We start from the raw sequence: 463,753 nt of genomic DNA, 5'->3' as shown, positions 1-463,753 counted from the left end.
GATTTGTTACTGCTGGGAAAAGAGAGGCTACAACTCTGTGTCCTCTTTCTGTCCAACTTTAATAAAACACTGACACTTCAGCTCATCCAGTTTTGGCCCACCTGTCATGGCTAAAGAGAAACCTACGGGTCAGTCTTACAGCTTTCAGTCATGATCTTCCTAGAAGTTTTTTGAACTTCCTTGATAAGTTTTTTGAACGCCCATCTTGACATGAGGCCTGACGTTCTCTGTCATGAAAATGCCATATACCTATCTGGATTAACCAGGATCAGCATATTAGGGTGGTACACAGTGTGGAATCTTTAGTCGTTGACTGTATTGTCAAGAGGTTAATAAAGTTCCACATTGAACATTTTCATTTATTTTTTAGTAGAAGCGACTAGAGGCTTCAGAGGCAGTGTCTTTAGGTTAAAAAGAGCAATGCCACCTCTATCCCAGCCTTGCCCTTCACCTGCCTGCCTTGAGGGAACCAGGGCGATGTTGAACTGGTGCATGGTTCTTTGAGAACAGCTCCACAGTCATCTGGAGAATGTTGCATCCAGAGCTCAGGGAATTTAAGAGCTAATTCTTCGGTCCTGACAACTGCAATAGTGCTCTAAGGAACCCCACAGGACTGTGATTTCAAGCTTCATTGTTGATCAAAAGTTTAACCCCCTTGAAATGAATGTCCACATTCATTTAATATCTGTTTTTGACTGACAGCAAGATAATGAGTGTTAATTTTTGTGCTGCAGATGAGCATTTGGTTCTGATTTCCATCGATTTTTTTTTTTAAGAAAGAAATGGTTTTGTTTGTTTGTTTTTAATTTTATTGGGGAACAGTGTGTTTCTGCAGGGCCCATCAGCGCCAAGTCGTTGTCCTTCAATCTAGTTGTGGAGGACACAGCTCAGCTCCAAGTCCAGTTGCCTTTTTCAGTCTTTAGTTGCAGGGGGCGCAGCCCACCATCCCATGTGGGAATTGAACCAGCAACCCTGTTGTTCAGGGCTCGCTCTCTAACCAACTGAGCCATCCAGCTGCCCTAATTTCCATCTATTTCTAGATCATGTCCTCTGAATAACAATTCCTCCTAAAATTGCTTAGCAGAGAGACTGAGAAGCCTGCATCCACTTTGAAATTATAACAGACCTTAAAGTTTAGAGACATTTGCAAGACTGTGGGGAGTGCTGACTCAGAAAGTTGAAAATAATCTGGTATGGCGTACTTGAAATTTGGATATTTTAGAGTTTTAGTATCCAAAAATCCATCCTTCTAGAATTAAGGATATTTTTAGTAGGATTTAATAAGTACAGGACACCCATTTCAGGGCCTCATTGTGGTAAATTTCCCTCTTACCCTACGTAATAGATTTGATGGTTTTGGTTTTCCTGGTAACAACCCAGTTTTAAATGCCTCCCCCCACTAGAGGGCAGTGACATCCTTTCAGTGTAAATACATCCTCAATGATCAGATGATTTATTCTTTTTCCCCGTGCCCTTAGTCTCAATTTTTTCCCCTTAAAATGTTCCTACTTGAACTTCCTGGAACTAAATTCTCTAAAAATGTAATATTTGGAAACAAAGGAATTCCCACCCTGCTCTGCAGTATAGTGTGCTATATTTTGTTTTGCCACGAAGCCAGAAACCAAAATAGCACCACATACCACCATCCACCATCTCCACCCTAAACACCCAAGACCGATGTTATTTGCTGATCACCATCTTCTTTCCCACTGAGCCTGGACACAGCCTCGAACCTCTCAACACAGCACTAGGAGTGCCAACTACCCCTTTATTAGAATTGGCGTGCAAGGGGAGACCTGTTTGCCTCCCAGCTCTAAGCTCAGAATTGATTTCCTAAAGGTGGTTTGAGATCTGGAGTTAGCCCTGATGGGAGAATGACAGGATCACACCCGTGTTCTCCTGGATCCCACCCTACCGCTCTCAGAGGGCAGTACCATTGGCAGGAAAAACACCACTTGCCCTTGGGCTACAATTCCGATTGAATAATCACCAGTTACTGATGAACGGAATTCCAAAATTTCATGGTGTTAAATGAATGTGTTCCTCCCTCATCCCCCATAGTCAATATGTTACGTCCCAGTTACTTGCTTCTTCCTTAGACTGTAAGACTAATGTACCAAAACCATGTAACATTCTTTTTAAGATCCTGACTTGTACCGTCAGTATGAATGTAGTGCCTTTCCAGGCAGCAAGCTTTTTCTTCTTTGCTGATCTCATAGAATAAATGGCCTAGTATCCTCACCACCAATGTTACTAACCTCACAGATGAGCACGTAAGAGGCACATTAGTCTGCTTGTTTGCACGTTACAGCCAATACTGCCAGCACCTATTCAAACTGGAATGAACTAGGCTGTGAGGTAGAAACCCCCTGTGGAACCTGGAACACTTCTCAGGGACAGGTGGCAGGATAGAGGAGCTCTAAGAAACAGGGTTACCCCAAAGGAGTTGGGTTAATGCGTTTGGTAACTGTCCTCTTACCAGAGCATGGCAGGATTTCACATAGAGCCAAGCCCCCGAGCATATGGCAAGGCCACAGTAAGGAAACATCTGGCAGAATCACAAGCCTACTCTCCAGAGCCACTTCATAGCACTCGGGAATGCTGGCTCCCAGCCCCAGGCTGCTGCCCAGTGACCAAGCAGGCAGGGTCCTCCAGAGGTTGCAGGCCGGACGGAATCTAGCCAGACTCTGAAGCTATCAGGAAGACATCCCTTACTGACCATGTCACCAGGGTAGCTCTCCATTTCCAGAATGACCAGTTCTCAGACTCCGGAAGTGGGAAGACTCACTTCAATTCTTTATTGCAATAATTGAAGTTCCTTATCAATTTGGAACAAATTAACTCCTTTTTTATAGTAAAGTCTCAAAATGAACTCCCTCATCTGTCTCCCCTGTGGTCTCCTCTGCTCCCTGTGTTGGTTTCTTACGCCAGCTCCCTTTGTTTTGAACAATTGTATAGCCATGGGAACAAGAGCGACTATCAAAGCAAACAAATGCATAGAATTAAACAAAAAGTGCACTTCACTGTTTTCTGATCCTGTCTTTTCCTAAAAGTAATGTGCCGTTACAAATCTCAACATCTGCCAGAACTTTAGGGAAAGGAAGACTTTACGTGACTGAATTTCCAGCAGCCAAGAAAAACAGGTGATGGGGAAAGATGGTTTCTGTGGCTCTGTCCTTAGACGCATCCACAGAAGGAAGAGAGTCATCATTTGCTTTCGTTATAGAGTCTCTTCTTGATTATTCTATCACAGTCTGGACAGGCACTCTGCTTCTTCCCTATGGCTTTCCTGCTGCCCATCTTATAGCTACTTACGTTACAGTGGAGTTATTAGTAACCCCACTGTAAAGTGAGCATAACAAGGGAAAAGGTGAAAATGAAAATCTGGCTTCCAAAAAATAATATTGGTAAGACACCTGAGAGTGGAGAGCTAAAACACCATTTTTGGATTGTCTGATTTTCAGCCAATCCTGATTCCCATTGGCAAGGGGAATTGAAAGTTAGAAACATGTACAAACACATACCACACAGAACATTTATATCCATTTATTTGGGAAACGACCTTGCCTTTAAACTCCCAGCTGATAAGGCACACTGTTGCAAACCACGGGGGAGGAGGGCGAGAAACAATCTAAGGAGCCTGTGAGGGCAAAGCGCCCACACTTGGCACAGTGCGGGCAGCTTCCTTGCCTCCCTCCTTCCCCCTACTCCAGGACACCAAGAGGCACGGATTTCAAAGTTCAGTTAGCCTCCTCCTCAACCCCACTTTTATTCTCAAGCTTCCTTTAAAGCAACACATCTTTAAAAATGAAGTCCCTGTTGTGTTTTTTGGATCATACGATGTCCAAAAAACAATTCTTTGGAATGCATTCTTCCCAAGAATGAGTATTCCCAAGAATTCATGTAGAACACATGGCCTAAATTAAAGCCTTGGCAAGACTGTTGACCAAACCAAATCAAAACCCTGCAGATCACACCCAAGGGCGATAGTTCTGGTAGGAAATGATGAGTTCCTCCTGTAGAGCTGGTCAGTTAAGGTTCCAAGGTCCTTCTGTCCCTGGAAGCATTAAGCCAAGTCTGCGCTAATTCAGTATTGCAGCTGTAGGAAGCGATGGCAGCTAGATAACTGAAATCCAACACAACAAAATAACCCAAGACCAAGTTTTTGGATTAAAATATAAAATACAATCATTCCTGTTATTCTCAGCAAATGACAAATTTAAAAACATTCAGAGGGTACACTGGCTCATATCTGAGCACACTGAATCCATTCTCCTAGCAGGAGGATGGGGAAGGGATTTCACACAGAAAGGAGATTAAAAAATGTACTGATGGTCATTTGGTTCAGGTGATTCAAGGGCCCTGTCCTGTCCAGATGGATAAAAATTTCTCCATAACATACAGAGTTTGCTCCATTCATATTTAATAGGCTGTTTGTAGTCAGCTTGATTGTCAGGACATGCAACCAAGAGGAAATGTGACGTGATAACATCAGTGTGTCTGAACACAAAGAGCGTCACAGAAATCAGTGTGCACTTGAGCTGTCTGTGGAAGTTCTAAGCAGTTTGTCCGTTTTTCCCTTGACTTATGGAAGAGGTAGGTCATCAGCAAAAAGGTACAGAAGAAACACTCCTCGAGAGAGTAACAAGATGAAGCGTGATGTCAGTGACGTGGGTACACGTCGTCACGTAACTAACATCATACACCACGGACTGAACAGGAGACCACCTGTCACCACAGCCCATCGCTTTGCAAGAGGCACGGTGGACAAAGACGGTCAGCATCCTCTCCAGAGGCAGCTCAGGTCTTGGCAAGAGGCAAGTATAACAGATTATCCTGAGTTCCTCGTTATTCAATAAAATATAAACAGGATTCTTCCAAGAGGTCATCCATTTCACAGAGTGTCCTGCTAAACCAAGGCTGATTTGAGAACCTGATGTAATTCACCTTTAGGGCACAGTGTCCTTTATGACAAGACACTGCACACAGATGAAGTGTCCAAATCACCTGTTGCAGGTAACTGAAAAACAATGAGGGGCTGCAGAGGACCACATCCATTATACAAATAAGCAAGAGTCCAGGGACACAGCAACCAAAAAATCCGCATCACGTGTGCTTTCTACTATTTAGATGGTTGGCGTTGCTTGTGCCATTCAAATGCAGGTCTTTCTGACTAAATTTTTTGATGAGGGTTCCAGGAACTAAGGCCACCAGAGCTATGGCCAACAGCTTAAAGACAGTTCCCCAGGAGAAAAGAGCATCCAGAGAGGTCAGAGTTGACAGGATGGAGCCTGTCTGCACACAGATGAAGTTGTAGGGGATTAAACCTGGAAGAACAGGGGAAGAGCCTGTTACAGGGAGGCAGGAAAAGGAAGGACAACAACTTTTCAGAAACATCACCAGGAATTCACAACAGTAACCCCAGGTCTGTTTTTCCCCCCAACTCCTAACCCCTAAACATATTACGCCTGTCCCTTCTTTCCCACTTTTTCCTCTTCTTTCTTCACTTCCCATATATACCTGCCTTGTTCAACAAAAGGACTTGAGGTGGTTTACAAAAATATATACACTACAATAAGATAAAAACAAATTTTTTTAACAGGAAAAACAAAATGAGTGAAGAAGAATAAAATCAGGGAGTACCATTAGGACAAAAATGCGTAAGGTTAACAAAATTGCATTTGCTAGAGGCGGGCCCCAAAGACCCAAGTAAAGAGAAGTACCAGTATTGTAGATTTACAGTTTATCTGCAGAACATAAAAACAAACAAGTTTCTTAGAAGTACTATTTCTCATGTTCTATGCTGTTTCTAAGAGGTCATCCAATTCAGTGGATTCCAGAAGCCTGAGTGGTGGCTAGACAGGCTGGTGGCTTAATACCCTGGTGCAGTTGACAAAAGCACCCCCTCAGGCACCACCCTAGCGATTGTAGCTCCCTGGGTCTGGTAGAGCACCAGGAGCCTGCATTTTTAAAGCCTCTCCCCTCCCCACCCCGAGATTCTGACTGGTTTGGGACCCCCCGAGAACCCACTCCTCTTCTATAGATGATGTCTCAAGATCTTAGACCACTCAAGGTCGCGTAGCTTGTCAGAGGGAGGTCTGGAACCCTGGTCTCCAGAGTGTCCAAGCTTGGTGCCACCTAGGTTAAAACAGGCTGTTAACCGAGGCACTAAGGCACTTTGCCTGAAAGCTGATATGATCAGAACTGGCTGTGGTAGATTTTGCCTCGGTTTAAGAGCTCAATTTCTCTCAAGAACCCCGTATTAATAGCAGCTGCTCAACCACAGATTGTTATTTTTGACCCAGAAACCCTGAGTATTCTTTCCTTCCATGCTCTAAAGAACGTTTAAAAGAGGCAATCCTCGCCTTAGGCTTAAAGAGGATGGTTTGCTTCCAGCGTGGAGAAAATAACAGTCACTGATTTTACAGGATGTTAGTACTTTACCATTTTGGGAAAGGTCATCCAAGGCCCACACTCTGACAAACACTGCTCTAGTCGCAGCCCCCCGTCTGGCCAGGTGGCCCATTGAGGGTAAGTGACTTGCTGAAGGTCACACAATTGTCAAAGGGCAAGAAGGAACTTCACTAGTACCAGCTCTTCCTAAGGCAGGTCTTAATCAGAAAGGGGCCGAAGACAGAAAGGAAGTCCTTCGCTCCATTCCTGCCTTCCTTCTGCCCCCCACACCCTCACTCCAACCCTGCTTTTCCTGCTAGCATTTACTGAGCACCTACTGTGGGCCAAGTCATGTGCTTTACAGATTACTCGTCATCCCAGGGCCTCGCACAGGCTTGGCCCACAACAGGCACTAATCACAGCTATAGAAGGAACAACCTTATTTTATCTGAAAGTATTTTTACAGCGTTTCTGGTTCAAGCCTGAGTAGATTTGAAATCCGAATTTTCGGTAATAAGCCTTGAAAACGCTCTTCAGGAGCCTGTGCTCTCAGAGGCAGGCTCCTGCCGTGTGGCTGCTAAGCCAGGGCGGTCCCCCAGCAGGCCAGCCCTGAAGACTCAATGACTCCACCAGCTTCTTACCGATAAGAACAGAGAAGAAGAACTGCGCCATGGGGATGTTCAGAATCGGGGCCGAGAGGTTCAAGAACCAGTTTGGCGTCATGGGGAAAAGTCTCAAAAACAGTAAGAAAAAAAACAAGCTGTTTCTGTTCTCCTCCACCTAGAGCCAAAAAAGACAAGGTCATTAAGAAACAGTCTCTTGCTATTGAAACTCTGTTGGGGCCAGGCACTGTTCTAGAAACTGTACATGTTCTGTTTCCGAATCTTCCCACGACCCTCCAGGGTAGAGACCATTTTCCTCATTTTTAAAACAGAGGGACCTGAGGCTCAGAGAAGTCAAAAACTTGCCCAAAGTCACAGAGCCGGTCATAATGGAGCCGGGATTTGATGTCAGGTCTGTGCCTCTTGGTGACATCAAAGGAACCCCTAGGACCTCTGGAAGCACAGCAGAGCACACGTGTGGGAAATGCGTGCCCCTCACTCCCCTCAGGGCCACGAGGTGACTCTCTGGGGACCAGCACTCGGATGTGGCCCTTGCCCTTACCTTCCTCTGCAGCGGGGCCACTTTATCCGGAAAGTAGGAGACCACCAGTTGTTTGCCAAACATACTGGAGAGCAGATAGCAGCATGTGGCACCCACCGAGGTCAACACACAGCACAGCAGAAGCCCCAGCCATGGTCCAAACAAAGCACCCGCTAAAACGTTCTGCAAAGAAAACAAACCCTCAGCCTCAGGAACATCTGGCAGCGACCAGTTACCTTGTCCTGGAGCCCAAGAGTCATAGGTTCTCTCCACCCTTCCGGCCAAAACCCAACTCTCATTTTAAAGAAGTGAATGAAAAGTGATGAAAGAGCTGAGACCTACAACCCAGGCTTTGGTCTCTTCACCTTTAAAACAGGGATGAGCATTAAAACCTCAGAGGGTAGAAGAGAATTAAATGGGAAAATAGGGGTACACAGCATCCAGCCTGCCATGTAGGCTGTGGAAGCTCCTGCAAACACTGGTGGTCCGAGAAGGCAGAAATGGAATTTGCAAGTTATTGTTACCATTTCAAATGAACACAAACCATGAATTTTCCCTCAGTAAGACCACACAAGTTATATAAAACATCTTGTTTCTTTGCTTTCTGCTGGAATTTCATCTATGTGGTATGCTAATACTGGGGGTTCCATATTGACTAGAGCTCTAGTTGACACTCAAAAAAAATCTTAGATGAACAAAAACGGAAAAATGAACCAGTACTTCCTAAATGTAGTTTGGCTGGTAGACATCATCCTGCCAAACATGGGATCCAACAGAAAGTAAAAGGGGACCCTGGAAGTGAGAAGGTGAGGATCGGCTGAACACCTACTATGTGCTAAGTGCTGACTACATGTCTTGCTCTCCTTACCCCGTTCTACGGCTGAGAGATTAAGTATCGTGCCCAAGATTGCACAAGGCAGAGATGGGATTCACCCCCAGGTGACAGCTGGCTCTCTGCTGTGAAGAGGGATCAGCTCAAGAGGGAAGGCAGGTACAGGGCAACCCCTGACTGTACAGGGTACAGTCAGCCCCTGACCTCAAGTACCATGCACTTCCCCTGTCTCTCTTGGCCTGGACACATATGCTTTCCTTCCAGTTTCCAACAAAGAAACTGCTTACAGATCCGGCCTGAGCCTGGAATAGAGAAAAGATGCTGGGCCAGGAGAGAGAAGCAGGACAGGAGGAAGCTTTCGGGGTTTCCTACCCCATCACTCAATCATTTAACAAGTGCTAAGGGCCACAGTCTGCCAGGCCATTATCATGCCAGTTGCTCTACACCACTGTTTCATTTAGTCCTCCCATGTGACAACCCTAGGGGGTTAATAGGCGTGCCCCCATTTTAGAGATGAGGAAACAGGGTTGGAGAAGTTAAATGACTTGCCCATGATTACACAGCTGGGATCCAAACCCACCTCATCTTAACAGAGACATACATTTACATGAACCAGCTTAAGATGCCACTGGGAGGAGAGCACAGATGATTCTGTATAACCTGAGATGGCAAATCATGAGAAGCATCCAACAGCCAGAGCACAGGCTCAGGTCCAACACTGTGGCTCCAGAGGGGCCGCCTGGAAAATCGAAATGACTTGTCCTCTCCACACCTGGGAAACCTCTCAATACTCTAAGGCCTAATAGCACAACAAACAACTTGCATTTCTTCATCAGACACTTATGAAAGCACTTCCCTGTGCCAGGCAAAGGAATACGAAGGCTGAGAATAAGGAACAGGCCCTGCCCTCAGGGAACTCACAGGCTAATGAAGAAAGCAGATTAAAAAAAAACAAAACTCAAAAACAGTACCAAAATGCAGAATATTACAGGAGCTCTGAAGAGGAAAACTTGACCTAGCCTGGGGTACGTGTGTCTCTCTCAAGGACAGCGCTCCATAGCTCTCAATGCCTTAGAAGCAAAGGCGGCATACCTGAGAGGAAAGGCAGACTCTGGAGCTGGGTGGACACGGGTTCAGACTCCAGCCTTACCTACTCCTCGCCTTGTACCTTAGACAGTTACCTAACTTCTCGCCACTTGTTTCCTCATCTGTGAAATGTGGTTAACAATGCCCACATTATAAGGCTGTTGGGAAAATTAAATAAGGTCATGAAGGTAAAGCAACTAGGACAGTGCCTGCCACAGGGGAGGCTGTCAACGAATGGTAGCCACAGTAGCCTGTCCTCCAGACTGTGTGATTTACAGCTTAAGGGCCCCTCTACAAAGACAGAAGGTAGCTTCCTGATAGGCACAGAAGGATTGCAGGGCACTGACCAGGAAGCTGGAGCCGGGGATGGCAAAGCACTGTTTGTAGAGGTAGGCACTGCAGAAGAGCAGGAACACATAGGCCTGGTGCTCCTTCCGGTAATCTCGAAGGACCTCAGAGAGCTCCCGCAGCTCGGCCAGGTCAGAGGGGAACCATAGTGACCTGGGGATTGGGAAAAGCAGATGGAAACATGAGTCCAGATCAACCTAGTACCCACGAAAGTCATTTGTGGCATTGTCTTTCCAAAGTAGATTTATAAATGTGCCCATCATCTGTTCCACTGGGAACACGCACATAATGGGAGTCCCGGATGACAGGTGACCTGATACAACACAGCAGGGCAGACAGAAGAGCCCTGGTTTGGAAGTAAGAGACCCGGGTTAGCATCTGAACTCTGCTATTATACAGCTGTGTGACCGTGGGCTAGTCCCTGGGCATCAGTTATGTTATCTGAAAAATGAGGGTTGGTGTTGGGAATCACTAAGTTCCCTTTTAGCTCTCAGGTTTTAGGATCTATTCTTCAGAGGCAAATGGGTTAATTTTCAGGCAAGTACTAAACATCCCAAATTGCCTTCCTTTCAAGGAACATCCCCTCCCCCACAAGCTGTAGGCCAAGGACAATTCAAACTTCACATTGTACCTGAGTTACTAGGTAAAACGACTGTTTTATCAGACACTAACAAGCCAATCAAAGATCCTCTGGGAAAGTATACCTGTCCCACACCATAAACATAATTTTCTTGATAATATGTCAGGCTTGAAACCAACCCTTTCAAAGAGCCTGCTTTCTTTCCATCCTGTTCTTTATCTGGTCCTGCATGCACTCTGACTCCTGTACAAGGGTTACAGTGTAAAGGCTGTTTTGCCTCTGCCATCTGAACAACCCTTGAATCCATCAATGACCAATTATGAGCAAAGCCTCCTAGTTCTCATCAGAATGTTTCTCTTAGCATATCTGACACCCACAGCAAAGCCTCCTCAGCTAAAGCAAAAGAATACAGCAACTGAAAACGACTGTCCTAATATTCACATACTAGTAACAACCTTGATAAACGCAATGCTGTGCCAGGCACGCCCATGAACTCTATATATACAATATGCAGCACTCACGCCAAACCAGCCTGGTAGGTATTAATTATACCGCCTCCTGCCTCACCCCGTCGGTAAGAAGAGGAAAGATAGAAAGCCAGGAAGAGGGGCGGGTCCCATAATTAATTCGTGAATAATTTAAAGTTGTTCATGCAACGTTCCTCCTGAAGACGGATTGCCTTACAGTCCCAAGGGTACACCTAAGTGAGATGGGGTGGGGAGGTGGACGGAGGAAAGTCGTGAAGAAAGGGCTGCGGGTCCACACAGGGTGAGGGTCTGCGGCCAATGTGGGTCAGGGCTGAGCCTGGGAAAGCGAAGGGACCGCGCACGGACAGGCGAAGCCACAGCGCGAGCGGAGGCGCGCTAGCAGCGTCCGCGCGGGGTGAGGCTCCGCGTTGCCCCCGCAAACACCACCCCAAAGGCCCCGACCGCGCACCCAGACTGCACTGCCGCGCAGGCGGCAGCGCGCAGGTCCCCTGCCCGAGGCTGTGTAGACGCGGCCAGGATACCAGACCCCGATGTCCAGCCTAGAACTGAGTCCCAAATCCCGGTCCCGACACTCCCGATCCGGGAACCCGAGTCTCCGATTCCAGACCCCATGCTCGAACTTGGCTCCCTTCCTCTGACCCGAACCCCGGTCCCCACCACGGACCTGCCTCCCGTCTCCTCGGGGGAGCCCAGTGTCGGTCCGCGGGGCAGTTGCGTCGACAGCAAGTACAGGGCGAAGGTGCAGCCAGCGAAGACCAGGAGCAGGCCGAGCAGGGGACGCATCTCGGCGCCCGCAGCAGGACCCGCGGGACCACGGAAAAGCGTGGAGCCAGCGCCGGGGACCACGGGGCGCGGGGACCCAGCCAGCGGAACGCGTTCGCGGACGGACCGAGGCGGGGCCTGGCGCAGGCCCCGCCCCCCGATCCAGGCCCCGCCCCCGGCCCGGACTCTGCTGGCTGTGACCCTGGGCCGAGATGCCAGCGGAAACCAGTCTTCCAGCCCTCTTTGCGTGTGTCCTCTTTCCATCTAGCTTTCTCTACGTTTATCAGGTTCTCTGCCAAGCACGGGGAGATCCAGAGGCGAATCACAAGCCCTGCCCACAACGAGCTTGCAATCTAGTGGTCAGGACAGTCTTGACCCCACCCCGCTGTAACACGAAGAAAATGCAGCCAGTGTAGAATCAGGGGCTCCTTTCCATTACGGTGAGACAGTCACGTGACCATGGAAATTATCTTTTATTGATACCTACTGTAATATGCCCGTTATCGCTCATCCTCACAACAATCCTGCAGGGTTAGTTTTTTTCTTTATTTAGCAGAGGAAAACTGAGTCTCCAAAAGATTGACATCCTCCAAAAGAGCCAGGACAAGAATCCAAGTCAACCTGGGTCCAAAACGAGTCCTACACTGCGTGGATTCATAGAGGAGGTGGGGTTTGAGTTTACCTTAAAGGATGAGCAAGATTTCTACAAGAGAAAGAAGGGAGAGGGTGAGGTGGGGGTCCAAGTAAGGCAGCAGAGTCCAGCAAAGTAAGGTGTATGAGAAATGAGTGAGACGTTGGGGACAAACTGGAAAGCATTTAAAGGCAGGCTAAGGAGTTGGATTTTTCAATATTGTACCTGGTGAGACACCAGCAGAGGTGGTTAAGCAAAAGAATGATTTAGTTACCATTTTAGGATGTTTGCTCTGGCAGATGATTAGAATACACTCTAAGTTGATAGTTGCAACTATCCTGGTGAGAAGGGATGTAGGCCTGAGCCAGGATAATAGCAGTGGGAATGAAGGGAGGAAGATGGACTGACTGGTAGGACATGATTGACCAAATGGAAAAGAGACAGTGAGGACTCCAAAATGTTACAAGCCTGAGCAACAGAGAGAAAGCATCCTTCTCATATCATTCAAGGTACTTCTTGGGCCAAATAGGGGGCACCTGTCAGAATTCAAAGTGTACAAGGTCCTAGCAATTTCACGTATAGGTATGCCCATAGGTAGACAAAGATGTATGTTCAAGTGTATTCTCTCAGCTTTGTTTTGATATTAAGAGATTGGGAACAAACCTAGGCCCATCAGTTGGGGACTACCGAGGTTCATTATGGTATACTCACAAATAGGACACTAAGTAACTTCCTAAAAGGTGGTGACTCTATATATTCTGATACAGTGCAATGGCCAGATAGATAACTAGGATAAAAATCAAACAAGTCACAGTGTTAGAATAGACACAGACTCATTTGTAAGAAAAAAAAAATGATACACTTTATCTTTCCAAAATACTGAAGTATTTATGAATGAAATGATTTAATGTCTGGGATTTGCACCAAAATAATAAAATGGGAGTTTGTGGGGAGGGATATAAATAAAACAAGGTTGTCCATTGAATTGATAAGTGTTAAGCTGGATGATGGGCACGTGGAGGTGGATTTTATACCATTTTCTCTATTTCTGTATGTTTGGAATTTTTCATTCTAAAAAATGGAGGGAAGTGGTCTCAGCCCTCCATTCTCTTTCTCTGCCTTCAAACCCTCCATTCCCGCTGAACATGCACCAGATCAGTGCATGCCTCTAACGACACTCTTCCCTGCATCTGGCAATCTTCTCTGCCTGGAAAATTCCTACTCTTTCATCAACACCCAGAGCAATTGTCACTTCCTCTAAGAAGCCTTCTCAAGCTCCCATAGTTGGAAAGGTTGTTCCTTCTCTGTGCTTGGGGCTCCCTGTGAAGCGTCTCTGTTCCTATTATTGCAAATACTATGCCCAGGTGTCATTGCATCTCCCCAGTAGACATGAACATTTCCATAAATGAGACAATGTCTCATCTGTCTTTTGTCTGTTCCAACCCTTAGCCCTGTGCCTGGCTTACAATTGGCACTTAATAAATATTTGTTCAATGAATAGGTCAGGTCTAGTGAAGAAATGACTAGTTGGTTTGGTACCTGTTGATTTTCAGATGTCAAAGGAATACAGGAGCAAAGGGAATGATGTTATTGAGCCCGTGCCAGGAGTGTGCTGGGGCAAGGAACAGGGTAGTGAACAAGAAGGCAAGGCTCCTAGTCTCAAGGACCTTAGTTTTCCTTTGGTTAGGGGACAGCATGGAATGAGAAATAAGTATAGAAAATGATAAGTGCCATGGAGGAAATAAACATGGCAAAACTTATTCCACTTCAGAGAAGCAAGTACCATGATTCCACTTATAGATGGGTAGATAAGCAGGTGTTCAGATGAAGTCACTTTGCTAAGTCCACAGCTGTAAGTGCTGAACAGGACTCAAGCCCTTGTCTGCCCCTCCTGAGCCCATGCTCTTTCCTCTGCCCTGTACTGCCTCTCAACAAGCAGGGGAACAGTAAGATATGGAGGTCATCTGTCTAAAGGAGAGAGTTGAAATGAAGGGAGAGGGGACGGTCTTCTAAGGAGAACACACGAGGGGAAGTAACAGCAGCTGACATTGAGTACATAGTACATTCCAGACCACTCAGTAAGCGTTTTACACACATGAATGTATCTATTCCACATAACAAGCAATTCTCCTGGCCTTCATGAAGCAGGGACTCTTAACAGCCCCCAATTTACAGTCCAGGAAATGGAACCTTAGGAAGAGTTAAGTCAACAGAAGTCACACAACAGCAAACACCAGAATCTAGTCTCTTACCCTCCACTACCTTTGTGAGAGGAAAGACTAAAATCAAAAATCAGCTTAGGAAACAGTGGAACCACTGAAAGAGAACCAAATGGCTCATTCAAGGATCTTGGATGAGAAATGGGGTCTGAGAGCCCAAGAAAGACTGTTAGAAAAGAACGAGTACTCAGTGTCAGAGCCCGTGGAAAAATCAGCAGGAAGACCTGAAGGCTGTGGGATTCAGCCAACACAAGGTGATAAGGGACCTTTGACAGAGTTTTAGGAGGTGCAAACAAATTTCCCATAGGCTCACTACACAAGCTTCTACTCGCTGTCCCTGACTTTCCCCCTTAGACTACTGTTCTGACTCCTCCTGCTCAACTTGTTTGCTTGGGTAAGAAGCCCTGGACTGTGCTCCGCACTCTCAACCCACCTCCACTTTAATTTCAGTCTCCCCAATTCTCCTGGCCCCCAAGCCAGCACCTGCAGAGCCATCTCTAACCAACCAGTGCTCTGCCTAGGTGCTGCACCAGCCTCCATCAGGGCCATTCATTTACAGCACATGCCCAGGCAGCCTGACAAAGGACAGCTGCAAACCCCACCAGCGACACATGCTGGACCAGGAAGCAGGTGAGTGCCAATGGCTCAGGGAAGTGGGAGGGAAGAAAAGGCAAGAGGTTCCAGTGAGAGTGAATTAGCCAGGCACTCACCATGCTCTTTGTCAATGGCAGTCTACCGCCTTCTCTGGCTTAATCAGTTCTGCACCGAGCAATTGAAAGGAGTAGCTTTGAAGACCTACTTGCTTCCCCAACCCACTCCACTTAACTAATTGGAACAGGATGGCCACCTTCCCCAAGAAGAGGCTCTCAGGGCTTGTTCTCCTCCCTGGACTTTGGAATTGGGCCACCTAATGAGTGAGTAGCTGGGGACCCAGTGGTCCCAAGGACCTCAATGGTCCATAGCTGCCCTGTGGAGAGAGCCAAGCTGAGTCAGAGAGACTCATTGCCGAGCACTAGGATTAATAAAAGCCCAGGAACTCTTGCTGCTGAAGGCTCAGCACTGTCCCCATTCCTGTCCTTACTGAGGGTTTGGCTCTTCCTGGATTTCTACAAGTAATCTCTTTAATAAAATCTGGGTTAGAACGAGTGGATTTCTGTTGCTGGCATCCAGTTTCCTTGGCTAAGACAAGGTTTTACAGGACTGAGAGCATGGGGCAGGGGCCCATACGTAGGAGGTCCGAAGTTTAGGGGTTTGGAAACCACACAGTTAAGTGTCTTGATGTCTACATCAGTGGAGGTGACTCCCTCACGCCCTAAGGATGAATCCACTCCATTCTGTTCCACAGACATTTAGTGAGCACCTGCTTTGTGCCTGGCATTGTGCTAGGTGCTAGGGCAGCAAGAATGAAGAAGCAGCAGCTGCTCTTGAGGCACCCACAGTCTTGGAGGGGGTACAGACACAGAAACATGTTATAATATGGCAAAATAAAAGCAGTCATGGAAGCACATACAGAGTTGGTGGCAAAGGGGGCGGTGGAAGGGAGTCATGGAAAAGCAAGCAAGGTGGTCTTTGAACCGCAGCTTGGAGTCATCTAGGAATGATGGCGGGTCCTGGAGGGTTTTAACCAAGGTGCTAAAATGGAGGAATAGGGGAGAGCAAAGTCTCCCAGGCTTCAGGATAGGGGGGCTTGCTGAAGAATGGTGTCCGGAGCATTTGGAAGGTTCCAAGAGTAGTGAAAAAAAAAAAAAAGAGCAAACCTCTCTTTTCCCAAGATACCTAGGAAGTGGGCATGGGCCTCCAGAGACAATGGAGACAATAATGACAGAGGTGCCTGGGGGAGAAGGAAGGCAGAGGAGGGTGGGCGCTTTGGAGCAAATGAGCTATGGCTGGGGGAGGGGAGGTCTTTACTTATAACTGAACTTGGTTCCACAAGGCTCACAGGATAACGCGAGGTGTTCACTTAATAAATATTTCCTGAATGCAGGCATACTATTCACATAGCCCCTGCCTTGCAGAGCAGTCTAGTGGAGAACACAGGCATCAAATAATCCTGCAAATAAATGTAAAACAATACAACTGAAAAGTACTACAAAGGAGAGGTCCAGTGTGCTAGATGGGAAATGAGACCCAAGAAGACTGCCCTGAAAAGGTGACGATCGAGCTAAGATCCACACGCTGAGGAGATAATGGTGAAGAGGGATCTTGGATTTGGGATTCAGACAGATACACTGACAAAGACAGGGAAGGAGAGGAAAAGATAGCAAGAACAGAGCCCAAAGTTCCAGGGGCCTTGGGAGAAAGATTCTGAAAAGAGAGTGGCCACACCTGTAACTGCCTTCATTTCTCCTGATCGCTGTTACAGGAAACTCATTGAAATTCATCTCCACTCTTTCCTTTCTTCCCTCATTCATTTACCCATTCATTCTTCCATTTGTTCATCCATCCAGTCATCCCACACGGAGCAAGGTATCATGCTAGGAGACACCAAGAGAAAAAGCTGAGGGAGACCCACTGGCCCCAGGAGTTTGTAAATGACAGAAATGCTAATTTCTGGCATTTTCTTGCTGTTATTTTGATTTACTGCCTACCAGGCAAAGGAAAGAGAACAAAGAAGTGACTGTGCTAATCCAAGTGCAGGACCAATAAAACATTTAAAATCAGGGCCTATAGCACATCAGTCTTTGCATCCACAGAGGCTGAGGAAATGTGGGAAGGAGGAGAAAGCGTGATAAGATACCCAAGTGGGCAGGAGCATACCTGAGCATCATTCCTTTCAGAATTCATTCGTTCACTGCAGGCATCCCTCACTTAAGTGAAAGACTCTGGATTTCATATATATATATATATATATATATATATATATATATATATATGTATGTATGTATGTATGTATCTGTAAGAAGATATGCCACACAGGAATATATTTGCAGAGTTCTATAATTTATGAAATAGAGAGTCCATTTCTTTAAAATAATGGCTGTCCTCACAGAAAGCAGTTGAAGGAGAGTCACTTGGATGAGGTTACCAGGCCTGGGATACTCAGGAATCTCAGGAACCTTGGTGCAGAGGCCACAGCTGTGGGATGTGTGGTCCCACCCCTTTGGCTCTATCTTCACATCTGGCTTCTTTGGTTCTGGCCTCTCTGACCTTGGCCCTCTGGGGCCTCTTGACTTGGCTGCTGCTGTCATCCTAGATTTGTGGTTCACACATAGTCACACATTCCTAGGGAAGCCTAAGAATTCCTCAAACTGGAAGCTTCCAAGGCTCTAAGAACAAACCGGTTTATGCTTTGAATTCACATGTTAGCAACACGAGTTATTTAGCGTCGTTCCGAAAGGTTAACATTAATTACCTCTAACAGGTGGGATTGTGGATAGTACATGTCCATTTTTCCTCTATGCATTTTCTAAATTTCCTTCAGTAATCATGGATTATGTTAGTATCAAGGAAAAAATAAACATTTCCCCCACTTTAAAGAAGGTGGGAAGCCAGGGGTGTGGCTTTCTTGCCTTCCCAGAGCAAACAGACCGAGAGAGAAGCTAGTGTTGGTAAGCAGAAGTTTTTTTACTGTATATTAGATAAGGAATATCAAAATAAATAAAAGCATATTCACATTTATCAAACCACTCACGGATGTGGTACCCATGGGATTTCAAAGAACCTTTCACAGACGTGCCTCCCAGACCCACACAACAGCCCGGTGAGGTAGGTCAGTCTCCATGTCCTCGTACACGCAGGGACCTGGAGGAATTTGGCACAGGGAATGTGGGATCCAGTACAAAGTGAGGTCTCCAGCCACTCCTTCCCTTGAAGATGCTGGTCCTCCAGCCACCGTGACAGGCAGCAGAATCACAGGGCGGGACAAACAAGGCCTCAGGACGCAGCCAGACAAGGGCTTGGGCGGCCAGAGCCCAGCTATTTCTGACTTGCCCTACTTAGGGGCCCCCTTTACAGGACTGTTCTAAAATCCAAGGCCGTTTGATATTGTGCAACCTGACATCCATAGGACACTACTAGAAAAAAAACCCTGGTTATTCCATACTTTTTGTGCCTTGAGGAAAAGGTAAGGCGAAGCTTTAAAACAACCTGCCATAGCATTCTTCATGTTGCTGGTGCCCATATGTACTGACAACAGTTACATTTGCAATTTTGGGCAAAGAATTGGTTGGAAGACTGTTTCAGTGTTTTCCATTAGCACAAGATCATACCGACACAACTGGGGCCTGTAAAAATAAGACAAAATACTCTTGTCAATCAAATAATAAAAAGACCCTATTGTAATAAAGTAAATTGTATTATATCCTTAGGATATAAAATTATTTAGCAATTATTTCTAATGTTATAGGAAAATATGTATGATAAATAAGCAAAGCAACATCAACAACCGCAAGAAAGCAGGATGTAAAATTTATTTGCCACATAACTTCCACTAGGTTTCAAAACAGTAATAGAGGGGATGGCCGGGTGGCTCAGGTGGTTAGAGCTCCATGCTCCTAACCCCGAAGGCTGCCGGTTCAATTCCTGCATGGGCCAGTGGGCTCTCAACCACGAGGTTGCTGGTTCAACTCCTCAAGTCCCGCAAGGGATGGTGGGCTGTGCCCCCTGCAACTAGAAAACGGCAACTGGACCTGGAGCTGAGCTGCGCCCTCCACAACTAAGACTGAAAAGACAACAACTTGAAGCTGAACGGCACCCTCCAAAACTAAGATTGAAAGGACAACAACTTGACTTGGAAAAAGGACCTGGAAGTACATAACAGTGGTTAGCTCTGAATAACGACATTATGGGTGATATTTCTCTGCTTTTTAATACTTTCTTTAACTTTTCAGATTGTATGAAATGAACATATGTTCCTTTGATAATCAGAAAAAAATATATGTTAAAAAGTCCCACAGTTTTAAGATGTAATGACTATGCTTTTAGAAGAAACTTGTATTATTAAATGTTTTAGGGTACCTTAAACCTTCATGAAAAAGGAATTCATAAAGTATGAACTGCTCACATCATTTCCTGTGTCTCTCTGTCCACAGATCAAATGTTGGAGTGGCATTAGTAACAAAACATACATACCATCACAGCCTTTTCTTCCTCCTCCTCTTTTTCTCTGTCTACACACACAACACACACTGGTTCTTTTTTTTTTTTTGGAACGAGTTGAGAATAGGTCATTTACCCCTTAATAAATACTTTGGTGTGTATTTTCTAGAAATAAGGATATTCTCAATGCAGTTATCAGATTTAACATCGATATAGTACTTTCATTCTGTATCAATGGAATAAACTATTACAATTTTTCTGTACCTTTTTAAATACTAGGCTCTGTTCTATCAGTTTTCCAAATTACATGACGCTTTCTTTTCTATAACAAATTATTAACTTGCAAAGCAGTATGGGTAGAGTGCTTAGGGAGGAATTGTATAACTCTAAATATATAACGACATTATTTCTTTGGATTATTGGGCCATTTATCTTTAAATGCATACCAGTAAAATTTTCTTGGATTACTACGCTAGTTTTGTTGTTGTTGTTGTTGTTGTTGTTGTTGTTTTTAATAAATTTTATTGGGGAATATTGGGGAACAGTGTGTTTCTCCAGGGCCCACTAGCCCCAAGTTGCCGTCCCTCAATCCAGCCATGGAAGGTGTAACTCAGCTCCAAATCCAGCTGCTGTCCCTAATCTTTAGCTCCAGGGGGCGCAGCCCACCATCCCATGGGGGATCCAAACCTGTAGCCCTGTTGTCAAGAGCTCGCACTCTAACCATGAGCCATCCGGCCACCCCTCCAGAAGCTCAGCGCCAGCTCATTACCCTCAATCCAGTTGTGGAGGGCACAGCCGACTGGCCCATGAGGGAATCAAACCAGCAACTCCGCTGCTCAGAGCCGGTGCTCCAACCAACTGATCCACCTGGCTGCCCTAGGCTACTTGTTTTTATCAATCTATATTTGGAAATCCCCTCACTTCCTTTATTGTGATTGATGAAGTCCAGTTATAACATTAGACCAAGCAGACTGGACAAGAACCAACAACATCTTTGCAAAACAGTGGCTTGTCAAACCCTGCCTATGGCTCACCTCTCTGGATTGGCAAGAGACCTTAATTTCATACGGAGAATCCTGAGCTTGTACTTCGGACCTACTACAGATCCTGTAGAGAACATCAGAGAAATGGCTGCCACTTTATCCAGATCTTGATTAAATCTCGCAAGCAGACTCACTTGGTGGTATTTCTGAAATGTTGCAGGTTCACTAGAAGAAAGAAATAATACTTCTAAATGGATATGGATTGCTAATGAAAGAAAACAGTGTTGAAGCCTACACATTACTCGTAAGCAGTAGGCATATGACCCAAAAGCACTGCATGAGTGAAGCTGCTAACCCCAGGACTGCAGAAATGCCATGACATTACAGAGGTGTGGGCTGCCTGCTGTGCCTGCTATATGCCAGGCAGCCTCCTCCACTCTTGACATGTGTCTCCAACCCCCTAAAAACTTCCGCAAGGAGAGTGTTATTATCTTCATTTCATAGACAAGGAAACAAATGCTCGCAGAGCTTAAGCTCACTCAGGTAACAGGGTTTATCTGTAGTAGTGCAGGGGATCCAAATCCAGTTCTGGGTGAGTTCAAAGTTCTGGTCTTTCCATTAAACTTCATACATATATTTTTAGCCAAACTAGATACTTATCTAGAAGTTGTGCTTAAGCATGTATGTTTTCAGTCCTGCTTCTCAAAAGAAACCTTAAAATAGCTAAATCCCAGGATCCAGTGCTTTTTTCCAGGTGTGTAGAGTTATTTTCTCCAGCTGGAATCCCAAATTGAGCCTAAGGTATATCCACTAGGGAGGCTCAGCTGGGAAGCTGGGACACTAGGCCATGGAGAAATGAGGAGCACTGCTGTGTTCAGGAACAGGAGGCTTGCTCTAGAAACGAGTCGTTAGATTGGAGGTAGGGATGGGGCGGGGGGTATCTGTCACCCCAGTGTCACTGGAATCTTGTGTAAGTCCTGTGGAGAGTAGAAGTGCCACAAATAAAACTCATTTGGAAGGTACCCAGATTTTGGTTTCTAAATACCATCTTCACTAAAAAGAACCAGGGTTCCCTGGAGAAGTGGTAGATTCCGGGGCTAAGGCAGGGAAAGTGCAAAGTGATCTTGGAAGAACTCATGTGCCAAAAAGGAAGGAAGTGCTCAAAGAATGATGGAGATGTTCAAAAGAATATGGAATCACTTCACACCTATTGGCTACTACAAAAAAGAACAACAACAACAAAAAAAAAAACAAACAGAAAATAACAAGTGTTGACAAGGATATGAAAAAAATGGAACCCTTGTGCACTGTTAGTGGGAACGTAAACACAATTGCTATGGCAAACAGTATGGAGGCTCCTCAAAAAATTAAAAATAGAACTACCTTATGATCCAGCAATACACATACAATTAATATTATTCAAACATAAAAAGGAATGAAGTACTGATACATGCTACAACATAGATGAATCTTGAAAATATTACATGAAACAGAAAAGCCAGACCCCAAAGGCCACATATTGTTTAATTCCATTTATAGGACATGTCCAGAATAGGTAAATCCATAGAGGCAGAAAGTAGATTATTGGTTGCCCGAAGCTGGGGAGGAGGAATGGGTATGGGGTTTCTTTTTAAGATGATAAAAATGTTCTGGAATTAGACAGTGATGACGGTTGCACATTTTTTTAATATTCTAAAAACCACTGAATTGTAAACTTTTAAAGGATGAATATTATAGTATGTGAATTATATTTTAATTTCTTTAAAAAAGTTAAAGAAAAGAAAGGCATCTAACACATGGTATAGGGAGAGTCATCAGGCAGGTAATAACCTTGAATATGACTTCATTTGTACACATAATCTTAAGGCTGGATAAACTCAAGGTACATACTCTAATGTCATTTCTTTTATCTTAAATTGTAAAAATAATACTTAAATAAATAAATAAATAAATGAAAAATACTAAAATGTTAAAGTTTACCTTGCAGAAAAAGGTAGCCATAACCTCCCAAGTAATAGAACAATTACTTTTTTTCCCATACTCATATATCATCTGATTGATGGTGACTTTTTCACAAACATAACTAAAATGAGAACGACTAAATACGACTAAAATAAAGATGTTCATTAAAGTTTCTATCCTAATCAAGATTAAAAAAACCCTCCAAATTTAGGAATTCCTACTCGGAAGAAATTTACTATGTAAAATTAAAACTTCTAAGACATGTAAAGCAAACATGTAATCAATTATTGGCACAAATACTCAAATTTTGCTAGGTGAACACTCCTCACGATATATAACTGCACGATCTCCACTGCTATTTCTTACAGTCTCCAGATGAGGTCTCTGCCTAGCTTCCTCACTGAAGGTCACAGCTCATTAACTACCCGAGGCTGGTTCCTCAAGATGTGCTCTCTGGTGGTGCCCTCCCTGAAAATGCTGCCCTACTGTGAGTTTGGGGATAGTGGTTGCTGAAACAGATCAATGAAGAACATTAAAAAACAAACAAACAAAAAAAACCACTACTCAAAAAACTCAAGTGTGGTGGGGTGGAAGGAGCAATAGAGCTTAGTGGGAGGAATATAATGTAGTGATTAAAACTATGGGCTTTGGGTTTGTACAGACCTGCCTATGATTTCACCTAACTTGCCCTGATCAGCTGTGTGAGATTGGCCAATCACTTGACCTCTCTGAGCCTCAGTTTCCCCATACATAAAATAGAGATGGTAATACTACCTCACAGGGTTTTAATGAGAATTGCATTAGCTAATTTGTGTAACGTGCTTACTTCAATAAAGAAAGGCTGTTTTTACTATGATCCAAAGATGCATTTTAAAAAGTCACTTCTAAATGACCCACCTACACTTTCTCTATTTATCTGCACAGTGAACTCATAAGGAGATTGCCAGTTTTAGATGACATTCTACTTGGTCCTCTATAGGTGAGGCCAAAAGACAACCCAAATGCCTCGTAGACAATAGGACCCAAGAAATATTTCCTGAGTAAGTAAATAAAATGAGACTCAAATTCCTTTGCTTAAAGAGTTTTTGGTTGTGTGTTTTTTCCCAATTGTAAAAGTAATACATGAAAAAAATTATTGACTATTTTTAAACAATATATGTAAATATGCACATGCGTGTAATACATACAACGTCATAAAAAATTGAAAAGTAAAGACAAGCTAAAAAAAACACTCATATTTACACCACCTAAGGGGCAATCTAATACTTTGGTATGTTTCTGTTTCATTTTAATTTTTTTTACATTGTTGAGCTAAAACTTTATATATAGATAATACATTGTTGAGTTTTATATTCTATATAATTTGATATCCTGAAGTTTTTCATTTAGCATATTATAAGCATTTCATTTAATATGTTTTATAAATAACCTCAGTGTATAGAGTATTCTATTGTATGAGAATATCTAAATTAACCATTTCCTCACTGTGGGACTTTTAGGGTGTTTCCAATTTTCTATTACAAATTACATCTTCCGAGTTTAAAAATATACTTATGTATATTATGAGCTCATAACAGAATAGAAACATATGTATGGGGTGGGTGCCTGTGAAAGTGGGTTTGTTGAGGTGGGCCAAGGATTTGCACTTTTTTTGTACACACTTCTTTACTGTTTAAATCCTTTATAGCAAACAAGGATGACTTTTGTAAATAAATGCTTAAGCAAAGAAAGGAGAAGGAGAAAAGGAAGAGGGGGAGAGAGAAAGGAGGAAGAGAGAAAAGAGGCAAGAAAGCGGGAGGGGTGGGGGGAAATCCTTGCACAGATTCCATTTGTAAAGAATTTGGGAAATCAAGAGCCACAGGAAGCAATTAAACAAAATATCCCCTTATATCCTTTGTATAACAAAGAAAAGTACAGACATATAAAAAAGAAAATAGGTATTTGGAATTTAATTTCTCTGAGCAAAAAGGGAAATAGAAAAGTGCAAACTATCCCAACACAACTTACTGATCGATTTTGGATTCTGTGGTGCTTCCAGCTTTGTCTCTCAATTTGATTGTAATGGACCCTCTTCTTACGTTCTTGTTCCAAGTTATAATATCCACAAAGTAATGATATACTGTGAAACCAGGAGAGAACATGGTAAGAGAGAGGTACTCTCAACCATTCCCTTAAAAGGTCAGTTCCTGAAATCCCAGCCTCCCTAATAACTGAGTCTCTTTTTCTCTTCCTCTCTAGTTTCTCTGCAAAGATCCAGGGCAGAATTTTCTAACATTCCTTTCTATTCTCTTTGTTAAAGATGGCTTGAGTGACAGCAGAGGGCAATGGTATCCAGTCGCCATGTTTAGGCATGGTTAAACCAGTGTTCCCACCTTAGTGCCTGAGGTCTCATGGCCAATGGCTGAGTGTGACTGGTTCACTTCCAATCCTGCCCATTTTAAAATAAGCCAACCAGGGAGCCATGCAGAGACCCTCCACAGGTGACAAGGTCTTCCATAACCTGGGCCCTGTCCACCAGCCTATCCAGCCTCCCTCATCCCTTCCCCAGTCATGCCACACCACTGGCACTGCCTACACTGCCAATTTCCCTCTTGTTCCTGAGCCTTCCCCTCATTTGGACACTCTTACTTTGCCCCCTTTGCCAACTCATCCGTCAGGTTTCCACTTAATATCACTTCCTCCAGGAGGCCTTCACTGACCCTCAGACTAAGTCAGGTCTACCTCTTGGAGTTCTCATCATGCTCTAGGATTCTCCAATCATTACTCAGCACACTACTGTATTTACAAAAATGCAAGAAAAAAAGTTAATCAAAAAAGTGGTAAATGCATGGATACATCTAAACAAATATTGCCTGAATAATGTCTTATGGAGTTACAGAAAAAAGATAAAACTAAATATCCTACAACAATAGCTGGGAATTGATGATTATTCTTCTTTGTAATCTCAGCAGTAACATCTTATAGGCACCCAATAAATTCCTATGGAATAAATGAGAGTACATGATGCGTTCAAGGAACTCTTCTTCCTCTCTAGTCTTCTGCTCTCCAAGGTCGAGGATGCTTTGGGAAGATGGGAATTCCACCATGATATTCAGATTTGTTATCTCTTGGTCAGACTTGCAGAGAAGGGAAAAGAGGCTCAGGGAGAAAGTGGCCATCTCACAAAGAAGTAAGTTAAGCCCTGGAGTTGCCATGCCATGGCCTGTTATTGCTCAGGGGTTTGCCCCATTTGGACCCGGCAGACACCGAACCCCGGGCTGCCACCCATGGCACCAAAGAAGGACGGAAACCCAGTAACCTGCAACCTCTTTTACAAGAGTTGCTCCCGAGAAAGGTGAAAAAGGAGACATGATTGCAAGACATACATCTACCCAGGAAATATCCTACTTGCTTCCCAGGGCATCTTATTATCTGTTGGCCCACTTAGCTCTCCTCTGGAATACCCAGTCTCTTGATGTCTTTGAAAGGTCATCATGGTTGCTTTGGAGCTGGAACTGACCCACAAATGTAGCTGACACCTTATTTTTCCTAGCCCCAAGTTCATGTCTCTTGGGAATTAAGCAATTTTCTAGAAGAACTTAGTCACTAACATGGCCATCCAGTGAAATTAACAGCTATGATTTGTTGAGATTTTAATCCTTATAACCCAGGCGATAGGTATTATTATCCCAATTTCACCTAGCAGGACATTGAGACTGAGAGAGGTTAATGTCTTGACCGAGGTCACACAGCTATTATGTAGTAGAGTCAGGATTCCACCTAGGTCCTTCCAGCTCCAAAGTCAATGCCTCACCGTGGCCTTTATTTGCCAAGAAGTAGTCAGGAAGCTGAGACTCAGCCATTCCAAAAGTATAAGGGTCGGGGGAAAAGCAAACAACCACATTCACCACTCACTGCAGAACGGTTTCTCTTCAGCTGTGTCAAAAAATGCTTTAGTCACAGGAGGAGATTTCTCCTTTAAATAGTCTTTCCAATGATCGGCATAATAGCCTATAAAACAGATTGGAAAAGTATAAGATTAACATGTATTATACAAACATGAAAGCAGCTGGGGAGGTAGCGAGAACAGCAAGTTTGACTGCCATCACCGCTGAGATCACCTCCCTTTCGCCCACCCTCATGGTGAGGGCCCCCAGGGCCCCCAGGGCAGCGCCTGCCCAGCAGCCACCACACCCTACTCACTATTCTATTAAAAACTGGGGTGTGCAAAAAGACCCTAGAGTGGCTTTTCCCCTTTTCTACCAACATTACGTCATCCATCCCTGGTTCTCAGCAGCAAGGGTGGGGAGTGGGGAGCACTAAAAATAGTGCTGATATTTTTCAGTATCACATTCATTTTATAGGTTAAAACAGATTCAGGTTTATACCTGGAATAGCATCACTCTTGCAAAACAACGTGCTTTCTTGAACTACAAATCAATCCCCTAAATTGCACAGAGCCTGGGTTTGCCACGTGACTGTGTCACCAGGCAGGTGAATGTCGTCCTTCATGTGTGCCTGCAGGAGTGAGGCTGAGTACCATCAGTGGGACCACTCTCTCTCCTCTGTCCCCACTCCCAGAGAAAGGCCTCTGCCTTCTGACTTAATTGATCTGGGGTGGGACCACCAGGCATCAGTATTTTGTAAAAGTTCCTTAGGTAATTCTAACGCATAATCAAGGTTGAGAAGCCCTTGTCTATAGCATGCACTGATGGTAACTTGGGTTTTTCCTTTGAGAACAATTAGAAAATTCTCATGACTATCCAGTTTCAAAGTTCTCACTACCTGGAATATTTCTATCAATGCTTAGCATATATCCAAGCATCCTCCACAGTATCTATCACCCAACCCCACCCCCTTACGTGGACAAGAGCCAGAGTGTGGCGTAAGGGCATTAGAGACACAATTTGTTGGGAGGGATCACTCTGCAAGGCTCATTTGATAGGAGGGGCTCGGGGCTCACTGCGACCCACCCCCCGCAGAAAGGTTGTATGTAAGGTGTTCCTGTCACCATGGGAACAGGCTACATAAGGCAACAGTGCCTTGGGTGGGCTTGGCAACTCTTCTGGAACCTTCTTTTCCATGCTAGAATAGAGTGTCCAGGGAGGATGCATGACTTTCTGGGTGAAATCCTATGCAGATTGCTTTTCTAACACTGTTTATTATTAGGAGATCCCAGAGTACCTCACAGAACAAATTGGCTAGAAAACGTTGACTAAATATATTTTTTTATGAGACTGAGGCGCTACTAAATATATTTTTTTAAAACACACAATGTTCAGGCCCATGTTTAGACAGGAAGGTGGTGCTGGTATGCCTACCAAAAATTAGTACGTTGTTAATCAAAAGTGAAACTGCTTGTTGGACTTACCCAGAATTGGACAGGACTCTTTTTGTGGTATGCCGCAGCTGACACATTTGCCATTCCTATAATCCCGGTAGGAGTCACAAGGATATGCCGTGATAGTACAGTTCTCTCTCAGGGAAGAGAGATACAGGTAAATAGACCTCTGGTGGTCACACTTAAAATACTGTAGTCCTGGGTTGTAAAAGGAATGATTAAAGAATAGACCTGTTATAGCATTTAATAACAGTACGTTTGTCACATATTGTATGCACACAGACACATACAAACACAATTTATCATGTCTCCTATACGTCAAGCACTGTATTAACAGCTTCCGTATATTTGATTCCATTTAATCCTGATAAAACCCCCATAGATCAGGATTCATGCCAGCAAGTGGCAGGAGAAAAGAAGAAGACAGGCATGGGTGTCTCCATTGGACCTAGCAGGACACTGAGACTCAGAGAGGTTAAATGACTTGACCAAGGTCATACAGCTATTATATGGTAGAATCAGGATTTGACCTACGTCCTTTTTTTATCGGTGAAAAGGAGAAGAAAAACTCCATGGTAGTCAAAGATTCCCCTGAGGTTTTCACCAGAAGACAAGTACGATTAAACTAGTAAAACACATCACAGAAAGTAGACATCGGGGAGCAATTGGTAGAAGAAGATCCCCAAGGAGGGCAAGCAGAGGAGACAGCTTTGGAAAAGGATGGTGGGTGCCTCCACCCTAGGTCAGGAGGGAACACGAATGTCAAGACTGACCTTGTGAACTAAGCTGAGAATAGATAAGATGGATTTCTCAGGTAGGACCTTGAACTAGGTACAAAAGTCCCATCTAGCTCACCTCTACGAGATGGAGGGTTATGAGTAAGGGTATGTTTGAAATAGAAGCATGAGGAGTGATTGCAGGGAGTCAGCGAGACATAACCAAGAGGATTCTCTGGCATTATTGTGGACTATGGAGAAGTTAGCAAGTTTGCCTGACTTTGTACTCCACTGAAGAGGCGCCATGACTTTTCCAGAATGTTCCCAAGCAAAGATGGGGGCTGACGTGGCAGAGACTTAAGGACCTGGAGGTGCACAGGGCGCTCATGAGGGCAGCCAAGCGGCAGGGTGAAGTGAGCGGGGCTGAACGCTAGGCGGCAGCGCTGGAAGCCATGGATGGGCAAGGAGAGGTGAGAAGAGGCATCACACGTAGTGTGACGGTGACAGAGGAGTCTGACGGGGCACCGAGACGGGTATCAGAAAAGTTGGAGGTGATGGAGCACGGCAGCAAAGAATATCAGAGAGCTTGTTGGAAAGTTAATGGGTCAGATGGCGAAGTCATTCAGAAAAGGGGACTGGGTGCCAAAGATGAGTAATCAATGGAGGTGAGGACCTGAATAGGAAACAGTGAAAGAACCCCATGAAAAGAGGAGCTATGACTGTGAGCTAGTGGTTTGGAGAGGCACCAGGTGCAAGAGTCAGGTCAATGTTTCCTCTTTCTCCAGAGTCCACTTATGCCCATAGAAAAGACCAGTGAAGGACAAAGAGAAATAAACTGGGGGAATTAAGGGGAAGCACGGTGCTGATGTGGGCTCAAGCTGGACCAGAGTGAACTCTAACAAGCCAATATTTACTTATTATTCCTGGAGCTTCCACTTGCAAAAACAATGACGTTAGTCATGATATGGATGATGTCCTTGATAAGCAGAGCACGTTACCTCTGACTGCTAATGGCTGTAGTTACACCATGTCACACAGGACAGGATTTGAACACTCACCATTTGTGGTACCATATGGTTGACCCTATTTATGCCATTTCATTGGAATCGTTTTTAAACACTGTGTCATTCCCATGGGGCCATATACAGCTATCATTTTGTAACAAGATCATCTTTTTCTAAAGTCATTTCTGTAATTGTTTAACTTCCTCTGGCAATGGTGAAACACAGCTTTAGAGCACACAAGGATGGGTTTTTTTATTCTATCCTGTCCTCCAACTCCCCATTTTGTTTTTGTGAGTTTGTTCTCATTATAAAAGTAATATGTGCTCATTTAGAAAACACAAAATACTAGGAAATAATGATGAAAAATCACCAAGAAGTCCAATATAATCTGTTGGAGCATTTATGGTTAAATGGTTAGTCTTTTTTTTTTTTTATACTCACACATGTACAAATATACATTTAAAAAATAAGTCAGGATCATACTGTATAGTTCTATGCCTTTTTCATTTGACAGCATATTGTATTTTTATTAATCTCTGCAAATAATTTTTAATAATTATATTTCTTTGGGTGGATGTACCATTTTCATTTAGTAATTTTCCTATGTTGGACATTTAGATTATTTCTAAAAAGTTAACTATTATACATAACACTCTGTTGAATATCTTTGCACTCTAATTTTTGTCTATATTTTTCATTATTTCTCTAGGAAAGATTTCCAGATGTGGAATTTCTAGGTCAAAGAAATACCTTTTCAAGAGAGAAATAATTCATAATAGCTCTTAATCGTATGTTTATGGTTTTTAAAAGTAGTGTACTTACATAATAATTTGTAATTTATATTTATACCACCTTTATCTTCTTAGGAAATTTGTTTTCTATTAAACACTACCCCACATAGAATAATATTTTTTAAATATGCCTTTTTTAAACCATTATTTTACAAAATAGAATTTTTTCTGCACTTACCTCCAAATATTGTTTTTGGGCAACCAGGTTGATCTAATCCTCCATTTGGGTAGAAGTCTATGTTTCCTAATGATTCCTTGTAGCCCAATGCTAAAAGAGAATACACCATGCTTTATACTGCTTTGAACTTTTCACATCTCATAGCTCACTTGCCTGCAAGCTATGGGTGGGGGTTGTATTATTATTATTATCATTCCTATTTAAATATTTTGCCCAAAGTTACCCACCTAGTTAGTTAGCTAGTTAGTCTCCAAGTAGGAGACTATGAAGATGGTAATGGAATTTATTTCCAATATTTCTAAAGACATAAGAGAGTTTGGTCACTCATTCACTGTAGGGTTGATAAAATGGTATGTTTCTTCTTTACATTTGGCTGGAACCCTCTAATTTCCTGAGCCTCTATTTGCATTTGTGTAAGTCTTTAATGAATAAGAAACAGGGGAAAATGAACTTCTACTCAGTAGAAAACGATCTTTAAAAATTGGGGATCTAGGGTGGTAAAAACATTGGATAGTCTTCTAGAAAATGGGGACCTAAAGAACTATAGATATTTAGTAATTGCTTATTCTCTTTAACCTTGTAACCCCAAATAATCAGTAAAATGCTTGATTAAAAAGATTATATACGCATACATATATAGTGCATTGTTATATCTCAATAAATATTACATATCGAGAACCTACATGTGTCCATGGGCATGATACTATCTAGGTGTTTTACACACCTTCTAATTTCACAATGTCTACAAAGTAACCGTAGGTAAATTCAGATGAAGTAACTCACAGATGAAAATACTGACTTGGCTCAGGGGGTTTAAGGAACAAACAAGGCACCACTAGAAAAAACATAATCTGGGTTTTGAGTCCACCTCTCCCTGACTACAAAGCTCACACTCTTTCCTTCAAAATACACTTTCTCTCCAAGAATGAAACATAAATTGCTCTATTCCATCAAGCATTAAAATGGCAGTGAGGTACTGCACTTAAGTAAGGTAATACTTTGCAAACTACACAGCAAGAATATAGCTGTTTCATGGAGACATTTATCCTAAGGCAAACAATTGCTGACACTACACCTGAGTGCCCAAGAAAAGTGCTCAAGGGTTTTCTTAGGTGGTTGTATCATGAAAAGGGTGTACAGAGCACTCTTCTCTGTCCCCATGGCCCTCTCCGAGTTTCTGTTCCAGCTCTTCTCCCATATATCTGGATATGAAGCTATATCACCCCAAACCCCATGACATGGACCCAATCCCAGACATGAAATCAGCACCCTGAAAGACAGAAATGGCCAGGAAGACCAACAGAGAGCTGGAGAGCTATCAGTAATTCAGAATCACTCTGTGTAGAGAGATGCAACACTTGAACATAACTTTCAGCTTAAGGAAATAATGAGAAAGAACCAATAAAAACAGGAAATCATGCATGCAGATCCAGTTGTATGTATGGAAACATTTGTCCACGTGGTGTGAAAATCGGCCTGTCCTTGATTGGTCAAGATGATCACTTCAAAAATAAAAAGAGACGATGGGAAAAGCATCTTCACTCTAGCAAGAGATCCTGGGTGCCTCATTATTAAACCAGCTTCCATGAAAGATTTCTGTGGGTCTGTTACCCGGCCCCGTACGAAAAGAGGGAATCTGGAGGAACTTGACCTGCCCCTGCATGACAGTTCCCCCAGGGGAAGGCTCCGTGGGAGTCTGGAGCAGCAGGTCACTGACACGCAAGGACGGGAATGTTACCGTCAGTGTCGGAATGGATGACATCAACAAACTGGGCATCGGTGGGGTCTAATCTGTCCTCCGGGGGTTTTCCATTGAATAAAGGGCCTGCAGGGTCGAGACCTGGAAGGAAAACAGAGTCAGCTTGGCAACCCCACGCCATGAGTCACCTGCAGCCAGGCTTTTGATCTCTCCCTTAAGGATGGCTTGCAGGCTGCAGGGCAGCCTCAATTGGGCAAGCATTCATTCCCGTCCTGCTTCGTCAGGCTGCTTTCCACAGCCCTGTAGCTTTTTCCCACAGTAGACACGGTTACCCTGGAAGTGCCCCCTGAGAATGGCACCCAGACTCTATCAGGAGGTATTTCTTGCACAGAGCTCAACAGCAGAGAGTGCACAGACATATGAGGACCAGAGGTATGGGGATAAACTGGTTCCTCAAGAAAAATCACCTGAGGGTGCATATAAAAAGTGGATGCTATACTTATATACCATTTTAAATGACCCAGAAACCTCCCTCAGCCTTTCCTTCTTGTTATTAATAAAGTCCTTTACAGTTTCCATGTTTATTCATTTATACTAGTTCATCAACTCCACATCACACGCCGGTGAGGGAGGCAGGGCAGCTATCATCATTCCCATTTTACAGAAGAACGATCTGAAGTTCAGGAAGATCAAGTGTCATAACCAGAGCCATAGCCTCATGATTCAATCACCTCTCTCTGCTGAGCTCTTGGTTTCACTGCACTGAGTCTGGCAAGCTGCGTAGGAAAGAGTGAAACTCACAGGTGAGGTCAGGTGTCAGGGAAGGTATCAGAAGTGGGAGTTCAAGTGGGTGTCAATTCCTACAAAATGGATCCACCCCATAAAGGCCTGAACTGATTTTTTTGCCTTTGATCAATGCTAGCTGGGCGTTCCTCGCCATCATGATGAAACAGCTGTAAAAACAAGACAGCAGATCCCATGATGCTGTAACCACAAAAAAAAAACTTGAAACTAAAAACAAAAATAAAGCACGAGAGGTTCAAATATGCCTTGCTTATTAGAATCCTACCTGGAGTGAAGAAGAGTTCAAGGGACATATTAAAGATACTATCTATGAGTGTCATTTTAAATGACATCTCCCGGCTGTTAGAGATAAAATCCAAGAGAGAGCACCTTTGCTTCAGCTTTCCTGGTTATAGCCTCAATCTCTCCATTTCTCTTCTCCAAACACTCTTGCTTCCTTGAGGCATATCTTTATCTGCGCCTTTCCGTACCTCCTTTTCTTTCCCCCACCCACCAACTTTTTTTATTCTTCTGTCTGCTCCCAACTAAAACTAATGTGGAAGGATATGGAGCTACACCCAGGCACCCAAGTCCACAGGATATTCTCAACAGAGCGAGAGAAACTCCTAACTTGAGGAAGAGTTTGCTGGAGAAGGCTTCTCCTCCTCCCAGAAGACAGCACCACTTCCTGTGCAATAAAATGAATAGTGAAACAGCTAGAGCCCGTTTTACAGCAGCCTCCAGATCATAGCAGATAAACCAGCTTGCTGTATAAAGTCCAAACCAGCGCAATTTTGAGAGTGATGAGGGACTATTAATAATTATACCTGCACTCAAAGCACAAATGGGGACTGTCACAGTAAATGTGGACATATGATCTCCTTAGTGATAAGCGATAGCAAATGATCAGTTTATAATGTCAGCCAAAAATGGCAGGGTGGGGGGAGGGGCCGCAGGGAATTTCCACAGTGAAGATGCCCTAAAACGCTGTGTATTTTGTGTGGTCAGAGCCCAATGGAGTTAGATAGATGTGACACGGAGCCCCAAACCTAACCCCAACCAACTCTGTGACCTCAGGAGTGTTACTTTACTTCTTTGAACCTCAGTTCTCTTATCTGCAAGATGGAAGTCGAATTAATAGCTACTTCTGAAGACTTACAAAAGGACTTCTGGATCTGAATCCAGAATATTTTGAGATTATTATAGAATAGAAACAAAATGAGAAAATGGAGCTCTTTCTTGTTGCTCTCAGATCACCAAAAAAGTGTCTAGATAGTGATCCAGAGAATTTGCTAAAAGCTCTGGACCTCTCCCCTGGACAGACATCATTTGCATGCAGTTTCAGGGGCCTCTTATTCTCATCCCCAAGGTCACCAAGAACTCTCCGAGGCAGTGCTATCCAATGTAATGTGAGCCAGACATATAATTTTAAAATTTCTAGCAGCACTTAAAAACAAGGAAAATTAATTTTAATAATGCACTTTATTTAACCCAGTTTATTTAACCCAATATATCCAAAATATTATCATCTCAACAAGTAATCAATGTGAAAACTCTAAGATTTTTTTTATATTCTCTTTTTGTACTTAGTCTTTGAAATCCAGTGTGTATTCCGCACTCACAGCACATCTAAAAACCTGCTTTAGGCGCATTGCAGGTGCCTAGCGGCAACCTTACTGGACATAGGTGTTTCTCGGCAGGTAGTGTTCAAACGACCTGCCTCTTGTGGTTAAAAGTACAGACTCCTGGACTCCAATCCCAGAGACTCTGACTTAGCAAGCCAGCGTTGTAACAAGCACCCCAAGGTGGTTTTTACACAACTTGAGAGTCAACTTTAATGTATTATCAAGTGGTGTAGATACTTGAAATATTTTAAAATCCATTCATCTTCTGCATCTTCTGTTGAAGAAGTTAATGAAATGTGTGTCTGGAGAGGAAAAGCAAAAGGAAGGGCAGGGGAAAGAAAGGGACATAGAAGAGATGTAACAGCCATTCTGGCCTAGGTTATTAACAAGCAGAACCACCCAATACTTGGGAAGTGGGAGTGAATTGTGTCCTTGGGTAACAGGCCCCAAATTCCTACCCCACAACTCAGTGAGCCCCCTCAGGCAAGGCCGTGGGAGGTGAGTGGGTAAGGGAAACACTTTACCCCTGAAAGTGCTCTGGGGGACAGCTGAGATTGACCTAGGAACTCAGAAAGGATGAGAAATCAGGAGACTTTGGGGGAATCAGAAAAGTCAGCTGTGGGCCACCGGCTGAGTCCAGGCCACAGCGCAGGGTCTCGTGGGAAGAGTGGAAGGAAGGCTGGGCAGGGGAATTTCCATGGTCAGGGAGCAGGTTACATTGCATGCACATTCAGACTAATCGTGGAACATGTTTGCTGGGAGGTTGAGGACGAAACTGGGAGGTAAGCAGAGTAAGGCAGCAGTAGGCTGGAGCCCAGCAGGACTAGCACTGGAGAGCAGATTTTGCTCTTCTCTCCCTAAGCTTTGTGGTCCATGACATCAGGTTCTTAGCTTGAAATTAGCCATGGTGGGTGTATTTATACCATGGAAATCAGCAAACGCTACAAATCAGCGATCTTGTTTCTTTCTTTTTCTTTCTTTCTTCTTTCTTTCCTTCCTTCCTTCCTTCCTTCTTTCCTTCCTTCCTTCCTTCCTTTCTTTCTTTTTTTTGCAGAACTGATCAGCTTCTAAACACATCACTGGAAAAAGTCCCACCTGCCAGAAGAGGAGCTCCCTTAAGGGACACAAGCAAATTCCAGCTATCAGTCTTTTGTAACCATAAGGAAATTTTTTAAAAGTAAGGACACATTGTTTCCTAAAACATAGTAGCAGTAGAGATAGATGATAGATAGATAGATAGATAGATAGATAGATAGATAGATAGATAGATAGATAGATAGATAGATAAATGGAGTTTTGCTTTCCTTACTATTTAGTAAGATGAGGGCAGACTTGGCCTTTGGAGTGAAAGTGAGAAAAAACAGCTAGGAAAAAAGAATGTGACCTCAAGGACCAGCCAATGTGGTGTGTGTGTGTGTGTGTGTGTGTGTGTGTGTGTGTGTGTGTGTGTGTGTGTGTGGGCGAGAGAGAGAGAGAGAAAGAGAGAGAGAGAGAGAGAGACAGAGACAGAGAGAGAGAGAGAGAATCACTTACCCAGGGCTACCTGTCAAGTACAGTAGCACATTCCGACTTGTAACCCTAAAAGCTTACCTACCAAATGTAGTAGGTTTGAATCATTTACCTCTCCCCTCCCTCCTTCTTCCTTCCATGTTCCCTAGATTTAAAATGACTACCTCCATGTAAGGATGGATTCTAGGAAACATATAAATTGAAGAGGTCTTAGCCTGAAAGAGAAAGCCTCCCTCAGCCCTTCATTGGTAGCTGTGGAAAGTTACTAGAGCACTAGGCAAGAGAGCCCAGCATGGGTGTGTTTGAGATTTGACCTGCTGTGTGGCTGAATGTTTTCATTCAGTTTTGGCCTGAAAGCTGATATTCAGAGAGTAAGCCCCAGCCATCGAAATTCCCATCTCATTTTCCTATCATGAGACTCCAGCTCTCCTTGGGGACAAAAACATTTTAGGTCTGTAGTTCAAGCTACTCTTGATTAAATGAAAGGAAGAAGGCTATCTGCTTGGGACACGCAGATCAAATCCCCGTGGGACATAGCTGTTTTCCTAGCCATAAGAGAAATAAAGTCACTACCATGTTTTTCATGGTATATACAACTTACAAAGTGCTTTGCACATATTATATTAAATAATAATTTGAGGTCAACTTTAGTATGATCTTCCTTTTGCAAAAGAGGACACATGCTCAGACATGTTAAATGATTAGAAGAGCTGGCTTCGAACCCAAGGACTTGAATAAGCCGCATGCATCACATTTCCCCCAGTAACCAGGCCGACGACCCCCTGTCCATTCAGAGGAAGCCTTACCTGTAATTCTTCCCAGCTGCCCATCGTACATCTTTCCAACAAATCCGGATATGTGGGCTCCTAGACTTACTCCAATCATGTAAATGTCCTCAAGAGAAGCTCCTTCTGCCTGAAATTTCAAGAGGTCCATCATTATAAATTGTTAAGGCTAAGGAGTAGGCAACATCTGCAGAAATTTCCTATCTGTTGACATTGGAGAAACATATATATCCATTATTTCATGTAAGCATCACAACACTGCTGCAAAAAAATATATGCTATTCTTTTGATGATACACTTAAGGAAACTGAGGTCCAGAGTTCAAGTAATCTGCCCAACATGAGGCAGTGGGGGAAGGGGCAGAGCAGGATACAAACCAGTCTGTCCAACTCCAAACTAGTGCCTTAACCTTTTATGCCATGGTGTCTCCATTTATACTTTTGCTGGAAACCAAGCTGAGACACCTTTAAAACTTTATTAGTTAGGGAGAAGGACAACAATACGTTTATCTTGATGCTGATTCAGTTAAACGAATCCACTGCGGAGAGGGAAGGAAAGAAGGAAAGAAAGCAGGGTGGGGATGGACCACACTGACCAGAGTCTGCTGGGACAGTCACTATGAGTCATTTTAATGCTTACTTTTCCAGGGCTGTGGCTTAGGAGCACATGTATAATAAAACTGATGCCACTTCTGGCCACAGTGGCTCTCTCTGAAATAGTCCTGATATCAAGCCACTTTTTTTTTCCATAAAAGGGGCAATTCATAAGATTGATCACTAAATAAAATTTAAGATTTATTTAATCTTTGGTAAGTCTACTAAAAACATAAATCAAATATACAAAAGAATTTCTCATCAGATCATGGATATCAGTTTTGGTTTTGGATAATCCGGTCACTAAACTTTTGGCATTGCTAGGAAAAGGAACAGCTATAAAGTTGAGGAAGCTCTAGGCATTGAAGGCAGGAAACCCCTACACAGAATCTCTGCTACACACAGAACAACTTCATGTGAGTTAGAAAACAATGTCCATTTTTCAGGACACATTTCTGTCATTCACTGGAAAGTTATCATAATACACACATAATTCTACAATGTCTATAAGGACAGTGGTGCTCACTTAGATGGGTGCCTTGTGCAGTGCACAACCTGCACAACCATACCTAGGGACCTTCCCTCCAGCCCTTTCCTCCACCTTCCCTGGGGCTTATTTGGATTTACAAAATAACACCCCATGTTCATTGCAGATATCTGTTGGCTTTAACTCTCCAGATAATGGGCCAGTTTCAATTTTGTCCTGAATTATCGAAGAGAATTTTCCCTTACCAACATTTGGTCGATAAATTCCTTCAAGATATTGGCTACGTCTTTGGTCCTACTGGAGGCATGGTGGTACATTACAGTTGTAGCTCCTCGATTCCAATCAACAACAACGACATTCATGTCCTCTACAGAGAGCAAACCCTCTACTAAGTCCCCAATCCAAACTGGAGGGGACCCTGTCGGCCTGAATCCATGGACAATGAAGGTGGTTTTCTTGGTTACATTCAAGTTCCCTAAAACTGTTGAGTTGATGGTCTGTGCGCAGGTCAGATTTCTCCTTGTGTAGAGCATCAACTTCACATTTAGTTTCGTACCAACCACTGCACTGTGAAAGCTCAGTCTTGTGAATGAAGGACATGTTTCATCTGTATCTAAAAATAAAAAAAATACATGGCATCATGACAGTTCTTTCCTTAGTTGGGCATCAAGTGAGAATGCTGTCCTACACTTGATGGAGTTCTTTCTATGTGCCTTACAGCACCTAGCAGGAGGCTAGATCTCCCATGTTTCCCTGAAAATAAGACCTAACTGGAAAATAAGCCATAGCATGATTTTTCAGGATGCTTGTAATATAAAATAAGCCCTAATGTGTCTTCTGGAGCAAAAATTAACATAAGACCCAGTCTTATTTTCAGGGAAATACGGTAGGGCTTATTTTATATTACGAGCATCCTGAAAAATCATGCTGGGGCTTGTTTTCCAGTTAAGTCTTATTTTCAGGGAAACTCAGTAGTTGAATGAAGTTGCAAAGTCATACTGATAAGGAGTTCATAAGTAGTGACTTTGACTTCTTTTTCACCAGGAAAGCCATCTTTCCAAATTCTACCCTCCTTCAAGGTCTAACCCCAAAAGTCACCTCGACGAAGCCTTCTCCAATTCTCCCAACCATAAATATTGTCCTTCATCCCAGAACTCCCCGAGCCCCTTTATGGACCTTAGTGACAGCACAATGAAAACACTTTCAGGAGTGTATTATGGGTATTTATATACGTGCCTGCCTATCCTGCTAGACCACAATCTCCTTGGAATGGTGTCCCATAATCTTGTGTATCCCTCACTGATCCCAGCACAGAGTAGAGGGCTCAATAACTGAAAGTTCATGGTCCAAGCACCTCTTGCCTAGAGCACCAACCTGAGACGGCGGTGGGGAACGGGGTGTGCCTTGCCCTGAGCCTTTCAGTAGTAGCATCTGAAACTGTTGAGCATGGTGGCGTTTTTGGACCCTCTTCTTTGCTCTTCAAGCACCACCTTCAAGCATTCATCCCACTGAGTAGGTTCTAAGGATGGCCTTAGAAGAAAAGTCAGGGGTGGGGAGGAGAATAGCATAGATGAGCCTGGAGCATCTTGTTATGGCAGAAAGTGAGTGTTTAAAAACTTGTCACAAGGACACGGGAGCCAGGTGGAGGGGCTTCCACTGACCAGATCTGGGATAATTTGAGCACAAAATAATTAAGGACACTAATGAGCTATAGGACTTTGGAAAAAATTAGGAATCCATGATTCCATAACAAATAAATGGATAAACAAACAAACAAATAAATAAGTGGAGGACTCTTACTTATAGTATAATGCTGAGTGCCAACTGGCAAATGTGGAATGAAGGCTAGAGTTGAGGCTCACCATTTTACAATCATCATGATAAAAACTGGTTAGGCAAGACTCATCAATGGATGCTGAACCGAGAGGGAGGTGGATTGAGGAGGAGCATACGTATATGATCTGAAAGTGTCTCACACAGATTGCTTGTTAGTGATTAGGGGAAAGCAGTAACTACACAGTGGAGAAATTGAACAGCACTTTGACTAGGTTACCTGAATGAGCATCACAAGTGAATGGCAGACAGACGTCATGTGCCTCTAGCTGTAATGTACTGAGAATGACACAACATCATCTATGTAGTATTTCAGTGGGGAATATGTAAGCTGAATCTAACCAAGAGGAAAAATCCGACAAACACAAAATGAGGAATATTCTATTCTTTTAAAAAGGGACCTGAATCTTTAAAAAGGTTAATGTCATAAATGAAAAAAGAAAGACTGTGGAAATGTTCTATATTAAAGGAGACTAAAGAGACAAGATACGGGCAATATCTGGTCTTGGACTGGATCCTGTGATGGGAGGAAAAAAGAACATAAAAAATTATTGGGCCCATGGACAAAACTGGGATATGGACATCAAATTAGACAAAAGTTTGGTATCAGTGTTAAATTAATTGAGATTGATAACCATACCATGGTTACATAAGAGAAAAATCCTAATTCTTAAGACGAAATATAAGTAAATGGACAACTTAGTCTCAATTGGTTCAGAAAAAGAAAACTGGGGGTGGAGAGGTAACAAATGATAAGGCATATGTAGCAAAATGTTAACAATAGATGAATCTATGCAAAGTATTATTTGTGTTTTGTGTATTTTTTTTTAATTCTTTTAGATTCCTAGAAGTTCAAAATTATTTCCAAATAAAAAGCTTAAACAAAAGGAAGAAGAAAGAGGACCATACCAGTGTCACATAAAGCAGGAGGGAGGCTGTGTGTTCTCATATCAGAAAACCAAAGGAGATAGAAATGCTTAAGACTGCTTGAAATGGAATAGGGAGTTGGAAATAAACTAAAGGTCGAGTTGCAAGATGAGAAAGGGGGTGGGAAGGAAGGAGGGCTTTGGGGTCCTTGGGTATGGAGACAGAATTACTTTTGCAACATTGTGTAAGGCCTTGGTCAAGAACCACGATCAAATAAAAGTTAAAAGTAATCCTCTGCTCAACATTGGTATCCAGACATAATAATATAATGACTGTGAAGAATGTATCGTATTTTTCATTATAAGAATTATTTAAAACTGTGTTGTGACCCACTCTCCCACATCTTGTTTGGCTGAGAGAGAACAGCCAAGTAGGAGGTGAAGTGTTGCAAAAAATCATCCGTGGCTGCAAGCTGGAGATGGCCCTTTGGGACATTCAGGAGAGTGGGCAAGGCTCTGCAGTGACCATCCTTAGAGGAAGGGAAAAGAAAGGGAAGATTGTTCACTTGCAACTGGCCAACAGAGGACACGAGTGCCTTGGGAAACATCTCTTCTGACTTCCTCCAATAGGATTTAGGAACCATTTATCCAGGGCCCTATTCTCAGTGAATCTACACTTGCACAACCAGGAACTGCTACTCCCTGATTCTGAGCCTCAGAGTAATTTTCTTCCTGAGTCCATACCCTTTCTTAACAATCTGGGTCCATTCATGTAGGCTTTTATTTGAAACTTCCTGCAAAGGCTCTGGTACGCAGGAGTGAGTGAAGTTCCAAAATAGAATGGGCAAAAGAAGCTCAAATAGAAGGTTAAAAATTAAGGAGGCTTTGAAATCCCTCATCCTAGAAAATAGGGAGCCCCAAATTCACACATTTCTCCTTTTACTCTACACTGTCAAGTTGCACGTACAGTGAGGCAGGCTCATAATACACTGTCTTTTATTTTTTTATTTTTCCTCCCAGCTTTGAGACATATTTGACGAATAACATTGTTTAAGATGTGCAACACTATGATTTGATATTTGTATGTATTGTGAAATGATTACCACAATAAGGTTACTTGTTAATACATTCTTCACCTCAAATAGTTACTTTTTTTCTGTGTGTGTGGTAAAAAGATTTAAGATCTAGTCTCTTAGCAAATTTCAAGTATACAATACAGTATTGTTAACTATAGACACTATTCTGTGCCTTAGATGTGAGAACTTATTCATCTATGTAAATATTTTCTCCATCTGTTGGTACCCATCATTTTTCTCTTCTTGTAGATTGCATACTCCTGGAGAACATGGACTGAAACTTGTGTGATGCTTGTAGAGCAAGTCCCAGAGTAAATAACTGACTGTTTAGTCACTTTATTGAACAGGAGGTATCATGGGAAGGGCTGAGCCTCTGGGTCTTAGCCATCAGTTAAACTGGGTTTTGTTTCTGGTTGTGAGACTGACTCACAGGTAGCCTGGAGAAATTATGTCACCTTTCATTTGCCACCTACCTGCCCAAGAGAGGAATGCTGTGGAGATTAATCATGAATGAATTCATACCGGGGAAGATAGAGATCCCATTCCAAAGAAGGGAACTGTTTGTTATGTCTGTTCATTTTGAGCCAAATGAGCAATATTATATTAGGCCACTGTGTCATCAAGGCACACATCAGAGTCCTTGGAAGACTCAGAAAAGATCTGTGAAATATGGCCCCAAGCTATTTCTCAGCAGCAACTGCCAACTTTCATGTCTGTGGGATGGCTGACCAGTCTCCTTGACTTGCTGAGTCTTTACTAGAAGCCCTTAAAATGGAAAGTTACTGAAAGGCAAGAAGAGCAGAGCAAATGGATTTTTATTTTTCATTTAATAGAACCACTCTGACTTCATGTATTTTTAAATGTCTGAGTTATTTTTATAATGGCATTGCACTCTGGAAAAGTCCATTGCAAGTACTGAGTAAAAACAGATTTCCTAGTTCCTCTCAGGACTAAGTATTATAACAGCTTTACATATACAGAGGGTGCCAAAAAAAAAAAAAATGTATGCACATTTTAAGAAAGGAAAAAACTGTATTAAAATTGTAATACTCTATATATACCAATAAGAAAAGATGAATGCAAGCCACGTGTATACATTTTTTTGGCACCCCCAGTATTACCTGCAATCCTCAGAGAAAACGTGCAGTTCACTCAACAAGAGTCTGCTCTACCCTAGGTTCTGTGTCAGGCATTTCTGAGGAAGAGTCAAGCATTAATAAAATAAAACACACAAATCAGTGTAAAACAACAACCTGTGACATATGCCACGTAACAGAGATATGGTGTAAAATGAGAATTTAAACAGGGAATTTGGCCTGGTCTGGGAATCAGGAATCTTAGTCTCTTATCATCTGAAAATCATGTATCTAAAAACCAACAATGGGGCATTTCTTTTGCAAAGCACCACAACATACTGAAGGGCAGATTCAAGTTCCCCAAACTATTCAGTTTTAGTTTCATAGATTTTTACTCTTACTGTATTACCTAGACTTACTGTTTCAGGAATTATATCTTTTCCAATGATGTGCTTTGTTTGCCTTGAATCCACCACATGACATTAGAACCGTTATTCAGCTTTCTTTTTGTTAGCATTTGCCTAGAATGTTTTTATCCTTTTTAAACTGAATCCTTTTGTTTTAGGGGTCTTACACATAGCGTTTAACTAGGTTTTATTTTACAACCCAATCTGAGAGCCTTTTTTAAAAAAATCGGTGCGTTCACATTTGTTGGCATAACAAACACAATTGGTGTGGAGGCCTTAGAAGTGCCTCACTCTGATCTGCCTTCCAGAGAATCTTCTGCAAAGAGCCCAGCTGAGTTGATGTGCATCCAGCTGCCCCACATTCACACAGACGCCATGGCTCCCCAGGCTGCTCCTCACCAATGCCTGACCACTGTGGGGTACTGGTGCCAGGCCACATAGGCCATTCCTGTTTCATGTCAGATACCAAAAATGGGCAACTTTGGTTCAGGACTCCCCGTCAGCCTGGTGAAATAGTCTCAGGATAGTGCTGAAGCTCGTCCTCCCCACTCCTTCCTTTACCATCTCCTTCCTCAGGAGTAAGATCTGCATCATGGTGGGAAGTCTCTTTCTGCGAACACCTACGCCCGTCTCCTTTATCCTTCACATACGTCTCCTCCTATAGATCCCTTGTGTGTCTAATCCCATTTTGGTGTCTGCTTCCTGGAGGACGCAAACTGACACAACTGAATTTAATACGGTAATGCTGTGGTTTCTCATTTTAGTGCTTTCTTGGTCTGCTATCTTTTGCTATATGGATTGCTCTGTCTCTCTTTGTTGTTTTCATTTATGTATTCTTTCTCCTACTGGGACGTTTATAGCCTGCTTTGATTCTTCTGGTGTTTACCTTTATAATGCTATATGAAATACTTAAATCTCATTTTCATGGGATGTAATAAATGTGTGGACTGTAGGCCTCAAGTAGACTACAGGCAGAACTGCTCCAGACTTAGGTATATCTATTCAGACTTAATTACCCACCAATGTGAACCCCTACCAAGGATTTGGGGCATCAGGAAACTATCTCAGACTGTTGTGGAGCATATTGCTGATTTCTGCCAAGTGTCCTGTTACGGACCTTTGTCAGAACAGTTCTCTTTCCTTACTCTGCTCTAGCTCTTGCTTTAGTAACTTAAGGCACCAATTGTCCTATTATACGTGGCAAGGACATTAGTACACTCAATACTTGTCCCCACTGACCTGACTTCTACCTCCTCAATTTTATTAGTTATAAATTTTTTTTCAGTTCATCTGGTAAGTCCTTTTTTTTTCTTCTTAGTTTAAAAATAAATATATTTTTTAAAGCCTCTGTATTGGTATATCAATGACAGAGAGTTTCTGTTCTATTTACTGTCTCGGTTCTATCTCCTCATTCCCTACCGAGATGAGAAAATTAAGACACTTGTCTCCTTCACACATATACACACATTCACACAAACATACACTTTTTGTTCCCATTGTCAAAATACAGTCAATCCTCATGATTTGTGGGTTTCATATTTGTGAATTCATCTACGTGTTAAAATTTATTTGTAACCCCTAAAATCAATACCTGAGGTGATTTTGTGGTCATTTGCGGACATGCACAGTGTGACGGAAAAAAATTTTGAGTTGCCCCACATACCCACTCTCAGCTGAGGTCAAACATTACAACACTCTGCCTTCTTGTTTCAGCTGTCACAACAAACGTATTTTTCACTGTCTATTTACTGCCATGCTTTTTGCTTCTTCTGCATTTACTTGGCAGTTTCACTGTTTAAAACGGCCCCCATGTGTGTAGGTCGTCCTTACTGTCTGGTGTTCCTAAACTCAAGAAGGCTGTGATTAACTTATAGAGAAAAATCCATGTGTTAGATGAGCTTTGCTCAGGCATGAGTTACAGTGCTGTTGGCCATGTCAATGAACACATGTTAAATAAGGTATCTTTAAACATTGAATAAGATTATGTGTCGATCAGTCAACAAAAATGTAACCAGCGGCTCTCAGCACTTCCTAACCCTGTATTTCCCCTGGGATCAATGGTACAGTGTTTGCTATTCCAGTGTTTACAGTGACTGTATAGAACATTACCATAAATAATGAGAATTGGCTGCCTATATAATAAAAGTCATCTTCTGGATCCATATTTCCCCAGTTATGCGGTTTAGTTCTATAATGTATACAATCATTGCTTACAGTGAGTTTTTCTCCTACGCTTCTCCATTCACCCATCGGTGAAAGGCTCTTGCTGTCTTTTCAAGAAGGTCTAACAATGAATAATATATTTTCTAAGTTCACTCATATTAAATGAATTCCTTGACTAAATGATGACCTGGCTTTGAACAATATTCTTTCCCCCAGGATTTATAGATGTTATTCTACTTTCTTCTTGTATTGAATTCCACTTCAGAGAATTTCTTTTCCTTAAATGTTACTTGGTTGTTTTTTTGTTTTGTTTTGTTTTTGGTATCATATACCTGAAGCATTCTTTCCTTATTCTGAAATAACTTCCCCCCGCTAGCATAGAAGCTCCAAGATAACTGATCTATTTGTCTGTTTATCTTCTGTTGTATTCCAAGTACCAAGAAAAGGGCCTGGCTCAGACTTGGCATCAATACATGTTCTCCAGATAAATATCAACCTGTTAACACCTTATTCAGCTATTCAGAATGATCCATATGAATACTACAAAGAGTGTATGATGTAATGTTTATAAAATAAATGGAGTGTGAAATGGCACATGTATTATGGCAAACTATGTAAAAATATGTCTGCAGGTGACACGGTCTGGAAGGTAACATACAAATAAAAATGGGTCATGCATTCCATTTCTAATGTTCTTCGTTTAAAACTGCCTAAGATTATTAACCTTTATTTTCTCAGAATTAATAACATTTTATGAAGGAAACATTAAATTTATCCTATTTGGGGCCACGTTCCAAACTAATTCAAGGTCCTTGAAGGCAGATATTGAGTTGTTTTTTTGTCCAGTCTTGTGTTCCCAGCACCTTGTATAGAAACTTGTGTTCTTGTTGGATCCTAAATTCTCAGGCAATTTGGAGAGCATGCAAGTGCTAGATATTTGTGAATAACAAATTGGTTAAATTGCTTCACCCTCATAAATATAGTTTTTAAGTTCCATTTTATGTTGGTATTTCTAAAATGATTAATTATTTGTATGCCTTCAGAAAGCAAACTTCTTTTTGGTTATTTGTTTTGTTTTGTATTGTTACAAAGTCAAGTTTGCTCAGAGGTAGCATTAACAGAGCCAAACTGAATAACCACAGAACACGTTAAACTGGTTTCTAAAGCTTCACCGTTTCTATTAGAGTTTATATGAAACAAGAGAAACTTAACCTTTCCTTTTCAGACTACTTTGAAATTCAATTACTCTGAAATGCCATTTCCTGTTAACAAGTGGAAAATTACAATGGGATGTGTGATGTCTCCCATCCAATGAGGAATTCCTATGTAAAATAGGCCTGCTTATCATTTAGTGCCTTCCCTCTGTTACATTAAAAGAAACATATACAAGTAGGATGTCAGGGAAATTTGGCTATAACATCTTCAGAGATAACATATTTGTGCCCGAGATGTTTTGTTACAATCTAATGCATGATCACCCATGTACCAAATCTGGCCATGCCTATTTATGTACTGTCTATGGCTGCTTTCTTGCTATAGGGCAGAGTTGAGTGACCAATGGCCCACGAAGCTAAAAATATTTACTATCTGGCTTTTTACAGAAAAATGGCTAATATCTTTGTAGATGAAAAAGGGGCCACATACTAAACCTGACAAGCTCAGGGGAGACCAGCATGGCAGGGCCTACAAACTCAGAGACCTAAATTAACCACATAGGATGGTCTGAACATAAAAATTCCTAACTAAAAGCAGGACAAGGCAGGTAGTCATATCCTTGGCCTGTAGCTTCCTTGACAAAGGTCAATCTTTCCCTTAAGTGATCTTGTCTACTGTCTTTTTGCATCTCAGATAACATACCCTTGGAATGTCAGAAATCCCTTTTTCTGGACCCCTCATGGTACACCCACCACACCAGAGCTGGAGACCACAGAACCCCCTCATTGTTATCTTGTTCCCCAAATACCATCTCTATGTGCTGTTAATGTTAATTATTAACTATCCTGTGCACAACCAATGTAAAAGACGTATGTGTCTCTCTGATTTACTTCTCATCTAATCCCCAAGATTTCCCTGCTTTGCTTTCTCCCACCCCTTAATCTATCACCAGTAGATTTCATGTAACCCCCCCTTACGTCTTCTCCTTTGATTCTAATGTATAAAATAAGCTGCAAAATTTCCATTCTCTGGAATATTTTCTTAATCCACTGATATTTTGCTTCCTGGCAATTGTCATCAGTTTGGCTCAAATAAACCCATTAAAGTTCTCTACAGGTTTGGATATTTCTTATGTCAGCATCTTAAACAAAAATACAACACAATTTTGGAATGCGCATGGATTTTTGAGTCAGACCTAGGTCTGCGGTCCAACTCCGTTGCCTACTAGCTAAGTGACCTCTGGTAATTAATTACCTAACCTCTCTGGGCCTATTTCACATGTGTAAAATGATCACAATATTGCCAATCTGTTAGGCAGAGCTTACAGAGCCATACTGAGCCTGAGGCAAAAGAAAAGCACTATATATATATATTGATATATATAATATATATGTAACATATTTTATATATATAAAATTAAATATATATAAAATATATATATATATTTTCCTATATTTTCAACCAAGTGGCAAAGTTCATAAAAGCTCTATAATCAAAAAACATTAATATGACTATAGATATAATCCTTCCCATCACTCAATCCGTTGACTTTCCATTGTCAACTTCCCTAAACTATCCAGCAAGGAAACCAAGGTGGAACAGGCCCAGGGACAGCTGGCTGATTGGAAATAACTTTTCCTATTGTACAATAACACAGAGTTATAAAACAAACAATAGTCTATCTTTATTTAAATTTTGATATTTTGTTCATCAATGGACTTATTTGCATTGCTTATTCATCTTTTAAAAATATTGCATTAGAATATTATTTATGCATATAGTTTATTATGTTACATTATTAGAAGAATGCATTCTAATATGCCTTATTAATGCTATGCATATTACCATTTGCATTAAAATATTAAATCATAAATATAATTTATCTTGATTACTGAGTTTTGGTGTCCCTTGCCCCCTTAAATTTTGCATCTGGTGAGTGCTTCACTTGCCTCACCCTAATCTTAGCCATCCTATCAGAATTGTTCTGAGAATTAGGGATAATATCTATGAAATATCTAAAGCATTACCTGGTACACAGTAAATGCTGAAAAATTAGTAATTGTTCATGATGTTAATGATAAGTTGGGTTAATAGTATTGCTCTCATAGGGTTGTTATGACGACTGAATGAAATAATATAAGTAAATCACTTATCATGGGATTTGATATAAAGCAAGTGCTCAGTAAGCATTAATTTGTTTCCTTCCTTCATTTTGGAAGCGTTTTGTAAAAGAAAAACTGTATCTGCCCATATACAGGAGGTAGTGCTACACCGTGGCCTGAGAACTAAGTTTGGTTCTGGCTTTATCATTAACAAGGTGAAACAAATAACCAATTTGGTCCATCTTTTTTCTCATATTAAAATGAGAGCTTTGTCCCTCATTCCTTAGAGACTTAGCTAATCTCTAGCATTCCTTTTGGATACAAAATTCTAAGATCTGCAAGCTAGCTGAGTTGAAAGGACAAGAGGCATCTGTTCAGACAAACTTCCAGGGCAGTTTTAGACTGCGGTTGCAGTCTAAAAAAATAAATGTAGCAAGAATTTAAAATTTCTTTCAATTTCAATTAAAAAGACCTGAAAATAACCATACTTTAGCTTGTAATTAGAATGTTGGTCAGATAGGTGTTTTGTCACCTTTATTTCAAGCAGGGTATTTTTTTTGGGGGGAGGGGGGGTTGCTAACTAAATATCCTTTAGTTAACAAACATGGTTCCACATGCTGCCATAAGGGTAAATCTTGAAAACAGTTTGATAAGTGAAAGAAACCAGTCACAAAAAAACACATATTCTGTGATTCCATTCATATGAAATGTATGGAATAGTTAATCTATAGAGACAGAAAGCAAATTAGTGGTTGCATAGGGCTGGGGTGTTGGGGAGAGTGGGAGATTGGGGTGTGATAGCTAAATGGCACTGGGTTCCTTTTTGAGGTCATAAAAATGTTCTGAAATTGACTGGTGATAGTTACACATACCTGTGAATATACTAAAAACCATTGAATTGCATATTTTAAATGGGTGAATTGCATGGTATATGAATTATCTCTCAATAAAACTTAAAAAAAAATAATTCCTATAATTTCACACATTCATGGAAAGACCAGAGTGAAAAGATGAAAGTGTTTTGGAGGTGATTGGGCAGAAGTTTTACTATTTCTGCACATATCAAAATAGTCTCCCAGTTTTTCAATTTGTTTCCTTTCCCCTTGGAGACTGAGGTTGATGGACCTCCATTTTTTACCACTAACGGTTGAATAAAGCTCTCCACCTTGGTTGGTCTGTTGGGAGTGGTGGTGTGTTTATATTTATTCCTGTGCAAAATAAACTAAACCTCTTATTCTCAGGCTTAGGGACTAAATAGAGTGGTTATTTTGTTTTCTCTTTGCCACAGAAAATTGGGTTGGATAGACAAAATGTCTTCTTGATTGCAAGGACATCTCTGCTTCTAAGTACTGGCTGTATTTCTCTAGACTACAACTGAGAAAAGAGACATTGGGTTCCTTAGATTGGCATATTTCATATGACTCCCAGTTGGATAGTCCCCGAGACAAGATGAAGCACTGACAACCTGCTCCCTTCCTGATGAAATTGCCAAGGGATCCTTTTGCTCTGTCTTCACAAGACACACTGCCCTGAACCTAAATAAAACTGCCTACACTGCGTCGGTATCACACTCAGTTTTGGCTTTTTAGTTTCTGCCTCCTTTTGGAGGAGCTGATATCATTTCCCACATTTCTGAATGGAGGAAAACTCTACAAAAAGAGGAAATTCCTCATTCACATCCAAAGAGATGTTCAGTAAAAAAAGACGATGGTGTTGTGTATAGAAATAACCCACTGATGAGCAACTGTGAGTATGCGTAAGAGGAAAGAAAATTCTGAAATTCTATGAGAGTCAAGAAGCCAAGGTAGGTTCACATTAAACTGCTCAATATGACTCAGTCAGTTTATTAAAAATGAAAATATCAGTTTCTCTCAGACCCATGGTTGGAGTGACATTTAGTTCACTAACCTCCAAACCCATGTGACAGCAGTGAAATTCCACCTAATTTAACCTTGATGCATGGTATCCAAGCAGGAAGTAAAACAGGCACGGTCCTGATTCACACTTCTTTTGTTTCAAGTTTTGGGTTCCAAGGCGTGCTCAAGCTATCATTTCCTCCCACCCCAAACATGTCGCAGATGTGTGTTAATACTTTAGAATGGAGGTCCACAGTCAGGTATACCGAATCATGCTGCCTGAAAATAGTTACGGGATTCAGACCAGGATGAAAAGATGCACTGTCAAGTGTTCTGCGTGCTGGGCGATGAATGCTACTCACTGTCTGGGACACAGCTCACTACATGTTAATTGATAAAGCCAGGATGTTTCCAGTACCCACCCTTGAGCACACTGTTACGCTTGCGTGAAAACACTGTTCAGAAGGAATTTCCAAAAGCCCCAGAAAAAATATCTCTTTAGCCCAGAAAGTTTGCCTTGGAGAATTTAGAAAATGAGTTGGACTTCTATTGTTAAGAGAAGTAGAAGGGGGATGTGACATGTTCCTGCCATGAAATTCTACTTATTTTAAGTATAAAACGTAACTCAGTGTATATTTTTATGCAGAGGACCACCTGATTTGGTATTAGAAATTTGTCCTGAGCTAGGCTGTGAAGCATTCACAACTGGCCGGGGCCAAAACTGGTGGAATATCTTATTGCACCCCACACACCTCCAACACCTCCAGGCAGAGACAGGCAATAACAATCTGGGCAAAATGCCCTCTTGGCTGGAAGGATATCTCTGCTTTTAACCACTGGCTTGTATTTCTTTAGGATACAACTTAGAAAACAAATCAGATGCCAGATTTCCTCACTCTCATCTCTTAATCATGTGCAAAATATGTACATTCACCCTCCACCCCCCTCACTCACCTTTGCCTCTGTGTTAGAGAAGGATGAGTCACATAGACACACGGAGTTATAAATCATCTGCAAGGATTTCCAATATCCTAGGAAATAATTCCCTCTGGTTTTGGCACTAAGCTATTTCCTCTAGGAAAATATCTACCTAGTTTTACACAAGTTGCCATAGGCCAAAATATTGATAGCACAGTAACTTTTTAAAAAATTATGACAACAGCATTAATTTAGAACTTGGACCACCTGCCCCTGAAAAACCTTGAGGGTTTGTTAAAATTCAGATTCCAGGATCTCACCCCAGAAACTCTGAGTCTGTCTGGGTCTCTGGGGGGAATCTCTGTATTTTTAACACATTTCCCAGGTGATTCTGGTACACACTAGAGTTTGCTTTGCCCACTGGTAAGATTATTGCAAACACTCCTGTCGTGATTTCACAATGGTTAGAACAACAAAATCAAAATCTCTGGATGTGAATAATCTGTATCTTTGAGATTTCTGAATCACATCCTAATAGTTGTTAATTTTTGGACTGTAAGCCAAAGAAGGCAAAAGCAAAAAGTCAATGTATCTGTGACAAATGCTTTCTATCAGATGTATATTATTCAACACCCTCCCCCATGAAAGTTCTAAGTTCACAGTTTTGCAGATACAGTGAAGTCTAGATTTAGTTTGCAGCTGTAATTATGTTATTTTTTTTCCCCTTCTAGCTACATAAGTTTAGTGTGATGTGTCTCTATCTGCTGATTCTATCAATCAGCATGGAGTCTTCTAGGATCATTTAAAACAAAATTTTATTAATGAGGTAACATTAAGTAAAAAGGCAGGCCACAAAAAAATTAAGTTCCAACTTTGTAAATAGAGACTGAAAGTAAGTAACTACAAATCATCATCAGGTGTTTGTTTTAGGGTTAGCCCTTTGTCCCCTTAAGCTATCACTAAATTTATGTTCATTTTTAAAATTAAAAAATGATAAACACATTTTTAAAGATGTTGACTTCTCAGTTAAAAGTATCATCCCTAGTAAAATTTTAACTCATTATTAAATCAACTTCAAAAGCATAAATTAAGAAAAATGTATTTATAAGCCTGAAATCCTAATACAACTATTTTATTTCCCTTCTAAACTTTATTTACAGGCAGCATACATGATTTTTAAGATAGTTCAAATTTTAGTTTATCTACAAATTTGAATTCTGCTTTTTCTACTTTGCATTATTTTATAAATTTGTTTGCACATTTCTGCACAGCTCCAGAATTATTTTAAATGCTACATTTTTTAGAAAGTTGACATATCATACTTTATCCATTCCTGTATTTAGGAACATTTATTTCTGTTGTATGTATTTTCAAGTTATTATAAATAAGAGAATCATCTTTGTATATGAGATTTTCTTTTTTTTTTAAAGTTATTTCTTTAGAATAAATTCCCAGCAATGGTTTTACTACTTCAAAAGGCATAAACATTTTTACAGGCCCTAATACATAACATAGTTTCCTTCAAAAAACTATATCAATCTTCATTACCATAAGGTATGTGAAAAAGAACTGTATTTATTCCTATAAAGATTGAGAGGTGTTTTTTTTTTTTTTAAAGCCTTTCACTTTATTTTTGTTACTGCTTTAATTTTTGTTTCTTCATTATGATTAATAATTTTTAAGCTATCAATATGCCAGGCACCATTCTAAGAGGTTTTCATATATAACAATCATTTTTTCTGTAAGAATAAAATAAATAAACACTTGATGCATGAAAGCTATAAATATTACCCTCTATATGTTAGACATAATAAAATAAAACTTAAAATTTCCAGAAAATAAATCATCTTATTTCATAGAGGTGGAAAGGCACAGAAAGTTTGACTATGAAGTAAAAGAACTCTAGTCTAGATATTCCAGCACATCCAATTTTTGTACCTCAGAATAACAAGTTAATTCAAAGGATAAGAGTTTTTTATTACTGAGAAAAAAATAATTTTTTTTCAGAATGAGTTCATTTAATCCATATCTTCTTTCTTAAAAATGACTAGATGAAACTTTACTTAAAAGTCCATTAACTGGGATGATGAAATGCAAAAGGACAGTAATTCTAATCATGTTTTTTAAATAATTAAGGAAACCATTCAGTAAATAACCTACCTGATCTCACCAAGCACATCAAACTGATGAAGACGTATATTCGCAGCATGTGGAAACTGGAGCATGTGTCACATTCACAAGAAGAATGATTCCCTTAGCAGAGCCTTAGTTTCCACCGTGTGCTTTGCTCAGAGAGAGCTCAGATGACTAATCCAGAGGTGTGGTGACAGCAGGAAGTTCCTGAGGGACTGTAGGCAGTTCCCAGCCCTTTCAGGATATTTGACTTCTCCTTTTTTTGATAAGAGGTCACGTACCTTTCTGTCTTGCACAATTTTATGCATATCTTAATATTATAATACATATTTGCAGAATGATGTATTCAAAATAGTTTCATTCTTGTGGGCGGTTTATTAGTCCTTTGGCTTGGTGTGTTGAGATCAAGTGTGATTTGAGAACTTTTCCTCTCCAGTTAGTGTTCTGGTTGCCCTTGTACACAAAATTACTTTTTATATTAATTCACACAGCCATTCCTTATAGGGCAGTCTTTACATTTTGAGGACGTTTCATTAAGTCCGACTATATACCCACGTTTGCCAAAATACGTTTCATATTAAAGGAAGCGTTTTTATGGTATTAAATATCTTTATTTTTATTTCTTCTTATCCAGAGTTCCCATCTAGCTATTAGTTCTTCTTTTTTTAAGGACAAGTAAATGCAAAGACTTTAAATAAAGAACTATGCCATAATCCATCCACCTCTGTGTTGGAAGTAACAAAACTGTGCCCCACCGCTACAAGGTAATTTAATTCCTTTTCTAATAGAAGTGCTTGCAACATTTACTCAGACTTCAGGTGGTCTGGAGCTTAAAAATAAATTAATAAATAAAGACACAAGCAATCTAAGAATACATTTTCATCCAAAGCATCAGGCAAAAGCTACTTTCTAGTCAGTTAGCGTTGTCTATCTGAACTGTGAGTTTATGGAGTAAGAGCATCTCTGATATAAATGTATCAGTTCTCAGCACCCCCATTTGCAGGGAATTCCTTGTAGGAAGTAGATTCTAGCAATGCTTCCCCAGGAATCAGTACATCAGAATCACCTGGGGGGCTTTACAAAGTCTTGTGTATGTATTTCTGTGTCACACCTCAGACTTAATAAATGCTAAGAGTTCTTAGCACAGGTCCACTAACCTGGTTTCAAATCCCATGTCTTCCACTCACCAGTTGTGTGGCCTTAAGGAAAATATTTAAATTACTTAAGTCTTAATGTTCTCATCTGTAAAACGGAGATATAACACCACACATGTCACAGGGTTGTTACATGGATTAAATGAGATATTATAGCTAAAGTTTTTAGCACTGTGCCTACTGCCATGATAAGTGCACTCACCACTTGGTAACAATTGTTACCTAACCGGTCACACAATCTGTACCTTTCCGTCCCCACAGAAGGTGGCTGCACAATGCTGAGAAGAGAGATCAAGTGGAGCATATCTGTAGGATTTCAGGAATGGAGGGCCCCTTACAGCAGTGATATTTCAGGTGAATGACTAGTCACACTATTTTTGTGTTTTGTCTCCTGCTTGGAGAAGTAAATTAGAGAAACGTAAATGGGAAAACCAAACAGATGACCTGCTAGCTTTTTTACTTTTCCATTTGCAGAAAGCTTTACTAATTTGAAAACAACCGCCCTCTGGAACAAATGGAGAATTGTTTCACATTCTGTTAGGAAACAGTTATGGAATGCTTTGCTCCCTGTTGGATCCATGTATTTGCCTGATAAATATTTGTTGAGCGTCTATCAGTGTTAGTACCACGCCAAGTATTTATCTAGACAGAGCCAATGTACATTTTCCTGGAAACCAGCCAATTATAGGAATAAAAATCATTTCCGTGAGGAGGCTTTGTGTTACTATTAACGCTTTTCCCGCTGGTGGGCACAAAAGTTCCCCCAACTTCCTAGCTGTATGTTCCCTTCTACTTCCAGCATTCAAAACGGCACAAGAATCAGTGGGAGGACCCATTCCCTCTTTTTCAAGTTAATGAGAAATATAAAATATAAAAAACCCAAAGCATTCCAAAGAATGGGGGAAAAGGAAAAGAAGGGAGGACAGACTAGAGAATGGCTGTGACTATAAGAGATAGCCCAAGAAATCTTTGAGAGGTGGGTTAGTTCTGTCTCTTGATTGTGGTGGTGATTATAGGAATCCACACGTGTGATAAGATTGCGTAGACACACACACACAAACACATACACACACGAGCATGTAAAACTGGTAAAATCTAAATAAGGTCTGTGGATTGTACTAACATCAATTTTCTGGTTTTGATAGTGCATTCTAGTTATGTAAGATGGTATTAGGTTGGTGCAAAAGTAATTGCAGTTTAAAAGTAATTGCAGTTAAAAAAAAAAAATTGCAAAAACCGCAATTACTTTTGCACCAACCTAATACAAAGGGGGGCGGGATTAAGGGTACATGGGACATCCCTGTACTATTTTTGCAACTTCCTGTGAACCCCTATTTATTTACAAGTAAAAGTTTTTTAAAATTCCAAAAGATGGGCCAACTCATAACCATTTGAATGTCAACATTTAGTCAAAGGTATTCTGAGGAAAACCATTTCCTCATTTCTCATCAGATAGTCAAAAGTGAATAATGGTCAATTTTCTCAATACTATGACCCTGATAAATGATCACAGCTCAAGAATATCACAATTTTCCTCATTTCCACTCTTGCATTGTGTACTGGTTTTTTGTTTTTGTTTTTGTTTCTAAACCTAGGAATCACTTGCTACAAAGCGCAGGGTAGAAACAAATGGGCAAGTTTCCAAATGCATGGACAGGAAAAACAGGTATGGAAGTATAATGAAACTGAGGGGAGGTGGCTTTATAACTCTCATTGACTTCAACAGTTAGGAAAGATGACCTAGGAGGTCTGACAATTAAGTTTGTGAACTTGCTACCGTGTGCTTACATTGGTGGCACTGTGCAAAACAGTTCAGTAAGGTTTCATAATTTTGGGACTCGTATATCAGTGTTTCACAACTGTGTTCATGTTGATGTGTGGCGGTGTCTTGCTGAAGTGGCATTCATTATTGTTGTTGCGTGTTTTTTGTGCTGTTGCGAGAATGTCTGAGCTTGAATTAGAGCAATGAAGAAACATTCAATTTCTTGTTAAACCTGGCAAGAGTGGAACTGAAATCAGGGATGTGTTAGTCCAAGTTTATGGAGATAATGCCATGAAGAAAACAGCATTGCACAAACGGATGAAACATTTTTCTGAGGGGAGAAAACGTGTCACCGATGAAGAGAGGTCAGGGCAGCCAGTAACGAGCAGAACTGATGAAAACATTGCAAAAATTCGCTGAATTGTGCGTCAAAATTGTCGGCTGGCTGTGAAGAGCATAGCAGACCAAGTAAACTTTGATAGAGAAACAGTCAGGAAAATCTTAACTGAAAATCTTGGCATGAGAAAGGTGTTTGCAAAAATGATCCTGAAGGAGCTCACCAATGAACAAGAGCAAAGGAGAGTCAAAGTTTGCCAAGATCTTTTGGAGAGGCAAGAGGATGTTTTGGGCTGTGTTATCACTGTTGATGAAACATGGGTGTACCGATACATGAAACAAAACGTCAAAGTGCACAATGGAAGTCAGCCAATTCTCCAAGTTCAAGAAAGTTCCGTCAATCCAAATCAAGAGTCAAAATGATGTGGCTAAGTTTTTTTGATATCAGAGGGATTATTCATTAGGAATTTGTTAACCAAACTATTATTAGGATAACAGTTAACCAAATTTAATATTTGGAAGTGTTGAAAAGGCTGCATGAAAAAGTTAGATGAAAACGACCTGAACTTTTCGCCAACAATTCATGGCTCTTGCATCACGACAATGCACCAGCTCACACGGCACTGTCTGTGAAGGAGTTTTTAGCCAGTAAACAAATAGCTATATTGGAACACCCTCCCTACTCACCTGATCTGGCCCCCAGTGACTTCTTTCTTTACCCGAAGATAAAGAAAATTTGAAAAGAAAACATTTTGATGACATTGAGGACATCAAGGGTACTACGATGACAGCTCTGATGGCCATTCCACAAACAAGAGTTCCAAAACTGCTTTGAAAGGTGGACAAGGTGCTGGTGTCGGTGCATAGCTTCCCAAAAGAAAAGTACTTCAAAGGTGACCATAGTGATATTCAGCAATGAGGTATATAGCACTTTTTCTAGGATGAGTTTGCAAACTTAATTGTCAGACCATGATGTCCCTTCCCTCCCAGGTGTAGGGCTCCAAGCTGGTATATGATTCACTATAACATCCTTTTGTCTTCTTATCCACATCAGTGACCCTGCCACCTCTCACTGTGGTCCAGATTTGGAAAGATAAGTCTGTTTCCTTGACTCATATTTCACACGGAGATCAGGGTAACTTTCCTCAAATCCATATACTTGTTTTATTTCTTCATTCTGTCATTTATTGAACATTCTTCAGCTTCCGTTTTAAAAAATAATAAGGACAAAATAGGAGATGGCTCCTTCCCTCAAGGACACAGACACATTAATGATAACAACAATAACACTGACATTGAGATATGGATACACATTCTGTAGGAGAACTGAGAAGGAAGCAGGAAGATGCTGGCATTCCCAGAGAGAGAAGCCATTGAAAAAGCTTTACATAGGAGGTGACGAAAGACTAAGAAAGAGTTTTCAAGGTGAAGGTAGAGGAAAAGCATTCTAGGCAGAAGGAACAAACTTGGTGGCATAAAAAAAGTGTGAATTGAGAGTTTGGTGTGTATGAATGGGGAAATAATAAAGTAATTTGAAAACAGGCTGTAAAGAACTTTGTACGTCACGCTTAGGATATTGGATTTTATCTTTAAGGCAGTGGGAACTTAGCTTTTCTCTTGTTCACTTATTTATATGTTAATATATTACTATTATATAATAATATAGATAAATATAATAAATGATATATAATATAATATGCAACAAATAATATAAACATATATAAGATAACATACTTATGTAAATTTTTTAACATTATTATATGAATAATTTTTTTAGGTATTTTTTTACAAAACAAGAAGGAAAACATCTGCACACCACTTTTTGGGCCTAGGAAGTATTTTTCATGGAATAGAGCTACTTTGTTTCATGAACCATAACTTCCTTACAAACATTGTATCAAACAAAATCAAGGGAAGTCCAGTGCTTTCAGTAAAGGTTTTCAAGGGTGCTGCACAGAACATTTCAAGGAGAGATTACTCTATCAAGGCCTGTATGCACACTGGCAAGAGAGAAGCAAAGTGCTTTTACTTACTAAAAGTTCTAAAAATAAAATCAATAAAAATTTCAGGGCAATGTCCAATATTTAATGTCCATCGGTAAGGCGTATTTTAGATTTATTTGGATCTTAAGTTAGTGTTTCAAAATGTTGTTATTAGAATGGAATTTGTTTTTACTTTTACTTAGTTGGTTTCCTAAGCCTTGGTCAGGAGAATTCTGCACCTTCGTCAGACAACCCTTTCCTGGAGCATGCACACAGAGTTGTCTGTGCGAGGAGCAAATCTATGGACAAATCCACCCCTATAATTTGGAAGGTCTATTGTTGTGACTTCTGCCTTGGGCTCCCATTTGGAAACATCGTGAACCACTTGAGGGTGAAGGGGACCAAAAGTTTTCCCTTTTGGGATATTGAGTTTTAATCTGCTTATTAAGAAATGACTCAGAAAATAAAAAAAAAAGAAATGACTCAGAAAGAAACTTTGACCCTCCATCTTCTCCTGCCTAAGAGATTCAGAGGGAAAGACCCACTCCAGTAAGGAAGTCATAGGATGTTCCCCTTAGCAGCCTAATTTAAATTGAGTGTGGTGGATGGGAAGGTGTAAAACAGGGGCTGTTTACTAGATTATCCCATCTCATTGTTTCTGGATTGCCTAGCAAACATTTACCTGCCTTGTATGTTCCACTCTTCCTCAACTACCTGTGACTCATGCATTCGCACTTTTGAAATCTCAGACGCTACTCACTCTTTTTATCCTTTGTCCAAAATGACATATATACCTAATCTCACCTCACTGTCTTTGGAATTTGAATGTTTCTGTGAATTCCCCATGTACGTGTATTAAAAATTTAATTTTCTTCTGTTAATCTGTCTCTGGTTATTTGATTATTAGCCCAGCTAGAAAAATTTAGAAAGTGGGAGGGAAGTATTATTTTTTCAACCCCTACAAGGGGTTCCTGCTGTCTAAATCAGCAGGGTCTTTCTCATCTGGTGGCATCCTTCTCTTCTGGTTGCACCTCTGTGTTGGCTGGTCACCAAGATAACTGCCTCTCTCTTTTCATAGTACTCCCTAGGGCTATCCAAAGTAAATTTTAGGGTCGCCCCATATTTAAGTCAGACCACTCCCCAAACCTTCTAGAATTTGGTGGAAATCACCCCAGTCAATTTTAGTGATTCAGTAACAGAAACCAGAAATTTAATTTATAAATTTACTTTTCTTACTGAATAAGAACAACAATATAAATTTGCCTTCCTTAACAACAACAAAAGGCAACAAAACAACAACAACAACAAAAAGGATGAAAAAAGAGAGATCACTCTGAAAATAGCACAGAAGAGGGACTGGGTAGAAAAGGAGGTAACTATTGCAATGGTGTGGGAAATAACCAGGCCCTGAATGATAGCATTCCTTTGGCTTTGGAGAAGGGAAGGAAGGGAGCAGGTCTGTGGGAAATGTAGGATGCAGAACCGGCAAGTTAAATGATTTATTAGATATGAGAAGTAAGGAGGGGGAAGGAAACATGAAGAATTTAGCTATGCTGGGCCTTCACATATGTAAACACATTTCATCAGCCCATAAATCTGAGAGGCAGGTTTGATTAACTCTATTTTACAGATTAGGAAACTAGTTTAGGTAGGGTCTGGTGCTATTATTTCTCCTCACGAGGCAGGCCAAGCCACTTGTAGTCAATGTGAGCATATTTTATAATAAAATCTAGGACAAGAAAAACTGCACTTGCTTTTGGATAATAAGGCCAAGGTTATTATTAGATTGAATAAGATCAAAATTATGTTATTAGGAGGACACATTTTTCTTGAGTAGCAAAGAAGTTGGTCTCCAGAAGAAAACGAATCTTCAGGGTGGTGAATGATGTTAGATTTTAGGTATGTTAAGATGAAACCAAGAACATCTCACTTGTGGCCTCCTTCCCACTTCCATCAAATGGCTCGGAACTCTATTCAGGGGTCAGCCAAAACAAAGTTGAAAGGAAATCTTTTAACACTCTGAGGAAAATGGTAAAGTGAAAACTTGTAAGACTAAAGAATGGATTGGAGAACTGGGTCTTCATTGTTCTGTGGAGGGGAGGTACCAGTTAGAGGAAGAGGGGCTGGGCCTTGGAAAGGCTTGAAAGAGAGGATCTAACCTAGAAACAGACAGACGTCTTTTCAGAAAACTGGGGCAACCATTTAAGATACCTACTGAAAACTTAAGCGATGAGCTTGTGGCCCTGTGGTGGTACAAGGATGCAAGTTATCCAAACCAGGGGCAGAAATATCAATGTCCTTGTTACTTCATTTGGCTTTGGGATTCAACTCTGGCCCCCGGTGGGGTTTCTGGGTCCGGGAATGGCTGTGGCAGTGGTGGGGTTAAGGATAATCCCACTTTTTGACCAATGGATGGGCAGTGCCTGATGCCTCTACTGTGGATGACAGGGCAGCGAAGGCATCAATGGGCAGACAGGTCCCAGGCAGGAGCGACCGTAAGGCTGAGTCCCCTTCTTTTCTCCATTTCAGAGGTCAACTGGAGACAGTAGAACGACACAAAACGAGTGCAAGTATTCAGGGGGTGGGGGTGGCGGCTGACACACTCATGAGTTACTATTTGCTGATGAGGCCCAGGTATTTAGACTGAGGTCTGTAATTCCAAAGCCCTCCCACTTTTAATGGTGGGTGATTGACATGTCAGTATTGGGTATGTGCAGGTGCTATAGCTGAGGTAGGAAAAGAAAAAATGAAACATGTGGTGTCGTACTAGAGTACTTTGAGACTTGATGCTAATATTTCTTAAATCTCGGTGGTCAGAACCTGGGAGTTGATATTCTACAGCAGCTTATAGTTTTATGATTTATTTTTTGAATGGAGACTGCTTTTGTGTTTTGGGGACTCTTTTCCCAATACTTGAGTGATGTTCTTGGTTTGGCAAAAGCAAGGACCAGCTCTCATAATGGAGTGGACAGTTGGGACACAGCAGAATTGCTCTGCATAGTAATATCAATGTTAGTCTTAGATTAACAGAATCACCTGAAATGGGTTGGGTTAGAGGTGGAGGGGGATTCTTTTGTTGAGAAGAGTGTAGCGATGACCTGGGGTGGGGGAGCCAGGGAAGAGTCCTTTTGGGAAGCAATGGGCTATAGATGCTATACTTAAAATAGCCACTTCTAAATCTTATTTGAGGCTTTGCAATTCCCCTATTACAGTATTCCCAAACTTCCAGTAACATCCTGGTGTTGGCTGTGCTTTGGGGAATTAAGAGAGGGGCTATGTCCACATTTAGGATTTGTTTCCACCCTCTAGGAACTGCCTGCCCCCACACCCACGCCCGAAGCCAGAGTGGTGGTAGCCATAGGTGGGTAGCTGGTGGTTTTGGAGCTCTAGGGGATGGCTTGCAGCAGAATTCTGGAACATTGCTGTACTGGAGAGTGCCTATGTTGAAGTTTAAGCAAATCTGGAAGTCTGGCCTTAATTTAATCATAAGTAAGGATCAAGTGCAGTCAAGGACGGATTTGTGGGGCATGAAAATCTTTGAATATTCCCAGAATTGTTTGGGAGTGGGACGGGATTTTCTATCAGTAAGTAGGGTAGGACTTTTTCTGTTGTTGATAATTAACCAGAAATGTGACTTCTAGATACCAGAAATGTGATGAAGGTATCTGTGGCTTACTTGTACCTACTAGTCTCCCCCTGGGCTGGCAACACTCCCTGCCAGCCCACAGGGAGACTAGTAGGTAGTAGTGAGCCACAGGTACCTTTTCATTCTTAAGCTTCTGTAAAGCCATCCTGGAGTTCTGCCCTTCCCTTCCCTCAGCGTGTGGGTTTCTTTTCTCGGGCTCCTACTGCACTTTGTACACACCTTTATCACAGCAGCCAGTTATCTCGTAATTTGTCTCTGTCAGTAGATCTTAAGGGAGGGATTGGCGCTGGTTCTCAGATCCCGGTTCAAATTCCAGCTATGGCACTAGCTAGCTTAGTGACATTAATCAAATAACGTAATCGCTCTATGCCTCGATTTCCTTATTTATTAAAAATGGGACAAGACTCTCTCCATTGCTTGCGGTTGGGAGAAACGAAGGTGACAATGAATGTCAAGTGCAAGGCAGAAGCAAAATAAAGGGCTCCTCGTATAGTAAACATTTGTTAATTAACCTAACTTACTTTTATTTTGTGTACTTAAACATTTACTGTATTTCAGTCCCGGGGCGCTCCCTCCCAGGAGGAGAAGCTTCACGTGTAGCCTGTGGGCCTTGTCCCGCGGGCCGGCTCAGGATTGGGTCCGCCGAAAAGAAAACCCCGCCCACAGCCCTTTCGCTCTCGTCCAGGATTGGACCACTACCGTCCTGCCGGCATTCTGGTTGCTAGGTTCGGAAGTGGGGGGCGTGTTAAGTTGCGCGTGCGCAGGTTGAGGAGGAAGGTGCTTTCCGGTCGGGTAGGAGGAGGTGACGTCAAGAACGGTTGCTCGCGGGAGCCTCCGGTAGCCCTGGGGACGTTGTATCTGTGGGCCTTCGGATCGCGTCACAAGTCGGCGACTGAACCTTAGCTGTGGTGGCTGAGGCGGCGAAGGCGGCAGCGGCGGCGACAGCTCTGGGGTTTGTGTCTCGGGGTGTGTCGGCCGCCGCTGCTGCTTGGGCCTGGTATGTACAAATGGCTGGTTAGGATCCTCGGCACCATTTTCCGCTTCTGTGACCGGCCGGTGCCCCCTGCCCGGGCCCCCCTGAAGAGGCGGCGCTCGAACAGGTGAGAGGAGAGGGGGCTGAGTGCGGGCCTGTGTGCCCCCCTCCCCCACCCCGGGCTCGGCCGCGATGGCGCTGAGCCAGCCGGGCAGGCCCCGCTCGGCCGAAACGCGTCACTGGGCCGAGGCGGCAGGCGTGCGGGTCGCGGGTTGCCTGGTGACGTAGTCGCTTCCTCCACCCTGTGTGGATGCGGCTCTTCCTGATGGAAAGAGCTAGTTGCCTTCGGAGCGGCCGGTGATGGTTAGGATCTTGGATATTCTTGTCCGAGTCCACGCTGTTTCCTGTCATCGAATGGGTATCATTTGTTGCCGCTCTTAGATTGCAACCGAAAAATGTGTTTTGGCTCACTGTTTACAAAGCACCCTCCCAAGTGTCATCTGTGGGCAATGAGTGCAGTTGAGATTGATATCTTGCCCAAAGCCGTTTGACTGCAAGTACTGTTCCCTTAGCACCGAAACAGCAGCTGTCTTGTTCTGAAACAGCTGTCAAACTGTGTGTGTGTGTGTGTGTGTGTGTGTGTGTGTGTGTTGGGAGAGAGGGAGGGAGAGTGGTTCTGTGCTTTAGAATTAGGGTATGAGAAAAAAAATAGGCACCTAATTCTTTTAAAAACATCACTAGTCTGTACTCTAAAATTCGGTTAAAATTTGGGGCAAACTAAAAGCTCTTCTTACTTAGCATGTACCCATTGGCTTGTCCCATTTCATAGTGAATACCCCCTTGCCTAGAATTAATCTAGAGAATAAAATATCATACCAATTCTATACACCTCCCAACTTTTAGTGATCAAGTGTTAATTTCATTATTTTACTAAACCTCCCTATCAGGGAAAGGTGGGTGTTTGCAGTTTGAGAGAATAAGATAATTAATACACGGGTCTGAGAATGCAGGTCATTGATGAAATTGACTGTTGGCTAAATTCCATTATGTGTTCCCAAGAGGGTAAGGTTTCAACTTGTTCTTCCTTTCCACCTTTCTGTAGGGTTGATATAAGGATCATTTGAGAACATGTTGTAAAGTGCCTAGAATGATGCTTAATACTATATATGAGAAGGGTAGTTGTTTATTCTACCCTGAGGGCCTCCTGCAAAGGTTGGTGTATGATAGGCACTTGGTACATATTTACAGGCACTTGGTACATATTCACTGAATAAGGGAATGTTAATTTGTTCTGCCCTGTTCTCTTTTTGCTACAAATCCCTGCTAGTCAGGGAGACAGTAGTTTGGAGGTAAAAAAAATCCTGTTCTTTACCACACATCATTGATCTAAAAACAATGCTTCTCAGTGTGAGCCATTTTTCCAGTCAAAATGAAGCCAGGAGTTCTCGTTGGGATGTTCAAAATAATGAACTCAGTGGTATTCTCCTGGGATTTATTCTGTTCACTTTTTTTGGTAAATATCATCAGTTGTAATCATCTTTAGAAAGGTGATTAGTAGTGTACCATGACCCTTTAACATTGTAGAAGTATAGGTCCAATAACTTTCTGAATTTTTAAATTCTTTATTACCACTGTAACATAGTTTCCATGTGAAAAAAATGCAGTTAAATATAACAGCTTTTCTGGTTAACTGTTAAGGCTTCTTATACGCGTATATATGCATTTATATATATATATATTTTTTTTCTCTTTTTTTTAGCACTGTGTTTTCTACAGTGGACACTGATGAGATACCAGCCAAAAGACCAAGACTAGGTATTGAATATTAATTTTAAAAATTCATTTTTTTTAGTAGGAAAAGTATATGCCTGGAATAAAATTTAAAAGGTAAAAAGTATATGCAATGAAAAGTCTTTCCTGTCCATTTTCTGCTCAGTTATCTTTTCTGGAGGTAACCATTGTTACCAGGGAATTAAGTATCTTTTCAGATAGATAAGCCTATATGTAGAACATACATTTTAAAATTCTTAATCTTCCTATAAAGAAAAGGTGGTTTTTAAATTTGAGGAGAAGACATTGTAAAAACTACTTCAAACAGAGTCACCCAGTCAAACAGCTGAATGAACCAATCTAATATGTTGCCTCAGATTGTTTACTTCCCTATAATCTGAAGGGCTAGACATAGCTTGGTAGAAGAGAATCAAATTAGATTAACGGGAAAAGGAATACAATGGAATACTATAATAATATTCTTTCTCAGAAATGCATGTGAATTTAGATTTACCTCTAGATGTGGTCATTAAGAGTGAACAAATCTGTATTAAGATTTCATTTAAATCCAATGAGTACTTACTGAGTGTCCTTATTGCTAAGTAGTGTCTTAGGTTCTACAGGAAATAGAAAAATGAGTAAGACAAGATCTCTATATTATTAAAGACCTTATAATTATAGGGGTATATGATTATCTGGGGGGGATATAAGACAAGCACATAAATAATACCAATGTCAGTGAGGATATAAAAATGAAATAAGAAAAGTTGTAACAAAATACTGTCCAATTTTCAGCTGGTTAAGAGTTTCAGTGAATATTTGAAGGAGCTAGTATGTAAGACGGGTCTTGAAGGATGAATAGGATATCAACAGAGAACAATAGGAAGGAAAAACTTTCTAGGTAGAGGGAATAGTATTGGAAAATTATGCAATTCAGGAAATAATGAACAGAACTCAGGAAAAAAATTGGCAAAAGAGAGGTCAGATTATGGAGGATTTTGAATGTCAGGAATATCCAAATTCATTAGGACAGTATTTTCCGAAGTATAGGATAGATACCAGACAGGAAATAATTTTAGGAGATACAATGTTCATAGCATTAAGTAACATTTGAATTGTTATATACTAAAAAAGTTGTATCCTTTTCAGTTATTTTAAGCAGAAAATCTTGATTGAATGCTAGTATGTCTTCAATACTTATTTAATACAGTTGACCCTTGAACAACACAGGGTTAGGGGTGATGATCCCCCCCACCCCTAAGTTGAAAATCCGAGTATAACTTTTGACTCCCCCCAAATGTAAGCTTACTAATAAATAATCAATGAACACATATTTTGTATGTTATATATATATTATATACTGTATTTTTACAATATAGTAAGCTAGAGAAAAGAAAATGTTAAGGAAATCATAAGGAAGAGAAAATACATTTACAGTATGTATTGGAAAAAAAAACCCATGTATAAGTGGACTCGCACAATTCAAACCCATGTTATTCAGGGGCCAAACTACATGCTAATCGTTCCATTTTTAATAGCCACAGCTAGAACCTAATATCGTTGTGTTTTCATTTCTTTATAAGGCAAGTAATGTTGCTTTACATTCATAGTAGCAATATAAAATTACCTTTCAAATACATTTGCTTAGCAAAACATGTGAGTCAGTTTTAAAGAAAAATATAAATAAATAGCTATATGTGGTAAAAAATAATAATAATAATAATAACCAAAAAACTTTCACAGTGGAATTACAGAAAGTTCCTGAAATAATTCTGGCAGTTATCCATTTTATGGATTTGTATGTTGAGGATCTCTCCCTCTGTGATTTCCATGAAATATGTAGTATGATTTTCTGAATGGAAACTAAAATGGAACCTAAGCCAAGGGTGAAGCAGTGGATAGCAGAGCTAATCCTTCCTGGCAGAGTTTGGAAAGTTCTATAGCAGTGCTGTCCAATAGAACTCTCTACCATGATGGCTACTGAGCACTTGAAATGGGGTTAGTGCAACTGAGGAACTGAATTTAATTAAATTTAGGTAACTTACATGTGTCTACTGGCAACTATATCGGACAGTACAACTCAATTGGTTGCTTTTGAGAAAAACAAACAAAAAAAACCCAGGAAGGGTAAAAGAAAAGAAGGAGGGACTTAGAATTGCAGACTCATGATCTTATAGATGAAAGATTTTAAGAGATCTTAGTCTAGTCCCAGGAAAATAGGGTGGTCCTATTCCCATTTTACAGATGAGGCAGCCTTTTTTTTTTTTTTTTTTTACGTCAATGAGATCTTTTGACATAATCTTTGGCATTCCCAGATTTTGACAAAATTTGTAGGAAAATAAATATAGTACTTTTTAGTATCTACTACTTAACTATGTTAAGAGTGCCTCTTATCCTCTGGATTTGGATGACAGTCTATGGGTTAAGCACCAATCCCCAAAGCTCCTTTTCTTCCTCTTAAAGCTCAATATTATTAGAGGGATAACACAGAATTCTTTGTAATTCCTAAAATGAGAAACAGGTCATTTGCAAATTTTGATTCTTCTAACTATTCTCTAGTTACAAATTACATCAAATTGGATTCTGCTGTACCCAGCTATCACATCCTCCCTGTTGATTAAGTTATTGCCCTATCCTTCCGGAAAGTATTTTATATCGTATATATTCTGGGGTGCTTGTTGAGTAAAATAACCTGAAATTTTTCAGGTTATTTTTCTCCAAAGCAGAATGTGGCTAGGGTGATGATCTCTTTCTCTCAAACTAGTGCTTTAGAATATCCTTAATTAGGAAATAGAAAAGAAATTTTAAAAAACAAATCAGCAGTGCAGGAAGTGAGAAAAAGAGGGTAGTGATGAAAAGAGGAAGTTGGGAAAACACTGAAATCTACCCCTCCCTTTTGTTTATTTACTTACCTTATTTTGTAATCTTTATTTTTGGTGGCACAGAGGGGTGAGTCTGAGATCTTCCAATACATCTTTTCCGGTATAGAGGGATAGCATTGTTTCATTATGGATGTTAAGAATTACATATCTTATACTTCACTAATTTCCACCCTGGGGGAAAACAAGGTAAAATAGCACTTAGTAAGTAGTTGTTTAGGACAACTGTATTGTTATCTGCCCTGGAAGTAAATGATAAGTATTTCCTGTAGGGTTCTGCCATGCCTAATGAAGTTATGCCCGTCTCTCTGACATAGATTTCTTTTTATGTATGCGGGAGGGCTCATTGCTTGAAAGGTGTTGTTTCAGGACTTTTTTTGTGAGTATCAGTGTGATTTGCTAAAGTGATGGTTACATGTTTTTGTAGCATCCTGATATTTTAATAAAAAAACAAAAACCACAATGCTGGAATTCCAGCTATTCAGGTAGAGAAATTATTTCTACAGATTCCTTTTTATCTCAATGATTGAAAATAGGACTTCTAATAAAAATTGAGAGGCCTTTTCTAAGTTACAATCTTATTTTTTTGCTAGTTTATTACTCCGTATTTATATGTATATGTAATCTATCTTACCGTTTCTAGATTGCTTTATTCACCAAGTGAAAAACAGTCTCTACAATGCTGCCAGCTTATTTGGATTCCCATTCCAGCTGACCACAAAGCCCATGGTAACTTCTGCCTGTAATGGAACACGGAATGTGGCCCCTTCAGGAGAGGTCAGTGGGGATAGGGCTCCTTGGGACTACTGATTTCTGTACTTAATCATTAAAATTAAATTTTAGAAATATTCTCATTTTAGGAATTAATGTGTAGAATGACTTCTTTCCAGAAATGGTTGTCTTTATTAGCCTTGATATATAGGCCAAAAAATTAAAAGTTAAGAAATTACACATCTAAAAAATATTTACGAAGAGCCTAATTACTAAGTATGTGAGAAGACTCTGAAATTTTTATTTTTTACATCATTTTGTGAGTCTTTACAAATTAAACCTTTGGTCTTATTCATGATATCTCTTCTGTGAGCTAGCTAAGTAATCACCAGTAGAGTGATTTTTTTTTTTCATATTAGAAACTTATTCTAATTTTAAAATTTAGATACTACAGAGGTAATTCTATTTGATTTTAAGGTATTTTCGAACTCTTCATCTTGTGAACTGACAGGTTCTGGATCCTGGAACAACATGCTGAAACTGGGTGAGGTGGTCAAAAATATTTCTGCTTCCCCCTACCTCCTTCTGCCTCTTTTTTTCTGAGTTTTGCGAATATGAAAGGAAAACACTGATTTGGGTTGCGATGAAAACACAGACATATTCTCTCTGCCATTCTAAAAAGCAAACAGTTACCTTTAGAATTGTATTTGAATTTACTGTTGTGTTTTTTATTTGTATTATCAGTGTCCTTAATGTGACTTAGATCAAATTTCATTCATTTAAAAAAAAAAAATCCTGAGAGCTTACTCTGTGCTAGGCACTGTGCTAAATGAATCAGGAATAACAAAATAAAATCTTTAATAACAAAATAACAAAACAAATAAAATAAAATATTTAGTAATAAAATAATAAAACCTTTAATAACAAAATAACAAAACAAATAAAATAATAACAAAATAGTAAAACCTTGCCTTTGAGGGTCATCATCTGATTGGTGAGCTACCCTAGGCTCCCAGTTCTCATAGTTTTATGGATTAGGAATATTTATACATCCAAACCCCTAAATTGAATTGTAATTGTATATACTGTACAAAATGATGGGGGAAAATAGGAAGAAGCCAAGAGTCCTGAAAATGATTGTGATCTGTGCCACGCGGGAAGATTTGTGAAATGTGAGAGGAAAGGGAAAAAGAGCTTTTAGGGAAGTTGTGTGTTCAGGAGTCAAAACCGAAGAAGCTGAGGAAATGATAAAAACCTTAGAGAGTGCTTCTCAAACTTTTTTTAGTAGAGTACCTCTGGTAGCAGAGAAAAGGAAAGTAAATATGTACTCCTGAGTCTGAGAATCTAGTTCTAAGTGACCTGGGACAAAGATGATACTTCTTTGAAGTCTTTCATTTCATTTTAAAAGTTAATACAAATTAAATCACATAATCTATTTATGTTGTTGGAATATATAAATGTTTAAAATTATTTACCATTGAAATTGGCACAGGGAAGGGATGGTAGATGTATTTTGTGCCCCAGGTATCAGTAGTATATTTCTCTGTGTTTGTGTAGCCTAGTCAGAGAGGCACAGGAATTCCTGGGTCCGGTTTCCTGTATAAAGAAGTCCACAGCCTCTAATCTAAAACCCTTGGAGATGTGTTTGGGAATTCTGAATTTTTCCTATTTTAGACATATAGTGTTTATTGACTATTATTAAAAAATACCCATTGGGATTGCACATTGGTTCAAGTCAGGTTTGGGAAACAAATGAATTTAGGTCAGTTTAGGTTTTGTTGCTATTGACTTAAGAAAAATTTTCAGTTTTAGACCTCTGCATTTTGGAGTCCTCAGGGACTCCCAACCCTTGTAGTAGCTACAGCAGAAAATGTGGCTGATGAAATTTGGTGAACCTTTTTTGAAGTATAGTAACTGCCTCACAAGTGTTAGAAGCTTCCGGTGAAATGTAGTAACATGTCAGGTTTTCATTTAAAAATACTTTTGTTTTCTTGGGAAGAAGAAATAATTTGAAAAATTGACTCAATTTGAATAGATTACAAAGAGTTTGTAATCTTGAGTTCTTCATGCCTCTCTTTGGTCCCAGTAAGCAAAACTAGAAGCTTGCCTATTTTAGGTTATTGCCTATTGAGATCAAAGACAAACTACCGTATTTTGCCATGTATAATGCGCTTCTGTGTATGATGCACACTCATGTTTTTGGCCCAAACTTTCAGGGAAAAAATTTTGTTTTAATTTTTTAATTCAAATTTTTATTTACATTTAGGTACTTGTTTTCTGTATTATAAAGGAATTTTTGCATTTATTTTTTAACATATTATGGTACAAGAAATTTCATGTAACAAATAATTACAAAACACAAGAACAGATACAAGGTACAAGAATTTTTATGTACCGGTAACAAATTTACTATATTTACGCATCATAGAAGGCCAAGAACTCTTCGTTGTAGCAAGCTCGTCGTAAATTCAACAAAACCGATTATCGTATTTCAGGGTATTATTTTGCATATGGATATCGTTATTGATTTCTAGAGTTATACTTTTAACTCATAGGCATAAATAAAAGAATTAAAAACATTTATATAGATACGGAATTAGTGCTACCCGTTTATAGTGTGCATCCTTATTTTTCCGTCACAAATTTGGGCAAAAAACTGCACATTATCCACAGCAAAATGCAGTAAGTACTATTACTTTTCCTTTAACTTTACAAAGCTTGTGCTGGACCTCTGTGCTGTACATAGCAGAATTTGAAAAAATAAGATTCTAAGTTCTGCAATGTAGATTGCTCAGAGATTTTCTTTTCTAATGCAGACTGGTATTTTGTTTTGTTTTACAATTACAAATACATTTTAAAAATAGGTAATAAATCTCCTAATGGAATAAGTGACTATCCAAAGATCAGAGTGACAGTGACCCGAGATCAGCCTCGCAGAGTCCTGCCTTCCTTCGGGTAAGTGTTACATTCTGCCTTTCTTTAAATGGAAACTTAGCAGTTGTTAGGTGCTCACTCTTGTTAGGCATTCCCACTGTTCTTCTATTATGTAATTTTAAGTAAGTACTCCGAGGTTAGTGGCTTGCCGAATACCATACAGATAGTGAGAGATTTGAACTCAGATGCTGTTACTTTTTCTGCCATTTATGCCCAGAGCATCTGATTTTGCAAAACTTTTACAAAATAATTGTTCACTCCTAAACTTTTTTTTGAAGTACAATGTGCATACAGAAAAGGGCAGAAATCTTGTGTCTAGCCTGATGAATTTTCATACACTGAACTGTTATTATTTTCTTAGTCATTTTCTTCTCCCTTCTGTGGTCACACTTTCTAGAATTTCTACTGCTTGGCTATTAGATTTTCTGGATTGATTTAATTTTCATATATATTCTCTGCTGTTGTCCTTGTCCTGTTTTTTTAAAAAAAATCTTTTACCGATTTTGTTGTCGTTTTTGGCTTCATAGTTTTTAAATTGTAAGCATCCTCCCTCTCCTTATTCCCCGTGGTTTTTTCTTTCTCCAAGCATCTTGGAGGATGCAATATCTTTCCTTATTTCTCTAAAGCTGTTAGTTATTTTAAAATTTCTTCTCCCTACTTTGCTTCCTCTGAATCTCCCTCTCCCCTTTGTTTTGGTCTTATCTTTCATATTAGAGTCTTTATTCAAATACTGGTAATCCTTGGCTATCTACTCATATTTAAAAATGAGACAGTAACTAAAAACTAGGGCTCTCTGAAGTTGGATAAGTGGCCGATTGTAGGGCTAGGAGAGAAAGTACAAAATGAGTTTGGAACGTCTTGTGCCAGAAATTAAAGAAGTGCTTAGGAACTGGGGACATGTAACATGACACAGGAGGAAACTTGAAGGGGCTTTCACTGGCCAAATTCGGGATAGTTTAAGCATCACAATAAATAAAGACAGGAATACAGATGCTAATAAATAAATATATAGTGTGGGAGGGAAAGATCTTTATAGTAGGATGCCACCTAGTAAGTGCAGAAGGAATGACAGAGTTTAAAAAATCATCATTTTGTAACTATCATCGTAATAATTGATATATACAAGAAACATCAATTGAACTGTAACTAGTAAGCAAAAATTTGATGAGGTACAGGATATTTACATAAACTCAAGATATCTCCCCACAAATTACTTATTAATTACAAAGGGAAACATAGTAACCTTAGGGTGGAGAAACCTGCTTGACACCACCTTAACCAAAGGATCAAAATTAAAAGTACCCACAGTGGGACAGACTGACATTATGGCCTCCAGATATATTGCACTGAGTAGGACCTCATCACCTAATTCGCATCCCAGCAAAATTCAATAATCGGAATCTAAGAATGAGAAAACCGGTTAAGATGAATTCAGGGTTCATTCTATAAGACAACAGGCCTGTACTCTCATTTTAAAGACTAAGAAAGGCTGAAAACTGTTTCAGATTGAAGGAGACTAAAGATACATGATAACTAAATGCAGTGTGAGCTCCTACATTGGATCCCTGATAGGAAAAAAAAAATGCTGTGAAGGATATTTTGAATATCTTTGGAGAAATTTGAATATGGGCTACATGTTACATATTGTATCATTGCTAAAGTTCCTGAATTTGATTATTGTATTATGGTTATGTAAAAGATGTCCTTGTTCTAGGGAGATACATGCTTAAATATTTAGAGGACTTATTCTTTATGCATTTAATACTATAACTGTCCTTATAAGCCTTGCTTTAGCTACATCCCACACATCTTGAAATGTTGGTTAATTTTCATTCAATTAAAAATATTTTCTATTTTCTGTTTTACTTCCTCTTTAACCAGTGATTATTCTGAAATGTAGAATTATATTGTTTAATTTCCAAACATTTGGGACTTTCCAGATATCTTTCTGTTATTTACTATACTAGTTTAATTCCATTATGGGTAGAGAATATACTTAGTATGGTTTTGGTTCTTTCAAATTTGTTAACATATGTTTTATGGCCTAGAATATGGTCTACTGAGTGAGGTTCAATGTGCACTTGAAAAAAATGCGTATTCTGCTATTGTTAGGTGGAGTGTTCCATAAATGTCAGCTCAAGTTTGCTGATAATGTTTTACAGGTCTTACTGATTTTCTGCTTACTTTTTTATTGATTGATAAGCAAGGAGTGTTGCTGTTTCATACTGTAATTGTGGTCTTGTCTATTTCTCCATCCTGTTATGTCAGTTTTTGCTTCATGTATTTTGTCTTTTTTTGACCCAGATTCACCAGTTATCATTTTGTCAATTTGCTTTATCATTCTCTGTCAAATATACATAATATTATTTTCTGAATCATTTAAGAGTAAATCTTACATCCATTCCCCTTTAATGATAAGCACTTGAGTGTGTTTATTTCTTAAGAATGAGGACATTTACTAACATAATCACAGATTACCAAAATCAGAAAATTTAACATTGGTATATGTATACTATTATATAACGTTATTTAAATTTCTCCATATGTTGATTCTTTTTCCACAATTCAGTGCAGGATCATATACTGCATTTAATTTTCATGTCTCGTTGATCTCCTTTAATCTGGAACAACTCCTCAGTCTTCTTTTTTTGTCTTCAGTAGCATGGATATTTTTAAAGAGTATAAAGCATAGTTCTTTTTGTAGAGTGTCTCTTAATTTTGACTGATGTTTATTCATGATTTGTTCTAGAGGATGCAATTTTTTTGGGTAAAAATACTATATATGTGGTGTTGTATCCTTTTTAAAACATCACATCAAGAAGGGTATGAGGTCAGTTTGTCCCATTATTGGTAATGGCAGGAGAGGCAGGCTGTGTCACCAGCAGCAGTGACTAGTTTGGGGCTTCATGGCTTCCATTTCTTTAGCATCTATTAATTTACATTCATTAGTTTAGCATCCAGCAGATATTTATTGAGTGCCTTTCAGCTTAGATTATGTAATAGGTATGATACAGTGGTAAAAGGATATAATCCTGTGTTTCCCCGAAAACAAGACCTATCCAGACAATCAGCTCTAATGCGTCTTTTGGAGCAAAAATTAATATAAGACCCGGTCTTATTTTACTATAATATAATGTAATATAATATAATATAATAATATAATATCGGGTCTTATATTAATTTTTGCTCCAAAAGCTGCATTAGAGCTGATTGTCCGGCTAGGTCTTATTTTCAGGTAAACACGGTCTCAGTCTTTATGGAATTTAAAGTTTAGTGTGGGATATAGATATTAAACAATCATACCAGTCATTAATTCCAGTGGTGCCAAGTGACATGAGGAGAAGTGCAGTACAAGAGGAGGGTATGTGTAGTACGGGAGCTAATTCCAGAGTTGGGGTTGAAAAATGGTCGTGAGGGAGAAGGCAGAGGCTTTCATACAGCAGCGCTGGTGACTGGAAATAGACATTCCATAGTGGAATTCTGGGGCACCCTTACTCTAGAGCTAGATCTAACTTTGTGAATGGTAGTTGTCTGATTTGCCAGGAGCAAGCTTAACCTGAGAAGCCTAAGTACAGAATGATCTGGAACTTAGATTCCAGCAATTGAAGCAGTTAGGTGATAACTTTGTAAAATTTTTTCTGTCTCTCAGTTTTACTTTGAACTCAGAAGGCTATAACAGAAGACCAGGTGGTCGTCGCCATAGCAAAGGCAATCCAGAGAGTTCTTTAATGTGGAAACCTCAGGAACAAGTTGTAACAGACATGATTACTGAAGAGGGTGGCAAGGGTCTAAGGCGTCCCCATTGTACTGTGGAGGAGGTAAGTAAGCCCTTTTAGCCTGATCTCTTTTGAAAACTATTTTATGAATTTTGGGGGGAATAAGTAATATATGTACTATGGTACAAAATTCAAAAGGTATCAAAGGGTGTACAGTGATTATAAATTGACCAGTCTCCAGGTACCTCACTTCCATACCTGGCCCCAGCACCCTGTTTGACTCTTAGCAAGTAACCACTGATACTTGTATGTATCCTCCTAGAGATATTCTGTACATATGTAATTTAGTCATTTTCCAGGTTTTTTCCACCATAAGAAAGAAAAAGGAGTTATGTTAGGAAAAATAAGGTTATGGATTCTTTCTTTTTGGGTGAGTGAATTATTCTGACTTGTTTCTTTTATTAGCTGTAATAGCTGACTGTGTAAGGGAAGTAAATGGTGTACATATCTGCTCTTCCCTTTTCAGGGCACTTAGCATGATATCTTCATCAACAATCTTCTCTTCACTTCCCTCTTGAAGTCTTCACTTATTCCAGGAGAATTTAGAATTATTACTGTGTCTGGCATTTCCCAGGACCATCACCTATGACTACATAGTTTTCTGAGCCACTTAGTTTAGTTCATCAAAGAACTATTTATATGGGTGCCAGTTGTCAGCAATTAAAATTGAATAAAATATGGTCCCTGTCCTCTGGGAGCTTATATGTAAATAACTGTATTCTACAAACAGTTAGGCAGAATGAGGAATGGGCTGTAGCCCTGGATGGGGTTTTAAGGAGAGAGATCATAAAGTAGCTTCATACGTTTTAGAAGAGAAATCAGAGATGGGACTGAGCACACATATATATACACAGGATATATTCTAGAAACATTAGAAGGTAATATTAGCACGGACATATTCATTGGTTAAGTGTAGTATAAAGTTAGAGGGAAGAGCCTGAGCCCCTGATTTCAGTCTTTGATGAATACTTGCTGCTGACCAAGACGCCCTTTGTGTTTAGGGGGAAGTTGATGACTTCAGTTTTAGACATTGTTTAAAGTGCCTGTGAAACATTAAGAAAACCTGGCCCGTAGAATTTTGCGAAGGCAGGGTTAGAGACACATGTCTGAATCTTCTGCATATCGGTGTTATATAAATCAAGGGAGCTGAAGACATTGTTCAGGGAGAGAATGTAGTGTGAGAAGAGATAATGGGCAGAACCATTGGCATTTGGGGCAGGCCGAAGAAGAAATAATCTGCAGTGGAGACTGAGAAGATAAGAAGAAGTCAGGAGAGTGTATTGTCCAGGAAGGCAAGGCAAGGTCAGCAGGGTGAGATGCTGAAGAGAGAGGTCAAGTAACATAAAGGCTGAAAAAGTGTCTTGGATCTGGCCATCGAAAGTCATTGATGACTTTGGTGAGACCAGTGCCATTTTGGAAGCTGACTGTTCTGAATATGAAAGTGGATTATTTATGCTGAGGTGTTTTGTGGTTAACCCAGGTCCACTGTCAAAAACTCGGATGCCAGCAAGGTCTAGGAGCTAATGTAAATGAATGAAGTGGGGTGGAGCCAATGGCCCTTCTGAAGGGAATAGCCCTGCCTCGCTCGAGATTGTGGATTCAGTTTTTCAGAAGAGGCAGATTTTTGGATTTTTCTTTCCAATTTATAAAGTTGGCAATTAATTTAAGGAAATTTAAAAAACACTGTGCTGACAAATAAAACCCATCTACAGACTGCATTTGACGTCTTGGTCTTTGTTTATGATTTAATTATAGGTTTAATGTGCTAGAGGTTATCTAATATGCTCTCTTTTATTTAGGGTGTTCAGAAAGAGGAAAGAGAGAAGTACCGAAGGTTATTGGAACGACTTAAAGAAGGTGGTCATGGAAACTCTGTTCCTCCTGTAACTTCAGCTCATCATAGGTAAAGATGATCTAATAAGATAGATGCTTTGCCAGACATCTTTTTCCTTATTTTTGGAGAGGAAATTGGTAGGAAGCGCTTTGTGGAAAAAAGAGGTTAACATTGAGAGAACTAGCCCTGCAGTTTGTATCAATTGTATGTAGTAATGGATTATATAGAACAGTGGTTTTACAAAATAAAATTTTCCGTTAGCTTTGGAATCCTTCTGTTATAGAAAGGTGGAATCACTGATTGAAGTCAGGGAGCAGAGAATTTTTTCAACCTCCCCAATAAACACATTTCCCACAATGGCGCTCTCTGTCTGCCTCTTTCCCCCTCTTCTCTCCTGCCTGTCCCTCCCGCCTTCCCTTTCCCTCTCCTTGCTTCCCCATATACACATAGTCCCTGAGGCATCTTAGTGGATATATCTTAGCACAATTGGAAACTTTCCACTTTAGAGAGAAGATTAAAGTCACCCCAAGTCATAAGAAGTTTTTCTTAAAAGACTCCTTGTTAATTAAATACTCTAATGAGCAAATAGTGTGGCACAAGGAGTTGATGTCTGGCCTTATGTCCCCTTATAAAAAGGGGACAAAAAATATGTGAGCTTCGGACTGACATACACTTGCTAATTCTAACAAGTGAGAATACACAGAGGGGAGTCCCAGAAATTATGTAACAGCAAGTGGAAGGTGAAAAAGTTATAAGACTATCTAGGATGTTGCGTGCAGAAATAACAAAATCTGGGAATTTGAATTTTGATTGTGAATTTTTAAAATTTTAATTCTCTTTGTTTAGTCAGTCAGAATGTTAATATTTTCTCCATTTTGACTAGCCACTATTGAAAGCAGCAGTATGCTTCATGAACTATTGGTTTTGTCATGTCAGCAAAATCCTAAAACTTTTGCTTTTTACATTCCTCTTTAGATATGTTGTTTTAGGATCCATTTCAGTATATTGTTTAAAATTTTTCCATCTTTTAACATGAGTTTTATCACACAAGATTTTTCAGTCAAGATGGCCCTGGGGATTGAGAACTTCCAATTTTACAAATAGAAAAAACTAGAGGCTAGGTAACTTGGCTGAAATATTAGAATCAGGATTAGACTCCTTGTATCCTAGTCCCTGATGGTGCTATGTTGCATCCTCTCTCTGGTAATTTGATGTTTCAGGGTAATCAGTAACCCCTGTTTGGAGAAGCTTGTTAGAGGAATGAGTATTTATGAGAGTCTCCTTTTGTATCTGATTGTCTTCACTTTTTGTGTTTCTAAGTTCTCAGAGAAGTCAGATGGATACAATAAAGACCAAAGGCTGGGGGGAAGAGCAGAGTCATGGAGGCAGAACAACTCAGTTTGTTCCAAAACAATGTGAGTTTTAGCCCTATTTTAATATATAGAACTTAGTTTGTGTGCATATGAAATTGAAAAATAACATACGAGTGAAAGATGGTATATCAGACCCCAAAGCATTGACTGGGGTTTATCCAAGACCAGTAGTTTAGTAAAAAAGTTATTTCAGGAAGAAGCAGATTTACAAATTACCTCCTGATTATTATTCCTAGCTTCTATATATAGTAGTACATATTTTGTTAGACTAAAATTAATTTATTTATATTTCTGATATTAATTTCCTTGTATTTCTCCACTTGTCCACTAAATGACACTAAGTGATAGCTTACCAAATGAGCAGATACCAGTCAATTTACACTAAAGATTATATTTAAGAAAGCGATTTATGCATTTTTAAGCAATTTGATACGTAAGAGCTAGTGTCTTTGAATTTCATTCTAACATTTCAGCATAAGTTAATGTTTTGATACTTTGGAAACTGTATGTTGAAATTCTAGCTATATGATTGATTCATAAAGGAAACAATTTTTTCTTTACCATCCTCACAGATAGAATTCTTGACACAAGGGGACCTCTATGTTCAGTGAGGAGTGAAAAGAGGTACATGGTTCAGTTCATTCTAAGTTTTCTTTTGACATTATTTTCTTACTTTGTGAGCTACATTTATGAGTAACCACGCCTGAGAAATTGTGAACTCTCCTCAGCTCTGGTAGCTGGTCAGTATATATGGGGACATACCGTGTTTCCCCGAAAATAAGACCTAGCCGGACAATCAGCTCTAACGCGTCTTTTGGAGCAAAAATTAATATAAGACACGGTATTATATTATATTACATTACATTATATTATATTATCTTATATTATATTATACTGGGTATTATGTTACATTTACATTATATTATATAAGACCCGGTCTTATATTATAGTAAAATAAGACCGGGTCTTATATTAATGTTTGCTCCAAAAGACGCATTAGAGCTGAGGGTCCAGCTAGGTCTTATTTTCGGGGAAACACGGTAGGTAGCTTTTGTGTCAGATGCTCACCCTGACTTGGGAGGGTGCCTTTCTCTCCTAGGCATTAGGGATTGGGAGATGAAGGTGCCGCTTATGTACGAATGTGGGTGTGATGGGCATCTCTAGTATATAAACAGAAACGTATCTCTATGTGCCTTAGGATTTTGGATGATAGTTCATTTACAGCAGAGTTGGGGAAAGTATGGGCCAAATCTGCTCTGCCTGCCTGTTTCTGTAGGTAAAGTTGTATTGGAACACAGTCATGCTCATTCATTTATATATTGTTTTTGGCTGCTTTTAAATTATAATAGAGTTGAGAAGATACAATAAAACGGTTAAGACCTTCAAGGCCTAAAATACTTACTATCTGATCCTTTTCAGAAAAATTTTGCTGACCCCTGGTTTAGAGGACTATATAAACTCAAGGCAATTTTTGTTTGCAAATTATTAAATCTTATTTCTAAAACTAGTCTAACATGTACCAAGTTAAAAACATCCAGTCTGTAATCTCTATATTTTTTTCCTCAGGTGTTCAAAGGGGAAAATTTCTGATACAGAGAAGACATTTGGAATCAGACTTGAAAATGAAGGTGTAAGTTGAAACACTAGTTGAATTTTGTATCTTTTTACTCTTTCACCTCACTTAGTATTAAAATTTTGGTGTCCATGAAAAATAAGAACGATTATACATGTTACTTTTAATTCTAATTCCATTGTTTTCTTTGAAAAAGTAGCAGGCATTGAAGATATACAACTTGAGCTTCCTTCTGATTTGCTGGATTTTTATCTGTGTGCGGTAGCTACCTTTCTTTATAAGAGAGAACAATTTGCCTCCATCTCAGCCCTTATTTGTGTTGCCTGGCTTCTTTCAGAGAATTTTTAAAAACCATACTTCTCTAGAAAAGATAATATTTAGGATTTTATTTTCGGTGTCAAGATTTCAGATTTACTTGAAAATACTATGAATTTTATGCTTAGTTGGATTTAACTTTTTCTATATAGGCATCTGAATAAAGTGTTCCAGTGATCTCCATAGTAATACCAGCATTTTTAATAATAGTGGCAAACACTCCATATCCAAAAGAAATATATTTGTAAATTAAATGCAAACTTGAAGTTTTAGATTATTTCACATTTTAGATACATACAAATACCAAAGTTTAGGTGCAGCTTTGTGTTAAGTACAGTATCAGTTTGATCAGCTTTCTTTTTTCCCATTAGATCTCTTCAAAAGAATTAGTCTTAAGCCATGGTTTTAAGTCATTAGTCTTAAAATACTCCCTAATGTTCCCCATTCCCATGATTCAGAGTGAAGCCTTTGTGTTTAATTATCATTTATGACCCGTGGAACAAAAACTGAAAGAAGAAGGCAACTAAGCCTGAGAGAGGACGGGGTGGTGGTTGTGGTGGTAATTTGTTACCAGGCTACAGACTATATCCTGCCACTGTCCTTGCTGAACCCTGCAGGCTTTGCTGTCTGCATCCATAGGGAAGGGCCAGCAGCTATGGTTTCCTAGGACTGGTAGTTAGCTACCGTGAAGAGAGTAATAGCTAGGTGTGTTGAGAGTATGGTTCTTGTCCAAAGCTCTATTTCTAAATATATTTCCTAATTTTAAAATAGTTTACCTACTGGATTAAATTCAGCAGTAAGTGTTTCAAACGGTCCTGATAAGGAAGGATCTTATCAAAGTTTCTGGGATACTGGCAGAATTCTACTCGTTGACTGAATGGTGGTTACATAGGTGTTAATTTTGCAAAAATTAAGTGATACATTAATGTTTTGTGCATTTTTCTATATTACATAAGTTTTAAAAAAGAAACAGCAAGTTTACTTAGTATAAGGATAGTGGTTTGTTCTGAGTGATGGGACTGTGGGGCATATATTTTGCTGTTTTAAAACTTTGAAATATCTTTTAACTATTTTTAATTAAAATAAGAGAACCAAAAATACTTTTCTTGCTTCCTTCAGGGACAATGATAAGTGTTCTGTTTCATGGTTTAATGGACTTGTCCTGTGAGCCTTAGGTTTTGAACACTTTTTGGTCCCTTTGCAGGGACAGGCAAATATGTTAGATCTACTCATTTGGGGATTTGTTAATTCTCTTTTCTTTCAAGATAATGGCACTGTTTTATATTTCATGTTATTATGTATGCTTATATGTGCAAGTATCAAACATTTAACTAGAATATAGAACTGTTTTGATCAGAGGAGGGGACACCAGCTGGAGCCTGACCTATCCGAAGAAGTGTCAGCCCGACTCCGCCTGGGCAGTGGAAGTAATGGCTTACTCAGGAGGAAAATTTCCATACTTGAGACAAAAGAAAAAAATTGGTCAGGCAAAGACAAGGATAAAAGGACGGATGATCTCCTTGAATTTACAGAGGTATTATTTCTTGTGTTGATCAGAATAAGAGATATGTTTTTAAATAACCTCAGTTATTCAAGACTGAATGACTGTTTTGAGGAGTTTCTCCAGGCTAGGGGTGAATATATGAAGACAGTCAGGTCTAAGAACTGTTTAGGCACTGGATATATTGATCAGTAGTGAACTGTGAAGGTGGCCTAAGGGATCAGATTGATGTTCAACACATGTGAGTAGACATAATTCTCACATATCTCGGAATATAAAGGGTTCTTAGTAGAATCTTTTTCTAACCTTAAAGTATTTTGGGTTATAGAATGTGGTTTGGCATTAGGATTGAGTTAATTGCAGTTTTCTTTTAAGGGATAATAGTTTACTAAAATGTTTCTTTCATTGATTATTGCATTTGAAAATAGTGAAAACTTATAGAAAACGAGGAAATGAAGGTAGTTAAAAATTCTCATATTAAAGGTGAGCCCACATCTTGGCTCCTTGTCCATTGTTGTCTTAGTAGGTGGTAGTCAGTCCTTTTTAGGGAGTGTCTCTTGAGCACTTACTGTGTGCTGGTCATGCAGGTGGAGAGAGAAAGCCATAAAATTGCCAAATTGTGTGCAGTGGCGGGAAGTGGTACTAACAGGTGTTTGGCTGAAATAATCTCTGTTGGGATTATAGATTCAGTCTTTTAGCTTAAATATGCATTTATTTGCATAATTCTTTAGAATAATGAAGCCATCTATTCAGAAGGATTCAGTTGCTAGACCGCTGCCTAGTTTTCCAGTTTCTGCCTGTTTGCTGACTCTCCTCTTGTCAAAAATGGATAGTATGATCTCTTAGGTGTCCTAATTTTATTACTTTGATGTACTTAAATAAAAGTTTAGGAGGGAAATAAGGAAAATATGAAGATCCTTTTATAGAATTGTGAAAGGAGCAAAGGTAGGAAGTTAGACACTCCTAAGTTCAGAATCTTGGCTCTGCCACTTAATAATTTATGACTTTGAGCGTGTAACCAGAATTCTCTGAGTATTACCTGCTCTGTGAAATGGTGATGATATTTTCCCTACAAGCAGGGATTCATGATATGCTTCAAGTAGCTGCTACAATGCTTGGCTCAGAGTGCTGCCTACATGGTAGTGGGATAATTAAGACTATACTTTAACTGTAAGTATTATTACCAAAGTATTATTTCCAGAAGCTGGTAATTCAACTGACATCTTTTATAACCATTAGTAAGACTGCTTTGTAGTCTAAGTTTAAATCTTTTCATACTTCAATTTAGTAGGTCTTTGATAGTATATTTTTCTCAAGGGTGAGGTATTACAGAGGTGAAATTTGCTTTTTTAGTCTCAGACTTTTAAGTATCTGGTAGTGGTTCTATATTAAAGTAGCAACCTCTGGACTTTCTAATTCAGGACATGGAAAAGGAAATCAGTAATGCCCTAGGTCATGGCCCACAGGATGAGATCCTAAGTAGTGCTTTCAAATTACGAATCACTCGAGGAGATATCCAGACCTTGAAGAACTATCACTGGCTTAATGATGAAGTAAGTTGTCTTTTCTCCCTCCTTTTACTGTCATTATGCTTAACCGTTTACTCTCCATAAGCAAAGTGATAGCTACCCAATTATAAGGAGTTGGTAAAGCAGCTTTTAGTTTTATCTAAAACCAAAACATCTTGAACCACAGAAAGTGGTTAATTCTGATTGTTTGCTGCCTTTAATGAGCAGTGCTTCCCTTTCCTGATCTATGCTTCATTTCATCCAAGACTTCATTTACTAGTCTTCAATGACACTTTTATAAACCCTGGAAGGAATAGCAATGACACTTCATTTTAGATGAATTCTTATAGGAGCCATTTTATTTTGTCAATAATAGAGGGATATATTGATCACTATATGTACATGATGTATTTTTTCTTTATTTCATTTGAGTGATAACTGCAAAAATTTGCCTAATTGTCATCTTGTATCCTTACATATTTAGCTAAAGCTAGCTTTTAGTTCTTGCCAATTTTTCAGTTGGTCCTTTACCCAACTGCTCAGTCCCTGCATTTTCTCTCTTGCCTTCCTTCCTCTTCCCCCCATGACTAGTGGCACATAAACACATTCTTGTAAAACTGGGATGTTTTGTTTCACATTATAAATGTATTATGTTTATTACGTAAAATTTAGAAAATACAGCAAAAGAAAAAGAACAATATTACCATTAAAAAAGTAACAAAATATTAATGTTTTGGTATCTTTTTTTCCAGTTAATATTTTTAAATTGAGGTATAATTTATATATAGTAAAATTCACTTCCAGTTGCTATTTCTGCATATTCTTGGAGTGAAGCAGTTACATACACCTTTTCATTATTTCAGACTTTCTCTTTGAGTCCCTTCTCCTGGTCCTCTTACTACTACACCTCAAAAGTACAATTTTATTCTTTCTTAATCCTTCCCAGTTTGCACTGATCATTTTTTATTTTCCATTTTCTGCTATAGACAGTCCTTTTATCCCCTTCCCTTCCGTAGGCTTCTTATCTTGTAATTCATCCTAATTTAGTTAGGTTAGACATTTAGTTTCGATAATGTATTTACCATGTTCTGATGTTTGCTCTTGGTATTACAGGTCATTAATTTTTACATGAATCTTCTTGTGGAAAGAAATAAAAAACAAGGCTATCCAGCACTTCATGCATTCAGTACATTCTTCTATCCCAAACTAAAGTCTGGGGGTTACCAAGCAGTGAAAAGATGGACCAAAGGGGTCAATCTCTTTGAACAGGAACTTATTCTGGTGCCTATTCATCGGAAGGTACATTGGAGCCTGGTGGTGAGTTGAGAGAGGGTTAATTGTTGGAATTTGCATAACGACCATTTTCTTAATGAAGGCTGCCCTTTTCTTTTCTGGTCAGTGAAAGTCCGGTAGCATAAGTTAAAGGCATACTCCACAGAGTCTCTTCTTAATTCTTGAGTTGAACAACTTGGAAAGATAGAAGACAGTTGCTGTAGCTGAAGGGCTTTCATTTTTAACAGGAAAGAGTTCTAGTGCACATAGGTTATTTATTAGTTTTGTTTACAAGTTGGTACAGGTTAGTTGTAAAAAAGTAAAGGTATAAAGAAAAAAAATCTCATCACACTGAGAGGACCACTAATGTTTTGGGGATTAAGTTTCTAAGCCTTTCTGTAGGAATAGACGTATATAATTATATAGAAATGAAGCTCGTATCATCTGTGATGTTTTCAAAAAAGTGTGTCTTAGAAATCCATTCATGTTGGTATTGATTTCTTTTAAAGGTGCTTTTCTTTTTAGAAATAAAATTCTCACTCCTGTTATGGTTGTTCTGGATGTTGCATTTTTCCATTATAGGTGATAGACCTAAGAAAAAAGTGTCTTAAATATCTGGATTCTATGGGACAAAAGGGCCACAGGATCTGTGAGATTCTCCTGTAAGTAAAGGCTAAAACACTTCATTGTTGTCTCATTAGGCCTTTATTAGGTGATCTGCCTTTTCGCTAATCATAGGAGACTTTGGTGGGTGGAGTCTAATGGATAGTGAAGGCTGCCTTCCCAGTTGTTCAGGACTTGACTTGAATCCATCTTTTGGTCTAAAAATAACCTAATATCTGATCTTAATTGAGAAGTCTGTAGCATCATGGAAAACAAGTTTGTCATGTATTATAATGTAAGATATAGCTTATTAGAATCCTGTGATTTGAATTAGATTTCTTTGGGATTGATACATTATTCTGAATGTTCTAAAGAACTGTTAGCTGTGGAGTATTATTCCTCTATATTCTTAAACCTACTCATGTCTCTGTGCTTTCCATGATAGTTGAGTTTATCTCATAGAAACCCAGAGGTAATTTTTAAAGCATATGGTTTGTAGGCAACTATTTCAAATAGGAATTGCTAAAAACCTGCCTTTAAAGCATAGCACTTATTAGTTATGTCAAGTGGTGACATGCATTTCATAGTGAGGAACCAAATCAGTAAGACATGTCTGTTTTGAACCTTTGCTGCTCACTGGAAACAAATGCAGGTTCCTGTTTTTAATTTTAGTAAGGATACTAAGAGAATTTTAATACGGATACTTTAGTACAGAGCTTGTTAAATGAATGATAGGAAGAAAACTTAACAATAATTAGTTCAGTTCTCTTTTTCAATATTGTTTTTATTTCTGGGTGTTTATCTTAAATAAAAGGTATAGGGAAGAAAGTTTTTAAAATCATAAGATACACCAAATTGTTTATAAAGCAGTTATTTCCCTCCGCTCTATTGTGTTTAAGATATATAGAAAATGTGCACACATACATATGTATGTACAAGATATACATATATTATGACATGCATAGAAATGTTCTCATTGGAATTAGACAGCAAAGTTTTATATGCTGCTTATAACAGGATACAAAAAAATGATATTTTTTCTTTTTTGTTAAGTATGAAGAGTTCAGCTCCTGTGGGATGTATCTGAGGCCCACTCCCTTTCCTTATACTCCTAATCTAGCTTTTCTCATCTTTTTTTCATTACTTCCCCACCACACACCTCCCCAAGAAAAATTTAATTTCTTCATTACAAGAGAAAATAGTACTAAGGAATAAGACTTTTTGTTTGTTGGGTTGAGCTTTAAAGGTCTACAAACCATTGAAGTACCTAAGATTTTTGCCTTCCAATGATCAGTTTTCAACCCCCTGGGGGCGATATTGCCACTCCCATTGTGGGCAGGTGCCCATGTCACGCTGGTTTACCTTCTGTGCAGGTTGGAATGAGAACTGAGATGCGTGGGTTAAATTTGATAACCCTCTGGAGAGTTGGATAAACGTAATCAGTTAATGCTTAACTATGTATCTCCTAAGAATAAGGACATTCTCTTATATAACCACAACGCCATATCACATTTTAGAAAATTAGTGATCAGTAATATATACCACATGGTTCATGTTCTGATTTCTTCAGGTTATCTTTTATAGTCTTTTTCTCCTAATCCAGGAAGCCAGTCCAGGCGTCAAGCATGCACTTAATGTCTTTGGTCTCCTTTACTTTAGAATAGTCTTCCTGCCTTTTTTTGTTTTTCGTGGCAGTGGTTTTTCTTCATTATCTAAGAGTCTTGTTTTATTTCTGTTTTTAAGTGAGAAAAAGTAAGTTAAAAAATGAAGTACTTTTTTAATAGAATAAAATGTATATTTTACAAATTGTGTGTATAGGGGTGGAGTAGAGAACTAAGGGACTACATAGCAAACTATTAATAGTAATTCTGGAGTGGTTATTATGGGGTCTTTTGCGTTTTGTATTTTATATGTTTTAATTTTTTAAAATAAGCATGTACAATTTTTATAAGCAGAAAAAAAACATTAAATTTAAAATCCAAAAGCTAATGGAGATGGATTTGAGAATAGCATATCTGTTAAATATCACAGTCCTTTGTTATAATACTAAATCTCCACAGGGATCCATCAATATATTCCCTCTTTGTCGTTTTTTAGTCAGTATTTACAGGATGAAAGTAAGACCAAAAGAAATATTGATCTGAATCATTTAGAGTGGACGCACTACAGCATGAAGCCACACGTAAGTGATGGTCATCTGTATTTCAAATAGTTTGTTGCATTTACTGTCGGAGGCATGTTATTTAGTCTTGACTTCCTTCCTTCCTGCCTTCACACACTCATCCATAGGCATGTATTCTCCTGATGTATACATATTAACAATGATCTACTTCTAAATCTTTTAATCAGGATGTTTGCTTCTTAGCCTTTATCTTCTTGCTTAAATTGTAAATGTTAAGTATAAGCTAGCATGTCTCTTAGAGAATTGAAAAAGAACTCAATAAATTGAAGCCAACTACTTGTCTTGGTTGGCCCTAATAAAAATGTGAAGTTCTTTTTCAAAACTTATCTGGTAATTGTGTGTATGTGGGTCTTTCGGGCCCCATGCCACCAGGTCCGCAGAGTCAAGCATACTGTTTGTGAATGTGCTTTGGGTCTTACCAGATTTGAATTTCATTCAGGGTTTAAAAATGCATACATCTTCTGAGACCTAATGGCTTCTTTTTAAAGTAAGCCACATGAATTTATTTTTAGCCGTAACCAGTGTATAATGACTCAACTATCTATCCAGAAGCATTTTCATTTTTAAGTTGAATAATTAGAAAGGTAAGCTTTGAAATTTCCTGAGGAGAGCACACATATAAGAAGAGTCTATTAATGTTCTGGGAAATATAATAAAGAAAACAAATGCTCTTCATTTTGTATGTTGGAGCCTATAGTTCTCTCCACTCTGTGAGACACGCTGGGCTCAAGAGAAAAATGAGAGGTACCTACCATATGTGTGGGGGGTGTGCATGTTTAAATAGTCTCTTTTCACAATAATCATCTGTATTTGTTTGAATGAAAATTGAGCTGTTGTCATCTAGTGTATTTTCCAGCAGTGGAATCAGACCCTCTTACCCTCTTAGAGTCTTGTGCTCATAAGTGACAGCCAGAGTGTGTAGGAGGCTGGGCCTGAGGCATGTGTGAGTTTACCTCACATGGGTTTGGAATCCACTGACTTTGGCTAATGATATCCTTTTGCCTCAGGACCAAAGTGAGCAATCAAGGCATGATTTCCTGATTGGTTAAAGCCTATCAAGAGACTTTTTTTCTTCCTCCTGCTTGAAGCTATGGGGGTCCAAAGCAGTAGTCTTATTTTTCTGGCTAGGGAAGAGAAGTTTAACTGCCGTATTGAAGTAGGTTAGTTGTCTTGTAAGCCTGTGTTTTACTGAGCCACATTTAGCCCTTTTCAAAATTTATAAATGTTTCTGAAATAATTCTGACTAGAATTTCTGTTCCTGATAATAAACCTTTTTTTTCAGTTTGGGTTCTTTGTATGAGAACTGAGAGATGGAAATCTCACTTTGCTTTTCTCTTTCCTTCTGAAAAACATTTTCTATGGGGTCACATTAGTGTATGTCATAGTTAGGGTTTTTATACCACATAAAAAGTGTGTGTGTGTGTGTGCGTGGTACCACATTTAATATTTACCTTTCTAACAGTGTGTATCCAGAGAACTATTTAGAAAAAGCCAAAGGAGTTTGTATTGATGACATTTTGCCCCTTCTTCCCCTCTTTTTTTGTAATTTCAGGAGATTCCTCAACAGTTGAATGGAAGTGATTGTGGAATGTTTACTTGTAAATATGCAGATTATATCTCTAGGGACAAACCTATCGCATTTACTCAGGTGAGTGAAGACCCTTCCTCATTCGCTTAAACTTGTTTCTAAATAAGATATGCTTAGAACACATTCCCAGTGCCTGGCACACAGTAAGATCTTAATAATGGTAGCTGAGCTCCTGTTATTATTGCCGTATACCTTGGCGTTCGCCCTACGCTTGGCTAGCGTCAGGGATTGTCACTGCATCTGCTCTTAAGTTTATCCTAGTCTTTGGTGACCACTGGGACAATTTGCGTATCTCTGAAATCCAGTGTTCACTGGTTACTGATACTTTTAGCCAAAGAAGGGGGCATGTCAGAATATGTGACAGCACGGGGAAATCAGGCCTTGTGAGAACTTGAGTCACAGGTTTAAGATCTAACTATGAGTACTGCTTTTCTCTTCTGTTTTCCTTATTTAGTTCTCCACAGCTCTGCATTTGAGTGAAAATTCAAATATATTGGGAACTCTTGAGAATTTATGTTTCTCATTGTGCATTCTCAACCTTTTTACAACTGAGGACAACCCCCTTAAAAAAATAATTTTCTTAAACCTCTTTTTGATAGATGTTGCCTACCAGTGTGTACTTATTGAATAGCAGGACTGATAACCCCATTCCAAGCTTTGGAGCAACATAAAATAACTATGGCTCCCACGATAAATTAATACAATTCCAGTCTAAAATAAAGACACTTATTATTGGTTAGTTTCTGCAGTTTTACTAAGAATAAATGTGCAGCTTTTTACTATATCTTTTGAGCTATTTTAAGTAATTTATGAGTCCATGTATTAAGACTTTTTAGGCTCCTCCAGGTAGGAAATCACTAGTTTATAGTTAAGTGGTATATTCAGCTATTTATCCTGAGACACCAGGAGTAAGTACCTCACAGGTGTAAGCTGATTTCATCAAAAGAGGACTAGGGGAGTTATAGGTGATGTTGGATTTGTCTTTCATGTTGCTGCTTTGAGAATTGGCCCATGCAGTGATTATCAGTTAAAACAGAATAACATTAAGCAAAGCATCTCATTCTTCAATGCTTTTAAATAACAAGCGGCTATTTGTTTTCTGAACCTACTGACATGAGATTTAAAGGTGGGAAGGTGCTATTTTAACAGTATTGACAATGTCTAACATTTGGTAGAGCAGAAAGAAATTTGTGGATTTGGTTGTTTATTTAAATGGAGTTCATGTTTTTCTCATAAAAAAGCAGAATATGTTGATTTCAGAATGTTTTGAAAATACACTAAGTAGAAAAGTTACTGGTTGTGCCACTGCCTGTATATGCCCATTTTTGTTATGAAGTTGTTGGACTCTGTTGTATAATTCTGCGTCCTGCTTTAAATTTCCTTAACAAGGAAGTGATTATGATACATATGATAAGCATTCCAAACCTCTTTTTTTATGGCTTAGTAAGTCTGTGCCATGGTGTAAAAAAAGTCCAGACTTACATAAAGGACGTGGACATCGTACTTTATTTACATGGTTACACCTAAAGGTTGTTGACACTGCACGTTCACGTGTAATGTAAGTGTTGTTTGTGGATTCTTTGCAGCACCAGATGCCTCTCTTCCGGAAGAAGATGGTGTGGGAAATCCTTCATCAGCAGTTGCTGTGAGAATGCCCCGCCTAGCCCTTCAGCTGCTGGTGGTTCTTTCACAGACAGACGTTTCCATATACCTCATGCATTGTGGGTTAAAAAGTCCCTGCACCACTTCTGTTCTCTCACAGGTACCGAGCTGTCAGAAGTGCATGAAGGCCTCTCCCTGCACCCTAGTCATGACTCGCTATGCGGAGGGCTGCTTGCAACCCTGTTTGTAAGGCTGTGCCTGCTCAGAGCCCCGGACTCTTCAACCCACGCAAGAACAAACGCTAATTAATACTTTTTTTACAAGAGTTTTTTTTTTTTCCCTATGAATGTGGGAAATGCAGGATTTATTCTATGATTTGTGTTTTTTTGGTGTGTTTGTTCACGTGTATTCATTCGCTCACTCATTTGCAAACATAATGGGCAGTGGCTGTTTTCTGCTGCTCATTTACAGTTAACTCTGAATTACTTGTTTGAACTATTTATTTCTGAAAAGAATGTTAATCAAGCTGCCACTCCCTGCTGAAGATCAGGAGGGAAATCAGTGTTGGGGGGGGCGGAAGGAAGTGTTAATTAACTTCTCTAACGCTGGAGCAGTAACTGCCAACTTGAAGCTGGAGGTCTTTTTTTTGAGGCTTGAAAATGCTGGGAGAAGCGCTGTGGTGTGGGTTCCGATCGCCTTTCAGAGGAAGTCTGACACGACAGCACTGGCAAGGTGTTGTGGAAAAGTGGAACTGTGGCCAACGAACTTGACTATCCATGCATCCTCAGAAGACGGTCGTGGTCATCCTAAAGAGACTTCCCTTTCTGGAAATGAGTTGACTTTGGCTACTCTTGAAACTGGATTTGACGTAACTGTAAACCCTAAATCTTCCTTTTCATCCCAGATCTGGTTGAGTATGAACCTCAGAATTGTTAAGGGCTGGCCTGAGCGGTTTATTTCAAAATATACTATTCAATTTAAAGATATTTTTTCCTCAAACTTTTTTTTCTATATAGAAAGCCAAAATTAAGTTTTGTATTCATTAGGATTTACATCCCCCCAATCCACCCCTACTGAATTTTGTGGAAGAGAATTTAGTACTTGGCTCTGAGGTTACCAGTTGTACAGTAATCTATTTTGCATATGAAAGTTTGTATTTAACTTTTTTGTTCATTAAAAACCTTACAGTGGTTATGCATTTTTAATTTCAGAAAGTTTAGAGTTAGGCAGAACGTATTTTGCAAGATCTAGTGTTGCTTTTCCGATGTAATAAAAGGTTGCCTGGCAGAACCTGAAAAGTATATGCTGAAATGATTTCTAACCCTTTCCCTACTTAAACCTCCCAAACTTGTCCTGGTACACAAAAGCAAGAGGTAAAACCAGAAAAATGGGACATGTGTTAGCTGTGAGTCAACATGTCTGCCACCTAGGGGCCATACTATTGCAGCCAGTCCTCCTGGAGACAGAACAGTCTGGGGTAGGCCCTGGGGCCTGTGATGCATGTTGAAACTGCTGTGCCTACTTGACGGCCAAAGCAGAGGACGTGTGCTTTGGTGATGATTAAAAGGCCGGTTGTGCTGTGTCTCCCTGAAGCTTAGGTGCACAGAGAACCCTTCCTGCAGCTTCTGTTCCTTTCCTGAGGCTGCTAGAGTGGTGCCAGTGAGTACTGGGATCAGACAGCTGGCACAGCCAAAAAAGAGATTTACTGGGTCAGCATTATGTTCAAAACCTGGTTCCCACAATGCACTAGTAAGTTTCACCTGAGAATGTAGTAACTTAGTTAAGATTTGTTCCATGTGGCATAAATCCTGTTAGGAATGGCCATTTGTATTCTACCCAAATAAGTGAGGCCGGGGATGTTTTTCTGTTACATTGTAAGTACCTGAGGGGCTAAGCAGAGCAGCTTTCCCTGAGCTTTCCGTTAGGATAGGTCCTCATCATCTCCCAGGAGGACATAATGAAACGGTAAGAGCAGAGAGTTAAGTTAGAGAATGACATTCTACTTAACCCCCACTTCCTGAATTCGTATGAGACAGACGTCACGGGCCATGCTTCTCTAGGCACTGATGTGTTTCTCTTGGTGTAGAGAAACTTGTTGGTAATAGAATTTTTATATCTAAACAGTTTATGAGAAAAGCAGCCAGGTGATAAAAACTGTTACTGATTTTATCAGTAGCAAATTATCAACATTAAAACCAGTGAGATTATATATTTTATTATACTTGTAGTTTAGGGGTATGAAAAAAGGTGGAGTAAACCATTGTTCTTTATAGAAGGCAATCTCTCCTAAAGATTGAGAAAGATGTAAAAAAACAAACAAAAAAAACTGTTGGTGAGCAAATGTCTTTCTCGTGTTTGACCTTGTACCAGAGCTGGGATGTGGGTGGGAGGGAAACAGACTCGGGGCATGTGGAAGATGTTCTGGAGAGCCCCGTATTCTACCTCAGTTACCTAAGGCTTATTAGAACTTGTGATCTCTTCACCTCTGCAATCCTAAGCACAACTTGGGGAATGCCATGTCGAATGGTGAGTGTTTATCTGCACTGTGAGGAGTTGCTTGGTGCTGGGACCAAGGTGCAGGTGTGGGGAGAATGTGTCCTCGGAGAGACACTGAACCTCTGATACAAATAAACACAGTTAGAGAAATTTAAGTTTGTAATAAGTTTAATACTATCGTTAAGCTACATTGTTGAAATTGGCTTTTGTGAACTAATTGGGAACCTAATTTCTTTTTGATAGTTTCTTTGAGAAAACCTCTGAGTACCCAGTATTCAAACAAACTTTTGGTACTTGTTTGTATGTTAGGGATCAAGCTGGCTGTATTGCTCTGATACTTTTTTTTTCTTTAAATTTACCTAATATATACAAAGAAAGGGTTTGGATGTTTGAAATAGGTGTTGACTTTATCTACCAATAAATTCATCTCTTTAATTCAATGGCTTTCAAAGTTTTTTGATTGCAACTTATAGTAATAAACATATTTTATATTGTGACCAATAACACAGACATATATATTATGTGAGTATATATGGGCACAAATGTTTTACAAAAACATTACTTTTGCTACCTTCTGAGTTTATTTCGAGTTTTTAAGAAAGTGTGGGTGGTGACCTCCAAATTGATTTCTCAACCCACTAGTGGATAGAAATCCAGTTTGAAAAACACCTCTCTAAATGAAGTGACAGCAAGATGCAAATTATGTTTAAAACTATAATGCTTTAGACTACAAAAATATAATTGTGGAGCTGTTGTGAGATAAATCAGTCTAAATCTACTAAAACAGGCCAGAAGCTTTCAGCTCGTCATTGGAAATATGTGGCATAAACAACCGTTCTTCAGGTTTTTACATTGATATTTCCTAATATATGTTAAGTAAAAGTCCTATTACTCTATGTAGGAAGAAAAACAAAGGGTTCTGTGGCCCAATGTGTGCCGTATGATGCTTAGCAAACGTAACAAATTAATGTCATAACCTAGCATTTCTGAAAACTTGGACATTGAGCACGTCTCTGTGTGACACCTGTGGAACTGTTGTATGGAAACACTTTGGAAAGTGTCGGGAGAAGCATGTACTTCAAATATACTCTAGGGAAGCATCCTTCCCCTTGCTCCCCACAAGCACACAGACTGCCTCCTTAAGGGCGTATGGTGATCATAAAGGCTGTGGTCCCACTGAGAGTTTTCTTTAATTGTATCTGTAGTAGGTGTTCATAGTAGAAAAACTAAATAACTACTAAAGAATAAGAATTCTGCAAATTCACCACCCAGAGTTAAATAACTCTTAATATTAACATTTTGGTATGAATCCTGGACTTTGGTATATCTCCCTTTGTGTATGTATGAATATGTGTGTTGTATACACTTGTGCATGTATATATTTTTTGTAATTAGCAAATATGGACTATGATATATGGCTATATAACTTTCCCACTTAATTTATCTTGAACATATTTTCATGTCAATAAATACTGACATTTTAATTGCTGCATAGTGTTCCATTGTACGGCTATAAAATGCTTTATTTAATCCACTATTGTTGGACATGCAAAATGTTTGGGTTATTCTCTTAGGAGAAATTCTTACAATTAAAATTTCTGAGTTAAAGTTATGTATGTTAAAAAAAATCGGGAAAAAAATCACCCATTGATACTTTGACTTTTATTTCCTCTGGTAGTGGATGATTATTTGTATCTCCATTGATTTCAGTTTTATATTTTTCATATATGGATCTTTTGAATAAGTTCATTCTGAGAGATTTAATGTCTCATTTTAGTGGACAATTTTATCTTTTTTTCCAACTACTTTGCAAAAAACTTTATTATGGAATATTTAAGAGATGCATACTCCCCCTCCTTCAGCAGTTATTAAAATGTGGCTCCTCTTGGTTTACCTTCTTTTTCAGGGGAGTAGAGGGTCTGGAGTATTTGAAAGCAAAACCCTCACTTATTCTACTTAAATACTTAAGAACGTCTCCCTACCTAGTCGTAACAAACAAAAAGCCTATGTCATTTTCACGTCTAACAAAATAAGAATTTGCTAATATTATCTGATATTCAGTTCATCTTTAAATTTTCCCAATTGTTTCAAAAACGTTTTATTACAGTCTTCTAATCAAGACATATAGTGGGCTGAGTGGCAGCGTCCAGAAACAACTCCGTATTCTAATCCCTGTGACCTGTGAATATTTACTTTCTATGGCCAAGGATGAACGCTACTTTCTATGGCGAAGGATGTGATTTAAGATACTGACAGAAGGAATTTATCCTGGATTATCTGGGTGGGTCATAAGTGCAATCACATGCCTTATAAGAGAGAGGCAGAGGGAGATTTGAGACAGAAGAAGCATTCAAATTGGCCTAGACAGTGTTTATATATACATATATTTTAAACTAAAGTGTATTGGGGTGACAATTGTTAGTAAAGTTACATAGTGTTGATATTTTATACCCATTTTTGGAGGAAAAAAGTCTGTTTATACATATCAAAGAAAATCTGGAAAAAGATGCCAATGTGTTAATAATGGTTGTCTGGACAGGGTCTGTTACTTTCTACTTTATAAACTTGTGTTTGGAGGTTGTTTTGTTTTTTTTTCAAAGAGACTATAAGACTATGGAAGCAAGACTGGAGTGATGCCACCACAAGCCAAGGAGCCACCAAAGCTGGAAGAGCCTTCAGAGGGAACATGGCCATGCTGACACCTTGATTTCGGACTTCTGGCTCCAGAACTGTAAGAGAATTTCTGTTGTTCTAACCCATCAAAGTTGTGGTAGTTACAGCAGTCTCAGGAAACTGACATGGGACCCAAATAAAATATACAAATTGCCTTTGGTTATATCTCTTAAGTTTCTTTCAATAGTAGTCTCCTTCCTTATACTGTTATTTATTAGAGAAATGGGGCTTTCCTTTAGCTCTTTGGTGGTGTCTAACTAGTTCTTCTGCCCTTTGTATTTAATGTAAACTGGTACGTTGGATCTAGAGGTTTAATCAGATTCAGGTTGAGTTTATGAGACAGAACTCTTCCTTCAGCAGCAGTCCTATTGTATTGCATCCTGTGGCCTAATGTCTGGTTGTCCCACTTAGTGGCGCTAACATTGATCAGTGATTCACACCATAAGGTTCCTATTCATCTTTCTCCTCTTTTTAAATTTAGTTGATCCATTATTTCATTAAGAGGTACAAAATGGTGATTTTCTAATTCTGTCATCCTTCTGTGCTCATTGTTTTGAATTCTGTAAAAGAAAAACTTCTGATCAACTATTTGGCTACCCTGAAATATAGGGAACAAAATTATATGATGTTTTGTTTCATTGTGTTTATTGTTTTGATGTTCAAATTGCCCCATTTTAGGTTCTAGTGTCCTTTTCACAGAACCCCACAAGTCTGATTTTAATAGCTTCCCTGCTTCACTAGTGTGATGAAGGGTCATCTGACCCATTTCCTGTCCCAGACCTGGAATTGGCCATTTATTCAAGGATTTCTTTTTGTGAGAAATTTTAAAGACCAGAATTTGGGCACTGTCAATGCTAATTACTACTAGGTTATTGGTGCTTTTAGGCCTTTACAACAGATTAGGCAATACTTTTTCTTCAAAGGAAAACATGTTTTACTGATTCAAATGTACCAATACGATTCAAATGTAAGATTCTAAGGTTTTCCTTGGTTTTATACTATAATCCTGAAAATATTGGTTGCTAACATCAACATAATTATTCATTTTACCCTACAGTATATTTATAATAATGTCAAAATATCATTATAAGCATAACAACTAACAAGGCCACTAAATATACTTTGATTTCTTTGCAATTCTTTTTGTTCTTATCCCACCAGAGATTCACAGTGAAAACAGTTTTAAAATCTCTTAATTTTTCTCCATGTGATTATGCTATTAACTTCATACACAGTTGGATTCATTTGTTTTTGGTGTGCAGGAGTTTGCTTTTTGCTATTGTTTTTTAATTATGTAAAACATAAACATTAGTCCAAAAGCAAAACTATGATACAAGGTACAGTTTTGCTTGCTTCACTCGTTCTCTTTCCCTATATAGATAACTTACTAGCTTCTAACTTTCCCCTTTTTGAAATTATAGCTGGATATACAGAGGGTGCCACACATTTAAGAAAGGAAAAAACTATTAAAATTGTAATACAATGAATGACACTAGCATTCATTTGATGAACACCACCTTTTGAGCGAACATACTACACATTGCTACCCTAATTCAATTCAACTTTGAAAAGTAATACATACTCGTAGATAACATCTCTTAAAATGTGTACCTTTTTTTGGCACCTCCAATATATGTATTCCTATTTCTTTCCTTTCTTACACTAAAGATAGCATGTGATGCTTCTTGATTTTTTAAAAAAAGCTTATTCTGGATGTTACTCATTATTTTATAACTTCCATAATCCTTCATAATTCAGGGTGCTGTGTTACCATCCCCTCACAATGGATGTTTAAGCTGTCAGTCTTTTTCTGTTACAAGTAATGGTGCAGTGCATGTGCCTTGTCGTGTCACTTCCTATTCTTGCTGTCTTTGGAATAGATTCCTAGAAGTGGACTTGCTGGGTCAAATATCTAGCATATGTAATTTGCCACATTTCCCTTCACAGGGGCAGTGTCATCTTGTATCGCCTCAAAGTCTCAATTGCAAAGCCTAAAATATGTACCCTATTTACAGAAAACGGCTGTCCACACTTGCCCTGCCACATTGCAGTTCTTAGCATCCAGCCAGCAGAGAGCATGGAGAAGGGAGTGTAGGCAGTTTTTGACGGCCAGGCCTAGGAGTGTCACAGGTCACTTATTTTCACATTCCTTGGACTAGAGGAGTCACATGTCCACGTGGTACTGCAGGTGGACTAGGAGTCAGTTTGGTTGGGTGCCAAGAAGAGACCATGGATTTTTGTTCTGCCACTAGCACTCTGCCACAATTATCAATTTTTTTCCTCCCTATATGACACTTTCAGTTTGTTTTGTTTTTCTTCCCCACTGCCCCCATATACATTTCACACATTTTTGGTCTTTGTTAACATAATATGTGTTTGGGAACTTTATTATTATCATTACTCTATTTTGCTTCTTCCCCAAGGATAATTTTGATTTTTAAATTTAGTTATAATTCAGCTCTAAATTTAGATTTACAATTTAAACATTTCTAGTTTAATTGGTTTCAATACTTTGTCTATTTTTTCCTTTTAAGATGTGGGGGCAGTTTTCCACTGACTCTGAATTTCTCCTTTGGCTTCATGTTCTCCTCTCCTTCCTTCTGCATTACCCCACAGCACCCCAGACCTGCCCCCCTGGAGTAAATGGTCCCATAAGGAGCATAGCTGTATGTTCCTGATCAAGCCCCACTCTCAAAATTGGGTCTCTCCTTCAGCATGGTGAATACCATGGTGAGACTCTTCCACATCCCCTGCTCCGCCCTTGTGGTCTGAAGTGGGGCCTGCCCTGGAGACTGCTGTGGGGGAACAGTGCTCCCCTGGCACCTGGGTGTCCCCGCAGGCCCCCTCAGTCCGTGGAGCTGATCCCTGGTAAGTTGGTCCTTTTGGGCAGCACCTTGATGACCCGGCCTCGGAAAATTCTCTCGTCCAGCTCCATAGCAACCTGGCCTGTGCTCTCAGTGGCAAATTCTATGTAGGCATAGTCTTTGGAGTATCCGGAGAACTTGTCACACAGGATGGTGACACGCTGGACCTCCCCGCAATGGTTGAAATAGGCCTCCAGCTCCTCAGTGGCGCCCCCGGAGTCCATATCGCCCACATAGATGGATCTGTGGTCCACTTCCACCTTCTCCATGGGAATTCCAGGGCAGGGGACGTCTGTCTTTGGAGTCTGCAGCTGCTGGGCCAGTATGGCCCCAGGGCCCTCCTCTTTTCCACCCAGTTGCTGCGCCCTGGGTGGCTCTGGCCCCTGGGCCTGCTCCATGGCCCACAGCTTCCATGTGATGGTACCAGGTGCTCAGCCACGTCCTCACTCTCCGGTTCAGACAGGGTAGCCTGCATCTTTCTTCCTCATTGTCCTCTGCTTCCCCGGTCTCCTCCTCCATCCAGTCTCCACACCCTGGCCCCAGAAGGGTCTTCTCAGTCCAGCTGCAGGTCCCCCAGCCCTGGGCTTCAGGGTCTGGAGCCAGGCCTCAGTGGGGGGTGGGAAGAGTCCCACTGAGGAAAGGCCACATGGCAGAGAGAGGCTAGGAAGGAGGGACCTCCAGCGCCCACCCACCTCCACACCAGCCACTTTTAGTCTTTTTTGTATAACGTGACTTTTATTTGGCTTTATTAGTCACTTAAAAACATTTTCACATTCTTGTTTTCAAGACGGGCGTAGAAATACTCATCTAAATCCTTGCATATGTGAGAATTTTTCTGATGTTTTCACACTTGAAGGTTAAATTGACCAGGTGTGAGAATTCTTGTCACAGCCTTTTTTCTCCTCAAAACTTGCTGTCATTTAGTAGTGGAGCAGAGATATCTGAAACTAGATTTTTGGTTTTGTAAGTAACTTTAGTTTTCATCTGTATTCTATGGGAATTTTTATTCTATCCAAAAAATATACCAGACTCTATCTAAATCTGAATCTCTATTTGGTCTAGTTGTATTAAGATAATGGTTTGTTGCTATAACAAAGGCCATAAGAACAATGGTTTAAACAAGATAGAATTTTCTCTCTCGGGTACCAATCTGAGCCTAAGCAGTCCAGCAGTGATGCAGCAGTGTCACGGGCTATCCTTCACACTGGGCCTTCGTTTTACGATGGCCATACCATGGCTCTCACTGTCACATCTGCGTTCCATCCAGTGGGAAGAAGAAGCCGTGAGCACATCCTGGAAATGGCAAGTATGCATTTTCCTTCAAAAAAAGAGGTTCCGTGAACTAGACCATGTCAGGCACTGAAGGTTTCCCACTGTAGTTCAGTGTAGCTTATAATTATTGTAAATTTCTCTCGCTTTTTGGTATTCAGTTTTGTTTTGTTTTTAAGTCTGTTTTTGGTGCTCTTAACTTTTCATCTTTTTTGATGTACTGTGAGAAATTATGAAGGAGCATTGAAGGCTGCTAACCAGAGCCATCTTTGACTTGGCAGTCCCTTCTCTTATACTTAAATCGGAATCAAAGACTTTGTTGTGTTCAAGCTTTTATTTTACAGATGAGGAGACAGGTCTCTATGTCGCTCACACAAGAAAGAAAACTGGAGAAAACTGGGTCTGGGCTTTCTCTTTTTCTCCTGATGAGAAAACCAGCGTCTGGTAAAGGGAAAGGAGATCTGGGCCAGGGGCACGGTCCCTGCCTTCAGGCCTGCCCTGGGGTAATGAGAGCTCGGTCCTGGAATGCTCCCTGCACAGCCTCTTGCCATGTTTCTTGAGGCCTCCCATGCCTCCCACCAGTGACTGTGGTTTTGGAAGGTGTTTGATGCAGGAGCTGGGGGCTCATATTCCTTCACAATATGATTTTTAAGAGCTGAGAGAAAGCAAGTCCTGGAGATGAGGGATAATGATTGGAGGAACTGAGAGAAGGGAGGATGAGACTGATGTCTTCAAACATTAAGAGAGTTGTCCCACTGTGTGTGGGTGGTCGTATCGTGTTTCCCTGAAAATAAGACCTAGCCAGACAATCAGTTCCAATGCATCTTTGGGAGCAAAAATTAATGTAAGACCAGGTCTTATATAAGACCCAGTTTTATATTATAGTAAAATAAGATCGGGTCTTATATAAATTTTTGCTCCAACAGATGCGTTAGAGCTGATCTGGGGAAACGGGACAGGGAGAACAGATTTCAGGTCAGCGGAAGGAAGAACTGAGACTGTGCTGTGCGAAGACAGACACGTCTACGGTAGGAGCCGCGATTCCCTTCGGCGATGGAGCGCTCGGTTGGAGAGATCTTAGAGGGCATTACTCCGTATTAGGAAGGCAGACCGAAGGACCTCGAAAGTTCTTTACCAGTACTGCTCTTCTGTGAATCCAGAGTTGAGGATGGGTTTTACTGAGTTCATTGAGGGTGACTGGAGTCATTTTGTAACTAGGGGAGAATCAGGGACATTCATAAGTCATAGAAGCCAGTGAATCTTTCATAAGGGAAATTGTTGAAATTACAGCTAAATTGAGAGAAATACCAGATTGAGTTTAGGTTTTCATTCAGAGTTTGCCCTGATCACTAGAGGTTATTGGAGGCAAATGGGAAGGGTCAGCCATAAATGGGAGAGGAGAGGCAGTGCCCTGAAATTGGCTAGTGGGAGCAAACCAAGTACCTGGGATCCATGACCAAATCGCTGCTTTTACAAGAGAATACAAGGAGCATTGAGGTTAAGCTGGAAAATAATTTTGTTCTATGGAGTTTTCTCCTCATACCAACTGTTTCGGAGCTATTAAGAACACTCATTCTGGCTTGTAGAGACAGTGACTTTATGTGGCTGATATGAGCTAGAATAGAAATTAACCTGTATGGGGGGTAAGTTTTAAGGTTCAGTTCATCAGTACCTTAGAGGGAATGTTAAGGAGAAATCAAAGGCAGCAGCACCAATTGACAGTAAACATCAGGGGAATCTGCTAGAAGTGTTACTAGACAGCGGTAGCAGGCCACAGAACTCTCCATTAGGCTCTAAGACAATGAGAGATTTAGATGCATGTACAATTTAGGTAGTCTCTACATACCTACAGGTGTGCGCTTCTTTCAGAACTGTGCCTCTAGTGCCCACTTCCTTCCCCAGGGATGTAGGAGTCAGACAAGGCCAAATGCTTTTCATATTCCTCAAGTCCTTATCCCCTCTCTTGTCAACTGAGTCACTGGATCATTCAGATCCCAACAGAAGCCAGGTTTCCCTGCTTCTCTTAGAAGTTCAGTGTTTCCTCCCACCCTTGCCTCCTGTCCTGTCAGGATATGTTCTTCATATCTAGTGCTGATCGCTCCGTCTGGTTCTTTGTTGAAACCCCTCCAAACTTCTATCAATTCTCCTTTTTCTCACGTTTGTGAATTCTTCCTCTACGAGCTAGAATCCTCTTCTAATCTGCAGCCAGCCTCTGTCATCCTTCCTTTCCAGAGCTCTATGTTGGAGGAAACAAGAATGTCTGGAGGCAGAGTTGGGGGAAATTAACCAGGACAGGAGATGTTCAGGCTTACTTACCATGTCCAATGAGTTTTTAGCACAGTACAAGGGGTTCAGTCCAAGGGAGCAGCAAGGGGCTTGTACTGACTTACGTCTGCATTTAACTGTCCTTTTATTGTGCATAAAATCATGTTCAATTAGGACTTTCTGGGATGTCAGGATGTCTTGTTAAGACAGAAAAAGTTTGGGATTTATTGCAGAAAAAATTATTATAGTTTGTACAAGTCTGAGTCCACGTGTGGTGAACAATGCACAAGCATGGAGCTGTTCTTTACAGAAAGCTGGGATGGAATTAAAGGACGGTCTCATGCTCGTGCTGCCCTTGGGAAACTCAAGAGACTTTGAGCCCAGTGCTAGATAATGCACCCCAGCCCTTGCGGTCTTAGAAAATGGGTTGAACATCTTTGAAAATGATGGAGAACATCTTTGCTTAGGAACAAGGTTATCTGGTCTCGTTCCTGTCTCCTTTCTCTCCATGTGGCTTCCCCTTCATGGCTGCAACCTTAGGACTTCTGGGTGCTTTGTACCACGGCCAGTCAGTGGTCACATAAGCACTTCTTTACCTGTCTTTCTCTCATATATTCAGAGACATATCATGGAAATGGGTAGTTTAGGAGCTAGAGTTAAACCTCATTGTGCCATTTGGAATAAAGGCCAAGGAAGGAAACCTGGGCAGCAGAGCCAAGCGGGTACGTTTTTGGAGGTTCCTGTGTCTCTTCTCTCCCACCCTCATTCCTCCTTGTCTTGACCGATTCATTACTAAGCCCTCAGGCCAGTGTTTAAAACCCTTCTTTAGAGATACGCTGTTTCTGTCTGTTTATCTCACATCCACACCTCAACCCAGGGGACAGTTCTCAGGAATAACCCCGCTTGTCAGGGGCCCCACGGCTCCTCTTGGGCTGTCAACCTGTCGTTTGTTTCTCCCTCTGAAGGCGGTGGGCTTGAGTTCTAAATGGTGGAGAGAAGGTGAAGCCAGAGGTACTGAGCTTTACAATGGCCACACGATGACAGACAGTCTGTCCTGGCCCATATCCATGCCAGCCATAGCAGTGAGAGGAACGGCTGGCATCTACAAACCATAACACTAATTTTCAAAGTAAAATCAGCGTCACAGAAACGGAAAATAATGGGAAAGTCAGAAGCAGGGATGGGGCTTCAGTGAAGAACAAATTTTAAGTGATTTAGGAGCCCTCAGAGTTTGTTAGAAGGGGAATGTGGCTACTTTGGAGTCCCATTCGTTCACGTCCTGCTGTGCTATGAACAGCTACAGTTAAGTATCAGCTCTTCTTTCCTAAGACTGCTTGGACTTGCAGCGGCTCTCTCTGGTAGACCCCAAAGATCTGTGAACATAGGCTGGTAAAGATCAGGACTGTTCTCATCCACCCTTCTCACAGCGCACCGGTGCGAGTGTCTGCTCCAGACCCCGGCTGGCCCTGCCCTTCCTTCTCTGATCTCTCGGCATACTTCCAATTGGGCTTCTGGGGAGAGGTGAAGTACCTCTGTCCTCGACTTGTCACACATGTCCTCCCCCTTTCTCACACTCTCTCTGGCCAGGCTTAAAGTCCATTAAAGAGAGGAGCTGGTCTTACCTAGCTTGAAACACAGTCAATCCATCCATTTCTCTGGTTCTGTGGTTCTCAAACTTTAATATGCATGGGAATCACCTGGAGGGCTTGCCGAACCGGACTGCTGGGCCCCACCCCCAGAATTAGTGATTCAAGGTGGACCCCAAGAATCTGCATTTCTAACAAATTCCCAGGTACTAATAATGCTGCTGCTCTCTGGGGAACCACACTTTGAGCACCGCTGACCTAATTTAGCTTCTCCCAAAGGTCTTCCTGGAGGAGCCCGCCCCTCAGGGCAGCTGCCCAGTCCTGTGTACGCTGCCCGTTTTCCTGCGTCCCCTCAGAGCTGGCACTCAGCTGACACTTTGGGGTGGGCAATGCTTATTCAAATAAGAGACCAAGACACCAGGATCTTGTTAGCTGGATATATTTCATTTTTTTTGTTTGTTTGTTTTTGTTTTTGTCACAGAACACTGTTTGCAGTAGAGGAAACTGGCATTGCAGTCTGGTGGTAAAATGGCTTGTTCACATAAACCAGTACATGTCCATCCTTTAGCGCAAAAGCCCTAATGGCGCGTACCCTATTGAAATTCAGGAATCTCCAACATTTTCTCTCTCTGTTTTAGTTCGTAATCGTTTTTTCGTTTTTTTTTTTTTTTTGGGTTTTTTTTTAATAAACATTTTCAAGGTTTGTCCAAAAGAAGGCCATGTAGGTTCTTGGCTAGCGGAAGACAATTCAGAACAGTTGTTGCACACTTGGACTGTCACCTTCTCCAGGCTGGCAGTTGATATCTTATTTTTTTTTCCAACTCATTTTTATTAAAAAAATAAAAAAATGCTCCAACTATCAGTTTTACAAAATCTCTAAGGGAAACACAAGAGCAAGGTGCTGAGGTAAAAAACACCTGAGGTAGCTTTTTTTGTGTGTTTTTCTCGTTAAAAAAAAAATCTGTAAATTTAACGCCCTGGGCCAACGACCTCGTGTAAATTGTTATTTTCTTCCACTTTTTTTTTAAAAAAGAAAGAAATCATTTTGCTGAAAATCGATGGCTTATACACCAAAATGTAAAAAGACAAAATATATTCTTTCTTTGCGGAATTTTTCTTTGTTTGGTTTGTTTGGTGAGTTCCTGTTTTCCTCTTCCAAAATGCTAGGACAAGTACCATTGACTCTTGTTCTTTTGAGTAACCAAGTGTAAGCTGAGGCTGGTTTGTGTGTTTCGTGTTTGTTCCTTTTGTGTGATGTGATACTCAGAGCACTGCTTTGCCTGGGGGGAGGGGTGCGTAGGTAGGGGGAATTGAGTGACACAGAGGGATGAGGGAATTAAAAAGAATGGGGATGGAGAAGAAAGGGGAGGAGAGGGGAGAGATAAACAGAGAGAGACAAAGAATTATATAGCAGTATGCAAAACCCAGTTTAAAACCTGTGAAGCAAAGAGAAATGGGTGTGTGAGCTAGACAGGGATGAAGAGAGGCAGAGTTTCCTCTTCAGAGAGACGGTATCCCTTCTGTTGACATACACAGGTGATCCAGAACTGCTGTGAGTGTCCTTTTGATGAGATTTCCTTCTGGGTGAATTTTGTGTGGGTGGCCTCCAAGCTCCTTACTAAACCATTAGACCTCCCAAAGAATGACTTTCTTCTTTAAAGACTAGAAAAGCCTGCTTTCTCTTTAAAAAGAAAAAAAAAATTAATAATTGATTAAAGATTGGAGTTAGTTGAGTTATTTGATATATTATTTCTAAAATATATTAACGCTGCAGGCACCCTGTGTAACCCACAGGCCACATATCTTAACATCTTTCCCCTTCTAATATGTACACACATGTACAGAGACAATTTTCCACAAAAAGAGAAGTGTGTGAATTTTGCTTTGTTTTGAACACATTCACCTATGTTAGTTCAACTAAAAGGGATAGCGTGGTGGGAGTAAGGAGAGATCCGAGTGGATGGTGAAGTGGATGGCCGGGAAGCCTGCAGAGGCCCTGGGGGAGGCGGGGGGCTGCATGGTGCCCCGCAGCCCCCCTGCCCCTTCCTGGCCCTCAGGATTCACGCGCAGGGCCTCCGCAGACTTCTCATTCCTCAGGATGGTCTTTGGTTTGCTCCCGATCTGGCTGGCTGTGTTTGGTCTCGTTCTGTCAGGTGTTGGAAGGGCTACATTCATCCGTTGTTTTGCTGGTGCCTGTGGGAGCCTCACTTGCTGCGCTGTGAGGCGACTCCCTGAGGATATTTCTGCTCCTGCTGCTTCACCTGCTGTACAATTTCCCTGATCTTGCGCTGTGCAGTCTGCAGCAAGGGAGAAGAGGGGGACAGGGGGAAAAAAGGAACCGAGTTCTGAGGACAAGCAGTGGGGAGGGCGTGGGGGTGAGGCTTTGGGGGAAGGAGGTGGTAAGCTCAGGAAAGTGCCATCTACCCGCTGAAGCCCTGACTCTGGAAATGAAGTAGCCTACTTTCCCCTCACTCCAACCTCAAGGCTCCTGGGTGGAAGATAAAGGAGTGGGACCCCAAAAGCTCCCAGTTAACTGCTAGACGGACAGGCAAGGAAGCAGAAACAGGAAACCAGGGACCAGGGACCTTGCAGGTGTCAGACAGCACCCCCCTCCCAACTGCACACACTTGAGCTTCCAGTGCTGCCCATGCCCATTTCTCCAGTCACTGGAAGAGGAAAAACATGAGTGTGATCGCTGGGAAAGACGACGGTCAACTGGGGGTAGAAGGGAGAAACTGGCCCGACACTCCACCCTGAACAACTGGAGAAGACACGGGAACCGCACCTGACCCCTCGCCCCACCAGTGCTCCCACTGCAGGGAGACCCTGCGGGACGCTGGGGGCTCAGACACACTCCCAGGCACCGCTGGAGCTGGGGTGCGTGAGCAGCAGGGTTGGGAGTGGTCAGGAGTCTGACTGGGCATCTCAAAGGGCCTGGTGGGGGCTGTGGGGGGGGAGCAGCAGAGCAGGGGCTGCCCCACCCACCCTGCCGGCAGGTCTCTCGGCAAAGGCACAGCTTTGGGAGAGTAAGCTGACTGACTGCTCGGAAGAATCTTCAGCATAAGCTTAGACTGACGACCCTGGTTTGGGACGGGGACCGGGGCTGCGCTATCCCAGAACCCAACCAACAAGCAGCATCAGAAAGAACTAGGCCAAGTCATTGGCCTTCCGAATGGAAGACAGGTAGCCGTGTGGAGGCCCCGTGTCCTGATGGGGAGATGGGGAAGCTGAGGAAAGAGAAATGAGGGTCTCTCGGGCATTTAACCCAGAATAGTGAGAGTCTGGCACGCAGGCAGGCCCCCCACAGGGAGCCCCGAGGCAGGCCATTGTCTGAATGTGGCTCCCAGCCTGGGGAGGCTGACTGAGGCCTGAGGAGGCCAAAAAGTGAAGCTGGGACCTCGTGCTTCCAAGTATCAGGGGGCTTGAAATGTGCTTGGCTTGACTCCCAGTTCTATCCTCTTCTTCAAGCTCCCCCAGCATGCCTGGGGGACCGCAGTGGTGACGGGGTGTGGAACTGCCTGTGCCCTGCCGACAGGGCCTGAAAAGCCAGGGAGAGGTGCCGTGGGGGGGGCTGGGGCGGTGGGGGCGCTGGGTGTACAGGCCATCGAGAGCTTAGACAGAGAACTGAAGAGAGCCCAGAACCTCGTAGCACAGGTACCTGGCTAGCAAAGAAATGCCCGATAATTCTGACGATCACTTCCTCATTTTCATCCGGCGTCTGGTCACGAGGCACGATGACCTCGGCACTGGTTAAGTTCTGGAGTTCATTCACCTGTGAAGGGAGAAAAGTGGGCTCAGGAGGAAGTGGGAGAGGGGAGTAGTGGAGGGCAAGGCGGCTAGAAGCTGCTGGCCTTTCCTTCAATCTATGAGACCCCCGGACACTTGGGGCCATGTTGGTTTGGGCCTCGGGAGGCTCAGGGACAGGGAGAGGGAGTCCAGCTCCTGACTCCATGAACTGCTTCTGGGGCTGAATTCTTATTCCGCGTTCCTAGCAGTGCAGCTCACGCATGTGCGCAGTGACCCGACTTCCCAATAACCCAGGGAAGGAAATCACAACTGGACACGCTCTCCCGGGTGCCAAGCATGAGCCGACATGGCCTCTCCTCTGACTCACCGAAGTAGCCTTTCCTTTCTGCTCAGTCCCTTCTCCATTCCCGCTCTTCACTTGCATTCCTGCCTGCGTCCTGCTGATGCTGTCTGTCCTTATCTTTTTTCCCTGCCACTCCTGGGCCCAGACCCAGGCCCACCTCCGCCATGAAGCCTCCAGCCCATGCTGACCTCCCTTTACCTAAGTCCCATTTCCTGCACGCCTCACTTGCCCCGAGAAGACTGCACTTCCCAAGGGTTTGTGCCCCAGCCCTGGCCCCGCAGTGCTGAGCACACCCGTGGAGTGGACACAGAATTTGAATCTAAAACGACCACACAGGACATCGAAGGGCCAAGCTTCCCCTCCCTCATGGACTATTTGCTTTCTTTTGCCTACTACACTCCAGCTTGCCAGGCCTCAGTGTGTGCGCTCAGATGTGGACCACATTCCTGGATACGGGGAATAACATACACGCCATGAACTTGACTCTTCTACATAAAGGTGACTCATTATATCTAGAACTTGGCTTTGATTCCTCTGTAAGAGTTTCTATGTAAAGAAAACAGCTCTCCCCCCTCAATTCCTGCCCCCAATGCTGCCGCTTTGCCAGCATGCTCAGCTCTACGGACTTGCCCGGGATCGCATCCCCGCCAGGTGGGTGAGTTATGTTCTAGAGTGCTCCTGGGCCTGACAGACTTGTCCGCTCGTCCTGACAGGCTTCAGAGTTACTTCTCTGATGCTTTGCACATCACACTGTGCTACTGCTACCTGCAGGCAGTAGCCTGGATTACTTTTCTAAGAACGATTTCCTTCTCAACTGCCACCTTACTGCTGAATAGAGCACCCCTGTAGCAGATGGCCAGGTCTGGGAAACTGCCAGAAGACCGAACCTGTCAGGAGGGAGAGTTAGGCCTCTCAGGGCATTTGTCAGCAGAGTGAAGAGCAGAAGACAGTGAGGACACCAGGCCCCGACGGTCTCAAGTGTGAAATCAGAGAAGATGGCGCGTGCTCTGCCAAGGGCACTGCTATCCCTGTGGTTGTCCTGCTGCTACGTGTGGCAAGAAAGGGGTGGGGAGGCAGCCTGCCTGTGTGCGGGGAGGGGAGCCCATTTCCCAGCATGCACTGTGAGGTGGTGCCCTGGGCTCAGGACCCTGGTGTTCGGGGCACACGCTGCGCTCCAGGCAGCACCATGGACGTGGGCCTTCAGCTCTGGAGTGATGCTAATTACACTTCTGTCCTTGAAGAGCCAACGGGGGTCTGAGCGTCAGGCCAGGCAGGGGATCAGCCCCAGAAATGAAGCCAGCTCAGGGCACACTTACGGTTTTGCCCCCCTTGCCAATCACCCGGCCCGCTGTGGAGGAGGGCACTCTGATGTGTGCTTCCAGCTTCACCTCTTCTTTGGGGTTAAAGAAGTTTTCTTCTTTCAGTTTCCCAAAGATCCGCCCCTGGGCCTGAGAGAGCAAGACATGACTGGTGACGCTCCCAGCTGCCAGCCACCTGCCTCAGCACTGCTGCTCCTGGAAGTCCTGAGCCCGCCTCTGCACACCCCAGCCTGACTCACGCGGGCCAGACACGGGGCAGCCATGCGCCCCACTTCAGCTCGCGCACAGGCCTGGCGGGCGCTGCTCCTGCCACAGCCAGGGAGTGCACTGTGCAAAGTGTGCACGGGCACGCGTGTCTTCATGGTTGGCACACGGTCACCTCCTCCAGGAAGCTTTCTCCATGTTGGGCTGGGCGTGGTGGTGAGGGGGCAGTCATTTCTGTACTCCTAGCTTCTAGGAACATTTGCTTGAAGAATTTGTTCAGGGAATTCTTAATGTCCTCCCACCATGGTATGTTCAGATCTGGTTAGTATAAGATGTAGGTGAGGACGGGGGTGATGGGATTTAATGAGCCTGATCTGGCTTTTTAATGTCTACCTCCAAAGCCAGTGTAGCTGAGAGGTGATTGTTCTTAAAAAAAAACAACCAAAAAAGATCCTTAAAAAAAGATGTAATTTATATTACCTAAAAGTCATCCTTTTGAAGAGTAGACTCCAGGGGTTTTTAGTGTATTCACCATGTTGTACAACCATCACCACTACCCAGAACATTTCCATCATTTCCCCCCAAATAAAAACCCTTATTAGCAGTGAGCTCCAATTCCTCCTAACCTCAGTCCCCTGGCGACCACTGTGCTAATTTCTGTCTTTGTGGATAGTGCTTTTCTGGACATTTCATATAAATGAAATCATCCAGTATGTGGTGTTCTGTGTCTGCCTTCTTTCACTCAGCGTCACGTGTTCTATGTTCATCCATGTTGTAGTGTGTACAATCTCATTCCTTTTCATGGCTGAATCATATTTGATTGTGTGGACAGAAGTTTTGTTTATCCATTCATGACCTGAAGGGTTAATGCTCTTGAATGATTCCACATGCGTTAGTTTTGTCTTCTCAGACAAATTTTACATATTTTTAATTAGGAGAATTATACTTTTATAAATAAATGTTTCTGACTTTTAGAAAACTCAAGTTATAATGTTCTGGAGGAGGAAAAAAAGGCAAAAAAAAAAAAATTGCACCCAACCACATCATGCTATTTCTCTTCACACCCCACAGCTTGAAGGGTAGACTAGACTAAAGGAATCTGAAACATCCATTCTCCAAACCATGGCCAAGGGATCAGCGATATTCCAGAGGTGGTACCCTTTGAACTGGGCAATGACAGGCAATCTCCTTTCCAAGGGAAAACAGGGAAGGAGGGCTCCCAGCAGAGGGAACAACCTGCAGGTGGGCAGACCGAGGAAGTCTGAGGCTCGCGTGCAGTAGCAGGAAGGGAAACGGAGGCTGGGCCTCTAAAGGTGGGGGCGGCTACTGCAAGGCCCTCTGCTACCCCCACACACTGCCCTGTTCCCAGGGCCCGCAGGGCTCAGGTGGCCCTTGGCACTGACCTTGAACTGGGCTTCAGGTGGTCCGGTAATGATGACCATCCTTTCGCTGACGTCTGGGCCTTCTGCTGGGGCAATCTGCAATTCAGAAGGAACAAGGCGAGTGCTGCGCTTAGCGGCATTCCACAGCCCCTTTCAGGTCTTTGCACCTGGTGCGCTGTTTGAGCCCTGCTGCTGCCTCCACGCTGAGACTTAGGAACCAGGAGCGCAGTGCCCGGTATCTAACTTGGGTCTTTGGTCGCCCAGGGAGAGCTGGCAGCAGGTCCGTACTTACTGCCTGTCCCTGCCCCGAGCACCAGCAGTGACTGGCTGCCTTTCACCAAGGAGTCCAGAGCTCTAGGAAGAGGAAGGTTCAGGCCTCAGCTTGCCGGAAAGGTAACTGGTTCTAATTCTGAGCTCCCAGAGGCAGTCGGCTGAGTGACAGCTGAGCTCGAGCAGGTGTAGTTAAGAGAAGGGCTGAACGGCTAATTCACGATTCCCGTTGACCATGTCAGTTCTGTCGTCACTGTCCACTTCTTGGTGATGCATAGCTGGCTGCCTTTTTCAGATTTTGAAAGACCCCCCACCCCCACCCCCCAGGGTCCTATTTTATGGCTGAAGCAAATGGGACCAGGGAGGTGAGGTGACTGCAAAGACCACAGGGTGGGCAGGGGCTGTAGCAGGATCAGGAGTCACTGCAGGTGTCTCTGGCTGCCTTTTGTGTGGTTTTCTGAAGCCTGCTGAGCAGAGGCTGTGCAGGACAGGGGAGCGAGGGGAGCAGCTCTTGCCTGTCTCCAAAGCATCGCCTGGGCTGCAGCATCCCGAACCTCAGCTCCGCCCACCTTCCAGGACTCTGCTCCCACATATTAGCATACAGTTCTCTCCCTTCCTTGGTGGCATCATGCCCGTACCCCTGCTGGTGGCCCCTGAAAGGTGACAAAGCAAGAGCAGGGGTTCTCTGGAGATTATCTCGCTTCAGAGACACATGCTTTAGAAACCTGTCAGGATCCAAGGAATCGAGCAAAAGCCAGGTTGATTTTGAAAAGTAGGAAATTTCTCTCGCATATACTTGGCTTCCCTGGTGTTGTCTCTTCTTTGCTGCTCTGGGGAGAGAGGCAGGGGCCAGGGGAGCAGCGGGCGGAGGGCCCGCATGACACGCGTGCACACACCACCAGGCTGCAGAGCCCATCCTGCCCCTGGTCCAGTCCTGCTGTTTGTCAGCACAGAGGTTACCGGCGAAGTGACACCACCACTCAACCTTGCTGGAACAGAAAGGGACTCTGGATGTGCTGTGGGGCGAAGCTCACAGATTGCTCTCTACTCGTTTTCCTCAAGACCGGCTGGGAATGATTCTGGTACAGCCCTCGGGTTGTTACACTGGGAGCACACTGGACCAGAAATAGAACTTGGTCAAATCTCAGCTCTCACACTAACCTTGTGGCGTTCGCCAAGCCACTGAAAGGCTCTGGGCCCTGGTTCCTTTTGGGCAATGTAAGTGGAGAGCCATGGCTGCCCTCAGCCCACACAGGGGCTCAATATGCTGCAGGTGAGCAGAATTACACCTGAGAGCCAGTCCTGCCACCTGTGCACCTGGGCCGCACCTCTGTCCCTCTCAGTCTCCCTTAGAGGAAAACGGAGGGTTTGATGAGATGACCCCTCAAGTCCCTTTTAGGTGAAATCGCTGAAATCGCCTCATTCTATCTCCTGCAGGGCATCTCAGACCACAGGACTGAAAGCGGGGAGAGGCCCTGGGGCAGGGCCAGCCCTGCAGCCTTCCACACCTTACTTGTGGTGTCACGGGGGTGAGGCCAGCGTGACCTGGGCCAAGGTCTCACCTGCAACAAGCCTGCTGGGTGCAAAGGCCCCGGGTGCGCCACAACTGCCCCCCCCCCACCTCAGGGCTCTCAGCCAGTGTACCCACTCTGCAGGTGAGATCAATGAGGCCTGGAAGGGGAAATGATTTACCAAATAATATTCTTTTACGGTCTCACTATAATCCTCGTCGTGCACTACTCAGAATGTTTTGTTTTTGTTTTGTTTCTCCAGCACACTTGCTGTGGGAGAAATTCCAGCTCTTCTTGGGGAGAAAGTGTAAGCATTCTTTCTCTCCAAGTCATGAGACTTCTTGTTCAGAATTCCAGGCTGTTCCATGGGTAGCAAATTATTTTACGTAACAACGGAAACTCTGTTTCCGAAAGTGTTTCATGAGGCTCGGGATGTGCTCAGCATTCTGCTTGCGAGTCAGAGCTGATAGCTGGGCTTGGAGCAGGACCAGGGTCGAATAATCCTTCCCTTTCAGTTTCTCTGACGAGTCTTCACATTGTGCTGGAGAAGGCAGGATGTGGGTATGTAACTGCAGCTAGGGCTGTGCTCACAGCCATTCCCATAAATCAAGGGGCCTTCCTTCCTTCCTGAGTCTCTCTGTGCAGTCCCAGGGCTTCGCCTCAGGTTATGCCACCAGCTTTTTGTTGATCTATCATCCATCGCTTTTCAAAGAGTTTTTCATTCAAACTACTTTTTCAAAGCTCAAGGGTTTTTGAAGCAGAGGCTAGTTAAAGCACCAACGTGCTGAGAGCTGCTAAGTGGGAATTATCATTCCACTTAAGTCCATTCCCTTAGCTTAGGGAAGATCCTCAGCCTTTCTTTGTTTTATCTCCTTGAGAAGAGGAGGAAAATGGCAACCCAGAGAGGACTGGGGTGGCTTATCTGGTATTAATACTTTTTCTAATTCAGTTATTAGTAGAACAAAAAAGGAATAAGAGAGGTAAGGATGAGAGCAGGAGGGAATAGTCCTGGAGGCCAATGTTTCAGATCCTGTGGGATTCTGTCCCTGGATGGCGTAGGAGTTGCCCAGGACTGACAGAAATAAGGTACATGGGGTGGGAGGTGGTGGTGAGAGAGGGTGGGGTACAGGTGGCTGTTGAGAGCAGTTTTACCTTGATGGAGGCCCCAGCAAATCTAGCCAGCTGTTTAATGTGCGCCCCCTTCTTCCCGATGATGGCCCCCACAGCCTGGGTTGGGATGAAGAGATTCACAATCTCCTGCTCCGGATACTGGAAGGCCAAGACAAGACAGAAGACGTCATTCCCACTGGGGCTGCTCCTTTAGGAAGTTACCGAGCGTCTACTATGAGCCATGTGGTGGGATGGCCCCACAACCAAGCAAATGGCCAAAATGGTGCCTGGATTCCTCTGTGGCCCGGGGCTCTGCAGGTGGGAAGCTTGAAGAATGAACCTGAACACAGGCAAGCACGACACGACAATCAAAGTGCAAACTCCTCTTGAGAAATCCAAATTTCTTGGATACAGGCAAGTGTCTACTGACAGATTTCCTGTCACATACAAATGTGATGTGTTTCTCCTGTGTGTTCATCCAAGAAATCAGTTATTAAATGTACCCGGCCTGAGCACAGGGCTCAGAGGTACTTTGTTAGAGGGAGTGGAAAGCTGCCTCGCCCACCTTGGAGCCAGAAACGGCCTTTGCCCTACAGTGGCGCCATATTCCAAAGAAGCCGCCACTCCACCTGCCCTGACCAGGCCGCATGGTGACAGCACAGAGAGACATGGGCAAGGCCACCAGGGATCCTTGCTCCAGGGGTCTGTGGAAACATGACCCCATTTACTAGACTTTGTTCAAAGGTCTTTGGAAACTGTTCTTTACACCAACAACACCTCTAATTTGACCTGCTGATGGCTCACTGGCACCAGTTTCCTGCCACCTAGAGAAATGTAAACGTCAGCAGGACTGCTGGGCAGGACAGCACCAGCGCTTGGAAGCACCTCTATGCACTTGAGCGCTGCAAGTCTGGTGTGCTGATGCCCTGGTGTGTCACTCACTCCCAGGCGACCCAGAACCACAGGACCCAGCATTCACTGGTTAGTGACACTGAACATTCACTGGCTAGTCCGCCAAGGATGACGAGGTGCCAGCCACAGGAGAGGGCAAGTGGCAGCTGGGGCTGAACCAAGGGGCACTTACGGAGTGATGATGCGGGAACGGGCCAAACTGGTGAGGGGGGTACAAGCTGGAGAAGTATCCGGAGTGGGTCTGCGGTGTGACAGAGAGAGTCAGTCAGACGGTGCCCTCCGGGCACTCAGCAAACCCAGGTGGCATTTACCACACCCAACACAGCTCTCTGCAGTACCACCTGGCCCCACGGTCATGTCTACCCACCCGTCCCTCTGCAGCTCTGCTCTCTGCTCCACTTGCCCTCGGAGCACTGGGCTGGGCTGAATGTTTAGCATTTCCAGCCGAGCCATGCTTTAGGCTCGGAGGAGCTTCCCGTGGGAGTGAGTGAGTGCACACATGCTCACGCAGACCCACACCCACACACTGTCTTAGCCTGTCCTCAGGCAGGGCCGGTGCCTTCCATGTACCAGGGAATTATGAACAGTGGTTTAAAACAGAGAGTGCTAGGACAATGTCCAAGAGCTATTGGGAGTCAGGGGACGGCTTTCATCTGAGGGCCCTTGAACAAATCTCCTGGTGGCCTCCATCTCCTGCATCTCCAGCTGGGCTCTGAGCTCCAGATCACAACTTCACCTTATGACTCATCAGGGACAAAATGCAACTGTTCCCTTTATGAGCTTGGCGAGTAGACTGGCCTCGGGGGAAGAGATAAGTGAACACTGTGTCCCCCAAAGGAGCTCTAGGTGCCCAATGCACCTGCGGGGACTTGCATGACTTGGAAAGGGGCGGCAGTGACACCTCATGCCCACAAGAGGGGGATATGACACCAGCGTTCTCTTGGCAACCTCCCGTTTTGAAAAAGGAAGCTAAGCGAACAGGTTTGGCTCACTTGGTCCTGCCTCTTGCTTGATGACTATCAACACCAGACTCCTCTCTGTGCAGGTCCCTGTGCTGGCGGCTTTCCTGTGCCATGGGGGGTGGGGGTTGAAATCCTGCAGGTTTTCTGCTCAAAGCTCTACCTTGGGGAAAGGATGCTTCTGCCCTCCTCTCTCCTAGACAGCCTTTCCTAATTTAGCCCTCATAGCAGAAATAATTCTTTTGAATTGTAATTTGCCTTTTCCTCACAAAGACTTAGGTGAAGCCAAGAATACACAGGCCACAGTGTGGCTGCTATTCTGGGTTCAAACACGCCCAACATAAACACTATATTAAATTTAGATCTCCTGCTTGAGTTGGGGGAGAGAATTCACTGCAAAAGGGTACAAAGAACACGTGTGTTCCCTACTCCTCTTTTTATTCATGAGTTACTGCAACTGGACAATTATTATGGGGCATGAACCCTGAACCCTGCAACAGGAGCTCGTTTCTAGCCGAGGCTCTGCCATTTGCCTCTGTGTACGTAAGTTGGTTTTTGCAGTTGGAAGACTCAGAAAACCTGAGTCTGAATCACTAGCTCTATACAAGTTGGAATAATTTATTTAGCCTCTCTGAACCTAATCCACAAATGGATTAAAATAATGTCTAGATCTTATAATATTGTGAGGATTCATTCATTCACGCAAAAGATATTTGAGCATCTACTATGTCTGAAGCATTGTTCTAGGTGCTGGGGACACAGCTATTAGGACAGTAAAGGTGATGGTCACCATGCGTCTCACATTCATTCTACTGAGGAGGCAGACCAATACCATAAAAGAATTGAACAGGACGATGTGAGGAAGAGGAGCTGCAGAGATGGGGGTTGGGATGGCAACCTTAGCCGGAGTGGTCCAAAGACTCTTGGAGGAGGTCACCTCTGGGTTGGGACCCATGGAGGAGATGGAACCCCGTGAAAGGCACCAGGGAGGGGGCATTCTAAGCAGGGTTTTTAGAGATCCAGAGCTTGGAAGGAGTTGGCTTGTTTGGAAAACAGAAAGGAGGCCAGTATCAGGAGAGCAAATAAGACAGTACAGCAGGATATGAAGGAGAGGCAGCAGTGCAAGATCATGCAGGACCCTGTGGTCCTTAGTTTGGACAGGGATTTGACCCTAAGTACAACGGATGCCTCCTAAGGATGTTGTGTGGCATTTAATGAGGTCACAGGGATGGAAGAATCTACCATCGGGCTTTGCATGGCTGAATTAATGAATATTACATGAGTACTTAGTTATAATGAAATGTGTGGCTCACCAGAGCCTACTGTCTACTTCCCATCCCCTCAAGCTTACATGGAGTCTACACCTTCCCATGGAAGATGGCTTTCAGAGCTTAGTCACGATGATCAGAAAAGTAACCTATTGACGACTTGAATAAATGTTCTCTGTAATGGGAAAGCAGGTTGTAGCCATCTGACAAACCCAGGCCCCAGGAGAGGGGAGGGTCAGTGTGGAATCCCGACCCCACTATGGCAGCTGGGCTGTCTCAGTTTGAGGGTCCCCAGCTATTTTTTGAGGGAGAAGCTACTTTATTACATTGGGGAGGGGGAGAGAAAATATGATGATGAAGGTTCCTTTGCCAGGTATGTAGCATCCCCTGCCAACAGAGGGTGGGGGGGGCTGGTCATTATTATCCTGAGTTTGAGAGAAATTGGTGTCTGCTTTTCCTCTATGCTTGACTGAGCTTGGGGGTAGATAGAGGAGTATGTATCAAATGCACTTGTAGAAATTAAAAAGGGAAGTATAAAGAGTTGGGTCTGCTTTTCCTATAGGAAGAACTGTAGGGTCCTTAGTTCCAAGCTGTTATATATGATCATTTGATGCACAATTTAGGTGACATTCTACAGCATGAAGAAATCAGGGGGTGGGAAGAGTGAGGGGTGGGAAAGGGGTAGTGTAGAGGGCAAAAGTCAGGCAGATGAATTATATTCAAATATTTAAATAGCTTTAGTATGACGACAGAGTGATGCCACGTTGCAAAGAGGGCGTGCGTGCTCACGTAGGCACCCGGGATATGGACATGGGCCTGGGGGAGGGCAGCAGACCCGGCCAGCGGGGTCACTGTCACGGGCAGGGCTTTCCGAGACGCAGCAGGTGCACCCTTATACCCCAGCGTGTCAAAGGACCTCCTCGTAGCCCTGCTTATCCGCCTGTGCGTGCTCTCCTAGGACAACCTCCAGAGCTGATGGGGACCAGAAACTGGTAAGCGACCGGTAGCAAAAGGTAGAGGCAAGATTTGAGCACAGATCTGTCTCACTCTGCAGGAAGAGACCTTAACCACTGCACTCAACACTGCCCTCAGCTGGCAGCATGAATTAGGAGAGCAAGGCAAGTAAATAACCCTAGTGAATTGATTCGGGAAAAGAGGGGGAGCTTTTTTAAGAAGGCTACTTGATTTCTTAGTGAGATTCAAGAGGTCAGTGCTTTAACACATGAGGAGACTGCTATGAGCAAAGCCCAGTTAGAGAACTAGCTCTATTTTGGAAATTAAAACCATGGTTAGTGAAGTAAAAACTCAATAGAAACCGTATAAACAGCAGAAGAGACACTTGAAAGCCAATTCGTGCATTAGATTAACCCATGCAAAACAAATAGAGGGAATTAGAGAGAAATGTACAGTAGAGTGAGAAGATCCACTCTCCATCAAGTGGGAACACGAGAAGAAAATGAAACGGAGGGAAGAGAAGGAATAATAAAATTAATTACAGAAGCAAAAGATTATCCTGAGCCAAAGAAAAACTTGATCAAAGGACTCAGATTCAGACTGTGGAATCCCAAAGGTGAAGGCAAAAATACTACACAAGGCAAAAATCTTACAGACAGAAGGAAAAGTTACCTACAAAAGAAAGAATCAGGCTGGCAGCACACCTACCTCAACAATGAAATGCTAGAAGTAATGTTTTCAGAGCTCTAAAGGAACGATGACCCTAAGATTTCTAGATACCTAGTTGAACTTTCATTCATGTGTGAGCGGGAAAGAAAGGCCTTTCCAGATATGGAAAGATTTCGAAATTATACCACTTATATATATTATTCCTGAAAAAAGTTATTTGCATAAGTACTCCAGACAAACAAACAACAAAAGAAAATAACAAAAAATTTGAGAGGACACGGAACACAAAAAACTGTCTGCAGTGAGCAAAGAAACCAGTAAAAGTTTAGTTCATTTTAAATAACTATGGATTATGAGATCGAGTGTTCATTAAGAAAGAAAGCTTTGTAATTTGGACTAAAATTCCAGATTATTTCTAGAGTAATATGACCAAAACTCATTAAACAAAATCTGTTAGAAATAAAGAATTTGACAAAACCGTAATCAGAGTGGGAGAACAGTAAACGGCTCTCGAAATTTAGTAAGTTATACAGATTTTTAAAAAATTGTATAGAGGATATGAGCCACCAATTAGGTTTGATTTTATAGATGTAAATACAACTTTGAGCCCATCAGGAAAGGTGCCTCCTTCCAAATGCCCATGATTTTCAAAAACTGATCACATGTGAGCAAGGCCACAAAACCCAGAATGTTCCAATAACATTCTCTGCGTACAAAGTACAGGAAACAATGACAAGATAATAAAAAAGAAATCCTTAACCACATAAATATTTTTTAAATAGAAAAAGCCCTAGCAAATCTGATTAAGAAAAAAAAGAGAGAAAACACAAATATACAATGTTAGGAATTAAAAGGGAGCTATAACCACAAGGTTATAACATTATGCCAATACGTACAGAGGGTGCCAAAAAAATGTATACACGGTTAAAGAGATGTTATCTACGTATTACTTTTTGAAGTTGAATTGAATTACGGTAGCAATGTGTAATATGACGTTCGCTCAAAAGGTGGCGTTAATCAAATGAATGTTAACGTCATTCATTGCATTACAATTTTAATACAGTTTTTTCCTTTCTTAAAATGTGTATACATATTTTGGCTCCCTCTGTATAAAAAGAGATGAAATAAATACTTTTATAGGAAAATATAAATCAACAAAAACCAAGTCAAAAACTTGTAAGAAAATCAAAAGCTTATAAATATGATGATCCTTCTCCAAACAAGTGCTAGACCCAGATGTTTCAGATAAGTCTTACCAAATCTTCAAGGAACAGAAAATTCCTACATGTGATTTAATTTTCCCAAGCATAGTAAAAATCATCTTTCCAATTCATTCTTTGAGAAAAATAACCCTGCTGTTAAAATCGTCAAAAGAGAATGTAAATTGCAGTGTAGACAAAAAGATGAATGGAATGGAATACAGTCCCGGAATGACTAAGTGGGAACTCAGTGTATGACAAAGCTGACATTTCAAATTGAGTGATTTGAGGAAAACTGGCTATACACTTAGAAAAAGAAAAAACAAGTCAGATACTTATCTCAAGTGTAAGTCAAAATAAATTCCCTATGAATTGCAGATATAAACAATCCTCAAAACCCAACAACTGAAAATTACTATAAGAAAACATCGGAGAATATTTTTTACAGTTCTGGGTGTGAGAAGCCTTCTTCCTTAGCATGATGTCAAAGGCAAGAAATCCATAAAAGGAAATGTCACTGATTTAACTATCTTAATTCTTAAAATTTCTGCATGAATTCTGTTGAAGGGAAATCTGTGAAAACTTAAATTGCATATGATCTTTGATATAGGAATTCTAATTTTACAGTATTTGCTTTCAGATACACGCACACACTTGTGAAAAGATTTATGGGTAGGTATAAGGATATTCATTTCACACTATTTGTGGTAGAGAAAACCTGGAAACAACCCAAATGTCTAATAATAGTGTGCTGGTTAGAAAAATTATAGTAAATTCATACAATGGAATATTATGCAGCTATTACAGAGAATTAGGTCTAGCTATGGAAAGATGCCCATAACAAGTAAAAAAAAAACAACTTGTAATTCACTGTGTATGGCATGATTTCATTTGTATTTCTGAATAATAGGATTGTATATATACGGAGAAAACATTTTAAAAATGTGTAAACATAACAGTGCTATACTTCTGCAGAGTGCTTGTTGGGTAAAATTTGGATAAGAGAACGAAGGCTGAAAGAAAACATTTACATTTTACTTTATAAAATAGTTTGTCCAAAATATATCTTTTAAATTATTATGGCAGAAGACACCACAAATAGAGCAAAGAGAAATGACAAGCTGGCTGAAAACATTTACAACACAACAAATGGCTAACAGTCTTAATATATAATCAGCTGTTACAAATCATTAAGAAAAAGATGAAAAATAATGATGACAATAGTAGCTAAGATTTACATAGCAATTCCTATGTGCAGGCTTTAACTTATTTAATAATCCTTAGAACAACCCCACAATGTGTATACTAGTAATAACCCAATCTTACGGACAGGGACATCAAGATGCAAAGAGGTTAAGTCGCTTGTCCAAGGTTAAAAATAGCAAGTGATAGCGCAGAGATTTAAATGCAGGTAGTCTGGCTTCAGAACCCACATTGCCTTTCAACAGACTGATGGATACAGAAATCCAGTTCATGAGAGAGGAGAAAAATATGGCTAAAAACTCCTAAGTGTTGTGTCTAATAATAAAAAAAGAAATGTGTATGTTAAAGTAGCAGATTGCGTTATTACAATCTGAATAATTACACTGGTAGTGAGAATATGGGAGAAATAATCCCTCTGTCACACACTCTTTGTGGGAAGGAAAAGTATCACGTTCTTCATATATCAAAATTTATATATTATGTATCAACATTTATAGATTTTATAATTATACACTACATATAAAATTTATACATTCTTTGGCTCAGCAACTCTATTTTGATAAATTTATCCTGACGAAATAACTGAATAAAACGGCCAAGATGTATATATAAGGATTTCTATTACAGAGTAAAAATTTGGAATATGGAATATATATTTAATATATGTAATATATTTAATACTATACATATATAAATTGTATATATACACACACCCACATATCTGAAAACACCAGTTATTTCTAGATTAAGAAAAAATTTGCACTTTCTACTTTTCTGTATTATTTGCTTCTAAATACTATGCACGTATTACTTTTATAATCAGAACATAATACAAAATGATAGTTTTCGTATATATACATATACATTACAAATTTCATAGGTTAGAGACCTACCCATACATGTGTGAGCCAGCTATAAGGAGGTACACAGACTTTCTGACCTTTTAATGCCAAGAGAAAAAGCACTATTGTTTTGTGATGTATAAAAGCAAAAAAAAAAAACAAAAAAAAAAAAAAAAACACCCAAAAACGAAAGAAACAAACCCCCCCAAACCCCTAGCTCCTGGATATCTGAATGCCTGTGTGACAGGAAAGTATTTCCTAAGTATTTAAAGTGTGGCCAGCACCCCACGCTACCCTGTCCTTCTCACAGGGCCTGGGCCCACCAGGGAAGCCTACAGGCCTACAGTGCAGACCGCAGGTGTGGCTTTGGGGACCTGTCCTAGGTTATTCGACTGTTTTCGACTATAAAAGAAGCTTTCTAACTGGCAAAACCTATTTTCAATTTTTGAAAATATTCCACAATCAAAAATTTGTCCTCTTGTTTTAGTTCAGAGGTTTGCAAACTTTTTCTGTAAAGGGCCACAGAAAGACTTTCGGCTTTGCAGGTCACAGGGTTTCCAACGCATCTACTCAACTCTGCCAACACAGCGGGAAAACAAATAGACAAAATGGAAACAAACGGTCATGGCTGTATTCCAATAAAATTTTATTCACAAAATAAGTGGCTAGATTTGGCCCACGGCCTGTAGTTTACTGACCCCCGTTTTAGATCATCAATTTTAGAAGTGGTCTGTGTTATTATACCTTTCCCCCACCATTCATATTACTTAGGCTGAAAGGGTGGCCTGGCTTTAGGTAATCTTCTGTAGGTAGTGTGTACAGTCTTTCTCCTAAGAAAGGAGATGTGCCTCGATGCCGTTGAATTGTAGCAAGCTCGGTCATTCTCAAGTCTCACAGCAAAGATTGGGAATGTGTACCTCTCGTAGCTGTTCTCACTCTGTTGAGCAGCCACATGACTGTAACAGCTGCCACATCTGCAGCCACACACACACACACACACACACACACACACACACACACACACACAGCTCAATACTGGGCCCTATCCTCTAGTTGACGGGAAAATGGATATCACTCTAAAGAAATGGTATGAAGATTTAGAAATGACTCAGAAGATCAGTATATAAACAAGACTACACGATGTGTATGTTCTTGTGGCTAAGGACGTGGGTGCCAATTCATGTGTGCATTTTCTTGGCAGAACAGCAGAGTGGGTTCATCCTGTCTCTCGACAGGCAACCCAAAGAATCCTAGGAATTCTCACCCTGCAATGCCTACACCAAACGCCTACATCAAAAGAAAGGAGCCGCTAAGGTAACGTTCACCACCCTGATTCTTCCCATTTAAACAGCATAAACACTGGGATATAAGCACATTTGCTTTAAAAATAAGCTGTATGTGGGGAGAAGAATTAGGAATGAAAGAAAAAAAAAAAAAAGGTGTCACGTATCCTGAACTCCAGGTTGGTAATGTACTGATCCTGAATGATGCTTGCGAATGGTAGCAACAAGTAGAAAACTCGTAAAACTCACATTTCTTTTTCTGCTATTCACTATGATTCAAACCATAAATACTTATTGAGAACCTACTAAATGCCAGGCATTGTGCTAAAAATTTCAAAACAAACACTGTGTATTATTTTCCTTTAAAAACTGCCTATTAACAAAACATTAAGAATAGGTGGGAAATGTATCTATCTCCAAGAGTCATCCAGGCACCCTAATATTTTAATAAATGAACAACACTCATGAAAGTTCTTATTTGAGCTAACAAATCCTTTACAATTAATAGGCTTCTAGTTAGTGATTTTGCTAGTAGTTTTTCTTTCCTAGATATGACACATGCTATTAATATTAAGAGCACACATTTGGAGGACGGTTGAGTAATATTAATCTGTCCATTAGGAAGGAGTCCTAAGAAATGTTGGATTCCTCCTACAGTCACTTACGAGCATGGCCCCTCCAAATGACAGTTCAGATTTAACACAGCAGAGTCATGCCGCTGCCCGGAGGTGCCCAGAGCATGAGCAAACCCCTGAATGCTGAGCTACTTACAGCGAAAGGGTGGTAGGGGGGAGCGGGGGGAGCTCCTCGGGGCCCTGCTGGAGGAGGCAGCATGGACAGTCCCGTTGAAAAGATGCCAAGTGCGCTGAGGTTCAACCCCGGGATCAGATTGGCTTGTTGCTGGGGAGAAATGGAGAAAAAGATGAGGGGAGGAGACCAGAGAGCCCCAGTTTGCCTGGGTCAACCTGCATCTCTTGTCTGGATGGCACCAGTGTCTCCTAATGAGCTCTGCCCTGGCCCTGTGGACCTCTTCTCCACCCTGGTGCCAGGATGGGCTCTCCGAATCTTAACCTGAGCATGGAGTTCCTTCAGAGCTTCTCTGCCGCCCTTGGGAGTATCCATACACCTTAACACAGCAAACAAGGCTCTGCCTGGGGGTGGCCACCTCACCAGCCTCTCTTCTGCTACGTCCTTATCTCCACCCTGCCCAGTCCTGCTCCCCTCTCACCTCTAGGCCCCTGCACACTTTGTTTACCTTGAAAGGAATGTGCTTCTCTCCCTCCTCACCTGGCTAAGTCGTGGCTACTCCTCAGGTGGGTTTCACCCGAGCTTAGGTGTCCTCTCATCCAGGAAGCCTTCTCTTACCCCAAAGGTCACAGCTCAAATGCCCTTTCTTTGCACCCCTAACATTCCTATGTTTCCTTAAAACAGCATTCATCACATGGTATGTGGATCACCTGTGTACTTACTGTGTCCCCTTTCAGACCTTGTGGACAGAGACTGTCTTACTTAGTGTCGTGTGCTCAGTGCCTGGTACATAGTAAGGACTCAATAAGTATTTGTTGAATGGCTAAAGTTTAAAACACATTGGATGAATGATTTTTGTTTTGTTTTGTTTTGTTTTGTTTTAACTCTATCCAGGGCAAGATCAGAGCCTTCGCTAGGACACCACATATATAAACTCCATTATCCAGATTCAGCATGGTTCACAACTTTGGCTTTTTCACCATTTAGTTTCCAGCTTCGTGATCATCTCACTTGTTTATTTCACATTTAAACATCGGGAGACTCATACAGGTTACAGTCAAGTTTTAACTACACAGCCCTTCAATGGCAGAGAGATGTAGTCACTCACCCTGGCCTGTATCCAACTTGCCACTCTCCAAACACTAAACAGTTCTCTAACATTTTCTATTTTCTCATCTGTGGCTAGGGTCACCTAGCAAACTCTCTTTTGTTTAGACTGTCTGGGATCCTTAGCCTTTTACTCCATTTGATACATAAGATCTAGTAGTTTTGTTATTCATCTGTCAATGCATGACTTAGGTACAGATATGAATGAATCTAAATGATATGCTCAGATGAAAATATTTGGAGCACCCAGACCCTATTGTAGCTTTTCTGTGTGTTCATAGAAAGAGATGTTTATCCTAAGGTTTCAAGAGGACACACACACACACACACACACACACACACACACACACACTCAATTAGATCATTGGGTGATACTTCCACAGACAAATATATACACAAACGGGGAGAGGTCACACTGGAATCTTCCCATCATGTCCCCTAATTATCACATGATATAAGCTGCTAAGGTGGGAGAGACAGTACTGACCTAAGAGGGTACTGTGGAACGTGCTGCCATGAGGGATCTGGATTCAACTTACATGAGCTCTTTGTCAGCATTTATTTTTCTATGAAATGTTACCAGGTCTGGGATTTGCTTCAAGGTCATTCAAGGGAGGTGGGGAGGTGGATGAAGGTTCAGAAGAAACAAAACAGGCCATGAGTTGATAACTGTTGAAACTGGATTATGGGAATATGCGGGCTTATCAGTACCCTTCACTCTTTTGTATATGTTATAAAATATATAAAAATATCGTAGAAAATACAAAAATTGACTGCTGAGCTTTGGGCTATGCCAATGGACAAATGTTTTTAAAATTTCTGATGCCAGACTGGTGTCTCCCCATTATGAAATGGGGACTAGGTAGCAATAACAGGAAAGATAAACCCAAATCACTCTGCTAGAAGTATTAGAGCGAGGTGATTGACATTATTTATTGGGCAATCTAAACAGCAGATCAGTAAGCAAGAAATGAAAATCAGAAGTTAATTTTAAAGTATGCATTTTTAAAATTGGAAAGTGAAAAATAGAGTCCCATTTTTCTAACATACCATTATTTTTATTTTTATATGTAGCCTTCTAGTCATTTTGGTCCGTATTATTTTACATAACTGTAACCCTACTTATATATGCTTTCATATATTCTTTTCTTAATTAACATATTTTAGGCAATCGCTCATTTTAAAATATTCAAAGCTATGATTTTAATGATTTCACATTATTTTGTCCAGTGCATTCATCATAATTTACTAGTTGGTCTCTTGATTATTTTAATGTGCTTGCCCCAAGAAGGCGGGAAGAACACTGCATACCTATTCTAAGGTGCTTCTTCACTATCTGAATGGGAATTATTCTGAGAGAGGCTAGGGTCCTGCCTGAAAACACATGTGAAAACCAGCAGAAGAAAGCATTAGGCACTTACATTAACAGCCAGCATATCGTTTTCAAAGGCCTCACGTAGCTTCTTCATAATTTCTATCTCAGCATGGGCACAGGCCTCAACGGTGCCCTTCACAGTGATGGTTCTTTCAGGGTTGTATATGCTCAAATCCTGCAAGCTGGCCACCGGGAAAAAGAGAGAAATTTCCTTTTTTCCAAAAGGAAAAATAAATCCCAGAGGATCACAAATAAGTGTTGGTGGAGGAGGCAGGGAGAAGACTGGATTTCCTTACCACACACTGTGGTACAGCATACCTGCCACCTTAACTCAAATCTGTGTAGTGACTTAGATCATATCTGTAGTAAAAAAATGTTTCACTGGTAACTATTTAGGTATTTGTTTTGATAGTTTTGGAGATAATTATATCACTTATGATTGTATTCCCAATTTAGGGAAAACCAGATGAATGAATTGGACATATCAAAATGCTCAAATTCTCCATTATTGGGCACAATTAATCTGAATGAGTGGCTTACGATGAGATCGTTATCTTGGTCCCTGTCTCATGTTCAATTTTCTTCAAATTTCTGCCTTCTTTTCCAATAAGTCTTCCAACCAAGCCATTGTGGGCCAAGATTTTCAGAGGAATCTCTTCAGCTCTAAAAGAGACAATCAACAATTTAACATTTCAGGTGGACACAGTGGTTGCCTCCCAAGAGCTATTATCCTATTTTTCTCTTACAAATAAAAGCCGTTTTGTTCAGGTATCAAATGGCCATGGGCTTTAGAAGCTAAGTCCCTCACTAACCCCAGTATCTGAATTCTCATTAACATAAGCCAAACCATGATAATTATACTCCCTTGTTGTGACTGGTTGGAAGTAAGTCCATGAGGCAGATCTGGTCAATGAGGTATAAGGAGAAGTCTGTTGGGTGACTTTAGGAAGGTTTTCCTTGCTCTTGAAAAAGCACAAGGGATAATGACATTAGTCAGATGGCAAACTAGAAAGCTTCAGGCCCTCCTACCCCCACAGAGACTCTGAGTTAACAACAAGAGACTGGTCAGAATAACTGTCAGAACTCTAAAGATCAGCTGAGAAGCTACAGCACCCAGGCTATTATAAAACCAAGAAGAGATTCCAGCAAAAGGGGAAGAAAAATTGTAATATTTGGAGTGCCTGTTCATGCTCCCTCACCTACACAACACAGCAAGGGGCAGCTAAGAAGCAATCCTCCATACCAGGGCTCTGCCCTCTAAAACAAACAAAAGACTTGACCATGAGTTCAACATTCTAGCTTGTCTGGGGGATGCCTGAGGAATTGGTTTCTGTCTTGCCTGACTTGGAGTGCTCACAAGACTGGCACCAGAATTTGGAAGCTGCTGAAAACAGAGGTAAACAGTATATTACAGCGGCAGTTTCACAGTCAGAAGCCAGGGAGAGAAAGTGATAAAAAAAGTTTAAGAGGTTTAGAACCTCCATCCAGGCTATTAATGAAGGTCTTCTCTTGAATGAAGCTAGTATGTAAAAACTGTGAAAGGTGGTTGTTTTTTCAAATCCAAGCAAAAAAACAAAAACAACAAAAAAAACAAAACCCAAAACTACAAGCCATACAAAGAAATAGAGAAACATTGACTAATCAAGAGAAAAAACTAAAGCTCCAAGAAATGACCTTAAAGAAATGTATATCTGTAAGCAAAGAATTTAAAATAATTGTCATAAAGATACTCAATGACCTAAAAGAGAACACAGGCAACTAAACCAAATCACAAAAATGATGCATGAACAAAATGAGAATATCAATAAAGAAGCATAAACTATAAAAAACAACCTAACAGAAATAATAAAACTGAAAATACAATAACTGAACTGAAAAAAGTTCATTTAAAAGGTTTAACAACAGACATGAACAGGCAGAAGAAAGAATCAGCAAGCATGAAGACCAGTCATTTGAAATCATCAAGTCAGAGGAGGAAAATGAACGACAAAAAGGAAAGACAGGCTAAGGGATTCATAGGACACTACTGAGTAGATCAATATACATATCATGGGACTCCATAAAGAGAAGAGAGAGAAAGGGCAGAGAGCTTATTTAAAGAAATAATTATGGATAACTTTCCAAATCTGAGGAAAGAAATGGACATACAGATTCAAGAAGCTCAAAAACCTCCAACTAGGATAAACCAAAGAGAACCACACTGGGACACATTATAACCCAAAGTGTCTAAAGGCAAAGGCAAAGGAGAATCTTGAAAGCAGCAGGAGAAAAGTGATTAGTAACATACCCAGGAGTTTCCATAAGATTATCGGTGGATTTCTCAGCAGAAATTTGCAGGCCAGAAGGGAGTGGGATCATATATTCAAACTGCTGAAAGAAAAAACTGTCAACCAGGAATACTGTATCTGGCATAACTGTCCTTTGAAAATGAAGGAGAAACAAGACTTTCCAGATAAACAAAAGCTGAGGGAGTTCATTATTATTAGATCTGCTCTACAAGAAATGCTAAAGCAAATCCTTTAACTTGAAATGAAAGGACAGTAGACAGCAACACAAAGCCATATGAAAATAAGATTCTGTAATAAAAATAAATACACAAATACAATGACCTACACTAGAGTAACTTTGATGCAAAATTTAAATGACAAAAATGATAATGATAAATCTACACTAATGGGCATACAATACATAAAGAATAACTTGTGACATCATAATAAAGTGAAGGGTGGAGTTGTAAAGGAATAGTTTTGAATGCAATTGAAGTTAAGTTGTTATCAGTTTAAAATAGAATGCTATAATTTTAAGATATTTATATAATTGCAATAGTAACCACAAAAAAATCCACAGACTATACAAAAAAAACGAAATGAAAGGGAACCAAAGCATATCACTAAAAAAACCCAAAACTCCACAAAGGAAGGCAGTAAGAGAGGAAAGAAGAGAAAATAAAGCAACAGACATATAGAAAACAAATGAACAAATGGCAATTGTAAGTCCTTCCCTATTAGTATTTACTTTAAATGTTAAGGGATTAAACTCCCCAATCAAAAGGCATAGTTTGCTGAATGGATTAAAAAAACAAAATGGAAAATCTCAAGTCAACAACTTTACACCTGAAGAAATTAGAAAAAGAATAAACTAAACCCAAAGCTAGCAAAAGGAAATAAATAAAGATTAGAGCAGATACAAGTAAAATAGAGAATAGAAAAACAAATGAGGGGGAAAAAATCAATGAAACTAAGAGTTGTTTTTTTAAAGATCAACACAATTGACAACTCTTAGCTAGACTAAGAAAAAAAGAGAGAATATGCAAATATATAAAATCAGAAAGAGGGGATATTACAACTGATACCACATAAATAAAAATGATCATAAGAGATACTATAAACAGTTATACACCAACAAACTGAATAACCTAGAAGAAATGTACAAATTCCTAGAAACACAAAAGCTACCAAGATTGAAACATGAATAGAAAATCCGAACAGACCAACCACAAGTAAAGAGATAGAGTAAGGAATCAAAAACCTCCCAACAAAGAAAAGCCCAGGACCAGATATTTTCCCTGAAGAATCCTACCAAACATTTTAAGAAGAATTAACACCAATCCTTCTCCAACTCTTCCAAAAAACTGAAGGGAACAAACACTTCCAAACTCACTCTGTGAGGCTAGCTTTACTTTAATACCAAACCCAAACAAAGACACCTCAAGAAAAAAAGAAACAAAAAAATACTGACCAGCATCCCTGAAGCGAATACTGATGCAAAAATCCTCAATAAAATACTAGCAAACTGAAATTGAAAGCACATTAAAAAAAAGTATATACAATAACCCAGTGGGATGTATTCCTGGAATTCAAGGATGGTTCAACATATGAAAATCAATCAATGCAAGATACCACATTAACAAAAAGAAGGACAAAACCCACATGATTGTCTCAACAGAGAAAAAGCATTTGACAAAATTTAACACCTTTTCATGATAAAAACACTCAACAACCTAGGAATAGAAGGAAACTACCTTAACATAATAAACGCCATTTGTGAAAAGCCCACAGCGAACATCATATTTAATGGTGAAAGACTGAAAGCTTTTCCTCTAACATCAGGAACAAGACAAGGATGCCTGCTCTCACCACTTCTATTCAACATAGTAGTGGAAGTCCTAGCCAGAGCAATTAACGAAGGAAAAGATATAAGAGGCGTCTAAATTGGAAAGGAAGAAGTAAAATTATCTCTATTCACAGATGACATAATCTTATATGTAAAAACACCTAAAGATTCCACACAAATATTGTCAGCATAAACTAATTCAGCACCAGCATGGGATACACAGTCAACACGCAAAAACCAGTTGTTTCTATACACTAAAAATGAACAATCCGGAAAGAAAATTAAACAAATAATTCCATTTATAACAGCATTATAAAGAGTATTTAGGAATAACCTAATCAAAGAAGTAAAAAACTTGTACACTGAAACCTACAAAACATTGCTGGAAGAAATTAAAGACAACAGAAATCAATGAAAAGGCCAGCCCGGTGGCTCAGGCGGTCAGATAGAGCTCCATGCTCCTAACTCCGAAGGCTGATGGTTCAATTCCCACATGGGCCAGTGGGCTCTCAAGCACACGGTTGCCAGTTCAATTCCTCGAGTCCCGCAAGGGATGGTGGGCTCCGTCCCCTGCAACTAAGATTGAACACGGCACCTTGAGATGAGCTGCCGCTGAGCTCCCGGATGGCTGAGTTGGTTGGAGCGCGTCTTCTCAACCACAAGGTTGCCGGTTCCACTCCCGCAAGGGATGGTGGGCTGCGCCCCCTGCAACTAGCAACGGCAACGGACCTGGAGCTGAACTGTGCCCTCCACAACTAAGATTGAAAGGACAACAACTTGACTTGGAAAAAAGTCCTGGAAGTACACACTGTTCCCCAATAAAGTCCTGTTCCCCTTCCCCAATAAAACCTTAAAAAAAAAAAAAAATCAATGAAAAGACATCCTACATTCATAAGCTGGAAGACTTAATATTGTTTAGATGCCCATACTACCCAAAGTGATCTATGGATGCAATGCAATCCCTATCAAAATCCCAATGGCAATTTTTGCAGAAATAGAAAAATTCATTCTAAAATTTGCATAGAATCACAAGGGACCCTGAATAGTCAAAATAATTTTGAAAAAGAACAAAGTTGGAGGACTCACATTTCCTGATTTCAAAACATATATTTCAAAACAAAGCTACAGTAATCAAAACAGTGTGGTACTGGCATCAAGACAGATGAATAAACCAATGGAACAGAACAGAGATCTCAGAAATAAATTCTCACATACTCTTATATGGTCATATAATCTTTGACAAGAGAGCCAATGCTACACAGCTGGGAAAGGACAATCGCTTCAACAAATAGTGCTGGGAAAACTGGATACCCATATGCTAGACCCTTATCTTACTCCATATACGAAAATTAACTCAAAATGGATTAAAGACTTAAATGTAAAACTTAAAACTATAATGTAATGTAAAACTAAAACTAGAAGAAAACACGGGAAAAGTTTCATGACATTGGACTTTGCAAGGGTTTCTTGCATGAGACACCAGAGCACAGACAACAAAAGCAAAAATCAACAAATTTGTGCATCAAAGAACACAATCAACCGTGATTATACTCATATAAATAACTCTGACAACTCAACAATAAAAAAAAAAAACAATAACCTGTTTAAAAAATGTGCAAAGGACTTGAATAGACATTTCTCCAAAGGTGATGTACAAATGCCAACAAGCATAAAAAAGATGCTCAACATCACTAATCATCAGAGAAATGCAAATACAAACCACAATGAGACGCTGTTAATACCAACGACTACTTCACACCCATTAGTCTGGCTACTATCAAAACAACAGAAAATAACAAGTGTTGGTGAGTATGTGGAGAAATTGGAACCCCTGTGCACTGTTGGTAGGACTGTAAAATGATGCAACTGCTATGGATAACAGTACGGAGGCTCCTCAAAAAATTGAAAATAGAACTGCCATATGATCCAGCAACCTCACTTCTCATTATGTATCAAAATAAGTCAGAAGCAGGGTCTCAAAGAGACATTTGCACACCCATGTTCGTAACAGCACAATTCACAATAGTCAAGAGGGGAAAGCAAACCCAAATTCATCAATGGATGAATGAATAAACAAAATGTGGTATATACAAATATTATTCAGCCTTAAAAAGAAATGAAATCCTATCACATGCTACAACATGGACATTGTGTTAAGTGAAATAAGCCAGTCACAAAAAGAAATACGGTATGTTTCCACCTAGATATGAGTTCTCTAAAGTCAACAACTTCATAGAAACAAAGTAGAATGGGAGTTATCAGAGATTGGAGGGAGAGGGAAAGGGTAAGTTGTTTCAAGCGTATAGTGTCAGTTTTGTAAGATGGAGAAAGTTCTGGAGACCTGTTTCATAACAACGTGAATATACTCACTACTGAACTGTACACCTAAAAACGGTTAAGATGGTAAATTTTATGTTACTTTTTTTAACCATAATTAAAAAAAAAAAAGGAAAGGATGCCTTCTCTTTCAATTTTTGAGTATTCTGTGGAGACACAAAGTCAGAAATCACTACAGCCATCCTGTCATCACCAGGGGAACATGAGACACCCTGAAGAAGGTAAAGCAGAAAGAAAAGTCATGAGTCTTTGAGGCCATGATTCAACTGAACTTGGAGTCACTCTAACTTGGGACTTCTTGCTACATGACATAATAATTGTTTCTTATTGCTTCAGCCAGTTGTTATTCATGTTTTCTGTTATTGAGATCAAAAGCATCTAACAGATGCATTGTTACTGCCTCACAATAAATAGATAGTTGAAAAAGCTCCAAAAAACTGTAACTTTCAGAGGGCAGGGTTGGGGGGACGGGGTGGGGTTTGGTCACCATTGTTCACTGACACATAGAACAGTACCTGGCACATAGTAGGTGCTCAATAAATATTTGGTACATGAATGAAAAAGAAGTTTAGGATTCTTCTTCTCCTACATCCTCCACCTCTTACTCATTCCCCTCAGGGCTCAGCTTAAATGTCACTCATACAGAGAGGCCTTCTCTGAAATGCCCAAATCTCCTCCTGTCCCCCCAAAGCCTTAATTCGGGTCTGTAATAATATGCAGTCATTTTCCACTATAGCATATCTCATAGCTGTGCTTAATCATGTACTGGTGTAATTATTTGTTTAGTGAATGTCTCCCCCACTGGATTGTAAGCTCCAGGAAAGCAGGAACTGGGTCCTCTTCATGACTATAGCCTCAACGCCCCAGCACAGTGCTTCATACAGTGTGGCACTCAAAGAAACATTTATTTTAAAGATATTCAAACTCTATCTTGGCTTTACACAAAAACTTAAAAATCCAATTTATAAATCAGTCCTTTTGACTATGTAGAATATTATAAGTTGTTTGCACCTAGGTTAAAGGACGAAAGAGTGTGTTATTTATAAATAACTTGGATGAGAGAGGAGCTTCTTCAAATTAAGCCGTGGCATCTGGGGGTGGGGTGGTGCAAAAGCCCCAGAGTAAATAATTCATAAGTGAAGGGTTAGAGTCCCTTATGAAATCTTGGAATAGATTTGTAATGTTTTTCTTTTAAAGACTAAGACTTTGATCTTTTTGGTTTTGGAACACTCTTATCTATCATTATTTGCTAAATTAATTTTATATTCGATTCATCCCTCAGTGGTTTTCTATGAAAGTGCTACCAATGCCCCTAAGTGGATTTTGCCAAACTGACATAAAACCTTTTTTATTAATCTAACCCATTAACATTAATTCATTTGTAATACAAAGTCAATTAGTTTAGTAAGAACTGTATTTGCTCTTTAAATTGTTACAATGCTCAGGAATCCCAAGTTGTATTTTGTAAAAGAAAAGGAAGTAGGGGAGAAGGCAGAAAAAAAGTGGAAGAAGAACAAAGTAGCCACTTGGATACCAGTTTCTAGGACTTAAGGAAATGTAACAGTGCAAATGATGTAGGAGCAGGTGGCAAAAACCCTTTCCAGAACAGTAAACGATAGTTTTGATGACAATGTGCATTTTATACCTACACTGTCCAATGTGATAGCCATTAGCCATACATGTGGCTATTCAAATTTGAATACATTAAAATATTCAGTTCTTCCATTGCACTAGTCACGTTTCAAGCACTCAACAGCAACATGTGGCTAGTGGCTATTGTACTCAACAGTGCAGATGTAGAACACATCACTGCACGGCACTGGACAGCACAGCACATATGTCCCTACTGATAATTACTACCAGGGAGTGATGGAAGCATTAGAATCACCAAGAGAAATACACAAGTGGAGAAGCAGCCACATTATAGACGCAAAAGATCTGTTTCCCACTGTGTTGTCCTTGGGAATAAATTTCTCAAAAATAATCCTTTCCCTGCTCCCTTTAATTAATGTGAGAGTTACAACTTTCAAAATTTTTCTTGGGTTACATGAATGAGAAACTAGTCTTATTCTCTGTTGAGCGATCTGGACATTGCATGCAAACTTACAGTTTGGTCTCATCTGCCTCTTTCTGCATTATTTCAAGAATCATGCGGCATGCTTCAGAGGTCCCGTCTGGGGTGGCATGGATAGTGACGGGTTTCTCTGCGGCCCCAGAATTTTCCTTTCTATGGATGTCTACCCTGTAGGAAAAGAATCAGGCGCAATAGCACAGTGTCATCTGGCACAGGATCCCAACCAGTCCCAAGAAAGCATCGCACCAGCCCTCATACAGCAAGGGCACAGACAAGGAAGTGTCATTAGCACGTCTGCAACCAGTGCCATTCTCCAAGAAGGCGGCAAGCAGTACAGGGGCTGTCTTATGCCAAACTTGAATTCTTTAGAGCTCCACTTAGAAGGGAATATTCCTTACAGTCATGCTGTGGGACAAAAGGCACCCAGCCAACTTGGTCATGAAGCCAGTTTGGTAAATGAAGTATTCTGTCATCTCTCAAATGATCATAGAAGTGAAGAGTAAAGTGAGCAGGCTAATATGGCACACTGGCACAGTGCCAGTCTCTGAGCTGATTGCAGCTTTTAAAAGCCGTATGTTAACCCAAATCCAAACACCAAAGTTAAGCAAGCGTCATATATTTGACTGTGGATAGGAAACAGAGGCATGCACTTTCTCTGCCTAAGTTTTGATTTCCTTGCCACTGGCAGCCTGCCTTCTTCCAGGCTCTTAAAACCAATGGCTCAAAAGCTTGATAACTTTATCAGACTTCTTTGGGTTGAAGTGGCCCTACTTGTTTTTGTCAGCTTTCAAAATCACATAATTGATTGTATCCCCCTTTACTTTGATTGTTAGAAAGGCCAAATCCAAGTCTTTGGTCTACTTTTTAAAAAATGGGCACACACTTTGAGAATTAACCTCACTTCTGTTTAAACTTGTTGCATTTTTAAAGCCACTTTACACAATTCTGGGAACAAAAAGACATATAAATAAAGATCACTTTCACAGTGAAGCAAACTTGGAGGGGCAGGAAGGCTGATTTTAAAATAAAAGGATCACCAGACAAGTACTTCCCTTCCCTTAGGAGTATTATCTCTTCTAAGGAGAGTTACTATGGGACCCAAATAAGTGTCCATTATTTGGAAGTAACTCAGATACTTGAAGGAAAACAGTGTTTTCTCTTTCATGGTATGAGGGCACTCAATACATGACATGAATAAAATGCACTAGGCAGGTAAATAACTAGTATTTGTCAGTAATTTGGTGCTTTGCAATTTAAGTGCTTTCACAGTAATTATTACATTCAATCTGTCTGATTGCCCTATTTCTCACAATGATCCTGGCTTACAGAAGAAGCAACTGATGCTCTGAGATGCTAAACATTTTTCCCAAGATCATACAGCCATGAAGTGGTAAAACTTGAACATGGGTCCTTATTTTCAAGTCCTGTGCTTGCTTTATTACATCATGCTGTGTGGTCTTATGAACCATACAAAAATCAACAACCCCACAAGTCATTTTACCCACTACAACTCCTACTACCAGTGCAGTCTCCTTAAACAGACAGAAAACTAAATAGAAGGCTAATGTACTTTATTTCTTGCTCAATATAGCCGTGACTCACCCACTTCCTTTATGTAGCTATTTGTGAGATTACCTCAGTGGTCTCAAAGAATGACCACCACCTAGCGCTTTGACTCAGGAGAAGGGTTAAGAGCTAAGGCAAGTGGGTTCTAGGATCCCACAAAGTTCAGCCCCACACCTCTGCTGTTTTAGAAACGGATGCATTCACAAGCGTTAGTTAGCTTATAAGAACAATTCTTGGCTGTGAGGTCATTACTGCCTTCTTTGACCCTTTAGTGTTTCAGGATATGACCTTTAGGCAACTGGCAGGAAAGCTCATTAAAGCCGCGGCTTTCTGTTAGTCTGTTAATTGTTCTGTTTCAAGAAGCCACCGTCCCATACAGCATACTATCACCCACTGCTGATGCAAGCAAAAGCAAATTGAGGATGGCTGGGACCCACCAGCACTCAGGGGACCCCTCAGAAGGAAGCAAAGGCAAGCCCGGAGGCACGTACCGGGACTGGGTCTGCTTAGTGATGTTCTTTATGGTCAAGCCCTCCTTTCCGATGATGGCACCAACAAACTGGGTGGGGACCAGGATCCGCAGCGGGAAATCAATCTGTCTGGCCTGAGAAGAGCCCCCGGGGGCGTGGCCTTGCTCCCGGGAAGAGTGGTCCCCACGCTGGGCTCGCTGAGGGGGCGAAGGGGAGCTCACCTCTTCATCGGGGATGTAGGAAATCTTGAAGGAGTAGTTCTCAAATTGATGCCCGCTTAGCTTCTCGATGGCTCTGAAATGCAGCAGGAACAGGCGAGCTTTGTCAGAGAGCGCAGTCAGAGAAGACCTTCCAGTCAGTGGGCTGGTTCATTCACTTTCATTTACTAGTAGCCTACGCGAGGGCCATGAATCGTCACTGAGGATACAGCAGTGAGCAGTGAGACGCCAGCTCTGCTCCCTCAGACCTCGCGGCTACCGAACAGGAATCACACTGTATAGGCCGGGGCAGGCTTGATGTACAACTATGCATTCCCGTTTGTTTCACCACCCAAGGCTGTAGTCCCCTTATCAAAGACTCTGTGAATATCAGTATAAAATTATGACTCATTTTTTATTATTTTAATCATAATACATATTTATTATTGAAAATTGAGAAATAGATAAGCACAAATAAGAAAAAGTCCTAATTCAGTCTATATCTTTGTTTTTCTTAAATATATTTATAAAACTAAATATCATACATACTTTTTTCCTAACCTTTAAAAAAATCATTAATATTCCAAACATTCTCCAAATCATTAAATATCCTGCAATTTAATTTTCACTGGCCATTTAACATTCTACTGGTTTGCCATCGTTTTTACAATGATCCTCTATTGTTAGATATATATATATATATATATAATGTCCAATCTTTTACCATTATATACAGTGTTGCTCTGGGCACCTTTGCAACCACAACTTTGCACACAGAATGAATTCCTAGTGGAGTTGCTGGGTCAGAGAGTATGCAGAATTCTAACATTACTAAGTATTACCCAATGTCTTTCTGGAAAGGTTTCAACATTTATTCTCCCAAAGCAGTTAAGATATCATTTATTTCCTTAAGCCCTCAAAAGCACAGAGTATTATTATCTAAAAATATTTATTTGATATGAAATAAATGATATCCCACTATTACATTTTTAAAATTATACATGAAATGGACCAATTTTTTTACATGTTTCTGGCAGCACGTGAAAACAATAACCCTATTATACTAGGTTAATTTTTAGGGTTTGTGAATTTATTAGAAAGCAATGCCATTTGAATTCAATAAAAGCAACAAAGTAATGTGCACAGAGGTCCTACCTAAGTGGCAGCTGGAGAAGAGCTGTAAAGGTGAGGTGTTAGTATATATCTTACTTACATTATGTGTGTAAAAGTCAGTAGCAAATGAACTACTGCCTTTTTCAATGCAAAATTCTCTTTCTGAAAACTCAGTACATGAATGGGTTAAATATTATGTTCATGTGTGTTGAAACCTTAAAGAAGAAATAAAACTATAATCCTGGATGTTTAACAAATGTTATGTCACATCCATGAAGTATGACAACATGTGACCACATCTTCATTACGATGACCTGACAGGAACTTCAAGGACCTCCTATGAAAAGGAACTTGTGTTTTAAAAACCTCAATCCCAAGTCTGTTAGTAGCCAAGCTCACAATTAACCATCACTGAAGCAATGGAGTCATGAATGGGGACTAGGTAGTGAAGGGAGTCCAGAAAAAAGAACCCCAGCCAGGTGTTCCTTGATTAACCATGATCCGACAGTTCTCCTTGCCATTGATATCACTGAGGTGGACCCCCTTCTAATATTGAAGAGAGGACAAGTTTATGTTTTAGTATCCAATCAATTAGTGTAAACAGATATAGGCTTGTGCTTCTTCCTCCCGGTGCATGGAGGGAAGTCCAGGTAAAAGTGGCTCCCAGTGGTTGGCAAAGCAGAGTCCAGGCGACAGTGTCACAGAGCTATGTCAAGACACGGCTCCCACCTTGGTTTTGATGCCATGGCTCACCATTTTTCAAGACAAAGTCTCTGTATAGACAGCAAACAGACATCCTGGTATAAATGCCCAGGAGTTCCACTAACACGTCAAAGAGCTGCATCTTTTCAGAAAAGGTGTGTAAACAGGGGACTCAGTGGAATTCAAAGACAACCCTCCAAAAAAAAAAGTCCAAATCTACTTACGTTTTTGCTTCTTCTCTTGTTGCATACGTGACGTTGACAACGGCAGTTTCTGTGTCTGTGTTGACTAGGAAAGAAGCAAAAACAACACTGTCATAGAAAAAAAAGCTGTCATCCTCCGGCTCAATGTAAACAGATTTACTTTAGAGAAAAATGCACAAAAAATTTCACTGTCCTAACGAGAGTTATTTGAATCTCTAACTTTATTCATAGTAATTTGTAATCTATTATGTCTGTGTGTGTATATACTTTGTAATCAATTGTATATAAAACTCAAAGCTGTATTTTCACTTACTTTATAAACACTTTTGCACATGTGTATGTATATGTACATTTTTTGGTATATTTTATTTTTAATGCCTACATAAAATTGTAATAAATAAATAAATGTGCCATGATTTTTGCCTAACTGTTCCTCAGTTATTGACAAATATGTTGTTCCCAGTATTTCCTATTCTAATATTGCTATTGTAATGTTGCTAAAAACCACCTTTGTTGCAAACATCATTTGATGTGTGTTCCTCTGAATTACTTTTTTAAGGCTAATCACAGAAGAAAATAATTGGGTAAAAAAACACAGTGCTTTTAATGTGTATTTTCAGACTACCTTCCTAGAAGTTAGTATTAATTTATTGTACCACTATCAAGGTATGAGTTTTAATTGTTACAATTTGCATTTAGCTTTAAATAACTGGGTATATGTATAAAATAATAAGAATTTTTAATTTTAGTTCTTCACTCATTGATAAGGTTGAATTATTACTATTTCTGTTTTCCTCTAACTGAACTCCTTGACTGTTTCTGTGAGTTAAACCTAGTATCTGTGTACAATAAAGAAAGCTGACAATCCCAACTCACTTAGCTAAAGGAGAGAACACATAAACTCTAAGAGTGGCTAATAAGAAATCGCTCTTGTGAGTTGGCTTATCTTGGTTCATAATTGTTTGCCTCTTCTTTCAAAGTCAGAAGTTAAAAATAAACTCAAAAGGCAATATAAAACTTTCACAATCCAAGCCAGTAAAAAGCAAAAATAATGGTTTTCCCCCAAACAAGCAGACATGACTAAATCAAATCATCCCTTTAAAACATTTAAACTATTGTGAGAGTTGGAGTTAACAACAACGTTAAGGATAATTCAGGAAAAAAACACAACAAAGCTGCGTCTCAAAGTAATAATAAAATACTGTAGTGTAGGGATTCTTAGTTGTAGATCAATCTAGAGCTTCAGGAATTCTACAAAGTGACTCTTCTCATCCCACCCAAAGATTCAAATTTGTGGATATATGAATTTTTCTGGTTTATAATATCCATAAGATTCTCAAAAGGGTTAAAGACCAGTGTTAAAAATATTGTTTATCCAATAACTTCAAGGTAGCCGCAGCCTTTGTGGGGAGGGCATGTGTAACCCTCAGGAAGGAACTGTCACTAAGACTTACATGTCATAAATGTGAGTGAGCCCAGCCCTGGCCTTTGCCCCGGGGACTATTTCAATTGCTCTCTAATTCACACTTACCCAGAGACGTCTTCACAGTGTAAAACATGGGATGTGTAGCCCATAACCGTCCTCTCTCAGTGCAGACACAGAATGTGACAGAGGTTTCCTATCTGCTGCTTTCTAGTGCTACAAATGAGACTGCAGATGCCCCGAGAGGGAGAAAGGGCTGGATTTGACCCTTCTGAACAAAACTATCCACTAGGACTCTCATATTGCTCTGATTTTGCTCTCACTTCTTAGTCATATTTTCTGTTCTTCAAAGATGTTTGTCTTCAGGAAATCGGACAGTTCTTTGATTCTGGAAAGAACTGAGCTCCATTCAAATAATTTATTTCCCTGGACACGAAAGCTCTATAAAGCTTCTTGAAAGTACTGGAAATGTTTTCCTGATGAGACAGGAATCACCTATGAAATAGAACAAATGCCCAACAATTCTATCCTGTAGCTGTGAGGCAGCTGGAAACCGTGTGCTCTCCAGGGCATAGGTGCCCTAGGAGCTGTGAAGTCCCCCAGGAACCTGAAACGTTTCCTTCTTGCCTGACCTTGTCCTGAATTTATAATATGTTCTTAGCTAGTAACTTTTATAGGTTCATGTCTGTAAGGCCATTTTGCCTCCTATATTCAATCCTTATTAGAATATCTTCTTTTCCATGATGAAGGAAATAAAAAGAACTGAGAAACAGAATCCTTGTAAATCATGTCTTCTTTCTGAGCTCTTTCCCTTCACCTTTGGGCATGGGCAGTCAGCGGCATGAAATTGAATAATGATATTTTTAATATTCATGGAGTGGAGAACATCTGAATAATCACTATGTTAAAACTATTATATTAATTATGCTGGCAGATAGAACAGATTGCCTATGAGAAAATACCGTGTTTCCCTGAAAATAAGACCTAGCTGGACCACTAGCTCTAATGTGTCTTTTGGAGCAAAAATTAATGTGTCTTTTGGAGCAAAAAAAAGACCGGGTCTTATATAAATAATATCATATCATGCCGGGTCTTATATTAATTTTTGCTCCAAAAGACGCATTAGAGCTGATGGTCCAGCTAAGTCTTATTTTTGGGGAAACACGGTAGGTTCTCTGTGATTTTTCCTAAGTGAATCTTAACAATCCCTTGAGATTATGCATGACTCCGTTGTCTACAAATACCTTACACAGAATTTTCTTTGGGTGCCAACTATTCAGTGATATAGGAAGGGTAGAAAGTACTCTCCCCTTTTCACACATGTGGAGACTCAGTCAGTGAGGCTAAGTGACTTTTCCAAGGGCTCACAGTCACTAAGTGATTTACCTCACATTCTGCTTTTTTGGTCAACACAAAAATAATTTGTATTAAATGTTACTTCCTGTCATACAGGAGCTTGGAATCTACTTTTCTGGGACTCTTAAAGAGCTACATAAATATCAGCGTTAAAATCACAGTATTTCATGTTTTAGAAGGTAAATAACAAGAACTGAGAAACAGAAAAAGCAGAATAGGTATTTACAACCTGTTCCCAAGACAGTAGCTCTCAAACTTGAGTATACACAATCCTTGGGAGTTCTTATTTAAAATACAGATTCATGAACTCCTGCCCCAGAGAATCTTACTTTGTAGGTCTATGATGAGCCCTAGGAACCTGCATTTTCATATGCACTCCAGGGGATTCTGGTGTGGGAGTCCAACTCCTGGAGAAACACTCAGTCCAAGACATTAGGGATCTGTTTTTCTTATCCAGGGAGAAGAAAGTTGTAAGAGTGTAAATCCAAGTGAATTACGCTTATCCCAGCCTGACAGTGTTTGTCCAGTGCTTGGGCACATTACAGAGTATTAAAAAATAGCCTGGAAATCATATTCCTTGTAAAAAACAAGTTATATAGATATGGATAGATAGACATAGACAGCTCTCACACTTAGATATACAAACATACACTCTAGGAAGCTTGTGTCAAAAGAATCTTGAACTTACTATTTCTCCTCATTGTTGACCCAGCTTATAAGAACTAAGAGATAATATCCCTCCCAAAATTCAGTAGGCTGATTTCCTCATTTCTTACCTTGTTCCACATTCTCCACTGTCCCATACTGAGCCAACAGTCCATCCAACACCTGGAAAAGAAAGCTTCAATGTTAGAATGGAAATACAAGATCGTATTCCAAAAAAATGGTGCAGGGATAATACCCCCAGCAAATGAATTAAAGCAAAACAAGGATTGTTATCGGAATAATCTAATTAAATTGGTATTTCAGGTCTTCCATAAAAAGAGTTAGAACTGAATAAATATGTGGGGCTTTCCTTTGCTTATTGGCTCCCAAGTAATTTGTGGCACAGCAGAATTTCAGAGTCTTAGTAACTGTTAATCACATTCATCACAATGGTTAGAACCCACTTACTACTCTTGAAATGAGAAGCAGAATAAAGTACAAGGCTCACTTCTCTTTCTTGGAAGATTTAACCATTCTTCCTTCAGTTTTCCTCGAGGAATCTCCTTTCTTTTACAAAGCAATGGGATGTGCATGCTTGACAGTTTCCATAATAAAACATTTTTTAAAGTAATGAACATATTAGAATATTCTCTGTCTTTTATGACTATTTTGATTTCATTTGGGTTGGGGAATAAAACAGCAGGCCGTTTGTTTTTAAACAATGCAATAAGTCCGCTCCTCAAATTTTATCTTATTTTATTTTAAGGTAGCAATTTTATAAGAAGTTTTACAATCCAGAACATTTTATCTTAATTGTTACTCATGGCAATTAATTCAAAATAAACAAAAGAACTGCTTAAGTGAACAAAGACCATTCTATTTTTATTGCTTGTCCACGGATTTCATTGTTTTTCAAAATCGTAATTTGGGAAGGTAAAAATCTTAGAAAATCATGAAATAAAAATCACAAAGCAGGTATACATTTTGTTTTAGTTCGTTAGTGCTTGGTGCTTGAGAAGACAGAACATGAGAGATCAAAATACACATCCTACAAGAAGAAAGGGACAGATATGACCCCAAACACATGACACACATCACAGTACTGAAAAAGGAAGACAGAGAACCCAGAGGATTTGTGGGCAAGTCTGAAGACCTCTAATTCCTAAGTGTGAAAGGGAACTAAGAGAGAAAATATCTTACTAACCCATTAAAAAGTACAATGAGGAAAGACAGCAGGAAGACAGTAAATACAAAAGTGACCCTGGCTTACCTCCCACTGCAGATGAGGAGGGATGTTTCGAATCTGAATTTTCCTGCTCCTGTGAAAATAAAAGTACAGACTATCACACTTTCTCTAGGACATAGACTTAATCAAATAACAAAAACAGGCTAAGATCATAATTTGAGTTCATTTTCTCACTGTGTTCACCGAGGCATTAACAAGTAGCAAGAGATTCCCATGACCATCATGTTTTAAGGTTTTCAATTATTTTGGCAAAAAAATAAAAAACAAATCCAAGAAATCCGTACAAGCTAACGAAACAGTTTAAATGCAGATCTGTCTTTTCAATTTCCTACCAAAATAGTTAGAATTTAAATTGACATACAGGTTCTAATTATAGAATTATCACCTTCCTCCTCAAAATATGGCCCTGTAACTGACCCTACCTAAAAAGTTACCTAGGCTCAAACATGATGGGTGAAATCACATATATAATGGGCTAAACAAGATCAGGTTTAGTTTACCTCTTATCTAACAGTGCAAATCTTTAAAAAATTTTTTATTTCTGAATAAGTAATACAGTCATAATTCAAAAATTAGAATAACTATAAAAAGGTATACTGTGAAGTCTTACCCCCACTCACCCCCTTCCTCATCTTTTACAGAAATAAAACATTTTTACTTGTTGCTTCTGTGTCCTTCAGTTTCTTCATGCAAATATTATAATAGCAAATACAGATGAAAATTCTTATTTTCCCCCTTTTCTTTCAGAAGTATTTGCATATTCTACACACTTGCTGCATCTTTTTCTTTTCCTAACAGTATCATCTTGAAAATCTTCCTATGTTGGTAGAGTATACTTGTTCTATTTTATACTATCTGGATGTACCAAAGTGTATTTAACCCATCACTACTGATGGACATTTGGGCCTTCTCCTGCCTTTTTGTTCAGAGGATTTTTGTTTGTTTGTTTGTTTGTTTTTCCAGGACATCCTGCCAGTCTAATAACTGAGTTATTTAGATGGTTTATTTTTATTTAAGCATTAAAATTAGACGGAAAAGGATAGAAATATGAGGATAAGTTTCCCATCTTTTGAGACTATGTTAGATCCTGGAAAAAAAATCAGCATTTAAATACGACAGAGATCATTTTAATAGAAGGGCTTGACATTGAAATCCCATAAATATCCATTCCGGGGGTTGTAAGAGAAGGGATGTGATGACCACAGGGTACCCCCACTACTTTTTCTTTCCTTCTAGTGTCAGAGGTACAGACCACCTGTTTCTTCATGCTTTAAGCTGGGCAACAGTCTCAGAAAGAGATGTTACGGTTCCTGGAGAGAGAGAAAAGGAGAGAGACAGAGAGAGGTACACAGACGGAGGAAACGGGGAAACAGACAACGAAGTACATGGGGGCTCCAGTTTTCTCAGATCTTTACTGAATGAAAGGGGCGCCCCTTGCACAGATCCTATATACTAACTCTGTCTTGTCTGATTTCTCAAAAACGAGGTGGCATTATTGCTTTACTAGGGCTCCTTAAATGACTATACAAGCCAGTCTGTAGAACTTCTAATCTTCTATCAGTACAGGACAGAGGAAAAAGAACCAAGAACTAATTTCTACCTTTACGCTATGAAGGCTCTATTCTGGCACTGCTTTTGGCAAGAGTCCATAGTAAAACTGCTGACACCACCCCATACAGTGGCTACATGGAATGCTCCACAAAAGATGTCACAAGCCTACCTATTCACAGGAAAAAAACAATCAGAATTTGTAAAAAAAAAAAAATTGAATATTTCCCAAGAAAAATACTTTTGTTATCTCCAAGTATAAACATTGACTCCAACTGCTAACCAAGAATTTACTTGTAGAAATCCTATTGGAAGAAACTCACTCATGAACACAAAGAGATTTGAACAAAGACAGCTACTGTAGCACTGCTTGTAAAAAACAATGATTGCAAAAAATCTATCCACCAACCCAGAGAAAGTAATTCATAGTATAGCCATAATATGGAACATTATACAGCTGTTAAAAAGAACAAAGTAGACGTATTTCCACTGTCACAGGGACCTCTTCAAAGCACGCTATTACAAGGAGAGCTAATTAAAGATTAAGTTGATCTTGTCTTTTAAGTGTACAAAACAAAACTATTAGGTTGGTGCAAAAATAATTGTGGTTTTTGCAATTTTTAACCTTTTAAACAGCAATTACTTTTGCACCAACCTAATACATGTTATTAAATATGTGCATACCTGTAAGTGCATAGAAAAAGGTAGCTAGCTACAAGTAGATCTCGTTGGCAAAATGGGCATGTACTTTTTATTTTAGCTACTTCTGTCTTACTTGCTTTTTTAAAAAATGAGAATGCATTTATGTCTTATTTGCTTTTAAAAATTCACAATTGAAAACTCCTACTAGGGCTGCTTTTAATAAATATATACAAGACTTACTTTTTAAAAGTATACTGGAACCTGCTAAGTAAGAAAAAAGTGAGAACAAAACCCAAACACCTCACCTTTTCCATAATTAGGTTAGCTATTCTTGAAATATTATTTGACAGAAAATTTATTTAGCAAACCCTTTGTTCACAGTGCATAAGTAATCAAGCTCTACCCAGTCCAGATTATCCCAAATCCTAATTAATGGGTCTAAAACACTAATGTCTCCCTGAAATATCTCATGTAGAAACTGCACATTAGACAGTCAGTTCAGTAAATGGAATGTTTATTAAGCAGGAGTCTAGGAGAAATCATCTCTCAAAAGCTCATCTGTAGTATCTCTAATCTTAGAGCAGACAGAAAGGAAGAAAAAGAACCATGAACTAAAAAAAAAGGGAAATTGAGATCACTACAGTACAACCAATTAAACTGGAGCTCAATCAGGTCATTTGGGAGAAGATGCTGACAGATTCTCTTTTAGGCTCAGGAGTGAAGGGATCTCTGGGATCCATCTGCTAAGTCCCACAGCATCACCTGCATGCCATGCCTTCTTGTCAGGGTACCCCACCCAGCACGCCTGTCCCCTTCTCCCTTGCGAGAGACTTCTGTGTGCCTTTCAAATCCCAGCTCACACCTACAGACACTTCCACGATGTCTCCAAGCAGAACTGTTTCTTCTGAACTCTTTAGCTCACTCTGTTATAGTTATTTATCTGCGGACACTGCCCTTCTTCGATTTCCTCAAGGACAGGCTCCTTGTTTACAGTGCCCTGTGCAGCACAAGATCAAGTACATACAGTAGAAAAGGAGAATGTGGAACCCCAAGGGCTGGGAAAAGCACTGCCATTGCTGGCTGTTGTCAATTTATGATGTAGACCCCGATTCCCCCGACACCATCAGGAAGGCAAACTGTCTATTTCTCCTTTGCCAAGGAGTCACGAGGAGAGGAAACGGGGAGTTCTTTTCCCTATTTCCTTTAGGAAAAAAGTGTTTGGCTCAGTCTCAAACACAAATGTGGATCTTTCTCCCTTTGAAATCCATAAAAGTGTGCCCTGCTTTAAAAAAAAAAAAAAAGTCAAACTTACAAAATAACTTAGGACATGATTGGGTATAAGAAAATAATTATTGTTCCTTTTTAAAAAGAATAATCTCACAGTTCCTTTATTTTAAAAATGAACTCAAGCTTCTCTAAATACACATAAACGACATTTCTCACCCTCACTGCCACAGAACTATTACAGCAGTCTCCCAGCTGGTCTGTCTTCCATTTTGCGTTTCCCTCCTCTCCATCCATCCTACACTGGCTGCCAGTGACGTTCTAAAACACAAATATGACTGGTTACTCCTGCCTTTTGTGAATGACTATCACCATGTCCAAATTCCTTTTCACAACCCTGTTACTGCCCCCCTTTCCATCTCTGTATCGTTAAACACTTTTGCCCCACCAAACTGCGCAAACTGTGTGTCTACTCCTTCACCAAAAAACAGTTTGTTACACTTGTAGTTCATATGTGTGCCAGGTCTGAGCTTTCAACACTCTCAGCATTCCTTAAAAACAAGAGCAGAGGGCAGCAAGGAACGTGGTTTTGATGCTTTGGGTTTTTTTTTCCATTTTAACTGAAAGCAGAATAAGACCTACAGTCAAGCAGAGGGTGCCCTGTAATGTAGACACTGGCTCTTTCCCTGTGGCTTTGAGCTTCAGGAACGCAGAATTTCTTATTCTCCTATTCAAGTAAGCAAAGTGGGTTTTTTGGGGGGTAGGGAGGGAAAGGAGGGTGGGAAAGGGCAAGCTCAGGCTCCATTGTACCAGGGAAAGGGCAATACAGTTAACCCTTGAAAAACACGGGTCTGAACGGCACGGGTCTACTTACACGCCATTTTTTTTTTTACTAAACATGCAGTCGGCCCTCCACATCCCCGGGTTTCACATTCGTGGATTCAACTAACTACGGATCAAAAACTAGTATTTTCGATCCATAGTTGGGAATCCGTGATGCAGAGAGCCAACTGTATGCATTGTTCTAGGCCATTTTATTCAGGGACTTGAGCATCCGCGGATTTTGGTATCCGTGGGGGTCTCTGAACCAATCCCCTACACATAACGAGGGACAACTATAGTTCAATTTTGAGGAGACAAAGTCACATGCAGATCTGACTGTGTGGGGTTTGGTGCCCCTCACCCCCACATTGTTCAGGGGTCAACTGTGTAGTCCTACAGTCATCTGGCTTGCCAGGGGAATTGGCTACACTGGCTGATTCTATATTCTGGTTAAGTGGTGACGGGGTACACACATGTAGACCACCAAATTTTAAAGAACTACAAAACAAAACATACTTAACCCTCGCTCACCAACTCTCATTTAGTTGATGGTTTCCCACGCTCTTGGACATAGTGTATGTGCCTCAGGGTAGTTTTTAGGAATGATGTCGTGTACTACAGATGCCCAGAGGAAACAGGAGGTTCCAACTGAGTGAATTTCAGATACACTCGATGTCCATTGTTAGGAATTTCAAGGGCCTAGCTGAAATTGTTTTGTGGTAGAATTTGTTGCTTAAAATAACTGGGCAATCAGCTGGGGAAATAAAATCATACTTAATTGCTGAGAAATCTCTGTGATTCTGAAGAACCATTTCACCTGTACTTAAAAAAAAAAGTTAAATGCCTGCTTGCATGTGGGGAAGATAATACCATAATTTTCAGGCATATGGTCAATTAGTCACAAGTCTGATCAGCCACCTTGGGAACGCTAACCCAAACCCTGACCATGCTGGGGACCTGAATAGAGAACAAAGTTACCGTAAATCGTGGGGACCCAGCTCATAGAATCTCAGGTTCCATTTGAAAATGGAACCAGCTAAGGCTTGGAGGATCCCCAGGTCAACTGCAACAGAAGCAAGAGGAAGAGAGTCCCATGAGAGAATGTTGGGGTTTAATGAGACAGTCTATTCAACTAGGTCCCATTCATTTCTGTAGCAATTCTGAGCTCCATCAGATGACAGACACATGGTCCTCCTCTTGGAGGGAAATTACAGCACCACGGGTTGTGTATTACCTGTAAGACAGGCAGGTGTGCTAACCAACTCCAAGGACTGTGGCAGAGCAGAGACTGAAACCACCAGAGTTCTCAGCCATACCCCCTCCTCTAGTGCTACAGATTCCACTGCACCCCACGCCCTCCTTAGTACGTGTTTGAGGCACTTTATCTGTTACCTATTCCTCATTAGTTCTGAAAGTTCCTCTTAAAATTTCTGAACATTCTGTGCAAGCGACATCCTGTACTAAACTGAACTAGGACTGAAGGCTCCTCTGGCAGCAAATGAGTAACTGGTGAGAGCCAAATCCAACCCTCTATCCAACTGCCTTGCCTGTTAAGAGTTTTCTCTCTCTCTCTCTCTCTCTCTCTCTCTCTCTCTCTCTCTCTCTCTCTCTCTCTCTCTCTCTCACACACACACACACACACACACACACACGACTAAAAGTCAATAAAACAAATTGTTTAGTCACTTTGTTACAAAATTATTAAGAACAACTGCCTCTGCCTCTATGGAATCTAAAACAAATGTAGCATAGCAATTGTTAGAAAACGAAATGTTTTCAACATAAAAACTGTTGAAAAATGAACAAAAAGAGGTTTTGGGTTTTTTGGGAGGGAAAAAACACATGATCCAAGCAAAGTTCTTGTGAATATTAGCAGTGTTATGGGCCAAATCATAAAAGGATTAAAACAGATATTGTGGTGACCCATTGTAAACGGTTTTGAGCCAGGAGAATTGCAGTTATGAACCCAGTAACCACCTTTGCTCTATAAACTCATGTCCACAAAACAATAAACCCTCAAGCCTCTCTAACACACTCATGCTTCATGAGCATTCAGGGACAGGATCTCTTGAAAGTCCACTGCTTGAATGGCACATAAATCAGTGAACGTGGTAAGCAATAGTCTGAGGAGACTTTATACCTCATTTACCTCCTATGCTTTCTCAAAGAGTCTACTGGCTCTTAAAAAGGCCTTGACTTTTTAAGAGGTTGCTAACACAATTCTAGATTTCCCTTCTGAGAAAAACATCAGGGGTTCTTAACACTTGCTGAAAGAAGTAGAAGAACAAAAGAGAAAAGCCAGTGGGATAATTAGATGATGATTAGCTATTCGTGAAAAGCCAGGTCAGGCTGCTATTCCTGGGCAAAATGGTGGAGGAATTTCTCTACTGGGTTGGGGTAGTAAGTAGAATTTGCATTAAATGACCATTAAGTTTAGTTCCAGCTGCAGGATTCTACACATCTTTTGAAAGGGGTATAAGATGAAGGTTAAAATCATCTCCTGTTAAAGGGAATCATTATGCTTGACTAGATCGAAACCACCATACACTGATCTAGTGAAGTAGATAACCAGATTTCTCAGAGTTAATATTTTAGCTTTTGAAAAAGGAAGTCAATATCTAAAAGCTTATCTTTTTAAATTCATATTCAATCTTTAGCAAAGGGGCTCCTTTTACTATAATAATGGTAAACAGAAGTATTTCAAATGAAGGAAGATTAAACATCTACTAATTATTCAGGGGAAAGCCTTAATATTTTTCTTTGTCAAAGACTTCTTTAGGAAATTAAAATAAAACAAAAACAAAAAGCCCTGACTTAAGAAAATTGTGACCACTCTTATCAAAGTTTATGTACAATTCCCTACAGATAATACCATCTTTCCTATCCACCATCCCCCTCCTTAATTCATTTTGTGACAATACAGAGAAAGAAATACAGTTTTAACTTTAGTTTTACCAGAACTTCTCCATGGGCCTCACTGAAAAATATCTCTTCCCCATCCTCCCAGTTATTTTATTTGATGAAGTCTAATAAAGTTTCAGAGATACACCTAAAACCATTCATCACAGTGCTTTAAGCAGGAACTTTCCCCAAACCACCACTATTACTTACAGTTATGGATGCTCAGCATCTCATGTAAGCCTTACCACTCCCCTATGAAGTAGACATGGTTATCCCCACTTTTCAGATAGGTAAACTGAGGAGTTGATAAGTTGTCTGAGTCTCACAGCTAGGGAGTGTTATTTTTGACTTGTGGTCTATAAGTTTAAATCTCTGCTCTTAAAATGTCATTCTGGAACCGTCAATGCACCAATAAGAAAATTTACATCTCATGTATATATTTTAGTTCAATCAACTTTGGACAAGATGTGCCCCCTCAAGCAAATCCTAAGAAAATGGGTTTTAGGGATAAATTTCTAGCTTTTTCGTCTTAGTGTCAACCTCATGGCAGACTCTCTTACCAAAATCATCTCCTCCAGGAAAGGTTATTTTGGAGATTTCACCATAGTGGCTCACTCCTTGCTCCTTAAAACAATTTACTTAAATATGAATGCTTTTTAGAGAGGATAACAAAAGTATTAACCAGTAAACTCCTTCACAGGGTCAGGGGACTCCTCGCTGACAGTCAGGCTCTCCTGGCCCAGAGCCGGGAGCTGCAAGCCTAATAAAGTTTTTGCTATTTTTATCACTGGCCCCAACCAGGGCTGTGCTGAACTTCATGGGGCAAAATAAAGTTTGAGAATCCTCCCCAAAATATGGATTGCTGAAAGAAGAACGGTGGACTGAATCCCAGACAGTTAGACGAAGTCCTCAGAAGGTTAGGACATCCATCTGTGCCTGAGCACAAACATGCATTTGGATCCAGACAAGTGAGAGGTAAAGCTGAGTCTCTGCAAGTCAAAAATCTGCATGCCGACTTCCATCTTTTCAAGATCTAAACCAAGTGAGATCTGAAAGCATTTTCTTTAATACTTGTATTCTGCTGTGAAGATTTCAGTTAACAAAACCAAACTGTGTTTCTAGAGAAGTGATTAATTACCCTTACAAGGACTTCAACTCATTATCTGTGATTAAGACTAACCAGGGTAAAAACAAATATTTACACGTCATAATTCGAGCCCAGATAAACACACAAACATGATGCAACACAAGTTATAATCTGAGTATATAAATGTTTGCCTTGTGTGGCACATGATAAATACAAAATCATCTTTGTAAAGGCAAAGGGAGCCATGTGCATTGTCACCAACGACTGTGCTTTCAGCATCTCTTCATTTTCAAATAATTGTCTTCTTTAGTTCTCCAAGCAGCACTCAAATCTGTCCCTGCTTTCCTCCTTCCCCCTCCCTCCTTTCCTTCCTCCCTACCTCCCTGTGTCTTTTTCATTTTTTTCTGTCCTCAGGCCAAGTAGCGTCTAGAACACAGCAGGTGCCCAGCAATCAGCAAATTCACCAGAATTCTGTGCTGCTGACAGCTGGCTTCTTTTTCCTGGCCCACTCCAGCCCATATTCCATCTTCCAACTATAAGAAGAACACGTGCTTATTGAAGACACTGACTGGTCTCCAACCAAGCCAATTTCTTTCACTCCAGTTATGCTCATCAGCTCAATACAATAGGCTGCTGACTGGAAAATGTAGAAGACATTTCCTGACAGAGTAGCCACTGCATATACTTCCTGTGATCAGATGTTGTGACTCATGTGGACGTGGTGTTTTTTTTGTGTGTGTTTTTTTCTTCCTGAAGACAACAAGTACAACAGCATGTCTTGGCAAACTGAAGAAATAGTTTCACAATTAAAAATTCAAGCCAGAAAAGTTTTGAGTCCTCAATGTCTGGGAATGAGTGATAAACCAACAGCATTTTACTTCTGAAAAGAGGGAACTATTCCCAGCGGTTATAAAAGACTTTGACCTGATTCATTATAGTCATGATGATGATCAAGAAAAATTAATATAGTCCTAATATAGCCCTAAATCCCAAGAAGGCAGAGACAGGCCGGAGAGGGTCAGCCAAATCACGTACTCCTCTCTCATAAGAGCACTCCCTCCCCATACCATGCTGAATCAAACGGCATTCACCATCTCACCCAAGAGAAACATCTCAAATACGTGCAGACTGGGGTGGTGTGAACACCCCAACCACTCACACCCAAATTTCTGACGGGAGGTTAAATACTGGGCATTTTATCTGATTTTAGAGAACAGAATGATTTCTGAGATTAAACGAAAAACTTTCCCAAATTCACTTAACAAATGTTCACTAAACATCTATTATATGTTAAGTACTTGGTTTTAGGTTCTGGGGTATAGTAGCGAACAAAACAAAAATGTCCTCGTGCTGCTTACATTCTAGGGAGGAAATAAACAATATAGACCTCAGCAACCCTTAGCACTCTCTACTTAATTTCAATGAAACAATAGAACGTTCTTTAGAGTTGGTTCCTTGAGCCAATGAAATCTTCAAGGAAAAAGGCTATCTCTGCTGTTTCCTCGCTTGTATTTTTAGGTTTTAGCTAGAAGTGAACCAAATATCTTTTAACACTTATTTCTGCACAATTTCCTTATCATGTAATTGCAGCTAGCAAATAGCAATACTCAAGTCCTTGCTTCAAGCACCATGGGAAGTTAAAGTTGGGGCAGGTATTTATGGGTGTAACAGCAGTGGGATACCTGCAGTGCCACAAAGGGGTGCTGGTAAAGCTTTCCTTGTCACCCAGGCTTTGCCCTTGGCACTTAACACCCTGATTTTCCTCTGCTACACGAAGGAGTGCTCTGGAGAAAGTAAAAAAGATCATAAGGAAAGTTATTTTTCAAAATTGGGAATCAGAAAAATAACTTCTCACATAATACCCATAAAAAAAATAAAAGCACTTCACAGGATACAAAGAAAAACAAATCAATAAACAACTTTGATATCTCATAAAGGTGCTGATGAAAAAAGAAAATCATTAGCTCTTAATGTTACATGACTTGAATACAATGAAATCCACTTTTTAAAATCTTGAAAAGAACCAATTTTGAAGATGGATGGATGAGCTGGGGAAAGATGGCATATAAATTATTCTTATTTTAAAAAGGATTCATCATCTTAATGAGGATTCATCTTAAGATCCCTTTATATCAATTCTGAAAAGAGGCAAATTAGTAGGGAGATAACTCCAAATACACAAATTTGATTTATCACTAATTTTGGGAGACTAGACTTACATAGAGAAATTTTTCCAGTGGTGCTCATAGAAATGTGACATTCCTGCACTATATCCTTCCTGCTCGGTGCACATCCTATCCCTGCACATCCACAGCTTCTCACCTGGTGACGAGTACACAGCAGTCGCCCAGTAAGTTTGATGAATGAAAGCATGTACAGGACAGGGCTAATGTCTCTGGTGCTTAAACAAGGAATTCCTTCCAGCTGCTGATTCACATTCTTTTCCTGGTTCCCTGTCTTACAAAGACAGTAAACAGAGCAGCTGTCTCTGTTGGTTTCTGCCTTTTCATCACTTCCTCTCAAGCCAGCACCATTAGCTGGGCGGGCCCCGCAGGACCCATCCATGGGAAGTTGCATATAGGAGTGGAAACCTGACTTGAATAAAGGTGAACAATCTACTGGCTCAGGAGGCAACCACAGTAAGTCCTGCTACCACAGCTTCAGGTTTCTTTTCCTATCTCTTCTCTCTTCCTTGGATGTAGCCCAGGGCTGCCGACTACTTCCAGGATGCAGCTCCTTTCTTTGTGTGGAGGCAGGTCCTCAACAGCATAACCACGGGAGGGAAGAGAGTTTAGCAGGGGCCCTCCCCTTAGCTGTTAATGGAATCCCAGTCTCCTTGGTACTGTGGTAAGTTTCTGCCATCTCTTCTCATTTGTTCCTCACCAAACCTCAGGGAAGTATGAGAAAGTACTCCGTAAACTGCAGTGCACCCTACAAATGTGGGCCTTAGTGTTATTTTGATAGAAACACAGCACCCTCAAACTTCTCTTGTACCTCTCATTCCCAGCTTTGGTCCTGATGTGCCAGGAAAGCTGGTACCTGGTTTTCCTATGAAATGTGAATGAATTGGACTTCACCCAGTAAGTCACACCAGGGAACCAATTAGAAGGCACTGCATAGAGCCAGCACTGAACTAGGAGAGAAGCTACTGAAGTTCCACAGAACCATCTGTGGATTCAGGCTGAAGACCCATTCCATGCTAATTTCAAAAGCTGAGAAGTACGATCGGCAAAACGATGGACGACACTTCTTTATGTAAAAGCATCTTCATTATTGTGCTTAATTCAGTCAGAGGACTTTTTTTTTTTTTGGTAGGAAATACAAAATTTGTAGTATTCAAGCATAGATATTTATGGAAATGCAAACACTTTTATTTACTAAAGTCTATAAGCAAAGCAAAAGGCCTTAATCTCTTAAGGAACAATGATTTAAGAAAAAATATAAATTTAAATGTATTCCCTGGATTTTCTAACTCGATAATTCTCCCCACCCCTAATCAAAAATTTCATTGTCACCAAAGGCTACCATCATTTCAGCACAACAGAGCAGCAGAGTGGGAGGCATGCTGAGTTTGGACCTGGAGACCAGGGTTTGAATCCCAGCGGTCCCTCAGACAAGCTGTCAGATAGATGAGGCAGCTGAGACAAAATGCCAGGCAGTTAGACAAGATTCTTTCCAAATCTAAGATTCACTTTATTTTGGCAGCAAAACAAAACTGTCACAGAGAGAAGGTAAGGAGCAGCAACCTTAGGCTACAAATAGAAACTGAATTAAATAAAAATCATCTCAACAAATCTTGCATGTTTTTTGGGTCACACTTTTTAACCACCCAATAAATAAGTCAGATGACAAAGTCCATAGTATTTTATAATTGGATGGCTTACAATCCAAAAACAGTGGTTTTGTGACTTAGTACCCGTGTCACAACCCATCCTGACAGCCACAATTTATCCCATTTCCTCCCTTTTCCTTTTCTACCTTATTGCAGAAAGCTTTATGTTTACACTTTCACTACTGCCAGGGTTACTCTTGTACAATCTCTGGTGCCTGGGTTTTAAGGTTTACTGTTATTTCATGAAATGCCCTGGGAATGGAGAGTCTGGCCCTGTTAAGTAGGGCCTTGTCCCCCTTCCTATAGGTATATGTATAATAGGTCTTGGCGTGGGACTGTGAATGAGGACACTAGGAACTGCTTCCAAGGAATTCCACTGAGGTCATAAACCACTGGATCAAAGCTTATGTTTCCACTATACAGAATTAGAGCTCTGGCTCAGAATTCATAGTTAGTTAATTAGTATTGTAGTGACACTCTACTTGTTATTGCAACTCGAAATAACTCTGTAAAGCCCACATTCATATTTTTAAAGTAAAGACGCTTTAGCAGCAGATGAGACAAACTTAAGGCATTGCACATTTATGGAAAAGCAGCAGTGTTCAGCTTTTCGGAAACACCACGAGATAATTGTCCAAGGTCCTTTCCAACTCCACTGGTCTAGGTAACAGGTGAGTAGGAGAGACTTCAGAGGCAGGAGATGAGGGGGCATGGGGAGAAATTAGGATGAAAAGTGTTTATAGTTACATGGAATTCTTCCTAGTGATGTTTACATAGTGATTCTGTGTATCTCAGCAAATCTAGACACTTATCATTCAGCTGCTTTCTTTAAAACAAATTAATTTTTTAGAAATAAGTACTACATATTTTTTGCACAAAGTTCAAAAGCTACCAAAATAGAAAAAATATAGTAGAAAAATTCACCTGTCTACTCCTATCTTTCAGCCCTCCAATTCTTTTTTTTTTTTTTTAAAGATTTTATTGGGGAATGGGAACGGGACTTTATTGGGGAACAGTGTGTGCTTCCAGAACTTTTTTCCAAGTCAAGTTGTTGTCCTTTCCGTCTTAGTTGTGGAGGGTGCAGCTCAGCTCCTGGTCCAGTTGCTGTTGCTAGTTGCAGGGGGCGCAGCCCACCATCCCTTGCGGGAGTCGAACCGGCAACCTTGTGGTTCAGAGCCCACTGGCCCATGTGGGAATCGAACCATCAGCCTTCGGAGTTAGGAGCATGGAGCTCTAACCGCCTGAGCCACGGGGCCGGCCCCAGCCCTCCAATTCTTGATACCACTTTTTATCATTCCAGAGTATTCTATACAAAAGCATGTATGGAAATATTCTCCCCTCCCTCCGAATACAAACATTAATGCTCTGTATATGCTTTTTTCACTTGGAGATTGTTTCATATCCATATACATAGTGACACATTATCCTTTTTGACAGCTGTATAATATTCAATTTTATGAATGTACCATAATTAAACTGGTTCCCTACTAATGGATATATGATATTTCTCATCTTTTGCTATTTAAAAAAAACCAAAAATGCTATAATGAATGCCTATCTATCTGTTTATCTATCTATCTAATATCGCACATGTATGAGTATATCTTGGAAGATAAGCTCTTAGAAGTGGAGTCACTGGGTCAGAGGGCTGTGCATCTGTAATGTAAGCATACAAATGCAAAGCTGTTTCCCCACGTCTGAAAACAGTTATCAAATTTTGGTGTTTGCCTATTCATAGGTAAAAAATACCACCTTATTTGCATTTTAATTATGAATGAGGGTGATCATTTCTCATATGTTAAAGAGCCTACCCCACCTCATCCACCCTGGGAAACTCCACAGACTCCTTCCCTGCTTTTATTCAGTATTCTGGCAGGTGACTCCTGTTTGATCAGCTTCTTTCATTTATTTGACAAACCCTTACGAAGCATTTATCCTGTGGGACACCAGAGAGGTGCAAAGCCTCTCTGTGCCATGAGGAGCGCACAGTCTCACGTAGCCAAGGAAGCAGCCAGTGCACCCTGCAGGGGACAGGCCTGCGCCATGCTGGAGAGGAGCAGGGTGGCCAGAAGACAGGAAGAGAACCTGGCAGGGCCCTCAGGGGTGATGATGCCTCAGCTGTCCTGACAGTAGGAGGCAGAGTGGGCCAGGTGAACACAGGTAAGGGTTCAGAGTGTAGGAGGTCCAGAAAGGCCTTCCAAATCAAGGGAGTAAGGTACACAAAGACATGGTGGCCAGCGCATTTGGTGGGAGAGGAGCAGAGAATGCTTCTAGGGAAGGTCAAGAGAGCAGGCTGAAGAGGCCAGCGGGAGCAAGGTTAGGAAAGGCCTCCTGTTTCTTGAGTTGGACCATGAAGGTGATAAAGCTTTCACGAGACCCAGAGATGAATCATCAAGCCCCACACAGGGTCAGTGAACACCGGGGGAACACTGGGCAACAACACATGAACAGCCCGGAGCATTAGCTTTCTTTCCAGAAGCTGTTTTCTTCTAATCGACTTCCTTCCTTAGAAAAGAGAGGCTTGTGGCTCTGAAAATTCTGCCCTCTCCTGTGGTTGTGTGCTCCCCACCACTGGGGCAGTCTACGGATAATTCCTCACCTTCCCTTTTCCCAGGACTGTCAGGTACACTTAAATAACAAATTAACTGCTTATTTATCTTAAAATAAAAGCATCTTGCCAACTACCATTATAACGGTAGTTCCCAGCAGGTATTTACAATACCACTTGAGTGCAACAGATAGATCTATTTAAAATATTAAGAGTGTTTTAGGTTAGTGGATGGTACGACTGAATGATGTGACTGATGTTTTTAAACAGATACCTGACAACTTTTATTTTTTAAATCCACATGAATAAATAATGCCTTCATCAAAAGTAATGCCCTATTTACTCACTGCAATAATGATCCCACCGCCCAACATATTTTTGGAATCTTGTATTGATATTTTCTGCAGCATCTATCCGATTTAACTAATTTGCCTTTGTTCTGTAGTACAATCTTACGGCTCTGCTGTGTTGAAACAATATGCCTCTTTTCCTTCTTCTTCCTTTTTCTGTATTCAACAGAAACAAAACTTGGAGGCCTCTCCTATGCCTCTGCTTACAGCAAACAGCACAGCTGTCTGGGACGTGGCTGCCTTAAATGCCTCCTTATATGCCAGGACTACTGGGATGGCCACCATGTCACCCACCTCTTCTCATAAATGATTCACCCCCACTCTCCTTTGGGGGAATTTGAGAGGAGCGGTGCCAGGGAGAATAACGCCCTTGGCTGTCTTGAGCTCCCTGGTCTGGTTAAGGGAAGTGTTCACTCAGGGCCCTGAGGGTGCACGGGGAGGCCGACCCCGTCTGTGATGATCAGAATAGGGCCAGGGGGGCACGCTCCATTTCCAGGCCACGTCTGGTTAACGTCAGGTGCCAGGGTCAGAACTCCATGTTAACTGAGGCGAGGCGGACCAGCTTGGCAGGGTCGCGCCCCAAGCGAATGCCTTGTGTGTTGCATTTATCACAACCCTCCGTTTACATCTCTGCTGCCGAGCCAGACTCTGCCCCCCTGTGGTTTGTTCATCCCACCATCCAACACTTTGCATGCTCCAGGGATGATTACACACAAGTAAACATATGTTCCAAGACCCCAAGTAGAAGCCTAAAACTGCAGCTAGTACCGGTCCCTACATGTCCTATGTTTTTTCCTATGTGTATATACCTGTGATAAAGTTTGTAAATTAGGCACAGTAAGAGATTAACAACAACAGCTAATAATTAGAACAATTTTAACAATATACTGTAATAAAAGTTATGTGAACATGGTCTCTCTCTCAATATCTTATTGTACTAATCTCAGCCTTTTCACTTAAAGGAAGCATCTCATGGCTTCTCTTTGGCATATCTGAATTGCCAGCATCCTTTAAGCCCATGTAACTGGGCCTCTCCATTCAACCCATTTTGGTCAGGCCAGGTCATCTGAACGAAAAGGGACCACTCTGTCTCTGACCAGGCTCCTTGTAGCCCTTTGTGGCCAGAGACCAGAGAGAAAGCTCAGTCCTTGAGGGTTTGATATTTTCCTCCCAGTCTACTGGGAGGTCACGGGCAGGAAGTCAGAATAGGCATCAGAACTGCCAGTGTGGGGCCACCACACGGACACGTGAATGTAGCGGGCTACTTCAGTCCTCTGGGGACAGATGGCCTCTTTCTACAACCCGCCTCAGCGTCGAGAATTCTCCAGTCCTGCCGCTGTCTTCCCTCAAGGACAGAACAGAGGCCTTTTCCTCTCACAGAAATGTGTACAAGAACTAAGTTGTCCAGGCAAAAAAAAACCTTCAAAGGAAGCATTTCTGTGCTGTTGAGTGGCTTATTCTGAGAATAGGACTCAGAGTTTTAGAAATCTTCGCTCAATGACATCGACAGATAGACTTTAATCTGTGAGCCAAGAAAAACGGTTTGTAAAGGCGAGAAGAAAAGAACCCTATGGCTAAGAACTTGTAAAAACATCTATAACAAACACAAGTTCTAAGGGAAAGACTGAATCGGCAGGATCACAGGAGGAGGAGAGTGTGCTTTGAAACGGCAGAGAATTAACCAGCGAAAGGGCAAACGGTGCAGAATGCAACTGCGGGAGGTGACACACGTGAACCCAAGCAGCCCCTGGAGTCAGCAGAGGACGAGGAGACCCATTTTCATCCCAGGACTGCACCAATGGGGACAGCCAGCCTACCATACTAGCAGGGACCACCAAGATTCATTAGAGTCTATAAGGCCAAAAACTCTGATCTTGGGAGGCAGAGAGCACGGAAGTGAGAACAAACAGGAATGACGTTTTCCATTCCCTTCACTGACAGTTTCTCACAGCGGCAAATGCAAACGGGTGATGTGGACAGAAGCCCACCACCACCAGTCTCTGCCTTCCGGGAACTCAGTGCAGGGGGAGAGGAATACGGGACACCAAGATACTGCCAATGATAAAACCAGGGCAGGCTTTACCATTACCAAGAGTTTCACACATGTCATCTCATTTCATTCTCACACTGGTCAGTGGGACCACAAGTGAATTTAAGTAACTTGGCCAAAGTCTCTCAGCTGTGATCCAATAGGACCAATGACAGAAATTTCACAGATACAATTGTAAGAGACGTTTTGAATTCGCAGGGGTTCCAAGGACAATAGTGTCCAAGCAAGGGACAGCCATTGTGTTGGATGCTTTACCAACATCAACTCCAATGCATCCAGCCTGGCCCTGACACTCAATATCTGACTCCTGCTTTGCTGCACGAGTGAAGGTGGATTAAGTTTTAACTGTTTCGACTTTGCAGTTGGGGAATCTAAGGTGAAGCCAAGAATTTGAACACAGGTCCGTCTCATGCCTAAATCGCCAGTCCTTTCATTCTGGTAGTGTTTTTAGGTGGCACGTGAGACAAAGAGTTCCATGTAATCAAAACTGGAAGTGAGCAAATGCAGCAAAAAACAGTGTATCACATTTCATTTATTTTCTAGTATTTCTTTTCACATCAAGAAAAAAGTCTCAGTTTGGGGCTGGACAGTTTTCAACACCTCTGCAACACTAATACTCCTCCCTCTTTAAGACAAATAAAGTGTTGGCTTAAAACCTTCCAACTAGCAAGAGTAGCTAGATTTTAATAGCAACACTTTGTTTTCAGTATATTTTGTTTTTCTGGTTACTTTCTATTTATTGCAAATAGTACTAGTCTTCCATTTATATAAATGATATAAAGTTTCTTTTTAAAGTATTAGGTTAAGGTTTTTAAAGGGGGATCATTTTAAAAAAGAGAATAAGAAGTTAACAGTGCAGATAGTAGCGATAGGGCAGAAAACATGAAAGCAGTACACAGATGGCTGAAATCTGGAAATGCTGCTCTGTCATACTGGCCCTCAGAATACAAGTGCTTCTGCCTAGTTTTGAATCAGTTTTCTTTTGTCGGTAGAGCAAACAGGACACATAATGTCCTCTGGACCCTCAAGGTTCTCAGCTGGACATATCCCAAACATGATTTCTTGAATGGGCTACACTAATGAACATCACATATTCAGGCTGGCCATCAGTTACACGAACGGGCACCAGGAGAGGATATTAACAGATATTTGACCTGGGCGAGGCCAGCAAACCATGGCCCACGGGCTACAACCAGCCTAAAGCCTGTTTTTGCAAATAAAGTTTTATTGAAACTCCAATTTTTTTTATATATTGTTTTATAGCTGCTTTCCCACTACAATGGCAGAGTTGAATAGTTGTGACAGAGGCCATATAGACCACAAAGCCTAATATATTTACTAACTGGCCCTTATTTAAAAAAAAAAAAAAATTGCTGACCCTTGCAGTAGGGAGGCCAGACACTGAAATTGAGAAGATCAGGGCCAAGAAGGGTGTGATTGTAGTTCAAGGTCCAGAACAATAACTTTGTGAGAAATTAAGTCAGAAACTCCCTCCTTGAACAGGCAGGAGTCTGAGTGGAAAACTGAAGTAGTAAGAGCAAAGCCATGACCAAAACTTGAGAAGACGAGCATGGGATGGGGTAACAACAGAGATAATAGTCTTGCATCTTTGGAGTCAAGAACCGCCCCTTTGGTGGGCTAGTCTTGGCTTCAAAACCTTTCCAAGAAGCTGCGCCTTGCAGTTTAAAGGAGCCATGTCCCTGGGGAGCCAGGGACCCCCATCATGCCTTCCCAGGTGGTGTTCAGTGTAGACCATGACAGGCTTGTGATGATCAGCAGTGGGCTTGCGTGGGGAGGAGAAATAACAGTGTTTAGACAGGGGCTAATAGGTGCAGCTAACGGAGAGGCAGATGAATATACGTCGGAACAACTGCAGAAGCCTTCCTGAACGTGGCGGGGGCGGTTTGCACTGATAGAGTAGGCTATGAGAGACCACCGCAGGCGTGCGCAGGGCAGGCATCAGTAACTCCGCTTATTTGTGAGGCAGAGATAGTGGGGCGTGACAAAGCTCTACAGAACTGTAAAAGATACTACCTAGCTTTGACTAACAATCGTAGAAAAGACAATGGATCGGGTTTGCTACAACAAAGGTGTTACTAAGATGGTTATCACCAGCAGTGAGAGAATCCGCTGCAGCCACCGGCTCAAAACCACCCATGCCAGTTCTTCTTTCATGTGCTTCAGCTCTTCTGTAAGGACATTTCTATGAGTTACATAGGAAGAAGGCAGTGACCAGGCATGTTGACGGGAGTAAACGTTGGAGTACAAAGAAGTGAGCTTTGATAGAGACAAACTCAAATGAGAGAAGGAAGCTATCCTGGATCCAAGGACCACTAATACTTAAGACTTGAGGCCTATGATACGTGGTTCTTGCCAATTTCCACGGTGGGAATACTCTCACCACAGCTAATTGAAAGCAATTCATGGGATGTCACCAAACAGAAATTGGAAAAGAGATGTACACAACTGGCGCTGGTGAATCAAGGGAGCCTCCTCCAACAAACCACTGGAAATCCAGCATGCTGCTCTGAGCAGCTCTTCCTCGGAGACGTGAGAGGACACAGCCAGGTCAGGTGGGACGCTGCTGAAACCACTCTATCCACCCAGCTGCTGAGAGACCACACTCTGACGGTTGACATTCTCAAAAGGTTTTGAAGAAGCTCCGTTTCGGATCTCTGAATAACTTCATTCTGCAGATGAGGAAAGTGAGGCCTGTGGCTTCAGAAAGGCTCGCTTTGGGCTGCATGGCAGAGCTGGGATCATTACGCTTTGCACAATCAGAAACAAATTCTGAAGCCACACAGGGAGAAACTGTCAAGTGAGAAGATAGTTCACAAATGGCCACGCCACATCGACGTGCAGCTGCCACAGGGCTGGCAAATTACTCCAAGGGGAGTCTGGTCGAAGAAAAGGCCCCAGGGGTGACCAGAAGCTCTCTGTGGGTGTGTATACTTGTGTGTGAATTTCAACCAGTTAATGTCACATGTGAAAGGAGAGGCTCATGCTCTCTTCTGCTTCCAAGTGGTTTTCTTTCCTCTTAATTTTATTTCTCTGGTTAAAACATTAAATTTTGCAACCTCCTCATCTCAGCAAATGAATTACAAATTTTACTGGAAATTGATTCTTTCTCTAAAAACTGTACATCTATGCTGGTTTCCTCCAGATTAATAAAATGCTGTCCATCTCTCTAGATTTCAAGCAGGTTTCTCGTGCACTGTCTCCCTCCTCTCTTTCTGTCCACCGCTCCCCCACAGCCCGCTTTCATCTGAAAAGACATGGACACCCACCTAGTGAGTTCCCTCTGTCGTCAGGACCAACAGACCCCGGGGGCAATTCACCCATGTTAGTTTCCTTCCTGACTCTTCCTGCTTACAGAGAATGCTACTTTGGCAAGTCAGGGCAGCCTTTTGGTCTGTTTGTGAGGTGCTTTTCTTCTGGGTGGCAGATAGATCATGTCTTCTATTTACCAACCATTCACTCACCACTAAGCAGCCTTCTTGGCAGCCCTTAGAAAGTTCCAGGTGCTGTATTTGTTGATCCCCGTTTTGTATTGGGTGAAACTGAGGCACAAGAGGAAGGAATCACTGTCAGGACACGCCACGGGAGCAAGATATGAAACAAGAGTCCTTCAGCTTCATGGGTAATTTTCAAACACTGAAGAAGGAGTTGCACCAAGAACTAAATCGTACCTTATGACAGCACTGCCTTCCTTCACCAGCCAACTGTGACATGAACCTCCAGTGAGGGACACCACTGACAGATTTAATATTCAATGTCGTGTCATTTTGTGCTTTCCAGAGGAGGTACAGGGAGTCTGGAAGTCGGTGATAAGTGGGAGGGTGGATCTGCACAGATGCCAGGAAATCCCCCTCAGCTGTACTCACAGCTTATTGGAAAACGACAGGAATGGCCTCGTTACAGCAGGGCTGGTGGGTACAGAACTTAGGCCTGATGCTGTGTGACTATGTAAATGTATGTATATGTATACACACACACACACACGGATATATACACATATGTATACATACACATTAAAACATATGCAGTAGGTATTCCCCTCCATCCATGGTTTCGCTTTCCTGTGGTTTCAATTACCCACGGTCAACTGGGATCTGAAAATATTAAATGGAAAATTCCAGAAATAAATAATTCATAAGTTTTAAATCGTGCACTATGATGAGATCTCGTGCCATCCTGCTCTGTCTCATGCAGCACGTGAATCACCCCTTTGTCCAGAATATCCACGCTACCCACCCTTAGTCGCTCAGCAGCCTTCTCTGTTATCAGATCAACTGTCTCAGTATCGCAATGCTTGCTTTCAAGTAACCCTTATTTCACTTAATAATGGCCCCAAAGTTCAAGAGTAGTGATGCTGGCAATTCAGATATGCCAAAGAGAAGCCATGAGGTGCTTCCTTTAAGTGAAAAGGCTGAGATTAGTATAATAAGATACCGAGAGAGAGAGACCATGTTCACATAACTTTTATTACAGTATATTGTTGAAATTGTTCTAATTATTAGCTATTGTTGTTAATCTCTTACTGTGCCTAATTTATAAACTTTATCACAGGTATATATACACATAGGAAAAAAAACATAGGACATGTAGAAACCGGTACTAGCTGCAGTTTCAGGCTCCTACTTGGGGTCTTGGAACATATCCGTTGTGTATAAGGAGGACTACTGTACATTTGCATGCAGATTATTACATATAATTATGTAATTATAATTGAGTTATAAGAACCTGCTTTGCTAGGGTGTTTTCAAGACCAGACTTTATTATAAGGGAAAACTGTTAGCCATAAAAACATTATTTTGTCTCATCCCCAGAGGGATATGTCCTTTTCCTTGCTTTTGCTAATTAAGAGTTGAAAGTTGTTGAAATGTTTCTTGTTGACTAAACTGGAGAGAAGACAATAAAATTCAATGAAGAGTTACAAGTCTTGAGAATTAGGATCCATTGAGTTTTATGTGGGAAGAGAAAGGGGTTTGTGGACACATTTATGATTCCATTAAATCGAGTCAGCCACAGCCCCCACCAGGGGCACAACCAAATTGTGCAAATAACTAAATCTTCCTCCTTAGGAAATGGTGATACTGGGTCATATTTTTAATACTTAGAACTTACTGCTTGGCTCCATGGCGGACTACAGCCAAAAGCTTATCAGACAGTTATCGGCACAGAATATTGGGGCAGGGAAGGTGCTTAGGGAAACCCTGCATTTCAGAAATAAAGGACATTGCATCCCAGAGAAGTGACTTGTCCAAAGACACACAATAGTTTTTCGGATGAGAAGCCACAGATTACGAGTTTCAAGATCGCTGCATCTTCTTCCCACTCCAATGTCTCTGTTGGCAGCATACACCCCAGTGAACCCTTCAACAGATGGGAACGAGTACTAGTGGTCCAGGGACCTGCCAGCCGCTTCAGGAGGACTTGGGTGTCTTTGATATGCCCGGCTTTTAACAGGCATTGAGGGCTCCAAGATGAATGAGTTCTCTGCTCAAGCTCCCAGGCTCAACAGAGGGTTATATGGAACTAAATCAACGGGGAACACAGAATGAGGTGAAAACCATTGTAGGAGAATGTTAAAGGAACGCTAAAAGCTCAGAGGAGGGGCTGTAACCAGCATTGAGAGAGTGGGTAGAACCTGACCTTAATCTTGAAGGAAAAGTAGGCATTATCCAGGTAAAGAAAGGGAGCAAAGGGCACTCATCCTGAAGAGAAAACAGCACGAGCGAGGTTGGGAGGCAACATCAGGTAAGCAGGTTCAGGCTGGGCATTCCTAAGGAAGCTAGAGACGCCAAATCAAGAGAGAAGCCAAACTACATGGAGACAAGACTCTGTAGTGCTAAGTGAGGCCACAATGAGAGTGAAGTCAAAGCAATCACATGCTGGCGCCAAGGAGTCCTAAGTGGGCATCAGAACCAGGAGGGAACAAACAGATCAGGAGAGACCGGAAGAGGAAGCAAGCCTCTCAGAGACCACATGAGCGGAAGAGGCCAGCTGAGGCCTGAAGAGGCAGAAAAGGCAGATGCAGAGATAGTCACCAAGATCATTCCCGGGGCACTTCTTGTCCACTGGGGCCACATGTAGTCCGAGGACTAAGCTGGCTCGAGCCATCAGCCAACAAGAGTCTTGTTTCTCTCGAGTTGTGAGCCCTCCAGGACTGTACCTGGACAAGTGAGGAGGTTGGCATCTACACTAAAACTAAGGCCAAGTAAGTTTGTACGAACGCTAGCCTTTTCTCCCTGTACCTGGGCTTTCGCCCTGATGGAAGTTGAGACAGTGTAGCCCGGAGATGAAAATTGGAGCCAAGGGTCTGCGTTCAAATCCCATCCAGCTCTTTACTATTTGACAAAGCTGCTTTAACCTCCCTGACTCAGTTCCCTCACCTCAAGTCTCAGAACTGTTAGGTTAGATGAGAATGTACAGAAAGTCTTTCAGGACAGCACCTGGCATGTAGGAAGCATTCTGTGACTGACAGGTACTCTCGTGCTCTATTTAAAAGGGAAGCTGGGCCATATTTTAAACGAATTTCCATATTAGTCTGGACTTGGTGACAGACTGTATTTTCCAAAGACGATGGCAACAAAATCACCCACAGGCTCTTATCATGTGACTTTGACATGGCTCCCATTGAGAGATGAGGCTCTGCGTCCCCTCCCCCTGAATCTGAACAGGCTTGCGACCACAGTGAAAGTGACAGTGTGTAGCTTCTGAAGCTAGATCACACCCCGCCTCTCATAGAAATGCTTTTTGTTTGGGACCCAGCCATCTTGCTGTGATGAAGCACAAGCAATCACATCGAGAGACCACCGTTATAGCTGACACCGCCAGCTGAGGTCCCAGCTGACAGCCGGCATGAAATCACCAGAGATGTGAGCAAGTGAGCCCTCAGATGTCAAGCCACCTCAGCCTTTGAATCTTCCCAGCAGAGGCCCCGGCCATCACAGAGCAGAGACAAGCCGACCCACTCTGCTCTTTCAAATTCCTGACCCAGAGGATCTGTGAGTCTAAAAAACGCGGTAGCTTTATGCCACTTAGTCTGGGTTTGTTACACAGCAACAGATAATCACTACCATTGTTTTAACGCAATAGAGGGCCATGGAAAAATTCCAGAGTGGCGACAAAGCAAGATTAAGGTTTCCAGGTTAGAAGGCTAACCTGACTGCAGTGGGTTGAGACTGGTGGCAGAGGGACCTGGTAGGAAAGCACTGGTATAATATGCAGGCTCTATGTGACGCAACCTGAATATGGGGGTGCGGTGGGGGGTTGTTTACACAGGACACATTAGATGTGGGGGTTGAGGAAAAGGAAGTTCAAATGACGCCAAGGTTTGAACTAATGATGGAACCCGACAGAATTCGGTTCTTCCAGCATGGTGACTAATTTTTTTTTCAGATGGGTAGTTGGGAGAGAGGAAAGAAAGTAAATTCCATTCTAGATATGTTGAATTTGCGTGATGTGAGGATAATCTAAAAAGAACTGTTAAGCAAGGAGTTAGAAACTGAATACTTAGAAACTGAATACTTTAAAACGGATACGATCACCTCTGAGATTCTGCCGAGGAAAGGCCTTCACCTCAGCTTACATGGAGGCGAACAAGGTGAGAGGAACCAGGTCTGTTAATCAGAGGCAGAATTCTGCGTGTACGACGTCCCAACCAAGTTCTGGAAAGGTATGATCTTTATTAATGCCAAATGCTGCAGAGAGGTCAAAGAAACAAAATACTGAGAAAAGGGACCAGAAGCAAAAAGGAGACCGGGAAGGGGCCCAGGAGCCAAGCAGGACATGTCTGCCTCTGACCAAAAGTAGAATCAGATACACAAACGGAAGAGGGCAACGACACAAAGCCTGCTTAGTACATCAGCGTCTTCAGTCTCCATTCAGAAAGACAACTTCCCGTGTATCTGGAGAGGGCAAGTGGAGAGAAACTATTAAAATGAGATGGTGAAACGCACATTTCTAAGGGTATAAAGTGGGCACAGGTTCACCTGCCACTTATCTGCCTCACAAAGTACAGATTACATTCCTATAAAGTGCTTTGAGTTCTCCGGCACTGTAGTAGATCCAATACCTATCTTTCAGCATTCAAGAGGAACTGTTCTCAGCATTTGTTGAACTCCACAACACTCCTGTGAGGTAGATATTATCATTGGATGAGGAAACAAAGGCCACACAGCAAGTCAAAAGCCAAAGCAAGATTAGAATAGGGCCCGCCTTCTGTGTGGGAAAGGCCAGTTGGCTGGATTCCTTGTATGTCAGTTATAGGTTCTTTGATCTGTAACACAGAACAGACTTGTTTCTGGGGAGGTTGTGAAAATAGATTCATTAATGACCATAAGGTTCTGTGAAACTTACTGAGGGGGATATAGAAAAAAAGGTGCAGCCACCCAGATTCTAGAAATAATAAAAGGAATTCCAGGAACGGTGGGGATTCTCTGAACAGCAAGGGAGACCAGGGAAGTCAGTCTGGGTGGTAACCAGGAGGGAAGAGGCGTCTGGGGAAGGACCCTGAGAGGTGGCTGTGAGCCAGCTGTTCCACACACGGCTTCCTTCTGCCTCTTCCGTTTCGGCAGACACAGCCTGAAAGTGGCTGGGTTGGACTAAGACTTTTGGCCTCAAACATAGAGCTGTAACTGAGTTACTCGGAGGCTGAGCTGGTGAACAAAAGAGCAGTGCCATGGAGCAGAGGGGATCTGGATCAGAGCACGTCAGGGGTCCCCAGAGATAGCGAAGAGGAAGGGTGATGGTTTTGTGAAATATGTTACTTGAAATCACTGGAGAAGAAGCCGTAATCACAATTCTTCCAGTACTATATCTACCTTTTTTTTTTTTAACTTTTTTTTTTTTAAGGATTTTAGCTCTTATTTACTCAAGGTTGTGTTGGGTTTGTTTTTAAGGCGGGCGTAGCTCACAGTGGCCCACGTGGGGATTGAAACAGCCCAGCACCACACACTAACCAATTGAGCTAACCGGTCACCCCTGTATCTACCTTTTGCTAAAAGCAATGACACTGAGTAGTTGTTAGGGCCTTATTATCAATGAACAGTGATGGAGTTTAAGGTAAAATGAAGCTGGCCTGGGGAAGGTAACAGGCATTTGGTGAGTGCCTACCAAGAGCTACCTCATTTAATATTTACAACTCATGAGGTATTGGCAGCCCTATTTTACGGAGACTGAACAGAGGCTCAGAAAGGTTCAATCCTTTGCCCAAAGCCACACAGCCAGTTTCTAACGGCCAGGGCTTGGGCCCTGACATGCCTCTCACTGCAGAGCTCATGCTCTCTTCTGTGCGTTGCACTGCCTACTTCCCAAGAGTCGCGAGTTCAACATTAGACAGGTCTGAACTAATGAGACTTATGGTACTGCCCACCCCGGAGATAACTGCGCCTCAGAACTGGAGAATGCGTAGGGAGGGGCACTTACATTATGTTCACCTGAACTAGATTTATGACTCACAAAAGATAAAAGGACCATAATTTCCAAAAGATGCAGGGACCAGGACCAATCCCAATGTACGAGAGGCCAAGTCACTGCCACTCCAGCCCTTCCACGAGAGGCCTCACTCAGCACTCTCCCTCTGTACTCTAACTGTCCAATGGACCACCTCCCTGCTCTTGGTTCCCCCCACAATCCCTTCATCAAACACTATGCTTCTTCTCTATTCCTTTAGAGCCTTGACTCAATTGGCAAGAGCTGTTAGGTTAATTAGATAAGCCAATCCCTGCTAAGTTATTATTAGGTTGGTACGAAAGTAATTGTGATTTAAAAGGTTAAAAATAATTGCAAAAACTGCAATTACTTTTGCACCAATCTAATTGCTAATACCTTCCCTTCTAGGCTATGGGTTTTAACTCAGTTACGGTGTGCTTTACCACCAGAAGGGTACAAAGAGTCACTATAATGGCGGACGTCTCAAGCATCCTGGAAGACTGACAGAGGAGACAGAGTAGAGGAAAGCTGGCCTTTGGGCATTTCCCCAGATAACTGACAACTAGGTATTAAATTTTACCAATACTCACTGATGGACAGATCAACTCATTTAATGAGGTAGGTACTACTATTACACCCATTTTATAGAAAGGAAAAGAGTCACAGTGGGGTTCAATATCTTCCCAAGTCACAAAGCTAATCAGTAGCAGAAGCAGGATTCAAACCCAGGCACTCTAGACCCTGAGTCATACCCTCAACCACTAGCTCATGTAGTCCTTAAAGTGTGTGGACCCTTGGGTTCCTCAGGACACTTTCAGAGGTTCCATCAGGCTGACACTATTTTCCTAATACTACCAAAATATCATTTGACTTTTTTCACTGTGTTGATACCGGCATAGCTGGTACAAAAGCAAAGGTGGGTAAAACTGCTGGAACCTTCGCATGAATCAAAGCAATGGCACCAAACTGTACTAACAGTCACAGTGGTCTCACCATTATACATTCTCAGTAAAGGGGTCCATGATGAGCAGTAAAAATTATTAATTTAAAAAATCTTGACCCTGGAATACCGATCTTTTAAAATATTCTGTGTTGACAAAACACATAAAGCACTTCTGCACACTGAAGTAAGATGTCTCAAGGAAAGGCATGTGATTGCTTGAGTTGTAAGCTTAAACAGCCACTTTCTTCATGGAATACCACTTTTGCTTGAGACAGACTGACAGATGGCTATGGCTATTCAAAATTGGGTATCTGACATTCTTGAAAATGAATGCAGTCAGTCTATTATATTACTTCAAGAAAAACAACCCACAGTATTTGTTACTAAGGACAAAATATGACCGCTCAAGCAAAAAAAAATCAGAATTTTTGGAAACTTCTATTTACCATGATGAGCTTGCAGCTTCCCAATATTTAAAGACTTTGGGATAAGCTGGTCGTAATAGTGATGATTGTGATTTTTTTTGATACTGTATAATGCAACATGTGAACATTTGGAAGATCTAAAAAAATCCAGTGAACCAATATTTTGAAATGATCAATGTATGAGGTTACAAAATCCTGTATTAGTAAAAGATTCTAATATAACAGAATTATTAAAGTTCACTCAATTCACTCACATGATTTCAGATACTATATGGCAACTAACCTTTAAGAAACCACTAACTGTCAAGTTTTGGCATAGTATCAAAGAATATTCATAATTATTTGAAAAGACTACAAAAATACTTTTCTTTTTTCTAATTACATATCTGGGTAAGCCCGGATTTTCTTTAAATACTTTAACCAAAATCATTACATCAGGTTTAATGGAGAAGCAGATATGCAAACCTATATGCCTTCTCTCAAGCAAGTCATTAAAGAGATTTGCAAAAACAAAAATGGTAAAACGATACTCTTTTAGCACTAAGTTTTTTAGCTCTATAAATAGTTATTTTTAATAAAGTGGTATTTATATTAACATGTAATTGTTTTTTATTATTCTTAAGTCAATTAATAAATACTTTCAAACTTCCCTAGTTTTTTAACTTCAGATATGGTAAATATCAAAAGCTCTTTGGAGTCTTCAATAATGTGTCAGAGCACAAAAGGGTCCAGAGACCAAAAGTTTGAAAATCACTTCTGGACAGCATGGAATCTAGAAGAGAAGCCAAAAGAAGAAACCATGCAGCTGCATCACTTTCCAGGTAAGAGAGTACCATGACTAACCACCATGAATATCAAGGCCCCAATTTCTCACTAGGCTTTATGGCTTAAGGACAATAAGCATTAAAGACAATAGTTGGAGCTTACCTCTTCTCTCTACCCTCAAGCACCCTGTACGGCTCTGGTATTTGCTTACGTGGTTCTGCTGGGAGTGTGAGGCCTTCAAAGCTAGACTTCCAGCACTCTGCTCAGTACTTGGCACACAGAATAAAATGCAAAAAAGATCCATTCAGCTAATGAAACTGATTTACTCCCTACCATGTACCGACAGCAACCTGACTTCTCCAGTGGAAGAGCACTGGCGAGCTAAGAATAGTACAGGGGATTTTTTTTAGTGTTTCTCGGTATGTTATTCAACATATTTTCATTCACTATCAAGTCTTTTGTTGGTGGGATTGGTAGGAATCCTGAAATTGTAAAAGGAAGACCCAATCCAAGACAAACGTTCTCTGCACCCTCCCCACACTGCAAAGGCCCTCCCTGTGCATATGCCGGCCTCTCTCTGGGATACCAGTGACACGAGCTCTCTAAAACCAACAAAAAAAAGTTTCTTCAAATGATTTGAAGAAAAAATTTTAATAAAATGAAGAGCATATAAAGCCAATTATAAAACCACTGCTGTTTGAACTGCTACACAATCAGGGACTTCATAACTCAATTAGAGAACAAGCTTTCCCCCAAAAGTTAATGTAAGCCTGTGTGAGAATGAAGGATGTTGACTCAGATAATCCCCTGTGAGCATTACAGACAATACAATGTGTATAAGTTACGAAAAATTTTCACATAGCTCAGGATGTTACAGCTTCTTTCTGGAATGCTGCTACTGTCCTGTTAATGCCAGCCCTCCCTGCCCCCCACTCTTTTCACACACTGTTCTCTTATCCTGTTGTTCATCCTGCCTCTTCCCCACCTTCTGCCTTTCCTTCTACTACACCTTGTTCTGCATCTTCCCCCCTCTACTCACCCAGAAACTGAGGGAGGATTAATAAAGGCATAAATTAAGGGAGGACTGATAGGCATAAGACATTCACAATCTCCTCAGGCACTGCCAAAGCATGTGATCTTATTTCCTTACCTCTACAGAGTACGAGTCTTAGAAATCACCTATTCTCATTCCCTCACTTTACAAGAGAGGAAACTGAGAAAAATAATATTAAGTGACTGAAATGCATGCTTCCTCAATTCATTTATGTTTTAGGAGAACAGATGGGCGCCCATAGGTAAATGGGGGAAAGAAACGAAGAATGGTTAAGAAGAGTGTCACCTACTGAACACCATTTATTGAGCATCTACTATATGCAGGTACCAGAAGCCCTGTGTTAGCACAGGCAGACAGAGAAAGCCCCAACTGTGTATTAAAAATTTAACAGGTATTAAACCAGAGCAAAAAGAAAGGAAAGAAGAAAGAAATGCAAACAGCAAAAAAGGAAAGCAAAATACAGTAGTCTAGGAAAATTAAAAACCAAGCAAGGCTTTCTATGAATGGAACAGGAAGGAAATGGAAGAAAACATCACACATGTATTCTGATTAAAGAAAAAAACAAAAACGTAATCTCATTGCAAGCAAACCTAGGTAAACACTAAACAATTTATTAACACTGCAACTGAAGGATTTGTTTAGAAAGACTGTGTACATTTATTACTAAGAAAGGATTTCTGGTGACAATTTGAAAGACCCACAACAATAATATTCAAGTATTTTTCAGAAAACTCGTTTACCCCCTCACTTCGCCACAAGAGGGCGCACACTTCCTTATTAATATAGTAAACAAGGGAAACCCTCTCAAATTCCTGTAGCAGCTGCTACCTCTGCTGGGTACCTCCCTCCCCATCCCAATCCCCGAGCCTCAGGGGTAATGAGCATCTGCACACAGTCATGGAGGTTAATCCCCACTCACATACATTATCTCCTGTAATTCTAACAATAGCTCTGTGAGAGTGGGTACAGTGAGAACTATCAACTCCATGTTAAAGGTGAGAAATCATTCTCAGTGGTGAAGTCACTTGCCTAAGGGAAGGGAGATGATAATATTAGATCCCAAACCGGAACTAGTATCTTCTGATTCCCAAACCCCCCATACATCTTCCTTATGTCCCTATAAGAGCAAAATCAAAACCCACACTGCAATCACTCACTACCTCTATCCATCCATCCTACTTTTTCGGAGCAAAGAATCGCACATACACTGAGCAGATCAGGCTTTTGCTCGCCTTTGCAGTATTAAAGCTCTTTTTAAAAAAGTATGTGTTAACACCTGGCAATTATTTTTAGGGGTTTCCAATAAGGTGTGGAGTGTGCCGACTCTTGTCTACAGTATTCTACAGCAGCATTAACGTGGATCGGAATAATACGGAGTGTTGCTTAAAAAAGGGAAAGTAACTGTAAACTCAAATTTCTTTGGACAGATCTTAGGAGATTCAGGCTAAAGCATACCTCCAAAGGCTTCTCTTATGAGAGACTATTGCACAGTGAGTAAGGATTTGAACTTGGCAGCCAGACTACATGAGCTCAAGTCCAGGTTTTGCCACTTACCGTGGGACTTTTGCCAATTGCTCAAGTCCAGTGTGTCTCAGTTTCCCTCTGCAGAATGGAGAGAAGAGCAGCTCCTACCTCACAGTGTAATAGAGAAGATATAGTCATGACATGAAAGAGCACGTACACAGTAAGCTCTCAAAACAACAGTCCTTATTCTAAAAGGACAGAGAGAATGATTATAGTAATTATTAAATAAAACATTAATTTCACATGCTTTGTCCCAGAACTGCATTTTATGACAATACGTACCCTTGAAAATACATTTAAATCCCTTAAGAATCTACATGCACAGCAAATTATATCTATCTTAAAGAATTGAGCATAAAATGTCAATTGTTAAGGAGTATATAGTGCTCATATCTTTGCTTTGATGACATTGTTTGTCATATCTACGGTTAATCTGATGCCAAGTCCTTAGTCAGGAAAGGAAAGCTAAATTACAGTTCCTCTGGGAGAAGATAAGCTTTCCAGGGCCGAGGGGAAAGCTCGCTGTGCTGGATCCAGGTTGTAGTCCCAGCTCTGCCACTAACCAGCGTCCTCCTAATTTCACATCCATGGCTCCTAAATCTCTCTAAAGCTTTACCTTTTCCTCCTCATTTCTACCACCATGGTCACAATTCATATCCTTATCATTAGGGACTCCTAACTGCTATAGAAGTGAGGCTTATTAAGTTTGGTGAATGAGTGAATACATAGGGGTGTCACTGTTCCCTAAAGAAGAAGGCTGCAAAGACGGGGGCGGGGGGCAGGTTGTGGAAGAATTGTTTTACACTATGTTCCGCAAAGCCCCGGCTCAGCTCTGACGTGGCAGAATGCTAGGTCATTCCTGTGAGTTTGAGGGGTAAGACTCTCCGCTCCCCCTCAGCATGTTTTCTCAGTGGCAGGGGCACAAGCCCCACCGGAGACCCCAGATCACCTTTTTCAGTCCTGTTCAGTGGGCCCCATCGAATTCACCAGATCATTAAGGCTGGCTGCACCTGCACCTGGTGGAAGCCGCTCTGGCACCACTAGGTCTAGGGTGGCACTGGGCCTAGCCTCACTAGGGGTCACGTGGCCTCAGTGGTGGGGTGGCCCACTCTTTCACAGGTCTGAGCGCCTTCCAGCTCCTTCCAAGGGCCCCAGTAGACATCTGATCCCTTCCCAGTCCAAACATCACTCCTTTGAAGACGGTCCTCTAAGTTCTTGTTTAGTTCGGACATTTCCCTTGCATGAGTCCTGTGGGGAGGACATAATGCTGCGGCTACACCCCAATGAAAGGTGCATACCTTTGACAGCTTTCACCTCAGATTCTATTTGATGTCCGCATGGGCTCTGGTGCCCCTCCTGGAGACCCGATTCACTCACGCCATATGCGCAAGATCACTCTCTACCCAGGCAATGGCATTGTCTTACTGGATGAAGGAACGCATTGCCTCCTCGGCTCTCTCAGGAACGATGCCACTTGCTTACTCAATGGAGCTGTTAATTTTATATTAAGAAGATACCTCTGTGTCTTGTTCACAACTGGATTATCCCAGGAGGGAGCACCAAGAGGGAAGAATCAGTCACCTTCTGATGGCAGAGTTAATCAGCTAAACTCTTCCAGTTTCAATGTAGGCTTCATGGACAGTCTGAAAGGTTGGACTGGACACTGGGGACGTGCCTGAGTTTGGCTTCTACAAGATTGTAACAAGACTCTTCCTTTTGACCCTGACATGCAGAACTGTGCAACCAGAACTGGGTGGCAAATCCATGCTAGGAGGGGCCATGATCTCAGCCATCAAAATTAGAACTGGAAAAGGCCTCCCCAAGTGTAGGCAGGATAGCTCAGTCATAAATACTTCCTACATAGGGCTTTTCATACTTCTCTGGGGATTCTAATTCACAAGCCAACAAGTCTCTCCATGAAAACAGCTTTACTTGATGTTTAACATTAATTTTTATTTCTTTTTATATACTGCTTTGATCAGTTTTAAATACATTTTCTCTTTCTATGATGTTTACATCCTTCACATTCCTAGGGACTGTTATCACATCCCCTTTAATCATCCCTTGGCCAAGCTATACATATTTCGCTCCTTTCATCTCTCCTATGTCCTTCCTTCCAGCAGCGTTGGCTCCCCTTTAAATCCCTCCTAATCTGTCGACATCTTTCTGGAACTGACGCACACCCTCCCTTAATAAACATTCTAGTTACTCCTTGTTTGCTAAGAATTCTCCAAAGATTTCTCCAGTAAAAAGAATACTGGACCAGGAATCAGAAGTGGTAGCTCTAGTCTGGCTCTGCTCCAAGCCTCAGTTGTCCCTTCTATAAAATGGGAGGGATACCTCTTCTGATGATCAAGAGAACATACAAAATAACTTTGCAGATTATAAAGTACTGTGCGTGAAGAATATGTACATATATTATATCATCTTAAAAGCATAAACAAAGAAAGATAAGATTGGAAACAAGTTTGTCAAATAATAGTTAAATCTGGTGGTGGCATTAGGAGTAATGGTTACATTATTCTATGTATTTGGTGTTTTTTATTTCAATTTAAGGAATTATTCATTTATACACTCACTAAAAGTTATTTACTGAACCCTCTACTAGATGTAAGACTGGATGATATGGGAGAACATAAAACAAGGAATTCAAGAAGTTCTCATTATCATCCCAAGTTCTTCAGGACTCACTGCTTGGTTTGGATCACAGAATACCAGAAAGCTGTTGCTGCTATACCTTTAAAAAATCTTTTTATTACAGTATAGTTGACATATAACTGCTATACCTTTGATTATGCTTTGTTATACCATTAGGGCAATTTTTTAAATTATTTCTTTAGAATAGATAAGAAACAGAATTACTAAGTCAAAGGGTGTGCCATATTTTAGCCTCAAATTTCCAAAGTTTCCCAGAAAGGGTGTGCGAATTTATACCCTAATCACCAAGTGTCTCTTACCACACCATTGCCAACATTGGTTATTATTTTTCCCCCATCTAAAAGATTGCTTTTGGCAATCATAAACAAAAACATAAGAAAATCTAAAATAAATTCATTTCTACCAACCCGAAACATCCCCACTTGGTACCTATCATTTGATGTCACCTTATGATAGCTAAGTGTTCAACAGAATCTTTGAATGTCTATTACTTTCCAGGCAATCTACTAGGGTTAAGCCATGAAAATGAAATAGACTCAGACCCTGCCCTCCAAAGGCTCATAATCCAGTACAAAAGAGAAACACTACTATTTATGAACACTGTGGGAGGTGCTACTTCTTTGAGAAGCACAGGTAAAGTACAAAAGCAACACAAGAGGAAGCCAGGAGAGCAGTCAGAGAGGCTTCAAGAAAGTAGTAACATCTGAGTTGCGTTTTGAACAATGAGCAGATCTTGACCAGAGAAGGTAGAACAAGGAAGACGTAATCCAGGCACAGGAAACAGTTGCTGGTCTTTGCAACTGCTGTAATCCTCTCCCAGGAAATGTTTTAGCACAAGTTTTAGCAATCCAGATTTAAGGCTCGTGGGTAGTTTGTTTTCATCTCTCTTTATCATTTGCAGTTGCATTTCTGTCCATAAAAAAAGCAATCAGCAAATCTTCCTGCTACTTCATCCAAAAACTTAGGGTGCAAGACTACCCCCTTCTTCCTTCACGGGGGATGACGGTGTTTCACAAAAACGGGTACGAAGCCATTTTGCTGAATACAAACTTTAAAAATTAGATTGTTGACCTTTAAGAGGATCTTTAAGAATTAAAGAATCCTTAAATAGTTTTTCAACTATTTGAGAAGGTGGGAGGTGGGAGGTTACCTAAATGAGATGAATGGCTTTCCCTTCCACTGTTAAAAGAACAAATCAATTGGAGTTACACAAAATCTAGTTTAAAACTAGTATAGGATTTTATTAATGGTATCCGATCATTTTCAAATAGAAACATCCTTAAAAGTTGCCCTTTTACGTGTTCTCACGTTATTAGTGGCAGATATAAATACCCATGTCTGAGATTTAACTGTTTTGTAAAAGTCTTGCAGAATATGGTTTTCAGTAGCATTCTTAAAAAAAAAAAAAAAAAAAAAAAGGTGTGTGTGCGTGCTTGCGTGTGCGTGTGCGTGTGTGTGTGTGTGTGTGTGTGTGTTGGGAGGGTGGGAGGGAACAACTGCAACTATACTAGGTTAAAAGCCTCTAACTTATTCCAGAATTTTTAAAGCCAAAAAACACCTCTCCAGGTCACTAATCCTCTGGTGTTTAAATTGCAAAGGATTTAAATAGAACTGGCAGAAAATCACATGCAAAAGGGCCTCTGGTCTTTTATAAATTAGAAAATGGCTTTTGAATTACTTTGTCAATTATGTTCTTTTAAATGTAAGCCCTTCAAATTGTGCCCTAAGGCTCTCAAATGTCTTCCTAAAGGCTTTGTTATCAAAAGGCAAACAGATCCTCCCTGAATGGAAAGGACAGGATGGCTTTCTCCTGGCTCCCTAGGAATCACCACCACCTGCTGGAAAGCAGCTGAGCTTGGCCAGGAGCAGACACTTACCATCGCCGATGCTGCACCCATGATGGGGACAGCCAGGGAGCACGAGGAGCTATGACCCATAAGCAATGGATAAGCAACCACATGGAGCTATGGTTTCCGTCCAGCCCCACAATGCAGCCTAGATACCAGCTGAGGCTCCCGGCCATCTGCCATCTAGCCCACAATTCACAGGTCATGCATGTGTTCAGATATGGAAAATGATCAGTTATTCCATCTATTAAAAATAAAGATACCACCAGATTTTATCGCTTTGGTTTTTTCCTATTTTTCTTCATTGCCCTCCCCTGCCACAATTGTCAAACAGCAAAGGGGATCCGCAGAGAGACAGACAATCACATATGCCCAGACAATTTTTACTGGGCTTGAAAAATGTATCTCTTGGTTTGTTTGTAAACTTAGAAGAATAGATGTCACACAAGGTGAAAAATAAAACATTTGCCTGTTCATACATTCACTCATTCATCAAGCCCCTACTACGTGCCAGACATTGTGCTGGGCTGAGAATGCTGAAATAAATGATACACAGTTCCTGTTGTCAAAATGATCAGTCTAGTAAGACCGACCGACACCATTTTCTCCTTTGTATTCAATTTCTATTTGCTGGGTTTCTGACAGGACTAGACTATTTATTATACTCATCTGATAATATGTTCATTATCAGATTTATTCACCTACCAACCTTATAAGCACAGTTATTTGGAGTCTCTTTTTTACAGTTTCATACTATTAAAAGCAGTAGTTAAAATCAAATGTCCATTCTGTGTCAAACTAACTCATTTTCAGTCTACTATCAAGCACAATCCGTGGAGCTAGGTTTTATTTATCATTTCTTCACAGGTGAAAAGACCAAGCTCAGAACTATACGTGATCTGCCTAAAGTCTTACGCCTCAGAAGAGGTAGAGCCAGGATGTAAACTTGGGTCTGCCAGACCAGAATTTATGATCTTAACTACCAAGACTTGTGGCCTCTGCTTACTCAAGGGACTTTCAAGATTAGTTGCAAATGGAAAGAATTTTAGAATATTTTCTAAGGAATTGTTCTACCAAAGGCACAGGGGCAAAATACTCCAGCAGCCAGTCAGAGAGGTAAGTTCAGAAAGTTACTGGTTTGCAAATGCCTTCCCAGTCCACTGGTGATTTTATAAATCCATCAGTAACACATGGGAATATCCTGCTGCCAGCAGAAGTACAATTTTGAAGCTACGGGTTATAAAATTTTATTTTTTATTAAACTTCTTAAATCCCAAGAGTCTTGCCTTTTAGACTCGGCTTTCTTTCTTTCCTATTCAGGACCTGTAGACTAACGTGTTTGATAAACATACAATGAAATATTGATACCAAAAGTGAGCCGCACCTGTACCCTGAATAACTGCTATTTGTCATTGTCAGAAAACCTGGGATTCACCCTGAACAGAACTGTAGGCCCCATGGGATTCCAGATAAGGTGGACTCATAAGCTAGATCAGAAAGCCATGGGAAGGATGATGAGAACTGGTCATTACGATTACAAAATAACAAGAGTCAGGATCGGCTTCATGGGCATGGAGACCCGTATAGTCACACAGGGCCCTGCACTCAGAAGGGTCCTGCACTTGTTTTATTAGTTTCCTGTCACTATGTAGGAATTCTTAATAATTCCGTCTCTGAATCTGTGTTTTGTGACTGAAGTCCAGTGGAGCATTGGAGCATGTGTGTGAGCAGAGGAGCCAGGTGCAATGTGCATGTTGCCATTCCTTGTCGCTCTATTTGCAAAGAGCATTCAAGATGCCCTAGGAGCACTGAATTCTGGGGACCCATCATGTGTAGGATGTTGGCAAGACTATCAGCCCAAGTACAAGGTAAGCATGTGATGTCTACGACTGAATAAATGGAGATGCAGCCCCAAGAAGGCATGCTTTCCACTGCAACCAGAACCTGCTTTGAATGTTACAGGCAATGGCATGCTACGAAACATGGACAGCGTGGCCTTCCTTACTCGTGGTACTTCCCTACGTTAGCCAAGCAGTTACACTGAAAGTGACGACGTCAAAGGACAGGCAAAGATAGTTCCTTATCCATTAATCCTTACTCTCAGTAAGCTGACAGAATATTGGTAGAAAGTGCACATATTAAGTGAAATAAAAACAGCTGTGTTAGTTTGGTGCAGCACTGTTCTGGTAAGAACAATGTATGATGTACAAAATGAAAATTGTGTAATTCTGGTGACTTTGCATATGAACTATTAGGTTGGCGCAAAAGTAACTGCAGTTTTTGCAATTATTTTTAACCTTTTAAACCTCAATTACTTTCGCACCAACCTAATAAATGCTCTTACATTTGCATTTTAAACTAGTATTATACAACATAAAGATGAACAGTAAAATTCATAGCAATAATTAAATTTTTTAAATTTTTCTTTACTTAGAATGACATTACGTAGCAAATAAAAAAAAACATTATGTCAAAGAATACTTTATATTTTACTACCTTTAACAACACTTTTTCCCAGGTTTTTTTTTTTTTTTTTGAACATGTGACCCCACATTTTCATTCTGCATTTGGCCTCACAAATTATGTAGCCGCTTTGACCACAGACAGTAACAGGTGAAAGAATTGAATTATGATCAATTCATTGCTTGCTTCTAATCAAACTTCAAACCAGGAGGTGAAAGACTAGATAATTCAATAGTAAAGCAAGAAAATATTACTGCTTAGAATTCCAACTTTGGTGAAATCAACTAATCAATACACACCCAACCTTCTTCCACCATGTGCAACCACCAAGGTAAACACAGCAAACCAAGCATATTCAGCCTGAAATGGACAAAAGAGGTTTTTCCATGAAATCAGCCACCAATACTTCTCCCAGTGTCCACGGCGGTGCCTCAGGTTTCCCTGGGAGGAAAGAACATGCAAATAGGACAAGTGGTATAACTGATACATTTTCAGTGCAAATCTCTGTGTGACACAAGCAACGTCAGACTTCGGCCATGACGTATTGCGTATGTGCATCTGTCATATTTGGCACTTTAGAGGAAAGAGACAACTCCTATGTTTGACGGATGTTTTAAGATTTCATAAGCACAAGCACTTTCATATACAGTCTTATTTTATTCCTACCACAGCCACATGAGGGACGTGGGCAAAGCAGTTTTTAATAAAATTTTTATTGTCAGTATTCCATTGATAACAGTAATGATGCTTTTAATGTCGTTGACCTCCGTCGTAGTTACATGGGTATCTACTTTAGATTCATTTATTAAACTCCATATATGTGTTGTATGTACTTTTGTGTATGGTATAGTCTGCAACAGAAAGGACAAAAGGTAGTAAATGTTCACTGTAGGAAATTTAAAAAGGTTCAAATCTCCCATAATCACAAAGGAAACCATTAACAACTGGATGCTTTCCCTTCTTTGTTATTATAAAATTGAAATCATGCTTTCTGTAATGTTTTGTCTCTTTTTCTTCAATATATTTTCATACATTAAAAACTCAACTAGTATTTCTTAACAAAGATAAACCTGAGTGTCTCTAACCCATTCCCTATTGCTGGATATTTAGGTTGTTTCTAATTTATTTCCACAATTACCAGAGGGCACTTATCTCTCTTTCACAGAAAAGGAACAGCGTATGGAGGGTGACGCCCTGAGTTGCTGAGTTGCAGGACCAGGAGAGGCTGCAGCTCGCTGGGTGTGGAGGCTCATTGCTCTCCATAGGTTGCTCTGCATTTCCTCTGATCACAAGGGTTTAACTTGACAAATCAAAGGGAAAAATACAGAAGGACAATCACCCCTAACCCTTTCCCATAAACTCTCTTTCCCCTTAAAAAGCGTTACAACCCACCAAGTTGAGGTGTGAGAAGGGAACCATCGCTGTCCCGCTGAGGTGTACTGCTGGGCCCGGGTACTGGGGAGGCCAGCAAGCGAGAACAAACTTCTCAAAGGTACAAAGGTTGCGGGGTTCGAGAGGTAGGGAGGTTCTATAAATATTTACTGAACAAAACTCTGCCTGTTAACTGGTGACAGAGCAAGGTGTGGTTTTCCTTCCCACCCCCGGAGACCGGTTGGGAAAGCTGGTGTGACAAACCAGTGGGAAATGCTGCCCAGACAACAGGGAACCAAGAGACGCAAGAATGCCTAACATGATTCAGGAAATGAAATGAGCCCAACCATCTTCTGTCTGTCCTCTCTCCTGATCCCCCACAACTCCCACCCCTAGTCACTGAGACCGGAAACCATAGAGGAGAAGATACTCATAAACAGAACACTGGCCACAAAAATGAGAGGCTAGAGAGCTGGCCAAACAAATAGCTCTGGTCGCAGTACACAGTTCAGCTGTTTCCCAACAGGTTGAAATATTACTGGCACCATTTCATACTGCAAAAGCCACTGGGTGGCAATTAAAATCTTGAGCTATGGGGAGGCTGTACATTAAAAAAAAAAGTCCTAGCCTACTTCTGGGTTGGTGGGTGGTCTGAAAGTTCTCTTGTTGGTCAATCCATGTTCATTCCTTTATATTCCTTGCTAACTGAAGTAGCCACGAACCTACATTTGGGAAGATGACCTTCCTTCAGGTAGAACCACAACTAAACCACTCCAGACTTAAAAGAACTGATCCTATCATCTAAGGACCCCAGAGACAGTGATTCCAACACCTACTGGAAAACTCAAATATGTTAAGCTGCAGTTTACTGGGAAATCCATGCCCACCCCTAGTCAATTCTAATGTAATCCCTGATTCTAAAAAATGAACCCATGCTTCATATAACTTGAAATATAGTCTATGTGGCATGACAAACTTTCTTGGGGACTTCCTGAGTCGGTGGGGGACATTCAAAGTTGGAAATTATCCTCCGGAGCTGCTAAAGCCACAGTGCACCTGACTGCTCAGGGCAACTGTGGACATAAAACCTGCTGGGCCCAAACATCAGTGTTGCCAAGGGCAGGTACTCCCAAGGGCAGGTACTCCCAAAGGCAGGTACTCCCAAGGGAAGGCACTGCTCACCCGTGGAGCTGATTCTCACACAGGCAACTCCATGTCCTGCCAGTAACAGGAGGGATTGATCTGCTCGATGATGAGTCATTCTTTTCCTGAGCCACACTGGGGAGGCCAGCTGGGGGACCATAATTTAGCAGGGCTAATCTCTCTAACACTGGAACCCGAGCTCAAACTGAATGTCTCTTTCTTCTGGATCAAAAAAGCTGACTTGCACAAACATGGGTAATGAGGCTTAATTTGAGTTATAAGCTTTGTGGGCCTCTGTGAAGAAGACAGTATATGGGGGTAGAGCAGAAGTGGAGATAAAGCCAAGAAGCATATGTCATATTATGCTAGAAAGACACCTATTTATAACTTTTATTTAAATGACAGGTTCTTGAGCTAGGGATTCCTGTAGAAATTACCTGAAATACTTTATGGAAGAGAAAATATTCTAACGTTTGGAAGCAGGACCAGAAAAGGCTCTCTTTGATGCTTTAAGTTGAAAAGTTATGCCTGAGTGTAGGCTTTTTCATTCCTGGCCTGCCTTCTTTTATAAGTGTGATTGGGCAAAAAAACAAAATCAAAAATAAACAAAAGCAAAAACCAGGTAAAACAAAGAAGTCAGTCAGACACCTAGAAAACAACAAAATGAACAATTTCCAAATCACTAAGAGCCGAGGATAATTATCTAGTTATGTATCAATGGTAGTACCATGTTTTAACTTTCTAGTATCCTCATTCTTCCAAAGTGAATTACCCACCTACTTAATAGTTTCTAACCTTTTACCAACTACCTAACTTCTTTTACTGCTTTGAAGAAATTTAGATTTTAAGATGTTAACATATTTAAAAGCTCTGAAAACTAGTAACCCACCGACAACACTTCTCCTCACTATCCTTATGTTTTGGTACAGTCACCACCCCTGAGCTCAGGTGTTTGGTATCTATGGCCTAGGGGCTCTGTTCTTACAGGATTTAAATATATATATATATATGTGGACAATGACTACTTTAATTTCTTTAATAGGTTGGAGTGTCCCAAAGGGGATTATAAAAGTTCCCTTCCTATCACTTTTTTAGGGGATCCTATTCAGCCTGTCCTCAGCAGCAGCAAAAAAGCAGAGAAATGAACAATGGGTTGGCATAACAGACACACCGTTAGATATATGAAGTTTACTGCCTGCTCGGTGTGTCAGTAAACAAGTACTGTTGTCCCCTAACACCAGAAGCAGCAACTGGCAAATAGAAAAATATGCCACAAAGCCTGCTGCTGTTACTATTGTGGTAAGTCAAACAGCAACCTTTTCAAATAACCATTCATTTATCCCTCAATAATAGGTTATATAGAAGCTCTCCTTCAAGTTACAGAATGTGTTGTATTTCTAAAAATTCCCAACCAGAAAATTGTAGACCAGAAGTAGAAACTGGTAAAGCATAATACGTAACAATCATCAGAGGCTCAATTGCCCAACTCTTGATTTAGAATAGACCACTTTCACCTTCACCCCAACCTCCCCCACAGCCTGCACTGTGGCAACCTGTTCCAGAAGGTCTGGCTGGCCCTACCTAATTAAAAAACCAGCCTGATTAGTTCCATTTTGTAATACTTGTTCCTCAAGTTCTTGGCACAAAGAACTCCGTCACTGATAACCTCAGAAATTCCGTAAGATCCTTTTTCCTCTCTCCAGCCATTAAAGTTATTTTAAAAGATGTACAGTAATTTAAGAACTTCTCCGTTTCCTGCTTGATTGTATTGAGAATGGTAATGTAACCTAAACGTGTACATGCCAAGGCTGTGTTGTAAAGGGTAATTACCTGCTGGTTTATTTATTAGACTCTTGTCCTTAAAAATAAATGCCAGGAGGGAACAAAACCAAGAAGTTGGGGTCATCACTCAAAAATTCAATTCACTTAGTGATATTAAAATGCATAATCAATTACTGATTAGACACTAATGATTATAATGAACGCTGGAGTCTATAGTTCAAACACAAGCAATTAGGGGTGATATAAGAAGTGTAAACAATTAGCAAATGGGCTAATTGCTGTTATAAATGGAGACTGGCCCCTATTTCTCACACAGACTCTGTGATGGTCTACCCTCAAATCTATGGTAACTCCCGTGCCACTTCCTCCTAGGTGCATATTGAAAAGCTTTGAAAACTAGTAATATTCTAAATACAGTGTATCTTTTATGCCATCACTTCTTCTTCTGGGTAATTTTGAGAAAAACCTTCAAGTTGTTTTACTAACCAGTGTGGAAAAAAAACAGGGCTTACAACTGGACTTGGAATTAGCCAGGGTATGATCTCTCACTGAAAGGCAAAGGCGCTATTACAATTAGCAAACTTGCAGTGTGTTAAAAGGCCCCTGACACCATCCCAAGAACATGAATTAGCTTGGCTCAGGTAGGAAAGAGCCTGTTCCTGAAATAAATCAGGCAAGCACACATCTTTAACAAAATTAAGGGGATCTGGTCAAGATGACAGAGTAGGTAAGCACTGTGCTTACCTCCTCCCATCAAAATTACAACTAAACTACACAATAACCATCACTGACTATCACCCGAAGTCAAGCTAAACAGAAGTCCTACAACTAAGGACATAGAGAAGAAGCCACCTGGAGACTGGCAGGAGGGGCGGGGATGTGGAACGGGCTAGTCCCACACACGCAGGTGACCATTAAAAATCAGGCAGGATATCTTGGCTGCGGAGGGGTCCCAAACTCACACCAGGCTCTGCAGCCCAGGGTTTCCGTGCCAGGGAGAGAAGTCACCATAACTTCTGACTGTGAAAACCAGTGGAGATTGTGGCTGAGTGAGACGAGGGCAGCTGCAGTCCCAGGTAGACCTCTTAAAGGACCTGAGCATGGACTTACTTGCTGACAGACTCACTGGCTCTGAGCTCCAGTGCTGGGGCAACAGCTAGAAAGGCACCCGGGACGTACAGAGAGGAACTGAGTTGTCTGGCTTCAGGGCAAGTGCTAGAGGGGCAGCTTCCTCCCAGATGAAGGAGCTGGAGGAATTCATTATTTCTTTTTGAGCCCTCCCCCTTCCCAGTGTGCAGATGCAGGCAGCTGCCACATCTGAGTCTCCATCAACCAGGTTAATACCCTTTGTTTACCCTGATTCCCTGAGACCCCACCCCATCCACCTTTTGGGCCCACCCAAGCCATTTCTAGTGACTTTTCTATACAAATGATCTGCATTGGCACATACTGTGGACTTTCTTAAAATTTATCAAAGGTTCACAAAACTCAAACAAACAGTATATTCCATACCTCTGGTTGAGCAGCCCTACTGGCACTAGTGACAGTCAGCCTTGATTCGCAGCTTGGCCTCTGGAGGTACCTCCAAGGCCAGCACAAGTGGCGGCCATCTGTGGATTGCTTTTTAGCTCATGCCAGGTGGTCCCAGGCAGGGCACAGGCTGTAGCTGAACTTGACCTGTGGTGGGGCTCCTTCCAGGAGGTCCTGGGGCTGGCATGTCCAGTGGCCAGCTTCAGACCCAACCAGAGCAATATCAGGCTGCCTCCAGGGACGACACAACCAAAGCGCACAGTGGGCAGGCACCAGAGCCCTGCTAAAGCAAACCCTGCTCTGTAGGGTCAGCCCCAGCACAGCAGTTCCTGCACTGTAGTCAAGGCCAGACCTCACATCCTTACAATAGGAGGGCAGACAAATCCCTCCCACTGATGTGCATACCACAACCAAGGTTTAACTACAACAGAAGGGCATATACAACACACACAAGAAACACACCTGGTGTATCTGGCCCAGGTGACCAGGAAGACTGCACCACTGAGCCTCACAGCACACATACTACATAAGGCCACTCTACTAAGACGTAGGAACCCAACATAATACACAGAAACAAACATAGGGAGCCAACCAAAATGAGGAGACAAAGAAACATGTCCCAAATAAAAAAACAGAACAAGGTTCCAGAAAAAGAACAAAATGGAGACAAGCAATCTACCAGATGCAGAGTTCAAAACACTGGTTATAAGGATTCTCAATGATCTCAGGAAGAACTTCAACAAAGAGATGGGAAACATAAAAATGGAAATAGAAAACATAAAAAAGAACCTGTAAGAAAAAGAATACAATAACTGAAATGAAAAAGTACATTAAAAGGAATCAACAGTAAATTAGATGAAGCAGAGGATAGAATTAGCTATTTAAAAGAAAAGGAAGCATAAAACACCCAATCAGACCAGAAAAAAAGGAAAAAGAATCCAAAAACAATGAGGATAGTTTAAGTGGTAACTGCGACAACATCAAGTGTACCAGCATTCGCATCATAGGGGTACCAGAAGGAGAAGAGAGAGTACGAATTAAAAACCTATTTGAAGAAATAATGACTAAAAACTTCCTAACCTGGTAAAGGAAGTAAATATACAAGCCCAGGAAGTACATAGAGCCCCAAACAAGCTGAACCCAAACAGGCCCACACCAAGATACATCATAATTAAAATGCCAAAGGTTAAAGACAAAGAATCTTAGAAGCAGCAAAAGAAAAGAAATTAGTTACCTACAAGGGAGCTCCCATATGACAATTAGCTGATTCCTCAACAGAAAGTTTGCAGGTCACAAGGGATTGGCAGGAAATATTCAAAGTAATGAAAAGCAAGGACCTACAACCAAGATTATTCTACCCAGCAAAGCTATCATTTAGAATTGAAGGACAGATAAAAAGTTTCTCAGACAAGAAAAAGCTATAAGGAGTTCACCACCACCAAACCAGAACTACAAGGAATCTTAGAGGGACTTTTTTAAGATGAAAAGAAAAAGTAAAATAAAATGGCAATAATTACATATCTATCAACAATTACTTTCAATGTAAATGGATTAAATGCTCTGATCAAAAACACCTGGTGGCTGAATGGGTAAGAAAACAAGACCCTTTCATATGCTGCCTACAAGAGACTCGCTTCAGACTGAAAGACACATGCAGACTAAAGGTAAAGGGATTGAAAAAGATATTTCATGAAAATGGAAACTGAAAAAACAACAACAAAAAAGCTGGCGCATTCATACTTATATCAGACAAAATAGACAGTAAAATAAAGGCTATAACAAGAGACAAAGAAAAATTCAGTAATTCCACTTCTGGATATTTATCCTAAGAAACCCAAAATGCTACTTTGAGGACTTGTATGCATCCATATATTCATTGCGGCATTGTTTACAATGGCCAAGATGTGGAGGCAGCCTGTGTGTCCATCAATGGATTAATGGATAAAGAGTACATGGTACATATATACAATGGAATATTGCTTGGCCATGGAAGGGAAGGGATTTTTGCCATCTGCAGTTGCATGGATGGACCTGGAGGTAATTAGACTGAGTGGAGTATGTCAGACAGAGAAAGGCAGATGCAATGAGATTTTGCTTATATGTGGAATCTGAAGAACAAAACAAAGAAACAGAAACTGAAACAGACTCAGATACAGAATACATTTTGATGGTTGCCAGATGGGAGGGGTTTGGGGGATGGGTGAAAAAGGGGAAGCGATTAAGAAGTATCACTATTGTTACACAGTAGTCATGGAGATGTCAGGTACAGCCTAAGGAATATGGTCAATAATATTGTTGTGACCGTATATGGTGTCAGATGGGTACAAGACTTATCAGGGTGATAGATGGGGGTGTAAGTTGGGGAGCAAGGTGAAAAAGATAAAGGGATTAAGAAGTACAAATTTGTAGTTACAACACAGTCATGGGGATGTAAAGTCAAGCATAGGGAATAATATATGGTAATATGGTAATAACTATGCATATTGCTGGGTGGGTACTAGATTAGTCAGGGGGGAATCACTTCTTAAATTATATAAATATCTAACCACTATGCTGTACACCTGAAATTAATATAAAGTAATACTGAATGTTAAGTGTAATTGAAAAATTAAAAAAGAAGGGGGAAATAGGTGAAGGAGACTAAGAGGTTCAGATTTCCAGGTATAAAACAAGTAAGTCATGAGATGTAACGTACAGCATAGGGAACATAGTCAACAACATTGTGATAATGTAGTACTGTGTCAGACGGTTGCTGGACTTATTATGGTGATCACTTCTTTAGGTATATAAATGTTGAATAACTATGGTGTACCCCTGAAATTAATGTAATATTGTATGTTAGCTATATTTTAATAAAAGAATCTTAGAAAGTACTCCAGAACCAACAATGGCATCTTGGCTTTTATCCCTCTTGCTGATTTAATATGTGAGTATAAACTCTTCAAAAGTGGAGATGATATCCTAGCTCAGTTGTTTCAAACTTTAGCCTGCATCAGAATCCCCTGGAGGACTTAACATATAGGTTGCAAGATCCACTTCCAGAGTTTCTAATACAGTAGATCTGAGCGGGGGGCCTGATAATCTGCATTTCTAACAAACTTCCTAGTTGATAGCAAGGGGACCACTTCACTTGGCCTTTGACATTAGGTTTCATGGCATGGTTGGGCAATAACTTACTTAACCCCTTGGAGCCTTTTCTCTCTCACACATACTTTGCATATGTAGGATCCAGCAGAATGAACAGGTGTATTTACAACTGCTGTTCCCCATCACTAGGACGTGCAAGAATAGAACTGTTGGGTTGATAAAACTAAAGGAATACTACCCAAAACACTTGCAGACTAAGTTTTGTAATTAGAGAAAAACATTTAAAATAATTAATTAAAAAATACTTCTGTTCAATTTCTGGACATTCTAATTTTGGAGAGCAGGTGGTACACAAACTCCTTCCCTTTTGTCCTCCAATGTAGGGTAAACATTTTCCCCCACTTTTGTTTTAATGAAAAATTTAATTTTGTCAATGAAATTGAATTAAATCAGAATATACATTATATATATTCCTTCCTAAGACTAAAGATAAGCAAAACATTTAAATAAAGAAGAGGGATAATTAACACTTACATAAGCTATTTATTGTGCTTCAATTCTGTAATCATTACGGAGAGAGTGGTGGTGGGGACAAACCTAAGCCTTACACTGTACATTTTAATTAGTTAATGCTGTTAAAGAATCAAAGACCCTGAGTGAGGAAAAGTCCAACTCTCTGTTTACGCTGTGCTTCTCAAAGGGGTCTCGTAAAACTGATGGTCGTTGAGTACAGGAATCACCTTTCCAACACCAAGCTTTCACCTCAGGAAGCACATACAGTCGTGGCCTTCACACCCAGCGCTGATATCACTCCCCAGTACTGTCAAGTACCTGCATGGGTGCACTGTGCTAAAAAGGGAGCGTCTGCCCCCTCTACTCAGCCCCTCCACACCTGTGCCTCCTGTTTCTCATTTCTCACTAATTGCTTCAAAGCATATGTCTTCCTTCCCATCTTGGGAGAACAAACATTACTAGGAAAGATGCAAAGATTATATATATTATCTAGAAAGAATCAGCTCATATATCCCCTGCAAAAAATTATTCATCACTTCCCATAACAAGTCATCCCTGAGAGACCCAAGGATCTGCCACTGTGAAATACGCAGACAAATGCCCAACCCAAAGAGGCCAGCAGGGCACTGCCATCCTCTCCTACTGCTAAACAGACATTTCCTCTTCATGCCCCAGTGCCTCAAATTTAAAACTTCATCTCATCAAATCCACCTCCCTCTTCAGATTTCCATATTACACTTAATAAAACATAACAAAAAAAGAGGATCATTCTTCTCCCAGGATCCCCAGTTCAGGATCACTGGCCATCTTTTTTTTTTTTTTTTAAAGATTTTATTGGGGAAGGGGAACAGGACTTTATTGGGGAACAGTGTGTACTTCCAGGACTTTTTTCCAAGTCAAGTTGTCCTTTCAATCTTAGTTGTGGAGGGTGCCGTTCAGCTTCAAGTTGTTGTCCTTTCAGTCTTAGTTGTGGAGGGCGCAGCTCAGCTCCAGGTCCAGTTGCTGTTGCTAGTTGCAGGGGGCACAGCCCATCATTCCTTGTGAGACTCAGGAGTCCAACCGGCAACCTTGTGGTTGAGAGGACGCGTTCCAACAATCTGAGCCATCCGGGAGCTCAGCGGCAGCTCAGCTCAAGGTGCTGTGTTCAATCTTAGTTGCAGAGGGCGCTGCCCACCATCCCTTGCGGGACTCGAGGAATTGAACTGGCAACCTTGTGGTTGAGAGCCCACTGGCCCATGTGGGAATCGAACTGGCAGCCTTCGGCATTAGGAGCACGGAGCTCCAACCGCCTGAGCCACCTAGCCGGTCCACCATCTTTTATTATTCCTCTTCTTTACCTTCATTAGACTTGCACACCCAGTCACTAACTCACCACATCCTGTTTCTTCTCCCTTTACAACATCGCTTCCATCTGCATTTTTCTTTCAGCTTCTTCAGCCAATATCCTAGTTCAGGCTCTTATTACCCAAACCCCTCAACATATCTATAGCCTCTTAACTGGCCTCCCCACCCACCAGTCCATTCTATCCATGACCACCATTCCATCATGCCTCTCTGCTGATCAGAAACTCATGTGACTAAAGAATAAAATCTCAATGTTTTCGTCCAGCACTCAAGATACTCCATGGCTCCAGCCATATCTCTGGCCTAGCAAAACTGGTCTATTCTATTCCTGAGGCACACTTGTATTTCCAAACTACTTCCTGCATTTGGAATGTCCTTCTCAGTTTCCCACTCTTCTCTTCCCTGAATTTTATTCATACTTGAGTGCCCAGTTCAAATCCAACTATTTCTAGGAAGCCATCAAAAAAGCTACTAATTTCTCTTCTCTACATTCTCACTCATTCAAAAAATACTTATCAAGTTCTAATGAAGTACCAGGCATTAATCCAGTTGCTGAATATGAAAAGATGAAAACAAACAAACAAAAAGCCCCACAAATATGGCTCCTGTTTTTATATTTTTCCTCTCTCTCTGAGTCATATCTGCACCAATTAGGTGTAAACCACCTTTGAGAGGTTTATCTCGCACATTTTTTTTTTCTTTCCTAAATCCTTCAGCACTCCTAGCACAGCGTCAGGCATGTGGCAAATGCTCAGTAAATGGTTTGCTGATTATTTCTTGATTAGTGCTTATAGATCCAATCTATGCCCATATACACACCCTGACCTTTCTGTGACAACAGCTATCGATGAATCCAAGCTAACTGGCTCTTATCTGAAGAGGCTACCCTGTATTAATGCTATGCTCCAAAACCAACTGGACTAACTGCCCCCCTAACCAAAAACAATTAATTTTCTTTCCCATAGAGAAAGTGAGCAGTTTGCTAAAAGCACTTTGTGAAACCCTGATACAGCAAAAGGCACACTTGTGCATGGCCACAGGAGGTGGTACAGGAGGTCTTTGCCTTCATCTGGCAAGGCAACAAAACATGGGTTTGGTCAAAGATTACCATCATATAATGCCTCTGATACTCCTTATAGATTCGAAACCATTTTATTGCATACAAATTTAGGAGACAGGAGGCAAAAGCGCTGTCAAGTATCCAAAATATGCATCAATTCTGCAAATATTTACTAAACACCAAGAAGAGGCAACACACTTCACTGGGAAAAGCATGGGCTTTGGAGCTAAGAAAACCTGGGTTTGATTCCTAGATTTACTACTAAATAGTTGTGTGCAAAGACATCGGACCTTGTTCAGTTTTGGTTTCCTTCTCTGTGAAACAGGGATAGGTCCTCCTACTTTACAGGGTTGCTGAGGATTACATGAGACAACACGTGCAAAGTACTTGGCACAGGAAGCTGTTAGTAGGTGGTAAATTGTTGCTATGGTTGGAGGAGAATAGCAGGCAGTAGCATCTGCAGGGCAGGGCACTGGGCTTAATTAGCGCTATTGCACATCAAACAAGGCAAGACCCTGACTCAGTGAGAGAAATAAAATGAACAGAAAGGAAACTATCCTATGCCCTGGAACTCTGTATCTGTCGTTGAAGTCTAAGTAATGTGGGGTTCAGCTGTCTCACCGACAACCATGTAGAATATTATCATTATCCCAAAGCATTTATGAAGCAAAACACTCATCTCCAACGACTTTCATGTCACAGTCACACGGCACTTTTGGGATACAGGTCAGGGCGGAACATTTGACTGCACTTCAAAGTACTTTCACCTATTTTATCTTCAGGTGAACAGCTTGTAAAGTCCTAAAAAGCCGTAATTGTTCCAAAACTCAAAGTTGGTTCTTTCAGGAAGGTAATATGGGGAACCCTGAACTAGTGTAAGGATTCAGCTCCCACGCAGGCCACTGTAAAGAGGACACACCTAGCATATAGACACACAAATGTTTGCTGAACATAAGCATGGATTTCAATTACAATGAACCTGTACATCCAGTGTAATGTAGCACCTGGGATACCAACGTAATAAACGCTTCTATGAATCAGAGCTGTAATCTTCAGAATCAGAGAAGGAAATACACACGCCCAGTTTCAACCTCTCCTGACAACAAAGAGTACCTGAAAAAATACGGAACGAGAAGCTGGAATTCACTCACAAATGTGTCAGCATCACCCCCTTCTCCATAGTCCTAGGAGTGTGTGTGAGCATGTTTTAGTTGTGTGAGTTGCAAGTTCAGATAGGAAGTCAAGGATACATGCTATTCTTTATCATCTTGCTAAAAAAATTAGCTCCCCTCTCAAGATATTAAATTTAAGCATTTTAGCACTCAAATCCCACTGAAGAGCAGGAAGAATAAAGAGACAAAGACATATACAGGGCAAAATTCTTCTTAAGAGAAAAGAGATCAGTGCTCTCCTCCACCTTCCTGTAGAGTGACAACTATTCCTTCCATAACCCCATTCAGCAGTATCTGAGAAGCACGGGGAAGGCTGAAAAAGCTGTGGATGACCCTACTAGAATTTCATGCTTACTTATATGTGTGACTTAGAGTCAGTAGCCAGGCTTCCAATCTCTCAGAAGTCACCCGTAGATCAGCAAATGAGACAAGTGCTGCAAATAGCATTTCTCATGAGCAAGAACCTGGCTATGCTGCTTGATTTTTTTTGTGTGTGTAGTTAACAGAGAAAGATAAAACTCTGTTTTAACGCTTTATCGTGCAATTGTCAAACTTACATAAAAGTAGATAGTGTCACGAACCCAGCTTTCACAGTAATCAACATATGGCCAATCTTGTTTTATTTATCCACTGTGTTATTTTCAAGCTAAACTCAGATATCGTAACATTTTATTTAGAAATAGTTCAGTATGCAACTCTAAAAGATAAAGACTTTTTAAAAAAATCATCACAATGCCATTATTATACGCTAACAATGAAAAGTAATTCATTTATCTTATCAAATATGCTGTCAATAGTTCATGTACGTCCCAATCGTTTTCTAACTTCATCATCTTTTTACAGTAGTCAAAAATTGAACATTCACAATGGAAAGAAGCCTAGCAATCGCAGAGTCCAATTTCTACCGAGTATGATCCAATCCCCCTGAAGTAGTACCTCAGCTGTGACACTGTCCCTGAGAAGTGTACATCTTGTGGGAGACGTGAATCTTAGACTCATGAGGTGATTTTTTTCCAGCATGTTCTTTTACCATCTTTTATCATTATAATTTAAAATTCTTTTAACATTTTGATTCACATATAATTCACATACCATAAAATTCACCCATTTAAAGTATATAATTCAATGATTTTTAGTATATCCACAAGGTTATGCAACCATTACTACTACCTAAATTCAGAACACTTCCACCACCACCACCACTCCAAAAACCCACATACATTAGCATTCACTCCCCAGCCCCCCTTCCCTAGTCCCTGGAAACCACCAGTCGGCTTTCTGTATCTGTGAATTTTGCCTTTTTTGGACATTTTTCCTCCACTCTCACACTGTTTCAAAATTGTCTGGGGGTCTGCTCCCAGGCCCCCAACCAAGATAAGAATTGCCCTGGGAATAAGACTTGAAAGACACTTGGAATAAGATTCCCTAACGGGGCGTCCCCTTTTTCCCCCTAATTTGGGAGCAGAGGGTCAGCTGTTTCTTTTGCTTTAGCTGTTAGAAAGCTCAGGGTTGAATTTGTGGCCCAACTTTTATAACCGTGTAGCATATTCTCACTCTATACATTGCTCTGACCAAATTTTCCCTCTGTCCTCACTTTAGTATTCTATCTTAACTTTCCTTTTGTTTGTTCATTTTTCCCCTTTTATTTCAAGAATTTTCGTGCTTTATCTCAAGAACTTTTTTGGAACAAGGAAAGATTTAAATACATAACATTTCTCTCCAGACATTCTGGTACTATCCAATCATATCTTTAAAGCTGAGGAAAATCTTTCCCATTTGGCCATGATTATTTTCTTTTTGATGATGGATGCTTAGGCTTCCAAATATATGGTCCTATAACTCCTACTAGGGGATACAAATGCAGAAAAGGTGGCTTGAGTTAGGATATGTGAAGTTCACGCCACACAAAAAAGACGTGTATATGTGGGAGCAGAATCTGTGAATAAAGAGTTGGTCATTCAATGGTCTAGAGAAGTAAACATAACAGAGCTGGATGGTCAGGGAAAATAATGAGGAAGAAGAGACGTGGCAGGTCTACTCTGGGATGCGGGGCTGGTGCCTGAGGAACGTATTACTGCACTTCCTGGGAGAGGGAAGGGTATGTGTGTACCCCTCAGAGAACAAGAACTCTGAGAACAAGAACTGCAGCTTTACTGCTAGAAGTGTGACATACGCTCCCCGTTCCAAGTGCGGGCTATTTAGCACATTTTACTTGGTGGTGTTGTTTTGCTCTTGCCACAAGAAAAATATCCTGTACCCAGTAACATTAAAACCCAGGCTTTCCCAAAGAAAAGTTGTCTGGAAGGACCTCACAGGCAGAGGACATTAATCCTTCTCTTGATAGAGTTCAACAAAACTCTTCCTGAACCCAGGAATGCAATGATTAATCAACTAATTTTGACCCAAGTTTAGTTTAGATGTTTTAACCATAAACATTAATTGAAATATTTCCATTGCAACCAAATCACTTTGGTTTGGATTTAAACACTACTGTGTGACAACATACAAGCGTGTTTCAGAACATGAAAACACAACTTAGCAAAATAACATTTCCTGTATTAATTCCAAGGAGCAAACAGTGAAAAGTGTGTTATTCTAGGGTGCATGGTTACTTGACAGCTACTAGAGCAAGGGACTGGGATTTCCTTTTCCATATGATAAACTGCACTAGATACTCCACCCTGCTTTGCGTTTTAGAAAAGCTTGCACAAGAAAAATTCGCTTCTTGTTGTCTGTTTTATTTTGTTGGGGGCAGAGGGTATTTTGGTTTCTTTATTATTATCATTATTCAAGTTTATTGGGGTGACAATTGTTAGTACAGTTACATGATTTCAGATGTACAATTCTGTATTACATCATCTATATATCACATTGTGTGTTCACCACCAGGGTATTTGGTTTTAACATGTGAAAAAGAGATACAAATGTGGGAAATACCATTTCTGACAGTAAGCATATTTTGGATAGTATTTAACTAGGGGTCAAATCCTTGGGGGGAAAAAAGCTTGAATACAATAACAGAGGTGAATATGATAACAACATAACTTGTATGGGTTTTATCTGTTTCACTTACTGCTCTAAGGGAAAGCGGCCTTTGGGCGTGGCAAAAGTCAGGGCAATCTGAGATGCACAAAAGCTATTTTCTTAATAAAAGCGAAGAGAGGACTCGTACCCAAGTGCTTCCAAGTACACAGAACACAGAATGAGCTGCACCTGCTCTTCTCACCACCACAATGCTCCCGTCCTCCAAAGGAAAACCTCTTGGCTTCTCCAACAATGTCATAGCGAGACATTTACTTTTTTTTTTTTTTTTAAGGAACATTTCTCTTCCTAGATGTGGTTCTCAATCCTGCTTGCACATGAAAATCGCCTGTACAGCTTTTTCAAACAGCTAACCCCCCACTGCCACCACCCAAACTTCTAATTTAACTGGTCTGGGATTGAGCCCAGGCACTGGTATTTTTAAAAAGCTCCCCAATGATTCCAACATGGGCCAGAGCTGAGAGTAAATGGTCTATACAGACGCCTCAAATAAGTTTTTCCTTCCTTCAAGGCTGTATCTCCTCCACGTGATGTACTGTGGTAAGAAGACCTTAGTCACTTAATCATTCCAGATACACCTCCAATATTTTTTATTTTTCCTGTGAGTTTGTATTTATGGTTATATTCAGCATTATATTCATAATGTAACCATCACGTTTGTGTTTGTTACTATGGCTTAAGCTATGTGCCTGTGGTATCTCCCTCATTTATTAGATGATTTTGGTCTGCTTACTATGTGAAAGGCACTATGCTTAAAGCCCCTGGAGGCTGCACAGATGAAAACCCACTCTTGTAGCTGTATCTGCAGTCAAGGAACTTAAAATACAGAATGGAGATAAACAGATATGAATAACAACACAAGTTAGACTATAAATCTACAACAGACATCTAAGATGTGCTGACCATTCTCAGCTGCAGAGCACAAAAAAATTTCTGAAAGACATGTATCAAACTGTTAACCAAGGTTATCTCTAGGAAGTCGGATTAAGGATTTTGTTATTTGTGTTTTTCTATGTTTTTCCAAGTCTTTTATAAGGAGCATGTGATGAAAAATATTCACTAAAGGTAAAATCAGTTTGAAGAATGGAAAATGGACAGAGAGGAGCATACACAAAGACAAAGCACCAAATGTATCTGGTAATGAGAGTAGCTCCGTTTGGCTATAACTTGGGGTGCAGGGCAGAGAGAGAAGGAGATAAGGTTGTAGAGACGGGGGCAATATTGCAAAGGCCTGGAATGTCAGGGGGTAGACGGGGGAGATCTGTAATCAGCAACTGGGAGACACTGAAGATTTATAAATGGTATTTTTAGTATAAAAATAACATTTTCTCAAAAAATAGCATTGTATATTTATTGTCAAATTAATTGAAGACTAAAAACCATAAAGTAAACAAAAGTTATCACCAGGAATTAGCTCATCAGGAGGAAACCACTGTCCATAGTTCAGCACATTTCCTTTCAATCGCCTCTTTATGTAAATAGTTCTGGAAGATTTTTGAGGAGGAATGTGACGTGAGCAGGGCTATGATTTAGGAAGGCTGTGTTACAAGGCGGCCCAAACACAAAGTGGAGTGTCTGGGAATGGAAGTGACCAGCTGAGGCTTCCTCACACACATTCACAGCTTCTCCTGCTTGTGTTTCTGCACCTGCATGAGTCAGAAGAGAGTGTGGCTATTTAGGGTAGACCCACACATATTGTCCTAAGGGGCCAGTGGCACCTAAGGGGGAAAGGCAAAGCCTAGGGGTCAGCATTCCTAATAATGTTCAGCAAACCTGACAGACTTTGATGGAGGCGGAGAGACTAATCTGCAAAGCAGCAGGCAAGGTTTCCAGGAAGAGACGTCTTGTCTCAGGAAGGGGGACTGTTTCCTAGGACTGGAGAAAGCTTTCCTAGAGACCATCCTCACCAAGCACAGTTCCCAGGAGGGAAATACGTAAAAATAGGCAATTACGGCATCTAGTATGTGACAATTATATTACGATAAAACAGCTCATGGTGTGACAGCTACTGCCTATTAGTCAGAAATCGTGTTGACTGAGATCACAGCCTCAAGAAGAGTTTGACCTGTGGCAGGCTTTCCTGCCAAGTCAGTTCTCACAGCACTCAGCCTTGCCCCCTGCTTGGAGACAGTGGGGCTCTGTGCAGGAGCAGCGGCCAAACACTGGAAGGAAATCTGCGTGCCTCTTCTACCCCCACGAGGTGTTTATTATTCTGCTTCCAAATAGGCTGAGCCAATGTTTCATTCCTCCCCCTTCTTCCCTCTGCTAATTTTAATTCAACTTCAAATTAGTATTTTTCAAGAGATAACTTAATTCCCAGCCCCTCCTACCTGTTTATGACTTGGGAATGAACATGAGCACAAAACATCTTGTGATGGCCTCAAAATAGAAAGCAGGTTTAAAGTTTTATTTTTCTGTCCCAAAGCTCTGGCGTGTTTCAACTTCTGCTCTACACAGTTTTCTCCCCCTCCCTCCCATCGAGCTATATTTAGTAAAGTGCAAATAAAAGGGATACAGGCAAAGCAAAATTAAATATAGTCTCTTTGAATCCGAAAACCCCAGGGTTAGTCTATGTGGCAGCAGCTGAGGCAGCGAAGCCCATACGGACACATGCATACGCATGAGATGCTCGGTCCTGCCAAGGTGACCTGCAGCCTCACCTGATTCACCAAGCGGCAGGTGCGCCCAGGATGACGAACACACCACCTCCCGCTTTCAGACTCGGACGGCTCCTTTTTCTTCTTGCTCCCGCATCTCCTCACGCCTCATCTCCACTACCACCTCCCCACCGCCACTCACCATTTCTAGATATCAGTGTGCAGAACCATCCCTCTGTAACTGCTGTGTAGTGTACATTTTACCTCAGCTGATTTATTTAAAACTGAAGGTAAGCTTTTGTTGACTGAAGGAACCTCTATGCGACTTGAAGACAAGGGAAACACTCTGGTCTGGTTTTCCAATAGGGGTAATGAGCCTACAATAGCAAGAAGGGTTTTGAGAAAAACTTGTCCTCAAGGCAGCAAAACTACAACCCTAAATACAGCACATTCTGAAGGAGGGAAAAGGGTGGGTTTAAGGAGCATGGGTTCCAGGCAGGGAAGGGGAATGGCAGCTTTAGCTTTTCCCACAAAAGAAGTACTTGATTGCCTCACCGCTTTCACAAAACCAAAGGCACGGAAGTCGGAGAAGAGGTTCTAAGAACCTATGGCTGGGTAGCAGAGTCATCCTTCACTCAGCATTCTCACCTAAATGTAGTCCACGTTTCCACACATGGCCACTAACTGAATTTAATCAGTGGAATTAAACCTGCTACTACCTGAAGGCAAAGCAAACTCTAATTTTTAAATATTACAAGTGTAATGTTCTAGAACAGGAGTTAGCAAACTACAGTCCATAGGCCAAATCCAGCCTGCCACCTGTTCTCGCACAGCCTGCAAGCTAGAATGCTTTTCACTTTTTACATGGTTGGAAAAAAACCACACAAAAGAATACTATTCCACGACATGTAAAAAAATATATGAAATTCAAATTTCAATGTTCATAAATAATATTTTATTGGAATACAGACATGCTCATTCATTTACATATTATCTACAGCTGCTTTTGCAGAGAGATAAGTAGGCATGAAAGAAACTATATGGCCTACAAAGACAGAAATGTTACTCTCTGGCCCTTTCCAAAAGTGTGTCAACCTTTGGTCTGGAGACGAATCTGGGGTGTGAAAAATATCACTCACTTATTTCATACTTTAGTTTTTCCATGTACATTCACACTCAATACTTTTAGTTTATCTTTACTCCACTCCTGTGAGTTCGATAAACAGGAATTATTATCCCCTCTTTAGAGATGAGGACACAGAAGTTTGAAAATGGATTTGCCCAATGTCATGTCGCTGCTAAGTGGCTAGGCCAGAGTTAGACTACAATTTTCTGACCGACATCCAGAGGTGTTCACATCACACAACTCTTTCCTCTTGGAGCCAACTGTGGCTACTAACTCTTTAAAACATTCTCTCCATATGTTAGAGATCAGCATCACGTAACACCCCCCTTCCTAAAATACGAAACAAAACACTACACTTCCCAGCCCCACTTCCAGGAGACACATACTGTGGATTCTGTGGTTTCCCATCTTGGCAGAGGCATCTCTCAGGTAAGCTTCCTGATGGTGGAAGAGGTAGCAGCTCCTTTGGACGACCAGTTCAATGGAATTCCTGGAAGCTCAACCTGGAGTCTGTTTTTTCAGACTGCCTAACAATTCTGTGCTCTATCTACATACCATGTTTCCCTGAAAATAAGACCTAGCCGGACAATCAGCTCTAATGCATCTTTTGGAGCAAAAATTAATACAAGACCCGGTCTTATACTAAAATAAGACGAGGTATAATATAATATAATATAATATAATATAATATAATATAATATAATATAATATAACATAATATAATACCAGATCTAATCTAATCTAATACCGAGTCTTATATTAATTTTTGCTCCAAAAGATGCATTAGAGCTGACGGTCCGGCTAAGCCTTGTTTTCGGGGAAACACGGTACCTCCACACATTCACTTATGCTTAATCAAGCTACTGTGTGTTCTGTTTTCCAGAACTAAGATCATGAACCAATATAACTTAAGTTCAGACGAAATCCATGTAATACTGTAGTGGTCCCTAAAAATTTCTGGAACAACTTCCCACCAACATCACCATCTTGCAAAATACAATACTGTTTCCATAAAATACTACCAGATGTTATCCTTAAAAAGGGATTCTGTAATTAAATAAATTGGGAAACGCTGGGTTAAACATTTCTTTCTTGCAGGACTTCTCAGAGCCTTAACATGCACGTGTGCTTCATAAATCTCCAAGAAAGGGACAAGTATGCACATTTGAAAAATTTACTGGACCACTGAACCATTTTCTAATATAGTATCTCAACAGGATAGTAATACATTTTGGGAAATATTGATCAACATATCCTCTACCTAGGAAAAATATTTATATGTAATAAAAATAGGGTTGTTGAAATGAGGAATCCAATTCTGGAGTAGGTTACAGTGAAAAAAATACTTTCATACACTGCTGAGGCCAGTATATATTATTACAATCTTTTTGGAAAGCCACTTGTCAAAAATTAGCAAGTGTCCTAATACTTACACTCTTTTACTCAGTAATTCCACCTCTAAGAAGTTATGCTAAAAAAATAATCTGAAATGGACAAATGCCAGATCCTCAGTTCTACGTACACCTGTGTCATTTATGAACAAGAAAAACAATATGTTGTGACCTGAGAAAAACACAAAAGGAGGCTACTTCATCTTTCTACTTAGGTGATAGAAGAACTTCCTTTTGACCTAGGGAAGAGAGACAAAGTCACTTTTATGTTCTTAGTGGCATCATGACGTTACAGAAACGTTTATTTAGCACTTTAACTTCTGCAGGAAAAGGAAGAAGGAAAGTTGAAAACTTTCCCAAGAATATCTCTACTATTAATTAAAACATCCTAAGCCAGACACACAGCATAAATAAAGCAGGGAGCAGAAGCCGGGGTGACATGGACAGGTAGTTAGACGTGCTATGAGGCTCAGCTAACCTCAAGTCTGATGGAAACCACAAAGCTTTGGGACAGATTTTTTTACTCCAGGATTCAGGTTAACTTGGTAAAAACCAAGACAATGATGATGATAACTATACGTGAAATATTTATTGTTTCAAGTTACTTTACATACTTTTTAAAAGACCATTTAATATTACTTAAATTCAGCTATTTATTGTATTGTGTATATTTTGTATATATTTAACATACATAAAGGAATAGAGATTTTAAGTGGAGGATTGAAGGGAGCTTCAAGTTCACAATTTGTAGGTTCAGATCATGTGACTAAGGCAGCAATGCCCCCTAGTGGTAGAGCATCACACTTTCATTTTGAGGTTTCTGATAGATCAATAAGCATCTTTAAAAGGTCAAATTCACAAAAATAAAGTTATGAAGAAACAGCAAACATTTCTACAGACACTGTAACTCTTAAATGTGAACACCATGACAAAACAAAGGTATTCAGTTTTATGGCCATTCCTTAATTTGCTCTCAGGTCCATTTTACCTGAGATAGAAAAACCAAGGCCCCAAAAGATTAGAAATGATTTCATCTCAGTCACAACATGAACCCAGAGAGCTATGTCTCTGCCATGCTTATTGCCTACTAGGCAAAAACCACAAACTGAGGATGGACGAGCCATTATTTCATATTTTATCTCGAACGAAGTGCCAACTGCCTACAGCAGCAACCACTACATTTTTTCCCCCCAAAGTTCAGCCCCAGTGGACTAGAGGCCCACACAAAACTGCATAAGGTCCAGCTACGCCCAGAAGGGAAATGACTCTCTTCTCCACATCCTTCAGTAAGTAGAATGGGGAGACTGTCTCCCTCTGAGGCTCAAATGCCAAGAGAATCCATGTCTCATAAGAAGGGATGTGGTGGTGGGTGTATAATTAACATCAGAAAATGGAGCTTATATCTTTGTTCTGCAGGAGCACACCCACAGAGTTAGGATTCAGGACTGGTCAAGTAGGACCAGCCAATCCCAGGGAACACATCTAGTCATTTACAGGAAACTCTCTAGTTCTCTCAGGGAAAATGGGATGTGGTAAGAGGCAAAACCAGAGAACAGAGACCGTCATGTTGGTGTGGGCAGTAGTAGTGGTTTACATTTGCAGAGTATTTTATACACTGCAAAGTATTTTCACAAATATTTCATTTGCTCCTTTGGTTATAACCCTGTAGAGAAAAGTACCTTTCTTCCAAGGTTACAGATGAAGAAGAGAAGACTCTGAGAAGTTAGGTAGCTTGTTCATATAACCTAGCAAGTTAGCAGATTCCAGACTCACCCAGATGTCTACTGAGCTCCCCACAGCACCTGTGACACCCAAGTGGGAGGTGGCTTAATGAGCAGCAAATATGAATTATGAGAGGAGGAGGAACTCCTATAGGCAATCAGCGTCAGAGCAGCAGAAAGAGATTGGTAACAGATGACATTGTGGAAAGGCTTTTCAAAATACAAGAAACGTCAGAAAAATTAAAAAGCAAAAGAAGCCTAAGACCATTTAAAATGGGAACAAACAGGCCTAAAAAACTTGAAGAGAGCCTAGGGTAATCACTCTATTACAATTAAAATATGTCCACTATACTCTGTTTAAGAAGCAGAAAAGTGAGAAATCATTTTAGAACGACTGCCACCCAAAACTGCTAAAACATTTGCCTAAAGAGGTAAATTTTCCACTTTCCAAAGACCTTCTGGATAACCCAGGTTCTGGCTAAAATCCCTTCTCAACAATTTCAGTCAATCAGTCAATCTGTTTCTCTTTTTCCTGTGCTCTCATTTTTCCTTCTGTTTACTGACAGTTTTAATAAAGTAGTCTTGTATTTGGAGTTTTTAAGACAGTACATTTCAAATCCTATGAGCTTATTTGCATTGCAAAACTCATTCTTGGTAATAAAAACAGCAAAACAAAACAATGGAACTGGAAAGGTAAACAGCCCATAACAGACATATTTTTACGACTCTCAGCAGCTCACACGGCACCCCACCCCCTCAGGAACTGCCTCTTGATCCCAGGGGTGAGCTCTTGGAGGCCATGTTTATATCCTGGAACCCTGTCCGTGTAGCCATATCTGATTGATCAGGAGCAGACATGTGTCCCAAACAGAGCCAATCAAGAACTTTCCCACCCACAGCAATTTCTTTTGCTTAAGCTAGCTTGGTTCTGTTTCTCTTACTTGGAGCCAAAAGGTTCTAAATCATACATTTTAGGTATTTATTTTGTGCTTCCTTACACTAAACTGTTTCCTCTACAAGGGCAGAGAGTTTTTTGTCTGTTTTGATCACTGTTCTATCCCAAGTGCCTACAACAGCACTCAGAAATGTTTGCTGAATCACAAATACAGCGAGCCTTTCTTAGTTTTCTCCACTGTGAGTTTTATTCAGTGTACACATTCTATGTGCTTAAGACAGAAGGTTCAATCCTGCAGAGTTTGGTCTTTATCATGCTTCCACACAGTATCTGAAAGATTTTCAAATTCATCCTTTCCCAAATATCTGTTCCCCATGCTTCTGTCTCTGAAAAGGTGTCCTCTTCCCCTTATACACTGACACTTGAGCACTACATCTCTTGTATATCGGGTACTGTATTACCATCATCATAATGGGATAATCCCTACATGTCTCTTTTATCTTCCAAATGTCTGCTCTTAATGTCACGGGCCAGGCCATCTATTAACAAATGGGTACAAGACCTCATTCCTGCTTCACAAGCTCCAGGATTTAAATGACGCCAGTGAGGGAATAAAAAGGCAGGTGCTCCGGGAGGCCTGATGACTCCAATAAGGTACCAACCAGGTTCCCAAGAGCAAAACAGTAACTGCCACCCAGGAGGCCAAACAATGTCAACACACCTCAAATCTCTTCACTGAGGACCAAGGGAGCACTCAAACTGCAAAAAGGCAGCTGGTCACATCTTTGTACCTCCCAGATGCTGTTCCATCTCGGGTGACTAAGCCATTTAACTGCTCTGTGTGTTAATTAGTAAAACTGATCACTCCAATTTCTCTACCTTATTAAGGGGAACAATTGCTATTATAACATCTAGATTATAGAGCTTGAGTGTTTGGCTAAAATAAAATGATCTATTCAATTTTTACGTAATTTAAAAAGCAGAAGTGCTAAATACATATAAATTGTTCCTATATAAAGTTCAAATCCAGATTACACATTCAAATGGAGACATACTGAAGTAGATAATTTCTGTAAGGAGAAAATTTCCCCAAATATATGGCTTTAAAAGTCAGTGTATAAGTCTAAAACCACTTAGTAAAAACAAAACAAAACAGACTTCACCTAAAATTTAATTTCCCAACATAAAAACCAAGTTAGGGAGAAAGCAAGGAGGCGCTTATTTATAAGGCAGGAAGAAACATCACCACCAATGGATACATGAGCAATTGGCCCGATCCCTACAGCTTCTTACAATTCCTTTCATCACTCATCTGCTCGTGCCACACTCTCCTTTCTTGTTTTAATTTCTTAATATCACCCCTTAGGCTTAAATACCTGTATTTACAATTTGTTTTTCAGACTGCAGCCATTCATGAGTTCAATCTTACTTTCTTGCAGTCTGAGTAATCTAAAAACCAGTGCTCTAAAAGCCCTTTGTCATACTTCCACCTCGTCGAGCACACTTATGTCAGTGATCTGACAAAGGCAAATCGTTTTTTCAGCTCCATTCACCATGTCAGAATTTTCTCACTTTTGGCCCTCCCTTCCAGAAGTCCTGACTCTGCTGATTAAGGGGAAAAACAAATCTCTTGATATGCTGGGGGGAGAGCCGCCTGCCCCTCTCTCTCTCTCCCTAATACAGCGCTCAACATGGTTTCTAGAGGAGCTCCAGAATGTGAGCTTTCTAGAAGAGCAAAGAATTGTGGCAGCATCCTTATTCCAGTTCACAGCTAAGGAGAGTGTGAAGGTTCAGAGCAGAAGGGAAGGAAGCAGGGAGCCTATTATATAGGACTTACATGATATTAATGACATTCACCAGATTTCAAATGTCCTTTTGTTTTCCTCCACACTGCAAAATCACAAACTAAGAAAATAAAAGTGATTTTCAGAAATAACTACTGGGCAAAGCCTTGCCTTCCCCCAGATAAATATGTAAGTTCACATACAGGATATGTGATGGTTAAAGCTTCAGTTCAAATCCACCTCTTATTTTTTGAGTAAACTCTAGGAAGTTACTTAAGCTCTGTGCCTCAGTTTCTTCATTTGGAAAATAAGGCTAATAACAGTACTGACCGTAAAAGACTGTGCCGCTGTTACATGAGATAAACATGTAAAGCATTTAGCACAGTCCTGGGCACGTAAGCAATAGTTATTGATGTGATTACTATTACTAGTGCTGTTTTCTAAAGGAGTTCTAAGAATTGCAATGCCTTCATTCAACACACATTTTAACGAGCACTTACCATGTACATCATGCACATGGTGTGAAATACTGGAGATACAGACTCAAAAGGCACACTATGGACCCTCAAAGAGCATTCACTCAAATGGGATAATATGTCACAAAGTGGTAAGTTCTATAACCGAGATGTGTACGGAATCTTGAGAGGCAAGAAGACTGGAGAGGTAGAGAAAGGGAGAATGAGCCAAGTCTTAAAAGGAACACTGGAGTGCACGTGCACCAAAGGAAGGCCAGGGAAGGTCACTCTGGGCAAGGTTGAGGAATGGCAAAAACGTAAGACTTATACGCTTAGCAAAGGCAAGAGTACGAAAGAAAGGTCTAGTAACTAAATTGAACATTCACCTGAAGATAAAAAATGCAGACCCTTGACTTCGGGACAAACGATGAGGTGGGGTGCGGGGAGTAAAAGGAGAAGAGGCTGAGTGGTGATTACTGCAATAATAAAAACTGCCAAATGGGCAAGATAGATTCAAAGGATCTTATAGAAACATTCAAGTTGAGAGAACAGACCCTCCCTCCCAAATACTGACAAGTTAAAGTGACAGGTCTTCGTTGCTGATTACATGTGGAGGATTAGAGAATGGAAAAAGTGAAAAGTGAGCACCAGGTTACTGATTGCAGCAGTGGGGTAGATGGTGGTGCAACTGGGATGGAGGCAGAAGAGGTTTTGGGGAGAGGATGCTGAGATGTTTTAAACATGTTGAGTTGAGATACCTACCAGATATTCCAACGGAGCCATCTGATAAGAGAGAAGTAAAAAATAATGGACATGAATTGGTAAATCCAAGTGAGGGTGGAGAACAGAGATGAGCCATCACTGCTTAGGATGCAGCCAAAGCCACAGAGAGAGACAGAGGGGTGGATGTGACTAAGATGGATTGATTAGGGAGACAAGAGGACCAGGGAGAAAAAGAAAGCAGATCCCACAGCCTCCAATATTTCCTCAGAACTATAACACTACTTTCATCCTCAACAGTCTTGTCAGTAACAACTTTTTCAAACATTCCCATGTTCTCTATTTATTTATATACCATGTTTCACACATATTTGAGGCAGCTTATGGTAAATACATACAATAAAACAGAAAAATAAAACGAAACGAATAAATCAGAGTGACAAAATATAGAATTAGATTAGGAGGTCGAGACAGAGGCAGGTTGGGGGAAGGAGAATTAGAATACAATTAATTATGCAGGCCAAAGGGGACTACAGAGTTGCTACAGTAGAGCTGCTAGTTTTGCTCTGAGCTTCCTAGTGACCAAAGTAAAATGACAGCAGTTACCTCCACTAAAAAAGAGTTTAAAAAACTATTCTCTCCTCAGGATTAACTGATTTGCCCAAGATCACCCGGTTAAAAAGCAAATCGCGGGGGGTGGGGGGGTGGGAGGGAGTGGGGGGGCGGCAGGTTAGCTCAGTTGGTCAGAGCATGTTGCTCGTAACACCAGGGTTGCTGGTTTGACCCCCACATGGGCCGGTGTGAGCTGCGTCCTCCACAACCAGATTGAAACAACTACTTGGAGCTGATGGGTCCTGGAAAAACACACTTAAAATAAATAAAAGTTTTTTTTTTTTTAAATGTGAATGGCTCCTTCTACTCTACAAGCTGCTTCAACGTGCAAATGCTCTTCACATACTTAGAGTCCCATTATTAGAGTGGGATGATTGAAAGGGAACTGGACTAGGCATCAGGATACCTAGTTACTACAGCACTAGTGCTCTCGTTAACCACAAACCTAAGACAGATCATTTAAATTCTTTGCGCGTCGTTTTCTCAACTGTAAAATGAGTGCTTTCACCGAGCCAGGGTCAACCTATACACAGCATTTGTGCTATCGTTCGCCAATCTAGCACACCTGACAGACATTGCTAGTTAATCACAGAACTTTTTTCGGCCAGATCCTGAAAAGAACTCAGAATCCTTCTCAACATTTTTTCAGGAAACCACCAATCAATCAGCATGGACATTCTGACCCTAGAGGTTCTCAAGAGAACCTGCCGCAGTATCATGCTGTCCCAAACACTACCGAGCTGCGGCCACGGTGTCTGCCATATTTTGTGGCATCCTCTCTGAATGAGAAAGGCTGAGGGAGATCCGACTGCAGCTGCTGAGGGTGGCAGATATGGAACAAAGCTCTTTTCACAGTTATTTTTAAACTTATAAAAATACATAGATATAGTATAAACATTAAAACTCATACGAGTCAAAATACACTACTGATTAAAATAAAATACAAATGATCTGCCAGAGGAAATCTAGGAAAGGCATAGCAGCATGTACCAAATGAAAATCTTTAGAAAACAACTAAAATTTCAAAGGATCTTTCTTTTACTTTAAAATTTGTATATGAGCATTTCTACAAAAGTACAGAGAATAGTACAACAAACCTATACGCACCCATTACCCAGTTTCAACAACCATCAGCATTTTGCAGTAAGTGTTCACAGGATTTAAACTGAAAGGTCGCATCTCCTAAGGCTGCAGTTCAAATACTTATGGCAAAACATAGCTTCTTCTGGAAACACGCTCGTGTCCATGAGTTCATGAATGGACATACACACCCATACAAACACTAACTTCCAGGCAACATGGAGAAACAAGCTGGAGCGAGCTCTGTTCTCTAGATTCTTGGGACTCAAAGTATGATCCCTGATCGACAGGATCAGTATCCTCTGGGAGCCTGAGAGCAAGACAGAATTTCAGGTCCCATTTCAAAATGACTGAGTCAGAATTTGCCTTTTAACAAAATGGCCGGGTAATTAGCCTGCACATTAAGGTTTAAGAAGCACTGGTCTACTCTAGACCGCTCTAACTGTCCTCTGCAAATCTTTCCCTAATTAACTGGCTCCGAGGAGCTGGGCAAGAAACTGGTGTGAAAAAATAGTGTCCATTTAATTGGGACGACAATTTGCCATTAACTAGTCAAATTTAAAGGCACGTACTTTCTGACCTTGCAATTCTACTTCTCCATACTTAGAGAAATATTCATATACTTAAACAGGATATTACAAAGATGTCTGTCACGGCATTGTTTGGAATTGGAAACAGCCGAACTGCCCATCAATAAGAGAATGGTGAAACAAACCAGTACAGAACAGTAAGCAGAGGTTCAAGTGAATGAGCCAGATCATGGAAAGTTTTCCTGGACATGTTGTTGAGTGAGAAAAAGCAAGTTCCAGAATGTTCCATTTAGTATAACATTTGTTTAAAACAAAAGAAACACAAATGCATCGGTATTTATTTTCTCTGGATAAATATATGCATGTGTAAAGGAAGAGAAAAGGTCTGAAAGGACAGGTATCAAAAGGAAATAGTGGTTATATCTGGGACCGGATAAAGGGAACTGGGATTAGGGGAGGGAAGTTAAAGGAGGATTACTAATATAATGTTTTATCTATTTGCTTATTTATCGAAAGGAGAGTGCACTCATGTACCACCTGTGGAGCAAGCATTTTTTTTTTTAAAGTAGCTATATAGTTTCTTATACCAAATGAGTTTATTTAGAGAAAATATGTTCAGGGTAAGGCTACAAAAAGATGGACAGAAAGTTTAAAGACCTTTGACACTGCATGGACCATTTTTTCTGTTTTCTTCAACACATGCGTTCAGCTGGTACTGGGCAGGCATATTCTGCACTATTTAAAAATGTCTTCAAAGTGGTCTGTTCGTGTTTCTGTGTATTTTTATATTCCCTTCATTTGTCTACGAATTACATGAGCACAAGCTATATATGTGATTGTTTTTATTGCTGCATATTCCGGGTTCCTGGTTCAACAGATAACGATGATGCACACTAACTAAATGACTAACTCAAGAACCTAAGTATTATAATAATAATAGCGTTAAAAAAAATCCCTACTAGGTAGACAGAGAGCATGTACTGTCCTCATTACATAGCTGAAGAAACAGGCTCAAGAAGGTTTAATGGCGTGCCCAAGGCCTCTTTAGCATGGCAAAACTGGACTCTGGCTTCCACTGTGGGATTCCTAGTCCTCTGCCCATTCGATTCCACTATATACACCATGCTGCAATGCAACAATTCCTACACTTCTAGAAGTTTTTCAGATAGCATCAGATTGGAAACTCTCAGGAAAAATCTTAGAATTTAAATAATATGGGCACATGGGTGCAACCACTATGGAAAATAGTATGAAGGTATCTCAAAAAATTGAAAATGGAACTACCTTAAAACCCAGCATTTCCAATCTTGGGTATCTATCCAGAGAAATCCAAAACACTAATTTGAAAAAATATATGCATTCCTATGTTTATTGCAGCGCTATTCACAACAGCCAAGACATAGAAACTAAAATGCCCATGGGTAGACAACTGGATAAAGAAACTGTGGTACATTTATACAATGAAGTATTACTCGGCCATAAAGAAGAACGACATCTTACCATTTGCAATGACATGGATGGACCTAGAGAACATTATGCTAAGTGAAATAAGTCAGGCGGAGACAAATATGATCTCACTTATATGTGGAATCCAAAGAACAGAATAAATGAACAAACAAAATAGAAATAGATTCAGAGATATAAGGAAAAAAACAATTGATGGTTGTTGGATGGGAGGGGGGTGAGGATGAGGGAGAAGGAAAAGGGATACTGTCACCTGGAAAGACAGTTTGGGAAATATAATCGATAATGTTGTAAAGATTTTGTAGGGTGTCAGATGGGCACCTGTCTTATTAGGGAGACCACTTCATGGACTGTGTAGATGCCTGACCAATGCGCTGTACACCTGAAGCTGAAGCTGAATAATACTGAATGTCAACTTTAATACATATATGGTCACAGGATGTGGAGCACAGCACAGGGAATATAATCAATGGAATTGTAACAGCTATATACGATGTCGGAGGGGTAGTAGACTGGGGGGTATCACTTTGTGAGGGGTGTAAATGTCTATTACATTGTTTTGTACACCTGAAACTAATTAAAAAAAGAAGTCACTGGGGGAAAACAACCAAATAATATGTACACCTTGGGGATCTCGTATCTAATTATTTGTTTGAGTTTCTGTTCTTTTCCAATACATTGCCTTGAAGAGTCCAAGATGAGACTGCAAAAAAACAAAAATACTACTACCATCCTATGTCAGTCATAAAGTAGAAAAAGGATGAATTCTAGCTATTTGGAGTTTTTTTAAATGTGTCTGTTCGAATTTCTATAAAAACTATATGATGTGATACAGAATTGCACACCTGAAATCTATGTAATTTTACTAACAATTGTCACCCCAATAAATTAAAAAAAAAAAAACTATATAAAAGTAGACGGATACTATGTACCCATCTCCCAGCTTAACCATGATCATAGCCCATTAGAAAAATCCTAGTGACAACGGAAATAGTGGTAGGGAGTTGGGGCAAAAGGGAGAATCCAGCTGTCTGTCCTTAATAAAGTGACAAGATACCTGGCAGCTTTTCCTGTGAAATATTCTCAATCTCCTTTATAGACTTTGTGAAGTTAAATGTTTCTGTACGTTTGGAGCTAATGAGGTTCAAAGCTCACCAAAGTCCTGGGGTAGCAAGATAACAAAGCGGACTTCTGGATCCTCGTCAGCACTGCGACTAGAGAGGACCTGCTCTGGACACACATGCCTCCCTCTATTTATAGCAGCGAGCACCAAGTGTTATGGGAAAAGCTCCTAAACCATTGAAAAAGCAAACTATTTTAAGCATCTCACAACTTTCTAAGAATTTTGTTTGTTTTAACATTGTTCCCAAAAGTTGGGTCATAAGTTGTGTATATGTGTGTGCATGCACGCGTGTGCGCCTGCCTTTGGGAAATGTGCAAAATGAGGTTAGTGGGTGTGAAGCATTGAAGGTTCTATAAAGAGCTCTAACGAGGGCTGCATTTGTGGGATAAGGCCCGAGGAGTTCATAGTATGACTGAGAACTGAATTAGCTGCCTCAAAAATAGACTTTTTTTTTTTAGAATTGAGCTGAATATATAGAGTTAAAAAATATGAATCAAATACAGCTTATTCCAAATATTAGGCATATTTCCCATAACCATTTAAAACATGTATGTACTAATGCTGAGATCTTGCTAAATTTAACCCTGACTCAGTAAAGACAAGCCCTTGCTTTTTCTTTTGAGGGAAGAGTTGCCCTAATAGGACCGCTAAAAACACCCTCTGTGTGCCGGGAACTTCATTTGCCAGGGACTTTTTAATGATGTAGAGAATTATCAGCCCTCCCCCTTTCTTCTGAACGAGTGAAAACCGGTTGAAGGTGTTTAAAACCTGCTTAGGATCACAGCTGATTTCCAACACTGGTCTGTTTGACTCCAAAATCTACCCGTTCTCCTCTCTACCACACGGACAACTAGGCCAGTGGCACCATGTGTGTGTTGCAGACAGTCTTGAAATAAGTTTTTCTGACCATCTCTGCTTGGAATGAACTTTCTGGTCATGACTTTCTCTAATACGCCATGTCCTGCAAGTTCACATTCCTTTATATAGAAAGTTCTATTACCACCCACGAATTCTGAGAAAGAAGCCTCCACTACACCATAGCACTTCCAAGGTGGTCATCCAAAAATGGTGCTTAGTAATTTTATTGCATCATCAGAAGCTCAGAATGTAAATTAATGGGCACAGTTACTGGTCTTGCCTGAAAATAGATTCATGACTAACTGTGTCCACACAGTGACTAGAATATGTCAAAGCACAAGACTCGTGGGATGCAGGACGTTTGTAGAAGGGAGCCTGCAGGAAGGTAGACCAGGACCCCAGGTTGAGGGCTGGGAAGTAGAAGTCACTGGCTTTCTAGCTTGGTCACCAAATAGCACCCACTTGAGATTTTACAAAAAGTCTTGTTGCTGTGATTGTTGTTTTAAATCCTCTCTTAAGGAACACATATGAAGAAGTTATGCAGTAGGGATTAACCACCTGTCAGCTCTGGGCCTGGTGTTATCAAGTTACAGGCTTGACTCAACTAATAGTTGTAATTAATTACATAATTTTGGGTTCAGAAAGTTTAATTTCACTAAAATGGCATGATGGAATTAGGCCGTTTACGGAGGTGTATGGATAAAAGAATAATGATAAGCTTAAAAGTTATACATTTGATTCAGATTTGAGACACTTATAAACCAAGAGAGGACCCTCTTGTTCCATGACAAGCAATAAAATGAAACGTGCGCCTCACACATATAGGTCTCTGAACATTTGGACTCTAACTGAAAACAGACTAATGCCTCTTCTCTAAGAAGGCTATTGAAGGCCTAATCCTACCTTGGCCCTCAGCAAGGAGAATGTGGGGGGCCTCCCCAGGGCTGCAGGGCGCAATGCAGAGGTGGAGAAGCGCCAAGTGGGAGGGAGGCCCAGGGCCAGTGTGATCACCACGGTCAGCAAATGCAGTTCTCATCCTTGAGGGCAGCACAAAGAGTTCCCAGAGATTCAAATCCAGAAATTGATTACAAACTCAGGGACATAAACCAGGAAGAGTCTAAGAGGGCTGTCGCTTTGTCACTCTAACCACCGGCCACTGCCTCTGCACCTGATTCTGGGTTTTTATCCCTTTATGCGAAAACACCTCAACTTCCAAGATCTGATTGACCAAAGTGGCTAATATCTGTTCGTGCCCAACCAACAGCCCAGCTATGCTTCTCTGTCTATGATGTATGTGTTCCCAGGGATTCCCAGTGGTGGCTCAGGGTACAAGATGAATGTAGTTCATTCTTGTGGAACTGATACTGTCTTGTGGAATTGATAAAGTTTTAAGATATTTTTACATTTTATATTAAAGCAAACACTTACATGGTGGAATACATTGTTAGAAACACAGAAATGTTAAAAAAAATACAATAGTAGTTCATAGAGGTCACTTTGGTGGCTACCTCCTGATTCACCAGGGGGCTGTTGCTAGAAATATTTGAGGAACCGGGACTGCTGGATCTCTAGGCTGTTCCCTCAGAACCTCAGGCTGGAACGGAAGGTCATCATCCCCAGATGCCACTTCCAGCTCCCAGCCCAGCAGGAGGCATGGCCCCTTGGCACTGCCTCTTTCTGTTCCTTCACACTACCACACACTACGTCAACCATGGGGCTGGGCACAGGGGTTATGCCATGAAGACTTTCCCTGTGCAGTGAATGCTGCCTGAACAATCCCCCTGCCCCTTATCATCATCAAGCCCTGCAACAATGGTGGGAAGCCCAGCAAGTACTGGGACCAATGTGAGACAAGAGAACTGTACCTACAAGAATGGGTCTGTGAGTAAGGACAAGCTGGAGCAAAGAAAAACTGCTAGTAGAAAGAACTCCAGGGTACAATGACACATGTGCAGAAATATCACCAGTACAGCTAGTACCAGAAGCACACTCACTAACCACCTACTATGCGCCAGGCACTCAGGGGTACAGAGCTACATAAGACACAGTCCTGGCCTATGAAGCGAGATCAGGATGACCTAAGCGGCCTGCTACCAAAATTTGTGTATTCTAAATCTGACTTTATTTTTCAGGTAAAATAAAGATATACGTGTGTTCTCTTACCAATTTAGAGTTGACATGACTGTGAGGAGCCTTACCTGGAGGTTTAATGTTAAATAAGAAAAAAATGAGAACTCTAGTCTAATAAGCAAGAAGCATCTGCCTGTTATATCGTAGAAATTAATCAGTTGACAAACTGCTTAAAGGTTAAATTGTATTTTTTTTAATTCTAGGGCCGTAGAGTTTGCTGTGAAAGCAATTTCTAGACTGAATGGGTCACTGAACTAGATCAGAGGTTTCATTCATTCAACTATGCTGTAACAAATTTAACTAATGAAGAAAATGTTCTAGATCCCCTGCTAAATGCTGGCGTGTCCAGAGGCTAATAAGATGCATGGCCTCCCTTCCAGAATTCAGTCTTGGGCGGTGTTGTGATTCTCAAGCTTTTTTCACTGTTCCTCCCCTAACAAGCCTAACTAGATATTTTTTCTCATTGCCACACCTCCAGGAAACTTTAATACCAGAGATATACTATATATCTGTTTATATAATGTGGCCCTGTGGAAGACTGCAAATCATTCTAATACCTAAGATTTCTCACCCCCAGGAACCAGTTTCACCCCCTTAGGAGTAACACGGCCCTACTGAGAATTCATGGTCTAGGGAAGATGTCCATACAACTCCCGAAAGATATGTGGCAGGGTATACACGTACACATACACACACACACACCCCCCCACACACACACACACATTTTAAAATCAAATTCTTAAAGGACCCCATAGTAAATATTTTAGGTTTTGTGGGCTACATACTGTCTCTGTGGCATATTCTCCTATCTTGTTTTTTGTTTTGTTTTGTTTTTACAACCCTTTAAAAATATAAAAACCTTTCTTAGTTCAAGGATACCCTATACCAAAACAGGCTACTGGCCAAATTTGGCCTGTGGGCTCGAGTTTGCTGACTCCTGATTTAGAGGGATAACAGCTAACATTTTTTGAGATCTTACCATTTACAAAAAAGTAACTGTTTGTAGAACAGTGGTTGCCAGGGGCTGGGTAGAGAGGGGAATGGGAGTTATTATTTAAGGGTATAGTTTCAGTTTTGCAAGATGAAAGGAGTTCTGGAGATGGTTGGTGGTGATGGAAGCACAATAATATGAAATGTACTTAATATCACTGAACTGTACACTTAAAAATGGTTAAGATGGTAAATTTTATATTACCGTATTTTGCTGTGCATAATGTACACTTTTTTGCCCAAATTTGTAGGGGAAAAGTAAGGATGTGCATTATATATGGGTAGTACTAATTCTACATCTATAAATGTATTTAATTCTTTTATTTATGCTTATGAGTTAAAAGTGTAACTCTAGAAATCAATAATGATATCCACATGCAAAATAATACACTGGAACATGATAATCGGTTTTGTTGAACTTATGACAATACATGATAATCGGTTTTGTTGAACTTACGACAAATTTGCAACGATGAAAAGTTCTTGGCCTTCTATGATGCATAAGTATGGTAAATTTGTTAACGGTACATAAATTTCTTGTACCTTGTATCTGTTCTTATGCTTTGTAATTATTTGTTACATAAAATTTCTTGTACCATACTCTGTTAAAAAATAAATGCTGGGGCCAGCCCGGGTGGCTCAGGCGGTTGGAGCTCTGTGCTCCTAATGCTGAAGGCTGCCGGTTCGATTCCCACATGGGCCAGTGGGCTCTCAACCACAAGGTTGCCAGTTCAATTCCTCGAGTCCCACAAGGGATGGTGGGCAGTGCCCCCTGCAACTAAGATTGAACACGGCACCTTGAGCTGAGCTGCCGCTGAGCTCCCGGATGGCTCAGTTTGTTGGAACGTGCCCTCTCAACCACAAGGTTGCCGGTTGGACTCCCGCAAGGGATGGTGGGCTGTGCCCCCTGCAACTAGTAAGAGCAACTGGACCTGGAGCTGAGCTGCGCCCTCCACAACTAAGACTGAAAGGACAACAACTTGAAGCTGAACCGCACCCTCCACAACTAAGATTGAAAGGACAAAACAACTTGACTTGGGGAAAAAAACACCCTGGAAGTACACACTGTTCCCCAATAAAGTCCTGTTAAAAAAAAAAAAAAAAAGCTAAAATTTCTTTATAATACCAAAAACAAGTACCTAAATGTAAACAAATAAAAATTTGAATTTAAAAATTAAAATGAAGGAATTTTTCCCTGAAAGTTTGGGCCAAAAACGTGGGTGCACATTACACATGGGAGGTGCATTATACATGGCAAAATACAGTATGCATATTTTACCACAATAAAAACTGTTAATAAAAAAAAGTAACTGTTTAACTTTCACATAATACTCACCAAGAAAACAAATAAATTAGGTATCTTCATTTTGTAGTTAAAGAATGTGGGGCTAAAAGAGCCTTGACAACTTGCCCAAGTTACAAAGCTAGCAAGTGCAGCGCTGAGAGTTGAAACCTTGCCTGTCAGTTTAAAAGACTGAGCTCTTTGTCATTATCACAACTATGAACTCTGTTTATTTATTTATTTTCTCCAACAGATGATCATATTTCCAAAGATTTTACCTGCTAACCAAATACTTTATTTTGCTTCTTAAACAATTATTCAAAGATACATACTGACAAACAGACCTTCAGATCTGTTCATAGGTCAGCCCATTCTTAAAAGATAAGCTCTAACACTGATAGGATTTCCACCAAAAATCAAAGAAATTTGGCATTCTAGTTAAGATTTTTTTCTTTCGATAAATGTAAAGCCCATGAGGGCAAGGACGTTCCTTATCTGTCTGTTTCACCCTAGGATCCTCAATTCTCAGAACAGGGCCGAATATTTAGAAATGCGAAGAAGTACACTCTCTCCTTCACTCTGAATTCTTTGTGTTTAGGAGACTCCTAATATCTGTGAAAGTATTGAAGGCAGATAAATCTAGGATCTCTTTCACTGTTCAAGTTTTATGATTCCATGACTCAATATAGTTTTTCCAGTGGTATTCAACCATAATGTGTGCTAATGTGTGTTCTTACAAAAACACAGTAAAATAAAAGAGGAACCTAAAGTTTAGTGAGGTATAAAGTCTATAACCTGACAAAACAATAAAAAAAGACTTTAAAAGATGTTTGATGAATTAGGAAAACAATCTTAACTAGTTGTTGGAACTGAGTCCCATATGGACTAAAGAAAGCAAAAAAACGTTGGGGCTGCCTGTTTTATAACAATTCCCCCAGGGAAATGTCTGTGTGACTCCCTGGGCTTGTCATATAGTCCAGCCTTCCAGACTTTATCCACTTGGCTGTATGTGACTGTCACAAGGCACATGACCTCGGCCAGGCCAATCAGAATTCTTCCCTGGGATTTTTCAAACTTAAACTAGGAGGTAAGGATCCTATTTTCTCAGACCATAGGCTGTAAAGACATCTACAGATTGATACTGATCATGGCATCATCTTCAATGTAGAGGAAGCCCATCTGCAGTAAGGAAAAAATGAAGCCAACACTAAAAGACAGAGACGAAAGGTGGGGAGAAAGAGTGGAGGAGCCAGAGATACACAGCTGTTGTTCAAGGCCAATTCTGAACGTCCTGAAAACCCACTCCATCCAGCTCATTCTGAAGTTTGATAAAGTAAACAAACAAACAAAACGAATCCCCCCAACCCCTTTGCTTAAGCTAAATGAAGTGAGTTTCTGTCACTTGCAACCAAGAATCTTAATGCATGGGCTGAGGGTACTGACTGACCTGGAAGGATAAAGTGTGCCATCCCAGGGAAAGTAGGCTAAAGGTAACCAGCTCCTCAGTTCACCCTGGACTGGTTCCTCAGCCTTCCTCAACCTCGAGTTTTCATCTGAGAAACTAGGTCAAACCTCTTTGCTACCAGGTATGCTCGAAACCCTTAAACACGCAGATATGACACAATGTACTATTGAAGCATCTTTGTTTTTAGACAAAAGTGAGCCCCCTCCCCAAAATCCCCAAATAGGATTGTTTTTATTTTGAAAGTCCCTTCACATTTTATAGAGCATCCAGAAACAAGTGTGATGAAGTGACAGGGCTCCAGGCTATACATAATAAAGCGCTTTAAGGGACCTGTTAAGAACGTAATCCCTTCAAATTGCTCGTGTAAATTATACTAATCTATTGAAAGAAATCTTGCATCACAGAGAATATAAAGAAAAACATTTCACTTTCTTCCAAACCAACCACCAACCCAATCACCTTTTATCTTGCTGATTTTGTATCATTTTACCTTTCCTTCTTATGATTTTAATTATTTTTTTCCACATGAAACTAGCTGAAGCTATTCACCATTAAATCCACTCAATTTTACTTAAGATTGGAGAGCTATGAATAGAAACATGTAACTAAATTAGTCACCAGGTACAAGGAAAACTGATAGTTTGTCTTAATAGAAAACTCAGAAAATTAATAATTTACAAGCAGAATATTTGGAAAAGGTTATTTTTAAAATATCTAAGATTATTATTGTAAGACTTTATTTAAAAAGAAGGTAAATACGAACTACTTTCTAATCAAAGACTGTAAAAACAAACTGCCTACATCATCTTTTTCAGTAATTTATTTTTAAGGACAATTCTGAATAATTGTAAAAGTCACTGTTTCATCCCTGGTAGTTAAGGTAAGAAAGAGATTTGCCATGAGATACTTAGGTTAATTCAAAGTCAGTCTATGCATTTCTAAAATAGCAGCAGTTTCTAGAGAACAGTTCCACCCCAGACCAGGTGAATGCCCTCCTGACAGTGGTCCTTTTTTCCCACCAGACCTTAAGCTCCAGGAGAGCAGGTAATAAACTACATGGGTCCACAGCTACGCTTTTAGTGCCTGGCACATTGTAGTGATCAATAAGTGTTTGGGGAATAAGTAAATAAAGGGATCAATAAATAAATCCAACTGCATGTCTTACTTCCAGCATCGATGAAGAGTTTGACATAAGAAAATTCTCGAGAAACTGACAAGGATGAAAGTAGAAAATGTAAAAGTTTCTCTTCCTTAAATTCAAACTAATTCAGCAAGTACTGGGGGGCATGTCCTCAGTGCCCTGGACTAGCCCTGGACTAGTAGCTGCTGACACAGATAAAGACGAAAGAGTTCCTATCCCAAGGTGCGTAACAGAGTGAGCTGACATCACCTGGAGGCCCCACTTTCATAGGACTTATCCGCTTACCAGGAGGTTCATCTCTTAGTAAGACTGCAAAAGTGGGAAGGGAAAGGAGACGACCGTGGAAAACTTAATAAATGCACTCAAGTATCCTAACTAGACATTAAAAGCTCATAGTATCATATAACCTATTACGCCCATCACATTATTTCTACAGAAAAAAATACATTCTAATAGGGATGGTATAATTCCAGGAACAAACTTCTGCATTCCTAATTCCTCTTTTACAAACTTACACATTCCTAATTCCCCTTAGAGCTTTGCCAGGCAGATTTAGGGAGAAAGAGAAGGAATAAATAGCAGTTTTGACAACGGGAGCTCTCCTAGGATGGGAAAATATGGAAAAAAAAGATGGGGGACGGTGTGACACTCCTATATAGGATATGGATCATTCGAGTATTTGAAGGTGGGAGTGGCCACATCTTTCATTTTCAACATCATTAAACCCACATGCATTTTCTCATACTGAATTGCACTATTACTGCCATCTGCTTGAATATATGAACACAGACAAATCACTCATCGAATTATAGCAAATCCTGTTAAAAAGCAGATCATTACGGGTTCCAGATAACATCAAATTATGACTTCTCCAAAGACAGCCGATATAGAGAATAAAAGTGTAATTTTGAAATTGAGTATCTGCCTTTCTCTCCAATACCAAAGTATAAAAAGAGATTGCCTGTGTATTCATTTAACATAGGCGTTATCAGATATAAACAAAAATTCTCTAAAAATTACGAACTCTTTTCATCGATCCATCCATTCATACGTGAGACATCAATTATGTGCCCGATACCACATTAGCCTCAGGAAATAATATAAGGGGAAAGGGACACAAAAAGCGGACACACCCTCAATTGGTAACATCAGGTAGTATTCTTCCTATTTCTTATCTTGACTTGTTAAAGTCTAACTGAATGACTTAATAAGTGGAATAGGAAGTGAAGATAAACTCCAAGTCCTATCACACAATAAATTAGTTAGAGTAGAAGTTAAAAATAGATTAACAGCCACTAGCGCTTAGAAATACACAGGTGCGAAATGAGGAGAGTATCTGGTCACACCACAAGCATTCCTAAAAGACACTGTAAGTAGATCTATGAAGTTCCTGAACCACACCTGAGATCTTCATAAACAGCCCACAGCTCTTCCTCCTCTGTCCTGGCTAGAATATTCCTAACACACAAGGGCAAAGAGGAAATGTTGGCTCAATAGTCACAAAATTGTTCAGATTTCTGCACTGTAAGGGGGGTGGATTACAGCTAATGATTCTATTACGGCCTTCTTGAATTAGAGAAGTTGCCACCACTTGCCTCACAGAGCTATTGAGAGATGGGCAATAATCCATAGAAAGCCACTAGCCCAGTCAATGGCTTCTATTTTTCACACCAAGCTGTCTATACATCCTCTCATCCAATGTATCCACCACATGCTGCCCACACACGGCACTTCCAGTGTGTTAAAGGTAAGCTTCAGCCTGTCAATCAGTCTGTGTGCTTAACAAAAGCAAAACAATGCAAACAGGAACCTACTTATGAAAACTAAGGGGAAGGATTAACTTGGTACCAAACTATCTGCTCCAAAGCCAAAAAAGAAACAACTTTTATATAGATAGCTCAGGTAGGAGAGAGCCTTCTTCATGGATTACTGAAAATAAAAACAACTTGGAAGGGACAGCCCCATCCTTGAGGGAGTGATAAAGAAAACTGATTTCTGATGCCACAATTGCTCAGTCAAAAGCACTGTGAGAATAGCCCGTCTCTGGGCCTGGTGTCAAAGCAGGTTCAGGACCCTAAAACACAGTTCTGGAGTCTGACAGCTCTGTGGAGTTCAGGTCCAGCACAGAGAGCAGTGAGCAAGATGGACAGGTGACAATGCTTACTGTATTTTCAAACATGCCCCAGATGAGGGTTGGTCAGAACAAGTTCTGGAGAACTAGTCTGGCCTCATACTGCAGGTGTGCCTGGCTCCTTATCTTCACACAGGCAGTTGTTCTAAACAAGTACTTCTTCGCTAAGGACTTGTAAACTCAGAATTCTGGAGCAGGTAGAAAGCTTGGAGACGAACCATGCCAACATCCCCACTTTACTGATGAGAAAATAACAGCCAGATGGGCTGGTCACAGAGCTGGTTAACAACAGAACCAGAATTAGAGCCCAGGCGAGCACCCCTTCCATCAGACTACCGCCTCATTCATATTCGTGAACAGCCCAAGTCCTCTATTAGTGTTTTTTTTTTTCTTTTTTAAGTCTTGACTTTATTTGGAGGTCACCCCTTTTTTCTAACTTTTTTATTATAAAATATACATAACATAAAATTTATCATCTTAACCATTTTTAAAGATATAGTTCAGTAGTGTTAAGTACAGTCACGCTCTTGTGCATCCATCAGCACCATCCAACTCCAGAACTCTGCATTTTCCCAAAATGAAACTTTGTACTTATTAAACAATAACTCCCCAGCCCCTGGCAACCATCATTCTACTTTCTGTCTCTATGAATTTGACTACTCTAGGTGCCTCACATAAGTGGAATCATTCCGTGTTTGTTATTTTGTGACTGGCTTATTTCACTTAGCATATCTTCAAGGTTCATCCATGGTGTAGCATGTGTCAGAATTCCCCTCCTTTTTAAAGCTGAATAACATTCATTGTATGAATATACCACATTTTATTTATCCATTCTTCCATCGATGGACCCGAGTTGCTTCCATTTTTTTGACTATTGTGAATACGGCTGCTATAAACATGAGTGTACAAATATCTGTTCAATCCCTGCTTTCAAATATTTTGGGTATATACCCAGAAGTGAAATTGCTGGATCATATGGTGTATCTGCTATACTGAAATGTGTCTCAAAAAAGACAAAGAAGAGACTAAATCATCTTGGTTAGTGAATTCTTTAAGAAAATGAAAAATACTGAATGTTTTGTTCCTGAACTTAGCTTTACTAAAAAACAACAAATTTTATAAGAAACCTCTTCGAGGCTGTGTGAAGTAGAGGGAAAGCATAGCTATGACAGGAGGACGATGACTCTGGGTTAATGTCTAATGTAGCACTGGACAAGCTTTTGACCTCTGAGCGGGAATGTCCACAGAGAAGAGAGAGTGGTCTAGATAATCTCTGAAGGGTATGGATTCTGTGAATTCTATGAATCTATGGAAAAACTTAGAGGATTACTATGTTTATTCATTTTTTAATTTTCCTTTGTTTCTGTTTGAATTACAAAACATACTGTAGCTTAAAGAACTGTTTTTAGTTAAAGAACTTAGTGTATCCTTGAGACAAGAGTTCCAGGGGCAAAGAGAAGAACTGAGCTAGAAAAAAAAATCACTGAGACTAGTTTATTATCATAGGCAATAATTTTCCCTAGTTGTACATTTGATAATGGCCTTAGAATTTCTAGAGTGTAGTACCCTGTATACCTGAGTCACTGTGAATTTGTGCTTATTTTCTAGGAGTTGATATAAAACTATCATATACACACTGAGCTCAGTATCAACAGGGCATACCTGCCAAGAAAAGTTTGCTACAATAGTTTGGTACAAACAACACTTCAGTTACTGAGCAACATACTGTCACCAAGATCCTTCACTGAAAATGCATTCTCAAAATGTAGACCTGGGTTAAATATGACACCAACCACATGCTCTAAACCCTAGCTGTTCTTGGGCTTTTCCTAACAACCCAGCCTGCACATTCCTCTTTCCCAGGAAGGATCTGCAGGGTGAGAAACACTCCTTACCCAATTGCCCCCAGCTTCCCAGAAGTCCATCTGCTTGAGTGTCCACCATGCAGCAGGCTTTCTACTCTAGGGGCAAGAAGGGGAAGAAGGGGAAGATACAGATAGAATTCCTTACGTATGTTTCACCAATCATTATTTCAACTACTATATTTAAAATAACTTTTGTGGAAAGCTTTCTATGCTGGATACAATTATTTGCATTAACTTATTCAATCCTTATAGTCCTGTGAGTTAGGTGCCTTCATGCTCAAGTTGTAGGAAAGGAGATGGGAGCTCAGAAGTGTCCTGCTTAGAGCCATACAGGCAATAAGGGGTACAGCCAGGCTGGACAGGGTCTTCCGGCCCCAAGGCTAGTGCCCGTTCCACTACGTATACCATTTGCCCACACTCTCCAGTCTATGCCAACCTGGCCACCCCAAAGAGAACATCAGAAGTCACTCTCTTAAAAAGCAGGCCCTAATGATGTAACAATTCATTTATGGCTTTTCGATCAAGTGTGAAGTGTACAGATCACATAATTTATCCTCTTACCTTTCTTTCTGCTGACAGACCAAATTTTGAAAAAAACTAAAACCAAGAATAGAAATCCTGGATCAGCCAGTCCTTTTATTAAAAAACGCTTTACTGAGATAGAAACACCCACATTCTCACCATCTCCAAGAGTGGTGGACGCTGAATGGGTCCCAGTGTTTCCATTCACCTCCAGGCTTACACCCGGGAAGTCTACTGGGGGAAAAGGCATCTATCTATCTATTCAAGACTTGCTTGGACATTTTTAGAGATTTAGATTATCCAAATCTTTCCTTTCCAAATTTTAAGAGTGCAAAAGAGAAGTGTTAATTAATACTTATTACATAGTAGATTCAGGAAACTGTTTTTCCTATGACCGCATGCATTTTTTTTACAGCACCGAGGTCCCTGGGGGAGGCATTAGGGTGTGCACTATATTTATGCTGATTTTATTGGACTTGGAGCATAACTTTATTATTTTAAATGACCGTAGAGGTTTATAATTATTGTTATTGTTGATTTTATGACACGTTATTCGTCCCATCTATGATTTATTTGAGTCCTCAATCAGGAAGTTAACACCCAAATATGACATTGTTCCTGCGGGAAATACTGGCTTTAAAACACTGACTTTTATGGGAGAGCTTTTATTAATGCAATGCCATGAAAAGTGGGAACTGCTTGCTCAATAAAACCCTGATTAAGCAAAATATAACTGTGAGTTTTTCTTTATCCAACTTCTAGGAGAAAGAAGCATTATTTTGCATTTATTTTTTAAACAGGCTGCAGAGGATAATGTGGAGTAAGTCCCAAATTTCTCTTCTACCCCCTAGATCAGTGGTTCTCAACTCTGGCTACACATCAGTACCACATGGGGGGACTTAAAAAATAGCGGCGCCAGGCCCCATCCCAGACCAACTGAATCAGAATTTCAGAGGGTGGGGTCAAGTACTGTACTTTTTTTTAAAGCTCCCCAAGTAATCATAATATGCCTCTAGGGTTCAGAAGAGTTGGCCTATACCATTTGCTCTTAAACTTGAGAGTGCATCTGAATCACCTAAAGGCCATGTTAAAACAGATTGTAAGGTCCCAGCTGGGAATTTCTGATTCAGTAAGGCTGGGGTGGGATTTTAAAAATCTGCATTTATAACAAGTTGCCAGGTGATGCTGATGGCCCAAGGACCACACTGAGAATTACCGCCCTATACTTTCTCTAGTTGAATAGTAATACTCTAAATTAATTTTGTTATAAATATATTAGATCATTCTCTGAGAAGGCGTGGTCTAACATTTTAGTAAGGTTTTCAACAGTGTGGGCCAAAGAAAAAGGATTTTCAGTTAGAAAAAGGATTTTTTGCTTAACTGTTAATTAAAACAGGAAACTTAGTTTATTAGAATGCATCATTCCCTGAGGATCATAGTTACTAAATTTAAACCAGGATAAAATCAGACACAATTCAATCCAACCATTAGTAAGCACTTCCCATGGGATGGCTAGCGACACCACACGTAAGTCACTCTTTCCTTCCCACAGCAGTGAAGAGACAGTCAGACAGGACTGCTGTGCATACAGGTAACTGCAGTCAGACTACAACTGAGGTAACAGTGAGAACGCCGGAAGGGGGGGATTGAAAGCATGTTCAGGACTTAGGGGAGCTTTACACAGGAGGGGGCCTTTTATCAGGATCTTCAAGGGGACCACCCAGCTGCCATTATTCCACTGTCCACAAGCAATTTTCCAATACCAGTGCAGCATACTTCCCGCCCCCATGGGCACATCTGGACCTTGTCCCCAGGCATTAGAGGAGTGATCAGGAACTACAAGCAAATTTTACTTTCAAGTTGAAGGCAGGTTCTGTGGTTTATCTACCTTTGAACTTTTTACAACAATTAGCCCAACGCCTCACACAGAAGTGTTGTTGAATACCTGGCAGCAAGTGATGAAAAAATGTAATCTGGAAGGTAAACCTAATGCACCCCAGGAGCACATACAGATAGAGAGGGAGGTCAGGTGTAGACTACCAGACTTTTACTCTCTAAGTAGCAACCCCATTCCAGGCTTAATACACCACAGGCATGTAAGAAGTATTCTCAACTAACCAGAAATATGGTAGCACATTAAGCTGGTGTTGGGATGGTAAGGATGAAAAGCAGCAGTTTCCCCACGGTTTGTGTCTGTAGATTTGGAGTCAGAGCCTAGCTCCTTAATGCAAGGACTGAGGGCTGGCTACTTCTGTACCCTGCATTTGTCTAAACTGTAGTGGGTGCTCAAGTAATGCTCTACTGAGTTGAAATAACTTGTTAGGTTCCTTACTGAACCTCAAAAGTATTTCTTAAATTATTTGGACATTATGTGACATTCAGCAGTTGATTCAGCTGCGGTCATTGAGAGCTGGCAAGCAGTTAATTTCGAAACCCAAATGCAAAATGCAGCATCACCAACAAGGTACAGAATCCCTCTTATACACCCACCAACCAGAATGAAGCACTATCAGTGAAGCTTTAGATCTCTGAAGAACCCCGACGGAGATGATAATCAGAAGGCCAAGCCCTTCTCAAGGTGAGAACACCCACAAACACATTTTTGTTGTTAGAAGAACTGAAATTAATATAGAAAGTGAAATGCCGAAAGCACCCTCTGGAATGCCAGTGTAGTAGGGGTGAGCAGACCAGGCTCTGGGCCTCCCACTACAACACAGCTCCCAGGCAGGTTCTTCTACCTAATCGTACAGCTGAATATTGGAAGTTATCATCTTATTTCCGACAAGTGTAGTTTGCTATGCTCAATCTTAGAAGTTACCCACAATTACTTCTTTTACAACTAAAATGCATTTAAATTCTATCTTTAAAGGGTAGTACAAAATCAAATGATCAAATATTTAAATATCCCTTAATTAAAGTACTAGTATTAGATTCTTTGTGAATATTACCCAAATAAAAGTGCTGAAAAAAGAGGTTATTTCCATTTTATTATTGTGTAATTATTCTGATCAAAATTGCCTCTTTGAATGGATGGATTTGTAACTACTTTCTGTCCTGTGGAACTTATGGAGGCATCATCCTCAATTCTTCCATAACAAGATGATGCCCAGATATTAACTGTTTGCCTCTCAAGGGCATTGGAAACCTAAAATGAATCAACATTATAGCTCACTGAATGGTGAAATATCATCAATTCTAGTTGTAATAGAACAGAATTGGAATTTACCTTTTCTTTAAAAAGGAGGGGAGGAAAGGGGTGCTTACCCAACAAAGGAATCAACATAAACAAGATCATAAGAGGTAAATTTAAACTACTCAAGAGAATAAAGTATAATCATTTGATTGTTTTAAGAAAAAAATATATCAAAATTTTAAACTATGGAGAGAGGTCCCCTCAATCAACAATCCCCTCAAAACATACAAAAAGGAAGAAAAGTAGGAGAAGGATGATAATTCAGGATATACTGTTTGACTAGAATATATAAACTGTGTAGAAAATTTAATATATTTACCATTAGCGGTTTTTTTTTAACAATGTAAAAAGCTTCGGTCTTACTTAAAAAGCCTGCACTCCTAACAGACTCTTAACATTCCATAAGCCTCCGTCTGTCTACATGTTCAAAAGGTAACAACCAAGATAACTTTTCACTTCACATAACTATCACATTATCAGGTCCTTTAAGAGAAAAGGTTAAATGGGTTATGGGAATATGTAATGCAAGTAAAGCAAACACTGAGATTCAATAAAAATTTAAACACATGACTATTAAAATACTATATTTGACTGAAGTCCAAATATTTAGGACATTCTATAGGCGAAGTTGATAGGTTTGCCTGAGTTTGGCAAAACGCTCATACAAAATGTATCTATCATTCAACATCGGCACGGATATGCCCAACATCAAAAGCAATAAAACATTCTATCAAATTTCTTCAAGAAATAAACGCATAATAAAGGTAGGTACCAAAGGTCTGCGGGCCTGATGTTTTACAGTTTTACTAGGGGAGATGTCAAAGTGATCACTGCATTTTGCCTGAGAAAGATTTACTCCGCTTTGGTGTAGTAAATTGCATATTTCCTAGAAAACCAATGATTTTAAAGAAGAGTAAATATATTTGCCTCTTGTAGACCATGACTAACCCCAGTATGGCACAATTCTGGAGAAATCAGACCTCGCCCAGTTACAAAAATAACAAAAAGGACTCTTGATGCTGGCAGAAAAGTGACAATCATCTTTACTGATACTACAAGAACAATGTTTTAAACTTTTCAATTAGACATTTTAAAAATGTCAGCTCTTTCAGATATGCTGCAAACGGAAAAGTTAAATTGTTTTATAAAAGTAATTGAAATCATCCTTCAGGGAAAAGAACAGAGAGGTGAAAAAGAAAAACAAACACAAGTTCAATGCTAAATATGTGACCCCAAGGATTTTGAACAATCCGGGCCTCAGTCCCCTAATCTATGAAATGAGGATAGTAGTATCTGCCTTCCTCACCCTACAAAGTGCTGTGAAAATTAAATAAGTATTATAAAAGGATTCAGACATTTGTAATTGCTATTACTGTTGTTTTATAGGGAATTTCAGTTTTACTCCAAAAGGGCTAATTATAAATATTAATATAAAGGGATTATTCTTTTCAGTATAAGCCAGCCCCAAATCAAGCAAGTCTGTCTTTGATTTGCTGATTCTTCCTGATTGACATAATTAAACCTTAGATGGTTTCCAACGATTCCCACTCTCTTTACATTCACCATCCCTTCCCCTTGAGTGTGGGCTAGGCTAGTGTCTCATGCCTAATGAACAAAATAAGGCACAAGCGACAATGTGCAACTCTGGTAACTAGGTCGTAACTAGCATAGGCAGTGCCATGCTCTCTTGGATTACTCACTGGGGGAAGCCTGCTCTCATGCTGTGAGCAGACCTATGGAGAAGCCCATGTTTTGAAGAACTGAGCAGCAGCCAGAGAGAAACTGAGGCCTGCCAAAAAACCACGTGAGTGAGCCTGGTAGCAGATCTTCTGGCCCCAGCTGAGCCTTCAGATGACTGCAGCCCTAGTTGGCAACTTGACTGCCATTTCATGAAAGATGCTGAGCCTGAAGAACCCAGCTAAACTCTTGCCACATTCCTGATCCTCAGAAAATGTGAGATACTAAATGAGTGTTGCTTAAAATTGCTAAGTTTGGGGTAATTTGCATGCAGCAATAGATTAGTAATACAAAGCATTTGGCAGCATCTTGCTTTGCAATTAACGCTTAAGATCAGTCACTTCTTTGGTTATAAATTATCTTATCCATTGGTAAACCCTATCATTTTTACACTTGCCTGTTTTTTTCACAATAATTTTCAATGCTGTCTGCTTAAACTGATAATATTTGTCACCTTAAGAATCACCTTAAGTGTGATTCTTGTATCCACCCATTATCTTGCAATAAGATAGTTGTTTTTGTCAAGTAAGTTTTTCTCTTGTGATTTCCAGCAGGTTTTTAATGCAATTTGGGTTACAGAGAGAAATATCTGCAGGGGAAACTACATTTGTAATCATTTGTAATCATACTGAACCTAATAATACTAAGATAAACTTATCCTTTTTTAAAAGACTGATTTGCACAACCTATTCTGGTTCCACCAAATTTGAATCTCTGCTTTCCAATACTCATTTTGCAGCCCTGTGCAACTGCTCTTTGCAGCTCACCTCATGTTTTAAAGAGCCTTCTTCGTACTTAAAAATGTCTGTGAGGGTTTTATTCCACGAAGGCCATTCACAAAAGAGCAAAATCTTTGAAACACTATTCACCAACCTCCCTACGCTGTTTGAAAATAAAGAAGAAAAGAGAAAGAGAAAGAAATAAAAAGTATTAGTGATACCTTATTATGGCTTTAATGTTAATTCATCCAAAAATCATTTAATGAGCAGCTATATCCACTACTCAAGGCATTCAAGATGCAACAGTGAAAATAAAAAAAATAAGACCCAGATCTCATGGAACTTCACATTTTTAAAGTTCCAAAGACCAGCCCCCAAAATAGGGTTGGCTATTTTTGTGGAACTGACCAATTAGATCCATCACAGCGAGAGGAGCCAAATGAAATCCTGAATTCCTACACTCCCGCAGACACTCCATTATGCCTTATCACAGGTGACTGGCTAACTTACATTCTGTAAGACATGTGCTTTACCTCACCATTATAGTGATTACTAATGAGCTATTTTATTCTGCATGTAAGTGACGGAAAAAAAAGATACATTTCTAAAATGCTAATTCCAACTGTCAGAGTAATTTTTTGTTTTGTTTTGTTTTTTAAAAGGTCCCTTAGGCAATTGGAAGTTTTCATTTAGTTTGGCCTTAATGAGTATTTACTGAACCCAAGGCCAAGAAGCAGAATCCATATGGCCTTCAATTTCTTCAACTTCAATACAAGAAAGTGCAACAGTAACCAACACACTTTTCAAACATATTTTAAAAGCATAGTTTTTCATCACTGAATTTTCCTACCAAGTACATTCTACGCTTTTAAAACTACCTGCCTTGTATCAGACGTTGATTTAAAGGCGGAACTCAAGTTTCTGTTTTAAAAAATGTTTGCTGGACATATGAGAATCACATTTTTTTAGGAAATGGCTGAAAACAGTATCTATAGTTGACACAGTGTTTAACTATAGAAGGTGTAATTTAGACTGATATGGAAATATATTCCTCCACTTAATGAAAATAGAGGCCTATTTTTTTCTCATGAACATATATTATCAAACACTTCACACATAAATTTATAAGATCGTCACATTTCAGCATGTGTACATTATATAGTTTAAGAAGAATTTTAGATGGCTGAATATAACAATAACACAATAAGATCATTATATAAAGATAAAACTATAGGATACTTTATAACGTAGAAAATAATTATTCCAGAAAAGTAAACTAAGGATGGTTGGTGCAACTGAGACCTAATTTTAATTTTGAGTTTCCAAACAGCTTCTATCATTAGATAAGAGACATACTAGTTCGTCCAGTTTATCAAGAAAAGGACTTTTCCCTCTCACTCACAGATAAGCCTTAAGGGTAAGAGATACTAAACATAATGGAGACTGTGTCTTCAACAATATTGTGTAGAAGATGCAGCTTTTCATGTGGCAGAGACGGCAAACGGGCAAACCACAGGCCAGATTCAACCCACAGCTGTCTTCTTTGACCTTCGCAGTGTCCCTAAAATTTTTTGAATTGTTCCCATTATTTCTAACTTTTGGCTTCTCTTGAAATCTCAGATTTGGGAACAGCGACCCTCCATTTCCACATGGCAACAGTTGGCTGGAGCTAACAGCTACCCCTCCCATGGTCCACAGAACCCCCTTTGACAACACTTATGAAATCTGCAGGTGTCTGAGTGTGGACTCCTGTAAATATATGGTGGTCTCTTATAACAGTCTTACTACAAAACTTGGGTGCACAATATAAAATCATCCATCTTCGAAGACCAGTCTGCAGGAAGCTAGAGTGATGGAGCACAGAAGCATGGAGCAGAGCTAAGAGGGGAGCCCCTCTTTCTCCCTGGGTATCAGAACCAACTAGAATAGAAGGTTCTTTAAACAACACAGAAGCCAAAGCCCAAGGACTTTTAGGATTCCCCTCAAGAGTCTTTGGCCATAGGTTAAGAAATCACTGAGAGAATAATATATTTTTGAAACAATACCGTTTTTGAACAAGATCATACATGCAGGACTGATACTGAAAAAGTGTGTGTAAAAGCATAATGGCTCATGCCGCTTCCGATTTGTTGGGCATCCATTCTAACCAGTTGAAAGTACTTTTGAAGATCATCCTTGTGGTTATGGAACCCCAACATATAGAACAGATCAAAGTAGGGCTAATCTGCGGAAAGAAGGGGTAGGAAGGCAAACCTGCTTGGACCTCCTGAAACAAAAGTTTTTTCTCAACGAATGAGTGGGTCCATGTCACCAGATCCATCACTCTTCAGTCAGTTGACTCTAATGGTTCTGCCAAGAGCTGGAGTACAGTCATTGGCCAAAGAGCTCCCTGGAAAGTTCCTGAAGGGCAAACATTCTGTGCTGCTGACTGTAGAAAAATCCATAGATTTAGTATTCTGGCATGCAGTTGGCAAAGCAAACATTTGTTATTAAAGTGAAAGTGACAGGAAATAAAAAGGCCATTCCACAGGAAGTAGATTCAGAAGTAACAAAGCTCTTTCCTCAAGAAAGAGCTTTGGAACTGCTAGAATGCCTGATCAAGGAATAGACTCAAGGCCTACAATTATAAACTGTAGGACTGATACTTTCAAACTTATTTTTAAAGTACCAAACCCCAAATTCTAGCTTGGACTCCAGTATATAAAACAGCAATGAATGCAGTTATCTTTTGATTGAAAGGGAGGTGAAGCCAGGATCCCCATGTACATATGTCTCTCTCTTCCCATAAATTTGCCATGTCCTCAGAATCCTAAGGCTCTGTAGAACAATATTGTTAAAAGCATTGCCATGAGGAATAAAAGACTTTGGTCTAGAAATTTTTAAGATAGATATCAACACCTTGACCATAATTGTTGTATGTGAACTAAAGCCACAAATGATTTTCAATATCAAAATTACTGTTTTGAAATCATTAAAGTAGACACATACAGAAAACCATTAATAAAAAATCAGTGAACAAACAAGCTAATTCTTCCCTGGCAAACTTCTTAAGATATATAAACAATTATATTAGAACCATCACCTGTACCCAGTCTTTTATAGCCCTTAAAATGAAGTCCCTTTTAAACTTACGTGTTTCCCCAAAAATAAGACCTAGCTGGACAATCAGCTCTAATGCATCTTTTGGAGCAAAAATTAATATAAGACCCGGTCTTATTTTACTATAATATAAGATCAGGTATGATATGATATATATGATATGATATATGATATGATATGATATGATACCAGGTCTTATATTAATTTTTGCTCCAAAAGACACACTAGAGCTGACTGTCTGCCTAGGTCTTATTTTTGGGGTAACACGGTATCTTCTTCATAAATTTAAATCCCTGTTTTCATTTCAAATAACTGAGCCACCAAAACTCTGTCATCTCAAATATTTTGTAAAGAAAAAAATAAAATGTAAATTTTAAAAAAATATTAAGTCATAAAACATTTTAAGACTATGAATCAACTAGTAGTTTGTTCTTTATTCTTTAAAAGGGTGACTAAATCCTCCATTTTTTAAGTATCTGGGCTTAACACTTGTTTCTAAAGATCCTCAGTTTCGTCATCGTTAGTGGTAACACAGAGGGAGGGTTAACAAGCTGAATCTGCAAATTCAGTGTCGACGATCTGAAGACACTACCATCAGTTTGAAGAGCAAGCGAGAAGAACACAGCCTGATCCAGGAGAAAGGCCAGATTATTTGTGCACCCACAAAATTTTTTCTATCCTTCAATGGTTTACAAATTTTTTTTACTTTCCCTTTACAAGAATAAATACAACTGCGCTGCAAAGGAAAAAAGAACTTTCAGCACTGGGAAAATCCTTCCCAAATTTTCAACCACTCAAAAGCCTAAGACTTTTGACCTCACAACCATTGAGAAGCGCGTGTCTGCTGCACATGCCAAGTACGTGTATGCCACGGAACCCATACATTCCATCACATTGAGCAAGCACACACAAGCCTCCCAGCTTCCCCAAACAGCCTGCACACCAGGCACCTTCTAGCCCTGCCCTGCCATCCCTGTGCAAATACAAAGGGGAAGGAGAATAAGAGAGAGGAAGTGGCCAGTGCAGGGCCTCAGAGAAAGAAATGCAAAACCCTTTGTGGGGCAGGCCAGCCACATACTACTAGAGTTTTTAAACATCAAAGAAAAGAGTAACTTGTGCGGGACTCCCAGTCCTGCTGCCACCATTGGAATCACTTACTGTTTCTATACACCATCAGTGAATACCAGTCTTTCCCACATGCTCTGGAATTAGAGACAGAGAGAATGTGCTAGCTACGTGACAAAGTTCAGTCACCTATGCTTCTAAGGCCACCTGCCTTCTTCTCTCCCTCCCTTTCTTCCTTAATAATTGAAGAGGCTAAACTGCATTTTTTCAATGTTAGACTGCTTCATCATCTACCTCTGACTCAAAGATGCATAACACTTTACTTCAAAACCTTATCCACACAATGATAAGAAAAACATCCATCTTTCAAATATGCATTGTTAAAATCACAAAGATCCGGAGAGACTAAAGTGTCTCCTTGTGATACAAAAATCAAATAAGCTGTCCTGTCCTCAAATAAGCTTTTTAAAAATATCCTTTATTTCATGAACTGGTTTAAGGTTAACCTGTCTACAGAATCATCACTCAATTACATACTCTTTGCTTTGTTGTTTGATGAGAAAGAGTAAAGAGAACATATAACGTGGTGATAAGAATGTCTTTTCTGATATTGTAAGCTCTATTCCAGGTTCTTGACTGAGAAAAGCCATTTTTTAAAAATTTCATAATAAATTTTATAAAATTATGTTCTTATCAAAAAAAGCACCACCTCTGTATCTAGAAGTAAAACTCTTGAACATCTCACTGGCAGTATCATTTACTATATCTTAAGTCCTATTTACTTTAAAAAAAAATCACGAATGCATAAGCTTAAGTACTGTGTCAAAAAGAAAATATAAATCTTTCTACTCTCTTTGCTATCACTGACTTTTTCATGTGTCAAAAGGTTTACAATTTTCTAATGCTAATAAGATGAACCACTTTATAAAAAGTAATTTGCAAGAATCCCTTATTTTCCTTTTCCAAAGCATCCATTTTTTAAAAAATACACAGATAAAAAAGAAAACATGCCAAATTTTCTGCAACATTCTAGGTCCTAAACAAAAAGCCTGTTTTTTTTTCCAGGATTTAAAAAAAATATCTGGGTCAAAAGCACAAATACAGACCCTCCCCCACATGGCATACATGGTTTTTACACTTAACTTTTAACCACAATGATTTTTTAAAACATCTTTTTATCTTTATACAATTACCACTGTTTCTAGTATAGGACTACTTCAAGAAAATTTCTTCAAATTATGGCTAACACTTTAGTTGTCTTTCCGTTACACTAAATTAAAAATATACTCAAGTTCAGTTCTTTATCTTCCTCTGCATATCTGTAGCATACACGTAAATTTTATCTCTTATTCTGAGTTAGGAAAAATATACAAAGTTACTCTAACCTATAACACATTATTAAACTTCCTATTTTATTGCTAGGGTGCTGTTGCTGTATTCAAATTAGACAGCAACGGTAATATGGCCACTGCTTTTCCCAAGCAGGTTTGGTCAGGTGTGAGGAAGAGTGGCTTTGGAGTCTGAAGCTTTACAGTCCTATCTGTAAAAGGGATGAAATACATATCTCTCCTGGCTGTTGTGAGGATAAAATAAGATTCATAGAAGGCCTAGTCCAGTGCCTAGCACATCAGCTACTCAGTATTAGTAAAACTAATACTTACTTTTCTTCCTTTTCCCTATCTTCTCAGTCAAAACTCCACAGAACGTGTAATACCCCAGCTCTGAACTGTACTAACTTAAAGAAATGAAATGCATGGGGATTTGGAAATAATCTTTCACCTATTTTTTTCTTGGTAATTCCCTCCTCCCTCACCACCATAAATATGACAGTACACAAAAGTTAAAGGAAACAAGAGGATAAATGCAGAAATAGTTTACAATTAAGGAGAAATGGACTGTACTTCACATGCTTAGTTATTTACTATGTTTTTGAGTGATTATATCATTAATGAAGAAGTCTCAGAAATCTTTATGGATGCTATCATATTAATACTCATTCTGTCCCCACAGGAGAAACCAAGGTTATACTCTATACAGAGAGCGAAGCAGAGAGAGATACCCAAGGTGGGGAAAGACCTGGAGGCTACCAGGAAACATTTAAACCAAAACACAGTTCTGCCCTCCAGCAATGTGTTGGCTGAAACCTGTGAAGAACCCACCCTAGACTTTCATTTACCACAGGGCACTTTCATTCACCAGGGCTACCTATGTGACTTGTGTGGCTCAGATGATGAAAGAAACGTCTTTCTTGACAATGTCCTATTTCGTAACCCAAGGAATGCAACCCTGAAAAAAGCATGTAACAACAGCAAAATCCAACCTGCACAGTGAGGCACGCTCCCCATTTCTGTCCAAGGCAAGCACCGTGATGGGAGGAGGTAATGTTGCTGGTGATTTTAAAATTACCTTTGTTTCTAATTACTTTTTTCTATAAAACTATAACAATATACAGATCATGCAGACTGATGTAAGAATAAGATCACTGCAAAGTGTCCTTCACAAACAAACCTACTTTCATATATTTCCCTAAGTCCTGACTGGCAGGCACCCTTGAAGCTTATAATACTTTCAGGTGACTTCTTCAGTTAAAAATAGTAAAGATAGATGAAACACACTGGACTGAAACTCAGAAATACTGAGTTCTAGCCCTGTCTTTAGTATTTAATAGCCATGAGGCCTTAGGCAAATTATTAAATTTCTCTGAGACTGGGTTTTCTCATCTGAAAAATGGGGATAATGTTAACTGTCTTATCTTCTTCACAAAATTATTATTTGAAATAAATGAAAATGTGTGAAAGAGGCTGTGCATCACTGGTACCATATGAATAGAAGATGCAGCAGGTACATGAAAATACATGTATCTCCCTGAGATGTTACTAATATTATTTACACATCAACACATGGAATTATGAAACCACCTTTCTGATCACATTTAAAACAAAAATTAAAAATCCAAGCTTCCCCTTAAGACAAATTCTCACACGCTGGTACACATCATACACTAAGAAAAACTGAAAACATTATCATTGCAATGGTCCCATACATATTTTCCTGGCCATTAGGTATATTTCTTATGATACAGGTAAATATTATAAAGTCTGAAACATGCATCAGAACTCTTAATCTTCATTTATTAGGCCTAGTCAAATACCTATGTTATGAAATGTTATGATAGTAAACAGAATGGGAAAATCCTTACTAAAGGTTCATATTTTAAGAAATAAAATGGAGAACAGATGAATAACCAGGAAATCCAGGAATAAACAAACAAAATGTATCTCAAAAATGCAAGCTTGTTATTTAGTGAGAACCAGAGGCTTGGGGAAGAGACATATACCTGTTAAATGATGGACATCTGGTGAGCTTTTAAACTTGACTGTCTGTTATTAATGCAAAGGCAGTCATTTTCTTTGGTCTCCTTACTCTACACCTCAATATGCCACCAAACTCTAAACCAAACTAAAGATACAGTTATTATATTCCCCATCCTCTTTGGGAGCCAAAGCAACAGAATCTGAATTTCTTTGTAAGAGAAAATAATTTGTCTTCACTATTTTATGGAAAGACCAGACTAAAGTCCATGATCAAAACAGGAAAAGTAAAACCTTAAAAATAATGCTCTGAGCACTCTGCAATTTTACTGCCCGAAATAGAACCCATACAGTCCATGCCACCAAATGAAAATTACAAGTCTGTAAGCATGAAGTCAAATTATAAAGTAAAAGATTTTTTTTTAATTTAATGAAGATAAATGGGAGGAAAGACTGTTAACTAGTAGGTGTTTATTTTTATTTGCTATTATGTTTTCTTCAATGATAGTGTTTTGAACAACAACTCAAACTAATTTGAACTTGAACTTGAGTCTAAAAAGTATAAACCTTGACTAATAAATTATTTGGGCATGTTTTATTAAACAGAACTGTCTCATCCTTCAAATTAAGAAATTAATGATCACTTCTAAGAGATTATGCTTTTGACTAAGTTTTAGAAAACTGGTTTAAAAAATTGGTTTAGTCAAGCCCCACCTCTTCTTTAACACCAAAAAGGAACATCAAAGACACTTTGAGTGGTATTTAAATATAATTTTTTAAAATATATTTTTGAAATTTATAATTCAACTTTTTAACAGCCTCCAAAGAAACCAGTTCAATACTATGCTGCTTCTAATGAAATTGATTTCCTCAGAGTACTTTTGTTTTGCAAAATAACGTATTATTGCCTTCCACAATATAGAATTTCTAAATAAAAATACATATCCATGTTTTGAATTTTCTAACACTTAAAAAATGGCTTACAGAGCATTAAAACCTTCACAGTCACTTGGCTAACTGTATTAGTGAGAGGGGATATCCAAGCAAAAATGAAGGAGAGTAGATTTTGCATTGGATGGTCCTTCCAGCGGCATGTGCACTGATGAAGCCACTACAGGTGCCTGTGCCCCGGCTTCCACAAGGTTAACCTCCTACAAGTTATACATCACTCAAAGCAAATATCATTGCATTTGATTCCCTTTGCCACAAAGGTTCAAATACCTAGTGATTTTCGTTTGCCTCTGGAATGAAATCCAGAGCAACTGTTGCTCAATTAAAGATTTCCTCCTCTTCCCCTTTAGTAGCATCTGTCTACTGTCACCCACAAAATATACAAGTGCACACACACCCAAGTACACACACCCCACTGAATCAGAGATGACACACTTAGCTCAAACAATATCTTCTAAGAACTCTGACCAATTGCTCATCTACTTTTGAAGATTTCATTAGCAGACTTGGATTCAGCAGTAGACAGCAAATATTTATTAAGTTGAAAAGTATCAAATATCTGTAACTACTTCCCATAGAAATCTGATTTTCAGAGCTTTTCTGACTTTACATAAATGTGCCCAAGTTACTATGCTTTTATGCACATTTCATCATTTACATCTTCTGGTTTAAAAATTGGAGCAACCTCCATAAAATAAAAACATTTACTCAAAATAATAGTGAAATGTTAATTTTGATATGCAATTAGTTATAAATCTTCTAATGTCCTTTTAAAAACTTCTTCTTGGAAAATATACTGTACTTTAGATCATTAAATATAACAACTGTTGTACAAATATTACTAATCTTCTCTATGTAAATAATAATCTCACGTTAGTTCACATAATAAAAAACAAAACTGAGACCAACCCTTATTGGTCATCTTATACCCAGGCATAATTACAAGGAAATATCATTATTTCTAAAAATACAATTTGGTAAATGTATTATACACCATCAAATCACCTTTTGGAATTAACATTTGGGTGTTTAGCCATTTAATACTTTTATAAATCGCTACAATTTAAAATTGATATGAATTTGGGGAATTGGAAAATCAGCAATATATAAAATCTATTTTGATTGGTAGGTTTCAATGGTTTCTAATATATAAATAGTGTAAAAATATCAAATGATCAGTCTTTTAAAAATATAAAGTAGAATTTCTATGTTGTCACCTGAATTATCAAGTAATTTTTTTTCTTTACTGCTTTTATTTTCATTCTAATACTTATCTCTTAAAGGTCATAAAAGTGTGTAATTCGCTATGACATTACCTAGAACCATATGAAAAAATTGTTAGTCACTTTTAAAATGGAAAAACTAAATGTCCCACTCAAAGCCAAATCACAAGTAACCTGACAGTCTGATATAAATTTTATATTAACATATATTACATCCACACATGGAATCTATATAATTAAATTGAGGTATTATTCAACAAATTTGTTATTCAACAAATTCTTCATATAGGAGGCTACCATATGATTTTAACCTAATAAAGTCTTTTTTGTTACTACAAAATTAAAAATTGATGCAGCAAAAGCCTTTGTTGCAGGGAGGGCTTGAGGTTGGGTGTTTTTTTGTGTGTTTTTTTTTCTTTTGGTATTTAATTCAACTATACACAATGTAGTACATACAAGCAAAACACAATTGAGATACTGTTTTCTTTAACATTCCTATAGGAGACCAAATTCATTTGCATTGGAGAGAACACAATTACTGATTTTTAAGTCATGAAAGACAAATTCATAGCTTTTTCCTACACTACCTCATAGTATTTACACCATCTCAGTAAAAGCATGTCTAGCACCACTTCGTTACTTCCTAGAAGTGGGCAGAAAGTGCATTTTTCAAAGTTTTGTTTCTCACAGAATCATTCAACTTGAGTTACAAAGCACATTCAGGTTAGCCTATGTCTTAGCTGCAGTATATGTGTGCATGTGTGTGGATAAAGTGTCTGTGTAAAACTAAATTTTCATCAACATCAAAAATGAAATTTCTATCAAGGAAATGTCCGCAACTTTCAATAGAATTTGAAAGTCCTTACCAGTTTTATCCTTTTAAAGAAAACTTTGATTCATACACACTAACAAGAAATATGAATAGAGAGAAAAAGATGCAAAGATTTTTATTCAACAGCGCCTGTAACCAACTTAAGAAGAGAAATAGACGGTTTGTACACGGTTTACACTACAATAATTTGCAGTTAATAAGAATTAAACACGTGGTGAAAATAAAGAAGTTTTCTACCTCTGAATGACCTGAGAAAATAATGGTATCTAGTCTGCCTACTATAATAATACATATAAAATGATGCTAGAATGATATCTAACAAAAGATGCAATTGGAAAGCAAATGGCATGCCAATAATTTCATAACTTAAAAACATCTCCTCCCAAAGTATCATTAGCTTTAAAAAAAATCTATTGGACTGTAGACATTAAAACTGATTCTTGAGAACAGAAAGAAATCAGAACAATCTAAAGAAAACGAGCACTCAATTGTTGAATGATTTTTTTAAGTAAGCAAGCAATGAGTATGAATTGTTTTCTTCACATTTTCACTTCAACTGACACAAAAACCACATATAGAACTGACTGGATGCTGACAAATTTACTCCTAACTTGTTAATTTTCATGGAAATGCAACAAAAGAACACCACAACAGTCACCATGTAACCTAAAAGCTTTGGTTTCAAATGTCACAGTACCCTGCTTTTTAAAAGCCACCACCGTGGTAATGCCCTGTACATGAGAACATACAGCCAGCTGCTTCATCCCAGGAGTCTGAGCTCAGTACACAACACCAGTCACTAGCTCTCTCTCCTTTAGCCTGCAGTACAAGTAACTAATTTCTACATTTTTAAACTAATAAAGGAAAGGGGGAGAAAACACATTAAAACCATGCAATCAGAAATGATGTAACCCCTACTGCAGCAGCTTATGCATACATTTGGTATGTCAGACGTCTTCAGTGTAGTGAATCACACACAGCGCATTTTAATCTGCCTCCTAGGTATTTCATATCACCCACATGTTCAAAGAAATCCTGTACTAATCGGACTGTATAAGTCCTAAATTGCTCTTTATTTAATTAATAGTAAAAATCTGGGACATGCTTTAAATTCTGAACTCTTGTATAAACACCATAAAATAATTTCAATTACACTCCAGCTAACAGCAAATAACCTCTATATTTTGAAACAAAATGTCAAAAAGTAGTATATTTGTCAGAAATTTTAGGAGATGTTAATAACTTTAAACTAGTATTTCACTTATTTTGCAACATTAAATAATTACTTTGCAACATGAAATGAGGTGTCAACCCATCAAATTTTAAAAAGTACTGATAATTTACTAACTCTAACCCCCAAAAGGACACAAAACAGCAAGTTAGCCAATAGAATTAAGCATTTACAGAAACAGCGCCCATCAAATATTTTGGGTGGTTCTTTCAAACCCTGTTCAATATATTCAAATTTTTAAGCGTTGTAAGATGAGCAATTTAAACTTACAATAAATACTTAATATAGCAGGAAGCTTCAACTTGGATGTCTCAAGCAAAAAATAATTTTAAAGAAAAGTATACAAATTTAGAGTACTTAATTGAAAAACCAATCAGTTACACATTACATCTTTTCCTAGAGAGAACTGGCTTAATATTACACATGAAACTGCGAATCATAACTTTTACCTCTTTTTTTAATAAGTATTAAGTAGTTTTCTGATAATACCACAGAATCATTTGCAAACAAAAGATATCCTGTTGCTTAAGATAAAACATATCTGCAAATGTGCACACAATTTTTAAAAACCACTTTAACAAAATATCTAAGTATTATAAAATTAGGATAGTTTGTTTTAAAATCTATTCAATCCTGGCAAAAATCAAGTGGCTACACTATTGAGTATCAGATTGTAAAGGTGGTAAATCAAAGACTTCACTTACAGTCTCTCCAATTCAGCTACTTAATGACTAATGGTGAAGAAATGTATGTGAATGGGATATAAACTAAGTTACAACACATAAGAGAAAAAAATCTAGAGTGAGTAATAAAGGGCCCAAATTTAAAGTCCACAATAAACTTCAAACAAAGCTCTTCTCCCTTCATTTCTCTCCTCATACAGATATTTCTCATGTAAGCAAATCACTGGAGCAATCCAACCTCCACAAACCTTTTTACTCCTTCTCTAACAACAATGCACTTAAATATAACTATAGATTTCACAGTGATATCTGTTTAGCCTGAAACATATCTTAAAAGCAACAGCAACAGCAACAAAACTCTCAGAAGCAATACTCAGTAGTCTCAGTAACTACAAAAGTCTGGCTTTTAACTGGCATCCAATCCAAACAACCCAGTTCTTTAGAGTGCTATGCAAAATATTGACCCATTACTGAATTATTTTATTATTCAACATTAAGCTATCTAAAAAAGAAAACTAATTAATCGCGAGGTTTAGTTAAGCAATTTGGCTGACAGTAAATATTTACTCTTAACATCTCACAGGAAGTCTTGACAAGAATTTGTTGCCATTGTGCTGGGGGTAGGGGTGGGAGGCAAGTTTTGATAAACAAGTTGAACAGTCTCAGCGAATTTAACACAGCTAATGTTCGACACCCCCTACCCCCAATAAGGCACCAGATATTTTCCAAGACGAGTAAACACCTTATATAATGAAAGTAAAAACTGTAACTTTCTAAACTATGTTATCTCCAACAACAGAACAAACGAAAGCCTTTTTTAAAATTACAAAAGCACATTTTTAAAAAACGAGTGTTTTTTTCTTTTTTACTTATACGTAAGCCCGACCACAAAATAACTAAGCAAAATATATTTACCTGAGCTTTTTAGAGACTGAGTAATCAACTTCCATGATTTTCCCATGCAATTCCACTTTACCTTTAAAACAGAAATTAAAGCACTCAGAACCTTCCTGGGAGGAAACCACCGGGGGTCTAGGAGGAGCACGTACAGAACTCCACGCTCGGGCTCCGCCTTCGGGCGCCCTCAAGGGGTCTCCTACCCCGCTCCAGCTAGGCAAACTTGGTTCCCAGTGGGAAAAAAGATGGGCGCCCGGAGTCTCGGGACGAGGTGGGAAGGGTGCGAGCCCGGAGCCGACCCCAGGTATAGCTGTGGGTGGCATTACCGGAAAAACAAATTTAATAAAGAGCGGCGCCAATTTGAAAGGATGAGCTCATTTGAAACTCAAGCTGCAGGACTGGCGCGGCCCCGTTTCTCTCGGCCCCCACTTCTCCATTCCGCTAACCCAGGTCCCGAAGACTCCAGTGCAATCCCCTCCCTGCCCTCTCCTTCTGGTGGCCCCCCAGAAGACGCGCAAAAGCCCTCTGGGGTCCGCTGCTGCGAGAGCCCAGTCCCTGCCGGCTTCTGGGTGTCACCTTGGCCTCGCCGCCGCCCCGCCCCCACCCCGCGCGCTAGTGGGGAAGGGGCTCCGACCCGGCCTGGGTTCGGGGGGCGCAGGCTCAGGGTCTGGGGGCCAGCGCAGCTCCGGGCGGTGCGTGTGCGAGAGGGAGAGTTGGTGAGTGCGCGCGCGCGCGCGAGTGTGTGTGTCGCTCTCGGTCTCCCGTCTGGGCTCCAGCGCGCTCGCGGGCCCCCCGGTCTCCTCTTTCCCGGTTCTCAGCCCGGGCCCCCACCGAGTTGAGACAGGGCACCTCGTAAAAAGGTGCTTCTGGCCGAGCGGGAGGCGGGGGGACAGGCGGCGGAAAGCCCCCAGCCTCGAGTTCTTCTTAATAAAATCGGACAAAAAATTCAGAGAAAAATAGGAGCGCTTGAGAGACGAGCGAGAGGGGACTGAGGTTCGAGGAGGACCGAGAAAGATGTGCCGTCGTGCATGGGGCAGGGTTTGGGGGAGCCTCGAAACCTCGGAGGGGGGTCATCAGGGTGGCGCCAAGGGGGTGCCGAAAGTGGGGGACCGCGGGGCTAGGTGGGGAGGGGGCTCGAAAGGAGAGTGCGGCTCCGGGGACGCCAGAGGGCGAAAGGTCCTGGGCACGAGGCACGCGAAGGGGTAAGGTCCGGTCGAGAAAGAGATGCAGGATCTGAGGGGTCCCTGGCAAAGGGGGTGACAGGAAGGTCAGGGAAGACGGGGGACGGGGGTTCTCTAAGGATGGGGGTGGGGAACTCGAACCATCTCCGGGAGTCAGGGGAACGAGGGTGCTCCCAGAAAGCGAGCTAGCCTCGGGGACCCTCGGGGCGGCACAGGGGTCCCAGGGCTGCGGCTCGGAGGGCAAGGGGTGAGTCCAGAGGTGTGGGGGGAGGGGAGCGCGCCGTCCCAGGAGCGGGCCGGCGGTTAGAGTTGAGGGTCTGGTGCGTGGAAGTGAGCGTGCGAGCGCGTGAGCCCCCGCCGGGCGCCGCCCGCGGGGCTCGGCCTCCCTCCCGGCGCCGTCCGGGCCAGAGAAGGGAGAGGCGGGGGGAGGGGGACAGCTTCGAGTGCTCACCCGAGAGGGTCTCGATGGCGCGGATGGCCCAGTTCTGGTCGGGGTAGTCCACGAAGGCGTAGCCGGACTTGAGCAGGACCTGTCCGGCCAGGGGCAGCTTCCTGTCCCCGAAGAGCTGCCGGAGGTCGTCGGCAGTGACGGCGGGGCTCAGGTTCCCGATGTAAAGCTTGTTCATCATCCGTCTCTTCCCCGAGAGCCCGCGGCTCCCCCGGCCCGGTACCCGGCGCTCCTCGCCTCCTCCGCTGCCCTCGTCTCTCCTCCTCCTCCTCCTCCGCCCCCCCCTCCGCTCTCCGCCCGCCCGCCACCCACCCCCACCCTCACCCTCAGCCTGGCTCCCCCCACCGCGGCCGCCCGGCCCGCCCGGGGGCAGAGGCAGAGGCGGAGGCGGGGACTCAGCGCGGCTGCCTCCTCGGGGCAGAGTCCTGGCCGGGCGGCGGCGCGCGGACAAAGCGCTCTCTCTGCCTCCCTCTCTCCCTCTCAAGGCGGTGGCGGGAGGAGGAGCAGCGGCGGGCGGCGGCAGCGCACCCCGCGTGTGTCTGTGTGAGAGTTTGTACGGGCGTGTGCGCAGCCGAGAGTGAGCGAGCGAGCGCCCCCTCCCCGCCCCGCGCCGCTGCGCCCCTCGCCTCGCGCCCCCAGCGCTCCGAGCTCTCCGCGCGCCTCCCCGGGCTTCTGCCCCGCTCTCAGCGGACGGAAGCTAGTCGCGGTCCGGGGCTGTGACTCCCGGGCGCCAGAACCCCGGGCCGGCGAGGCGCAGAGAGGCCGGGCGAGCGGCGGAGCGGAGAAGGTGCGCCCCGGGCGCGGGTGCTAGTGCGCGAGGGGGCGCGGGGGAGCGGCTGGGAGCCGCAGGCGTGGGAGGGAGAGGGGCTGTGGGAGAGCGTGGAAAGGGGTGTGCGCAAGGTGGACCGGATGTGAGCGCGCGGCTGCCAGGCGAGCGGGAAGGTGTGTCTCGGAGGTGAGGAGCGAGGGCAGGCTGGGAGACAACAACTTTCTCGCGGCGAGTTAGTCGAGTCTGGCGCTCTGCGCGTTCCCGGGCGGAGCGCTTGCTGCGAGACCCTCTCGGTGCCCCGCTCTCCCGGGCGGCGCGTGTGGTCAGGGATCGCGGGCTGGAGCCGGGACGCTGGGGGCCCTCACGGACTGTGCACCCCCGGGAAGTTGCTCCGACCCGTGTGGGGAGACGGAAGGCCAGAGCAGAGTCACATCCCCTCCGCCTGCACCCGGTGCGTCCGGAACCCCGCGGTGGGCGGCAGCCTGACGCTGGCAGCTGCTCTCTATTCTGGGAAGTGCCGAGGGCTTCCCGAGCGGCCGCTGCGAAGCCAGGTGGCGGGTAGCGAGGCGAGCGGGGAGGGGGGCAGGGGCTGTGGCACGGAGGACGGGCGCTCGCTGCAACGCGGCGAGGCCGGGTTCAGTCCCGGAGCCAGGGCGATGGAAGGCGAGGGGGACTGGAGCAGAGGCGCTCAGGCTGTGTAGGAGTTTCCCGAGCATTGCGAAGGGCCAGGAAAGGAAAGAGGTCCTTGCAAGCGGAGGAAACAACGTGACCGACGAAAGAGGCAGGGTTGGGATGACAACAGCCCAAGCCGAGGGGCTAGGGAAGGAACCAGACAGGCTGGAAACCGGTTGCGAGTTCTGATGGTTAGAGCCTGGTCCCAGCCAGGAAATGAAATTCTACAGGAGAGGGCGGGGGTAGGTGGGGGGGAGGCAAGATTCAGAAATAAAAGAGTAGACGATTCCATGATCTGGATTTCAGGGGGGCCTTAGGAGAGATGATGGCTTAATCCAGAGAAATGTGGGTTTTGGGGGGGCTTTGAGGGTCTCTTGGAGAAACCACAAATGTAGGGATTGAACAGGTTCGGGTCTCCTGGCTGGGTTGTGTAGTACTGCCTTTCCCAAGCTTTCCTATTGATGAAGGGGGTGGAGGGAGCGCGGTTGTTTAAAAAAAATCCACGTTCCCCAGCCACTTCCTTTGAATACCGACCCTGTGCGCCTGAATTTTATACTTTCTACAAGTACGGCCAGGTCGTTCATGTCCGGGAAAACACTGGCAGGTGGAAAGCCTATCTGCTTAGGACTCAGGCCTTCCTCCTTTCCTCCCACAGCTGTGTAGCCGGGAATGCGCCATATCTCTGAGCCTAAGTTTCTTCATGTATTAAAAGAGAGGACAAAACAACCGACCGTTGGTAGGGCTGTTGTGAGGGCTGCATGAAAGATCACCGAGTAGTGTGGTGAGACACAGCTGACATACACTTAGTGCCTGTTTCTTTTCGTTCCCTCAGAAACTCAAGAGCTTTAAAACACTTTCTTTTGGTGAAGATCTCCTTAAATAATTACTTATCTACATGGGAAAATATAATGTGTTCTCACCTAGATATTTGCAGTTGTTTGAATTCTGGCTTTGGTCTCAAATATTCACATACTTCCTTTCTCTAGGAAAGGAAATGGATTTAACTGCTCCTGGAGTTGGGAATGAACTTTGCCATTACTGTGTTTCCCCCAAAATAAGACCGGGTCTTATATTAATTTTTGCTCCAAAAGACGCATTAGGGCTTATGTTCAGGGATGTCATCCTGAAAAAATCATGCTAGGGCTTATTTTCTGGTTAGGTCTTAATTTCCAGGAAAGCCAGTAGGTATGGATGCTTCCCTACTAAAACGTAGTGGAGAATCACAAATGTTTGCATAAATTTCAGCAGACTGTGAGGTAACAATTGTCAGATGATTTATATTAATACAAAATGCCCTAATTGATATGGTCACCTTCATATTATAGGACAGCAAGTTTGCTTATTTCATTTCCACTAATTCAGAGTTACACGTTCTAAAAGAGAAACGAGAGAATGGCAGGGATAATTGGTCTCATTCATCTCTGAAAGGGTAGTAAAACTTTTTTTATTGTAGAATATTTTCAGACATGTCAATTCGAAACCACAAACATTTTAGCATGGATTCTCTGGTGGGCAGCAAGCATGTAAAGATTCTTGGCAGATGTGGCTTCTCATGAACTCTTCTATCCTGTTTCACCAGGTCACTTTCAAAGTGTTTTCTGAGCAATAATTGCTCTTTGCTGTAATTTATGTCTTTTGACCTGCTGGTGATTTGTAAATGGTGGTGCTGCAAAAGGGTTTGAATGGTAAGGTTGATGGAGAACACATTTCTACTCCATCTCTGATGTGTGGCACCCACAGTTCCTTCTCTTAGAATGCAGAGTTGCTCTTTCTCATGATAGAGAAGAGGATAGGGGGCAGCAAGGGGACAGCCTCCAAATACAAAACCAGTGACCTCCAAAGGTCACTGCCCTGCCTGACAAAACTTTATTTTCTACATGTTTTCTCCTGAGTTCCCCTAATTCATCCCCCACATTTCAGAGATGAAATGGAGATTGGTCTGAACTAAATTTAAGCCTAATAAGCCAAGTTCTGGTGAATGTTTAACTGAAGTCAGATTTTGGAGAAAATCTTATAGTAGGCATATTAATTTTTAAAGCATGTATTAACCTTTTCCTCAAGAGTTTCAAAGACAGTGCAGATCCTCACGGTTTCTCAATGATTCTTTTGGGCTGGATGCTGGTAAGGTAGCTGGGGAAAGATTCCTACCTACTTTGCAGGTAGGAAAACAGGCCTAAGAAAGTAGAAGAATTTCTTCATGGTCATACAGAGGGCTTGAAGCATGACTAGCAAACACATTTTAGCCTCACAAAGAGCCTGTGAAATGTTAAGGTTTCATCTTGGACTTTAGGACCAAAATACGTGTATTTCTGTCCATAGATAGAGCACCTTCTCATAGCATCACTGTGGCGACCTTAACCTTTTGAATCTGCAAAACAACTGTGAAAATGTTTTTGTTCAGCTAATGATGGTCATCAGTATGGCCAGTGTTTCTAGGTAATGTAAGAAGTTGGGAGGGGAAATTAAGCCTATTTGCTGGAAGATTGAAGGAAAAACAGTATTTGGTGGCATCAGCACCTGTCTACTCTTTGGGAATGGTAGGGTGACCTCCTTTAGACACCTTTTCTTGAGTTGGCAGAAGAAAAATTGGCTGACCTTAGTTAATTCACCTCCCTTAGCCTTCAGAGTCCTCATTTATAAAAAAGCCCAACCTACTTCTTCACCGTAAACTCTGGCTCCCTTACTTTTCATATTTTCCAAATTCTGGGCCACCTCAGAGCTCTGGCCCTTTGCACATACTGTTCCATTTCCCTGGAATGCATTTCTTCCCCCCAAGAAACTCCAGCCTCCTCCTCTGACTTGACCACAGGATACACAATGCACTTCATTTTACTCAGATAAAAAATATCTTTTTGATGGTAATAGTTGTATGACTTTGTGAATATATTAAAAACCACTGAAGTGTACATTTTAAGTGGGTGAATTTTATGGTATGTGAATTAAATGTCAAGTTTTAAAAATTGTATGAGGAAAAAAGTCTTCTCTTCCCTACTGTATGGTGAATTTCTGCAGAAATGAGAGCTTGTATTTTTCATCCTTTGGCCATTATCAAACCTGGCATATAATAGGGACTCAGGTAACACTTGTTGATGAAACAATGACCATCTGAGGTTTTCTGTAAGGATTAAGTGAAGGTGTTTATGATGGTGCGTATCTTGTGTCATGCTTAATAGGTAGCAGGAGAAAACGTTCACTTTTCTCCCCTTGTTAAATTCATTCATTTATTCACAGCATTACACGATGTTAGACACTGAGGATACAGAAGTGGATGAACAGTGTCCTGCTCTCAAGGAGTTTATGATCAGTGGGGAAGGCAGATGAGTAAGCAGATTATAGTTGGCATTAGAGGTGCCACAATAGACTCTGTGAGCATAGAGGAGAGACTGTCTCATTCGGCCTGTGGTCGGTAAGGGATCATTATGGAGGAACTGACGTTGGTAACTGGTTTTGAAGGATAAGTCAGGGTTTGCTAGGATAAGAGGAATGGCAGAGGAAATGCATCCTAGACAGAAGGAAGAACATATGCAAAAGCACAGAGACATAAGAAAGCATGTGCTCCACACCTAAAATCAAATCCAAATGTGGATTCAGAAATAAGTTTAAGAGAAAGAGTACTGAGAAAACAATGCAAAAAAAAAGTTTTTGAGAATTGAAGACATGGATCTCCACATTGAGAAAAAAAGATCCAGAGCAAAAGTACATCGTGGTGAAATTTAGAACTCAATCAAATTATAAAGGCATCTGGGAGAAAATAGGTCACAAAAAAGATTTTTAATATTGTTATAGCTGTGTATGGCGTCGGGTACTAGATTTATTGGGGTGATCCTTCATAAGCTATACGAATGTCTAATCACTAATGTATATCTGAAAATATAATTTTGTATGTCAACTGTAATTGAAATTTTTTAATTTTTTTAAGGATTTGAAAAAAAAGAATGGGAATGTATTTTTCTAAAGCATAAAGGAACCTAGGAGGCAGTAGAACACTGCCTTCAAAACTGAATGGAAATTATTTTCAACCTAGAATTCTAAACCTGGTTAGACCATCAATTAAAAAGACATGAAGGTTTCAAACATGCCCCATTTGGGGGAAGCTACTAGAGGTTAAATGCCAGCAAAACAGTGGAAGAGAAAGACATGGGATTTGAGAAATATGGAATCCAACCCAGGAGACTAAATAGAAGATCCAGAATGCCGGCGATGCAGCCATCCAGAGAGCAACCAGCACAGAAAGGGACAAGAAGACAGAAGCCGTTTGAGGACTTCAAGGAACAAAAAACTGGAACTCACATATAAATGTAATTATTTCTGATATGACGGCAAGCATATTGGAGCACTTGGAAAAAATTAATCACAGCTATATGAAAAACTAGGCAAATGGAAAAACAAGGAAATCATTAACTAGGAAAAACACATGGTCATACGGGAAAGGAGCAATGGTCATAGGCTCAATGGTGAAAATATTTGTACAGTCATAATGTAAACACTGATGTATTATCCAAACCACATAAAGAGAACTTATGAATTAATCATAAAAGACAACCATTAGAAAAATGGGAAATAATATGAATGGGCTAATTCACAGAAGATGCAACTCAACTGGACAATAAGCTTAACTCATGAGTAATTGGAGAAATTAAAATCATTCACAAATAGACAAAAATTTAAAACTTCTGATGATATAAGGTACTGGCAAAGGTGTGAAGCATTAGAAACAGCCATCCACTACTAGCAAGAGTGTACATTGGTACAATTACTCTGAGGGACAGTTTGTCATTATCTAGTAAAAATGATATAGGCCTCAGCACTCCCTGTCAATCATTCTCCCTTTTCCTAGATGGCCATCTCATCTCTCTTCACACCTTTCCTATTACTCTTCATGCACTTTAGGTGTCAGCTGATAACCTTGCTTTCTGTTGCACTGAGAAAATAGCAATCAAAAGAGCACTTCAACAAATTCCAGCTATACCAGCTCACATATCTGCATCAGTGCCCATAGATTCTGCCTTCTCTCCTGTTACTATGATGCCTATGCGTGATCCAGAAAAGGAGAAAACTGATGACTTCAGAGAAAATGAAGAAACATGCACATTCTTTGACCTGGTAGTTTCTTCAAGGAAACATGTACAAGTTTCATTGTAGCACAAGAATAGGGAAAAATGGAACCTAAATGTCCATCAACAAGAAAATGGATAAAAACTAAGATTTTGAGATAGTCATAAATTTAATATACATCAGGTTAAAGAGTATGCACATTGATTGATTTTCTCTGGACTCATTAGTTTCTCCCTTATGGATGAAATAAATGAAATAGGTTACATGTATCAATGTTAAAAACTAAAACATGCTGAATGAAAAGTTGTATTAATAGAAGGATGTGTTATGGTACCATTTATATAAAGTTTGAAAACATACATAATTTTATTGCTGATATGGACTCATTTGTATGGTATAAATGTATAAAAACATGCATGGGAATGACAAACTTCAAATTTGAGATAACAATTACTTCTGGGAGAGCTCCACATTTCAGGTAATTATTACCTCTGGGAGAGGAGAAAAGGGAATAGGAATTGGAGAGTCACACATGGAATTTCCATTTTAATTTTTTTGTTTATAAAGCTGGGTGGTAGGTAAAAAGTGTTAGTTATCTTCTTTTTCTTAACTCTTCAGTAACAACATTTTTCTTTATCTGGCAGGAGATGATTCTCAAACCAGATTAAGCATCATAATTACCACAAGAACTTTAAAAATACACACTTCCCAAGACCCACCACTAGGACTCCTGAACCCAAATTTTCAGAGCTGGGGCCCAGGAATCTGCATTTTTTAAAAACTAAGGTTTTTTTTTTTTTTTTTTTTTGGTTTGGTTTTCAGTTTATACATATATATATATATATATATATAAATTTATATTTGTTATACATAATATATATTTTATATACAATGTTAGAGTTACAAAAAGACTGCAGTAGTACAAAGAAGTCCTTTAGGACATTCGCCCAGATTCTCCAAATGTTAACATTTTGCTGCATTTTTTTTATCCTTTTCTCTGTTTCTTTCAACAGTTTGAGAGTAAACTGAAAATAGGATGTCCCTTTACACCTAAGCACTTAAGTTTATATCTACTAAAAAAACAAACAAACAAAAACAGTCTTTATATAACCCCAGCATAATAAAACTAGGAAATAAACATTAATACTGTTATCAAATCTACAAACCGTATTCAGTATTCAGATTTCACCAGTTGCGTCAACAGGGTTTGTTACATACAGCAAAAGGAAATTCCAAATCAGTGGTTGCATTTGGTTGTGCTGTCTCTTTACTCTCTAATCTGGACAGCACCCCAGTCCAGCTTTGTTTTTCATAACATTGACGTTGATAAAAAAAAAAAAAATAGGCTACTTATTTGTTAGAATGCCCCTCAGTTTGGGTTTGTCTGATATTTCCTCATGATTAGATTTAAGTTACAGATTTTCTTGCAGGAATACCACAGAAGTGAAATTGCATTGTATCAGGGCCATGCGATGCTGATGTGTCTCATTATTAACTGGTGATATTGTTTGCTCACTTGCTGAAGGTGGTACGTGCCTGGTTTCTCTATTATAAAGTTACTAAGTATCTCTTAGGGAGATACTTTGATGTTATGTAAACACTCTGTTACTCCTGAAAATTTCAATTATTAGTGTTAGTATCTATTGTTGATTCTTGCCTAGATTAATTATTTTTATTATGGTTGCCAAATGTTGTCTAATTTTGTGATTCCTTTTATATTTATTAGTTAGATTTCTATTGTAAGGAAGAGATTTCCCTTCTCCATTTATTATATCATTGTGGATTAATGGATTCTCATTCAAAGTGTTATAAACTTTTACAAATATTAAGAGCTAGAAAATGGATTGTGTATATAAATACACACACATGCAGATCTATACCTGTCTATATTTACCTGTAACTATATTAAAAATCACAGATACAGACTGACACCTCTAATTTCAATGAAATACTGCAGGGTTCATTTTTCTCCTCTTCACTTTTCGTATTTGTAGCTTTCCTTCAACAATGAGAAATCTGGCTCCCGTTATCCACAATGTATTGACTTATTTGCTCAATCCTAGAATACACAGAATTGCTAACCCATGCTTCTGGAAAAAAAAAAAAAAAAGGTATTAACTAGGCTTCAAACTATTATCTAATATTAGTTTAGAGTTGTGTGTTTAGCCCGAGGGCATATGGTCCAAATACAGTGTACAAAAGTTACTTGAGTTTTATTTCCTCTTTCCGTAATGGTTATCTTATTCATTTGAAATTTTGTTGGCTCATGTGTTTGTTTTTAACATTTTAGTTTTCCCCTCCATCTTTGTTGATTTTATTTATTTTTCTCTTTGTTGTTGTTGTTGAGTATGTAAAACATTAACATGATTCCAAAACACAGAAGGTATAGTCAGATGATTTCCATCCCCTCCCCATTCCTGTGATTCTATCCAATTCATTCCCAACCAACCCCTGAGGGTAACCAATCTGATTAGTTTCTAGTTTGTCTTGTGTTTTTTTTTGTACAAATGAATATATACATGTAGGTTTTCTTATTTCCCCTTTTCCTACAAAAAAGGTAGCATACCGTAGATACTCTTTTGCATTTTTATTTCTTCGGTTAACAATATATCCTAGAAATCACTCCAAAGCTCATAGAGATCTTTCTCATTCTTTTTTTAACAACTGCATAGAACGCATATGTCATATATACCAGGGATGCCAAAAAAAGTATACATATGACTTGTATTCATCTTTTGTTATCAGTATATATTGAGTATTACAATTTTAATACAGTCTTCCTTTCTTAAAATGTGTATACATTTTTTTTGGCACCCTCTATATATGCGCGTGTCAATGGCTTTCAGTATTTTTTAATTTTACAAATAGTGATGCTATGAATAACCTTTATGTATGTATTTTTGTATTATTGGAGGTTTATCTTCAGGGTGAATTCTTAGTGGGATTGCTAGGTCAAAAGATTATGCATGCACATGTGTGTGTTTTAAATATATATTGTGAAATTCTCTTCCATAAAGATTGTACCAATTTGCATTCCTACCAGCAATGTATAAGAGTGTCTGTTCCCCTAGCCTGCCAACAGGTGTGTGATCATATTTTTTAATTTTTGCCAATCTGACAAGTGAGAAATGGTATCTCAGTGTAGTTTTAATTTGTAATTCTTGTATTATGAGTGAGAAGGAACTTCTTTTCATGTTTAAGGATCATATTTATTTCCTTTTTTGGTACATTTACTGTTCATGTTTTCTGTTCATTCTTCTGTTCAATTTTAATCTATTTTTCTCCTCAATTTTTATGAGTTAATTAAATTTTAGGGATATATCTGTGATATACATGTTGCAAATATTTTGTCCCAGGTTTTAATTGTCTTTTGACTTTGTTTATGGCATTTTTTTCCCATGCAAATTTTTTTCTTTTATGTAGTCAAGTTTATCAATCTTTCATCCCATTTTATTTTGAGTTATAGTTAGAAAGCTTTCTTCTACACCCAAGTAAAAGAGAAATTCACTCATTTTTTAAAACAGGATTTGTGTGGTTTTGTTTTTATATACGTATTCCTGATCCATTTGGAATTTATTCTTGAGTATGACATGAGGTGTAAATCCAATTTTATCTTTTTTTCCCAAATAGCAAACTAGTTGTTCGAGTAGTATTTGTTTAAAAATCCTTTTAGCCCAGGAATTTTGAGATGCTACCTTTATCACATACCAAAGTTTCATATGAACTTGGTTCTATTTCTGGATTTTCTTTTCTCCTGGTCTATCTATTCATGTGCCTATATCTCACTGTTTAATTATAAAGGCTTTATAGTATGTTTTAAGGTATGCCTAGTCTCTCTTGTAACTTTTTTTATATTTTAGTGTTTTACTGGCTATTCTTTCATGTTTGTTTTTCCATATGAAATTTAGTATCAGTTTGTCAGGCTCCATAAAAAGTTGTTGGTATTTTATTGAGATCACATTACATTATAAATTAACTTAGGGATAACAGACATCTTTATGATGTGGAAGCATCCTAGGTAAGAACAAAGGCTGTCTTTCCATTCACCAATCTCATGTAGCAAAAAAACATTGGGGTCTGTCAGAAAGAGGGAGCGGTGGAAAAGCCAAATGTCATTGACCTCAATGGAAAGTCAATAGATAATGGCTAAAATTCATAAATCCAGGAATGGTGTAAGCAAATTAGTTAGAAATACATAGATAAAAACCAAGGGAGAGAGCTACAAGAATGAGAGAACTATTTTTTTTTTTTTTTTACGGAGGCTTTTAGTACATGTGTCAGTCAGGATCCTGGTAGGAAACAGCACACTCAGTCAGAGTGATAGAGAATCTAATAGAAGTACGATTGAGAGGTGTGAGTAGGGTTAAAGAACATAAACAAGGATGGGTGCCACTGGCAGCAACAGGGAGCCATTACCACTGCGTGGCCTAAAGAGTGATGGGGCGGGAGGCAATTTAAAGGAACCAAGACAGCTATAGGAGAGGACTGCCTGATAGCAACCTTGGACTTGGGTAAAACTCAGCCCCTGCTCATTGTAGCGCATGTTGAGAGCTGAGGGAATAAATATCTCACTCTGCTCCCACTCCTGCCAGTGCCCCCTAATGGCTGAACCAAAGCAGGAGGCAGAAGGCAAGGGAACCCACTAGTGCCATTTGTAATGGGCAGCCTCCAGCACAGTGGGACAGGGAAGGGTAGAGAGTGGATTTGGAGGGACACATGGAAGCTACCCAAGCAGTACTAGAATGCATTTAAGTATGTAAATGTACAGCATATAACAAAACAATAAAATAACAATTAAAAAAACTTTAGTCAATGAACCTATGGTCTAAGGGAACATGGGTCAAATAATTAAAGATTGAAAATTGATAAATGCCTGAAGAGAGATTGGGGATATTCCCAGTGAGGGAATCCTGGCAGATCCTCTGGAGAGGGACACAAACATTCCTTGTAAAACAGTCATGTCAGGAGGAACACCAGGAGCCTCTTGTTTTATTATACAATTTAATGTCCATTATTGATACAGTGGCCTCACAAACTCAGCATGTAAGTAAACAAGCCCCCACTTTCCCCCCCCCACACACACAAGCCATAGGAGTTAGTCTTCAGTCCATGGTTTCTAATTTATACTATATTTGGATTCCTTGATTTCTGCCCCTTCTCTATGTTCTTTGCCTCATCAAATTGTACACCACTCCTGAGACAGGAAAGTATTGTGGAAAATTCTGTACTGCAATCAGTAGACCTAGAATTGAACCCCCTAACTTTCACTTACTGGCTCTGTGACCTTAATAAAGATACTTAGCCTCTCTGAGCTTCAATTTCATTTTGTGACGGGAGAATAATACCTCATGGAATTGCTATAAGAGTTAAAGATGCTATACGTCAAGTACCTGGCACAAGGCCTATCACTCAGTAGATGGCAGGTGAGGATATTACCGCCCTATTGCAGACTACTGGGCTTTCCCTTGTCCTGCCAAGGTTCTTGACTTGGAGCACTTTACAATGGGAGTTGCCTTCCACACACCTACTTGAAACAAAAAAATTTTGGATGAAGTTGGAAAGGACCTGAGCAGTAATCTGGTCCATCTTCCCAGCAGATGCAGGAGATTCTGCCACAGGCTTTGTGACAGGTGGTCACCCCAGCTCTGCCCATACCAATGGAGAGCTCACCACCTCCTGAAGCTGCCTATTCTCTGAGGACTGGTTGATTGGAAGAAAGCTTTTCCTTGAACTGAGCTGAAATCAGCTTCTCCACTAATTAAGACAAAACCATTTAGAGCTCAAAGAAATCTTTAAGGTCTTCAAGCTCCCCAGCTTATTTTATGAATCTGAGACTCAGAGAGGAAGGTGAGGCAATGTTCTTCGTGGTAACACTTTGTGGAGCTTCCCAGAACAGTCTCCTCCCTGCCCTGCAAGGCCAGCAATCAGCATGGCCTCTAGTTCTTCCAGAGCCGCCCATTCCCTCAACTTTTCCCCACATGAACCAAGGTCCACTCTTCACCACTCTGATCACCCACCTTTGCAAATGCAGAACCAAACCTAATTCTTATTGTGATCTGGCCCTAGCAGAGTGAAATAAGATTATCTGTGAATCAGATCCAGGGCAAGGTATGGCCATTAAACCTGGAAAGGCCAAGAACTTGAGTTGGACAAAACCAGCCGGTCATTTATCGAAACAGAAGTAGTTGTGGTTGTTTAGTTCTATACAGGCTCTCTTCCCTGGACACTTAGAATTTGACATAAACTTTTGAAACATTTGTGCCAGATCTACAAAAGTTGCTCAGTAATACTCATTAATAGATTTAGTTTTACCTTTCCCCGCACCCCCAACAAACATAAATGAAAGAAGAGGGATTAGAGATAGGGGAAAGTGTCAATGAAAGAAATAGACCAGTTGTCCCAAAACCAGAGTTGTGAATTAGTGGTTTCCCCAAATAAAGTATTGGACTAATCACATTACTTCAAAATAAACCTAAGCAGAAGTTCTAGAAGTCCAGCATTATTGGCATTTTCTGCTAATGTTGATAGAAAAGGCACAATAAAGAACTGCCTAGAATAAGATATAATAAAACTGGTGAGTCCTTTTTTTCAAAGTCAGATAAATTATTTCTGGTTCTCACCACATTTCTGAGAAGATGAAGGAGGAGTCATGGCTGAAAATATTACTGTATTGTTTAACTGAATAATCCTCAGAGAAGTTAAATGTTTTTATGCAATTACTGTAATTACCAACATATTTAACAAGGTGCCATTTGCCTCAGTGATTTGTTTTAAGATCAGTACCACATCTGGGAATTGGTTTTTGAGATTTTCTTTTCTAAATCTCAAAAGCCAATGACCATTGATATTAGAACGGGTAAACTAAATTCTAGTTTTAATGGGAGACATCTATTTTTATATTCCAGGTACCTCTATTTTCTTTCATTTACCTAGGTAATTTTCTTTCCACTTGGACATATGCCCTGCTGGATAACATGTTTTAAGAAAATCACCCTCCTTTATATGAAATGCATTTTTAACAATCATACCAGAGGTGGTCTCCAGAAGCAGCTGATCTGATAAGAAAAAAAACAAAAAACAAAAAACAGCTAAATAAGTACCATGCCCAAACAAAAATTGTTGTTTTTGTCAGAACTTGGCCGTTTTTCAGATGGACAATTTTAAATAACACATGCAACTGCTTATTGACAATTTTTTATTTTTGTTGCTATTATTAGCAGCCCTCACCAGGTCAATAAAATAGATAGCTAACTCTTGCCACCCTCTCTAAGGGAATTTATCCTGGACTCAGCTAGACTGAAAGACTGAATGTGAAGGCCAGCAGGGCACCAGTGAGCACATTTTCATTGTGCTCCAGTCTGAGGAGGGAGAGTATTGGCAGCTTCATGAAATAGCGATTTGATTTTGGTCTAGTAGAGTACCTATTCTGTGGCTTACTTTGAATTATTTTTTTTAAAGACTATATAAAGTCTTATCGCTGTGTGAAATATGTTTTATCTTATAGGCAAAACATTTTTTTCTGTGATAAGGCATCATCAGATTAATAATGCAAGTCAGTGGGAAATATGAATCAATTTTAAAACTAGTGGTATACCCAACTCTAGGCTTTTCATCTGCTCTGTTTTTTTTCTGAGAGAAGGGAAGGGGGTGAAGTAGAGGTAGATAGTTACTATATCTGTAAGGTCTGTATTATTCAATTTAGAAGGTCTCTGACTTTTTGAAACCAGCAATAAAGAATTTTGAATTGTCCAACTCAGTTACTCCTGAATACTGTTGCCAAAAACAAGAAGGACAAACAATGGTGACAAAGATGCCACTTTTGAAGAGAGACAAGCAGGCTTTTCTGAAGTAAGTTATTAACTCATATCAGAAACAAAAAATGGCTACCATCACATGGTAAACAAATCTGATAAGTAAAAAGCACAACTTTTGAAACAGAAAACCTGGAGTCTAGTCCTCCCCACTTCGTCAGGCTTATAAATTTGGGGCAATTCTCAATTACTTGTTAAAGGCAGAGTGCTGGATCTCATCATCTTTTGGGGGGTTGTCTTTCGTGGTAAGATCTATTAGCAGAATTCTTCTTGGGAAAGTAGCTGCCTTTGTTTCAGGAAATACCCCGACAACCCCCTAGGGCATCAGGGCTGGCTAGGGCTCAGGCAACAAAAGGCTGCATTTTCAGAAGCAGGAAATTAATTTTTCTTGGGGGTCGGAATGGGGAGAAGGTGCTCCTTATAGGGTGAAGGAATGAGAAGAGGAGAAGGGAAGGCTAGGGGGTGATTGTTGGAGTAAGGATCCCGTATGGGGTAAAACCTCCAGTAGGGAATGATTAAAAGGATGTTTATGAAGCAGAAAGCCTAAATGTAACTTTAAGTGCTTTATGGAATAAAGGGCAATGTGACCCTTCCTCAAGATATCCACGTCTCCGTGAACTTGAACATACTAATTAATGATCTGTGTGAGTCCGGGTTGTTGAAAGAGGAGCAGGGAATCATATGGACACGTTGGAGAACAGAGATGGTCTCAGAAAAGCTGGAGCTAGGAGGCAGAGAGGACTCTGAAATGCATGCCTTCATCAGTCAGCAGAAAACTTGGTAGGACTGTGGACCTCAGCTGGGCACAGTGGGGCTCAGGCATAAAGGGGCCAGCGGCGCCCAGCTGACATTTGGGGTACCCTGCTATTGGGGGGTCTGCAGGCTACCATCTGAGCACCACTACCAGCTTCATCTTGAGTGTTTTCATCCTTTTCACATCAGTGTCAAGTTAAGGGGTGATTTCATAGGATCCACTTCTGTGTATCCTCAATACTTTGATTAGAACAGGAGGCACTGTCCCCTAATATTTTTCCTTTCAATATGTTTCTTAAACCCCTCTATATTGTTCTCAAGTTATTTTCTAGCTTGCACTCATTTTATCATTTTGTTTCTTTTTCTTAGAAGTGAATTGATAGAGATTTGGGGTTATTTCCTACATCTCTTCTATTCATCATTCATCTCTGAAGATTACTTGTAAGGCTAGTCCTCACCACTTCTTCACGCTTATAAACTTGGGGCAATTCATTTAATCTCTGATTCTCAATTGCTTGTTAAAGGCAGAGTACTGGATCATTAGCGTTACAGATTGCTTTCTATAAGCCCTATTCTATAGGACATCAATTTGTAGCATATTTAATGAAAATTAGATCATCTTTCATACCAAAATTTTTTTTGTTTCTTCCAACTTCAGTTTTTTTTTAAAAAAATTTATATTTAAGTGTTCTACATTCAATTCTATTCTGTGACAGTTTCACATTCTCACCCTAAGTGAAAACAGTCACTTTGGAGTTGTAACTAAAAGCATTAACAACATCTTCTAAAGATTGTGCTAGTGTGAGAATAAATTGGTATAACTTTTCTGTCAAGCAATTTGGCAATGTAGTACTTATCAAGAGCCTTCAAAATGTTTATACCCTTTGGCTCAGTGATTAGAATTCTAGGAATCTTTTCACTGGAAATAATCAGAAATGTGGGCAAAGATTTATATATGTTTATTGCAACATTATTTATTTGAGATAGTAACAGCAAAAGGAAAATAAACTGTTACATCCATCCATATGATAAACATTATGCAGCAATTAAAAACTATGCCTTTCCCTGACCCTGACAGTCATTTTAAAATATCTGGATAATCACTTTGAGTGTCCCTGACTTCCAGGATTGAAAGCAGAAGTGGCTTGGATCCCGTTAGGAATTTAACCTCCATTGACTTTGAAAATTAGCCCACCCTGAAGGTTGGGGTCGGGGGTGGGTGTCTCACCTCAGAGGCTCAGAGTCAGGGGTTCTGTCTTTTCAATTCTGGGGGCCTTCAGAATTCATATTTTTACCAAGGTTTCCATGTAATGCTGACAGGAGCACAGCTTGAAACCCTGCACCCTTCCCCCAACTACCACCAGGGCCTGAATTCTGACAAGAATTGAAGAAGGGAGCAAAAAAAAAATTTCTTCTTTCAAAAAATTTTTACTACCGTATATGAGGAAATGCTATTTAGAAGTTAGAATTTTTTTTAAAAAACATTGCATTATTCCAAATGTGGGGGGTAGAGGAATTAATTTATGCTTAGAAAAAATAAACACCCCAAACTATTACAGGATTTAAATCTAGGTGATGGAATTGTGGATGATTTATGGGGAACCATTAGGAACCATGATTCAGAGAGGTGAGGTAATTTGCCAGACTTCTCATAGCCAGCAAAGTGCAGGAATAAATATTCAAACCGAGGTCTACTTGACTATAAAGTCTGTGCTCTACCAGCTGATGACTTTACTTAAATTGTAAAAGAAAAACAAATATGGTATGTTACTTTAGTGTGGTGGGTTGAATTATTGGTCCCAATTATTCACTGCCCTGTAGAAATATTTTACATTCACACCCTTGCTGTGGCCTCATGTATTCCATGCACTTTGATTCTGGGCTTGTCCATGTGATTTGCTTTGGCCAATGAGTTGAGAGTGAAAATAGTGAAAGGGAGTACTTAACATGGACTAGCACAATCGGGGCTTTTCTTTTACACCCCTCCTGCCTTTTGCCATGAGAATTATATGCTTCGAGTAACCTCTGGTCCAAGGGAGATGAGAAATACGTGAAGGAAACATAGACCCAACCTGCTGCTTAAAATTTAAATCTCAGCCAATCTGAAGATACTTAGTGAAAAATAAATGATTATGGTTTTAGGTCATTGATTGTTATGTTTTATATAGAATTACTACGGCTGATTGCTATGACACAAAAAGATATTAAGTAACAAAACTGAATCTCTTGATATGTCAGTAAGAGTCCAAATTTGGTTATGCCAGTGTTGTAGGTCTACAGGTTCTCATCATCTGGGAAAAGTGTATAATGAGGCCTTTTATTTAATACAAAATACCTCATTGCTTGGTATGAGAGTTAGTCTCCAGTAAGGAGTGAGAAATTCACATAGAAATACATGGAATTCTGGGAGAAAAAGGAACAGAAATCCTGCATCTCTCAAGCATAGGGTTGGAAAAAACAGTTGCTGTGAGCCAGACCTAGAGCAGGGATGAATGACGAGGAAAAAAGAAGAAATAGGCTGGTCTCCAGAGTTCAAACGGAAGTTCTTTTCTGTGGGGACATGGAAATGCATTCTGCTCGTCATGAGGCCATCGCACAGATGTGAATGTAACGGATAGAAAGTTCTAGGCTCCACAAATGTGAGGTTGGAGCTGGAAGGCCCTGAGACCACGCACTGTGGGCACCTTGTGTGGGCTCTGAAGTAGTAGTATTCAGTCTGTAAACTATACTCTTGGAAGCCAACCACTGGTCCACATTTATACCGACCTCCACCTTTTTTATTCCTGGCAAAAATGAGATCATACTTCTTTTAATTAACTATATTTTGCAGTATACCATGAACTAGTTTCCAAATCATTAAATACATTCTTCTATAATTTAGTTTTTAATAGGTACAGAATATTCTCTTCGATGGTCCCACGTCCCAGGGCATCCACTTATTTAGGATGAAAATTCAGATAGAAACATTTTTTTCCCATGTTCTACCTTCCATCATCTTAAAAAAAATGTTAATACTATGTTTTTTAAAAAATATGAATCTGTATTCAAACTAAACATGCTAAAAAATTAAAGAAACTTCAATCAAAACAATGAAACAAGAAATAAATGTAAATGAAATTCTCTAAATATTCATGAATATTTGATTAAAAAAATTTATTAGCAAGCATACTATGAAACATAAAATACGTATACCTTCTTTCATAAGTCCCAATCCTAAAAATTTATCCAAAGCATATGATTCAAAGCAAGAATAGACAATAAGGCAACTGGCTGATTAGATTCAGTGAGCTGTCAGATTCAGTGTTCCCACAGATTACTATGAATTGTACAAAATACAAAAGCATAAAACCTGAAAACATTTCAAAGTAATCAAATGCAGGTAGACTCTTGAAAGGAGTCAACATTCAGGGAAAAAAGGAACATTATACAGTAAGTGGAGAGACTATAAAAAGGGAACTCAATGGAAATTCTAGAACTGAAATATACAGGTCTGACAAACTCGTGAACTTGTTGCAACGATGTTGCTAACCTTTTTTGATATCAGAGGGATTATTCATTATGAATTTGTAGCAATTGGACAAACAGTTAAACAAGTTTACTATTTGGAAGTACTTGAAAAGGCTACATGAAAAAGACGGCCTGAACTTTTCACTAACAATTCATTGCTCTTGCATCATGACAATGCACCAGCTCATGGCACTGTCTACGAGGGAGTTTTTAGCCAGTAAACAAATAACTATTGTAACACCCTCCCTGCTCACCTGATCTGGCCCCCAATGACTTATTTACCCGAAGATAAAGGAAATATTGAAAGGAAGACCTTTTGATGACATTCAGGACATCAAGGGTAATGCAACAACAGCTCTGATGGCCATTCCAGAAAAAGAGTTCTAAAATTGCTTTGAAGGGTGGACTAGGCATTGGTGTCAGTGCATAGCTTCCCAAGGGGAGTACTTCGAAGGTGACCGTAGTGATATTCAGCAATGAGGTATGTAGCACTTTTTCTAGGATGAGTTCGAGAACTTAATTGTCTGACCTCATACGTATACATATTAATTGAATATGCAGGCATGTATATACATATATATCCCATTTATATATATATATATACATATACATATATATATATATATATATATATATATATATATATATATATATATATCTGTATATCTCTATCTCACTTTTTCTTTATCCATTCATCCATCACTGGATTCTTGGGTTATTTTATGTCTTGGATATTGTAAATAATGCTGCAGTGAACATGGGAGTGCAGATATCTTTTCAAGATAGTGATTTTGTTTCCTTCAGGTAAATATCCAGAGTGGAATTGCTGGATCATATGGTAGTTTTATTTTTAATTTTTCGAGGAACTTTTTCATGGTGGTTGCACCAATTTACATTCCCACCAACAATCCACAAGGGTTCCCTTTTCTCCACATCCTGTCCAACACTTGTTATTTCTTTTCTTTTTGATAATAGCCATTCTAATAAGTATGAGGTGATATCTCATTGTGGTTTTGATTTGCATTTCCCTGATGATTAGTGATGTTGAACATCTTTTCATGTACCTGTTGGCTATTTGTATATCTTTTTTGGTAAAATATCTGTTCAGTTCCTCTGCCCATTTTAAAATTAGATATTAGTTTTTTTTTTTTTGCTATTGAGCTGAATGAGTTCTTTTTATATTTTGGATATTAACCCCTTTTCAGATATATGATTTACAAATGCTTTCTCCCATTCTGTAGGTTGCCTTTTCATTTTGTTGATAATTAATTTCCTTTGTTGTGCAGAAACTTTTTAGTTTGATGTAGTCCCACTGTAATTTATCATGTATTTATTTATTTATTTAGTATTTAATTTTGCTTTCTGTCTTGCTTTTGGTGTCAAATCCAAAAATCCATTGTCAAGACCAATGTCAAGGAGCTAACCTTGTATGTTCTTAGAGAACATAGTTTTATGGTTCAGGTCTTACATTCAAGCCTTTAACCAATTTTAAGTTAATTTTTGTGTATGGTGTAGCATGGGGTCTAGTTTCATTCTTTTGTATGTGGCTCTCTAGTTTTCCCAACACAATTTATTGAAAGACTATCCTTTATCTAATATGTATTCTTGGTCCCTTTGTTATGAGCTCAATGAACATATGTGCATGGGTCTATTACTTTGCTCTCTATTCTGTTTCATTGATTTATGAGTCTGTTTTATGTTAGTGCCATGCATTTTTTATTATTATAGCTTTGCAATATAATTTGAAATCAGGAGTGTGATGCCTCCAGCTTTGTTCTTTTTCTCAATATTTCTTTAGCTATTCAGGGTCTTTTGTGGTTCCATACAAACTTTAAAATTGTTTGTTCTATTTCTGTGAAATATGCCATTGGAATTTTGGTAGGGATTGTATGAATCTGTAGATTGCTTTGGGTAATATGGACATTTTAACAATAATAATTGTTGCAATTCATGAGAATGGAATATCTTTCCATTTATTTGTGTCTTCTTCAATTTCTTTCATCAGTGTCTTATAGTTTTCAGAGTATAAGTTTTACCTCCTTCGTTAAATTTATTCCTAGGTATTTTACTCATTTTGTGCAGTTATAAATGGGATTGTTTTCTTAATTTCTCTGTCTGATAGTTCATTACTAGTGTATAGAAATACAACTGATTTTTGCATATTGATTTTGTATTCTGCAAATTTACTGAATCTGTTTAAGAGGTTTTTTTTGATGGAGTCCTTAGGGTTTTCTACATATAGTATCATGTCATCTGAAAATAGAGACCATTTTACCTCTTCCTTTCCAATTTGGATTTCTTTTATTTTGTTTTTTTGCTTAATTGCTCTGACTAGTACTATGTTGAATAATAGTGGTGCAAATGGGCATCTTTGTCTTATTCCTGATCTTAGAGGAAAAGCTTTCAGTTTTCTACCATTGAGTATGATGTTAACTGCAGGCTTGTCATATATGGGCTTTATTATGTTGAAATACATTTCCTCTGTACCCACTTTTTTTCTCATATAATGAATGTCATGTAGACATCCATTATATCATGTAGAGTTTTTATTATAAATGGATACTGAATTTTGTCAAATGCTTTTTTTTTGCATTTATCAAGATGATCATATGATTTTTATCCTTCATTTTGTCAATGAGGAGTATCACGTTTTCTTGATTTGTGAATATTGAACCATCCTTGAATCCCAAGAATCAATCCCAGATCATCATAAATGATCATTTAATTGTTGTTTAATTCATTTTGCTTATATTTTTGTTGAGGATTTTTGCATCTATGTTTGTCAGGCATATTGGCCTATAATTTTCTTTTTTTATAGTGTCCTTGTCTGGTTTTGGTTTTGGTATCAGGGTAATGGTAGCCTCATAAAATGAGTTTGGAAATGTTTCCTTCTCTATTTTTTTGGAAGAGTTTGAGAAGGATTGATATTAATTCCTTAAATGTTTGGTAGAATTTACCAGTGAAGCCTTCTGGTCCTGGACTTTTGTTTGTCGAAACATTTTTGATTACTGAGCAATCTCCTTACTAGTAATCAGTCTGTTCAGATTTTCTCCTTCTTCAAGATTCAGTGTTGGTAGCTTGTGTGTTTCTGGGAGTTTATGCATTTCTTCTAGCTTATCTAATTTGTTGGTATATAATTATTCATAGTGGAAACACTTTTTAAGTGTTAAAAAATATTTTCAACCCAAAATTATATATTCAGCAAAAATATCCTTCAATAATAAAAATGAAAAGATGACTTTTCCAGATTTAAAAAACCTAAGATAATTTTTTTTTACCAGCAGGGCTACACTACTAAAAGTACTAAAGGAACTTCTTCAAGCTGAAGGGAAATGCTACTGAGATGGAAACTCATCTTTAGGAAGGAATGAAGAGCATTAGAAATGGTAAATATTTTCATAAATATAAAAGACTATTTTCCTTCTTTATTTAACATAAATAAGACTGTTTGAAACAAAATTATAATAATTTCTAGTGGTAGTTATAATGTATACAGAAGTTATACATATGACAAGTATTGTACAAAGGATGATGGGGTGACTAGGTAAATGGACCTATGTGGTTTAAAGATTCTACCTTTTACATAAAGTGATACAACTGAACTCTAAATTATGTTGTTAAAAGTTAAGTATGCCTACTGTAATTCCTAGAACAAACACTAACAATAATGCAAAAAACAATAAATAAATAGATAAAAAGTATCCAAATACCTAAAAGACAGAAGCAGATGAACAGATAAACACAAAACTGAAGGAAATAACAAAAAGCAGACCCTTCAGTGGTTTCCCTTTGCTCCCAAGACAAAATTCATGAGCCCTCCATAGCCTTGCCCTGCCAACTTTGCTGGCCTCCTACCTCCAGCCCACTAAGCTTTCTCCATATTAAGCTTGTTCTTCTTCCCTCCAGTCTCCCTCTCCTGCAATCTCTCTGTCTCATTATCTGCCAGGGACACCTTTCCCACAGTCCTTTCACCTGGCTAACTTCTCCTTATTCTTCAGGTCTCAGCAAAGTGACATTTTCTTTTAAAAGCCTTTCTAGGCCAGGTTCTCTCCCCTGTGTGGTGGTCCATTGTATCACAAATGTCCTTTATCACTTCACTCACCTGGCCTCACTGAAATTTCTGGTTGAATGATTCTGTTTCCCTAGAATGAGCTCCATGAGGGCAGGGACAAGGCCTGTTTTGCTCACCATTCTATGCCATGGCTTTGCACAGTGCTCAGCACATAGTAAATGCTCAAGTGGCTCAAATTGTCAAGTGGCTAAAAGAGGGACTAAGTGAATGAGGAGAGAAGGAAGACACTGGTTTGTCTGCCGGAGAAAGAGAGAGCCCCTTTGCTGGTAAGATATTGCCACAAAAAATAGCAGCGAGAAGAGCTGAAGGAACAAGTTTGTCAGAAGCACTGAGGCAGCACACGCTGGCATGAAAGAAGAACAAGGTGTATCACTGAATGAAAAACGCACAGGATAGTGTGGTTAGTATGCTACCATTTGTGTGATATAGGGATAGTCTATTCCTTGAAGGGTGTACAAGAAATTTGTAACAGTCGGTTTTATTGTGGAGGAAGGAAAATCTGTTCAATTTGAACAATGTTTATGTGTTGCTCATTTAAAATAAATAAAATTAAAAACAAAAAGAATAGATTATGGGCATAAAGACTTTATGTACAGTGCTAGCCATAATTGGAAAAAATCAAAACCTACATGTCTGTATTAGGATTCTCAAGAGAAATGGTAGCAATAGTGTGTGTATTTAAATAGATTTATTATAAGGAATTGGCTCAAACAATTATGGAGATAACAAGTCCCAAGATGTCCAGAGTGAGTCGGCAAGCTTGAGACCCAGGAAGAGCCAATTCAGTTTGGGATCTGAAGACAGGAAAAAGCCAATGTCCCTGTTAGGAGGCAATCAGGCAGAAGGAATTCTCTCTGCCTCTCTGTTAGGAAGAATTCTCCCTATTAAGGTAGGGTCAGCCTTTTTGTCCTATGCAGGCTTTCAACAAATTGGATGAGGCCCACCCACGTTAGGGAGGGCAATCTGCATTACTCAGTCTACCATTGAAATGTTAATCTTATCCAAGCACATTAACACTTAGAATAATGTTTGACCAAATATTTGGGTACTCCATGGTCTAGTAAAGTTGACACATAAAATTAACCATCTCAATATCCTACAATGGGGTAATGGAATATAATGCAACCATGAATGTTAATTTTGAATGGTAGGGAATATGAGTATGATAGGAAACTAAGTGGAAAAATAAAACCTGGATTACTAGATTGTATCTACAATTACAACTGTAAAACATGTGTGTACATGGATAAAGAATGGAAGGGAATAGGAAGAAGTAAAACCAGCTTTTGTGCTAACCTGGTGAGATTATGGGAAAAACTTTTCTTTACATTTTTCCTTTAATTTTTTAATAATATAATTGTTAAAAATTCAAGCAACCAGAAATCCTAGGCATAGGGGTTTACAAGAAGATGGAGCACATAATAAGAAACAGTGCCTGACATGTTGTCTGCACTCAATAATTATTGAATGAATGAATAGTAGCTACTGTCTTCAGATGGGTTCCCCAGGAGCAGACCATGAGACAAGGATTTAAGGTCAAGCAGTTTATTTGGGAGGTGATCACAGGCAGAAATGTGGTGAAAGTGAAGCAAGGACAGGAAAGAAGCCGATACAAAGTGCTTTGTGAGAAGGTGCCACTGGAGACAACTGAGCCACAATCGATTGCAGAGCTGAGAGAGAATATGTAGAACAGGCTTCAGTTTTTCTCACTCAGAGGGCAAGAAAGAAGGAGTTTTAATATACCAACTCCCATTTATCACTGGTTAAAAGAGCTGCTCCTGGGGGCATTAACTTCTTGGCATTTGCCACCTGCCCCAAGCAAGGGTTGATCACACTTCTCTGGTTAGAGAAAGCCCTCAGGCAAAGAGGCACAGGTGCTTGCAGTGAGAAGCTGTTGGTTATATGGGAACGATGTGTGCTGAAGCCTTATGGGTGATGCACTGACAATATCTGCAGTGTTTACTATTATTGAACACCTACTGTGATTCAGGCTCTTAGAGAACATTTTCTCGACTCCCCACAACAATTTTACACATTGCATGTTATTAGTTCCAAGTTTCAGGTGAAGAAACTGAAGCTCAGAGAGGTTACTTGCTCAGTTCAGAGTCATGCAGGACAAGGGACAAAATGAAGTACTGGAAGCGACAAGCCTAAGACTATTTTTTATTTCCTTTTGCTTCCTCCCAGTAAACTGAGAACTGGAAACTTCCTAGTTTCCAGTTAGACTCACCAAAAAAGGAAAATGGTGACATTTTAAAGGTAAAAATTCAGTAAGATCAGCTTCAAAACAACACAACTACCTGGGTCAAATCATGAAATCTCTAAGAGAAAGAGAAAGTCAGCATAGGAAAAAGGGCATGTACTGTGGCAGGAGCAATACCAGCTAAAACTCAAGCCAGGGTTTATAAGCCCACAGTTACCACGTTCCTAGGGATTAAATAAGAAATCATGACTCAGGAAGGAATTTATAGGTGCTTTAGAAAAACAAATCTGCCTTTGTCACTCCCTGCCCCAGAATCCTTCAATGTATAAACATCTCATACCAACCTTCCTGTAAGACTCTGATTATTCTCCTTTGAGAACTGCTGATCCATAGAATATATAATCTATCTTCTGAATATCTCTACCATTTGGGGTGCTTTTGTATTTACTTTTTGTAGTTTGAGTTAAGAAAACAATAGTTTTTTTCACTTCTCCAAATATAAAACAGTCTTATAATGTTGAATATATTTTTTCAGACTTTGCTCTTCAATTCAAAGATTCTCCCCAGAAGCTACTGTACTCCTTCCTCCTACTATTCTCTGGGAGACTTTTTAAGATGCCAACCTAGGTTAGGTGGCACCTCTGTGTTCACAAAGCATCTCATATACTGTGTTTCCCTGAAAATAAGACCTAGCCAGACAATCAGCTCTAATGCATCTTTTGGGGCAAAAATTAGTATAGACCCAGTCTTATTTTACTATAAGACCCAGTGTTATATAATATAATATAATGTAATATAATGTAATACCAGGTCTTATGTTAATTTTTGCTCCAAAAAACACATTAGAGCTGATTGTCCAGCTCAGTCTTATTTTCGGGGAAACACGGTATGTGGAGAGGCCACATGTAAGCACTCTAGTTGACAGAGCCCACAAAGCCCAGCCTCAAGTCATCTCAGCCAGGCACCAGACATCTGAATGAAGAAACCCCCAGATGATTCATCTTCCAGCCACATGAGTCAGCTCTCACCAAAGCCCCAGATATTGTGGAGCAGAGACAAGAAAACCCCCTGTGCCCACTCCGAATTACTGACTCACAGAATCCATAAGCATAATAAAATGACTGTGGTTTTATGCCATCAAGTTTGGGGTGATATCATGTAGCAATAGAGTAATCAGAACAATATCCAGCCACACCTTTTCAAGATATCTCTTTGTCAGGTGTTTAAATTTTAAAAACAAAGGTAAGACTTCATGAGTTATAACTTTTAGAGACCCATGGAAAAGTATGACTTTAAAACCTGTCCATGAGGTGTTAGATAAAAGGAAGACTGAAGAGGATATCCCTGATCTGTAAAGGTCACTGTAAGAGCAGTGGAAATCAAAAAATACATACATGGAGAATAAAAAAAAGAAAGATGTAGAGACTCAAAGAAGTATGTGAATTTAAACATTAGCAAGGGGATAATTTTAATATTGTAGATATAATCCAGCCTAGGGCAGTGTTTTTCAAATTGCAGGTCATAATCCATTAGTAGGTCATACAATCCAGTTACTGGCTCTCAACCAGCATTTTCTTTTTTAAATGAAATAGAATCTACCAGAATATAATGGAATAGAAAACACTAGAGTTCATCATAAAGATAGTTAGCAAAAACTGTGGTCTTATTTTACTATAATATAAGACCTGGTATAATATAATATAATATAATACAATACAATATAATATCAGGTCTTATATTAATTTTTGCTCCAAAAGACGCATTAGAGCTGATTGTCCAGCTAGGTCTTATTTTCAGGGAAACACAGTAGATCTGAAGGCTTGATCAGTTTGAGCTTTGATTTTTTCAGGGGGAGGATCAAGATGTAAACAGCAGTTGTATATTTCTATCAGGAGATATATAATGTCTGGTTGTCTCTATTTTATGTTAGTAGTTGGGGTGATCAATACTGAGATCCATTATTTCATTGTTTGCAAAATGGCAATATTATTATAAATATTCATTTATTAGCTGTAATACTTCTATAAAGAGAAATTTCTTACCAACTCTTTGTTTACCCTGATGCACAATTCATAAATGAGCATAAATGCTTGCTTTTTTCCGCCTTTTAATTACCAGAGTTTAAAATAATGATTTGGTTTCTTACCATCTTCCAAAGGTGACTAATAAGCATTGTTGTTTTTTTTTAAGGATCATTATAAGCTTATGAACGTATTTCAGGTATTTCAAATAATTGCATGATTCTTATGGGCATTTTGGGGCAATTGTCCCATTTTGAGGCAGTGGATGCCTCTTCAAATTGTTTCTTGGGCCATTTTAACACACCTTCAGTAGGCTTTAATGGCTTTCTTATTTCCTGACATATTTCAGGCTCAATTTACATATTTCCTGCCCCAGCTATGGAATCGATCATTTCTCTGAAGAACTCTAGTTTCCTTAAGTATGAATTTTGGATACCACAGTCTGGGTAGGGTCACTGATGTTTGATTGGGCCTTGTTTCTAGGCCTTTTCCATAAATATAGCTAGGAAATGCTTTTCTTAAATGGTAAAATACATCATGAGTTCATAGTGCTATTTCCCATTCGAATTCAGGATTACAGGATTTTTATTTAACCTCATCTATCTTAGTCTATTTCTACTTTTTTTCCTCACACTGAAAAACCAACATAATCACTTTTGCTTTAACCCACAATACACACATCACAATCTTAGAATAACAATTCTGACACAAACACAAACATTATAATTACTGAAAACAGTTTAAGTGGTTTTTTGCAGTTTCTTTTTGTCCATAGGGTATATACAGTCAAATTGTAGCATTTGACTCACTAAGAATATACAGTCAAATTATAGCATTTTAAAATTCATTTGAAACATATTTGTTATTTGTTATATGTTGGTTATGCCATCAACTTGATATACAGTTAGATTTATTTATTTCATTTTGCTTTTGAGTTTTAGGGATTGGTTTTTATAAAATGTTTACATGATTCCATAAACAAATGTATCAAACAAAATATATTCAGAAAGTTTTGGCTCCTGTCCCTGTTTCCTCTAACTTTTCTTTCTCTCTAGTAAACCATATATTTTTTTTTGTTGCTTTTTTTCATTTACTGATATGTCTGGAATATCACTCCATAACGATATATAAATGTAGTCCTCATTTCTTTTTATATCTGCATGGCATTCCATTGTATGTATACTCGTATACCATAGTTAATCCTACCAGTTTCCTCTTATAATGGATATTCCATTAGATTATATTTTATATTGGGTTATTTCTAGTCTCTTAGTATAAATAATTAAATAACTGACCTTTAAAATAGTTGGTTCAAATACTGGCACTACCTATAACCAAGTTTGTTGGTTGTCTCCAGGGAAAATACTAAGCAGGTTGTATGGACCTAAGAAGGAGATTCACATTTTTCAAGTCCCAAACTTTGCCAGTTTTTGTTTTTGTATTGTTTATTTGGAATTTCTCTAAATATTTAATATTAAATATTTAAATATGAATAATATTTAATACAAACTTTGTTAGACTTTTTATTTATTATGCATAGTGAGAATATATATTCTTTTGTGAAATTTTTTGTTTCTTACATATATTTGATTAGGTCACGATGTAAAATATATTTCTTATTGTGAGTCACAGACAAAAGACACACAATCAAAAGAGTATGGAATATCCCTAAGTACTGATAATTAAAGTGGTTTACAAAAAAATTCCTCAAGTCCAGCTTTTCTGAAGATAGAGGCCCCAACCTTCCCGGTCCAAGAGGTCATGCTTTCTGCTCTGGCTCCAGGCGTGGTGACCTGGTGGCAGCCCTGTTACCTTCCAGCCTCATGCTCTTCTCCCTCTGCTGCGCTCGGATGGCCTGGCTGTTGCAGCCCCTTGACAGCACTACTCTTGTCACATGTCATATTGTCTTCCCCGCTGCTCGTGAAGTGAAGGAAGGCCCTCTCCCACAAGTTTAAAACCTTTTAAAGGGACAGTAAGACACCACAGTGTCGCCCCTTTGTTTCTTTTAGCATGTTGACCAGTATAACTGTTCATTAAATCATTCACCTCTCCTACCCTTAAAAATATTCTGTCAGAGATGTTCTCTGCTAGCTGCCACCACATCTGTCTCTTCTTCTTCACAGCCGAATTTCATTTTCTCTCCCTCTTCACACTCCATTCATTTGACAGCCCACTGCAGTGAATTTTCTCCCATGATTCCACCTTAATGAACATTTGCCATCGTCACCGAAGTCTTTGTAGTTGGCAAATTTGTGGTGCTGTTGAGTTTTCATCCAACTTGAATGTTTTTGCCGCACTTTATATTGTTTACCACCCTCTTCTTCGAACCCCTCTCTTGACTTGGCGTCCATAATAACATTCTCCTTTTCTCCAGCAATAATTTCTCAGTCTCCTTTTCAGGCCACTTAGACCTGAGTGTGCACCATTTAGTAAGCTTGTGTTTTCCTTGCAAATACAATAGGAATGCATGTTCGTTGAAACAAGTCAACAAATACAGCAGTGTACCTAGAAAAGCCATCCATGTCCTATTCTGTATTTAGAACAAATTTAGGATTCTAAAATTAGAAAAGTTTAAAATTTGTATTAATTTAAATCAAGACTGATCTGAGAAAGCCCTGATTCTGTGACTTAAAGAAAAGTATGTCTACATTTCAGAGAAGACTGAAGGGAGAGAGACCAATTAGAAGGTTGTTACTGTATCCAGGTGAGAGGGCATAGTGACTTGTACAGGGTATTAGCAGTGCAGATGGTGAGACAAATCCATTCACTATACCTTTAGAAGGTGGAATCAATAGGACAGAATGATTGATAGGATAAAAGAGGTAGAGGAGAGGATGCACTCCAGGGTTCCAGGTAAAACATGTGGGAGGATGAGGGTGACGCAAACTGAAATACAATGTGGGAGGAGGTTTGGGGAACAGATTTTCAGTTCGAGCATGTTGATTTCTAAATAGCAGGGAGCTACTCAAGGAGGAAAGTCCTGTGGCCACCTGGAGACATGAACTTGGAGTCGGGAATTCAGAGAACAGAGTTATCTGCTTATTATGACAATGAGGCCATAGTCACAAAGAATCTTGTGTCAGGAGGCAGTGAGCAGTGACAAGAGAAAATGGCCCAGGATAGAACCAGGATGGGTCTTGCATTTACATGTGGACAGAAAAAGGAGAATACTGCTAGAACAACCACCATTGCTTTCTTGTCACCATCTGCTACTCTCCATCCCAACCAGCTGGTTCTGGCTGCATATAATTGGCTAGAATGCACTGTGCTAAATGCTAAAGATATTAAGACAAATCAATTATAGTTTGAAAAAATGTTTCCGACAGACCAGCAGAGGAAAATAATATGTGAATAAAAAAATGCTTGCTTGAGTAGATTTCTGAACCCTGGCCTATGGAATATATTAATCATGCCTTTTTATTTTTTCTGTTTCTGATGCTTTGACATCTGGGGCCTTGCTAACCCTGGAGAGACTGCTCCTTTTGGGCTAGCCAATTCCTAGAGATAGTAAAGTGCTTGGGGCAGTAGACCAGTTCCCATGGGTGTCCTCCAGCCTGTTCCCCTCATAAGTGACCAGTGTTGGAATTGGCATCCCCAGGAATATAGTACCTCACTTTATAATACTTGGATTCACTGTTTGGGTCAGTGGATTTGGTTTCTGAGTACAGAGAGGAGGTAGTATCTTCAAAGGCTGGGCAGAACAAGAACTAGGAGAAGACAGTAGACAAGACCAGAGGGTAACTAAACAGTAGGAATCTGAAGGTCAATGTGATTGTGTTTCATGAGGTTAAGGGCTCCAGGGTCATAACCCTTCTGGTTATGTAGAGTATCTGGCCTATTTATAGTATAGTCCTTGAGGTCCTCCAACTGAGACCATAGTTAGGTTTCTCTCAAATCTAGCTTCTGGCAAGAATCAAACATACAGTGGTGTAGTAGGCCATGGCCTACCTACCCACACATGGAGTCTGTAGCGGTCACCTAAGACTGCCACTTGGCGGTGGAACCACTAATCAGGTAGGGGCCAAAGTAGTTCCTGGGCAGTTGTGGGTTGGGGTTGAGGAGAACAACCCAGTGTCCCTTAATCCCCACCAGCCAGGAAAACAAAAATGTGATTTCTCAGATTTCTCCACAAACCTGATGTTATGTTTCTACAAATAGCTCAGTCGTCAAAGCAAAACAAAACAAAACACAAACCAGACCATCTAGAGGACCTCAAGTTAATTGTCTGGCAGGAGAAGATAGGGTATTTCGGAGAACAGAGTCTTTAGCTACCCTTCCACCTCCATCAGCCACCTACAAGGTGCTAAGAGTTGAGTGGGACTGCTTTTTCCCCTGACCCCTAACCCATCCTTTCTGGACAAGAAGTCCTGATTATCCCCAAGAATTGTACCTGATTCTTCTCCCTGTCAGGTTCTCTTTCTTTGTAAGGGGGATCCAAAATGGGTTGCAGGGGTGGTGCTCCTGAATACCAAAAAATATATACCAAGACAAAAATAAAGGGAGAGAGCAAGTAAAATGGATCTCATTGTAAAAGCTATTTATGTAAAAGAACTGCTTATATTTTTAAAAATTTGTAAGGATAAGTCATAACATTTTTTGAAAGGTTATCTATATGAGGAGGGGGAAATAGACTGGAGAGGAGAGGGTAGAAGCTAGACTTGTTTGCAGGTTTGATTTAGCAACTGTATATTTTATACAATTATAAAACAAAATTCAGATTTAAAAACAATCTGTTAAAAATTGAAAGCAAAATAAAACAAATGAAACTAACTGAATCAAGTTAATGGCAAAGACACACAGAGGGGACCTATGTCAAGTAAGTTTAAAATAGTAATTTGATTGCTTATCCCAGTGAGATATACCCTAAGGACAAAAAGAACTCCTTAAAAATGTTTAAACTGTTTATGGCCATCATACTGTTGGTAGTAGTTTTGGTATTGTTATTCTGAGCTTGTTGAATGTGTGTGTTGTGGGGTGAAGAAAATGAGTTAATGATGTGATATTCTAGTATCATTCACAGTGTCACTGAGAACCAGGATTCTTAGCCTTGGCAAAAGAAAATGCAGAAGATAGAAGTTAAGTATAAACCCTGAATTTCAATTGGAAGTATCATTATAAACTCATGATGAATTTATCTTAGGAAAAAGTATTTTCTAGTTCTGTCCATTTCCAAGGCCTAAATACAATGAACAATAAGTAAAAATGAACATGCTGGTACCCAGATTGTGATCTTAAAATATTATTTCCCTCTAAAGGGAACTAGGATTCCTTGGAGAAATGGCTGACTCCATATCTGGGCAGCCTGCAACACCAAATAGAAAGAGGGTTATCAAAGCCCACTGAGGCCCTGTCAAAAGGGCTTAGAAGCCAACTTTAAGAGGCTCTTACTGGCCAAAGATGGGGTAATTTGTGTATCATGTCAATATGTTTAAGACAATACCAGTTCATAATAATACAAAAAATGCATTGATCACTGTTGGAAGATACAAGTGAACAATTCATTGTTTTAAGAACTGCTAAATAAAGGGAAAGATTATCATTTACTGCAACTAAGATTGAACACGGCACCTTGAGCTGAGCTGCCGCTGAGCTCCCAGATGTCTCAGATTGTTGGAGCGCATCCTCTCAACCACAAAGTTGTCGGTTCAACTCCCGCAAGGGATGGTGGGCTGTGCCCCGGCAACTAGCAATGGCAACTGGACCTGGAGCTGAGCTGCGCCCTCCACAACTAAGATTGAAAGGACAACAAGTTGACTTGGAAACAAATCCTGGAAGTACACACTGTTCCCCAATAAAGTCCTGTTCCCCTTCCCCAATAAAATCTTTAAAAAAAAAAAAAAAGAATTAGCTTGAATTTCTACCTCATGTCATACACTGTAAAAAGCCCCAGGTGAAGCCTCAATTTATTCACTCTATTTTGGTTATATTACTACATAAAAAAATCACCCCAAAATTTAGTGGTGTAAAACAACAGCAATTTTCTTTGCCTTCAGCTTTTCACCATTGATTATGATGTTTGTTTTGTGTTTTTCACATGTGGCTTTGATTATATAGAGGTAATTTCCTTCTAGTTGTGGTTCATTGAGTGTTTTTTTATTATGAAATGGTGTTGCATTTTGTCAGATCCTTTTTCTGCATCAATTGGGATGATCATGTGGGTGTTTTTCCTTCATTCTGTTAATGTAGTGTATTATATTGATCAATTTCACATGTTGAACCATCCTTGCATTTCAAGAATAAGTCCCACTTGTTCATGGTGTATAGTCATTTTAATATGCTGCTGGATTCAGTCTGCTAATATTTTGTTGAGGATTTTTGCATCAATGCTTATAAGGGATATTGGTCTGTAGTTTTCTTTTCTTGCCCGATGTTTGTCTGGCTTTGGTATCAGTAATGCTGGCCTCATAAAATGAGTATGGAAGAGTTCCCTCTTAATTTTTTGGAAAAGTTTGAGAAGGATTGGTGTTATAAGAAGATCAATTAAAAAAAAAAAGAAGAAGAAGTGGAGAATAGAAGATTTCTGGTCAAGATGGAGGAGTAGGTAAACACTGTGCTTACTTCCTCTCATGACCACATCAAAATTACTACTGAACTACAGAAAAACCATCATTGGCAATCACCTAAAGTCTAGCTGAACCAAAGCCCTACAACTACAGGCATACAGAAGAAGCCACCTTGAGACTGATAGAATGGGCAGAGACACAGAACGGGCTGGTCTCACACCGATGTGTGACCATTAAAACTCAGGAGTGTTATCTTGGCTGTGGAGGTCCCCCCAGGAGGATTGAGGGGTCCCAGCCCCATTCCATGTTCCCCAGCCCAGGGTTCCAGTGCCGGGAAGAGAAGCCCCCATAAGCTCTGCCTGTGAAAACCAGTGGAAATTGTGGCTGAGTGAGACAAGGGTGGCTGCAGTCCCAGGTACTCCTCTTAAAGGGCCTGCACACAGACATACTCACTGATGGACTCACTCTGAGCTCCAGCACTGGGGCAGCAGCTTGAAAGGCACCAGGGAGGAACTGAGTTGTCTGGCTTCGAGGGGAGGGCTGGAAGGGTAGCTTTCTCCCTGATGGAGGAGCTGGTGGAAGCCACTGTCGCTTTGTTGAGCCCTCACACCTCCCGGCTTGCAGACACAGTTGGCTTCTATATCTGAGTCTCCATCAAGCTGGTAACACCCTTCATTTGCCCCACACCTGGTGATTCCTGGAGACCAGCACCACCCAACTTTTGGGCACACCCAAGGCACTTTCAGTGGCTTTTCCTACAAACAGCCTGTCTTTGCTCATGCTGTGGACTTTTCTAAACTCTCTCAGAGGGTCACAAAACCCAAACAAGCAGCAGCTGGCTTTGGCATGTCCCATACGTCTTGCTGTGCAGCCCTAGGCCCGGCACTAGCCACAGCTGGTCTTCGTTCACAGCTAGGTCACTTGAGGCATCTCCAATCTGAGCACAGGTGGTTACCATCTATGGATTGCTTTGCGGCTCATGCCAGGTGGCCCTAGCAGGGCATAGGCTGTGGCTGAACTTGGCCTGAGGTGAGGCCTCTCCCAGGAGACCCTGGGAACCAGCATGCCCAGAGGCCAGCTTCAGACCAAGCTGAAGCATTACCTGGCTGTCTCTGAGGACAACACACCCAAAAGGCAGAGTGGGTAGGCACCAGAGACCTGCTAAAGTGAATCTTGCTCTGTAGGGTCAGCCCCTGCACAACAGCTCCTCCACTGTAGTCATGCCCAGTACTCACGACTAATCAGCCCGAGGGTGAATCCTTCCCACTGGTGTGCAAAGAGTGACCAAGGCTCGACTACAAGAGGGCACACACAACCTATACAAGGGACACACCTGGAGCACCCAGCTCTGGTGACCAGGGAGACTGCGCCAGTGGGCCCCGTAGGACACCTATTACATAAGGCCACTCTTCTAAGACCACTCTACCTAATATATAGAAACAAACACAGGGAGCCAGCCAAAATGGGGAGACAAAGAAATGTTTCCCAAATAAAAGAACAGAACAAAGCTCCAGAAAAAGAACTAAACAAAAAAGAGGCAAGCAATCTACCAGATGCAGAGTTCAAAACACTGGTTATAAGGATGCTCAGTGATCTCAGGGAGAACTTCAACAAAGAGATAGGAAACATAAAAATGGAAATAGGAAACATAAAAAAGAACCTGTCAGAAATAAAGAATATAATAACTGAAGTGAATACTACATTAGAGGGAATCAACAGTAGATTAGATGAAGCAGAGGATCAAATCAGTGATTTTGAAGATAAGGTAGCAGAAAACACCCAATCAGACCAGCAAAAAGAATCCAAAAAACTGAAGATAGTATAATGCAACTCTGGGACAACATCAAGCATACATATCATAGGGGTACCAGAGGGAGAAAAGAGAGAGCAAGGAATTGAAAACCTATTTGAAGAAATAATGACTGAAAACTTTCCTAACTTGGTGAAGGAAATAGACATATGAGTCCAGGAGGCACAGAGAGTCCCAAACAAGATGAACTCAAACAGGCCCACACCAAGACACATCATAATTAAAATGCCAAAGGTTAAAGACAAAGAATCTTAAAAGCAGGAAGAGAAAAGCCATTGGTTACCTACAAGGGAGCTCCCATAAGACGATTAGCTGATTTCTCAACAGAAACTTTGCAGGTCACAAGGGATTGACAGGAAATACTCAAAGTGAGGAAAAGCAAGGACCTACAAGCTTATGCAGCAAAGCTATCATTTAGAATTGAAGGACAGATAAAGATAAAGAGCTTCCCAGACAAGAAAAAGCTAAAGGAATTCATCACTACCAAACCATAACTACAAGAAATCTTACAGGGACTTCTTTAAGATGAAAAAAAAAAAAGATAAAAAATGTGAATAATAAAATGGCAATAACTACATATGTATCAAGAATTACTTTCAGTGTAAATGGATTAAATGCTCTGATTAAAAACCTAGGAATGGCTCAATGGATAAGAAAACAAGACCCTTACATATGTTGCCTCCAAGAGACTTACTTCAGATTGAAAGATACTCACAGACTTTGGGACTTTGGGGGATAAATGTTATTCAGATTTTTTTGGTAGATACCCAGGAGAGGGATTGCTGGGTTATATGGTAATTCTAGTAATTTTCTGAGGAAATTCCACACTGCCTTCCATAGCAGCTACACTAATCTGCATTCTTGCCAACAGTGTATGAGGGTTTGTTTTTCTCCACAACCTCTCCAACACTTGTTATTATTTATCTTGTTGATGATAGCCATTCTAACAGGTGTGAGGTGGTATCTAATTGTGGTTGTTATTTGCATTTCTCTGATGATTAATGATGTTGAACATCTTTTCATAAAGAAGATCTGGTGTATACATACACAATGGAATACTATTCTGCCATAAGAAAAGATGAAATAGTGCCATTTGCGACAACATGGATGGATCTTGAGATTACTATGCTAAGCGAAATAAGTCAGACAGACAAAGTTGAGACCCACATGATTTCATTGCTATGTGGGATATAAAACTGAAAGCAACAAAGGAACAAGACAAAAAACAAAAACTGATAGACATAGACAATAGGGTAGTGGTTACCAGAGGGTAAGGGAGGAGGGGGGTAGTAGATGAAGGTAAACAGGATCAAATATATGGTGATGGAAGGAGAACTGACTCCAGGTGGCAAACACACAATGTGATATATGGATGATGTATTACAGAATTGTACACTTGAAACCTATGTAACTTTACTAACCATTGTCACCCCAGTAAACTTTAATTAAAAAAAAAGATTTCCAGAAATTATCAGAACTATGGCTTATATCTAAATGTCCCTAGGTTACATGAGATGTCCCTACAGAGTTATAATAAATTGCCCAGACACTTGGATAAGCTAGCTGGAGTTAGTTTTTGGTTAGCTGCAATAAGAGTCTTAGCCAATACACTGTAGTTCAATTTTCTGAGACCTGATATTGGTCACAGCATGGTTTGGTGCATCTATGACCCCATGTAAATATTTAGGACAGTTTGGCTGTGGCTCTCCCTTTCTGTTAACTTTTTAAAAATATATAATAGCTTTATTGAGACATAATTCATATGCCATACAATTCACCTTTTACAAGTGTACAATTCAGCAGTTTTTTTGTATAGTCACAAAGTTGTGAAACCATAACTACAATCAAGTTTAGAATGTTTCCATTACTCCAGGAAGAAACCCCATACATTTTACTCTTAATCCGTAATCCTTCCATTTCCCCCATCAGTAGGCAACCACTAATTCACTTTCTGTCTTCATAGATTTGTCTATTTTGGACATTTGGAACCATATAATATGTGGTACTTTTTGTCTGACTTCTCTCACTTAGAATAATGTTTTCAAGGCTCATCCATGTGTTGTAACATATATCAGTACTTCATTCCTTTTTTATTGCTGAATAATACTCCACTGTATGGATATAGCACTTATTTATTTATTTATTCCTCAGTTCAAGGACATTTGGGTAGTTGTTTTTTGGTTTTTTGTTTGGTGGTGGTTGTTTTTTTGACTACTACAAGTAATGCTGCCAAGAACTTTCATGACCAAGATTTATAAAGACATGTATTTTGAATTCTTTTGGATATACACCTAACAGTGGAATTACTGAGTGTCAAATTGTTCTTGTCCTCCAGTCTTGCCTGCCTCTGTTCTTATTGCATATTCCTGGCTTTGGTAACAGATCTTCTCGTGACCAACTTCTTACCTTGGTCCATAGCCTGCAGCCTCTTTTAGAGTTTCCTTTTTCCCATGAAGGACAGTTCCTCAGTTACTCTAGTTCCCATCTCTGTATTAGCTGTCTCCACAGCTCCCAACAACTCATCCTGCTGGCCTATCTAGTTGCATACTCAGCCCTGCCCCAGTTCCCACACTCCGTACTTTGGAGTATGCCAGTCCTAGTTTGAGTTCTGACTCAACTGCTTAAAACCTGTGTAGTAATCCTGATATTTCTTGAGGGCTTACTTTCTTCCAGGCATTAGGCCAAGTGAACTACATGCATGACCTCATTTAATCCTAACACTTAGGTGTTTTAACTGTTACTGTCATGCCAATTTTTCAGGTAAGTAAACTGAAACTGAGGGTTTAAATAACATGCTTGAGGTCAAACATGCACGGCCTCTATTCAAAACTGTTCTTTTTAGAACTGGGATATTGCCTCATTTTCTTCCTATCAAAACTTGCTGGTCCTATGACTAACAAATATACATGAAAAACGTTCAAGAGCACTAGTAATAAAAATGCAAATTAAAATACAAAAGAGGTACCATTTGTCCCCTAACAAATTGGAAAATATTTTATTGTTTTTATTTTTTTTATTATTTCTTATTGATAGTTTCAGGTATACAAAACAACATAGTGATTAGACATTTACACACCTCACAGTGTAATAACCCCAAGAAGTCTACTACCTGTCTGTCACTGTACATAGATATTACAATACCATTGACTATATTCCCTGTACTGTACTTTACATTCCATCACTATATATATTTTCTAATTATAGTTGACTTTTAATATTATATTAGTTTCAGGTATACACTGTAGTGTTTAGGCATTTATATAATTTATGAAGTGACCCCCCCAATAAGACTAGTACCCATCTGACATAGTTTTTATAATATTATTGATTATATTCCCCATACTGTATTTCACCTCGCCATGACTATTTTGTAACCATCAATTTGTACTTCCTTATCTCTTCATCTTTTTCATCCATTCCCCAGTCCCCCTCCCTTCTGGCAACCATCAGTTTGTTCTCTGTATCTATGAGTCTATTTCTGTTTTGTTTGTTCATTTATTCTGTTCTTTAGATTCCACATATGAGTGAGATCACATAGTGTTTGTCTTTCTCAGTCTGACTTATTTTACTTAGCATAATATTCTCTAGGTCCATCCATGTTGTTGCAAATAGTAAGATTTCATTCTTTTTTATGGCCGAGTAATACTCCATTGTATAAATACACCACAGTGTCTTTATCTAATCATCTACTGATGGGGATTTTGGTTGTTTCTGTATCTTGGCTATTGTGAATAGTGCTGCAGTAAACACAGGGTTGCATGTATCTTTTCAAATTAGTGTTTTGGATTTCTTTGGATAAATACCCAGAAGTAAAATTGCTGGGTTCTATGGTAGTTCTATTTTTAATTTTTTGAGGAAACTCCATTCTGTTTTCCATAGTGGCTGCACCAATTTACAATCCTACCAACAGTGAACAAGGGTTCCCTTTTCTCCACATCCTGACCAACACTTGTTGTTTGTTGATTTATTGATGATAGCCATCCTGACAAGTGTGAGATAAAATCATTCATGAGATATTCTTAGGCAACATCTTAATCATGTCTTCTATTATTTTCTCACGTGTTTTTTACATTCATATTTTGTGTCCCTAAGATCATAAGTCATTTGCATTTATCCCCCAAAGCCCAGTGTCAGACCCAGAGTAGGTGCTCAGTTATCAAGCAGTGATAGTAGGCAGCATAAGGCACAAACAGTCCCTTAATGCTCGATGTGCATGATGTTAGTGAGTTTACATTTGTAGGAAAGGAGTAGGACATTTGGGGAAAATTGACATCCTAAATATGTTTAACTTTCCAATCCATGAACATAGTATGTTTCTTTATTTATTTAGGTTTTCTTTGATTTCTTTCATTAGCATTTTGTAATAATTATGTTATTAATTTTTATTTTAATTCCATATTGTCAGAAAATATCTTTCATATGATGTTAGTTCTTTTATGGTAGTTGAGGATATTTTTATGTTCTTGCTGATTTTCTGTCTACTTATTTTATTGGTTACTGAGAGAGAAGTGTTGATATCTCCAAATATAATTATGAATTTCTATATCTTCTTTTGATTGTGCCAGTTTTGATTTGTGTATGCTGAAGCTGTTATTAATTACATATGCATTATGATTATCTGTCCTCATGATGAAATGATCCTTTATCATTATAAAATGTCTCCCTTCATCTTTGATAATCTCTTTGTTCTGAAGTCTGTTGTTTGATATTAAGACAGCCATTCCAGCTTTCATAAGAATATGTAAGTGTTTGCATAAGATTATTAGTGTTTGCATAAATTTTCATATTGGCATTTACATGGCATATCTTTTTCTATCCTTGTACATTTAATCTCTCTGCGTCATTTACTTAATGGACGTCTCTTAAACAGCATATAATTGCTTCTTGCTTTTAAAAAAGTCTAGTTTGACAACCTCTGTCTTTTAATTAGAATATTTAATCGACTTACATTTCATATAATTTTTATCTGAATTTAAATTTTTATCTGAATTAGGCTAGTTTTAAATCTACCATCTTGCTATTTGTTTTCTATTTTTTTCATATGTTCTGTGTTCTTGTCTTCCTCCTTCCCTGCCTTCTTTTTGATTATTTGAGTGTTTTCCAGTATTCAAGTTTATCTCTACTATTGGCTTATTAGCTACACATATTCTTTGTTTCTATTGTTAGTGGTTTCTCTAGGATTTACAGTGTTCATCTTTAATTTATCATATTCTACCTTCAAATAATACAACTTCACATGTAATTTAAGAAAACTGATACTAGTATATTTTCATTCTCCTCCATATTTTGTGTTGTTTCCATACATTTTGCTTTTTTGTGAATTTTTCTACATTCATCATAATCCCTGAGATACATTGTTATTTTGTTTCTTTAAACAATTAGCTTTTAAAGAAATTAAGAAACAAGGAAAGTAGTCTTTTACGTTTACCTCCATATTTTTCATTTCTAGTACTATTTTGTATTCCTTTATTTACTCATTCATGCGTCCACCTGGCATTATTTTCTTTCAGTCTGAAGAACTATATTTAAAATTTCTTATAGAGCATGTCTGTTGGCAATAAATTCTCTGAGCTTTGTGTGTTGAAAATGCCTTTATTTCACTTTCACTTTTGAAGGATATTTTTGCTTAGTATAGATTCTAATTTGACAGGTTTTATTTTTTGTACAGCACTTTAAATGGTTCTTATATTGTGTTCTGGCTTGCATTACTTTTTATGAGAACCCAGAAGTTATTCTCTTTATTCCTTTATGTCATGCATATTTTTCCCTCTGGCTGTTTTTAAAGATTTTTTTCATTGGTTTTCAGATATTTGATTATGTTCTTCACTGTATATTCCTTTATTTTGATCCTCCTTGTGGTTCTTTGAGCTTCTTGGATCTCAAAGTTTATATTTTATTTATATTTATTTCGGAAATTTGAAAAAATTTTGTTCATTATTCAAGTACCATATTGTGACCATTATCCAAATAGTTTCCTGTCTCAATCTCTCTCACCTCTCCTTCTGGTGCTTGGATTTTACATATAGTAGATGACCTGATATTATCCAATAGATTGCTGAGACTTTGTTAAAAATTGTCTAGGCTTTTTTCCTCTATGCACTTTAGTTTGGATAGTTTCTATTGCCACATCTTCAAGTTCACTGATTTTTCTTTTCTGTGTCTCCATTTGATATTAAACCTACCTAGTGAAATTTTCAATTTATATATTTTATTTTGGGGTTCCAGAATTTTTATTTGAGTCTTTTTTGGACTTTCCATTTTTCTGTTGAGATTTCCTAATTGTTCCTTCATTGTGTTCATCTAATGAACATATTTATAATACTGTTTTAAAGTCTTTGTTGATAATAAGATTATTTCCAACATTTTGAGTTGTATTTCTAGGGACTAATCTTTCTGCCAGTTACAGATCATACTTTCCTGCTTCTTCACATATCAGGTAATTTTTTATTATATGGTGGACATTATGAATGCTGCATTATTGAATGCCTAAATTTTATTATTTTTTAAAATTTCATAATAGAGTTTTGGATTTTCTTCTCTCAGGGAATTAAGTTACTTGGGAATTAACCCTTTTGAGACTAGTTTTTAGGCTTTATTAGGGTAGATCTGTTCTACTGTACAGCTAAATTAGTCCTTCTCCTAAGATAGGATCTTTCTAAACCCTCTATTGAGACATTTTTTGTAAAGTATTTCTACTCCGGCTGGTTTAAACTTGAATATCTCCTAGCCCTGTATGAGATTCAGTAATTATTTAGCTCAGCGCTTGCTGATAGTTGTTTTCCCCTGATAACTGTTCTTTACTTAGCCTCTTTGAGTCTTGTCCTGTGCATGCAGAGTTTAGTATTTGACCAAAGACTCAAGATAGTCCCTATGCAGATTTCTGGAGTAGCTCCTTGGCACTGCTCCTTTATCTTCTTCGGTACTCTGCCCACAAATTCCAAGTAACTAACTAGCCCTAAACTCTGATTTCTGTCTTGTTAAGTCAAGGTTAGACTGCTTTGCTCTGTTTAAGCTACATCTCCTTATACCACAATCTAGAAATTAACTCCAGATACAAAGACAGGGCATATCAGACTCACGTCATTTTTTTCTCCTCTCAAGGACCACACTCCTGTAGTGTCTGGTACACAACATCTGAAAATAGTTATTTCATGTATTTTGTCCAGTTTTACGGTTGTTTACAGTGGGAGGGCTGCTTGAATATCAGTTTCTGTCATAGCTGGAAACATAAATCATTGCCTCTCAGCTGATTTTATATTTTTGATTTTGAGAGGTGATGGAAATGATCTAAGTAATGATTTTAGGGGTGGTTACATGACTATATACTTAGCACCACTCACTGATACTTTAGTATACAATTCTGTACTAAAAACTGGTACATTTTATTGTATGTAAATTATACCTCAATAAACCTCATAAAAAAGGCAAAATACAGATTTTTGAGACAAAGCAATATTATTAGGTATTTCAGGCACACAAAGAAGTATAGAGAATCACATCGGAAATGCCCTTATCACTTAAATTACAAAATAAGACAATATAAAGACAACCAGAATCTCCCTGTGTATCCCTCTCTTCCCTGCAGTTAACCACTATCATGGATTTTGTATTTACTGTCTTTATTATACTTGTTTTTATCATCTTACTTCATATATGTATATATTATCTTACTTTATATGTATGTATCTTAATAGATATGTTATTGTTTTCCTTGCTTTTAAACTTGACATACGTATTTCTTTCATCCATCTAGCTGTTTTTAAATGATAATGAATAGGCAGACCCACAAACATAATTATATTTATGAATTTCTAGCCTTGGGCCTGTACAGAAATGCACAAAGTTTACTAGACTGTCTACATTTTGAACCAACTACCCTTTCCTCAGGAGAGAAAGCCAAGGAAATCACTGTCATTTATTCCTCTGCCCAGGGGAAAAATATTAGTGAACACTCACTCTTGGCAAATGGCATGAAAGGCAATTTGCAAGCCTGGCCCTGTTCCAACAGCTGTAGTAAAGACTCATGCGCCGAGGGGTGACGAGGGTTTAGCCGCTCCCATTGCCCTGAGTCAGTAGGCCTAGTGGTGCCTGGTGTCAGCAGTTTCCGGTCAGAGAGTGACTTGCTGGATACCCTCCTGCTTCCTGCTAGATGGAAGTGAGTGTCTCAGGAAAATTGATTCCAGCCCTCAGATCCAGACCAGACCATTAACTCTGTAAATATTAATTCCTTAATAAGGGTTAAAAATATCTGTAGTTCCTTCCCTATATGACTTCTCTTTATGAGGTCCAGCCCACATGCCCTAGCCATCCTCCAGAGCACAGGTTCAAATGGCATCTCCTTCCTCACACCCGCCCTGATTCCCCCATTGAAAATGATGGTTGCTTCTTTTGGCTTTTATCTGTGTTTCTTTTATCATTTTCTACATGTGCTATATTTATTTCAATAGTTGCTATCGTGTTTCCTCTGTTAAAGCCAGGGACCTGCATATGCCAATTTCTCTTTGTATCCATCCACTTGCCCCCACCTCTTACCTTCACTCTCAGGGCCTACTAAAATATCTAATCCCATAACAGTGTATTGAATAAATGAATGAATGATTTTAACAGATTTTTTTTTTGTTTCACTTTATCACACCAGGAACAAAACAGAAACTCTTTGTTCCTGAAATGACTCTGTATAACATTTGTATTATCGAGTTTAATCCACAGTTTCATGCCTTTGGTTCATGTAACTCCTCAAGAAAAAGCCAATCACTGCAATCACTAGCAAGACCACAGCTCATAAACACAGCCGGATCCTGCTGAATGAGTTTTATTTTCTCATAACCATCGCTTATTCTAAGTAGAGTTTCATTTTCTTTTCCATTGTTCTTTTGAGCTATACCCAGCTCCTCCTCCGTCTATGTCTTGATTTCCCAACAGATCAGTTTTGATTACTAGTAGGGTGGTTAAATTTCCTGAAATGCCACACAGCTGGGTCCAAAAGTCTAACCAGAAACGAGAAGGACATCAGACAGAAGAGCCTATTTTCAAAGTTGCCAGACCACATGAAATTCAGAAGCATTAACTAACCTCTTTGAAGGTTAAGGAAAAATGTAACCAGAAATAGTGATGAAAAATATGTCTACATTATCACACACATGCACATGTGCACACACACACACACACACATCCTTTTTTGTACATTTTTCTTTTTACTTCATGCCAAGCATAATAAATTTCTATATTGGTCAGTGAAATCAGTTCCTACTTATTAATGTGGAACTCCCATTAATAAGTAAATAAGGTAGAACAGAATTAATTTGTCAGTTATAAAAGTTATTTTTTGTCAAAATACTTTTAAAATGATATGAAGCTAAAAAACTTATAGACACACAAAAGACTCTCCTCCTCTTCCACTCTGTTTTTATCCCCAGCAACAACTCACCAACAACTATTCTACCATTTTTTCTAATATTTTTTCTAGTGTCTACCTCTATTTCCAAATATTATGCACATATTGTTATTTCTTACTTTCTCAGTTTTAGAAAATATTCATTTCCTGTTATAGAAGTTGCATTCTTAGCACCCTTTGTATATACCTCCACCCTTTTCTTCCTCCCCATTGTGTAGGGAATGTCACAATTTTCAGTTTATTAATGTGCAGTGTTTACTTTATTATGACTATTTTGGTATTGTTCACTTCTGAGTCCAAGTACTATATAATATATTATGAACGGCATTTTTATTGTCCTCCTCCCTCAGCTTTACTGAGGTATGACTGACAAAGTAAAATCATATATATTTGAGATGTATAATATGATGTTTTGATATACATATTCATTGTGAAATGATTACCACAATCAGACTTATTAACATATACATCACTTCATATAGTTACATTTGTGTGTGTGTATATATGTGCGTGTGAGATCTACACTTGAGATCTACTCTCTTAGCAATTTTCAAGTATACAGTACGTTATTATAACTACAGTCACCTTGCTGTACATTAGGTATCCAGAATTTATTCACCTTATAAGTGAAGGTTTGTATCGTTTGACCAACATCTTCTTTCCCCGCCACCCCCAGCCACTGGTAACTATCATTCTGCTATCTTTTACTATGTTACTATGAGTTCAACTAAGATTCCACCCATAAGTGATACCATGAAGTAGTTGTCTTTTGTGTTTAGCTTATTTCACTTAGCATAATGTCCTCCAGGTTTATCCATGCTGTCACAAATGACAGGATTTCTTTTGTTCTCATGGCTGAGTAATATTCCATTGTATATATGTATACACACCACATTTGCTTTATCCATTCGTCTGTTGATGGACACTTAGATTGTTTCCATATCTTGGCTATTGTGAATGTGGGAGTGCCAATATCTCTTTGAGATAATGATTTTATGTCCTTTGGAAGTATATACCCAGAAATAGGATTGCTGGTAGCATGGTAGTTGTATTTTTAATTTTTTGAAGAACCTTCATACCGTTTTCCATAGTGGCTGCACCAATTTACATTCCCATCAACAGTGCACAAGGGTTTCCTTTTCTCCACATCCTCTCTAACACTTACTATTTCTTGTCTTTTTGATAATAGTCATTCTAACATGTATGGGGTGATATCTCATTGTGGTTTTGATTTGCATTTCCCTGATGATTAGTGATGTTGAGCATCTTTTCATATAAATGTTGACCATTTGTATATCTTCTTTGGAAAAATGTCTCTTCAGATTCTGTGCCCATTTTTTAAATCAGGTTATTTGGTTTTTTTCTATTGAGTTGTACGAGTTCCTTTTTTAAAAATTGTAACCCCTTATCAGTTACATAGTTTGCAAATACTTTCTCCCATTTCATAAATCTCCTTTCATTTTGTCGATTGTTTCCTTTGCGGCACAGAAACGTTAGTTGGATGTAGTCTCATTTGTTGATTTTTGCTTGTGTTACCTGTAGTTTTGGTGTCAAATAAAATAAAAACAAATGATTGCCAAGACCAATGTCAAAATCTTTTTCAGTGTTTTCTTCTAGGAATTTTGTGTTTTCAGGTCTTAGGTTTAAGTCTTTAATCTATTTTGAGTTGATTTTGGTGTATGGTGTAAGATAAGGATCCATTTTCATTTTTCTGCACGTGGATATCCACTTTTCCTAACAATATTTTTTGAAGAGACTATCCTTTCTCCATTGTGTATTCTTGGCACCATTGTTAGTTGACTTGGCATTGCGTATTCTTGGCACAAAGATTAGTATATATATAGATATATATCTATGTATATATATACACATTTATCTATATATATAGATATATGTGTGTGTGTATATATCTATCTATCTATCTATATGTATATGTGTATATATATATATATGTGTGTGTGTGTGTGTGTGTGTGTATATATATATATGGGTTTATTTTGGGGATCTCAATTCTGTTCCATTGATATATGCTTCTGTCTTTATGCCAGTACTATAGTGTTTTGATTACTGTAGCTTTGTAATATAATTTGAAATCAGGATGTGTGATGCCTATAGCTTTGATCTTCCTCAAGATTGTTTTAGCTATTCAGGGTCTTTTGTGGTTCCATGTGAATATTCAGATTGTTATTTGTTGGTATTTTTTTGTTTTCAATTACTGTGGAAAATGCCACTAGAATTTTTGGTTTTTTTTTAGGAGGGCACAGCTTACAGTGGCCCATGTGTGGAATCAACCCACAACCTTGGTGTTATCAGCACCACGCTCTAACCAACTGAGCTAACAGACCACCTGCCACTAGAATTTTGATATGGATTGCTTTGAATCTGGAGATCACATGGTAGTAGTTTGGGTAGTATCATTTTAACAAAATTAATTCTTATGATCCATGAACACGGAATAGCTTTCCTTTTGTTTGTGTTTCTTCAGTTTCTTTCATCAATGTCTTGTAGTTTTCAGGGTTCAGATTGTTCATTTCCTTGGATAAATTTATTCCTAAGTATGGTACTGACTTTTCTTGCCTAATTGTTCTGAGTAGGACTTCCAGTACGATGTTGAAAAAGAGAGGTGAGAGTAGGCACCCTTCTCTTTTTCCTTATCTTAGAGAAAAAGCTTTCAGTTTTTTCTTTTGCTGAGGGTTTGTCATATATGGCCTTTATTAAATTGAGGTACTTTCCTTCTATACCCATTCTATTGAGAATTTTTATCATAAATGGTTGATGTATCTTGTCAAATGCTTTTTTCTACATCAATTGAGATGATCATATGATTTTTACCTTTTATTTTTTTAATGGGGGGTATCATGTTGATTGATTTATGAACCATCCTTGTATCCCTGGAATGAATTCCATTTGACTGTGGTGTATGATCCTTTTAATGTATTGTTGTATTCAATCTGCTAGTATTTTGTTGAGGATTTTTGCATCTGTGTTTATTGGAGATATTGGCCCATAATTTTCTTTTTGTGTGTGACGTTCTTGTCTGTTTTTTTTTTATCAGAGTAACATTGGACTCATAAAAATGAATTATGAAGCATTCCTTCCTCTAGAATTTTTTAGAAGAATTTGAGAAGGATAAGTTTTAAATCTTGAATGTTTGGTAGAATTCACTAGTGAAGCCACCTGGTCCTGGACATTTTTTTTGGGGAAGTTTTTGATTACTGTTTCAATTTCCTTGACAGTGACCTGTCTATTCAAGTTTTCTAATTCTTCATGATTCAGTCAAGGAAGGTTGTATGCATCTAAGAATTTATTTCTTGTAGGTTGTCCAATTTGGTGGCATATAGTCTTTCATAGCACTCTTTTATAATCCTTTGTGTTTCTGTGGTATCTTATAATTTTGCCTCTTCTTTCATTTCAGATATTATTAATTTGAGTCTTCTTTTTTCCTTCGTGAGTCTACCTAAATGTTTGTCAATTTTGTTCACTCTTTAAAGAATCAGCTCTTTGTTTCATTAATTTTTGTATTGTCTTTTAATTCTCTGTTTCCTTTATTTTCCCTCTGATTTTTATTATTTCTTTCCTTCTACTGACTTTGGGCTTTGTTTCTTCTTTTTTTTCCTAGTTCCTTAAGATGTTAGATCGTTTATTTGAGATTTTTCTTGTTTCTTAAGGTAGGCTTGTATTGCTATAAACTTCTTAGTTCTGTTTTTGCTTTATTACAAAGATTTTGATATGTTGTATTTTCATTTTCATTTGTCTCTATGTATCTTTTGATTTCTTCTTTTATTTCTTCATTTACCCAATAGTTATTCAGTAGCACGTTGTTTAAGTTCCACATGTTTGTGATTTTTCTTCTTGTAGTCGATTTCTAGTTTCATACCACTGTGATCAGAAAAGATGCTTGGTATGATTTCAATCTCCTTAAATTTATTGAGACTTGTTTCGTGTCCCCCCATATTGTGTATCCTTGAGGATGTTTCATGTGTACTTGAGAAGAATGTGTATTCTGTCATTTGGGGTTGGGAAGTTCTATAAATATCAATGAAGTCCATCTGGTCTAATATGTCATTTAAGTCTGATATTTCCTTGTTGACTTTCTGTCTGGATGATCTTTCCATGAATGTAAATAGAACGTTCGAATTTCCTACTATTGTTGTGTTTTTGTCTGTTTCTACCCTGAAATCTGTTAATAATTTTTTTTTTATTTTGGTGCTCCTAGGTTGGGTGCTTATATATTAATAAATGTTATATCTCCTTGATGGATTGTCCCCTTTATCACTGTAAAATGTCCATCTCAGATTCTTGTTACCTTCCTTGTCTTGAAATCTATTTTTGTCTGATATAAGTATGGCTACACTGCTTTTCTATGGCTACTATTTGCTTGGAGTGTCATCTTACATCCCTTCCCTTTGAGCCTATATTTGTTTTTCAAGCTGATATGAGTCCCCTGAAGGCAGCATACATATATTTGGGTCTTGGTTTTTAATCTATCCAGCTACTCTGTGCCTTTTGATTGATGAGTTCAGTCTATTTACATTTAGGGTGATTATTGATATATGAAGATTTATAAAGTCATTTTTATGTTGTTTTTTTTTTAAAGATTTTATTGGGGAAAAGTAACAGGACTTTATTGGGGAACAGTGTGTATTTCCAGGACTTTTTCCAAGTCAAGTTGTTGTCCTTTCAGTCTTAGTTGTGGAGGGCGCAGCTCAGCTCCAGGTCCAGTTGCCATTGCTAGTTGCAGGGGGCGCAGCCCACCATCCCTTGCAGGAGTCGAACCGGCAACCTTGTGGTTGAGAGGACGCGCTCCAACAGAGCGGCAGCAGCTCAGCTCAAGGTGCTGTGTTCAATCTTAGTTGCAGGGGGCACTGCCCACCATCCCTTGTGGGAGTCGAGGAATCGAACTGGCAACCTTGTTGTTGATAGGCTGCAATCCAACCAACTAAGCCATCCAGGAGGCAGCTCAGCTCAAGGTGCTGTGTTCAATCTTAGTTGCAGGGGCAGAGCCCACCATCCCTTGCGGGACTCGAGGAGTTGAACTGGCAACCTTGTGGTTGAGAGGCCACTGGCCCATGTGGGAATCGAACCGGCAGCCTTCGGAGTTAGGAGCATGGAGCTCCAACTGCCTGAGCCACCGGGCTGGCCCCCATTTTTATCTTTTGTTTTCTGGTTGCTCTGTATCTCCATTGTTTCTTTTCTCTTATGGTTTTGTCAGCTATTTTGGTTTGGTGATGTTTCTATGTTTTTACCCATTTCCTATTTTTTTGTCTCAGCTCTGGATTATTGTTTTGTGGTTACCATGAGGTTTGTATAAAATGTCTCCCAGATAAATAGTCCTTTTGTTATGATAGCATTTTATCTTCATTTGGTTATACAAGTTAAGTCTTTCTCTTCCTCTCTTTTACGTTTTTGTTGTCACAACTTATTGAATTTTATGTCATGTATTCATTACTAAATTACAGTAACTATAGTTATTTTTAATGCTTTTCCTCCTTTAACCTTTATGTTATCATTAAGTGTTTAATATCCTATTCTGAAATAGAGTTGTAACCTCCTGCTTTTCTCTGTCACTCAGTTTTGTATATGTTTGTCTTTTTGTTTCAGGTAGAAGGACTCCTATCAACATTTCTTGTAATGCAGGTCTTGTGGTGGTACATTCCCACAGCTTTTGTTTCTCTAGGAAAGCCTTTATTTCTCCTCCATATCTAAAGGATAACTTTGCTGGATATATTATTCTTGGCTGGTGGTTTTATTCTTTCAATATTTTGAATATATCATTCCACTCTCTGTTAGCCTATAGTGTTTCTGCTGAGAAATCTAATGATAATTTGATGGAGTTTCCTTTGTAGGTTACTGTCTTTTTCCCCCTGGATGTCCTGAGAATTCTTTGTTTACCATTAACTTTTGACAGTTTTAGTATAATGTGTCTTGGAGAAGGTCTTTTTGCATTGAGATAACTAGGTGTTCTGTTACTTTCTTGTACCTGAATGTTTAGTTCCATCCCTAGGTTTGGGAAGTCTTGATCAATTGAATAGGTTCTCTGTTCCCTGCTCACTCTCTCTCCTTCTGGAATACCTATATCTTTATGTTGCTCCTTCTAATGGAGTCAGACAGTTCTTATAGACTTCTTTCATTTTTTAAAAAAACAACTTAGTTCTTTTTTTTTTTTTAATTTATTGGGGTGACAATTGTTAGTAAAATTACATAGATTTCAGGTGTACAATTCTGTATTACCTCATCTATAAATCCCATTGTGTGTTCACCACCCAGAGTCAGTTCTCCTTCCATCACCATATATTTGATCCCTCTTACCCTCATCTCCCACCCCCCACCCCCCTTACCCTCTGGTAACCACTATTGTCTGTGTCTATGAGTTTTTGTTTGTTTGTTTGTTTGTTTGTTTTTTTACTTAGACGTTTATCCTTTATATCCCTCACACTGTGGACCCCCCGCCCCCCATCCACTATCTCTCTGACATCGCACCGAGCCATCCCATAGTTCTCTTTTCTTACACCTGAATTATGTCTAGATTTCTATCTTTGAGCTCACTAATTCTCTCTTCTATCTAGTCTGCTCTATTTCCAATGTTTTCTAATGCATTCTTAATCTCATTTATTAAGTTCTTCAGCTCCAGAATTTCTGTTTGGTTCTTTATTATGGTTCCAATATCTTTGGTAAAGTACTCCTTTTGTTCATTAATTTTCTTCCTGAGCTCATTGAACTGTCTTTCTGAGTTTCCTTATATTTCATTGAGTTTCTTAATGACAGCTATCTTGAATTCTCTGTCATTTAAATCACAGTCTTCCATGAATTTGAGTTTAGTGTCTGGAGACTTGTCATTTTCTTTTTGTGTTATTACGTTACCTTGGTTGTTCATGGTACATGATAGATTGTTCCTCTGCTGGCACATTTGAAGTAGTGAATTCTTTTCTTATTTAGGTACCATTTTGATCTTAGTTCAGCAGGTTGATAATTAGAGGTCTTTCTTTTGTTTTCCAGTAGATGGTGCTACAGCACAAATTTTTGTGTTCTCTTACCTGCACTACTTGCTCCTATGGTGTCACGGGCGGTGGTGCTAAGGCCGTGGGAATCATTGCCTAGATGACTGGGGTAGTGGGTGTCCCCACTGTGTCCAGGTCATCCTGGTCTCAAGGCACTGATCACCCTGGTTGGGGATGTGGTGGTAGTGCGGGTGGGGCACAAGTGTGTGGGCCCACCGCACTGCCACCTTGTTCCTTATGGCCAGTAGCAGCACTGTGAGGTGGCTGGGAGGCCACAGACACAGATGTGTCTCCACTGCTGCTGCAATGGAGAAAGAGGGAGCCAGATTTTGGGGTACCCATGCTGCTTCTTTACTTCTTACCCTCTAGCAGGTTGCAGTATGCAAACTCCTTCACTTCTGCTGCATTATCTGGGGCTGAGGTGCCTCGAACCTGCATCTGTGGACACCATCCCTGTCCAACTTCCTGCATGTGTTCCATTATGCCCACTTCCAGATGTACTGATGGATGGATCTCTCTGTCGTGTTTGTGTGTTGAACAGAAGAACCTTTGTTAGGTTACAGATATCCAACTAGTTGTAAATTTAAGAGGTCTTCTCACTCTGCCATGATATTTATTTACATCCTTTATTTGTATTATATATTAAATAGTTTTCTTCCCCCATATTCTCTAGTCTCTCTGCAACTTCTATTATTACCAAAACTCCTGAAATTATCTTCTAATTTTTTTCTTATCACCCATAATTTCCACCTCTTTTGTGTTTTGTAGTCTATTAAATTTTCTGGGAATTTTCTTCAACTTTCAACCCTTTATTTAACTTCTATTCATGTTTTTAATTTTGAAGAGTTATGTCTCATCATCTTGGTTTTATCTTATCATCTTGGTTTTTTCTTGTTGTTCTTGGTTTTAGATGTAATAATTCTGGTTCATAAATGGAATATTTTATCTTATTACTCTAATGCCATTAAGATAATTGTAAAATATTTTTGTTCTGTTCCCTCTTTTATACTAATCCCTCCACTATAACTTTTTAACTGAGATATAACTTACTTACTGAACTGTTTATAGAATTCTATTTTACAGCTTGATGAACTTTTTATAATATTGACTATATTCCCTATGCTGTACTTTACATCTCCATGACTATTTTGTAACAGCCAATTTGCACTTAATTCCTTTACTTTTTTCACCCAGGCCCTAACCCCCTCCCACTGTGTCTATGAGTTTATTTCTGTTTTGTTTATTTTGTTTTCTAAATTGCATATATAAGTGAAATTTTATGGTATTTGTCTTTATCTGTCTGACTTATTTTACCTAGCATAATACTCTCTAAGTCCATCCATGTTATCACAAATGGTAAGATTTCATTCTTTTTTATGACCGAGTAATAGTCCATTGTACATATGTACCACATCTTTATCCAATCATCTATCAATGGACACTTGGGGCTTATTTTCTTATCCATTCAACTGCCCTGTGCCTTGATTGGAGCATTGAATCCATTTAAAGTAATTATTGATGAGTATGTAGTTATTGCTATTTTATGTATTTTCTTCTGCTTAAAGAAGTCCTTTTAACTTTTTTTGTAATACTGATTTGGTGATGATGAACTCCTTTATCTTTTTCTTGTCCGAGATGCCTTTTGTGGTTTTAATTGAGTATTTTATATAATTCCATTTTCTCTCCTTTCTTAGCTTCTTAGCATATCAGTTTTGCTTCTTTTCTAACATGCACCCTAGAGTTTGCAATATACATTTACGTCCACTTTTGAATAACACTACACTGCTTTACCAGAATTGTGAGTACTTTTTAATAACAAAGTAATTTTAATTCCTCTCATCCCTGTTATCATTGCTGCCATCATTTCTCTTATACATGAGTATAGAGGCCCAAGAGTGTGTGTTGATATGTACATAAGCATACATATGTACATACATAATACATTAATTGAATAGCACTGTTGCTATTATTTCAAATAAACTGAGGGGACGAAGAGGCATAAAACAGGATTTTCAGGGCAGTGAAGCTACTCTGTTTGATATTATAATGGGACACATGTCATACATTTGTCTAAATCCACAGAATATACACCACCAAGAGTGATGAACCCTAATGTAAAATATGGACTTTGAGTAATAATGATGTGTCCATGTAGGTTCATGGATTCTAAAAATGTCCCAATCTTGTGCTGGATGGTGATAGTGGGGAAATATGTGTGTGTGATGTCCCAAAAGTGTTTGTGCAGTTTAAGTTTCACTAACTTCAGAGAAGTAAGTGCTACAGACTTACCCCCAAGATCATTTGAAGGTTTAGTTCTTTACATTTATTTTATACTGATTTGTTTTGTGAATGTTGAATAACGAATTACTCATTTTAATTGAGTCAGCCACTCTAATTGAAGAGAGTAAATGCTAAGTGAAATAAATTAAAATTTGCTATTCAACATTCAGAAAACTAAGTATAAAAGAACTTTATACTTAGTTCTTGTAAGGCAAAACATTCTATAGGAAAGATGGATTTGAGAATATATATGACCCCGCATGTAAATGTCTGGGTACAAGCAAATATTCCAAGCAGTATTTTAGACTTTCAAGGTAGTGGATGGGATTAGCCCCAAGTCAAGTTCTCCACACGGTAAAGGGTAATATCTGGGTTACAGGTGGAACAAGCAGAACATTTCATTAAGGTAAATACATGATACGATGAAAGATGGATTGGAAAATAAGAAGGCAGGGGAGGGCAGAGGGACCTACAGGCCCAAAAGGGGTGGAAGAATCTGCTGAGCTGGTGGGTAGGTAGAAGCTGTGTCACAACCCTTTGTGACTCTTCGATGGTCTGTGATGCAGGCCAGGCAATAAAGTCAAGAATCTGTATTCTCAGAGCTCTGTTGCCTCAGGCAGCTTGTCATTCAGATAATGGAATTCACACAATGGAATATTTTCTCATTTCTAATAGCCTTGTCTGAACTTCGGCTCAACATCCTCAAATATTAATCTCACTTGCCTGTATATGGGTCCTGATCGCTCCGTCTGTTCCTGTGCCACCTGGTGGGGATTCCATCTTTACCACCCATCTGAGAAACCAAAAACACCCAAAAGGTAAGGAACCCTGAACAAGCCCCATTAGTTTCTTTAGTGTTGTTTCCATTTCTGGTCCCCCCTTTCAAAATGAGCATGGTTGGCTCAGAGTAACACCTGAGGTGGGGCGTTTGAGAGAATAGGCAGGGTCAGGCTAGAGTTCAGCAGCGACTGTTTCCTTAGAAGCTCATGGACCATGTGGGTGTGGTAGAGGAATGATTCCAGGATCAAACTCCAAACAGTGATTTCCTGGCTTGGGCTATTCAGAGATTTTGGAATCTCTGCAAAAGAAGAGAGTTCCCCAGTACATCGAGTCATATTCCCACGTCAGGCATCACTCCGCCGAGCCTTCTTCTGTGTTGGGCTGATCAGGAGAGCAATGCTGAGCCACTGAGAGCTTCTGAGCAGAGACTGGAGCCTGAGCTCTGCCCAGGTTACTGGGTCCTTCCTATCTGAGACAGGAGAGATGAGACTGTTGGCCTCAGATTCTTCACCCTCCTTGGGCAGAGGACTTCTGACTGAGAATACCAAGTGTGGACCTCGTAGACAAAATCCTTCCTTGAGTTTTTCAAAGAAGTAAAAATTGAAAACATTTTGAACCCATTAAAGCTGATAAAAGGAACACAAAGTTCCGTAATTAAAATAGTCATTTTGTTTTTTGATCATTAATATCTGAGTTTTCCATGGAGAGAAGTGACAGAAATGATGATTCTTTTTCTCAGCATCAGGGTAGAGCCAAGAGAAGAAGGAAAGGTGGGAAATGGAAAGGTAAGGTTATGCCTATTTCACTTGAACTCTCCAAGGGTGACCGTTTCTTCCTTTCCATGAAGTCCCAGGTCCATGATGATGTCTAAGGATAATAGTTGCTAGATACGGTCCCTCCACAGAGGAGAGGCTCATGGGAAGGCAGTCAGACCTTGAGTCACTTCTCAGGCCCCTCCTCTGGCATCCCTGGGCATGAGCAGTGATGGACCTGAACAATGGACATTGCCCAATAGATGTCGAGAGTTAGAACTTCTGGCTCCTGGCTTTTAAGTACTTTGACCTCTTGGATGATCAGATTCCTCTTTGATGTAACCCTGACCTGATTCACAGAGTAGTTTTGAGCATGAAATGAGATCATGTATGTGAAAGTACTTTACAAATGAAGTGACAGACACATGGGAACCTTGTTAATACTATCATCGATCATTTGACCTCATCTACTGATTCTTGGGGCGTTTACAGTCTAATAATCACGATGGTCTCTCATTAAGGGACTCCTGTATACCTATGCTTCTACCTTCATTCCATATAACTCACTCTCCTGGTTTCCCAGGTTGGAGCTATTACCAGAGGGCAGACAAGGAGAAAAAGAGGGTGATTTCTTTTCTATCCTGAAACGGTGACTAATCTTTCCCCCTTTCCTGATCCGTCTTTAGCACTTCCAGGGACTCAGTGCAGCCTTAGCTATGGGGTGGGGCAGCCATAGGAACAGGGATGGGAATGAAGGCCTGGGGTGAGTGTTATTGAGTGTACTGTGAAGTCAGGGATGTGGAACAATGTGAAGGGCAGCAGGCTTCATTCAGGTAGCCCCGCCCCCATAGGGCCATGAGGTCCTCTTTGTTCTGATCTGGCTGTAGCTTGGTACGTCCTGTCTCTTGCAGCCCCCTGCACCAGCATCATGGTACCATGTGCTTTTGTCAGCTGTTATGTCCAGACCCCTTCTGTCAGGTGAGCAATAGCAACCGCTGAAGTCAACTGTTCCAAGGCCCTGGAAGATCCTACTCCCTGTGTGTCCCCTTTGGCTTCCACAGCTCCTGTGACTGAGTCATTCTTCACTCTGTATCCTGCCTTCTTAGTAATCCCATCAACCTGAGCCTTTCCCATCACGACACCCAATTCCCTTCCCTGCTCCAATAACCCCCTTAGCTGACTTTCTTTCAACTTCACTACCGGGTCACTCTCTGCCACCAGAACCTTTCCTACATTGAAATCCAAATTCCAGTGGACCATTCCCCTTGCCTTTGCCCCTCCCCCACCATGACACTCAGAGCACAGGTCCTGTTGTCCAACCAGAGGCCACTGTCTCTGAATACCATCTTTTCACCGGATCCTCCTTTTCCCCAAGATATCAACTCCTTACCAAGTTTATAACAGACAATGATTCCAATTCATTTGCCTGTCATCAAAACCCACCAATGCTATTTCATCACCAACAGGCTGCACTTTCACTGACTCAATCTAAATCGATTTCCATTTTATTGAAGCCTATTCCAAAGGACTCATTTCCACACAGTCCTCGTGCATTTTCCACTTATATCCGAACAATCAGAGGCACTGACCATTCATTCAAACCTGTCAATTTCAGACATCCTGTTGGCAGGCATATGCCAGTAACGCGCTCCTTCCACATTATCACACACTGATTGTTTCCCTCCACTTGCCAGACCTCTCTCTGGGGAGACTGGTACCAAGCACATGGAGGCCAGTAGCCATTCTTTCCTCAGCCTTAATATCCAGGCACACGTGGGGAGAAACGAGTAAGAGAATGGCTTTTCAGACTTTCGAGGGACCATTTTCAAAACGTGACAGAGGATCAATAGACACCTTCATAAATTTCATTGCAGTCACTTGAGGTGCAGGATACCACAGCCCCCTAAACTGGCTGGAACATCAAAGACAAAATAGAGCAGCTGCACACTAGCCAGCAGCTTTTATGTCAAGACTTTGTGGGAAAACTTGCAGAATATACCCAGTTCTTCTAGGATCTTCTTTGCACAGAGTCCCTAGTGACTACTCTCCTGGTTTTAGGAAGTAGTCCCAACTAGTCTTGCTTTCTCTTATTGGAATCTAATGTTTCTGCAGAGAAAAATGCAGCATCCAGGATAACCATCTCCTCCTTTTTCCTTCCCCTACTCAGTGTACCACCTTTGCCTTAACTTATGCCATCCCAATCAATCGGGTTGTTTACTCTCAACCTTTTAAATACTTCACACTCTCTTGCATTCATGGTTTCGAAGAAGTCAGTTGTAATTCTTATGCTTGCTCCTCTATCGGTCGGGTCAGGTGTGTTTTTCCTCTGCCTTCTTTCGGGATTTTTTCATCCTTTGACTATCTGTAATTTGAAAATATGCCTCCATGTGGTATTTTATTATTCTGTTTGGTGTTCTCTGAGATCCCTGGATCTGTGGTTTGGTGTCTTAGTCTGTTCAGGCTGCTGTAACAGAATACCATAAACTGGGTGTCTCGATAAACAAGATTTATTCCTCCCAGTTCTAGAAGCTGGTTAAGTCCAAGATAGACACTGCCAGTGTCTGGTGAGGGCCCAATTCCTGGTTCAGTGTGCTCATATGGTGTAAAGAGCAAGGGAGCTCTGGGGTCTCTTTTATATGTTAAGTCATAGCTTTTGGAATTGTCCTTGGATGTTTAGATATTCTGGATTGTTTTTCTTTTCTCTTTTTCAGTTTGGGCATTTTCTATTGAGAATTCCTCAAGCTCGGAGAATCTTTCCTCAACTATGCTCTATTAATAAGCCATTAAAGGCATTCTTCCTGTTACAGTATTTTTGATCTCTAGCATTTTTTTTACAATCTGTGGTTACATGTTCCTGTATGTAATTTATGTTAGTCCTTAGCATACTAAATATAACTTTTAAATTCAGTCTATTAATTCCAACATCCCTGCCATGAGTCTGGATCTAAAGCTTCTCTTCAATCTGATCTCTTTGCCTTTTAATATTTTGAAAGCTGGACATGATGTACGACGTAAACGGAACTGCTGTACATAGGCTTTCAGTGATGTGTGATTAAGGTGGGCAGAGGGGAAGTGGTTTATAGTCCACTTCCCCTCTATGCGGAGGTCTGAGTCTTAAGTGCGCCTACTGCCTCCTTACTGTAAACTTTACAACTTTAGTACAGAATGCTCTGGTACATTTCAGTGGTTCCTTTTCCTATCCCAACAGAAGCACAAGGGGACTCCTCTCCAACACTGGCATTAACTAGTTGAGCCCTTGGAGGCAAAACTCACAAACAGGAGGATCCTATGACTGGGTCCCCTTGGAGTTTTCGCCTCAGACATACCCACACTGGGCCATCAACTCAGTTCAGGTTTTCTTATCCCGGCACTGGTTTTCAGATTTCTGCTTGCAGGTTTCTGCTCCAGTAAATCCGATTTTTCTCTCCAATTTTGGGAGCAGCAGTTTGCCCTTTGACCTTACCTCTTGGTGATTTAAAAATAACTGTTGAATTTTTAGTTTGTTCAAGTTTGTTCAGCTTTTTACTTAAGATTGGAGTGGTGACTTCCAAGTTCCTTACATGCCAGATTGGAAATCAAAGTCATTGATAACTTTTTCAAACAACACATTTAGACTGAAGCTGAGAATTATACTACACAAATAGTTTTCAAAATAATCCTCTATACTGCCTGATAGTGTTTTGAGGGAAGAGGAGATAACAGTATTTATGAATCTGATAACCTTTTTAGCTTTAAAAATATGCCTATTGAAAAATCAATTTAAACAGCATAATCGAGACTGTTAAGCCTCTCTGGTTTCAGTACATTGTTAAAAACTTTGCTTCCATTTTAAAGCATGTTTTAAAACTGTTTTAAGCAAGAAACAAAATTAGGGAATTGGTTGCAGGCCTGTTCTGAAGCGCACCCAGTTCCAAGTTGTCTACATCGTGCCTTTCTCATTCCCCAAATGGCTTCTTGTTGAAACTCCTACCCTCGGTTACTCAAGCTGAGGAAGCTCCTTGCTCCTAGTATTCAAAAGTTGCAAAATGAGGTTGGAGAGACCTGGTCCAGTTGGGAGGCTAGCTAGTGAAGGTTCTTGTAGATTGCCGTTTCAATTTGTATCTAAATGCAAGAGGGAGCCACTGAAGGATTTTAAAGCAAAGGAGTGATGTGATCTGATTTACTGACATTCACTTCCACTGCTAATGTGGCGAGTGGACTGGAGGGGTTATGAACTGAGATTGCTACCAATTCGGTATCACAAACGAGTATTGTTATCAATGAAGATTCTTGATTGTAAAAAATGCCAGTTGATTGAAATATTTTTTTTTAACAACCAGTTAGTAGTTTGCAGGCTCCAGGAGGTAGAACCAGGCTTGGAAGGAAGTTTAACAGCCACCAAGTTCAGTGAGGTTGCCACTGCCAAACCCTGAACACAGCTTGACACCACTGCTGGTATCTGGCCACCAGAGCTAGAACCAACCCCGCCCTCATCCATCATGCCCCACCCCCATACAACATGTTGCTTGTCATCCACTCCACCCACTGAATTTTCTAGTCTACTTGTTAGGGTTATTGATTTCATTTGGATGCATCTGATTGACCAAGCCTAGGCCACATCCACATACTCTAGATGCAAAAAGGCTGAAAAAAGTTTTAGGTGGGTTCTGACTTGCATCAAGACTGATTGTTGGGAGAATATCCTAAATAAAGGCAGGTCTGCATGCTGGGAAGCTGGGGGAAGTCACACCCCGCCCTATACCAGCATGGAAAACAATGTGGTAGCTCACTGACACCCCCCCTTATTCCCTTTGCCATGTAGTTTTGAGGTCTCCCCCTCCATGCTTGATGCCCGCCCCCATAAAAGTAGTCTACTTCCCCATCCCTTCACTTTTTTCCTTAGCTCTGTGGCTTGCATTGCTTATGGAAAGTTAATAGATGCAATACAGAGGCTTGAAATACACGTGGGTGGTTCAACTTGGTCTTGTTTTTGCCATCACTGAGGAAATGTGCTGGCTTGGGCACTCTTCCAAGGAGGCTAAGACAACCCCACCAGATGAGCCTGGCCAAAAACAGGTACTTACTATCTCACAGTACCCTCACGACTCAATGTATCTTCCATGAGAATAAAATTATATGCATGACTGTCATCACTAGATTCGAGAGCTCATTCTTACCACCACTGCTTGGCCTTTTATGAAATTGTTACTCTTCTGCTCAGCACTACCAATCCCAACCTCCCACCAATCATGAGTAAAAGCCAAGTTTTCCTTGTCTATAAAAATCATAAAAAGGATGTGGCTGTTTACCCACCTATCTTACATCCAACTCTTTTTCCTCACCGGGTCTTATATTAATTTTTGCTCCAAAAGACGCACTAGAGCTGATTGTCCAGCTAGGTCTTATTTTTGGGGAAACACGGTAACGGGATTGAGACTGCCCAGGTTCTGATCTTGGCATTGCTACTTTAATAGCTAGCTGTGCGATTTAAGGTCAACAACTCCACATTATGATTGCTACAAGCTAAATGAGTATTTGTCAACTGCTTACTAAATGATACCTAAGTACAGACAAACCTCGTTTTGTGTTTTTGCAGATACTGTGTATTCGCCAATATTGACACAAGACCCACCACCAGCAAAAAGGACTTGAATGCTCAGATCATTAACTTTTTATCAATCAAGTATTTTAAAATTAAGGTTATGTAATTTTTAAAGGAAATGCTATTGCATACTTTATTGGCTATAGTATAAATGTAACTTATATGCACTGGGAAATAAAAATTCACGTGACGAACTTTACTGCGATGATCTGGAACCAAACCTGCACTATCTTAGGTATGTCTGCACTATAAAGCCCAGCAGGCCAACAGAATTAAATCACCTGCCTGTAGCAATTTCCCTAGAAGTGGCCATGAAAAATAACAGCAATTTGGAAGAAACAATATTGAGAACATGCATATCAGACACCATTAGGCCAAGTGTGAAGAATAATCTAATACAATGTCGTCCCCAAGTGGCGATGATCACTGCAATACCTAGTTACTCACTCCAGGAATGTATTTCTTTTTAAACCAGCACAAAGAATATACTCAGCTCAAGGGATACTGCACGAGGGACTAAAAACTATAAATGAACTCTATAAACAATGTTAAAATAAAACCTTCTTTGTAAACTGAGTTGTACCAGCCTTTTACTCTTTTCATTTGCGTTTATTTAACACAGTTCTCAAAACATTTGAGTGAAATTGGGTCTCCTCTGGTAAGCAAAGGACCTGAAAATAATATTTAAAAAATGAACAGGCAGTCTTCAGTTCACCCACAACACAGTAGTGTTCCCTTCTTTTTCCCCAAACTCTGAAGCACCCAGTCTTTTTTCAGTCTAAAAGCTAGAATGAGAGTACATTTATGGTGGAATGTAATGTCATTTGCTGATAACCAGTTGAAATACCATTATCCCCTTAAAACAGCTTTAAGAAATAGCCTTTTTAAGGCTTACATTGTATTAACTCGTCTTACTCCCTGCTATAATACAGATTACACAAAGGCTGACAAATCCACATTATAGAAGCATTAAGCATTTGCTGTATTGAAAGATCTTTAGTTCTAATACTAGCAGTACTGAGTTACAGAGCTTAATTTTTTAACACTTAATTGCAGGTATATTAAGTATGGTATGTTTCATGGACCGGAGGAAAACGGGCGTTTTTGTCTTGAATTTACTACTGACAACCTAATCTGAACAGTTCTGCTAACCACTGATGTTAGAAAGAAAAGTAAAAATCAAACTTTATTGTTGCTTTTTGCCATTTGGTAGCATTTTACACACAGGCTTCGATCTTCAGAATACCCTGGATTCAGTAGAAAAACCTTTTAAATGAAGTTTTGTACAATAGAAACTTCTCAGCAGTCAAAATTTAGACTGTAAAAAAATACATGCAAAACATACTTTTCTGAAAACACTTAACTTTGAACAAAGCACCGAACTACACAAATGCAGAATGAGAACAGCATTTCAACTCCACCGAAAGTAGTCATCATAAAAGGTGTAAAAGTCACCCAACTTCACTAGGCACTGTTCACTTTTTAAACAGGAGACAATAAAAAATATTGTCCACAAACAATATCCCAACTCTAGGGCAGGTTTCAGAAAGTCAACTTCATGCTTTAATAGCGACCTAGGAAGAAAAAAGTATATATATATATAAATATGCACCAATACTGAGAGAACCAATTTCAAGTATACTTTAATGGTGAGAATTTTAGATTGTTCTGCCATTAGGGAATTCCTATGTACCAGATTCACTTCTGTGAAAACAGAGGAAGACCTTCACGTAAGAGTTACACTAGAAATGAGAGAACGAAGTAAAATATAAATATTTGGGAAGTATAACTCAATCTAAGAGCTAAGGTTTTAAGTTACTTAGATGTTCCCAAGCTGTACAAAAATTGCAAGGACTCCTAAAAAAAAGCTACAAATGGTGACAACATACTATGCATTTACTATATTAATTAGCAACAAGAGTTAAGATTCCAAGGGTTGTTTTCATACACTTTCTGGAACCCTCCCTATACACAAAATGGGGATGGGGTGGGTGTGTTATAGATAAAACTACTTGAGAACCAACCCCTTTTCTGCCAAAGAAATAGTTACTCTGCTATGGTTTGGTAAGCGAGGGCAAGCCGTACTATTACAATATATAAACTAAATCACATTAAGACAACAACTTACGAGGTGAGTATGATCGAGATCTGGAACGTGATCTGTATCCTCCACGACTATAATAAGGAGAAGGTGACCGTCTTCTGTAAACAAATGTCAAGATCGTCTAAGGCTCCACAAATCACAATTAGACTAAATGACATATAAAGATTATACACAATCCCCTTTTCAGTTTCTAAAACTAGGAGGCCCTCACTGACCATCAAAAACTTTGCATTAGTCATGGGATTTCAAGGTCTGTTTCACAGAATGAAACACATTATCAGGCCCAGTACCAAATAACCAAACTATGAGGTTAAATACTCATTCCATCAATTGATCATCTAACCCATTTTAAATTCTATTAAAATATTAAAGAAAAAAATACTCTTTCCCAGTAATTCCAACCATACCCTCAAGAACACCCAAAACAAATCTCACTAGTGCATCAAAGTGGTTTCCTTTTGTCTAAGACCGACTGACTTGAGTGTTCATTGCTTATTCTGAGATGCTTATCAAAAAGCAAATTAAAAGTCCAAGAGGATAGCTATGAAGAATAGACTGAAAATACTATGGGTTCTTATCAATGACCTTAATTTGTAACATCATTATCTCATTAAAGTACAAAATGGTACCACTGACTAATTACCTAGTAAAAGCCCAATTAATTTCTGCAAAATCACAAATGGACCCATCATTGGGCTTTAGTTTTTTAATGCACTTTATGCAATCTATTTTTGTGCAATGCCACTTATAATTTATAAGCAAAATACCAGTCACGGAGTGTCTTTGTGTAAGCCACTCTACTGCTGTACAGATTTTAAACCCTCCCCTGGCACACCTGTAAATCTGATCCCTGTCTTGAGCAGCTCTCCAGCCTCCTCCTCCTCCACCTCCTCCTCTGTGAAGGCAGAAAAACATTCATTTTTATGAGTTTTTGAAAGAATATACAATTCATGCAGGAAAATAAAAACTCAGAGCAGAAATGAAAGCCAGTTTCTTTTAAGTAAAGTGATAAAGAGCTCCTTTCGTCACCCTTTTCACAAACTGGCAGAACTCTCTGGTGGCTAGAACAAATATCATTAACACAAACAACAATTCTAAGTAAATGCTCAATTAAAAATCAAATCTACAACCTTAACCTTCTTAGCCTCCACAAATCAATCCCCCAAGTGCCACTAAATGCAAAAGTGCTCTAAGCGGGTGCGGGGGAAGGTTTTCTGTCCACAATAAAATGGACAAAAATGTCAGGGGCACCACCCTTGACAACTCACACCCACAGATAGTAACACATCGACAACTGTCAACTTCTTAAAACATTACCAAATAGTGTGGAAAAGACAACAACATTCATACTACACCACACCAAAATAAGGTATCATGGATTCCTGCAGTCAATACTTATTACACAATTTACATTTTGATAAGTAAGGCAGGGTTCTAAATTACCTGCTGCTGCTAAAATAAACTTGTACTTCATTTTTATCTTTGAAAAATATCCTCCAAGACATCTTTTGTTTCTCCAAGTACGATGGACATTTCTCTACCACCCCCTAAAAATCTATCAGTATTTTGGTAATGAAAGAACTTACTGTTCTTATATTTATGGACTCTTAAGAACCAGTTTTCTCTAACTTCTAGTGTGCACGATACATTAGATAGACCAAAAATTGCTTCATGTAGCTTATTTTGCTTGAGGGAAAACAAAACAAAAAAACTTTTAAAAAGGGAAAAACTGAAGTATATGGTCTGTATCGTCTTTTGCTGTGTATAATGCGCACCCACGATTTTAGGCCAAACTTTCAGAGGAAAAATTTTTTTTAATTCAAATTTTTGTTTACATTTAGGTACTTGCTTTTTCTGTATTATAAAGGAATTTTAGCATTTATTTTTTAACATGGTGTAAAAAATTTCATATAACAAATCATTACAGGACACAAGAACAGATACACAGTACAAGATATTTTATGTACCGGTAATAAATGTACAATATTTACGCATCACAGAAGACCAACAAGCCTTCATCGTTCCAAGTTTGTCCTAAGATCAACAAAACCATTATCGTATTTCAGGGTATTATTTTGCATATGGATATCCTTATTGATTTCTAGAGTTTCACTTGACTCATAAACATAAATAAAAAAATTAAAAACATTTATATAGATATGGAATCGGTACTACCCATGTATAATGCACATCCTTATTTTTCCCTCACAGATTTGGGCCAAAAAGTACGCATTATAAATGGCAAAATACAGTAATTTTATTTCCACTGTTATGCTTAAAAACAGGTATTTTGGTTGGTTTACACTTGATGTTTAAAAAGAAATACATGTATTATGTTAAAGATACATAACCTTAAAATATGGTTTAAACCCTAACTCTAGATTTCTTAGTATAACATAAAATAATGCTTTTATTAAAGACTAAAGCAGGCGTAGTGCTGCTCAGTTATAGCTGATTCAGAAGAGGTGGTGCTTCCTTCAAACTTTTGGCACCATTTTATAACTTCGTATTACGGTTAACTTACCTGTATGATCTGCTATAGTAGTCCCGATCGTCATAGCCTCGATCATATCCTCTGTCATAGTAATCACGACGGCGTGAGCTGCCACTATGAATAATAACGTATCTTAATAAAACCTCAACTGGCTGTCTCTATCTTCCTAGACATGACTTTTGCTGTTAAAAACTGTTCAGATATTAACAGCAGAATGTTGCTATGAACATTTGATCTTAAGGGTAACACAAGCCACACAGCCTAGCTCTACGGACATGACTACGCAATTGCTTTATCTCTTATCCTAGGCAAAAAAAAAAAACAGATATACCAACTAACAACTCACAATTATTAACTCATAGGCCTCTTCTGATAATGTATCTAACAGAAAAGCCATGTCTATGAATTAACTGAAAAATGAGTATTACTCCCATTTGAATTCTGATAGTGGATCAACACTGCCTCCTTCCCCCCACCCCCGTAACAACGTACATATTTTTATAATCTTTTGATTAAGGAAGTACACATATTCTAACTTGCTATTAACTAAGTCAATTTGCCAATCCCCCACTTTCGCTAGAGGTAGTGAAACAAAATCATATGGAGAATATAGTTTTGAGTGAGAAAATATTCCGCCTATTAAAAAACATCATCATGTCAATTATGGTACACTTCTCTACCTTAAATAAGAACATTAAATTTAAAAATCAATTCAATTTAGAGCTTTCTGTCAATAATATACACTGGTAAGAATGATGACAAATGAAAAAAGTACCCTGTATCCGTTCAGTAAAAAAACTGGAGTCCTTGTTTTCCACTATGCTTAAGGAAACAAAAACTAAAAAATGCACTTGAGTATGATTTATACAAACTTGATTTTACCTATAATGCTTAAGTTTCCATTATGGGAACAATGATCTAACAAGGAACATTTAACTATCAAGCAGTCAAACAGCATTTCTTTATGATAAAGTGGGGTGGGATTTATGTAATGGTGTCAATCAGAAATTGTAGCACAATGTTTCCACCGAATGTATCATATTCAATAGTTTTAGCCAGTTAAGAAAAACAGGAAAAATGATTTATACTGTGGCAGGATTAGATGAAATGCCAAAGATCTCCCCCCAGTACATGTATTTCTGGGACAAGTGAACAAACTGAGCTGTCAAATTTTTACCTTGAAAATAAACTTACTAGGTAGGTCTCCCCATGTAAATTCCTGGTGTTGGGGTATGTGGTCTTTTTGTTATAGAGAAATCAACTCTGATTCTACGTCCATCAAGCTCCATTCCATTGGCACGCTCTTTTGCCTTCAAAAGATAATTAAGTTGTTACACACACACACACAATCTTGGACAAAGCCAAAACTCCTTTAATGTTGGCCAGAACGTAACATTGGCCTACAAGGTATTAACAGGCTGTTGTTTCCCCTATGAAGTGTTTCATTTGTAAAAACTAGTCATAAAACTCAGAAAAGTATTGAAAAAGCCACACAGGCCAATTTAACCCATGAAATACTTGAAGTAATTATGGTACCTAACTACAAATTTAGTGCTTCTAGCTCTAATATGCACTCTAAAGCAGTGCATATTTGCAAACTATGACCCATGAGCTAGAAATTTAAATGGCTAGGAAAATTCATAAATGAAAATTATATGAAGTTCAAATTTAGTGGCCACAAATAATGTTCTATTGGGACACAGCCCCACTGATTAATTTATATATTGTCTATGGCTGTTTTTTGCATTACAATGTCAGGGTTGAAAAGTTGTGATTGATACCCTATTGCTCCTAAGGCCCCAAATATTTACTGTCTAATTTTTTTAAAGAAAAGTTGATGGATCCCTGCTATGGAAGCAAAAAGGTGGAATGAAGACAGCTACATATAGTTCCTTCATCTAGTATATACAATTAACTGAGAGAGTACCCACTTCATAGCAAAACAAAAAATCCCATACCTAAGACTTAGTTGCAGTTTGTTCATAATTAAAAAATAATAAATAAATAACCCTCTACCCACCTAAGTAGAATATAAATTTCTAATTCCAATTATGCCATTTTCTACTTTGAAAGTTTAAACCTCAGAAGACAGTTTCTGACATGATGGATTCAGATGTAATATGCTCTTCTTCACAAAGCTAACTGTGGTCTTGTACCAAAAAGTTAGGGAAATCAGGCCTATGCTGTTTGTAATCTTGGGCAAATCCTATTTATACCTCTGAGCATAAATTATTACTTAATGAAGCTGGAATGACATCTTAAAGCATATTTTCAACTTCTCAGATCTCATAGTCATACATTATAATTACTTGGATCCAGCTTTCGATTTTTTTTTTAGATCAGGTTATTCTTACAGTTTTCAAAAATTACAATAATTTTCATAAAGAACTTTATTTTATCTAGAGCTGAGTTCCTAATCTCAACATTTATCTCGTCACTGTTTCCCAAGCTTTTCCTTATACTTCTCTTGGAAATGACTTCACCTATTATCATGAGTCCCAACCCAAATTTAAAAATATGACCCAGATTCATGCACTAAACTTTTAGTCTATATACTACACGTTGTTTACTTCCTACATTCTGCCTCAAGTCAATTAACATCTAAATATGAAATCACTTTGCCAATATACACACAAAACCAGTTCCTTTTTCCTGAGTTGTAACTTATTTTTCTCCATTCTAAAAAATTCCTCCAGTGTAAATACTGATTAAATAGTCTAAGAGTATCAACATTCTCATATTTTAGATACCTTTTATATAGATATGTACCACATTTGTAAACAGTCATGTATGATGTAGGGATTTACTTTAAAATAATGTGGTGGTGGTGGTGGTGGGTGGACTGAGTTGGAGGACAGCAGGCCACAAGTTGTTCAATACTGAAAAGTTTGGGGCGGGGGGGGGGGTGATAGAACCAATTATCATAAGTCATACTTTTCTGTTATTCTGTGTATCCTTGAAATTTTCCTCAGAAAGTTGAAAAAGAAGTTCAAAGTATTATTGACGCCAATCTGTTCCTAGAACGATGCATTTCCTTTAACTCAATCTACAGTTACATATCTATTTACAATGTAAAAACAGAAATTGTCTCTTCCCAAGTACTTGGTCATAGGTACCTGGAGTTTACAACAGGACTGGTATTTTACAAGGTACAGGTAGGCTTTTACTTACTTCCTTGGCATCATCTACATTTTCAAAATATACAAAGGCAAATCCTCTTGAACGCCTAGACTGCTGGTCATAGACAATAGACACATCAGCAATGGGGCCATATTTAGAGAACACTTCTCTTAGATCTCTTTCTGTAGTGTACAAGCTCAATCCAAATACTCCCAGACAACAATTTGGATCAGGATTTGCCTAGAAATAGAAGAATGGATTTGAAATTTAAAATGTCTCAATCAAAATTTTAAAACAAGGGAACCACACATCAATTAGCCAAAATGTCACTACCAATAAAAGTAGATAAACAGACTAAACACTTAAAATTAACACGTTACAGCAAGTGCTACTAGCATATTTAAGAATGGACAGAAAGGATTACTAAAATAACTTCAACCCAAGAATTAAGTGGAGGGAAATAGGAGCACATACTATTGAAAAGCAAACTGGCTTTTTCGCGGGAGATTTACAAGGGCGATTTGCCTGATGGATTCACCTTCTAGGAATTTATTCTAAGAAATGCCAGCAGATTCACAATATGTAGGCATAAGGATAATTATACTAGCATTATCTCTACAAACCAGAGAAATGAAATAAATGATAAAACTATTAAAAATGATCAATTAAGATATACCACCCACAAACTTTGTCTGAACTGCTAAAGATATAGAAGGGCGTGTTCACCTTGATTCCACTTTTAGAAACATACCATACACAAGTATTCACACACACACATGGATGAAACCAAAGATGTGCACGAAACTGTTTTAACAGGTATTAAGTGGCTTCCAATTGTAAGAAAAATGAGACACATACTGCTGCTATTCCAGTTGCTATAATGAATTTACCCAAAGTTTTCATTTATTCACTACATATCCCATTCTACTCAAAAACAAATTCATACACCCTACAAAACCACTCGGATTATACAATGAAATCACAATAGAAGTTACACTAAATGCCACCTCATTTGGAACCTTTTGTGAAAGACAAGAAAAGCCTTAATACCTGAAACTTGTTTACATACAAACAGGCAAGTCAGAAGTGTATTATGTAGAAGGTATTTTAAAAGAAACCCAGGAAACTTGAACAACACTAGTATAAAACATATATAGATGCTATATGATCTAATATACTACTATAAAACCAATGCACGATAGATTTTTTATTTGATAGGCTAAGTTATACCAATATGACAGTGTTTTACTTAAAATGTAACTGATAGCCCAAATGTAGACTATTACATGGGAGATACCTTAAAAGAAGACTATCTCAAAACACTAAAGCCCCAAGAGGTAACTCATGTATTCACTGCTAATGCTCCACTGTCAAAAATCAGTTCTAATTTCCAAAACACAAAACAAAGCAAAACAAAGAGATAGAAATGTATTAATAAAATGGCTTTAGACAGTCCACTGCTTCAAAAACAGTATTTTTCATCTTACCCGGTTCCCAACATGACGCCTGCGAGTAGACATGGGAGAATGACTGTGGCTATGACGTCTTCGATAATCTCTGCTGTAAGACCTGCTACGGGATCGTCTATGGGAGCGAGACCGAGATCTTGACCTTGTGTAATGCCTTCGAGAACTTCTTCTGGATCTAGACCTACAAAACAAAGGATTAAAGGTTATGACTAAATAGCTGACAAGATATAGCTTTCAATTCTCTTAATACTCTATTCTAAACTCCAGAAGACAGAACACAAGGCAGGCATACGTGGTACCAACTAAGTGGAATCAAGTTTTCTTCTGTATCAGTAGTCATAAGACCTAGCCGGACAATCAGCTCTAACGCGTCTTTTGGAGCAAAAATTAATGTAAGACCCAGTCTTGTATTATACTAAAATAAGACCGGGTGGTCTTACATTAATTTTTGCTCCAAAAGACGCGTTAGACCTGATCGTCCGGCTAGGTCTTATTTCTGGGGAAACATGGTAAAACCACTACGAGCTTGCACACATGAAACTAATATAAAATACTGAATATCAACTACTAGGTTGGTGCAAAAGTAACTGCAGTTTAAAAATAATTTTTTCAAAAACCCACTACTAGCTCCCTTCCAACATTTCTTAAAATAATGAAGAAATTAAATTAACACACTCAGTATCTTGAAAATCATAAAACATGCATTTCCTACTAGCTTGATTACTGCCTACCTTTCCCCATTAGAATACCACCCTGTGTTGTTTCCCCTATTATGACCATCATTCACGTAAGTGAGAATCACCACCACAGTAGTTTCCTCCAGCAGTGTTTTAAAATCAACATCTGTTATGTAAACCAGGCAGGACATGTAAGAAAAAAGGGGTGCTGTGTGTCGACAACAGGCATAAACTGGGGCTGTCCAGGGCAAACCAGGACATATAGCCTACTCTTGACCAACATTAGAAGTGCACTGCATTATTTTTGTTGTATACATACATGTTATAATACTACACTACAACTATTTATCAAGAATTGTAGTTATCGAAAGCCAATATTCTGGAGTATATTTGCCATATTAGTAAACAGTTTACTTAAACTCATAGTGGATCCTCACAACAATTCTAAAGAACTGGTACTATTACTAATTTGCCTTTATAGATAAGGAAGCTAAAGTGAAAAAAGGTTAAGTAATCTGCCCAAGTCAGAAAAAATAGAGGTAAGATTTGAAGCCTAACTCAAAAAGCCCAGGCTCTTAACCACTTAGTCTACGGTCTCCCAGAACTTAAAATTAAGTTCATTTTTAGTACCAATATTAAACAGGCCAACAAATGATCTAATCCTCTCTATCTTCCTAGTTTACAAACCACACACCAATTTCAAAGCCAAGAGTAACAGAAGAAAATCCCAAGACAGTCTTTCTTACCTAGATTCAGATCTGGACCTGGACTTTGATCTGGAACGCCTGGAATCTTCCTTGGAGCGAGACCTTGCAGGGGTATGCCTTGCAGATTTCCCAGATCCATGAGCACTTCCACTTCTGGAAGCAGAACGGGATTCCTACACGTAGATGTCAAAAGTTTAATTTGTATACTTTCTGGGCAACTTTAAAAACAAATAATCTGCTGTAAGATAAATGGTGAGGGAAAGCAATCCCCTTCCAAGATAAGAAAACATAGGTAAGGGCAGGAACTGAATTATACCTGGTATTCATAGTTACATTGCTCCAATCGACATAAGTCAATTAACTTGAACTTTCACCTTTTTTTGGAGCAGTGATAAGAGTTAACTGACCCCAGTCTCTTCAGAAAGGGGTGTCAAAGCCAAGCAGTTGAGGATCTGTCCAAGGACTGTTTTGGGAATGTGACTCCATAAAGACTAGGGTGAGAAAGAACCTTATTATTAACTATGACACCTATACTTTACACCTATTTCAAGTACATTGCCATCTATAAAACAAAAGCCTATGAAATCCATAAAACTTACTTTTAAAATGTTTTTGATCTATTAAGACCTCAACTTTTCAAATTGTATTGATTGTTCAGCAGTGGGAAGAGAGACAAGGATAACATATTCAAGTCCTAGAAAAAGGCAGAAACCTAGTAGTGGAAAGCAAGGACCAGCTTGAAGGACACTAGACCCTGTTTAAGACCCTATTTCATCTAACCATGGTGGGAGGCACCTAAGTAAACAAAGCAACTGGATGGAGCTACAGTAGAAAGGCAGTGAATTATGCAAAGGCAAGGAGAGCAGAGGGTGCCAGGGAGTTACAGCTTCCTCAACTAAATGGAGTTGAGCCAGGGCAAACTGGGGGAACTGAAAATAAGCTAAAAAAGTTATCTGAAGGACGTATTAAAACCAGAACAGATTAAAATTAAGGGCTCCTCATCTAGGCTCAGAAAGGGCGAGTTCAGGAACTACATGCAAAAACCAAAGTCTAGGTATACACTATACCCAGAGGTTTTCCAATCAAAACTAGGACTAGCCGATAGGTAAGTGGCACAAAAAAGATACCTAAAAAAAATAGTCATGGAATGGGTAAAACAGCTAACTAGGCATCTAATCAGTAGAAAAGGCATACACATGTAGTAAGTAAAGGAACCAGAAAAATGGTCTGCCAACGCACCAAAACTGGATAAAGAGAACACCCACTCAGTCTGACTGACAGCTAACTCAGGTATCATCAAGCAAAACCTTGATTACAGGTTATCCACGTTAGGCAAATTAAAAGGCATACTCTAGTGAGTGTTTACACCCAGAGTAGAGCAAAAATGGGCAGACGCAAAAGGAATCAACCTTACAAGTTACTATAGAAGAATCAATGTCGAAGCTGCTGGATAAGTTATCAGAGACTGCCTTGTGTGGTAGACCTTCAGAATTTTCTTGGCCAACGCAAAAGGAACCAACCTTACAATAAGTCACTGTAGGGATTAAGAATCAATGTTGACGCTGCTGGATAAAACTTATAGACACCTCCCTGTGTGGTAGACCTTTAGAATTTTCTGGCCATTCCTGAAAGGATAGAAGATATGTGATTATTTTAAATTATAGCCCAAAACATTTTAGAATATGTTCTGAGATTTACAGCATAATGGAGAAAATTAGGAAGTTCCTTTCTATGTCACCCAAGGGAGAAAAAAAAAAAAAGCATGAAACAAGTTAAAATTTGAAGATGAGAACAGGGAAGAGTTAACTCAGCCTGTAAAATGAGTTCTGGTGTCTAGGCCAAATACTACTTTAGAAACTTTCTAGCAAGATTTCAAAGTCATTATAAAACATGGTGTGATGTGATACGAAATGTGACACTTTCCACTCCTTCCCCCAAGAATGACTGTAAAGAGATTCAAAGAAAAAGATGGTACTTTTGATTATGAATGTAAAGGGCTGCCTTTAACACCAAGTAATAGTTAAAAAGACGTTCTGCAGCTTTGGGGACCCGAATTAACAATCCCTTGGCTTTCTGTGGCAAATAGTCTGAACACTGGGACATTAAAAGCACAATTCACCTCACTTCCCTCCTTGGACAAAGTAGTTCTCAAAACTGGGGCTATAGTTTCTACCACAGGCAAAAGCTAACCTAGAAGAGAATAATAGGGACCCAAAAATTACTAAATGCCTTTGTTTATTCCATTGCTAGAAAGATTATCTCATGTAACCGTAACAACCATGGAAACCAAAGAAAACAACTTGTGAGTTAAAAGATTACCAATAAAGTTATTGTAGTTAATAGAAACCAGTCAGTCTAGGGATCTGAGTATAAAGAGAGGATAGAAAGTCAAGCCTCTTGCTTCATTAAACAAAACAGCCTTATTTCAAGCAGAAATGTTTTACCAGTCTGTCCACTAAGAGACAGTACTTCTAAAATTGTAAGACTTTTCACTTAGGCTCTAAAACTAACTGGCTACATGCAGAGAGATCTTGTGAGCAATCCTTTTTAGACCAGGAATAGGGGGAAAATCAGAATGCAAAGATTTTCCCTTCTACACTGATATTTAGTTAGGCTAACACCTAAACAATGCCTCCACCTACTTTACTTGTCATGGATATTCTTATACATGATAAACCCATTTGTACTTATGTTGGCCATTAGCTGGTTAAGAAGTATATACAAGGAAATTGAACCTGTCTAGAAGAAGTGAGACCTAAAATTATTAGTTAAATCTAAAAGCATATGGTTAACTTTTAAACCTTAGTCCACAGGCAAATCTGTAAAACCCCCTGGGAAAGCCCCCTACACACAAGGAAAATTCAAAGTCCACTTTCAGGGGTGACAAAACTCTAAGTGTCAACATGTTAAAACCCTACCAAAAGAAGCACTACTCTGGACATCAATACCTCAAGGAAAAGGATCATGAACTTAAGATTAGCATGATTAAAGACAAAAATTCCCTGAAAACTGCTCAAGGAATTAAATTCTTATCGATTGGATCTTAGTCATATACTAATATATAACCAACAGAGAACACATCAGGAAAAACTCAGCCTTCCAACAAAATGCCTTAATCTCCATCTCCCTATTCTGAGAATGGCAGTATCTTAGAAATAACTGTTTGAAAAGAGATGATAGAAGTGGGAATAACCAACCGCTCAGCTTCTCCTGTATTATTTTAAAAAACTGGATGAAGTAAATCAAGATTTAGAACTGTGGCTCTTAAAGGTATGCAGTAAACCTATGCAGTATTTAAAAACACAAGTCCCAAAACTGGAGCTGATTTTACCATGTCTAGAGTTGAGTGTCTACATTTCTTAAAAGCAGCATATTTCCAATGCTATTTAAATCTCACTGATTTAGTCAATTTCTGAAGTTTTATGCATCCTACCTATCTGATTATTCTTGGCAAAGGCACCTTCCTGAAACATTGTTTCATTTCTATCATCTCTGCTCCACCTGCCCCTGGCATTAATCAGCCCTCCTGGGGCATGTACCTTATTGCCCATGACAAGAGGCCTGTCTCTCCCTTACCTGCTAAATGGTGGGTGCGTGGGTGGTGTCCCTTAGAAATGCTTTGGCCAAGGGGACAAAAACCCCAAATGGATGAGATGGTCCAATAGCATCAATGTTTATTTTTGCCTTACCCCTATCTACCTTAGGACACACAATCAAATCCCAAACTGCTTTCTTCCCCTTTGAAGGCTGAGAGGTCTTTCCTCTTTTGGACCCCCCAAGGACTTTTCAGGTCTCCTAATAAAAGAATCTGTGGGCTTGAACAGAACTATCCATTCACATCACTTTTACCCCAGGTCTCTGCCTAACCTGTAAGTAATTCAGAATGAAAAATTAACATTAATGTTGTTAGTTGCTACATGGCAAGAAATTTCAAAGTAGTAACTAGGGCAAAGGCTAGAAACTGTCCCCTATAACTGGAAAAAACTTTCTTCTGCTTGCAAGTTACAGAAATTATTATAATAAAAAGGTCAATTTCACACTGACAAGAGGCCCTACAACCTCAGAAAATGGATCGTTCTAGAAATGTTATTTAAGCCACTTTTTCCACTAGCTGTAAGATCTGACAACTCTCAGGAAATTTTTTACGTTGTCTTCATTTCAGGAAGAAGTGATAACCTCGGCTTTCCCAATAGGGCAAAAGACAGCTGTGGGTTGGCTACCACTAAAAGTATTACTTTGACATGTGTACTTATCCCATCCAACTGAAGGTAACATCATACCAACCATCTGACTCTCCTACTCAGCTAAAACAAAACACACAGAAAAGGAAACGACAGAACTTTTGGATTTATTCTCCCAATAAGTGGTGGGAGTAAGGAACCAGAATAAAGCTACTATATATACCTCTCACATCATTGTAATAGCTAAGTGTTAATAGCAGAAAATGAGAAAAAGAAATAAAGCACCTTTGACCTAGGTACCCTGTTGTTCACTTGTGTAACCCACCTTATTCTAAGGGAAGCCAGTATATTTTTAGCAGTAACCCTTGTCATTCAGCTAGAATAAGCATTAAACAGAAAAGAATTAAGAATCATCCTTGTGAATTTAGCACACACATGCATCTTAAAGTTAGGGCTTAAGTGGTCATAGCTTTCCACTATTGCCATCTGGAAAGAAATTAATATTTTAATTTAATGCCAAAAGTAACTATCCTGTTCAAGGCTTTCCTTGAATTTTGAGGGTTTGGTTCTATAACTATCCTGGTGACTTCCTTAGGAAAAATTGGAAAACATTTTATTATAAATTCTTCAATACTGAAAGATAGGGATGGGTCAGTGCATTTGTGTAAGTCCAGGGGGTGGGAGTTCCAACTTCCCTATCTTGCACAGACCATCAGTTCCAACTCTGGAAGTACTCACTCATGCCCCCCAGCACCAGCAGTTAGAAAGACAAAAAAATGTAGAGGGAACAACATGAAGCCAGTTACCCAAGCTGGAGAGCTCACTCCTGCCTAGTATTTGACTACAAAGGATTATTTCTTTTTAAAATCGCATTTCAATAATTTGTCTAAGAAGTTAAAATTAGAATTACCTAATTTAAACGTTTCCCCTGGAAGGCACTTCTTTACCCTGTATATATTTTCTTCTATTAAACAAATAATGCATGCATGTTTAGCAAAATATACAGGGACACATAAACAGACTAGTAATTACTTAGCGTAGTGCTTTCTGATTCCAGATTACTTCTTATCTTAACTTCATTTTTATTTCTTTTCTTCATTCTTCCGTTTCAAATTCTGACTTCTTTCATCTTCCCCACTTCACACAAATTGCTCAATATTCTACAAGTGGGACTTCTGGTCTGATAATTAGCATGCATTCTTTCTTTTATTTTTTCAAATTTCAGCTTCACTTATTCCTGAGCTTCAAATACTCATTTATAAAACTTGTCAAATGACGACTTCCGCATTTTCCTTCTTCAACATTAACCTTAATAGAAAAAGAACAGGATGAAGAATATTTTAAAACTCCAGGATAAAATCCAGTGCCAAAACTGAAACTAGAAAAAAAAATCCCTTGTTTTGTTGGGTTAAAAAAAAAACAAAAAAAACCCTACAATATGCAGCTCAAAAAACGGAAACTACATAGTTCCCTCTTGGTTCTAAAATATATATATATGGTAATCAATCTCATTTGTCTACTCCAAATAGTTTTATCATGCTTAAGTTGAATGTGAAGTGCTCACCTAACATTTTAAGACTATAATTACATTTTCACACTTATTGTATTCATCAGTAGAAAATATGTTAAGTGTCAAAAGCACATTTCTAGTCAAAAAATGACACGTTAATACAAAAATGCAAGAAAGGAAAGCACGGTCAATTCATTTGTACAATGCTGACAAGGCTCAGGGTTGAAGAGATTTACAAATTGTGACGTGTCTAGATAAGGTAAAGAAATGTATTTAATGTCACACATTTTTGTACTGTGTATCTAGAGTCCTGTAGAAAGATGTCAGGGAATCTGAAAATTTGGATGATACATAAGTGTTCAACCCACCCCTAGAGAAAGCTGCTCTAGTCAGATTTTATATTATGAATGGTCCAATTACTAAATTTAGAACTGAAACCATAAAAAGACAAAATCAAGTCAAACAACTATATGCAAGTAGCTATGAAGGAAAGCAGAACAAACTTGAATGCAACAGTGGTGTTCAAGTATTTTTTAGTAAACTTCCCCCCTCAATGAACAAATATTAAAATCTGCAGTCAAAGGAGATATTCAACTTTTAAAGGTGGCAATAATGGAAAAAAAATACAGCTCACCTCCTGAAATTACTAAAAAGACAACATCAATAAAGTATAAGTGTCTGTTGAACACACTAAACAAATACTGCCCTCGTTAAACATCCTCATTTTCCTGCATTTCACCATATGGTCTTTCATTTCACAGTCAACAATTTCCTCTCCTAGTTTTTATTCTTTCGGGGGGCGGGGGGTTAGATCCTTTCTTAAAAAATAAGGCTTTATGCCTATTGGGGCATAAAGACAGCAATGGCTATCATGGGAAGTGTGTGTTGTGATGTCTTTTGTAAGAAAGCAAGCATAACTTTCAGTATAGTTTTTAAGTCAATTATTTATACAGTAATTGGTTTTCTTTTAATATATCCATCACTAAAATGTAATGGGAAATGTTTGCTGGCAGCACAAATGTAATCGTGGAATCAGAATGCCCAAGCAGGTTTCCTCTTAGGGCCTCCTAAACATTATGTACAGATACAGAACTTAGATGCACAAGATACTGAAATGGAGGCCAAAGCTCTAGATATCACAACTTTTCAATATGGATGCCTTCCTGCTATGATTTCATTACCCCTTCTCAATCTTCTTCCTTTTGTATTTGAAGAAAATACAGTATTAGATAATGTAAATATCAGGTTTATTTAAACTCAGCTACTAAGTTCAAGTAGCCCCTTTATTAAAACCAGAAGACCAACTATTGGACTAATATTATTTGGTTAAGAGCTCCTACTTAGAAATAAGCAGAAACTAGTTCCATCAACAGTTTCTGTTAAAATGATTCTAGGGGTTACAACTGGAATTCATGTAACATTAAAAACGTGCAAACTCATTAGGTCAATTCCAAATTAATATTTTAAAAATTGGGAGGGAGCAAAGAATAACTCATTAATCCTATCATAAAGGCCAATACTCATTATCACTGTAAGGACTATTTTATCTTTTTCTGCAGCTATTGTACCGGAAGGTTGGGGTGCATAAAAAAAATTCAGACTGGGACTTACGCTCTGAAAAAACCATCACCTGACATGCCTATAGCCCATACTTTTGAGAACTCTTGCAACAGTACACTCACATTTACATTCATAAAACATTTAGTACTTTCCAGCAAAAGCAAGTTTAAGTATGTTTTTTGACTTAAAAGACTACCTTTAAATCCAGTATCTAAGCACAAAAATCAATTTAAAAAAGGGGCCTCATGCTATGCTATCATAATAGATCACCTATGTTGATATATATGTAACAATCTGAAAATAACCTCCAAAACCCAATTCAAAGCAAAGATTTTTGACAACTTGAAGACTCTTAATTTGCTGTAGTAAAGAACTTGTTTTAGGCTTGCAGCTTAATAACAAGACTGACCTAGTAAGAAACTAAAGCCCTCCAAAACTAAACTGGGCAAAACACTTAAAATTCCTAAGCATCACCACCCCATCACCGTACCTTGTGAGAAAACAATACATACAATTTAATGTGTAAAATTGATCGACATAAGATAATGCTAAGGCTCAAAAGATACATACATTACTGTAGCTCTGGCCTCTTGGGCAAAAAAGTGAAGTCAACTATGAAAGTATTAATATTTATCACTTAGGTTTGGGGTTTTATTGGAGCTAAAGAAGGGGGTAAGGCAAGGTTGTACAAGGGGGATTCCATTTTAATACATCTCTCACCATCTGAATTCCTCTTTAATCTTTTCACAAAACCAATAGTACTTACCTTATAATCACTTGGAATTTCAGTTTGAAAATGCCACCTTTTAGTTTCAGACAATCCACAGTATTAAAGCATTCTTAGTTAACAATCTGGTTTCTTCAAGAGACTCATACCTAACCTCTTAGTGATACAATGCAAACTATTTCCTCCCATGAACATCAACTCACTGCTTTATTAAAGGAATTTGGTGCAATGGCTAGAATTCTCTAGAAAGAAATAGACTAAGATGTTTCAGTTTTGAAAATTAGAATTTGGAGTTAGGGCTAAAAACAAAGAATACAAAAAGAATCCAAGATTAAGCAGAAGAAGAAAACTGCAGAATCTGAAAAGCAGTTTGATGGAACGGTATTCAGATGCTAACAATCTCTTACAGAAAACAAGAATAAAGATAATATACCTACATTGCAAACATTTCTACAAAAATTACTAATGTTCTACCAGTACTTTCTTAAACTGCTTGCTATTTTAACCTTGATAACGTGACAAATTAAAATCATCTGGTCCATACATTAGTGGTTCCTTATTTAGTTTCTGGATTCTCTAGATAGTCATTTGTAGGAGCTGAAGAAATTACAATCCCTAGAAGATAGAACATTAAGCCAGTGGAAGACCAGAAAAAACAAACCTTACATAACCTAAACCCTGTGACCACAGTTGGGCCCTCAAGATTTATTTTCCCTAATATTACCAACTCTTTACCACATAATTCTTCCAAATTGTGACATAACTGCTAAGTGTCTCTCTCCACAAAGGTGCAAAAAATGTTTATGAGCAATTTTTGTAAATTACTGGAAGCACCTTGAATTTGTAGATGAACATTTTACTTTTTATGGATTTGGGCAGATCAGGGAAGTCAACTCTATAATTAGACACTTTAATTGTAAATCAACTTTGACACAAAAATCCTACAGATAAAAGGTAAAAGGCTTTGACATACAACTAAGTATGACATAAACCACAAAATTTCAAGAACACACCCTACTTATGCATTTAAAACCAGCCAAGGGGACACGCTAAACCAGTTCTAAGAGTGACCAAAATGAGGATAACTTAATTTATTGCCCACACACAACCACTGTTTAGGAAGGAACAACTTCCAACCTCTAAAGGATTAGAAAAAAAGTCACAGTGGGTGTGTGTCCGTCAGGATTATTAAAGATTTAGATAAATGAGGGGGAGATTACAGTTGAACTGATTAGATTTCTATTAGTGACATGTGAACAGTTTGGAATGTTTGAGAGCCTCAAGTGGAATAAAAGTTAATTTTTCAGGCCCCAGGAAGGCTACAAGGCTACAGTTGCATTCAGGGCAACATTACTGCCCTGAATGCAACTTTTTCAGCTTTCAGGCACTTCCAAAAGGAAATTTTTAGCCAATCAGGCCTGACCGTTCTACCTAGCTCTTTTTATGGCATTTTATTTTAATTTTTCCATTGACCTTTATGGTTTGCCAAGCATTCTTTTTAACCCATCACGTGTTTTAGGTCTATCCTAACAACTTCAGGTTCCAAAAGGCTAGTTTGAAAGCAATCAACATACAAAACAAACACCAAACCAAATGGAAGCACCCCACAACTTCAGGTTAGAAAATCTCTTCCAGGAAGTCAAGACTCTTAGATAAGAAAAAATTATTAGTTTCTAATATGTAGTTTTAAGTTACTCTGTAGTTCTCTCTCACTCTGTAATAATTTAGTTGATAGCTATTATATGTAGCAGCATTGTGAAAAACACTGGGATGTATATACCCTACTAGAAGAAAATACAACCACTTCAAAAGCTTTTAATGGTTTGACATCTCTTGAGCTGCCTCAAACCAGGACCTAATTCCTACATTGTTTCCTCCCTTAATGTAAAATATACTAATTTATTTTCCTTTGGGCAATTTTTCATCTCCACAAGCGCACCGACACAAATAACTTACTCGGGTATATTCAATAGAGAGCGCCGCTAATCATAAGCCAGTCATTTTGCAGTCCCTAAATAGTGCAAAAGTACCCAATAATTTTATTTAATAACTGAGGACTTAAAATTGTTTTCCATTACCGGTCCAACCACCAGTGACTAGTTTCCACAGTATATTCAACTGGTAGAAACTATTAATAGAAGTCAGAGCCGTAACAATTTGTGAGCCCAATCCAAACTTTCTTACCGTAACATAGCCAAGAGCTTAAAAAAATAATCGCACATTGGTGACATTATAATCGTCTTAAGGGAAAAAACGTAAAAAGGCAGTATTTATCTGAATATGTAAAGGCGAGGCTTGATTAGTTCAAACCAAATTAAACATATTTGGCTCCAAAGTTAGAATAAGTTCATTAATGTACGAAGAGGTAAGACAGTTTACTTTTAAACCGCCCCCAAATCTGTTTCACACGCGTTTGCTAAGGTATTTGGATATATTTACCTATTATTGAGACTTAAAAAGAAAAACCTAACAAACTGTAAAAAAAATCCAACTTATTCCGATCAAGTTCTACGGTGCTTTTTATCACCCTAACAAATTCTCCTTAACCTTCAAATATCTAAGACTTGGGGGCAAGCCTTATACTGTGGCATCTTCAGTAGAACCCCCCACTCCGCAACCAAGCTTTACATCACGCTGGGAACTTTTATTCCTAAAATTTAATTAACCCTCACCGAACTCCTCAATCTGGGAGATAGAGACTTAAAAATACGGAAAAGCACTAGTTGTGGTCCACAGAATCAGAATACCTCAAAACAAAGGAAATAACGGCGCTATAAATCGTTGCCCGCCAATTTCTCCTACACAATCCAGTGGAAAAGTATCTACTCCATAAAATGATTAAAATGGAGACCTCGCGGTCCATTTTATTTGGGTACTATTTGGTTTGAAAGCCCTTTCAGTATCAAAGAAAAGCACTCGACTTAGGCCTAACATAAAGCCCACGCACAATCCCCTCATACTAACGGGCCTAGAATTTAGTCGGCCTCAGTTAAGTTTTCCCCAGCCTAAAAGTCCCAAGAACACACTAGATTTCATCCTTTAGGGGCCCACAGGACGACCCTTTCCTAACCTAAACATCGGGTAAAAGGCCCCAAACAACGTAGCCTGTTTTTTCCGCACCCGCCCCACGCGGCCTTGCGAGGCGCGGCCTGGCCTGCGTCGGCGCGCGGCTCCGCCGCCATTTTGTGCCTCTGGCAGCGCGCCCAGCCCGCCAGCCCAAGATGGCTGCGGCGAGCCTTCGCAGGAGAGCAACGGCGAAATAAGATCCGCTCCCCTCCCCCAACACCGAGGGGACGCAGCGGCCATCTTTAATCCCCCCTATAACGGAAAAAACCGCCGACTTGGGTACACGGCCACATAAACCTACCTGTGGTCTCCTTCACGGCTAAAAACACTATCCACAAAGGCTTTTAAAAACCGACTCCCATCCTCCCGGCCTCAGACTTCTCAGTCTAAATCGCCCGTCTCCCGGTCCGAGGCCGACGGGCCTAGAAAGAGACGCAAGAAGCTGGGACCACACAGCTGCCCCCTGCACCACCTCTACGTACCCGCTCGCCGTAGTTCTGCTCGCCGCTGTCGCTCATGACTCGTAGCTGCTGCCGCCGCTCAGCTCGACGTGCTTCAATCGAAGCTGCCAACCTCTTGCTTTCTTTACAGAGGTTCCGCCGCAGCCACCCAGAACACACTGGTTTCCAACCCGCTGGTAACCGAACTGCTCCGCACCGCCTCAACACGGGCTCTAACGCTCCCGGACGTGACGTGGCATCCTTAAGCCGGCTCCGCCCCCTCCCAGAACGCGCGCTTTCTTGGCTCCGCCCCTCAGCCCTCGGCTTTCCCTTTCCAGCAGTGGCGCGTTGAGAACTGGATGTGACGTAAGGCCCCGCGCTTCGCGCGGCCTCACCCACATCTGGATCTCTGTGAAGCGGAAAAGTGACCTGGTGGGTTGGCCTGTGGGGTGGTTGAGGTGGGGTGCAATGATAGCGCCGCGGGGTGCAGTGATGTCACTGGTCATGCCTGATTCCCTTGTGGAGCTTTCCTGGGAAACTGTCGTGGGCAGGGGAAAGGGGGGGAAAGAGATGCCCTCAGTTTCTCCCATCTTTTTTCCGCTTTATTTCTGTCTTTTTTTGCGCGTTTTGGTTGGAGAGGAACGATATCCATGTGCTGGGTTCTATGCTTTACATTTATTTAGAATAGTTATAGATCTTTTCTTCTTGAATAAACCTTCATTTGAGCACCTATTAAATAGCAAAGCACTTGACCGATCTTGATGCACTGAAGTTACACATAATCTCTGTTCACAATCTCTATTCTAAATACACAGTTGTAAACTTGATTTTAAGTGCTATAGGCATGCACATCTATAGTGATGTCACAAGGAGGGAAGATTAATTCTGCCATCAAACAACAGCATGGTATACAATAGTCTCCCTTTATCTGTGGTTTCGCTTTCCACGGTTTCAGTTAATGATCAACTGTAGACTGAAAATATTAAATGGAAAACTCCAGAAATAAACAACTCATAATTTTAAATTGTGCACCCTTCTGAGTAGTGTGAAGATCTGCCATCCTGCTCTATCCAGCCTGGGATGTGAATCATCTCTTTGTCTAGGGCTCCCCGCTGGTTGGTGACTTAGCCATCCCGGCTATTAGATCAACTGTCTTGGTGTCTTAGTGCCCCTGCAGTGGAAAGAGCTCAAATTTGGAAGTCGAAACCTCTCTGCACCTGTTGTTTCCCTTCTAGTAACTGGCTGGGAAACTGGCTGGTGAGGTACTTTGGTAGCGGTAAAAATCCGTTTGGCTTTCAAAAAGAGCTTTTTGAAATGTAATTCATATACCATGCAATACTCCCATTTAAAGTGTGCAATTCAAATGGTTTCTATTATATACACAGAATTGTGCAACCATCACCACAATTTTAGAACAGTTTCATTACCCCCCAAAAGAAACCTGAACTCATTAACGGTCATTGCCCATCTCCCTCTCCACCCCACCAGCTCTAAGAAATCTCACATCTATTTTGTCTCTATAGTTTTGCCTGTTCTGGACATTTCATACAAATGGAATCACATAATACGTAGTCCTTTGTGACTGGTTTCTTTAACTTGGCATAACATTTTCAAGGTTCATCCATGTTGTAGTATGTATTAGTATTTCATTCCTTTTCATTGCTGGCTAATATTCCATTGTATAGATGTATCACATTTTAGTTATTTGTCAGTTGACAGAGTTTTGAGTGGTTTCCATTTTTGAGTGGTTTCCATGTTTATAATTTTAACTAATATAAACAATGCTGCTATGAACTTTCATGTACAAGTTTTTGTATGAACATACATTTTCAGTTTGTTTGGAAATATACCTAGAACTGGAATAGCTGGGTTGTATGATAACATTTTGTTTAACATTTTGAGGAACTGCCATTTAATTCTAGATACCCTAGTGGGAGTGAAGTGGTATCTTATTGTGGTTTTAATTTGTATTTCCCTAATAATCTTTGTGTGTAGGGGGGGGTGGGTGGCCATTTTAGATCTTCTTCGGAGAAATGTTTATTCAGATACCTGGCCCATTTTTTAGTCGGGTTATTAATCTTTTTATTATTGAGTTGTACGAATTGACAATTTGATTGTTGCTGGACTTAAAATAGTCATCTGGAAAAGTATCGGTATTTAAGGTACTTGAGATCCAGAGATTTGGTGATGACTCAAGATGTTTTACATATTACTCAGAGGCAACCTTGTCTGCTTTCATGGTTTCAGTCAGGGACTTACATATTTATGGTTTCCAAATTGATAGTTACAGCACTGAACGTCATCCTTAGTTCCCTGCTTAAATTTCAGCAGCCTACTGGAATATGTACCTGGATATTTTAGAGGCTTATAAAAACGAACATGTCCAAAATTAAAATTAAAATAATCATTTTAATAATCTACCTCTCCTCTGCCCCCTAAATGTCTCTGCTAAAACTTTTTCTCTTCCCCGCCTCATCAATTCTACTTCCTGTATATTAAAAAAATATATATATGTTTTCCTCTCTATCTCCTACCCCACCACCCTCATCACCATTTATCAGGGCCCCATCAATTCACTTATCTGGAGAATTGGAAAGTATCTTAGAAACTAAATTAGTGTTTGTGGAGTTTCTGTAGCTTTAAGCACTTTATTTTGAGTTATAATATGAGGAAATAGGGTTACATGAAGAATTATTACCTTGGAGCTGGAGTCATAGTTCACAAAGATGAAATGGGGTAGGGTGTACCTGAGGAAAAATTTTAGCATGGTTTTCCCCAATAATTGTGTTTTGAACTTTGCAATGATTCCTTGTTCTTTTGTGCATTTATTAATTTCAAATCATTATATTGGCCAAACTGTACCATTTCTAAACTTTCTTGTATCCTCCCTGGAAAGAAGAGATTAAATTAATTTTTTTCCTTTTTAACACCTAAATACTTTTCAATGTGATGTAATTTAAAAATTAAGTCAGGAGGCAAATATTAATTGTAAAATCTATGTGATTTTTGGTGTTCACCTTACAATATGGGTGTTCATTGTACAATTCTCTCCATTATGTTTGAACATTTTTATAATAAAATGTTGAGAGAAAAGAACCTAAGTCAGGTCATGGTACCACATGCTTTTTAACTATCAGTGGCTTCTCGTAAGTCCAAAAACCTTAATAACAATCTGCGATTCTCTGCATAATCTGTTCCTTCTCTGCTACTCTCCCCCTTGTTCGCTATGTTTTAGGCACACAGTTTCTCACACTCCATGTAGCCTCAACCCTGCACCTTTGAATGAACTGTTCCCTCTTCCTGGGATATTCAACAACCACCCCTCCTCACAACATACACCTAAACCTGGGCTCCTACTCAGATCTCAGGCCTTCCCTTGCTTCTTGGTTTAGATCATTAGATCTCTTGTTTACACACACTTGTAAGCACCCCTCATGTCGTTAATAACAATTGTAATCAAACAATAGTAATTACGTAATTATTTCTGTGATTTTGTTTTTTATGTCTGTCTTTCCCACTCGACCATAAGTTCCTTGAAGACAGGGTCCATGCCTATTTTGTCCACTGTTTTATACCTAGTACCAGTACCTGGCATGTGGTAAGCCTTCAATAATACTTGTTGAGTGAATGAAGGAAAGCAAAGTATTAGTTTTGGATTGATTGAATAGAATAGATTTAGAACAGAATTTAGAATACATTGCCTCTATAAGTCTCCAAGTAGGCAACTGACTTGCTGAAAGCAGGGAAGATTGTCCTGGCAAAGACATGGAAGTCAGACTAGAGGGCTTGTGTGTCATTCATGTCTGAATCTGCAGCATCTAGAAAGGGCCAGGCTGTTGATTGAGTGGCCATGTGGAATGTGCTTCCAGTACTGTAAAATATGAGGTGATCCCGACTGGACTCCCATGGCAGTAAGAATGGAAGGTAAACAGTGAATGGGTCAACTCTGAGAGGGTGGGCCTTACTGGTCTTGATGATGGGAATATAGTTGGCCCTCCATATCCACGGGTTCCATATCTATGGTTTCAACCAAACACAGATCAAAAATATTCCAAAAAATATTACATTGTTGCTGACATGTACTATGTATTTAGGCCTATGATGGTTGCATGCACAGTCTGAACATGTACAGCTTTTTATTATTATTATTCCCTAAACAATACAGTATGACAACTACTTACATAGTATTTATATTGTATTAGGCATTATAACTAATATAGAGATGATTTAAAGTGCACAGGAAGATGTGCATAGGTTATATGCAAATACTATGCCATTTTATATAAGTGACTTGAGTATCCTCAGATTTTGGTATCTGCAGAGGGTCCTGGAACCAATCCCCCATGGATCCCAGAAGAACCTAGCAGCACCCAGCAGCATCCAGCAGCATCCAGCAGCTGGTAGCTTCCTCTGGCACCACATAAAGGATTTTCTAAGGTGAGACACTGCCCTGTAAACAGCTTTTCTTAGCATCCTAAAGGGAAGATTTATGAAAAAATTCTAGAGGGCAGATTTTTATTAAATTCTGCCAGTGTGACATCTCAACAACTTCTCTGTCATCCAGTGAGCCACAGCCATGCTCTTTCCGACAATGTCTACACCTCAGCGCTTGCAGTGGGGAGGTCTTTTGGGGGACTCTATTTCAGACCTAGGGGTAATGCTTCTTATATATTATTCCTACATTCTTTAGCCATCTCTTTACTTCTTACTAGTTAATCCTTCATTACTCCTATCTCTTGCTGTAGTGAATTCTTTATATTAAACTTTCTCTGTTCAAATTACTATGTCTTTTATTTCTCTTGGTTGAACCCCTAGTGATTCAGAATTGCAGACTGGAGTGTTTCCCCAAGATACGGCTGGGATGTAGAGGTGAAGGAGAGAGAAGCTAGATCAACTTCTACGTTGTGGCTTGGGTGACCAGGTGGAAGGACAATGATGCCATTAACGAGGAAGGAAAATGAGGGCAGGTAGGACAGAGTGTTGAGTTCAATTTGGGACCTGTAGAATTTGAGGTGTTGCTGGGACCACCTAATGAAGACGTCCAATGAGTACTGGTTATAACAACCTGGGGCTCAGGGGAGAGCTGGGTGGAATAGACAGAACTGGAATTACCAGTATAGAGAGGGCCAAGGAAATCTTACCTTGAATAAGCAAAATCCTTAAAGGAGTGATGTGTGGGTGTCCTCAGACAACCAATAGCAGATAAAGTGACTGAACAGCCACTCATTGCTTGTAAATACGAACGTGGAAGTCAGAACTTGAGACTTAGTTAAGGCAGATTTTTATGAATCAGCTTAGGAGTAAGAGGAAATTAAGAAAATATTTAGTTAGTATGATGACTATGGCTATATAATTGTGGTGAGACAACCAATCACTTTGGAGCACTAAAGAAAAATTCAGCTTAAAAAAAGGAATTAGAGCCCTTCTCCAGCTACCTAGAGAAATCTGGTAAAGGGATAAAGGTAGCAAAAGTTAGAATACCAAAATTAAAACTCAGACATTTAACATATAAAGAAAATGTTTATCTTAGAATTATTATATTACTATTGTGTTTCCCTGAAAATAAGACGTAGCCGGACCATCAGCTCTAATGCATCTTTTGGAGCAGAAATTAATATAAGACCCGGTCTTATTTTATATTATGTTATATAAGACCCGGTCTTAAATTATATTAAAGTAAGACCGGGTCTTATATTAATTTTTGCTCCAAAAGACGCATTAGAGCTGATGGTCCAGCTAGGTCTTATTTTCGGGGAAACACGGTAATACAGGCTGGTGATAAAAATTCAAACAATAAGTGTGCATGTAAAAAGTGAAAATCCTCCTTTCCATCGCCTTTCTTTCCCAGTCTCAGAAGTTACCCCAGTTAAAAATGTAATGTATAACCTTTTAGATCTTTAGTAGACAAATTAAAAAAAAAATTTTACAAAACTCATGGAATCATGCTATACATATTCTCTTATTTTTTTCTTTTTTTAAGATTTTATTGGGGAAGGGGAACAGGACTTTATTGGGGAACAGTGTGTACTTCCAGGATTTTTTTCCAAGTCAAGTTGTTGTCCTTTCAATCTTGGTTGTGGAGGGCGCAGCTCAGCTCCAGGTCCAGTTGCCGTAGCTAGTTGCCGTAGCTAGTTGCCGTTGATAGTTGCTGTTGCTAGTTGCCATTGCTAGTTGCAGGGGGCGGAGCCCACCATCCCTTGTGGGACTGGAGGAATTGAACTGGCAACCTTGTGGTTGAGAGCCCACTGGCTCATGTGGGAATCGAACCGGCAGCCTTTGGAGTTAGGAGCATGGAGCTCTAACCGCCTGAGCCATCAGGCCGGCCCCCTCTTTATGCTTTTGTATAAAAGATTGACTTATTTATTTATAAATCTTTATTTTCTAAATAAATTAGAGATATTTATTGCATTCCTCAAAAAAATCCATGTGAAATGTTGATTTTTGATTGCATCAAATTTATTGGTTAACTTGGTGAGAATTGACATCTCTATAATACTGCCATTCATTCCAAGAATATGGCTGTCTCTGCATTTATTCAGAGGAAATTCTATGTCATTCATAAAAGTTTTGAAGTTTTTTTTTTTCACAAGACATCTTATGTAGTCTTCATTAATGCCCAAATACTTTACATTTTTTGGTTACTATGAATAGTGTTTTATTTTGAATTATATTTTCTAGTTGATTCTTGATGGTATGAGAAATGCTATTGGTTTCGTTTGTTGATTTTATATGCAGAAAACTTCTTTATTAGTTCTAATAGTTTATATCTAGATTCTATTGCTGTTTCACTCGCAAATAATGATAATTTTATCTCTTCCTTTCCAATTTTTTATACCTCTTATTTCTTGATATAAGGTGGAAGGAGAAATATAAAGATTTAAAGAAATAGGAACGTTTTTGTGGATTTCTCTTTTGCAATCTTCACCTACCCTCTAGCTATATCCTGAAAGAACCCAGAAATACTGAGAAATGCTTTCATGAAATGAACACCAACTTTAAAAAATAGAGCTATAGTGACTGTTCTTTATCAGTAGAAAGCTTCTGTGGATAATATGAGGTAGAGGATGACCCAATATTTCTAATTTGGACTAATTAAACAAATGTTAACTAGTCAAGATATTCCTGGAATTATTGTAGTTATTCTGGGAGTCCTGGCCATCCACAGGACTCAGAATCACCCCTATTAACTTTTAAACCAGATTAGATCATTTCCAGGTGGTGCCAAACCTCAATCAGAACATGCTTGGATGTGTTTGGAAAGCACTGGATATGGATAGTTGGGCCTATACTAGCTTGGCTCACCCCAATCATTTTACTATATGAGCTTCTCAATAACATGTTCCTGCATTTTTGGCAATTGATGTTTTGAACTTGACTGTTTTGTTGGAGTTTTAGCATAGAAATTTTACCATATTTAGCAAGTGGCATCACCCCTGTATTGTCTTTCTGACCTATAAAGTAAGAGTTATTGTGGTAGGAAGAACCAGGTGGAAGCCCCTGGAATTCTTCTTTTCTATCAACATAGTGAAATTTGATAGACTCATAGACATTAGTGCCAACATCAGAAACTTCTGAGACACAAAGATGGTCCTATCTTAGACCCATTTAACTCACAAGTTTGACAGCGCAAAAGGTAGATAGATGGGTGTTAGAGAATGACAGTGGATTACCTAACAGTTAATCAAGTGATGACCCCAGTTGAATTTGCTGTTCCTGATAGGATCTCTTTTTTGGGGGGAAACAAATGTAAGTCTTGGTAACTGATATGTAGCTATTGATCTAACAAATTATATCTATTCTTGATTCCAATAAACTGAGAACGCCTTCTTCCTAGCAGGACAGCAAAACACCTTCATTGTCTGCCATCAGGGTCAGGTCAACTCTCGCTCTGCCATAGGAGCCTTTATTATTTCATCAGTCCACAGGCTGTTACACACTAGTCCACTAAGCTGATGACATTAGGATGCAGTGATCTTTAGAACTGGAAACAGTTACCCTAGCTGCTTTTGTAAAAAACAAGTATACCAGAGGGTGGGAGAAGAATCCCATGAAATTACAATAACATGACATCTCAGTGACATTTCTGGGCATCAGTTGGTTTCTCTCCAAATAGAAGGACCATTAGTTGCACCACTAAGAAAGAGACATAATACTTGGTGGGTTGTTGACCAGTACTGCCCAACCTAGTGGTAAAAGTTCATGGAAAACTATAGTAACCTTATACAGTCAGATATAATTCTAAAATGTAACTGAATTCCACTAAGAATTCAAGTCTTAGAATAAAGGTTTGATCCCCTGAGGTGCTGCTGGCTATAAGCAAAGATAACACTGAGTGATTGAGATGGCAAGTTATAAATACCAACTATGGCCTTGGATTCAGTTGCACAAATGAGAACTTGATGTATTTATTTATTTGGACAATTTTCATAAGAGTTTATTTGAGCTAAAACTGATGACAATTGCTGGGAAGCAAGATGTCAAATGCTCTCACAAATGAGAAGTTTAACATCTGTCGTTTTCATATACATATTTATATACACTGGACTAATTTTTATCTTTGTTCTCTCCTTCCCTCTATGTTTTATATAAAAAAAGATGCTTGTTAATTTTATAATTTAGATAATAATGGACAAAATTTCAAGATGGAGTCTAAGAGAATTAAAAGAAAGATGAGCATCATCCTGAAGTGATCCTGAGTGCAATAACTGAGATTTAGTTTTAACCGCTTTTCCGAGGGCTTAAAAGTACAAAAGGTAGTTGTCACGTTAGATGTTATTGTTTTAAAAGTAGTATAAGTGTAGGAAGAAACATATATGTTGATTTTGGGGAGCCAAAGGAGTAGGCTGTGGTGAAAATTTATGTGCCTTATGGTCACTTAGCATCTGAATTCCTTCCCTGTGTTTGGGGGAATCTCCACATCCAGCAGAATCTGTTTTCATTATAGAAGCCATGGATCCCATATACTTGCTTCCCCTGCAGCTAGGTATCATGCCAGTCTTGGAATCAGAAGTTAGTGATGCAAAGGAACCAATATTGTACAGAATATATTCTGGAAATAGGTAGAGACCACAGCAGCAGCTACTTGTGGTTACCAGACGCAGCGGGGTAGGGTAGCAGTTCTAACTGTCCTGGACCATATCCAGAGTCAGTAGTATAAGTGGTTAAGGGCTGAGATTGCTGTGCGCAGTGGCGGCAGCCATGATATCTTTGCCAGACCAGTTCTATGATATCATTTTGAGATACATTCTAGCTGCTCAGCCTCTCTGAGCTGTGTTCTCAGCATTTCTGAAGATTCTAAGATTGAACCGTATCTTTGAATAATTTCCATAATCTGGTCTGTTGTTTGTAAATAAGCATCCTGATTAATAAAGTCTTGAATATACTAACATGTTTTTGTTTTACTTACTTTTATTTTTGTTCGTCTTTATTTTATTCCTCAATAGATACCAAGTTGTTCATAAAGCATTATCTTGATGGAAGAAAAAAAATGCATTAAAATTATGAGACCAAATATGCTAAGTGTGGTTCCCTCAGAGTAGTGATAGTATGAGAAAAATGTTCCTAATTCTTTACACTTACTGGAATTTTTCAAATTTTCATCATAAGAATGCATTATTTGATAAAGAAGAAAAATCAATTAAAATCTGAGAAACGAAAGCAAAAGCAAAGAGCTTCATCTAAACTTTTTTATGCTTAAAACAGTCATGGGCTTGTAAAGCTTTTTCCTTTACTAGGAATACCTTTCTGACCCAGCTCAACAATCCTAATTCCTATCTATGCGTAAACTAGAATACCAGGCCTTTCATAAGCACTACCCTTGATTTTGTTGCTTTATGTAGCTTCTCTCCAACTGACAAGTGATATTTTCCCTTTTCAGAACACCAACAATATAGCTTAAATTTACTATTATAAAATTGAGAAATTATTGAATAGCTACCATGTTCCTACTTGCCCTGGTAGGGATGTGACTAGTTAAAAAGCCAAAGTTTTTTGTTTCCACTCAGTGTAAGTGTTTACAGGCTGGTACCTGCCCATTTTAACTTTTCTTGTTCGGTCACTTTAGCTCCTTGTTTTTCCTTATAGATTATTTTTAAAGTAATCTATAAAACTTTGTATGAAGTATGAGGTACATATAGAAAATTGCAAAAATCTTACCTGTACAGCTTGATAACTTTCACAAAATGAACTCACACATGCAATCAACACCCAGGTCAAGAAATAGAACATTAACAGTTCTGCAGAAGCCCTGTTAAGTTTTTTCTAATCTCTACCCCCCAAAGTAACAATTATTCTAATGTCTGTCACATTAGTTTTTCCTGCTTTTGAATGTTACATAAACTAAATCATATGCTAGGTATTCTTTTACTCTTTTGCTCAACGTTTTATTTCTGAGATTCTTTCAGGTTGTCGCATGTTGCAATAGTTTATTCATTATTGTTGATGATGTTATTGTATGAATATGTCAACCATTCTACAGTTGATGGACATTTGCGTTGTTTGTAACTTTTGGCTACCATGAACAGTGCTGCTATGTCCTCATAGAGTTTCAATTTTTTTTCAGTCAGCTTTTGCAATATGCATGTCATAGTACTATGCTGTAATCAAAGTGTCCAAGCAATAATGTCATGTCATGCCCTGTCACCTGTCCCCTGGCTCTACCACCAACATGTTGGTAAAATCACTCAACTGCTCTTAGGCAGTGTGTGTGTGTGTGTGTGTGTGTGTGTGTAATTCTTTTCTTTATAACCTGGAATCACACTATATATGTAGTTCTCTGTTCTGCTGATTTCATATAACTTTATATCTTGAGCATTTTCCCATTTTATGAAAATTCTTAGAAAACGTAATTTTTAGTGGAAATATACCATTCTGTCTTATGGCTATGCCATCCTTTATTTAACTAATCCCCTAGTGGCAGACATTTAGATTGCAGTTCTTTTTAATACAAATAATGCTATGGATAAACTACCTTGAATATAAATCTTTGTCTCTTTTGCATGTTTGCTTGGAATTGTACTAAGAAATTCTCCATATTGCTAGTGTAGGACTGTGTGTAGTTTAGGGGAGCAGAGGCACTCTATATCTTTCTGGTGACATAGCTGACTTGATTTCATTAGTATCTTTATCTTAGAAATGAGAACATACCATTTTCTACTTACCGGACCCTCTGGATTCAGCTTATCCAACTTAGCCTGTGAAATACACAGGTGTGCATGACCAAATCTTGCAATCTGTAACAACCCGAGAGTTTACCTCTCAGTTTAATAGTGGGTTACCACTGGGGGGGCGGGGAGCAAAAGGGGAGCAGTTAGGAGAACTGCTTCTTCTTGCAAAGACAGTCAGGAGCAAGCAATGTGAGTGGAAGAGTGGAGGGAAAGGCAAGGGGCAGATGGGCTGCAGACCCATGATTTGTCCCGTTTTGGATCCGTCCTCAGATCTGTCTGGCACAGGGACCCAGGTATCCCTGCAGTAGCTGCTATTCTCAGCACCTCTTCATCTGTGCTGCACAATCCGTGTTCTCCAGCTTCCTTAGGAACCTAACTCCATTCATTCATTTATTCAACAAATATTTACTGTGCACCTACTATGTGCCACATATAGCAGTAGGCCCTGGAGATATACGCAACTGAATAAAAGAAAGTCACTGCCGTTGTGGAGCACACAACGTTGGGGAAGGGGGAAAGGAATAAACATATAAGCAAATAAATCTACTTGTAACATGATAAGTCATGTGTTATGAAAAAAATAAAGCAGGCTGTGAAGGATGGTGAAAACCACCTTTAACCCACAAACATGTTCAAGTCTTTTCTATTGAAATAAAATTCCATTTCATTTTGTAACCATAGTTCACTCTCATTTCCTTTACAGCAAGGCTCCTTAAAGGAGACGTGTACACTTGCTTTTTTCACTTCTTCATCTCTCAATCACACAACAAGCTGCAGCTTCAAACCCAAGAGGTTCAATTCAGAACCCATTTTGCCTGGAGCCTCACTCCTGCGCCTCCATTGCCTACCCAGTTGGCAGTCAGTTTTGGTCATTTCTCTTCCTTGCTTCCTCTTTCTCCACATCTAACCAATTACAAGGAATGTCTCAGTTTACCTCCTAAATCTCTTTCACTTCACCCTCATTGTCACTGCCTGTATTGGTTTGCTAGAGCTGCCATAACAAAGTCCCACAAAGTGGGCTGATTAAACAACAGAATTTATTGTCTCATTGTCCTGGGGGCCAGAAGTTCAAAAATCAAGATGTTGGCAGGGTTCGTTCCTTCTGACAGTTGTGAGGGAAGGAGCTAGTCCAGACCTCTCTCCTTGGTTTGTAGGTGGCCATCTTCATGTTCACATGCTGTTCTCCCTGTATCTTCCCTCTGTACATGTCTCCGTGTTCAAAATGTCCCTTTTTTAAAGGACACCAGTCATACTGGATTAGGCAACTCTAAAGATCTCACTTTAACTTGATTACCTCTGTAAAGACCCTACTTCCAAATGAGGTCACACTCTGAGGTACCGGAGGTTAGGACTTCAACATAGGAATTTTGGAGGGACACAATTCAACCCCAAACATTGTCTCTGTTCCAGCCTTTGTGATTTCTCACCTGTATCATTTCTTTAATCTCCTTAAGAATATTCCACGTCCAGCATGGTCTTGTTTCAACCCTGCCTCCACCCCGCTGTCAGAGGATCAGGATAAATCCCAACTCCTTCCATGCTTACCAGGCCCTTTGTGTTCTGGCCTCTGCCATCCTTCCCAGCCTTACTTCTTGCCATTCACATAGAATTGTTGCAGCCATCAAGAGCCTTGTGTCATGATTGTTGTGCTTTTGAACTTGGCTATGTGTGGTTCTTCCTGCATGGGATGGTCTCTCTTCCAACTTTCCCTGATTGAATAATAACTCATGGGGTCCTTAGGCCAACCCCAGCTCATCTCCTCTGAACAACCTTCCCTAACACCCCCAGTCTGGGTTTTGCATCTTTCCTCCATAACCTAAGTCCCCTCTGCCACTTTTCTCTACTGTCCTTTTATTTACTAATTTATCTCGCTTACAAGATCTGGATTACCAGAAATTCTAGTTCAATGCCTAAGATACCAAAGGTACTCAATACACATCTGCTGAACATATGAGTGAGTGAACAAATGAATCTTCATTTAGAAAATCGCAGTGTCACACTGAGTAAGCTAGCTGGTAACAAGAAAAACTATACAAGGGAGGGGCACAATAAGGGGTGTGGTAATCAGACGTGGTTTATAATTCTCATGCTTGAAGAGAAAGCATTTCAGCTGCTGTTGCTGCTCTGAGGAAAGTTCTGCTATCGGCTACTCCACTAACTCTTTCTTTGTCCAGTAACATGACCAGCAAGAAAGTAATTGCAGTGTTTGGAGCGACAGGTAAAAATCTCCTTACTTTTAAAAGTGCATGCTGACTTTGCTTACTTTCCTGTCTTCATGTTTTTCACTTCTGAATCTGCAAGCGAGGGCTGAACAAAGAGCCCTTTGGAGGAAATGAAGAAAAGTGTCCTATTGTTGAGTTTCTGATGTGGTAAAGGGGCGGGGTGATGTGATTTGTCAGAAATGATCTCAGCTAGACAAGGACAGCTGACATATTCTTTCTCCTGTGCTGACTGTTGGTATAAATTTCTTTTCAACGTAAGCTATACTCTGGAGGCTTTTCTCTACCTGAGGAGTAAAAGGAGCAAGTGTGAGAGGCCTGTGGGTTTGTAGGGGATATCCACGTGCCTGACCACTACTTCAGAATCTGAAAGGATGGGTGGATGTTAGGAGAATGTGCTAACTGACTTCTCTCATCTGGACAGCTGCCCAAACCTTTTCACTGCTGTCCCTGCGTCACTCTTGCCTCCTTTACAATCTGCTCTCCAGCCAGAGCCATCTTTGCAAAATGTTGATCAAATCAGGCCACTCCCTCTCAGTCTGTTCTCATTTCAGCCTCCTGGTGATCCATTTGAAACTGTCAGGTCATGGCATGCCTCTGCTCAAAACCCTCCTACGCCAACCCCCAATCTCATGCCAAGTAAAATGCGAAGTCCAGCTAATGGACTCCCATCTTCTACCACTCCCCTGTACTGACTCTGCATGTTCCCCAAACATGCTCCCACCTTAAGTCCTTTGCACTGGCTGTCCCCTCAACCTAGAATAATTTTCCTCTGGTTACCCATACTTCTTTCTCTTTTGTGTCAGCCATGTCTATGCTCAGATGTCTCCCTCTCCGTAAGCACTTTCCAGAGCTCCATATTTAAAATTGCAACTCCACTTTACCCTGCCGCTGTCCGGCTGCCCTCTCTGCCTGATTTCTTCTCTACTATCTGTCGCTCCATACTAGAATACAAGATCTACAAGCACAGGAATTTTGTTTGAAGGAAGGAAAGGGCTAGCGTAGGAAGAAGAGAGAAATAAATTTGTAAAAGCCAATAGCCACGTATGATGTTATCTTTAAAAAAAAAGGTAAATGGGACATGAGGATGATTGTATTAGAGTGATGATGGTGAGAATATTGTTTTTTCCGGAAAGAGATGAGAAGCCATTAAAGGATTTTGAGCAGTGCAGTGACATGACGTTGGTGTTAACAGGATTGTGGGGAGCCATGATTTCTCGATGCTTTGGAGCCTTGAAGACTGGCTCAGTTTATGATTAACTTGTTTCTGCTCCTGAGGCATTGTCTTGCCTGCACCTGGAGGGTGCTTGCAAACTGCTGAGGAATGAAGTGGGAACGGCCAGTTTCTCGGACACAGATCACTGATAGCTATCAGGATAATTGATAGACTCTGTCATGGGATAATTGCTTTTGGGGAGTTCTTTAGTGATTTTGTAAGTTTCTGTGTAGAAGTTAAAAATTTACTTTCTGTGAGGTAATGCACACTCGTGATTGTTAGACTGCACGTACTCAAAGGGTATATAAACGGTGGAAGTGAATAAAGCCGGTGCTTCAGTATCACTGGAGACCGATCGATCGCATCATCATTTGTGAGTGTCTTTTTTCATTCCCACTCCCCTTTTCAGGAACTGTTCGATTTGTGGCGGCTGGCTCGTCACACAGGATCATTTCAGCTTGTTTCGTGAAGAGACTTCAGGGGTCACGGGCTGAACAGGGAGACCTTTTAGGAGCCTGCTGCCAAATCCAGGCAAGAAGACTGGGGCTTAGACCAGGGTGGTGGCAACAAGGTGGTGGGGAGTGGTCAGATTCGGGATGTGTTTTAAAGAGACTTGACAGCATTCACTGACGGACCAGATATCAGAGGTGAGAAGAGAGGAATAAAGAATGACTTCAGCGTGTTCTGGCTTGAGCAGCTGGAAGAATAAAGTTGTAATTCACTGAAATGGGGGAAGACCATGGTGGGAGCAGGTCAAGGAAGGCCGGGAGCTCCATTTTAGTCACGTTAAACTTGAGTTGCCTCCTAATCATCCAGAATAGGCAGTTGGACAACAGCCTTGGGAGTGGCTCCTAAAGGAATCAGATTAGATGTGTCTGAGTTGAAGAAAGTTGATTCCTACTTAGCTAAGGCTGATTACCTTATTGCCCAGATCTTGTCCCTAGTTCTGTTACCTTGAAGTGTTGGGTGTGTTTGGGTGTTTGAGATAGGGTTGACAGATTGAGCAGAGAAAAATATAGGATGCTTAGTTAAATTTGACAGGGATACGTGTTAACCCTTACCAGTGTATGTGTTTGTACATCAGTCTCTGAATAGTATCTCCAGGGCCTGACATCAAATGCTATTGCGGGTGATAAAAGAGGTTCTATGGAAAGCCACCTCACAGGGTGATCTCATCATAAATTCCTAACTGGGCAGGTCATAGAGGGTATTCATGCCCCAGGCATATAACTTCTTTAGTAAAAGGCTTATCTTTGCCTTAAATAAGCCCTGTCCATTGTTTCTGTGCATCTAGGTTAACACACCTTTGAAATAAGCCATAACTCCCAGAGAGCACATAATCTTGTGAACTATCCTGTAATCCAATTCCCACCTTGCTTTCTCCCACCTCCCTGTAATCTTCCTTATATTCCCTCCTTCATTTCAAATGCATTATTCTTCGGAGCACTTGAGATCTTGCTCTCCGGCGTATGTCGTCAGTTTGGCTCAAATAAACTCATAAAAATTCTCAACATTTTTTTTATGTTGGCACTGTCTTCAACATGGAATCAACTGGAAGGGTCTAAGAGGGAATGATCCAGAATAAGCGAGGAGGGTCTGGGACAACTGGGTGTGTCAGCATGGATGCTCTGGGAGCTGCTTTTTCGGGCTGATGAGTTTATGGGTACCCCTTGCCGGTTTAAAGGAACAGGGCCAAGAAGGATGAATTCCTTTCCTGGTTTGGGTCTTGGTAAAACGTTAAAGTGGGAGTGGTTAAGAGAGCCAGTCCTGGTTTTTCATACTGATCCATGTCATTTGCTTCTCCATCTCACACAGGTCCAGGGAGGATGGTCCATCTCCAAAGCTAGAGAGTTGAAAGCACAAAGGTTTCGGTCTTCCCACTTCATTCATTCATTCATTCATTCAGTCAGTCAGTCAGTCATTCTGTTACTGGAGAGCAGGCCCTTCTCGGCTCAGTGTCCTGGTTCTTGGCATCTCCAGCAAAGAATTGAGCGAGACACAGTAATACAGTGGTGAAAGAGCAGTTTATTAGAAGCGAAAGTATACTCCAAAGAGGTGGGAGTGGGCTGAGCAGAAGGAAGTGGCTCAAGGGCCCCAATTAATTAGGCCTTGGTGGTTTTTATCCCTGTTCTTTTTACAAAGGGTTATTCCTCTCTAATTCTGGGGCTGTTTGATTGATACCTGTTACTGATAATGGCTCATGGTGATGGTAAACAAGGGCAAGTTTGGGCGGAGAGGGAGGATCTTTAGGGTGGTTATTTCCTATAGACTATGTTGGATATGCAGGAAAGTTACCTGATGTATCCAGGCATCTCAGAGACCCAATTTCTGTCTCTAACTGCCTGCCTTATGTCTCCCTTGAGAAACATGATCCCCATACATCTCTATGGGAAGTGGATGGACAGGAGATTTCTTCTTCTGTATCTGCTTCTGCTGAATGTGGCCGTTGTCCCTACCTATTGGGGATTCATGGAACTCTCGCCCTGTCTGATCTTAGATGAGGGGAAGGGGTCTTAAGATCCACCTGGAGGACCATGTTAATCACTTTGGTGGGGAGGTACTGGAAGTCTTGTTGGTTTATCACTTGGATTCCCATGGCCCTTAGATGAGGAGAGATAGATTTTGGTTAATAGAGTTAAAAGTGTTGGCCCGAGAAGCAGGACTCAAATCCATTGACATAGGGTGACTGTGTGATGAAAAAACTGTTCAGCTGCACGGAGCCTGTGGTCTTCTAGTTTAACCAGTCATTCAGTTATTGTTCACCTGGGAGCTATGCCTGGAAAGAACGCTGTGCTACAATGACAATAGTCAACAGACATTAATCACAAGCTTTAGGGTAATTTTCTAAAGCAGGGGCTAAGAGATTTCTATGATTCAGGTTAAAATCAATCTATGGTTTATGACTAAGAAACTGATTTTAAAAATGATTATAACCAGGGGCTATGGAGCTGAAACACTAGGAAAAAGGAGACTTAGAGTTTTTATAGTGATAAGCTTTTTCATTTGGCCCATATCAGTTCAACATATAGGTATTGAAAAGTTGCAGTTTTCCAGGGAAAAGTCTTAGCAATGCTTGGGAAACAAGATGAAGAGTAAACAGTTTTTGTGCAACCATTACCACAATCTATTTTTAATCTATTACCCCAAACAGAAACTCCGCAATCATTAAACAATAACACCCCATTCTTCCCTCTCCCCAGTCTCTGGTAATCTCTAATCTACTTTCAGTCTCTATGAATTTGCCTATTCTAGGTGATTCATATGAGTAGAATCATATAGTATTTGTCCTTTTGTGTCTGGCTTATTTCACTTATGTTTTCAAATTGTAGCATATACTAGAATGTCATTCAAATTTATGGCTGAATAGTATTTGAATTATATGTATAGACCACATTTTGTTTATCCAGTTGTCTGTTGATGGACATTTGGGCTGCTTCCATCTTTTGGCTATTGTATATAATGCTGCAATAAAGAATTGTATACAAAAATAAAAAAGAGTCAATAGTTTCTGTCCTCAAGGAGAATCCAGTTTCGGAGGGTTATAAGGAAATAATTATAATAGTCAGTGGTATGGGCTGAATTGTGTACCGCCCCATTCATATATTGCTAATACCTCTGAATATGACTGTATTTGCAGATAGGACCTTTACTGAGGCAATTATTTTAAAGTGAGGCCACGAGAGAGTCTATTTGACCTGTGTCCTTTCAAGAAGAGGAAATTTTGACACATAGAGACAGGAGGGGTTGGAGTGCACAGAGGAAAGACCATGTGAGGACACAGTGAGAAGGCTGCAAACGAAGGAGAGAGATCTCAGGGTAAACCAAACACACCAACACCTTGATCTTGGACTTCTAGCCTCCAATACAGTGAGAAAATATGTTTCAATTGTTTAGGCTACCAATCTGTGGAATTTTATTATGGCAGACTTAGCAAACTAATACAGCCAACAAATATTTGTTACTGAATTTCTATTTCTATAGACGTGCATATAATAGTTTTAAAAGTCTAGTCTGACAGGCTTATAAAGAAATCCAGCAGACCCTGCCCTACCCTTTTCCACATTTAACTCTTCTTTGTGCTAGTATTTGTCTCTCTATATCCAAAAAAAGCGATAGCATGCTATTTCTTGATTTTTCAATTTTAGATGTTATCCATTCTCTTTAGCCTCTTATATTTCTAGCCCCAAGCACATACTTCCTTTTTCTCATCCTTCTCATATAGTTTATAACAATTTGTATTTTTTCATATGGATGATGGACTAATATGGATCCATATAATGACTATGTAATTATTGTTCATACTTGAGCCATGTAATGTGCACTTTCTTTTCTTACATAATGTCTTGTTTTCCCTGAAATTAATAATTGCCTTCATTTTTTATTTGTTTAGTTTTCTTTGTACCTGTCACTCGTTTTTCTCTAATCTCTCTAATAAAGCTGGATGATTTCTCTCCAAATAAGCAAACACATCAATTAACCTGTTAATTCGGTCCCTCCCCTGGCCCCATGGAGACCTCCATCCTGGAGTGCTCCCTTTGTTTATTTTAATCTTTTTAGGATTCTCTTCCCCATCCTTCTAATAATTCTCTTTGCCTTTTTCCTGGGTTTGGTTTCTGTTTCCTGAATTACTCCTGCTTGCTTTACTTTGTTATTTTGCTGTAGCACATCCTCCAGTAGCTTACAGAGAAAGAGTGCACAGGAGTTAAATGTTTGAGACCTTGAGTGTCTGAAAATGTCTTTATTTAGAATGTTTAGAATCAACTGATCATTTGGCTATGTTCAGAATTCTAGACAGAAATTAATTTACCTCCTAAGTGGCAAGACTCCATTGCTTCCAATGTTATAAAGGAATCTGGTGCTATTTTTATCCCCCACCTTTGAATTGACCACCCCCCACCAAAGTTTTTAAGATCTTTTTATCTCCAGTGTTTTGAAATTTCACAATTATGCAAATAATGTGGGACTTTATTCATTGTGCTGGGCACTCAGTGGCCTTTTAATCTGGAAGCTCATTCCATATCTTTGAACTCTAGGAAATTATCTTCTTTGATAATGCTGTACCTTCATTTTCTCTATTCATTCATTTTGGAATTCCCCTGGCTTGATCCTCTATTTTCTCTCTCCTATTTTCCATTTCTTTGTTTTTCCCTTTTAATTCTCAGAGATTTCTCCAACTTTTTCTATTGAAAATTTATTTCTGCTATACTATTTTAAATTTCTGAGAGCTTCATCTTCTTTTCTGAATGCTCTCTCCTGCCTCTCCCTCCCCTTTTAATACATTATACAGATGTAGGGTTCTGAATGCAAAATCTTCTCCAAGCTCTGAAGATACTAATTCTTTTAATTTTTCTTCTGTTCACTGCACTGTTTCTGTTTCCTTTTATCAGTTTGTTTATTTTGGTTTTGCCTTTCATTTTGGAGGCTTTCTTCAAACATCTGGTGATCTTTGGCCGTCTGCTCATATTTACTACCAGAGTACTAAACTTCGGCTAAAGCTTCTTGTGCAAAGGCAGACCCTAGGGTTTTCAGCGGCGTATCATATGGGGTCCCACAAGAAACAACTACCACACTTTTTCAGAGAAGCCAAGGAAAACTTAATAAAGGTGGAAAGGGAAGAGAGAAATAAAGAATAAGTAAGCAACAGGAGGAAGGAGCAAAGGGCGGGCGAGAGAGATGACCAAAACCTTGGGGAGAGTAGCAATGTGGGAAAAGGTCCCCTCTCCTCCTGCTCTTGGGTCTCCTGTTGATGCCTTTCATTGACCAGACCCAATCTGAGTGCAAGAGAGTCCACTCATGGAATCCATACAAGGTCAGCCTCCCAGGGCACTGAGCATGATGGGGAAGGTGAAGGTAGATCTGAAGGCACAAAAAACATATTCAGGGCAGGTATGCAAGCGATCTGATGGAGGAGCACAAATGTCAGTAACCCAGCACAATATCTGGCATATATCAGAGGGCATTCAGTACACATTTGTAGAGTAGATAAATTAGGCAAGTAATGTTCATAAAAAGTAATGTGGCTTTTAATGCCACAAAAAGAAACTCATGCAAGTTTTCAACTTTTAAAAAAATATAAACTAGGAACCTCTTTTGAAAATAAAATTGTATGAAGAACCTAAAAATAAAATCTATAATGAGATGAAAGTTGAATCTGGGGTGCAGGGTCTGGCACCCTGCCCATTTGGCCTCCTTGTTGTATCGCGACTCTCCCACTCGTCCTCTTCCCCATGGATTCTGCAGAGGGGCCTCTGACAAGGCTGCAAGAAACCTAGTTTGAACACCACTGTTGCAAGCCACGGGGATGCCTCCTGAAGTAGTCATTACAACAGCTGTACTCTGAAGAATGGGATTTCCTGACCAACCTTTTTAGTGAACGTTCTTCCTGACCCTTCCTCTATTTCTTTTTCCCCGATCTTGCAGGAGCTCAGGGTGGCTCTGTGGCCAGGGCCATTTTGGAAAGTGAAAAGTTTGCTGTGAGAGCACTGACCAGGGATGTGACTCGATCAAATGCGCTGGTGCTCCGGGACCTTGGTGCTGAGGTGGTAAAAGGGGACCTGAATGATGAAGCATCAGTGGAGGCTGCCTTAAAAGGTACCTACGGGGCCTTCGTGGTGACCAGCTTCTGGGACCATCATAGCAAAGAGAAAGAAGTGTGTCAGGTGGGAACGTCTTTGAGCCCTTCCTCTTACCCTCCCTGGCGGCTCTGCCCTCCCGGGAAGAGGGTAGGCCTTCAGTCTGGACAAAAATATAAGCCTCTGTCCACAACAATCTGTCTGGTATTTATGGAAAATATGTACTTGTTAGAGGGGCTTTTGATGATGAAATCAGTGTTATGTAAGACACGTCTGCATCTCCAGACCTTAGGTATTTGAGAGTCTGCATCTCCAGACTTTTGGGCAATAGAGTCAATCATTAGCTTCTCACCAGTTGTCTATAGATGGAAAATGAGGGTTGGCAGTAAAGATACCCCACAAATTAAGATTACTCTGAGAGCGAAATGGAACAACAAAAATGTAATGAGTATATACACATATATACTTCTGGCAGAGAATTTGAGGGCAAATTACTAATGGGTACATAGAAAAAGAACTAAGCAAACAAGCAAATAAACCCACAATGATTAACTCCAGGTAAAATGAAAGTTTGTAAAAAAATAAATAAATATAACCATAGAATATTACATGGTTCACCTTAAACACTGGTTATTGATTTAGTTCAAAATTATGATATTGGGAGCATTAAAAAAAAGGGAATTGTGTATATGTGTGATGGTGGCGAAGGACTCTGTGTGTGTGTGTGTGAGAGAGAGAGAGAGAGGGGGCGGGAACTAAAGATTGGCTCATCTTTCAATGTAAGAAGTTAGTAGATGATATTTTAAACTGAAAAAAATTAAGACTCAGTAGTACAAACTTGTTATTTAGAAATAAAGAAACAGCTAAAACAGATGAAAGTGGTTACTTCTGGAAAGCAGTTATTAGCATGAAGACTCGGAACTTCTTTGTCATTATAAGATCTATTCTTTTCCCCATGACAGTACTATTTGAAATTATATATATATATATATATATAATTATATATATATATATACACACACACATATATACATATATGTATATATATGCATCAGTTAGAAGAAATATGAGGATTAGATTTTTAAAATGTAATGGATGGGATCTGCCTCTTGCAGAAATGGCACAATTAAAAAAATCAAGATCAGGATTGAACCATTTCAAGAGTGTCTATTAAATTAATTACACCACTTACAGCTTATCTTTACTCATAAAATTTGGGAGGGCTTATTTTAGGAACTTTGGGTTCTAATTCTGATATTCACTCACTATGAAACCCAGGGGTACAAAGTCACTTCTCTACTTCACTTTCTGCATCTACTAAACCAGATTAATTATGTTTTCTCTGCTTGCTACATGGGGTATCGTAAGGGAAAAGAAAGAAAGAAACAGTGAAAAGAAAGAAGAAAGAAAAAAGAGAGAGAGAGAGAGAGAGACGAAGGTGCTTTGGAAATTTTGGAACTAAAACACACAAAAAAGAATATTTGTATAGATGTGTGTTTGTGTGTGTATTCATATATATCCATTATGCTCTCAATATCAAAAAGGTGTGTAGATATAATTCATTACAAGAAAACATTATTATACTGTGTATTGTTTTCTCAGCTATCCCAGAGCCTCGTATACAAATACATGTGGCAGCTGATCACAAAGATACTGATAGCTAAGATGAAGGGACACAATGTTCCTGACTCTTCCCACCAGGTTGCCTCTGAGCTTCTGATGGGTGCGGTTCAGCATCTTGGCATGGTGGAGTCTCTGTTGGCTAATACTGTTGGCCTCTCCTATGATAACTTGAACATATTTTGATACTACAAGAGCTCCCTCTCTAAGGAGGACAATAAGGAAAGAAGGGGGTGGAGGGGACCCAGCACCTGCCTCCAGTCCATATGCAAATACAGCGATCTCTATAAAGAATTTATGTTTGTTCCTTAGGGAAAGCTGGTGGCGGATGCCGCCAAGCGCCTGGGTCTGCAGCACGTGGTGTACAGTGGCCTGGAGAACGTCAAGCGCCTCACGGGCGGGAAGCTGGAGGTTGGGCACTTTGATGGGAAGGGAGAGGTAGAGGAGTATTTCTGGTCCATTGGTGTTCCCATGACCAGCGTCGCATGGCAGCTTACTTTGAAAACTTTCTCACCATGTGGAAGCCACTGAAAGCCTCCGATGGAGATTACTGTACTTTGGGTAAATAAAAGTTTGCAGTGAAAGTTAACCAGATCCCTGCTGTCCTCCCCTCCCTATCCCCCCTTTCCCTTCCTCCTTCTCCTTAGTGAACATATATCCCTCGAGTGCCTACGACATGCTTAGCTCTGTGTGAAGTGCTGAGAGGGATACCAAACTGTCCTAGACCACACAGAGAACTGGTTCTTGGACTGGAAACACAAAGGATTTCCCTTCCAATCGTAACAGTCTGATACTCCTTATAATAAGTAGTTAGCTATGTGACCTCAAGCCTCAGTTTCCTCAGGTCTAGTGGCAAAGTTGGGTAAGGTGACTTCTAAGGTCCCTTCTAGCTCATCCAGCTAACCTCCTATGGCAACGGAAGCCATTCTCCTATTGATCTGGGTCCCATGGTCAGAATCCTTAGAGGGACCGTGACTCTCCAAGGATAGCTTCCCAGCTCTGCCTGCAGAGTCCGATTCTGTAGGTCTGGGCTCGGGCCTGGAAGCCTGTAGTTTTAACAAGGATTCCTGGCAATTCTAAGGCTGTCAATCCGCTGGAGAGCATTCCCCTGCCCTTTGGGGACATTGTTTTGCCCATAGTCCAAGGTGGCTCTGTGGAGTGGAGGGAATATGGATGACAGTAATTCAGTGTCAATGGCCACAGTTCAATCCTTTTTCCCTGGCACAGAAGTAAGATTCATCAGAGGCATAACTACTGGCAGTCAAAGTAGACCTGAGCTAGACAGAGCCAGAAACATCTGCCATACATCACAGATGACCTGCGTAATAGTTCAACAAACATCGAGATAAATGTATAAATGTGCTACATCTCTTTATCCCCCTTTCTTCCTATACCCCTACCAGGTTTCAGAAGCCAGCTCACTGACATTTCCCAGGTCCTGAATTAGGACATTGTAATCTATTGGTTGTATTGGCCTGGGTGAAGAGGTGATGCCCTAAACGTCTCCTGATACCCAGTCCCATCTGGGACCCCAGAGTCTATACAACCCAGTCTCAGGTATCCCTGAGACTCAGGTATCATTCTCTACTATAGCAATAGCTATCATTTACTGAGCACTTACTAGGGGCCTGGCACTGTGCTATTTACCTCCATTTTACAGATGAGGAAACTGAGGCACAGGTAGGTTAAGTAACTTTCCCAAGATCTCTAGAAAGGCAGGACCAGGACACGGATCCAGGCCGTCTGGTTCCAGAGCCACATTCTTTACCTCTGTCCCATAGCTGCTTTTAGTCTCATCCTGAGACCCTCAACCCTCAAATAAAAATGAACCTCAAAGTCAGAAAAGACCTGACTCTGAATACCTCAAAGCTCAAATTGCTTTTCAAATATAAAATACCATTATAATTTAATCTGACAGTTTGCCTACCAAGAAATTCAGGCTGGAACCTAATTTTGCTACAAAAGACCAAGTATGATATTTAGTGCCTGGCTGCTAAGCCTGAAGTCACTTTTACACTGGAATGAAATTCAGAGACCTTGATTCTTAGCCTATTGCTATAATAGCTGTGAAGCACGGGTGAGTCACTAGGCTTAGTTTCTTCATTTAAAAAATGAGACTGCTGGGGCTACATCATGTCCACTTTGGGGTCCAGCCCCAGGATTCTGGGATTCTGGGAATCTATGAGAGGCCATGTCACACTGTAAGAAGGGCACAGGCTTTGGGGTGACACATGAGGGTTTGACCCCACTTCTGCTGCTTACTGGCTGAGTAATCTTGGGCAAGTACTTGATATTCCTATGTTCAAGGTTGTTTTGAGGATTAAACCAGCCAATATGTTCATTCATTCATTCAATAAATATTTGATGCCCTACTATGTGCCAGTCACTCACTGGGGAATCAGTAATAAACTGTTCAAAACAGACAAAGCTCTTCCCTCATGAAGCTCCTATTCTGGTGGAAGAGAGAGACAATAAACATAATAGATAAGTAAAACATATTGTATATTAGGAGATTAAATACTATAGAAAAAATAGAGCAGAGTCAGGTATATGTGGAGTGCTATAAGCAAGGGGGTGGCATGTGAAATTTAAACAAGATGATCAACGGGGGTCTTAGGGAAGGTGAAATCCGAGCACCTCCTAATGGAGGTAGGTCGTGGACTTTGTGGGTATTCATGGGCAGAGGGAACAGCCAGTGAACAGAACAAGTAGGGGAGGGTAGTAGGAGGTGAGGCCAGAGCTAAGAGAGGTCTGGTCCTATAAGCCATTGGCTTGTCTTTTGAGGAACAGAGAGCCTTTGGAGGGTTTGGGCAGACATATGATGAGCTGGCTTTAGTTTTACAGGATCAGTCTGACTTTTGTGTTGAAAAGAGACCACGGAAAGGTAAGAGTGGAAACAAGAAGACCAACTTTGCAATAACCCAAGTCAAAGATGATGTTTCAAGGTGGCTTGGACCAGGGTGGTAGCAGTGAAGATGGTGAGAAGTGGTGATTCTGCACATACTACGAATAGTATTTCCAAAAGCAATAGGACATGGGGAGTGAGAGAGGTCAAGATTGACTCCAAGACTGACTCTCGTTGACTTGAATAACTAGAATGGTAGAGTAGCCGCTAACTGAGATGGGGAGGCCTGTAGTGACAGACGGCAGGGAGTGAGAATCCATTCTGTGGCACATTGAGTTTAAAATGTCTGTTAGTCAAGTGGGGATGTTGAGTAGGAATTTGGACACATGAGTCTGGAATTTAGCAAAGATATCTGGGTTGGAGATACAACGAATCATACTTTGCACACAGCAGATGCTTAATAAATAGTCACTCTTTTTTTTTTTAATCAATACCCAGGTATTATGGTATTTTCTCACACAAAACCTTGTAACTTGCATAGATTGTAGCCACTTGGTGTTATGTTTCTTTCCTATACTTTTTATTTAAGTAGTTGATTCATTCAAGTTGGTGGGACCACTAAGGATGTGACATTATTAGTTATTTTTGTTTTTTTAATTTTTATTAGCACTGCCTATGGGGGACATACCAATGGACGGCATCTCTGTTGCTGATATCGGAGCAGTTGTCTCTAGCATTTTTAATTCTCCAGCGGAGTTTTTAGGCAAGGCGGTGGGTCTCAGTGCAGAAGCGCTCACAATACAGCAATATGCTGATGTGTTGTCCAAGACTTTGGGGAAAGAAGTCCGAGATGCAAAGGTAAGTTTTTAGGAAACATAAATGTGATCACAAGAGTCCATCTTGGGTGAGAAGAAATTGAAGAGGATTCCAGTTCCACAAATCTATCTTCATCTGTTGGTGTATCTGAATCTCAACCTTATGGCTTTATTTGTTTGGCGTAAGGTTAATCGGCTTGTTAAATTACTTTTGGGTGGCAAGAACAGAACTTAGAATGTGAAGACCAAGGTACAGCTTTTCATATACACTATCCCAATTCTCCTCTCATAAGCACTCATTGCTGATCACTCCATCTGCCAGAGCTCGTGGGTAGAGGGCAAGGCACTTAGCCTCTCTGAGCCTCAGCTTCCTCGTCTGTAAAGTGGGACAATAGCATCTACCTCAGGGTGTTCTTGTGAAACTTAGAGAGAATGTATTTAAGCGGCTTAGCAGTGTTTGGCACGTAGTAAATATATATCAAGTACCTGTTAAGTGGCCAGTGCTAACTTGAAGGAATTTACAGCAGAGTTGGGGTGAAAATGTTAAAACATGTGAAATCACAATGATCAATACAAGACAGAACACTATTGGTGCTTAATTGTGTTGTCCACACTATCTGTGCTCTAGATGGCCAGAGAAGGGTAGGAGAAGGCTTCATGGAAGAAAGGGCTTTGAGGTGGTCCGTGAGGGTGGACAAGACTATGTGTAGGCGGAGGGAGCAACGGGGCTGGCCTGGCTAAGTTATGGGGCTCTAAATTCTAGCCTGGCTAAATGAACATGAATGAACCAGAGACAGCATGGGGACGTAAGCAAATCCTAGCTCTGCCCTGATCTTTCTGTGGACTCCTGGCAAGTTACTTAACCTTCCCAGCCTCAGTTTCTTCATATGCTAAAAAAAAGTTATACCGCTTTCACAGGATAGTTGTGAGGATGAAATGAGATACATATGGCAGGTGTCTGGCCCGGGTCTGGCCGTTAGTAAGCCCTGAATAACCAATTGTGGTATAAATCAGGCGGGAAGGGCCTGGACCAGAGTGTGGCTAGGACAGACCTTTTATATCAGGTTGGTGCAAAAGTAATTGCAATTTAAAAGGTTAAAAATAATTGCAAAAACCGCAATTACTTTTGTACCAATCAGACAGAAGATTGAGAGGACTTGACCATAGTGTGCATTAGTAGCCATTCCTCCCACGTGCGTGTTTGGGTGAGCCTTGCAAAGAGAGACGCCACTAGAGCTGAAAGGAGGACCCACACCTTCTTTCAAGCTGGCAGGCATTAGCTAATGTGGTTCTTGGCCTCTTGGCTGCCGTCCTCCCATCTGTGAAACGAGTATTTTTTGGATGATTTCTAAGGTCCTACCCAGCACCCACGTCTCTCCAGAGTAGGGGTCCACAAACAAGAACCCACCACCTACTTTTAAAATAAAGATTTATTGGAACACAGCCACATTATTGTTTATGTGCTGTGGATGGCTCTTTTCATGATACAATGATGGAGTTTGAGTAGCTGCAACAGAGACCATATGACTCGCAAAGCCTAACTTATTGATATCTAGTCCTTGAAGAAAAAGTTTGTCGACCCTCACTCTAGAATGTTTCCTGGAGTTAACAATAGAAAGCTAACAATAGAAAGTTGCATCTGCGACTCTTGGTTCCAGTGAATCTTAAGTGGGTATCTAGATTCCCAGTTCAGCCTCAGAAACTGAAGCTGTGAGGAGGCTAAGAGATCTTTTATTTGAAAACTATTGTAGGTGTCTTTCATGGAGAAAATAAGTTACCCCCAAACCCAAGAAGGCAGCCAACCACTCAAAAGATGGACTCATGAGATGATCTGCAAAGTCCTGTACCTGCTAATACACTTCTCAGGGACTGATCCCTCTCCCAGGGCATTTGTATTTGGTTGGATCTGGTATTCATGTTGTGTCATGGGGTTTGGAGTCTGTAAGGATGAAGGGGAGAAAGGTGAAAGAGTGTGGACATATGGTGTGTGTGTTCATTCTCAGAGGACTGGGTAGACATTGTTTTGGATGCGTAGGACCTTCTAAGCATCTCTTAGTCACATACCTGATCCCTGACTATTCTTGGTACATCAAGTTGTTTCACAACGCAGCAGAAACATCCCTGGCATCAAAAGTTTCAGGACATTAGAGGCTGAAAATTCTACAGAATGGTCAATGCTGTTCTTAGTAACTAATCTGACTCGAAGACGCTGCCCACTGCTCTATCTAGCAAGAGGGGGAAAAATGCATAGCCAGAAAAGTGCTTCTCTGGGGAAGGATGTATGTGGCCACGAGGTGGCGCTCCAGCCTCGGCAGTCTGACTTTTCCCCCAATCTAGTCAGAAGGAGGCTATTTGCATAACTCTTCAGGGAATGCATGCCCCAGACAAACTTCCATCAGAAACTCTGGTCTGATTGAAACTGTGTGTAACCCCAAAAGGAATATGATTCAACAGAACAAATCTCTAGCCTTCAAAAATCTGCAGAGAATAATCCCCCCCCTTTTTTTTACTGAGGGATATAAATTACAGGATGAGGGAGTGACTCAGGAGATAGACCTTTTAGAAGTCATCTTCCATGCTTCTCACGGTCTTCTATTTCTAAACTTTTATTAAAGTTTTAAATTTTTTTCTGATTTCAAAAATAACAAATGTTTATTTCAAAAAATATAATTATTTAAAAAATTACATAGTTTAATCTATCAGAGATAGCAACTGTTAAGATTTGGCACATTTTCTTCTAGTCTTTTTAAATATATATATATATATATAATTAAATTAAAATAATACTATATGTACTATTTTGTATCTGGCTTTTTCATTTAACATTATATTATGAGCATTTTTCTACTTTGTTAAACTTCTCCAAGGACATTAATTTTATTAACTACATAATATTCTTAGAGTGGATGTACCACAATTTATTTTACCAATCCTCTGTTTTTGGACAAGTAGTTTGTTCTTGATTTTTCATTATTATAAATGGCATATGACAATCATTGTTTTATATGAGTTGTTTGTGTCTGTCACATTTTTCTAAGGTCAAGTGGAATAGCAATGTTCAAGTTTAACCCTGGGGTCTAAAGACAGATAACACTGGATCTGATAGTTCGAAATGGTTTTTGCTAATTCAGGCAGGGGAGCTATTGATCTAGTTAGTGTCAGAAGGGACTCAAGGGGTGGGTTTTGTGGAAGGTGACAGAAGGCGGCTCAGTAGGTGTGTGATGGGCCCCATTTGTTTGGGCCTGGCACTGGCAGAGGCCGGGATGGTGGAAGTCAAGATGCTCATTTCTAATCAAGGAGGGGAGTGATGGTAGAAGGGACATCAGTCAGGATGGAAAGGATAGAGACTGGTACCAGTGTGTGGGAGCCTTTATGCTGCACGGAGGACCAGATGGGTAGAATATCTGAGAGGGCTGCTGAGGGAATCTCATGAGGAAATGTATATGAAAGCTGGGTAGATGAAGGGGATAGAGATCCATAGTACTTTATCCAAAATGCTTGGAGCCAAAAACAATTCTGTTTTTAGACTTTCTCAGCTTTTGGATAGGTTGCAGTCTACATGTATTATGTAACATCACCATCGAGCTGGGGCAGGAACCTGTAATCAAACACGTCAACATTTCTGCAGAAAAAATATGAGTATTTCTACAAAATGGGACAATTAAAGACCATACATAGCTTTGCATAAGTTCAGATCAGAACTAGTTCAGAAAAGTCATTCTGCTGACAAATTTCTTCTGAAAAAACTTTAGAGTTTCTTGGGCTTTGGAGTTAGGCTAAAGTATTATGGACCTGTATCATCATTAAGGTGATTAATTTCTTCTGAAACTACTTTCAAAGAGAGCTAAAACATTTCTGTTTTTTTCTTTTAACTTGTTCTTAAAAGATTACTCCAGAAGCTTATGAGAAGTTGGGATTTTCTGGAGCAGAGGAATTGGCCAACATGTTTCGTTTCTATCACATGAAGCCGGACCGTGATGTCAAGCTCACCCACCGACTAAACCCCAAAGTCAAAAGCTTCAACCAGTTTATCTCAGAGAACCAAGGAGTCTTAAAGGGCATTTAAGCTGTTCAAATAGGCCCCTGACCACACAACTTCCTTTCTCCCTGATTCTGATTCTCTTTACAGCACAGCATCTACATTTACAGATGTGTTTGAATGCAATTGTTTGCAACACCAAAGGCTCCCCTAATGTGCTCTCCTAAGTAAGAAACACTGAAGTGGGGACTTGACACAGGAATTTGACTCACATATAACTTTCCAGTTAGTGATAAGGATGGTACACCTGTTTGGTTAAGTACGAAGCCGTAAACCTATCAACGTTTGCAGCTCTCTCTCCCCAACAGCCAAGTCACCTTACAAGGCTCTGGCCTGAGTAACCTGGAGTTTCTTCCTTACCACGCATGGGGGTGGCAATCACCTTTCTCCTGCCTCAGTGATCTAGAGCCCTGGCTCTGAAACTCCCCTAGGCAGCTCCATTTTTTTTTCAAGTGTATTGTCACATTCTCAGTGAATTTTAAGCAAATTTAATTCCTTAAAATAAAAATCTTTGTGGAGGACTTTCTGGGGAACATGGTGTTAAGTGAGTAAATGCAAGTATTAGAAACTCCTAAATTCAGTTTTGTTTCAAGGTTGGAAGTTCGTTTTCTGATTCATTCATTAAATTGCCTATTGAATGACCATTCAATTATGCATCTATTCATTCTTCTATCCTTTATTTAGCAAACGTTATTTTTAGCACCAGCACTGATGGTGCATTGGGGGACTACTCTCCCCTCCTATGTATTTTCTTATCGGAGTGGTCCATTCGCCAAAGGCTGCCATGGTTCCTTTTCAGTTTATGGTTGGCTTTGTGTCATGCCAGGGCAAAATGGGTCAGCTAACCATTTAGCTACATGACACCCAGAGGCTCTGCAGTGGATGAAGCCAGAAGCTTGAGTGGCAAGGGCCAGGGAAAGGTAGGGAAGTAGAAAGAGAAGGTGATGGAAGGATCCCCATAGTATCTTTGTATATCTCTGGCTTAGCATTTTCTACACCATATTGTAATTATCTTATTTACTAGTCTTCCTCTTGACTGTGAGTGACTTGCACTCCTTTTTATCCTGGTGTTTGGCACATGATAGGTGATCAATAAATGTTGGTTGTTAATTGATCACATCATTACAAGAAAAGGGAAATAAACAGGTATATAGGTTGGAGAGTGGTAAGAACCAGCAACTGACCCAAGAGAGGCACAGAAGGTGAAAATGGGGCTGTGCACCACAGTAAACAAAACCACCCTCTGTTCAGGGAACGGATTGGGTGGGGTTGGGGGAGATGCAACAGGACAGAAGTAAGGGGGGGAGATCTGTGATTCTAGAAATGTTCCTAGAAACCCAAGCTATGAAGTCAGATGATGCTGGATTTGATTCCTGCCCTGCCACTGACTGGTTGTGTGAAACTTGGGCAAGTCACTTGACCTCTGGTCTTGGGTCTCCCCATCCTCACCAGGGCCTGCTGGAAGGACTAAAAGATTGGAAGCGTGAAAAGCACTTTGGGCAGTCTTTGGTAGACAGTAAGTGCTCAATAAACAGTAGCCGTAATTATTATTGAGACTAATTCCTGCCCTTGTTGCCTTCATGCAGCACCCTGAGTTGCCCATCGGCTGCTCTGGGTCTCACCTTGACCTGCCCACCTCCTCGTGGCCTACAGGCCTTCAGGTTCATCATGTCCTAACTGCCCTCTGGTGGGGGTCTCGTCTGTACCCGTCTTTCTTTGCCCGACACTAGATGGCAGGGCAAGCCTAGCGCGAAAGAGGGTCACGCCAACCTCGTCCCAGGTGGATTTCTCCAGGAGCTTTCTTTGGGAACAAGGCTCCAGGAGAGTTACATGGTAATATTACAGCCCTTCAGTTTCTCTCTTTCAGGCTCTCTCAGTCACCTTCCATCGTCATTTCCGCAGAAATGTGTTGAGCACCTTCTCTGAACCTGGCATTGTGGGATTAAGTGCCTTCTTTGTGCCTAATTTGGAATTAAGGAAAGGAAAGGAAGAGGTAGGGTATTATTATTGAAAAGCTCCAGCACTGGCCCGACCCACTGCAGAGGGAAGCCCTCAGGCTGCGAGGGAGCCTCCTGTGGGAAGAGGGCCTCCGGCCCCTGGACCAGGAGCACAGAGCGCTGCTTTCTAGCCCCTAGTATGGGGCAGGACCGAATGCGGGCCCCCCCCCTCCCGCAGCTGGCTTCTCCACCGTCACCCTCTCTCCCGCCCAAGGGGAACTTCCAGCTCTGAAGTCCATTCAAGACTGCACAAGGGGCAGAGACAACTCCCCAAAAGGAATTCGGGGCACTGTTAGGAAAAGGAAGTGCACGGTAGGTGGGCCCCACATAATGCCCACCTCCAAAGTAACTGTTCTCTGCCAGTGAAGTCTACTGGTGGGCTGCTCGCAGAAGTGAACAGGAAGGCAATAGCATGGATTTTAAAACACCCCAGAGGATGAGTTTTTATAGCATTTCTGAAGAGCTACTCAGTTGTCTGTTGCAAGAAGATTAAAAATACGCGTACTCTTTGACTTGGCAATCCTACTTCTAGGAAGCTATTTTAAGTAAGTAAACATAAATATGATAAATATAAAATTTCCAGGAGTCTATATTGTTCATGAGAATTTTAAAAAATGGAAATAAGCTAAATGTTCAGCATTAAAGGAATGGATAATTAAATTATCCAATAGTTTTTGTTTTTAATTCCCTTAATTTTTAAATTCTTTTCTTTTTTTAAAGATTTTATTGGAGAAGGGGAACAGTGTGTACTTCCAGGACTTTTTCCAAGTCAAGTTGTTGTCCTTTCAATCTTAGTTGTGGAGGGCGCAGCTCAGCTCCAGATCCAGTTGCCATTTGTTAGTTGCAGGGGGCGCAGCCCACCATCCCTTGCGGGCCTCCAGTAATTGAACTGGCAACCTTGTGGTTGAGAGCCCACTGGCCCATGTGGGAATCGAACTGGCAGCCTTCTGCTTTAGGAGCATGGAGCTCCAACCACCTGAGCCACCCGGCCAGCCCCAATTTATAAATTCTTTAAAACTAGCTCAATTCCAGTTGTGTAAAGTACCTATGTACATTAGTAAAATAATGAGAGGAAAAATATTAAGATGTTAATAGTGATTTCCATCGAATAGTGAGATTTTGGTTGATTTTTATTTTCTCCTTATAAGTTTCCCCTTTCCTTCAGCTTTCCATAATAAAAACATGTTAATTAGATGTTACATTTTATGAAAAAAGGTTACTTTTATAATTAACATATATCATAAAGTATCCTAATTCTTCTTTTATGTTATGGCATCTGTAATAATTGTTATTTATGAATGTACCAGCCACTATGCTAGTGAAAGTTTATTGTCATGAGGGGTCTCTGGTCCTGCTCCCCACACAAGGCACAAGAATGCAGGATATGGTGAGGCCAAAAAGGAACACCCACGGAGCCATAGATAGGGGAGTCATACCTCTATATTCTCGCTGGCGGCTGGGTTGGAGACACAGGAAGCAGGATCCACACGATGCGCAATCCACCGTCTGCTTCTCTGCAACCAACCAACCAGCCAACCAATGTAGCCAGGGCAGTTATATTAGTAGCTAATGGCTAACCAGTAACAGCTGATGGCCAACTAGTGAGAGCTGATGGCCATCTACTACTCGAGCCAGCACCTCTCCACGTGAGGTCGAGAGCTTGGAAACTGCTCTCTGGGACTCTGTCCCCACACTATACATACTTTCACTAACTCTTTGCCAACACTGTAAACAAGATTATCTCCTCATTCTACAGATAAATATGTTCCACAGAGTTTAGGTAATTTGCCCAAAGTCACACAATTAATAGGTGGCAAAGCCAGAAATTAATTCAAGACTGTATGTCTCCAAAGTCCTCGTCAAAGCACTCATCAGAACTTTGATTGGTGCAGCTCTCAAGTTATGAAAGGATTGGGTCATCAAATTCATTCAGAGTTCAGCTGTTTGGAATTTGAGACATATTTTCTCTTCGAAACACTGTAGAGTGCTAACACTGTAAAGTGCAAAACTGTATAAAGATCAATCCTCCAAAAACTGGTGAAACCCCATCTCCTCATGCTGTGAAAACCACAACTTTCAATAAGATGTTTCCTGCTAACCCTTTCTCCCAGATGCACACACAGAAAAACAATGAAACTTATGTTGGGGTGAGGACAGGGCAGTACTTGGGGAAGTCAGAAGGAGGAAACGCCTGGTGTGGATACAGAAAGAGAAAGCAGAGCCAAGAGGTGCCTCAGGGTACATGGGGTCTGAATGGCTGACTGGAGATGCATCCCGGATAGGAGTGATGGGGTGAGTGTGGAAGCCCTGCATGGAAAACTAGGGAGCCCACAGGAGGTCTTGGAAGTATCAAACCCAAATGTTTCTAAGAGTCAGGCAGGTAAATGAATGAAGAAGTCCAGATATAATATAATAGGGAATGGTGGGGACGCTGGCAACAAGAGATGCATGACCCACCTACAGGCATTAAGGGTAAAATTTAACAGAAACACAGTGACACCAAACATAACTTGAGGGTGGATAGTTTTCTTACCCTAATATTGAACAGCTGAACCTTCCAGTTTTGTGAAAGGGTAGGGACCAGATGAGGCTGTAAGGGCTGTGGCTGGAGGGCTTGATCATGAGGGGAAAGAGCAAGAACAAGACTCCAGGGTCTCCTGCTTTGGCAGTGGGGAGAATGCTGGGCGAGGGCTGTGGGGCTGAGAGGCTGGCTGGCAGCAGCTGCTCCGATTTGTATGTCATTACAAATGAAGCATTCCCGCAGTGTTTGTAGCAGAAGTTTGGCCATGGGGGAAGAGACAAAAAAGGGACTAACATTTGCTGAAAGTTGTATTTTTTCATCATTTCATTTAAGCCCGAAAAGTTGGTGTATGTGGCAGACTAGCTAGATGTTTACCTCACCTATTTCCTGGGCATACAGCTGGACCTCGTTTCTAAGTGTTCTTTGCAATTAATTGCAGTCATGTAACTGTAATATAGACACTAGCACATGAGTAGAAATGATGTGTGCCATTTCTAGGCCTAGTATAAAACTCTTCCATTTGCTACCCTCCTCCCTCATCTTCCCCCACCTTTGAATTGACATCTACAAGCCTGATGACCTTGAAAGCCATGTTTAGAAAATGATGGAGCCAGACAAAGAAAGGACCCAGGCATTCAACCCCCATCTTGGAGGAGAGCAGCCCATAGATTAGGAACACCTGTTCTGGACTTTATGCAAATCACAAATAAACTTCCATAATGTTAGGGCCAATTAACCTTTGTGTGTGTGTTTACTACAGCCTCTGTCATTGCTTTAACCAATATGGTATTTTTATGCCCAGTTTAGACAGAAGCAAACTTGAGTTCAAATAATTTGCCCAACTCTCAGGGAGTTCAAATAATTTGCCCAAGGTCACACACCTGAAAATGAACGAATCTGAACCCAAGTTTATCCAGCTCCCATGCCTAGGCTCTTTCTATAACTACATACTGTTTCCAAGGTAACCAATACTGTGGTGCCTAATTTGTGATTTCTCATCCTATGTAGCAAGCCCCACTCACCCTCAAATCTGATAAATGCCTCCAAAATGCAAGTAAGTGGGAAGAGAGAGAGTAATGGGGGTAGGAGGGGGTAAGTCATCAAGATCTCACCCTAATATCAAGTTGCAGAGGGGGAAATGCACAGGTAGCTCCCAGGTCTGTCTCCTGTGAGCCAGGTGGGGCTGCCAGCAGAGCAGAGTGGGGCCCAACAATCCTGGGGAAGTTTTTCGATTCCCAGTGGCACTTTTGCCTGGCCCCTTGTTCATTGACATCTGTGTCCCTCCAATCTGGGCTCTGGCTTGAACTCTGTGAACTGCTCAAAGAGGCTCTTGCTACCTCTTTGTTCAAACAGACAATGGTTACAATAAGAGGAAAATCAGATGCAGGTGAAAGTTTATTTTTAACATTTCTGAGGCCAAATGGGGATTTAACATGAAAATCAGAGCCTTCACTTCCGCCTGCTCTCTCCAAAAGTGGCTTGGGTGATTTGGACTCCAACACGCCTGGACCACTTCCAAGCAAGTGCACCACTTGATGAGGTAGACAGTTCAGTCTTTCTGGGGCCCTCTTTTGGCCAGAAATAGACATTTTGTTTGGAGATGATGTTAAACTTGGACCCACAGAGTGAGATCAGCTTAGGAAGGCATGCTACTCTGGCCACCCCAAATATGTGAGGTTTCTTTACATTTTAGTAAAATCAGTCAGAAGCCTGAAAAACTGTGTAATGAAGTGAAAATTGTTGGAAACCATTAGGCGGAAAGCTCCCCTGAGGGTGAGCTCCTAGCCCATCTCTAGAGATCCGCAGGTAGCAGAGGCTGGGAGGTTCACGTGAGAAACAGCAAGGACCACCAGGCGGAGTCTTCAGGGCATGACTACACTGTGCAGAGTACTTGACCATGTGATCTTCGCATCCTACCATTGCCGAAGATACTGTCAGTTGTGTTTGGTCAGTGAGGGAACCAGCCCATTCACTGCAGACCCACACCTAAGACGACTGGACTTCAAAGTCATTTTTCCCCAGTGTCCCATAGTGTGGATGAGCTTCAGTTTTCTTTTCCCTGATTTTCCACCTGCCAGAAGAGGCAGGAATGTCCAGAAATGGCTCTGTGCTTTCTTTCTCCTCAGAACCCCAGCAGGTGCAGTTTTCCTGCAGAAATGAAGAAATGAAAAGTTATGGGTTTAGAGTAGCAATGATTATAATAAAATGTTTCAAGAAAACCAAACCAAACCAAACCAAAATGAAATGGCTTGTTCTTTTTGTGCTTCATTTTCAATTAAATCGGCTTTCTGATATAAAATGGCTTTCCTTTCCAATTCAGTTCTTCCAATGGCAGGTCTTGAGTGAAGTGTGGATTGAGGAAGAAAGGAAGAGGGAGTACATGGTCCCAAGAGTTAAGAACTGTCTTCCTTCTTTTAGGACATTTGGTGAATGTGCCTTCCTCTTGCTTGTGCTTTATTTTTATGTTTTTCTTTGTGAAGCAAGGAAAAGATGGGGTGTCCACTGAAGGGAAAGGAAGAGCAGGGAAGGGCAGGGTTAGGAGGTAGACTGAAAGAAGATGTCTAGGCTGGGCTAAAGGTTGGTTTTAAAGCCAGCTCCCCGCATGGATTGGGCTGCTTGAGGCAAAACTGACAGGCTGGAAATGATGGTCCTATCATTACCAAGTTCTGGTCATGTCATCCACCTGCTACCTCTCTTCTCTAAGCCTCCTCAGACTGGCTGTCCCACCGCCTCCTGGTGCTTGCCCCTTTCTTAGAAGAAGAGGCATTCGTTGAAGGTTACTGAACTGGTTCTTCCTAAATCCCCATCTCCAGTCAGCACCTCTCACCCCTACTGCCCTGCATTACTCCATTTTCATCACCAGCAACTTCTATGAAGCTCAACAAGGGCCAAATCATGCCAAACCTTCTTTTTCAAACCAGCTTCTCCTCTCTTTCTTCCCATTTTAACAGGGTCATTGACAGTGTCCAGGAGCCCAGGGTTGGAGTCAACATCGATCCTTCCTGTCCCAGGAACTCCCATGGTCTGTCCTCAACAAAGTCCTATCTCTCCTTTCTTCCACATCCCTCTTGCATTTCTTACTTTCTCCACATTCCCTGTGCCCCCATCCCAGCCCAGAGTCTGCTTCTTGGCTGGTCTCCCTATACACACTTTTCCTCTCCAAACTATTATTCCACTCCATCCACTTATTCATTCATTCATTCATTCATCAGAAGAAGAATATTGATTGAGCTCTCACTAAGTGCCAGACAGTGTTCTGGACACCAGATACACCAGTGAGTAAGCAGATGTGGTCCAGGGGGGAGGCAGGTAATGATCAGGCAATTACAGTACCTTCGGGGGAGTGTGGTGATGGAAGAAGCACAGGCTGCTAGGAAAGCCCTAGGCGGGGCCTAATCCAGATGGGGAAAGGTATTAGAGGTGGCCTGCATACTCCTGCCAGATTCATCATCAGAAAATCACACTTGTGTTCTGTTTCAACTAAAATTATTTCTGCTCCTTCAGGTTTGCATTGGGCTAAATGTGTTCCCCCCAAATTCACATGTTGAAATCCTAATCTCCAATGTGATGGTATTGGGGGGGGGGGCTTTGGGAGGTGATCAGGTCATGAGGGTGAAGCCCTGGTGAATGGGATGCATGCCCTTTGAAAAGAGACCCTAGAAAGTTCTCTCTTGCTCTGTCTGCCCTATGAGGACACAACAAGAAGACAGCAGTCTGGAAAAAAAGAGAGCCCAGAATAGGGCCCTCACCAGAAGCCAACCCTGCTGGCACCCTGATCTCAGACTTGGAACCTCCAGAACTGTGAAAAAGAAATTTCTGTTGTTGGTACGCCACCCAGTTTACAGTACTTTGTTTAGCAGCCTGAATAGACTAAGACAAGGTTTGACCTTCGCGACCTGAGATTCCAAGCCCTCCCTCTTCAGCCCAGCCTCATCCTCAGGACTCTCGTGGTGTAAGAGTGATGAATGGTGAGAGTAATAAGAGCAGACGTTGTTTTTGCCCAGGTCCTCTCCTAAGTGCACTGTTCACGACATTCTCTGTGAAGGAAGTGCTATTGCCGTCATTACTTACGCATGAGGAAACTGAGGCACGGGTGGGCTAATGGGTAGAATTTGGACTCCAATCCCAGTGGTGTGGCCAGGCCTGACATACAGACTGTGACACCATGGCACGTGGGTGTAACTTGGATCTGAGACTGTCTACCATACACCCTAAACTCTCCCCAAGGGCCTTTTCCTCTGGTTCTCTCTCTCCTGGGAATGCCCTTCTCTTTCTTATCAAACCCTACACCTTTTCCAGAGCCTCCCTCTATGGAAAAGGAGCTGCGTCAGGACTCACGTTCTATGTTCAAGTCCCAGTTCCCAGCTGTCAAATCCCTTCTTCTCCCTGACTCTCAGGTTCCCCATCTCTACGATGAGACTGTCACTCTCCTCCTTCTATGATCTTGCTGAGTATGATGCGAGAATTACGTATGTGAGTGTGCCTCACAAACTCTAGAGTCCTATACAAATGTAAGGGAATCAACATCATTTTTTCTTGTTTCCCAGAGAAAGACTAGGTCATATTTCAAAGTTTGCTTACATATTCCCTTGGGCACATGACTTCATCTTTCTAAACTTCAGCTCCCTCATCTGTGAAATGGGCATAATACCATCTGCTTCATAGGGTGATTGTGGGGTTTAAATGCAATAGTGTTTTTAAAGGATTAGACACATAATAGACACTCAAGAATGTAACCACATTCTTACACCTCCCAAACCTAAACTTTTCTCAGGCTACCAGGGATAAATCATTTTTGTCTTTCACTAGGCAGTCTAGAATTGTACCTTTTTTCTTCTTCCCTTCTTTTAACAAATGAATGGCACCTGTCTTCTTGGAGCTTCTGATTTAATTCAGCATCAACAGTGGAATATTTATTTACCAAAGAAAAATACCTTTCATGCTCCTTTTGAATGTGTCCACCCACATGCACCATCACCAACGCCCAAGGCCTATTCTAAAGCAGCAGAACATTCTGCAAGCACAGCAGCGCTCTGTGACCCTGGGCGTGCTTGTTCAGCTGAAATTACTTGCGTCTGGCACAGACCTTCTCTTTTGATTTTGGCAGAATGTCAGGGAGTGAAAAAGCTGGGTTAGTGTTAGGGCTGGGATTAGAATTTGAGACTCAACAGATCATACTGTTAACACTTCTCCTCTTTGCTAACTTTATGAAGTTCAAGAAAAGCTTTCTGGGGAACGGCACCAACTTATTTGCCAAAAGCTGAGATGGGCCAAGGAAGATGTAGTCAGCATTTGGAATCTCCTCGCCTTAGAATTTAACAGCCAAGGAGGGAAGAAGGCTGTGCTGTGGAGCTGGGGAGCGTGGAGCTGGGTAGGTGTGTAAAAAGGATTTAGGATGCTGAGCAGGCTTGGCTCCTTGTGATTCCACCCCCACAACATCTCTCAAGTCTCAAGCCATAGCTTCCTGTCCTTCTCTGGCACAAGCTCCCGTCCTGGCCCTCACCATCCTCAGCAATCATACAATACTTTCTGATAGGCCTCCTTGTTCATCCCAAACACTGCCGCCAGTTCCATTCCTCTGCTTCAAAACATTCAAGGCTTTCCAGTGCTTACCAAATAAAAGCCTCACCTTTAGCACAGTGCACAAATCTCCTGCCCCCGCCCCAGCCCAAGCTGGCCCCAAACTACCATCTGTCCTCATCTCATCCTTTGACCTTCACAAATCCTCTTACACTAGCCAGCCAGATAGATACCGCGTTTCCCCAAAAATGAGACCTAGCCGGACGGACCATCAGCTCTAATGTGTCTTTAAGAGCAAAAATTAATATAAGACCCGGTCTAATATACTATACTATAATATAATCCCGAATCGTATATTAATTTTTGCTCCAAAAGACGCATTAGAGCTGATTGTCCAGCTAGGTCTTATTTTTGAGGAAACACAGTATATGCTCTCCTTGCCGGTACATTCCAGCCTGAGAGTCTTTGCCTGGGCTGGTCCCTCCACCAGATTGCCCTCCCTTAGTTCCCATCATTGCCTGGGGGAGTCCTCCTCATCCTGCAGGACTCAGTTCAAATTTGTCTGGTTCTGCAAAGCCGTTCTCAATGCCTGCAGGCAGAGCTGGTGCCACCTCATTTCTACTCCATGAGACTATGTACTGCACTTCTTTGTGTGTGCCACTAGGTGACCTTAGGGACAGGACTGAGCCTTATTTGTGTCTTTCCTGCCCTAACCTAGTGCCTTGTTCAGCATATGTTACTTTATTTGAATTTTTGAAAGCTGATGGGACAAACTCCCACAACGCCAGAGCAGTAGACTGAGTTTCTGGCTGTGTCAAGTTCAGTGGTTCTGCCTCCCTAATCTCCAGAAAAGTGCAGTTACCTCATTTACCAGAGGTAACTGCTCCCTGAGAATGTGCTTGTCTCCTAGAAGGTGTCCTAAATGGTAAACACTTCAGCCAAATCAAGCTCCTGGACGTGATCCCTTTATGTGACAGACCCTGTGTTAAACTCTGAAGACATGCACACAACTGTGACTCTGGGGTTCTTATAGCTTCAGGGGGGAGATACATGCACAATTTCAAGATAAGGCCTGAAGCTTGATGGGGTGCTCAGTCCAGCCTGGGAACATCAGGGTAGGCTTCTTGGAGGAGGTGATACCTGAACTAAACATTAAGGCATGTACAGGAGGTAGACAAGCAAAGGCAGTGAGTCTAAGCAACACAGCTTCAAGCGACCGTGAGCATTCAGGACTGAAAGATTACTTATTGGTGCATTGGAGAAGGAGGTGAGATGATGGATAGAGATCAGAATTGGGTAGAGTTTGTCGGACAATCTAGGCAGAGGAACAGAATGAGCAAAGGCACAGGGGGTAATACAGCTTGCTTTAAGTGAGCTACCCCAAGAAGGTTATCACTAGTGTATTAGTTAAAAGGTAGGCCCTGGTGAGAGATGGGGCTGGAGAGAGGGAAGAGTCCAGACCATGAAGGGTCTAAACGGTGAGATTTGTATGTTTTGATGATCCCATACTTACAGGGAAGCCTGCAGAACTGGGAGACAGGAATCTGGGCTCAGTAAGCTCTAATATCAACTAGCAAAATGGCAGGAGGTTCATCACATCTGCTTTCATGTCCTCAGCTCCCACATTAGTACAATCAAGCTGACCCACCTCCAGCAGCAGGAGTAGGAAAGCTACCCAGGACCCCACAGTACTGAGATACAAGGCAGGCACCTCTCTCTGGAAAGCAATCACCTAAACATCCCTCCCCTGAAAGAAGAGCCCGAGCACTCCCTTCTAGGCTAGTGTATTCTCAGAAAATTAAGTTCTCCAGGCATTGGGCTTTTCAGATGGGTCAGGGACGTGTCGGAAATTGGGAGACCCCAAGCCTCCTGCAAACAGAGTGGAGGAGTCCTAGGTCATAGCCCAAAGGACTGGGCTGTGAGATTACTCATCAGAGTCCGGGAGACATTAACTGGTTCCAATAATTCTCTCTGCTCTTAGCCCCAGACTCTGCCTGGAATGCAGGTTTGTTGGAACCTGGGAATTCTGACAGGTTCTGAGAAACCAAAGGAATCTGGCTAAATGCAAGAAATTACTTTCTTTAGGTGCCGGAAGTCCTAGGGTCTTTGACCTCAGATTTAATATTCAGCCCCCATACAAAATATATAAGAAGTGTCTTCTGCTTTGTTGCAAAATACACAGCTCTGGTGAAAACTGCTGCATTTCATGGACTATTTTGGATGGGAATAGGCAATGAGATGGGTGAACCTGGCTTCTGTAGTTCCAATTGGAACCTCCAAGCTGACCATTCAGTCGTAACCCTCACTGCAACTTCCTTCTTGACCAAAACCTGTGCATCTCTGCTGATGACTCAGGAGGGATTCTGGACTTGCATTAGTAACAGCCTGGGGAGGGGACAAAAGCTCTCCTAGCTACCCAGAGCCCTGGGACCTTATTAAAAATGTCTTGTGAAGGCAGCCTCAAGCCCATCCAAGAAACTCTGCTTTGGTACCTACTATGTGCCAAACATTAATATGGCTGCTAGGGACACAACTACAGATAAGATCCAGCCGCTGCTTTCACACCATCTAATTGTAGCAGGAGGAATGAGGAATAGGATTTATCAGTTAGGACCCTTTTATTTGTGACTGATGACAATGCTATTTCCATCTGAATTAAGCAAAGAAAGAGAATAGGAAGAACAGGGGCCAAGGGCTCAGGATCCAGTTTTTCTTTCTGGGTTGACTCCATTCTCAGACAGGCAATTTGGTTTCTAGCAGCTACTGAGGCTGCCTATCTGGCTCATGTCTAATGGGAAATAAAGAAAAGTTTCTTTCCCAGGATTATTAGCAGAAGCTCCACAAGGCAAAACTGGCTGTAAACAGGTCACATACCCATTTCTCAACCCATCGTAGGTGGGAGAGAGGAGATGATACACTGATGAGCTGATGTCTAGGTTACATACTTCATCTCTGAGCCAAGGGTAGGATCCCAGCCGAAGTCATAAGTGAAGATTAGAGAGGGGAATGGGCTGTGGTTATGTGAACGTTGAATGGAGACTGGTGACCAAAAAAATGAGATGATTTAAGGTAGACTAAGATAATAGGGCTCTGATTGCCACGAATAGCAACCCAAAGCGAGTAAAGCAGCAAACTACTACTACCGATGATGATGACGACAAAGAGGTAGGGAGTCATAGGGTCAAATAAAGAATTGAACAACAAATTTTCCAGAAGGATAGCTCTTCGATTCGGCGGACATCTTTGTGAATAACTCCATGACATAACTTGAGGCTGTGTTGGTTATACTCACTGCCTTTGCCTGTCTAACTCCTTTTTTACATGACATTTTTTTAAATGTTTGGCCCCAGTGATTACAGTAGGCCATGATCCCCAAGTAGTAAGAGCAGAGTGATGGAAAAACCCAGCACTTCGGTAACATTGCTCAGTGGCTGTATCAGCCAGATGTAGGGCCCATCTTATCTCAGGTTATGTGAGACAATTAATTTTTAAATTTCTATATTCATTTTGTTCATGGTTTAAGTTCAACATCTATTACTTCCACCTAAAAGCATCCAAATTTGTACAGGCTCAAACAAACACCTTCAGGACTCCCTATTACATCTGGGCGTCTCTCTAATGCTGGCTGTTCCACTGCAGGAAGGCGCCATGCATCCATCTGAATGGTTGTGTTTGGAAATCCTGGGGAAGGGCTCTTATTGGTCAGGCATCAGCAGCTGGCCTGCACTTTGGAACATATATGTGCCCAGGGGCATGCTATACTCTGAATGGCATAATTTGGGTTAATTGTCTCTGATCTAGATTAATCAGCCTTGGGCAAGGAGGGCTTGAGGGAGGAACAGAATAGACATTGTTTGTGGAGGTAGGTATTCTATTGCCTCTCCTACCATGGTTTTCAAGGTGTGGTCCTCCGATCCCGCAGTATGTGCATTCCCAGGGAAACTATCAGACATGCAAATTCCTACACCCCACCCCAGATGTCCTGAATCAGAAATTTTGGGGGTGAGGCCCAGCAATGGGCACCAGGTGTCCTGATGCATGCTAAAGTTTGAGAACTTTCATACAAGAACTAAAACCAAATGCCGTCCGTGGTGGTTCAAAAAAAAGCAATAATGTTTAAACAGAGTATGAGGAAAGCCTTAAGAAAAGGTCTTTGAGATGGGTTTTGAAGATTGGGTAGATTGCTTGAAATGAATATAAGCTCACACATAATGCTATAATTACAATAAAGAATTTTAAAAATCCTTCACCCAAACAAATCAACTGTTTGCTTTTATCTATGGTCTTTCTCATTTGTGGTCTATGAGCAAACATACATATGACTATTTTTGTAACTAACAAAGATAAAATTTTCCATTTTACTTTTTTCACTTACCAGTTTTTTTCCTAATACACTATGGTTTCTATTAAAGCTTTTTGACCATTTACAATGACTTTGGGGAAATTTATTTTTAAAAATTTTAGAAGTTATCTATAGACTCACTACCCTATCCGAATCATTATGATTATTTCCTTTTAGTCTTTGTTCTATGGAAATTACTTACATAATTAGGCTAATAGCAGATATATATATATATATATATATATATATATATATATATATATATATATATATATACTTTACATTGTAGCATAAGCATTTCTATTCATTACTGAACAGTTTCATTATGCATAAGAGATGAGCAATCTCCCATTATTGGACATTTTGGTTGTTTCCAGTTTCTGCTGTGATAAAAGTCTTTGTGTATCAAGTGCTTTCTCCTACATTTTGAGTTGTTTCCTTAGAATAGATTCCGAGAACTGGAATTATAGGGTCACCGGATACGAACTCTTTTATGATGCTTGATGCATTTTGCCAAATTTCTTCCAAAAGGTTTGTACCAATTTACATTGCCACCAGCAACGTGTGAGAGTGCCAGTTTTCCCACATCCTTGGCAGTTTTGGGCATTTTAATTAAAAAAATTTTTTTTTTGCCAATTTAACAGGGGAAGAACTTTATCTTCTTTTAATTTGCATTTTTATTACTTTACCTAACATTACTTAATAAATATTCTCCCATGTTGCTTCAACATTCTTAATAAGCTCTTTTATGGTTGCAAAGCCTTTTTATGGTTGGGATTTGATGAGTGAATATAAGGGTAGGCCAACCCAGTTTAGAGACCACCATGAGCCATAGCACAGGGTCAGGAAAGGTCAAACACAGCCTGTCAATAACTGAGCTCATTGTTTTCAGCACCCTCCGCCTTCTGGGCTCCCATCGTAGTGAATAGCACCACCAGTCGTCTAGTTATTCAAGCCAAAGCCTGGCTGTCATTGTTGACTCCTCCCTGCCCTTCATCACTTACGTTCAATCAATAACCAAGTCTCCTAAATTGCTCTTGAAACCCTGTTGTTACTACCTGAGTTCAGGCCATAGCATCTCCTACAAAACTATTGCAGAAGCCTCCTAATGGGTCTTGTTTCCCTCTAAACCATGCTCCACATTGCAGGCAGACCTATCTTTCTCATGTCGAAATATGACTCAAGTGTTTTACTAACTTCCCATTACTTTCAGGATGAAGTCCCAAAATTCCTCAGTCTCTTTTTTAAACCCTCCATGATCTGAACCCTGCCCTACTTGTTTCCAAATGGTGCAATTAGCAGGTTGTGTGCTTCTCTTTTGCCCTGAGCTGCACAGAGATCATACACCAGACCTTTGAAGACAACAACCATATTCTCAAAATGGCCAACTGGGACTGGGATTAAAAGATGGGGAGCATTACCTAGTTCACATGAGGAGCTCCGTAATGACATGCCGTGTATCCAGACCAACCACCAGCAGCTTTGCCCTGGAGCTACTCAAAGTAGCTCCAAGACTAGTCCATAAAGTATTTGTTACTGGGTCACGACGGGGTGAGTACAGGAATAGAAAGTAAAGTTTTAGAAATTATTAGAGCAGTTTGATAGAGTAAATGCTTTATTTAGGATCTAATAATAAAAACAGAAAAATGAGTTTATATTTTGTGAGCTTTTTAAAAATTTCCTTTATCTATTAATGGCTTTTATTGTATTTTACAAATTATTGGCCTACAATGAAATGAATTGGAAATTTTAAAATAAAAGCTCTTTGACCACAAATAGTTTGACTTTAATTCTCTTGGAAAAGTTCAGTCTGAAACAAACAATCCTCACATATGTTTATAAATGCACTTTCTGGAGTAAGGAGATGTTTGAATGCCCAACTGGGAGAGCGTGTTTCAGACAAAGGAAAATCACAAAGAGAAAGAAATCACAACTTTAATTTATATCTTAACTTTACAATTTTCATAAAGAAACTGGTTAAAATAGAAAGTTCTGGCTGCTGACCATCAAATCAATAGGTAACAGTACTTGACATATTGAACAGTGGTAACTTAGTGGTAACTTAGAACAGTGAAGTTACTGGTTTCAAGTAATTCTTTGCTTTCTGGTCTGTAAAATACAGGGATGGGATGAAAAAAATTGTTTCAATGTTCTTTTTAGCTCTTATACCTTATGCCTTCCTAATTCTATGCTTGACTATTTAGTTTAAAACTTTTCTAATACAGATATCTACTGATATGTGACATGGAGTAAAGTAACAAGAGGGCTTGAAAAAAGAAGCTTTTTAAATAATTTTTTTTTTTTTTTTTACTTTCTACAAATTCAACAACTTTAATGGAAGAAATCGTCAAACACTGAATCATCGACCTGGGTTCTCACCACTAACTAGCTGTGTGACTGAGGATAGATGACTTCACTTGTTTGTGCCCTCTGCTTTGTAATGAGGAGACTGGACTGTTGCCAGCACCCTTAAAGTGTCAAGGGATCCCACAGGGGGTACAAGGGAGAAGGATGGGGAGTAGAAGGAACCAAATCAGTTGGGTGCTTCTTGGGTTTTCCCTACCATCAGCCAGAACATGTCCTCTTTTGTTTCTAGAGATCAGGTCTTTGTGCAAGATTTTATTAGAAGAAATACTTCACTGCTATAAAAAGACTGAAAAAACTACCTTGTTTCCCTGAAAATAAGACCTAGCCGGACCCACAGCTCTAATGCGTCTTTTGGAGCAAAAATTAATGTAAGACCCGGTCTTATTTTACTATAAGACTTATAAGACTTATAGTAAAATAAGACCGGGTCTTATATAATATAATATAGTAAAATAAGACCGGGTCTTATATTAATTTTTGCTCCAAAAGACGCATTAGAGCTGAGGGTCCGGCTAGGTCTTATTTTCGGGAAAACACGTTTCAGTCTATATGATCACCAGTGCTCCTTTTAGCTTTACGTCTGCCTGTTGGCATTGTACAATTAGCGGCCTGACTTGCAGTCATAATGTCTCGGTGGAGGGTCAAATGTATAGGAGCCAGTCAAGCGACATAAGTGAAAGGCGAAGGCTGGGCGTAAGTCCCATGGGGAGCAGTGGGCATTGTGCTGAAATTGGAAGCGCCTGCATGCCCTGTCTAAAGGGAACCTCAGAAATTCAGCGGCTGCCAAGAAATTGTTGTCAGGTGGGGGTATGGACCCTGTTCTAGGGCCTGTGTATCTCCTATGTATTCTGGAAGCTCAGTGGGACTCATCTGCCTGCAGACTGTGGCTCACCTGAAATTCTTAGTGGCTCACTGAAATTCTTAGAAATTGTTTTTACTGCTAAATAACTAGCACACACGAACTAGCAGGCTGGTCGACCTAATCATCTTGCTAATTGTTTAACACTGTGTCTGGCACATGGTAAACAGACTGCGGATATTAGCTATCATTATTACCTAATAATGATGTAACAGACTTGATCTGTTAATAATTGCAACTGAATTGTAATATAATTACACAATTTTGTGCTATTCAAGTTTAATTCCTTTAAAAGTCATATCACAAAACTGGAGCGTTTTGAAGAATTACTGACCAGAGGACAAAGGAAATAAATGATGCTTCGCTATGAACTTGAGTCATGTCCACGGTTGGTCCTATGCAATTCTGCTAAGTGTGGCCTTTCAGACTCATCGTGGATCACAATGAAAAACATGTGGGTGTCCAGCGCTATTGAATACTTGGATGTACGTGCTCTTAAAGTCATAGCTTCCTTGTGTTAACAAAATGACACAGTCACACTCAGAGAGCTGTCTAGATCATTGGCTTCTTTCTCACACACATTATTATGCTAGTTTTAAAAGAAGTTATAATATCTATAGAATAAGGCCCCCTTTCTTACTTTTTTTTTCCCCAAAAACGTCTTGACTCGTCTTTCAATTTATAAATTTATTTTTCCAGGTAAACTTGCTTACTTATATGGGACATAAATGCCCAGAGCCTGATTTCAGATACCACAGTGAAATCCTGTCCAGGCAATTGGTACTAAGTTAAAATAATAATAATAATAAATAAAGTTAAATAGTTGTAAAATAAAATATAAAAGAAAAATTTTTAAATGCTCTCTCAGTTCCACCAATCTAACAAAATTATTGTCATTTCTCTGCATTCCCTCTCATACATATCTGTGCACTCTTAAGTAAATTAAATATCCGTGACTTTATCGAATTTTTTAGTGGCTGGCAAATGGGTAGGCGGTTACAAAAATTAGCAGGACATATTTCTACCTTCAAGGCGGGGGACAGTAAACAGAGAGGTAAAGAAGAATCATGAAAGGGAATAAATAAAACAGACAATGACTACAGTGGGAGGCGGCTAGGAAAAATGAAGCATAAAAGACAAGGGCCGATTAACTCTGACCATGGAATTATCTAAACTAAATTTCCTAAATCACTTTGAAACCTGTTCTAGCTGAGGGTTTCTGATGCTGGAGTCCCAACTGGATCTGGGGGCTAGAGTTATATTTATTACTATGTACAGTTTGTGTTTTCCTTTTTTAAAATTTTATATTAGGAAGTAGACCATTTCTCATGTTTCTACAGAGCCTTTATAATTATTTTTTGTAATCTACAAAACCTTCCCTTTATATAGCCATGTATGTTATATCCAGGTCATCACTGTTATAAATAATAGCGACAGTAATATATAATAATAATATAAATAACAATGATAAATATCTTTATACATAAAGTTTTTTTCTTCATTTTAATAATATCTTTAGGATAAATTCTATGGAATTTGGAGTGTTGGGTTTAAAAAGATAATTATTATTTTGATTTGTGTCATACTGCCCAATTGTCTTCCTAGAGAGTTGCATAAATTTCCATTGCTACTAGATTAAGTGGAGATTCCATTTTTCTGTAGACTTCTGAGAATTGGATTTTATTAATTTTTGTTTTATTGTTTTGATTTTTGTGTTTTTGAAAACTAATACAACAGAGAATCTTTTAAAACTGCTTATTTTTTTCTTTTGTTAATTGTCTAATTATGTCTTTCACCATTTGTCTAACGGGTTGAGGGGATGTTCTTATATATTTTTCCCACTTTTATATAGTATAAATAATAGCTCTTTGGTAATTCTTTTTACAAATAGTTATACTAGTCAGTTGTTTTCCTTTTTAAATCTTAGTTTAATTGAGTTTGTGCCAAGTTTACCCTGGGCTTTCACGTACTTTGTTCCTATCTCATTATGATACTTATGAGGTTGGGCTACAATGATTGGTTTACATGTCTCTCTCTTTCCCATTGAGCTATGAGCTCCTTTCTGTATGCCCAACACCTTGCATAGAATCTGGTACATAATATTTGCTCAAAATTGCTTGTTGAGGTTTGGAAGAAAAAGAACATTTGAGTGGGAGAATTAAATGAGGGAATGCACTTGTAGTGCAGGGGATCCTGCCGACTTCGCCATGTGTCACGCAGGGTGTCATGCGGGGTCTCTGGTCCCACTCCCCACATAAGAACGCAGGACATGGTGAGGCCAAAAAGGAACACCCACGGAGCCATAGGTAGGGGAGTCATACCACTATATTCTCACTGGCGGCTGGGTTGGAGACACAGGAACCAGGAGCAACACAATTCTCAACCCTCACTGCGCCGCTTGCAGGCTCAGCCACCATCTTCTTGCTAGCTCCCCCCTTTTTCTGCTAGCGTAGCCACGGCAGTTATATTAGTGCCCAATGGCTCACTGGTTACAGCTGACGGCCAACTAGCCACAGCTGATGGCCATTTGATCACAGTCGACAGCCATTTACTACCTGAGCCAGCACCTTTCTATGTGAGGCTGAGAGCCTGGAAACTGCTTTCTGGGGCTCTGTCCCCACAGCACTGCAGTGATTCCCACCATTTTGAATTTCTAGAACTAGAGGGAAATCTGAGTTTTCTTCCTTCAGTTAGGAAAACATAAGGAAAACCTCTGGCTGACCCTGTAGGGAGGCCTAGCTGTTGGAGAGTAGGTCTTCCTTTCCCCTCTGGGCCTCACCCAAGAGTCAGGTCCTACTTGGAGAGCCCCTGGGGGTCTGGGTGGGCAGCTGCTTTCCTTTGGCGCCACTTTCTGGGCAAAAGGTTCCAGTGTTTGGATTTTATTAGCCAATAAAATTAAAGGAAAAATGCTGGAAACAAAATCACAGCACACTGTTGTTACTCTTGTGAATGAATAACATAACTTGCAACTAGACTATTAATGTCTAAATGGATTTTCTGTGCTCCAAGCCAAAACACATTTCATAAACTTACACAGAGATGGATGGAATCCCAGTTAATAAAAAGTTGTGGGTGGAGGATGCATGGTCTGATGGAAAGGGGAGCTGATTGATGCTAGGTTGCTGGAATTGTTGCATTTAACTGTGATTTTATTTTTAAATAAAAATAAAAAATTTTATTAAGTATTTGAACTTACACGTTAGTACCAAACTCTAACTCAAAAAAGTGAATTTATTGAGTGTTTGGAGATACAAATATGTAGATAAAATTTGATGAGATATATTGACTTATTTTTGACATTATATTATCAACCAGTTCAATCCAATTCTTGTTTGTCCCTAGTCATAAGCAGAGATGTTTCTTTTTTTTAAAAAAACAAAACTTTTATTTATTTAAGTGTTTTTTTCCAGGACCCATCAGCTCCAAGTCAAGTAGTTGTTGCAGTCTAGTTGTGGAGGGCATAGCTCACAGTGTCCCACGTGGGGCTCGACAGGCAACCTTGTTGTTAAGAGCACCGCACTCTAACAACTAAGCTAACCGCCCACCCGGAGATGTTTCTTTTTAATTAACTTCTATTTGTTGGAATAATAGTCCTCTCAGAATTGATGCATAGTTCTAAAATTTTAGTCAATACTTTAAAATAAGCAACTCTACAGATTCTGACTGCTGTGTATACAAAGAATTGTTTTTGTGATCCTCTTCCTTCACAATCTATTGTGATAATATATTTCAGAGTTTAATGTCTTTAGCGCCACCATTATAGTCAGCCAAGGAAGAAAAGAAAGAATGCAAGTGGCCATACTGAAAGCCTAAAAAATCTAATACTTTCATCTGAAAAGGTAACATTTCATTCTATTCTTATAAATCTTTTCTATCCCATTAGATCTCATTATTGGTGATCAGTGGCTGGTGGCTGAATATCTCTTGAAATTGCAACTATCTCTTCCACCAAGGCTATTTTTAACAATGGCTGGGGAAACGTGGCACAGGACACAAATGGCTTGGAAAAAGTAGTTAGAACCTTGTATATGAAATATATATTGTTTTCCTTTTTTTCACATGTATAGTACAGGTATAATGTAGAAAATGATAAAACATGAAAAATAAATTGAATATATATGCAAAACTATACCAATGGGAACTTGGGTTGCTGCTTGGGTTACTTCTGTGTCATGGACTTAGGAGTGATATTTATTTATTATTTGCTTTTTTCTGCAATAAAAAAGCACTTCTTATATTAGGAAAAAAGGGGCTATTTTTCTTTTTCTTAATTTTGTTTTCATTTTGGAAAAATTTAAACAAATATAAAAATAGCAAAACTAGACTAATAAACCTAGACTGTCCCCTAGACTTGTACATTGGGTTTCAGACTTGCTTGGGATCTGTGACTCCGTTTTTTCTTCCTTTCTCCCTTTTTGACTGGGAGGCAGCTGTGATATCTCCACAGAGCTCTGAGCGTGGAGTAGGAGACCAGTGTCAGCGTTATCCTGCTACCCACCATCTTCCTGCCTCAGTTTCCTCATATGAAAACAGGGATGATAACATATACCTCATGAAGTTGTTCTGAAGATGAAGTAAATCCTAGCTCTGTCCCTCGATAGCTAAATGAACCTGGGGAAGACATTTTAAGGGAAGACTCCTTAAGGCACAGTTTCTTCCTGGGTAAAGTGGGTTTGGGGATAGTCATACTTTCCCTAAAAGCTTATAAAGGGGTGGGAAGTTGTTCAACTCTAGGCCACAGGGTCTTCGGTTCTTCCTTTTTTTTATCCCTCAACCACGTATTCCAGGCTTCTCCTTAAACAGAGTTTTTGTTTGCGTGTATGCGTGTGTATGCATGTTTGTGTGTGTGTGTGAGTGAGTGAGAGAGAGAGAGAGAGAGAGAGAGAGAGAGAGAGAGAGAGAGAGAGAGAGAGAGAGAGATTAGTGATTCCTTAAGGACCTTCCAGTCTTGAGATTCTTTGTATCAAGATAAGCAGAATCTGGACTTGATGCTTTTATGCAGGGAATAGTTCTCAGCTCTGCCTGGAAAATTCCAGGAGGAGGTTTCTTCAGTACATATGTCTGAGAAGAGCTGATTTGTTCTAAAACGAGTAAGTGCGTGGGTTGCTACGCACCATTGCGCCTCAGCTCCCGCCCCTCGCCCCCACTTCTGCCAATGCCAGCCTGCCTTCAGCCCAGGAACCTCTGCCACCCCTGCTCCTTCCTCCCAGACGCCCTCGGGAGAGGGGATACTCCCTAGGGTCTTTACTTAAGTCCTTCCCTCCTTTCCATGATGACAAAGATCACAGAACACCCATTTTAGACTGGGCTGTTGTTACATCATTTAGTCCATATTTCTCAATCCTAGTTACACTTCAGAATCTCTTGGGGGAGCTTTTAAAGCAAACAAAAGTCCTGGGTGCTGCCCTCAGAGATTCTGCGGAGAAGCCCAGGCTTTGGTATTTTTTAGAAAAGCTCCGCCGGTGATTCTAAAGACCAGCCAAGATTGAGAACCAGCCCAGGGTTTTCAGACCACCTCCTACTGAAGACAGATTTTGACTCTCTTGTTTACCACTGTATCTTCTAGTAACACAAGTATTTGTGGAATGAATGCTCAAATGTACCTCTCAGAGTCCTGGGATGCCACGGAGGGCATCCAGGGGCAGAGAAGGGCCACTTCCCTGGGCTCCAGACTCCCGTTCTTACTTCAACTGGAGCACTCACTTTCAGCTGTTAATTTTTTTATGTATACTTCCAGGTAAGATGTGGAAACCTCTCATTTACTGATAAAGTCTGGTTGTTGTCGACAAAAGAACAGAGATTTTTCCCGATGCAGCAAAATCACCTAACAACAAATGTTCTCATGATAAAACCCCAACCAACACATGTTCATTAACAAGTTGAATTTTGTAGCTTAGGAATAATTTAATTACACATTTATGGAGTTCAATACAACATTATAGACATTTTTCCTGATAGACTTTATTTTTAAAAACAGTTTTAGGTTTACAGAAAAATTGTGAAGACAGTACAGAGTTCCCATGTATACCCTGCACCCAGTTTCCCCCTACGATTGGTGTCTTACATTAGTAAGGTACATTTATTACAATTAATGAACCAATTGATACATTATCATTAACTAAAGTTCATATTTGTTCATGTTTCCTTAGTTTTTACCTAATGTCCTTTTTCTGTTTCAGGATCCTATCCAGGATATCACATTACATTTAGTTGTTATGTATCCTTACATTCTTCTTGGTTGTGACAGTTTCTCAAATTTTCATTTAATTGAAGACTTTGACTACTTTTGAGGATCACTGGTCAGGTTTTATGGAATGCCCCTCTATTGAAATTTGTCTGTTTTTCTCATGGTTAGATCGGGGTTATGGATTTCTGAGACGAAGGCCACAGAAATAAAGTGTCATTTTTATCCCATCATATCCAGGGTATGTACTATCTCCATGACTTATCACTGTTGACGTTGACCTTGATCGCCTGGCTGAGGTACTGTTTGTCAGGTTTCTCCACTGTATACTTACTGTTCCCACCCCACTCTTTCTCTACTGTAGTCTTTGGAAAGAAATCACTGTGTGTAGCCCACGCAAAAGGGATGGGGAGTTATGTAAGCCTCCTTGAGGGGGCAGTATCTACATAAATTATTTGCAATTGTTCTACTTGGGAATTTTCTCTTCCTTTCTTTCTCTTATTTAATCATTTATTTATACACGTATGGACTCTTGGCACTTATTTTATACTTTGGGTTATAATCTAATACTTCTTTATTTTGTTGCTCAAATTGGCCCAGCTTCGGCCATTGGGAGCTCTCTCAGTTCCTGTGATCATCAGGTTTTTTTTAGCACTTCCTTACTTTCTGCGACTGCAACATGCTACAGGCTCGTCATGCATATTTCCTGCCCCAAATTATAGCCATTTAAAATTTTATTTGAATCGTCCTTGTGTATTCCTTAATTTCAGATTAATATATATTTTTTTCTCAGAATAATTGAATAATTTAAAAAGTATTAGAGAACTAACTGTCAGGCAGTTAGGGATTTTGTGATGTTGGTCATCTTTTAAAATTTGTATTTTGCTGATTTCTTACTTTTTAAAGGTTTTTATTAAAATATAGCTAATATACAATATTATATGAGTTTCAGGGGCACACCATAGTTATTCAACATTTATATACCTAAAGAAGTGATCACGATGCTAAGTCCAGCAACCACCTGACGCTGTACCACGCTATCACAAGACTATTGACTGTATTCCAACATGCACATATACACACATATATACTTAGATGTATATATATGAAAATTTGGGCAGGATTTTTCAAATAAATCATAGATTATGTCAATTTTCTCCTTTTTTGTGTATTTACTCTTCCTAATTTTTCTATACTTCATATACATTAAATATGTAACAAGAAAAAATGTTTTTAGAAGACTCTAACTTTGAGAAAAATGCTTATTGAAAAACCATAAAACAGTAGTAACCAAAAAGAGTAACCAAAACAGTAACCAAAAAATTGACATCATCTATAATTTATTTGAAAAATGCAAATATTTGGGTATGCATGCATGTGTGTGTGTGGGGGTGTATGTGTGTGTGTATGGTGTATGTATGTTAATATTTTAACACGTTGTTGCCTCATACTGAGTAGTCTTTTCCTTAGCATTGTCTCATTTAATTCTCACTACAGTCTTGGGTTAGAGGCCAGGCTGGTATTATTGTGGGTGAGAAAGTGTAAATATTGGCAACTGAAGTTTATAGCCTCAGTCTTGCCTCTAATTATGTGCACACAGCTGGCAACTGGCTGAGCTGGAAATCACCCACAGGCCTCGACTCTAGAGGCCACAGAATTCTTCTTTCCTATTCCAGAGGTTATCCTGGGGGTGACAAAAAACAAAAACAAAACAAAACAACCATATTAGTATCCTGGGGCTTTTCCCTGGCATCATAGCCTTTAAAATTCATACTGTAGAAGAATATTTGATGATATACAAACATGTCCATAAAAAAATTCTTAAGTGAAAAAAGCAAGTTACAATAGTTTGATCCCATTTTAGTAAAAATTAAAATGTTTGCATAAACATGTGAAAAAATCTGAATTAGGATATATTGTGAAGTGCGAAAAGTTAGATGCAGTATATGTGATATGCTACCTTTTGTAGTAAGAAAGGTGTAAAATAAGAATTTATGTTTTTACTTGTATTTGCATGAGGAACACTGGAAGGATATACAAACAACCAAGAAGAGTTCACCTAAGAAGGTGGGAAACATGATAGATGGGGGTCGAGTGGGGAGAACATGTCTCAAGGAATATCTCCTTAATACAATTTTGATTTTGAAACATTCAAAAAACTAAAATTAAAAATTTAAAAATCTAGTAGGCATACTAAAATGCTTATTTTGGGGTGTTGGAGAACTGTAATATTTATTTCCTGTTTTTGGTGCATGTGTATTTTCTCTGTGTTTTACATGTGGAAGAAAAGAAGTTATTTTAAAATCTGTTTTCTAAACTTATTAAAGTGTACCCATGGTTGAAAAGAGGGGTTGAATGAGATTTCTAAAGAACTTTGGGGAAAAGGCATCTTGTAGGCTACTGTAAATGTGAACCCTTTTTTCACCTGAAACTGTTTATCACATCCGGTTGCCAGACTGCAAAAGTACCTTGTGGACCTGGTTTCCACTGTCAGAAAAGTAGTCTCCAGAATACCCTCTAGAATTGCATTCACGATGCTGCTTTGGCTAAAAGATGAAATACAGATTTCCCACTACACAACCAGTCTTTCCCACCCTCCACTCCAAATGTTGAATCAGATAATGCTTTAAAAAGAATTCTACTTTCAGGGAAATGGAAAAAGTCTGGTCTAAAGATATTCTCTGGGCCTTTAGCATTTTTGACTGATTGTGAATTTAATATATTTTTAACTCAATTCAAGTGCTCTTCTCTCAAGAGACTGCTCCTCTGTTTCTCATCTGTGCTGCCTGGGTTGTAGTCAGTGAAGTTTGGCTGGGTGTTTGTTGACACATTTTCTGGGCAAGGCTATTTGAGAAATACTGACATTTCCCCTAACTTCCTTTTTAGGCACCAACCCAGTTTGTCTCCCCATCCCTGTTGGGGCTCCAGCCTTTCTTGGAAGAAAAAAATCTGCTTTACGCTTCACAGTCACTTTAAGACTTTTTTCTTTCTTTTCTTCTCCACACTTGTCTCTGTTCCATAGCCTGGGCCTCTGCCCAGTCAGCTTCCGCGCTATGCTGTCTCCCTAAGCACAGAGTCCTCTGCTCTCAAATTTGGAAGGGACTTCAGAGGTCTTTTTAGTTTGCAAACCAGGAATCTCCTCTACCACATCTTTGCCAGTCGTCCAATGTCTTCTTAAATACTCATGGTGATAGTGAGCTCGCTACCTTTAAACTAGTTAACCATCCATTGTTGGTGTTAGAAAGCTGTTTCCTAAGGAAGCTAAGAGCAAGTGTGTGATCCTCTTGCTTGCTCTTTAGTTAATTTCTGATCCAAGTGGAAAGAGTGGCCTGAGAGAAGGAGGATGGGGAAGAGAGGAGATCATTGGAACAAAGGGAGCCAGTCCAAGACTGGCATTTGCTCCTAGGGCAATGGGAGGTGGGTGCTAAAAAGAGCTCTGGATTTGGCCTCAGTAGGCAGGGCTTTGTCCCAACTCGATCTTTCAATTACTGACCCAGTTATCTGGGGGCAAGTCAGTTGTACTCTGAATCTAGTTTCTCTTATTTATAAAATTGGGGTTGTAATAACTACTTCATAAGGCTAATGGGAGGACTGAATGAAATAATGCAGGTGAAAATGTTTTGTAACCCTAGAGTTTTACAAATGAGAGCATAGTTATCATCTAAGATGCTATCTAGCTTAGTAACCAGCCCAGCCCAAGGAACTTACAAAATGGAGGGTTTTGAGATTACTGTGCCTGCACCTGTGTGTCATTGGCAGAATCAGCTCGTGACCGCTGTTGGCTTTCTCCTAGGGGCCAACCACATGTGATGATAGAATCTGAGCAAGTCCAAGGCTGAAGGATGTGGGTTCCCATCTGGTATAAAACACTCATTTTTAAGATGAATGAGAAGAATTGGTGACTTGCCCACTGTTAGGTGGGCTGGACCATGACCCCAGAAGCCTGATTTCTAGGCCTAGTTCCTGTAAGGTTTCCTGACAAAGGTGCAGTTGGTATTTTAGACAGTATAATCTTCATTGTGCAGGACTTCCGGGATCACTGTAGCAAGTTTAACATCTCTGCTCTCCATCCACTAAATGGCAATAGTATCCCCTTGTTTTACGATGACCAAAAAGGCTCCCACACATCTGCTATGGCTTCCAGGGGGCGGTATCTCCCCCAGTTGACACCCACTAGAAACTTCAGTGTTGGGTCCTAAAAAGTGGAAAGTGTGTTGGATCAGGTGTTAGAAAATAATGTTTGCTTTTTACTAGCTCTGTAATCTAAAGAAAATACTTCATAATTTCCCCATCTATGAAAGGAGGGAGCAAGTCCAGAGGATTTCTGAGGTTTCCTACGTACCTCTGCCCTCCAGGCTTCCCTCTGGCCTGCCTGCATCTGAAATGCCTCTAGCAATGAGCCTTCATATTAGGTCTTGATAGGATGGGTGATTTGTATTTTTATACATACCTTTCCATATTTACCAAATTTTCTACGTTGAATATGTATTGTTTTATAGTTATAAGCACCTCCTTTTTTTATTTTTTAACTTTTATTGGGGAATACTGGGGAACAGTGTGTTTCTCCAGGGCTCATCAGCTCCAAGTCATTGTCCTTCAATCTAGTTGTAGAGGGCGCAGCTCAGCTCCAAGTCCAGTCACTGTTTTCAATCTTAATCGCAGGGGGCACAGCCCACCATCCCATGTGGGAATTGAACCCGCAACCTTGTTGTTGAGAGCTCTCGCTCTAACCAGCTGAGCCATCCGGCCACCCCAAACATCTCCTTATTTTTTTGATTCTCTCTCATTCTTGTACTCTCGCTCCCCACCCCTTCCTCCCGTCCCCACCTCTCCGCCATTCTTCATCCTTTACTGGCATCTTTCCATAGTCATTTAAGCATGCTCAGGTTTCTCTCACTAATAAAACCAAAAAACCCCAAACCTTTGGCCAACTTCTCTCTCCTTCCTCTTACAATCAAAGCAGTTCAAGCAATTACAAGAATAGTGTAATTTCCACCCAGATTTCCCAAATGTTTATATTTTACATTTGCGTGTGCTCGCTCTAATTTAATAAATACATATATTTTGTATTTTATTATTTTTCTCTTAATTTATTCATTGTCTTTATTTATTCTTATTCTATCTTTCTGTTTTCTGACACATTGACTTATTCTTTTTCTTTTTTTCCCTACTCTCCTATAGTTTATTTTATTGTTCTTTTTTCTAATTTCGGAGCCAGATGCTTAATTAAGTTTTTCTCTTCTTCTTTATCAGTATAAATAAAGATATGAAATTTCCTCCAAACGTTGTTTTAACTCTGGTCCATAGGTTTTGATATGTTGTTCATTATTACTGTTTCTAGGTTGACTACAAAACTTTTGTTATTATTTTCCCTTAAACCCAAGAAAAGTTTGAGACAGAATTTTAGAATTCTTTTTATTTTCTGAAGGTGGAAAGTTCCTTTCATTTTCTGATTTTCTTATTATTACTGGTTTTGTTGTACATTGGTCTGAGAATGCCTTCTTACGGCCTAATACATAGTCAAGTTTTGCGACTGTTTCATGGACCCTTGGGGGGGAAGGAATGTACTTTTTCTTCAGGATACAGAGTTGAAATATTATCTATCAGAACTTCCTTATTAATAATTATATATATATATATATATAATCTTATTTATCATTGCTTAGCTATCATTGTTTATCCACTTGACCTGTCACAGACTAAGAGAAGTGAATTAAAGTCTCCTACTACCGTGTTTCCCCAAAAATAAGACCTAGCCGGACCATCAGCTCTAATGCATCTTATGGAGCAAAAATTAATATAAGACCGAGTATTATATTATATAAGACCCAGTCTTATATTATATTAAAATAATACTGGGTCTTATATTAATTTTGGGTCCAAAAGACGCATTAGAGCTGATGGTCTGGCTAGGTCTTATTTTCGGGGAAACACAGTAATGTGTTTGGGTCTCTTTCTTGTATCTTTTATAAAAAATTTATACTATATGATGGTCATTGTTACATTACGTGGTGTATAGATTTTCATAATTGTTATATCTTCATTGCAGGTCTTCCTTATCTCATTCAGTACGGTATTTGATGTACAAAAGCTTTTAAGGTTTTAGGTGGTCAAATTTTATCAATATTATCCTTTACAGTTTCTGTGTTTTGTATCAGGCTTAAAGAGGCTATCTTTACTTCCAGCTTTTAAAATTATTCAGTCATGCTTCCTTCCAGTACTTTTGTGGTTTTGTTTTTTACATAAAAAATTTTAAATCATCTGGAATTTATTTTGATGTAAAGAATGAGTAGGTGCCCAGCTTCACTCCCCACTCCCCAAACTTGGTCTTCTCAGATGGCTTATCAGATGTCTAAACATCTTTATTGAATAATCAGTTACAGGAGACATCTGTTGTTTTTGCCTCCTGCCCATAATCCTTTGCTCTTCTTTTAATAACAGACCCTCTATTTTCATTGGGGAACCACCTCTTAGTCCATATGGTTTGTTTGGAACTGACACTAGCTCCTGCTTCAGGGTTGGGCATATAAATAAACCTTGGTATCATCTCCCTGGCCACAGTCATTGGTTCAGGGATGGGGCATGACCCAAGCTAAGACGATCAGAGTCAGAAGACTCAGCTCTAAGACTTTTATTGGTATTATTTCAAAAGAGATAGTCTTTTTTTTTTTTTTTTTGAAGATTTTATTGGGGAAGGGGAACAGGACTTTATTGGGGAACAGTGTGTATTTCCAGGCCTTTTTTCCAAGTCAAGTTGTTGTCCTTTCGATCTTAGTTGTGGAGGGTGCCGTTCAGCTTCAAGTTGTTGTTCTTTCAGTCTTAGTTGTGGAGGGCGCAGCTCAGCTCCAGGTCCGTTGCCGTTGCTAGTTGCAGGAGGCGCAGCCCACCATCCCTTGCGGGACTCGAGGAATCGAACTGGCAACCTCGTGGTTGAGAGCCCACTGGCCCATGTGCGAATCAAACCAACAGCCTTTGCAGTTAGGAGCATGGAGCTCTAACTGCCTGAGCCACCAGGACGGCCAAGGGATAGTCTTTTTTTCTGTTGATCTTGAAACTATGAAAGTGTAAGACTGGGATTCCAGGGACCACCACCATGTGTAGCCCAAGTATGAAACAAGCACAATGAATAGCAGAGCATTGCGTGATGGAAAGAGATGAGGGATCTGCTAAATCTGAGTCTCTAGATCCAGCTAGGTCTTCTCTCTCTCTTTCTCTCTCTCCATCTATATATATGTATGGAGAGAAAGAGAGATAGTTGGGGTTTTCACTTGCTATCAAAAGACCCCTAACAAAAAAGAAAAAATTCACTGACTTGCAATGGTTTAATTTTTTGGAAAATTAAAATATGAACTTAGTCCTCTAATCTGTTCCATTGATCTATTTATCCATTGCAAGTGTCATAAACTAGAGACACTTGTTTTTTCGATGTCTTGCTTAGTTAGCTCAATGTTTAAAAACATTTTGAATTTGAATGTTGCTGGGAGTGTTGGCTGGTAATGGTTCTTAGCTAACCCCCTCTTCAAAGAATTGCTGTTGCCCAAATGGGAGCCCTCCTACGTGTAAGGGAGGTTATGCCCCCTGACCACCCCAGACTGCCAGTGACTGACTCTCGTGGGATTAAAAAGGCTAGTCCTCTTTTCTCAAAGTAGGACTGGGTTCTAGCTGTCACTCACTGGAAGGAATGGCTTTTCTAACAACTGAAGTAATGCAGATTAAAGGTGTTGATTCTTTTAAATGTATCTGCAAAGTTTTCTGCGTCAACTCACCTTTTTTTTTAAAAAATTAAAGTTTATTGGGGTGACAATTGTTAGTAAAACTCACCTTTTAAAATATACCAAAAACTCAACATCGGGCAACCACCAACATGTACATTTATTTATCCAGGCAAGATCATCAGAGGATGATAAAACCATTGGGTGAAATTCAGTTGGGGAACAGCTTACTTATTAGTTACCTGGGGGGAAATTGCTTTTATAATTGAAAGAACTGGCATCACCACCCTAACCAAGTGACCAAACTAATTATCAGGAATATTGGGGAAAGCTAACATCATGTGCCTCTTGAAATGATGTGAGAGGAAGTACACAATAACACACGTCATATTCCTGCCAAAAATGTTTAACCTGAATCCAATCATGAGAAAATATCAGACAAATGCAGCTTGTGAGACATTCTACTAGGCAGCTCAGAGAATTTGCATTTAGGAGCTTGCACTTTACTTACTTTTCATTAAAAAGTACATATAGAAATAGAGAGCATAGATGAATTTAAGTTAAGTGTAACCATGTGTTCATTAAGTTATTTTCAACTTTTCATAGTTTTGAAATTTTAAAAAATCTGCAAATGAAATAAACTATCCTTCATACAAGCACACAAAATATATACTACATTAAAATCTCACATGCTTTCAGATTTGTGCATCGTTCAATAAAATAGTTCAAACTTATTTTGTCAAATTATATTATGAAATGTGCGTTATAATTATAGTCAATACTCATCTTATTTCAGCTTATAATAAGATTTTCCAGTTCCTATTAACAAAAAATAAAATTATATGCTAGCTGCCAGACCAATTAGCTTTAGCAGTATATACCTTTCTTTTTCATTAAATACATGGGAAATTTAATCATAATGTCTAATGAAGTTAATGGAGCTATTTTTGCCTTTTAAATACAATATTCCCAAAAGCTGTCCACCGGAGTTCAATACCCACATGGACACACATTTACTGAAGGAGAACCTTTCCGTCAGTAATATTCATCACATTAATGATCACAGATAACTTTAGCCACACATCACACTGGATAATTATAAAATAACGAAGACTACCATTATCATCTTGTTTTGGTAACTTGAATATGATTAATTATATTAGATCTGCATCAGCTTTATCTTGACCTGACTGCTTTTAGTAATCGTTCTTACATTATATGCTACAAAATGTATTACTTCAACTTGTTTTATATTTTTCTTTAAATGTTATACTAAAATATTTATTTGAATTGAAAAATAACATCAGGCTCTTTCTGATAGAAAGTAAATGGTAATCTGATTTGGCTGATTGGTTTGACGATGAGGCCCAGCTTTGCCAAAAATGTTTTAGTCAACATTTTTCAGAATGTTTATTATTGAATGATATAAATGGAACGTCTGAAGTTTTGATGAAATAGAGTTAAAAGCATGTGATAAAACAAAGGCTTTTAAAGGGAAATACTGAGTGACGTGGCAGACAGTTTAAGGGGCCCTGATGATCCCTGCGTCCTGGTATTCTGGCCTTTGTGTTATCTCCTCCCCTGATTGTGGGTGGGACCTAGGACTTGCTTCTAACTAAGGGAATATGGCAAAGATGATGAGATGGATGTAATTATGTTAATGTGATTAAATCACATACGATTGTAGCACCAGTTTTGTTTGGAGGGACTCTTTCCCTCATTGGCTTTGAAGGAGCAAGTGGCCATGTTGGGAAGACCTTAGTGTGTCCAGGAGCTGAGGGGGCCTCCAGCTGGCAGACAGCAAGCTGCCAAATGAATGATGCCAACAACCACGTGAATGCAGAAGTGAATCCTGTCCCAGTTGTGTCCCAGCTGACAACTTGAAGGATTGCAGCCTTGTGAGACCCTGATGTAGAGGAGCCAGTTAAGTCCTGCCCATACTCTGACCCACAGAAATTGGGAGAAAATAAATGTGCGTTGTTTGGACACACTAGGTGTATGCACTAATATGTAACAAATACAAGTGGCAAAGATATGTTGAAAATAATTTTATATTTGAATGCTTTTGGAAACTATCCGGTTATGTACAAATTCAGGTGAAAGAATGACAGGCACAGTGAACAGCAGTGATTCTCAAACTTGAGCACACATCGCAGTTACCTAGAGGGCTTGCTGGTAAAACACAGATTGCTGGTCCCGTCCCAGAGTTTCTGATTCAGTAGGTCTGGGATGAGCCTGAGAACTTTCATTTCTAACAAGTTGCTACATGATACTTGATGCAATTCACACTTTGAGAACCACTGATGTAGAGTCATTTGGTAGCTAAAACTTGCTAAAATCTTTCTGGTATACTTCTCAAAAATTGAGAAAACAATTAGATTCTAGTGACTGATAAGTTCTACTTTTGTAAGTTAAATCATTTCCAATCCTTTTTTTTCCCCCAACAAAATTGAAGGAGGACCTAATAGAGTTATCAATTGATAGATCATTTAAATTAATTTCTAATGAAAGATCAATACGTGAATTTTGGCATGTAACTTGGAAGGACTTTCAAGAATGGAGTGGCATTTTTACTAGAAACACATATACATAACCCCTTCCATTCCTAAGTGCTTGGTTACGTGAACAAGGTATATTACTTAGGGTAGGTTAAACGGCTGTTACAAATAGACTCGAACATAGTTTAAACATATTCTAAGTTTACTTTGAACATGCCAATTAAGACAAAGGTTGTGAGAATCAGATAGTCTCCTATTGATACAGGTACAAATTAATACAGTCTTTTTGGTGGGTCTATTACAGTTCATATAAATAGACTTAAAATGTGCATATCACTTCCCCAGACCATGCATCTTCTAGGAATTTATCCTGAGAGTTATAAATTAATAAAGATGCTCATTCCTGTACTAATTCATTTATTAGACATTTCATTATTATTATTATTATTATTATTATTATTATTATTATTAGGCACAGGCCCCTCTCTCGGGGCAAACCCATTCCAGAGCACCCTGCCCTTCACAAAGAATCAGACATTTCTTAATCACTTACTCTGTATTGGAGATAAAGCAGGTAGCAAAAAAAAAATATAGTCCTAACTTCATGGAATTTATAGTCTATTGGGGAAGACAATCAGCTAAACTGCAAATAAGTGAATAATTAAGAATTGTTCAAAGTGCTGTGAAAAAAAGATAGTGAGTGCTGAAAAAGAGCACTCATATAATAGGAGCTAAGATCATATCTAGGAAAGCCTGGAAATTGAAATTATTCACTTGTTTGCAAGATTAGTTGATTGCCTTCCCTGGGATGGCTTTAAAATTGAGGTTAAATTATGCGCGTGGGTTGAGCTGGTTGGATTTAAGGATGGACTCAGAGGCAGTGTAATATTTCAGGTCCAAGGAACAGTTTGCATCAAGGCTGGAGCAGGAGGGAGCAAGGTACAGCTGAGATACCAGAAGAGGGCAGGGGCCCTGGAACATATAACATAAAGGAGAACATGGTACAAGATGAAGCTAAAGAGACAGGCAAGGACTCACCTTCTAGGGCCAAGTGAAGGATTTTGTTTTATCCCAAGAAATGACTGTAAATATTATTTGGAGGAATAATTATATAAAATAGAATACATAGATTTCAGGTGCTCCGTTCGACAAATGTTGATAAATGTGCATGTAACAATCACTCAAACCAAGGTATAGAGCATTGTTATCACTCCAGAACCACCCCTCTACCCCTTCCCAATAAATTCCTGGCCACTCATCCGCCGCTACCACTTTCTGATTTCTATCACCATACTTTGTTCCTTTTTGTTGCCGAGTAGTATTCTTTTGTGCAGATACCACAGCTTGTTTATCTGATCTTCTGTTGATGGACATTTGGGTTGTTTTTGGCGGCAATTGTGAGCAAAGCTTTTATAAATGTTCTTGCAGAGGTCTTTTTGTGAACACCTGTTTATATCTTTCTCAAGTAAATACTTCAGATTGGAATGGCTAGATCATGGAGTAGATGTATTTACCTTAATAAGGAGCTGCCAAAGAGTTTTCCAAAGTGGTTGCACCATTTTACACTCTACCACTGTCCTATCCTTGCCAACACTTGATATTGTTAGTCTTTTTAATTTTAGGTTTTTCCACGGTTATCATTGAAAAGTGGGGGAATGATTTGGGCTTAAAAAAAAATTATTCTCACTATAATATGGAGAAGGGGGTTGGACTGGATATGGTGAGACCTGCTACGCGGTGATGGCAAAAATTCAGGTGTAAGATGGGAGTGGATTGGTTAGGTAGTGATGGTGGAGACAGATTCAAGAGATATTTAGAAGGTAAAATTAATAGGAGTTGGTTGCTAATTGGGAACATTAAAAAAGGCCCAAATTATTACTTTTCGTTTGTTTGATTTAGGGGAATGGAGATCACTTGGCTTGGTTTTGCATATGTATTTGTGATGCCTTAATCTCCAGTCAAGGGGACTGCTTTAAATATATTACCTGTGTACTTTGGAATAGCATGCAGTCAGATGTTGTAGGAGAGTATTTTTGATATGGAAAGATGTTCAAACGTTTAAAAAATAAGTTACAAAACTACGTATGATATGTAATATGACCACATTTTTATATTTAAAATAACAGTATGGAGAAAAGCCATCTGGAAAGATGTTAACTGTGATCTCTAGGTTGAGTTTTCAGAATAGTTTTAAAATTTGGGCTACTTTTTTTTCTTTCTCTTTTTTCCTAAAAAGAACATATGCTAATTGTGTAATATGAAAAAAAGTTATTTAAAAAAACACGTAACATTTCAAAAAAAGAAATTGAAGAGCACAAAACAAGAATAGAGTCCCACAGGGATGGGAAAGGGGGTGGGAAGAGCATCCTAATCTCTCCTCCTTTATCCTCAAAAGACTCCACTTTCTGGGCAGGATACCTGGAAGGGATTCCTAGGCCTCTTCCAGATTTTGAGAACAGGAGAATGGAAGGGCTAGTGAGAGAAGCTGGGCTGACCTCAAACACAGGATTGTGGAACTATGGGGCATTCTCTGATCCCTGCTTCCAACCGAGAGCAAACTCAAAACTCTTTCGGATTCCAGTTGTAGCGATCAGTTCTGTTCTCTCTCCTTCTCCATGGAAATGGTTTGTGCAAGTAATCCATGACTCCATGTTGCTAATTCAGCCCCAGTTGTCACCCTACTTGACACATCAGAAGCATTTGTCATAGTTGATCTCTCCTTTGTCCTGGAAGTATCTTCCTGGTTTTCCCTACGTCACTAGCCACTTTTTTACAGTCTCCTCTAATGGTTCTTCACCATCTCCCCTACCTCTTAATCTTGGAGTGCCTTGGGACTCAGTCCTGGGAACTTATTTTAAATCTACACTTCCTTAGTGATCTCATCCAGTCTCAGCTGTAAATACCCTCTTACACACTGACGCCTCCTAATTTCTATCTCCAGCCTGGATCTCTCCCTTGAGCTCCAGACTTGTATATTCAAATTGACGTTCTCATTTGGATTTATAATGGGCATCTCAAAGTCAGTATGTCCCAAACAGAATGCCTGTTCTTCCCCAACTCCCATCCCTCGTTTTTCCTCCTCGGTCTTTTCTGGCTCAGTAAATGGCAAATCTAACACTTCCTTGTGCTCAGGCCCAAAATCCTGGAGCCCTAACTCACTCCTTTCTTTCTACGCATCCAAAACCTGTTGGCTCTACCTTAAAAAGACATCCAAATTATGACCTCCTTATGCTTTAGTTCAAGCCACCATCTCACCTCACCTGGATTACTGCAATAACTTACTCCTTGGCCTGGCTCCCCTCCTTGCTCCCCTCCAATCTATTTTCAGCCCGGCAGCCAGAGTGATCTTTTAAAATATAAATCAGATTATGTCACTTCTGCTCAAAACCTCTAACAGATACACATTAACAGAATAAATGCCTAAGTCCTTAAAAAATCGACAGGGTCCTAGATGATAAACCCCAGTCACTTTCCTGATTCGATCTCTTCCTGTGCCCCATCTCACTCCCTCTGATCCTGCGTCACAGGCCTTGCTATTCCATCAATATTCCAGTTGTGTTTCAAGTTTCAGGGCCTTGCTCTTGCTCTTTCCTCCGCCTACATGCTATTCCTTCAGACAGCCAGCTGCCTATTTTTTTCAAATCTATGCTCAACTCTAGGTCTTTTCTGACCTCCCTATTTCAAATTGCATCCTTCATCCCCACCATTCACTAATTCCCTTCCTTGCTTTTTCTCCATAGTACTTAATGCCATCTAATAAATGCTATCATTTAGGTTTCATTTGATTTTTGCCCCCTCCCCCAAATGCAAGATCCTTGAGGTCAGAGATTTGTATCTTTTTTCCCTTCCACTAATCCTAGAGCAGTAACTGGCATAGTATAGACACTATTTATTGGATGAGTAATACCCCGCATGTGATACTTGTATTCTGGTTTCCGGTAGACCAATGTTTCCCCCACTAGCCTGTGAGCTGTTTTAGGTGAAGGTGGGTTTCACTGTGTGATGTTCTCCCTCAAAGTGTCTAACGCAGTATTTTACACACAATAGATGCTTAACATGTTTAATGGATCGATGGATGCAAAGAATCCTCCACCTTGAATAAGAAAAGGAAACAAGGTCATCCAAGAGAGCCCTGCTAATGTTAAAGGGAGGTGTAGCAAACACCATGCCTTCCCACCACCCTTCCCCCCTGCCCCCATCCCCTCAGCGCACTTAGTTAATGCATCTCCAATAGCTTCCAGCACACTGATACTTGCACCTACCCTCTTCTTCTCTTCCTGGTAGGAAGTACACTGAGGGGTTGACATTCCTGGGGAAAACCTCAACCAGTAGGAGCAGGAGTTGGCGGGTAAATGCCCCAGCCTCTTCAGCCCCTGGTCAATGTGGTCAGAATAAAATGGTGTTAGTGTTGTTGAAGCATGAGCTCGTTAGTATATTTGAACATTTAAGCGATCATGAACAGGGCTTTATTTGAAAACGCAATCGTAAATCAATTATGTTCAGCACCCAGCAGTGCATGCCTGGGAAATGAACAAACATGGGCCTTTAATGGTGGGGCCGAGCAATCTTCAAAGCTTGCTTAAAGGTAAGACTGATGCTTTTAACTGCTAACCTTGAGAGTGTGTGCACCCACACACATCTTTGAATTTCCAAGGAACTCCTTTCTCCTTTACCTCCTAAGAGACCCGTGCCATCTCAGGATGGCCCCGAGATCGTCTAGTTAATCCAATCAACCTCGGAGCCGGGTCAGAACCCCAGTGTTCTGTCTCCCCGTGTCTCGTTCTTTTTCCACAGTAGCTGCTGTGAACATTCCAAGAAAGTAATTTTGGGAGCTAACAATGGTAAGTATTTTCAGATCCAGTTTCAACAAAGTGTTACTATTTAAGAAAGGCTGCCAAAAAGATAATGGGAATGAAAACATGCTCTGTAAACTGTAAAGTGCTATCCAAAAGTTAACTATCTGAGGTCACTGCCAAGGTCAACAAACCCGGGCCTGGGTGTAGAGCCAGCTCTAAAATTGGAGAAGCTAAGCAAAGGCTGACCATTCAAGGGACCCCTTGCAAATGAGACAACAGTGTGTTTGCTGGGATCAAAAGGACACAGTGGCTTATCTGTGTGGCATTCACCCCCACCCCTACCCCCTATTTTAAATATCCCTGTGCCTAATAAAATCAATGCTTACATGTGTTAAAACTGATGGTTTTCTGGCCTTTTCCCCTTTTGCTTGTGTTTCGGAGGCCACACACTGAGCTCCAGATACCTGTACCACGGGGCAACAGACTGTCTGTCCGAGGTTTCCAACTGACTGGAGACATGAGTGTTTTTCTTCCACATTCATTTACATTTGTCCCAGCTGCATTAGAATTTAGATTCTGTGCATACTCTGGCTCTCAAAAGCATATTCTTTTGCCCTCACACTACTTCTTTGTCATCGAACAACTGAATAAGCATTGTTTCCCTGGCATGGCTCGTGAAAAGGGACCTCGATGAAGAGTAAACTTCGCATTTTCTGGGCTTCCTTATCCTAACGCCCAGCACGGGAAGGGCGGCCCAGTGTTTGGTGACCTCCAGCATTGGGTTAATGATCTGGGTCTGAGCCCAGGCTGGATAATGAGCCTATAAATAATGGGGCGCTGATTGTCCAAGCCTTATCATGGTGAAGCTGAGAGGCAGAGCTCGCTTTGTCCTGGGCTCTCCTGCCTTCTCCCCAAGCATCTTAATCTGTCCAAGCTAGTGGGTTTATGTGGCAGACATTCATTCCTCACAAGCTCCCATTCAAGCGGCTGTGCACTGATTCAGTCTCAGATGTTTCTACACTTAAGGGCTTGTAAAACAGTCAAAGAAAGATAGTAGATAAACTTACAGAAAGCCTTCTGTTACAGGCTTGAAAAAAGGCTCTTATTTCTCTACTGTAATAGGAGTCCTGAAAAGCCCAAGGTAAGGTACAGAAAAAGGGTGAAATCGGAACACTAAAAGGCATAACGCTGCACACAGCTCTGCAAACTTTGATTTTCCTTCCACACTTTTCCCAAGTGGATATACACCCATGAGAAAGAGACAGATTTGGAAAAAAGCCTTTTACTGCTGTATGGTTAGAAAAAAACAAAACAGGCCAAGACCTTCCTAAGTTTTTGCTGTTGTTGTTTTCAAGGGACCAACTATTTTACTTAAGATCAAAACTTGTTGGGGGAAAATTAAAAAAATAAATGGCCTTCTTCAGTTCTTATTGGTTTTCAAAGTATCCATCTAAGGGGCCGAGCTAGAATCATTCTGGAACTCCAGTTCCTAGCCTGGCTAGTAATCTTTTCACACAACCCAAGGCCCAAACATGAACTATCTGTTAAAAAATAGTTACTAAGTGGTGGCAAGTAGGGGGGCTCAAGGGGATGGGGTGGTCTCAGTTCACCACCGGCTGGAAAAAGGACCTCTCTGCCTCCTACTCCTTTGGATCATTTTCAGCCAGAGTTTAAGAGGTGAGACCAAAGAGTAGCTGTGCCCATTTATTTCCAGGCATCAGTTCCCTACATGACACTCAACTCCATGGTCCATTGCTAAGGCTCAACAGCTGAGAGACAGTGGGAGGGTGAAGGGGAGAGAGAAAAAGGTGGCTTCTGCTTGCTTTAAAACTAGATCAGTGAGGGCAAGAAAGAGGCGGGTTTCAGACACTTGGTAAACTGAAAGCAAACTTCTTTATTGTACACAGTACAGAATAAATGCAGCTTGGCAGGATGCATACGGCCCTGCACAGGGTAAGTATTTCAAATCAACTGGCAGGCTAAAGCCTTTCTGCACTGTAGACTTTCCACACTCTGGAAAAGAAGCAAAACAAAACCAAAAACCAAAACCGTCCGGGAGGTGCATGAGTCCGATGGAAATGCAACGGTGATGCCGCCATGTATGTCCCGTGACACACAGCACAGGCCACGGAGTTACAGCAGGGAGGGGGAGCTCAGGCTACACACAGGATTCTTTTCATTCTTGCTAAGATAGCATAAATCCATTAAAAAACAAAACAAAAACCCAACAACAACAACAAAACCAATCCCCAAACCCAAACTAGGATAAGTAAAAAAAGGAAAAACAAATCCTATACAACATTTACAACAAATAAATCTCTAGCCAGCTGGGGATAAAATATGCATCTATGTATAGACTATGTGTAGGTTAGAAAGCTATAAATATGGTTTGAAAAAGAGTCCTTTGATTAGAGTACAATGCTAATTAAGGCCCAAGCTACAGGTTCAATACCTGTGTGGGCTAATTAGCTTCCAATAGAGGAAAACCTTGTGTTTCCGCAGCTATCAAATACACCCTCTAGCCCGGTGAACCTCTTCACAAATGGCAGGTCATAAGGGGGGCTTCTGAGACTATGGAGTGCTCCACAATAGAAAAAGAATTCGAAGCCCGTGTCTTACCCTCCCCAAGCCAGCACTGTCCTTCACGTCTGAAGACACACACAGTTATTCCCAATGTGCTAAGTGTCCTGGGGAGCAGGCAGCAAGGTACTACCACTTTCTAGTAACTTTTCCTCTACTTTTAACTCAATGTCCACATAGCGTTAGCTGGGTTGTTTAAAACATTTTCAATATAATACAGCAATCAGATAAACTTTTTTTTTTTTTTAAAGGTGGCAGGAAACTAAAATGCTAGCACTGTTTTTACCTGTTGGTGTCACATGTATGTCTCAAACTCTACTGAATCATATGCAGGGTTTAAAGTCCAAGAATTAAAGAAAAAGGGAAACAAAGCAAACTGATGAAACAGAAATTGTCATCAGTCATACCTGGGGAAGAATCCCCAGGGTTCCCACCAGGTGACCAGGTTTCAAATGGACATGACATGTATTATGTACATCTGCTTTCCAGAGAGGGCGTGTTAGAGACCATGGGAAGTATACACATAGAATCTAAGTGGTGTGTCCAGGCTGCCCTGCACACCTCAACAATGTACAACTCAGGTGCAAAGTTCCGTCAGGCTGTCTGGTGCAGAAAGCACAAAGCAGGCAGTAAAGCGGGCTTGTATACGGCTACGGGGAAGCCCCCACACAGCCCCTTTCAAGCTGCAGCGTCTTCATAAGTTGGCACTGCCCTGTCTAAGGACACAGTGCAGTTACCGAAAGGTTTGTTTTTTTTGCTTTAAATACCAAAACTACAAAAATCAGTTTATAAACTGTTTTTCCAAAACAACCACCAAAACAAAACAATCCCCCGAATCAAAGCAAAACAAAATACTGTCAAAAGTGTTAATCACCCTTCTCCTAAAATTAAAGCCATCCGCACACAGCCATGTGACTGGGAAGAGAAAGGGGGCTTGTTCTACTTGGTGACCATATGGCCAGAAGGTTCCAAAGAGTAGCAATGGTTTATTATTTGAGAACCATCAAGTGGGTAACAGCTGTTCTGACTTTCCCCCCTTCTTTCTAGACCAAGGGGAAACATTTCAGATTGAGCTAGATGAGCTCTCTGAATTTTAAGATATTTTTAACCCTTCATGGTTTGAGCCTCCCCAACTTGGCCTACCTACTGTCGTATGGGTTTGTGATTTCTTTTTCAGTAAATTGTGCAAATCAGAGCCCTTCTATGTAAAGGTATTTAGTAGTCCATGATCAATGCAGATTGTCACACACTCTGTCCTGGTTTGTGAGTACTAACCTGAACAAGGTATTGCTTTGCACGTGTCGTCCACGAGAAGGAGGCTCCACTGCAATCTCTTCCCAGAAACCTTGTCAGGATCAGAGCTGAGGCACCAGCCTTTTGGTGGTTTTCTGCCCCTCCCTGTTCCCACTCTCCAGCAAAGGTATCTGTCTGTAAGGGTGCCAATCCAGAGACAGCTTGGGTTCTCCAGATAATACTCAAAGGGCAAGCTTTAGGAACAGCCAAAAACACAAACAAAACCACTGCCCTCGTTTGCCTGAATGGGAACTGCTAACGCTAGGCTTTGGCTGCTCAGCCACTCAGAAACTTAGTAAGCGAAGCCTTCGGCATAGGGAAGGCCACTGCAGCGATCCATGTCCAGGAGGTACGCAGAGTTGTCTTCAAAGTGGGTCAGTGGCAGGGTATCCTCCTCACTGAGGTGGCACTCGGACTCTGCTTTCAAGAACGGACGCTGGTTGTCAGGGAAGGCCATGGAGAAAAGGGCATCTGGGTCACAGACAAACTTGTAGACGTATCGCTCCCCGGCCACCTAAGCGAGAAAACACCTAATGAGGCCTGGCTGGAACAGCGCATGGTGAGGACCAAAGGAAGAACAATGAGACATTTGTAAGTCACCAAGTCCTCCAGGGACCAAAAGAGGTTCACTAGAAGTGACTATCCAAATCCTTCAGATTTATTTTAATAAATCTTAGGGACCTGTTACCTGCCAAGTGTTTTTGTTGACAACAGTTCAGCAGTTGAGATATCTGAATTTCAAATTCATACTAGATAGGCTCTTTTAGCAGAAAATACTCACTGTCTTAGAAAGAACGGGTATGCTGAGGCTGGGGCCTGGTGTTATGAGAAGGTGTAAGGATTGAAAGGTACAGTGCTGAAGCTAGGCCACGGTTTCAGTCACCTCCGAAGTTGTACAAGTCTTCACAGTACAGCTTTGTTATTTCTGAAGGGCTTAGGAATCTGATCAGAGAGCCTATGTGGAAATTTTAAGTTTGTTCCAAAGCCAAGTGGAATCGCTTCTTGGCTTACCTGCAGTTTTAAGTTACTCATTCCATGGTTCTGTTACACTGAGGAACTGGTAACTGCCTTATATGGATTTTATGCATTATAATATTATTAGCACCGACAGGCCTTGATTATCAAAAGGCCTCATGATATAGCTGACGAGCAATCTAGGTCACCGGGAACCCATTCTCTGCTGGCTGCTTCGCAAGTACAAGAAGACACATGCCACTGCAAATCAAACCCGATCATCAGCTTTGCTCGGGCAATGCAGAGGGGAGCGGGCAAGTGGCTAAAATGACTGGTAAAATAAACATTTCAGACTCAGAAATTCAAGACGTTGACTTTAACCCTGCCCTTCAGTCATTCTGTTGTGATTTTAAAATCCTCTTTTTAAGATACTCACAGGTCCTATAATGAATATAACACAATGATCCCTTACATTGGATAGCACATTATTTTTTTCCGGGACATTTTCACATATATTACCTCAGGAGATTAGAGCAGGGATCATTGTCTACATTTTTATTGGAAGTAGAGGCTTTGAGAGGTGAAGCGACTTTCTTCACAGCATACAGCTAAAGACACGGGAGTGTTGGGAGATGAGCCTGTCCGAGCCTCATTCTTGTGCCTTCCTGTACTCTTTGCCTATTTTATTCTCAGAAATAAACTTCTCTTCTACTTCATTAGAAAACTTAAGAACTAGCCATAGGGACAGCTCATTGCTCTTAGCTCAAGTCACCGTGTCTTGGTTACATTCAGAGTTGGGAAAAGTAAAGGAATATTGGGTCTCCTTCCTAAATTTAATATTCCACCTAATAATATTAACATTAAAGGGTGGAGGGGTTTCGGGGAAAATTGGAAATGACTGCTAATGGATTCAGGTTTCTTTTTGGGGTGATAAAATGTTCTAAAACTGATTGTGGTGATGGTTGCACAACTCTGTGAATACATTAAAAACCACCGAATTATACCTTATAAAAAAAGGGGGGGGGGCGGTAGTGTAGGAGGTGACACCCGTCCTAGAGTATTTATTACCTCTGCCAAGTACTAAAGTTAAACCCTCAGTTCTGCCCCAAAGGAACTCACACTCTTGTGAGTAATGGACACTGACACTAACGGAGGAATTAAAATACAGAGAGAAGGGAAGGGCAGTGATCGAGAGAAGTGCAGGTGCTAACAGAAGCAGAAAACGGGACTATGTACCTCAGCCTGAGGACTTCAGATTCTTGGAGTGAAAAGGTGATTACTGAGACAGGAAACAAGCAGAAGCCTGCCAGGTAATGAAGGTATTAGGAATGTTCTAGTTCTCCAATAGGATGGTAGTTTAATAGGTGTTTTTTCATTTTGTAGTTTGGTAACTTATATGAATGTGGTATGTACTCTCTGGTAAATAAATACCATATTCATTAAGAGAAAGAAATACCATATTCATTAAGGCTATGCTAGTGAAAGTAATCAACTAAGAGTGAGGAAAAGGGAGTTAGATGGTGCCCAAACTGGAAACAGCCTTAGAAGTTGGGACTGTATCCAGAAGACCATCCATGAAAAGCTGTTTAATATTTTTTAAGGTAGTAAGAGGAATATAGGGTCACATTATCACCTGCCTAGGAGAAAGATCAACCTGGCTTTAGCTTAGACAAGTTCTCAGCAGCAATAACCATACATTTCTGCCAAGTGCATCTTGGCGGCCACTACCACGTAGACCGCCTAAATGTGTAAACGCTAGAATCTGGATACAGCGTAAAATCGGGTGGCTAAGAAAGACCAAGCCAAGATTTGCCATTTACCTATCCACTGGATTTTAAGATTGGGGTCCTCCACCACCTATCCTAATAAGGACTTTCTACTGTCTTCCTCAAAATACACTTTATCCTTTATTCTGCAATCTGCTACCAAGTGATTCTGCTGCCATTTTACAAATGTTGGGTTTTTAAAAACTTGAGTTTTTAAAAACTTGTAGAAACTTGAGTTCCAGTTTCTACAAGTTCTGAAAGAGAAGATTTTCTTACTCCTCTAACACTTTTGAGAGTATTAAACCAACACATTTGAAGGTCTAGGTGTTCTACCAATGAAAGATGTCAATGAAGCTCTTGTGGGGATGGAAAACTTCAAGTCGATTCGGTCCCGTGCTCCTTCATGGATGTAATAGTTGGCCTAAGTGGCATTTGAAGTAAAGCAGAGGAATCTAATTGTCCTATGATGTGTTCAACACACAACCTCTGACTTTCACACTTACCCAAGGGCATTACAGGTGTCCTTTACGTCTCATTTGATTCTTAAGTTTGTTTTTCCAAGATTTTTTCCTACCACAGAATCACTTATGAGGCTAATATCTTCTCCATTCAGCCATTATAAACAGTTTTTACAGAAGCCCTTGCCAATTTTCTTTGCAAGTGGTCAGAGTGGTGTAAGTATCTCTTGTAATTGCTCACCTTCTGCATGATGCCCTTTTCATAGTAATAGCGTAGGGAACGGCTGAGCTTGTCATAGTTCATGGCTGGCCGGTTCTTCTGGATGCCCCAACGCCGAGCAACCTGCAGAGACATGAAAGCAATAGAAACTCATTCCCTGGGCCTAGTGGCTTTCTCCCAATCTCAGGAGAGCTAGTTCTGTTACCTGACTGCTCTGGTCAGTGCTCCATTCCTTGACCTGGAAGGAAAAGCATTTAATTCCCTCAAGACCAAACATTCAACAAAGGTGATGATTCAGTCACAAATGCTAAGAGGTGAGACCTAGGGGTGGAAGAATCCTAGTACTGTAAGATTGCAGAGGGCTTGGCTAATGTCCCAGAGGAAGCAGGCTCTCTACTGTTTCTCCACGTATGAATTATTGACCAATACCCACAGACCATTAACATGTTGCCATTAAGTGCTATGGTTTCTGTAGCAGTCAATAAGGAATAATTAGAATGGTCATTCCTGAAACATTAGAAACACACTAGTGAGTTGCTAATGGGCCAGCAGAGCAAAAGTTCAATTCTAATAAGATTGGAGAGGGGCTGGGAGATGTTTACTTATTGCAGCTCATGGAGTAAGGAGGAATCAGATCATTTCAGCCTGCTGCCATCCAATCCCCTACTCCCAGCAGACCTGCAGAATGGACATTAAAACATGTAGCAGCATTATCCACTTAATGAAAAATTAACAGGGTTTCCCAAATAGTTCTGAAATGCATTATACCCACCCAGTCCATCTGAGGTGCAGTGCTGGGAGCATGGAATTGGAGCTTCAGGGGAAGAAACCTTATAGCCAGAAAACGTCCTAGGACAGTTTACCCAATTATCGAGACAGCCATGCAATTTCTGTTCTCAAGTATCTGAACAGCCCAAATCCTACTTATAAGGATGACTGTCGAGGTGGGAGAATAACAACCCTGGATACATGAGTCTTCTCAGAGGTCTTTAAATTTAAATGTATGCAAACCCGGCGTCATGTTTTGAACATTTTAGTCCAGTTTTGGAAACTTTTTAATAAAACAAAATAACTACATTCCTTTGATCTTTAAAAAAACAAATGTTAAACATGAACTGGGAGGTAGAGCGACTGCAAGTAGAAAAGTCGATCATATAATAGCATTTCACGTATAGTATTAGGTTGGTACAAAAATAGTCACGGTTTAAAAGGTTAAAATTGCAAAAACCAGTTACTTTTGCACCAACCTAATATTTCCTACATATTTGGGCATAATGAAAGCAACATTTGAATTCAGGATTCTAAAATGACCTTTAATAAATACCAGAAATGATCTGATAAATAAGGAAGAATGCACTTGCCCTAATTACATTAGAATAATTCAACAGCCATGATTCCACTTTGCAAGAAACAGTGTGAAAGTTACATTTCCACTCTTTGGCTTCATGTTCCTATAGCACAGACAATGTCCCTGGGTCTCCTTTCTCCATATTGCATCCATTCAACTCTATCTTTGAAAAAAGCCAAAAAGGCAAAATTAACCCCAAGTTACATCCTGGTTAGAGAAGATGAACATTTTAATGGAAGTAGTGATATAAAGAGAAACTTTCTAAACCAATATATGTCCTTCTCCCCTGTTCAAAAGAAGTGAGAGTATACAATGATACTCGAACCACTGTCAGCTACCTTAGGCAGGGAACCTTAAAGGAAGCCCAGCCTCATCATTTTACTACATTCAGGGGTGGAAAACAATTCTTGAATATTCTTCCACTTCAGCCACAACCTCTCTTTGCTGTCACTTGTTTACACTCAATAGCTCACTGGAGAGAGGTTTTGTAATATGCACAGACTTTCAAAGCAGCTGTGGTAGCCATAGTTACTAACTCGTCCTCTTGGGCCAGGGCCCTGTGATTTAGTAGCCATCAGCAGGGCTGCTCCTTCTACAGAAATGCATAATGCAGCACAACTGCAGAGCAGCTGGAAATGAGGGCTGCCGCATTTCTGGGGTGAGGGAGCAGGCAATAGCTTGTTACCAGCTCTTTCTTCCTTTCATCTTTCTCAGTCGTTACTTTGATAGCATGCATCTTGAGTACGGTGGCTGAAGGAGTTAAAAAAAAAAAAATCCACATATCTTTTCCTCCCTTTTCAAGAGAAAGCAGCCACAGCTAGCAGAGGGAGCGGCTTTTTCTGCAGCCCATCCTTTTACACCTCCCCATGGCATCAGTTATCTGCCACATGTTCAACAAACAACCCTACCCCCAAAATATTCATTAATGCAGATTCACAGTGAAAATGGCTCCAGATTAAAGCCGAGTCAGTCATAATTGAGAGGGTGCTAAGCTGGATGACTATCAAAAGACATTTGATTAGGGGGCCTGCCAAAACGCAGTTCTAAAACCACAATTTCCATGCACAGTGTAATGGATATTATGGATAATTACCCAGAGTGCACTACTCAGCCACACAGCTGCCTACAATTACGTCCCAAACAGCTTCCTCCTCCACTTCACCCTTCAAGCTCCCCCGTGACAACTTCTTACAGCTTTTCGAGGAGTTGGTATCTTCTTGACATTAACAAGAGAGGGGCCCACAAGGAGTAGAGTGGGGGGTGGGGACGGGGAACACAACAAATGCTGCATGTCCTGGGGCTAAAGTGCACAGAGGGAACAGACCTAGTGCTAGGTTAAGAGAATGGAACATTCAGAGTTCACGGAATGCGTGGGGATTTCAAGGTGGGGTGGAAAGAAGTACTTCCTGAAGAAATAAGGCTGTCCAATCAGCCGAGGGATTCTCAAGGCCACCACAGGCCTCTCACGTGACTTGGAAGCTTGGCATTTATGATCATTCTGGATTAATATTAGTTTCTTTATTAAGTAAGAAAGCAGGGGCCCTTTGCCATCTGTTCATCATTTTCTTTACTACTGGTAGGAGAGCAGAAGATTCAATAACAGCTTTACAAAGAGTCATAACCAGGTTTACCTGCAGCTGTACAGCCTGTGCTTAGGCCCGAGGCAGTGGCAATAAAGTAATAAAAGCTCCTGTTTGTGAAACAGGATAAATCAATAAGGGCTGCCCACATGACAGATTTACTTTCAAAAAGCCTCAGAGAGTTTAGGCGACATGCTTTTCTCAAGCCTCACATAAACCAGGCCATGTTCTGAGGAAAAGAATGTGGGGCAGATGGCTCTCCAGTATGGCTGCGAGCCTAAAACGTAGCTCCATTGCTGCATGACTTAGCCAAAAAGAAACCTTTAGAAAAACACAACAGCGGTCCCAAACTCTGGCAATGAAGGTAGACTGAGTCTTGACAGAAACTGTTTACAATATGAGATGTTGACGTATTTGCATTTTTGTGAATGCTACACAATAGGGAATACCACACGTATACCCTCTTTCATAACTGCCCTTAGTGAAGCCTTCCTTATTCTCCTACCAGTCAAGATTCTTCTTACGTTTGCAAGCCGCATATTCTCTTTTTCTCATCTTAACTTTCAGGCCATTTTCTTCTTCCAAACCAAATGCCAGGTTGTTACCTCCTGCTGTTAACCCTCATACCAACTTAGGCCCTTGGTGTGCTAACATGAGCCCTGGAATTAATGGAACAACATGTAAAACTGCAGTTGTTGCTCAAGTGTCATCCAAGAGTAATGTTCCCTTTTCAATTACACGTAACCCAAAGATACCTTTTGCTCTGTTGGTTTAACATAAAATGCCTAAGTACACACTACTAAAAGAAGCATATGTCAGATTTGTAGGGCCATCATTTCTTTTCTATTTATAATCTCTCTAGATTCTAAATCAAAGAGAAATAAAAAATCAATGATTTGTCTGAATGGCTCCATGATTTGTCTTCTCCATTGAAGTAATGGTACTGGTTCTGTCCACAGGCCTTTCTGTCAATAGTTCTGGGTAAACAGACAGAAACAATGTCAACAATGTTTCTTTCTCTATTAACAAAATAATGAAGGTCTGTGTCATCTCTCAACTATTGTGATGGAACATAATAATATACTTAAAGAAAATCGAAGCTCCTAAGATTGACCTGTCTCTGATAATTTTATTTCTTTAGGTTAGAGTCATTTGAAATACACAATGGGCTAATCGCATTCTGTAATATATTACCAAAGTGTCATACTTCCCGTAGTCTCAGATATAGGCTATGACATGAGAGTTGACACTGAAACAAGTTTACCACTGAAACAACACTTGGAAAAAGACTTTCCAAGAGGGAAAACAGACCCTATTTGGATGTAAGTCTTGACAGCCTCACTCCCCAGATTTTGCAGAAATGTTACTAATACTTTTTATATATTCTACAGTGGAGAACCCCACCTATCCACGAACTGTAAACTGTCCTATTAGTAGGAAGGGCACTGCCAAGCCCAATGGCCAGGCCACAATCTGAATAAGGAGAGCATATTTAACAGTAAAAAGCCTCCGTGGAGAACTAAACAAGAACAAACATCACCATCAGCATCAACAAATAGAAAAGTCATTTGCGTCCGGCTTCCAGTGCTCACCTCCTCGGGTTCTATCAGCTTGAACTCCATGCCTCGGCCTGTCCAGGCAATGAAGTGGGCGTTGGCTGGGTCATCAAGAAGAGTGACCAGGAACTGCCACAACTGAAGAGAACCTCGCCTCTGGTAAGGAGGGCCCTCCCGATACATGGTGGGTTCTTGTTTGACTTTGCCTGTTGGGGACGAAGATACAAATGCAATACTTTAGTCTGAAGTTTCTCAGGTACTTGGGCAAAAAAGAGTTCACACCAATTTGGTGCGAACGAGACTGACAGAGAAACTCTGACATCTCCAAACTTCCTGCTTAGCAACGAACTGGATAGGGCTCCTTACCTTCCAGTCTCTCGGGAACAACACAAGTGTCATCGAAGTACAACCGGGGATCTTTTTCATATGAAAAACCTGAAGGAGAATTTAAAAAGAAAGACTATGTTGTTTAACAAATTCTCTCTGTGTTCTACTAAAACTCTGGATTTAAGAACTAAAATGGGATTCTTCCATTTCAAGTCCTACGCCCTAGTAACTGCTGTATCTATGGCAGGCTGAATTTTGGGGGACTTCAGAAGGACTTAGGCGTTCGTGTTCTGACGGAATCACCTGAGCCTCGGTCAGAGCGGCATCAATTCTTGCTATGAGAGCTAAGACTGCAGGGAAGCACTGAGTCACCAGCTAAGTTTCTTCATATCTTGCTTATGAGGTCTGCATGGATCAGTGTTGCTGGGACTAAGCCTTTCTATCTGAAAAGACATCTCATCTATTTCAGTCGGCCTAGCTGCGTGGATTTGGTTCACCTGTACATACTCTCACCCTTTTTTTCCTTTTAGCGAATATTAATTTCAACATTTCCTACTCGTCCAGGCTGCCCACATACCTCATTCAATTATGAAAGAGCTTGGAGGGTAGAGAAGGTAGCCAAAATGAGTAAAGACTTGGGCCTGTAGAGAACTGTGACAAGCAGTAAATTTAAAAGCAAGATGGAGTTACAATCACCAGGTGGTGGAAGGAATATGAAGCGACTTTCTAGCAATAGATAAATCAGAGGTAAGAAAGGGGAACTGACTGATTCAACAACACGTTAAGTGGAAATGAAAGGGAGCAAGGGCCAAAAGGGAAAGGGGTCAAGAACGGTGGCCCAGCGTTCTCAGTCCTTGAACCCTTCATATACATTCAGCGCTGACCACCATGTCACCGGGCACCCTAACAAGACCAGCAGTTCAAATCCAAGCCAGGTAACAGACAGGCTTGATGGGGACCACAGCCTGCTTTCGGGGTGAGCACTCCGCGCTCTCCTGCACCAGCACACTTCTCCTGGATGGTAAACCACTCATCGGGCTGTGCAGTACAGGTGTATGTGTGCCTGTTGGGTATGCAGAGGGGATAGGGAGGGGAAGCCACTCTGCAGTGAAGGGCCTTCAATAGATTTTGAGAGGGATGTGCTATGACTTGAGAAGTCTACAGGTAAAGGTGCCAAGAAACAACCTGCTGTTCTTTCTGCACAATCAGCCCAGATCAAGTTCTTGGCAGGACCAGCACCACTTTTAAGAGGCCTGGGACTGGGAAAACACTGCCCAACTTAAAGGAAACTGCGATTGTTTTGAGGTTTGTATTACTCATTTTTGTTTTCTCAGCCCCAAGCACTATTTCTCCGCTTAACTACATCAAAGGATGTATATTTTATTGGTATTTACTTATTATTTAGGCCCAATAAACATTTATGCCAGAAACTGTGCTAGAAGGAGGTAGATAATGAGAAGAAACAGACTTGGGACTTGCTTGCATCCCAACTGGAGGAGGTAATAAAGAGGGAAAAAAAGAAATGAGACATGGTGTAATACAGAACATTAAAGAGTGTGCACCCTGGAGCCAGACTAATGGACCTAGATTAGCTGTGTGACCTTGAACAAGTTAATTAATTTCTCTGTGCTCAAGTTTCCTCATTTCAAGACTAATTCCTACGTTATAGAGTTGTGGTAAGAATTTAATGAGTTAATATATATTCTGTTCCATGGATCTATTTATCTTTACACCAGACTGCCAAGAATAGCTCCTGGTAGATAAGCGTGCAATAAATGATAGTTTAAAAAAATTAAGGTAGTTAATTGTACATTGGGCTAAGTACTATTAAGAAATAAACTGGATGATGTAAGAGCTTTATCTTATATCACTGTCATGGATTCTAAATTCCATGAGGATAAGGACAATTTCCTGAATATTTTAGTATCCTCATAGCACCTGGTATATTATAAGTGCTTAATAAATACTTGAATAAATATGAGAGCAGCTCATTAGTAGTCGCCATTAAAAAAAGATTTAAGAATACAGTTCTAACTTTTCAGTCAGGGATTCAGTGACTCCAACAAATTTATTTCCAATTTTGGTACTAGAAAACTGACTTCCATAACACACTGTTACACTTTGTATTATCAATGAGAACTGCACAATCCGTCATGCTTCACGCCTCTTGCCTTGGTTATCAGGAAGCTACTTATTTCCCAACTGTCCATACTGATTTTGATAACTCCAGTGATGTTCTGATGGCCTTATTATAAAGTCATTGTAAGTGTACTACTTCAAAGTTCACACACCTGTTAACCTTGCCAAGTTATTTTTAGAGCTTTTCTTCCTCTAAGGCAGGGGTGTCCAAACTTTTTTCAACGGTTTTCACCAAGGGCCATATGCGGTAAAATGCACAAACAGCCGGGCCACTCACTCGAGGTGAAGTACGTATTGGTTTATTTAAGTAAACTAAATCTATTTTTGGAATTTGCTGCGGGCCAATTAACAATGGATCATGGGCCACAGTTGGCCCGCGGGCCGCAGTTGGGACACCCTTGCTGTAAGGTAAGGATAATACATTCAGAGTATATAGGGAAAATATGTAAATGTAGATTACATTTTAGGTTTGTTTTTCAAATTAATCAGATGAAGTCGTGCCCCTGAGTATCGTTTTGGTGTTATTTTGTGGTTTCTAGTCATTGCCACATGTGGTTCTCTAAAACATCTGGAAGATGCTGTTGCTTTAAGTGAAATTAAGTCAGTTGAATTTGTACCAGCAGTTATTATCAGTTGTGGCCACATCTAATCACTCAAATAAAGAGTGATTTGGCAGGAAGGAAGGGCCTGTATGAGCGTAGTAGAAATCAAAGATTCAAAACAGCATGTAAAGATTCCAGGTGAACGCTAAGGCAGGATGGCTATCTTAGCAATCACAGATGTCAATCAGAAACGCTTATTTCACTGTTTCCCAGGCATCTGTGGTCAAGCAGGTATAAGAAGTAGAGAAAAACCATGGCAGGGTAATTTAGGGCAATTAAGAATGCAGGTCTCTTTGAAACGAACTTCTTTAACGTGTGTGGAGGCAGGGAAAAGAATGGGAGAGAGTGGGGAAAAAGAAGACAAACTTGCTGGATAGCCTGTGTGTAGTAAGCAGCCCAGGGGTCAAATGCCAGACTAAAAATATTTCCTTTAAGAGCATGCTCCTTTCTAAATGTTGTAATTATGCAAAATGTTTTCCTCCCTCTCTTCCCCCACTCCTTCCTAGTTTCCCTGCTGTAGACATCAATTGCTCCTGTAGAGAGCAACCTAGAAGAGAGTCCCAAACAGTTGTGCCACTCACAGTCAGAGGTCCAGTAGATAGCCCTTCCTTCCCAGGGCTGGACACTCAGAATATCCCCAGGTGCCCAGTGAAGCAACACTTGGTCTCCCCTCTAACCAAGTCAGCAGGAAGCAGCTACTCATTGAAACCACTCGAGAACCAATTACTTACAAAAACCAGTCAATGCTTCATAATGCTGTTTTATGGTTCTTTCCACCTTCCTCTAAAAACTCTAGAGAACCATGGTTACCAATTTTGGACGCACATTGGAATCGCTGTGCATTCGCTGTGGAATCCTGGGGAACTTTAACAACTACTAACTCTTGGGTCCCACCCCAGAACTTCTCATTTCACTTTTCTGGGTAAAGCCTGGACACCAAAGATTTAAAAGCTCCCCAGGTGATTCTCATGTGTAGCCAAAGCTGAGACTTTCTACTCTGTAGTAGTTATTAAACTTGAATGTCCATCAGGTTACTGGCTGGTTAAAACAGTGCGTTTCTGATTCAGTAGGTCTGGGGTGTGTCCTGAGAAGGAGCATTTCTAACAAGTCCCAGGTGAAGCTCAGGCCATAGGTTTGGGGAAATCACATTGCTCTAGATCATTTATGGAGATGAATGTGACAAAAAGTAAGACATTTCTGGGGAAGCTGTTCTAAGAAGAAAAGCCTTCCCTGTTTCAATGTTCAGAAGAGAAGTCCTGAACCTACCATCTGAAGTCGTGACACAATTCCTAAGACCCAGTATAGGTCATCAGTGTTATATATAGCTGTATAACCTCCTTGTGTGGGAACGTGGAACTGAGGTTGGTTCATTTTTCCTTCACGTTACCATGTGAACTCTTAAAAGTCAGGGTCATTACTACTGAAAATGGTGGCAGCTCTCAGTGTTCAGGAGCGTACCTCAAACCCTGTGTGTAAAGTACTGAAAGTGTAAAGTACAGTGTGTAAACTGAAGGTTATGATCAATTAGCTCTCATATTCATGAGCTAAGGAAGAGTCAACCTAGGATTTCAAATCTTAGCCTGGAAACAGCAGTTTGAAGTGTCCTTAAATATTATTATTATTTTTTAAAGCTACTTACCTTCATGGCTGCTGGAGAAATAGCCCCCTCTCATGTAGGATGACTGGCAGTTAGGCACTTCTGAAAGAGAAACACAGACATACACACTCTCATCACTGGTTTCTGCAGTTGAATCAGTATTATCAGTTGAACTGCAGCTCTGCGATAAAGCTCCTGAACCTTCTCCTGCTCCAAGGTCATTTTTTGCTCTTGTCCTGGGAAAAAGGTACCACCCCAATAAGCAACATAGAAAACACTATAACCCACCATCTGAAAGTAGGACTCCTAATCAAGAGAACTGGGAGGAAATAAATGATGCCTCACTCTCATCACTTACTCATTTTAGAAATTAGTTAACACTAAACCTGGTGAGAGAATTAATACCATGTTTCCCCGAAAATAAGACCTAACCGGAAAATAAGCACTGGCATGATCTTTCAGGATGCTCATAATACAAAATAAGCCCTAGTGCGTCTTTTGGAGCAAAAATTAATGTAAGACCTGGTCTTATTTTCGGGGAAATACGGTAGGGCTTATTTTATATTACGAGCATCCTGAAAATCATGCTAGGGCTTATTTTCCAGTTAAGTCTTATTTTCGGGGCAATGCGGTAGAAGAAGAAATTGGCTTTTAAAAGGCCAAACTTGGCCTTCTGCCTATAAAGATTGTGGCGTTAGGAGGGGGAGGAATATCGCTTTAGATCTTTCCCAATTTGCTCTCCTTTACAGTTGACGGTCACATCCAATTCTGCTGCAAGAGGTGAGGGTATTTTTAGGTTATAGAGATTAGGGGATTTGAAGCTATGAAGTTAGGACAAGAACTGGCAGGAGTCGGGGACTGCAGTTTAGCAAGTACATTTTCACCATGCTGGAACTGTTAGAATGAAACCCAGGCTCAAGCAATCTCTTCTTCAGGGATCATGTTATCAAGGTGTCCACTGAAAGAAAAGACAGTGAGTTGAGTTGTGCCCATGTGGGACAAGCCTTTACCCCAGGAATACCACTCAGATCAAAGAATTAGAGCTATAGTAACATCTGCTGGGTGTCTTGCTTTAATGGAGTAGGGTGGAGTGAAAAACACGTCAGAACAGATTAAATGTCATCCTCAAAGGAAAAATGCTGGTTATGCCTGCTCCTGAGAAAAATACATCAAAACCTTCAGGAGGAATGCCAGTGGAAATTTTACAAGCTATCAATACTTATACTTGGTAATTTTTCTATCATAAAGCAACAGATGTCTCCCTTCTGCCTATCTCCCCAGCCTTTCCCATAACCAATTCCTGCCTGAACTGAGCAATCTATGTATTATCACACAGAAGGTCAAGAGCAAATTCTATGCCCTATTCCATTTGCAAAGGCCATTGAAGTACATATCGCCCTACGCCTCCGCAGGGTCTTCAAGAAAAGCATGTCTGGGGAAGGCTGAAAACCTACCCACCACCCTCAAATTCCTCCAGCACCAACCGCAAGAAAAGAGTGAAAAAGTTTTAAGTCATTTCTGAAAGAAGGGAAACTGAAAAGGAGGAAACAGTTTCTAACTGCAAGCTACAAAATCCCAACTCTCCTTTTCCCTAAGGATCTCACTTAATAGGCCTGGCCTATAAGATACAGTCAGTGAGTGAGTGTGGGGGCGGGGGAGGGAAAGGAGTCCCCAAGTATAGCTTAAACTCTTGATATGCTTTAGTTCAGAGACAACTGTAGCAGACAAGAGCATCCCGTAACCACATAACAGGCGCCCTAACGTGCTCTACCTCTTCCTGGGTACACCAGCAGCCGCTGAAGGACACAGCAATGCTCCCAGATGAAAGCACTGCAACAGATGAGCGAATCCCACGAAGCAACCAACAGAACAGCCTTTTCCATGGCATACCCAGAACCATACACAGCTAGGGCATCCAGGTGCTTTCTAAGAACACCATTCATTTCAAGAATAGAAAAATCCCACCCTACGTTGGAACTCTCTTCCTTATACTCATATTGAAAGTTTAGGGGTCTGATGTCTTCAAAAAGAAAGCCACAGAACTAGGGCAGAACTAAAATGCAGAACTAATATTTCCTGTGTCCAGTGCCCTAAGGTAATAGGTCTTAAACAGGGTGTCACCCAGATTGGACCCTAGCAATTCTTCACACGTGGCCTCAGAGGTGTACTCTGCACCACTTTTGAATGCCTACTGCACTTCCTACCATTTGGTTGGCTTTTCTGTTTTGTACTCAGTTACGCATAAACATGTCTGCTTTACTAGCTCCTAAATTTTTTGAGAGCAAATTCTATAAAATTATTCTCCAAAGGCCTGCACATGGAAGACACTCAATAACAACTAGATAGATGAATAAGAGAAAGAAGAAAAGAATGGCATATATTCATACTAACCTGAATCAACGCAGTAATCCCGGGGCTCCTGCTTGATTCCCATTGGTGACTGGAACCCATGTGCTGGGGGGCCTGGCATGCCTGGGACCCCATGTTCATAGAGGGGGTCATGGTATTCTTGCTTGAATCCCTGAGGGGGTGGGGGAGCTGCAGGGACAATAGGTTCTGACATTTGCCGGTGGTAACTAGGGCGATTATCTCCAGGAACTCCTGACTGAGGAGGGAAGGGGTGGCAGGGTTCAGACAGTTGTCTCTGAAATCTGCAAGAAGAAAGTAGTTATACTGTTTAACTACAAACATGATGAATACCTACTATAAGTTAGCACTGAGGATTAGATGTTCAGATTAATGGAATTATTTGCAAAGTACATATTAATATTTATTTTTGGACATTTTATCTTCTTTCCAAAATTATGTCATACATTTCAAACCTCTTCAGTCAGTACTGGCAAAAAAACAATCAAAGCAATGACATGGTAGCCTCTTATTTTCCATGCATGTTTATTTCATACACAGTCTATCTATATGGTTGGGTCAGATTATTATCTGTATAAACTAATTACTTGCAAACAGCCCTAACATGTACATATATATTTGTTCACTAGTTCATTCATTCTCTCACTGTAGATAGAACTAATTTTTAAAGACCAAAAAGTACAAATTAATCAGTTAGGAAATGTAGTTTAAAAAAATGTAGTTTAAAAAATTTTTTATAATAACAATAAAAAATATAAAACCCCTACAAATAATCAGGAAACGTCTACACCATGTAAGAATAAAACAGTAAACCTGTTTTCTGAGGAAAAGAGAGAAGATCTAAATAAAGAGAAAATATTTAAGACTTTGAAACAGTTGATTCACTGAAAATTATTTTTATAAAAGCAATGCCTTCCCAACCAACTTGACAAAATGATTCTAAACTTTATTTAAAATATTAAATAATTTTTGAAAATAATGATCCATTAGCTATTGACAAACATTATAAAGCCACAATAATTAAAACATCAATATAAGAAATGAAAGATAAACATTATCAAAAGAATTGAATGGAAAGTCAAAAACTGTCAAGTATATTTCAAAATTTACTACTTGTTAAGGTAGGCATTTCAAATCAATTGTGTGTGTCAGGGTGGTGGGGAGTTAGACCCGTTTTATACCACATGCCTAAATAAATTTCACATGGATTAAAGATTTAATGTGAAGTCATAATAGTACAGTAAATATATATATATGAAAACATGTAATCTTGGAGAAAGAAACCTTTATATACATCAAACCAACAGTAGAAATTATCAAGGTAAATATGGATATGCCTCCTTGTATAAATTTCTAATAAGTCAAAAAACTCCAGAAACAAAACCTAAAGAAAAACAACAAACAGCCAGGAAAAAAAATCTGTAACAGTTAGAAAATACTAGAAATAAATCCCCAAATTAAACAAACGGGGGGAGAAAAAATCTCTAACAAACATAGCAATTGTTGATAATGTTGACATAAAGGGCTTTAAAAAATCAATAAAAGATGAACATCCCAACAGAAAACTGGGCAAAGGACATAAATTGGGAAAATCATTAAAGAAGAAATGTTAATGGTCATACATAAACAGAGTTTAACTTCATTAGTAATAAAAAAAAGTACTACATAAAGAAATCGTTTTTCCTGATCACTTAGAGGATGACCAGTCAGTTAACAAATCTGTCTGGCACATAAAAAACACTGAAATCATAGATATGATTAGATATAACTACAAAAGATCGTCACCAATGCAAATGTCTAACAGGGAAAGTGGCTAAGAATGTCGTCATATAGCCATTCAGTTGAAAGGAACCATCAAATATGATATAATATGCAAATATGTATGGACATACAAAAGTATTTTCAATTTATTAAGGCAGGATGCGAAAGAGTACAAAGAGCATCAAATTTTTGCAAAAATAAAAAAAGTATTTAGGGTGTCATATAAAATCCTGGAAAGATTTGCACCTAAATGTTCACATTGCTTATCTTTGGATGGTTATGATTTTAGGTGATTTTCTTTTGTTGCTTATCTACAGTTTAATAACAAATACGCATTATTTTATAATAAGATAGACTAAAAAAGCCTTTGTTATTGTAATTTAACGAGTATCATTAACATCCTTTAGCTATAGAAAAATCCAGAGGCGTGCCAACTGCCCTTGCCCTGTTAGTAAAAGGGAAAACCTGAGGTCCTGAAGTGACACCACTTACTACAGAAGTGATGGAGGGCAACATTGTCTTGGCTTCAGTTTCCTCCTCTGTAACATGGGGATGCAATATCCATCTAAATGCTACTGGAATGACGAAATAAAACCATGTCTACAAAAGCATGGTTTCTGGCACAGCTGTAATCACTGACTGGGGTAGACAGTAGGAGGATGAGTGTAGAAGTTAGAGACAGTAACCCTCAACGTGAGGCCTCAATCCATGAACTATGTATAAGGCACTTATCTATGTGGCTAAAGAAAAGCATTTGGGAATATATGCCCTCAGGTTGAAAGTATGAGTCAAGGTTCGGGTAAAAAATGAAGGATTTTAGAACAACTAATTACAATGACTTTTAAAAAAAAAATCAACAATATAATCCTGTAATATGAAGGTCTTACTCTCTACTTTTACTTTGAATCCTATTAATAGCTTTAATCAAATAACTTGAATTTGATTTGAATCAATCTGTGGCAACATGTGGCCAACAGATTTCTGGAACATCAAGATTTAAAATCTGAAACTGAAGAGGTTGAGTGCAGATAAAGCACTGTTTAGATCAGGGTATACAGCTTCGCTCCCCTGAGTCTTCACCACTCTATTATCAAAAGCAGCACCCTAAGGTCATTTTATAACATGAAATCACCAAACAATTGTATATATACTTACCCTTTAATCCCAGACACCAAAAGCATCGGAATCTGCCTGGCCAATGTATTAAACAAGTTTTATAAACTATGTAAGGCTCAGTGGGCTGAGGTTCTTTCACTGGTGCGCTAAATGCATTACAGTGGAACTTCATCAGGAATGAGATTTCAAAGTTGGTGTTATTTAAGGAAATCCTTCCATGGTCTTTGAAGAAGTGTAAATCTGAAACTTGGGGTTAGGCTTGACATTTAGAATACAGGCACCAGCAGCAGGCTGCAAACCTGAATTTTTGAAGAAAATTTTGAAGAAGTGGGCAGAAAAGAAAGATGAAGATATTCTTAAGGCTTTATTTTTATAAGGTACTCAAACCTTATGCCAGCAGGAAGGAACAGTAACAAGGGCACACTGTTCTTTCCCTTTCCCCTCGGTCACCATCTTAGCACCTTCAAAGGTGACCTCCACAAATCACTTCCTTTGATGGCTCCGAGATGGCACAAACCCCTCAGTTCTGAAACCAGAGACCCTGCAGCTGGCAGGCCCAATCTTTCCACTTCCTCTCGGGGCTCATCTTCTCACCTTCCAGAATGAAACTCTAGAGCTGTCCTGGTACAGCCCCTCCAGGAAAGGGTACTTCCATATGGGCATCCGCCAGCAACCCCCATGATAACTTTAAGAATTCATGAAGCTTAGGGGCCTGGGATCTGCAGACAGATTCTATCATTGGGATTGTTCGCTCTTGGTTTGTTTTGAGGGAGTGGAAGTGGCAAAGGGGATGGATCGTAAGCGTAGTTCACAAAACTCCCGTATTTGGAAGAAAGACTGAGAGCTTGCTCCTGGTCACGGCTTTTATTTGCAGAGATTAGTAAAGTAATTCAGTCCTTCCTTCTCCTCAAAATACATTCTGTGAACTTTACTCACTGACCTTCATTTGAACCCCCTTCCCCTGTCTGAAATCCTTTTGAAGTATCTAAGAATGTGTTGTATACATAATACAGCTATGATAAAGATGCCTCTTGTTTACTGAGGCAGGCAGTCATTTTCAATGGATGAGTGGTCTGTTTCCTAACAAACCTCTTCTTCCCCGGTACCCTCCTAACCCCTCCCCACTTCCACTCCCACCCATATCCCAACAGAGCTCAGGCCGGTGGTGAACTCACAGTTGGTGAGCAAAAAGAGACTGACTACTGAGGGAGACTAAATTCAATAGGTTACAGATTAAGGCTTTTTCAGTGCCAGTTTATTTAAAGAACCAGTTATTTATTTATTTGTCAGATTTATATAGCGCCTCTCCTCCCAAGAGCTCACCCACGCTAACAACATTTGGTTTACGTTATGAAAACCGTTAGATGCTTTTTCTGCATTTCCTTTTTGGTTTTTGCTGCCAACACACAGAGTAAACGCAATGCTTGAAGGAAAAAGGAAAGAAGTGTGGATTCAATAGAGGCTACACAGTGGCTATGGGTGCCAGGTGAAGGAGTGATGGTTCAGAGGCCAGCTGAGAGGTGGTGATGCGTACAGCCAGCCAAGAATCCAACACCACATACTTAGTATTTCCGTTAAGGCTAAGGGAAGGTAGAAAATAGAGAAGCAGCATAGCTGGGTAAGAGAAGAGGCTCTGGCTGTGACGCTGGAACATCCCCAGCTGAAATCCAATCTTTACCACTTACTAGCTGGATGACCTTGGGTGAGTTACGTAACTGCTCGGACCCTCAGTTTCCTAGTCGGTAAAATAAGGACAACCAATATGCCCCATCCCGAAGGTCTTTACTGTAAAGATTACGTAAGATAATGCATGAGAAAGGGCCCAGCCCTCCGCTAGGTTCTTGATACACATTATCTCAAACGCCACCGATTGCCCCCACCCCACAATATGCCAAATTCAGAAGTTATACAAATGTTAAGGGAAGATCTTAAGAAATTGGGAGAAGACAATCCCAAACACAAAACACAAGAGTCCACTAGTTAGAGAACCGTATGATTTCACTGATATGTGGTTTATGAACCAAAAACAACAAAATAACAAGACAAACAAATGAGGAAAAAAAACTCATAGACACAGACAGTAGTTTAGTGGTTACCAGAGGGGAAGGTGTGGGGAGGGTGGTAGATGAGGGTAAAGCGGATCAAATATCTGGTGATGGAAGAACTGACTCTGGGTGGTGAACACACAATGTGATTTATAGATGATGTAATACAGAATTGTACACCTGAAATCTATGTAACTTTACTAATAATTGTCACCCCAATAAACTTTAATTTAAATAAATAAAAAAGAAAGAGTCCACTAGTTGGCTATTCAATATCCAGTCTCCTTTCTCAGAAAAAGATTGCTGATTTATATTCTGGGTAGCACTATGCCAGCCAACTTCTCATTGATGTTTATTTTCCTGTCATATACCAAGAGCTAGACACTGTTGCAAAACAAAACCCAAACACTGTCCCTACACGCACACCAAACAACCCCGCAACAGCTCTCAGGGCTGTGAGGCTTGTCAGCTCTGCTTAGAGTCAAATCGGGCCACCTAAGCTGTGCTAAAACATTTGAGAGATGAGGAACAAAATGTCCTTTAAAGGCCTAGATGCTTGTCTGATTTATCAAGATCAAATATGGAAAGAGAAAGGTGATGTAAGTAGGAAATGTCCTCCAGTATAAGATGGTGAAAGTATTACTTTTATACGTACAACATTAGTAAGTCTGACAATGAAAAGATTAGGGATAAAGAGTGCTTTTACATTTTCAAAACTTGAAATTTCTAAATTGCAGTATCTACATCATTTTAGGAAGATTCCTTTGGTATAGTTTCCTTTATGAAATACAAAAGTGATTTTTAAAAAGAAAAACTGGCATAGAAGTTGACATTTAATGAGTACCTTCTCTGTGCCAGTATGATTTCATTTAATCCACCCAATGATACTACGTGGTAAGTATCTACTATTCTCCATTTTCAGATGAAGAAACCAAAACTCAGAGAAGTTAACTGCCTGCCTGAGGTCATATAGATAGAAAGTACTAGCAGAGCTGGGATCCAATCCCAGGTCTGTTAAGTCTGTCCAGCTCCAGAGCCATTGGCCTACTGTTTCCATAATTGTTTCTATAATTGTTTTCAAATACTCTCTCGATAACATTTAAATAGAAATCATATAGTTCAAGCAACAAGAAAACGCCCATATGTTTGGAAATTAAAAAAAGAAATATATACATATATTTTTAAAGAACTTCAAAACTGAAAGAAATAATGGAAAACAGAATTGAATTTTTAAAATACCAAAAATCAGGGGTGGCCGGTTAGCTCAGTTGGTTAGAGTGTGGTGCTGGTAGCACCAAGGTTGCCGGTCCGATCCCCCCATGGGCCACTGTGAGCTGCACCCTCCTTAAATAAATAAATAAAAATCAGAACTTGTTGGATACAGCTAAAGCAGGGCTTGGGTAGGGAGATGAAAGAATTGATTGCCCAAGCCAGGATATTTTGGGGGAATAAAAAGGGATGTTATTAACAATTACATCCAAACAAGGCATAAACCACAAGCAATCCGGGAAAAACTAAATGTATGTGACCTAACTTTAGAAGTTTTATTTGATTATATGTTTATATTATAAAGAGAAAAAAAGCTAAAAATTAATGAGCTGATCATCCAACCAAAGAAATTAGAAAAAGAAAAACAATGAACTGAAAGAAAATAAAAATATTTTAGTAAAAGCAGAAATCAATGAAATAGGAAACATCCAAGAGAGGATGAGTAAAGCCAAAGTTGATTTATTGTAAAGATGAATGATATTGTCTGCCAAGACTAAGAAAGAAAAAATGGTCCAGATATGTATCAAACATGAAAAAGGGATAACTACAGATGCTACAGGTTTTTCGTGTTCTTTTTTTAAAAAAACAACAGTATAAATAACCCTATGCCAGTTAATTTTAAAACTCACACAAAATGGAAAAATTCCTAGAAAAAATAATTTATTAAATTCACTCAACTAAATAGAAATCCAGAGCAAGATGATAAAAGGTGAAGACGCTGAATCAATAATTAAAAATCTTTCCACAAAGATATTATCAGGCCCAAATTGTTTTACTGATAAATTCTTCCAAAATTTCAAAGAAGAACTCCAACGTCACACAAACTAGTCCAGATTATATAAAAAGGAGGACACCCTCTACTCATTTGATGAGTATAATCTCAGTGCTAAAACCCAACAAGGACAACGGAAGAAGAAAAAGTATACATTATTTTCAATCATAAATAGCAATGGAGAAGTCCTAAATATATATTGGAAAACCAAGTGCAGCAATGTACAAAAGGTAATACATAACGAGTAAGTTAGGTTTATCACAAGAATACAAGATTGGTTTCATACCAATCAATGTAACTCTCTACAGTAAGAAATTAAAGGAGAAAATTTGTAAAGTGTTTGATAAAATTCAACATCCATTCACATTAAAAACTCTCAGTGAACTAGGATAGAATTAGTTTGATAAACCTACAGCAAACATGGTGAAATGCTGAAAACAAGCTCTTAAGATTCATAACTATAAACATCCCACACTCTAACCATTAGAAGTACAAAAAAAAAAAGTACATTACTAACTCTGTTAAAGAAGGTTCCATTAAGCATCTATGAAACTCAGTTTCAGATCCCAAAGTGAGTTTGTGCTGCCGTATATATAACATGCGATTAACATGAGTGTGTAGAGAGGAGACCCATCAGACACATTCCCAGGCCAGGCTACAAATGTGACTCATAGCCAAGTTCTTCCTTCTCTAAAAACTACAAAATCTGAAGGACAAAAATGAACAGCAATTTATTAGGGATGGACTTTAAGAGAGGAAGTAGAAACAAGAAAAAAACTTGAGTATATTAACTCTCTTAATCTATCCAGCATCTTTAGAGAATGAGTAGTTTTCTATTAAATCACAATTCCAGGAAATTTAAGCTCATCATCCTTTGAAGCTGTGATCATGACTACTGAGAGAGAACTTTCTCAAGCAGTAGGCTATTCACTCTTTTAGAAGATGCCGCTAGTAACTGACCCTTTCTTGATGACTCCGGGACACACTATTCTGACCACCAGTTTCAGCAGGATAGTCTCTTATAATACTGATGCCCTTGGGGGAGCATTAAGCAGCAGATTTTTCCACCAGCAGTATTTTCTTAAATTTTGTCTTTTCTTGAATTTTTGCTTCTTGATGCTGAATGAGAGAGCAGTGTATTCCAAAACTCTTAGACGATACCTTTCTCTCTCTCTCTCCATCTGTCTCTCTGTCTCTCTGTTTCTCTCTCTCTCTCTCTCTCTCTCTCTCTCTCTCTCTCTCTCTTTCTTTTAAGGAGGGTGCAGCTCGCAGTGACCCATGTGAGGATCGGACCGGCAACCTTGGTGTCATAAGCACCAGGCTCTAACCACATGAGCTAATCGGCCACCCCACAGACGATACATTTCTTAGTGGAGCCTCTTCAGTTGAATTGTGGGGACTCAATGTGAGATGTAATAAGAAATGGTACAGTAAAAGACAAAAACATATCTGGCCAGTACTATGGGCATAACAGAGGGATATTTTCTAAGTTCCACCACCCAGCACATGTAAACATGGTAAACAGCAGGATGAAAAAACTTGCAAGATTGGGATGGCTGAATGAGAAGCATTCCTCCTCTTCAAGGAGCAGCTGTGGTCTTTAAGGATAAATGAACATGTCTGAACATGTCAAATTACATGTTTTTTTCCCTCCTTCGGGGGAGGAAATCATGAATATAAATCTTGCTTCCAAACAGTATTTATCTTCTAAAAATAAGTTTTGAGTTGTGAAGAATTATATACTAAGATTATATAAAACATTAAGAATGTACTTTTGACTACATTACATTTTAGTTGTTTAAAGTATAATCTTAGCAAATGACGATCATATCATCAATAAACATGTACTGAAGACAAGTAAGATATTGGACTAACTGTGGTATAAAGAAAGGGGTCTAAATCATGGTTTTTAAAACTCAGAGTTTATTCAACTGAAGAGATAAGGCATACTGTGAGTGAAACAGAACAGATATGTGTGTTATAACATGGGTGTAGATGAGTAATGAAGGAATTTAATAGGATTTTATAGTTTAAGAGATGGCTACAATTCTGGTAGTTTGAGATAAAGAGATGGATAAAGTTCAAGGTCAGGACAGATTTCTCAAAGTCACTTACTGTTTAGTAGACATCAGTGAATGTTAGCAACTCTCAAAATCATGACCAAAAGATATGGCGTAGCGGTAAGTTAATGTTTTGGTTTCCAAATATATGACCCTGTATTTGGCTACGTGACCTTTAGAAAGTCCTTTAGCTGCTCTGAGGCCTGATTTTCTTATCTGTAAAACAGGATTTCTTACTCTGTATTGGCTAGAGCTGTTAAAATGCTCAAATAAAACTGTATTTCCTTCTATGCTACAAAATACCATCCATTTTTATTTGGGGGTTAGTTCTGAAGTAATATTCCCTCTAATTTAAATAATAAGTTAGCAAAGAACAAACTACAGTTACTTACAAGAGTATAGTCTGCCCCACTTTTGCGAAGGCATAAAAGTTGATAAATGTGTGATTATTAAGCTTGCTAGCATACATGACTGCAATTATTATTACTTTTACAAAAATCAGACCAAAAATTTTAGTTTGTCTCATTTTCTGTTGTGTTACCCAGTATCTATAAGCAAAATCATTTGTCGTGTGTTTTATGTATTTTGTATCACACAGATATCACATTATCCCATTAGTATTAGACAAGGGCAATAAGAATAAAATTCAGTGATGGGTACTTGATAGTTAAACATCAAATAGGTGGGGGGAGAGGGATGGGTACAGAAGAGAGGGCTGGAACATGACTTCCCAAAGTGTGACAATACTATATACCCTGGCCTTGCCCCAGACCCACCAACTCAATCTCTGAGGTGCACTGAAGACTCTGCATTTTTAATAAGCCCCCGTGGGAACATTTGTGCACTCTCAACTTTGAGATAAGCCTAAGTACCCCAGTTATTTTTCTTTTTATCCATTCAGGACTTTGCCCGTCACCCCAGGTCTCTCAAGGATCTCTGTATCACCCCAGTGTGTGGGGGGTCTTTTTATTTCAGACCCATCATTCGTAATGGCAGAGTGTAAGGGGAAGTAAGTACAAGACTGACAGGCAACTTTCAGGAAGGAATCATAAATGTCAGGGATCAAACCTCCTCCTTTTGGGAGGAGGCTGAGTACCCCAGAGGGAGACATACTTCACCACAGAGACTAAAGCTCCCTGTCTGTAAGGTCTACACGACAAATAACCTCCAGCAGAATTAGGGAATGTCCCTCCCAATTCAGTCAACCGTTGACACAATCTGTTTACACAAGCCCCCCTGGATAAGAAACATGGATTAAGGGGGAAATAATCATGAGACGCATTATGAAAGTTCAGTCAACAATGGACCACACTTACAATGGTGGTCCCAGAAGATTATAACGGAGCTGAAAAACTCCTATCACGTAGTGACGTGATAGCCACTGTAACGTCATAGGGCAACACACTGCTCACGTTTGTGGTGATGCTCGTTACACAAACCTGCTGTGCTTTCAGTTGTATAAAAGTGTAGCACATACAATTACGTACAGCACATAATACTTGATAATAAACGACTATGTTACTGATTTATGTATTTACTTTTTATTGTTATTTTAGAGTATGCTCTTTCTACTTATAAAAAAAAAATTAGCTGTGAAACAGTATGCTGTGTTATGCCAGCAGCAGCCTCAGACATCTCATGTTTACCACTTCTCTTGATTGCATCATTTTCTCTTGTGCTTGATTTAATCTCATTTTATAAATTCAGTGTAGACTGAGTGTGCATTGTTTGTAAAGCCCACAGCAGTGCACAGTCATGTCCTGGGCCTTCACATTCACTCCCCACTCACTCACTGACTCACCCAGAGGAACAACTTCCAGTCCTGCCAGCTCCATTCATGGTAAGTGGCCTACACAGGTGGACCATTTTTATCTTTTATACTGTATCTTTACTGTGCCTTTTCTGTTTAGATATGTTTATATACACAAAGACCATTGTTACAATTGCCTATTCAGTACAGTCACATGCTGTAGAGGTCGGTAGCTTAGGAGCAACAGGTGATACCATACAGCCTAGGTGTGCAGTGGGCTGTACCACCTAGGTGTGTAAGAGTGCTCTATCACGTTCGCACTACAATGAAATCACCAAATTACACACTTCTCAGAAAGTATCCCCATTATTAAACACATGACTGCATAAATAAGAGATTTAACATGAAGTAATTTTCCTTTACACACATGGTATAACAAAAAGAGGATTTTCTAAGTATTTCAAATACCAAATATATGCTCAACCTCACTCCTCCCCCTCAGTTAATCCCTGCAGAAAATCAGGAGAATACTGTTTAAAAACACAAAACCAAAAAACTATTAGAATAAAAATGGTATCCAGGTCTGAGTTCACAAACTGGCAGGCCTGCAGGGTGATTCTGCCCACAGAGAGGTTTTGTTTAGTCTGCAAAGTGTTGCTGTTGTTTTTAATTTCAATTAGTTGCCAACTTAAAAAAAAAAAAAAGCAAGCTGGAATTTTTACATAAAAATCCAAATTTCCAAATTCTCCTGAAAAAGTGCAAGGCTGTTAACAAGGTAATAATTGGCAAAAGCTTAGTGGTGGCTGCCTCCTTCACATGAGCTCCCTGTCAAAACCGAAACCGAGGCCCACGACGGAGCAGGCCCCAATCAATGCTTGGGATCTGTGTGTCATTAGTGTTTGCGGCATTTTGGCCTTACCAGGGGAATAAATACTCACCAGCCAAATTATGTCATTCTTTATGGTGACTTTCACAGAAAGGGGAGAAGGGGATTAGAACCAGACAAGAGTGGTAACTTTTTTTTTCATCTAGATATAAAGTGACTTCCGAGTAAATATTGGGAGGCATTTCGGTTGGACCAGGCCTGAGGAAGGTACACTCCTGCCTCTTGCGCCCACACCCACCCAATGCGGAGCAAGAAAGACACAAAGGAAATACAATGGTCACCATCTTGCAGCCCTTGGTGACATCACTGACAAGTACCAGCCTATATCATCTCCTTACACCAGAGAGATTTGAAATAAAACAGACCAGGCCCTCAGAACAGCCTACATAAAGAAAGGCCACAAGCGTCCAAAATTCTAAAATACCACAGATAGCAGACTCAGAAGGCTGGGACCTAAGGAGTTCAGTTTGGTGTTTGAAAAGTAGGTTTTCTTTACACATTTGTTTGATGAATGAATGACTCTGACAAGTTATTCCTGATACCTCAATTTCATTATTAGAAATGTAAAACTACCTGGAGTGAAACCAGGAAATTTCTATCTCAAAAGTAGGTAATTATGAATAAGGTCCTTAGCTAATCTCCTACTGTTACAATGTGTTAAAATCCAATGAGTAATTATACCTCCTGTAACTCAGCAATCTTCCTTAATATGTAAGTAAAGTGTCAATAAGGTCTTTATGGGTAGCATAAACCAAGGTTCACTTCTAGCAGGCAATATCCAGTGAGGAGCCAGGAAAACTGCCCTGAGCCAGGCAACAGACTGTGCTGGGCAAGGCACTCTTCCTCTAGCTCTGTAATGGGGGGAAGTATTGTCTCCCCGCTCCTACTGCATAAGGATGTCATGTCTACAAACCATTTGGAGTACCTCAGGAACAGGATGACTTATAAACAGGTCATATACGTATTATTATTGGCCTTACCTCACAACCCACAAGATGCCTCAATGGAACCAACTTTATAGGTACCTGGTAAATATGGCTGACGGCTTCCCCTCCCCCAATGAGGAAAAGGGGAAGGTAAGCCCAGATCAGCACCCACCTCTGTTCTGATGGATACTGGTTTTCAGGCATCATCTTTGGCATCTGCAGGGGCTGATGTGGTGGCCGAGGGACCGCAAAGGTTTGCTGCTGTGGTCCAGCGTCTGGAAGCGAATGAGGGGTGGGGGCAGGGCCCACACCTTGCACGGGACCAGCTGCAGGAGGGTGTGCCGAGGTGGGCAGAGTGGCCTGAGGTGGGGGAAATAGGGAATTCTGATGGGTGGGTGACAGAGGAGTGGTAGGAGGGGTTAATGGCTTGAACCCAGAGGGAGGCTTCCTATCATAGGCACTGTAAATAGAAAAAGAGAAGAAACCATTAGGCTGCAATGAAGCCATTAGCTGGTCACCAGGTCCAGCAGCCCACAGTTGCCAGGAAATGACAGCATTAACATAGTTAAATTGCTGGCAGCCCTGAGGGAATATTTGTACCTCGGAAAAGTGACAAATACACTGCGTCACAGAGACTTGTTTAACACTTCTAGTGATTCTTCTCAAAGATAATTTTAGCCTCTGCTTCCGGTTTCCTTTTACCCCCCACTTCTGAAAGAATTCTCCATGTAAGCGTGTGCAGGGGTGGATGGATGGGGGCATAGGCGTTTTCTAGCCTCCTCTCCCAAGTATTCCAGGGTTCCCAGGAATTAGTCAGAATTTTTATTGAAGGTAAATTTCTGCTGTTAACATCACTTGAATTAAGAACTCATCTCCTTTCTCTTTTCAGGCAGATCTATGTTTATCTTCTAGAGCAAAGAATGATTTAAAATTAAAGCTTCATTCCTGGGGCTTGAATATTCTTAGGTAAAGGGCACAGCACTGAGGCTTTTTCATATATTCTGATTTGAAGATTACTCCTTTGGTGCTTAAAGTTCACATTAACATATGATAGACATGAAGAAGTATATATTCTCTCCCTCAAAGCCACAGATCAAATACCCCAGTATTCAAGGTTCTTTCCCTTAGGAGGGCTCAGTACCCCCAAGAAATCATCCCTGGTTCCCCACCCCCGCAGAGCGGGTTTAGCAGTTTTGCGTTTTATGTTCAGCGCAGCGGGCCCATTTGAACTAGCCTACACCCCGAGGATTACATTGCCTGAATGATGGGGTGTGCTAGCCTGAGCTCCTGCTGAACATTTGAAACAATCAGCTTGATGGCTACTTTCTGGCCAGCCTTTCTCTGGCTCCACTTACCAATAGTTGTAGAGGCACTTTTCTCCATAGTTAGCACCAAGAGCCTGCTCGTGGCTACAGGATGACAGCTCAGAGGAGGGGCTGTGCAGCTCCCGTTTGATCTTGGTTGGAGGTGGGGCATGAAGCACCACTGAAATGAGAAAAGGAATGAGGGAAGAACAGAGAGAGGACAGCTGATTAACAGGGAGCACAATCCTTCCTTCTGCAAACCTTGTAACGAGCGGATTGTTCTTGGAACTCATGTCAAGTCACACGCCAGAGAACGCCAAAAACTTAAACATAGAACCTTCCATCTAAAACCAATGAGAAGTTCTTTAAAGTCAGAAATCATCATCTGACACTTTTATTAGCCAAGTCGTTTTTTCCAAATTTCTTTGGTGTTGGATTTGTTTCCTAGAGGCTCTGAAAACCTTAAAAATCTTGCAGGTGACAGTAAAAAAAAAACTGCAGGTATATTAGAAAACCAAAGATTACAGGCATGAATAATTTTGAACCCAAAAAGGACAGAACATCCAAAAATATATTGGTAGACATTACACATTAGCTTATCAAAGGCTTGAAATTGCTCTGGCAAATACATTTCATATACAGAGGCATATTTACAAACTAAATATATGATTTTTTAAAAAGTCCTTCCTCAAGCAACTCTAAATATCGGATCTGAGTAAGAAATACTCAACTTTAGGGGCATGTCAAAAACTTTAAAAGCAAAGGAAAACAAAAAAGGAGCAAACCACAACCTAGGAAAAGCTAACTGCACACAGGGAAGTCCTGGAAACCCTTGTGCTGCACATGACTGCCCTATGCCTTTTGTAGTGACCAGCCAAGAAGGTCAGGGTTTCATAACCAATCCTTGCACTGATAGCGCCAATTGCTTTTCCTAAATTGATGAAATAGTACACAGAGCTGTTTGTTGCTTTATGTTTAGAAGTCAACTGCATATTTCATGTGATTCTGAGAGGGCAAAGTAACAAGAGTTTTTCAAATCAAGGTGACTTACATACAGTGGCCCAACCAAACCAAATCAGGTTTACCTTTTCTGTCTTCTCCGGGAGCTAACTCGTTTTAGAAATGGCATTTTACCCAAATAGAAGGACAAACTCTACAGATGCTGCATTATGAGGGCTGTCTTCTTCTCCTTATAGATTAGAATTGCTACTCTGTCCAGCTATCGTGGAGGGTGGGGCTGGGGAACGAGTGAAGCTTTTGTGCCAGCCACTTTCCACTGTATCAAAGGTCTCATTAAACAGCTAACCACAGTCAGGGCCCTGGTTACCCACTAAAATTTTGTTTGACTCAGTGTTTACTCCCAAAATACTTTTAAGAGCTTACTTAATTCTCAGTGATTATACTTAGGTAGAACTAGTTAAAACAATCATTCCTTTCTGCCTGATAAGACTGAACAATCTTCAGGCCAACTGGCTTCTAGGTGCCTCCTCCAACCATGATTTCCGGTCTCAGAAGAGAACAAATGAGACAGACAACTCTATCAGAGATGACAAGTTTATAAAGCAAAGTCCTGCCAGTGACTGACTGGAAAGGACAGGTTTTTGTAATTCCTTTCCCACATAATGCCAACTGCTATTCCTGAACACATGAAATAAGTTCAGAACTGGCAGATTATATTTAGAAGTCATTAGAGTCTCTCTTGTGATTTTTTTTGATGGTGACATCATGGCAGCCAATCCTCAATTGTTATCAAATGTTTTCATTCTGACACAGAAAATGGCTAAGCTTGTTAGAATATTGTTAGAGAAAGACAAGGGACAATCTGACAATGTGACACAGACAACCATTTCTCCAATGCAGTGGATATTCTGGTGGCCCTCAGCACTGACCCTCTGTCGTTGACTCTCCTCTTGCCAGTCTGCTGCCAGAAAGTTTTGGCAAAATAATGAGGAAAGGTGACGATGCCCCAATGTAAGTAAAAGTTTCATGTCCTTGAGAGGTCTACTTTTCTTTCTTTATCTAAAAAAGATCATTTATAATCGCTGTTTTACCTAAGTTTAGAAAGTAAACAATTATGGTATTCAATTTTCTCATTTCACATTTTAAAAATGTATTGACATTTTTATAATATTACAAAAGTGACCAGTTGTACTGACAAGATTACCACCAGAGGGTAAACCAAAGCTGCCCCCACCCATTTTGCAAGAGAATCTAAACTACTAGCTAAGTCTGATGTCTTGTTCTCTTTAAATCTACATACTATAGTACTCTTTTTAGTATGTACCACACCAGTTTGGCTCGAAATTATATAGTATCTTCTACTATCCCCAAATTGTCTTATATCTAGATTATGTTCTCTACACGAGGAGTTAAAAAACGATCTGATGAGTGCTATGGTCTGAGTATTTGTGTCCCTCTCAAATTCCTATGTTGAAACCCTAATGCCCGATGTGATGGTATCAAAAGGCAGGGAGCCTTTGGGAGGTGATTAGATAATGAGGGCAGAGCCATGTGAGGACACAATTAGACCACGCTGGCACCCTGATCTTGGACGTCCCGCCTCTAGAACTGTAAGAAATAAATTTCTGTTTTTCATAAGCCATCCAGTCTGTGGTATTTTGTTATAGCAGCCTGAATGGACTAAGAAAATGAGTGACGGAATGGATTACACCGTGTTTCCCTGAAAATAAGACCTAGCTGGACAATCAGCTCTAAAGCGTCTTTTGGAGCAAAAATTAATATAAGACCTGGTCTAATATAAGATAAATAATAAACATAATAAATATAATTAATATAATATAATGTAATATGATGTAAGACCGGGTCTTACATTAATTTTTGCTCCAAAAGACGCATTAGAGCTGATTGTCCAGCTAGGTCTTATTTTCGGGGAAACACAATAGTCCCAATTAATTTTAAACCACACCTACCTTACAAGGCTAGGCCCAATGTCAGTCATAAATATTTTTTCCCCAGGAATCAACCATTCAAAGGAGAAAGAAGAGAGTGGAGCACAGCAGGAATGAGAATTGGCAGTTTCACAGATCACTGACAGGAAAACCATTAGGGGCCCTGCGAGTGGTAAGGAAGAAGGCTCAGCTCTCCAAAGGGACTGCTGGGCCAGAGGATGTGTGAAGGAGCCTGATTATGGCACCCATTAGTCAGAGATAGCGGTGTATTTCAAGCAGGAACTTAGAAGCCCAAGAAATGCTCCCTGCTTTCAGTCTGTTCGCTCCTTTGGAAAATGAGATATGTGATGCTGCCTTGAGAAATAAAGAAAATGGCACAGCACCTTACAGATGGTGCTATGATGTATAATTATGCACTGTGCTTTCAAAAATAGAGTATTTACCTTCACACAGGCGACTTACTAAACGATGACAGAGACCTAGGACTTTAAAGTATGGCAACAAATTGGGATTGAGAAAGGATCATGAACTCCTAAGAAGTTTGAACAGAAATGTTAAAAAAAAAAAAAAAAGTGGACTATTTGAGTTGATAAACATTTTCTACAATCAGAAATTTTGAGTTTAAGCTCAGAGTTATAGAAAATGGGCCCACAAAGCCAAAGGTACTCTGACAACAATTCCTGGTGAATATGGACACCTCTCTTGTTGTAAAGATTTCAGTCATTCATTCACTGAGCATCTTCTACAGGCCTCACCCTGAAGGTGCTGGTGACATGATACTTAGCAAAATAGACACGGTCTTCTCTTCATAGCACGTATAATTTAGTGAGGGATCTGACTTTGAACATCTTCTCATAGACACAATTAGAGTTAGGTAAGGGCCTCACCGTCCACTTCATCCAGGCTCTTACCTTTATAGTTGAGGACACTGAGGCCCAAAGGGGTTAAAGGAATTGTTCAAAGTCTTGGAGCTGCTGCTATTAGAGGGGAGAGGAGGCAAGAGCTCCTCCGCACTGCCATTTCGGTAACTTACTACACTGACAGAAATGGGAGATATTTCACTCAACCACTTTGTACGTGAAAAATAGAGGACATAAAGTTTTTTGCAACCAAAACAACAAAAATACCACCTTACACCTGGTTGAGAAAAAGTGCTCTAGAACAAGGGAAAAATGGACAAGAAATACCTCTGGAAAAGAACAAGGTAGACAGACCAAGGAAGCGGCAGCCAGACAGCCTTAGCCTTTTCTTTGTGCCAAGTTGCTCTTGCATTATTTTATTTGATCTTCCCCACCCAAGATACTTCTACTGTCTCCATTTTATAGATGAGAAAACCAAGGCTTAAAAAAGATAAGCAATCTGCACTGGTTACATGGCTGTAAGTGATCAGGACTCCTACCTGCACAGTTCTTAGTCATTCCATCATATTACCTCCCAGAGGGAATCTAAGAGAAAAAGACTAAATCAAAAAGGGATTAAAAGAAATAGGGAATGAGATGGAGAAGGAAAACACCACCAAAGAAGAGAGTGGACGAATACCTTGTGCCAACTCCGTGTCTGTATCCTCATGTTTACTCTGTATACTCCAGCTGGAGGCACACCTGATACACCTGAATCCACTCAAGGACTTACACTTTCCCTTATCTCTGGGCCACCAAAACGGTCAGGATCCCTCCCTCACGCCTACTGGCAGCTAACATCTCTTGGCTCTAGAAGCCTTTACTTCTTACAGTCCTTGCCCCCAGTTCTAGTGTTCCATCAAAAAGGTCATTCTCTCTTCTATATTCCAGCTGACAAAAATCATCTGCTCATTTAGACAACTGCAGGCACTTTAGAAGACCTGGTATATTCTACAGCCAATCACTGACCAGCCACTAACACTGTTGCCATGGTTACCATCTCTCCCCACCCCCATGCCTGGCCCCTCCTGAAATTGTTTCTTGACTAGGTATGACAATTAAGTTTGTGAACTTGTTGCAATGATGTTGCTAATCTTTTTTGATATCAAATGCATTAACTATGAATTTGTTACAACTGGACAAACAGTTAACCAAGATTACTATTTCAAAGTGCTGAAAAGGCTGCATGACAAAGTTAGAAGACCTGAACTTTTCGCCAACAATTCATGGCTCTTGCATCAAGACAATGCACCAGCTCACACAGAACTGTCTGTGAGGGAGTTTTTAGCCAGTAAACAAATAACTGTATTGGAACACCCTCCCTACTCACCTGATCTGGCCCCCAATGACTTCTTTCTTTACCCGAAGATAAAGGAAATATTGAAAGGAAGACATTTTGATGACATTCAGGACATCAATGGCAGCTCTGATGGCCCTACCAGAAAAAGTGTTCCAAAATTGCTTTGAATGGTGGACTAGGCGCTGGTGTCAGTGCATAGCTTCCCAAGGGGAGTACTTTGAAGGTGACCATAGTGATATTCAGCAATGACGTATGTAGCACTTTTTCTAGGATGAGTTCGTGAACTTAATTGTCCAACCTCGTATATCCTCAATGCCACCTCTGAGGCAAGAGCCCTTCAAGAGAGCTGTCTGGATCCCTATTTGACCACAAGAACTCTCTCTGTTAAGGATCCATGCACAAATATATGTCTCTGCTTATCAAAGGTAGGAAAGATGAGGGTGGCTGGCTGACAAGATTTTAACACATAATAACATTTTAAATTTAGATATAATGTTCACAAATCAACCAACTTAATTTCACAGTTGCTCTTTTACTAGTGAACTCCTTGGAGGATTTTTCTATCTGACAAAGTGACCAAAAATCAGGCCCGATCCTAGCGAATTTAATAAGTCAAGTAAAATAAATAAAAGGCAAAAGGATTAAAAAGAAATATACTTCCATTATTCACATATAGCCTGTTTGGGTATACACAAAATATAAAAGTATCCACAAAGTATAAGAATCAGTAAGCTAATTTACCAAGACCATTATTAGGCCAATATATAAAAAGAACCATTTCTATATACTGTAACTAAAACAATGTGAAATTTTAAGAAATGCATCTACAATAGTATCAAATAACAAGAAATACCTAGGAACACATCTAATAAATTACATGTAAGATGCCCAAACTGAAAACTACAAAACACTGAGGAAAATTAAAGACCTCTCAATAAGTGGGAGAATATAGCATGTTCATGGGTTGGAAAGCTTGATATTATCAAAATATCAATTCTTCCCAAATTTATCTATAGGCTCATGGTAACCTCAAACAAAATCTCAGCACTACACAAAAATAAGAGGAAATTATAATTATACTTCACAACATGGAATTTTACAAATATGTTGAGCAGAAGAAGCCAGACACAAAAGGGTACACATCGTATAAGTCCCTTTATAGAACTTTTAAAAGGACACAAAAATAATCTATTGTGTTTAAAGTAAGGATGGAGGTTACTCTTGAGTCTAGAAGTAGTGTCTGTTCAGGGGGCAAGGAAGGAGTCTTCTGGTAAGTTCTGGGTCTTGACCTAAATGCTTGTCCATTTTGAAAAAAATGTATCAAGATATATTCTTCTGATTGCTATTATCTTATTTCAATTAAGTTTCTATTTTTTAAAAAAGGAATCCTGGGTGACAGGTTAGCTCAGTTGGTTAGAGTATGGTAGCACCAACGTTGATTGTCCGATCCTAGTGAGCATGTGCCCTCCTTTTAAAAAAAAAAAAAAGGCGACCCTGTCCTGGTCAAATAGCATCATTGAGTTAATACTAAGATTTCTCAAATTGTAGCAAGTCTTTCTTCTGTGATGGGATAGAAGTCTTCCAAAGAAATAACCCAACTGTCTTAAAAATAGAAAAAATAGACAAATTGGTCCATTCAAGAGACATAGCAATTCCCTCTGCTGACAAAATCTGTTTCCTGCCCATAACTACAGGCCTGTGGAATCTGTCCAAGGAAGCTACCCCATGCCAGTGCTGGCAGTGAACTTCACTATTACAGCACCAAAGATCAAAACAAAGGAAAACACTTTTGTTGAATGTTATGATGAATGACAGTTTAATTCAAAAGAAATTTTTTTAGAAAGACAAAAAAACACCGTGTCTAATAAGCCTTTCCTCTGGTGTTTTATAATCATCAAAGTTTCAATTTGCCACAGACTTTGTTGTGAATACACACAACATTTATGTGGTTGCTGAGTGTTAAAGAAATTGCCCATCAGTAATGCTGCGGCCTGAGGGAGAGAAAGACCAAGCCCATCCTTATTTCTCCCGCTTCATACACAGCCTTTGCCTGCCTTCCACCGGTTGTTCTCATTCAGGCTTTGTTTTGGGTTTTCCTTCTCCCTTCTTCAGTTTCATTACCTTCATCTGGGGCAGGCTCATCTTTCCGAAATCAGCTGTGTGGGCCTGACCTTAGGGCGGACCTTATTTGGTCCCACTTGCCAGCCATGATCTTCTTACTTTACATGGAAAGTTGTATTACGACGGAAGCTGACCAGAATGGCATGTCCATGAGGCTGTCGCAGGTGGCCAGCCTGTGTCTCCAGAGCCTCTCACAGCACTTGTGAACAAACATGACGTGGAATGTACGCAGTTGTGGTCAGAGACTTCTCAGGATTCCAGAGCCGTAATCCTAAAGGGAAGGTCCCTTCCTAAGCTTATTACTTTCTTTGCCACCAGCTTTATAGCTCCCTGTTCTTCTCTTAGCCCACCACCACCCCACTTCATTTCCCTCCATAGTAAGAAATAGGTACTGTTTAGTTCAAGAATGCAAGGGAGGGGACCCTGAGACATTTGCCCATATGGTTCTTTTGTTATCGCACTGAGTGGAACATGAGAAAGGAAGGCAGAGGGAAAGAATATCAAGCAGAGGGACATATGAACATAAAAATGACACTGGCAAAACACAACTGAAGAAGTCACCTGGAAGGCAGGTGTGGCTTCTTCTCTCCTGATTTACCCTTAACTTGTCAGAGTAACCTGTTGGGAAAGACCAGATGCAGTGTCCCTTGTGTTCTGTGGTCTGAAGAGTACAACAAAGCCAAAGGGCCTACTTTCCAACATACTGCTGCCTTTCTTTAGCTCTAGACTTTTGGGGACACGTTTTGAGACAAAGCTCAAATAGCTAGTTAGTAAGAAAAAAGACGGAGATAGAAGGAGGCTTATTTTTCAGGTTCTCCCATATTACTAGAATAGGTCAGAAATATGTTTTTATTCTAGGGCTGAGAAGATTAGAAATTCCTTTCAAGCATAAAATATATTCCTAATATCTCAATATTCTTTGTAATTGCTATAGCAGCACTAGTGCATGACAAGGACCGAATACCCTGTTCTGAGAACCAAGGAGGTTCAAGGGAGATAAAGTAAGTGGTTCTGGCACTTAAAAAAGAACATCTGGAAAAGGAGGTGCCTTTTGGATTTTCAAACCAAATAACAGAAAGCTCAAACTCATTTGAATGGTTAACATTGATTCTGCCTGGAAACAATTTCTAAAAATAAAAATTTGAAGTGTTATCAAATTTAGTTTAAGGGGCACAAGTTCTAAAAGAAGAATTGGAGGAAGTATAGGGGAAGGTACCATTTTCTTTAATATCTGACACAGCTAACTTCTGTAAGCATAAATTCAAAATTCGAATATAGTGAAAAATCATCCATGAATAGTAAAATCAACTATTTAGTAAGCTGTGCTAAAAAGTTTTAATGAATCCCTCAAAAGCCCACTCCTCAAACATGCACAAACTACCTCTACCCAAATATCTCCACCTGACGCGTTCTGTGCTTTTACCAGTATTTTTTAAGGTCAATACAACATGGATATGAGAGGTCAGAGAATCAACAACAGAGATTTCCAGACCTAAAGTCAGCATTCCTGTATGTGGTATTTCTACATATCCTTTAAAAATGTCCCCTAAAGAAGTCAACAACTACAAAAGAACTGGCCATGCCTCTTTAAAAAAGCTCAGTGTTGGGGGGGGAGGGGGAATGGTAGGCGGACTGTTACAGATTGAAGAAGATTAAGGAGGCATAACAATAAGTGCAATGTGTAGTTCTTAATTGAATCCTAGATCAAACACAGTATCGGTATCAGCTATAAAAGACATTTGGGAGATAACTGGGGAATTCTGAATATTACTGAATAAAAGTTAGTTTTCTTAGGCTATATAGAAGAATGTCCTAAATCTTTGGAGATGCACACTTAAGTATTTGGGGGTGACATGTCAAAATGTCTGCAATTTGTTTTCGAATGATCCAGAAAGAAAAAAAAAATCTACACAAAGAGAAATGAAACAAATGTAGCCATGTTTTAAAAATAAATCAGTAAAATAGATACTATATCCCATCTGCGAGACACTTGGAGGGAAAAAAAATCCCTTTATCATATGATTGACTAAGAGGTCAAAAGGAGACGTGCTAAGAACTTCAAAACCATGCTTTCACACATGAGGAAAGCCACTCCTGGCCTATTACCAAATTGGAAGGCTACTGTCCTATTTATCTTGTACCTTTACCATGTTTGGATACTATAGCCCCAGGAATCTAAAATTACACAAGGACAAATGTTGGTCATACTCTAATGTCTAAGCCAGTGGTTCTCAATTTTTTTTTTTTTTTTTTTTGGCTCTGGCTCACTCAGCAAGGAGACGGGAACACCCAAGACAGGGCAAAATGAAAACTGCTACTGCTATCGCCATGACAATTGTCCCCTGCCACCTCTTCCACTGCCTGGGTAAAAAGACAGCAGTTACACAAGTACAAAATATTAACAAAACTAAAACCTATCAGTAACATGCCCAACTCAAGACTCAAAGCATTCTTGGGAAAAAAAGAAAGGAGAACATCTACTCCTTGTGAATATATATGCATAACAGGTTTAGAATATTCCTAGAACAGCTGAACAACTCATTAGATTTCATCCCCAGAGTCCTCAAAAGGGTACATACAATGTAGCCATCACCAACCTGTGAAGGTTGGCAAAATTAAAAAGAATTAAAGTGTTCTTCCTTGAGGTTCTCCTTGATGCTCTTCCCTCCCAAGCAGCTAGTTTGGCTCCTTCTCCCCATAAAGGCTAAGCAGGGCCAGGGCAGAAGAAGCTTGAAATGGGTGGCCGGGGCTTTCGGTGCTCTGGGCCTTAGGAGAAAATGGCACAAGAATTTTGGAGGGCACCAAATGGTCCAACCTAGCTTACCAGGCTAGGAGAACAGAAAGGAATGTGGAGCTGAAGACCTAAATTATGTTAAAGAAAGTATGTTGGCTTGGAGAAGCCCTGCACATTTATGAGATGTGATAAAAAAATGTGGTGAATGTTTAAATCCAAAAAAAATTATTACAGTAAAAGACACATTGCCATTAATCCCCTTCAAAATACTCCCCCTTGCTTCGAACACACTTATTACATCATTCTTGCCACTTTCTGAAGCAGTTCTGAAGTCCTCTTTCGTGAGTGTTTTTAGTCACACTGTCATGGCTGCCTTGATGTCCTGAATTGATTCAAAACGTTTACCTTTCATGGTTATTTTGACTTTGGGAAGAGCCACAAGTCGCACGGTGCCAGACCTGGTGAATAAGGTGGATAAGAACACACCATAAGGTTTTTACCTGACAGAAATTGCTGTACCAGAAGCGATGTGTGACACAGAGCATTGTCATGATGGAGGACAAAGTAAAGATATCACAAAAGAGGACTTCCAGAACTGCTTCAGAAAGTGGCAAGAATGATGGGGTAAGTGTGTTTGAAGCAAGGAGGAGTATTTTGAGGGGGATTAATGGCAATGTGTCTTTTACTGCAATACTTTTTAAAATTTAAACATTCACCGTATCTTTTGATTGATCACACCTCACAAATTCTGGGAATCAATGATGGTGACAGGACTCTGGAGTGGAATCGAGGCTCTCCTAGCAACTCATGGCAGATATGACAGACATCTGGTGCAGCCAAAAGCCAGGTGAGCATACCACATACAGGAGCTGAGATTTCAGGAAGGCCCATTTTGTAGTCACAAACTGCAAGAATAGCTGCATTCGTCCAGGGCAAAGTCCTACATTGGAAAGCAAGGTTTCTGCTCTGGGATAGAATTTCATTGTCAGTAGACATAGGGTTTGATCTCTTCAGAATGTCACAGAGCAGTATTCATGATTTCAGATTAATCACGGTGGTGGTGGTGGTGGGGTGTGGGTTATGGTGTTGATTACTCCGGGTTATTTTTTCCTACTTGTCCTATTTCTCAGTGAGGACAAAAAGACTGAATATTATCTTGGAGGTATGTCAGGGCCCCATGGTGCAGGATCAACCATGAGGTGGCGGAACTCATTAACAATTACAGACTTCCTTCCTATATGGTCAATACCATTTGCACAATAAATAATACAAGAGCCAAATTAGCAACTGATAAAGCTAGTTCCTGGAACATCTGGCACTGGGAATCTGGTTTCTCCTACACAGTGGGAAAAACCTACAGTCAACAGAAGAAAGGCTTCAGGAATTGGTATGTGGACAAAAAAATAAAACAAAAAGAAAACCCAATCTATTTTTCATGATTTAGAGCTAGAAATTTGGGGTAATAGAATCAGCTCAAAAAAAAAAAAGTGCTTTGAACTTAGCATGATATGGACTATGGGAAAAGACAGTCAGATTCAACAAATAGGGTTAGCGGTAGAGAAACAGGACCAACTCAAGAGCGAGATTTGTCTTGACGACTCTGCATGAAAATGGCTGGGGAATACCAGAGTGAAATAACAACCCATCAAACTAGAGCCACATCTTGCTACAGTGGGAAAAGAAGTGAGGGAAGAAGACACCTTTCTTGCCCTTAAGAGTAGATGAGGTTATATCAAGTTTTCGGAAATTCAAGAGCTGGAACGTGTTTCAGGATGCAAGCCCAGGAATACTCCTTTGGTGAGCTCCTGTTAAAAATGAGAGGCACTTACTTGAAGGATAGTGTGGAGACTGTGTCTCCAGAGAGCCCTCTGTCAATTCACAACTGGGTCGGCCTACAAACAGGTTTAGCAGACTCATCAGATCACTTCAGAGTTCCGAAAATGAAAGCCCAGAAGCCTTGAATACAAGCATTAGAAATTACAGGGAAGAAAAGGAGCTTAGAAAAAAACTGGCCCAACTTTGAAAATGTACAAATAGCATTAGTAGAGAGTGGTATCTGAAACATCTCTAAGAGGCCACCTGCAAGAGCGGCGGAATTTCTCCCAGGAGACAGGACTTAGAATAACGGATAGAATTCCTCCCACCTGGGTTTTAAATTAGACAACAGAATTGATGCCGTGAAGAAGTTAAAACCATGAGACCATCTCTGTAAGCCTCTCTTCTATTTTCTGTTTGTCTCGGATAAGCCTAAATCTCTGCTACGGACTCAAGCTGACAAGAGCAACATGCGTCTACGTGGTGCCACAGATAACACACTGGGCTTGTAGAACTCGGCTTTCTCTGGGGAAATGCCGGCTACACGTAGGATGGGTGCTTCGATGACAAGATGCTGCAGTGCTCACATTGGCTCTGGAGAGCGAGTGTTTGTAAATTTTGTTTCTATAAGGATGGTATTATGGTATATGCCCTTAACTGCTCCTGGAATGTGGAATATATGCTACAGGATAGATTCAATACTGGAGAAATCTAGCCCCAAAGATGCTAAAGCACATTAGCAGTTTCAGCTTAAGATCCCTCCCACCCCCCCAGCTTGGAGCTCCTGTTAAGACTCCCAAACAAAGCCGTCTGGCTAGAGTAAGAGGAGGAAAAGAAGAAAATGATGGTTTTACACTTATAAAGGGATTTTAATTTATCTGTAGGAAAGGGGGACTGACTTGACAAGGGGATTATACTTTACAGGTAAGCGCTACATTAGGAGCATTCTTATACTGTTGGGATCCTATTATTTTAACTATAATGCTTATATTATCTAGAGGCTTCATATAATTGGGAGGAGGGGGGTGATTTGGGGGTTTGCGTCTGCTAGGCCCAGCGCAATGATCACAACATTGATTACAGCCCAAAATTTCCTCCCTCCCTTCCCCCCTCTTCCATTGCCTCTTTCAGCAATGGCAGCAGCTGGTTGCCAGAACTAACACATGGTATTTCAAAATCAAATCAGCAACTGAAATACTCATGGTCAGAAGATGGAAAGCTAAATTTTGCCCATGAAAGTCAGTTTGGGAGGTCACTGCAACTGCAACCCAAAAGGTGGGATAGTACCACTCAGGATGACCACTTGAAATGGGAGGGCACCCTACGCTCCAGGGGGGCTCAAGGCTTCCCCTACCTCTTTCCTACCCCTCCAAAAAGGAGATACGTAATGAGAGTCAATGCCAACCAAGGTTCTAAAGGACAGTGGGAGGACAGCCTTGGCTGGGAAGAACAAAAGTGGTCCTCAAGGCTATTTACCTCTTCCGTTGCAAGGGGCTGGAAGCTGCTCCAGCCCCCAAAGGCTGAGAGGACCCCAGGAAGAGCTCGGGGTACTGGTTCTATGCACGGGGAGGCAGACTGCCCTGGTGTTGGTCTTAAGGGCAGAAGAGTCCTTAAGGGTGGCCTACGGTCTAGGGGCAAGTCTATCAGAGTAAAGAAGTTGGCTGGTCATTTTCTTCGTCATCAACTAGGAGGGCCAGTTGCTAAATCAAATTTGGGATACTGGCCTTGTCCTTTCTTCACCTCTATCAACAAAACAATAATGACACAGGTGATTTTTAAAGGTTTCTATTCTAAGTTTGGCTAAAATGGAAGAAAAGAGACTCTTCATATTAATTCCCGTTCTCTTCTCCTCCCAAAAGAAATGGCCGTGTTAGTAAGAGGAGCCCACCTAGGACGCATGTACCGAATCAGGAATATTCTGACTCACAGATGGGAACTGGGTAAGAACGAGTGTGTATCATGGAATAGCTACATCTCATTCTTGATAAAAAACTGCAAATCTTTCAAATAGTCATTTCCAAATAGAAAAACATCTATTATCAATTAAGGAAGATAATTTAATACCAGTGATAATACTAGTTTCAGATTTACTTCCTTTAAGTTCACACTCTCTCTACACTTCAGTATTATTTTTGAAACAGCTTGGATTTGTACAGTTCCTTTTCTTTAAAGGACTCATTTATCCTAACAAGCTAGGATTGTTACTTTAGAATTCTGAAAATGGAAACCCAGTGGCCTTGAATATGAGAGTTAGAAATTCAAGGGAGGAAAAGGAACTTAGAAAAGAATTGGCCCAACTATGACAGATGTAGGGCTTATGTATTAACAGATATGGGGCTCTTTCATAAAAATATTTTATACAGAATGAGTATTTCTAATTGTGTAAGAGTGCCACATCCCAAAACTTGTGGGCTACGGAGAAACCAAAGCATTTGACAAGTAAAAGACTTGTCGGAGTGTCCAGAGCTAACTGGGAGGAGAGTCAAGATAAAAATAAGTGGTTCCTCTGGTTTTGAATGAACCGCCCCCTTTCGACTACCCTTGAGGATGGATCTTTTTAGACCTACAGCACAGAGCCCTTGTTTCCATCTGGGACGTTTGGTTACTTGAAAGCTTAAGAGCCTGGTAGGATAAAAAGGCCTGATTTATGCCAAGAGGAGGATCTGAGTATTATTCATACCAACTACTTTCCTGGGGCAGCTGTTCAAAGATTTTAATATTCAATCTTAACCAATACGCTAGATCAGTTTTTGTTTAGTTTACACAGCTGAGAAAGAGGTCTAATGAGAACCCTGTCCTCCCAGCTTGAATTTTATGAGAGACGATAGGATGGCTTCCTCCACGGTGGGCCTTTTGTCGGCCATCTTAGAGTCTACCACAAAGGGCTGTGCACCACACCATCAGGAAAAGGGGAAACGGCATTTTTCCTGAGTGCGGGGGAAAAAAAAGCAAAACTAAACCTTCTTTAACATCCTTTCTATAATTCATTCCCAATTTAAATAATTATCATCTTAACTGGCATTAAAGAGAAGTGTTAGCACTACTTGAAATAGGATTTAAGCACAATTTTATCTTCAAATGTAAAATTCATTTTTAAAGTCTGATAGGAGAAAATCCAAACTCTAGAGAAATCGGCGTCTCCCCTGAGAACCATTCCTTCTATCTATAGCCCTCCTCCTAAAAGCAGAAACTCAGCAAGTATGTCAAGGGTGCCCAAACTGTGACTTTTTCTCGAGCACATGCAGTCTTACTAGGAAACACAGCAGTAGGTGCACAAAGTCTAAACGCAGCCTATAAAGACTTGGCTAGTGTGTGTGTTTAAAAGAGGAATCAGAAAATGAGAAATAGCCCTAACTACTTTTTTTCTGTTTATCTCTAAGGTCATCCCAAGGATTCTCAGAACTCAGGTTTTAAGACCCTCTACAGTTCCTTCACTTCCAGCTGGAGGCTGGTGTTGGGGGCTGTTGAAAGGCTGAGTGGGAAGGGAACATACGCGAGGCTGTGGTAGTGTGCAAAATACATTCACCAACTACTGGCTGTGTGCAGAGCAGGATGCTACGGTTGAGACAGAAAGAAAGATACATAAGGCCGAGGTTCTCCGCTTTTGGAGACGCTTAGAGCAGAAGAGAAACTGTTTCCTGTTTCAAAAGAATGGGAATTGGGAAGCAGGGACTAAGTTTAATATTTGTCAACATAACAGAATACTGTACATTAAAACCCTATGCTGCTTTCTCCTTATTCCACGTGGCTGGGGGGGAAGGAAAAGGGAGTTGAGGGGCAGAAATGTCCTGACTCGAGGCATCCCTCAGCCCAGCGATCACCACTAAATTATTCTCTGCCAAAATTCAGATTCAGAAACTTGGGGGAGGCATTCCAGGACCTGGTCTTTACTGTGGGAGGCCACTTAGTACAAGAGACATCCCCCCTCTTCTATTCTACCTTTTCTATGGAAAAAGGATAAAAGACCCTTATTAAGTGCCCTTTCAGGCAATTACAAAGCATTTCCAGGCCCTCTGCTGAAAAGTGTTTATGTAAGCTGGAGTCCTCATCAGCACCTCTGGAGCAGCACAAATATCAGCATCCCCTCACACAGCTGATATCTAGGGTTACCTCCGGAGACGTTTCAAACTCTCTCACAAAAGGACAATCTGCCCAGGCCTGTTCTTTTTTTAATAGGAAAGGACCAAGTTATAGCAAGAGAAATATTTCAGAAAAACTCTCTATAGCAAAACACAAATGCAAACAGCCTCATTTTGATTGAGGATGAGGAATAGGGATGAGGAAGAGCTCTTTGAAAAACCCTAAGGAATTTACACTGGATTAAGTTTTGTTTTGCTTTTTAACTGACTGTCCTTTTTATGCTTATCACATGTAGCACTGGTCTGGCCCACCCAGCCCTTGCGGGGGGTGGGGGTACGTAGCTGTAAGATATTAGCTGTTCATCAGAAGAACTTTTAGGGTAGACGTTATTGAGGCAAGTGAACCTTTAGGACCTGGCCTCATTCCCAGGTGAGGAGGCCACTCTGGTTTTGGGGTTGCTCAGAGGCTGGGTTCTTTTTGGTACTTCTCAGGATGTTTATCTGAAGAAGCAAGGCATTTGAGGAGTAGTTCTCATTGGAAGGGCTGCGGCCATAGTGAGGCTCCCCCATAGCTGACTACCAGTCTGGGAAGTGTCATTTTAAAATGACACGTATCCAACCACAGTGGGAAATTAAATAGGAGAGAGGGCCAAGGAGTAGAGAAATTACAGCTTTGTCACTCCCATGTTAAAATGTAAGCCTAAGCAAGAAATATCTGTGTTGTGACAGGCAAACACCCATTCTTCAGGCCTGCAGTAAAGACTAGAGCTTGCAATAGAAGAGCAGGCAGGAATCTTCAATGGGAAAGGAAAGCCACAGCCCCATGGGAAGCAGGAGATAAAAGGGTAATATCCTCAGATCAAGTCTCAACACCTCTCTCTCCAGGGAAGCTAAGCCATCCTCTCCTATTATCACTCCCTTTAGACAGCTACAGTCTAAAATGGGAGACCAAAAAAAGGGAGGCAGAGTCATGGGTCAGGCCATCAGTCTGGCAGTTGGAGGGTTAAAGTCAGCACTTAAAAGAAAACTCAAACCCCATTAAGCCCAGGCTCAGAGAACAGGGAACAACAGGGAAGCCAAAGGAAACTAATTTTGGAGGTTCTCCAAGCTGCCAATCACAAGCATATTTCTAACAGTCCCAGTGTTGTTTGAGTTGGTTGTTTTTCCACAGGCTGCACAATGGGGTCTGGTTATTCATTGAAAAAGTCTGCAAGGGAGCCCCGCCCTCCATTCACAACCAATTTGGAATGCTCCATTCAGCAAGGGGGGGGGCTCTGCAGCTCGGCTCGCTGGGGCCGGCGGAGCAGAGCCCAGCTGTCGCTGCAGGGACGCTCGCTCACTCAGCGAGCTGTGTTTATGCAAGAAATTCAGACACTGCAGGCGCCTGCCTGCTCTGCACCCTCCCTCAGATTCTGGCTGCAATTTGCAAGGGTGTGCAAGTCTGCTTGAAGTGAGGTCTGCAAGTGCCCTCTGGCAAAAGGGGAAAGGCAAACAAAACTATCTCATGCTGTCCTGCTCAGACTCTGACTGTAGCCACCAGCTGAGAGAAACAGACTTCAGTGGTATTTCTCCTGCCCCCGGGGGTGAGCTGGTCTGCATTAGAGTATAGCTCTCTGGAAGCTGGCCTTTCCAGACTCCTTGCTTTTCTATTTATTGTCAATAGCTACATCGAGTGCCACCTGGCTTCCTCCTAAGGGACAGGGTCTCTGGAGACACTACTGGATTCTCTGGCTGCAGAGGGGCAGGGGGCAAACTACCTAGTATGAACGGTTTCACAGTTCCTTTTCCTGGCTCTGTATGTGGAGGTTTGTAATTCCCCCCTGAAGGCCCATGAGACATCAAAAGGGGAAGAGCAGTGGAGATCTGGGGTTGGAGGGTGAAATCTACTCCAAGGACAACACAAACTACAAGGCTAAAAACTGGTTTGGTTTCTTAGAAATTTTTTATCAAACCTTCAATAATCACCCCAGAGAGATCAGAGGCAGCCACTCTGACAACCGGAATTTATTTCAAGGAAAAGCACACTAACTATGAAAATCAAATTCAGGAAATAAATTTTAGCTCATGGGTGGTTTCCTCTTTTTCATAACATATTTGGCTATTTCCAAATGTCTGATGTTTACCTCGTCTCCTTGCTGCCCCTATCCCCGCCCCTAGTTAACTGAGTACAGGGTGACATGGAAAGCATTTCTCTGAAATCTTTCTGACCACAGAAGCCAGTTTGATGCTTTGGCTGTTCTGCAGATAGGTCTCAAACTCCTGGTCCTTTCAAAACTGGGTCTTATCCTGCTCCCTGGAATCTTGCACCCTCTGCCTTAACTTTTCCATTGATGCTTCCTCCCTCTAGGCATGGGAGCCTCCTTTATTTGCTATGCAGGGTCCTCTAATATGGGGCCCTTCCTGAGAAGAGTTGTTACTCCATTGTCATCTATCTGCCAAGCCCAAAGGCATACTTACATTATGGCTACACACAGCACACTTGCATACATACTAGGGGCCTACGATTTTGCCCCTCCTTTAAGCTGAGCCTCTTACAGGGATGGGACAATGATAGAAACTGACGACCAAAGCCTCTGGTAAATGAGCTTGATGAGTTCACAAAATGAATTTTTTAAAAAGCAACCTAATCGGGTACTGGCAACAGCATCCCTGGCATTTGGCCAAGAGCTGGGAGATGCAACATGACAAGACTCTGAGCTCCCTGGATTCCAAGTGGAGAAACACTGTGTGCCAGGGCACAGATGGGGCCCAAGTGCCTCAAGGGCAGCCATGTGCCCGCCTGAGAGGGGCTGTCGGCCTCTGAGCCTGGATGTACTTTACCACCATAAAAAAAAACAAGAAAAGCATGGAGGAAATAGTCTCTTGGTTGAAAATCACACGCACCACCCAACCCTACCACTACCAGTAACATTTTTCTGGGACTGAAATTAAAACAATATTACTAGATGTTAGAAATGGCAGGTAGTACAAATTCTCAGATTTATCATTCTACTCGTGTCTTAAACTTGTCAAAGTGAAAAGTGAGGAAAAACAGGGAATAGATGGTAATTTCTTGATTGATGCCAGGATTTTGTTACCTCTGGAATCTACCTAAGTGATCCGCCAGGCAGACCCAGATGTAATTCCCCATCCCAAGTCTTTCTTGCAAAGGACTGGAAAGGTTACTAGGTTTTATTAGAGGAGTAAGAGCAGAGACACATCTAAGAGGCAGAGAAAAATCCATTGTTTTTAATAAGCCTAACTGAATTAAAGTTAGATGAAAACAGATTTTGTGCAAACATATGGCTCTCTTTTAGGTAAATGGGAACTCTAGGTTTTGGTTTTGTAAGAACCTGGCTCTAAAGACCTTGGAGGCTATCAAAACAGGAAGGATTTCAAATCATTTAGCACTCTCTCAGTGGTCAAGCAGTGGGCTAGCTAACAAAGACTTAAAAGTACTGTGTTTACCTGAAAATAAGACTTAGCTGGGCTATCAGCTCTAATGCATCTTTTGGAGCAAAAATTAATATAAGACCCAGTATTATGCTATATATTATATAAGACCGGGTCTTATATTAAAATAAGACCCGGTCTTATATTAATTTTTGCTCCAAAAGATGCATTAGAGCTGATTGCCCAGCTAGGTCTTATTTTCAGGGAAACAGGGTAGCAGTGAAAATGTGAAGTCAAATAATCTCTCCCTTCCACGTTTTCCTCCTGCTGTCTTCAGCACTCTTTCTTCTTCCTACCTCTAGAAAAGGATAAATAACCTTGACACCTTCAAGCGTCTCATTTTCAAAGTGTCTACAGTATTCTGTCTTACCTTCCATAACAAAAAGACTTAAGGGATGATCCTCTCAAATAGAAATGGTCTAAGATCACAGAGCAAGTAAACCTAGAATTTTGCTATACCACCTCCTGGGTCCAAAATGATGTATCTTCCCCAAAAGGAAGACACTGCCTCTACTTACTATACTAATCTTATACACAGTAAAGAAAAAAATCCAACTGAATAATCTCGTATTGAAACAGGATTAAGTTCAATGTGTTTTAGGCTCAAGAGCTGTCATAACAGTTAATCCTATTTCCCCAGCCATCTATTGCAATGTATTTATGAAAAGTCAATTGCATCAGTTAATTAGCCAGTCCTTAGAAAATTACTAGTAATTCCTCCAGTCCAGCCATTCTTTTAGAAACACATATTTAAAAAGAACACTTCAAGGAAAAAATAAGGTCATTTGGATTTTAAGACAATTCTCTAAATTGTATTTGGTATGGAGGCCATGGTTTTAAAGTAAGATTTTATCATACCTTCTTCCCAGCATAAAATATTTTAGTTATTTGAGATGCTGACAGAAAACATTCACAATATCACAACTGAAATGAGTAAGATTAAAAAAAAAAACAAAAACAAATCTGCATTAAAAAACTGCTTAAAAACACTAAAATCTAGTAATACTATTAAGTACCCAAGCACTCAGTTCAGAAAAGTGAATGTAACCTCCCACCCCCCAGCCCCAACCAAATCTAAGCATTTTGAGTCCCAGTCTTATCCGTGGTTCAGTTTGTAGTTAATTCTGTGAAAATGTGTAGTAACAATGTGTACACATCTATCTACTGACCCAGATTCCCTAGTTTGGTAGCTCTGTGTTAATACACATATTTAATTACACACACGTTTAGACAGATATGCACACATACACACATTCATTTATAATATACAATATATACAACACAGTTTTATATATCTGTACACACGCAGATATCCTCTAGAAAATGTCAACGTTGTAATTTTTCTGTTTTATAATTTCTCTCTCTTCCTAATTCTAGGTGGAAAAAGTGAAAGCACCAAGATATTTACTAAGGATCATGGAATGAAGAGAGCTGAGGTTTTGGGCTGGGCAGCCAGCAGTCTCCCTCAGGCTCTCCGGAAGGCCATCTCGATGTATGTGAATGAATGAGACAGAGCCTTGGGCATCTAAACATGTCAGGATCCCTTGGCTCTCTGCAGCTTTGTGAGAGCTTCTTTCAGGACTTATTTTATAATTTTTTCCCTTCTCATTTCACCTAACCCGTCCCATTTGTCCCAAACCAGTATTCAGTCTCTCCAGCTATTCGGACCTTGTATTAACCAATCTGTAAAATGAAGCCGTGGGTAAGACTACCTCTACAAGGGACCTCCAGCTCAAACGTGAGATCTTCAGGGTAACTTCTTAGGACCAAGAGACAATGGGGGGAGGAGAGGACGACACTGGCAGAACCCCCATGGTCTAGAGTTGCACTTGAATTCTCTTGAATTTGACCTTTAAGAGTTTCCAGATGGGGGATACTTTACTAATGTCTGTATTTGTGAGGTAAAGTGAAATATATACAGCTAGAAGTAAGCTGGGTATCTGTGTAACACTTACAAGAACAATGACTTCATTTATTCAAATCATACTTATGGATGGATGCCTACGGGTAGGAACCCAAATCTGGAACACTTACAAAATATAATCTCTTTAGAAGTTGACCTTATAGTGCTTACCGAAAAAAGTATGCCATAATCTTCAAAACTGACATTCCAAAATAAAAACAATTACCCACAATACTTAATAATCCTTTCTCTCATACACACTCACACACACACACTCTCACACATGTATGATGGAAAATCAATCAAATCAGCATTAACAGGGACGGTAGACTATTATCAGTGGCAAGCCACAGAAGAATATTTGTTAAATGCTTCTGCTGCTGTAGGGAAAAGGTTTGCTTTACCAGGCAAGTGCAAATTTGTTTTGGAGTTCACTGATTGGTCGATTCAAACCAACTCATACAGTGTCATTCAAGTTGAATGCGTTTCTCCCCTTCCCCTGGAATAATCACGGGCTCTTCCAGGTGACAGGACTAGAAGCTAACCCTCAACCCAAGGCTGTGAGATGAGCTCAGAGAAGAGTTGGCCCAGCCCCGGGGCTCTGCCAGCTCCCATGCTCCTACACTGTCAGTTTCAACTGCAGTCAAACCAGTCACAAAAAACAGCAAGGACAGATGGATGAAGGATAGATACACATCCGACATTTGTGTTCTTCCCTAACCTCTAAGGCAAGTTGATCTATTTGAATATATCCTTCTTGAAGCTCCATCTCCAGAAGCAAGAGTCAGAGAGGGGGAAAGAATTATTAAAATACTTTTCGAGGCTACTCAACCATCTGTTTTATGCTTGAAAGGCAGAAAAGCTCAACCTTAAGAAGTTAAAGCAAAAAGTAAACAAAGTGAAAAACACAGCACATTTGGTGAGCAGAATCATCTCCCAAAGCACCTCCGTTTCAGGTACGGCAATTTAATTAAAGAATTTAGCACGTTCTGTTCGCTGAGCAGGAATTATTTCTACGGAGCCAAAACACATTTATTGATTCCTTCACTTTAGCCTATTCCTGCAGATACATCTCTCTCCAAATATAAATCCTGTTGGCTGACATCTTTCTTTAAAGAACATACCTCTGCTTCAGCACATGAAATCAACTTAAATGCAGTCATCTCACCTCCCCCTTTTAACTCTTTTGGGTTACAGAGAAACAAACAAAAGTATCACAGAAGCATTTCAAAGAACCTCTGCCAAGAAAGCCACCTCCCAGACAGACTGTAGTTTATGCTGCTTCGAACAAGAACTGGAAAGGCTGGGGCAAACTGTCAACACAGAAGAGAGTGGGATTACAAACCCTGTCTTATTTTACACACACACACACACACACACACACACACACACACACACACACACACTTTGGGTTATCTTTATTTAGCCTTTCAGTGGCAAGCTTCCAATCACTTGAAAGCAATCACAGCGCAAAAATTAACATTCATTGACTTTCCTATAGAAAACACCCACAGCAAGCTGTGACAAAGCTACTAAGGTAACCATATATCTGCGGTTACACTTTATTCCAAGTTTCATGGCATTGCACCTTGAATATGAGACCTATCATTAAAGAATGTTTAGCTGGTACCTCTGATCTTTCATTTAATGATTTAGAACACCCAGCTTTTACTGAGACCCAAACATATCCTCTCTTCTAGTGGCATTTTCACACACACACACACACACACACACACACACACACACACACACGATAAAACAAAACTGGGAAGAATTTGTTGGTATAAAATGAGAAATCGAATCCTTGCCTGGCTCAGGTGCTTGCTATTATAAACTATGACTAAGAGACATGAATTCTCTATGATGCAACTCTCAAGAGAGGCAGCATTTTCTCCAGGCCTCTCTTAAACCTGCTCATTCGCCAGTGACTAATGCTCTCTAGAGCTGCCCTGTGCTACTCAAATTTCATCAGCCAGCTTTGTCCTTGATAGCTCTGCCTGGACCACAAAAGCTCCCCAAACCTGTTGAGGACAGCTCTGAAAGATCAGTGCAAAGCTAACCATGCCCCTGGCTAGCTCAGAGAGCTATCTTTTGAGCTTCCCACTGCATTTGTTATCTCAATGATACGAGCTCTTAATGACCACTTTTTAAAGTTTTTACTCTTCTCTGAATGCTCAAGTCCTGAAAACTACAAGAAAAATAGGAGTAAATCGGTCACACTGTGATCACCCTTTGTCAACTCAGAAGTAGAAACAAAACTGACAACATGTCAGGTGAAGCCACAATTAACTGGAATCTTCCATTAACTATTTTCTGCACCTTTAAGAGAAAAAAAATGTCAAGCTCATGATTTGCATCAAGGACTTAATTTATAAAACAAAAAACACTGTAAGATGATGTCTGGTTAATGGATGTTTGGCCCAACATCTTATATATAATGTCAATTAATTTATAATTTTTAGCTTGAAGCCTTGCAATACCCTTAGGCAAAAAGACATTTAGAATTAAATTATGTTCAGCAAATCTTACCTGCAATAGAATTAAAGCACTTTAGAAAATCATTTCAATAAGGAATGAAACAAATGCGTTGGGGGTTAACTTTGAATTATGAAAAGAAATGAAATGCATTCCACTGTCCAAATACGCTGCCTACAGTTGAAAAGAGCAATCCAGACATGGATGATCCATAATCAAACAATTTCAGAACAAATGAGCCACCACCAGAAAGGTACTTACAGTTATCAGACTGAAAATCTGGGACAAACTGTTCATCATCAGGAACTTGTGCTGGAAAAGAGATTTTTATTTTAGACCTTTAAGTTTTATTAAAAAGCACAGTAAAATGTTTTATATGGAAAATAGGACAGCCAAGAAACTTGCCTTCAGCTAACCAAGCCTCTTGAAGTTGACTGAGATCCTGAAACAACTCTAGAATTGAAAACAGGACACCAGAATGAGAATTCCTCTGCTAGGAAGAGGAAGAGTCTATGCGCTGCTTTCACTGGGAGCCATTTGAGGAAGCCACAACACAGAGGGGAAAGAAAGCTTCACTACCTTCAGAATCATGAGCCAGATCTGTGTCCAAAAATTTCCTTTTTCTGTCAATCACAGGCCGCCCTCTACAATCCTCTGATCGAGATTTCTGCAAAAGGCCAACAGACAGTGAAGACTCCACCGTAATAAAGGAGCCCAAAGGGGGTGGTACCACTAAATCAATAAGGAGAAGAGATTCAGATTTTAAGAGGGAGGACAAAACAAACCAAAAGCCATATAAACTTACCCCTGGGACCATAAAAGGGACTTGCTGATCATAAAACCCATCCATGGTGCTTCCAACGTCTCTAATATCACTTTGAAAGGTTTCAGCATTGAGTAATTTCTGGGGGGAAAAGGGTCCTCCTGTAATATGAATTTGGGAGATTTTAACAGAGGAGAATAAAAGAGAAAGGAAGTAATTTTATACTGCTCTTTCTTTAGGGCCTGTGCAAATCACTACTTTTCCTTGAGGTACTTAAAGCCCATTGAAGGTATGTATAAGCCTTACAGACTAACGCTGGGGCTTAAGGGCATCAAAGGTTCAGTGTACTTGGTGCCAAATATATTTGCCTACTCATCCTTTCTCTTCTCTCTCATCATCATCATCATCATCATCATCAAGAGTATAGATTTGCTACCATCTATTAAAAATAAAAGGACCTTATTTTCATTATAAAGGGGTGATTTGAAGATTCTCTCCAATAGAAGACTCTCCAGGGCATCTGTAGTGTTAGGTTTGTTTTTTTTTTTTTTTTTGTTTTTTTAAGAGAATTTAATTTTGACAGTACAGTGACAGGAAGTAGAGAAACTGGGTTTAAGCATTCCAAATTATTAGCTATTAAGAATCTGACACACATAGTGTTTCTAAAAGTATTTTGTAGGTCAGTGGTTAAAATACTATATATAGTTCCAGGAATATATTGATCAGAGGTACACTCATCTTCACACAACTCTTTATTAAAACCTAAACCTTCTGTCTAAACAGGTGTAGTGTCCTCTGTAATGTCACAAATAATCTCCATGGCAACTTACAGAGATATCTGTGACACCTCCAACTTTTTAAAGACTAGCACAGCTATGAAAAGTAATGGATAAAGGAAACTAAATTCCACTGCACACATTTTAAATGCATCTCTACCACAAATCTTTTTTTAAAAAGCACTAAAAGCAAAAGATCTATGAAAAGAAAATTCAGTTTGTTTCTTATTGTGAAGTCAATTTTTCCCCAAACATGTCAGAAAATAAAATTAAACTTGTTTCAGTACTGTCAAGTCCTGGGGCTGGGAAGAGAGGTTGGGGGTCAAAATGGAAAGGAGGGAATTTTTTCTAATTTGGCAGGAATAAAGTAATAATTTGAGGAAGGTAACATCTTCCTGAACACTTTGTTTTATTCTCCAAACAAAAACGCAATTAAGTCAACAAAATTGGGGAAGACAATTTCACTTGCCCCAGCTCTAAGGAATGCAAAATGTTTAAGGATAATTTTAACTGGTATATAAATTTTAAATAGGGAAATTTTTCTCAGTGGGCAATTCCATCCAATTTGTTTTTCACACTGTGGAGCATATCAAATTTTCCTAAGTGAGCAGGATGCAAGGAAACCCTTCGCGGCCAGCCTCCTCTCAGCACTTTGGCCCAAGTAATCAGATATTTTCAAAGTCAAAGAGAAAAGAGGGAGAGGAGCAAAACTGCACACAATTCATTAACTTCCTAGAAAAACATTCCCGCTAGTCTGGAGTGTTGCTTGCCTTCGAAATTGCGCTAAAACGTTCAGAATAAAGCCTCTTTCTCAAATGTCACCAACCCATATACAAAATCTGAGAGTCACCAGCACTGAGTTGAGGGTCATGAAAACGAGTCTTCCGTAGCCTTCAAAAACCTATTTGATTAAATCGTGGCCTTAGAAATTCTGTAAACATCTACTGGGGGAAGGAGACAACAGCTAGGAGATCGGAAGGGTAGATATTTTCAGAGTCTCATGATGAAATACGTTGCAAAATACTTCACCATGAAGAGCAAAATATTTTTTTAATTAAATGAAAGAAAGAATCTGCCATAAGTGAACCCAAAAGAGGCACTGAGGATCTTTTAAAGCAGCCCTCATGGTTCAAGGGCTAGAAAAATTGTGCTCAAAGTATAATTTTTTTTTAAGCCTGAAGGGGAAGGCTCGAGTTCATCCAGGAGTTTAAGCCACTTCCTTTGTGCCCGCCCCCCACCTCCCGGTGCCCCCAGGAAAACTTTAACGCGGCGCAGCGGCTTGACGGAGGCCCCTCCCCCGCGGCGCACAGCGGGCCTGGTTTTATGAATGGGAGAGCGAACCGCGGCCGCCACATCAGGTAAAGGCTGTAACTGGATCCCTCGCGCTGGGCCCCATTCAGAAAACAAGACACACTTCCACCCAATTCCCAGCCTTCCCCATTCATGAAAACTCCTTCAGATGCGCCCCCGCCCCCACTCCCATCGCACGCCCAGCCGCCGACGCAGGCCCCTCACCCCAGGGTTTTAGGACGAAAGCTCAATGCTTCATTCAGGAAAAGGGAAAGGAAAAAAAAAAGCCGCAGGGAGCAGCGAGCCAGCAAAAGAAACCCGCTTCATTCATAAAATCACCCACATTCATAAAAACGAGCTGCGGCGCCAGGCGCTACCAACCGCCCCCAATTCCTCCCCCCTAAAAAAACCTCCAAACATCTCTCTTTGGCACCCCTCCTCAACCAAGGAGTTCGGCTCTCCCCAGAGGTTCCTTCTCCTCAGAAAATGCCGTCAGATCCCTAATCCAGCGAGAGGCTCCAGCATCTCTCCATCCCCCCCTCCGCACCTATTTCCCCCCCACCATCCTCAGGCCGCTGTTCTTATGCTCCCCGATGTCTAGAGAATCGCCGTGCAGCCCGATTCTCTCGGTCTGCTGAGGATGGGAGTGGAAGGATTGAGTGTCCCCTTTCCACAACCTGAAACTTGCAAGGCCTGCCTAAGTTCCGGGCCGACCCCCAACCCCGCAGAATGCACATGCCTATGTCACTTAACCCCTCCTGCCTCTCTGGGGGCATCACCTCTCAGATATTCCCCCTAAGCTGCTTTTGGTCCCCTTCTCTCCTAAGCAAAGCTCCGCCAAACGTCTCTTCTCGCGAGCCTCCAAGTCCCCTCGGGGTTCTCAGATCTCCAGAGAGACTGTACAGTCTTGCAACTCCGCGCCCCCCATCTCCACCACGGAGCCCCCGCACCTCGCGCTCCTGCGCGCCTCCCCCGCGACGTGCGGAAACCCGCTCTCCGCGCGCTCCGGAACCGTTAGCCGCCCCCGCCCGACGCCTCCGAGGAACCGAACCGGACCGGACCACGGGAGGAGGGAGCGGTCAGCCCGGGGGGGTCAGCCCAAATAGAAAGTGCACCCCGATCTGATTATTCTGAATCAGCCCGTGAACTCTCGGGCCGTTCGGACCCGTTCCTGGACGCCCCTCTATGCCCCCCTTTCCCCCTCGACGCCCCCTCACCTGAGGCGGCGGCTCTCCTCCCCTGGCAGCGGCCCCGGGCGCAGGCGCGCTCACGCACGCGCGCACCGGGCCTGGGCGCTTAAGCAAACCGCTGGGCCGAACCGCTCTGGGGACACTGAACCGCTCCGCGCACCAGCCGCTGGACTCTGCGCCGCAGCTGCCAACCAGGCTGGAGCGCTGGCCCGGCCCCCGGCGGCCCGCTGCTCTGCCCGCCAACCATTGGCCTACGGCCCCAGCCCAGCCGCGATCCCATTGGCCCTAGGCCCCTACCCCGGCTGTCCATCACCTCTTGTTTACCTGTCTGCGGACAAATCCAGCCAAGCCGCCCCACCAACTCCGGTTCCCATTGGTCCATAGCGCCTCCCTTCCCACCCCTCAGGGGTCTGTTTTACATAATTTATGCACCGGGGGCCATTGGCCAATCAGCACAGGCTTGTTTATGTAATGAATGTAAGGACGTTTTTCATTCATAAAAAACGCGACCTGAGGGGGAAGCTTAGCTGAGTCAGTGAAGCACTTAAAGGGGCCGAGGCTCGGAGGAGCCACATTTATTTCCCTCCTCGCAGCTCTCCCAACTTTTCACCGAGGCACGGCATTTTCCCCTTCCCCATTCACCCCACTTCTTCCCCTAGCAATGCCACCGCCAGGATTGGGCTGCTGGGCGCCGGAGGGTCACAGCTGCAGCACCAAGCAAAGTTATCATTTTAGAATTTAGGAGAGAGGAATTCGTCATTCCACCCAGAGAAACTCGCTGACCGACCTGGGCGTTCGGCCCACAGAAACACAGAAAACGGAAACCAAGCCCTCTAATCTTAGTTACCTTTAAGAGAGGCCTTAATTTCCTTCAACCAGGTTTCCAGTGGGGAAGAATAAGCAGTATCTCCCTTTAAAATTTGAGCTCTCAAACAGATTTTAGTTACTATTTTATACTGGCAAGATTTAGGTCGAACCAAATTCCGTTTTATCCCCATGTTTAATTGCAGTTTATAACCTCTTCCAGAGTGGGTTTTGGACCCGAGATGAGAGAGGGTCGGCGCCCAAAGAAATCCTCTCTAGGGACGGTACCAACCAGTCAACCCACCTGGAAACAAATCCCTCCGAAACGGGTTTGCAGAGTTAGACCGCCTGAAAACACCCCAGGCTGCTTGTTTTCCATTTAAGTGTTGAATGCAAGATGGTGCATTTGCGAATTAGATACCGTGCAGCTGGGAACGACGAGAAGCTATTCTGCTTGCCAAACGATCGGGCACTAACTGCAGTTGCTGAGATTCTTAACAGGGTGTTCCAGGAAACAAATAAGCAATCTTCACCCATCTCCTCTCCCTGTACCCCCTCCTGTGAAGGCCGAGGGGAGGCTCTCTGCTCTCTCCGGGAGCTCTGTTCTGTTGGCGACCCCTGCCATTCACCCAGTGTGCCAACGGTAGGGAGGAAAGACGCCAAATGTTATGAGAGAAACCCTAGTAAAGGTGGCCCTAGGGTAGGGAACTCTGAGGCTGCTCCCCAACCCCACTGTAAGGAATGCAGTGTCGATTTTTAGGGAAAAAAATATTTTTTAAGTCAAAATTTGCCCACCTTCTTTTCTGCTGTCACTTGTATATCTTAAACAGAGCTAGCAGGCACTCGTCATCTGTAGTTTATAACACCAGAAATGTGGGAGTTCACCTAAGGAACCTGGAGTACCTTCATTGAGTCTTCATTGAGCACTGACTGACCATGCATGAGCTATTGACTTTGTGAGAGACGGGGTGGGCATGAGTTGATAAGTGAGAAAGTGCTCTGCACTTTGAACAAGCAGTTCTGTGATATTTAATTTCCTACTAGTAGAGCATTTTGCTACCGGCCCCAGCTCCAGTAAAGCTTTCCCTTAATGCTTCTCTCTATTCCCCAGATAGGGCCATTTCTCTTTGGTGGCTGGAGGGATTACCCTAGTCCAGTTGTGCTCCCATTGTGTTGCTGACATTTGTGAAGGCTCTATCCCTCCAGCTAGACTCAGGGCCCAGGGTAGCTCCCCGAACCTCCTCCTCCCCAGCTTGTCTGCCCCATCCTGTCCCATCTCATCTCTTCTGATTGTGTTCTCTGATCTAGTTTCTCCAGGAAAGCTTTCCTGCTCATCTTTGCTTAAATTTGTCTCAGGCTCCTGTTCTCCTCCCGAAGGCCTGCAGCCCACAGAGCCACATAGCTTTACCCTATAAACCATAGCACATCAATCACACTTTATAACTCTGCCTACAGGGAAATAGTGCAGGACACTTCACAGCAACTTTCTCTCTGGAGTTGGACTTGATGCCTGGAGTGTGACTCTTGTGACCTTTGCCTCAAGCCAACGCTCCCCATCCTACCTTGGGAAGAGAAGTTGGATATTTCTGGATTAAGTAATAATAAATAGTGGCTAAATTGGGGGTACAAGAGGAGTCGGGGGATGGGTTTTTATGAGAAGGTTGTCACAGACAAAAGATTATGTGTAGGGATTTACACCAGAATAGAGCACTTGCCAATTAATTATTTAATCATTCAGTAAAAAAGAAATTTTTTTGTACCAAATACTCAGCCAGACCCTGTGCCAGGCAAAAAAGTTATAGAGATGAATACAATCCATTCTATGTCTTGGAGGAGCCTATATTCTATGCATAATTTCAGCAGCTAAAGTTTACTGACACTTAATATATGACCTATTCGTGCCATATATAATTCGCTATAAATTATCTTATTTAATCCTCATAATAATAGCACTAAAGTGGTCTCTACAATTAATATCTACATGTTATAGACAAGAAACAGGCACAGAGAGGTAAGTAACTGGCCAATGGTCACACAGCTTGCAGGGTTTTGAACCTGGATAAACCCTAAGGCAGGAGACTTAGCATGCAGTTATGTTGTTCAGAAAACCACCAGAAAACAGAATTTGATTCCCACTTGTCCAGTAGAGGACAGAATTGGTTGAAGTCAGGCAGATTTTAGCTCAGTATAGTGTTAGGGAGGATTTGGGAATGTTTAGAGTGCCCCAAATGAATGAATACTGCTGCTGGGAATGAGTTTCCTGTCACGGGAGGCATTCACACAGAAAGATTTAGGGAGAGCACAACGGGACTACTGCATCGAGTGGGAGAGATGAACTCAGAGGATTGCTCCAGCTTTAAGGGTCTATGATTCTGAGAATTTGGAGCTGGTGTTGGACAGAGAGTCCCTGGGCCCAGGCACCTTGGCTCTACGTGAAATCTGAGGGTATTCGCATGATGACCTACCTTGCAGACTGACGCCTGGTCCCAGAGCTGCTTCCTTATTGTTAAGTGTTTATGATATCTTCTCTCTGTGCCTCTTCTTTCTTTGCTTCTGCTTCTCCTTAGTGACTTACCTTCCCTACTCCTATTGCCATCTCACTCCCTCTCTTCTCTTGTTATTTTTGCCTTTATAAGAGGTAAGTGTCAGTATTTAGAAGTTCTTTGCCTGGTACGTTTATTTTTTCCTCCTAAGAACATTGTTTACGTTGGAGGTTTTGTTCAGCATGTGTTCTAATGTGCCATTCCCTCTCCTCCAGGAGAGAAACAGGCCTGAAAAAGATAACAAAAAGAGAGACCTGCCCTCTGGAACATTCATCTAGTGTCAATCTAGCCTTTGTCCTCTGGCAGTAGCAAAACTCACTTAATCACAGCAGGATAACTAGCTCCTTGTTCTTCAATTTGCACCATGTCTTCAGAGAAACAACACAGAAGGACAGAAAAACAATTCTCTTGCCCCAAGCCTAAAAGTTTCTGTTAGCCTTTAGAGGACTGCTTTTAAAGTTTTCCCTTAAAATCCCAAAAGCAAGTTAAAGTGTAAAGCAGATAACCCCTGCCCTGAGCTCATCATCAAAATGGCGGTGGGAAGTGTGGCAGCATCACAATCTTGGTCCCGCACATCAGGAAAATGCCTCATGTTCGTCTGTTAGAAATGCTGACTGTCATGAGTACAGCCTTGTCTGGGGGCTGTGTGTGAGCCAGTACATGGCCCCTGGGGTCCTTTCCCATTCTTGTATCTTAAGAATGAAAGGACTTGAGGCCAGTGTCAAAAAGATTTTTCTTTTCTTCAAGGGATAAAGGATTCTAGCTGGCTGGCACACCTTCCTTTCTAAAATTCAGAAATAAATATTCTAAAAACTAAGGAGGGAAAAGAAGCTCTTTAAGAGTCCATGTCTCTTTAAACACTTAGGGGCCATATTGTCTTCAGGGTTCCTTATAGCCAGGGAATAATCATAACTGACATTGACTTGGGGCTTAATATGAGCCAGACACTATTCTAAACACTTCATATGTATTAGCACATTTAGTCCCAACAACAGCCCTGCGAAGGAGCTACTATTATTATCACCTCCACTTTTCACAGATGAGAAAATGTAGCTACAGGAAGGTTACATAAATTGCTCCAGGTCGCACAGCTCGCACATGGTAAGCAGGGGCCCTCTACAGAGCCTGGCTATTCACCACTCTGCTGGGCTGCCTTAGCCCCAGGAAGGCCTTTTGTGCTTGATGACAGAAGCCAATACTGTGCTAGACCCTTTAGGGCTTTGCTTATGTTCCTCGTAATAACCCTGTGATGGAGATACCGTGATTATCCCTATTTTATAGATGAGGAAACTGAGGCATAGAGAGGTGA

The 463,753-nt window shown here is 40.3% G+C and overlaps 8 protein-coding genes and 2 long non-coding RNA genes across 22 annotated transcripts; 3 read left to right on the top strand and 7 right to left on the bottom strand.

Moving 5' to 3' along the window:
- Window positions 1-941: 941 nt before the first annotated feature.
- TMEM41A (transmembrane protein 41A) lies at window positions 942-11,767 on the bottom strand. The gene is made up of 5 exons (XM_033129670.1): window positions 11,535-11,767; window positions 9,802-9,955; window positions 7,558-7,719; window positions 7,035-7,173; window positions 942-5,327 (listed from the first exon to the last, which is right to left on the bottom strand). The coding sequence occupies exons 1-5, from the start codon at window positions 11,651-11,653 to the stop codon at window positions 5,107-5,109; spliced, it is 795 nt and encodes a 264-aa protein (XP_032985561.1). The 5' UTR covers window positions 11,654-11,767; the 3' UTR covers window positions 942-5,106.
- A 5,646-nt stretch (window positions 11,768-17,413) lies between these two features.
- On the bottom strand, window positions 17,414-53,743 carry LIPH (lipase H). Of its 3 annotated transcripts, XM_033129669.1 has the most exons (11): window positions 53,567-53,700; window positions 39,329-39,484; window positions 38,200-38,567; window positions 36,896-37,004; window positions 32,212-32,313; window positions 30,474-30,563; window positions 27,815-27,982; window positions 26,359-26,454; window positions 24,472-24,583; window positions 20,554-20,727; window positions 17,414-18,705 (listed from the first exon to the last, which is right to left on the bottom strand). In XM_033129669.1, the coding sequence occupies exons 3-11, from the start codon at window positions 38,485-38,487 to the stop codon at window positions 18,618-18,620; spliced, it is 1,227 nt and encodes a 408-aa protein (XP_032985560.1). In that variant the 5' UTR covers window positions 38,488-38,567; window positions 39,329-39,484; window positions 53,567-53,700; the 3' UTR covers window positions 17,414-18,617. The 3 variants fall into 3 exon arrangements, with proteins under 3 accessions (XP_032985560.1, XP_032985545.1, XP_032985553.1); XM_033129654.1 differs by lacking the exon at window positions 39,329-39,484 and having other exon boundaries at window positions 53,567-53,743; XM_033129662.1 differs by lacking the exons at window positions 32,212-32,313; window positions 39,329-39,484 and having other exon boundaries at window positions 53,567-53,743.
- A 9,462-nt stretch (window positions 53,744-63,205) lies between these two features.
- SENP2 (SUMO specific peptidase 2) lies at window positions 63,206-93,749 on the top strand. 3 transcript variants are annotated; one of them, XM_033130783.1, is made up of 17 exons: window positions 63,206-63,519; window positions 65,152-65,207; window positions 68,685-68,818; window positions 69,230-69,296; window positions 71,617-71,707; window positions 75,336-75,504; window positions 77,262-77,365; window positions 78,617-78,711; window positions 79,242-79,293; window positions 80,236-80,299; window positions 81,915-82,091; window positions 83,480-83,611; window positions 84,680-84,883; window positions 85,421-85,500; window positions 87,539-87,623; window positions 89,176-89,271; window positions 90,798-93,749. In XM_033130783.1, exons 1-17 carry the CDS (start codon window positions 63,419-63,421, stop codon window positions 90,858-90,860), a joined length of 1,770 nt encoding a protein of 589 aa, XP_032986674.1. In that variant the 5' UTR covers window positions 63,206-63,418; the 3' UTR covers window positions 90,861-93,749. The 3 variants fall into 3 exon arrangements, with proteins under 3 accessions (XP_032986674.1, XP_032986683.1, XP_032986692.1); XM_033130792.1 differs by lacking the exons at window positions 78,617-78,711; window positions 79,242-79,293; XM_033130801.1 differs by lacking the exons at window positions 63,206-63,519; window positions 65,152-65,207 and having other exon boundaries at window positions 68,693-68,818; window positions 69,264-69,296; window positions 90,798-92,006.
- Window positions 93,750-98,827: 5,078 nt separating this feature from the next.
- On the bottom strand, window positions 98,828-99,244 carry LOC117032779 (embryonic polyadenylate-binding protein 2-like). The gene has a single exon (XM_033124428.1). The coding sequence runs from the start codon at window positions 99,242-99,244 to the stop codon at window positions 98,828-98,830; it is 417 nt and encodes a 138-aa protein (XP_032980319.1).
- Window positions 99,245-104,435: 5,191 nt separating this feature from the next.
- On the bottom strand, window positions 104,436-246,728 carry IGF2BP2 (insulin like growth factor 2 mRNA binding protein 2). 3 transcript variants are annotated; one of them, XM_033135639.1, is made up of 16 exons: window positions 246,436-246,725; window positions 244,822-244,882; window positions 143,840-143,888; window positions 142,701-142,752; window positions 139,167-139,230; window positions 136,952-137,224; window positions 134,928-135,062; window positions 126,911-127,033; window positions 126,417-126,552; window positions 123,913-124,041; window positions 114,937-115,005; window positions 113,895-114,011; window positions 110,983-111,057; window positions 109,373-109,504; window positions 107,625-107,738; window positions 104,436-106,263 (listed from the first exon to the last, which is right to left on the bottom strand). In XM_033135639.1, the coding sequence occupies exons 1-16, from the start codon at window positions 246,611-246,613 to the stop codon at window positions 106,171-106,173; spliced, it is 1,800 nt and encodes a 599-aa protein (XP_032991530.1). In that variant the 5' UTR covers window positions 246,614-246,725; the 3' UTR covers window positions 104,436-106,170. The 3 variants fall into 3 exon arrangements, with proteins under 3 accessions (XP_032991530.1, XP_032991538.1, XP_032991547.1); XM_033135647.1 differs by lacking the exon at window positions 123,913-124,041 and having other exon boundaries at window positions 104,609-106,263; window positions 246,436-246,726; XM_033135656.1 differs by lacking the exons at window positions 104,436-106,263; window positions 107,625-107,738; window positions 109,373-109,504 and adding an exon at window positions 109,764-109,897 and having other exon boundaries at window positions 246,436-246,728.
- LOC117038753 (uncharacterized) lies at window positions 182,597-183,389 on the bottom strand. Its single transcript, XR_004425716.1, has 3 exons — window positions 183,329-183,389; window positions 183,075-183,236; window positions 182,597-182,787 (listed from the first exon to the last, which is right to left on the bottom strand). It is a non-coding gene; the product is annotated as an uncharacterized LOC117038753 (long non-coding RNA).
- A 179-nt stretch (window positions 246,729-246,907) lies between the features above and the next one.
- LOC117034205 (uncharacterized) lies at window positions 246,908-307,842 on the top strand. 2 transcript variants are annotated; one of them, XR_004425030.1, is made up of 4 exons: window positions 246,908-247,219; window positions 268,284-268,385; window positions 300,956-301,098; window positions 307,388-307,842. It is a non-coding gene; the product is annotated as an uncharacterized LOC117034205 (long non-coding RNA). The 2 variants fall into 2 exon arrangements; XR_004425028.1 differs by having other exon boundaries at window positions 246,908-247,387.
- Window positions 307,843-307,987: 145 nt separating this feature from the next.
- Window positions 307,988-329,852, bottom strand: TRA2B (transformer 2 beta homolog). 5 transcript variants are annotated; one of them, XM_033126928.1, is made up of 9 exons: window positions 329,491-329,852; window positions 318,004-318,137; window positions 316,599-316,761; window positions 315,163-315,351; window positions 313,186-313,301; window positions 312,022-312,105; window positions 310,333-310,392; window positions 309,522-309,595; window positions 307,988-308,967 (listed from the first exon to the last, which is right to left on the bottom strand). In XM_033126928.1, the coding sequence occupies exons 1-9, from the start codon at window positions 329,524-329,526 to the stop codon at window positions 308,957-308,959; spliced, it is 867 nt and encodes a 288-aa protein (XP_032982819.1). In that variant the 5' UTR covers window positions 329,527-329,852; the 3' UTR covers window positions 307,988-308,956. The 5 variants fall into 5 exon arrangements, with proteins under 5 accessions (XP_032982819.1, XP_032982829.1, XP_032982836.1 ...); XM_033126938.1 differs by lacking the exon at window positions 329,491-329,852 and adding an exon at window positions 323,178-323,353 and having other exon boundaries at window positions 308,133-308,967; XM_033126945.1 differs by lacking the exon at window positions 329,491-329,852 and adding an exon at window positions 323,056-323,074 and having other exon boundaries at window positions 308,133-308,967.
- Window positions 329,853-334,370: 4,518 nt separating this feature from the next.
- LOC117034196 (nmrA-like family domain-containing protein 1) lies at window positions 334,371-354,483 on the top strand. 2 transcript variants are annotated; one of them, XM_033126966.1, is made up of 3 exons: window positions 334,371-334,415; window positions 350,469-350,707; window positions 352,553-354,483. In XM_033126966.1, the coding sequence occupies exons 1-3, from the start codon at window positions 334,406-334,408 to the stop codon at window positions 352,769-352,771; spliced, it is 468 nt and encodes a 155-aa protein (XP_032982857.1). In that variant the 5' UTR covers window positions 334,371-334,405; the 3' UTR covers window positions 352,772-354,483. The 2 variants fall into 2 exon arrangements, with proteins under 2 accessions (XP_032982857.1, XP_032982847.1); XM_033126956.1 differs by lacking the exon at window positions 334,371-334,415 and adding an exon at window positions 342,693-342,831.
- Window positions 354,484-400,604: 46,121 nt separating this feature from the next.
- Window positions 400,605-459,303, bottom strand: ETV5 (ETS variant transcription factor 5). The gene is made up of 13 exons (XM_033087891.1): window positions 459,125-459,303; window positions 455,884-456,002; window positions 455,658-455,745; window positions 455,484-455,531; window positions 455,340-455,390; window positions 431,463-431,592; window positions 430,280-430,567; window positions 417,547-417,806; window positions 415,198-415,257; window positions 410,857-410,925; window positions 410,527-410,696; window positions 406,028-406,129; window positions 400,605-403,122 (listed from the first exon to the last, which is right to left on the bottom strand). The coding sequence occupies exons 2-13, from the start codon at window positions 455,926-455,928 to the stop codon at window positions 402,901-402,903; spliced, it is 1,533 nt and encodes a 510-aa protein (XP_032943782.1). The 5' UTR covers window positions 455,929-456,002; window positions 459,125-459,303; the 3' UTR covers window positions 400,605-402,900.
- Between the last annotated feature and the right edge of the window lie 4,450 nt (window positions 459,304-463,753).

The sequence above is a fragment of the Rhinolophus ferrumequinum genome, chromosome 2 (genome assembly GCF_004115265.2).
Source record: "Rhinolophus ferrumequinum isolate MPI-CBG mRhiFer1 chromosome 2, mRhiFer1_v1.p, whole genome shotgun sequence".
In the NCBI taxonomy this organism is placed as follows: Eukaryota; Metazoa; Chordata; class Mammalia; order Chiroptera; family Rhinolophidae; genus Rhinolophus; species Rhinolophus ferrumequinum.
Note: the sequence above shows the minus strand (reverse complement) of the source record. Positions and strands in the feature narration are given on the sequence as shown.

What these genes read in the sequence shown, in the direction of transcription:
- SENP2 (XM_033130783.1), top strand. Translation starts at nt 63,419, where the DNA reads ATGTACAAATGGCTGGTTAGGATCCTCGGCACCATTTTCCGCTTCTGT. An exon ending in AAGAGGCGGCGCTCGAACAG is followed by an intron (nt 63,520 to 65,151) that starts GTGAGAGGAGAG and finishes TCTTTTTTTTAG; the next exon opens with CACTGTGTTTTCTACAGTGG. An exon ending in ATGTGGCCCCTTCAGGAGAG is followed by an intron (nt 68,819 to 69,229) that starts GTCAGTGGGGAT and finishes TTTGATTTTAAG; the next exon opens with GTATTTTCGAACTCTTCATC.
- TRA2B (XM_033126928.1), bottom strand. Translation starts at nt 329,526, where the DNA reads ATGAGCGACAGCGGCGAGCAGAACTACGGCGAGCGG. An exon ending in AGGTCCAGATCTGAATCTAG is followed by an intron (nt 316,762 to 318,003) that starts GTAAGAAAGACT and finishes TTTGTTTTGTAG; the next exon opens with GTCTAGATCCAGAAGAAGTT. An exon ending in GACAGGGATCAGATTTACAG is followed by an intron (nt 309,596 to 310,332) that starts GTGTGCCAGGGG and finishes ATTTGTTTACAG; the next exon opens with AAGACGGTCACCTTCTCCTT.
- LOC117034196 (XM_033126956.1), top strand. Translation starts at nt 342,792, where the DNA reads ATGACCAGCAAGAAAGTAATTGCAGTGTTTGGAGCGACAG. An exon ending in TGCAGTGTTTGGAGCGACAG is followed by an intron (nt 342,832 to 350,468) that starts GTAAAAATCTCC and finishes CCGATCTTGCAG; the next exon opens with GAGCTCAGGGTGGCTCTGTG. An exon ending in AAGAGAAAGAAGTGTGTCAG is followed by an intron (nt 350,708 to 352,552) that starts GTGGGAACGTCT and finishes TTTGTTCCTTAG; the next exon opens with GGAAAGCTGGTGGCGGATGC.
- LOC117032779 (XM_033124428.1), bottom strand. Translation starts at nt 99,244, where the DNA reads ATGGAGCAGGCCCAGGGGCCAGAGCCACCCAGGGCGCAGCAACTGGGT.
- ETV5 (XM_033087891.1), bottom strand. Translation starts at nt 455,928, where the DNA reads ATGGATGGGTTTTATGATCAGCAAGTCCCTTTTATGGTCCCAGGG. An exon ending in AGATTTTCAGTCTGATAACT is followed by an intron (nt 431,593 to 455,339) that starts GTAAGTACCTTT and finishes TTCTCATTTCAG; the next exon opens with TGGTGCTTCATGCCCCACCT. An exon ending in AGCTGATAGAACCCGAGGAG is followed by an intron (nt 406,130 to 410,526) that starts GTGAGCACTGGA and finishes ATGTCTCTGCAG; the next exon opens with GTTGCTCGGCGTTGGGGCAT.
- LIPH (XM_033129654.1), bottom strand. Translation starts at nt 53,615, where the DNA reads ATGCTGCGAATATACGTCTTCATCAGTTTGATGTGCTTGGTGAGATCA. An exon ending in CATCCATTCCGACACTGACG is followed by an intron (nt 30,564 to 32,211) that starts GTAACATTCCCG and finishes ATTCTCTTTTAG; the next exon opens with CATTGGGCTACAAGGAATCA. An exon ending in TGAAGAGAAACCGTTCTGCA is followed by an intron (nt 24,584 to 26,358) that starts GTGAGTGGTGAA and finishes CTGGTTTCACAG; the next exon opens with TATATCATTACTTTGTGGAT.
- TMEM41A (XM_033129670.1), bottom strand. Translation starts at nt 11,653, where the DNA reads ATGCGTCCCCTGCTCGGCCTGCTCCTGGTCTTCGCTGGCTGCACCTTC. An exon ending in CCCGAGGAGACGGGAGGCAG is followed by an intron (nt 9,956 to 11,534) that starts GTCCGTGGTGGG and finishes CCCAATCCCCAG; the next exon opens with GTCACTATGGTTCCCCTCTG. An exon ending in TGGCCCCGCTGCAGAGGAAG is followed by an intron (nt 7,174 to 7,557) that starts GTAAGGGCAAGG and finishes TTTTGGCTCTAG; the next exon opens with GTGGAGGAGAACAGAAACAG.
- IGF2BP2 (XM_033135639.1), bottom strand. Translation starts at nt 246,613, where the DNA reads ATGATGAACAAGCTTTACATCGGGAACCTGAGCCCCGCCGTCACTGCC. An exon ending in AGTGGAGAATGTGGAACAAG is followed by an intron (nt 139,231 to 142,700) that starts GTAAGAAATGAG and finishes CTTCTTTCCTAG; the next exon opens with TCAACACAGACACAGAAACT. An exon ending in CCCCCTACCACCCTTTCGCT is followed by an intron (nt 115,006 to 123,912) that starts GTAAGTAGCTCA and finishes GTCACACCGCAG; the next exon opens with ACCCACTCCGGATACTTCTC.